The following is a 576,716-nucleotide window of genomic DNA, read 5'->3' on the forward strand; positions in this document are numbered from 1 at the left end:
ATTAATAGTAACTTTTTAACATTTCATATTTATTAATACTTATGAAATTTTTAAATATCTCTTGTTGTAAAATCCATAAGAGCAAGATGTTCAAACATTATGTTTTGCGTTAACAAAGTATTCGAGGCCATTACAAAAAATAGAATTAGTTACATATTCGATTATTTTGCAGTCTATATTAGACGCATATAATCAAGTTTCATATCATATTGCATATTTTCAGAAATAAAATTATGCATGTACATACTATGTCGTGAATTTATAGTCGATAGTCGCAAAGTTACATAAGAAATATGGTAAACTATTTCTAAAATTTTATTCCTTACACGTGAATAATGGTATCTACCGAAATATTAAAATGTACTTCTTGAAGTAACACAAACTAAAATAAATAATTATATCAAGAAATAGATAAAAATCTAGACGGCGGTTTGAGGGTCCAGATAGTATGGGAGTCATACAATAACTAAACCTATCATAAAACAATGTTATTATAAAAAAACAATATCTACACCGTAGATAATTCTGAGGACTATAAGATACTTACAGTTTATCACTAACCAGTGTTGTATTATATTTGGAATCGAAATACAGTAGATAAATTATAGGAATACATAAATGTGGTCAAACCTGTTAATCAATGTCAAAAGTTGCAGAAATGAAGTAAGAATAATAATTAAGATTATTAGATATAAGATTCTTGCTCCAGTTCTCCAACACAAATTCAGCGCCAGCTGAATAATAGTGAACAGCACCGAGATATAGTCTGCTAAATAAATCCGTACAATTATACTGTAGCAGTAATTATACAGTAACAAGATCAATTTGAGATGAAATTATAATTATGATAAAGTACAAAAATATTACTTTACTATATAATAATATATCTAAATAATAATAATTCATTACAAAATATTTTGTAAGCAGTATCTTCAACTTCAAAAATCAATGTACAAGATGTAATCACTAACATTAATAATACTACTAAATAGTAAAAATATAGAGAATTGATTGAATAAATGGATAAATATATAAACATGCACCGACTACAATGTTTTAGTTTGAAATGCCTAAATATATAAATTTCTGTAATCCTATCCTGGTGTACTATTTTAACATTCATCCTACTCTCCTACAAACAATTACTTCTTTAACAGGAAAATTCTTAAATTTTTCACCATCTCTATATAGTCATCCTCAATACACAAGCAGGTTGCAAATATGTTTAATGTTTCATTTTAAAATTCATATTGCGTTTGGTTAATTTCCTATGAGTGGTGTTGTCGCCCTTGGCTCTACAGTGCTCTCGCCTTTGCATGCGACGGAAATACCACCCTGCAGTATTTGAACTTATTTCACCAAAAAGCTCAAAATTAAGTTTCTTTCTGGCTTCCATTCGAAACAATGCCCTATTGTCAAACCAAGTTGCGTTTTTATCTTTACCAGTTTTACCTTTTATAAGTTTTCTTCCTCCTTTTGGTGGAGGTTTGATTGAAGACACATGTTGAATATTTTCATCACTTTCATGTATTATACTGACATTGTTTTTATTATCATTTACTTTGCTTTTCTGTTGGTCACTATTATTTTGTATTTCTGCACTCTCAGATGATGATATAGATAAGACATCATAATCTTTCAGGTATCCTCCTTTCATTTGCCACTGCTCATATTTATTCTTTCTTTTTTGTTTTTTGTGTGACTTCTGACGGTCATGTTTCTTTTTTTCTTGTTTATGTCTTGGAGCAATATATCTGTCATCTTTCTTTAATTCTTCATCACCACTAATAGAATATTCTGAAATTGTCTCATGTATTTTTTTTACCTTATATTTATAAGGATATTCCTTTATGACATCATCAGTATGTATATTTGTGTCTCTTATGTCGAATATTTTTCCTTTGGTTTCCATTTGGAGTGAATCAGAGTAACTTATTTTCTTTTCTGATTTCAATTTATCACTTTCGGACATTTCTAGAGGTTCATTTTGTAGTGGCTCTGATGAAGCTGATGCTCGTCTTATTTTTTTCAACTGCCGCTCCAAATTCATATCTTTAAATGGTTTCTTTTCTAGAGATTCTAGCATATGTTTGCTTATTATTTGCTTTTTTGGGCCCGTTTTTTTTAATATTTCGTCATCTAACAGACTCTTGTTCTGTCCAATTGGTTTAAGCTGATTAATATTTAAAATATCTTTTTCATAATCAGAACCCACTACAACATGAGATTGAACATTTGCATTATGATTAATATCAACACACTTTGTGTATGTGTCAACATTTCTATTACTCAATGACTCCTCAAATACTTTTTTGCATTTATTTTGTTTCAACCACTTTTCTGAGCCAACTTTTTTTTGTTTTATTTGTAAATTATTAACCAGTGTTAACTCTTTCAATTTACTGCGTAAGTAAGCATTCTCTTCCTGCAGTTTATATAAATTGGATAATATTTTATTTACAGAAGGTATACTCTGCATTGTGCAATCATTTTTAACACCCCACATATGACCAATAGCGACTCCAGCTGCAGTGATAACACTTACCAATACTATAATGTTAAGGACAGTACTTAACCTTTTGTTTCTTCTGTGTACATATGTTTTATGAATTCCAGAATTATCTCCAAGAAAATCTTCCTCACTCTTCACTGATTTATTGTGAGAACTAGTATTACAGTTAGAAGCTAATGGATTCACTGAGAAATATCGTGTATTTTGTTGATCGGTTGGAAGTGCCTCTTCTAAAAGACATGTGTGGTAATTAATTTCACAGGGAAATGATGTTTCTGGGTCACTATCACTAATAATAGATATACCATCAGTATCTTCATCTTTTTCACCAATTACTTCAATAGTGTCTCTGAAATAAGATTACACTGTTTTCAATACAGATTATAAAGAAAACTTACTAATATTAGAATTGTGAATAAGAGATAATTTATTAGTCTTCTCTTATTGCCATACTGACCCAACCAATCAGCCCTAAATTTGGCATAGTAATTGTTTACTCACTAACTTTAGAAATATAAATAACTAACACAGGATATTCAGAATGTGTATTTTACCAATGAGTATAGATTGACTTTAATCATAAAATTCTATTTTGTTATAATAAAAATACTAAACTGTCATCATTTGTACTAAAATACAGCATTCAGAGTATGGCCAATGTTATTTCTGTATTCCACAAAGGAACAAAGATTCTGTGAGTCATTAACCTGGAATATATTGGCAACTCTCCAAGCTAATACAATAAAATGCACAATCAGTATTTTCTCATCAACATGTAAATATTTTCATAGTAAGTTATAAGAATAAACTACTATGTGGTTATATCACAGTTTTGTTGTTTATTTGATCCATAATTAAAATGCAATGTTTGCACAATCTAGGGGTTAAATAATGTTCATTATGTCAATGCAATGCATGCAATTACATTTATTATAGATCATACATAAGAAATTATAATTATTAAAAATGAGAAAATATCGGAAAAATCAAATTACTACCTAACATAATTTTGTATTCTAAATAAATGTACAATTTAAAAAAAATATGTAGAATATTATATGTAAGAGTGGAATAAGCAGCATCTGTAGACCTATAAATAAATTGTCTAATACAATTTGGAAAATTACTAATTCAAGTTTTATTTATAACTACAATTTAAAATATTTTTTACTTTGATTCTTCGATGCAAATTCAAATCAAACTGAACTGAGTTTTGAAGCTGGAAAGTAGTCATCCGGCACCCTTAAAACACCCTTAAGTTATCCTTTTCTTAACAACTGTGGCCATAGCTTGTGGCTATAACTGGCCATAACTCATGTGGAATATGCATCATATATCCAGCCTTTGATAGGGTAATAAACATAGATAAGATATAGAGAAAGATTTCATAAAAATAATATGCATAATGTTATTACATATTATTTTACAAACTTCAGATCTTGAAAATATTAATGTAGGTACAAATGACATTTTATCATAATTCTTAGAAAACTACTGCAATATATAATCATTATGTAAACATCTGAACAAACATGAGTATTGCGTTATGTGTTGATAGGTCTACAGTTAATTATCCCAGTCAAGGTTGCGAAGTTTAGGCATATAATATAACTATAAATTTTAGAGACCTAAATCATTTTTTTTACAGTGATTATTTAATAGAATACCTGTTATGAGGTAGTCCTTCGGGAGCGTTCTCTGGTAATTCGGGAACTCCATCTGAATAACCTGGAGAAGCCTCCAATATTGTCCAACTTTCACCCGAATCGGAATCACTGCCGCTATGTTCAATATGAGACCCGTCCATTTGAAATACTAAATTTTAAAATAAATTTATATAAATGTAAACAAAAAGTTAAATAATTTATATTACTTTATAATCAACTTACCTTACATAGAACAACGTAAAAATATGATTTTCTTTAGATCAAACAGATGTGACGAGGCATAGGGGTCGACAAGAAATTTTCTGTTCAAAAAATAATATGCATGTTTTTTGTTTTTTAGAATTGAAGATTTAGATCTGTCAGTTTTCGCAAACAAAAATTTTCATTTTGTTTTTATTTTGAGAATAGTGATTTCCTTCAGATTTAATAATTTCAAAACCGGTTAAAATCGTTTTTTACAGAAATATGTAGCGTAACATTATTATGAAAGAATACAGTAAAATTTTTACATAATATCAAATATATAAGAAATGTAATAGTGTTATCCTGTTTTTTTTAATTCCTAGAAGAAAAATGATTTCTCAAAACATCTGTTCTTGAACATTATGTGTAATAAGTACGAATCTGGTTTGGTTTTTACTCATTTATTATTTGAATTATCAGCCGACTTTATTTATTATATGTTTAAGAAAATAACTATTTATTTGTGATAATATAAAAAAGAATTCGGTTTCGAAACTGATGACAGAACCCGGTTTAGACTGAAACCGAAACCAGAAGTACGTTTCTAGTGCACAGCGCAATTTGATAAAAGCTAGGGTTGTCAACTTGACAAGGTTGCCAACTATACGCGATTACTCGTATGAGTATGTATATATATGTATTTTGTTTCAAGGGTAAATACAGCATATAGAACCGTCCACCCTTATATTCTGCTGTATTCTTACCCCCAAAAACTCCTCGGTGTTCTACTCCACTACGATTAGTCGCCGTCGCCGCATCGTCATGGGTACATTGTATTAGCCGACGACGCATTGGTAGATGTATAAAAACTTGCCTCGGTGGTATAAAGTATAGTATATTATCTATGGTATATACACACCACCTACTAATTGCAGCGGTTCGATTCTTGCAAGATAATAAAATTCTGTACTAATGAGTATGACTGTTTATATTCATGATTTTTTTTTTATGTGACAATAAAATAGTGCTTCCGCCTGCGCTACCAGTATATTATTTACTAGCTGTTACTCGCAACGTAGTCCGCGTGGAATTTCATTTATATTTAATTAAGTATACAAAAAACAAAAGTGACCTAAACTATTCCTTATAACATTAAATGACTGCTAGCGTAAGTCCTGTCAAAATCGGTTCAGCCGTTTCAGAGTTGATATGAAATTAAAAACAGACACTTAGTCGTGGTAGCGGTCGTGGAAACGGCGGGGCAGGGGGTGCGAAGAATCTCCGGGTAAGACCAGGCTACCACAAACGGCGACCACTGGCCCTGGCAACATACAACGTTCAAACACTGCGGACCGACGAAAAGTTAATTGAACTGGAGGAAGAGTTGAGCAGATTGCACTGGCATGTCGTGGGATTATCTGAAGTCCGAAGAAAGGGGGAGGACTCGATAGTCCTGAAATCCGGCAATCTGCTTTACTTCCGGGAGGGCGATCAACTGTCCCAAGGCGGTGTCGGGTTCCTCGTGCACAGGTCCCTTGTGAATAATGTTATCAAGGTCGAGAGCGTGTCGACTAGGGTAGCGTACCTGATACTCAGCTGTGTCTCTCTCAGCGGTGCCAAATTGACTATCGATATATCGAAGCGTTGAAATGTTTGTATGAAAACGCCACTATGTCAGTTCGCCTCCACGACCAGAATTCGAAGCCTATCCAACTGCAGCGAGGTATCAGACAAGGCGATGTCATATCGCCAAAGCTGTTTACCGCTGCGTTGGAAGATGTCTTCAAGCTTCTGGACTGGAGCGGGCTGGGCATCAACATTAACGGTGAGTACATCAATCACCTTCGATTTGCCGACGATATCGTGGTCATGGCTGAGACCCTGGAAGACCTTAGCAAAATGCTCGAAGACCTCAGTAGAGTCTCACAAGGAGTAGGTCTTAAAATAAACATGGACAAGACGAAAATTATGTCAAACGTCCATGTCGTACCTGCTCCCGTAAAAATCGGTGATTCTACACTCGAAATTGTCGATCACTACGTATACTTAGGGCAAACTATCCAGCTAGGTAGATCCAATTTCGAGAAAGAGGTCAATCGTCGAATCCAACTCGGATGGGCAGCGTTCGGGAAGCTCCGATATATCTTTTCGTCCAAATTTCCGCAGTGTCTCTAGACGAAGGTTTACGACCAATGTGTGTTGCCAGTGATGACTTACGGAACAGAGACGTGGTCGTTAACTATGGGCCCCATCAACAAGCTCAGAGTCACTCAGAGGGCAATGGAGAGGGCTATGCTCGGAGTTACTCTGCGTGATCGAATCAGAAATGAGGAGATCCGCAGAAGAACCAGAGTGACCGACATAGCCCGAAGAATTGCGACTTTGAAGTGGCAATGGGCAGGGCACATAGCTCGTAGGACAGATGGCCGTTGGGGCAGTAAAGTCCTCGAGTGGCGACCACGGACCGGAAGACGCAGCGTGGGAAGGCCTCCAGCAAGGTGGACCGACGATCTGGTCAAGATCGCTGGAAGGCATTGGATGCGAGCAGCGCAGGACCGATCGTCGTGGAGATGTTTGAGGAGGCCTATGTCCAGCAGTGGACGTCTTCCGGGCTGCGATGATGACTTTAATTTTATTTATATGTACCTATACATATGCCGAGTTGTCGCAAAAAGCACTGTTTAGTTTGGTAGATGACGCCAAATTAATTTTTAAACTTTCGTGTTTAATATAAGAGGGTGTTAAGACCCGGTTAATACATACATAGAAAACACCCAGACCGATACAACCAATCATACACATGAATACAAATGTTTGTGCCGTGCGGGAAATCGAACCCGCGACCATCGGACGTTAAGCGGTGTTAAAGCTAGACCGCTTGAGCACCGAGGTCGTCAATACAAAAGATGGGTTCATAATATAAAAGATGAAAGATGGAGCCATTTTAATTATCCACAATATTTTTTAGGCTTCAATAGGGTATAAATACCTGAAAACATCATCCTCACATAATTTTGTAAGAGATTTTGATGTAATGACATATTTTATTTTATTCGAATTTCAATTTAGTGTTTTATTTAACAAGTGTTATTGTGTGTAAGACGTTTCATTATCAATCAATAGTAATAAATAACAATCATTATTATTAAGTAGTAACTAATCCATCATTTATTTTTTTAATACCTCAATTACAAGTCTAGAAACAAAATAGATTTAACCTATTTTCGTTTTCTAAATGCATCAAAACATATAAATTCAGCTAATCAAGGAAGGAATAATAAATATACAGGGTAAATTGTAGGTGTATGGAGGGTACATAGAAAAACTGTATACATATTCAATATTTAATTCTTATATTTATCAGTACTAGGATTGTCTATAGCATGTTGCATGTCACAAGTAAATGAAATAGTTACAGCATATCGTACCCCTGATGACACTTTTTCAACATAATGTACATTTTCACGCCCACTTGTGAACATGCTTAGTCTAGCTTTTCTTGGCTCAACAGTATTGTTTGTATTTTTATCGACAAACACAAATCTACCTCCTTTAAAATCTTTATTGTAGTCTCCCAAGTAAAGCAATGTAGTATAGTGAAAAGATTTATATGTTTCCTGAAAAAACAAATTGGTAAATAAAGAAAATTTTGTACAGCTATAATGACTCCCATAATATATTTATACAGCAAATAGAATTATTAATATTATACATATATATGTATCCATTTTAATTTATTGATTAAATATCCATATCAGTCTTATTTTTCGTTGTTCTAAACACTCCTAATAGAAATAGATAAAATTGTATAATGTAATACCTTATCAACATGTGGGTGCCAATATTCATCATGTACTGTGACTGATTTCTTTGAAGTTATTTCAGAAAAAAATGTAGGATGAGTCAAGTAGATTTTATTCCGATCCACTCCAAAATGGTGTGCAACTGCATATTTTACTTTTTCCTTTACCACCTGTGTATTGTAAGTACACAATTATGTAAATTAACAAGTATTAAAGAAACTAATTTATAACAAGAATGAAATTCATACAGTACTCTATAAATATTGAAGTCATTCTCAGTGTAAAGGTTCTTAGCTATTTTGTAAATATTGACAAAATGTTCTCCATTAGATAGTGCCCCACTATGTAAATCCAATATAGACGCTCCTCCAGATGAACCACCCAATTCAAGTCCCTTTTTGGCTATTGTAAGTAATTTATCTGCCTCCTGCTCTGAAATAACTTTATCAGTCACAAATCTCTTGCAGTCTTTGGGAAAACAACCTTCATACTTATCCAGTTCCTTTAAATATTCAGGCGAACATTCTATGATTTGGCCTTTTCCTGGTAACATTTCTGACTGTTTGGCAAATGTTTTAATTTTTTCGTCATTCAATGAAAAATATACAATAATTAGAAGAGAAGTTATGACGACAATGCGTGAGAAGACACGCAACGGCAAATTATTGTTTTTAGAACATCTGAAAAATGTCTTCAATTAATATTTCTAGATATATATAGAGAAAACAATACGATTATAGTAAAGAATATCTTACGTTAGATCACTGTTTTTCTTTTCAGATGAATTTTTATCAACACATTTTTTTTCGACATTACTTCTATTTGCATTTCTTTTCCTTGGTTCATCCATAATTTAATATTTCTATTATAACTACTGTAACATAGATTTCTTTAATATGTATCTTGTTTTTAAATTTTTCTATAGTACGATGTATTGTCTTTTGAGATGCGTTCCCGAATAGTTTTGTTCAATTTAGATATATAATAAAAAAAATGTTATTAATAACTATTTGTAATAATTTGTTTTGGATATAAAGAAAACATTGTTTATCTGATAAAGACCTATTACATATTTATTCAATCAATTCGTTGGAGTCGGACCAAAGCCAATCATATTATAAGTTGTTCAAGTCACACAGTACCACAGATGCGAAACATCGATTTTTTTCTGCAACTTTACAGTGTTGCCTACTAAATTTAATATTACATGAGCACTTATTGGCGAAAGGATCTCAGGGTTTGTATGGTGTGTGTGAGTTAAAAGGCCCATTAACGAAAGCTGTTTTATGTCGTAGAATACAGAAAACCGAACGATCACCTTTATATTTAAACATTATATATTTTTAAAATAAGTTATGTTTTTGAAATATGACACCATACAGTGTAATTGCAAATGCAATTACTATATATAATGTAATATCTTATTGCATGTTACCTTTACCGTAATAATCATTTTCGTATATAAAATATTTGTACAGACAAAGTAATAATTATATTTCCCGATCGAAATTTATAGGGTTTTCTAACTAAAATTTTGGCGTTTACAAACTCATTTTTGGTGAAAGCACTTTATGCTGAGACCTTAAAAAAGGAAGGTATGAGAATACTGACAACTCGATTGATGGAATAAGGCTAGACTGACAATGACTGCCACTTTTGTTCATTTCATCACACTATATGCGTATAAAATTTGTTTCGTCTAATTTCATTAGTTTACATGTGTATAATGATTTTGCAGAAATGATCAATACGAATCCATATTGTAATATTGAAATATTAAAACAATTAATTCCAATAGCAAAATCTTGACAAGGTAATAAAATGGCTTGAAAATGAAGAACGGATCTAAAGAAACTTTGGAGGCTAAAATTGCTAATAGCAATGAGCAGGCCAAAAAACTGTATAGGTGAGGTTTATACTAATTTTTCGTTATAATATCTACGATAAAACGATATATCAACTGGTATTGAATGTTCTCTGATGTGAAGACAATCCAAAGATAGGTATGTACGCAATAGTAACGTGATTCTCTTGGTTATATTTACAGCTATGTTACCGACGTAGCCAGGCGCGTTGGCGAGACCACAACATCCAGTCGATCCATCCCTGATCTTTTTGCCACCCATCTTGAAGTACAACGTCAGAAACTAAGGGATAATTGTGAAAAGTTGCTATTTCTGGATCCACTGAACTATGGGAAAAAAGCAATTGAATTATTGTGGAGAAAAGTTTACTACGAAATTGTTTGTATTGCAAAAAAATTGCAAGAATCTGACACTGAATATGACAGTTACCTGTTTACACATATAGTGTGTGGAATAGGTCATTTTCAACATCTAATCACAAGAATACAATCAGAAATTAAAGTCTATTTCAAAGAATTAGATTACATTCCACTGCATACAGATGAGGAAATTGGGGAATTGAACCAAACTCCAGATGATGAAGAGTTGCAATTTAGAAAATTTGCACTGCATTCATGTTTGATTTATCTAGGAGATCTAAGTCGATATCAAGCAGAAATATTTCATACCTTTGATTCATCAATTGCAGCACGCTATTATCTCCAAGCTGCACATATTGACAAGTCCTCAGGAATGCCTTATAACCAATTGGGTAATCTTTATTTGGACAAGAATTATAATTTGGACTCTGTGTGTTATTATATTCATTGTCTAAGTTGTGCATCACCCTTTGACGGTGCTATGGGCAATTTATTAAAAATATTTGAAAAGAATTCACAATTCTGTGAAACTTTAAATGTGTCTGAGACTTTGACTCAAACAGAGCACATTCAAAATACAATTGCAAATTTTCTTTCTTTAATTGAAATTTGGTATTTTGGAAATAATGACGCTAATATTCCACAAAAATGTAATACAATTGCTCATGAACTTAAAATTGCTCTGGACTTTAACAAATCTGCATTACCTGATATAAATAAAAATTATGATGATTACATACAGGCTATAGAAGAGGAGAGCATTAATCCATCTTATTTTAACTGTAATCTTGTTCATAAAACAGTTCTTATTTGTCTTTTGACATTAACAAAAATGGTTGAAACAGATGAATCAAAAGCATTTGCATGTAAAGCTTTTACTCTGGCTTTACTGTCACAGTTATTACAGAAACTTTTACAGCAGATTGAAGCATTTGGACTTAAAAATCCATCTCATAATTATAGGGCGAAAGTTTTTCATACACAGCATTCCAAAGAGGAGCAGGTAAAAGAAATTGAAACAAAGCAAGAATCTATTGTGTTTGAAAAAAATCTTGTCACTGGTGTTAGTATTGAGGATAGTAAAGAAGAAACTCTGGAAATGGTAGTTATACTTGAAGATAATGAAAAGCTCCAAAATGGTGATCCAAAAAGTAACAGTAAAAAGACGCCGGCTAAACGACGTCGTCGAAGGCGCATAGCTTCGTCAGAAAGTTCTGACATGAGTGATGCAGATACAGAAAGTAGTGAAGTAGACACTAATGAATCAGAATCTGGTGATGAAACATCTGATTCCACTTATGACTCTGAAGATGTTGATGTTAAAAGTGATGATTCAGTGTATGATGGTACTGATACAGAAGAATTTGATCCAAAATTGAATGGAAATGTTGAAAAAGAGAAACTAAAAGACATAAAACAAGATGCGGAATTAAATGGAGATGTTTCAGTAAAACCTACTGAATCAAATAATAAAGATGAATTACTTCAAATTCAAGATATTCAAAATTTTCTACTTGGTAATAACTTTTTACCAAGTATAAAATTATTGCAAGATTGGATTCTTTCAGAAAAAGATTTAATACTCTCTTGTGGTGATAGTGGGGAAACTTTATTTCAATGTGTTGTAGACTTGCTGAATATATTTTCTCATTATTTTAAATCTAAAAGCGAAGTCTATGAAAACAAGGATTGTAAAGTACTAAAGTATGCGAAACATGTTGCTGAAAAACTTATGTTTGAGTATAAAACAATACCTTTGCCAGAAGATGTTAATTTGCGAGGCACAAATATTTGCAAATTTGATAAAGATGCTGCAGAATGGCAAATCCTAGATAGATATACACCTTCAGTTTATGAAGAGAACATTATACGAATCTTAAACTTTATAGATTTTGGGAATCAAATAGCAAAGGTTGTACCACGCATCAGATTCAACAGAATTATGAAAATATTTTACTTGAAGAAAACTCAATCTCCTAAACTAAATACCAAACTTAACCACAAAAGAAGCAGGGAATGGCATAATTCTAAAAAACAGCATGTAAGTATGGATTAATATATTATCTAGGACTGGTCATATTTGGTCAAACCATAATAATTCTAATCACAGTAATATCTTCCCAATATGGCAGTTTGACTTTGACTTACACTTTTTTATGTAACTAGAGTGATGGAAAGTATGATGGGCGGGGGCCACCCAAGTGACAACTTTCGCCTATGTACATGAATATTATGTCACCATGTGATCATATAATTCATGAATCTAAGGTACATACTAAAAAGGGCTACAAAGGTTTTGATTTGTATTCCCACTTATTTCAAATGATTATCATCACATGAACAATCATAATGTATTTTAGACGGAATCGGAGGTCAATGAGGTCGGGACCGGAGCTGGAGGTATGAGTGGTCTACCGCGACGTTTGGGACGGCTGTGGCTGGCGTCTCAAGTCCGCGAACTAGAGCGGAGCGGACGCGCCGCCGCCGCAGCAACACCGGTACTCCTCGTATTAGACACCGCTGCGCTCAACATTCATCTACGCAAAGTCAAACACCTGCTGCGCGCACGCAACTTTATTCTACTTGTTCCATCTGTTGGTATGTATCAATGTGTCATTGATGAAGCTATATTTTTTATAATGATTTCCTGATGTTTTGGACAATTCTGCAAATTAATTCAATTTTAAGTACTCAAATAGTTGTATTTATATTTCCCATTTGACATGCAGAGTGAGCTAAAATATTACCTGTTCGAACTAATGTTTTAACTTTATATTTGTAATATGTTATATGATGATTAATTGCGAAATAGCATAAATTTATTAATCTAAATATTAATTTTGTTTAATAAAATAATTTCCTATAGCAATTAGAGCGGACCAGATACATGCATTTGTACAGTAAAATAATATATTACACTAATTTACTTATGTTTATTTTTTTTTTGTCAGTGCTACAAGAACTTGACGATTTGAAACGAGAACAGAGCAGTGCGCGCGATGCCATCCGTTGGCTTGAGATCCAACTAAAAAGTGGGTCACGGTTCTTACGGGCTCAACGACCTGGGCAATCAAGGCCATTACCGTTACTTAAATATCCTCGTAAAGCACCTCCACATATTCTTAACTATTTGCAAATATTGGAATTCTGCAATCATTTCACAGCAGACGAGAAACAAACCCAGGGAGGCAATGGTGACCCTGATAGTTCGGTCCAAGGAAAATCTACACCATTGCTTATACTACTAGTAGGGAAAGAACCCGGTAGTGACGAGCAACACAAAGAATTTAGTATGACAGGCGCTGCTCAAGCAACTGGTATATCTATGGAGCACATTGGCGATTTTTATACAAAATGGCGCCAAAGCGTTCACAAGAACGGCAAGAAGAGATGAACAAAACTTTATCGTAATGAGGTTTCGACTGCACCGAAGGGAAAGGACAGCGACGCTCTTCACTTTGGATTGCGAATTCAATCATCTTGGTCCGAAAGATAATGGTTGATATTATTGCGCAATAACTTACGTTGAGCGTATATGTGTCAAAAATAATATCGTCAGGCAAAAACAGTTCGAATTAATTTGAGCTCAAGATATGCTTACGATAATTATTATTATCAATGGACGTCAATGAAATATCGGTAGTAACATTATCATTACACATTTTTCACAAATTCATTATTTATCATTTATTATGATTTACGTCGTAAGTGTAATTACTTCCTACCATTCGACATTTTGGGGATATCATTCATTCTAAGTTCAGTCTTCATTATTATAGGTATTCATCATTCATTTAAATATATCCATATCGAATGTATGGGGCTTTAAGTTACATACTTTTGTCTTGTATATTTGATTTCATTATTTTAAAATATAATTTTCATTTGATTAAATATGTTGTTAAACTTTTTGCATTTTTACTTCAATACCTTTAATATTATAAAAGGGAAAGTTGAGTAATTTTTATACTGTCAGGAATAATTCTGACATACACAAAAATAAAAAACAATTAAAGGCCACTCTATGTTTCTTTATTTTGTACCTAAAATACTAGTTAAAAGAAAATAAGTTATGTAACAAACATAATATACAGATGCCGATTAAAATAAACGCCAAACACTTGAAAAATGTAAATATTACTACCATATTTAATTAAAAATGTCTGTAAAATCTATTACCATCAAAAAGTGATGTTTTGTCGTAAAAAAATATTACCCATGTAAAAACTTACAGCAATTTCTTCGAAATATCAAAGTGCATAACGTTTTTATGACAATATTAATTTTGGGTAATTTATATATAGTATATATAGTGTTTAATAAGTGATGGTGAGAGACTTGGTAAATAATTCAATAATTACATCTAATTATTATCTATTATACAATTATTAACATAACCCTCGATATTGAGGGCTAATTAAAAACTCTCAAATATTTTAACTTATAATAATTAATTAATATATTAAATGTACAAAATATACATTATGATTTTAACAATCTTTCAACAGTCTTATAGCTTTACATACCTATACAGTATTGCACTTAACACTCAAGTGTAGAGCAGTATGATTATATTGATAGGATAATATAGAATTAATGAGATTAGCTTAGCTGTTAAACACACTATTACAGCTTCTATAAAGATATAATAATGGTGTAAATTACCTTAATCATCATAATACAAAATATCCACTATAAATCCTACATCCACCATCACTATCAATTTTAAAACAACATTGTACATTGTCTATCCAACAGCGTACAGAGAGTCTTACTGTAATTCTTAGCTAGCATCCTACTAACTGTATAAGCTGCTGCACTGTCGAGCGGTCCAATAAACACAAGTCAAAATCAAATGTTTGTGTAGTAACTTCATACCGGCCAGTTTCTGCTATTAAGTTCACAACACGTTCTAGATCTTCATTATTGTTAATAGTCATTATACGTTTTTGTAGATCACGTAACTGCCCCATGTACTCGGGGGACAAATCTCCAGGTTCAGCATCCTCACCCAGGCTACTGGAAACTCCATTGTCCTGAACTTTTGTCTCCACTGAAGTAGAGCCACTACTTTCTCCGCGTTCTATATCATTATTAGTCAGAGCATGTTCTGAGACTTTTACAATTTTTCTATTCTCAGCTTCTTCCTCTTCAGCCGCTTTCCGTTTGCGTCGTTTTTCTTCTCTCTTTGAAGATTTATCTTTATGCTTCTTGGACTTCTCTTTATGTGGTGGTGGTTCTATAATAGGCTCAGGTTCAGGTTCAATTTCTGGGTCTGGTTCAGGGTCAGGCTCTGGTTCTAGTTCTGGCGATGGTTCATGTTTTAGTGGCTCTGGGGAAGGATTCTCAAGTTTTATTTTTGGTTCTTCATCTTCGGCAATTATAGAGCTTTCTGAATCAGAATGGCTGCTATTTAAATCTTCATTGCCAGTATGCGAAGTTTTAGCCAACCCACTTTTAGAACTGCATTGAGAGGCTGTGTCTATGGATATAGGTGAAGCTGGTTCAGGAAGAGGGCGTTCTTTAGGAATAGGTGTCTCTCGACGCTCAGTCACCTCAGATTTTTCCTGAGGTACATCACGGTTTTTGTCATGTTTGTGTTTTTTCTCTTTATTAGACTCTTTATGCTTCTCTCTGGACTCATCACGTTTTTTGTCTTTTTTCTTGTGCTTGTGTTTTCTTTCTGAATCACCTCTATCTTTCAATTTCGGAATCTCTAAACGATCAACATTTTCTGGTGTTGGAGTTTTCCTAAGATTTTCAATAGAAAATTTGTTATTCTTGTCTTGTTTGGGCTGTTTTTCTTTAACTGGTTGTGATTCTTTTACTAATTCCTTTTCCTTTGGAATTTCTTTTGCCTTTAATACTTCTCTTGAAACTTCTTTCGGCAATTCCTTTGGTGATTCTTTTACTTTATGACTTTCTTTCTTATGCTCTCTTTTTTCCTTGCGATCTTTATCTCGATCATGACTTTTTTTCTCCTTTTTCTTTTTTTCTTTGATATCCTTTTCAGCTTTCACTTCAAGGACTTTATCTTCAATTTTTGGCTTCTTTTGTTCTATATTTTCAGTGTTATGTTTTGATGATTTATATTCATCTTTGAAACTAGAAGCACTACCAGAACGATGTGCTGGACTGGGTGCTTTTCTGACTGGACTAATACATCTTTTCTTATTTGCTTCAGGTGATGGCGGCCTTTCATTAGGTCTTTTACTGGATTTATCTTTAGACCGTTCTTGCTCTTTATGACTTTTACTTTTTTCTGATCGTACCTTTTCTTTCTCTTCTTTTATCTTTATCTTTTCGGGTTTCACTTCCTTATGCTCATGTTTGGATTTCTTGTCTGAACCTGTTCTATCCTTATCTTTTTTCTCTTTAGAATTTTGGAAACTGGCAATTTTTTCAATTTTTTTTGGCTCTGGTGACACTTTCGGTGGCTTATGTATAGGTGGCCCAAAGAGGTTTTCAAAACTACTTGTTCTATGTGGTATCTCTTCTTTATGTTCTTTAGATTTATGTTTTTTATTCTCAGAAGACATTTTAGGTTTACTAATTAGCTGTTGTTTATCATCACTGAAAGAGTCCCTACTCCTGCTCTCTTGATCAGGATTAGTATAAAATGCATTATTATTAATAGTTATACCGCCACCTCTTAACAACTTCTTTCTGAAGTCATCATTGGGATTTTGGAAAATATATCTGTCCTTAAGAAGTCCACTTTGTTGTAATGATAAATCATAAGAGAACTGGATCTTTTTAGGTTCATCTTTATTATTCAAATATATTTCAATTGGCAACATGAAACCTGCATAGCCAGATTCTTTAAGTGAAAATGGAGGTTCTTTTACAACTGTAAATAAACAGATACAGTGAATTATTAATGTGTTTAAAGATTTTTTGGTAGTTTTTTTGTTATGAAATATTACACAGGGTTACACAATTTGCTGTTTTACTTTATGGATCATTATTTATAAATCAGGTATTTACTTAAATATTTAAATAAAAACAAATTCATATTTATGTATATATATATTATATGTAAATTAATAAAATATTATAATATAAAGGATTTTCAGGATATTCACAGCATATATAAATTTATTTTGATTATTTATAAAAGTACAATAATTAGAAAACCATGTTTATTTGTCAAGTAAATAGACATTTACATCACTACATAGGATTATTTTACTGCACATCCTACTGAGACCTAGCATAAAAGTAAATAAGATTGTTTTATACAAAAGTTTAGCCAAGAAGGTAAACAAAGGAGATCATTAATCAGTTTAGTCATAACCAAACACAGTGCAAATTAATCACCAATAATCATATTGATTACTTCTATTAATGGATTTAATATATATATTAGTATATGTAAATACTGATGAATCATAACTAGTTATTTTATATTAGTTTGAAAGATAAAGTGCACAATCTTAAATTAATACTATTTTATTTATCAATAATAAGCATATTGTTTAAAGCTTCAATAATAGATTATTTATTGATTGATATATATTAGTCCTGACACTTATTTTTATTAATATTGAATACATTATAATTATGTATTTGATTAGTATGACTGCCATTTAATTTTTTATTACAAATCCCTAATAGACAAATATAGTTAAAAAAGGGGATTCATTCATTTTTCTCTTAATCTGTGAATGACATATTAGAAATACAATTTAGAAAATGGAAACAAATGAACACTCTTGCTAAAAGTGATTATGTATATACTTAAACCATCAGAAGTCAGAAAAATGTATTACCATTTCCATTTAGTGAGTCCTTATGTGATATTTTTCACAATAAAAAGTTTGTTTACCTTTTATGTATGTTCTATTGGAATGGAGTATAACATTCTTACAGAATAAACATGTCTTTGTACTTTATGGAAAAAATAATTATAATTATATTGACAAATGAGTTATCTTGTACTATGTTGTTAAATGTATTATTAAATAATGATTACCTCTTTTTGGCTTGGGAAATGTGTCGTGTAGAATAAATACAACTTTCTCTACAAAATGTCTTATATCGGCTCCTTCTTGTCCGCGCACAAAAACTTCCCAATCATGAGTAAATCCTTCTGGGGTTTTCTTGGAACGCAAAGAAGCGACGTGCCCAATTTCAAAATTTACTTTTATAGTCGACATTCTATAACAGAAAATAGAAATATGTCTTCAGATAAGATATATTTTATATTGAAATGCCTAATTATCAACAGTGATGAAAATTGTATACTGCGTATCTTCATTTGGTCACTTACATAAACACAATAACTTTATTACAATACAAACTTCACGCATGACATATATAAGAGCAACATTTACTAATTATCTATTTGGGAAAGTGCAAATTTTGACGAAAATAGTTTTTTAGCGCTCTCGTTATTTTGGTCCGCCATATTATAATTACTTTATAAATATTATAAACACAACAGAGTTGCCAGATTTAAAATATCTTACCAATTTTTTTTCTTGATTTATTTGACATTAAAAAAATACCAGCAGTAAAAATTATGTAAAAAATGTACTTTCCTAAGTCGTTATAACAAAGTTCCCTATTTGTTAGCCAGGTAAGGTACTGGATAAGCAATTTTGGGACAAATTAAATATTTTAATTTTCGTAAGTAATGATCTCTCATTGACGAGATTATGTAGTGATAACATGCTCAATGTGAAGATTATTATCCGTATCTAGTTTCTAGGGATGGACGTTTTGTATAAAAACGGTTTATTAATGTACTATATTTAGGGCCCTTAATCTCTTTTTTTTTAGATCATTTTAGTGTCGTTAAGGTATTTTTACGTTCCATGTTTCAAGGATTTCGCATGATGACTACCGGTTTTGTCTTGCTTCTACCACAGCCGGACTCAGACCGCCACGGCATGTGACATCGTGGAAACCCATTGTCAAGAACTTTACTTTTATGTTTATTCATTCCATGCTCCATTTAATAGGGAATTTAGTGTGATGGTTTCCCTATTTGCCTTCCACACCATGGTTCAGCGATCGGTGGAACTGCCCGCTCATACCTGATCAATGGCCCTTCCAGAACTATTTCTTTGGCCCCTTGCCAGTATTAAATGTACCGTCTCTAATCTTATGGAATATAAGAACTATCTTTGCAGGGCTTTTATAAAAAGATCACAGGTGGACTCCATCTATACCGACTTCTCAAAAGCATTCGACAAGGTCAATCACGCTGCGCTTTCTAAAAAACTGGCAGAATTCGGAGTACATGGCTCTCTGCTTCGCTGGTTCGAGTCATACTTGAGTCGTAGGAGTCAGCTGGTTGCAATTAAGGGTCATACCTCTGCTCCCGTCACACTGTTCTCTGGTGTGCCGCAAGGTAGTCATCTAGGCCCGTTATTATTTGTCATCTTCATAAATGACCTAATCGATGTCCTATCCTGTCCTTGTTTACTTTATGCAGATGACCTTAAGATATTTTCTACGGTGGACAATAGTACTGACGCTCACAGATTGCAATCGGATTTAAATTCACTTTCCGATTGGTGTGATCGTAATTTCATGCAGCTCAATGTGGGTAAATGTTTCGTTATAACTTTTACTAAAAAACAAATGAACTCGAATTTGACTATATCCTTAGGGATAAAATTCTTGAACGTAAACGTGTCGCAAAAGATCTGGGCGTGCTTTTTGATGACAAACTAACATTTCGAGACCACTATGATAATATTGTTGACCGTAGCTACCGTCTTCTTGGGTTCATTACAAGATCAACTAAAAACTTTCGGCAGAGTAGAAGCTTAATTAGTATCTATTACTCACTCGTACGTAGTATTTTAGAATATAACTCGGCTATCTGGTCTCCCTTCTGTAAACTACATAGCAACCGAATTGAAAGTATTCAAAGACGTTATTTAAAGATACTTAGCTATAGATGCGGCTTAGGTCGTAAACTTGCATCTTACAGTGAACGTCTGAAATACTTTAATCTGGACCCTTTATATATAAGACGACAAAATAATGACCTAACCTTGTTACATAAAATTATTCATCATCAGTTGGACTCGTCCACTCTTCTTTCTCTATTAAACTTTAATACGAGATTTAGATCACGCAACCGTAATTATAACACCTTCTATCTTCAGGTTTACTCAAATAATACTTCTTATTATAATCCAATAGTTATATCGAATGTGTCGCCAATACAATGAAATTCTTGTCTCGAATAGAAATATAGATATTTTCCATTCAACGCTGGTCCAGTTCCGGAGACAATTAAATTTCCACCGTAAAGAGACAAATTATATTTAACATTGTACCAATTTTCTTTTCTTTAATATAAATAAAATTCTGTTAACATGATAATTCATTGCATTACGTAGTTATATATCATTTTCTATTTAGTTTACTTTTTATTATATAACCTTATCTAATTATCTAGCGTATATTGAATGCGTCTATATAATTTAGCTCTTAGGCATACATAGTGTTGGATTACAATCCAGTTCTGTACCGAACTACACGCTCCTATTATATTATTATATTGACTGTAATCTGTTTTGTATGCTAATAAATAAATAAATAAATTAGCGTCGCCACTACCCGACACTAGGGAAAAACCTTTTTGATGACGGTCTTTTGTCGCTAAGTCACAAAGTCGTCATTAGACTTCTAAGGGTTTTTATAGAAAGGTTCACACCCACGAACCTCCCACCACGTCCTGGTAACGCTGCCGCTGTTTGGTCGGGGACTGCTTATTCAACCTATTCGCAGCTAACCATCACATTTGATGGCCGTTCACTATTCGCCTGTGACCTGTGACTAGGTAGCCTACAGCTCAACCCCAACCCAAAAGAAGAAAAAGTTGGAATCGTGTCGTATTAACAGTTAAAAAGATTGATATAAGATAGTGGAAGGTGGCGGAAGCTCCACCGATAAGAGCACAGATCATAAATTACGTATGAATGGATATATATGATTACGTATGAATGGATGTATCGCAATTGTATGTACCGATTTAAAAGATTATAGGTGACAAAAAAATGTTTGTATACTGTCATGTCTGTATGATTAATGAATCAAATTTAGTAACTATTTCCTCTAGAACAATAATGAACATTATTGTGACTACCTGCAATACTTAGTTAGGACAAGAACTCCAAATTAATACATTGGAATTTCGGTCCATGCAGGTATATGTATTTACTCTATGGTGCTCAGTATTTGCCTATGCACGACTTCACAAAGTAACACAAACTGTCAAATACGAGACTACTACGTGATTCTTTCGTAAAATAATATTTTAATCTTAAAATATATTTTAAAACGGCAGTAATTTATTATTTATATTTTCTATTATTAAGAAATAATTCCAAACGTAACTTTTAAAAAATAACATAATTATGTCAGGTTTGATGACAGTATTGCTTCAACCTTTGAGGTTAGATTATAAATATAAAATATATTTTTTATATATAATTGCATGCACCGTTATATCAGCGTATATACTTTGAAAACGTTCAGACATATTAATAATCTGGCCTACGATCGTTTCAGATTAGTCAAGCAAAGTCTTATCAATGTATCTCCAACTGGTATCGCATCTGAACTAAGTTTGGTGAAACCAAATTGTTTCTCTCTAACTGCTTTAAGAAATAAAGTGCGTTGTTATTTTCCTCGACCAAACGAAGTAAAACGCGTTCATCGACACGGTTGGCAAAAGCGGATATCAACACCAAATGGCCGTAGAATTATTATGAGAAGATTACTAAAAGGTAGATATGTATTAACCCATTAGTGTAGAATAAAGATTAAAGAGATAATATCACTGTAGAAGTATGATAAATATTGAAGTTTAGTTTAAATACCTGATTATTGTGCTATTGTTGAAAACATAAAATTGTTATAAAATAAATGATAACATAGAATACAAACTTTTTATTTCAAACCTGATTTTTTCAGTTATTTTTTTTTATTTTCTTAACAAGTACTTTCTAAAATATTACTCGATAAAAACAATATGACTAAAACAAATCTTATTTTTCATAAATTTCAAACTAGATAAGTGATCCTAACCTAAACCACTATTTTCCTATTATTCATTTACATTTATTCATGTATATATATTGACCAAATTATATTTGGAAAATGACAATACTTTTTTATTCCTTGCTATCAATTGTATGTGCCAACAATATATGTCTTATATTAGATGCATCAATATAATTCAATTGAATATATATATTTGTTGTGAGTGTACAGAGTCCTCAGAATTTGATGGTGATTTTGCTGGCTTTAAGAGGTTGGATACTTCTGCCACAACTAGTGTAGTCAATTTGATAATTGCCAAATGTGCAGCAAGTTGAAGCACTAATGAGCCAAAACCTTTATACAAGCCAGCAACACCTTCCCTGGCTATAGTTGTATTGTAACAATCCATAAAACCCTCATATCCTGTTAAAATTGGGGTAACTGATGTTCCAGTATCTAGGTTGTCAATGATTGTTCTTGTGCCCTGAAAGGAAAATTGAAATTGGTTATTGCATACAGAGGAAATATGTTTATTCATTTTATAACTAGACAAACAGTTTTGTTTGTCGTTTTGTTATATATGTATATAAAATAAAAACCCAATTTATGACAATAAAATGAATGAGTGTATCTTTTTATATAAAGTAAGTAAGTCATTAGAGAGAGTTAAAGATTTTAATTATCTCTTTTTACATCTATAATAAATAAGCATTGTGTTGTTTATATTGGAGCACTATGATTTCATACCTGTATATGAAGTCTATGTATGATTGTTTCTATGGGATAGAATATTATTTCCATAGTAATGAATGAGAAAATGTTGGCTTTCAAGTTAACATCTTCTATAAGAGGATTTTGTGTATTTTTTTTATAATTCACATTGTAGGCATCATTCAGCTCATGTTTGTGCCTTTGTTGGAATCTGAGAACCCTTGCAGTTACACTTCTTATTATTGTACTGAAACAAAATATCACTTAATATAATAAGTATGCCTTTCTAATATTTAAACAATCTTTGTTGATATAAAATAATTTTTTAGGTTATAATTTCTAATTTCTTATAGTTTGCTTTTCTGGGTTCCTAAATAATAAAAGCAACAATGTATTATGGAATCCTCTTGTTACATAATTCATATTTTATAAATTATTACTGCAATTTACTTAAAATTTGAAATAGTTCAAAATACTGTAGATATAAATATAAGAAATAGAGGTCATTATATTTTACTTCTTTTAAATAATAATAATATTTTTAATTATAAGATGTTAAAAATATATATTTGGGCTATATCTCTAAGTTTACATGTGGAGCAGTTATTATTGTTTTTTAAAAACTGGTTTAGAAACATAACTAATTATTTCTGATATAATGCTTCAAAAGTTGGAGATAAAGCATAAAAATAGTATAATCATTTAAATATTAAATATAGTTATATGACTTACTGTGCTAAATATTTGGAAATTCCCAAAGCAGCTGTAGGCAAAACAATTGCCCATATTGGTAGCATTCTACCTTTACTTGGTGTCCCCCATTCCAATATGCGCATAAATCCTTCTCTAAATACATCAAAAAGAGCTGGTTTGTCACTTGCTATGTCACTCTGTACAGTTTCCACCAGACTGGCTGAATAGAATGGTGTAATAATTGCTAAACTAATACTGCAAAGAAAAAAGTAAACAATTATAAATCAAGTAGATTTATTAGTTATTCCTTTCCTGAGATACTAGATAGAGGTACCAAATCACAACTTGAGAGTTATGAGTTGTTACCTCTGTCTCCATCATCAAGAAGGTATCAAGAAGTATAATATATGCTTCTTGACACCAGAAATATGTGAGACAGTTGTAAAATAATACAACTTTATGTAAAGTATAATAAATATATTTAAGATTAAATTATTTCTTTTTGATTGTTTTATATAAGAATTTACCATTTTAATGTTATATGCTGTAGGTATTGTAAGACGGTACTACATTTTCCAACTTCCCTGTAATAAAAAAAAAAAGAATTAAAATTGAATAAATAAAAAGTAGGAAACAGCATTGTATTATTGCTAACAAATGGTATAAAACTCAATTAGTGATACAAAGTGAAAGTAAGTTGTTTTCAACTAACTCTCCATCAATGTATAATGTTACTGTTATGATAAAATGTTATATGTATGGCAACAAAATAATTCACTACTGTTCTATGTAATTCAATTAGCTACAAATGTATGTAAAATTTACTTGAGACCAATACTTACTTAGGCCAACCTGTTCCCTTAGCAACCACATCTTCAATAGCCAGATTAAGACCTTTTACAACACAGGTGGAGCCAATTCCCTTCCACAGTGTTGTAATGCCTTGTCTCCTGTGCAATCTCACAACCACTGGCAACAGTGTGTATGGTACAATGTGAAAACTCTTGAGACTGTTATGTACCTACATAGAGTAGTGTTGATACTTAATAGAAGCCTAAAATACTTTTGGACTATTCAGTAGAAAATATGATTTTGAGTTAAATGATTATCATAATAATAAATAATTAATACACATTATTTGATTACCACTATCCATGTGCAAGTCAAGCTATGAATTTTACCCATTTTAGTATGGAAATTGTCATATTGTTTTATTGCTAAGGAAAATAAATTAAACAAATATGCAATTACGTTTCTGTGGTCCAATATAGTTATATGTGCAAAGATGTTTGGATAGATTTATGTCTCGGAAATATAACTGGTTTTCATTTCAGATATTGGTACAAAAATTATTATTATTATTTTGATAGGATAATTATAACATATTTGTCAGAATGCACAAGTGAAGATTATCTCTTTCTAACTACCATTATGGAGTACATGGAGTAATTTTTACTTCTACTATACCATACCTGACATTGTCTTCTCAACACAATGAATGGATGGCTTAACAAATTTTCTGTGATAAGACTTGCTACACTTATTGCTGCTGTGACATATGAACTATTATCTGAAAAACAAGAAATACATAAAATGTTTTTTGTGTTTCAAGTACATAAGATAAATGGATTTTTCATCCCAAGTGGTTCTCAAGTCAACCCTAGGACAATAAACTTGATAGTGATACAACTGGAAAATTGAAAATATATGAAGTTTTAATAAAAAAACTAAAGCAAATAACCTATCATTTTGCGAAATTGTTAATGTAGTATAACCAACATCACATTCAGTAATTTTCAAATAAGTTTGAAATTTTGTAATATTTTGATAGATACCTTCGTCCGGTGCATCGTCCAAAATCAGTGGAGGTCCCTGATATTCTTCAGTAATTGGGGTGTGATATCCGTAAATTTGCTTATAGCGGGTATCATACAAATCATTGGTCTCTCTATTTGGATCTAAGCCAAAAGGCCTATTATATCCAGTGAAATCTCCAAAACCTGCCATTATTAACAATATACACTAATACACACTTTATTTATCAAGTAGAATTTTACTTTTACATATTTTGTACTTAATATAAATAAATTTAACAGAAAAGATCATAAGAAATAGAATATAGAAAAAAAACAACCGTCTGACAAGTAATGTTGCCAGAAATGCACAGAAATAAGGCCATGTTTTTGTTAATTTTACAGATAGTACGCATTGTAGAAAAGAGACAAGAGATGTTATTCTTTGTATCCTCATCGCGCTGATTAACATATTTGTTACAAAAAGTTAGTCAACATTTTATTGTAAATATTTTAGAGCAATAAATCAATTCTAAAAATTTATTCTTCAATTGGATGTTACATATTAATTTAGTTTACGAGTGATAAATTTCTTCTTTTTCTGTGTCAGCAATCTACATCTGTTTGACATTTGTCGAATATGATTCCAGTTCTACTCAGAACAATGACTTTGAGATAGTGGCCAATAGTAGTTAGAAAACATATTGCTATTGCTATCTCTTTTTCTTAACCTCAGTGGCAGTTTACATAAACAGGATAGCATTATAGTATTATTCCTTTTTAAACATATTTTATCTAATGTTTTTAATTATTCTGGACTCCTGTATCGCTACGATACGCATGTACAAAAAAAAATATATTTTTCAGTTCAGTTTTCAGTTTACATGGCTAACCCACCACTTTACCAATATCGATTATAAAATAAGACAAAACCTGTCGCGGTCTCAAAAATGGGACTTATATTTGTTATTTGATTTATATAGATTAATTATTTTATAAAATGTTTGGCAAGGCTGTGTTGTGTTTGTCAACTTTACATTTTTATAGTTAGTATATTAAATTGCTTTTATTAATGTTCTAATTTAAGTATATATTATGAATTATAAATTTTAAACGTGTTCTAATACTAAAACTTGACACCATAAAGTTGATTGCATTTTCAGGTGTAACCGCCCAAGGAGAATGTACTGACTTGCGCGGGCGTATAATATCCCATGGTTTACATTACGTGCCTGGCCCTGATACCTGTACATTATGCGTTTGTGACAATGGCTTGCCTAAAGTATGCAAAGCAGTCCTGTGTTCACCACCTCAGGTATTACAAATAATGATATGTTACTTTGCTTTTTGATTGACCTCTGACATTCATTTAATTTGAGCACAGTGATCAAAATCTCACCTGCTGCTGTGTAGCACACACTTTCTTTGATTTTGTCGATTTTTTAAAATGTGTAATTCATAACTTTTGTAGTGGTGTTTTATTAAACAAAATATTTAACTGTCTGGTTATTAAAACTGAGTCAATATGATAAAAAATAGATACATTTAAAAAGCATAATAGTTAGTATACCTAGTCTTGTCAAAAATATTGTTAAAAAATATCTTTGTTTTCCTATTGCATTGTAACATTTGTGTTTTTATAAAAAATATATAAAAAAGAATATAAATATATTTATAATAATGTAATTTCGAATGAGCTTTATATATATTAATGTTTAGACTGACACAGTTTAAAGATTAATACAAAAACAAAAAATATATAGAGCCTATTCGAAATGATCTCCATTGGCTAAATATAGTCCTTTAAATGTTAAGGCTAATCATTCTTCTTTTGCTAAATATTACTACTAAAGTATTTCAAAATCAGATTTGGTAATTTAAACATCAAAACTATAGGTTTTCTATTTATTCTAGAGTATTGTTAGTAATTGTGACTATTATTGATTATGAAGTTATCATGAATATATATATTCGCACAACCAGAAAATGTTTACTTTATATATTGGCTCATTTGTCCGGTTTCGTCCACTATTCTTTCACCGTTCAGGCTATCAAACTTTGGAACTACTTACCCCTTGATATCAAGACCGCCACAAGTAAGTTTTCTTTAAAGCGTAAATTGCAGGAATACTATTCCAGTATGTAACTTTTCTATTATGTAGAATAGTTTTCCATTTTATCTTTTTGCGTGACTCATTGTACATCTTTTCTATGTTATAGTTGCTGAATTTGTTTTTTTTTTTTTTTGTTATGTTGCTATTTCATTGTCAGACTATTAAGTATGTTATATGATATGTATATGGTATATTTAGGTATGTATTTTATTCATATTTATAACTTTATATATATTGTATGTATTTGTATATGTATGTTTACATGTACTTATGTTTAGTAAATATATATTATTTATGACATAGGTATTATTTTTCTTATTGATTACATTTGCACCGCTTAGTTTCTCTGCACAACCTGTGGTTGACTGGTAGAAAATGCCGTAAGGCGTTAAGCCCGCCATATGTACTTTTACCTTAGTATTTTGTGCATTGAAGTTGTATAAATAAATAAATAATTATATATATTCGAAAAAATCACTTTATATAATATTTAATTCACATTTATTGGTGCCTTATAGTGACCATCAATGAATTAATGAATTTGTGTTTCGATTGTACGACCAATAATAAAGGAACGCAAGAGTATCGCATCTGCTTATACTCATAAGAATGAAACAATAGGCATGATGACTGATTTTTAAAAAACTCCCCTCGATGTTCTTGTATTTTATCTTTATACAAAATAAATCATATTTTTAAAAAAGCTTAAAACTTAGATAGAAAAAGCTTTTTAAAAAATACAATTTAGATTTCGCGCAAAAACTCTAGAATACCAATGGCGTCGCCTGTGATGTCAACCATTCGTAAACACTTGACAAGTGACAACAAGTAGAGTTATATGTTTGTTTGTTGAAAGTTTTTGAAGATTTAAGCGCAATAATCATGAATCCCAATATGTATTGATGGTGTACGGTCCCTCAATGTATTAATACAATAATAAAAACGCCGAAGAAGTTATTTAATTTACAAATAATGCAAAACAACTTTGTGAGTATAGTATTCGTATAGTACTATGTACAACGTTGCCATCACGATATTAAAAAAAATTGCTAAACTTAATAAAATTATGCTAATTGTTTTAAAATAATGCTAACATTTCTCAAATAAAACATCATTTGTTTACGTACGTTTTTATTATATCTTTAAAATCAATAAAATCTATTTTATTTTATGTTTTATGAAAACAGCTAACGTAAAATTTTGAATTCAGCTGTCTTTAGTGGACTGTATTTACGACAATTGGATTTGAGCAAGATTGATAATTTGGAAGGCACTCACCTTGTACTGCGAGGATTGCCGGTTCGGTTTCAGCAAGGCTTCCCAGAACTCCGGGCTTGTCCGAACTTACCTTTTGAACGGGTTGCCTGTTTACCGCCAAAACCGACAATAGGTGCTTTCCAGTATCAACTTGCGTTCCTTTATTATTTCGTTAAGAATATTTAGTTAAGAAATCTATATAAAATAATTTAGTTAAGAAATCTATATAAAATATCGACAATTACGACAATTACGACAGCGATCATCAGAACACTTTTTTCGACAACAACAAAAGGCGAAACGACTCCCACCCTCGTAATCTCTTTTTATTTTTTTACTTTTTTTTATTATTTACGGCATTGGATATCGCGATAATGTTGCTGTGCGTATTATTGTGAATAGTGAACATTATGTTTTATTCAATTATGTTATGGAACAAAATAAATATGGGAGGAAATGCTAGATTTCCTCCCACTCTAATCGGTAATGTTGACTTTAGATAATTTAGGTGGCTGTTATCTGGTGGATATTAACGACTATCAAGCATGTTTTATAGACTAAAACTACAATTAAAATTTTATAGACTAAATTACAGTATGTATGCGATATTGTAGTCTATTTCTATCTCATATTTTTTTGTATAAGAATAAGGAAGTGAAAAGATGCTGTTGCATATAGCCTATAAAGGGATGTAAAAGTATGCGAAATCTAGCATAAACTATGTTAAATTGACAACACCGATTTTGTTTACGAATGACTGACGTCACGCGCTCCTGATTGGTGTTCTATCTATCATGGTGGATTTATATGTTTTGCATTATTATTTTTACTAAAATAAATATAATCTCGCTTGTAATCTGAAAATAAATGTTTAAATATGAATCCTATATAGCCTATCATATAAAATTACATGAAATACTGTTTTTGGACATTCTTAGATAGTGTCATCATGCCTATTATAGGATTTAACTCCCTTAACTCTCCCTTTGTTCTTGTTCTCTGTCTCATGTCTCATACTAGGCATATTTTACAATTTTATAGATAAAAAATACAACATACTGCAGTATCTAAATTAATATTATTTTCATTATATATACTTATTGTAATATTTAGATTTTAAAATATGACATCATGAAATATTGGACTTGTCCCACACAATGTCACACTTCAGAAACGGATCGCTACGCCACATCTAATTGTTGTCACATTATTTATGGATGACCCTATACTCTTAATGTGGGTTTGACTATTACATCTGTAAATACTAAAAAAATATGTAAATGTGTGTCTCTAAACAGGATTGCCGTTCATTTCGAGTGGGCAATACATGTTGCGAGTTTATCTGCCTGGATGACGTGGTGAAGCCTGCAGAGGGAGCTGAGGCAAACGTTCGCGTAGCGGCGGGCGGCGCCACTGCCGTGGTATTGCTCACTGTAGCATTGGTCGTCTACCGTGTCCGTAAACAGAAGAGACGACGCCCCCCGCATGCGGACGACCAGAGGAGCTTAACTAGTATTGGGTTAGTTACTTTTTTTTTTACTATCTATGTGACAAACAAGTATATGGGCCCATCTGATGGTAAACAGTTACCATAGCCTAAAGTCGTCTGAAACACCAGGGAGTGTCACGTGCTTGTTGCGGGCCCTTAAATAAACTTTATACTTCTTTTGAAAGACCATCCTGTCTGTCTCTCGAGAAAACCTCGGCAGGTAGTACATTTCACAATCTAAGTGTACAAGCTCCTCTTCTAACTTGTATGAGAGTTGTAACTTGATTAAATATCTTTTGTGAAACAGACAAACTATCGATCACATTATGAAACATCTTATTGCGTGTCATATTTTTTGAGTAAATCACTATAACATCACTACTACTAATGGAGGCGGAACTACTATGAAAAAGATTGCAAAAACAGGGTAAATCTGACGCAGACGAATTTGTGCAGGGCAGCTGTATCAAATTAAATGGTTATATATTATTATTAGACATAATATTTTTTTTCATTAATGTAAATTCCTGAATCTTAATTTAATAGAAATATTATCTGTAGTCTTAAAAGTATTAACTACAGTCTCGTCTTAAAAGTATCATCTATGCCTTTGCTATTCAGGTACATTAGCGGCAGCATGGGTTATATGGGCGGAACATGCGAGACTGCCTTGGCTGCATGGAAACCACCCAGTAATTACCTGCCCCGTGGGGAAGCGCCTCCGCCCTACGATGAGGCTATGGCGCAATGTCGATCCGAAAATATGAGGTAACTATAATTTATCTTATCGAATTACGTAAACATCTATAATTGTACAGCTATATTAACTGTATATCGCCTGAATTTGTGTAAAACGTATCTAAAGTGTACAAATTACATTTGAATCTGTTCATTCCTTGTTATGTTATGTTAAAGAATTCCATCCCATCCAAAGTCGCATCCTTCTATTCATCCAACCTCATAAACTTTAACATTAATTATATTAATAGAATTTGAAAATAATTAGTGCATTTCTTTTTATTTTGGCAACATAATTTGAATTGATATTATAATTTAGTGATATGGATATTTATTCCCACTAATTTAAAGTTACGGATGTCAGGAATAGTGCATAGTAAATATTAATTAGTCCTAAATGATAACCACATCAGGAAGAGTAACATACATATTTTTTTATATTTTTTAATCTAATTAATAGAATAACTAGTATAATATACTAATGCAGTGGATAATACCAAATATTTTTAGAATCAGCAACGAGACACCATTCCATCGTACGTATCCCGCTACAGTGGAGACTCTGGTGCGCTCCGATGACAACATTCAGTGCTCCGGTCACAGCTATGTTAATATACCGCGACCTGTCCAACAGGTATTGGTATGATTATTTGATTATTTATTTATTAAGTATCAATATTTATTTATTGGCGATTTATATTTAATTTTACTTCTACTCTACTATATTTATATGGAGATGGGTACATGGGCACTTAAACATTGAAGGCAATGAACATGCCAACCAATGGGTAAAGTTAGGGGCAAGAACCGTCCAACAGGGCCCTAAACTCTTTTGTGGCATGCCTCATTGCCTAAAACTGGGACATCTCAAATTAATAACTAAACAGGAAGCTCTGAATCACGGGCAGAATATGCCAGGATTAGTACAATAAATAGCCCTAATAATGGGGTACTCAAATCAATAGGTCTTAGTTAGCGAACACAATAGCTCTCAAAAATCTATGTAGGCTGCAGTGCTACAGATCTATATATGAGCAGCGTTTTAGTCATTCAAGCTTGAAACCTATAATTTTTAATACTTGGATTGCAAGGCCCACAATATTCTGATTTATGCACAAGCATAAAAATCATATATCATAACACAGATCGCGAACACACAAAATTGTTACAATGCACCGTTGCTACAGGCAGCACATCCACCGGAAGCAAGAGAAACTATGCCCATTTCGCATCATCCATTAGCTCCTACTGGTGAGTAGTTATATGGTTTTTAATATGTAATTCCAAAAATAAATGTACATGTTGTTTATTATTAAAAAGCAGTAAAAAAACTTATATTTAGAATCAAAACCAATTCATATGTTTTATTTGGAGAGTAGAGTAGATTCAGATTGAATATTTTGTAGAATTTATTATAATTTCTAAATAATTTAGTTTGATAAATATATGGTATGTATTTTCATATACAGTTTATATATTCGTGTCACCACTAATAAGTAATTTTATTATGTTACGAAAAAAATTATAAACTTCGAAGAGTTCTTAATGAAGGAACAAATGTAATTGTAAAATTTAAAGTTATAATTATTCACAATAATTATTTTACATAGCGATAATATTTTGCCACTTGATTACGTTAATTTTTGTGTCACCGATCTTGTCGTTCGGTTTGGCTAGATTTTTAAGTCGAGAAGAAACTCGAACACACACAATTTTTTTAAACACTTTTATATTTAAATCGTACTAAGATAATATATATTTTTTAAGAATTTGATTTATTTTATAAACTTACGCGACTCTTCGTAATCGTGGCAGTGGTGGGGTTTCCGAGCGCGATCCGGCTGACGGGCTCGCTGGGCGCGATCAGTAACCGCGGGCTGCTGAGCGTGCTGCAGCGCGAGCCCGACCACGAGCGGCCGCACAACGTGCCCGGCTTCTACACCGCCGCGCCCGCCGCCGCGCCCGCGCCCCCGCCCGCGCCCGCGCCCGCGCCCGCGCCCGCCGCCCCGCTCCACACCTCGCTGTCAGTTATTAAATAACACACACTCGCTGTCAGTTATACACTTTATATCCTGTGTTCAGTCGTAGAGTGATGTTAGGAACTACACCGTCGCCTCCGCCTCCGTACCCCCCGCCCCGCTGTCAATACCCACACTACAGTGGCACATCTCTAAAAAGTTTGAATATGGCCATCTCGCCTATTTCAACGGTCGAGCAACTTGTTTTGTATGCCGTGTTCAGTTGTAGAGTAAGATTAGACTTCTACACCGCCGCACGCATAGATAAAAAGTTGCATACCTAAGTGACTTTTATAAAGTAATACTTATTAAATAAAATGTGATATAGTAGACGTGTCAGAGATTTGCTGTAACAGTAACTATTTTTTTTAATATATACATTTATTACTGTAGATTATGGCTTATATATGTACGAATAAAATGAAAATGTTATGGTTGCTATGGTCACCAGGCATCGTACGATCCCCCGCATAGCGACGGCTGCGGAGGCGAGCGCGCTAGAAGCGGCGCTGGGGTTCTCCCGCGGCGACCGCTCGCTGCACTCTGAGATCCGGCGCTCGTTCCACAAGCCGGCCGAGCGGCTCGACACCGGCCGCAGCATGCCGCGCAACCTCAACCTCGCGGCCGCCGCCTGCCTCGCCTCCGCCGCGCCCTCCGCCGACGGCGCCCTCCACGACAGGTACGCCACCACTAATACTAATATCTCATATTTTCCAACGACATCTACGTTTAATATAATCACTAATTTTGTACATAATTATGCTCCATAGTCATTTCCGCCATTTTGTAATGTTAAATATTAAAAAAGGCGTTAAAGCTAGCGAGGTAGAAGGACGCGGGAATGCGCGGGTAATTGTGTGATGACGTGCAGGTCGAGCCGCGCGCGCGCACACAGCGAGGAGTATAACGTGGGCGGGGAGCCCCGGCTGCCGCCCAAGCCGGCGCGGCCCGCCCCCGAGCCCGCGCCCCCCGCGCTCTCCGCGCACCCCGCGCACCCCGCGCACCCCGCGCACCCCGCGCCGCCGCCCGCGCACCCCGCGCCGCCGCCCGCGCCCGCCGCCGCCCCCGCGCCCGCCCCCGCCCCCGCCCCGCCGCCCTCCCACGCCACGCTGCCGCTCACAATCGATAAGGTTTGTTTATTTATTTCTTATTCAGGACAATACACTGTCTTTTTTTCTGTATCGGATGACAATGCCAAGCAAGTGGTAAGCTTAGCATTGGTAGACAAATTAAAAGTCGCATTGCGGGCGATAACAATTATGTGACGTATAGAATCTTAAATGATAAAAGTTGACATATAAGCCGAGTGGTCTGCAAAGTTTTCAAAGTACTGAATCTTCTATATATACTTTTCTAACAATACTAATTTATGTTTATATTCTGTAGAAAAGAGGTATAATAATGTCATTACTGTGTTATTACTGTAGACAGTTATAATCAACTCTGAATGACAATAATAAGAATATTATTTGTAAAAGATTTTGCATACATTACATGTAACAAAACATGGCGATAAGCAGATTGTGTGCTTATATCAAGCATACAAATCTTAAAGTTGATAGATTTTAAGTATTAAATTATTGATTGTTAATATAATTATTGTGCCGACCGATCGCAAACAGGTCAATCGCCAGATGCAAAAAGTTTAAAAAGATCAAATACTACAATATTATTTTCCGTTATTAAGTTTTATATTTCTTTAAAAATAATGTATAAGTTGATCTAAATAAAGGCTATAACAATAAAAAAATATAATTATTATATTTTATTCTATGTGTCAAATCTAATAATGACCAATAGTGTATAGTGCGTAGTGTGTAATAGTGACAGTAATAGTGTAACTTGTCCATGTCCAGCCATCTTGCGTATGCAGTTACGATGGCGCGAACGGGCCGGGCGGCGAGGACGCCGACGACTACCGCAACGAGTGCGAGAACTGCAAGTCCGCCAGCAGCTCCAGGCACATACTATATTTTGTACCTACTACTGTTCAAACTGACGTTTTATGCATAGATACCGCTTATAAGGTGACGAGCTAATTGGCCATCTCTCGTATTATGAGTTTCGTGATCTAAATTCTTGTGCTGTGGTAAAATAGTGTCCTAATCTGTAATGGTTCGTTTCGAACAAAGTAAACAGTGGTATAACATAAGCAAATCGTGATATAAAGTTTATTAATCTTCTAGTAGTTAGTATAGTATGTTATTAGAACAACAGTACAAAAAGGCCAAAGAAGAATTGTGCATTTATTTTTATCCCCATCTTGCTCTCTCTCATTCTCTTCGCCCTGTACTCTCTTCATTGGAGCAACCCTCACGTTGTGTTGCGAATCTATTTATGAGTTATTCGTATGACCGCGTAATCTACGAATCGACTTTAAATTAGGATAGGTACTAAATAGATTCGTAGGTTTCACGGTCGTATAAAAGAAATAGTTGGACAATATCAACTAGTAATATGACCAATGTAGTTACTAACTTAATAAAGTGTTTATGAAGAGAATATGATTATTTATGATAATTAGAATGGCCAATTAGAACGGCGCCTAATAGACACAGCTAGTTATTTTGTTGAGTTTGATGATATGTACTTTAAGTAGTAATTCACTGAAAACGCACCAGTTACATTTTTCGACACTAAATTTTTACGTCACTAATGCAAAAAGTTAATGCATGATATAAATTCGGGCCACTAATTTCGTAATTTGTTCTATTACTTTTGTTTTGTATAAAATGCTATGTGAAAAATTGTAGTTTTAAAATGATTGGTGAAATCATATTTTTTTTGGTGAAATCAATGTTGTATTCCATAAGAGGAAGAAAATAAAGAAGGTAAAGAAGACTGTCTTTAGTTAAATTAGTTGATATTATGAAACTAATAATTTCAAATTATGGTTAATAAAAATTATTTGCCTCTTTAAATTGCACGAATTTGCCATTGTACTGCTATCAACATTTTTCTGCTTGCATTTTGTTTTAGTGATAGAGAACGCCTTGAATAAGTACTTAACTTCATTATAACGAATTAATTTTGTTATATTTACTTCGTACTTTCTTATTATCTTTAGAAATATTTTATTGGGGATTCGCTCGTGTAACCCGTTTTTCTTGTTTCTCATTTCAACGAGACAAACTCCAATCGCCTGTTTGTTTGTTTGTTACATGTTCATCAATTTTAGACAGAAGCTCAGAGAAGCAAATGTCATCTTTCGCGGAAACTTAACTGAGACAAGTTTGTATGTGTTCTATGGTCGAGTTTATTTCAAATCGAGTGTGTTGAAGAATGTTGTATGATATACGTGCGTATTTAACATACACGATCGCCTTCGGTTGCGGCTGAAATTCCGCCTCGTGTGTTATAACTATCATAACGCTCTTATATCATACTATGGGATTATTCCTCAATCAATGTGCCTAATTGTAATGTCGTGGTGTGTGTGTGTGTGGATGCAGGTGGGCGTGGGAGGCAGACGCGGCGGAGGAAGAGGAAGCGGGGGGCACGCAGACGTTGCAGCGCCGCGCCCCGCCGCCCGCACCCCCGCCGCCCGCCACCGCCACGCTGCCGCAGCCCGTCACCAGGCACACGTGCGTACTCACTACTACCTACTACCCCGCCTCTACCCCCGCCGCCCGCCACCGCCACGCTGCCGCAGCCCGTCACCAGGCACACGTGCGTACTCACTACTACCTACTACCCCGCCTCTACCCCCGCCGCCCGCCACCGCCACGCTGCCGCAGCCCGTCACCAGGCACACGTGCGTACTCACTACTACCTACTACCCCGCCTCTACCCCCGCCGCCCGCCACCGCCACGCTGCCGCAGCCCGTTCTCCAGGCACACGTGCGTACTCACTACTACCTACTACCCCGCCTCTACCCCCGCCGCCCGCCACCGCCACGCTGCCGCAGCCCGTCACCAGGCACACGTGCGTACTCACTACTACCTACTACCCCGCCTCTACCCCCGCCGCCCGCCACCGCCACGCTGCCGCAGCCCGTCACCAGGCACACGTGCGTACTCACTACTACCTACTACCCCGCCTCTACCCCCGCCGCCCGCCACCGCCACGCTGCCGCAGCCCGTCACCAGGCACACGTGCGTACTCACTACTACCTACTACCCCGCCTCTACCCCCGCCGCCCGCCACCGCCACGCTGCCGCAGCCCGTCACCAGGCACACGTGCGTACTCACTACTACCTACTACCCCGCCTCTACCCCCGCCGCCCGCCACCGCCACGCTGCCGCAGCCCGTCACCAGGCACACGTGCGTACTCACTACTACCTACTACCCCGCCTCTACCCCCGCCGCCCGCCACCGCCACGCTGCCGCAGCCCGTCACCAGGCACACGTGCGTACTCACTACTACCTACTACCCCGCCTCTACCCCCGCCGCCCGCCACCGCCACGCTGCCGCAGCCCGTCACCAGGCACACGTGCGTACTCACTACTACCTACTACCCCGCCTCTACCCCCGCCGCCCGCCACCGCCACGCTGCCGCAGCCCGTCACCAGGCACACGTGCGTACTCACTACTACCTACTACCCCGCCTCTACCCCCGCCGCCCGCCACCGCCACGCTGCCGCAGCCCGTCACCAGGCACACGTGCGTACTCACTACTACCTACTACCCCGCCTCTACCCCCGCCGCCCGCCACCGCCACGCTGCCGCAGCCCGTCACCAGGCACACGTGCGTACTCACTACTACCTACTACCCCGCCTCTACCCCCGCCGCCCGCCACCGCCACGCTGCCGCAGCCCGTCACCAGGCACACGTGCGTACTCACTACTACCTACTACCCCGCCTCTACCCCCGCCGCCCGCCACCGCCACGCTGCCGCAGCCCGTCACCAGGCACACGTGCGTACTCACTACTACCTACTACCCCGCCTCTACCCCCGCCGCCCGCCACCGCCACGCTGCCGCAGCCCGTCACCAGGCACACGTGCGTACTCACTACTACCTACTACCCCGCCTCTACCCCCGCCGCCCGCCACCGCCACGCTGCCGCAGCCCGTCACCAGGCACACGTGCGTACTCACTACTACCTACTACCCCGCCTCTACCCCCGCCGCCCGCCACCGCCACGCTGCCGCAGCCCGTCACCAGGCACACGTGCGTACTCACTACTACCTACTACCCCGCCTCTACCCCCGCCGCCCGCCACCGCCACGCTGCCGCAGCCCGTCACCAGGCACACGTGCGTACTCACTACTACCTACTACCCCGCCTCTACCCCCGCCGCCCGCCACCGCCACGCTGCCGCAGCCCGTCACCAGGCATAAGTGCGCTAACGCGCTGCGTCCTGCGCTAACGGTTTACGCTGGCGAGGCACCATTGAAGGATGATAAGCTGAGCATAGAGTCAGATACGTTAGCACATCATCGTAAATATATACCATGAAGTTATCATGATGGTTTCCAGAGGGAACAACGTGGAGGTCAACCTAACATTGCTATCAATGGGGTTATTAGTCGACATCACTAACAATTCCCTTCTCCTAAAAATTGGTAGTCTACTGTGATGACAGGAGCGGTGGTGAGAGTAAACACACACAGTAGGGTGTAACTTGTATATTAACTGTTACATCTTGAATTACTCTACCTTAGACTAATTACATAAACTATATATATGAGCTACTGCGTGACCTACGTGTCGTTAGTTAAAACGTACACTGGCACAATCTTCTATTGAACGTGCTGATTTGCATCACTATATCACTATATTTACTAAGAATCCCCCCCCCCCCCATGTATACCCAATGGTAAGAGGTATCTTTTTTCCCTCGGTTAATAGTGTGAAATTATTTACAGTCGAACTGTCATGGGCCCGCCATCCAACTGGGAGAACTGGTTCAACACTATCCCAGATTCGGACACCGAGTCTGAAGAGGAGTAATACGTGAGTGTGTAATATTGATAAAGTGTTTACAATATACGAACAGGTATTATAACATCACTACCGGGGTCAACGTAAACATTGCTCATTATATTGCAGCTGATTTCCTTATTATTACCATCGACATGTAAAATATTTTTTTAAATGTATATTAATTACTAAATATCACAACTGTATTTATACAATCTTAAATAATGATTGTTAAACATTTAACGCGTACAGACCATTCCATTTTAATTGTCTATTTTCTTGAAATTTCACAATTCAGTGATAAATGTATTATGCTTTAATTTTTTTATATTTTTTATGCACATATGATGTGTTTTGTTTTATCTTTATTATGTAATGTTTTTATAGATTTATTTTGCACTCTATTGAGTTTATTATGAATATTATTAACCAAAGAAAATTTTGTTGTATTCTAAATGCACGTTGTTGTTTTAATTATTGTTGTAAACATCATTTATTATGAATTAATTTATTAATTTAGTTATTGTACAGTGGTGGGCCAAATAGTTTTCTTTGTAACAAAAACAATAAAATTAATAATAATACTTACCTTATTTATAATCTTATACTACTTTATGTAACTTTTTTGTGGGAAGAAAATTACCTATGCTACATATGTTAACTTTTCGATGATTACTAGTAATTCAAAGTGCAAAAAGATACACCAGTCTGGCACGTAATTTATCAATATTTACCTACTGTAATCAAATGCAAATAGATTCATTCCTTTCTTCGGAGGTATAAAGTGCTATGTGGTCCACCCGTTACGATATTAACATCGGGATCGTAATGTATGTAAACTCATACAATTTGCTTTATATAAATAATAAGGATGTAGTTGTAAGCAGATTTTATTATAGTGTTAAAATGTCATTTTCAAGATAATTGGTGTTAAAATTATCCAGTTCAAAAATCACTCAATGCTCTCTATATAAATTTAATAAGTCGACGTTTGTAGTTGTATAATTGGATATATGGTGCCAAATGGGAAATTGAATACGAGGATAGTACTGAAACTGAAGCGACGGTAATTGTATTGTAGATAGATAAACTAACTGATACATATAATTACGTCTGATATGTAATAATTCAAAACTGATCAAATAAGAAATTAAACTGCCATAGCATTAGATTTCTTTTAGTTTCTATAGAAATGTCTTTATGATTAAAAAACGAAGAGAGAAATTAATTACAATGAGAAAAATTTTAATATTGAATTGTTCATGTGTAATATGAATGCAAATTAGAATATAAAGTCGGTAGGTTCTATCAGTTTTGAAAGTTCATTTGAATTGAAGGATATTATTATACAAATATGTTATTGAAATTACAAAATTACCATCTGATCTATTTTTGTCTAATATTATCTAGTTAAGGTTATCTACGTAAGTAATGTTTAGAAGTTTAGACTTATAAATAATAATATCAGATATTAAAAGAATATTTTTCTCCTTCTCAAATATCGGTACATTTAAATTAAATTTCTTTCATGAAAAATAATGTCTCTTCACTAGCCATTGAAATGGAAGTATAGCATTATAATAGTCTGACTTTTCAGGGTTGTATGTATTAAAGTATTATATGTATAAATAAATAAAAAGTATAGCATACTTCGAACATATTGACAATTTAAAATAATTATAAAGGTGTGTATTTTTGTCGGTTCAATGAGTCTTTACCGCATTTTGTAGTAAATCACAATGTTTCCAAGTTCCACCTATTATATGCTTCTGTCAATATGTTCTATTTATTATATTCTATGGGATTTGCGGATGTAAGTGGAAAAAATCGAATGCATTGGTCTATTGTATTAATATGTATATTATATAGGTGGTACAAAATGTTGCATATTTAAATCAAAACCAATAAGTCTTAAGTAACATTTATTTATGAGTATAATCAGTATGAAAGCAGTTACAATATATAATTAGTACACATGTATGTAATCGTAATATATATTATACATTTATATATTCACAATAATTGCCGGTATTTGTTTTGCCCATAGTTATTGCAGAAATGTAATGTAATAAGTGAAATATGGGAAAGTGTGACTTGTGTGTTAGACATGAACAGTATTAGATATTTCCGAACCAAATAAATAAGTTAAAATCATTGACTAAACGAGTTAAATTAAATTAATCGGTCGTTTTATTTTAATTTTATAAATATTTTACTTGACATTCAATCATTCTGTATGTTCTGTTTAATAAACCGATTTCAATTAAAATTGTTTAGTTAATAAATAAATCAACAAAATGGTTCAGTCATTTCGAGGATTGAAGAAGATTTGTGTAACATGAATATTTTTATATATATCTATATATATAAATACAGTCGATTAAAACCTTTATGAAGTAGGTAAAAAATTGTATTGGATTTAATACAATTGAATGTTTAAATTGTTCAAATATAAAAGTATTAGAACAGGAACAACTTGAGGCATGAACTTGGTTAATGCTGTGTGACTCGCAATCTCCGGTTCGGGATCTGGGAACCAGGGGCCACATTGTCTGTAACCTTCCTCCTGAAATAACATGTTAATGTGATTGTTAATTGTGATTATTAATTGAATCCCACTAGTTGTTAGCCAGATTGGTATATTTATTTTCGTTCTCTCACCTATCGACATTTACATTTGCTGTTACTCCATTTAGCAGCTCGTGACCACAGCTTGTGCAGCAGCCTACTCGAAACGTCGAGAGAACTCTATTCATAATGTAGTACACATACGCAAAAGTTTAGAAATAAATACTAATAGCTGCCTTTACATGACTCATTCTTTCACGCGATTTGGAGCGCGTGCGGTTTTGCGCGGGTAACCCAGCGCGCGTAACCGTAAGGTGCAAATCTAGTACTTAACTTGTAATTTTTCATCATCATTTCGCGCGTGTTAGCGTGTATGACTCATTTCACTATCTTTTAATTCGCAAATGTTATTTTTCAGAGACAGATTTAAGATTATCAATAACTCTAATTCTGTTTTTGCTCCATTGTCAGATGTCCGCCCCTTTATAAGTGATAAATAATTATTAAGCAAAGGCGCTAAAGCACACGATCGAAGAATGCGAAATAGCGAAAATGCGCTAGCTCTGCGCATGCTAATTTAATAATTTTCGATTGATATTCTATTACTTGTGCCCGCGGTTTCACCCACATGAAATTTATAGCCTATATTTTATTCTGATGTATATAAGCTATATTAGATACTGTAAAGTTACATCAAAATACGTTCAGTAGTTTTTGCGCGAAAGAGTAACAAACATCCATCCATACTCACAAACTTCGCGATTATAATATTAACAAGATTTTTCCTGCATGAAAGACGATTCGCACATGAAAAGGCGTGTAAAGGCAGCTGTTATAGAAGATTGTGCACAATAATTTACTTGTGTATAATTGTGTGGGTAGCACGGTGTGTGCGGCGGGCGACCCGGCAGAGGTTCGAGGTTGCGCCAGCACGCCAGTCTGCTCGCCGAATCCAACTTGTTCCAATCTATTTCCTTCTTCATCAATTTTGTTACTTGTATCATGTCGACCTATAACATTTTGATGCACAAAGCTGCAGATTTCAATAGCGACGGAAGTAGATACATAGTTTTTTTATATGATTTGCAATGGTAATCTAGTGAATGATCCACCTGGTGGAAAATACTGTCACTCGCCATGCCTAATACCATATACAGCGACATCAGAATACGCTGCATTACTATTCTTTAGCGTAAAAGTTACAGTGCGTCGTATACTTTAATATAGAGGTTACGAAACCTCATTTATATCTTTTTTAATTACAAAAATAGATAACTTAGTTCAATACGTTATTCTCATGAACATTCAAACCCACAAACTTTACCTCTTTATAATTAATATGTATGATAAGGCTTGTAATTAAATACCGGTTCATTGTTGAGTGGGTCCGGTACCGGCTTGCCAGTGTGGGGGCAGGCATTGTAAACAGCCAGTAACACTAAGTTGGTGTCGGGTACTACAGCGGCGGCCAGCGGCCAGCCGCAAGCGGTGGGCACACGCTTCAGCGCTGATAGAGCCTGCGCAGTACGCTATCAAACAAACACTGAGATGATTATAAGTGCTGGATGGGAGTGCGAAGTTGCATAACGATTTATTAGGACTAATACCATACAAAGGCGATAATACGATTTATGTCGATTGCCTGTATAGACTGTACAAAAAAAGTACTTACTTACATTTTTACTTTACCAATGAACTTGGGTAACGAAATATACATATATGACAAATAAAAATATGACACTCAAATCAAAATATCTTTATTCATGTCTATTACCGTCTCTAATGATATGTCAAATTTTCCGTTAGTTCGGTTAGTCGATTCTAGCGACATAGAACTGAGAAGAAACTCTGCTTTTATTTTTTTCAAATGAGCTAGTAGAATTAAACAAATACAGATTCTGTTGTATTGCAGGTTACAAAGCAAGCTCGGCAATGGAAATAAGTGACACAGAGTGTTAGGTCAGACATACAGACATTATTTTTGTAATACCTACATACCTACGTTTGTTACCAACTTTGTGTTGCTATATGATTTTATTACTTTTTCATTATTTTTTTTTATTATAGATTATATTATAACAGCCGTAACGATTTATTGCAAGTGCTTATTACTAAACAAAGTAAAATACCTGTAATTCGTACATGGGCCGTGAACGATCGCAGGCTGCGAAACTAGTCCGATTCACCAGCACCTTTGTGTCGAAGAGTCGATCGTATTTCTCTCGCTCATAATCACGTTTTAGACGATTACGGCGTTTTTCTTTCTCTGCTTCTGTATCGCCCCATACTCCGTTACCTATAATATGCAGTTTCAATGTAGGTATGTTGGTAGATTTGTAGATACAATTTCTGTAAACATTTTTCGATTAAAAGTATACAAATTAATATAAAAATCTATACTAAAGTTACATTTTCTATATGTATCGCTAAAGTCAAACTACGCCGATCGTTTTCTATTTACGGCGAGACCGCAGCTCGTCACGATGCTGAGGGTATTTGTTAAAAAACTATAATACAATTCTACATTCTTTTGAAGTTTATTTCCTAGAAAATAAACTTTAGGGTTAGTTACACAAATATACTTACTAGTGCTCAATAAAGTTAATATTGTTGCAATCTCTTGCGATATTGTTAACAAAAGTATCACAGATCTCCATAAATACTTTAGTAGTGATGGTACCATCTACAAAAAACATATCATTAGTTACCAAATCAAATTAACGCTGTAGAATAAAAAAATAGCGGTATACTTCTTGGTTCAAGTTTTGAGATAGGTATATCAATATCTCAAAACTTGAATGTAAGTAGGTAATAGATGATTGTAGTTAATCTTAATATTAGTCGCAGGTATATGTCAATGATCACCTAAATGCTATGTGGTTTCAGTCGAAAAATCGCTGAATTGCCTTAGCGGTTTAGCAGACTGCTTTACTTCCGATGTCGCTAGTTCGATTGCTCGCACGATGCGAATATTCGTATTCATGAGTATAATAGTATTCGTATTAGGTCTTGTGTGTTTTCTATGTATATTATGAACATATTAAAAAAAAAATGTTTCTAAGTATTTAAATCAGTAGTAGTAGTTGCTAGTACCCATAACACAAGGTCTGCTTATCCTGGGACTAAATAATGCATTATTTTTACTTGTGTATACCATATAACATTACAAAGTTTAAAGTAAAAGGAGCAAAAAAATGACAATTAAAATCAACACTATAGGTATGTAATATTATGTTATCTGTGCTATAGGTAAATAAATAGCATTGTGTGAATTGTATTGGGTTATTATTATTATTACTTACTAAGGCAGAGGCCGTGTCAGTAGAGTCTTTATAATCGAAGCAGACACCTTGGTAATCATGTATCCAGTTTAGTCGGAATACTTTAGCGTCGAGCAGTGCCACCATGGCGGCGGGGTGCACAGCGGCAAGGTGTCTCCTCACTGGATCCTCATTGCTAGTCCTCATATACTCTGAGTCACCAGCTACGATCCAACCACCCTCGTCTACTAGTACACACGACCAAGTTGTGCCGTCGCATTTAGTTTCACAGTCGGCTTCCTCTTCGTTACACTAGTAAACCACACCAATATTAAAAATGACAGTAAGATACGACAAAATTTTTAGTTGGCCGTTAATGAGAGACTTAACATAGATTGTATCACAAAGACTGGCATAGGATATCTCAAAAAAAAATTTGTTATATTGCTTTAAGTTTGGAAAGAATATCTTTCGATATTCTTTAAATGAAAAAGACTATGAAACATACCACGACCTTAAGTTAAATTTCTAATATTAATACTTACCATAATTGGGTTAGTTGCATTAATACTTTATAATTCTCAATGAGTGATTAATTTAATGTATTTTATAAAAACTACACTACGAATTAATTGAAATTTGACGATTTAAAAATAATTTTAAACAATACTATCCAGATATACATAGATTATATCTATACCCTGTTCATATAGACACTTACAGGAAAATTAGTAATAAGATCAAGAAAATCCTCCAAATGTTGCGGATAAAAGTGATAACCGGCTACACCAACTATGCCTTTCTCTGGGTGTCCAAGGGTTCTAGCTGCAGTCAGCCACTCTCCTCGAGCACCGACCTATAAAATGACAACTTTATATTACAAAATAAAAATAAAATGTATACAGTTTCATAATTACAACCTTATATTATTAAGTTTTGTTTGAAAAAATATTCATTTATATTTATAATGTTTTAACTGTTAATTTGTTTATGTGGCTACGTCAGTTTTACCAATTTTACTCGCTAATCTGTTTGCTTTGTAAAATGGGTAGTGATAAAATAGATTGTTTTCAACTTATTACTTTAATGTTCTTTTAAATTTTAGAGTCGCTTATCTAAGATTAATGGTGGAATTAGGTAGTGAACGGTAGGAGATTTTTTTATTGAGTTGTTTGGGCTATTATCAGGTGCTTGGACTTGTAGCACTGTGATCTACATTTTTATTGGATTGTTTGGGCTATTGTCAGATGTTTGTAGCACCTGTAGCACTGCGACCTACATAGATCTATTGTGCTCGCCCTTTTTCAAAGTTCGCTACATAGACCCGTCAGGGACAAGAATTGAAGGATATTCTTAGGAGCGATGGTTTTTATGTCCTCGGGAAAGAGTGTAAACTTTCCAAAGGAGATATTTCGTTTATGCATGAGTGGGCTACAACCACATAGGATGTGAAGCGGCGTTTCCTCTTCAGTTTGGCAGAATCTGCAGATTCTTGTCGTGCATAGGCCTAGTTTAGCCATATGCTTGTTTAATTTGCAGTGTCCTGTGAGGACCCTAGTCATCATGCATATGTTGTTTTTACTTTAATTCCCCATCTGGGCCCGGCTACCCGTCGGCTTATTCCATATTGTGCGTTCCATGTCAGTTTTTGGTCGAAGGTCTTACGCCCTATTAATATTCTTATAATAATGATATTATAAGAATATTAATAGGGCGCTAATATTCTTCCATTTACTTTAGGCATGACAAGTTTGTCAAGTTTCTTCCTTTTTGTAAACGGAACAATGAAGAATGTTAACTAATTTTAATTATTAGCTATCCATATTTTCTGTCAAAAATAAAAAAAAATAAGTGAAAGAATTACTTCAATACGTCAATTAGTTTTTTATTTATAGAAGTAAACGTGCAATGCGGACTCGTGTGACGGTGTGACGTCATAGTACAACAGTCGCTCAGTCCGCTCGCGCTCTCAGCGTGCTGAGAGAGTGCTGTCGTCTTACGTTTCATTAGAAATTATAAATACCTTCAAAAATAACCAAACGAAATACTAGGAAATCATGTGTTGTGCCGAAATATACAAATACTACCACCAAAGTAATAGGTATTTTTATTATAACCACAAAAAAATCCAACAAATTTGATAACAGTCGTTGAGTCCTCTCTTCGACGATGTAGCCACATTAAAAATGCTATAGTACGTTTACAGCCTCTGTTGGCGGCACAATCTTCGCAAGTTACGTTTAAAACTTCTTGGTCCTTTTCATTACATTCTAAACTGCAACGATAACGTGTGGTACGTACGCGGTATACGCGCGTGATTTTACATTTGACCGTACAAATATCACTTGCTCTTTTTACTTGTATGTAACCGATAACATCATCACCAAAGCTGTCTCTTGCCGACCTGGAATAAGTAACAAATAAAAATAAATAAAACGGCCTATTAATAAGATAAAACAAATTAAAGGTTTAGTACATCTGTTCAACCCACTACATTTGCAATAAATCAATATATGTGTTTAGTTAAATTTATTAAAAGAAGTACCTATATTCACCTATATACATACATACGTATCTATATACATAAAACTCTAACACACATTTGTTGTCTATAATGTAATACTTAAAAGGTTTGGTACTTCTGCCTATTAGAGTTGCAATACTTGCAATACGATAATAAAACAGATAAATTATTTTCTAAATAGCAAGAAAAGTTAACTTACCTTTGCATTTTTATTCTTCTCATTTCGGCGTCAATGAATCACTATTTGTTGATAAATAATGGGCAACCATTAGTGCATCTATTTTAGACAGATCATCCGATTGCCCTTTTTCGATTCCTTCATCCATTTCATTAATAGAATATTAACGTAATGCGCGGATGAAAACAAAACAAAATGCACAAACTCCTTAGCCACTGACCTACCGCCGGCGACTCACTACTAAGAGGAGCGGAGCGTTGTAAAATGACGTCACATGTCACGTGACTGTTAGCGGGACCCGAAATTTATCGTAAGTTTAAATGCCTATAAAATCAAAACTAATAGGTATTTTTGACTAAAACAAAAACTAATATGTTTGTATACATACAAGCTTTACTATACCAAATTTTCAACCGATTTGGCATACCTATTAGCATTCTTCATTACTGTTTTATCAGGTTTTACTGATAATTCATTTTCCTTACACCATTTAACTATGATGTTTAGTGCTCTTTGGATGTGCTCTTGTGATCTACATAGATCTATTGTGCTCGCCCTTTTTCAGAGTTCGCTACCTACACTCGTTAGGGACAAGAATTGAAGGATATTCTTAGGAGCGATGGTCTTTATCTCCTCAGGATATAGTGGACTATAACCACGTAGCATGTGTTGTGGGGTTTCCTCTTCAGTTTAGGAGATACCAACGGGCGTGACGATGGCGTCTGCGTTTCTAAGGCGGCGGTGCGGCGTGACTGGCGCGTGCAGCAGCAGCGTGCCGGCGGCGGCGGCGGCGCGCACGTACCACGGCTCGTCGGGCCCGCGCGCCCACTCCGCGCCGCTCGGCGGGTCCGCGTGCCGGCTGGCCGCATGGTACTGTTGCCACCGCGACAGACCGCTCTCTGAACACAGCAATAATAATCATACCCTCGAAGAATTCACACAACACCATCTATGCCATTGCATAAGCGCAAAATTTTTATATTCTGCACTTTTTCTTTTCAGCTACAATAGTGTTATAGTATAAAACTATTGTAGTTGCCCATTTAATAATTTCATGCGTAGTTTTTTCATTTAGTAACACAAGTATTAGTTACATGCCGCCAAAACAGTTTCATTTATATACGAATATAAATAAAATCAGTGTTACACAAGTGACGTGTGCTGTGAAAGCTTAATTTTATATTATGCTCAACATTGTCGATCAATTGTGCAACATCATACTATTATCCGAAACATAGTAGATACTAATTTCCTGAAAGTTCAAGTTCAAATTCAGCATTGAAACTAACTACTACAAACGCAACAGACACGAACCACTAGCGAAGAACGCCGTGACCGAACCAAGTTGAACAGAGGAGTCTTGTTCGGGGTCTTTTTGATCCTCAGCCCATTGGCTCGTTGCGATCGCTTCTTTGCACATGTGAGCCATTAGTTCCTCGTCACCTACCAATAAAGGGATTATAGTAGAGTTTTTAGATTTTGTTGGCAAAATAATATATAGGTATCTTAGTTATCTACAATTATAAACCATAAGCTAACCCGCGCAACTTTGTCCGCATCCCATTTACTTGACGTTTATCATTATATTTCGTCCAATTTATTTAATATCTTTTAAAATTGTAGCCTAGGTGTTATTCTGACATATAAGAAAAATAACACATAACGTGAAAGAGTAACAAACATCCATCCATTCATCCATCCTTAGTCACAACCTTTCGCCTTTATCTATAATATTAGTAAGATTAAGTGTGTATACCACACATAAGTTATTTGCATTTAGAGTTATGTTACATATGCATGTGAAACACATATTTAGCGAGACTCACATTGGTAGGTTTTTTCCAGCAAGGACGGTGGTATTGGTGAGAACAGATGCTTGAGTTTTTTCATTGCAAAGTTAGGTTCGTCACTACGGCGCCTTATGAAGTGAAGTACTTCAGCGTTTCTAGAGTCGAAATACGGTTCCACATGGCGACAGTACAGCCTGTGTAAAGAGAAATTGTTATTACAGGATTCTGTTTCTAAAATTCAGGTTAACATTGATGAATTACGATTTACGACCATAATGTGTAAGGAGCAGGACATTGTCGACTACATACGGACCAGCAGTAGTCAGACATTGAGGGTGACGCAGCTGTATTATAGTCACAAAGGGAGTTGCAAGACGTTTGTGGCCCGGGTCCCCACCAACATGCTGACTACCATCATGAAGGCGGAACACTGGCCAAAGGAGATAGTGTATCGGCGATACCGTGGCAGATTGCCGTCATCAGTGCCGTGACCACGGATATAATTTATATTTATAGTTTAATATTATTTCATATACCTATATGTTAGTTAGGTATTTACAATATGAGCCATGTAGCCTGAATAAAATAAATAATGTAAATACAAGGTAATCAATAATTATGTTAAATCATCTAATACATTCAAAGGATCAAAAATGGTTTTTCCATGTGGACTAGGTATCAGGAATTAACCACGATAGTTCTAGGGTCGTCTCTATGAATTTGTTATAATGGGCTAACTGATCTGACCTTATGCTCATCTTCTCATTCTCCACTTGTGCCTCGCCAGCTTATACCATTAGCGCAAGTACCATTCCGTTATCATTGATTAAAAAAACTGGATGATAATGTCTGATAGAATATGGAATTTTTATTACCAATCTGGATGTATGGAGAACTCTGATCTGGATAAAGTTTTCAAGCATTCCTTTGCTAATTCTTGGGTGAAGCTGCCGTTAGGGACAGCCCGACGTCGATTATACTTGGGAATGACGACCACAGCGGTATAGTGATTCAATACTCTCCTCCAATGATACTCCCTCTCTTCTACAATAGCGCGCATGCCTCCCTCAAAAATATTCTTAGATAATATATTTTTGGTGCCTTGTGGTTGTTCGATTACCAAAGATTTACGGAACTGTAAAAAGTTTAAACCTTTGATATTATAAAAAGGATCAGAGAATAATACTTATTGATTCTCAAACGTTTGCACTAGTAAGTCTTGGCATCTGTACACTATGATCAGTGCTGTAAACATCGTCTTAGTTACCGTTTAACTAAGTTGATTCTGAGCTATAGAGCTAGGACTCTAATTCTTTGTTTACCATATTACGTTGCGTTACAGTTTAAAAAAGTTCGCTTGTGACTGACATTTCATGTGGAAGCTACAACCGACAATGACATTCTTCAATCTATATATATATATAACTCAAAGGTGACTGACATAGTGATCTATCAACGCACAGCCCAAACCACTGGACGGATCGGGCCAAAATTTGGCATGCAGGTAGATGTTATGATGTAGGCATCCGCTAAGAAAGGATTTTGATTAATTCTACCCCCAAGGGGATAAAATTGTGGATGAAAATTTGTATGAAACTTTGTCAATTTTAAACCGATCGGGCTGAGACTTTGCATGCATAAATCTACTGTGACGTAGGCATCCCCTAAGGGGATAAATTAACGCGAGCGAAGCCGCGGGCAAAAGCTAGTTTAATTATATTTTCATAATAGTCATAATTTGTGCAATTGTTCATAAAAAACTTGATGATATTTAAAGCAGATTGAGTAGTTATTACTTAAAACTTACATTAAATTGGATATAACAATTTTATGCGGACACCTATGTTACAGTTCTTATATTTCATACACATATATATGTATGTATGTATAGATATATAATGTACTCACCTCTTTCCAATCTGGGGGGTAAAATCTGGGTAAATGACTGATACCCGCTTGTTCTATATCAGAAAAGTCTATGGTGCGATATCCTGGTTTCAAAATGTCCCCGTCAAACTAAAAAAGGGTAGTAGAGTCGTGATTTTGCGTTATGTTGGGTAAATATTAAAAAAAATAAAAGTAGGAAGGTTTTAGAACTTACCGTAGGTTTTAGATTGTCATGTAATACTATGTTTCCACGATGATCAATAAGAAATAAAGACCCACCCGCGCCTGCCTGTAAAACAGAAAGAGAAGACCACACTAAACTTCTTCTTAGTATACCTATACATAAGAGTATGTCAGTCTAGTCTTTGCCCAGGTGTATGTCTTTGTAAGCTTTGTTTAGATATATTAAACGATATATACAAATACATATATGTTTTAAACAGTTCATTTGTCAGATTAGTGCAGTCGCCGGACCGTTTACCATTTTAATTTATGTACTTACTTCCTAACTAAATTATCTATTTCATATTATAATGTCAATACTCTCTTTAAGATTCTGTATTAGTGTGATGGATTAGAGTTACCTGATGGTAAGGCAGTATCATCTTCAAATGATCGACTGGTATATCTACTCCAGCCACACCTAGTAGCCTGTTCACTGGGTACTGAAAAAAAAATACGGTAACAAAAACGTTTTTATATTATCTCATGTAAAGTCATACGTAAGGAAATTCTTTGAGAATTTGCGTCGGCTAACTGACTTCACTTCATTCTCGTTTTATCATCTTACACTGCCAGTGTAGGTATACCGATAAAACAGAAGGCAGCTCCATTCTACCATCATCTATAGAAGAGTCGCTCAACTTGTATAATAATTAGGACTCAGTAATATTATATATGTCTATTTTCCTACTCAGATAACTTATCATAAATTGTGTATTAGCATGTTTTAAGAAATGGATTATGTTGTTTACTTACCGTCCTAGTAGAATTCCTTTGCCATTCCTAAAATCAGAATTTTGATATGTATTTAATATTTGATAAGATCGTTTCAATGTGTTTGATTATTGATTAAATAAATATTCAACTGCTATATCGATGTATCAGATATAAACATAAAGGCCTTGCGATTTAACGATTTTGAAGCAGATTATGACAAAGAATTTACTTAGTCGAAATGAAATACCTACATCATAAATGTAAGAATAAAGATAGGGGTCCCCACAGAGATGAAGTAACTCTTATTTATAAAATAATCAACTTTCATCATTCCTTTAATTGTAAAAGAGTCATGGTTTACGTTAATGCAGACGATGTATAGGTATTCTAATTGTCTATCGTTCGAAATTTAATAATATTTAATAGCTCTACTGCTGCTACGTATAGTAATTAGTTAGGTATAAGTTTGTTATCTATACACAGTAAAATTATTTAGACCTAAAAAAGATGAAAATATGAGTGTATTTTTGACACGATGTCTAAATAAGTTAATTTTAGCTTTTTTAGATATTTAAATCATACACTAGTTTAATCAAAACTATTACATTTAATATTTATACCTACTGAATAGTTTTACAGTATGAAATTAACAAATGCATTAATGAGGACTACATGTACCTAAGTGGTAAGGCTAAATATAAAATATTCACTAACCTCATCCAATATTTTAGTAATATTCTGAAAATAAAAAATATATGAATCAGGATTTTAGGATTTTATGTGATACAAAAAAAAAAGAAACAAATGTTTTTACTTATTGAAATATATTACTGAATTTGTCCTTCATATCGGAGCGCTATTATACGACACAATACGTACAAATATTTATTTTACTGTTACTGTTTTATGGCTATAGTTACATTGATAAAAATACGTTTTCACGTATTTCTATAAGTTGTTTAGCACTTGTAGTACATGTAAATTGTTATTTATTTATGTCAATATATTTACCTCAACAGTGATGTGGTCAAACACAGGCACAGATACTGTTATCTGGAGACGATAGTTAATGTCTTCTCCTTCATAATAATAGCCATATTTTTCCTAGAAAAACAAATATGTAGGTATGTACTATATTTTTGTATGCAAATAGTTTAATTTTTATCGCCTCGTTACAAACAAACTTCTTCAGCACAACGTTTTTATATATGAAATACATACAAGACTTTCTTGATGCATGTAGTCTTGATTGAGCCGATGATTGCTCAGCAGATTTTTCTTATCGCGACGTAGCTCACTATATCGGTAGGCTTGCTCGGCATTCTCTTTCTGTGACCAATAGTATTCTGCTCGACGTGGATCCTAGAAAGTTAAATATTTAATAATTAAATCTAAATAACAAATATACTTTTTTTCTCTCTGGCAACACTGCCGATAACAGTCTTTGTCAGTTGGCTCTTATTTATTTATTGTTTTTAATTTATTACTTGTGAAATAACGATACTAGTGTATATAATCAGTGAGTTTTGGGCATAAGTAACGTCGATTATTGTTGGTGTGCAAATCTGTGATTTCTTTGTGACAAAAATCTACGTTACAAAATTTGTGGGACCGCCAACTGTCAAAGTATTGGTAATTTACAATAGAAGTCTTGGATTTCTATTGACTCCTTTAATAATTAAATACAGTTATTACACTTCACTATTACTATATCCGTTTACAAATAAACAATAATATTAAAGTTAAATATTCGATAGTGAAGATCGGTTGTTGTTGTTGAGAGGAAAAAAAAAAACTACCCACTAACATAAAATATTATTGTTATTACAATACAGCTCATAAAATTTATTTATTATCATATTGATAATATATTCCAAATAGCTGTGCGAAACTAAACTTATGTATTTGATTAAATAACAATACAATATTAGTAATCCATAGCCATTGCTAGATATCATATGACAAATTAAGGCATATTTACTGTAGTGGTAATATATAAGATTAATTCTTTTTTTGTAACAGTATTGGTATTTAAAGTTTTTACTAACAATATTTATTTATTTACATATTTATTATTAAATTATTTTATTGAAGGGAAATAGCGCACTTTCAACACTGTATTTCTTCTATTGAATAATATTCATTGTTGTCTTGTTTCGTAGATATTTAACATAATAATTAAAAATGATGTCCCGCAGAGCATGTGATCTTGATGCTAAGCTCAAGGTGACACTCTTAGAGTTAAAAAAATCCAATGAATTAAATAAGGCCTTATTACAGGAACGAGATGAAAGTGAGATTGAAATTAAGTTGATGTCTGATAAATATGTGGCTCTGAAGAATGACCTAGTGAAGATCAGTACAGACTTTGAAGTTCTACATATCGAAAATGAAAAACTTCAAGAAATTGTAAATAAATATGATCTGTGCAGAGACACATATGAGTCAGCATTGCAGAAAATCACTCATCTAGAGCGGCACCTTGAGGAAGTTCAATCACAAAATAAATCTTTGTTGGATCACAGGCGGTTGAGTAGTTATAACGAGACCATGGATCTGTATACAGAAATGTTAAATACTACTAGTGATCAAACATCTGCTCTGCCCCTTGTGACCATAGATTTGACAAATACACCAAGCTCCTATAGTCCTAATAAAGTACCTATTAATAGTAGTAATAAGTTAAAAAAATATGTAAAATTAAATAAATTTATTCGAAAATCAGAAAATTTAGTGAAAAGTCATAAAAAGTGTTTAAAATCAATTATTACTAGGAAGCAAAAAATTGACTTATCAATAGAATTAAATAATTGTAAAGAAAAAATATATAACAAAGATTTAGAAATAGATGAATTATCACAAAAAATTAAACTATTAGAGAACTCGTTGTCCAATTTATCTTTGAAATACGAATCAGCTAAGAATGAAATACATGAATATTCTGATCAGTTGGATAATTTAATAAAATTAGGTAACTACAACATGGAGCGGTTTGTTTCTCTTACGGATAGATGTCACTGTAATTCACCAGAGTCTGATAACTATATCCAACCGTCCCACCATAATCAGTTGAACATTGATATCTCATCCGTCACGGAACCAGACGTTTCATGTTTACCCACACGAAACAGTACAAAAGTAAATAAATGCAGCACTGTACATGAAACCATCAGGAGAACAATTATTTATTCAGATGAATTTGGCAAGGATTTAGGTAGTTTATTATCGAACTGTCTCTCGCAACAAGTAATAAATAATTGTTTTCCGGGATCAGGTATATATAAGATTATAAGAAATATAGTAAATGAAAAATATGATATTCACACGACCCTAGTAATAGCGTTAGGGAATTGTTTGCATATGCGTAAATCTGATATAGTTAATTTAATAAAATCATTATATAATATAGTGGAGCTTGGTATAGGTAAAATATTATTATGCGCATTTCCCTACTCTCAATCCCTGACTAATGAACAGAATAAGTTCATTTATAGTATAAATAATTTAATTTATTCGATGACATATCATTGTAATGATATATTTTATTTTGAAAGTAACAAATTTGTTACAAATTATTATATGACGGGAGGTAATTTTTATCTTCCTAAAAAACAAAAAAAGACTATTGCTAGTTTACTAGCGTATAACATTTATGATCCCATTATAAGTAGTATAACGGATTTAATTAGTAATATTAGTAATAATACTAATAATGTGACATGTGTTAATTTAAACTAACATCTACGACATTGGTTAAGCCACAGGATATGGTCATTATTCATCAAAATATTCGTGGCTTCTCCAGCAAAGAATTAGAATTAAGTCTATTCTTAGAATCTAACAATGTACGGGTGTTATGTCTGACAGAACATTGGCTTAAACAATATGAAATAATTTGTCCTTTTGAACATTATAATATAGCTAGTTTTTTTGCTAGGAACAATGCCATTCATGGCGGGTCAATTATTATTTTAAAAAATGATGTAGAATATAAAAACCGTCAAGACATTGTAAATATTTCTATTGAGCAAACAATTGAACTATCTTGCGTAGAATTAGTTACTTGTATAATAATTTGCGTTTATCGTCCGCCATCGGCTTGTTTTGATTCTTTTGAACTGGCTATGGAGGAAGCATTGAGACGAGTCGCACGGAGGAATAAAACATTATTTGTATGTGGCGATTTTAATGTTGATTTATTATCGGAATGCTCAATAAGCTTAAGATTGATTAACTTATTTAAATCATTTAATTTGCACAATCTTTTTTTAGAACCCATAGGGTCGCAGGAAATTCTGCCACTTGTATAGATAATGTTTTTTGTAATTGTGAAGTAAAGGTGAAAATGAATTTCGACTGTCTTGGATCTGATCATTATGGACAAAAAGTTATAATTGAAACTAAGGGATCCAAAGGGACTCAAACAATTACATGCAGACAAATAACACAAAAGAATTTGGCACGTTTTAAAAATAAAATTGAACATAAAATATATAGTGTCATAGTACCTCAATATGACCCGGACATTGTATGTGAACATATTTTTAATTTAATTGAACATGAAGCTAGCAGTGAATTTAAAACAAAAACCTTTTCAACTAGTGTAAAATCAAAGTTTTGTGACTGGGCCACGTTTGGTATTTATAAGTCTAGGGCTAATCTTTACGAACTTTACGAAAAACGAAGCTATATATCCGATCCCTTATTTCATGAACATGTAAAATCTTATTCGAAAATATTTAAAAAGGTTTGTCATACAGCTAAGTCTCTCTATTTAGGTAAAATAATAACTAAATCTAAAGATAAAATAAAAGCCACTTGGAAAGTAATAAATAGCGAAACTGGAAAAGTTAATTTTCAAAATAGTAAAATAGCTTTAAATATTAATAACAAATTGGTAAATTCCGACACAGAGGTCGCGGATACATTCGAATCTTATTTCACTAATATTCCATTAATTACGACACAGGCTCTAAAATCTTCCCCGTCTGCTGCTGAAACTTTACTAACAGACAATGTTAGCAAGTCATCAGCTGTATTTAACTTTAGACATACATCATCAGTAGAAATAATGAAAATATTCAAACAGCTTAATAATAAAAAAACAGAGGATCTATGGGGTATATCTGTTAAAATACTAGATAGTATAATGGAAATTATTGCGCCCTCTCTTGCTTTTATTTTCAATAAATGTATAGATGAAGGTAAATTTCCTAACATAATGAAAATTAGTAAAATCATACCGCTTTTTAAATCTGGAGATAGAAGTGACCCAATAAATTATAGACCTATATCTATACTCCCAGCACTCAGTAAAATTTTTGAAAAAATAATCCTTATGCAGCTTGTCAGTTATTTCAATTTAAATAATTTAATACAATAGTCAATTCGGTTTTTAGGTCGTTCAATATAGGTATGCTTAGACACGTATTTGCTATGGGAAACTAAAATGGATGCGATAGGTGTTTTTTGTGACCTTTCTAAGGCTTTTGATTGCGTTGATCATAATACATTGCTAAAAAAACTTGCTTTTTATGGCGTCAAAGACAATGCTTTAAATTTAATAAAATCTTATCTATCTGATAGAATACAGAAAGTGAAGGTTAGCAACGCTACGTCTGACGGGTCACTTGTGCAAATGGGTGTACCTCAAGGATCTATTCTCGGTCCATTTTTATTCCTAGTTTACATTAATGATCTCCCATATGCCATGCAGGATAGATGCGGCATAGTATTATTTGCAGACGATACTTCATTGATTTTTAAAGTTAATAGAATGACTAATAATTATGACGATGTAAATAGTGCTTTGCGGCGTCTCCTGCACTGGTTTACAACTAACAATCTTATGTTAAACGCTAAAAAAACAAAATGTGTTAATTTCTCTCTGTCTAAAAGTTTTAATACTAATTGCAATATTAAATTAAATGACGAATCTCTGGAATTTATAGAATCTACTGTCTTTCTAGGAATCACACTAGATAATAAAACACAATGGGGTGCACAAATTCAAAGCCTTGCAGCGAAACTAAGTTCAGCAGACAGTACACTGATACTGATACTGCTAGATTAGTCTATTTTAGTTATTTTCATAGTTTACTCTCTTATGGAATATTACTATGGGGAAAAGCGGCAGATATTAAAAATATATTCATATTACAAAAACGTGCCGTTCGAGCGATCTACTGTATGAAGAGTCGTGACTCATTAAGAGAGAAATTCAAAGAGGCAAATATTCTCACCGTTGCTTCTCAATTTATATATTCAAATATCCTATATGTTCATAAAAATCTTGACTTATTTCCAAAAAACAGCAATATTCATAATATTAATACAAGATTTAAAGACAAACTTGCTGTCCCCAAGTATCGTTTAGAAAAAGTTAATAGGTCTTTTATGGGAATAGGTATAAAAATTTACAATAAGATACCAAAGGATATGTTGGAATTACCCTTAAATAAATTCAAAACATCTGTTAAATCATATTTACTGAGCAAAGCCTATTACTCACTAAACGATTACTTGAATGACGAGTGTGCATGGCAATAGTTGTTCATGCACTGAATTTTCATTTAATGTTAGACATAGACACCTATATAAATATACATTAAATAAACTGGCTTTAAAAAAAAAGTAATTCAATTGAGTTTCTTGCCAGTTCTTCTCAATTGGATCTATATACCGAACTGGACGGTAGGGAAAAAAATAAAATTATAATGTAAAAATTTGACGTTCATAAGCGGCCAAAATGTCCTACATGAATAAATGATTTTTGAATTTGAATTTGAATTTATGTATAAACGATATAAAGTAGGGAAATACATTACAAGGATAGTTTAAGCTGACGTAGTTAAGTAGCAAAAACTGTCCTATTTCCTTATGCTTTTTTACACAAAATTGTATGCATGGCGGACTTAATGCCTGATAGCATTCTCTACCAGTCAGCTAAGCCAGCTATCCAAGCTAAGGAGAGATTGTGTCACTAAACTACTGAACGGTTTTTATTGAACCTTTACAGTGATATAGCTTATACATCAGAATAACACGTGGGCTATGAATTTCACACGGGTCAAACCCCGAGCACAGCTAGTTAATTAAAAATATAAATTTACCTCAACGTGAGCGTATACATCGCTGAAGACTCTGAGTCGATGTTCACGCTGCGCCACTAGAGGCCGCTCCAGAATGCGAAGGATCCTCATGACTTGCTCGGTCACGTCAGCGTCCGTACTAAGCTCAGCGAAGTATCCGTCCCGGTCGCAAGATATTATATCACCGTATTCACGTGTATTGTCGCGCAATCCGAAAGGATCGTGAAGCCATATAGTGAAAAGTCTGAATTTAAATTATGAAAAGTGATTAGAGACTTCTTGTCTGTACATACTCGCATACCAACAAAGGCACTAGTCAACTGAATCGTATAAATACAAATAGACAATTCATTTTTCCTGTAATGAAGCAATTAACGTAAACCATATATGTAACTATGCTGGATATGTGAAGGTCTGATCCCAGGATAAAGTTGTTAAGTCTTTCATCACCTGACAATGGGTAGTTTCGTCGACATTCGTCGCTTGTCCCTTGAAGTAATAGATTTACCATAATTTTAATATAACCTATGGTGGTCTAGCGGTTTAGCACACCACCCTACTTGATAGTTGCGGTATCGATTCCTCATATATGGCTTTCTGTACATTATTCATGATTAAGATTTATTATATCGGTCTGGATATTTTCTATGTATAGATATTATATGTGTGTTTACAATAAAACATGTATTTGAGTATTTCTGTCAGTTGTGTAGTACCTTATAACACAAGGTTTCGTTGACTTGGAACAAGATGGCGATATAACAGTTGTTCTGAGATACTATAAAAACTATGGCAAAATTATAACAACTTAAAAATATCTATTGGGGTGTGGTTTGATTGATAATATAAATAACACTAAATTCAAGCAGAACATTTGATTTTATATCAGAGAAGATGGTTTACAGACCTAATACGTCCTAAGGGATCCAAATCTTTCAGCAGCTCTGTGTAGTTACTCTCAACACTGTCAGTAACTAAGACGATGACCTGTTGACAGGAAGCTGGTCGATCCTTCATACTACGTTGGCTCTGCAGCATCTGTACGGCATACCGGAATACCATTTTCATGTCAGTCTTGTTTAGCAAAGCGTATTGGTCCATTTTTGTTGCGATGGCAGCTGTGTTGACGTGGTTTGCCTGTATAATTATAATAATATACAAACATATAATTTTAAAAATATTAAGAATAGTAAATAATGAGAATATTATTAGTCTCATCTGGACAATTCCCACAGCGCTATTTAATTCCAATCGAAGCATCGAGTCGAGCTCTAGCCACTATTGATAGGTACTAACACACTGATAGAAATACTTTTTTTTTGTAAATATATATAATGTACATAAAAATGCACAGACTGTACAAATGTTTGTATCGTGTGATTATGAATTTAAAGAATGGAAAACCAAAGGTTGTTTTTCACAAACCAATTCAGCTAATTAAAAAAAATATTCGTACTAACCGGTACAAACTTATCATTGAAGCAACGTATCAAAGATTCAACATTGATGTTGAATCGTAACACGTTGACATGATCGTCATCTGTGAGGGCGTTCAGTAAGGCCAATAAGAAATGTTTGGCGATGACTTGATTAGTTGAATTGGACATTGATCCTGTAGCGTCCAGCAACACAAGTACGTCACGGGGAGCTCCACCGGCGCTCACGTACCAGGGCCTTAGGCGGCAATCATATACACTGTCAGCATCTAGTTTCAATTTATACATACTATCCCACAGCGCAGCTGAAAGCAGATTAATTGTGGCTGTGTATTTTGTGAGAATGAACTTCGTGCATATATTCTTTTAACAAATAAAATTTTAATGTCAGTCCAGTGAAAAGATATGATCTATATAATAATTCTGAAACTGTTCTATGGGCAATATTATCTGTAAATGTAATGAAATTACCTATAACGGAAGTATATGTATACATTGAAAATATACAAAAAAACTATTATTAGGAAACCTTATGAACGATAGAACCCAATGACTTATAGAAATTGTCTGATTGTCCGTGCAATGGTATATACACTACTTTTATAAGCGAGATGATAAAGGATAAGTTTCACTACAAATTTAGCGTTTCTTCCATTTCAATCGATTTACAAACAAAAAGTTATAAGGGTAGACACGAAGTTACAGGCTCCAGCTAGTGTAAAAAGAAATTCGTGCTACGTAATACGTAGCACTTAAATGTGCTACGGATCTGTGTAGGTTCGGGAATTCGATGCTTTTGTCTAAAAATCATGCGTTTACGCTCATGATGTAAATTTTTATCAAACTATATTATACTATTAGTATTATACTATAATAAATAAATATAATATTAACGTAAAAGGTATTAAAAATAGAATATTTTTAATAAGCTTACCAGGATAATGTCGCAAAAATCCTTTCGCGCTACAAAAATATTGGAATTCCGTAGTTGAATCTTGAGCATAATTTTCTTTGAACGTTGATAACAAACCTTCAGACCAGTGCAGATGATTAATCACATCAGGATCTGACAAAAAAGAGTTTCTAAAATGTATATTTTACTATTTTTCTTATTTAATAGTCTTTATGCATAATCAAGGAAGCCATTTCAATGTTATTAAAAGGGGAGTCACTTTTAAAGTTCACTACTAATATTTGTTAGGGGCATAAATTTAATGACAAACATAAATCAATGAGTATCAAAGCTAAGAGTATTAAAAATTTTAATACTTATATGTTTTTAAATTTAAGCCAAGATTTATTAAGTCTTGCATTTGGTAGAGTTTGTTTGTTCATGTTTATATCAATATTTAGGTACTCACTGCAGTCAAAAACCTCTGGTGACACATAAACGCTGGAAGTGTCCATCGATATTTCAGCGTCGAAATGCGTACTTCTACCTAGGTTAACCTTATTCAAACTTCTACAATCGTAGGGTTTTATAAGCTCGTCTTCTGGCACTTCCATTTTCTTCAATACGTTCAGGTCCTTTTAAGAATATTCTATATTAATTTATTTATTACACTAATCTTAATATTTTTAAAGAACAACTATATAAAATGAAAAGAAATAAATATGCACAGAAAATAATATTATATAAATTAAATAAATAATTATAAGCCTACATGTACTGTCATATAATATAATAAAAGTAAAACAAAAAATAATAATTATAAAGGTATTTTGGGACTACATGTAATTTTGTATATACATATATATGTACTGTATATTTTGTGTATTCATAATATAAGCCGAGTTTTAAAAATAAATATCGTTAAGCATGGTTTGTCTGTGTTTATATATTACGCAAGCTTATGTAGTCAAACAACTGTTGCCTTAGAATTACTTAGAACAAAAAAAACTCCATAATTCGCCAGACCAGCGTAGTAATAGAAGGAAAATATTGTGCCTATTATGACTCAGACAGTATAAATATGTTCTTACACCTTGCTATATTACTCATTAGGCGAGATGATTAAAATACGTCACGTGTACTAACCACACTGTAGTCGAAGGTGTAGTCATCTGGCGGCTCGTTGTCCAAATTAGCAAGCTCCTCAGCACGACGCATAATGTTCTCCGCGGCTTGCATCCGCCTCACTAGCAGCTCTTCCAGATCTTTTGCCATTTTGCGAACTATTGTTGATCCATTGCGCTCTTTTATACTAATGTCTGAAAACTTCTGTAGTAATGCTTTCCTATGGACCACGCTTTCTTCTTGCTCCAATAACTTTTCTGATATTTTCTGGGCCCACTCTTGTACCCTGTTATCAATGTTCATTATAGTATTTTCTTTCACAGATATAATTTAATTTACAAGTTTTTTTATACTTACAAGTCAAGTGATATCATTTTAGGCGGAGGTTTTATTTTCTTAATCGCAGGTATTTTAATTTTTTCTTGTTTTTTCTCAGTTACGTTAACTTTCTTAGGGATAACAGTGACTGTTTTATTTACACTCGAAGTTTTGTTATTTATTTCTTGTTTATTGAGATTTTTCTGTTTCAAGCAACTGTTATATGATAATAAGATAATAACAATGAATAACTGAAGATTCATATTTAATTGTCTATTTAAATAATTATAATTTCTTGTATTGTTAGTAAATAGTTTTCACTCTTGTTGTGGACTGACGCTATGCGACTGAAGATGGTGGACTTGGGCGCAGACTCCGGGACGCCCAGACAGCCGGCTCCAGACATCCTGGCACCGCTCTGAATAACCGACGGACGACCCAATTCTGTTATAGGGAAATGTTTAACCGAAAAAGTAATAGATGGATCTCCTAGGTTGTGAGTTCGTATCTGGCCGACATAATTTTGTTCGAAGATTTGGCTTTACCAGTATGAGGTGGGTTTTTAAAACTTAAGGATGATACGTTTAAATATATTATATGTTTATGCGTCTGCTGTGTTTAATAGCAAGAAATTGAATCTATAACATTTGTTCATCCTCTGCTAGTTCAGTTGTGTGTTAAAGTTTAGTAAAATTTGCGATATAAATTAAATGATTGTATTAAAAATCTATGTAAGATATTTTATTATGTCTTGGGCTCATACATTGTAGAACATAGTAGATACCAATCTATATTATTTTATGAATTAATATGGAGATATCTAATATAATTAATAGCATTAATGCGCGGTCTTGACACAATTTGCTGTAAGGTTTGTAATTTATTTATCGACAAAGTAATCCAACTCATATGAGTTGGATTACTTTGTCATTTTATAGACACCTATTAATACGATGACACTAATATTGATTATAAATTAATAATATGTAATCAAACATTGTGGTGACTGGGTAGGTATCGATTGTTTCAAATACTGTCGTAAATTTAAAAATTTAGGTCGATTAGGTACACGCTGAAACTGAACGATTTTCAAACTAAATGAAAATCTGGACAATACGCACAACATGATCTAGTCCCAAGATCCCCATATAAGTCGTGAAGGTCTGTTTTTAAGCTAGTAGGTATTGATTATATTCCTATAATCGATAACAATATTGTTTGTTAAAATGATGAAATGACATATCTCTCATATTTGTTACAGATAAGGATACTAAATTGCTAATGATAAAAATAATCAAGTTAGAAGTTTCAAACGAAATCTCTTTTGTTAATGCTTCTCCGGAAATCAAAAGTGATAGGAGATAACGACTTCCGTTTAAATAAAGCCTCGGGAAATGCCAAGATACCAATACAGTTTATACTATAAGAATTTGCTTAGCGTCTTTTCTTATTAGAATCCTGACTTAGCACGGCAAATAATGAAGTTTCTTGCCCATTTTACTTAGTTGAATCCGCATTCGGAATGTAGGTGTAGGTTGAAAAACAAACAAACTATTTAAAAGTGCTTAAAATTAAGTTTATTTGAATAAAGATTATATTATATTATTTAATAATAATGTTACGTGTGATTTTATAATAAACCTTCTTAACTACGATTACTGGCATGCCATCAATTTCTTCTCTTCTTCAACTTTTGTGAGAACCTCTCACTGGACACAATTCACATTCTCCGGCCAGTCACAATACTCCTTTTCAGGGTTGAAAAACAACCCTTCGTAACAGGTGTGTACTTCGGGATATCCAAATGCACATTCATAGAATTGGTTGCAGTTCTCGTGAGCTATCAGTTGTCCATGTGAACCTTCAGCGCCACAAATTATGGCTGCTTCTTCGGGGCTATTTTTGGCATTACTAGCGGTCAGTATTGCGCCACTGCCCAGTGCTACCGCGCTGAGTAACAAGAGTATTGTATCTGAAACAATTATTATATTTTGTGCATTAATAAATATAAGTAGTATACAAAAATATATACTATATTTAATGAAGTGCTTAAAATAAGAAAATAAAATAAGTTATTGAGAAATGAAAAAAATAAGGTTTAAGGACATATAGGCATTTAAAATTAATTTTCCTTTATTAGTTTTATACAAAACGACTTCAATTTTCATAAAATAAATACGGCTTATTATTTTTAAATAAATCTGCAATTTAATTATATAATATTTAGAATAGTCTTACAATTCAAAACCATTAAGAAAAGGTAATATTATATCGGTTCCTAATTTGCGAAGTGAAGTAAATCTGTAGAAAAAGAATAAGAAGTTATGTAAATCTGTAACATGGACGGAGGAGGTTCTTATACGATTAAATTTTCATTCCTTATGCAATTGAAATTATATAGGCCTAATTTATACATATTTCAATCATATATCTATTTTTTCCCGTACAAAAATCTGATATGTATTTGCACAAAATACTAATAAATAATATTAGTTTGTTGTGTTTCAGTATACGACACAAACATTCTGTGATTCTGTGGAGTCTTTAGTAAACTATCTATAAAAAACAAATATAATAATAATAGATATACTTATACTGACAACAGCAGCCTGCGAGTAGCTACTTATTTAACAGACGGGAAATTAGTAAAAACTATAAAAACATTTAATTCACTTGCGTATATAATAATTTTTAGGTGTAATTAATAAGTAATATATATATCTATTATATTTATAATTAATTAATTTACTTACATTTCATGGTAAAAAAAACCGAGTTAAGGCTTTGTTACAAATCTAATGATTGCAGTACAAATGATGATCAGCGCTTAAATTCACGTTATTTATATGACACATGTTTTGGAAAGAGGTTCAGATAGCAGATATTATCTACATGATTATTTATCTATCAATATAAGCGGGCTTTTCTAAGTAAAATATTAAAAATTGTATAAGTACATATAATAATATAGATAAAAGACATCTAGATCAATTTTCCTACTTACAGTCGAATCTGATGGGGTCATAGAACATATGGAATTTTGAACTGTTTTTCTTTTGGAGAAGATTTTTTAATTTCAAAAAGCGTAGTCTTCATTGTAACAAATCTGTACAATTCAATCAATTGAAAAGCAATTTTCGGGTTTTTGCGACGTAATATACAATTGAACACGTATGAAAAGCATAAAATCACAGAAGATTTAGGTGTTTCATTATCCAGACGATATATGGATATTCCTATTTTCGAAAAAACTGAACATGTAGTACTCGTAAATCTCACTGTACCATGGACTAAAAATGGCTATGTGGGTAATTTATATGCGATCGAAGTGGGAGTGAGGGGTATACTAGCGAAATTTCACTACAATTTTTTAAAAGATCTTGGCCTGAGGCCTGAGGCCTGTCTAGTAATGTATCTAAAGCTGCACTAGCTGGGTCCTACCAGATTTGATTGGGTACGGAGAGAAACACGAGCGGTGAAGGTGTGTGTTAACGTACCTCAGCAAGCGATCTTTTAAATCTATGTACTCGTATTTTCCATTGATCGCCACTATTATCCACGAAAGGTACGGGAGGCCTTAGAAATAAATAAATCCCCCATTTTAACCAGGAAGATGTTTTAAAATTATCTGCGTGGAATACAATGATTAATAAATTTAAACAAAGTTCTGTAGCATCGGTCAATAAGTGAACTGATACCATGAGCACTGTGTATCGCGATTTATCGTCGGACAATCTAATGACGGTAGTTGAACAAATCCCCGGCATCTATCAACATTGATATTGATGACCTGTTACTCCAGTCCGCTCGTGGCGACGCCTGGTGTAAAATAGATAGAGGTAAATACTTTTAATGGCGACTAGCTGTTACCGCGACTTCGTCGTTTTATTTTAGAAAAATTACGTTAAATTCCACGATTTAACGTAATTTTTCTAAAATAAAAGTAACCTAATTTATTCCTTATTACATCAGCTTCCTCTAAAAAAGTCCCGTCTATATCGGTCCAGCCATTTCAAAGATTAGCCGGAACAAACAGACAGAAAAAAGAAGAAGAAATTATTCGAGTTCTTAATTATATGAGTATATTAATAAGAAAAGTAGTCCATAGTAATTGAGAAAGTGAGACTACCTTTCTGTCTGTTTGTTATCTTTTCATGGCGAATCAGCTGAATTGATTAATGAAATTTAATATGAAACCTATATCCTTTCTAGAGATATCATTGATATTTTCTACGACTTCTATGAATTCAAATTTATAAAATGAAAATTCTAAATCCAAAATTGTGTCTTACTGTATGTCCATTTGTCTCCTTTTTGTGACGAAACGGACAACTGAGGCCTACCGCCTTAAAGGTAAATTATATTTTTTTTATGGCTGTAAAGTCAATAAAATTAAAAGTTCAATATTCAACTAGGCCCCTAAAAATAATTAAAAATTATGTTGATTCCTAAACCAACAGATATTATTTATTGATGTCTGTTTATCGTACATAATTAGTCATTTAAAAAGAAAGTATTACAGAATAATTTAAATGGTTGTCATTTATATATTTCATAATATTTTATAATATATATTTCTATAATATATATATCTCTGCGGTTTACAAGAGCATCAAATAGAGACGTGAAACGGAACGTAACTTGATTAGCCGTGGCACCCGTCACCCGGCGGGCGCGGGCGCGAGCGCGGCGCGCGGCACGTCACCGTCGCGCGCGCACCGCTCCGCACCGCCTTCACTCCTGCAGCTTCGCGCCATTCAGTGATAAACAAACCTTGCCGGTGCCTCCTTGTCAGAAATGCCGCGAGTTTGATTTCCCGCCTGACTACGAAGATCCGACTTCATGCATTTTCTCCAAAATCATCAGTACAGAGGACTGCTGCACAAGTGAGCACCTATCACCTAATGAGGTTGTTTGACGTCGCCGCATGCCATGACGGGTCGGTATCAGAATATGCGCCTCATGTGACCTCGGTGGCCTCTTGTTACAGATGTCAGCCATCGCCGCACGAAGAACGGCGGTTTTATCATATATTAGAAAATGACTGAAGGTGTACTGCTTCTGCATGAGAAACCGGTGAGTGTAATACATGTTAAGTGCCGCGGTGGTGTATGGATGTGGTGTATTGTATGATGTCTGTATCATGAGTTATCTTGAAAAGAGGGTACAAGTGTTGTAAATATTAATGTTAGTAACTTACTACCGAATAAACTCCGGAAGAGAACAGTGCAGGTATGCGTACGGTAAACTGGTAACACAAGGTCATTACGATTGCTGTCGCTAATTAATTCAGATAATAATCAAGAATGAGGTAGGTATATTTATTAATGTAACATTTATTCTCATATTCATTGACATATAGTATAAACTACATTGTAAACATGTCATTAAATGATATAGTTCTTTTCTATATAAAAAGATTTGTTCTAACTGACCGACGGATCCACTAAAACTTAAACAACAAGTTATCAACTTACAATAATAAAAAGATTCCTTCAAACATGAGAAAGTATTTTATGGAATGTTCACACCTTAAGGAGTGAAAGAAGGGATGCAGGTTTGTTTGAATTTTTTGTGAATGACAATATTGGTAGTGAGTTGTTTGTTACATACTTTTTATTGTTTGTTTCAAAATTGTGGGTATATTTATCTAAAAATCTACACAATGAATGAATTACCTTTAATTAATGGAATTATAATAATGAAACTATCTTACAGAAAATCAATTGTAATTTGCATTTATGTAATAGTAAATAATAGCTCTTGTGGTGTTTTTGAAAATTATTATTATTAAGATGTTCTTAAAGATTTGGAAATTACAATCCTTATGAGGCCTAAGATGAGGGATTAATATAATAAAAATATACTTTATTATAAAGTCAATCAGTAGTCTACAGCAAATCCTATATATATATACCTAGTCATTGGGATCTGGATTAGGAACCAAGTCGGAAATATTTAATTAGTTTTGGATATTCTGTTGGACGTACCTATAGAGTAAACTATACATAGATTAGGTATGTCGAAGTAGTTCAAATGATAATAGCGATTAATAAATGTATAGGTTTACATAACTTTATCATCATTAAAGTTTTAGTGACCTTTCTTTGTACTACAAAGTCGTCAGCGTGCATGGGTACTTATTTCAGGCGCCAGACCATTTCAGGTGGTGTATTAACGTTTCGACAACTTAGTCGAGATATGAACACAATTATTCCTTCACGTGACTTGACACTTTCCTTCCCTTTAGTAGGTGTAATTAATATATTCCTTTTATATTCTTTATATACCTGTTTTACATTGACCTATCTCACCTATTTTTCTACATCTATTCTCAAACACACTTAGATCCTGGTGAACGTAACACTTGACACGCCCACCTTTCCCTGAATTGAACATTGCAGAGGGCGTGCCTATCACCGCAACGTCTCTTGGATTTGGGTACTCTAAATTTGAACTGCAACCTATAGGCGTTAGCAACCACTACGGTACGACGCTCTTTTCATTATGTTATATTTATAATGGACTAAAAGAACTCATTCATTTTCCTAATTTTCTCTCTTCGGTGTATCTTATCGGTGGAGCTCTTACCACTTTCGACGTTCTTCATCATACTTTTTAAACATTGATAGGTCACGACACCAATTCTATCTTTAATTTGCTTGATGTAGCTGTGCCATGGTCTCCTCCCCCTCCCCCTATCGTTCCCTCAACAATAGCTTTCATGAATTCATCGTGCCGTATCAAGTGTCCTAACATTTTTTCTACTAAAATAACAAATTGAGGAAATTTGTTTCAATTCATTAGATAGATAAAAAAATATTCACGTTAAAAGCACACATTAGTAGTTAGTATTCGTAGCTATCTATAATATAATTGTAATAATTGACTATATATGTGTTAATTGCATTGTTTTTCTCGTGAATAAAGGTTTAGCATGGTCGTATATTTGTAGATAAACAGTATCGACAAGTTAGCGCTGAGTAGGTACTAATGATATCTTATTGATGCTTGTTTTTTTTTATTAAATACGTTATATAATATATTTTAGTATAAGAATATATTCCATCCATATACATCTTTGATTCGGATTCAATAATACATACATATAAAAGCCCACTCATACATAAATATCTCCTTTGGAAAGTATACACTATATCATGAGATAAAAACCATAGCACGTAAGAATATCCTTCAATTCTTGTCTCTGACGGGCCTAGGTAGCGAACTTTGAAAAAGGGCGAGCACAATAGATCTAAGTAGGTTGCAGTGCTACATGTCTTAACACCTGACAATAGCCCAAAACCCTCAATAAGAAAAAAAATAGTTTATATTGAAAACTCATAACTGTTCTTTAAATCTACGTATATATCTATCAAGCTGACCCACGCAATATCTTTTGCGTCACATTTCTCTTCTTTTTGGAACCTTTTTCATTATTCCTATTAATTGTAGAGTGATTTTATATAGATCTTACTGTTCTTCGATAAATGAGCTGTCCGTTGTCTCCGATATTGCCCGAAACATTCAAACTCACAGACTTTACCTCTTATATAATAATATAATTAGCCACATAAGAAAAATATTTGGATCTTTGTTACTCAAACAGCCTGGACAGATTTGTATGAATTAGTCATAGCAATAAATCATATCACAGTTATTAATTACTGACATTAAGAAGAAAAAACATTTGTAAAATAACACTACGGCAGTACGGTCGATCCCTGCTACGTTGAATTTAAATACATTAGGCGAAATATAGGTATACGCATATCAAACATTGTGTTCACCACTCTGTTAATACTTATAGTGGGGGAAAAGGAGATTATTGGTAAGGTGGATTGATGATCTTATTGCTAGCAATGTACCATGTTAGGTTAGCCTCCATGCGGTTCCCCCTGGAAACTATCGTGATAAATTATTGGTGAATTTGTCACGATGGGCTAACTGATCTGACCTCATGCTCATCGTATCATCCTCCTGTACCCTGCCAGCGTAAACCGTTAGCGCAGGCGGGTACACCATTCCATTATCATTCATAAAAAAACTTAAATAGTTTGTAATGACCTCAGACTGAGATATATTACAGAATGTGATGCGGTCGTGATAATTATCTGTTTTTATTGAACGATTTAAATACAGTTCGACATCTGAGGCTAGCATACAGATTTTAAAATGACGGCGTCGGCGCTTTAGAACTCCGCTTTATATCCGATGGTCGCGGCTCCAATTCTCTAGTACAAACATTTGTATTCATTCATAAATATAATTATTTGTATTGTATGGGTGTTTGCTATGTTCATTAAGAATTTATTTACAAAATAAATGTATCTATCTATTTATATCAGTTGTATTAGTACCCATAACACAAGTTCTGATTTCCTAGGGACTAGATAGCGCTGTGTGAATTGTGAAGTGAATACAAATCACAGTTTTGTAATTTAACACTCAGTTAACATACAATCCATTTGACATAATTTCTTTATCGTCAATTCCTTATCAGTGCTTAATCAAACACGCATGGTAATCGCAATATTATTCTATTGTAACTGATAAAATAAATATAATAAAATATGGAAGTTTGGAGATAAGTCCTAAATATTTGTCACTGAATTAGAATAAGTACTTAAATAGTTGTATGGAACTGGTTTTTTAGCTAATCTTTGTTTTATCTATGCTGTGATTATTTTCGGAATTGAAATAGTCAATGTATAGAAAGTGACAAACGTATTGATATAAACAGCATCAAGGACATCGCAAAATGAATTTGTAAAGTTGTGAACCCATATGCGTTGCTGATTTTGTGGTTATAGGAGTACAGCTTCATACCCAGGGTTTTTTTTTGTATGATAATGGAATGGTGCACCCGCCTGCGCTGACGGTTTACACTGGCGGGGCACCATTGGAGGATGTGAGAGGGCACCATAAGATGAGCATGAGATCAGGTCAGTTAGCCCATCGTGACAAATTCACCAAGAATTTATCACGATGGCTTCCAGGGGGAACCGCGTGGAGGTCGACCTAACATGGTACATTGCTAGCAATGGGAGTTACTAGTTCCCATACTAACAATCCCCTTCCCCCTCATACCCAGGGTTCTTTTTGGATGATAATGGAATGGTGCACCCACCTGCGCTAACGGTTTACGCTGGCGGGGCACCAGTGGAAGATGATAAGATGAGCATGAGGTCAGGTCAGTTAGCCCATCGTAACAAGCTCACCAGGAATTTGTTACGATGGTTTTCAGGTGGAACCGCGTGGAGGTCGACCTGACATTGTACATTGCTAGCAATGGGGTTATCAATCCACATTACTAACAATCCCCTTTCCCCCCTCATACCCAGGGTTGCATTAGTCTATGTCGAGACACAAGGCAAAGGTAATCCCGGCGCCAACCCTGTTAAAAATAAAATATTAAAAATATTCAAGGATAGAATATAGAATATTTTTTAAACAGGATTTCAAAGAGCTGTTTGAAAATCATCAACTATAATATAAATACTATATGTTTGTATATGTATGAGTAGTATAAAAATCCATATTATATTTGTCATTGAGGATTCAAATTATACAAATTTTTTTTTTACTCTATGAAATAGTTTAAATTTCTTTTGTAAGTGCGCGGTGCTCCTATCCAAGGTTGGGCCCTAAGCAATCGAATGGTAAATCCTGGTCATACTCTATAATTTTACTGCCATCTCACTCTTCAAATAAAAATACAAACTAACTTACAATAAAAAAAAATGGAAAAAAAACTGCTTCGCGAAAGAAGTATGTGAAACAGACATACCCACTCAGAGAACTTTGAACAAGATATACTATTATATCAACGTTACCAATACAATCTCAAATTCAAAGTAATTAAATAAAAGCATGTTAGAAATGTACCTATCGATTATCAATCTGTTTGTAACACTATCACGAGGAAATGACAACGGATTTCCACGAAATACACCCTAACTTAGAAATGCGACACTAGGGCCTTTTATCAGAATCATTAGGTGTGGTGTATTTATTAATTGGATAGTAAAGTTATCATGAACAAAGCTATAAATTTTACGTCTAGAAATATGAAACTTTGCACAAAATTTAGTATTAAATCGACATTAATGTGGTTGTCACTGTACATGTTACCCTAAACTTAGATAGGTATGTAGGTATGTACTATCAATAAATTGTTACAAAGGTGTGTATCACAAACATTCACATTTGAACAATAGTAAGACCAGTTTCTTGTCAATTCGTCTCAGTTTAAACTGTATAGTTTAATGAGAATTGACAAGAAACTCTCAGGCTAAAGATTTGACTTGCTATAAGTACGTTTCTGTAATAGAATACAGTAAAATGAATACAGTTTTGAATTGAAAAAAAAATAATAATTGAAACAGGAATTTAAAGTTTCCGCCCATATCCTTAAATAATGAACCTACACATGCCACAGCGAGCAGAGTGTACTGATAAGATAATACTATGTCAGTGGATATCATAGTGCACATGTATTTATTCAAAATACACATTTTGGAATTATTAACTAAATGTTTATTTTTCACTAATTATTTATTGCTACTACTATTATGAAATGAGAGACTGAATTTAGTATAAGGATAGTACACACATCAGAATAGTTCGGGACCACTGCACCGATAAAAAAAATTCTTGAACTGTTTAGTTAAAGTACAATATGCTGGAGTAATATATGTATACAAAACTAATAAAAACATGAGTACCAACAAGTGAAATGTCATATTAAGGACAGAACTATTTTTTTTGAAACTGTAGACTTTCATCTGTGTTAATTATCCACTGATCCTAGTAATCCCATCCCACTTATAAATAAAGTATGTAAATTTATTTGGCTGTTGGTTACACTTTAAAACCTGGACCAATTTGTATTATTTATTGCACTCAGATAGATATATTATGATAGATAGGGTAGTAAAATAAAACATAGATCGATCCGACAGAAAACCACAAAATGCGTATATATCTCTCAATAAAAAAAACTTGTTTATGATGTGCCTGCACAACAAGCAAGCGCCCGGTTTTTTTACTAAATAAACTTTACATAACTGGATTATAATCACACGCATGCCTCATTATTTTGTTTGAGTACCTATTTTTGTATTTTCGTGTGTAGTGATTCAGCAGGTTGTCTCAGTCCTACAAGCCGAAAACGTTTAGTATTTTAGGAGTGTTTACCAAATTAAATTACGATGTAGATTTTGAATTATAATGTAGCTACTATTACAACCACCGCTACAGCTGGTGGTTATTTTCAATACAAATAATTAATTTCTCATACAAATTTATTTTATAATGCATGAATTTTTTTATTGTTGTCATTAGAATGTTTCTGCAATGTTGAATTACTTTTCTAACTCACAGACATGGCTTCACTTTTGTTGTTACAATGGTACTCTTCAACATTTTTTTGCACTAAAATGAACATTAAGTATTTGAACATTTGTAATATGTTACACAAATTACCTACCCACCTCAATGTTAAAGACGATGACTAAAGTGTCCTGCCTCCTTACTGTATATTTTCACTACCACAGCTCACACTTTAATCGAGCTGTTTAGCGGCTGAAGCAGGTGTGATAGAGGTACGTAACCTTGCATTGCTTTGCCAAACAATAACAAAGTCGGTATGGATATATCCACAGGCCGCTATAGTTACTTTTTTTTACTTTATACAAGTCCCAAGATAAGCAGACCTTGTGTTATGGCTACTAAGTCAACTGATATAAATACATATTTTAAATACATACGTAATATGATTTGAAAAAACCCAGACCGATTCAAATAAATATACGCAAGAAAACAAATGTTTGTACCGTGCGAGGAAGCGAACTCGCTACCATGGGAAGTAAAACGGTGTGTTAAACCACTAGAACACCGAACCTGTCTTTTAGTTTTTCACATTATTGTGGTTTTTTTCTTTTTTTCTATACACATGGCACAATTAAAGTGAATGCAGTTTTTATAGGCGGAAAACCAGATATTGTGACGTTAATACAGTGAAATCGGTTTGAAGGTTATTTTGTTGTTTAGGCTTCAACTGTCGTTAGTAGGCTGCAGAATTTAAGATTTTGACAATGTTATCGCAGTTGGCAGGAGTTCATTATACCCATCACATATTTACAAGTGGTGCGGTAAATTTATTATAAATTAAGTAATCTTTTGACCTTTAAAACAATGGCAATCTTAATCATATTATATATGCGAATTTTTGCAAGTATGGATGTTTGTTACTCTTTCACGCAAAAATTACTGAACGGATTTTGTTGAAACTTTACAGTAGTATCAGAATAATACATAGGCTAGAAATTTCATGCGGGTGAAACCGCAAGCACAGCTAGTAGAATATAATTATGACAGGAAAAGATACAACTGTATTAGCGTAAAAGAAAGCAAATATGTTGCTGTACACAAGGTACCTATGTGCTATTTCACTGCACATAAGTACCTTGTGTACAGCAATAACTAACATATTTTTATTAATATCTTTTAGTCGTATAAAGTCTTTGTAAAATGGATCTGTCCGGATAGCTCAGCCTATTTGAGCCGCCAAGCAGCTTGCTGTTTGTGTTTGTGTTTCGGATGAACGGTGAGTCAGGTGAGGTGAGGTGATGAAATTATAGAACAAGAGGTATGATAGCTTAGTCCTCTGTAGTCTTCTTCCTTCGTTTCAATATCAACTACATGTACTTTCCCCAGAATGTTGCCTTCCGTTGTGGCAACGCATGAGTGGTATCACGAGCCTCAAATAATAACATAATGTCAGTAGAGTAGTTTATGTATATACCTATAGACAACGACCATCAGGTTTTTAGCCATTTCAATTAGGTACATAAAATATGTAACCAACAGATAGGTAGATTCACTATATAAATATACTCTGTCAATACCAGATTGTCTGTACGAGATTGGATATAGCGATAGGATCGCTTTTTGTAATACAATTTTTAATGTACTTTTATTATTGTTTTGTTATCTGTGCGCAATAAAGAGTTATTATTATTATTATAGATTCATTTCCGCTTGTGTAATTTTAGCATGGATAGATATACTCGTACATAGCATACAATATATATATAAAAGAGATTGCTATAGAAGACCGCCTTTTATATCAGTTAATGTATAGGTATTTACTATTTCAATAATTTACTGTATTTGGTGCTATAACGAGTATAAATAAAATAAGGTAAATTAAGTTATAATTAAGTTTATACATATATTTTTAATGATAATGGAATAATGCGGCGCGGCGCGGCGGGAGCCTGCGCTAATGGTTTACGCTGGCGGGGCACCAGGAGGATGTAATGATGTAGGAGGATGTAATAATGTATGATAAGATGAACGTAAGGTCAGGTCAGTTAACCCTTCGTGAGAAATTAACCAAGAATTTATCAAGATGGTTTCCAGTGGGGACTGCATGGAGATCAAACTGACATAGTCCATTGCTAGCAATGGGGTTATTATTCTGTATTACCAACAATCCCCTTTCCCCCCCTATATAGTATATTGTAATTATAGTAAACAATATAGATCAGTATGTATTCATAAATTTAAAAATCATTAGTACAGAAAGTGTAGGTATAGCGGTTCTTGCATTATTAAACGTGTAATAAACTAATGGATCAGATAACACTATTTACGTAAACATTTTAGTTTATTGCTGTGTTATAACATTTTATTATGAGTACACAAATTATGTTGAAATTGTTTAGTGTGCATCCGTTGTACAGTACACATGAGACGGAAATTATTGCAGTCAATATGGTAAGAATAATTAATCATTATCATATATATTTATTTTATTCGTATACGCTAGTCATATCTAGCCGGTTTTACCAGGTTAAAAATGGGAAAACGAAACACTTATGAACAAATAAAACGCTTATGAAAAAATATTAGAAGTTTACCTAATTCAATCATGATTTATATCTGTACTTTAGTAACTAGTTGTTGTCTGCAATTTCCTATGATTTTTTTATGTAAATGACAGTCTATATTCGTTCTCGTGATATAATCTATCTTTACTCCAAACATTAAGTTCCGACCAGACGTTTAGTCGTGTAAAGGTAATAAAGAAACAATATTAACACTTATTATATTGGATACTAGCAGTGACCACAGTTTCACCCGCGTTAAATTTCAATAAAAAATATAGCCTATCTAATGTATAAGGTACATATATTACTGTAAAGTTTCATCAAAATCCGTTCAGTAGTTTTTGGGTGAAAGAGTAACATACATCCATACTCACAAACTTTCGCGTTTATACTCGTTATGTAATAATATTCGGTAGCATAATAATACAATATTATTATACGTTGACGACTATTATTCCAGAAGGGGGTAGTCACAAGGAATGTCAACTGTCGATATTGTAGTGAACGCAACATTTGCCATGCCAACATTTCGCTAGGTATATTTTAAACCCAACATGGACGGGACAAACCTACCGCTGTCACTCGTATTAATTTAATATTTCATATTGGTGTTCCCTTCACCGGAGAGTTAGTCAAATATATAAACTGATAAACAAATCTGGCTGACACCAAAATCATAACAAACCATTTTTTTTGTTTTCGGTTAGTTTTGAACTCTCGACCTCTTGGGCGTAATTCATGGTAGTAAATCACTGGGCTACGACGCGACGCTCAGTATATTTATAGCAATATAACTTCTGTAATCGCATATCACCGAGACGAAATAATTCAATATTTAATTTAAGAATTCAATCTAACTTAAGTACATACATATTATATTTACTTTTAATATTTTATGGTTTTCACAGGCAAATACAATAATAAGTACTGCATATAATATTATACGCATATAGATTTGTTTCAAGTGTAAAACCTTTAACGTGTATATTATGAGAATAAACGTATCTCATTTCATTACCTGTCATTTTGGCGCGTTGCTATTTCCTTTGCCTTTCCTTTAAAGGATAATTAGTACGAAAAAAAATATTTGAACGACAAAAAGCCAGAATTGTATTAATAGCTTACTTTACTAGGCAAAAAGAGCCATTATCTGTGTTTGTAATAGTATATATATAAAAACAAAGGTAAGTACCTACATAATATGTCAGTATGTATGTATTTCTTAAGGTAGAGTATTTCCTAGAGTAGCAAAGATACGTTTAGTGTGTGTTTATGCAGAATTTTTTTTAATCTATAAATAATATGAACTATAATAATAATATCGGTATCTGGTGATATTAGTAAGCTTTATTATTTATTAGTGCTAACTTTAGAGTTACAAACTAGTTTCTCTATCGCACCAATTACAATTGTCCTTGGCCCGTGTTAATATTCTATAAAATGGTAATAGTATTTTTTAAATAAAATATATGTAACTAGATCAAACATTACATGCTTAAATGGATGACTGATAACTTTTAGTGAACTCAGTACTCAATTGAAAAATATTAGGAAGCATCTATTTTTAAATATATAAAAATACTAGCTGTGACCGCGGTTTCACCTGTGTGAAAATTATAGTCTATATGTTATTCTGACGTACTGTAAAGTTTCATCAAAATCTGTTTAGTAGTTTTTGCGTGAAAGAGAAACAAACGACTATACATGTAAACTTTCGCGTTTATAATATTATTAAGATTAAGATTTTAATAGTTCAAATACTAAAGTATAAGTAATAAGTGAACGCAAACGCATGTAAGTACCTACTATCATTTCTCTTAATGTTATACTGTTATTACCAGGTATATTTTTTTAATTTGTTCACTGTCAAGGCCCCTAAATTACGACGTAACCTTGCAGTCTTTTTGCGCTGGTTACATGTAATAACGTAATACCTACTGATTTCCACAGGACTACACAAATTTAGTATAAGTATCGATTACTAATGATTCGCCACGGTTTCCAATGCATGTTATTAGTGTAGGAATCTATGTATTTTAATAAAAATAAAATACAGCCCATGCTATTGTAACTTTCTATGGGGAGAACAGAGAGACCCCATAAAGTTAAAATTTTAGTTTAAAACATAAAGTTAGTGAGTTCAAATTTGGCCAACATAAAGTAATCTTTGTATGTCAATTTATATTTATAACCGTCTCTCCGGTGATGCAAACACCGATAACAGGGTTTGTTATGGGTGTAGTGTAGGCTTGGATTAGTTAGGGTTAACCAATCCGAGAAGCTATCGATTTGAAATATATCTAACGAAATGTGGTTAGGCTTGTAAGCAAGTACCTTCATCTCGCTGCTGATAGTGAGAGTATGCACATCGTATCATTCTTCACTGGTGCTCAACCGTTAGCACAGGCGGGAGCACCATTCCATTACTCCATCATCATAAGAAAAACAACCTCTGACTATGCATATGAGTTTAGTCCTTTTTAAAGGCCGACAACATACTTGCAATTCCCCTGGTGTTGCGGGTGCTCATAGGCGGCGGTAATCACTTACCCAGGTGAGCCGCATACTCGTTTGTCCCCTGTGTTATAAAAAAAAGTATTCTTGTATCTATTTTTTAAGCAATATATAGCCCATGTTAATTGCTGAAAATATAACTTTTTTTAGGCAAAAGAATTTTTAAAATCATTCTTATATATAAAATCATTTTATATTACTAATATTACTATAAATAGTGAAATTTGTCGTCCTTATTATATTGTTTAGATAAGTTTCAGTATATTATACCTACAGTATGCAAATGTGGTGTAACATACATAAAAGTTATTAACGACTATTCTCAATAATATTTATTTTTTAACATTTGCACGTTCTTCTTCATTTGCACTGTGTATTTTTTCATGGTTTCAGATGTGCGTACGTTTATGGCTAGAGGTGGGCCACGATTGTGAACCAAGACATTCGCCATTTGGCCGGGCTCTGGCACTCGACTGGCGGCTTTGGGTCCGCGGGACCAGCGGGTGCGACATCAGCACATTTGTCCACAAAGTAGTCTTTTACCTTCGTCCTGCTAGCGCATTCGTGTATCCTAAAAGAGGTAAGTATCTTAGTTTTTTTAATCTATTTGTTTTTATTCAAACAGAGGCTAACCTGATACTGCGGACAGCATGTTATCATGTAACACTCGTGCGTTGCTGTTATAGCTAATTGTAAGATGCCTCTTATCCTATACTGCCTAATCTCACCCTGCAGGCTGTATCCAGGCTGATACATTGGACATAATATTCAATATTGTTCCCTGCTTGTAACCCTGTATTCTGCCAAGAAATATATAAATTATTACAACCATAACACAAGCTGTATAAAGAAGTTATTCTTTTTTCTAATTCAGCCGATTTTAACACCTTAGGTTAGTTATAGTCATACGCTAAGAATTATTAGCTTTTTTCTATATACAGTCTTGTTCGCGTAAGTCTTTCGATATAGAAAATTCTTTATAATAACATTGATTTTGTAGCCCGTTAAAAATAAAATTCATCGACTAATTGCATACTTCCAAGTAATAATCACGCTCGACCTCGTATACATACTACTTATCAGTAGCTAAAGATTTCAAATCTAGGAATTTCTTTCTTCTCTTTTTTTCAAATCTAAAAATTGGTAGGAACAATTTTTTAACATATATTAGGCCACGGTGAAGAGTTGTTAATGTTGTGAAACTAATTATCAAAATAACAAATAAATAAATACTTAGTTATTTTCTTCAGCGTCGCAATAAACGGTTTTATCATTAAACAAGCTCATTATCGTTATCACTCACATTAATAACCGTTGCGGTGCGATTATTTATCTCTATGTAATAAGTAACTGCGAATATAATTTATGTTTATATATTGTTTATAATAATAACTTTATTTTATACAGTTTGTCAAGAGCCGCCGTACGAAATCCAAGAATCCGGTTGCGCCTCCGTCGACGTGCCCATACATGTGCACCTCAAATTCAATAACGAGCCAAAGAAAATACGCCTGCGGTACAGTCTGGTCATAGAGAGTAACACTAAGAGAAGTTCGGAATCAAGGTGCATATACTACGACTTTGAGAATCCCTCAGAGCAACTGTGGAAGGCCCTCATGAAAGGCGGCGGGGAAATTATCGCCCGAGCCGGCAACGTGTCCAGCGGCAGCAAACTCGTGGTTCTCTCTGACAGCGGCGACGACAAGTTGCATGGGAGGATGAAGAAGAGGAAATACAAATTCATTGAGTCTATGCGCTGCAAACACGGATCAAAAAGGAGGGCTAAACCGTACACATTCGATGAGTTATGCACAAAATGTGAAGATTTTGCACACGTGGATTTGAAAAAACAGCTGCATGCGGTCTCTATGAAAGAGGAGGAGATAACTCGTCTTTCGGAGCTGTACTTTTCCTATAGAGAATATGAGAGGTCAGTGGATGCCCTCACGTTGCCACCGTTGTCGGATTCCATATACAGATTGCCAGATACACCCCTCTCTCTACGCGAGGCTCTGAAAAGCGTTCGGCTCGAGGACGCGGTGTAGTGCAAGTGTGTTTGGATAATATTAAAAACAATGTTTAAGTTGTGTAATTTAAAAAGTTAAAATGTTGTGATATTCAACAGTGCCATGAGCAACTTACAGCCATTATTAATACGTTTGTTATATGTTTATTGACACCGTTTAAAACGGCTTCATTAGTTAATTTCAAAGACCTATTTACTTTCGTTAGTAATTTATTTCTTAGTTTAAATAAATACAAGTGCTGTGAGCAAGATCTCAAAATATTTTTAGAATACTTTACGAATTGATATGAATTACACTGTAGGTAGGTGCGTCTTATAGTTTTTGTTTATTATAAAGTTAATGGGTACAGGAAACATTTGAAGCAGGACCAGATTTCAAATTTAAATTTTTACAATTTTACTAAACTTCTTACCTATATTATTTACAGTTTTCAACATCACTACAAAGGATATAATTTTTAATGTATGCACGAACAAATAGGGATATATAAAATACACTATACCAATACATAAAATACACTACAATTTGTGTATTAGTACCTATTTAAATGACTACATTAGAAAATGATCCATGTACGAAAACTGTGTTGCTGTAATTTTGTAATTACGTAAGATTGAAAGCAAATATGTATTATCACTAGTATCCTTAACATTATCACTTATCAGTGTGATTAACGTCAAAATCTATTTACTGTATATAGATATTTACAGTTTTGGCCACGTGTGAGTATATTCATTAGCCAGGTATAAAGTTTAATATACGTATTAAATTTCATCTAAATTATAACATATAGCTAGAGTTGTCCAAACGTATAATATGATTGATGTTCCAGTGATTGTGATTTTCTGTAATTCTAGTCTCTAGTGAAAATATATTAATATGTAGGTATATCGAATTATATTTTTATAATAATATATACCACTAAGTTATACCTGTAATTAGGTTAGTAGGTATAATATATACCGTATATTAAAAAATCAGATGCCTAAACGTGCCTACCTATGTAACATGTGAATGTATTACTACGTAATGGCTACACATGAGCGGTATTACTGGTGCCCCACCAGTACTACCGCTATACACCTATTTATATGAACAGCTATGGGCGTCACGTTATCATGTGGCAACATGATAACGTTACGCCCATAGCTGTTCATACAAATAGGTGGCGGTTGTCACTTACCATCATATCATTAATAAAAAATGTAACTCTTTAAATTATAAATGAAATATACACTGTTAAATCCATCATATCTATAATAGATTTGTACTATTTATTTTACTAGATCTTCAAAATATATTGTTAGGCGTAAAGGGTCCAAGCCAAAAGTCAGTAGTAATACGTACTGAATAAAATGAATAATTTTTTTTATCTTTTCATACCATATTGACGGAATCGGTCAAATAAAGGTTTTCTTGTTAATTTTCAATTGTTCACTTTAAGATTTTTACTTCTCGCGATGTATTCAGTTTCATTAATCCTACCACTGACTTTTACCTCATTGGGTATACCAAATCTGTAAAGGTAAATACGTTATTATTTTTTATTCTTATTAATGTTAACTATGAATATTTATAGTACCATATCATAAATAATTTAAGTAGTTCTAGTAATACCTGTAGGTACCTAGATACTGTATGAAATATGTAAACTATTATAAAATACATATATCGCAATTGAAGCTTGTATAAAAGAATGATATAGGTAAATTTGATATTTAAATAGTCTGCTTGCTCATTAGTTTAATATGAAATAGGTATCCATTGTTATTTTGTTATTAGGTACTTAATAAAGATGTTGCTTTTTACCTACTGTGTAAATAGTTAATACCTACGTCAAGAAAAACATTCACCTAGATATACATAATATGTGTTATATATAGATAATAATGCGACGACATTATACTTTACATCATAATAGCGATGAGTTGCTAAAAGTTATATTATTTGTTTTTTTTTTTTTTTTTTCTTCTTCTTTATGGCTTGGCACGTCTGTGCATTTGCACATTTGGAAATTTTGGACGATAGGTTTAAAGGATCAGGTAAGTTGACAATAAGATTAATTATAAGGATTAGACTAAGGTACTACACTATACATATTAATTATATACATATGTCATTATACTTATATAAGACCTTAATATATTAACAGACAACTATTTACATATGATATATTTATATAGAGGCAGTCAGTTTTATATTTACAATTTTATATTATTACTACTTAGAAAAATCGAAATACTTTTATACACATCAATATCATTAAGATATAGTAAAATTGGAATTGATGTAGGTAAAGGAATTCGGTGAGATAGGAGATCATTAAAAAGGTAGGAATGATCATACAGAGGACAACTGAAAATGATATGGTTCAAGTCACCCACTTCTGTACCACAGCTACATATATCATTATCTACAATTTTTAGCTTAGCTAGATGTGCAGGAGAGCATACATGCCCCAATCTCATTCTAATTATTGACGTAGTCTCGCTTTTGTTCAAATTAATTTTGAAGAACCAAGGTTTAAACTGAATAGTTGGTTGAATGTTAAAATAATGTCACGCCTTATTCTGACAGCTATTAGGCCAAAATTCACTCCAAGCATTATGTAGATATAATCCTGGGAGAGCAGCCAGATCATGACAATAATTTTTATATGGAACAATATCACCGCATCCAATTGCCTCGTTCGCTAAGCGATCTGCTATCTCATTCCCATGTATGCCAGTATGTCCTGGAATCCACGTAAGCGAGACAGAGAACCCCCTCGAGTTACATAACTGCAGCAATTTTCTGATTTCTATGATAATAGGATAATTAATATTTGATTTAAATGGAAATTTTTGAAGAGCTAACAGTGCACTTCTGGAATCAGTACACACTATTGTTTGCTGAAGTTTCATAATTAATATATATTCGAGAGCTTTGTAAATACCAAAACATTCACCAGTAAATACAGATGTTTCTGGAGGAAGTTTTATTTTTTGGACTATTTTATATTTTGAATGGTAAACTCCGATCCCAACACATCCAGTTGGATGATGTTTAGATGCATCACAAAAAATTCGGTGCCAATTCCGCCATTTCTTGTCTACAGTTGAGTTAAATTCTATATTTGAGTCGTGATTTTTATGAATATTAAGGTCAAAAATTATACTTGGTTCAAGAATTAATGATTCATAATTCGTACAGAAGATGGGAAAATATTGTGAACGATGAGTAGGAGATGTAAGAGATGAAAATTTCTGGAAGCTCTTTATAATACAAGGAATAGATTTATGGCGCCAGTATTCAGAATTATTAATATAATTAGATAATAATTTTAATTTACTAAATAGGGGATGAGTAGTACATTGTGCACTGCGAAATAAAAATTTATCAGAAAGATATTGACGTCTTAAATACAATGGCGGATCTGAGCATTCCACTTGCAATGCATTTATAGGGCTTGATCGCATAGCCCTAGTTACAATTCGTAAAGCCTTTGATTGTATGCCATCCAGTTTTTTAAGACCAGCTGAGCTACCCGGCTCTAGTAGAAATGTGCCGTAATCCAATATACTTCTAATAATGGCGTTATATAACAGTTTGAGTGAACACGGATGAGCGCCCCACCAAGTTCCAGACAAACATCGAAGAATATTTAATAATCGTTCACATCTTAAAGTAATGTATTCGCAATGGGGAAGTCCACTTAGTTTTGAATCTAGTATTACTCCTAAAAATTTGCTTTGACTTTTTACAGGTAAAAGACAATTATTATAATATATAGAAATAGGAGGAGGCATACGCATTCTGGAGAACAAAACTGCATTGCTTTTGTTAAGTGACAACTGCAATGCATTCTGATCAAACCAAAGCTTTAGATATTTTAATGCAGATGTCAAATTCAAACAGCATTTTTGAACAGATTTGTCTATGGCATAAAAAAGCAGATCGTCTGCATATTGTAAAATAAAAACATTATTATTCATATTACTTAACACAGCCTTTTCTAAATCATAAGTGTATAGGTTGTATAATAAGGGGCTAAGAACTGAACCTTGTGGGAGTCCTTTCCATACTACTCTAGATGAGATTCCAGTGTCATCAGAATTTATAAGAATAGTTCTTTCAGTAAGAATATTAATTATAAAAGTTGACAGTTTAACTGGAATATGTAATATATCAAGTTTCTGCTTAAGTATTGGCAAAGAAACATTATCATAAGCAGATTCTATGTCTAAAAAGGTTGCAAGTACAGAGTCATTTCTGGAAAAGGCTAAACGAATATCCGTTATAAACAAACTTAAACTATCAAGAGTACATTTCCCTCTTCTAAAGCCATATTGACTATCTGATAAATAGTGGTTACTTTCAATATACCATTCCAGACGGTTTTTGATCAGATGTTCTGACAGTTTAAGCAGAACTGAAGATAGCGCTAAAGGACGGTAGGAAGCAATGTCAGATGGAGTTTTGTCAGGTTTTAGAATGGGGATTATATTTTGAGTCTTCCATAAAGCAGGAATATTACCAGATATCATAATTGAGTTAATGATATCTAAGAAATAGGAGAGAGATGTACTATCTAAATGTGAAAAAAAGGAATATGGTATTCCATCTTCTCCAGGTGCAGAATCTTTAACTTTTGTAAGTACTCCCTTAAGCTCTGGTAACGAAAATGGAGCATTTAATTTAGAGAAATTATCTATATCAGAGGTAATTACAACTTTATCCAACAAAACTTTTTCAGGAACTGAGGGAGGGGCTAACTTGTCTAGGAAACATTCAACCATATGAGGAGGAAGTACATTTGATTTAGAATCGTGGAATGCACTTCTAAATCTTCTTATATTATTCCAGACTATAGATGCATTCACATTGGGAGAAATAGATGAACAGAATTTCTTCCAACCTGTTAATTTCTTATCTCTTAACAATTTACGGGTAGTTCTGGATATATTACAGAAGATATCAAAGTTTTCCAATGTAGAGTGTAAATTGTATTGTTTTTCAGCATTTTTTCTTTTCCTAATAGCTTCAGTACATTCACTGTCCCACCATGGTGGAGAAGGTATTGTATTCTTAGAAGAAGATTTTTTAGGAAAAACTTCATTAGCAGCCTGTATTAATACTTCAGTGAATGCATTAGAGCAAATGGTTTCAGTGCCTTGAGTAATAATAGGCAGTGATGAGATTTTAGATGCAATGACGTTATTGAAAGTATCCCAATCAGCATTATTTAGCTTATATTTCATCCTTGGTTCATATTTTGGTAGTGGTTTATCAATAAAAGGAAAAGAAATAATAAGAGGGAAATGATCACTTCCAAATGACAGTGACAAGGGGCACCAAGTAAGGGATGTTGCAAGAGTAGGTGAACAGATGGAAAGATCAGGAACACTATTTCCTTCATTAGGTGGAGTACGACGTGTAGGTTGGCCAGTATTTAATACACACAGGTTAAGGGTATCTAATATTTCTAAAACTTGGTGGCCATATGAATTGTTTGTTGTACTACCCCAGGACTGATGTTGTGAATTTAAATCTCCTAGTATTAATAAAGGTTTGGGAAGGGCAGAAAGAATATTATTAAGTTCATTAAAAATAGAAGTTGATGGATGAGGTATATATAAAGATACATAACAAATGTTGTTAACTTGGACAGCTAATATGGAAAAATTACTGCTATGATCAATAGGTATATGTGAATAAGGAACTAAATGTCGGACGAGTATAGCGACACCACCATACCCATCTGTCCTATCTTCTCTGAGACAAGCATAACCCGGTATCTTAAAAGTAGATATGGGTTTCAGCCATGTCTCCTGAAGGGCACAAATAAAAGGTTTATTTTTATTTAAAATATGAAATAATTCACTTTTTTTATTAATAATACTACGACAGTTCCACTGGAGAACTTTGGCCAATGGAGCCATTGTTGTTGAAGATTTGAAGAAGAGCACTAAATAGAGAAGCAGCGTTGGACGGTACAATAGAATTAGACTCAGTCAGCAATTTAATTAAAGCCATGATTAATTCTGTAAATTGATTTGGTAAATTCTGATCAGCTACAGATTTATAACCACAGCCATCTGCAGGAGTAGGAGGATTATAATCTTTTATTAATTGCTTATGCATGTTTACATCATAACCATGTGATAATTTTGGAGATTGACGGGGTTTTTGTACAATGGTTTTTTTATATGATCTATTGATTATATTAGAAGATAGAGTATTTTGGGGTTTAGTATTATTTAAATGTTCCGCAGTTATGATAGAAGAATTAGTTTTAACTGTGTCAGCATATGATTTTGTTACAGGACCATGCAATTTGCTGGCTTCTGCATAAGATATACAGCTTTTAGCCATAGTTTCTTTTATTGCTTTTTGTCTCCATAGTTCCGGGCAGTTTTTACTGTTAGCTTGATGATCACCAAGACATAGACAGCAGCAGAAGTCTTCTTGCTGCGTACAGTTTTCACCTGAATGTCCTTTACTACATTTATAGCACCGTGGTGTAGAACGGCATTGATCCTTAACATGACCATACCGACAACAGTTATAACATTGTATTGTTGGGTATATGTAAATATCTACAGGTAATGAGTTGTAACACATAAATACACGTTTAGGAAGTATTTGACCATCAAAAGTTATAATAACAGTTTCTGTGTCAACAAATATGGATTCACCATTAATAATATTCTTACGTCTAATCCTTCTAACTTTAAGTATTTCTCCACAGCCAAGTGGGACAGAAATGTTACTTATTACCTCTTCAGGGGACCAGTTTGAGGGAACACCCTTAATAATTCCTATTCTAGTAAGATTAAAAGAGGGGACAAATGCTTTATAGTTCTGTTGTTTTAAACGGTCACAGTCAATGAAGGAATTGGCATCAATAAAATTAGAGAATGACAAAGCTAATCTATTCCTACCAATTTTTTTCAAACTACCATTAATAACATTTTTATAAGCACAATTTTTTAAGAGGCGACCAAAGGCAATTGGGTGTACAGTAATTCTGTCATCCGGCGAAGACTGCTCCTTTTGGATATGGACTACATAAGGTGCCGCATCACCTGATTGATAATAAAGCCTAGCTACTGATGGTCGTAACTGACTTGAACCAGCATTATCCATTTTATCCTCATTATTTGCACATGTCACAGGAGGTTGCTCGACCTTATTCTCATTATCCTCTATATTTGTACATGTATTAGAAGAAGGTTGATCACCTTCATTTACAACAGCGCATTGACAAGTGTTCTCTTGATTTTTAGAGTTTCCTTTAGAACCGCGATTTCTTCTTCGCTTTTTGTTACAGTGTTTACACACATGAGTAGCAGATATACGTTTTCGTTTAACTTTCAAATTCTCCACTAGGGTAAAAGAGCAATCAGTATCCATTGAATCATTTTCATTATTGCTAATAGTTACGTGGAGGCCCACCTGAGGGCCTGTGCCCCCAGGATCCTCAGGAGGGTCCATATATAAATTAAATAATTATGACTTACCTATGTTACAGCTACTATAATTACACTAATAAACAAATAAAATATATATAAAAGAGTGAAAATATCTACAATATCTAACTTAACTGATCACTATTAAATTTTTATTTAAATCTTATCAAAAAAACACGACCACCAAATTCTATGTTTCCCGCCTTTTTTTTCTATTATTTGTTTATAGATGTAAAAAATGCAAGGACTGGAGACTAGATACATAAATATAACATTTTAAATTTTAGTTTGAGACTGAGAGCGTCATTGCCTAATGCTTTACTACCAAGAGGTCATGAGTTAAAAGCTGGCCTTCACCAAAATCAATGTGTCTATGTAGATACTATCTGGTACTATTTTTTAATTTATTCTGATGCTGATTACCTACTGAACTGGTTAGCAAGAGAGCTGCGAACTAAATTAAGCGATCATAGTCGTGAACTATTATGATCAACACAAAGTTTGCATGCCTGGAAGAACACCTTTTGCGCCTAATTTCGAAATGGCTTGTGAAGTATAAGACGGTTCGAAATCAACCGCACCTGTTTGCTTGACCAAGGTAAGCGGGTACCAAATGTTATTGTTTATACACGATTTAATTATTGCTCAATCATATTAAATATAAAAACAGTATGTTTAAAGTCAGATAAAATATTAAAAAAATAATATTTTGCTTAAAAATACTTCTTCATTCTATTTTCTATTTTATAAGGATATTCTATCAGTACGTAATATTATGTTATCTGTGCGACACCAGTCAGTTAATTAGTTCTTCCGGCCCCACCTCGCCCAGAGCCATACAGTTGATACCCAGAGCCGTAAAACATAAAACAGCCGTCATTGCAATAAAAGTCTACGTAATTATCAAACTGACAATGTCAATGTTAATTCATAGAGTATTCAATTATTCGTTTCTGTTATTCTTTATTTAATTCAATTCAAGACAAAGGGAATAAATTACTGCAAGAAGCAAGTGAAAAGCAAAAAATTTTTTACCAATACCAAATTATTGTTTGTATTTGTTTTAGTAATAAAATATTAATTGTATATTATTCAACTTTGCGTTTGCTAAAATATCTATAAATATATAAACATTGTCAATAAACATCGAAACAAAAATCTAGTCATCATCAAAAACGTATAAATTTAATCATGGTGTGTGTGCCTTGTTTTATCGTTCCACTTCTATTGTATTTGTGGCACAAATTTATTCAACCGTATGTTCTGCGCTTTTGGAATCCATGGGCTGTTAAAGATGCTGACGGAAATGAGACAACTGAATTTCCATTCAAGTGTGAAGGTGGAGTGTGCGCTTTTGCACCTCGTAAGACAAAAGAAAAGAACTTAACAGCTGATACACAAGAAGCATCGAGTGAGACTAAGTTGAACTCTGATGATAGACTAAAAACAGATTGATTACCTCAATATTCTTCATGCAATTGTCATGTGACATGCAATCAATTAATTTATATTTAATTTGAAAGTGAAAATTTCAATTTTCACATAATTTTAGCTACAGTCAAGCATTTACATTTGTATAATTGAGACTTCAAAATAACAAATGCATGCAATGCAATGATATTTATTTTTATTGAATAGAATATGTACAGCAGTGCATGGTTGTGGTCCTCCTACAGTAACACAAGTATATCTTTTGAACAACATGGTTTGGCAGTAGAAAGTATTATATTTTTGTGTAGATTATATATATTCATAAGGTGATGTTGTTTTAGTTTTACGATTATATATATATACAGTCAACCCTCCTATAACGCGGTACTCTCAGAACGCGGTTTCCATATAACGCGGAGCTGAAATTGCGACAGCCCTCCTATAACGCGGTACTCTTACAGCGCGGTTTCCGTTCAACAACGTCCCATCAGTTCTTTCCGTGCACCCAATGAATGGTTTTAACTGGATATGTTTATATCAGCGTGGTTCACGGGTGGGTGGTTCTCCTCATGCGCTATCTTCCACTTCTATTAACTAAATAGTTTCGCATCGACAGCGTGCCATGCGTGTGTGTGTCTAATGAAACTGTAACATGAAAGATATATATGTGATCTTTTGACTACATTGTCGCGTGAACTATAGAAAAACTACGTTCTGCTTATGTCTTAGCCGCTTAAAACCAATGTGAAGATCAACCAAGTGAGGAAGACATTTTGCCCATTAAAAGAAGGCGAGTTAGGCGACTCATATCTGACAGTGAGGATGAGTGTTGAAAGATTACATCATTTTACAAAAGTCTTTCTTTTGTTTTTGTTGGAAAACAGTTTTTTAGTTTAGTTTTTGTTTCATTTTTTTCATAATTTCCTTATTTTTATTGAATTGAAGAGTTCATACTAAAAATAATTTATAATTTATCTTGTCTTTTGTATTTATTGGTCTCCATATAACGCGGTACGAATGATGTGATTTGTACTTATTCTGAGTCTCTTATAGCGCGGTTTCCATACAACGCGGTAGACGGTTTCCATAGAACGCGCTACGAATTAGCCTGGTTTGTATGGTTAAATCCGAGTTTCTTATAGCGCGGTTTCCATACAATACGCACTATATAGGGTTATATATATGATAGTAAATATATGCATTAAATAACTGTTCCAAAATCTTGCTATTTCTACCCAAAATATTCCTGAAGTAAAATTATGAAATGCTTACATCCTCATGTCTTATTATAACCACAAGTTATAAGGATTGATAGTGCTGGGAACCAAGACCTCATTGCTAATAATCTAATCTATTATATTTATATGTAACCAGCTACTCGCCCCGACGTCACATGGGTGTACATCTATAAATAATCCGCTTCAAAATCTGTTGCAGTTTTAAAGATTTAAGCATACATAGGGACAGACAGCGACAGCTACTTAGTTTTATACTATGTAATGATGATAATAGGTGGACTTCTATCTAGGCTACCCTGTAAACCATCATGGTAATTTTTAATAATTCTGTCAATGGACTAATTGACCAATGTTTAAAATCATCCCATCAGCTCTGTAGCTAAAATGTGAGAAAAGATGACTAATATCCTAGATGTATAGAGATATTGACAATTGTGGACATAATGATGAACACTTGACATGCTTACATTTAGTTGGGTACTTATATGTATATGAAGCCAATGTGACAGGGATCAAACATACCACCATCTATCAGATGAATTGAAATGTTATTGATAACAAAACTGAAAATTCATTGACTGCCTCGCTGGTGAAGCAAACATTGATGTTTGCTTCATCAGCGAGGCAGTCAGAAATACAAATTGTTTTCAGATTTTAAATTCAAATATTTAATTTAAAGTCAGGTAGCAAACCCCTAACCTAACACACAAAGCTCAACAAGCTGAACAATAGAAATTCTTGTCTGAATATTAATAACTTGAAATTAATATGCAAAAACACATTTGACAAACTATTGAGTAGTAATGAATTTACCTTGAGTACAAATTCTCTAGATACATAGATGACGAAGGCATTTTTATGTAATTGCAATGGCAAACTAGCTGTTGCCCCACCTGTCAGTAAGCAGTAAATGTACATGAACAGCACTATGGCCATCACATTATCATATCACAAATACATTATCACTTCATATATTCTTCACATAGTACAAAAGGGCCCAAAGCTCTCTGTATGCTTAGATCATTTAAATTACGTAATGGATTTTAATGCAATGTTCAGCAGTCGATTCAAGAATAAGGTTTACATGTATATTTCATACACATTATAGTATGGAGGCAATTAAAGAATATTTCTGATTACTTGAATGGTTAAGTCTATGTAAAGTGGGTATCCTGTAGTTTATCTAGCTAAAGTACCAAAACTAATGGTTACTTCAACCAACCATGTTTCTTATAAAATAAATAATCTTTCAGGATTGGTGACAGGATTTTTAACCCACAATATGAAATTATAAAATATATAACAAATGAATAGTTTTTTTCTGCCAGTGTAGAAGTGATAGGTTTCAATGAATTATGCTAAGCATAAAGGCTTGAAAAGCAGTCTCATGCTGTTGCTACCACTAATAGATTTTCTGTAGGTAATATTTTTAAGGTGATTATTAAATAATTACAAAAACAAATGAGTTCAAAAATATAATATAACGAATGATCACTTAATTAATGACATTAATTTTGAAATGGCTAATAAAACTTAAAAGTATATTCATGGTACAGTCAGCTTTACATCGCCGTCAAAGATGGTCATGGTCAAGTATAATCATAATTCTTACAAATAAATACACTATCTGTTTAAAATTTAAAATTAACAGCTCAAATTTTCACTAAATGCATATGATATATACTTTCATATAACATCAATAAAAAAAAATTAAATACTTTGTCTTTAGACGGGACTTCACTCGCAGATAGCTAATGTTATAAAGAGAAACTTAAGCTAATTAATTTAAATAAAATAAACGTAAAATAAAAAAAATACTATGTCTTTTAACGGACTTCACTCTCAGATTGCTAATGTTATAAAGAGGAACTTAGGTTACTTTTCTTTTAGAAATTTATTTAATTTAATAAAAAAAATAAGTAAAATTACGAAGTCACGGGAAACAGCTGGTCAAGTATAAAAATAATCTTAAGGAACACTTAATCATCATTATTTACATTAACTATCTATGTGCGCTTTATATATAGGTGATAACCACAGTGATACCATTGTATTAAGAGACGAAATTAAAATATTCTTCATACATTATTATTCACCCTATACCTTAACAAATCTATATAGCTGACTGCACCAGCCAGGCGGCTTTATTACAAATATATTATACATAGTCAAACTCATACAATACATAAGCTGTTTCACAAGTTATAGGGCAAATTTAATCATAGAAAATCAATTGCCGTTATTAAAATAGTAGATGCCAGTAGGCGGCGTTCATACAAGTTACCTAGATTCATAGTACATATTCGAAATACGATTTTTGCTAAATCAATATAGCACTTCCTGAAGCTGACATAAAAAGTATTGGCCAGTAAAACACTTTATTCTATATTTGCAATATAATCATAGTCAGAAATTTTATTCTTAATAATAAACTCCAGTTTGACTCTTACAATCTAGCTTATATAGAACTTAAGTAAAAGACAAATATGAAACATCTGCAATAAATAATTAATATAGGAATAATGTAAGAGTAATGATGAGTGACAAATTTAATTGCAGATGTATCAATTTGACATGAATAGATTTTCTACTCTGCATTCCTCATACAGTGGCAAACATTCAACAATATTCATTTCAACTGAAAACAACAAATGTTCATGACACACTGGTGTAGATTCATATTTATTTAGCACATCATTTAACATTCTTGAGCTCAACATCAAATACTAAAGTTGAATTCGGTGGAATTACTGGTGGTGAACCTTTTGCTCCATAACTGAAATTAAAAGTAAAAAATATGTAAATTAAGTATTCTTAGTAATATATTAATAATAGTTTTTCTTTCCGACTCGAACAATATTCCATATTGATGGTAGAAACTGATATGAACCAGCTGCAACCCGCGGCTTTACATAGGTACTTTTTATTCAAATTAATATAGATCAATATGAATAAAAAGTACTCAATGTTAATACAGGTTATGACCCATATACAAAACATCATTAAATCAATTGAACCCAGTCTTATAAAAAGAATGGTTCATATATGAACATCTTTACATATTTTACAATTTATTATATTACTGGTGTTTTCTGTGTAACAAATTAAAAAAATAGTGTTACAATTAACTATGATTATCATTATATCATTCTTTGTCTTGAAAATTGAAAACAAATAAATTATACATACATGTGACAGTTTAAGACTGAGAATGTGTGTAGGTAAATGAAGTGTTTTAAGAAAACTTACGCCATTGCAGGTGGGCATACGATTCTCCTTTTGCCTCCAACCTTCATACCCGTGATGCCGACATCCCAGCCCGCGATCACTTCTTTCGCGCCCAGTTTGAACTTGAAACCAGGGCCTTTCAGGCAATTGTCGAACATTTTGTTGTTTTGTTTCAAACGCCCCTCATAGTATACCTATTAAATAAAATAATTTTATTTTAATTAATAATAACATAGGTAGGTAGTAGATAATGGAATGTTGCACCTGCTTGTGCTATTAATAATCACTGGCTAGTACTATAGGATGAACATTAAGTTACTAACCATTACAACTTTGCCAGGCTTGGCAGGTGGCCCATTTCCAACTTTAGTATCTTCAACAAATACTCCACCACTTAGAGATTTCTTTTCTTTCTTCTCCCCTGCTTCCTCTTGGTTCACTTTTTTGGCCTCCTGTTTCTTTTTCTCAGCTTTTTGTGGAGCCTCCTGTTTCTATAAATCATAATTTAAAAATAGAAGGACTGTTGAAATGGCTGGCTTCACATGAGTATGTATGTATAAAATATATAAAAAATCCTCTAGAATCACTATTTATTGCTAAAAACTGCATTAAAATCCCTGCCATAGTTTAAAAGATCTGAGGTAATGGACAGCTGAAGCAATTTTATTTTAGACTATGTAATTGATATGGAATAAATATAAAATAATAAATAACTGATATTTTTAGCATACAAGATACAGATGGAGGTGGTAAGTCGTCTAAGTAAGTAAGGTTCTGAAGATTTTTAAATAATTTAATATTGATCGATGATACATACCTTAGACTTATCAATTCCATTGACTTGTGGTTGTTGACCGGCCAATTTCTGTTTCTTTTTGAGACGACGCCGTTGACTCTTTGTCAGTTTAGATATGTCCACTCCATTTTCTTCCTTGCTGGTGTCGAGGGTGGTCTCTGCTTCTCCCGATGTTTCCATCTTATTATCGTCATCTTCATCGTCCTCTTCTTCTTCTTCCTCTGCCTCTTCATCATCATCTTCCTCATCACTAATGAAAAACTTTAGTTTTATCAAAACTGTTATGTGTCAGTGTAGTCCAAAATAATTATTTAAAATGTGCTAATGTATTTTTCCAAATACATTTTCAAGTTTCAATGTTTTTTTTTATTGACAATTCACACAGTGCTATGTAGTCCCAAGTTAAGCTAGCTAAAGATTGTGTTATGGGTACTATATTAGATACTAGATAACTGATAAATATATAGTTTTCTTTTTCCGTAAATACATACATATTATATGTAGAAAACACTCAGACCGACACAAACAATCAACTTACAAATGTTTGCACTGTGCAAGGAATCTAACCCGCAACAATCGGAATTAAGGCAGTGTGCGAAACCACTTAACCACCAAGGCCATGTTAATTTGCAATGTTTGATTGTAAGGTTGAGTTGACTTGATTAAGATTGGTAATTTTAATCAAGTTAACAGCATTTTTAATGGTTATCTCTTGTGTTAATAAGAAATACTCAGAAAAATATGTATATTATACATAAGATCATATATATAAGAACTGCTGAGCATGAGTAGGAATTTCTTTAGAACAACCCATTATTGAAGTTGATGAATCCCTAATTTCATCTAGTAATAAATATAGCCTATATTATTCAAAGATTGTTAAAGTATTATCTCTGTTCTATAGTTTTTAAGGTTAAAAATTACAAAACACACAAATCTTTCCTGTTTATGATATTAGTGCAGAATTATTGATATACCTATAAACACGAAAGATTTACTACAAAACCTTACCTGTCACTGACTTCACCAGATGTATTCACTTTGAATGACTCATCATTCTCATCTGTGTCAATGTCTTCACCCTCCAGGAATTTCTGAAGCTGGTCTTCATCATCAGAGTCTGAATCAGAACTATCTGCCTTGGCCACCTTTTTGGCTACTTTCTTGTCTTGCTGAAGTGTTCAAAATAAAACTATTAGAATTATACTTTGCCACTTTAGAAATGTGGTATGAATATAATAGTTCTATAATTATATTAAAATAATATAATTCACATTTAGTATTTCAATAGCATATGGGATAGGATATGAGTCAATCGTGAGGATAGGAGTATGAACTTATGCACACTTTATAAAGGAGTACAGAATGTAATTTTTATTATTAAATTATGCAATAAAAATAAATTTATTGATTAAGAATAAACTAATTTTGTTTGTCTTTAATGTTATTTCTCTATAGCTTTTGACAATAGAACCTTAACAATGTTCAAACGTTTCAAATTAATGATGATTGAATTTCGACCATGGGGAGTGACCATCAGTTTAAATAAAAAAATTGTATAAATGACTTCTCAATTAGCTACCTTAACTTTCTTGCTGACTTGCACCTCATTGCTGTTCTCAAGTTTCCTCTTATTCTTTGTGTTCACTAATGCTGGTACTTCCTCCTCATCCTCCTCTTCTTCTTCTTCTTCATCAGATGCTTCTTCCTCAAACTCAGGGTCCAAATAACCAGTTAAATGGACATTACATTTACCTGGTAAAATGCAATTGTTTTTTATTTAACCTAAATAATTAGATTTGGTCCCTTTGTGCCTTATTTTCAAATGATTGGTGGTCTCTTCTTCTCACATCTCACATAATACAAACATTTCTATTCATGATATGTTTCTATAGGTATATAATAATATAATATCTCAGGACAAATCACACAATGTGATCTAGCCCCAAGCTAAACAGAGTTTGTGTTATGGGTACTGGACAGCTGTTCTAAATACATAATTACATTTTATAAATATATTAGCCGACCCGGCCACATATTGCTGTGTAGCCACAGCAATATGTGGCCGGGTTCTTGAATAAAATAATATAACACCTATAAATTGAGATGTAAGCTATTCTATCTTTTAAGTTGGATCAAATTGCACACAATGTGCAAATCCAATTTGCAATCAGTTCAGTAGTTTAGGTTTTTCTATCTTTAGTACTCACAGTATGAGCTTTGCATAGTTTGGGACTAGATGGTGCTGTGTCAATTGTAATGGTTTGTTATTAGTTATTTCTGATGAGTATTATTAAATGGCATTGATGTAAAGAGTTACTCAACGAATAATGTTGTATTTTTATTATTAACCCCTATTGCAAAAATACTTTTATAAGATTGACATGCCTGTTCGTCTATACCATATCTTCTAAACAAATGGACTGATAATGATGTATTTTGGTTATTTATTTTTAAGCTGACATGTTCAATATGGTTCTTAGCTACAATATGTAAGTCCTGTTTTTATTTGTGGTGAGTTATAATAACTTATTTTTAATATTATTATTTTCAAACAGTTTGTTAGACAGTGTAATATAACATATTCATTAGTCACTTATTAAGTGAAATACTTGGTAATTCCAAGTTTTTTAATTAATTTAAGTAGTTAAATATATATCCTGTAATTATTTCATTTAGCTACAGCAGTAAAGGCTATAGATTTATAACCATTTCAGATAATTGTGAAATACAAATGAACTCTTTTGTATTTTTCATAATCAACAGAAAACTACTTTGGATGACTATGAAATACATATAGAGAAATAATGGTTTAACACATATTAGATTTAAGCATTATAATTTGAGATAACCATTCATTATATTTAGATTTCTCATAATTATAAATTAAAATGGACTTCAAAGAAATGAGAACTCAAATTGATTAAGCTGTGATTGGACAAACAGACAAAAATTAAAAATATTATTGCTACTGTTCCCATTGTGTCTATAAAGTTCACCAATAGCAGTTTTCTCATATCTTTCATGTATAGCTAGTGATTAATTGAATTTTTATTCTGTATGCATAAGATAGTAAGATATCACCCAAACCAACACAAATAGCTATGATAAAGAGCATGCACATGTGTGTTCGGTGAGACTAGTATCTATAACCATGGGTTAATAGGCAGGTACCATGTGATAATCCACTACACTATTGTGCACAGGATATTACACAGTAGAGTACAACTTACCATTAGTAAGAAATGCAACAGAATCTCCAGTTTTGAAATACAGGTCCAAAGGTACTTGAATGCATTTGTTCTTTTGCAATGTACAGATAAGGAAGTTTTTGCCATCCACAACCACCATCACCTGGCAAGCGTCATTATCTCCTGTAGAGATGTCTATTGCTGCTTGCGAAATGTGGAATGGCTTCTCTACTACCTGAGCGTACCGTTTATTCGGCTCCATAATAAGTCCTTTAAGAGAAATATCATGCATCTATGAATATTATATAGAGAACATTTCTTATACAAAATTATACTGCAAATAAGTTATACGAGAACTTTTTTATATACGCAGTAAAATAATACTAGATATACGTATGTCAAATTTAACAGCAGTGTATGAGAAATGTAGCATGCCGTTCTTTAAAAATTGGTTTTTTAAACCGACAAACTATTGAATTAAGAACATATTATTAATTTCCCGCCGTAATATGAAGTAAAGTTTAAAGAGAAAACAATTATTGAAAAAACGTGGTAGAAACAACACGTGGTAACAATTCTACCGGCTTCGGTAACTTACCCCAAAACATTTTGATGGTGTTTTTAACAACCGTGTATAACAACTAAAAACCTTAGAGATCTAAGTTTATTACACTCAGTTATAGAGCTTTATAATAACGATATATAAATTATTAACTTTATAGAAAACGGATTCAATGTACATGAATGCGGCAGAAAAAGAAAGAATCAAAGCCAACCACGATGTCGAACTTATATTTGATTTGACGTTTGACAATTTAAATAAAGGTGTCAGTTTCAGCACAGACGTTTTATTTGACATATGACATGCTCAGAACATGATTAGCACATAGTAGTAGTAGTAGTATATTTTATCCACAAGTGGCAATAGGCAAGTGGTTAGGCAAAGGTATAAGAACATGAATGTTCGCTGAGTCCTTTTGCCTTTCCTGAAGTTGGAAAATCGATCCCAAAAAAATTAATATTCATGGAATTATGAGTAATAAAAATCTTTAATATTATCTTAGTGAGAAATCTTTATGCTAATCTGCTGTTTATGCTAAAACCACATTGTTCATTTTTTCTTATAGTATAAATGAAACATTTTTTTATAAAACGTGACTATAAGGTATTTTGTTCCTTTTACACTTGCAGTATACAAATTAAAATAGGTATCTTATTTTTTATTCCAATTTGTGTATATGGACCTCACTCAGTATATACCATTACCTAAAAGTTGATAACGCAAATAATGACCTACTGCTCATCTTTTAATTGACTTTACGAAGAACTTATGTGATGTAACTTATAAATGGAAATAATATAACAAATTTGAAGTTCATAAACGGCTAAAATGGCCTACATAAATAAATGATTTTTGAATTTGAAAAATATAAACTTGTTTTCTAGCTACACATTCCTTTTTTGAATTAGAAAATATCAAATTTGACTTGTATCCCACAAGTCACATATGATATTTTCTAAGGGATTAAGCTGAAAATTAACATGCATAATCTGTGTACAATTTAAACCTTGGTGTTGGCAACACTATTCATGATTTTTTTTCTTTTTAACTAATTGTCAAACACCGACGGGAGTTTTTCAATCATGGTAAATAATAATTTATATCATAATCTTTAAATAGTATTATAATCTTACGACTATTTGGTGTTTTAAATTACCACACTCAATATCGGTTCTAGGATTCGTTATTTTGGTAAGATATTTAACAGTTAACCTTAATTTTACAGGGTCGTGTCAGGACTAAGACGGTGAAGAAAGCTGCAAAAATTATAATTGAAAAATACTATACTAGACTGACACTCGATTTTGATACCAATAAGAGAATATGTGAAGAGATTGCTATCATTCCAACTAAACCCCTTCGTAACAAAATTGCAGGGTGAGTTTATTATTTAAATATTATTTTTGCGTTCAGTGACATTTGTGATACAAATAAGGTTATGCTCTTCCCTTACAAGTTCTTTTCCTGTTTTGTAATAATTTAAATATAAATAAATATACTACATTGTATTATAAATATTGTACGTTCTTCCTTAAACGTATAATTTTAATTGTCTATCAATATTGTAATGTTGTTTCATAGTAAAAGTGGAACTGTGTGTTTTATATACATTTCAAATAAATTCTCCAAATTATGACCTTTTTTGCTTAATGTGATGTTGAGATTAATTTCTTTTATCTGATGACTTACGATCGTGAAACCAAATCCTTGGAACCCTTAATACAATATTTAACAATTTTTAAATCCTCTACAGAAAACTTTAAAAAGTTGTATGTTTATTTACTATAGATGTGGACAAATTTAATGTTGTATTATTTTTTAATTATATACATATATTCTTTATTGCACTTATAACAAACAGTAACAATCTTAAAATGAATTACTACTGAAATAGAGACAACTGTAGAAACAGTGTCAAAAAACAAATATAAACTTATAGATATATATATTTAATTGTCCCCATACTATAGAAAAAATAAATTTGTTTTCAGGTTTGCAACCCATTTGATGAGGCGTCTCCGTCACTCACAAGTACGTGGCATTTCCATCAAACTGCAAGAAGAGGAGCGTGAGAGACGCGATAACTATGTACCAGAAGTGTCTGCTCTGGAACATGACATCATTGAGGTGGATCCTGACACCAAGGACATGTTGAAAATGCTTGATTTCAATAACATCAACGGTCTGCAACTGACACAGCTGGCCACACAAGGTGGTTACGGTGGTGGTAGACGTAATTAAGTGTAATAAATAATAATTATATAAAATTCTCTTTTGTTTAATTTAAAAATACTTTATTCATAACCAAAATTATACAAATGTAACCTTACTATTTATAAAATAGAAATTAACCATGTAATTTACATGAGCAAACTCTCATGGTAATTTTGGTAGTACTTTTTGTATTAAAAACCAAAATATAAATTAATAATATGAAATATACATTACTTGATCAGTGTAAATAATTAGTCAGGGTAGCTTTAATTATTAAAAAAAAATTAAATTTATTAACTTAATGTAATTGGGACTATTTAAAAAATGCCACTAAGCTACTTCATTGTTCCCTTATATGGACGATTCCTACGTGGATATACAAAAGTATATTGTAACCAAAGCGGCAACAATAGTTTTTAAGAGAAACAATCTATCGAAATGAAGTACATATTTAAATTCTTGAGAAAATTAAAAATGGACAAAAAATCCTGTTACTTAGATATATTTATATACGTAGTATGCTTTAAAGAAGGAAATGCAGATGGCACCCTACATGTCTTGTATATTGCCGATATTTTAAAAGCAATAATATTGAAAATTTCATATTATTTCTACTAATTAATTACACGAATTTTTTTTCGGTGCACGAATGAATAGTGAACTTTTGTGAACATGTTCATTCGTGCAACCCGCGAAACGATTTTAACTTTCGGAAACGGAAACTCCAATGCGACGAATGCTCCATAGTTTTGACGGCTATATTATCAAATTTACAAATTATAAAAATCGTCAAAAACGCAAAAATTTTATGGAACCAAGAATACAACATATTTTGAAACTTCATAATAATATTAAAAGTTATTACCAAATAAGTGTTGATTCAGTGCTTCACTGTACTTGATAATGTAATACTCCCTTCGTGGCTTGGTTGAGGCATATTCGGAAACACTGTCAGGATTACTTTGCAATTTTGAATAAATGACGAATACACTCAGAGTGTACTAAAAAAAAAATTTCCACGTGTAATATTATCAAACAAGGTCTGCTAATAATTAATAAAATTTGAATAATTACAATAAATTAGGTAATTTATCATTTACCAAACTTATTTATTACTTTGACTTTTGTGTATCCGAACTTACTGTAATTGTTTTGTTGAGTAGTTTGTGTTCTCGCTCACTCTCATTAGTTCTTATGGTGGCTATCGTAACAATCGTAAATCGTATAATTTTCGTGCTAGAGTAGACACCGAGAAGTGATTATTCTGTTGTAATACTAATTAATTACTTATATGATACAAATTGCAGTCAATATTCTTTTTCTTAATTAATAGTTTGAGCGTAGCATGAAGAATGGAATGTACACATTTGTCAGATAACGTCAAGGTGGATACCGATTACATCGTTGAGGACAGCACGATCACAAAGAACTTCAATTGTTCAGGTAAAATATACAACATTTAATAGTGGTAATCACATTGTATTACTTTGATACAAGTCAGCGTTTTATTTGTGTATATAATGTTCCATTTGTTTAGGGAGGTTAGTTTAGAAAAATCAATACAGTGAGCTATAATAATCAGCTGTTCGATTCAAAGTGCGGGAGGGGGGCACGGCATGGGTGACCGTGACTGATGTATGTCGCCTTTTTCTGACGCGTTTCGTTGAAATAATTTAACCACATGATTGCGTTGTACTGTTTTACACACATAATTTAATTAATACATATATTTAATATATGTAAACTGTACACTGTATGTAAATATTAATGTAATTGCAACACCTCGACTTAATTACTGTATTCGCAATCAGATATTAGCGGCCTCCTAAATAGATAGTATATTTTCTCGATTCACACTTAATGTTGAACAACAATACTGAAATTATAGCCCAATAAATATGTAGTTTATATGTTATTATCACAATTGTATACTGTTGATATTATGTTTATCTGTAAGTACAAAACTTACACTACCTATTACAAAATATATTATTTATATAAAATTTTCATCAGTGAGAATCATTGACTAATTTTAGACAGCCCTTCATGAATCACTAATTAATTGAATTTCTAATGTATGAAATAAGAAAGGTCTCCTAAAGTTCTATAAATATAGAAGATGATTTAACAATGTTTGTAAACACTAAACCACTGTGTATATTTACTTGTTGTTTATACTATATCAGTGATGTTATTACCTATATTAAGATAAATAATTATCTATATTTACATGCTGGATAAAGGTACTATTGAAACTGAAGAATGTTTCATTTTGCAACCATTCAATGACAGTAATAGTGAAACTAAATTAGAAACATTGCCTATTTTGTTTGTCAGTAATATCATGTCTATGATATTGTTGGTGATATTATCTTAGTTTCTGTATTGTAAAATCTATATTTTATAGATTTTACAATTTATGCCAATCAACTATCAGAATAGAACAAGGAATATTTAATATTTACTCTATAAAATTTGAGTGTGTCTTTAGTGACATAGTGTTAATATGACATTTCAAATTGACTCACTATAGCAAACGGCACAACCACAAATGATATCTATAACATCATGTGAGAAAAATTGTAATAATTATATTGGATGTGTAGAAGGTTTTAGTTATATAATGTAGTTAGACGATGTATGTATAGGTTTAGCTCTTTTACCTTACCAAAGAGCCAAACTTGAATCTAGCATGATATGTTGATTCAAAATTTGTTAAGTATAAAAAAGAAATTATCTAAACAAAATTCTTCCTCTATAGGCTGTGGTGTAAAGGAACAAAATTGGTTGTGTCTACAATGTGGAGTTGTGAATTGTGGCCGTTATGTCAATGGTCATGCAAAGCAGCATGCAGAGGACTCGGACCATCAACTCTGTATGAGTTGTGATGTTTATTCAGTTTACTGGTAATTATTATGTTTATTTATTAACATTTTTTTTTGTTAATATTTAATGTTCTACCGGTGTACAAGGTTTTTCTCTATTAGAAGGATATCAACTTACTATTCCCTTAAAAATATGTCAATTCTAATTACGAGTAATTTTGTAACTTTATAATATAACTCTTCATTGTCTTAACTTTGTCTAGTTATAATTTAACAAGGTAGGTTTTCTACCAGGTCATCCATGTGAGTACCTTTGTCTTAGCTAGTACATCCAACAGGTAGCTTGTTTTGTAAGTTGAGGTTTGATTGTAGGATGAGTTTTGGCAGTAAAATACTCCTACAGTACTCTAGAATACACCTACATATAAAAAAAGTAGTGGTATTACAAAATTATTGGCAGACTAGAGTTTGGAGGAATTCTTAATTTTATTGTATCAAAAAAAAAATGAAATAATTATAAATTAATAATAATGTAATTGGACAAATAAATATTGTTTGTTTATGTACATTCTCAGCTATAAATGCGACGATTATGTGTCGAATGATACAGAACAGCAAACATTAGATAAAGTAAGGCAAAGTATTATGCAGAGTAGGAGAGACAACAATGATATTGATGCAAATAGTAATATTGAAGAAAATAGTAAAGATGGCAGTGAAGGTGGAAATAGCTCTGTATCCAACACTTCAGTTGCTCCCAGTGAGAAGCCTTTACAGTCCCCCAACAGCATCAAAGACGAAAGTAGACCCTTGGGGGCGATTGCAAACAATTCATTTAGTGACATGTCACAGGAAATTGATGAAAGCAAACCAACTAAAAACATGAAGGTTAGTGTTACAAGCAATTACTTAATATTGTGTATATGAAAAGGCCGGATAATATAATATATCCAAAATTCACTTACACATACTTAAATTTAAATTCATAAAAAGTATTTAAAGGATACAATTCATTTTTAAAGTTGGTTAAAAACCAGATTTAAAAATATGAGATATTTTTTTTTACTCTCTTCTATATAATTAATATATAAATCAAAACAGTTGTTTCTTTCAACACATTGTTGATATTACTAGTTTTGTAACAGTCAAATTTAAACTTCATTACTTATCTTGCGTTACAGAGTACTGATGACCCAGTGCGTAGTTTAAGACCACGCTCTCGCAAACGATCACATTCAGAAGAAAGCAATTCAACAGATTATAATACATCGCACGCAACTAGGAATAAGGAAAAGAAAGTGTCCCCATGCAATGGGAAAAGTCAGAGAGAGAAGAAAATTGTAGGTTTAAAAAATTTAGGCAATACATGTTTCATGAATGCTGTGCTTCAGAGTTTGAATAATATTCAAGAGTTTAGTTGCTACTTCAGCCAACTGCCGACTCTCGAGATGAAGACGAATGGCCGCAAGGTGTACCATTCGAGAAGCTATACGCGGCAGGAGATGCACGATGTCCTCATGGCTGAGGAACTGAGAAAGGTTAGTCTTTTTAATGGATGATATTGGAGTTGGCAGTCTACCAGTGGAAGATGTTAGAATGAGCATGAAGTTAGATCAGTTAGTCCATCCTGCTGGATTAAACAGAAATTAACCAGAATAGTTACCAGGGAGTACTGCAACCCTAGTCTACCTAATAAGATACATTGATAAGACTGGAGTCACTAGTTACCATTGCTTAGAAAAGTCCTTTTTTTCCCGCCAATGGTGGTTACCATTGGCGGGAAAAATTAACCAATTGGCAACAGTTTTATTAATAAATGTATTAATATTTTATTATTATCATTGTATGTATTCAACAAAAATTAATTACAGCTTATAAATATCAAATTTACAAAGTCCGGCCTAAAATTGTAGATTAACTAACACTTTCTAATTAATTACAAATTGAAGACATTATTCTGTAAATTAACTAAGAAGTGTTAAAGAGTTATATCAAGTTAAATTAATAATAATAATATCTCAAGACAATTTACACAGCAGTATCTAGTCTCAGCTAAGCAGAGCTTGTTTTATGTGTAGTAGACAACTGATATAAATATATTTTTTTTGTATATAAAGACATATTATACATAGAAAACACCCAGACTGATACAAACAATAATACTCATGAATACAAATGTATGTACCGTGCGAAGAATCGAACCATACATGCGTATATAATATGTATAATATAATAAAACTATTATTTTGAAATATATTTAAATTATATATTTAAATTATATATTTAAATATATTAAATAATTCATTATAATTTGAATTGCAGGTATTAATAAATTTGAATAGTGGTTGTGGCTCCAAGGCAGCCATTTCACCGGAGTGTTTGTTCCTGGTCATTTGGAAGGTGGTCCCCAGGTTCCGTGGCTACCAACAACAGGATGCGCATGAATTTCTACGTTATATGCTTGATCGGTAAATATTTTTTTCTATATCATACTTTACATGATCCCTCATGTAAAGTATGATATAAGCTTGGAATTAAACAAAATAAATTTGATTAATATTTCTGCTCTAGAAAAGAATATACCAACTCAATTAATTGTTCGCGCCAATTCGCTAAATAAAGGTAAAAATAATATTAAATAGGCATCGACTTACGCGTGGCGTGGGGTGTTGTCTAGAAACATCGCGCACGCCGCGTCGTATGGCGTTTACCACCACCAATGGGAACACGTTGCGTCGGATGTTCATAGTGTGGTCTGTAGAAAATAATGCAATTTGATTCTACTCAACACGCGTCGCGTTTTAATAATGTGTTTCTGCCTTTACGGTCTTTTATCGTAAGTCTGGATGTTATTGTATTCAAAGGAAATGAGTTATATCATTGTTGCACAGCTTGCACACTGAGCTACTGCAACTTCTGCCGCCGGATCGCGCGGAAAGCGGTTTCGTGTCTAGAACGCCTGCTGCTGCCTCTATAGTGACGGCTGTGTTTGGTGGCACGTTACAAAGTGAGGTATGTATAAAAGTAGAAATTTGCATTAAATATCATCATATAATAATGATATATCTAAGTCAATTGTCATCATAAATAAAGTTATTTTTTGGATTCGAAAAAAAAAAAACATTATTAATATATAATTACCCTTATAATATAGGTGCCAATAAATTTCTGAGAATACTGTAATTGTGAAGATTTGGTCCAAAAATCTTGGTATTTGTAGAACAAATATTGATTTGACAGTATTATTATAGTAATATTATTAATGAAATGAATGGAGACCAATCATACCCATTTAACAAAAATGTATACTGTATTTGTTTTCAATTGTCGGTACTGAAATAGTTCTTTCATGTAATTATGGTTTATTATTACTACGAACCTGTATTAATAGAATAAATGATTGTTACATATTTTTGGTCCTTCGATCTGGATTAAAGATATAGTACACCTTTCATTGGATTATGTTTGGTAAATGAATTAATAATTATGTATCGCGATTATGAAATTAAATATGATGTTCATGAAACATCTCACAGTACATATTTATGATATTAAAGTATTGTATATAATATGTAGTATTGTTCTTCAAATGTATTTTTTTTATTGGGTTGTTTGGGCTATCGTCAGATTTTTGTAGCCCCTGTAGCACTGCGACCTACATAGATGTATTGTGCTCGCCCTTTTTCAAAGTTCGCTGCCTAGACCCGTCAGGGACAAAAATTGAAGGATATTCTTAGGAGCAATGGTTTTTATCTCCTTGGGAAAGAGTGTAACCTTTCCAAAGGAGATATTTCGTTTATGCATGAGTGGGCTACAACCACATAGGATGTGTAGTGGCGTTTCCTCTTCAATTTGGCAGAATCTTCAAATGTAAGAACGATGCTCTATGTGGCTGTTTGTCGACTATCGTATGTCTCTTAAATAAATGACCCAAGGATATAGTCAATTGTGTGCGTTGTAGGTGCGGTGCCTAGCCTGCGGGTCAGAAAGTAAGAAGTTCGACCCGTTCTTGGATTTGTCACTGGAGCTGCCGGAGGCCGGTCGACATGAGGCACCCGTCGCCCTCGCCGACTGCCTTGCTAGCTTCGTACAGGTAACCTTGCATATAGCGAATACGAGGATTGTTAGTATAGCTAGTCCTTATTGCTAACAATCATTTTTACTCAAAACCAGGGTTGTTTTAAATTTTTCATGATGTGCCAAGTTTGTGGTGTTTCAAGCCATTTTAGGCTTGTTTGTTACCACATAGATATATAAAAAAAAATATTTGGCAATGACCCTAATTTAATAATGATTATGTACACTCATAATGAACTTCACCACATGTACATTCGGTGGGGGGCTTGGTGTTCTGTATTACAGGTTATACCTATTTCAGACATTAGCTTCTAACAGCATATTGATTGTAATAATAAAATAATTATATTTCGCAAATATTACATAGATAGTCGTCGTTCTAAATGCGGAAGCATTTATTCATTAGCCTATAATAATATTTATTTATTAGCCTGACGGATACGACTTGTGACATCGTACACTTCTTGTATAGATTGACAAGGATAGAAAGTAGCTTCTGCTGCCTGTGTCCATTACAAATACTAAAAAGACACAAATTAACTTTCACATTTACGAGTAAGAATTTCCCAGTTTGACCCGCGTAATTTCGTCTGCGTCATATTGTCCCCGTTTTTGCAATATTTTTAATGTAACTTCGCTTTTATTGGTTGCGTTTGTAGTGTAATGTTATATATATATATATATATATAGCCTTATGGTCTTCCTCAATAAATATGCAATCCAACACATATTATTCCAATAAAAAAAAATCTTAATTGTATCAGTAGTTGCCTCAAACATCCAATCTCATAAAATTTACCTTTTTATAATATTAGTATAGATTTTTTTCTAATTATAGTTATTTTATTTGCATTAGGTTGAGGAGTTAGCAGACACGGAACGCTATTTCTGTAGCAGCTGCAAGTGCAAACAGAAATCAACCAAACAGTTCTGGATCCGTAGACTACCAAATGTCTTGTGTTTGCATCTGAAGAGATTCCGGTGGCATAATTATTTCAGGTTAACATTTACATTGATTGTCATTGTTATCAATAATAATTATCAAAATGTAGTGTAATTCTATTGAAAATGGCAAATCGTAAGATACGGTATTCTGTATTGTACGATTTGCTATTTTCAATAAAATTGACATTTGATTTGAAAACACATTTACTTAAAAAGTAATAGATGCTTAAGGACTTTAGTAGGGAAAGAGAGGACATGTAATGAAAATAATATATAAGGAGATAGATATCTTGGCAATATTAGTAGCACTAGATAGCCATATATATATTTGTGAGGTTGACAAGAAACATTATTCTAAAAGATGGTAGTGAGGTCGTCACATATGTACATTGCATTTGAATTCAGCGACATTGAGTTGCATTTTCCACAACATTCACAGTGTTTCTAACTATCTTTTATAATATTACAGTCGTGAAGATGTATATTTATTTTAATTTTGGAAATATTGTATTAAAGGTATCGTTTGTGTTGCAGAACTAAGGTGGATACCCGCATATCGTTCCCATTGCGCTCACTAGACGTGTCAGCGTTCGCGGCGGGCGGCAGTAGTGGCAGTCGTACACACGGGCTTTACGATCTGGCCGCCGTTATTGTGCACCATGGTTCTGGGTAATTGATACATTTATTTTACTTTACATAGTTTCAAACTATATTTGAAGACCTCCCAATAAACAATTGAAAAGAAACTTGCACAAAGAAAAGTGTATGTCAGCATTTGCAAACAATTCGACTAACAGTACTTCAGTCAATACTGGATTTTGCGCAAGTCATCTACACTCAGCTCCTTGCTAGTTATTGACACAAGAATTAGGATATTTGTGTCAAAATACATATTTGTGGTCCTTCGAGCCGGACGGCCAGTTAATAAGGGAAGTCAATTAAAAGTTATAGTACAATGTAAATAAACTAAACTCTTTACTTAGGGCTGGATCCGGGCACTACACGGCGTTTGCAATCAACGAAGAACAATGGTTTCACTTCAATGACCAGACGGTCCGGCCTGCGGATGCGGCCGCGGTGGCGGCGTGTAAGCCCTATATCCTGTTTTACATCCGACGGGAGCCGTCACTGCCGACCGCCTCGTGACGCCCGTACAAGCCAGCTCGCGGGTGCATCTGTAACAGAAATGCGCTCCAGTAAGTTTTAATGTACAGTGCCACTAGTCCTAGACTAGACTACTAATTGGAGGTACCCACGAAGACAATTCTGTAAAAAGTCTAACTCATTAAAATCATATCCACAACATATGGAAAAAGAAACACTGGTCATTTAAAAAAAGACTCACATTGACTGTTAAAACGATTTCTTTGTTCAGCACATAAAACAAAAATATTGTTACTGAATTTGCTATTACTGATCAGACATATTCATTCGCATTATTTAGTATTAGGTTAGCTGTATGGTTTATTGATATTTTGTATGGAATTTCGTTTGTTAATGGGGACGCTGTTCTTCTTTTACAGATCAGCAACACAGGCGGATGAGAACAACGCGTATTTATTTGTCAAGAAATGACCGACACCAAAGCGTTTATGATTTATCTCTGTGCTCGCATGGGGTTGATTATTGTAGCTGATAGTTTTTCATTCACTGACAAGCGAATAGACTCTGACATATAATATAATACATACTTGTGTAGAAACGAAACACTTCAGAGTAATTCTATTGCGAACAAAGGACAAGGCCAGTATTCCTTAATAATGTTAACCTTTCTACTCAGGCAATATTTTTTTATATGCAATCTAAAAGTATTAGATTCGAAACTTGGAATGTAAAATTACTACTTTGAAAGAGGTTTAAAAAATCGATAAAATTAGAAAACAATTTAGGTAGTCCTAGAAAGTAATATGCATAGTACAATTTAATCGATTTTATAAGATTTATCTTCAGAATTATGTAATTTTTATTTCCTATATTTTCAGTTAATTATTTTTCTAAATATGCGCTAAGGGTTTGAAAGGTAACTATATATTATAATATATTATTCTTTTGAAGGACAATTGGGTAGGCTTGCATTTAGTTTATAAAATAATAGGATTGTCTTCAATTCATTTATAACATGTAATTGTGAATGCAATAAATTATTGAGTATGTATCGAATTTAAGTTTCATGGAAAACAAGTAATTGAGATTCTGAAACTACCTCTTAATGTGTGTGAATTTTTTAATACAAAGTAATAAATAAAAAATAATATAAATATCCAAGTAATAAACAGTGGTGCTTGCATAGATCACTGCTCTACAAAAATTTTGTGATCACCATCTATTTCTATCTATATATCATCCAAATGGCTTGATTGAAAGTTTTTAGTGCATTTATTTTCAACGATTATTGTATTCTTATGTTCTATGGAGGTAGCTAAAATAATTGTCATGAATGTTTATTTAAGTCAAACTTAATTATTCCTAAAGTTAAAAGTAAGAATACCTGTTTCAATTAGTAAGCACTGATCATCTGAATCATGATATCCTGGCGAATGTAATCCTGTGACTCAGAGGCTTTGTCAACCGTCGACAATGGGTTGAACACAACTTACGATTGCCCACATTTGATCAGTATTTTACATAATATCAGTGAATTTGTTCTCGCAATATTCCTAATGAATGTTTTCATGTGATAATGCGTGCGTAACCTTCATATTGAAATCACTCAGTGTAATTATGCTTTATGATTATGATCCACAATTAGTATATATAACTGTACCTCATGTAGCACTGTTGGCTTCATTGACAGATCTTAAAAATAAGTTGTAAGTTAAATGATGAATACTCATATAAAAATAATTGACAGACGTTGACGAGTCATTAATATTTAGATTTGAGCTTATCCAAATAAGCAATATGCATGAAATTCAATTTCAAATGTACTTCAACTATTTATATACCTAATGTGTGATAATGAGTTATTTGTAATGCGATGCGTTTGAATACAATTATAATAGGGTTAACGGTAGGAAAGGAGTATTTGTGAATAGAGGATAAGTTCGCGCAAGTTCATATTTACATACATATATTACATTCCTATAACAAATTATGGGTTTACTATGAATTTATTTTCCACTGCATTATACAATGCGAAACGAGACACCAGTTTTGTGTAAACAATGTGATAGTATAAATCATGTACATAATGATGATTTGAAATGTGTCGTATTTTCTTTTTAAGTACCTAAGTTGAATAGCAAGTTTATTTTGTTTAAGTACTTCAATTACTGGAAGTTGATAGTGATTGAATTTAATAAATTCGCCAATATAAATACCATACATGTAGTTTTATTTAAATTTATGCTTCAACTATAAATCATACATGCAAAATCTAACTAATTACAGCATCGATAACATCGAAATAACCTACTAAAACAAGAACTATCTTCTAATGAATCTATTTCTAAAGAAAAATTTAAGGAAGTCACACTATCAACTATTGGTATGTATTCAGACCATTCTGCAGGTTTTAAAAGAGACATATTATTAATCCATAACTTAGAACCACCATTAATTTCATTTGAATTTTTGTCTGATGAAATATTTCCTACATTTATACTCTCTAAATTTGATTCATTTTGCTTAGTTTTCAATGCTAATTTATCGTCTAGAATCCAATTATCGCTATTAAGTTTCTCTATGGGATCTGTAATATGAGAATGTTTTATATATTTCGACGAACAACATTTTATATGAGGCTTTCGTAGATGTTTGTTTTCAACATGGTCGCCTCTATCCTCCACATAATATCTCTCTAAATTAATATTTTCAATGTTATTTATTTCATTTATTAATATTCTCTCAGCTGTATAGGTACTAGATTGTTTTATCGAAGACTCCATATCACTATAATCAATATTTTTTTTTGTTTTGTTGGTAATCTCAGGGATTTTTTTGGATACTTGAGCAAGATGTGCATGAGAAACAGTATTTTTGAAAGTTCGTCGTTTTTGTCTTGGCGATAAAGCCATCCAGTTTAGTATGTTGGATTTTTCTAAACTCTCTTCGTTGTGAATTACTTTTTCCTCCATACATATTTTGATATCAGTAAACCAGTTGTTTACGATTTTTTTCCTGAGATTACAATCAGACTTTAAAGTTTCGTTCGACGGATGCGTTGATTCATTAATTTCCGTGACAGTAGGCAAGGATGGTGGTATCGAAAAGTTCAACCTTGGGACGTATGTTTCAGGAATTGGTGTAGGAATTCTGGAAGAATTTACAATTCTGTCCTTTGTGTTATCACCTATATTTTCGATGGAACTTGATGTGGAACTACACTCTTTACTAGAAATTTTCATTATTTCGACGTCTGTGTCTGAGAATAGATGATGGTTTTTATAAGAATATATCAATATTGTATGTTTATCAGTATCCATATTTGCATCATATGTGAGTACTTCATCGTAGGAAGAATTTTTATTGCCATTGCATTCATAATGTAAGGTATCATTATGATTTTGATCGTCATTATATATTTCGCTATCTGTTGAAGAACAATCCGCAAGATGCTTATTAATAATAGTAAAGCAGTTAATTTGACCATTTGCTCTCTTTTTATAGTTCCTGTTATTATTACTGAATCCAGTATGCACTAAGGTTGCTACATCCTCTTCTGAATTTGCAGATAATATTTTGATTTTGTTTTTTAAACGTCTCTTTTCTTTAGCTTTATTATTTACTTTATATTCTCCTTCAAAATCAGCCGTCCGGAACGGGTCGTTGTTAACATAATTCCAGGTATGATTGAACGTATTTTGATCATATTTTAGAACGTCTGATTCATTCAAGTCTAATTCAGTTATCTGCATAATATTTGCATTAGGTTCATGTAACCAGATTTGGTCTACAACAACATCTTCCTTTCCATTTGCTTCTTTGCAATATTGGTCCTTACCTGTAAGAAATAATGTGTTAGTAACATTTGATTTCTACTGTTGCTAGTACTATTTTATTAATTTAATAGAAATAATATTTACAGTTAATATTCCTTTGCACAACAGTTTTTCTCATAATTCTGTTTATACAATGTATGTTGAATCATTCAATGGACCATTCAATTGACGTTGTGAGTCGTGTCAAATATGAAGTAAAATGGTTTGACTTAAAAATCAAACGCATACTACACACTTTTTTAAAAGAACATCAAATGAAACTTGGATTGATATAAAAATATACCTATCCCTATTTCGCATGGTCACGGATATCTACGCGTGAACGGCTGGACCGATTTCGCTAATTCTGTTTTGTTGTGTTTGTTATTCTTAGAAGAAGGTTCTTATGAAAGAAAAAAAAAGTTGCCAATGTGAATTCAATATACCTAGGTAATACAGGACAACATCCGTCGAGTTAGCTAGCTTATTTTAAATATTTGTGTATTTACCTACTGATTTATTTATACAGGTATCTTAAACATCAATCTACGTTAATAAAATAAAAATTGATTGTATATCTGAAGAAAGAGTTATCAGAAACATGCCTGAGAACAGAGACTAAATAAAATTCGACGTGATCAAACCCCTTGGAAACAGATAGGTATAAACTAATATTAAAAATGTGAAAGTACCTACTCGTGCTGGTTAAGATTGTGACTCAATAATGTTTAATATAATTTGACACAATTCATAATTTGATAGGTTTCCTATGATTTTATGTTGATGGATTTTTGATGGTTGGATTAGATAAAAAACAGTTGAATGAATATAACGTACATTTTTATGGCAAACACATAGAAGAGACCAACCCCAAGCGGTACAAAAGTGAACTATCGATTACAACATCCTATACTACTATTTAAATTCAGTAAAAATTATATATGATATATTTTTACCGAATTTAAGTAGATTCATTCATCAAAACCTTGGAATTCACCTAGGAAACTGTAAAAAGTCTACTGTATACCTAAGTACCTACATCGGTGTCACCTATTTCAGCCACCAAGCTTACTTTGTATACCTACTGTGTTCCGGTTATAGGGAAAGAATTTATAGATATAGATTAGGCACTGAAATTACGGGATAGAGACAATCCTCAGGAATAGCAATACAAGATAGTGGTATCAAGAGTTTATTATATATGTTAATTATAAGTTTCCTATATAGGTACATTCCATAATTTACGGTAGATAGGTACTTAGTAGGTGGTAAAGTTCACACAGCATAACAATTATGACCCTGTTGGATCCCCAACAGAATGTCTCTTTCTTCTCTTCTGCTTGCAAGCAGAAGAGAAGAAAGAGACATTCGCCGTGTCGTATCATGTATCACATCATCATCATTACATACCTAGTATAAAACAAAGACGCTGTCGCTGTCTATCCCTATGTATGCTTAGATCTTTAAAACTATGAATTTTGAAGCGGTTTTTTTTAAATAGATAGAGTGATTCAAGAGGAAGGTTTATATATATATAATACATATACACCCGTGCGAAGCCGGGGCGAGTAGCTCGTATTTTATATACGATAAAAGAAACATCTAAAGTTATTGAGTGTAAATTTAGTTGTCGGTAAAAGCGTGTCGCAGCGGTGACGGTAGTGGGAATGCGAAGGCGGGTAGTGCCAGTGTTGGCGAAACAAAGTGTAAATGGATTGATTGCGCCAATTCCGCCTCACAAAGGGCGGCAAATTGCATTAAAAGCTCCGTGGCTCGCGCCATTTGGCAAAGCACTTACTCCATTAGACGTCCTTAGTGTGTTATTCAAGTGTTCTTGTATACTCGCGCCAACAATAGAGATGTAGGTGTTGTCTTAGTTGTGATAGCCTTTTTCAAGTAAATGAAATTGAAATCCGGATATTTAGGTAGGTTTATATTACCACTACTAAGAAATCGTTTTGTGAAGAGGGAAGAAAATGATACGTACCCAATACCTTATATTGTAGGTTCGATTTCATTAGGTATTACATTCCGTTTTTATGTAAATAGTGTCATTAGTGAACAATAGATTATAGTACAAATGTTTTCATGTTAATTTTGAAACCAGTAGATAATCTTACAAATTTTATTTATTAATGTGAAAGTGTATCGCGATTGGACGGCTGATAGAATCCTAATGATATTTGGTTTTATGATTTTTTTTTATACAAAAGCATAGGAAGGCGAAAAAGAACATAATAATGAAGTAATGTATTTTCACTAATTGGTATCTATCATCACTAAAATTAGAATTGTGATCTTCCTGTACAATAATAAAGAGAATATATTCCTTAATCAGTAGCCTAATTAAGGAATATATTCTCTTTATTATGGTATGTACCTACCTATCTAGGTAAATTATAATATGTATTTTATACAACAGTATTTGTAGACTGTATAATGTTTTCGATACGGTAGAAAATTCACAGACGTGAGCAAGCAGCGCGCGGGCGCGGCGTTCGGCGCTGCGCGACAAAGGTAATTAATTAGATCAAGTGCGCTCGAGTGGCCGGGCGTTCATTCCGCGACTAATTCGCAAATTAGCCGCTGACAAAGCGGCCTTTATTCGCTCCATTACTGTACTGATGTGTATCATCTCTCAATTTCACTTAATTTCTACTTGATTATATACTGTCTGCTTGGTTTCGCTGTTACGCGTCGGATGGAGCGCTGTAAATTAACTTAAAAGCACGGTATCTTGAAATGGGTATTAATTTTATTATTTAACAATTGACAATATATCACAGAAATTGAGAAGTAATGTATAAATAATTATATATTCATGCTTTATTTCAAATTTTGGGGTAGGTAGGTACATCGAGGAAGAAACTATATTTCACTACTACTATATTTCAGCCGCTTGAAATATAGGTATAACCTATGTGGTATTCTAATTTATAAGCTGTATTACTGAAAATCCTGTTGCTGTTTTCATCAAAATCCGTTCAGTAGTTTTTGCGTGAAAGGGTATCTAATTAAAATCCATTTATCCATCTATCCATGCATCCATACTTACAAACTTTCCCGTTTATATAAGTAGGTATTAATAATTAATAGGATATACATAACAACGATATCAAAATATAATAGGTGCATATAGGCATGTTTAGTACCTAATTACTTATCAGTAGCTAATTGTATTAATTATAGGTACCTAAAGTTTCATGAAGTGGGTAGGTATAGATAGATATATTATTAAATGTAATTAGTATATACTTAATGGTTCGATTCTCTAAAGTAAGTACTTACAAGTATATCAAGCAGAAATCTAAAATAAATATCTACCTACCAAAAAAAACGTTCTCATGCAAGCGAAAAGTTTGCCTGACAATCCATCCGTCAGATGAGAACAAACAATATAGCGGCGTTCACAACATACAATATAAATATAAAAATATTTTTAATTGTTTTTAGAGATAGAAAAAATATAGTAATCTATTATTAGCGGGCTACAAAGCTGTATATTTGCTTAATGGAAGAGTGTTCGAGATAAAAGCTCGCGCTATCGGACGGATCTCGGCATAATTAGAGGGGCTGCCAGCGCCTCTTCCTTTACATGCCACTTAAAACTACACTGTAGTGCCTTCCTACACGAACACGACATTATCTTATTATGTAAAGCGTGAATGAACGAGTGAGATAATTGCTGTGGCTGTAAATATTTACACCTATACGTGGTTTAGATTAATGTTCTGTAGTGTTACTGCACTAGGTATTTATAGTAAATTAAAAACAAGTAGATATGTATGTTACATGAATCTATTATATCCTTCTTTATGTCTTGATCCTTCTTTATCTTTCTTTAGTTTATGATGATTACCTATCTATACCTAAGTTTCAGTCACTGAAAAGTATATTTATCCATTTATTAAGATATCTAAAATAACGATTTTAGTAGGTACCTATTTCGAAACAGTGATATTGTGAACATGGCCATATATTTTATACATCATGATAACCTTAGGTATACATTACAAACTGTTGAGTGATACTGATAATGTACAAGTTTAGGGAGAAGGGATTGTTAGTAGTAATATGGACTGTTAACCACTACTAGCAATGTACCATGTTAGGTTGACTTCCACGCGATTCCCCCTGGAAACCATCACGATAAATTCTTGGAGAATTTGTGAAAATGGGCTAACTGAACTGACTTCATGCTCATCCTATCATCCTTCACTGGAACCTCACCAGGGGCATATTATCCATTAAAGAAATGTATAAGTTTTTACTTATGGTTGATCCTACTCAATGTAACCGTTTATAATTATGGCAACAAATATATAATAAATGAGTAATTTTAAGTTTACACATGTGTGCTCTAACCCTCGCTTTCACCACTACTGGAATATGATTGACTGTGATAAAAGGCCTGTCTCATATTCTATCCCAAACAATACGTCTGTGTACTAAAATGTACATAGGTTAATTAGTTGTGCCGCTGAATCACCAGGAAATAAGAAACAACTAAGTAGACACTAGATTTTATATTTACATTGTTAGGATAAGGAGTATCCATCTTACTAATGCATCAATTTATGATTAATTTTACAAAGAAACTTAATGTATATCAGACAAATTGTTCCCCTAATAGTTAATTGTTTTGCTTTTAGTGAAATTACTCTATAAATATTCAGTAAGAAGGCAAAAAACACTTAATAACCCACTATCGGTGTGGTAATTGCTAGGAACTTATGCATTAGTATTGGTCACATTCGGTAACGAAAATAACGGTCAAAGTTCACTTGTAATTCACGTAATTACAATGTGCACACCATTAGTGTTTAATATTTCAAATAATTTATTATAAATGTGAGAACAGTTGTTTGTGTGGGTATTTCTGTCTCATCTGATTTCCCTGCTAAGTTCCTAAGTACATAGGTAGTTTTATTGCGAAATACAGCTTGTATTTCGTTTTCTAGAGTGAGTAGCCCAGTAAATACACGGACACATAACGTCTCATAATAAGGCAAAGAAATCTAATTATATTTTATTCTCATCCTATTCTCATTCAATGGTGCCTCCAACCATCTATATATAAGCAACACAATATTTTTTCACTTCCATTAAGACTAGGCTAATAATTTAAAGTATTTTTTTTATAAAATACAGTTTTGAGACAATGTCAAATTGAAAAAGTTGTCAATCGGGCGCCGTTTTATTTCTGTTTTTCTTGTTTCCAAACTATAAAAAGATTGTTTATCGTCTACACAGTCCCTAAACAATGACTAAGTGCTAAGTCAGCGTTAAGTTGAAAAACATTAGTTATAAAATGTAAGTTTCTCACAAACCACGAAGTGGTTCACTCAGAATGTTTAGCTGCACGGAGATCGGTATCGGCCGCGTGTCGTGTCGCTGCCGCTGGTGTAAACAACCAAACAGTACGGAGCCTGTTACGCCGTAATAACATTGGTAATCAACATTTTTTTTATTATGAACATTTTTTAATTATTTTTGACCGAAGTTGCGTTTGTGGAAAATCGCCAGCGTGTTTACTTCTGTTCATTTTAGTCGCCAAGCAGTTTGCTTTGTTAGATGTTTCTATTGGAGGTGAGAAAGGCAGTAAAATTTCAGAATATAACCCTTAAAATTTTCTGAACTTATGTGGACAGTTTGTTTGTCTCAAAAAAAAAATCACAGGTACCTAATTAAACCACGTCTGTCTGTTTTAGGACTACCGACTACTTAATGTAGAAGAAACAATAAGTTGTATTGAAAATACCTTTTTTAACATTCATAATTATATTATATTCTTAATTTACGCGTCCACGTTAAAATAAATTTCAGGCTTTATAGTCAGTAGGCATATAACTATAGATAGGTGCGTAGTCACTATTATATATGGAGGGGAAGGGATTCTCTGGAATGTATGCAGAAGCCGGTTCACATTATTTTCTACATATTCTCTGATGAAAAAAAATTGAATGTATCTGATGATGTACCGTTATCACAGAATCTTACTTATTTCAACTTAATTGAATGTTAACGTACACAATTTTTTAAAATCTATTAATAATTTTATTTACATCTTACTTTTGCAGGAAAAAAACATATGTCCGATCAAAGTGCCAAATGTTTCACACAACGGTACATTATACTGTAAATGGATGGCATGATTAGACACTTTTGTTCAAATGTTTTAGGAAACTCCGCAGTTGAGCCGCCATCCAACTAATTCGGCGGCTGCCCTGACTGGTGCCTAATTGACACGTTTTCACACAAAATTACGATTTAATTTCACACTTTCTACAATAACCCAAATATTAAAGCGGTTTTAATCTTATTTCAGATGTTTTGTAACGTGAAAGGAGAACAATATCTGTTAAGTGCTAAATTAAAAAAAAAAGCAGTTTCACACTGTTTGCTATGTTTTGATGCAATACCGTTACAACAATATCTACTTTCATATACCTATATTTTTATGGACGATAGTGGCAAGTATACTATTTACAAAAAATTTGGCGATAACGTTTTTCTTTTTTTTTCAATAATAAAAAAACAGATATCCAATCCTTTCTATTAGGTGGACGAGTTTGTTAGTAATGGAGGGTTGCGGCTCCATTGCTGGCAATGTACCAGGTCGACCTCGATGGGTGTAAAACGTTTGAAAGCATCGTTTTTAAATTCTTGTGAATTTACCACAACGTCTGACCTAACTTAATCCTAGTCCCATCATCTATCAGTAATACCCCACTAGCGTATACGCCGGGCTAGACGGATGTATCAATAGGTACATTATCTATACACTAAAGATCCGTTCTTTCTTAATGCTGCTGTACCTAAATAAAGCTGTCATCAGATTTCAAATTATCATTTTTTCTGACGTGACATATGTAAAATATCTAAGTGCTATTTAAAAAATAAAAAATGATAATAATAACAATAGGTAATCAGATAAATGAAAAACCTACCTACCTAGAATAGGAATCAAATTACATACTATACACAAGCTAATACAATTTCCATTTATATGTTTATTTCTATAATCTGTTAACACAAACCTTCACAAACATGTAACCTGTCAGATAGTATTAAATTAGTATTAATCACGTTACGATGCGTCATCGACATGTTATCTCATATGATTTTTATTACATTTGCCAAGTTAAAACGTGTGGATCGGCGTCTTAGTTACAAAGGGGCACATTTATTTAAATGTATAACTTAAAACAGAACTACTTTGTGTTTTTGTTAACTTTTTTTTGTTGTTCAACTATTGAGTGTCAATTATTTCATCAGTGGATCACGGAGCGCCGGCGCAGGCGCAGGCACATTGAGATCGTATCGACATTTACACGTGACGGCTTTGTGTGATGCGTCTGCTGTATATGTTGTAATAGGAATTAATGCATTTTTTGTAAAAGCTACTTAATAATAAAAATGACGATTTTATATACAACTACTAATATCTTTAAATATAAATATATATCTATGAAGAAATATCATACAGTAGATATACATAACTTCTATTTACTGGATGCATACAATATTTAGTAAAGCAGTGGCAATGAGACGGGCATATAGTTGGAGTAGGCAACAGATAACCGGTAAAGATTTAATTAGCGACTCTTTACTAGCAAACGTAGTATAGGACAACCTTACGATGTAGGTCACCCTTAAAAGGCACAAGGGAGTCGTAGTTGGGGTGTTTCAGAACTGTACTGAAGTGTAGAACTTTGTTATTGTTAATTTTAACTTCACAACCGCAATAAATTATAAAAATATACCATTGAATTTTTCTGCCTTACTTTTTTAAGTATTTACATATTGATTTTAAGTTTATGATAAAGCGATACGATCAGACTTTCAGACATTCTAAATTGCAGCGATAGAGAAAGAAAAAAAAAAGGAAAAGTCCTAACTAGTATAACGAACAAATGTAAAATTTGCATATAAATACCTACGTTTTTATTTTGATGCTAAATTGAAGGTATTTGATCTAGCGGATGTGTCTGCTTTTAAGTAAATACTAATTCTCTGCAAACTTCTCTTTACAAAACTATCTTCTATAGTAAGTAAGTAGCTTACTTAACTCGTTGTACTGTCCAAAACCAGGCAGCGGGCGTGTGATTAGAGGCGGGCGTCGGCGTCGGCACATAATCATAGGGCCACTAATGCATTGCACGACGATGCATTTTCAGGCGCAGATAGTGGTTAGAAATTACACTTTCACAGTTGTACTATCGCCTAGTTGATTTATTCTATATTCATACATACATTTACGATAATAGTAAATAGCAATCGAATATGGGTACGTATTTACTATTTACTGTATTACTATAATACTCAGGAATAAGAAGCTAGGCTAGACTAGACATATATATAGGTATTAGAGATTTATTACATATTTATAATCAGATACTACACATACTCGTAAGTACAAATAATAACATTTTAATATGTTAAAAATATTTTAATTTGAAGATCTACGCGCATACGCTACGCGGCTGCTACGCGCCTACACACAAAGTTAATCTTTTATTGATAGTACCTATATACTTGACTTACAAATTACAGTACTTATTAGATGGTCATTCATTATTTAGCATAATGTTATTGTATAATGATAGATGTGTTCAAATTCAAATTCTTTATTCATGATGTACAAGTAACAAAGGTCTTAGAATAAATAATAAGTATCACTGTCTTCTGCAATTACACCTACAAATATGATTGAAGAAAAAAGAATGAATTATTGAAAGATTATGTAAATAACTAATCTTCATCATCAAGTAATTCATTTATGCTATAATAATTTTTAACTAAAAAATGAGCATGTTTGATTTTTATATAAAGTATAAGTATTCTAAAAGGTTGGTTGGATTTCATGTTCGAATTTTAACAGATTCCATAACTCAAAAGAGAAGTGCTGATGATTTTATCGGTGTTTATCTATGGAAACAAAATATCCGCTCTATTAGCTGCGTTCCAATGAAATATGAAATTCCATATGTTTTGAGAATATAACAGAAATATGAAGGAATATATATTCCTATCCTTTTCCTATATATCTGGTGTATAGAATTATATAATTGTTACATAGAAGAGTTCGCCTGTTTTTGATATACTGTGTACAAAGATCTTCGTCTCACCTATTTCAGCCGCCAAAGCAAGCTTACAAGTAGAATAAGATATGTGTCTATTAAAGGGTGATAAATTGGTAGGTTACGAAAAATTGAACTTTATTCTGCAGAAATCGCGACGCATACTGAGCACCTACTACAAGCGGCACTTGAATAATGATGACCATGGTGCTATTTATGTAGGTATACTAGAGTTGCCACTTACCACCAAGTGAGCCGTCAGTTTGTCTGCCATTCCTGTTTAAGAAAAGAAATATTTATACGTAGACTGCGTGTTGGTTTATACGGCCCATCACATTTACATGATAGTAATGAATAAATTTATGTTTAAAATAATTATTAGATATGGGGATCTCAGTTCACAAATGAACCTAATGCCTTTTCATAAAGGTAAATATTTTACGACAAAACAGCAGTCTATCATTATGCATACACATATAGGTACAAACGAAATTATAATTAAAGAAAAACATAGTGGTCATAGATTAGTACCAAACGATTTGAATTCTATATTGATTTGGTATCTATGCCTGTCAGATCAAACTAAAGGCAGTCGTGAACATCAAAAACAACACATAAAAGGGGTATTAAGAAAAAACATTCCTAGCATCAATTAACATGGTTATTCCTTTCATTTGTAGCAATCAAATAGAAATCACAGCGTTAGTCGACACATGCTATTGTTGTAAAAAACGCTATTGTAACTAATTGAAATGCTATATTACGTCAGCGAGGTGGCGGCTCGCCGTTTGGAATAGGGGCAGTGTTCGACGCTTTATAAATATAAAACAATAATTTGGATAGTTCAAAGAGTGGTGCGGTGTAACGCAACGTCAGCGATTGGTGCAAGTTGAAAAATAAAGCGGACAATGGACCATTTGCAAATGTATTATTATTATAATACAGAAGGTGAATAAATTATGCCCAAGCTGTTGTATTTTAATCCAAAGTACTTCTGTTGCAACTCTTTTTTTCTACTCCTATATGTAGTCAAAGCAGCAGATGAGTTCTTTCGCCATTCGGTATCAATTCTATGTCATCAAATCTAAAAATATAAACTGTGGAATTATTATTTAACAATTTCATTATTTTAAGTAAATACCAGTCTATTTCAACATAAAATATAATCCTTTTAATACTGTACTTAATTAGTGACATATTACTAAAACGTAAGTTGCCTACCCCCGCATTATTTTCTTCTAGGGAGCAGCTGTTGCGACTTACACCACTCATTTGGGCTGTCAGCTGGTTTATCATAGCAATGTATAAAAACATTATGTTCAAATAGCTACATAAAACAAATAGACGGTAATTTAAATAGTGAATTTGATTGTCACCCGCTAACTCTCATGAATCATGACACATAGTGGCTCGCGCCTCGTCATCGCGCGGCGCCTTTCAATTCACATCTCAAACGTTTGGTTACTCCCCCACAATGGGCTGAACACAAAGAGATCTAGCGTTTGCCGCCTCGTTATGTAAAAATCGGTCAAACAATGTGAGCGGTATCGCTTTCGGTAAGAACTCAATCGAATCAAATTAACAATGGCCCTTGAAAACAAAGACCGTTCTATTGGGAGCCCTCCATCGCTGTCGGAATTAAGCGAAAGGAGGTCTAGTTTAGTGGGAAGTTGTGTAACAATATGAGTAAATAAAGGATTGCAGGCGTTACAGTCGTGTTGTAGAAATAAAGGTTCGCCAATCAACGGCCAGTCGAGTGAAGTGGTATTAGGAGGGAAGGTTACGTTGACAATACAGTCTGTTGTGGTGATACTGATGTTTAGCTATACATATGCTGTATAGTACTGACAAAGACATTTCTGATTAGAGGTGTAAATAATGTCTCTATACCCAAGTAATAGAAAAAAAAATTTAACCCTTTACTAGTCAAAATAAACCTTGTTGTATAGAAATAATTCTTAAAATAGTTTTATAGTAGTGACAGAAACTCAGTTAGACCGGTGATAGATGGTCATTATAAAATAACATCGTCGAAAACAATAATATTTATTTTTTCATTGTAGGTACCTATATATTTTTAAGGATTCATATCTACCAGGCATACAGATTTCTATTTATAATATGTTATCGAGCTGGTATATATATACTTAAAATATACCTACTTAAAATGACTGAGAAACAGTATATTCGACGCGCTGACGTAATTTCTATGGAGTTTTTGTAGCCCGTTAAACTAAGATGAGAGAACCATATCGTTATACAACTAAAAAAACATACACAACTTGAATCTAAAAAAGCTAATATTATAAATCGACTTATCATCTACGTAACATTTTAATATATTTTTTATATTTATCATATAAAGTATATTGATTAATTGATTTACCTACATAACAAGCAATATGTGTGTGTTTACATACGATGGATGATAAGTATATATAATATTCGCGTTTTTATACAGTCAGGCTTGCTAATGTGTTTTTTATGATTTATAATTTGTATATTTGTATTGTTGTCTCATCTTTACAAACACTGCTGCTGAGGCATTACTCGGCACATTTCCATTACTGTAAGCAGCCGCTAACTCACTTTGAATTTCAAACGAAGTAGGTATTATCTATGGATTAGTAAATGATCGTTGGTTGATTCTATCATAATATTCGGTAGAACACTCACATAGCCGACGAACTTAAATTAAATAACAGAAGATATTCATATAATTCATTGAATACTCATATAATAGTAACTTTCATAACTAAATTGTCTAAAAAACACCAGCCAGCATAAAATAATATTTTTTTATACATTTGCTGGGATTCAATTATAGGTGAACTGTCGATTACACCATCTAAGCTCAGACTCGTAAGCATGTTTAATAGTTTATTATTTTTTTGAAAAGCACACAGTACTGCTGAACATTGAGGCCGTTTTTTTGGACCAGGTTTTGTTTCCAAAATACTAATATACCTACTAATTTTTCTAAAAATTTTGACTTTGATCTTTATATCTAATTGTATAATTTGTCCAAATTAATATTACAAAATGCAAAACTTCTATTTTTTGTTAGTAATGCTTAATATACAGAAATGACTTAAGTAATTTAAAAACTACAAATTATAAGGCTATGATTTATAATTATTCGTATTTGACGCGGTCAGCGTACTAATATAGAAATAAGTAATATTTAGTAAATACATATTTTTGTAACCTTTACTTAGTGTCGAAATAGTTAAAAAGAAGTATCTTGGTCCTTGAGTTTTCTTACTCAAGAACTAAGACTAACTACTTTTTCCAACGACTTTTTTATTATTTACAAAGATTTACAAGTAAAACTAAGTGTAGATAAGTACGAACTTCGTGGGCAGTCAAGGGTCACGCTGGTCAGGTCGTGGCTCTCCTTTGAAAGAATGTTTAAGTAAACAACGTGTGTCAAGAGAGCAGATAAACAGACCTACAGACAAACAGAGTCGTATCGACGGTAAGATGATGAGATCGAGATGCCCGTTTGAAATGAACCTTACACTTGAACACTGCCCTCGAGTGGTTTGTCATGCTTTTGACGATCAGGTTTTGTGAGCTCAGTACTGTCTACAACGTTTGTATATTGTGTATTATAACGAAATAAAACAAATAAATTGTTGTATAAGATATAGGTAATTATAGTATTCTATGTCGAAGACGTGAAATTCAATCTCTTCGGCAGTAACGCCTACTCAGGTCATTTGAACTCCAAGAACTGTACAACAAACTAGAGCAATTGTTCTACTTCTCTGTTCATTACGAAAAGTCATAAATTTCGAGTCCACTATATTTATTGCTTTACCTTGATGAATATTATCCCCGATGAGATAGTCAGAAACAGTATCAACTGTAGATGTGATAAACGCAAAATTTGACATGCACTTTTGGCTACATATATTTTGAATAAAATGTGGCGGAGACGAGCCTACCGCTGTCAATCTGATTAATCTGGTTTGTTATCGGTGTTTCATAACAGGATAGCCAGTCAAAAATATTTTATTTGAGACGTACAATTTCTTCTTTACAGAATCTAAATACTGAATTTTAATATTGTGAGCAATGTGTTCTAAGATTTACAAATTTGTTTATTTTCTGCTAAATTCTTTATTTAGTTGTACGTTCTGTAGTTGTGACACAATGTACGTACATACGTATATGTACTTGTTCTATACTAAATCTGAAATCAATTTTAATTAATAAAAATCACTAATTTTGTAATATGAAAAATATAGGTATCTACTATTATATAATATATTATAATATAGGTATATACTATTCCTCTTGTTTATTTTTCAAACAACGTATGACACAAATATTAGGCAATTGAATCGAAAGGTCTCAGTATTTATTCGTATATATAAAATTAATTAAGGGTTCTTTTCTTACCACACTACAAAAATTTCAAAATAAATAAAATATCCGTCCAAAAGTTTTAATCCACGTCTATAATGAAAGGCGTGGATGAAATAAATACTAGGTTTATTGAAATACCTAATTAAAAAACTCTTGTAAATATGCGTTAGTAATCTACAAACAAAATTAATGTAATTGTGAGCCCCTGTTGAACTTAATATCGCCGCACTTACTAATAGGTTGCATCGGTCTGTTTGTGGCGTTTAATATACGTAACCTGACACGGCTTCCAGTTTGTTGGCTTTGCTCTCGTATGTGCCGTTCACTATAATAGAACTTCATATTACGGTCCTTCACTCTAGCATCCAGACCCAGGTGCAGTTTTATTAGATAGATAGATAAAACCTTTATTGCCAACATTAACAGATCACAAGTATACACAAAATAAAATAAAAAATATGATCTGCCTCAGATGTTGCTGATATATAATGTAGAAGGTAGATACAGAATTCTACAAATCAAATTCAAAATTGAATGCCAAAAAAATTAGGCACTTAGTTACTAAATCGGGAATTTTGTGGGCGAAGTCTTTTCTGTGAAAGGATTAATTTGTATTGACTGAAAAATAGCACGAGGTCCGGGAAATATGTATTAAGCATGAGTTGAACTAAAGATTAAATTTATCGGTTTGTATGTCTAATAGTGTTTGTTTTATACAGGAACTGGATCCGCAATAGTGTGTTAAATCCTCATCAAGACTGTATCCACTTTAGCAAAGATAGGTGAATTGAGAAACTCCGCCTTGAAAGTTAGTTGAGTTTGTTGTCTTTATAAAAAAAAGTGTTAATAAATAAATGTCAAATCGTTTCTCATTTTTGATTCTTCTATATTTAAGGCTTTCAACTCGGTAAATATCATTATATTTACTAATTGTATGTGTTTGATCCATTTTGATGACTGTTGTAATGAAATTTAGGTTTGCCGTCATTTCGCCGACCATGATTTGTCTTCAACATAATAGAAGAGGTGGTAAGTCTACTACCGCCTCAGATTGATTTATTGTTAGTAATCATACACATCGTAATCGTTTGTTTGGCATCACGATCATCAAATTGTTTTCGAATGAAGTCAATAAACTAAGATGCTATGAAACTCTCTAATTCTATTTATTTTGCACTGTATGTCACGTTTACTCATTGAGAATAATAATTCAATCGGAGAATACTGCCGACAAATTATAATTAAGTAGTGAGGAAATTATGGAATAACACTAATAGTGTGTAATAATAACTAAATTTTTTTGGCAAACTCACCTTACCTCAAGAATTATAGCACTAATAATAAGTTGAATTAAAGAATATTGTTTTTATATATATATATAATAATAATAATAATAATCTCAGGACAATTCACACAGCGCCATCTAGACCCAAGTTAAGCTAGCTTTTTTGTAAATACATACATATTATATATAACAAACAAATAATCATACTCATGAATACAAATGTTTGTGCCGTGCGAGGAATCGAATTCGCGACCATCGGTCGTAAAGCGGTGTGCTTGACCGCTAGACCACCGAGGTCGTCAATATGTTCAAGTTATTATAATATTTATATATACATATATATATATATAAATATTATAATAACTTGAACATAGGAGGGTAATATGATTGTGTTTTACGTTCACTAATATTCGATCAAGTGGGCGAGGAGCGGCGAGGCTGGGACATTCTGAGAGCACGCATCGACCGCTGAAGATGTTTGGCCGAGTCGTCTCAATGCCTGTATTTATTTACACATGTTGCCCGATGTGTTTCTAATGAGCTTCTCTGTTCTGTCGTGGGCAAATAAATGCTCTGTTATATCAACTACCAGTCTTTGTGCTCCTATACATCGTGCGACTATACTCCCTAATTACGATTGTGCCGGAACGTTCAAATATTTGGCCGAAACTTTCCTCCATTAATGAGCTACCGATATTATTCATGGGAGAGTTTTTTGAACTTTGTTTACGTAATATTCAAGTGGAAAACGTGTCTCACAAAGTAATTAAGAAAAAACCTCCGGCCAACAATAATGTTTGCCGTGTTTGCCTCTGTCATATTTAGAAATCATGTTTGTTATTGCATTATGTTTGGAAATGGTGGATTTACTTGGAATTTTGTGAATTCACACAACAATAGCGTCAATGGGAAACTAAATATCTCTCCATTTTATAGTTATATCTAAATATTTTTTTTATATTCAGGTTCGGTGAGTAAATATTTAATGCAAATACACCATTAGTCCTCGGCAATTTCTTTTATTTGTACGAAATAGAATTTCTTAGAAAGCGAGGATATAAGTGATTTTCTTTTGATTTCTTCATTGTTTAGTATATTGTTGTCATCCTTATTTCAATCAGTATATGTCTATATAATCGGAATATCATCGAGTCATCTCGACAAACCGATGACGGGTCGCCTTTAAAAATAATCCGATGAGGACGGTTTCGTGAGAGTTTGCATTCATTGTGGCCGGCTCCGTGTCAACACTCTACCGAAATCTTTCCCCGAAACGCTTTGTACCTACCCCATCTAAATTTCAAAACTTCACGGTACGGGTGACCGAGTGGTATCTGAGCTATACAATAAAAATAACACATTATATAGAACACGCGTGGGTCCCGCATTGACGATATTCGTGGTAAAACAAACACGGCCGAGTGTATCTGTTGACGAATCTCCCACTCGACTCTCAAAGGATTGATGATCGAATAAAAAGCGATCGTGTTTAACAAAATAATATTGTTGTCATAGAAACCTCTATGGATATTTTAAGAGTGATTTCGTGATTTAGTTCGAGTAGGTATGTCTTGTCGGTGGTCCGTTGTTGATAAACACGTAGAAATTATATGAGTAAGATTAATATCTCATGCCTAAATTCAATATATTAACTTTATTCATTCATTTATTTATTTCGATCGTTATATTATCCTATTGGTTATCTTTTTGTGTAGCTTTCATCAAAATTTTTTCTTCTGTTGTAAAGTTTAGTGTCCCTTCAAATATACCTATTATAAATAGAAGAGATTATCTATTTTGTTTGTAATGAAATAAAAATATAACTGGTTGTTAACATTTATAGAAAGCTATATTATAAGAGGCTACCTTATAATATAGCTTTCTGTAGATAAATTTTAACAACAATGTTAACAGTTATTTAATTTTCAAAATAGTATCCAACAATAATAATTGAACTCCCAGTACGGATATATAATAGTATAATAAAACGGAAGTATTTAGTAAGAATAAAGAATTACTGTCATAACAATTCAACAAAGTCCCCTATCAATTTGGTATTCGCAATCAGGCGGGTTTTCCTTCGCGCACGGAGGCGCGCCGCGTGGCGTCCGTCCCGCCACAATTAAATGTCTTCGCATCGACGATTTACAATTCATACACACATCGTAGCACACCACCACACCAACTGTACGTTTCGATAATTTTATTTTATGGAAATACTTAATCATTGATTTGTATTCGATTCTATAGATGTTCCGGGAGCATTGAAGTGATTAATATAACGTTTTGTAAGTAATTATTACCTATTCCTAATATATGGTGGGTATTTATAATGGGTACCAATAATCATAAGTGAATTCATTTCATCCACATCTTTTCAATGCTATAGAGATACATTAATTACACGTAATACGTCAGTAATAGAAATAATAAGTATGATTGAATATCAAAATGACATCTACTCCTCGATGTCGCTATTCGATTTGTTCAAAATTGTATTGATTAACAATAATAAAATCACACATGTATTTTGAGTTCTTCTTAAGCACAATAAAGAACTATAGTTTTCTGAATTGTCTCTTTTAACATCCTGGCAATGAAATCTAGTACTGAAACATTGTATACATAGTTCCGTCCTCCGTCATCTAGCTACTTTCAGATTAATTTAGTTATGAATTAATATTTTTATTTATTACTTTATTAAACTACCATCTTGGCAGTACAATAGCAAATATAAATATAGGTCTATCCAAGCATGGTCTATAACCGCTTGAAATCTTTGTTTCGCAAACATTTCCAGCTGCACATATAAGTGTCAAATGCACCAGTTCCTCGAACCCGTGTACTGTGAAGTGCGAATCCGCGGGCGGTCCACTCAACTGGAGGTGTTTGTTTTGCCGGTGTTTGAACTGGCAGGACGAAGAGAGCGCCATGTTTATTCTGATATTCATAATATTGCATAATGTAGTTTGATGGCTCTTTAAAGGTGTCTTATTACAAGTCTGGTCTAACTTTAGCTCGTGACTCTGACTGAGTGGACATCACTTGTAAATTATCTCAAGAAATTGCAGCAACTTTATTTTATATGTCAATGAAATGTATTAATTAAAAGTAATTATATAAAAACTGTTTTAAACTTTTTTTACAATGGTAACGTAACACACTATATAAATGGGATATTTACCATGATAATATGATTACCAAGCTACCAATACTTAGACGCTGTTACAGAAGTTTTTGTCAAAAATAAAAACTAGAAGAAGTATAAAAAGTTGTAACTTTAAAAATATAACGCATATAAAAAACGATAAATGAATTTTCGATAATTCATACTTATAATCTGGTCTTAGCGCAGACCTGGCTATTTATTACTGCTAATAACGAATTAAAAATGAAATCACTCAATTATCTATACATTGAACAAAACAATAATTGAAATGATTATTTGTTATAAAATAGTAATACAAAACGTACTGCTGCTGAATGCTGGCGGGGGTCCCCGAGCGGTCGAATCCACGGGCCCTCCTCATTCACAATGTTCATCGGTTCCGTCGCATTAACACCTATTACACGCTGCTCTTTGTCCCCGCGCACTTCCACGCAAAATACTACACTTTCCTTTCTACTGTTTATTGTTATCGTTTGTTTCGAGGCGCAAACCGTTCGCCGACAATGTGCCAGCCGGTGCGTTTCGATGGGCGCTTTCAAGAGTCGAAAAGCGGTAATTTGCTTCATTCACTCATTGTTGGGGCTAAAAGTCGGCCTTTGTCGACACTTGACGGAATTGGGAACGTTTAGATTCGGGAGTGGCAATTCGCATGGAGTGGACCCGTTTTATCCACCCGATCTGAACATCCCGGTCACTCCCTCGACCCTCACGCCCTCGCACCTCAATGGCTGCCTAATGGACTCTTTCACTCGATGTTTGAAAAGATTTTGTTTAAATTATCCCTGAATATTTCTGTCTGACCTTTTGTGTCAGGCATCAGTCGTATATAAATATATGTCTACACGTTTATTGTTACCCAAAAATGTTTCTTTTGTAGGCGTTTCGAATTTAGGCAGTCATTGCACTCTCGAATAATAATTAAAACTTTAATTAGATATATAAATTTAATTAGGTATTCGGTATCCTTGTTATTTAATACTCAACTTAGTGAGATATAATTATTAGGCATCTAATCACTAATATTTATGTAAGTATTATAGTGAATTACTGTGACTGTTTATTTTGGATAAAAGAAAGTCTATATTCGTCCTCGTGATACCAAAAAATATAAACAGGCAGTCAAATATCGATACCAATATCGTAATACAAAAGTTATTTACGATATTAGTATCAATAATAACAATACGTTCTATTATGTACATAGTATTACTATATATATAGGTATTACAGATATTTCATAATTCTAATATCTAGTAGGAACCTACTAAGATTTATACTTTTTAAACTAATGTTATAAAGAAGGCTCATTTTTATACTTCGCTGAGAAATGTATTATTATTTCTACATATTATAATATGTATATATATATATATCTGTATATCCAGCTATAGCTAGAAACTCTGAACAGAAATTAAAATACATTTACTTGTAACATTTATTTGTTTGGTTGTGGAGAATCGTTTCAGCATTTGCTAGTAAAGTGATTCCATGCCCTAGCAATTATAAAATGTGTACAAATTATTAACGTTTAATCCTAACAGGTATATAAAAAAATTATTTACAGTTCCCCTATTACCGTTACAGAACAATTGGGCGAGGTCTGTGTTCTACGTTCATTAGGCTACGCAGAGTCCGGCATCGCGCCGACGTTCAACACCCTAGGTCCGCCATTATAAGGCATTTACATGCGTATCCCCCCGTTTGCCTTGGGGTACGACGTTTACTCAATTACACTTATTACTTATTACAGTTACAGTATTGCTGGAAATCTCAAATATTAGATTTTTGTATAAGATACACACAGAGAAAACACAGACTAATATACAATTAATATACTCAGCAATAAATATCTATACCGACTGTCTGTATCTGTAGCTTGGACCTGCGAAGCGAGGCGGTTAATATCAGAATTTCAAAATTGCTAGGAGTAATGATTTAGAATTTGAATGTTATTATATTTTCTTTTATTTTGTCCGATTAATTCTACATCTGTATATTATGAAAAATTATCAAATATTCCACATGGCAGATTGGCAGTTATAAATAAATTCGCTTTAATTTCATTTACTATCAATTGGTCTGGCGTTGGTGTCCAGTGCGACCACAGACTAATGAAATCCTGTGTCAATCTGTACCAAAAAATCCATCCCATTATTTCCGTACAAATGAATTTATCTGTACTACTTTATTCAAATTTGGAACACGTGTTATTTCAGGAACTAAAGACAATTACTTTTTTTTTATTTAAAGTTATTTGTGGCCTGTATTTTACGATTCAATAAACATTTAGGTATTCATTTAATTTAATTCACAGATATTACAAACGCGAAAGGGTAACCCTTTCGCGTTTGTAATATCTGTGAATTGTCAGTGACTTTTTCACGGCGAAATGATTAGGTAAACAGATCTTAATAAAGGGCTGGAAGATAGATTGCATCATGTGGAAATAGTTTTTTACTTTAAAAAAGTAGACGAAGTCGTTCGTAGCAGCTAGTGATTATATAAAATTGAAACTGCCGCTACGACGACTCTCTGATCTACTGACAACTTCGGTGGTCTAGTTGCTTAGCACACCACTTTACTTAGATACGATCATCGCGGGTTCGTACGGTACAAACATTCGTATTTATGATTTTTTTTGTTGTTGATGTATGTTTATATAAATATAAATACAATACATATGTATTGTATTGTATATATCTGTCTGGGTGTTTGAATGTCTAATAAGTATTTCTTTACAAGTAGGTAGGTATAGCACAAGCTCTGCTTAGCTTGTAGACTAGATTGCGCTGTGCAAATTGTCTTGGGATATTATTATAACATAAATGGTTGAATTCTATCATTTAAAATATATATCTTTATGAAATTGACTGTACATTGACATAGGTACAAGGCTATATTGCGAACAATTTCATAATTAAATACTCACAAGATAAAATGACACACCTAGCTACTTTATTTACATACCTATCAGTGTTGATCTGTTTTACGTATATTATGACAAGGCAATAACAGTGGTTCAATGACAAATCACAAAGTGTATGCGGTTCACATGGTTAGATTATAGCAAACTAGCCATTAAGCGTCAATTTTTCAACGTCAACTAGAGAACACGATACAATAATGAAATTTCATTAAATTATAAAACAATTTGATTCGTTTCTTACTCTTGAATATGTTGTTAGTAAATACAAACTACTTAATAAAAAAATATTTTTAGGTATACCTGTAGGATATTACATTATATAATAGACAGATATAGTACTTTTATAATATTAGTTAGTATCTAAGTAAATATGGCCCAGTATGGAAATAATAATTATTTTATTTTAATCAACAATCGGGCTAGCAAATTTGCTTTTTCATTTTCGGGGAAATTGGATAGGCGAGAAATACCATCTGTTTCTATTTACCAGATATTTACTTAATTGTTTAATCAACTTATTTTTATCAATCGCTAATAAATATTTTAGTTTGAATGGATATTTTTCCCTTCCCCATTTGTTACGCAATGTATACTAACAAAGTGTCATCTATTTTTAATCATCTAAGTTCAGCATCCCTGCTACATTTTTGAGGTCTCTTATTTTTGCGTAGGATCGTTGTATAATTTGTTTGTATACGGATTTCCCACGTAACAATAATTCTTATCGGTTACTCAAGTTATGTGATTCACCCATTGCTTACATATAATGCAAATTGATATGGAATCTCTGTGTTGCGACCGCAAGGAATATTCAAACATAACAAGATTTTCTCAGACCTACCTTACATAAAAAATCTACTAGGTGAAGCTGTAGTAGCCAACTTTTCAATGTATTATATTTAAGTAAGAATATGAACATCATATTTTCTTTATTCAGCATCATTGATAAAAATACAATGAGAATTAAAACATAGTCATAAACGCGAGTACAATGATTATTATCTATGGTTAATCTCTTAAACCCCGCACAATGGGAAGGCAACATTCATTTTACACTCAGGAAGTTGACGCATTGTAGGTTCCTACAACCTGTTTACAGGCTCGATAAATCACCACTAATCCTTTTGTGGGCCTGATAACGAGCGATAAGGCATTGTAATTACAAATATGTGTTAGTCTTCGTAAGGTTTATTACCTACCTCAGCAACAAATATGCATTGAAAAATAAAGATTGGAGTGACCTCTGCTCAACACGTAGATTATGAAACAAAAAAACGGATATGAAAACATTCGATAAGTAAAACATTACTCACGTAATTATTAACAGACTGGTGTAGAAAGGATGATAACATTTTACAAAAGTAGGTAAGTATAGGTGTTTAATTTTTATTAATATATAAAATTCTAGTGTCACAGTATTCGAAACAAAACTCCTCCGAAACGGCTTCAACGATTCTTATCAAACTTTGTGTGTACCTATATGTAGTAGGTCTGAGAATAGGACGTACACTAAGTTTCATAAGTGATCGGGTAGTGAACTACAATTTTATAATTCAATTTTTAAACATTTTTTTTATAATATCGCTTTTTTAAATTTGAGTACTGTAATATGATACTACGTAAAAAAAATAAACTTAAAAATAAACGTACAAATAATATCTATTAAGTTTATAAATGGTGGATGTATGAAACAAAAATTATTACCTATTTCTATTAGCCACATTAAAATAATAATTTAAATTGCCAATTAATCTGCAGAAATCCTTTTACTGCTTTCTATTAGTACTTCATACCTTCCTTATAATCGCTAATAAGTGTTGACCTATCGTTATTAATACAAAGTGAGTATCTTATTAAAATGGTTACCAGTTAATATGTACACTTCATTACTTAGTCATTATCATCATTATCGTTACATAGTATAAAACAAAGTCGCTGTCGCTGTCTGTCCCTATGTATGCTTAAATCTTTAAAACTACGCATCGGATTTTGAAGCGGTTTTTTTAATAGATAGAGTGATTCAAGAGGATGGTTTATAAATATAATACATGTACACCGGTGCGAAGCCGGGGCGAGTAGCTAGTTGCATATAATAAGACCGTGAGAAAACGAAATAATTTTATCAGACCATCTCATTGATAGGTTGTATTACAATAAACACTTGTGTCTGTATTGAATTTGAATACATCCCTTTATCAGGTGTGGGATGTTTTTGCCAACGCTGTCCTAACATCTTGCGCTTATCATCGATCAGTTCTTCCGCCTTAGGTATATTTATATTCCGACAAATTTATCTACAAAAATCACAAAAGGAGAATACTAGATATAAACGTAGATTTTACTGTACTATATGTTTATACTTACTACAATATTATAAATGCGAAGGTTTGTCAGTACGTATGGATAGATGTATGGATGGATGTTCGTTACTCTTTCACGTAAAAACTACAGAAAATGAACCTTAACCAATTTATACCTATTTATTTAAGTATGTATGGGAATTTAAATTAAAACCCCAAATATCGTGAGTTCGGAAGAATTAAAAAAAAAACAATTTATAATTTTGACTGGCTATCATACGATGGATTTCCGTCATAGGAAGTCGATAGCCAGTCTAATAACAAATCAAATTAATGCAAGAGGTAGATTAAGCATGTTCAGTAAAATTGGCGATATTGCGTCTGAACGGCTCATGTCAAATCAGGTAAGAGTAGTTTCTCATACCTGAATCTATTTAATTCCGAATTTATTATATAGTGCTACTAAATTATTTGCATTCCTTCTACAGATAATTAGATGTACAACAATAATAATAATTTCGTACTTACTGATATATTTTTCAATATATCAGTAAGTACGAAAATGTATGCCATATAAAACTTTGGTTTTGGTTAACAATATAGGTACTTGAACATACAGGTGAAGGTACTGTAAGCAATCAATGAACTGCCTTAGTACCTAAATACAGAATACAGATCTATTTACATGCATGAAGAAAGTATAGATGATATTTTATTTTAAGACTTTATCAAGACAAAATTACTATGATATCACAATATATATAACCACAGGTAACATAATATTATATAATATAACTAACAAAATGCTCTGGTAATGTAGGTAAATCATTTTATAGTATGTGTGTAGAATAAAAAAATATAAAATGTAAACCTACGTAGGTATCGAAGTACTTCAAAGTGGTCCTTCTGCGAATTGCTATAATCTTTATTTTTACGTGGGAACTCTTAGTAAATCATTTCTAATCTAGGCAAGTATAATACTTCAATACGTAGAACAATTACAATACAACTTAGTAGGTATATTAATTTACTTATTGTAGAGCAACAAACAATAGACATTGCCGTGGGAATCTCTTCGATGGGTTATTTCCCAATAAGTTACATTATGTGGTATTCACAATATATTCCTGGCCCGCTCCTTATCACCACAGATAATAGAATATTACAAAATAGAACATTACTGGGTAGGTATTATTATACTTTCGTTTCAAATGTGGACAAATTCAACGAAGCGAATAGACAAATAATGTTTGTGATTGCTTCATCTAGGAATTGATACGTTGGGCGTTAGGTGTTTTATATGAATTTATCTTTTATTAATAAATAAATAGGATAATTATATTTCTTTCACTTAAATATTACAATACAATATTGTTGCCAGAAGTAACAAAAAAAATGTAGAAATAAGAAAAAATTTAATACCCACTTTTTACATTTATAAAAATGTAAAATCTTCTATCAAAACTATTTTAGCTATTGAAATGTTTTGTCCTTTTGTTTCGAGCTTATTTATGTATAGGTATATATGACCTTGATATTACCTGTTTTTACAGGAGTTCAATAGAATATCCATTGATAATATTATAAAGAGGAACGATTTTTATGTTTTGAAACTCAAAAATAACTGGATAGATCTCAAAAAATTTTTCAGCATTACAATGCTACATTATCACCGAAAAACAAGGCAAAAACTTTATTAGGGATCCGTACTAAAACTACAATAAAAGAAATTTAGTCGAGCGGCTGTAATAACAAATTTTAAGTAATCAAGTTTAAAGTATTCACTTTCAAGTTGATTTCTCACTTTTTTATTATAAAGTAGGTAGGCATACGATGTGTAGGTAGTACATAGTAAAATGTTTTACTAATACTATTTTAGCTTAGGAACCATACGATTTAATCATTTATTATACTAAGGCAAATAGGTTCACTCATGTTTTTCTTTATATTTAACTTCTTAATACCTGTTTAAAACCTTGTGTTAGTTAAGTATCATTAAATAAGTCACTAGACGTATTAGTGTGAGTGTGCGAACAAAAGATTTCAACGAGTTCAGTTACTAGCAACAAAATTGCATAGTTAAGTAACCAATTTATAGTTCTAGTTCCTTTACACCTAGATGAATAGGTATTTAAATATTATATTTAAGAATAAAAATACGTGATAATAAGAAAAAAGTGTATCAAATAAAACATTCTAGGCATAAGTTATATTTTCTATTTATTCGGAGATTCTTAGAGACTTGTAATATTTAATTGTTATCCAATAATATTTTCTATTAAATAAACAACAATATGTGTAGATTTACATGTTACTGATAACAACAAAGAGTACCTTCAAGTTATATACAAATAAAACTAAGAGTATCTACAGGCGATTGGTCGTTTTCAGACTTGTAATTATTATAATAGCTTCATTAATTATATTGTATCATTTCTAAATACAGTTTAGTATATTAATATCACTTTTACAACTCATTTACAATTATTTACAAAATATAGACATCAGTTGGAAATAAAAATAGAGACAGAAATGGAGATCAGCAAAAAAGGAACGAATGAAAAAAGCGCGGAGATAAAATAAATCATTGTCCGGACGCAGAATTATTTATAATAGGTAAGTTAGATATAGATAAATAATATTCTAGTATTAAAAAAAAAGAAAAAACAGAAAGTATACCACATGGCAAAACACATCCGTCGGCATATTTACATATCTGAGTATTCACAATATCGTATAGCACTATTTTTATTCACAGTCTAGGTATCCGGGGGATGTTGTTGGTCTGTGGGGCTGGAAGGGGCGGGCGTCGCCGGTGTGGACTGCCGACGCAGTTGCTGCAGCAGCGCTGGGTCCAGCGCAGGCCACCATCCGCCGAGCAGCGGGTACTGAGCCGCGGGCGTCACCGGCACCCGGGTCTCTTCGTCCGTCGCACGGTCCTCTTGATCACTTGCAACCACATCTATATCCTCTTCTGGTTCCTCCTCGCAGCTACTATCCCGCCTTTGTAGTTTAACTGGCACATCGTCCGGAGCAAGAAGTGATGCGACGTCGAATTGCCTCTTCCTCGCCTGTCCACTGCTAGGAAGCCTGCCTGTGCCCCAGAAAGGTAAGGGCAACGCAGTAGGTGGTGGCGATTGTGGCGGTGGTGACGGAGAATCTTCACCGTCATCATCCACCGCTAACCCCATGTGTTTCCTCACTTTCCTTTGAGCCTTACGTCTTCTGAAGTCTCCTTTCCTAAAGTCTTCAATATTTGCTGGATGTATTGCCCAGTAATGTCCTTTTCCGTTAGCCGATCTGCCAGCTTTTACGAAACAGTCGTTTAGGGATAGATTATGTCGTATCGAATTTCTCCATCCGGGACCACGGCTACGGAAATACGGGTAATTATCCAGGATATGTTGATAAATATCAGATAACACTAGTTTTCGTTCCGGCGAGCTTAGAATTGCCATAGCGATGAGACCTATATAACTGTGCTGGGGCTTCGGTTCTTCTGGCTGCATCACTCGCTGTTGCAGTAGCGACATGGAGAGTGCGAGTCGCGGTCCGTAAGGCGCGTAACATGGTGCAACGGTTGGTGGGTAGAGGCGAAGTCTCTCAGCGACGGCGTAATTGTAAAGTTGCAGACGGTAGTGGTCGATTGCAGCCGCGGCGACGGTCGGCGCGTCCTTCCCGAGAGGCCAGGGTCCACCCTCGGCTCCACTACACATGTTGACTAGTGGAGAGCGTGGCATGGAGTGCGCTCGGCGGCCGGCTCGGCCCGCGGCGTGGCGGGCGCTCCGAGGGCGGGGGCCTGCGCTCGCTGTAGCCAATCGTGACGGAGTCGCTCCTTGTATACATGTTTTTGTTTGGCGACGCCCCACTCCAGCGGCTTTGCAACTCCATGCGCCCTGCCTTGAGGCTACGGATACAGATAGCAAAAATGCTTAAATTTTTAAGATGTTGTTATAAATTACACCTATAACTTTTGACTTTGTTTACAAGAATCAGCCAGTTAATTACTATAGCCATCACAACAATCTTATAAGTAGGTACTTATTATAGTTCCTCTGTAGACACTGTTAATTAATAATACTTTTTTATCATGATAGTGGTAGGTAATTATTTTATTAGGTACTGAATTACATACCTACCTATATGAAATTTCTTTTATTTCTGAATATTTACAATATTTTAATCATTATACTTAATAATTATAGTAGGTACAATCAATTAAATCTTAACTAATCAGTTTACCGCAAAATTATGTTGTTATCTATTTATTTAAATTATGTTATAAATTCCCTAGGGAAATATTAGTGTATACCTACTCACCTATATTTCCCTATGAAGAGTAAATGTCCGAATTTCATAATTAGAAAGGATAATTATTCCTGAATGTGTAGAAGGTATATAAGATAATACCTATGTAGGATTATTTTGCAAGTAATTATTATTGTTTGTTCCTAAGCATCGCATTTAAGTGTCAACAACAACTTAAAATAACCAAGTGATGACAATAATAATAGGTAAGCCATAATAAGGATAATTTTCACAACACCTTTTAGTCTCAAGCTAATCAACACTTGCGTTATGAGACAACTGAAAGAAATACTTAACTACATTTTTTAAAATACATAATAGATATAAAAAAACTCAGACCAATACAAAAAAATATACTTACTTAAAACTTAATACTTTTGAATACAAATATTTGCGTCGTGCGAGATCGTCTAACCCGCAACCATGGAAAGTAAGGCGGTGTTAAACCGCTAGACCATCAAGACCGTCGATAATTTGTAATGTTCTAATAAATTTATTACATTGAGATACTCATTCTTTTACTTTATGTTAATCTAGGGATTACACCATTCCATATGTTGCTGTGATATCGAGGTAGGGATAGAACGGGAGAAACCGAAGGTTTGCTGACAGTATACATTGTCGGGATTATAGGTAAGGTGGATAAGACTGTGCCTGTCTGGCGGCGATAGGACATTTCTCCTTGGACATAGTCGGTCGGATATCTAGCGGTTAAGAATACGACCTTACTTCTGATGGTCCCGAATTCGGCTTCCGTACAATAAAAATAATGTATTAATGACTGTGACTACGGTGTTTTTATATATCTATTTATTAAAGTATATACTACACAAAAATGTATATAAGTAAGGCATCTAGTTGCTCAGTAACCAGCCCTAGTTAATTTGGGATTAGAAGGCTTTGTATAACTTGTCTAGCATTTGAATGTGTCACTTCAATCGATCAATCAAAGTAGTAAGCAATTTAGGTAATAATTTACATCTGTTTATGGTAATTTCCTGAAGTAATAATTTACAAATTGAAAAGTCTATTTATTTAATCTGTTAATCGAGTGGAACCTACGTCTAAAGACATACGAATACGTCCTTGAAATTTATGTTGCCTTGGTACTGGTGGGGCGTATAATTTCGTACACCAGGGAAACGTGTTTCGATATCAATTTAAGACGCGGACAAAATCAGTATAATTTTAAAAAGAATAAAAAGTTACGATCTTCGGATTGGAGGCATTGACATGTCCAAGTGAACGAGCACGTTATATGTCATTAAAAAAAATATCATGGATAATTCCCAGGTTAAAATAATAAAGGTACTAATATAAAAAAAAATAGTACCTAAATATATACATACATATTTGGTAATCTAACTTAATCTATGGTTATTGGTAGTTGGTTATTCTGAAATTGGTCTATGATACTATGGTATTACAAAAAAACATTATCTTGGAGAAAAACGATAAACTAAGAGATTAAGTAAAGTACAAACTTTGTAATGTTGAAACAATAAATATGCAGTAACATCCTTAAAAAATATTTTCCAACAAACCCCCAGAGTAATGTTTGTTTTGCTGTCGTTACTTAGCGAAACCGTTACAAATGACAACTTCGTAGCGAGTGCTTCCCTGTTATTTTAGCGATATCACAACACGCAACAACACATTACTTCTCAGGAGGCGAGCGAAAACGGGACGCCAACATAAAAATAGCCCTCCCTCTCTTTGGGGGACAAAGATAGAATAATGTGCAACAGTTTCACATGTCGGTACAGAGTGGCTGTGATATCGTTCGCCCACACGCCTTGGTGGTGTAAATTGATCTTTGTGATTATTGCGATAAGCATGAGATTTGAATTTGGAGGAGTAAATCTTAGCGCATTGTTCTGGTCATGAATGAGAAATGAAAATAAAGAGGCTGGGGCACGGAGCTCTGTGGCGCGGACCGTCTGTGAGTGTGAGCGGGCCAGCGCGCGTATCTGTATAGCGTGGCGTTCGAACAATGTCGTCGCCGCCCATTTAAATACGCCATTTTGTTTACTATCTCCACGGCTTGTGCTTTGTGTTTTATACAGAAAGCAGTGTTTCGTGGAATAACGAAATTACAGGAAATATTTACCCGTTCGTAGCGGAGACAATAGCGCTACGGGAAACCGTAGCCGATTCGTAGCCCGCTTTGTTTACGACATTTATTTCTTATTGTATATGTAATTTTTCCTCAAACATATTCATAGATAATTTTACTATTTGCATTAATACTGAATGTTAAAAATAATATTTATTAACTTATGATGCCGACTTTATAGGCGTGTGCTATAATTAATTATAGATCGCTATATAGATGATAATACAATTGCAATAATAAATATTATATAACTTCAATACAACGTCAGCTATAGATATTTTAAATAATATTTGTTTTGAAAATATTCACAAAATTAATGGAGTATGTTTCAAGCATTCTTTAGCCAATATATATTATATATTAGGCAATATTTTATAACATATTTTGGGAAAATCTCATTCTAATTCAAAGAGCCTTTATTACGTGAAACCTTAACACGGAAACAGATAGGTAAACAGTTTTCGCCTAGTCACGATTTTATTATATGTAAAGATAAATAAGATGAACTGACAATAAGTAGAGTTACATATTGTTCTATTTAATAGGTACACTTATATTCAACTATATAGGATATATTAAGATTTCTTAGGGGTCGGCGACACGCACGTGACACCCCTGGTGTTTCAGGTGTCGATAGGCCATGGTAACCGTTTACCATCAGATGGGCCGTATCTATGCTTTTTTGCCACCTACACAATATTAACCATGCCCAGTTGTTTATAGTGACTTTGTTTGTGTAAAAACCCTTACTGGCGTGCTCGTATGAGCATATAAACAAGGAACATATCTATAGGTATGATATTTCTAGCTTTAGTACCAGGCATTCCGTTTATCTCAGGAATGGATATATGGATGCAGGCTATGCATTCATTGATTGGTTAGTACCTAAGTTAAGACAATCAGCTACGTCGATATAGCTAAGTACCTACACATAGTTTGAAATATAAAATAAGAAATGAAGGAGTACTGCAAAGGAGATATATCTATAGGAAAAGAGACACATCATACCTAAATATTATTGAGAACAGACAAGAAAATACGGCACTTGATACGACATTACGAATTTAAGAATATCATTATCGAAGAAAAAATAGAAGAATAGAGGGCAAGGGGAAGGTTAAGGGTATATTAAGCAGATCATGGAAAAAGTTGGAGTCGTGTAGTATCAACAACTAAAGATATTGATGAAAAATCTAAAATATTGCGAATACTTTTACAGTATAAAAGAGACAGAATTAAACATGTATCATATAGGTACCTGCTCAACTACGTTCAGAATAATTAAATTTAAATAACTAAAACCAATTACGTGATTGCACGTTTTTAGTTTTAGTTATTTAAAGTTAATTTATAATATGATAAATTTTTCTGTTCATTGACAAAATTGTTCCTAGTTTTGACGTCCTATATCTATATGTACTATATGATCTATCTCTGTAGTTTTGTAATATATATAAAGGTCCTCATGAATTAATGGTTTTGTGCCTATACAAAGTGATACCTAGAATAAATATATCTAATCCACAGCCCCAGGCACTCACAAAGTCTTAATCAACATAACAAATTTAATTACAAGACTCTGCCACCAAAAGATTTTAAATATCGGTATTAATCAAACGATAACTTTGAGATTTGAATTTAGGTAGGTATCTATTACTCGTTTTTGTCATTTTAGTAGACAAGTTTATTGGACAAATTGAAGTTAGTGTGACAGTAAAATTATTAATAATAATAAATAAACTACCTACCCCAAATAAAATACTGCTATAATTCCAGTTTATTATGAAATTAAATAGTAATAATAGAGAAAAAAGGATCTGCAACTCTGGTGCAGTAAGGCCACTCTATGCTATTGGGTTAGAGACTTTAGACTTTTTCAGTAAATTATTACAATAATAATGATGACAACAGCATATGGGTTTAAAACTGTCTACTTAATTAAACATAAAAATAAAAATATGTTAGGTACGGACTCCATTTTTTGTATAATGTTAACCGACACGTAAGATGGGCAAATAGCACAGATATCTTATTATCTAGGTCTGTAGTTACTTAACGATTGTTTTTCATCAGAAGGATTAAAATAAAACAACTCGGCGGGAGCATTATGTGAAATCGCGACCGATTTCACATAATGCACCCGCCGAGTTGTTTTATCATTACATCCATACTGCGATCAATAGGTTGTACAACCCAACTCGCTTAAATATAGATGCCACACAAAATCCCTAAGTTTGATTCATGATTCTCTCTACTAACTCTAATAATGTAACCTAATTCCTTTTTTTATAAGCTAATTTATGAAGACTAGGTACATAATATAATGAAATGGAATCGTTGGCCATTTTTTTGTTATAAGTCAGACGTATTCTACATGGACTGGTACCTATTTTGTGCTAGTATGTAGTGTGTAACCTAAGGGAGGAGGGTTTATTAATCTAACAGTGTCTAGTAGCTACATTGCGAGCAATTCTATGCGATCGGGACGCCCTCCACGCGGTCCTCCTTCGAAACCCTGCTGGTAAATTAGTTTCGGTGGACTATCTGATTTGATCTGACACCATCATCATCCATATAAAAACTTATCAGTCCTTTAAGTATGTAGTTAAGTACCTATAATTGGCATAGAGCACTGGTACACTATATTACAAAACTTCAGTATCACAATTTTTCGCTGTGATTTAACACAATTGGAACGCTTTGAATTTATGTAGATTGATTTATTCTACCTGGCGTCTCTCATTGTTGTCCTAATTGCCGCTAGGGCCCAAGACGGAGGCGGAGCGGCCCGCCCACCGCTCCAAACCTCTTTGTGCCACTGTACCTAACTGTACTCGTAAATTAATTTATTTATGCCATTCACTGTACGCCCCGCAGTTTATTCCATGTTTGTATTGTTTATATAATGCTATAGTTCGGTGCCACAGTCGAAGACGTGCCTGAATGTACATTCAGTACCTATCTACATACTATATTCTACTGCATCGATTAAAGCCAAATATAGTATGTTCAATTTTGTGAATATTAAAATTAAATCTCTGAATTTAGTATTAAACTATTTTACCTAACTAACTTATTAGGAGCACTTTAAAATACACCAATATTCCTTTAACTATATAATACCTATATTTGTAATTTGATCAGCTTTTATTGAACCTATAGGTATTTAAAGTCCGACTTGGAGTGGATAAATGATTTTAACTTGTAAATACTTACTAGTATGTAGGTACTCCATCTATCTAGGTACCTTACGCCTCCGACTCAGATATCTAATCGATCGAAGAAGACTTAAAACAGCAGATAAGTAGGTACCTACCTACAGTAAATATAAAAGAACAAGGTACTTACTCTATCTACCTACCTATTCCGACTCTGATATATTCGATCGACGAAAACTTTACTGTACACAGTAAATATAAAAGTACACGAGTTGTTTCCTCGTAGACATAAACAAATTCAACAACCATTGCGAAACTCAGACGTTGGCGTATTTCGCACCGACGGGAGCGGTTGCTTTGCATAAAATTATCATTCCCCCTCGCTCGACGCCGCTAATACCTTCTTTGTGATGCCAAAATATTTTGCGAACAGTTTTCCACACAAAGTCTCTAATTCAATATGCTGGTGGCTGGCGGCTTAAAATTCGCCAAGAAAAGTTATTTGCGGTGACATCGAAAAGTAAATTTCGTTCATTTGACGAGAGCTAAATGTTTCGCTTAGTTTTCGCATGAAAAGAATTGATACCTTACATTAAATATAAATAAGTAGATAAACCAACATTATTCCTAGGTAGATAAGTACTTATGTATTTATCTACTCGTAGATTCTGGTTATGTAATAAAAAAAATATTTTAAATAGTCTATCCTTAAATTGTAGGGATTGTCAACTGTACACGTTAAGTCGCTGTAAACGCAACATTTGGAATAAGAAAATGTATGTCAGGCTGTTGTATTTCTGTTCCGTTATATATATAATACCAACTATAGGTAGGAACAGGTGTGATGCTTGTAAATTATTATTATATATATTTTATTAAAAAAAACAAACAATTTATAAAAAATATACTTTTATAACCAATCTCAGATTAGAATATCTACTCGTTATTGTAATCTAAGCCCTATTAAACCTTAACTAAGTAATGGTTGTATTGCGAATAAAGCCGAATTATACTACTTTGGGTTCCCAAATATCATAATAAATATAAGGTAGGTAGATAGGGTACGGGTATGCTGCATATACCTACACAATGACTTAACTATTGATCAATTAAACATTATACCTTCAGAAAATTTTACAAAATTGCAGTGTATCAAGTAGCTGTACATGTATTTTATATGCTATGGTTGAAGTCGGTGTAGGGAAGCCGTAGTTATTTGGATCACAAGACACGACCGCGGGACGAGATGTAATACGCTTATTTGAAGATAATCTTAGTCCCCTCGACGAATACCTTAGACGATTTGTTATAAAATGAACGTTTTCCTACGGTTCGTATTAGGTACCTATAGACAAATTATGGAATTATACAGATATTTGATCATAATTATTATGACAATCTGTTATTATAGGTTACGCGTGGTGTACCTATAGGATAGGTACCAACGTAATAGAAGAAATAGGTGTAAAATTAACTAGTTTGTTGTTTTTTTGGGACCAGTGACAGTTATTTTGAAATAAGTCTCTACTTTAAAGTTTATTTACAGTAAATAATAGTTCTGCCTAAGGGCACCTAGAATTGAAACTATGCCAAATACATTTCCATTTTCGGAATGAATACAGAGGTAACTACAGGACAATATTTCGATTGTGGAGTTGATGCCGTAGTTATAAATAAATAGACCTATTTGAGAATCGAAATCACGAATTATTACCATGACAGTACAGAATTAGCTGACTCGAAGTTATAACAAAAATTACTTAGAACTTAATGTTGCCAACAGCGTTATAATATTTTGTATCGATCCCAGTTTATTAGCAGCTAGCCAGTGCTAGCTAACTCTTCATAATTATATATCAATATATCCTTTTATTATTAATTTGTGTAATAGTTTCAAAAATATGTGACCAAAAGTTAATAGATCTAAAACATTGTTCCAGTAAAAGAAAAATAAGTAGGTATACAGTAGATAGTATATAGTATAGTATATAGTATATATCTATATAGTAGTATATCTGGTTGTAATTATCCTGCTACAAAGCACATTTAAAATAAAAAGAATTGAAATACTGAGCACAAAGCCTTCCAGCTCAGTAGTCTCTACACAGTACATATACGAGTATACATAAAGAACGGCTTGTTGTTTACGGGTTGCCTGTGTTTTCAGAGGGTGGAAGCCGAAGAATGGAGGCTGGGGAGCTAATTACAAATGGGAGCATCTCGTCTGCTTGTATACATTCACCTAAAGCACATTCAATGCCAGAAATTATGTTGCATTGACATTTGGTAAGGAGAATGTTATTGTTTGATTTGCAGGGATTTAATAAATTATGTATGTGATTTGATAACAAATTTTGTCTTAGTATCAAGTTTTATTAAGAGTGAAACTTTGTACACTAGTAGCCTGCATGTATTATTGCAACTATAGGTAGTTGTAGTAGGTGTAGTAGTAGGATATTTCTGCCGTCAGGCGACTGCTGCCAATTATGTTCCGTTTGAATCGTGAGATATCGTGCTCTAGTGCTATGTAATAACTATTCGACTACCGTACCCAGTAGAGTACGTGTCATTTGGATAACAGTGTTATGCCGTAGTCTACAGGATTTGCAATGCACTATGGATTTCATGGACGTTACAGTACCTAATAGTAGAAGTAGTACTCAGTATTACATATTTAGTGGTATCAGTCAGTAGTTAAAGTATTTTACCTATATTTTAGTATAACTCTTACTTACTTGTATGAGTGTGACGGTGCGCCTGGTATTCAATTTAGTTTAATGCCATATATTATATGAAATGGTGATATAAGAAAATAATAATAATAATTGTTAAAAGATTAGGACCTATAAGTTATATAATGGAAATAAAGCAAACAAAACAAAAAAAGGAATAGTTATTAGTAGATAAATCAATTGTATTATTAGATAAATCAAATGTAATTATCAGATAAATCAAATGTAATTATCATTCTGGTAAAACAACATTGTTATTAGATAAATCAAATGTAATTATCATTCTGGTAAACTCCATGATAATTAGGGGGTCGACTGTGACGGTTCGCCTAGTACTCATTTTAGTTTTAACGTCATATTTTGCATAAAATGGGTGATAAAAGGAAATAACAATAAAAATGTACATATTAAAAATATTCACTTCAGAAAATTGTATTTGATAACTAAACATAGAATAAATTAGAGATATTCTGTTATTTAATTGACAAAATAATTGTAATAGAAGCATCGTCTTATTTGATAAATAAATTACATAAAATAAGTTATATGTAAAATAGTACAAAATATTAAATAAAATCAATATTGTGTATTTAGCTTTCAACACCAGAAAAAGGATAGTTCGCTATAACTATCTACAGATATTACTTGTGTGTCAAAATAAAGCCATTAAAAACTGTTAAATGCATATATGTAAACATGTTTACTAGTAGAAAAGACAATAGGGCGGCATCCTTTTGTGTTCGTCAAAAAGAAGGCCGACAAACACACTATCTACAGATATTACACGTGTGTTAAAAACAAAACCATTAAGAACTGTTAAATATTTTTCTGTAAACATATTTACTAGCAAATAGGACAATAGAACGACATCCTTTGTGTTTAACAAAAGAAAAACCGACAAATACATAGGATGTTCCAATTTACTACATTGTAAGAGATCATGATTTAAATAGATAAATAGAAAACGACTTCTAAGGAATTAATTGTATTGAGACATTAGTTCAGGTTTTGATAATAGAAAGGAATTTATTAGAATCTTATAAAAACACAGTATGTGAAATAATAGTATCAACAGAATGAGCGTTTATATATGAATACTAACGTTTATCTAATTATAATTATTTATTCAGTAAATTATAAATTACATTTTTATTTTTATTACAGATTTTAATATTAATTACATATTAAAGAAAGATATAAGAAAAAGAAAGAAAAATATATTTATTTGGCGCATACAAAACAATCATACAATATTTTACAAAAATTATAACAAATTATTTTAAAAATACAGCTGCGACCAAATTGGTTTCCACTCAGCTTTGTGTCTGGGCTGTAATGCCCAAACGCTGATTTTCAGTGGAACCTTGTAGAAAATAATTTAAAATATAAAATTTGTGTACCTACTGTTGCCTGCGTGAACGTGCGCTGTTGGTGCTTTTCATAAGGTGTAAGTCTATGCTATGATAATGTATGGAAATGAAAATACACATATAAAACGGTAAAAAATACATATACAGTACGGATAGTCATACAGTGGAAATTTGATTTTTTAATAGAAATTTCTTAAGTTTTTGTTTAAATGTAGATACAGATTTTGAATTTTTAATTGGAGGCGGTATATATTTCGTGGCAGCGTAGCGAAAACCGAAATGCCGCCGTACTGTACTGCGGATATATTAAAAGAGATGCAAGTCTTGGCAGTCGTTGACTAAACTGAAGTTTACTGAATAAGTATGATGGTTGTTTTTTATGTATGATTCCAAAGAGCAACGAAGCGAAATGCAAGGTTCGTCGGGCATCCATATTTAACATTTTATTGGAATTTAAATACGGGGTGATGTGTGAGTATCGAGGAACTGGAAAACAAAATCGAATGCACGCATTTTGAATACGCTGTATAATTTTTTTTGTGCGGGTTAGTAAGCATTCTCCAAAAACCGTATCAGTATAATTAAGTTTTGATAGAACAAGTGATTCACACAATTTTATTCGCATATTGGTATCCAAGTAGTCGCGGATACGGTATAAAACACTGAGTCTATAAAAACAGTTACGCATTATCTGTATTACGTGCTCCATCAAAATGTAACTTTTGGTCCATAAGAAGACCTAAGTTGCGAGCTACTGATACAAATTCCAAACGATCACCCATAATTGACTGTATTTGTGGGATATTTTGATCGAATACTTTTTTCGTTAAGTTAATTGTACCAAATAGAATAACCTTATGTGTTTATTTAAAATTTTATTCTGTTGCGTGGAATTAATATCATTGTCTATTAACCGCTGATTTAGTTTAATTAGGTTTAAATAATATAAACTGTTTCATCGAGCATATATATGATTTATTTGTGTCTTTCTTATATTACGATAATAGTCTCAATTTGTTCATAAATCTGAATTTATATTGATTTATTCTCATTTGATTTAGGTATTTGAACAGGATTTATTTACAATAGATTGTGAGGATCAGACAGATAATATTAAATGTGTATTTTTCCTCGTTAGATGCTAATGAATTTAATTGTGTTTTTTAATAGTTGTTGATAACCCTAGCAATACTTTATCCTGAGAATTATATTAATAATAAACTTACTACGACTAAAAATGAAAAGTATTCCATTTAAGGAAGTTATAGTAAAACGTTTTCCATAATCAGGGGAAAACACCGGTTTCAATTTATATTGATGGCTAATAATAGTAATCAGTTACTTATCAACAATAAATATTTCATTCACTTATTTCACTTACTATTTATTACTTATTTCAAATATAGATTCAAAACTCGACGAAAAAATGTCTTGGTTAGACAAATGAGCCGGTAATTCAATTATTTTTTCTAAAATTAACAACATTCTTTTTTTGTTTTTGGGATAGTAAATTACGTTTACTATTTCGAATATATAGATATTGCATTATATATGTGTTAATATTTAGTACATGTCTATATTACATGAATACATTAAGTAATGTATATGACGAGGTAAGATCATTGAGTTTATATATATTATATGCTAAAAATAGGCTTTAAAATTAGAAGACAAAGAGGCAAATGTTTGTATCGATGAATAAACTATTGAAGTAACATTTTCCAATAATTTATGATGATATATATGTGAACCGTAATCTCTACCGGTAGGTGAGACAAAATTTAGCAAGTCGAGTGAAGTTTATAATAAATAGGTTATTTAAGTTTTTATCGTAAATAAGGAGAGAGAGGATTTTAATACTTTTAATATCGTTCTTGAATCTATGATGAAGTCACATGTTCCATCATTTGAGGAAAGATGATCATCAAAGCTGTATTATTGGGATATTTTAGACCACGTTAATTAGCAAATGTACATGTGTTTATGTGGAGATGTTTCGAATACATTGATTTAGTTTAATTACTTATAATATAAAATTTAACGAGCATGGTTTATTTGGTCTTTCTTATATTACGATAATAGTCTCAATTTGTTCCTAAATCTGAATTATATTGATTAATTCTCTTTAGTTAGGTGAAAGGTTTGGGAGTTTATATATAGACACACATTTAATTGTGTTCTTTATAGTATGCATGTAATGTTTATATGAGAATTATATTAATAATATAGGATAAAAGTAATTTGGATATGTAAAACCCTATTGTACTTATATTGATGGTAATAAAGTCAATTAGGACGCATAAATATTTATTATATTACAACTTATTATATTTCATTACTGCACAAATTAAATAGATAATTAATATATACGAATTAACCCATGGTTAATATTTATATACATGTCTATATTACATTAACGGAAGATGTCGCTTGAGAGGAAGATCATTTCTATATATACTGAAGGCTTTATTAGAAGGAGGAAAATACTTGTATCGATGATAAACTATTGAAGTGACATTTTCCAATAGTTTTTGATGATATATTATGATCCGTAAATCTCTATGGAGACTTTAGTAAGGAAATATAATTTCTTGTAATAGTTGTGGAAGTTTTTATCAGGAGGAGAGAGAGGCTCAGATCGATGAATCTATGATGAAGTCACATGTTCCATCATTTGAGGAGAGATGAGTCAAAGCTCACAATGAAGGTTTTAGACCACGATCCCTGTGGAGATTTCTACAACCAGTAGGGACTTAACTTAGTTGATAACACTGTGGTTATCTAGGACACACACCCTAAGTTTTACCGTATGCATGTTGTATGGCTAGTGTATCAATATAGCGATATGTTGCTACTCTGGATATGCAGCATTGTGTGGGTAAAGTTTAGGACGCATTACATTTATTATATTACAACTTATTATACACTGCACAAATTAAATAGATAATTAATAGATGTATTAAGCCATACGAAGATTATATACATTCCACAAAAGATGTCGCTTGGTTCTGGTTACTGAAGGCTCCACTAGAAGGAGGAAAATACTTGTACCGATGATTGAACTATTGAAGTGACATTTTCCAATAGTTTTTGATGATATATATTTTTTTTTTTGGTGGGTAGGCAGTTAAAAAGCAACAAGTAAAATTTATATACTCTGTAAATTAATTTATTTAGAATAATAAAATCTTATAATTCTGTGTAAATATCATTTGTAAATAGGCTTATGACATAATAGCTGCAATTGAAATACCTGCCAGTGGCCGCTAAAACACATTTCTCACAATATCACTGTGTATCACACTTATACAATGGCAAGCATCTTTGATGTACTCAAAACACAGGCCGTCCTAGAGAAGACACTTGACGAGCGCCTCAACAGTTTCGAAGCACAGTTAAAGGCAGCACCAACTGGAGAAATCAGTCTGCGGCAATTAAGTGATGAGTTCCAGTGTTTTCGAGATCAGATCTACTCTTCAGTTACTTTATTGCGGCAACAGATTGGGATTCTCATAGCTGGATTGGATGCCATTGAGAATCGTCATCGTAAGAAATTCTTACTCCTGGGAGGAATACCCGAGAGGTCTGAAGAGGCAGTTTGTTGAAGCTCGGAAACATTTCGGACTCCATCCGTAAAGTTTGGACATTGGATGGAGTCATAAGCGTTAAACTTCCCGATTGTCTGATAGTCGAGTCGCTGTTTGTTAGCTCGGAAACATTTTCCACGTTGGTGGAAGTTAGAAAAGCTTGATTGTGTTAAAGTTGGTGGAAAGAAAAGCTGATTGTTAGAATCCCCTGTGACTACAGTTCCTGAAGCTACGAGTTCCGGTGGTAGATCCACTACCGCTGCTCCTAAGCAGCAGCGGTCCACAAGGGTGGCCAAGAAATGAAGTAGTGTTTTACGTTTAAGTACATTTTGTTTCCATTATGACACATGATTCTGGTTGAAACGGATAGTGAATTATATTGGTTACTCTGTGGCGAATTAATTATAATCGCGCGGCAACACCGTTGCCTAGTTACGACAATTAAGAATAAAAATAACAGGCCTGTCATTGAGACCGAATCACTTTCTTGTATATATATTCATTGTAAATATTTCGTAATTATAAATATGTACATAACAACAATCTGACTGTTTAGGACTCATCATTTCACCTCCTTATTCCCGCTGCTGCTACAAGAACACAACACAATTTTATTAATAATAGCGGTAACAATATAGATTTAAATTGGTGACCCACGACGTTCCAGCATAGCAGCCACAGTAAAGCGTTTTTTGAACCCACTCCAGTCCAGGTGCCATCTTTATTTTAATTCCTTATTCATACCGCCAAATATATATTATATCCATATTAGTTCATTTAAAAACCGATGACCACACCGTCACTAGTCATTTCTTTTGACTGACCGCTATATTCCTTTATATATGTCGCAGTACCCACCGTCGCCTAACAAAGGAACTACGACACAGGTAATGTTTTATATACGCAGTCAATACATTTACGGGTTGGACTTCGATTCCCGGATGGACAAATTTTAGTTACTCATTGTGTAAATTTGTATATTTTTCTATTTGTAAATTTTGATTTATTTTTCGTAACACTCGCAATGATCAATTCGACACATCTCAACGTAACCACATCATCTGCCCCGGATTCCTTGGATATTACCTAAATATGATTTGTATTTTTAATTACCTCCCTCCTGAACTGTACGGTATTACAGTTCACACAGGGTTAGAGATAACATAATTTGAGTCTATCACTTTTTAATTCATTATCAGTCATCTACCACCAAGCTACCGATATTAATCATTTGGGAAACAAGAACAGTGATCAAACCGGGATGCTGTGAGTCCTGCTCATCTCCTACATGAGATTTCATCACGCCTTGATCCACACTTTCACTTTATTTAAACGCTGTCTTCCATTTTATCGGAATCCACAATAAATTTTAAACACTGATCAGCCAGATGGGATATTGTGACTCCTGCTTATCTCCTACATAATTCCTCACTACGGTCCACAGTGTCATCTTTTGTTCCTTCCACTTCATCAGAAGAAGAACAGAATGAGGATAATTTTCTCCATGCTTGAGTCCTCTCATTAGTTACTATGAGCCCTCACTACCATCCACCCTTCCTCTATTCCCTTCTCACTTCTTCATCATTTATCAAATTCATCTATTAATTCTCTCAAACCACTTCATATAATCATAGCTAACACTAACCTGCCTCAACGCAAAACCATCGGTTTTCGTCCTGGGTCAGAACGGAGAGTTTTATTAACTGATGATATTTTAGATTAATAGTGTCTTTTTTTTCTTTTTCATTTTACCTTTTTCTCTCCGCGGTACTGGTGGTTGGCGAATTAATTATAATCGCGCGTTCGTTTGGACAAAAGTCTGACCGTTGAATTGATTGCTGACGGAAGAATTAAAATAACAGGCCTGTCATTCAGACCGAATCACTTTCTTGTATATATATTCATTGTAAATATTTCGTAATTATAAATATGTACATAACAACAATCTGAACTCATCATTTCACCTCCTTCTTTCCTGCTGCTGCTACGGAAGTATGAAGTTTTACACAACACAAACATTAATAATAGCGGTGAACAATATAGACGCTCTCTCTAATACGAAAGTTCAGAATAAATTCACGATACCAATTCTCTTCTTATTTCTCATTGTACTGTCTAAATAGTCACTACAATTATGTTTTTATATAATACCGTCTAATATTGTTATTGTTTTATTAACTGCACTTTTTACTTTTTAGTTACTACTATTTCAACTGTCATACTGACGTTTCTCGTATTGACGTTGATTGACGTAACCATAGATTGATTAATATTGTGTCATTGATAGTCTGTCATTGTAATTTTTGTTATATTAATTGCGTTCCGTTTCATCAGATTTTATGTATATGTTTAATGTCGTGTATTTATAAATTTGTTACAGCGCGGCAGCGTGCCGGCAGGTAAATAAATGGCGTAAGGCGTTTTTTGGTACTCTAATTCGTATATTTCAGTAATTTTGTTTTTTTAAGTATTTTAATAGTATTTATTTTAAGAATTAGGTATAAATATATATTATATATTATTTTTTAATATTAATTGATTTAAAAACGCAATGCTAACAGACGAAGACTCATTTCTTTCATGTGATAGTGATTCCTCATTTCTTTCTGCTGATTCATCTTTTAACGATAGCTATAGTATAAAAACTTTGTTATGTAGTAAGTTGGAATTTTTGAAAGTTTTTTTAATGTATGCTGTGTTTTCAAACTTTCCTCCATTGTATCTCAGAAACGGCACATAAATATACATAAATGCGCACACTCAATATATGTAAACGGCGCATTACACGGAATTATTAGACACGTTTTCTGAGAAATGACAAGCCTAATTTGCAAGGTACGCCTTGCTCATTTCAAAAACATGGTTAAAACCTGCTTTACCCTCTAAGTACAAATTAAGCCTTTTTTTTTTATGTTTTAATCAGGAATGATCTTTTTTTCGGGTAAGGGTGGTGGAGGCGTGCGATTTATTTTGCGTAGTAATATTAAATACAAAGTAATATTGTCTTCACCTTCTGAATACAGGGGTAGCTGAAATGTTAATAGTAGAAGTTGACTTCAATGGGACGAAAGTTGCATTTATATAATATATAGTATATATATACTGTCCGCCCTCAACAGATTATTTCGTCGACCTTGATGATGCAATTGATTTTTAAACGCGTCTTATAATCATATTATCGTCATGGGAGACTTTAACACTAATCTGTTGAGGGATACAGGAGGAGAGAACACAATCACGCAAACTCAAGTCAATCCTCGACACAGCGGATCTCTCTATCTTACCATTACGACCGACACTTCTCAGAACCCTGACTCAGACGATTCCGTAAAGTTGTACGCCATTGCCTTATAGAGATGTTGTTCGAAGGCAATGGCGATAAGGGATAAGGCCTTTCGATCCTAATAAGAATTAAAGAAAGAAATCCTGTCAGCTTTCAACTTTATAAACGAGCTATAAGGAATCGCTGCAATCAGATGGTAAGAATTAGCAAAACGCCGACATATCCACAATAATATTTTATATAATACTCCTTAATTAGGAGCTGTAATAAAAGCTATTTATCAAATAGGTCACAGAAAAGTTGTAATTGTGAATAGGAGATTTGTAGTTCCAGACAATATCTTACATTTGGGTACCTTTAAACCTCAAGAGCTCCGTTCTAGGACCTACACTCTTCTTGATATATGTAAACAGAGTTAATAATGTAATATGAAAATACAAAATGGTAAAGTAATAACTTTTGCGGATGACACAGCTATTTTATTTGAAGGTTCTACATGGGAGGAGGCTAGACTATCAGCAGAAAAGGGTATCTGCCAAGTAGCCAATTGGTTGGACTACAATATATTGACATTAAATTTGAATAAAACGCAATATATAACTTTTTCGATGAGAAATAATCTTACAACCTAATATAAATTTTACATTGAGAATGCATACTTGTGATGTTTCTGGATTTACTAACTGCAACTGTTTTGTTCTTTCTAAGGTAGATAGTCTTAGGTACCTTGGAATTGTAATAGATCAAAATTTGAATTGGAAACAACATATTGAAACTATAAAATCTCGAATGCGAAAACTTATACCGATTTTTAAAAGAATTAGATCTCTAAAAGATAAAAAGGTTAGTAAAACTGTGTACATAGCTCTGTGTCAGTCATATATGTACATATGGCATTTCAGTATGGGGAGGTGCCAGAAAAGTCCCGGGCCCCTCTTTGAAAATAGAAAGGGCCCAAAGATGTATTCTGAAAGTGATAAATTTTAAACATTTTAGATATTCAACAACGGAGTTATAAACAAATTTAAGGTATTGTATCAGCTGAATAAGTTGGAGCGTCTGCTTAACAACTGCATTCGGTTCATCTTCGGACTACGGAAGTATGACCACGTTTCCAATTTTCGCTCACAACTTAAATGGTTGACCATCCGTAACCGCAGAGACTTCCGTATCCTATGCGCACTTAGGGAGGCGCGCTCTATCATTAATGACCCTCTTTCTCCCACTTATTTGAAAAATAGATTTCAGTTTATCAGAGATTCCCATTCCCGTGATCTTCGCTCATCCCATAACCTCCTTCTCTCAACTCCCTCACATCTTTCAGGCTTTATGTCCAACTCATTTACAGTTACTGCGATTAGCCTTTGGAACCAATTACCTGTAGACCTACGTAAAACACGATCTAAGCCACTTTATAAAGATAAATTATTTAGATACTTACTGAGTACTCAGAATCAGCAGAATTAGCTTTAACTATTGTGCATTGCGTTAGTTTTAGTATATTTATCTATATTTAACGTGTATGTACGTATTTATTATTTTATTAATTCAATATATTTCTTACTTATTCATACATGTATATAATAATTTTGTTTACTGTATATTTATATAATATATATATGTATATATATATATCTTGCATAGTTATTTATATGTATTAGCAAATTTAAAACAGCTCTCGCTAATACCCCATTACGCTTTCTGTTTATACCCTAAGGTTAGCTGGGAGAGAATGCCATACGGCATTAAGCTCGCCTGTTGTACAAATTTTTTTTTGTTCAATAAAGAATAAATAAATAAATAAAATATATTATGATCCGTAAATCTCTATGGAGGCTTTAGTAAGGAAATATAATTTCTGTAATAGTTGTGGAAGTTTTCATCAGGAGGAGAGAGAGGCTCAGATTGATGAATTTATGATGAAGTCACATGTTCCATCATTTGAGGAGAGATGGGTCAAAGCTCGCAATGAAGGTTTTAGACTACGATCCTTGTGGAGATTTCTACAACCAATAGGGACTTCTGTTTAGTTGATAACTGAGTGGTTATCTAGGACACACACCCTAAGTTTACCGTACGCATGTTGTATGGCTGGTGTATCAATATAGAGATATGTTGCTACTCTGGATATGCAGCATTGTGTGGGTAAAGTTAGGACGCATTACATTTATAATATTACAACTTATTACACACTGCACAAATTAAATAAGTAATTAATAGACGAATTAACCATTGAATATAGTTTATATGAACCAGCTGAAGCAGTAGCAATTCGGTTCAGTATAACTTCCTTATAGACATAGAGATGTATTTTGCATTCTATAAATAGTGGAACTATCAAATTAATATAGAATTATCATATTTAAGTTATACGAATGCAACTATTAAAATACATCACATTGAAATTAGTAATGTTAAATGCATTTAACCTTTCTATTGAATATATTCTACATGAGTAATATAAATTAATAATTAGGGTTGTAATAATTTACATTAACTATTAGGTGAAGATATGGATATTAAACAGTTAAGTCAAAATATATGTAATTGTGAATATTGTAGGGATTGGGGGGTTTATTAGTTGGGAATGGGAGGTTACCAGAAGTAGTGAAGGTGAGTGTTAATGCATTCTAAAAGGTACCTTTAAACCTACACCCGTGTCACAAGTCTCGGGCGCTATTTGGGGTGCCCTCCTGAACCATCTGTGACCGGCATCAGGACCTTTGTCGTCATCATAATCAGGAGTTAATAATATAACTTTCGAAATTGTGATGAACCTAGCTTAACCTAACCTTCATAAATAGCTGCACTGTTAGATTATATTATAGATTTATGACATTGAAATTATGTGAATTAAAATTCCAATATATTGGAATTATTAATATTACAGGTATTTAATCTTTCCGATCGAACATATTCTATGTAATCGTATAATCTATTAGTTAGGTAAGGTAGTGAATAATAGATGTAGAAATAGTATTACAAATAGTATTATAGGAATCTAGACCTTTATTTTATTATCAACTCTCATTGGTCTTACGATCTCTATTAACGAATATATTTATTATTATCCACATTGCTACTTTATTAAAATAATCAACTATTTACTTTATATTACAATTATTATTTACCTTATACTCTGTATAATAATTTGTATTATTTAGATTGCTTATTTATGCAAATATTACTCCTTCATATACCAATCAAAGAATCTATAGTTACTACATACACAACGGGTCCACCGATACTAGACAATCACAATAATTTATTTATATGGCCAAATGATTGAGTGTTCCATGCGTTATATGATCTATTATATTTAGCTGATCCTATGATATTAGAGAGGGTATTTTAAAATAATTTGTTAGGTAAGGGGGGGAACGTTACATGAGGTCATATAGATTCATAACATAGCTACTCTTGTTAAGTTTTATTGTGAATTTTCTAGTAACCTACTATGTAGCTTTGTTACCAGATATTATTAGCAGCCTATTGTTACTTCATAAATACGTCAGTCCCCAACAACTTATAGAAATGACCATATCTATTATATATAAGGTATATCAAAAGAAAAACAAATATTTATGAAGCCAAAATTATACACTTGAGCTAATAAAATTCCAATAAATTTATAGAAATATTATAAAAGAGAAATTCTTTAGCGACGATATCAACTTAGGATCGCTTGAATGAATCATATTTATTTTATTAGGAGCAGATATGTATTTTTTGCGCAAGGCGTTTATTGTGTAATACAAAACTGGAAGCAGCTCGTCCCTTTCGAGTGATGTAACTCTATACAAATTGGCACCTCCATTCAAGACGGGTGACACTTTTATATAACCACGATTAACAATTACAAACGAAATTAGAACCCAATAATATTATCAAAGTTTTTTCACTCGTGGTAGGTACTAAACCTCGCATAATACAGCGTCCCCTTTCCTTGTGACTTATTATTTTGAATAAGTAAACGTCTCTTCGCTCGGATTACCACCTACGTATTTGTGTAAACACAATAAATATTTTTTGGGTCGATCTTTTATCTACGCTAAGTGTAGATTGGAGATTCCCTGAGTTTAAGATACACACCAAAGATAAAGACGTCATAAAAATATGAGTAATAGAAGAAAAGGTAATTTGAGTGCAACTCGAATAGCCGTTTCCAAATAAGTCGTCTCGCAAATTATACTCTGTTCAGTGTTAGCACAGATAAAAGTATATTAGTATCAGTTTTAGACATAGAATAAAATAGTTTTAGCTAAAAATTACTGATAAAATTCCACTAAATCCGTATTTTTATTAGTTAATAATAGTTAAGGATTTTTTTTATACCTCTCTATAGATACACATAAACCTCACCACTTGTATCACATCAACATTTAACTCAGTAACATGATAGTAATTATAAGCAGTACGTAGTCATCAAAATAAAATATATTCTTACACTTACGTATGCCTACCTATTATCTATACCTACCATCTGCTCCTAATAGATAAATATAAATATATATTAATATGCTCTAAGGAACAAAAAAAATATACATCTTAATATAACTCAGTCGATGATAACGTTATAGAAATATCATTATCTATTTATTTTCTTTTCAACTTAAGTCCTAAGAAAGAACTACCAAAAACATCTCATTGGAACGGAAATTACATGTTTCCGCGCGAACAACTCCGCGAGTGAAAATTGAATGAAATTATTAAAAATATCAAGAACATATTGTGATGGGCGACAGTTGCTAATGTTGTGATTGAATTATTTACACTCCTGCGCACTTCCCCTGTATCACAATGGTAGCCACTCGGTGTAGTATGCGAGGATTAACCGACGTTAAGTGGATTACATCCCATGTGGCGCTCCGGCCCTTCCGCCGACGTATTGTTGAACAGCTTACGGCCACTGCAACTTAATAATTCACTATTGTGGTTCATCTTAACATTAATTATATTAAATTGGAATTAATTAGCATGACTGATTGTTCTGTTGCTTGCGGTTTGGACATCGTCTTATATCTAATATTTATCTGTTGGTAACAAGACCTATTGTAAGATTCTATATATTTTTAAATTGAGTTCATATTTGAAATCACAACTGATTGTTATACCTTATTGTAATGAACTTCTTAAAAAGTGATTTTATAATTTATGTAAACATATTTCTTTTTTGGATCAATCTGCTATATTAAATATCGTTGTGGTAGGTATTATTTATTTATTAATTATATATTTTAGGTTACATTTTAATTATCTTCCTATTTTTCCTCATAAAAATTTCGATACCTCTCACTAATCAGGTACATGAGATATCTCCGCTGACAATTTGATTATCTCCTTTATCAGTACATATTATATTATGTTTATACATATCTCTAATCGTATAAAGGTATTGAAAAAAAGAGCATCATCAAGGTGACAGTTTGTTTTATTTAGGTACTGAAATTGCCTACATATGGTAGGTATTAATACACATTCAGTACAATATTTAGTCTTACTATGGTTATACTTGGCTCTTATACCTATATATTTTAAAATAAACGCGTCTACGTTGACATAAATAGTAGACAAATTAAATTGTATAATAATAATGTTAATGAATATACCTAATACAAAAAAAAATTATCTTGATAACCGCCGAAAATGTCCTATATGAATAAATTATTTTTGATTTCTATTGATTTGAATTTAATTTATATTTTTTCTATAACTATAAACGATATAATATTACCAATAAAAAGTGTAGACTATTGGCTTATTGTCTTATTCATTATATTAATCGCTACTATGAAAAGCTACCACAAAACAATACTCACAACAATTGGACTCTGATGGCTCTACAATGTCCATTTATCAAAGCATCCAGAATGCTCTTCAATGGTCAATGGGCCGGTTAACGTTGAACGAAAACAGTAGCCCCCACATCAGGCGTGACAATACCACAGAGCCATTGTAATCCATTTTGTTTTGTCAATACATAAATAGTTCATAAATATTTAAACAGCTTATGCTGAAGTAACCCTCGGGAAAATACATCATTGTAACTTTTACATATTTAAAGCAAAAGAAATACAAATAGTATACTAATTTCTATGCTACATGAATATGTAGTGTCGTAGCCCAATAGTTTATTACCGACTTCGACTTCGAAGGTTGTATGTTCAAATTTAATGAACACCAAAAAACTTGTGTGTCATCAATACAGGCTCAACCTAGTTTAGATATTAGGAGTAAATTCTCTAAAATGTATCCTAAGTATTCAATAAAAATATTACTTTATGAGAATAACTGTAACTACATATGTAAAATTGATGTCAATAAAAATATTATTGACTGGCTTATTATGGGAAACAATGGTTAAAAAAAAGTAATCTGGTGTACGTCGATAGATTCGCCCTCTGCACGTTGTATTCAAATATACCGAGTGTTATAAATGATATATACTTTGGTAGTATAACACAACAAGATAAAAACCATATTACACGACATTGGGAACTATGTTGACAGACTGTATTTTATATAAAACTAATATTTGTTACACCGAGCGAAATGAAGGCGCATTACACATGTCAAATGTTAGATTTTTACAACGATGATAGTTGACAACAAAGCTGACTGTATGGATCACAGTAGTAAAATCTCGTAGATATGTTTTTTAAAAATTAAGTTTAGTCCAGGAGCATTTATGATATACTTAAACATAACATTTCAAACCTTCTTGCTAAATTGGCCACGTGACCGGCGGTTTGTACACGAAAGATATTTCGTTTTGAAAGAGAACATTTTTATGTTCAACCCATTTTCCTTATGAAATATTGTTCACTTCCATAAAAAATATATTTACCTTCTTATAAGTAAGTTCTATTGCTGGGTTCCGGTTTAGTTTAAATTCTTCACGTTAACCATGATAATAGTAGTCCCCACAGTCAATAACAAAATTCTTACTATTTTGTTATTTAGAATAAACAATGTATATATACCTAAAAGTAAAATAAGACTGTAGATATTATTATTTTAACATGAATTCTTCACATTAACAATTATAATTATAATCTCTACAATTAATTACAATGAATTCAGTAACAAATTACTATTTTGAATAAATTAATGCATAATACCTAAAGCTAAAAAATTTAATATCTTTTGATAGGCATTTTTTCTCTGTGGATATTTAAATTATGATTAGATATGATTGGTTTTATGATGACATTAGAATAGCGATTGTATTGTTAAAACTTTCATTATAGTCATGGGAAGCTTCAGGAAGTTGTTAAGACGAGTAGCCAACAGCTGTTTAAAATATTATGTCCAAGCAATTGTGTGTAGAAACTACCGAGAACGGACGTAGACACAACAGAAAAACACGCCTCGAAGTGTACTTAATTCAATTACAACGCCATTGTTCACAAGTTTTTGCTCTCAAATATGATGGATTTCAACAATGAAGTTATTTTGCCAACAATAACTGTATTCGGGGATAATGCGGTCGACTCGGACGCCACGTCACGATGGTCGGCCATTTTTTTGCCTCTTGAGACGAGTAACTGTTCAAGCGAGGCGATTGTGTTTACTGGTGAAGTGTTTATAGTTCTTGGTCCAGATACGATCTTAATCTGCGATTAGTGGAGTGTTAAAATCTTTGTTAGGTTGTCTAAATGCACCTTTTATTTGAAGAGTGATGGTGCCACCTCTAAGGTGCCACCTATGTACTACAATAGTGAATAGTCAGTGAGCTCCCACGCATCTTTGTGCTAAGTTAAACAGTTTAGTTGTCCATATCCGGTTTGTAATACCTATTTTATTAGTAGGTGTGTAAACTATGTAAACTTTACCTGAATAAACGGCAGCTCATAGATACTACTACTGTGTAACTGCTAAGTCATAGATATTAAAGTCTAGTGATGCGTCCCGGCTTTGTCCAGGTGCCCATAACATAAGTTTTATAAATGTCACTCTGAAATTGCTTTACTGTTTGAAAAGTAGTGCACAGAGATCCAATATCGCAGAGCTGGTCGCAGAGCCAATGGATCATCAAATTTTAAACAGTTTGTAATGTATTAAAACATCCATACAACATTAAAGTGAAGAGATGTACTAAAACAAAACAGAAAAAATATAGGTACCAACTGAATGCAACCTCAACAGTAGTTGGAATCTATGATATGATGACGTCAATAATATCATAGGTTACGTATTAAAGTTTTCTCTATTCTTGTATTTTTTGTACATTACATTTTTAGCGTTTTTGTGTATTAATTAATTATACGTACTAGAAGTACCTACCTATACCAATGATAACAAAATTTTCAATTTCACCAAAATGTTCATGCAAGCAAATCTTTCAGATCTTATTTGTAATTATTTTGTGTTTAATTCTACATATCTGGATCATGCAGGATATTCTGAAGTTTGTGGACGATATAATATCAGTTTTTGCTAATGCAAAACTAAAAAATAACAAGTTAATGGAATTAAATCACACAAAATTCAATAATTCTTTCTTGGAACAAGCACTATTTAATATTGAAAAATAAAAAACAGGATTAATAACATACAGTTATGTTAACAAGTGATCGATTTATTACAAGGACACCTTTTGGTATTCTATACTATTTAATGAAGAAGTAGTATGTTATATAAGGACAGGTAAATAAATTGAGTAACTTCCCAAATGCACTTCTTCAATCACAACATCTATCGGCACCGCGTGCAAATTGTACAATGACAACTGTTTCTATTGGACATTTACCTACCGTCTCGACTCTGATGTAGTATGGAATTAGTTAATGGTTAGAAATCGATCGGAGGCATTGTTGCTCCGAGCATAACCGCTATTTGAAAACTAGTATCTGAGTCTGTGACACAAGACATAAAGTCAACTTTTGCTAGCAAATATAAAGAGGTGGGCGGTGGCAGCGTTTTAAAGCAGAAAGTCTAAGAGATGATTATTTATCGCTACTACAAGAGCATTTCTAGCGTAAACTAGGTATTCTTGGAAATTTATATGACATTTGAGAAATTTATGTTTAAGGACTCGGTTTATCTGTTTAATATTAAATTATATATGTACTTGATGTTTTGTATTTCATTGCGTATATTATAATATTCTTACAAATTTTTTTCTTTGTGTTTTTAGCTATTATTCTAAATCTGTCATCAAATAAATCTTTATATTATCTAATAGGTGATGAATGCAGTTGTTGAGCAATTTGGTGTTACAAACGAGTAAGCAACATAACGTTGGGGAGAGAAAACAATTACGCGAATTTGCATACAACGTGAGTGCCAGTGTGGGTACAGTTGTAGCACATTCTAACTTACTATAACATCACCATGGCATAACCTCTTATTTATCACAAAATATTATTATTTATTTTTATATATTCACTATTCCTTTGGGAATTTTAAAGAATCATTTCTGAATAAAAGATTTTTGTTGATCGTATAGAGAACCCTTATTAAAAATTTCATGAATATAATCACAGCTTCTTTCAATTACAAATTTCATATAGACTGAAAATAGCAACTTAGCCAATAAGGACAAGTTTTTCTAGAAGTAGATATAGAGTATTTATTGAATAGATAGCACATTATTATGATCCGTACCGCACGTTTTCTTCTAAAAATAATATTTTCAATTTCATAAATCAGTACTTAATCCCCCTAACACGAGAGCTTAGCGAAAATTCATCAAGCCAACATTGCTCACCTATAAGTCTTCATACAACGCGCGACCGATAGTTTACTAATCCTCCCTAGTACAATAACATCGCGTTATTAATTTCATATCGCACAAAAGAGCATGTTGCCACAAATATCTGTACAAAAGACTTGAGTGTAATTAATGTTGGAGTCGTATTGGTTGAATCCAGTCGTTGGTCCCGGGGGAGGCGCCGGCAAATCGTCGCGCACAATACGCTAGTTAGAGAGGGCGCGGATCGGCGGACGTTTAACGAGCAAATTATTTAGTAAATGTTGCCAAATAATAACATTATGCGGGTACATGGGGAGGCCTCGCGCCCTCTCGCCTCGTTTGGCCTCGCATCGCATCGCCTGCCTCCATGAAACGTCGCTGATGTGGAATAGGGTAGACCATGCATGGATTAGATAATAAAATTGTCTTAGAAACTGGCACATTTTGTATATTTAGGCGATTTTATTATCGGTATCTACTCGAAAAGACAAGAAAATTAGAAACTAGTAGGTAGTCAGAATGCAGTAGATACAAATTGCCAAGTTGAAATGCCGTTTATAGAGTTCCAAAAAATTTTTGCAAATCAATGTATGTATAATAGTTTATTAAGAAGTTTGCTTTTATTGTATAGATATAGTAGGAGATAAAATAAGTATATTGAGCAAATAAAACATATACATATATACCAAATAACAGATGTTATAATACTACCTACATATCTAAAATTCATAATACGCTATCATCATATACCTAAGTATTTTCTAAACCTGAATCGCAGTTTAATTAATTCTCTGTTTAATAAGAATATCTTAATGTTCAATAATGTCATCATAATCATAAATTTTATTAAATATAAAAATTCAGTTCATTTATATCAGACAAAATCCTAAAGTTAAAAAGTAGCTATTATAAGATCCACAATACTCAATCGAAGATTCAAAAACAAACAGTGAAGCCTGTCCACAAAGCCTTACCCTACAAGTTAGGGTTCCACCCCTTCCCCCCGATGGAGGGTGGTTACCCACTGAGAGCTCTCGTGTACCAAGCCGAGTACCAGTGCAAACAGCGAATCCTGAATACCATATAATTGAGTGGCTGCTTTTCGCTTCACTGGGCCATTGTGTCCCTTCCATTACAGTAATTATAAGCTAAATGCGGAATTAATGCTGGTTTTATTGAAGACTAATCGTGATCACTTGCCAACAATGACTGCCTTATTATCAGATATTTTATGTAGTTACTGTCGAAGAATGATTAAATTTTGCAGCTTTTGACTTGAAAACCATTTTATATTGTACCCTGCCGTGTTGCCTACAACAATTAAAAATGTTTCTTCTTTAAGTTCAGTATGTTTCAGTAAAATTTTCAAGTTTTTATACCAACGATATCTATTTAATTCATCGACTATAAAATTCAGTTCGGTAACTACCTAAACGCTTGGTAACGTACTTAAGTCAGAAAAATAATTTTAAATATAAAAAAAATATACTTTGTTCCTCCATAGTGGAACAAAGCACTTTTTTCACACCTCCATTTTATAATAGCACAACAAGCCACTCAGTTTATAGTTTTATGTATATACATGTATGTATGTATGTAAAAATTTATCGAAGAAATAGACAAAATAAAATAACGAGTTTTCAGTGTGAACGATGTAGATGTACAGTGCCATGAATTAATGGGTTATCTACAACTAAACATTTATTCATCTAGTACAACTGTATAATATATTCAGTACAGCAGATCGTATTTCCTACGTCGACTAGTTTCTATTCACAGCCCTTACTATAGTATTTGATTGTGAACTTTGAATAAATCTATTCTTGATCATTTTTTTCTTAGTTTATATATTTTTATAACTTATGTAGTTACTAGCTGTGCCCGCAGATTCACCGGTATGAAATTTATAGCCTGTATGTTATTCTGATGTATATGCTATATTACTGTAAAGTTTCATCAAAATCCGTTCAGTAGTTTTTGTGTGAAAGAGTAACAAACATCCATCCATACTTACAAACTTTCGTGTTTATAATATTATTAATAATAATAAGATTATATTTAACTGTATTCAAATAAGCTTTGCGTGTTGTGTTTGTGTAATGTCAATTTAAAAATTAACTCCTTTATAATTGGAAATGGTACTAAATGGCGCAGTGTTCATAGTGTTTCAGTTCGTGTCTACAAATTACTATTGTCTCTTTCTACCAGTTAAGTAATTAAGGTATAAAAAAATTATAATAATGTTATGAAAATGTTGACAAATTTCAATACAACAATGTTCAAAAGTTGACCACGGAAAGGAGCGAGTAAACGGGCCTTAGTAGCAGTCCCTTGGGCCGCGGGCGGTGCGTCCCCACAAACGGAATAGATAATTCAATAACTGAGAACGCGCTCCTAATCCCAAAATTAGCAATACGATATGAATAAATAGATTTTGGTCTCGAACAAAGCTAATGCCATGGGAATACGTCGTAAGGGATAATACAGTGGTGTTTAGAGAATCATTAGTTCTGTTAATGAAGGGTTGCGTACTAGTAAATTACATTGGATTGTCACTGCAAATATGCGCAGCGTTGTATTTGCTCAGTGCAACTGTTAGGTGTTTGTTGATAATAAAATTAATTTGTACATGTTAACTTCTTGTTTATAATTATCATGTAGAGATTATACACATACATAATTAGGCATATTAAAGATAAAAATAAATCTTTAGATATGAATTTTTTTTATATCAGACAAAAAAGAGAAGGTTTTCAATTTCAATGTGGATTTTATATTGTTATTTAAAAATGTCCTATCATCAATTTAAACCCGTTTTCGATGATTCATTTTTAAACATTCCGTAATTTATATTTCACTTTTGAAATATACATATTTACCAATTGATATTTATTCGAAGTAATTTTAACACGAGATATCGTGTGATCCTACTTTTCAGATGAAAAATTCTTAAGTAGGTACATTAGTAAATTCATTAATATAGATAATATTATTAGGTAAGTATTATTACTATTTGTATATACCTAAGTTTTAATGAACAGAGTGACATATAATATAAATATTCATTGTTAAGTTTGAGATTTCCTGTAAACATATATATAACCATTTGTATCACTTAATTGCTTATGTATAAAGCAGATATCAATCTAATCTCATTGTTGTATTAGCAACATGGCTGTCAATTATAATAGGAATACATTGAGCGTAGCAGAGATACGCCAATTAGGCGAACAGGAAGCTGCCGCGCTTGCGCACCGCCTAATTGTTTCCGACATAGTCTTGTCCCCCGTCGCCCTCTGCGTCCCGTCCCACGCTCCTCACCAGGAGTCACCCTCTCGCCACCCTCGCCTCGTCCTCCGCAGCGTGCCCACCTCCCTGGAGTCACCTCGGGGCGATAACTGTAAGGAATATTCGAATTGGAAACTCCGCAATCCTAAATATTGTGAAAATACGAGGAATCGCAGTTATTAAGCGTTACGTTTAAGTTTTAATTGCGTTTTCTGCTATGTCAGTATCTTTCATAATTCCACTAGCTGTTACCCGTGATTTCGTCTACTTCTTGACATAAAAGATAGATAATCTATCTATCTAGCAGTCTATCTCTGCATGAAAATTAATTAATACCCGTTCAGCAGCGTTAGACGTAAAAAATAAAGAACAGACATATTTTCGATTTTTCCTATTATAAGTCAGATGAATGTAAAAAGATAGATAAATACCTAATATTAATTAAGAGTGTAGGTACAGTTAGTATCATAACTACAATATATGGTGATGATATGGGCATTAGTATAGTAGTAGCTTTTCAAATAAATCTTAACATTTACACCCGTCCCAACTTTGGACGGTTGCAATTATTATTGAAGTAGGTATATATTTTTTTAATTTATCAATTACAATAAAATATCAACATTTTGTAGGTGGTTGTTAGCTTAGTGCAGACTACCAAGTGATTAAGTTTCGAAATCACCGATTAATTAGAAAAGTTGGATTAAACGATGCTTTATTTCAAAATTGAATATCTCCCGAGAAGATATTACTGACAACTTTGGATAATTCGTTTCTGTACACGTCGTGTATTGAATATGTCTGTTTTATGGTAATATTTGAATTTTTTTACATCTCTGTGGTGCCCACTGTACGTATGTACTCATATGTCTAATATTCTTAGAATTTACTATGAGAGGGATTAAGATTCTTTTCATAGTTAGAGATGAAATAGCAAATTAATTATAGTTTCTTATTATTGACTCTGTTATAAAAGAAATGTATTTACCACGATTTTCTTTCATTTATGTACTCTTCGTTGATGTAAGTACTTACTATTCGAATTCGTATAGTACCTATATTAAAGAAGGCATAGACACATTCGAATAGGTGCCGTACAAAATTACTCTACTGGTTATAAATGGTATATTTAAAATGACCAAGTAATCTTAATCTTAAAACGGTTCTTTTTTACTGAAGTAACCGAACTTAACGTAGGGGATAGTGATATAAAATATTACGTGTATAAATGGCAACAATATACAAATAATGTTACTCTATATAAATCATAATTATTAGTCGTTCCAGCATCACAATTACCTTTAAAAATATGCCATCACTATTCACGGCACTTTACAATTGATGTCTATTTTCCTGTGCAACTTGACACGACCAGTCATCCGGCACAATCTGAAGCCTGCACAAAGCTCAGTGCAATTGTGGCGCGCACGTGCCGCCGTGCGTCGTCCATTTCCGTGATATGTTCGCGTGACGAATTAAACCTATATTGTTGCCAAATATGCTCAACAAAGTATTCTTTTAATTACTACCCATAGGGATATTTGCAGGGATTCGCTTGAAGAGTTTTGTCTTTGGCATATGGCGTAAATTTCATGACATATTGGCGCATATGTTGGACAACATCTAAGTTCAACTTATTAGTATATGTTGAACTTCACTTACAGTTATATTAATAACTTACATAGACTGCAAATAGATGTATTCAGGTATTTATGTCACTCATTATTTCCATGTCAATTCTTTTTTTAAGTTATATCTAAGTAATATTTATGCGATCTGTCCTCGCCTTTGAGACGGGTGTCGAGAGACTACATAGACACTAAATATTACTTAACCGAAAATATTAAGAAACTTACCGCGCCTTCTCTTTATCTATAATTCAGGCAGAGTTACAAATAAAGAGAAGGTGCGGTCGGAGACTAAAAAGTTAAGGTAAAGAATTGGTTCTACGCCGAATATGTAGCCCTATTCTCCTTTCGGCTGCAGTATCTAGGGCGATCGGTACCAGACCACGCGATTCTTAGTCTGCATGTCGAACTTATTAAGTGTCTTACCATCATGTACGGTGCAATATACGTATACAATACAATGTATGTATACAACATATGTAGGTATCTACTCGCATGTCAAACTCACTAATGTACATATGTTACATGTCAGGTACTGTAGAATGTTCTAGATATCTATTTGACGTACGTATACTACGCTATATTAACATACAGTGTTATAGGGGAAAGGGAACTGTTAGTAATGTGGACTGATGACGTAAGAAATTCCTGGGGAATTTACCACAATGTGCTAACTGACCTGACTTTCATGCTCATCCTATCATCCTCTACTGGTGCCGCGCCAGCGTATACTGTTAGAGCAGAAGAGTGAATAATACCATTATCTTTCATTAAAAAAATACAGTTTGAATGGTCTAGATACTTACGTCAAACATACTAAATGCCTACATGTCATGTTCAGTAGCGGTCAGAGGAAAATGTGCTAAGTCTCTATCTTTATCTAACTTAGTTAGTTCAAAATCCTCGTTAGATCTTATATTAACAGTGTAAACTCTAAATTTATTAAGTTAGTACGGACTGTCATGAGTGTGTCCGGGACATTTTAATTACCGCCCTAAAAAAGGAACCTGTATTATTCTCCATCCCAAATAAATCCTGTGTAACTGAAATTGCTGTCTGTGTAAATTTCATGACGACTGTCAATAATAGCATGAAGAGGAATGTTTTCTTTTATGTATATTTGTTTGCGCTTGAAATGAATTAATTGAAGCTGCAGATAGTAACCACCTTTAACAAAATTATGGCATAACAAGTGATATACACAAACTCTCTTTGGCATTTATAATATTAATCAAAATATTATGAAAATATATAAAATACACAACAATCTTATAATTATAAGCTTTACCAATACCTTTCAACCCTTAGTAGATCCTAATTACTGGGCTACCAGTCTCAAAGGAATCGGGAACATTCGGTATAATATCAGTGATAATGGCTATACAAACGAATCGAGGAGGCGAAGGCAGGCAGCGGGGAATGGGGTAATAGTTCATCATCCCATAATAGCCAGATTAACACGAACACAACCCTTTGTGGGCGGATTTAAAAACTTCACCAAAACATTTGTTTGCGTTGATTTTTATTCATTCTGAATAATATTAAATATATACAAAATATAAACTTTTTGTTACTAGGTACAGATTTATAGGATAATTACCTTGTTGTGGCATTATGACTGTAATACAGTTTACGTTATATCACGGATCAAAGAATAGTTATACGCCTATGTAGTATTCTATAAATGAAAGAATATTTCAATTCGGTCTTCGGTCAATACCTTATTATATATTATAAACAGAGAAAAATAAATCTTATGCTTTATTACTTTTATATACTATATTCCTCGTCAGAACTTTTGTATATATGGGTAAAACTCACATATATCTACTTTCTTCTGTACGTTAAAGGTACCCACACACATCTATCTTTTCTACCGAACTTCACAGAACTAATCTCTATTAATTACCACTATGTACCTATAATGGAAATCCATTCAGATCAGTAGGATACTATATGGTCGCGTATTAATTGAATTATGAACATCAATTAAAGATTGATACATACTTTTTGACTAGACAATGCGAAAAATAAGTATCTACCTATTCATCACAATGTTTCCACGTTTATATACGATACAACAACGCCATATTGTGCGTACAAACGAACATTTACAATAACTGTCATACACATTACTGGATTTCTTTGATGCAAAATGTTTCTTAACAACCCTTCACGTCAGTTTATCGCAACAGGAAGCCGAATAAATATTCGCATCACATATTTTGCCAACCCTCCGCTTTGTCCTAACAACCACTTTCGTTCGGTTCTGTCAATTTATATTTGCCTGCAATCGTTAATGCAACCGTCGACGCATATTACAGTCACCATAAAAAATCAATGACCAAAACTCAAGAATAGTAAACAGTAGGTATATGTAGGTTATTAGTCCATAGATATGGACTAATAAATGTTTCACACAAAAAGGCAAAAAAACATTTTTAGATATTTATTTTTGATGTGAATGGACAGGTGTCACTCCATCACGTGTTTAAAAAAGTTAGTACTATTTCTACATTTTAAATTACTAATTAAATTTGTTATGTTAAATTACATACTTAATTAAAACACACATTTTTACGCACCAATAAGATACATTCAAAATGGCTTGTGATTTATTTAAAGTTGTTTTTGAAACTGATAAATTATTAAAAGATATGAAGTTAAGTAAGAGTACATTCTACGAACAACATTCATTCTGTATACTTCAACAATTAATGCCGACTGTATACAGTTGTTACCTACTGTTTCTATGAGCTGTCTAATCGACAAAGAATCAGCAGAATCTCGCCCTCCGTTTCCAGTCAGTATGGCGAGAGTCGACAACGTCGGTAAGGTTCCTAGCTTTAATTGAGGCGGTTTCGAGCAAACTAGCACACTGAATAGGTGTCAAGAGTACTCAAGAGCAATGCGTCAAAACGGCCCGTTGGGGGCGCGGACGTGCCCCGTAACCGGAGCCACTCGCCTTATAATGCTACATAATTCAATTGATTCCCCGACACTACCCGCACGCTTCCTTCTAACTTCGTTTAGAGCGTTTTGATATCGGATACGTCGTTTTGACGCCTCCTCGTGCAATTCTTTCCACACTGACTTGGGGGAAAAAATAAAAGCAAAATAGAATTCACTATTCCTTTGTTTTATTTGGTTTAGATATTTTATAAATAATTTAAGTTACTACAGTACAAAGATATTCTTAATGTTGGTAGGAGACAACGGGAGATGAATAGGAGACCTGACCGAGGTTCGTGCTGTACGCTACTTTTTGGATAGGAGCAGCTGCATATGTGACTGGTGCTGGAGCATACGCAACGGGAGCAGCATATGCGACCTTAGCAACAGGAGCGGCATAGGAAACCTTAGCGACGGGAGCAGCATACGCTACTGGGGCGGGAGCGTAGGCGATCTTAGCTGCCACTGGAGCTGGGTGTCCCTCGTAACGAACAATTGCGTTGAATCCGTTCACTTTATCGGCTGTGTATTCAACTATACGCTGAACACCATCGGGTTGGATGAGGGAGTAGGATCCGTGTACTACGTCTCCGGCGCGACCTTCTTTCTGCTGTTTTACATCCCCACTGTGTTGGTCTTGCACTGAGTATTCGTAGTCATAGTGTGCGGGTGCTTCAGGCTCTGCGTACGCTACTTTGGCGACAGGTACTACAGGGAGGGCCACCGCCGCCGCAGCGGCTACGAAACAGAAGAAGGCTAATACCTGAAAAGATTAGAATTATAATTATACATAATAATTCAGACAGCGCTATCTAGTACCAAGCTAAGCAGAACTTGTAACATGGTTTATAGATACACGTAAATACAAACAATCACACTCATGAATACAAATATTTGTATACTGTGCAAGAATCGAATCCACGACTATCGGAAGTCAGGCAGATTGCTAAACCACTAGACCGCCAAGGCCGTAATAAAGTAGATATTTCTTAATTTATGATCTGAGTAGAACCACAAGTTCTAATTACACTCATATATCTCCCAATTTATCACCAAGCAGCCTACTTTGCAAATTTAATGAGAAGGTGTTAACAACTTAGTCCTTGGGAATATTATATGAGGGCTACCACTACCGTGGTGCTCATATAATATAGGCAACTATTACCGCTTTCAATTAAATAATCCGTCAGTTCGCTATTAAAATTTCACAAAAAAATACACAGAAATGTAATTTTTTTATAATTAGGTGTACAAAATTGTACTACATTCCACAGTAATTAGTAACTCACTTGAGCGTTCATGTTGTTTGATAGGAATATTATCAGATAATGTACTTCTAGGTCGGTAACCGGAGCTTTTATACCAGTCATGTTCGAACTGGCGGCCGCGCTTTGCGACTACATTACGTATGATGCAATTTGCAATACATTGAAGTTCATGATACATTACCAATATTGTCTGGTTTTAAGTATATTTTTAAATTTACTTCAGATTTTATATTTAACAAAATAGCATATACGTGCATATAATATATATGTATTTATCAGAAGTAGTCTTAGTTCTAGTACTGTTTGATTATTTGTTAAAATAACTTTTATATTAAAAACAGTGCAGATTCAATAAAAAAAACACTATCATGTATTTGACATACAGGCATATAATCTTTTTTGTTTATTTTAAAGTCTGTGGTCAAATTGAGAAGAGATGTCATTTGTGTCTTGTCTTACTAAATTTTAACTATGGTCGAATTTCGACCACTCGAAAACAACTAGTATAAAATAAATATGTATATTGAGACTACTGAATATAATATACGACTTATTAAAGTGTATGCTTGTTTGTTATTTGTTTCTACGTTTTGTTAATTATTTGTCACTTTATATATTTGACTGACTCTCCAATAAAGGAAACACCGATATCAATGCAAAACTTATTCTGCGAGACGGCACGGCGCGGCGGTACGCTCTATGCTTCTTACCACATTGGATTCAAATATGTGTATTTGAGCGAAAAAGTGGTGTGTTCACCAGAATATAGTGACTTGACAATGCTTCTAACTGATCTGGAATAACAATCGTGACGGTATAAAATAAAAACAAAATATTACTTATATACGAAATATTCGTGCAGTGGTAAGTTGTTTCGTAGAAAGTTATGGATGAACAATATTGTCCAAAATGCCATGCACATTATAAGAAATATCCATCCATACCTCAGCCTAAGATATAAGAACGTGTAATGTTCCACTTTTTCATGTTTTAATTCCTTTGTTTATCATTCTAACACATGTGCAACGTTGCTGGCATCTTGCCCACCATCCTTTTAATAAAATATATATTATATTATTTTAACATTATTTTTATTATATGTCTCTTAAGATTAATATATACATTTAATTATTTCTATTTCTTTTAATAATAGCAAATTCATCTCGATTCAGACATATTGATTACCATATTTTAGATATGTAATTTGTCAATTTATATCGGCTTTAAAAACGAGAGTTATTAATTTGACTCGTTTGCATATATGTAACTGAATAAATGTCAAACAATAGACGATTTCTGTGGTATAGTGTTTTGAATAATATTTGAAAAAAGAATTATTATCTTTTTATAGATCATATGTAATAAGATGACGTAGTCTTAGTCCTATATAGTAAGTTTGTGTAATGTGTTTAGTGTTTAAATTCGCCAGCAAAATATCTCTACCATAGCCTCGCTGCAATCATGTGTTGCTTCAATCGTAAGTCCGCAGTTTTATACCGGTTTCTCTAGTTTACTCATATCTAATGGATATTCGTATGGCCACTTTTTAATTTAATAATGTTAATAAGCATGTGCGGGCGGCGTTATATTCGGTTAAAGCTTTCAAATTCTTTATACTAATTTTGGTTACATGTTTATTTTTAAAACAACATATTCTAATTATGTTTCGATTGTTATGTAAAATTACTTTTCCTCATTTTTATCATTTTACCTTGTAAAAGGACTTTTGGCAATAGGGACTGGTGTCCTGATAACTAGGAATGTACTCTATCAGGAGGGATCGTGGTGTGGACTGTAACGTGGACTTGGTCCCATAGATAGCAATGTACCAAGTCAAGCTGACCTCCACACGGTTCCCCCTGGAAACCATCATGACAAATTCTTGGTGAATTTGTCACGACGGACTATTTTACCTGACCTTATGCTCATCCTATCATCCTTCACTGTTGCCCTGCCGCCTACCCTTAGTGCAGGGCACACCATTCAATTATCATCTCGGTAGAAAACACCTTTCGACATTAATTAGTTGAATTAAATTACCCTCTGCACGTGTTGACCTTTTTATGCGACAGAGATTATCTTAAACGAACAAACGACTATGACCTTTAAAAAATGGACTAACCTATAATAAAAGTATTATTTGATCTTCTAAAGATCTTGTTAAATAAGTCGTTTTTAAAAACTCATTTTTTTATTTTTTTGCTTCATAAAGTTTATTTTTTTCTATACCTAATCCTCTTCCTCACTGTCACACACATTACTATGAAAATTAGAAACTTTGAAAATACATTGAGAGTAACATTTCGGCATCGGTCTAGACCATACTTTAGCATAAATTTACCTACGAACTAGTTTACACTCTTGACATCTTCCGGGTGACCGCGATATGTTGATGAACCGCAATAATAAAGTTGCCTATGACCTCTATCCCAAATGCATCTTATATGACATGAACATTTTATGTCATCGTGACAAGAGTATATTATGTCATTTATGGTCAGAGGTAATAAATAAATATTGAAATAGGGTCTTAAGTAGGATCCGCAAATCTGTAGATATTTGTTACTTTAAATCTGATAACTTGTTAATTGCTCTAATTTTAATTTTTTATTAATGTACTTACTTAATATTGAAATGCGCATAATATATTTACATTTGACTACTAAGGTAAACTAAAAATATGTGAAATGATATGAAGGACAGAAAAGTGAGTTAGGCGAGATCTCGTCTTGTCTTATCTCATTTTACAATGTAAAAGAAAGATTCTAGCCTCCTATTATGGTGATAATCACTTTCACGATGAGATGACATGTTCTAATAATAGATCTCTTCAAACTAATCAATTATTAATGAATTAATCAATAAGCATATTATATAATGCACGCATAAGATGATATGATGACAGTATATATGATTTGAAGCTGCCATGAATATGTGTATTAATTTGGATTAATATTTATATTTAGTTTTTGTTGAATCTAGGTTACTAATAATATTTAATTAGAAATTAATTAAAATCATAACACACGATCTCACACAGTTTTATTAAACTGTAACCAAAATATCACAGGAAATTCTAATTCTAAAACAGTATCTTAAATCTACAACTCTATTATGAGTATATTCCACGATTATACATAGAATTAATTATGTTTCACAATACAAACAAAAAATATTTTTTTCAAATTGTTCCTGCACAATAAGAATATTTTTTATCATCAGATCAGTAAAACTCTATATAACAGATAGTGTAATATACACTTTTAATATAAAACAAATATGTAGGCAACTTAAATAATATTTGTCATATCAATAAATAACGTTAAAGTTAATTATGGCACCTTATAATAAATAAGTTTAATGTTGATAAGAAACAACTGGGGACGAGTACGAAACGTGACCAAGGTTTGAAGAGTAGGCTATTTTGGCAACGGGTGCTGGTGCATAGGCCACTTTGGCGACTGGAGCGGTGTAGGTGACTGGGGTCGACGCGGCGTAACTGACAGGAGCGGAAGCAGAGTAGTTGACGGGCGTAGAAGCAGCATAGCTGACAGGAGCAGGAGCAGCGTAGTTCACAGTAGCGGGGGTAGCGTAATTTATGGGAGCAGGGGCAGCGTAATTGACGGGAGCGGGGGCAGCGTAACTAACGGGTGCAGGGGCAGCGTAATTAACGGGTGCAGGGGCAGCATAACTAACGGGTGCAGGAGCAGCGTAGTTGACAGGTGTCGGAGCAGCGTAGCTGACTGGAGCGGGATTAGCATAGTTAATAGGAGCAGGAGCAGCGTAGTTGACGGGTGCAGGAGCTGCAAAGGTTACTGGGGCCGATGCAGCATAACTAACGGGAGCGGGAGTGGCATAGGTGACTGGAGCCCGTACAGAGTAGTTGGTCGGCGCGGGAGCAGCGTAGGCAACAGGGGCTGCAGCGTGAGCCACATTTGCAACGGGAGCAGTATAGGCTACCTTAGCCACAGGAGCACTTGCATAAGCAACCTTAGCAAGAGGTGCAGCGTAAGTCACTGGAGTAGCAGCATAGGCCACTTTGGTGGGCACAGCAGTAGGTTGGCCTTCATAACGTACAACAGCATTGAATCCATGTTCTGCATCAGCAGTGTATTCGACTATGCGCTGAGTGCCGTCTGGCTGTACCAAAGAGTAGTATCCTCGGACAGCGTCACCGGAACGAGTTTCCTTCTGCTGTTTCACATCACCGCTGAGTTGGTCTTGCACCGAGTACTGGAATTCGTAATTGATCGGTTGTTCGGCTGAGTATGCAACAGGTGCTACTGGTACAGCCACAGCAGCCACTGCAGCCACCAGACAGAAATATGTTGTGATCTGTAAAAAAATATACATAAGATGTCAAATAAATTCTATTTAAATGTATACCAATGCCTAATATGCATAATAAATTATATAATATTCTAGATAAAATTATACTATTAATTGCTTCCAGACACAACAGGGTGGTATATAGTGATCTTATTAAAATCCCTCGAGTTCATTAAATGTATTTAAAAGGAATGACGACACTCGAGATTAGGTATGTATACATTGTAGATCATCTACAGACGTTTTCTGTACTTAATCACAACAAATTAGCGATCTATATGTTATAAAGTGAGGTATGTATGACGCTTTGCGATGCTCTAAATGATCCCATGTCTATGAAAATTTAACGGCGATTACTCACTCTGGCTACCATGTTGTTTGGTATATTGTGAATCAATGTGTTAGTAACAACCTGTCAAGAGCTTTTATACTAGCGAATGATGTTGCGCAGACGATTCGACCGCGCTAACGAATAGTATGTATGCAGGTACTATAGACCATGTATGTAGCGAGTGGGTTTAAACAGTGGTTTAAACCACGATGGACAAATAGATCAGAGGAAGTTATGTAACTCATTCAGATCTATAACAGATTAATACATGTCGTTAATTTCATAAACCAATTACTTTTTAGGATACCAAGTGTGTTGTTATGATTGCATTAGGTATTACTTCAAATATTCGATTAATATCTGAATAAGAAAAATGTTTTTACTGATTATGTATCTGTTCATGAATTTATTATATTATAAAAATATTCTACGTAATGTCGAATAATATAGTATTAAAATCTATATATATAATAATACATATAGTTATAGTTTTTTTTATTTCTCACATCACATTTATCGCTTTACGCTTACTTATTATGTAGTACCTAATCTTATTTATTCACATTATTAATCTATATTATTAGTCATTGGGACCTCATCACTAGCAATATACACCACGGTAAGTCGACTTCCAAGAGGTCCTCCATGGACATAGTTGTGGTTAATTCCGAGCCAATTTCTCACAAGGAGCTAAGTGACCAGACCTCAAGCTAAACTTATCATCCTGCATTAGTCCTGCGCCAGTTACCGTTAGACTTGCGCCAACCATTCATCATTATCATCCTAAGAAAATAGTTTAATTCATCTACTAAGTAACTAACAGAAATACCTAAATATATATATTTATATATTTTGTAAATGTAAATACAGAACGTAGATAGAAAACACAGTTTACTACCTATACCTACCAGCGAGAAGCGTAATTAACATCTATTATCAAAAAAATAACTATAGGTAGGTACTACGCACAAAATCTAAGCTATTTATCTGAATTGGGAAATCCTATAGTAATCTATAGGATATCATTATTTTCCACTACTATAATAATGATTATTATTTATTACAACTAGTTCCAAATTGTGACCGTCAATGGTAACAAGATCAATAAATATAATTTGGAGCAAATAGTTTCGTAAACTGAATCGATGTTTAAGAGATAAAGATAGCCAGAAACTAATCCAAACATTTGTCTTGCTTAAGAATATTCACAATAACTGCTTCATTAATTATCTTAACATTATATTAGATGTTGAATCATTTTTACTAATTATTGTTTTATTGAATTGCAGTCGATACCATAAATTCTAGGTCCCCTGACCTATGCTTCAATATAGTTGTCATTAGGTAATGAATGATTATATTTTGACTCTGGGATGCACGGCTCAGATTTAATTATACTTAACTAATCATTCATTAACAATAATTTAAGGAACATCTTTGAGTGCGGCCGTTAGTCGCGAAAACATAAACTATCAAACATACTTTCTCATTTATAATGTGTGCAATTTAGATACAAAAATTATTGTTGTTTTAAGAAGTAGATCCTAGATATTAATTCGATTAATTTCCTTATAACTAGGAATTAGATAGACCAAGATTACAAAATCTGACGGCATGTCTAATTATGTTATAACTATGTCAATAAAAAATAAACAAATTTGAAATCGATATCATTAGTAATTTCTTAAATAGATATATGGATGTGTGGGGATGAGATGTCTTTGGGCTAGTAGTCCAATTGCTAGCAATGTATTCTATTAGATCGACGTATTCCCCCTGGAAATCATCGCAGTTAATTCATGATGAATTTCACCTGGCTTCATGACCTTCTAGTGGTACCCTGTCAGCGTAGCGCAGCGTATTAGGTCATTATATATATATATATAGTTATCTATCTCGGGTCTGATTCCAGATGGGTGGAGACGTGAAAGAAAGGTTCCGCTTGACCTTGTAAATTTGCGATTTGTAATATATGAAATAAATAATTGTATTACGTAAGTATACGCTGATCAAGTATAATTTTTCACTCGTTGAATCGTCAGAGTTGTCTGTGATACTGCATCTGTTTCTCGCGACATTATTTTGAGATAAAAGATAACCTATGTCCAAGCTCGTGATACAATCGTTCATGTCAAATTTCATTATGATCCGTTCAGTGATTTAATCATGTACAGGTAACAGGCCTCCAAGCTTATAGACAAATTTTCTATTTTTAACATTAGTATGGATGGGTATCTACATCTACAAAAATTGGTCATTTAATGTTTGTAGATGTAGGTAAGTAGGTAGGTTACACGTTGAATAACGTAACAGAATACACACAGTTCCTTATAACACCCCAACAAAGTTTAGTTTGATGATTATTACACAATTAATATTATTTATGAATAAATAAACATATCTTTAACGAAATTTTGGTCGTAATGTTCTATAATAAATATAGAGTAATTATTATTAGAGAAGTACCTAAGAAGGAATAGAAGTCGTGTAGCATTATAACAATGCTAATTTCCCAACACTGACTTTCTATGGAGGTACATAGACACTGGCAGTGCGGGATTAAACCAACGTGGGGCCTGTAGCAAATTCTCTCCTTTTTTGTTATAACCTATTTTTTAAATTAGTGTCATTTCTTTGTTCTATGTTTAGACAAAAATGAGAACGCGGGGCCTGTAATATTCGGTACTTTTGCTACTATGCTAATCGGAACCTATACAAGGAAGACCATTATTTAACAAATACGTACAAAAGGTAGATAATGCACGTCCTCGTGACGTCGTCATTATTGGACAAAAAAGTAACAAGTAGACAGACACATGTATAATATTTGTATGATTTATCCGGGCACACCCCAGCAAGACTCAGTTCTCTTTTTATCCCCACGTCGACAACAAGTTAATAATTGTAAATTAAGTAGGAGGGGGTTGTGTCTCCCGAGGGCAGGATCCTCTTGTTACTGGAGCGCGAACACAACTACTATTTTAATAAAAACCAAATACTAGTAAAAATGTGTATTCTTCCCAAAAGGACTCACAGCAAGAAGTAACAAAACAATATATGGTCAAAAGTGACATATAAAAAATAGATATAAAAAATATAAAGTTTATAAAAAGAATGGTAGACAAGCTGCCAGTAACACCTCTATATCTACTGTATAGGCTAGATTTGTAACCCCAGCACAGAAGACAGCTCTGAGCAGAATTATCAAATCATTCAATAAGAAACAATACAATATATCTACTTTTATAAAATTTTACTGCTATAGATATAGGTACTATACTACAATATATGTGTACTACATACACATATATTGTAGTAGGCATACTAACATACAACCTGAATCTGGCATGTCGATAAGAATAATACGAATGAGAGAGTATGACAGTAATATACTTTTATTTCTTTAGCATTTTAAAAATAGCTTGTTTTTGTGGAACCAGTTATACTTAATTAAACTTAAAATCAAGTGCCTACTGATATAGGTGATACTAATAAAAATAAAGTCGTCGCAGTGACCTTTGTACGCAACAATATATTGTTGCGTACAAAGTACTACGAATATGTAAAAAAGTGCCTATATCGTAAATTGAATACGCATTGCACCAGAAATTTTTACTTTCATTGTAAAGGTAATTGACACCAATGACCTTCAATCAAATTGAAGATTGTCCAGTCCTTACTTGCTGAGTAATATTACCGCAAAATCCCCCTATGATTGCATCAGAACTTACTGCTTTCGTTCATTGATGAGGTAGATATGTTAATTAGTGTAAATTTTATTTCAACGTAACAAAATTATGTTAATTTAACCTGTTTTTTTTACTTGTGCGTACCGTTACATTTTTCTCTTGAGTTTAGACACTATACACTTTAAAAAAAATGTATGTTCATGCACATGTTTTTATTATGTCCTACCGTACCCTTTTTTATTATAGCTTTGTGCATATACGAATAAAACAAACATTATTAGTCAGCTTCTAACAACAAATCGGGGAAAATAGCACCCAAATCGGTTAACCCGTTTCTGAGATTAGCGCGTACGAACGCACAGACAAACAGACGAAAAAATCTAATAAGTTATATGTTGATAAATCATCCTTCACCTCGCCTCTTATTTCTCCAATAATGGTGCTAACTGCGTAATAAACCAAATGACATTCAAATCAGTGCAATAGAAAGAGCAACAAACATCCATATATTCTCACAAAGTTTCTAGTTTATAATATTAGAAAGATTGCAAAAACATGACTAATTTGTGTGAATGTGCGTTTTGTTGTGTGTCTATATTACGCCTAAATGATTTAATAAGAAAATTTATCTATTCCTTTCGTAATACTGATGAGGTTTTCACATGAGGAAGTATCGGTAACTGGATTTAATTAACTGAACAAAAACTGACAGATACACACTATTGCATGCCTACTTGGTTTGATAATACAATTTTGTAATTTAGTTCCTACAATGTAAGCTAGAAAGAAGTGCTAATTAGGACGTTTCAATGTCTATCTTTCATTTATAACACAAAAATAAATACATATAGACATATAGCATAGTAGTATCCGTATAAGTAGGTACACCTGTATTCTTAAATGTTTACACAATCACGTGATACGCATACGAATGAAACATGTAACACAGATTTTCTAATAAGTAGAAAACCATACATTTGACCATAATTTGGATTCGAACTTATTTTAAGTCATCAAAAATGGTAACGTTAAACTTCAAACATTCTTCAAACGGACATTAACCTTGAACAACGTTTAATTAAACTCGATACTTCAAATGTGACGAAATTTTCATTATTTGTCATCTATTTTTTCTCACGAAATGGTCATAAAATGACTTATAGATATGTACCAAAGTATATTGGGGACTGGTCAGGTAAGATCATTACCGCTTAGTCAAAATTACTTACGGTTATTGATCCAGTTTTTATATTGCCAAACGACTGATTTACATAATTTAGTTGGTGTATCTATTTAAGCAATTACTAGGTATACCATCTTTGAAATAATTTCTCGTATCTCCATATATGGGTAGAGATACTGAACTACCATTTTTTTTGGGGACAAACCAATGCTGTTGGCCGCAGCTGACCTTTATATTGTCACCGAACAACAGCAGGCAAGTGCAGGTGGTACACCAAACCCGCGGAAGGACTTATGGAGGGCTGAACCCAACTCCTGCCTGAAGGTCAACTTCTGCCTGAGGCCATTTCCTACCTAAAGAGAAGTACTATACAAGTCACTGTTACCACTTACCATCAAATGGGCCGTCACTTTGTTTGCCATTCCGATTACAAAAAAAGTAAAACTAAAATAAATTAAAAGTTAGTCAATGTAAGTGGAGTTAAGAAATAGCTGCAAGCTTGCATTGTTCCTGGTAGGCGGAGGAGATCCATAGTAATGGGAAATGGCATTTTTGCTAATACTGTGCCATGTTACCTACACTACACGCCATGTATAACTGTATAGGTACAACAATTAATATAAACATGTAGAAATATATTTAGAATTCGCAACCAGGACTTGATATTCACAACCTATCATTTTCACAGGTACTCGTCACCATATTGTATAAGGAACTGTAAAAACTACAAACATAACATATACCTACTAATATCCTCTTCTTAAAGAAATATTGCAGTCTTAAACACTGTTTATCGTTAATGAGTTGCCATGTCATGATACTTAAAATAAAATTGTGACTATCGTTGTCTGTATTAAAAATAGGTAGGTACATAGAAACATTAATATAAGAGGTTTTTAAAAAGTATCTAGTCATAAAATTTTGAGGTCATTAAGTACTTTGCTCTGGTTATTGTCATGTTCCAACTATTAAAACAAATAGCTAATCATTATTTCAAGCCCATACAATAATGTTGGCATCCCATAAATCAGTGATCAAACTAGTGCGTGTTACTCGTATTAGCCAGTGGACCACACCACACACGACAATGTCGGTCAAGGCCTCGGTCGACCACTTTTTATCTCTAGAAAAATACAACCAGTTTTTGAGGAACGCACTTATTCCGAGTAAAAAGTTCGGCAATGAACATTACACGAGTTCTGAGTAAGCCGGTATGGTTTACTTCTTTTTTCAGTGTTAAATGTCGTCGAGGTTGAATTTTTGAAACAATTTCATGTAATTGTACGTAATTGGATATAATTATTATAAACATACGCTATTTAATATATAAACTTAACCGACATCGTAATAGAGAGGCTTGTCAATTACACTGCATCTGTAATCTTCGTCTATTGTGTACCTCCTATTGATATTTATGTTACTCTTTAATTTAAATAGGTTCCTTCCGTGTTGGTTGGAATTTTTATAATGATAAATGTTTTAATGTATGTGTGTTGTTCTGACCAAGCACCTCTGAATACTTTTTCATTTTATAATATATACAAACTTTAAGGTACCTAATTTTGGAAACGGTATGGGAAGTTTTATTAGAGTTATTAGTGTTTACTATTGCTGGATATGTGAAGAGGATTGTCTATATTTTAATATAAATAACCTTGGATAATTAATACAGCGCCATCTAATCCCACAGTAAGAAAAGCTTGTGTTATGGGTACTAGACAACTGATATAAATACTTAGATACAAACAATCATATTTATGAACAGAAAATGTTTGCAACCGTGCGAGGAATGCAACCCGCAACCATCGGTGTGCTAAACCGCTAGACCACCAAGACCATAAAGTATCAATATAAATAAAATACCTACACAAAAACATTATAATATTTTATTTTATTATCCATTTATCAATTTCAGTGTGCAAAGAAATCTAATGAAAAATATTGTCTCTATGACCTGTACTAAATAGTCGTCGCTATAAACAATTATTATAAATGCTATAACACGTAATATGTCGATAGTCAGGTAGGTACAGGTAGGTCCCAGCATGTCACCTGTGTGGAACTTTACTGTTTCGAAAGATAAAGTCACTGTTCATGCAATATAATATGGAGATAAGTGTTAATCTCAATACTATAATCATGCCGATCTACATACCAATGAATGACCCTACCATGCCGCAGCCGGCAAAGACCTTCAACTCTCAATCAATTGTGAGACTTAATTACTGCACGGTAAAGCCTCAGGCCCGTAATCTGTCACCAAACACTGCCTGTAGGCGAATATTCATGTATATATAGTGATACGTGCCAAACAGTGGCATAGTTCAGTTACAACAAGCAAACAGGAACAATGGCAGCTAAAGTAAGTGGTGTTGTCTGTTAATTAATAGTAAATAATCGTGTGACTCCGTCAAACCTATATATCCTTCACAACAATTCCTACAGGATGTTTTCTGTAGATAAAAATAAATACTCTAGCGACGGTTTGAATTTAGATATGTCCTACTAGAGAATAGCATCAATAGCTGATAATATGGGGAATACCAGTAAATTGCATACTTAATATATAATGTATAAATGTTTTCATAGGTATATATAAGAACATATATACATATATAAAGTTACAAGAACTAAGTTATAATACATATTCTTCTAGTTCCATATACCTATGTAATTATTAAGAAATTATAAATAAATTACTAACAGTATTAGCGTATTTGCAATATATAAATATTTAATGTTTTTTTCAACAGTTTATCGTTATTCTGTCCCTCGCTGTGGCCGCCTCAGCCGTCCCCTTGGCTCCTCTTGCCAAGGTCGTGTATGCTGAGCCTGAAGCACCAGCTCACTACGATTTTGAATACTCAGTCCATGATGATCACACTGGGGATGTAAAACAACAAAAGGAGAGCCGCGCCGGTGATGCCGTGCAGGGTTTCTATTCTTTAATCCAACCTGATGGCGTTCAGCGTATTGTCGAATACACCTCTGATAAAGTAAACGGATTCAACGCTATCGTACGCTACGAGGGTCATCCTGCCTCAGCTCCAGTTGCCAAGATCGCCTACGCCGCACCCATTGCCAAGGTAGCCTATGCTGCTCCCGTAGCCAAGGTCGCCTACAGTGCCCCCTTAGCCTATTCTGCTCCAGTAGCGAAGGTTGCCTATGCCGCACCCGTCGCTAAAGTCGCCTATGCCGCCCCCGTAGCCAAGGTAGCCTACGCCGCCCCTGTCGCCAAGGTCGCCTATGCTGCTCCTGTAGCCAAGGTCGCATACACCGCACCCCTCGCTCATGTATCCTACTCATCCCCCGTTATCTCTTACCAGCACTAAACTGATTCGAGATTAGTTCCTGAGGCTATTATTTATTTAAAACGATAGTTGCTAATAAATTATTTTGTTTAAAATATAATTTGTTTTGATTTATCTATATATTACTTCCATATACCTATTAAAAAATACAAAATATATATGTATATTGTATGGGCATACTGTGAAATCTAACTAAATCGTTAGGTATTTATTTGGTAAATGATATTACATTTGTACTTACCTAGCAATTTCTAAACGCTAAAGATAATTATCCTTCCAAATTACAAAACAGAGAAACGTTATAGAAACAAATTAATTGATTCAGAAGAGTTGAGTGAAGTGTTTTCAACAAATATACATAGATAAATAGCATCAAATTTCTCATACAAATTTCATTTCCTAAATTATTAAATAATAAAAAAGATTATCTATCCATAATCACATATACACTCGCATAGAAAATACGAAACTTCGCCCTACGACAGTAGTTTAAACTAGATAACGTTAGAGAGATCTAGAAATAATTCATAACTCATACAGTGGCTATTGACAGTTTTACAGCATTATTGGGAGGTAGCAGCATATGTGGGGTTGAGAAGGGGGTAACTGGACCGCACCTGAATTATTCATAGAGCCGCATAGTGATTTCATCTCATTGAATGGAGCCGGCGGCGGCGCGCCGTGATTACGACAGCGATACCTCCGTATCGTGTGTGGACACAATATGAGTTATCAGCTATGTGACCAACAACTGGTTTAATACTGGCCATATCGGATGACCGTATCTTGCGCACTTGGAATCTTGTACTTACAGCTGAGTGATTAAAAGTGTTGGTTAACTCTCGTATATAGAGTAAGTAACATAGCTTTATCTTAATAATAATATATATAAACTATACATACAGTTTTGGCAAGTTGCACTGCACTATCCTGTCCCAAATGAAGCTTGTGTATTACCTATGAATACTAGATACAAGAATTAAGATATTAAGTTAAATATATTGATACAGGTATCAATATATTTTATGTATCTACAATTTAAACCAAAAATATGATAATATAAAATACATCAAAAGCTCCTAAATCAATATACAAAGCTGTAAGTACAAACATGAGTTTAATACTAATGTTTGTATGGTGCGGGAATTGAACTGCGCTCATAAGACAGTACCTACTGCACTACTAATCTACCGAAATTGTCTACAAAGTGATGAAACATGATATTTTTGTCGTAACGATACCAAAATAAAATCTGTAAGATAATTGAACAACTCAGCTTAATAATTACACTCGAAATCTGTTTTTTTTTTTACTTTTCATAAGTAGGTAAAAACCGGGCGGTCATGTGATCCATTTCAAGTAGGTACTATGCTTTTCCGCAATATTGTATAACTTAATATTGTGTATATATTTTATTAGGAAAGACCCAATTTCTGTCTGCCATGAAAGTATCGTAACTGTCCGCCCGACGGAAAATAAACACCGTAATTATATTATCATCTGGTAGAGTCATTTGAGTCTCTAACTCTACTATGTCGATTATTTTGCTGTATCTTACTATACCAATCAGTGCCTTTCACGATTTACTCACTACTCAATCAGTAGGTATATATACTTCGTCAAAAATTAATAACGAACGACAGTACCTATACAATTTTGATTCGATTTGATAAATTCGCTTTAACAATCTATCAACAGTGTCTTAGATAAATAAATGCTTTTGAGTTTGAACAAAATCTCAGTCTCCCGTTTACCTTAAGAGTTACTCGTAATGCAACTATATATTGTAATAAGATGGATACATTTCTGTATTCTAAAAGTACAATAGAAATTGCACGTCGATGATTGGCCCCCACTGAGTGGCAGGTAAAAATGAAGAGATTGCTTTTTATCTGTGCAACGGCAAATTGAATGTAAAGTTGATTTCCCACCGGGCGCCCGCCGCCGCATAATTCCCCGCAAATTAAGCCGATACCAATTCGGTTGCTACCGATGTAAATATTATTGATAAATACCTCCCATTATGTACCTGTTTAATGGCTCATGACGCGGTGGAAATACACAATGTGTACTTTCATGTTCGGAATTTCATTGTGCATTATTTATCTAACAGTTGTCAAAGAAATTGTTATGATTTCAGATATATTGTTCCCACGACTGGGCACTTGGTTACATCACAAAATTTTACTAATATGTACCTAATTGTTATTCTAATAAACTGATAGACATCTTTGTGATTTTGTATTTCCACACGCGAATTCATTTTTCTACGGCAATCTGCCACGGTAGCGCCAGTACTACACTTTGTTATATTTATGATGTCACATTATAACGTCATCGTCCCACGTTGGGCGCCAGTGTAATGTTATGATAACCAAACTGACGACAAATAGTAACATTTTTAATAATTTACAAAACAATTTATTTTATATAAGTTGTTAACCGCGACTTCGTTTGCTATGTTTTATAAAAAAATAATATATAACTTATATCTGTCCTCGTGACACAATCTATCTTCTCGTTAAATTTCATTAAGATCTATTCAGCCGTGTAGTCATGATAAGGTGACAAACAGACAGCCCGACACACTCTCGAATTTATAATAGCAGTGGCGACCGTATGGTGGTGAATTTATATCGATCTATGGCCATCTATGCACGTCTTAGCCACAGAAAGTACTTATTTATTTACTAATGTATCCAAAATTTACTTTTATCTCCCTATATAGTGCCGAGGGAAGAGGATTGTTAGTAATGTACACTAATAGCCTCATTGCTAGCAATGTACCATGTCTACTTGACCTTCACTCGGATCCCCCAGGAAACCATGGTGGCAAATTTCCATTTGGCAAACAACATGGTCTGACTTAATGCATACTTATCATTCTCCACTAGTGCCCCACCAGCATAAATCGTTAGCGTAAGCGTGTACATCATTCCATTACCATCCACATAAAATATCTATATAGTATCTAGATGTGTTATTATAGAGTTTAAATCCTGCAACGAAATCCTGCCGAAAACGGTACGGTCGCTGTAATCTCAATCCTCTTAAAGCCGAAAATTAATCATGAGACGCAGTGCGACGCCGTCGGGCCGGCTTAGGGAGGGGCTGCCACGGACGGTCGGTAGCAGACGCGACGAGTCTTGGCAAATCGATTTTGAACTATGATGCAGTTACTACTATATATTATTTATTCATTATTGTTTATTTACAATAAACAGTGAACACGTTTTTCTTGTGTTTGTAAATAAATATTTATTAATTCATTTCCAAGGATTGATCTGTTAGAAATAAGACCGCCTATTGTCATTACTTTTCTATTTACTGTTTTTATTATCGTTTCTTTTGTGTACACAATAAACAGTTTATTATTATTGATTTGTATGATATCTGAAAGTTGATAATTTGAAACCAATTAAAATATAGGTAGGTACTATTAGTATTACTATGTTATTAGGAAACATTTCAGAGTTTTGGTAATTGCTAGTGTTATATCTTTATTTTAATCATGTATAGCTAAAAGGAAAAAGATTTGGTATACGGAGAAAATGTATTCAGAAAGACTACTGACAACAGAATGAACGAAGTAACAAAACAAGAAAGTAATATAAAAGAACTATAAATCTAAATACAAATTTAGAACATAAAATACATATCTGATTAGCCAGTTACAACAGCTAGATTACTTATATTCACATTTCTGTGGTTTAAGACTGTATGTATCGATCCTAAGGAGCAAAATACAAATTACAAGCTTCTACTCGCAATATCGTCCACCCACGTATATGGTATATGAATGACCAAGATAAAAACTGCCTACTCTATAGAGTTCTTCATCCCAAATGCTACGTATATATCAAATATCATGAGGGGTAAGTTAATACGGCACGGAAGAGTAATAAACAAACTTTTGTATTTATAATATTAGTTACAATCTACATATATCTAAATTATAAGGATAATGCACTTTATTTAGCAATTAAGATTATTTTTCTATGAACGACAAGAGACACTGCATCTCTTGTAAATTTTCTCCAAGTAACAAATTATCATTAGCTGAAATAAATACAATGATGTTTAGCCAATATAGTTTTTATTGCAATAAAAATAAGTTTTTTAACTTTATTACATTGTTCACTATCTCTTTTTCGGTGGTAGCGGACATTCATAAATGTTTATACACTTATCTTTGGACACTGAAACTAATTTATCACCACTAGCGTTGAATTGGAGACACCACACCTGAAAAATATAATAGCCGTAGTAGATAGAATACAGAACAAGCTATATTTTTTGTGGATAATGATATAAAGAAAAAGTTATTGTTTAAAAATGACGAAATACATAAATATTTATACAGTAAAGTGTAAATCAAACACGCACACACGCCCAGAATTCTTTTCGTTTCGTTCTTCCTTTCCGATTGATCCTCTGTCCCATTCAAACGGGAATCGAAACTACGATGGCCTGAGCCTAGATTCGAACCCCTAGCTGTGCCCTCAGTCAAACTTCGTATCTCTCATGCAAGAGTTGGTCGAAAATATAACAATTCGAAAGTGCTTATATTAAGTTTATTACATAAAGACTAACTGACCCGCGCAACTACGTCTGCATCACACTTACTTGACATTTATCATAGTATTTCGCCTAATTTACATAATATCCTATTAAATTATGGCCTATATGTTATTCTCATGTATAAGTTACATTACCGTAAAGTCTCATCAAAATCCGTTCAGAAGTTTTTTGCGTGAAAGAGAAAGAGAGAAGAACAAATCTATCCATCCATCATTACGCACAAACTATGGCGTTTCGAATATTAGTAAGATTCCTTCTATTCTATTCAATTACAGTCTAAATGTATATACAACAAAATTTAATATATACTTACAGTGTCTGTATGTTCATGGAACTCGTTGAGGACCTTCAGACCGTCCAGTTGAGCGACACGGACGCGGCCGTCGGCGGCAGCGGTGGCTACGCGTGTACCGTCGGAAGAAATATTCGCACACAACGCCCACGTGTTGTGAAGAAGCTTGCTTTGAGGGTTTGCACTTGCGCTGCCAATAACCAACTCCTTTAATTTTTTGATACAGTCATAGCCTATTATTTTTATTGGAGGTTTTGGACTTTTCTCAAGTGCTAAGACCTGTAACACTGCGACCTACATAGATTTGTTTGCTCGACCGTTTTCAAAGTTCGCTATCTAGTCGTGAGGGACAAGAATTGAAGGATATTCCTAGGAGCGATGGTTTTAATTTCCTCAGAAGATAATAGCGTGTATACTTTTCAAAAAAGGATATATTTCGTTTATGCATGAGTGGGCTACAACCACATAGGATGTGTAGTGGCTTTTCCTCTTCTGCTTGGCAAAATTTGTATATTGTTCTAACAATTTTTATTTTGAGTTCTATTATGTTAATAAAGTTTTCCAATAATCGTTTATCTCACATATCTTCCATGTACAAACATCGTGACTAGCTGATACGCACTACAACATTAACTATCTCCGAGGTAGGGCGGCGTGTACCGGCTTCGTTATTATATACATTGAATTACTGATTCTTGCAGTATTACAAGGCACCTTACATTATTAGGTTGTAATGTAACTTACACATTATAAATCTTCACGTTTCCATCATTGGAGGCGGTAGTTAAAAGCTGTGAATTTGGTGAAAAGGCGACACTACGAACAGACTGAGTATGTGCTTCAATGGTATGCAACAGCTTGCCCTGAGCCACATCCATAATGGATACTGTGCCATCCATGGCACCACTCGCTATATACTTGCCGTCTGCACTCTACAACAACAATAAAACATTAAATTATTGAATACACTAGAAACCCGGTAATACTAGCATCTGGATAAGGACTAATAAAATATTTATAAAAACTCCTTCGAAAATAATGCATTGTTTTTGAAGAAATTTTATTACCATAAAAAGGTTAGTGAGTTAACCTTAAAAGAAAGACATACATATATTTTCGTAACTTTAACCGTTTACGCAGCGCCCGGAAGAACTGGAAGTTCTAATAAGAAAAACAAATATTTTCTATTGAAATAAACTTAATATAATGTGTTGAATGAATAGCTCTTTTTATAATACCACTTCTTCAGAAATAAGTATAAACAATAAACTTGCTCCTTACTCTTTTAAACAAATGTAGCTGAATACATATTTCCTACAATCATATATATATTCAGTATTTGCATTTAGCACTTGTTTAGTATCTATAGTACATGTTAAGCTTAGTTTGATATTAAATGTTATTGTGTGATATGTTTCAAACAGATCCATTTCATTTTCGATAATGATTGAGTTGTCTTCAGTTTTACAGGAGCTAGGATACAACTTAAGATATATTTCTATATGAAGACATGTACTTACCCATGCAACACTCAATGCAAACTTTCCTCTTGTGTCTAAAATTTTGTCTGGTTTCCCTTTTTCAACACTATAAATAATTATTTTCCCTGTATGACCACCAGACGCTATCTGTGTGCCACTTGGTGAGAATGTCACTTTCCATGTCTCAGTTGCTCCTGTCTGCACTTCATATACCTTATTACCAGAGACCAGATCCCAAATAATTATGCTTGAATCTAATGAAGAACTAGCTATTGCTAAAATGTAAATTGCAATACTTAAAACATTTGTATTATTATCCAGCCACGAAACAATAAAATACTGTAATAGTGCTTCATATACATTTAAATACCATTAATATTCCATTATTTTACATGTGTCATAGATATGTAAGCAGTCATAAATGTAAAAAGAATTATGTACAATTATATGTAATCATGTCCAGCTATTTATTATAGAATACACTATAAGTAAACAATGTATTACTCTCATATTATTTTTTATTTCTTCTTTAGAATACCTTATCTACTACCATTATAAGTTCAGTATCAGAAAAATTCTAAAAGCTTGTGGTTTATTATCTACATTAAAAAAAATATGGGGAGTAAAATTTTATTGTTTGTTTAATTCTTGTTTACTAAGCTAGTTCTAGGCAGAATCATATTTGATGCTTGAAAGTCTTCATATAACAAAAAGATCTTAGAACTTAGAACAATTTCTTACTATAGCCATCGGGGCTAACAGCTACGGAGACAACTGCCATACTGTGACCCACTAAGTTGTGAACCAGATTTAATTTGTTATTGTTGAACAACCATATCTTTACTAAACCATCTAAACCTCCTGTAACTATGAAGTCTTTGGCAATGTCACTGAAATGAAATAGACATCATCAATTTATGTTCATCTACATTTTAAATGCTACAATAATATCTATCTATTGGTAACAAAAGTAGAAGTGATTCTTAAAAACACATGAATGAAATATACATATTCTATCAAAATATAATTAAAAGTAATGACTGTAATTTTTGTGCAAAAGTAATAGGTAAGTAAAAACCTCTGTAATTCATTTTCAAAAATAGAAATAGCCACTTTGCAATATGTTAAGCATACCATATGGTATGAGATGTTTTTGAATATAAAATTAATTAGATGATACTGCATATGATTTGAACTTAAAATTTAAGATATATTTTTTGTATAACACTTATGTATGGGTTCGTAATTGCCTGCATTAATGTAATAAAAACTACATAATTTGAGAGAATTGTAAATAATCCCTTACTTGGGGTTTCCTGTTGTGTTTGTTTTTACCCAAGCACACGTGTAGATAGGGTCATCGTGAGCATTTTCCTTTTTTAATAGAATAGAGTACTGTAACAAACATTAACTTATTTAAGTTTATAAATCTTTAAATTAAAGTTCAGTAACTATGTTTCTATAACTTCACTTACCATAGATGTAGTAGGCATTTTGGAAGCGTGTTTAATTAAATACAGTATTATAATAACCACTTTGTTACAATAGTAATCTATTTAGAACTAAACTAATAAATGCATTTTTAAAGTAAATAATAATACATAACCAATAAATAACAATAAAATTCTTTCAAAAATTATTTTGACAGTTGACGACGTTGACATTGACATTTTTAAATCATGGGCCCCGAGCACAGGCTAAGAAATATAGACCACACTGCCAATATGTACATACAATACATACTGTGACTATGTATTTCTTAGAAAAATGAAAATAAATTACTGGTTAGTTAGATTTATTGATTCTCTAGTATTTCTATAAATTTTACCTCCGTGTTTTATTTTTAAATATTTGTTAAGAACAGATTAGGAATATAGTAGTTTCTGTTTATCGAATCTTTCACCAAATTTTTACCCTAAAGATATATTTTTTTGTATTTTTAGGGTAAAAATTTGATGAAGATATTCCAGAAGAAGCAAATAAAACAATGAACGGAAAGAAACGCACTGCAGCGTGTAATTTACGTAATTTATATGGTCGCCACTTTAGTCGAGAAGAGTGTTTCACTTCCATAAAAATCACAATATACAATATTTGTACAGTTAAACATATATATTTATTCTTATTCAAAATACTTGTAAATAATAAAATACTATTTACAATGGACAGTCGTAAATATTTACACTTTTGTCTTCTGATACTGATACAATTTTATTACTTTCTGCATTAAATTTCACACCCCAAACCTGAAATTACATAAAGAAAATATTGTTTAGTAAAATACTATATACCATATCATGTATTGAGCATATAAAAAATGCAATAAATCACGACAGTAATAGTCACCTGGTCACTATGTTCTTTGAACACATTTTGGCATTGCATGCTATCTAGATCCCAAACTCTTACTGTTCGGTCTGCACTTCCAGATACAAAACGCTTGCCATCAGGTGAAAATGCCACTGATAGCACCCAGGATGCATGACCTGATAAAGTGCCAGCTAAATTTGCATGAACCCTACAAATAAATAACACAATAATTATGTACATTCATATACTATAACATAGTTCATTATACATATAAAACATTGTATAGAAACCATGCAGTCCTAGTGGGTTTGATTTGGTTTGAAATTAGTAGGTATGTATAATGTTGTCATGTAATGATATGATAATTGTATCCAGAATGGTTTGGCATCACCAGCATAGTCATCACAATCGTTGACTCCTAATCATACAAGCATCAATATAGTAATTTCTCACCTTGGTAAAAGTAAATGATTTATGTAATTTTGTAGTCTTCTAGTGATGGTTGCTAAACACTACACAAACAGACTGTATACACTCTATATGAGGTTGTTTTCAAAAAATGTAAAATACTTACACATCATATAATTTCATATGTCCATCATCAGATGCAGTAAGTAAAAGTTGTGAGTCTCTACCCATAGTTTACATACATAACATATCTCCCCCTTATAATCTTTAAGTCTCAATTTACATCCTAAATAGATTCATCAATTGAATTACATACTTTTATACACTGTTTTCATACACTCACATGTACACAAATTTAATCTCTGGCCACAAATCATCTGGTATTAATACTTCCGGTGAGAAACACAGGCTACGGATAGGCATTGCATGCCCTTCTAATGTATGGACTAGTTTGCCTTGTGCTACATCAAATATGTTTATAATACCATCTAAAGCTCCACTTGCAATATATTTACCATCAGGGCTCTGAAATAAATGAGAATGATATAGAATAATCAAGACTGTACAAGACAATTCTTATATGTGATATTTCTGAATGAATTATGTTTCTTTTATTATTATTATAGAAATATAATAGTGGATACTAAAAGTAAATGTCTGTATTATAATTAAAAAACTCGGTGTTTTGTCATGTGGATTTTTTTTACATAAATTTTCCCCACCAAGGTGGTACAGTCAACCCTCCTATAACGCGGTGAGTGCGTACCGCGTTGTATGGAAACCGCGCTATAAGAAACTCAGTCTTGGTGATATTTGGTCAGGAATGGGTTTTACAGGATTGAAAAGACCAACAAGCGGCTTATGGTCTGTAATAATAATAAGTACAAATCACATCATTCGTACCGCGTTATATGGAGACCAATAAATACAAAAGACAAGATAAATTATAAATTATTTTTATTGAATTGAAGAGTATGAACTCTTCAATTCAATAAAAATAAGGAAATGATGAAAAAAATGAAACAAAAACTAAACTAAAAAACTGTTTTCCAACAAAAACAAAAGAAAGACTTTTGTAAAATGATGTAATCTTTCAACACTCATCCTCACTGTCAGATATGAGTCGCCTAACTCGCCTTCTTTTAATGGGCAAAATGTCTTCCTCACTTGGTTGATCTTCACATTGGTTTTAAGCGGCTAAGACATATGCAGAACGTAGTTTTTCTACAGTTCACGCGACAATGTAGTCAAAAGATCACATATATATCTTTCATGTTACAGTTTCGTTAGACACACACACGCATGGCACGCTGTCGATGCGAAACTATTTAGTTAATAGAAGTGGAAGATAGCGCATGAGGAGAACCACCCACCCGTGAACCACGCTGATATAAACATATCCAGTTAAAACCATTCATTGGGTGCACGGAAAGAACTGATGGGACGTTGTTGAACGGAAACCGCGCTGTAAGAGTACCGCGTTATAGGAGGGCTGTCGCAATTTCAGCTCCGCGTTATATGGAAACCGCGTTCTGAGAGTACCGCGTTATAGGAGGGTTGACTGTATTTATACCTAATAAAAAACCAAACACTCTGCCTTGAGGTGCCATGGCATACAAGGCATGACATATTGGAGGCACGGTGTCACACTATGCTTCTAGCAAATCTCTGATGGCAAATACTAAGTCAATAATTATAAAATAATAGACAAATAAAATATCTCACATAAGCAACACTGAGTGTGAATTTGCCACGAGTATCTAAAGTCTGTTCCTGCTTGCCCGTCTCCACACTAAATATCAATATTTTGCCTGCATTACTTCCAGATATCACATGTTTACCATCAGGGGAAAAGTCCAATGTCCACACGTCTGTAGGACCTGTCTCCATCATCTTCAGTTTTTCTCCAGACGCTATGTCCCACAGTATTAATGAGGAATCTTGGGAACTACTAGCCAGAGCTGAAATACATTTTAAAATAAAACATTTTTGTTATTGGTGGACAGTATTTAACATGTCAAAGACCGCATGCCCACCAGCAGGTATTTCCGCAACAAAAGTTAATTTACATGTTGGGACTGGATCTGGGGGTCAAAATAATGTCTAACTCAAATTATTGTACAATAATAACATATTTAAAAGTAATATATGTAATTAACAATAAAAAAAATGGTGGTCCCTATGTGACAAATAAGATTTTTTATAGATCTCATCACATATTAACTTCTTCCACTTACTTTTTCCATCAGGACTAACAGCAACAGATATAACACCTAGTGAGTGCCCCTCCAACTGATGTTTCACTTCTAATTTCCCATTCTCAAGTTGCCAAATTTTTATTAAATCATCAAGTCCTCCTGTAATTATATAGTTTTCTGCAGCTTCTTGAGATTGGTTAGAGTCTCTGAAATTTTTATAACATATGATTTTGTTATTAATATTGAATGTCTAAAGTGGTCTTGATAATTAGTGTAGCTTTATTATATACTATACATGTTATTATACTAGAAATTCTTGAGAAAGTATGTATTGATAAACTTCAAACTGTTATTATAAAAAATGTTCTAGAACATATTTATATATTAACAACAACAATTTCGTTAATATATAATAAATTTTGCGACACTTCGGCAATGATCTCTATTAGCAATAATAACAAAACATAAACATGTTATTTAGGTTATAAAACTCACTGAGAATGTTCGTTATTTTCTGCGTTTTCGTCCTCTTTCTGCTTCTCTTTTCCGATGCGGCTCCAAGTACAACACCAAACTGAGTCTTCATGAGCATTATCTTTTTTTAATTGTAAATAATACTGAAAGAAAAATGTAAGTAATTAAAGATAACCGGTAACTGAAGACTATAGTTATAATATTAAAGTAACTTCACATACTAATGTTGTTATTGACATTTTTTTTGTTCAAATAACGCAAAACACTGTTAATACAAATTTATCTTGGTTTTAAATAATTTAACCAAATTCGCGGATTTAAGCAGGTTCATTAAAAAAATTATAAACTATTAACTGGAAGTTTTGACATTGACAAATTTGACGGCGGCGAATACGTCAAATAAGAATGCAAATCAACCAATACTGATTTGGACATAGGGATAACAATTATTTACTGAAAGATCTTTTTTAAATCGATTCGGATCGAATTTTGATAAATTATTATTAATCTATTCACACTGAATGTTTTGTCAGTTCCAGATCTTCATACTCTTATAAAATTTGTTTTTCTTCAAGTTTTTGTTAAGAATGTTAATTATATTCGAATTAGATTGAGTTTTGAATCGATGATGATCGCAATCTGATAAAAAAGTTTAAAATGTAATTTCCGTTGAATCACTTTATTTTAAGCTTTGAGTTTCTACTTTTAATATTAATAGAATTTAATAAAAATCGATCTCGATTTATTTTTAAAAAATATATAAATACACTATAATTCACAATGGTAATATAAATAACAAAGCTAGGATACGCCAAATTTCTATTTTATTTAGTTAGTCTAAAACAAGAGGCGACTGAGATTATGACTTTTTACAAAATTATAAATAATTTTATAAAATTGATGAAAAAACGAATTTCGATTATCTGAAGTAAAATATTGATTCTCTGGATAAACACTGCGCCATGTATTAATTTTAAAAAATATTTTTTTTCTCTAAAGAATCGATTTTTAAATAAATCGATGTCCGATTGCATCTCTACTTATATTAAAAAAACTTAAAATGGCGTCACGTTGTTCGTCATATACTGTTTAATTTTTTGTAATTCTGTTTGACAAGAAAGAGAAATAAATGTCTTTTATATACAGTTTTGAAAATATACCTTTCAATTTTAATATTGCTTAAATTATTAATTATTCAGATTTTTTTTTGTTTTAATTCCTACATTGCTACCTCGGTAATGGCAGTTTCAAAATCTACAAATACTTACAATCGACAAAATTGGGAGGATTCCGTAAGTAAACTGAAATTGCTTTTAATATGTCTTAACACTGTAATTGTAAAATTAAAATTTTGTTGTATTTGTTTCAGGATTTTCCTATATTATGTCAAACATGTCTTGGTGATAACCCATACATTCGAATGGTATGTACAAAATATTTGTGTGACATTTCGTACTTGCTAATGTTAATTTTGTTATTAATGTTATATATATTTAATTTTAGACCAAAGAAAAGTATGGCAAGGAGTGTAAAATATGTGTACGACCATTCACTGTCTTCCGCTGGTGTCCTGGTGCCAGAATGCGTTTTAAAAAAACTGAAATATGCCAAACATGTTCTAAATTGAAAAATGTTTGCCAAACATGTCTACTGGACTTAGAATATGGATTACCAATACAAGTTAGAGATGCTGCCCTTAAGATTCAAGATGACTTACCTCGAAATGAAGTTAATAAGGAGTATTATATACAAAATTTAGATAATCAAATGTCCAAGTTTGATGCAACGCAGCCCAGCAATTCTGCATTGAAATCCAAAGGAGCATCAGATCTATTGCTGCGTTTAGCTAGAACTGCACCTTATTATAAGAGAAATAGACCTCATGTCTGTTCCTTCTGGGTGAAAGGAGAGTGTCGGAGAGGTGAAGAATGTCCATATCGCCATGAGAAGCCTACAGATCCTGATGATCCTCTGGCTGATCAAAATATTAAGGATAGGTAAACTTTTTAATTGAAAATATTGTTTAATTCATAACTATAGTAATTTGTGTCTAAATTTGGACAAGTAATATAGACAGGTAGAGAAATTGCGATGTCAAGTAGATGATGAAGATGTTAAAAATTAGTCTTATTGTAAAGCAGATTTAATAAGTAGTTTATACCACTAACTGGTATAAAGTAAAACACTAACTAGTAAATACATTATTCATCAATGTATTTACTAGTTAGTGTGGTTAGGTGGTGATCTAAATAAGTACTGTTTTCATGGTTTTTTAGTAAAGCACCTATTTCTTTGTTGAAATTTTTGTTCTGAGCCCTGCAAAATGCAATTGCAAAATTTAAATGAACCTAGATTAGACATTAAATAGTGTTATTGTTAATATCTGTGTAAAGATATTTTAATGAATATTAAAGTGAACAAACATTATTAGTAAATAAATTACATTTGTAGGATGTTTAGATTTTTATATAAATATTTTAATACCAAAGTCTTTAATGGATAGTAAAATTCAGGCCCTATGTAAATAAAATTACTAAAATAAGTTTAATATGTATTTTAGATATTACGGTGTGAATGATCCAGTGGCTGAGAAACTGATGCGTCGGGCAGCTGCCATGCCAGCATTACCTCCACCTGAAGACAGAACTGTTACTACATTGTATGTAGGGAACTTACCTGAGAATATCACAGAGGATGAACTCAGAGCACATTTCTATCAATATGGTGAAATAAGGTAATGTAATATTTGTTTTCAGAATATCACAGTCTGTAATATTAGTTGACAAGTTCTTATGTGACTCATTGTGTTATTTGGTACACCTTAAAGTTGGATAGTATGTTTTCCTCTATATTAGAACAATTGAGCTAGGGCAATGCATAGCTGGGTTAGTTAGTAATTATGGTAGTCAATAACACAAGAATTTGTGTTGTTACTTTTGTAAAGTAAATAGAATGGATCGTACTATATTATTATTCAGTTTGTTATTCCATCTCTAATATTTAAACACATTTGTTAAGTTAAAGTTATACACTATAACTGTTCCCCACAGTGTAAAAGTTTGTGTACTATTGTGTGATAGTGATAAAAAATTGCATAATTCATATTCTTTTCTCAATAACATAGTTTTCCTGCAAATGGTTAATTGTTATTTTTTATAGACATGCCCCTTCTAAGTATTCCAGATCTGATTTATATAATCACAGTGTTTTCCCTAAAACTATGCAGCTTTAATATATAGATACATTATTATATGTGTGTAAAATGTAAATTTGTAACCATAATAAAATATATAAACTATATGAATAACTTCTAGGTCTCTAACTCTGGTACCAAGGGCACAATGTGCATTCGTACAGTACACTACCAGGAGTGCAGCTGAGCATGCAGCAGAGAAGACATTCAACAGATTGGTGATTGGTGGCAAGAGGCTCACAATCAAATGGGGAAAATCTCAAGGCAAGTATTTACAATTACATATGAAACAAAAAAGATATCACAGATGCATAAAGCAGATATCACAGAACACTTTTATTAAGTTTACTCCTCTGCTCCTATTGTGTATGTATTAGTGTATAAATAACGAAAAAAAAGGTTGTTCTTTTAGTAGTCCACCACTTTCACAAATAATTATGACTTTGTTTGTTTTTATTTTCAGTAATATTCAGAATTGCTTGTTTGGTTTAGGAAATTGATGTGCATCCCAATTTGGAAAATTTATACCTTAAATGTCACTGTAATTTTTACCATTATATGTTTTATGTAAATTTCTTTGAAGAATGAATAATAATCACAATAATAAATTGAAATTTTGATAGTTTCTATTATCTAAATTTTTATCTATATATTTATATAATAAGTACATCTTTGTATTTCTGTAAAAACAATTAATATAATATTTACTTACTATTTTTAGGACGTCAAGGTATAAACGAGAAGAATGAGACTGCACCGGCATTGGAGCCTGTGCCTGGGCTTCCTGGTACTTTGCCACCGCCGCCAGCCTTCTTACATCCATTCCCACCTCAAGTAAGAACTGTTAAATATTCATTATCTCATTGCATGAATTGCGGTTTTTATGTTGAATGTCACATGCTTTGTTCTTGTTAATATATATTTACTTCGAAAAACATATATTTCAAGGAGCAACATGCCATTTTCATGCTCTTACTTCTTGTGATAAATTTGTGTTCTGAATGAGTGACTATTCAAAAGTGCTTATTTGAATAAAGATTATTGAGATTAAATTTTAGTAAATATGATATATATCCGCCAGAAAGTAAAGCAATACCTTAATATAATTACAGATGCCACCGCCACCTAATCGGCCTAACGACTTCTTTAACCTGCACCACTATGGCCCCGGCGGGTGGGGCGGCTGGGGCCCGGGCATGGCGCCGCCGGTACCCCCGCCTCCGGCCCCCGTGGGGCTTCACTACCCCAGCCAGGACCCCAGCCGACTTGGGGCCCATGCACACGCTAATGCTCCGCAAACATAGCAAATGTAAAGAAACAAAAGTGCCACATTATCAATAAGTCTGTCACATGTCATGTAGTGGCTATCCCGTATTCAAAGATTGTGTAGGCGAATTCATCCCTCTCATTACATGCAACAGGCTCAGAAATATTTCTTGTGACAGTTTGTGAGATGAGATAATCAGCAGTGGACTGTGGTTGACGAGATGATGTTTAATTTTGATAAGATTATGATGTATAATTGTTATATTATAACAATTTAGTTGATAGATAAACTAAGATGCAAGTTAATTTAGAGATTCTCCTAAATTCACTTGGCCGACTTTGAATCTAAGACCTCATTTTAAATCAATGTATATAAGACTGTACCGTCATACGATTTTATAACAAATTGATAAAAATAAGAATTATTGAGTTTTTAATTTTGTTTGCATACAAAGTTAAGGACTAAATTTAAACTACTCAATTTTGTAGTTTTGCCAGGACAAAACCTGTTCTATGATAATATAAGATGCAGTCTGTATATCAAATATCTCAAACAGGTTACATTAAAATAAGTTTAAACAGCCTTTACTGGATGATTGATAAGTATCCAAAAATTAAATGACAAAGTTGGGTAGGTAGGGTAAAGTGTGGTAAATGAAATTTCATTGTAAATACAAGATAATAAACAAATGAAATGCATAAGCTTTTATTTTTATCTTTATAATAATAATAAACTTAAATAAATAGTGTATACATGTAATATTATCTTATCTGTGGTGTATACTATGCATAAACTAATATATACTTGTATATTTTCAAGTCTACCCATATATAGATTGGTCGCAAGAGTATCTAAAAATTACCTAGGACCGAATATGATCTAGAGCCCGAACTGAATTCGAGTCATGTTTCTATAATTCGGTAGAATAATAAATGAAGCTTGTTTATGACAAGTCATTTAAATAGAGATGAAAAAATACTCAAACTTTTACAAATATTTATTACAAATCTCTGTGTATTTTAGTATGATATACACTAGCAGACTCCTCCGATTGGTCTCCCGGTTCATCCAAACGGATGGAAAATACGACGGCCTAACCATAGATTCGAACTCTTAGCGGTGAGTCAAGAGTCAGGTAAGTCGTCCTACAGTCGCTTATTAAGACCTTTCGCGGGTTCGAAAAGATCAGCTACAGCAAATATTTCGATATAAAAGCACTAATAGTAGGTACTTTATTACTGTAAACGATTTTTCAGTACTGTTTTGTGTAAATTTTAGCCACTTGTAATCCCAATCACTAAAAGTAAGCTAGAACGACCGCAGTGTAATAAAAGAAAAAATATCGTCAGAAACTATATTTATTGTTAATTATAATAAGTTCATAACATGACTTAATCGTTATAAAACAGTAAACATTTAGATAAACTAAGACGCCTTCACTTACCATTATCTGGGTAAGGACGGTATGGTAAGTAATTTACATTAACTAGGCCCAGACACAATAATACCTATTTATAGTGTACTAACAAGAGACAGTCATGTCATAGAGAATTATTTGAAGGTGAAACATATTGTAAGCAGTTTATGATCTGTTTCTCAAAGCTGTTTAGTCCAATGACTAGTTAATATACTATGTTTAATAGTTTTGTCTTAAGCTATTTTTATACAATTACATAAATACTAGAAGTCTTGTGCATATGTTGGGAATAACTAGAATCAGTATATAGGGCAAGAATTCACACTTGGAAATATCAAGGAACTGTAAACGAGAGACTTGTCCGTGAAGAATATTCTTCTTTGTGTACACCCAGTTATGCTTTTGATTGTAACTATTCTATTTTGTTGGTCAAAAATGCATGCGGACTGTCTCTCGTCCACTCGTATTCTAATTAAGTGGTCCAAAACACTAATGAAATGACAAAATTGAACACACCAATACAATTACGAAAATTCAATATGAATTACAAATTGAATTACACTAATTTCCAAGATGTAAATATTTTAAAAATTTTTGGAATGTTTTTATTAAATTATATTCCCCAATTCAAAAGTTTGCTCCGCTACTGTTTTTAAACAATAAACAAGAAAGATTGTTGAATTCTATTATTTACTGATTCATGAAATTAAAATAAATAGAGACTTCAATTTGCACATATATATTTAAAGCGTCTATAAGCTCACTGTAGGTATACGAAAATAACTATTTTATAACTAGCAAAATCGAAACATTTTTAAATATTAAGTTATAATAAAGAAATGCGCAACGATATTTAGTCCAATATTGTTAAATTAAGAAATGTTACACAGCCATATGACATTTTGGCCGTAAAACTAATCTGTTTAACATTAATTCATAAAATTACTATAAATTACTACATTTTAACAAAACATATTTTATGTCTAATATTCATAAACTATGTGTACGGTATGAATAAAATCAGATATCATGCCAACAGAGAATCATATAAATTTGCAACTAATTAGAAAAATCTCATTTAGAACAACTTGTCTGTGCAACTAGTGTTTTAAAACCGCCCAGAACTTTCCTTAACAGTAAACAATTAGACGATTTAAAAAAGCTATATCCATTGTATAGTAATTATATTTTGTCATTAATTGACTTTAGTTACTCAAATCAACTTTACTTTTTAGTGTGAATGATATCAATTCTCCAACAATTTGTATTATTTTTTGCAATGGACCATGCCTAATTTTGTAATGACCATATTACTTTAATACCACATCAACTATGTTTTTTTTGGAATTATACCTTAAATTATATCAAGAACAATCGAATTTCATGCGCATTATTTTACATTTCAGATATAAATTAAGCATAGAAAAAATATTGTTTATTTGTCTAATTGTCTATTTGTTTACTATTCTACTACTTAGAATTAAAAGTGCTGTGATATACAGACAATTGTAAAACAGACAAACGGGCCAATAATGTATTTTGATAATAATGCTAAGGAGCCCTAACAATACACAAGTAAAAAGTACAATTAGATTTTAAGCAATTTCTATAATTAAATTGATTAATTCTTTAGGTACATACATGTGACGAAAATCTGATTTGATTTATAATTGATACCATGTAACCAAGTAAATACACATAAATATTTTAGTATAAAAAGAAGCTAGAATCTTGATTGTTGCATGTACTTTCATGAAGAGGCGGCACCGCTTCATTGGCATTTGCACTTGTCCAATCATATCTAAAGAAACAAAAAGACGGAATATATTGTGTGTAACACTACACAAAAAACTTATATAGCAACCTATAGGCTCCTACAAAACTTTTATTTATTTTGGACAATTCACACAGCGCCATTTTAATCCAAGTTAAGCTAGCTAAAGCTTGTGTTATGGGTACTAGATAATTGATAGAAATACGTAGATATATATATGTAAATACATACATATTATACATAGAAAACACTCAGATCGATATAAACAATGATAATTATGAATACAAATGTTTGTACTGTGTGAGAAATTGAAAACGCGCGTGGAAGTAAGGCGGTGTGCTAAACTGCCAAACTACCGAACCGTTAACTTCAAGTTATTGAATTTTTATTTCATGTTGTAATGAGATCCATAATGTAACATTACCATTAGTTAACCAGGCCGCTTAATATCTGTTGGCATTGGCAATCTGCGCGTTGACGGCGGCGGCAGCAGCATTAGATGCGGCCGTTTGCACGTGTTGGTTACGTAGAATCTCCGTCGTGAACTCAGCCTGCGCCTTCGCCAATGATGCGCCTGTCGACCGGTAGATCCGGTGCACCTGAAAATAGGAGTAACATCGGAGTTCATACTTGTTATCATCATATGTTCGGGACACTGTTGGCAGAGGTATTGTAAAAGGTACTCTGCGTACACCAGATTGTGTTTCGGCTTACGCACATCTAAACGAGAGACTAAATGAGGAAAGTAGAGTACTCTTCTTATCATTATAGTTTTCGGGATATTGTTAAATTGATAAATTGAGTACTATAAAAGATACGCTTCATACACTAGTATGTTTTTTCGTTTAGGCACAAAGGCCAAACTAGAGACTAAATACAGAAAATAGACTATAACATACAATAAAACGTGTTTCAGATCGAAGATAAGAGTTATGACAGTGAAATTATAGGTTACGGAGACAACATCTTCCTCCGAAATTGCAGCATATCTTTGCCATTATACTCACTTAAGAAAAACGTTACACTTCTAGGTTTTACTTACTACACTTTACATTTATTATATAAAAATTAAAAATATTATAAAAAAAATTCAAAAAAAGCAGATATTCTGATATAACATTACAATATAGAAATAAGTCATAATTTATTTTTATTAGTATTAAAAAAGTATAAAAACTGTAAAATACCTTCGCCATAAGCATAATATCAACCACAACACAGGTGATGAATCCAATGGTAACGAGCATTGTGATCACACCAACAGCTACATTGTTTTCAAACGCAGTGATGCTGGTGATAAGTCCACTGAGAAACAAAAAAAATTCTAAATTAGCAGAATTATTTTTTCAATTACAGTTGCAATAAGCATAACTCAATTAATATGAGTTTGTTTGAATTTTCTTGTTATTTGTATAAAAATGTGTCTGACTGAACGACTTGTATCCATGGATAATGGATAATGATTAAAAAAAATATAAGTGGAAATTGTATGAGAGAGTTGAAACAATAAAAAAATATTTTAGAGATTGAAACAATATTAATGAACCAAGGTAGATATTGTATAAAGTAGTCTATATAAATCACTCTCATCTATTTACTCACCTAGCTACTTGATTTGTATGTAGTTTCAGTTAAAGGGTTATGCCAGTGTAATTACAGGGTATAGGGACATGATACCATAGTTCTCTGGAATAGCGACGCATCGAGGCATGATGTCAGGGATACAAAATAAACATAAATGGTGGTGGTCTAATGTCACCAAACTTAAATCTAAATATATACTTATAACAAAAATACAAGCGATCGCTACCTGCACATAGAAGATATAAGGGAAAAATATTATTGGGGGACTTTAATCAACGTAACGGAACCCAAAGCAATTATTGCTATAATTTTTGTATGTTTGTCTGTGCATTTGACGGCCTCGGTGGTCTAGCGGTTTAGCATACCGCTTTACTTCCAATGGTCGAGGGTTGTTTTTTTCACATTTGTATTCATGACTATGATTGTTTGTATCGCTCAGAGTTATTTATTTAAGCTAAATTCAGAACTGGCTTAATTGACTTGAACGTAGTGTTATTAATATATTGTGGTAAGTTTCTTTTGTAAATTAGTCTATTTCAATCAGTTAAAACAAAAATGTATGAACTCACCAAAATCCACCTTCGCTGAATCCAATCGATTGGACAATGGATATGATGATTTGAAACAGGAATATGAAGAAGAACACCATGAAATTGAATGAGGAGTCACTTCTGAATGCTTTGTATATCGGCCGGTACCAGCACACGAAGCTAAACGGTGTGAGCAGTACGAAGTATAGGATGGACAGGCCGAAGGGAGTGACAGTTTTAACAGAGAACATGATAGACATAGTGCCAATAATGTTCAGAGATAAGACCAGCGCGTGAACTGAAACAAAGTATAAAACATGTTAAATAATGTAGGAATTCCTTCTTACATCGGTATGAGGATGGGAACAATATGTATAATTTATCAGAGGTAAAAAGTCGTTTGCATCCTTAGCCTTTTAGTGAAATTACAGGATAAGAACCATCATATCTTAGTCACGGTTCTCATACGATAACGTGATGTGGTGATGTTCATGTATATAGGTGACGGTTACCACTTATTATCAGGTGGGCTGTCAGCTTGTTTGGGATTATAATTATACATTAACTAAAAAAATCGACTTCGTTGTACGTTCATTTATCAGGCACATATTTAATGCAAATTTAAGATTCATATGGTTTTCTCATGGATGCGATTTTTAAAATTGGAATTGTAATGGGATCACACGTGATTTTTTTTATTTTCAAGCACCAAAAATAAAAAAAATCATCAAAATCGGTTCATCCAATAGAGACTTCTGACAAAGAAAAAAAATACAGTCTAATAGAGAACCTCCTGTGTGATATAGAGCACCTGCAATGAGGTGCATGTAGGACCAAACTCCAGTGATGGTATTCATGGAAGTGAACAAACTTCCCCATGAATCAAAATTAAAATAAATATTAATATCTGTATACAAACAGCGTAGTCAAGTTATCATCTTAATATGAAGATTCAAAATGTATTTTCAGATGTCGATTTTCGGATAAAAATGGTTCAGTTACGTGGTTATATTACGTTCTATATGGGTTTTAATGTGGTATATCTTTTAATACATATTAGAACATATCTTTTTGCCATGTATAAAATGAGTTTATTACTTTACCTACTAATCACACACGCTTCTAAACCATTTATATGTATTTAGGTACTCTGTCGCATATCTTTTAACAAGTAATGTGTATTATTCTGCTATATAATATACGACATATTACACGTAGACTACGTAGTTGTGTGAAAGAATCCTAGGCCATTTTAATTAAAACCAAGGTTACTATGCCTCATACGATGCGCGGTGCATTTAGATGCACAAAGACAGAGCCATACGATGGCTTCACCTATCACTACAGTATCATAAAAATACTTTAAAAATTAAATTACTTTATAACGTATTCAAGCTGTAGATACACATTAAAGAAATAAATGCTGGTAGTGTTATACGTACACATCCACATGTGATACAAGTGACGAACAACCCTCTGGAACTCCAAAGGTATGTCTACATTGATGTCCTGGTAGAAGCAGGGCTGAACTGGACAGAAGGCGGGCAATGGGGGCCAGTTGTTGCGGCGGCCTGCGGAGCCAGCACGCAGTTCTGCCTCACGTCGCGCAAGCTCCTCCGCTTTCCTTTCTAATTCCTCTTGCCTCCTCTGGAGATCAAGTTCAGTTGTATTCATTATATAGTTTTAATTTACACTATTAACTAGAATATAATATTAAATAAGTGTACACAAAATTGACTAGATCAGTCTTCAAGCGAAATGAAACGCCTACATTGTGATCTTCTAAGTGGGCGTACGATTGTCTCAATTACCGTTAAGACTGCTTTACATTGTATACATTATTGTTAGGATTAATTAATGTTACTCAACATTACTATTAGCTTATATTACTAGGATTTCCGTTTTCTGTTTATACGACGCTACGTGTAATTATAATTACTGCAATGGATTCAAATTGGAAAAATGTAACATTAATAGGTGTTACATATAATCTTCTGGTTTTTAAATTTATCTATATAAATTATTTTTCCCAATCAAAATGCAATATTATGAATTAGATGGCAAGCAAAGTCGTGTTGCTAAACTGCTTATTGTTGACTTGAAAGTAATGCTACTGTTTTTGCGGGATAAAAATAGAAATTCGAATTAATTTATTCAATATGTATTAAATATCGTTATATAAAAGTCTTACTAGGCTCCAGTTATATAAACTTTTGTTTCTTCCATATAAATGTAACAGTGTATGTAAATACTACTTTATAATGAAAAATTTTTAGCTATTATACTAATATGTTGAAGTCATCTTTTATTCAGTTGGAACAAGTGAAATTACATTTTACTGTGAAAAACAAAGCTAACAAGTATTTTGCTGTGGTTATTCAGTGTTTTTCTGTGAGTCAATAGTAGATACATAAACATGCACATTGCTTTATATAAACAATATATTATATTGATGAAAAAATATCACATTAAATCTATGGGTTTTGATGTAATTTTTGAAGGGCTTTGAGTTTGTTTACATGCAAATCACAACACAAACTAATATGAAAGAGATCTAAGCACATATGGTGTTACAATGTTTGTGTACCAGTCTACAAATATCGTCACTTTTGAAAACTAAGTATTTTATTACTGTCAAAAAAAATAAAATTATGTCAAGTACTAATTTTTTATGTATAAGTATTCTGATGATACGTCAAATTTGAAAGTGAATAAATTCTAATCGAGAAAGATATAGATATGGTATGATAATCAAAATTATGATTAAGCTAATGATAAGTAGGTACATATGAATCATACAAATGTTTATTTACCTTTAGCTCCTTCAGTGCGTTGTGGAAAAGAAAAAAATTGTGTTAATGACATGCATTGAATTTTTTTCTTGTGAACATTAATTTATTTATACATCATATAATTAATTGCATTGCTTATTTTATAATACAAATTATGTAATAAAAATATCAGAACATTTCACACAGCGCCATCTACACCCAAGTTAAGTTAGCTAAAGCTTGTGTTATATTTATTAATTTTTGTTCAGTTAGATGATCTGCATATAACTATTTTTGTCAATCAATTAAAATCTCATTAATAAACTAATATTCTAATACATTTTTCTTATTTATAATATGAGCAATTTACCTTGAAGAATAAGAATATTTCTATTTTTTTTATATGATATTTTATATTCACATGATGTATGTAAATATTGAAACTATTTTAATGACATTAGATTAGATAGTATTTGTCAAAATATGAACTCTAAGTTCATATTTTGACAAATACTATCTAAGCATAATAAATGAAGAATGTTGGATTTTTTAAAATACAATGCACCATTACATGCATCAATATTTGAAATGCCATCCACCAAATGGCACTGAAAATTTTCAAAAATGTTGTAAAATTTCAAGTTTCGAATTTTTTTCTTAAATCAGATAACTAATATTCACTGAGAGACTAATAAGAATATTATTCAATTGAGAGTATATTATTATTGAGCTACTTTAAACATGATTACTAAGGTAATTAAAAATGTTATCTGTATTTATAGGTAATATAGAGCTTGTCAGTATAAAGGACCTACTTGTATGTTGCACGCATCCGCATTTATCTTCACATTCGGATGAATGCGTGTGTAAAAGGGCTTATTTATCAGAATATTTTTTCAGTTTCAGATATCACAAGTCAGGCTGTATATATGTATGAAATTATTCAAGTAATTAAATGACCAATATTATATTCTATATTAACAAATGATTAAAGATCCTCTAAATAGTGGTATTGATGTACATCATTTTTATGGATTAGTGCTGTCCTGGCTATAACAGCTAGTCGGGATAATGTAAAACTAATTATGTACATGCTATTATAAAATACAACATAAAATATTAGTTATAAATTGTATTTATTTATAACTAATATTTTCACTATGCAGACACTGTAAACATATTAAAAATAGCAGAAGTTACAAATAAGACAATATACAGAATGTTTTCAGGATCATGATAATGTTAAATTTAATTTAAAAAATGAAGATATAATTGCATAACATAGGATTTGAATAACTCTAATAATAAAATGTAAAAGAAAAATATTATCAATTATTAAATTGTACTTAATAATATAGGTTAGGATTAATATTTATATCTTAACAGATTTGTTATTTAGAAATATGAATTCATTTAAGATAAATTATGCTGTAAGAATCTATGAAACCACTAAGTTTTATGAAAATTGATTGTCCTATTTAAATGACAAAATATTTTTATATATGATATTCAATATATTTTAATTACAGATTTATCTAAATAATTGTTCGTCACTACAACTATTTATCAGTCAATAAGAGTGATATATGAAATATATACCTGGAAATCGGCAGTTGTAAAGTCAGCAGGAGGACCTTGACTTGACTGCTGGGGCTGTGCAGGTCTCTGATATTGGTTGCTGGGAGGTGACACTGCTTGCATGATTGCGGGCTGTGTTGGTTGTTGTGGTAGCTACAAAATAAATAAATACTTATATTTTATAATTTAGATAAAAGCTTTAATATAAAAAAATATTAATATTATTATCATTTAATCATTGTACTTTATTTTGAATTTGTCAAGTCGATATTATTAACAAACAGGGTTGGATTAGGATTTTTACGGGTGAACATTAAATAGTGCAGTGGAGTGGAAGATGACAGGATGATTATAAAGTTCTACTGTTATCTCATGATGGTGAATTCATTTTTCAGGAGAGATCATTGGTAGGACCCACTACTAACAATAGCTTCGTCCCTGGACTAGGATATGATATATATAAAATTTTTAATATAAATAAATTAAATTTTAAATAAATACTTATATTTTAAGATACACATTTGAAATAGTATTCAGTTTAAGTATATATTTGATCTTCCTATTTACTTAATTTACTGCTTGAAATAAAAAGTTGTATTGTGCTATAACAATATAAAGTATTATAATTAACTAATTCATTAATTAATTCAGTAAAATTAGAGTAACTAAATTTTTTTCTACAAACCATTATTCTTATATTTAAACACAGTCTATTTTCCTTCTCACAATATTCTGTGCAGTAAACACAATATAATTTAGTTATAAAGGTAACTGCCAAATAGTGACTCATTGGTTTGGTAAATTTGATAATTGTATATAAACATTTAGTAGTAGTCAATAAGATTTCAATGAATCAATTGTATCACTTAATATTAGAGCTATATAAGATGAGAAAATGAACTGTTGATGACTAATCTATGTCTACAATTTATAATTGTATAAACACAGAGTAGATAGAAATATATACTGATAAAAAACCATTAGTGTTAAATATTTGGAAACCATTATGCTATCATTAGGTTTAATATCAAATAACCGGCAGGCGAATACCGTTAGCTAACTAATAATTATCACACAGCATAACCCACAAATGACTACATGAAGACCATTTACCGTAGCTCGATTTGCATTTTGTTGGCCATCGAAGGGATTGTAGTCATCGAGACCATGTGTAGCATTATTAGTACTTCTTGCTACTTGCTGCACAGCAGGATCCTGCAATAATGTCAAGTAAACATTTAGATAAAAGAAATAAAACAAATTTATATTTTTACATAGGGATTACTTACAGAAAACGGGTTGTCTATGGTTGGATCACTAAATGGATTATCTTCGAATTTCGACATTGGTCTTAATTTAAATACGCCACTTTTTGATTTCAAATTTACAAGAAAAACAAAGAAACACACAGTTTTGCGTGTAAAAATATATTTTTGGAATCTTTAGAAAGATAACAATCGACCGAAATGACAAGTCGCTGATTGATGATGACGAAAACAGAACTGACAGTTAACAAAGTCAGTGTCAGTTTCATTATAACTAGTTTTTGCGGCTCTGGATAAACTGTCAGTTAGTTCGGTGTTGCTAGAACAGTGCCATAATGTGAGATCTGCAAGAAGTGTAGATTTAATAACAGAAGCCGCAATTCGTGGCTTTACCAGCATTAACTACGTATTTTGTAGTTGTGCAAATATCTAATAATGGTGTTGCTTGGAACTTTTATAATAATAACATAAACTGTCTCATGTTTTAACTTCATACAACCTTACCCAAAAATGAATTTCTTGTTTCTTATATATGTATTGTTGTTATCATTATTTTTAAATAATCTTTAGGTATCCATACTTATTATGGAAATATAAACCAAAATACTGAATAATCTATAATATATAAATATCCATTAATCTTAAATAAAAAATTATGTATCTATTTACTTCTTGTATAAAACCGAAACAAAAATGGCATTGGCGGAAAGGCAAGAGTGTAAATCCCACTAGTCGTATGTAGGCAAAATATTTGAAGGCGAAAGTGGTTTGGCAGTTGGCAATCGCAAGTGTCAGTTTGTTTGGGCATTCTGTCAAAGCTGCCAGCTGTTTACGTTTTGTATGGTTCTTTTGCGATCGTTTTTCTTAACTTTTAATATTATTATTTTTATGGTAACGCTTTTATTCTTAGAATTTTTCCGTGAACAATAATTGTGGTATCCCGCTATATTTTAATGGAACCATGTCAGATGTCAAGAGGTGAATTCTGTGTTTGTGTTTTAACGTGTTAGTGCGCTTTTATATTGTTTGGGATTTGCGGCGATAAAGATATTGGTGAGTATTTTCTTTTATAAACATTCTGTAGACACACGTAAATGAAAAAAAATTAAAAACAGTGCTTTTCGTATGATTTTTTAAAATCGTGGGTTAGTTATCCACTGTTTCTGAGGCATAGGTACTCAATTCTTGCGTAATGTGTATAAGTACGTGTATTCTGTTATTCATGAAGCCCGGTTGTTAGCATTTCGGTCAAGTAGTGCGGTGCATGTCCAGACTTGAATATCCATTTAGAGTCGGCGAATGCGCGAGGGCGCGTGCGCAGCCGACGGTGCGGTTGCGACGGCGAAAGTTGTTTGCTCTTGATATCAAGGAAGTATAGCGGGTGAAATACTACACTGGTCTTACTACCTACTACATAATCAACTTATAAATTAAATTTATATAACACTGATATACATAATCTAACTATATCTCTTCCTAAGGAAACTGAATATTTACTATAGTATATAACTAAGATAGCAAATTCAAAGTAATCCTATGAAGTGAGTACATATCCGAGAATATATGTTATATCCTGGCAAGGACTAATTTCACTCTCGACTATCTTATTTAATTCGATAAACTTCTGGACGGTTGACTAGAAGAAATTCCTCAGTGTGTATAAGTAAATCTATTATTTTATTTTAAAACTTTTAATTTCTAGTGTAGTAGAGTAGTAGTAGTAGTAGTAGAAGTAGAGTAGTTCAGAAGCCATGTAGATTAAATTTTTTTTTAATTATTGTTGGTCATGGAATCATTCTCCTGGCTCCTAGGAGTAGACAATGAAGTGAAGTGAGGTCAGATAGACTATCCTTATCAACAGCATCTAACTATAACAGTTTCCAGAGGATACCACATGGAGATCAACCGATCAATCAATCAATCGATATAATGCTAGTCATGGGATAATTAGTTCCTATTACTATTATAATTCCTTAACATGAAATTGAAAGACTAGACATCAATCTATGTTATAAGCAGTATATGCACAAAAATAGACAGATGTATGAAAAATAATATGGAATAGGTATATAAAAATATTACAGTCATTGAAATGTACATTCTTGGTAGATACACTGATAATTGAGTGTCAAAGGCCAACTCAGCTACTATTGTGAAGTCAGTAACCTTGATTTTGTGTAAAACATTGAATGCTAATAAGATAACTATTGATTGTTTGTGCAAATACTATACAGATTATGTGAAACAATTGCTTATAAAATAATTTCTTTAAGTACATTTTCTCAATACTTATTTATATATAATATTTACAGTAGTTGCTGAGTCTAACTAAGTGGTAATGAAATAAGAATTTGATTTAAAATATTAGATGATCATTACTGTTTTACTATTGGTTAGGAAATAGGCTATCTTTAAGACTTCTAAGAAAACAGACAAACCATGTAATATATTTGTTTATAGTTCTCACTATAAACTATAAAGAGAAATCTACACTTAATAACAACTATTTATCACAATATACAATATTACAAAACCTTCATGGTACATTTTTAATGTTACAGTTACATGATGATTTCACTTGTATTCTCATAACTATATGTTATGCATGCCTTTTTTGAGATAAAATATAGTAAAATAACCTATGTCCACCTTCATAATATAATTTATCTTTATATAATTTTAACTAAGACCCATTCAGCCATTTAGTCATCTTTCAAATAGACAGTCACATTATTACATTTAAAATATTAGTATGGATAAATATTAAGATTTTCTTCTTATTCATAGTTGTTAATAAGTACATGGTTATATACTACACAAGGAATTCTTCAGCCATTTGTTTCCATGGACTTCCTGCAATCCATTTCATTCTTAAGTTTTTTTATGATACTTACTTTGATATTTTTCACATCAAGTACAATACAATATACCAGTTGATAGATTATCTAGTAGATTACATCCATTATCTGTATGTAGGCATATTTTGATGGGAACTTCTCATCAATGAAACAATATATTCAATGCCAATTATCAATATGCACTATTCAATGTAGGCACATGTTAGTAAAACAGTTCCCACATTTAAAAACATCTTCCCACTATTATCAATAGTGTCGTGATATTGTATGAAACACTGGCTGGTGATGGTCCATCTCGTAACTAATTATAGCCATAGCTTGTATATCTATGCTTTTTTAATTTTTATTCTGATACATATTCTGCATTATACTACTCAGCAGTTTTGCGGCTCCATGATGTTTTTTGTTTTGTATTAAACTGTATGCAAAGAAGAAAATACGGCCTCGGTGGTCTAGCGGTTTAGCACACCGCTTTAATTCTGACGGTCAAGGGTTTGAATCCTCGCAAGGTGCAAACATTTGTATTCATGAGTATGACTATTTTTATCGGTCTGGGTGTTTGGTGACTACTGCACTAGGCTACGACGCACTCATAACCCGCCTATTGTGAATAATTATTTACTTATCAGTGTATGTATCAGTGGGCACTAATTAAGATGGACGACTGATTCTAATCTTTACATTGGGTACTTCATTAGTACTAAAAACAAACTACCTTCTTTTAATATATTTTTAAAATATCGGATTTTTTCTACAATAATGATGTGAAAAATACATTAGTAAATAATTATTCACAATATTATACGTATTTATTTCAATGATGCAGTTATTTTAGTAAATAGATATTCAGAATAGGCGGCTTGTAAGTTACGATTGTAACTTAATAAAATAATCAGGGTAACAAACAAAACAACTGTATCATTGAAATAAATACGTATGTTGTTCTTGTTCCAATTTTCTTTATAATTTATCAATCAATTGTTTTTATTCTATTGTATATATTATAGGTGCCTAGTTCTGACCGTGACATAAAACCTATTCAAAGTAAATTCAAATTACCAATCATGTTTTAATTTATATAGAACCGTGTTTCCATTGCGGATTGTAATGATTATATTGTACCTATAAATAATGAGAATTCCCCATATATATGTCATTGTCATGTGAAATAATTAATTATCGATAGTATTATCCATCATTGACGTATTTTTAAGCACGAATTTTTGCAATTGAAATAATGAATGGTTATTTTAATTTTTATATATTTAAAATTATTCCCAAATGTTAAGTACTTGTAATTAAATTGTATTTTTAATGATAATTGTTTAATTTTATTCAAGGTGTCAAACTGATGGTTATAACTATTATATATGTAGGTATATGTAATCACAGTTACTAATATTCAAATTTCAGTTTGTCTTATCTGTGAGTGCGTTAACTGTACTCAACTATTCAACTTAAAAGAGATACACGTATTTGGCTACTAAATATGGAATGCCTCTGAAAACCCGCCTGCGCTAACAGTTTACGTTAGGGGGAAAGGGGATTGTTAGTAATGTGGATTGATTATCTTATTGCTAGCAATGTACCATGTCAGGTTGACCTCCACACGGTTCCCCCTGGAAACCATCGTGATAAATTCTTGGTGAATTTGTGACGATGGGTTAACTGACCTGACCACATGCTCATCTTATCATCCTCCACTGGTGCCCCGCCAGCGTAAACCGTTAGCGCAGGCGGGTGCACCATTCTATTATCATCAAAAACGTTGTTGTTTACGTTGGCCAGTATTATTATGTATCAGTATGGTATTACCCCAGTGGAGGATGATAAAATGAGCATGAAGTCGAGTCCGCTAGCCCATATTGGCAAATAACGACGATGGTTTCCAGGATTACCTCGTGGTACCTGACATGGTACATTGCTACCAAAAGATTAGTATATATTGACTTCATTGACATGACTGCAAATAATTTCAATTTAATAAATGAAACGTCAAAATCGGACCAAAATTGGAGATAATGCTTGGCCAAAAAAATATAGAGACCAGTTTCTCTGTATTTTTTTATATAAGAATACGAACCTTTTTTATATTTGGAAAATATTATATAGATTCGTCTTGGACAAAATGTAACCAGATTTCAAGTATCCTCTAGTTTTCCACTCATCGAAGACATTCCCCATACGAAAGAGGTCAATTTTACGTTCGCCAACGGCGTAATGAATCGACGTGAAAATGTGTTATGTGTGCCGCATTACGCAAAGAACCTCGAACTTTCCGGGCTACTGCACTCGTATAGCCCAACTTTGTCGATGGACGGCCGCCGTCGTCATGGTGACGTAGTCGAATGTCGGATTTACGAGTGAATACCATCTCTCATCATGCCAAATGAGATAAAACCGGTTACATTTCTAATAGTAGAGTGTTATTGAATGATAACTGTCAGACAGTAGGGTCGTTCAACGTCAAATGTAGTTTATTACCTCTCCCCGAGCAGTGATAACTGTCTTTTTACATGACAGGGTGCTATTTATCAATAAGCTATTGAAGTAAGTTTACAATACAGTAGCAGTTTGTTTACGATTAAACTTTTTCCTCGTAATTGTGACTAAAATGTAGCTGCATGTTTTGGAACATTACTGTAATCTATAATCTTATCTTCTGAAGCTTGAAAGGTAGAATACATACATATACGATACACCGTGTACACAGTGTTGTTCATATCTATAGTTTATAAGTTCTATTTTTATCAATAGGACCGTCAGCTTTTGGCCATTGTAAATAATGTAAATAAAGCAATATTCGAAGCAGTCTTCAAAATCAATATATATATTTATATTGATTATACAAATATCTTTGTTTTGCCTGAAAATAGTGATAGAGTAAATTATGGTTAATAGTGATTACACACTTCGTAGAGTTTTACATACATTCTGCCATGCAAATTTAGGCAATTTTTAGTTCTATTTCCATTAATTAGATAGTCAGCACATTGTTTTGGCGTCTATTAACTGATTATGATATCTGATTTACAAAACAAATATCCTCTCCCTGGATATAATGTTATCTGACTTGCAATACTAACATTCATATCCAGGGAGAAAGTGTTGTTAGTATGTAATAGAAAGGAGTGGCCCCATTGTTAGCAATGCACCTTCATCTCAACTATTTCTATGCGGTCACTCCTTGGCGATAGACTGACTCACTTGATTTCAACCTCAACCTCACACTTCACTGGTGCCGCGTCATCGTATACTCTTTTTACCAAGTGCAAACATAAGTGATTTAATTAAGTAATATGGAATGGTGCACTACATTCCATATAAATTCATTATAAACATTAATAGCTTCTTTTATATTAAATGCTACCATATTTGTCTTCACTCTCTACTGACAAGCTCCAGTGTGACTATTTTTTTATATGTAAACAAAGTTTGTGTTAGAATAACCACAATGTAGCCGTGATTATATATAATATAACAGACTGGACTATTATTTCAGAGGATTGGAGTCATTTCTCTGGCACAATAAGTAAACTGACTTTCAACGAAAGTTGCGTAACGTGAAGATTTCGTACTATAGTTACTGCTGTGCATCCATTATCTGAACTCTCTCCAATCCTAATGTGGTAGTATAATTATGTATATGAAAGTTAAAGTATAAATAATATAGTTGAATGTTAAGACGAATCTCAGACAAGTAATTTGTTAAATCAACATCAACCAAAAAAACAAGTTGCTCGTCCGCGGCTGCCTTGAATGTTAATAGGCATCTTACCTTTTAGTATTCAACCTATTTGTAGCTCTAGTATATTTTGTAAAGTTTTTTGTACCACAAATGGAATAATTAAGAATACTTTGGTAGTGATTCCATTTTTAGATAATACTGCAACACCGGTTGTTTCATGTATGTATGTACCCAATGTCTTAATTACACGAATATTTCTGTAAAAATACTTCTCTGAGCCATATGTTTGCGACATATATAACGGGAACAAAATGTGAGGAAGGGAAAGAAAACACGTAATAAATCCATACCAATCTATTTTTTTTTATTTTTATTTAAATAACTTTAATGCACGTCATACATAGGTAAAAAGTACATATGGCGGACTTAACACCTAATGGCATTTTCTACCAGTCAACCATGAGTTGTGCAGAGATAAGTTGTTGGCGGTGCAAACAATAATATATTATTTTATAGAATATACATGAATAATATATATATATATATATATATATATACACATGTAACTACATAAATATTCCTACAAATATACACAAAAATACATATACATATACAAAAATATACCATACACACATAAATATATGACCAATAATCTGACAATGAAATATGATTACAGCCGACAGTGTAAGCATATTACAATAGATACAATATGATTCGCCTTGTAGTAAAAATGAAACTTAATGCTAAAGAGAAAAATATATAAAAGATAATAAATAATAGTATACAAAATTATATGTTAAGATAATGTTTCCGCAATCTTCGCTTGAAAGAATCTAGTAATATTTTTTAAATCTGTTCTAATGCTGTTAGGCGCACGTCACTACAACAATCAAGTTAACGCGTTGGTAATAATAAGCTTAATGTCTTCAGTTCTATGCTCTACAATAGGGTTTTAATTCCTACAGTTCGATTTTCAAATTTTTCAATACATGATTCCGGCTTTTATATAATTTATGACAAGAGTTTTTAAAAGGCGGATATGAAAAAGTGTTTTAAAGAAGGCAGTGAACGGCCGACCTTGTGTTGTCACTCGTATGACTTACAATTATGCTCTGGTAGGCAGCCTTTATATTCAAGGTTTATTTTTGTAATGTATATTATATTTTGGTTTTATTACAGTTTCCATCCTTAGTCGTTTTGGCCTTAAATGTAGCTAGTCGTTGTGTAGTTATTAATTTCGTATCTGTACTATAATCAAAATATAATCATACAAGTATGTTTGCAAGAGTTTCTTGGTTCAAAGTTGGAGAAGATACACACTAAAATCTCTCACAATTTTTTCTTATTTCTATAGATGGAGTTTAGTTTTTACTGTGGTTTTAGGATGTATTATTTAGTACATATGTATAGCTCTGTATGTAAATAATTTATAATTTTCATCTCTTTTTATTAATTATCTACTTACATAGTAAATAAATATTTTTGTATAAGAAAAACACGAAAAAAGACAGGAAGTGGAAATAAAATACTTTTATTACACCGTAGTGTATTGGTGTAGCTACTTTTTTATAATAAAAAAATATTTTACACTCTTTTCAGTAGCTCTGGGGGTTTGGGGTGTAACTTTAGTTGACATTGAGTAATATCATCTTCCGCGGAATCTGCTCGCCTCTCCAACGGATAATAAATTCGCCGTTGAAGTAAGAATTACTGGCTAATGGTGATAAATTGTCAACGGTCATATTTCGGTTTTATTGTCTCAGTAGGAGGTCTAACTGCCCGCGGCTGTAATCGTCGCTCGTTTACGTTTCGCTCAGCGATTTACGGGGTTTTCTGATGACACAACTTCGTTGCAAATTGCCCTATAAAAGTTATTTGTGTGCCCGCCATTTTTGTAGTTACCGTACATTACACAGCTTAGAACTTACCTATGATTGCTTCGCTGATGAATATAAAAAGAATCAGGTCGGTTCCACCATTTTATCGATTTACGTGGACATAAGATACGCTTGTACCGGACTCTATGCTGGATGCACTATATGCTTAATCAACATACTTTTTTAAAATATTCAAACTGGTAATTGCTGGTGTAAAAAAGTACAGCATGTATAACATAACATAGTGTAATACAAAGTGCCCCCCCACGTCTGTCCATATATTCGCGATAATCTCAATTGCTACCGATCGGATTTTCATACGGTTTTTATCTGTCAATAGAGTGATTTTTGAGAAAAGTTCAGGAAGGTTTAATTCTTTAACGTGTGTTAAACTGTAAATTTATTAAAATACCTTTAGTGAAAAAACGGGTCGCTTGATTTTAATAATTTAGTAATGCTTTGTTACACAGTCACACACTTTGTAAATTCCTTCAAAACACTAAGTGAGTCAGAAGAAGACTTACTCTTTTGTTTATAAACAGCAAATAAGTATGTTCAGTCAGTAATTAACATGTATAGTCTATTTAAGTATGAATTTACACACTTAGACATTTATTACCGAATGGCGTGATTTTTAATCGACGATACAGTGATTCATCTAAGCATCTTTATAGAGAACCAGCATGAATATATAGATCATAGATAGATACGCATACAATACATAATCCAGTAACGTCCCTCCAACTCTGGTCTATTCCCAAAAAAAGGATTGATATAAGCCAACTATTATGTAGAGACCCCATCGCTTGGATATAGTATTCAAAACTTGCTAGCCATTGCCTAACATTGTGTAAAGCATAGGTTTGATTTATTTTCTAAACGATAACGAAAAAACTGTCTATTTAATAATTGTCACAGGTTTGCAGAACAACAACATTTTTGAAAATGTATGGATAGGCAGGGATGAGAATGAAGTCAGATCAATTAGTCCATCGTCCCGAATTTACCATTTAACCGTGTCTTGGAGGTAAACTTTACATGGTTTAATACTAGCAATGTAGTCACTAGTCTATATTGCTATATAATAGTATATAATAGTCTAATAGTCCTTTAAAAAGCTACATTTTATCAACGAGTGGCACCTACGGGCAGTATTTTATTTTTAACCTCATTAAAGATACCTACAATAATAGAACCCGTGCGATGTCGGGGCGGTTCGTTAGTTATTAATAAACTTAAACCCATTTAAAGTTATTCAATAACGACGTCTAGCTGCAGAAACAAAGACATGTGACGTAATTATCTCACGGAACAGAATAATGACGGCTGAACAGCAATTTGGATGCTTGTCACGCAGTCAGTACTTTGCATACGAAACATGACCTTCCCGTGTGATCACAATAAAATTAAATAATAAACCTCATCTCCCGTGCGAGCATCTTTGCAGTTTTGTACTTATTGTTCTATCCTGTTGTTGTATTCTACGTAATGAGGCGTTAGAATCAAAATATTTGTTCGAATGAAGATATGTGTATATACTATATACTGCTTACAATTAAAACGTGACACTTATTTAATTTATATGTTACAGATTTTGTGTAATTTAAAAAATATTTATGACAAGAATTTAAGTAAGCTTACGGTCCACTTAATGGTAAGTGGTAACTGTCACTTATAAAAATAATTAGTACCATGGACAAACGTCATGTCACGTCCGTCTCACCATTCAAGCATCCTGCTTAGCTTCTGAAATAGGTCAGATAGAAGTACCTACGCAGAGGGCTTCATACAAAGTCTAACTTAGTAATGAATCTGTTGTTAAGAATTTATGGTATTGTGAATACTATTCTTATGGTATAAATATTTAATGTGTGTAATAACTAATAACGTAGTATTTTTATAAAAAGGGTATTATTGTTGCTCTAGCAGAGTAATAATAATTAATGATCAGAATTCGACGTAAATAACAAGTCACAAATAATATTAAAATAGAGGCACTTTCGTCGATAATATAATTATCAATGAATAAGAAAATATATACATTTGTGGAGAACTTAACGCTCAATGTTCATTTTTGTAAGCAAAATTAACCGAAATTCGTCTCCAACGTACTCCATCGCGGCTTAAAATTGTCACCAACACAAAGTGTTATTTTGGTTAAATTTGACCAGTATGTCACGACAAAAAATTTAACAATCGATTTAATGACTCATAATTTGCTCATTGTTACTATGATGGGCAATGACATTGTCATGTTTCTCAAATGCTTATGGTGGTGTATATGAAGTTTTCTTCGGACAATACAGCACATTAGCAATCGTAAAAATCAAGCAAACATTTCTAATGTTCAGGTTAAGTTCCTTTATGTAGTTTTCATTCTCATAGGATACCTAATGATATATTCTATTACCGCGATACTGAAAAATTGGGTTTGTGACTAACAGGGACTGGTGACTCAGTTATTTCTAATAAACTATAATGGTGCATCCGTCGGTACATATACATAAATATATATCGGTCATTGTCCGTGGAGAATGATAGGATGAGCATGAAGACAGTCTTTTCTCTTAACGGACAGGTTATGTTATCGTGCCGAATCCGCCAGGAAATAAACACGATGGTTTCCTCGTGGTTAATTCTACCTGACAAGGTAGGTTATTACAGTGTCTACTAGTTTCCTTTTTCGCTAGGGTCATCAGGGAGAGAAAGGTTATTAGTAATGGAACAGAACTTGATACATCTTTAACAGTATATCAAGTCGACATCCACAGGTTTCCCTTTGGATTATCGTGATTAATTCTTGTAGAATTAGACACGCTGGATTCACTTTACTGTTACTGCGGACATATACTGTGAGAGCAGATGAGAGCACTATTCTGTCATCATGCATTAACAGACTATTATGCTACTATATAAAGACAAAGTACGCACTATATTAAATGAAATTCTAATGACTATTATATGATTTGTGGTAAAGCTTTAATACAATTGGAATTTCATGGTTCACTTTAATACACTTGAATTATTACAACACTTTTCTAGTTAAAGTGTCTTGTTTCGTGAATATAAATTAGGATATCATTACTATTTTGACATTACTTCATGATGTGGGAGCGGTGTAGTATTTTCCATTTTCCACTTAACAGCACAACTAAGGCATTAGAAACTTAGTTATTTTAGTTATTAAAGTAAAGTTTGTCAAGATATTTGTTACTTACATCTCGTAAATAACAAATACCTTAACAAACTTTCACATTTCATATATTACTTACATTATTGTGATATTCTACTAATAATTATTGCGTGATGACGCAAAACATTGGTGTAGGTTCGCGTTTATGTAATTACTATAATGTAACTAGATATTTAGTATACCGTTGTACTTACAGCGTGAACGGATTATAAGCAACTAAGTAACCTAAGTTGAGTATTCAGTTAACAAGTTGCAATTGAGTGGAGCACGCCAAGTGATCCAACACGATACCTACTTTTGCTCAACTTCTATTGAATACTAGATGTATCCTGTGGTTTTAGTTGCAATTCCAGTTATCTACTTGAAACAGTCTTTATACCAACATAAATATACATTTATGATGTCATTTAATTAAGTGCCAATCATCTAAAGAACAATATTTAAATTACTAAATATTTTTTGTACAGGATTGTACGTTTTTATATGTGTACAGATTATAATTAATTTGGGATTAGATAGAGCTAGTATATGATAAAATAACTTATTCCTATTTATAGATGCTATTATACAATTGAGCAGAGTTCAAGCAACTACTTATCATTCATTAAACTTATTTTATAATCACAATAAATGAAATGTAAATAAGATTCTAGATAACCCAACGTCTTTATATTTTATTTAAACAAATCGACTTACTATTAGGACAAAATTAATTTGGGATAAACACGTAGGCAAGTGAAATTATTATAATATTTAAATAATTAAGAAAATTCGTAGATATCCTGTATAACCGGCACATAAATATGAACCGTCGAAACGGAAACGTCCTTTTTTATCAGTCGGTTGAAATAGTTTTGAACTTCATTACAACCTTGTTTTGTTTAGTTTCATATCAAATACATGAGCCACATACATTGTCATTTCATTAATAAAGGTCATTGTTTAATAATGCGCAATTCATAAACAATGTACCAACGGATAACAACTGCGATCAGTCAATTGAATTGATTTATTTTGAGGTTAATTACAGTCAGTGCGCAATCGAGATAACAGCAGAAACAGACCCCGCTCATAAAGCAGTCAATAGTTTGTGATCCTCCCGTAATAATACTCGTAAATAGTAAAATAGTGTATCTGGCACATAATCGTATCTTAGCCATTATCAGGTTTACTCTTGAACAGATAGGCCTCATTTCGTTTGCCACTAATTGGCCTATAAACACTTATCTGGGGACATTTAGTCTCGGCTTCATTGTTCCTCGGAGCCAAATAGCGAACAACTCCGAGTTATTGGTCTATAATCTCAATCAGTTTACATCTCAATAGGAACTTATTTGCGGGGAATACAAGATTTATGGGCATGTATTAAGTCCCACATAATATAATTTGATCGCTTCAATATCTGTTATTATTTTCAATGAAATATCTCCGAGATATATATTAACCAGCGAGAATGGCGTAGTAACTGGAACGCGGCGTAGAGTATATCGTAAATTGAAGAATATAGGGTTCCCCCGCAGCTAGTTGCCTTTTCGAGTGAACTTCCTTTCAGCTACTGGAATATGTTCGTCTTGTTTTGTTGTGTTTGCGAGTTAGGTACGGCAAATTGTCGGATTACACAACTCCTAAGTTGCTCGGTCAACATTGATGTAGAATCTTCTTAGATTCCAGCTTTGCGGGCCGCTTTTTGTATCCGCACGCGTATTTTGTTTGTTTGCATAATACGAGTAAAAGACAACAATCATTACCGTATTTCAAATATCGTTTTGTTGGTGTAAGAATTAAAGGTTCACGAATTTATGTAGGTATTTGTATTGTAAACAAAGTTAATTTCGCAAATTGCCTATTAGGAGAGATCGTTCGCAGTTATGACTTGTTTGCTATGCTGTTTTTCTTTTAAATAACATTTTAGATGTTGTAGTAAATTCAGTGATTTACGTTTGTTTCCTTTACTGGCGGGCCATCCGTTCTTTCGGACTTCCTTTCGGCGGCGCCCTGTAAATAAGCTGCCGGCGTTGTGTTTGCCAGTTTAATGGTTGTAAATTGTATAAGAAAAACTGTAGTTGTAGTTGCGGTGCGGTGTCGTGCCGTGTGGAGCCGGGGCGGTGAGCGGCTGTTACGAGGTCGCTGCTGCTTACATATTTATGAGACAAGATGTAAAATAATGACATTCAATAAAGACAAGTCGATTTTTTTATCGAATTTGATACCGACTTCTATCAAATGTTTATTATTCATTTAGGTACAAGTGAGGTACAGTGCGCCGGTATTGGATATGTTCGGGTCATCTAGTTTTGCGTTAATAAGGTTATCTTTTATGTTCAGTGCATATTTACAGTTATATCGTGGATTACAATAATTGACTAAGAGTGTGAAGTTTCTAAATCTAAAATAATTGTAAATATGCAGTTGTTAATCTTTATAAGAATATATAAATAAATAAATAATTCATATTATGTTGCATATACATTATTTATACAAGATATATCGATATAGATAGTCCATGAAACTGTGGTAGACTTGTATTTTAGCATGTATTCTAATAATAATGGTTGGAGAATTGCGACCAACTTGAGTGTTCTGTTTTATTCACCACAGCGGTTATAGCAATGAGAAGTTTACAAGTTCTCTTTGACTGTATGGACTGGAGTGTATGTACAGCAGTGAGCATATTTATATTTAAAAGCCTAAATTAGGACTATTTTTCAAACCTGCTCACGTACAAGTAGCTGGGATTGATTGTCAATACGTTACGAGAATATTTGTAAATGGACGCTGTCGAGAGAAACAGACGAGACTAACTTTTTACACACTAGTTGGATTTTGATGATTCTATTCTTCTTGGACTAGGTTTGCCAGTAAAAAGTCCACTAAAATAAAAATGAAAGTTTATGAAACTTTCATTATTATTGTAGTGGGTTTATATATGTAGTTATTGTGAATATTTACTTTATTAATTATTTATAACTTTTACAATAAACTCAAAACGCAAGATTACGTTTATAGCCTACTGCATCAAGCATTTACGATTTTTACTTTGGTTTAAGTCTCGTAATTTAATAATATCTTTACGTCTTACAAACAGGGAAATCCTCAGTAAACAAACTGCCAACCGCTCTATAACGAAATCTGTACAACTCATCTTTGTTTACCTTAAATTTCCACATATCCCGTTGCGGGTGCCATTGGCTGCGGACTTCCTTCTTCTCCCTCTTCAGTAAACAAGTGCCTCCTTTGTTTGCCCGCACAATTGTTGTAAATCGTAGGGTAATATCGTTGCAGAGCGGTCCCCGAGACGGACCTACCGCGCCGGAAGCAATACAACTCTTTACCTTCTTGCATATTCATAAGACTTGGTATTTTGTAAAAATGGCTCAATTTGAAAAGTGGTCTGTAAATCTTTCAAGTGTTATAATTTAAAATTCTGCTTTATACCCGGTATAATACCAGTAGCGATACTGAAGCTCGGCCGTATTTTTAATGCTTGATTATTTTTAATATTTAATACTGGAGTTATAACTGAAAAAAGGTAAATTAAAATTTTTAGCAATTATAATTATAAATGAATGACTGTTATCTCTATCTATCGTTGTTTCTCAAATAAGTTTCAATTAGATATATATAACATAGTTTTTTGCCATCTACCGGATTTGAACTCACGATCTTAGTGTTCTAAGTCGGGTATGAAATCAGTACACAATGTCGATTTAAAAATGTTTAAATATAGAGAATCTGGTATAATGATAGGAATATTTCTAACGCATAAAATATTGCAATGATTAATTATTGTTTTAAGTAATTAGCCTCCAATGTGATGATTAAGGAAGTAATCTTGGTACCTATTGTTGTAGCACAAAGAGCAACGTTCATTAGCGTCAACATTAACACTGAATTTGTCATATATTTTTACCACAAAAAATGTGTGGCAACTAGAATTTTATATTACCACGGCATTCGCTATGTAAAACGCCGACTCAAAACTTCATTAAACCGTGTCGGTCGGTGAAATTTGCAGGAGTAGCGGCCAGTAGGTTTCCAAGGCTTGTCACGTACCGCGCTGTCACGACGTGAACTGTTTTTCCGTGGTCAGGAAACTCTCACGTGGTCATGGCTCGTTCACAATATCTTACGTAATGGCAGGTCGATCTTTACGTCGTATTGCGATTTTAAATTGCGTGTTTTCATGCTTTGTTACGATCGTTCAACGTGACTCTGTACATATAAAATAATGTTGAGTGATATTAACTGCTGATTCAGGTCGATATTTATGTGACATAATTTGATAAGACTACCTTCTGCCCGCGACATTGTCTTCTTAATATACTAGTGAGTAGGTATAAGTCAAATTTCATGATAAGTGATTACGTCCGATATTTACCGTGAGAGCCTAAGATAAAGAAACAGACATACTTTCACAATTAGAATATTAGAAGATTGGTGTTAAAATTACTTTATACTTATAGAAAAAAATAATACCTTTTTGTGCAATTCAATGCTACTTAAGTTATGATGAATATACCTACATTACTTGTCAAAATATTTATTATTTTCGACCGATTCCAAATGAGAGGGATGTATATTTATATATGTAGGTAACATCAATACAACACTGGACGGATTTTGTTACATTTTGGCAATTGTTAGGATCTTTTATTGGAACACAATGTTAAGTACTTGTATTGTTATATATATATATATAAAGACGATATATATATAAAGATTATAATACTTCTATGTTGCAAAATATGACTTAACCGATACATACACTGTATAAGTTTAAACGTCTTAAAAATTATTTCTTGTTTTCAATTATCAATGTTCAAATGCCACACTAAGTAAGGTTATCTCGAGCGGAAAGTGCAAACACATTTTACAATTGCGTTCACGTTTCTGGCAACCTTTTTGGCAGCAGTTTCGTTAATCCAAAGTTGCTTGTTCTCACCGTGACATTTCCAAGTTTTATTTTTCAATAACTTATAACAATCTGCTTTTCGGAAGCGAAACAATAGTGTTGTTTGTAGACGTTGGCAACACAAATATTATTGTTAATGGATATTTTCGGTTTAGTAAACTGTTTATAAACTTATTTTCCGACGGTCGCGGGTTCGATCCGCACAAAGTCTATATCTGTTATTTGGGTATATTATGTATTATACATATTTTCAAAAAAATGTATTGAATCATATTTATGACTTGCCTAATGCTCATTGTATAAGTTTAGTAGGTAACAGAAAAGTTCAGCGTTATTTATGTACATTCCTAAACCAGGTTAATAATATATTATTTGAAAATGCAGAAAGCTTTTTAAGTAAGGTTTGTTTATTGTTAGTTTATTTCATTGAAGACAACTCTGGAAAAGATATTGTTAATTTGACTAAAGACTACGAGACTACGATGCACTTACCACTTTAAGTTTGGATTGCAAAGACGAAGTAGGTAGATGTTTGCAAATCAAATTATCTCTCCAGAAGTCCACTCTGCCCGGCAGTCTTTCAGTCGACACTAACTGCTTTATAAACTCCCCAAAATCTAAGTTTCTCGGCGGGTAAAGTGGGTAATTCACCTGAGCGCTAAAACAATTGTCCTCGAAGTAAATTCCTTAATGAACGGCATGCGCGGCGGGTCGCGTACCTCTTGCCATGTTCACAGTTCCCTAAACTCAGAAGCAACTTGTCCAATAAAACAATTTCTACCTCCAGAGCTCCCGTTTACAATGCAGTGAATGTCTTCGCTTTATGACGCCTGCGTCTGATCCTCTGCATACAAATTACCGAAAGACACTTTCCTGTTTTACTACATCGTTAGTTGGAATGTATCGTTAAGTGCTGACGGCTCTGAATAAAAACTGTATGTTAGATAAACATCATGCCGTGATGCGTGATGTAACGAGAGAGATTTTGGAAGGGAAAAGTTCGTTTATTACTATCGAAGCCTCTGTATTTTTTTCGCTACACCGAATGCGTAATGACGTACAAGTAATTTGTAATACATTTTGCTATTCCAATCGTATAAAATATATCTATAAATATTTACATTTAATCAGAATAAGATTATTGCATTTCTTGTTATGATGGTTATTGCTACCACTTTACGAAATTTATTCATCTTTCTTACTGAACCACAACTTGCAGAGCAATCTGTTTAGTTATAGATATAGTTAAGGCAAGCGGCATTGTAATGCTGGATACTACTCATGCGTTGACATTACAGAGGACTAAAATCTTTTTTAGTTCTCTAGAATGTCAACACATGATACGGATACTATCATTTATCCGAGGGTCACATGATAACGTGATGTGTGTAGTTCATGTATGTATGTAGGCGACGAAGTGGTACCACTTATCATCAAGTAAGCCGTTAATTCGTTTGCCATTCAAATTAGATAAAAAAGACGACTTTGTGCAAAGTTTACCTCGGTATTAATATGTATATCTTATCATATTACATATGTATAATATAGCACCCGATTTATTTATTAAAAAAGTACTTGATTCAGTTGTGTATGATTTCTTTAGGATAACTAATAAAATTTCTATTACCTATATTTTTAGTATTGTGCAAATACAATTTTTCCATACACTCTATTATTATAACTCACCCCGCAGTCCATATGTCATACCTATTACCATTCAAGCATGGTTGATGTGAATCCCTCCCTTTGTTTGTTACCAACGGATACAAACTAGATTTTTCCACAAGAATAACAAGCAACAATGTTATATTTATGAGTTAGATATGTAATTCTATTTATCAATTTTAATGGGGCATGACAAATGTAAATTGTTTCTTTATGGTTTTGCTGTGTTCTATAATTATACCATATAATTAGATGTTACAGCTTAACGCGTTTAATACATAATACGGATATTAGCCGCTTTTAAAAAGTTTTCACGCAATTTTCACGTCAATCAGATGCTTTCTGGTGATACATAAAACAATTGTTTATGACAATTATACTAATTAATGCGCAACATAGAATGAGCGAAACGTATTTCGTAAATCATAATTAGCGGAGTGAATGTGTGAGGACTTTAGTTAAACCGTGAAATATAACTTGTTCTTATGTAATTATGTTACAGTTTTGCGTTGCCATATTTGCAAGTCCGTATAAAAGGAAAATTCGAGTATAAGTATTGATAGTACTTTTATGTTACTTGTTACTAATTTTGTATTTACAGATTAGTCGATGCAGATTTGTTTAAAGTAGTAAAGCGGTGGAAGTATAGACTGGTCTATCGTAATCAGTTCTATACGAGTATCTTATTCCCTGATCATTGTTATAAGTAAAACAGCTACATAAAGCAGATAATGATTTTAAAGTCCTACAACAAAATACTCGTGTAGGTCCGAGATTTTAGTCTTCGGCTAAAAACATTTTCATTCTCATACAAGTATGTATGAGGATTTTGACCTACGGAAATCGGTCAAGTTAAGAAATTCCACAAGGTTAAGGAGTAGAATTGAGCCAATATACAATTTTTTTACTTCTTCGTCAAGGCCTAATGTTTTCGCAACCCTGGGTCAGAACAACCAGCACATGGAGAATGATTATCACTAGTTTTCCGTCCAACCCATAAATAACAAAATCTCGGCGTCAAAAAAAAGGGCTCAGTTTAGTGTCAAAGACTTGTGGATCATTTATTTAGTTTGAAAAGTTTGTGACGTAACGATTTTGTTTTACTTGGTAACTCTTAAAAACCCGATGCAAATAAATCAGCCCCAGACATAAATCGGAGAAAGTATTCCGCGTAACGATTCCTTTGGGTAAAGGTTAACTGTTTTTCTGATTCATAGCATCTAAATCTTTTTTCGTTATATGTATATACAGACATTTCAGCATTAAATAAATTAGACGCAACGGAATCACGCATACGTATAATATATGAAGCAAATCATAACAATATACTTTTTAATGGACGATAGTGGAATGGTGTTCTCACCACGCTAACGCCACTGACAGGATAATAGAATGAAACTAGGTCTGTATCACTATGTATGCCCTATCATGATGAATTCAGCAGGAATAATAACGATGGTTTACAAGGGTAACCACATGGAGATCAACTTGTATAGAACGCACTATTATTCGGGCCAATGGCACCCTACACTAACTGTCCTCTCCTTTGCATAGCTATTGTTATTATTAAAGAAAATAGCACCTAATGCATTTTCAAACACCACGAGTGCTTGACCAAAATATCTAAACTTAGATCGGTAATAACGAGTAGAAGCACGTAATATTTGCTAAGGTATAGTAGTTACGTGTGTATCACGTGACCTCGATAATGAGCATCCAGAACAAATCACTGCATTAATTTCACAGAACTCATTATTGCACACAGATTGACTGTGTACAAAGTTGTCTCTATGGATAGTTCTGTCTCACATATTTATGTCTCCAAAGTGCTTATTTTGTACACTGTATTTCGGCTTGAAGGGCAGTGAAATTATAGTAATAATTATATATTAATGGACATAATTATATGTTTATGGACACCAATTTACGTAGTTACAGTTATTATTCTTATAAACTATTACATTTTTGTTAAATGCGCATCAACTTAGTCCTTAGAATTACAATGCATAGGGTATCATTAGACGATGTCATGCATGTAGAGCTGCTTATGTATATTTTCGACGGTTGTCACTTGCCATCAGGTGGGCCGTCAACTTGTTTCCCATTCCTTTTGTATATAGAAGTGTGAAGCTTCAACAGAAACATCTCGAATTTAAATTCCCGTCAGGTATGTTAACATTAATAAACGTGAATGCGCTTCGATATTTAAATAAGTTGAAATCGAGAATCAAGAATCGGGAATCGAGAGAAAATTATATTATATTGAAAAATTATGGCCTGTATCAGATTTAACGTTGTTTTATATGGGTAATTTAAAATGAAATAAAGTTATGTTCTTATGAATTTGTACTTCATTCTGATTTACTTAAACTGGTTAAGCATAAGTTGTACCTACTTAATGTCAGTAAAACTTTCAATGCTATAACTTTGTGTCCTAATCGTAATACTGTAACGTAAATTTATAATAATAATTTACTGAAATAAGACTCGAAACTATTTTCCTATTCCGTCTTTAATCGCTAATGGAAAATATACTTGCATAGCAGTTTTGTAATTACACTTTATGTTGCTATATTGCATCATAAACTATACTATTGTTAATAATACACAGGGTTGAGACAAAATTAAATGTTAAAAATTAATAGAATCAGTAAAAAGGAAGAGTTGAGAATGTTTACATATATCGGGGCTTCATTATACTAGTGTATAATGCAAGCTATTGAATAGAACCTGACTAAAAACACAGACTATATGCGAATGATTCTACATTTGCAGTAGCAAACCCTACTAACCTTACTTGTACCTTTCAAACAGTTGATACAAACTCGCAAAGCTGTAATAATTTTCAAATGAGAATTATTAACGATTGTGTAACATAATAAAGCAGCCGTTATCACGAAGTGAGCTTTGATGCGTTGGGCGTCCGTTACGGAACTCGTGGATTATTCGACTTTGTTTCGAAGCGAGCTGTTTAATTTGTTAAATTGAAAAGAAACATCTTATTGTTCAGATAGAATTAGGTATATTCGAGAAACCCACTCGCTCGTAACGGAGATCCCTTCAACGGAAATAAGTGAATGGAATGAATGAAATGACCTATAAAGTGGATAGCAGGCGACCGTTTCGACAGAGCTTAGCGACACGCACACTACCGAACGACTGTTGTACATGTACGTTATCTATTTTTGGGAATATGACTTTTATTGTAAAATTAAACTGTGCTATTGTTAAATAAAGTTCTTATTAGCTTTATAATAATTTTATTAGACAATGAATAATCTTACGGTACAATCCGAATCTGTTCCTGTAACGCTTCGTGACTTCCGTAAATTTCAAAACTTATATAAACATTGTTTAATTACTCATTGTTAAAGAATATAATATAATGGAATGGTGCACTCGTCTGCGTTAGGTTTAGGCTGGCGGAGCACCAGTGGAGAATGATAAGATGAGGATGTGGTCAAGTTCACAATGAACGTGATAAATCGTGGTAAATTCACAATTTTCACAATAATTACCAGGGGGGGGGAGGAATCACGTGTAGGTCAATCTGACATGGTACATTGCTAAAAATTGGGTTAGTAATCCACAATTTTTTTATTACTAACAATTCCCTTCCCCTCATTATACTAACATATATATTTTTGATTTAACTACAGAGTTATAGTTGAAATTGTATTATATCATTTATTGTTTCTGTTAATTTTATAAGGGCTATTTAGCAGTTTCTTATTGAAATAACTAAGACATTGTTATTTGAATGTGAAAACTGCTAAAGAATATAAATAAATAGGCGGTTGTTAAGATTTTTTTCACAGGTAAACATTACAACGGTTTACCTTTGTGTGAAACTAGATATTCTCCCTGTGTGATAGACAACTCATTGAAATACGTTCAGCTATCTATGTATGAGTTTAAACTTCTTCAAGTGTATATAACACTCACATTACAATGACACAAACTATCCAACAAACTACGCAGTTATAACGAGATGTATACTATTAAAGGTTACTTACATAAAGACGTGACTTGCTACACCTCACACCAGTATTACAATTGAACTATTCGGAATGTAACACGACATTTGATACAAAGGGAACATTTTATCGTGTCATTGTCGGTGTGAATACAGACAATGGAACCGGTAGCCGACACCACGATCCTGTTGATCTACAAAGTGAGCTTAAAGCATTAAATGACAGCAACTGTATGAGCTTAAGCGCCAAATACTCGTAGATGTGCGGTTAAGTAGTAACTAGTAACGATCTGCTGAGGCTTCTATGTTGGTTACTTCGTACGTAAAAAGAAAAGAATTAGTTAGTTCCGGAGCGTATTGATTTTGCTTTGGTTTAGTTTCTGTTCAGGATGTCAATATTGACGGTCTCGGTGGTTTAACGGTTTAGCACTCTATTTAACTTCGATTGCTCGCGGGTTGGATTCCTCTCAAACATTTGTATTCATAAGTGATTGTTTGTATTGTTCTGGCTGTTTTTTATGTATATTCCGTATGTATTAAAAAAAAATGTCTAAGTATATTTGTCAGTTGTCTAGTACCCAAAACACAAGCTCTGCTTAGCTTGGGACTAGATTGCGCTGTCTGAATTGTCTATGATATTATTATTAATATGATCGTCCCAGTCCAGTGTTATATTGACATAATGTCGAGTTTTATTAAAATGTTTTCTTGATTTGGCCATTGTCCTTTATTCTTTTGTATTCCATACATAATGACGTTATTGGTACAATTTATTTTAGTTTATATTCTTTGAGATATCATTTATTTTGTAAGTAGATATATTAATTTTATCTGCTTCTTTTAAATAGTTGAAATACTTAATTTATTAATATTGGAAATTTGTGCCAATAATGCATTTTTTAGGTTGCAAACAGGCTTACAATAAGTCCAATGACCAAATACAAATTTAAGTTATACGTACAATTAGTAAGTCATGGAATCTTATCACATTTTACTGAATTCCCGATGTTTCAACAATATTTCAAGTGTCATAATCACGGGTAAACTTAATTTAGGTTCTATTCGCTTGCAACATTAAAGGTGTCAAGAGTGTCACGTGCAAGTAAGATATATGTGGAATATATACTTACATAAGTGTGCGTAAGTGTAGAAGTGTTGTGTCATCCAAAATTACCATTTATTTTACTACATCTGAAACTATTACAGTTGAATATGTTTGTATCCGAGCCGAGCATTAACGTATACTGTTTGGATGTGTTTCATAAATTATCTCTTTGCTGTTTGTAGGCAAAGTGCTTGTCGTATGATATGGAGGTATTCCATTTATGTACAAACGATAAAATGCGATACAGAAAAAAAGATAATATAACAGATGTGCCTAACAAAAGAATAAGAAAACGCTAGGTTGGATATCAAATAGGAATATCAAGGAGGTGCAGTGAATTGTTCAAAATGATGATTTTAATTACATATAGTTAGGTCCATATTAACATGTAATATTTGAGGAATGCTTTGATTTTATTCTCATTAATTTTTTTTTAGTTTCTGTATATATACTTAATTATATAAAATAGAGATATGTTTAAAATTATATGTTATAAGCTTTATTATGATTAAAGTGTAATTACTTTTGGCTGTTGAGAAATCCATTTTAAAGTTACAACTTAAAATTGAAATCTCATTATTTTTTGGCTAATACTTACTTTTAATTTTTATTGTATCGAACTTATAAAGACTGTTTAAGTACATAGCATATTGCAAACATCCATGCCATTTAAGCCGAACAATTTAAACGTGCAGTACACATTGTATGTTTGTTTAATGTCATATTGCATACACTGGCAGCAAGCACTATTATCAGAGGTCGCATTGCGCGATCTTTGAAGCGGTTGGAAGTGTATGATTTGCTTTAATGAGTTCCGTACCGTGTCCGTAAAACTGAGGTTGTATTTTGATGGCCGTCGATACGGGGGCGAATGAATATTAAATTAATCCCCGCATTTAGCGCGAAAATACGCCAATTAACGGCTAACGTAGTTGCCGGTGACGGGCGCTTTACGAGGTGATAAAATTGTGGAATCACCACGATTTGACACGTATACGACCTTCCTACACATAGAGAGTGAATAGCGGTCTGCTTGTTTTGTTGCTTTAATGCCACGATACTTTATCATTACGATTTACTTTGTACTAAAGTCATTTAAACAGTTAATTTATTATTTATAGATATAAAATACTCACAATTTTGATCACTTTTACTTAGAATTTTTCAAAAACTCCAAATCTATTTAAGTAATTAAATATAAAAAAATATTTTGTCATTTAAATCTGTTTGCAGTACTACATTCATTGAATTAATATGTAAGGGGAATAAACTTCCGATAACCCCTTGTGTTCTCTCATGCTCTAAGAATGGGTGCAAACTCAACAAGGTCGTAAGGTCACTTGATATAATCGTTGAGAAGATGGCGTGTGAAACATAGCACGTTTCAAGCGATCGTTCTATGAAGTGTATAGATCGCTTATAATAATATTAACTTTAACAATAACAACTTATAACATCTTTTATGTATAAACATTCGACCACATTGAGGCATTGTATATTTACTACTGATTATCTTGTCTCGTCTAGCATCGCGTCGGTTTAGCACAGCGCTTCTGATGGTCACAAGTTTCGATTCCTCGCACGGTGCAAACATTTGTATATGTACGAGTATGAGCGTTTGTGTCGATTTGAATGTTATCTATGTATATTATGTATTTATAGAAAATAGTATTATATTAGAATATGTACATCACTTCTAGCTTATACTACTTATAACACCAGCTCTGCTTAGATTGGGACTAGACACTGTTGTTATGTGAATTATTATTATTTACAACTAGTGGTGCTCGCTATTTCCTTTCTCCTGGATTTGGACGTCGTCTATTGATGACAAATCTAAAGACAACAATATGTAAATCATCTATATGGAGTCAAATTTCTTGAATTAATCATTATCCTATATGTTGACCCGCATTTAATAATATATTCTTGGAAGATTTCATCGTAATTCCTCCAGTCGGCTAATATGTAGAGAAGAGATGGTTGTACCATATATAAACTAGTTAAATCATATTTAACGAAAAGATTTTTGCCTCGCACTACATTTTTCAGTACTTTGCCGGTAGAGTTCCTTTCGAGTTTTAATCAAGTTCGCCGTCTCGCCTGTTTATTTTACATAGCTGCTTCATTACGGAAGCGAGGAAATGTGTGCACTGACATAGTGTCAATGCAGCGGAAACTCCAGGAAGTAACCGCCCACCACCCGCCCGCCGGAAATGGATTGTGTTATAACGTATTAAGGATATACAATTATCTAACACATCTCACGTACTGAGAACGCATTTAAGTGGTCATCCATTATGTTTATGTATTCCATTTTAACTCGTAACCGGGACTAAAGCCGGTAAGTAAACATTCCCAACTCAGCTTTATTTGAGCCGCGAAAATCCCCGTCTGTCAAGAGGACGTGAAAATCAAAGTTGTTTTTAACGATGTACCATTTTCCTTTTAAATATAGTGCAAAATGGAATGAACCGGGTTTTTGGCTGTGTAACTTTTAAAATATATTCGGTCTTCACTCGGATTATATAGGATTAAAGTGTCATATGTGCAATAGTTCTTAGAGGATGACAAGAAACTCACGAGATAGGAGTAAATCCGCAGTTAATCTAAAAAAATATATCTACGTTTGTTATAATGTGTGTTAGTATGATAGGGTCATGGCAAATATAAGCCAAGTGTTTGTCAAATAAAAGTCTCCGGACCGGACAATGTTTTTTAAATAAGGTTCTTTTATGTATTTATTGGAGGACTTAATTTTTGCATTATATAATAATAATGCAACATTAATTTGAAATATATATTATCTAATACAATTAAATTAATTTGAAGTCTATAGCGTTAGTAATGTCTGAAGCTTCTGACGCATCAACGTAAGGACGAAAAGATCGCATTATATTATATGTTGCTTGCCCTCAAAATGATCTGCAGTTTAGATGATGTTTAGGTTTACAAACTAGCCAACCACAATTAAGTTTAATGTACTATCAGCCTAATTTAGTTACATGCCCTCTACATAAGTACGATAAGCAATTTCCTTTAGGTATCAACGTCTTCCCCAGACCCAGCGATAGCGACGGAAGCGTGCTGTCGACGTGTTGTCAGCGTTTCAGTTGCAGTACAGTATTCAGCGACTGCTGTCGATTGCATGCTGCGCTAGATGTCGCTATTGTTTACCAGCGCTGTGTCGTGGCAGCAGCTGTGCTTAAATGTACATAGATTTTAGTTTCTATACCTAATTGTTCTGTGTTGTTTAGGAAAATGTACAACTTCTTTAGTAGTCCTGATATAGGTGAATTGCTTGGTTTGATAATTATATAGTAGGTATATAGGATTCAGGTTCAGAAAACGACTTAACCCTGTCGTACCTAGTCTATATAAAAATGTTTTCTACTCTTCACGTAATACATGACCACTTTAGTATACAAAAATGAGCATACTTTGTAATAGTTCTGTACATTTAATGGTATTCTACGGTTTTCCATCGGATTACCTCAACTTTGTCTGTTTTCATTTCAGTTGAAAGCTATAGAAACAAACTACATAATGAAACCTATAAAAATATAGACCTTTATATAGAAAACCACATTCCAATATTTATAAGATTTTGTGTCCATTTTTATAACGGGAATCTATATTTCAGGGCCAATGAAAATTGAATTGTCAAATTTGAAGCAAAAGATCATGAATCATAAGAGCGAATTTTCAATGACCGTTTAAAAGATTGATGTACTTTGTTTGAAAACAGGCATTAATCCATCAGATGTCGGCTGGAGTCCGTCCAAGAGACGAGAGAAACATAAAAGTATCTAATATCACAAGCGGTTTAATTCATCATTTAAATCTTCCTGTTTCATCTTAAATACGTCATCGATCGATTATGTCAGCAAAGATTGATGGGCAATTGGTAGGGGACTATTGTATTGAAAATGAGGTGCCATAAAACAATAATTTAGTACACGTGGATATTTGTAGGTGATAAAAAATAATAATTGATTACATTAATACACATTAAGTATTGATTTATCGATTATTATTTAAATCCTAGATTTTTTTCCCGAAATTCTTCGTAAAATTCATAACGAACTTTAACTAACATTATATATAATGTTAGTTCTTCTTTTTTACTCCTACTAAAAAAGAAGAAAGATACTGTATACAGTATCTTTCTTCTTCAATTTTTGTTAATATAGTTCTACTGAACACATTTACTTCTACTAACAATTATTGTTAATATAATGTGCAAGGAGATATATTGTTAGAGAGTTAGTTTTCTTATAAATAACTAGCTACTCGCCCGGCTTCGCCCGGGTGTACATGTCTTATATATGTAAACCTTGCTCTAGAATCATTATCTGTTAAAAATACCGCCTCAAAATCCGTTGCGTAGTTTTAAAGATTAAAGCATACATAGGGACAGACAGCGATAGTGACTTTGTTTTATACTATGTAATAAAGGTACTGGCATCTTCTTTCTTTGACATATTACGTACGTGGTAATAGAATATGCGATAACTGATTGATGAAAGAATGCGGTACGCTACATTACATGGTTAAATGTGTTGTAATTGGTGTAATTATAGGAGTGCAGTGCACTTCAGAGGCATGCTGCCACATTAAACGAAACGAGCCTGTCCTATCAGCTGTAGCTGAACTTTCCGCGCCGGCGGGCTTGTATCGAGGAACTTCGCCGATTAAACAATTGCGGCCGCTTGGTGTGGCGTGCCTGGGGGCCAGATATTACGCCTTCCAGCACTGTCTTGAAACGTATATTTGCCCTGGCGAAATTATTCGACATCGCAAAACCCCTATCGTGTGCTACGAGCATAAAGGAAATGGTACGGCAAGATCTCTTAATGTGATGGGAACCGTTGAACTAAATGAGACTTTACTAATTGGAGTTTTGGACTGAAAATATTTTGGCACTTTGAATTTCAAGTTCTACAAATTACGAATATAATGAGAGCGTAGTCTAATTAGATCTATCAATAATTAAATATAGCTGAAATATATAGTCAAATATCTTGTATAGGTACCATTGTCAATTTCTGTATAATTATTTCTGTTAAATTTAACCCTAACTTATTAGTACAAGAAATACAATATTGAACTTTGATAGAAAGACGAAACTTCTGATCTCGCCACCGAATACTACACGCGCGCTCAATATTCTCTCATTCTCTGTATTTTATATATTTAAATTATTACACGAATTTACAGTTCATAAATCAACCTTTTAATTTAAAAGTCCTTAGTTTAGGACTCTACATTAATGGTAATTGTAGAGCTAAATACATAACTGGACGACAAGTTGATTGTCTTATAAATCTGTTTTCTCCAGTGCACGATAGGAGTGTTTTTTCTTAACTTGTTACCTGTTATAATATAAATCAATTGTTTATTCCCGAAAACGTCATCATACAGGTTTTAAAAAGTGAAGACACAAGCAAGTGCTGATCCTACTCAAGTTAATTAGGTAAGTGATTTACCGACTTAGAGAGTCGGCGGGATTCTACCCCTAAAGCTGCCAATGGAATGTGTTGTCACGTAACGTAGCGGTAACATGTGGCGTATTTAGGCAAATTAATGTACATGTGTGTATATAACGTATGTATATTCCCATAATTCTGTATACTAAATATACAGACATCTGAATTGTGAGTCTTGTTATAACAGTTATTTCTTCAATCAAAGATTAATTGTAGGTTTACGTTATTTCAATTGTGTCTTGAGGTGATATTACTTGTATAAGTAATACAATTTAAAAAAAAAATCCCTTAAAATTTTTTCGCATTATTAAGAAAGGAAAAATTTACAACAGAAAGTGTACTTAAAAACATTAGTGAAAGTTTCATTGAATACATTAAGTTACTTAAGTAACACATCATTTATTATTAAGAACATTTCAGAGGAAACAAGATTTCCCCGCAGCGAGAAAATTCCCGTTTCCATATTGCGAACCTCTAATAAAATAGGACTTGAGAAATTTGCTTCGCCGAATAGTTTTAACACTCCCTAAAATATATTATTTGTATATTTAATATACTTGAATTAAATTTTAGTACTTTTTGTTAACATATTTTTTTTATTTTCGAATGATTATTATTGTAAATTTGTAAAAGATATTCGACTTGTAATATAGTTTTTATTTTAAAGAATTTGGAAATATTTGTCATAAAATATTTTGTAATATTAGTAGTATTTGGAGCTATGTGATAGAAATCACAAGCTGTTTTCTTTAAACTTCTAGTTCCGCTTTACGAGTACTTAGCTTTTTTTCTTAAATATTCTAAGAAGGGGAAAAAAAGTTATTTGATTATTAATTACACTTACTTTTAATAGCAGAAATATTATGCTATATTTTAACTCTAGTTCCGGTATCGTGGATGGACACATGTCAAAATAAATTTCATATTGTGTTTGTGATTCACAGTTTGTGATATCACTACATAATAATTGTGGAATGCGACATAACTAAATGAATAACTGAAAAAAATATTACAATTTCACGTCCAAGACTGTGGTAACTTGCCGGGATGCAATTAGTGGGAGTTATTTTAAGTTGAAACTATAATATACAAGCTTGCGTGGTTAGTCAATTCGCGTGTGGCGACTCGGAAGTAATTTTCTTTAACACCATTATAATGGTTGGGCCGCAGCTCTGAATGGACCAAAGTGTAAAATATAATGCCACTAAAAGCTTTCACGCGGCGCCAAAGTGTCTCCCTACTCGCACAAGAAAACTATTTTTGTAGGTAACAAAGTTATAAAATAATTGGTTTTTGTATTATTTAAAATATCTTCATACTATTTCAATCTGTAGATCGAGAGACACAACTATATATTTTAAAACCTGATGGATATTTTTTACATATTTAAGTATTAAATGAAAATCAACAAACAACTATTTGCATTGCACGTTTCTCATTTAATATATGTATAGTTTATAAAGATATTTAAATAAATTAATAAATTAGTGGGTCTAATGTCCATCGTTAACACCACTGCTTTTAATTAACTGTGATTTACGGGGTATTAGTAATATTATTAATTAAATTAATTTTTGTTTAACGAAATTTTACAGTATATATATATATATATATATCTGCCAATATATGGTATTCGATTACTCTATAGTAGTTTCTGGAATTCGAATGTTGTTTCCAAATCTGCTTCTATTTACTAAAACGACTAGGGATTTCGGTCTGTTATATGATTTTTTATGTATAAATAATAAAAGTTGCTTGCATGCTTTTCAGCAATAAAATCGCTAGTTATAAATGCTTTCAAAGTTAGGTGAGAGCGTGACTCGCATCTTTCTATAGAAACAAAATAGCGCATCCATCTATCATTTCTCTTTATGTCTTTATTGTGTGTCATAACACATAATAGTAAGATGAATAACGTTTACCATTAGAAACCAAGATCACTTTCATACAAAACTTACCGTGGCATTGTATAATACAACATAACCACAAATGTCTTCTCTATTTATATAGATAAAACGCAGACTTTGCTATATATATAGCAAAGTCTGCGTTTTGTAGGTACACATAGACATTTCTTTCCAAAACGGTTATGTGTACCTATAAATAGTTATACGATATTTGTTATAGTCCCTAGTAAATACTTGTATATTTCAACGGAAGGTTTATATTTGTACAGACAAAGGCGGAATGAGTCGCTAGTTTATAACAAAATACTGCAATGCATCATCGTATTATTTTCGTATCGTATGTGTAAACGTATATCTACTTCAAAGAGAAACAAGTGGTAGAAAAATGACATGCGACACGCCAGGATAAGGAGGCTTACTTTGCCACCCTCCACTGTGACTTGGCCGCGCTGTTCCCACTTGGCTCGAGTCCATGTCGCCTAATGCTGTCTTCCACACGTTAAATTGATATTGGCGCTTCATACTCCCATCCTATTGGGGATTGCCATAAAAGTTTCAACGGTACTCACATTACATTGCAGCAGCATATAATAGAACTTAAATGAAAAGGAATTTATTCGATCGTACATTAGGTTTAAGAATGCTTACAGAAAAATAAGCAATTTTAGATTAAGACGTCTAGATGGTGTTGGATGTTATGTGGAATCCAGAGCGTTAAAAAATAATTAAATAAGCTGTATTTGTCCCTTTAGTGAACAGATTTCCATTGACTTTGAAGAAGAATAAAAAATGCTTTAGGATCTCATACAAATTGCATTATATTTAATTTGTATATATTATTATTACTGGAGTACTTGACCTAAAGAAATTTAGGTTTCATTTGTATAATTTTGTAAATTTTTTGTTTCGCCTATATGTCGCTATTATTTAATGTCGTTATTGCATGTTAGAGCCTTTATTAGTTAGGTTTCACTTTGTGAAAGCAAAAGAGGTATGGTTGAATGTAATATGTATATTTCTTTTCACTAGATCTTTCATCAACATCATAATCATAACCATCATCTACTGCTGAACAGACAATAAGGTCTTACATAGATAAATCTGCTTTGACTTTAAGTAAACACAATAATATTAATAGTAAATTAATTCCTATTACCGAATAATTAACTTTTAATGAAATGGGACGACATTTATAAAGGCCAAGAAGATATACTCAGCAGCAAATATGAAACAACATATGGATTTAAATGATCTGAATGTTAAATGATGCTTGGGAAGGATGAATTCCATTCCATTAATAAATTCGATAGTCGCTCATCAAGCATTCACTTGTTAACCAACGTTGATACGGCGTCTACAATTCGAATGCATTACAGCAAAGGTCACGGTTCTCTGTGTAGTTACGCAACCTGATGCCAGCAGACTGTCAGTTGGTCTTGGTCAGGCGGCTCTGCGTCGCGAGCATCGTTAGCTATCAAAGCCTTAGTGAAATACGTACGAACGTGCAAATTGTGAATTTATCGTAGTGTATTGTGGTGTTTTATTGTGTTTTGTTATTGTACCAATTTCTGATTTTATATGAAAGTTTTTTCTGACCACTGTTATTTACTGCGCAAGCGACGATTTGGAACTCATTATGTGGTATGATTTGTTTTACTGTAATAAAATATATTTAGTATTCTCAATTCGGATAATATATTTAGATTTATATGAATCTTATCGGTTGCAATGAAGAGTTACATTAAATTATGAAAATTGAAACATTGTGTGCCGACAATGTAGCAGATTCAATGATCCGGAATCACCTAAACTGTGGAATATATGGATTCAACAACGTTTTCCGTAGAAATCGCAACAAAGTTTCTTATCGGGCGTCGGATATTTGTGGGGAATTGGTCGGGGTGCGGTGAGGTCTGTTAGACGGATCGTTGGAATTTTGCCAGTTTACACTGCATTGTTGGCTATGTTAGTAAATTAATACTTTTATCAACTATAGAGCAGACCAATATACTAGATGCTTGTTTTAGCTTCAACATCATGCACGTCATTCATCACGCGGCGACGTCTCGTAGGAAACGCTGCTGTTTCCAAAATCTAGATTGATGTCTGGTTTGGCTAAGCACATTACCATATATATAGTCTATTATATCTATTAGCGGAGCTAGAACTTGTTTTATTTAATACAAACAACAAAGTGTTACGTTTTTCATCCATTGGCTTGGATCACATTAGTGCCATTTAATGTAAATTAACAACAACAATAATGAAGTGAAAGCGATAAATTTTGATTTGAATAATGTCTTGATTTTTAATTGGTCTGTAATAAATAAGATTGTCAGAATACTTTTATGAATTTATTTCTCTGATAAAAATATATTATTATGTTATACTATATTATATTTGATTCAGAATTTTGTTTGTCAGCAAAGTAAAGCGTTTTTCTCGCATCCATCTAACATTAGGACGCGTTTTGATGGATTGCGTGGTGACTCTAATAGGTTGCGCCTTGCTCTGTTTATTTGTTCATGTACATTACGACTGGTCACGTTTTCTTTTTATTTAAATAAACTAAATATAAATGCTTGCGTAATACATGCTTATTTACTTTTTAACTTCTTTCAACTTAAACATACACTGCCTTGACCAAATTTCTTATTAACTCTCTTGTTGCATTGTGATTCTCAGATATCCTAAAGAGAACTAGACTAGAGAACTATCAACAATATTCTCTCTGATTCCTTAATATAAATAATTTCTATAAATTTAAATGGATGTGGATGAATAATGTATAATTATTGAAATTAAAAAAAAAAACAACCATGGTTCCTTCTGTGAATTAACACGCTGTGATACATTCCCTTGGGATAATTGTAATAAATTCACAGACAAAAGCTTGTCTTTTATAGATTTAGATACCATGATATATTAAATAACATTTTTTTTGTTGCTGGCAATCAGTAATTACGTTATGCCTTTGAGTTTTTGACGGCATAGTATATTATGTTTTTTCTTGGTGTAACAAACCAGTAATAATTTGTCTAGGTTTTTATTCCACCTATATCTTTATCTGTTCTTTAAATATTTTCTATCTATATTATAATAACAGGTTTGTGTGTTATAATATTTTTTAATACGTATGTACATAGGTATTTGTAAATGAATATATTAAGTTTTTTGAACTGTACTCATTATTATAGAGATATAATATTTGTTCTACTATCTGTAACTCTAACTTAACTGTATATGTAAACTTAAATGTATAAATCTGGCAAACATAGTAAACGTCATGTATAGATGTTTCTCTGTAGAACAAACTCTGTATTCATTTCAGGCAGGTCAAGAACATTTTTTCCCTTTACGATTGTATAGTTTAGACAATCTAAAATATCTAAACTTATAAGAGAACTGTAAAAAGTTTTAAAACAACAACGAACATGGCTGTGTGGGCACAGTACCTTTTTCTTTCCTATTGTATAAACAGAATAAAAAGTAAAGGGCTAGAAAAAAACAGCCGCGTGTTTTATAGTACGCATGGTTGAAGTTATCTGATGAAATCGAAGATTTCAAGGTTCGCTCGTGGTCTTGACATGTATTGCATGACAATTAGCTCTTAGCATTGAGACAGTTTACATAGCAGTAATATTTGGTTAATTTGCCATGGTCATTGCTAGTTCAAGAAAAGTATTTGTCTGCCTTCCGGCATCATTGGCAATGTGTTTTTGGTGTTTCGTAAGAGCATTATAAAACAGTCAAATGTGTACACTGATATTTAAAAATGAGAGGGTTAATTGTGGACAATAATTATAAAAATAAAAATGTGATTGAGATGGATATAGATAATAAACTATGCATATGACTGAATCCGTTAATTATTATTATTTGTATAATTTTCTTAGGGTCTATTCTGACATATTTCGTAGAGGATTCGTAGTTTCAAACGAAAAATATCTATTTTAATCAACATAATTGTACCACTTTGAAGTGTTTGCCTATTCCAATGAAAGAGAAACGATATAAATGTCATGTTTGATTACAGCACTATAAAAAACAAGATGAGCACTTACACAATACCACCAGACCAGTTCTAGCAGTCTTTTTAGCTTGACCATTAGTTCCATTTCACGGGAATTCACGGAGAATATCGTTTAACTAGTTATCATGTGCTGTATCTCATTCTCTCATACCTAGTAATATAAAATAAGCAGTTTGGCAACAAAAATGAGACATAGCATCCAACGACTTTGTTCAGACCTTTATTACATATTCTCTGTATGCAATCGTGTATTCCGCATGTTACGCAAAGCATAGTGCACTAGTGACTGTAAATATTAGTTAGTGTTGTCGTCACGCAGTGGCATGTGCATTTAGCGACACGTGTCACGTGACAACGCAATGGTCGCGTGCCCGCTAACTGGAGCGGAACCCGCACGAAAGTGACACAGCAAGGTCGAGCATTTTATAAGCATTAAGAGGTGTAATCGAGTTAGTGTTGTGCAACCTTTCAAATATTTGGACAGAATTCCACTAATTGGAAGGATACTTAATTGGTACTGGTGTAACTAAACGGGTATAACAATTTTTTTGGTTTTTTATCGGACAATAACACAGCATGTGTCTAATCGAATAACACGCACATGCATAGTAATTATTAATTGTTACGTTAAGATTTTTGATATGTAATAACGTATATATACTCATATTTGTTTATGGACATGTGTAACACGTAAACTTAAAATTATCGAATCAAATCATTCGATTCAATTGTTCTCCTCGATCAATTCAATTTTTATAATTCTCCTAGTTCAATTTTTATATTTTTACCTCCTAAAGGTAAAAATTTTGTAAAAAAATTGTATGTGTAATATAAAGACATACTATTATTTTTACAATTTTTCTTCCATGTATTCTGCTTTTACTTTGTTTTCATATTATTGTTCATTCTGGTTTTTTCTTTCTTTATATCGATTAAATATTATTCTTTTTCTCCTAATCAAATTGGTTTGTTAGAAACTACATATGTCCGAAATATAGATACTAGTCACTCCAACAGCTCGCTTTGAGCAATTCGCAATTTCCATGTTTAATCAGCAAATCGCGGGCAAACCATTAAAGCCGTTCAACTGAGTGTCGGTTTTACCAGTATTTACCCCACGCCGACATTATATGTTAAACTTTATCAATTATCGGGTAATGTGGCGAAGTTTCCCACACGCTGAATACTTCACTCGCACTCACACTCGTTCTAGTTGTTCACAAGTAGCGAACTTGTGATAAGAAACCCTGACGAATGGACTGGTTTTATTAACTTAAATATTTATTGGGTTTTACACGAGTTTGGAGCATTGTGATAACTTCTAAAGCCTTTTGTGGGCATACGAAACCATTATTTTACATTCTACACGGTCTATCAAACTTTATATGTTATTGAACGTTTTTGACACTAACTAATGTTCCCTACATATCAGCGATTCTTGCGTTTTTGACATGAAGGAAATTTTTCCGTTTTTCCTTTTCGATGTTGTGTATTGTTTGATATTACGCTTAAGTTCTTTTCGCCAATAGCCAGCCTGAAGTGTTGAATAAATGCTGTAAATATTTACCATATAAACAAGGAACCTTGTACACAACGAGAACGAAAAAAATGTTAAATATCGCTATGAAAAAACAATATTTATTTTTACTTTAAATTTTAGGCATTTTAGCGAAACAATATATTAAATTACAATACAAAATTGTGTTTCTTTTTTCTGTAGTATTATTATGTAATATTATATTATCTGTGGTATTATAGTCACATTAGCCACTAAATGCTGGGCTGTTTTGTGTTAAATATGCGAATATGATCACTTAACCGTCTTGTGTCATCTCTAATTGGAAATGTAGTATGTATCTGCGTCTATTGTCTACATGTGTAATCACAATTATAACATGTGTACTTAAAAACCTGTGCAACGGAATATTTGGGCCAAACTGTCCGTATTACATTTTAACTACATGTCACATTGTAGTACACTTACGCGTATAAAACGCTTTAAAGTATAGTTTATTGGACATCATCAAATAAGATATAATTTACCACTCATCGTCAGACGTGGCTACACTTTCTCCGTGATGTATTTATTGCATAAGAGCCGATTAATGTGTGAGAGAGACTTCGTTTCTTTTTATTTATTACGACATTGAATAAACACTCAAGTAATAAAACATAACATTATTTCTTAAGAATATCAATGATGTACATTTATAAATGCTGATGATTGATGTTCTCATTTTGCTGGTTAATACTATTGCATATAAGTAATTAGATATTCAAAGAATTGATCTCGGGAAACTACATTCTTTTATATTATTACGTACTAATTTTTACTCGGTTTTGTCCGGGTAACCAAGTCAAAAACTGGCTTACCTATATCCTCCTCCGTTCTAAATATTAACTTTATGTGAAATTTCTTGACTATTGGGTAAGGTCAGGTCTTCAAATGGTAACAAGTTGAAGAATTCACTTTCACACTTGAAATATTGGTAAGGATAAGGTCAGCCATTTGCGTCACTATTATTTATAATTCATTTTGAAATTAAGCTTATCTAAATTAATATATTTTATCTATTGCAAAATGAATACATACAGTATTTAAATGTATGTATTAAGAAAATTTTTACTTTGTATGCAAACGGATTTTAAACATTCTTATTAACAATTTGATAGTTAATATTCAGTTATATATTTATAATAACAATAATAAATCAATATCAACTAATTCTTTCTCCTCATTTGAACTAGATTTTTATTAAGCTTGGTATCATCATCATTATGACTATTCGCGTATAATTTTAACATTATGTATTTATATTCTTACACAAAAAGAGCCATATTAGTCTGAAATGCCAATGGGATAAATCAATGGATAGCACGACCTGATGTGTTTTATGATGTTCGCTTAAATAACACTCTACTGATTTTCTTTTTTTCTATATCCGGTTCTTATTTACTTAGATATCTTCGATTTTCCAGTAGACCTCATCCAGAGAAAGCACTGCGGATTTCATGGATGTGTTGTGGTTATGCTGTCTATTCTATATTATATCAGAAGCGGCAGTCCGATTCTAGAAATATGTCTCGACTTCTACGTCTTGCGAAGTCGTATTGAACGCAGTGGTTTTTGTTATTGGATAGCCAAAATTGTAGTCACACCTTTATGTATTAAGTATAAAGTAGCTACTTTCTTGCGAATTACATTAGGCCTCCATTACAGTTCTAAAGTACTTAGCACACAATAGTTCGTCCAAGTTTTCCTCAAACCAAATACCGGGCCATGAAGGGACAGTTCGCTTCGGATCACCTGTCCAAGTGTCTTAAGTGCTAAACCATCGTTTGTCAACGTCACATTGCGTCGTTCGCGAGCCGGAGAATGCTCGGAAGGCATCCTCCATTGTTCGCCTGTCGAGACATCCCCTATTTTTAACCCTCCATAGTACCTCTAATCTTAAATCGTTAATAAATCGCTTTGCGAACATGAACACCGAATTGTTACAATTACAATAGTTCACTTCGCTTCTGGCAATGCAACCCGCATTTAATAGTTCGAACTAAGTTTAAAATTGTTTTGACATACAACAGGAATTCCATAGTTTAATACAATTAATCATGTCAGACATTTTTATTACAATACTGAAAATATCGATATGAGAATCAAGGAATCAAGCTATTCCTGGAGCTAGATCTTCTAACAGCGTACGACTGATTTTCTAATTGTTTCTGACATCATTTTGATAGGTTTAATTAATTCTTTATAGACCAAGACATAGTTATATCTAGCAGATTAAAGAAAAAGTTGGAGTCGTGTAGTATAAACATTTACAAAAAATTATGGAAGATCGTGGGAAGTGGCAAGTGTTCAACCGACATGAGCGCGGCTCTTAAATTATGAATGAGCGAAGAATTCTTTAAAATTAGTTCAGTAACTATTTAAAATTAAAACTGTTAAACATTTTTATTGGTTGTTGACAATGATATACATTGTATAAATCATATATTTACAATGATATTCCTAAACGCCTTGGTCAGTCGACTCGTAATCAGATATGTAATCAACAAATTTTTGGACTTCATAAATAATATTATAGTGGTAATACGCTGTTTAATGTGTACAATTTAAGATATTTAAAAGAATTCACTTATTTTTGTTATTACAAGAAATGGATCATGAACAACTTTGGTTTCAAATTCAGTTTATTAAGTACGGTTATGCAACAGTACCTAATAATGAGTTGCCTATTTATTTTCACATTTAACTCGTCCCGGGTCTAATGCGCGGTATAACTTAGCTAAACTTTTGTGTATATGGCAGTTCTGTTCCCATGTAGTAACTGGCTCGATACTAAGTGCCATTTAACTTAGATTCACTGTATTGGAAATATTATAATATAATATTTTATCATTTGTATTTAAACTTTTCACGATTATTTATTACAATAATCTATAGGTACATATTATAAATTAAAGTCCCTCGTCGTGTCTGTCTGTATGTTCGCAAATCTCAAAAACTATTGAACACTGGACTCGGAATGGGGCACTAATATATCTGTTATATATGTGTTATATATGTGTTATTGAGACTTGAATATGGTATTGAAATAAAAATTAACCTCGCCACATTATTTCTAATCAATAACAATAATGCGTGCAGTTGACAATCAAAGTATTAGTAATGGCATTTGGCACGACTTTAATATTTGTGATACAAAAGTCCTGTGACCGTCATTTTTAAATATATAATTTTTAACTCTTCCCCACTTGTCAAAAATATTTTGATATAAAAATAATATAATCGGTAAAATCCTTTTGAATACCACAATCTGAAATATATTGCACATCCAAAAAGCATAAAAATGTATATTTATTGAGGTCACAATAAAATGCATGTGGTGAAATTTACGCAGTTTCGTCATTTCACATATCCGTTTTGGGTTCAGGATACATTTTACGTTGACTCTATTTTAATTTTAAATAAATATATCAATAAGAATAAACATTACAGATTATCGTATAAATATGTTATTTATTGAAACTGTAATTCATAACAAAATGTCTTAATCTTAATAATATTATATATATTATTACGCGAAAGTTTGTGAGTATGTATGTTTGTTACTCTATCACTCAAAAACTGCTGAACGGATTTTGATGAAACTTTACAGTAGTATAGATTATGCAGAACATTTCAGATAGACGTAGGCTGTATATTCTTTATTGAAATTGAACGTGGGTGATTGTTAGTTATAAATAAATGAACTTCTGACAAAGTTAACACTTAATATAAAGCATTCTCTACCAGTCAACCAATATATACTGATAATATAGTAGTGTTATGTATTACTTTATCTTCACTTACATTTTTATGTATACATGTTTATTTTTAAAATGTTCTAAATATCTAGTGTGAATGAATGGAAATAAGACAGAGGCCGACCTAGATAGAATTATGTCGAACCGTACCTGTAATAAGGGTACCTACACCTGTTGGACAAAGATTAGTTTAGGAAACGAGTGCACAGTTCTATCTCTGTGTTTATTTGTTTTTTGTAAAAATGTCAAATTGTAAAGTGTAAAAAATATGTATATAGATAACAGTCATATGAAAAATAAATACACTAGCAAACGACGAATATGTATATAAATTCGTTACGAATCTGTTGTTGTCGCAGTATTTTAGGAGCAAATACTTTTTAATAATAATGTACTACCAATAATAACAATAAGGATAATTCATACTACGCCATCTAGACCCAAGTTAAGCCAGATAGAGCTTAGGTTATGGGTACTAGACAACTGATACAAATACATAGATTTTTTTCCTAAATACATACATATTATACATAGAAAACACCCATCCCGATACAAACAATCATACTTATGATTACAAATGTTTGTGCTTTACGAGGAATTGAACCCACCATCGGAAATAAAGCAGTGCGCTAAACCGCTAAACCATCGAAGCCGTTAAATGTTGAGTTAACAACTCAATAACAAGGTAACAGAAATGAACAGTAGATATAGCGAATAAAAAAAATGACCGTAAGTGACGTTAGATAAGTGTTATATAAAGCTTATTTATGTCTATTATTTTCTAAAACATTGTCAGTTCTATTTATATGGGTGTATGGTATTATATCGCGGAACAGAATCAGTGATTGTAATTGTATTATCACAATGAATTCTCGCTTGATAGCATTTACACAGCGGTGGCCTTTGAGAGCTAATGTATTCGCTTTTACAGGGTATTGTCAAACGACCAACGTTGAAATGTAATAAAATAGGCTTGCTATTAATTAGATAACTTCTCAAATAGCTCCAGTAATATTACAGTCGCCTTTATAATGATTGTGTATCCGAATCGTTAAGAAAATGTTGGCAGCAATTTTTGTAATAGATTTTTGCATTTGAATTAGTTAAGTTATTATAACATATATACTCACTAATGATTACTAGTTGCTATCAGTTTTGCCGTCAGTTTGTTTACCATTCCAGTTGCATAAAAATGAAATGACGAATATAATATATAAGTATTCGTTATTTCATTCTTCTATATATTATTCTTTCTTATATATGTTTTATATAATATGTATATGTCTGTACTTAATTTCCGGTATTCACAAATTTTGTATTAATATATAAGATATACTATCTATTCTAAATGTAACTGTTTTTAACTCTTGCTTTGTCCGTGTGAACCTATTATGTTCTGTAGAAATGATTGATCTCAAAACTTAATAATATTTTGCGTAGGCAAATAAAAATTGTCGAAAACTATTTTGTATACCATTTAATGTCCGTGTTTTTTATAATTATTAATATATTATATTCATTTGATTTAGTCACGTAAATATGTGCTAGAACATCGGTACTCTTATTTGCTTTCGTCTAAGATCATTATCCCCGTGCCTTCATTAGTTATAGAGTACCGTACATATACATATAATACATAACTGTATCATATAAAAATACTAAAGAACAAGCCCTTCCTTTTTAAAGTCTGTTAAAAATCTGTCACTTCGGTATCTACAAAATTAGACAAGTAAGTAGGTATATGGCAACCCATTCTCAACTAAATGGGTACCGAAGAGCCAAGCCCGATTTGATCGTAAAACCCGGTGTGTGCCAAGTCCCAATTACGATGTCTGATTGAGTGGCCGTCAGGCGGTCCGCACATTAAACTAAACCTCCACGAAGGTAACAACACCACCACCACAATATAAATATATCGAATTTCCAACTTGACTTTACGATCTTTAACGTCAAATTGCGCGAAAATGGAACGCTACTTACAATAATGGAATACATTTTAGTGTTTGTTTGACCCACAAAAAACTGTTACAAATTGGAGTATATACAAAAGTTACAGTTATACCAATCAAACGCACACACATTTGTTGTTTTTTGGAGCGAGCAAACAATTAACTTTGTATAAACGCGTAAAGGCATTACTTTTAGAATAAAATTATACATTACCAGCGATCCGTCCACGTCCGTCGCACGGATACATTACAAATCTTTCAATTTCTCGTCGTGTTCTATACTATTTCATGCATGTATTATATATATCAACTTTCCTGTTGGATCACTTTATCTATTGTTGTAAACTGCATTAAAATCAGTTGGGTAATTTTAAAGATATTCGCGAACAGACAATGGCGGCGACTTTGTTTTTATACTATGTAAAGATGCTATTAATGATTGTTTGGGACCAGTCAAAGTAAAGACTGTTATAAGCACACTGTTTATTCGTTCTCAGCGTCAAAGAGGTATCACAACCCCTATGTTACATACAAGCATATATCTACACAAAAGCATATATCTATATGGTACGTGATGATGCGGCTCGAATGCTCAGATGGTCGGTGAGGTTGTCTTCAGCAGATTACAGCGTTGTAGAAATGATAGAATTCGCTTGATTTCTTGAATTTAATTGTTAAATACTGTGATAATTACAATTTTGGTGGAGTGAACAAAAGTACGTTAGATCGATCGGTTGATTTTTTAAGTCTGTTACATTACGTTGCGTATTTGAATTGGATGGGTGTGCGGTCCAATCAGAACGCTCCCTTTGTATTGCGTTTTGTTACTGCTTGGTACGCGACACTACACAATAATACAGATTTAATTTCGTTTGAGCAAAAGAAAGTACAATATTATTTTGTATCCAACTCATAGTGATAATTAATAATTTTAAGTCTTTTGATAATTAAAAATTATTAAGGATAAAAAGAAAAATATATATGATAACAAGGTTGAAATAGTTTGTTGTTTTCTTAATTTGTTAAATACTGTTCTATGGTGTAATAACCTCAATAATCTGTAAAATCAAATCACACATATACATATACAAGCAGAACTGCGTAGAAGTAGAAATACGATTAGTTTCGTACGTATGCAAACTATGTCCAATTTAAAATTTTTTAGAAATACGTCCATCGTTTTATTTTCGAATAAAAACTGTGTGAAATCCTAAATTTGAACTAATTCTTCTATTTTTTTAAGCGAAGTCTATTATTCCTACTTCTGAAAACACGATTAAGGACAAAAAACTTCATACAAATTCTCCCATTTTGTTTAAACTAACATCTGCTGTTCCAAATTTGAAAATAATACGAAGCAAATCGTTATTCCGTTCCTGATCCATTATTTTGCGGAATGCTTTGACGCCGCTATTTCTGCTGCAAACGTACCGAAATGTTGGTCTCGTTCTATTTTTTTAATGCAACATTAATCAGTCTTCAGGCGACCTACATTTGCATTTAACCAGTGTGTTTAATCGATGGGAAAATCACTTAAAATGATTTGTTCGGGACCCAGTGCTGCGGTTGCGTGCGTTTACTTTATTGAAATGGTAATTCCTTCTGAGTAACAAACAAACTTGCCTTACCGTAATCTGTTAAAACACAGAATTATTAAATTGGTTAAAGCTCGAATTGCGTGCAACGACAAGCGTTTTTATTGTAAAAGTATATGAGTAATATAAACTGTTTCATAATATGTGATGTTTTTACTAGAAAGTTGCTTTAATGGCATCTTCGATTTTGCAATACGATCTCATTGTTATTAATATGAATACTTTGTTGTTATCATAAAGGAAATGTTTATACACTTTAGGAACTTCTTATAGTTCTTCTTTTTGTGTAATAAAATGTCAGTATTTTATATATGAATACTAAAGAACTGATATTTTATTCTAAATATAAACAGGCTAGTGTTATAAACAAAAATTATGTTTTGATCAACAGCCATTGTATTTAAAAAAAAAAAACAAATTAAATGGTCTCATATTGCTAGTAGAGTGAAATATAGACATAACAAGTTACCATCTGTGTATACTGGTACTTATGCTAGTTAGGCTTACATGGTCTGTCAAATTCTCACGTCAATCGAAGATAATACAGACGAATTGGCGAGGTTGTGGATGACTTTTAGTCTATTACAGCTGTTTTAGGAATGATAAATGCATCTAGCAGGTAAAGATACCTCAAGGAACTCAATAAGCAATATGTTACGAATGCATATGATCTGAGAACGTTATGTGGTTTTGTCAGATTGGCACAGCGGCCTGGACTCGCGCCCGAGTGTTGTATCAGTGCGGTATCATATGGGCTGTGAACGGTAGTGTGATGTCAGTATTCACAAAATGTTCCTCGTATCAGAGCCCTCCCCTGACGAATTGGCAATTTGGCCTAGTTCTTGGAACTGGTACAAACTGAGAGTACTATATGAGTATGTAGCGAGATATAATATTGAAGTTTCGAGTCGTTTAATATATTTTGTTGCACTTTTTATTGTTTAATAACTAATGTCTCAATAACTGACACTACCCCAAAATTGTTTTTTCCGAAACATCGAAACGCTGATGTATTTTAAGTATACGTAAATCTCAATCCATTTTACTGTTAAATGCATACCGTAGCATTTAAATAACACAGTCGTAAGTCGTGTTATCTATTCGCTTTATGTTCCCTGAAGGCAGAAAACACCGTATCTAACGCTGCTCTGTCCAGAAGACGTAACTTGTGATTCCAATTCAGTTTGCTCCACTAATTTGCTCCTGTAGTGGAACTAACTTCGAATCGTTCATAGCTCAACGATTTGTTGAATGACTTGGCTCGTAGTAAAATATTGAAATCTGATTTTACTCTGTTAGTATTAGAATTTCGAACTGCATGTTATAATGCACAGTTTTAATTGGACTTTGCTGTAGGTGTGATATTCAGTTGAACCTTATTAGATTTTGCTTATTTAAAAAAAAGTCACTAAACTGTGCCGTACACATAGCTTATGAATTTCCGAAGAATTTATGGTTGAACAAATTTTCTTATATGTATGTAATATAGTTCATAGACTTCCATATACATCCTGTCATCCTTCACTGGTGCATCCGTCTCCGCTAGCGGTAGTGCAGGCGGGTGCACTATTCCATTATCATCCATTAAAGTAATATATTTATACAATATATAGTTACAATTCTGTACTTACACCAGTAGTTCATTATCTTTTCTTAATTTATTTCGAGAAATATAACGCTTTGGATTACTTTAATTTGTTGTAAAGCCGTATTTATTATACGAAGAAAATGTCTGGTTTTATGAAGTTCTTTGAAAAGTCAAAGGGGAATGACTTAAATCGTTAATGCTACGAACTTGGACATTTAATGTACTTGTCAAATGACTGAATTCTGTACTAACGTAACGACAAGTCGTAACCGAGATGGGACTTCGATTAAAACAGTATGGAATTAGATTTAGCATTGAAACCCATTTCATTCATAATGCTATTATTATGATGAGATCGCTCTGTAATCTCATACGATTCCAATTCACCTGAGACCCCGTCCAACTATGATTGTGTGACATTCATCTCAATATTCGGTTCGATGGAGTTTGCATAATGTTTGACAATGTATGTTGCGTACTATATTCATAGATAGTGGAATTATTCACACTAAAGGTGAACTACAGGTTTATTATTTTAGATTTTCGTCTATAAACATAATATTGAGACAAAATCTTTGTAGCATCAACTGTTTCTATTAAGCATTATGTCTTAGTATCAAATATTCACACAAATTAATTGTTCATTAGTATGCTTAATAATGTTAATCTTTATTGCATAGTTGTCTATTGCTTTATTTATCGTTATTGTAGGTATAAAGATTATACACTAAAGTAACAGTCAATTAAAATTTGCAAGTAACTTTTTGTTACTTTTTTATTTTTAGTGTTTTCAAGACTATCATTATTGCCTAATGATAATAAATCGAATCGAATCAAATTTACGTATATATTACTCAGTATCGTATTCCTAGTTACAGTTTTGCAGGTTTAGTTCTAGTTTCAGTTACAGTCATTGTGACTGCCATTTTGTTGTTAAACTAAACCTAAACTCATAAAATTTCCGCCGAAATTGTCCAAAACCGAGAGTTCAGTCGGACACTAAAAATAAGTGCTCCGTTTCGAGTGAACAAACGCGAGCGATGTCACACGTACTCCTATAGGATTTTACGACGATATTTATGCTCCATTTGTTTTTCGATTAAACTCGTCACCTCTCGTCGTGACGTCATATTCCGCGTGCGAGGGCCCCGGCCGGACGCTTTAGCTATTTACTGTCGCCATTTGAATACACAATACTCGTTCCCTCTTGATTTGTTTGTTTTGATTGTAGGTATCTGCTCAAAATGTATCACATATCGACCGTTTCCTTGATGGAATGAATAAAATGTATCGAAACGTAGGGCTGTTTGAATTGTGAAATGTGGATTAGGTCATTAAAAGGTTATATCCACGTAGATGGTTTTAGCAGAGGATGGAGGTTTTGTGTAGTTTTTTGTTAACGCAAACGCAAATAAAACAAAACTAAGGCATTTAGTTTAGGTTCAGAATTCCAATTTTTGTTTGATGTAGATTACAAAAAGTCATCTACGTAGGTATTTCAGTTCCACTTACATATTTGAGTCGAGCAGCATCCTTTATTCGGTTGAAGGCAATGAAAATACGGGTTAGGCTCTTAACCCGTATTTTCATGTTCATACATGGCATGTTAGTTCTCATAGTCTTCAGGAGTCTTCACATGATAACATGTTGTCTGTACTGTTGTCCAATTACATAAAAATAAAATTTGTATTAATGAGCCATTATTAATAAACCATTAAACATTAAAAAATAATAATTGTGATAATTTTTAACTGAATACATCTTTTTTTGTTTCAGGTATGTATTATGATTTCAACACCGAAAGGCATCAGCGACGCTATTTCTATGTAAGGAATTAGAAAGTGATGTTTAACATTACGAAACAAGACTGGATAATAACAGACGTAGCCGTTTCCACTTTGACGCACAAAAATGTAAGTAAAATGATAACAGATTTATATAACAAGTTTAAGAGAATTAATTTTTATTTCCCGTCTAGTAATCACAAAAGACTGTTTAGCAGTTTATAATAAATACTTTGATTACTGTTTTCAGCAGCTCGGCCGTCTGGTTTTTGCCAAATCACTTTCAACAAAAACTAAATTAATAGGAACTTGGTGGCTCTTGACACTTCGAGTGACGTGACTGTTATTTTAGAATCTAATCTTAGTATAGTTATGTATTTAAATTAATTTAGCCGGACACTTTGTTCAAACTTCAAAGAGATATGGCTGTCAAGTTATAAGGCTATTAAGCACGATATCTAGTCCTCCAGAAGGGCAAATTTGGATACACCTCTGCATAGCGGCATAGCATAAGTGTTTGTTGATGTCAGTGTCTAGTCCTAACTGTGGATGCTTATGGTTGCGTCAGCCTGTTAAAAAAAACCTTAAAACTCTACCAAGAGCGGATTGAGTCAAGCATATTTGAAATGTCAACAGTATACAATTTTTCGTCGCATCCACTCCTAGCGGCGCGTAGGTCAAATAAAAAGTATTGCGAAGTGCAATAAGTGCCGTCATCAATGTCGTGTTAGAGGCAACACAATAAAATAGAAAGTCTATTCGGTCCACGAGACGTGGACGAACGTTCGCTCCTATGGATTCCTGCGCGATTGTCAAACGAACAATAGTTCACGGGAATGCCTTTATTTGTAGCAAATTCTTTTTTTATTTGTACGGTTCACTTTTCCAACTAAAATATTGGTTTGTAGAAGCCTTTCAGCTTTATAGTGATATTTTCTATTTAGTTATTTATGTTTCATATTTCAAACTAATTAGTATAATATATAAATAATAGTATAATATATAAATAATTTTTTTCGGTATTTGTAATTTAAATGTTTTGTAAACAATTTGTAATTTAAATGTTTTGAAGTTATTTAGGGCAAAATAATGACACGAAACAAAAGAAATTTGTACACAAATTTACATACTGAGGATATTTTATGTACAGTTAAATTTCTTACTAGCTACTTGTCCCGGCTTCGCCCGGGTGTACATGTATTATATATATAAACCTTCCTCTAGAATCACACTATCTATTAAAAAAACGCATCAAAAGCCGTTGCGTAATTTTAAAAATTTAAGCATACATAGGGACAGACAGCGACAGCTACTTTGTTTTATACTATGTAATGATGATAATGATAATGTATGATCATTTTACTTACAATTACAAAAAAACATAATATATTCTATTAATTGTGCAGCTGTGGATAGGAATCTATAGGTATGTATTATACAAAAAATATCTTCACAGTATTGTATTGTCGCCTTTAGCGTAACGTGACATAAATTAAATTAATAATATATTTCTAGTATTCATTAATATATGTCATTAACTGAATTCAATACCAAATTCCGGCAAAAATTTTAGTGGCAAGGTCAAAGGTCATTTTTGATTCCTAGCACCTATTAAAATTTGTATCGTAATAATACATTATTCAATTATCTATGTTATAATATAACTGTAAACGTAAGAATTGTTATTAACTAATAATTTAAGTACAATAAAAATAATTAAAAAATAAAATATATGTATAGAATACGTAATACCAAGATCAAACCAAAAGCGTAAACGTATCACATAGAAATGAAAGTGAGACCCCTCGTTACCAAATTTTACATTAAAATGTTTCTGTCGAAGAAATACATAGATGTTGTTAAACCCGCATAGGTTTATTCATTAGGTGTTTTAATGTGACACAGTCATTGCTATTCACTGTGTAAGTACTATGGTAGGTAATAATACCTTGTTAATTGAACATAATCACATAATACCGTTGAAAGTTGTATGTGGAAAACATTACTTTGTAAGACTTCACAGGTGTGTCAACGCTTCAGCGAAGTATTAAGGCATGTCATCAAGTTTAGGTTGGCTTAATCTTCGACCACCGTGTATAATTTTATACTAATAATATGCCACAATTCAATTCAGGCCACAAAAACAGTTTTCAATCATATAAATGAGAATAACTCAAAAACTACCGATTAGATCTTAATCTAATTTATATACGACAAACTGTTAAATAACAACAAATTTCAAACATTGGGTAACGTTGTTTTTTTAGAGTAATAAAGAAAATTATACGTATTCAGTCAGATCACGAATCTCCTCCTTTTTTTGAAGTTGGTTGAAAATATAGAGATATGCCGACTGTACTAGTCTATAATAACGATAATGAATAAAGCGATATTCTGAAATTAAGAACGAAAAACTATGAAACTGAAACTCTAAAACATTTATTAATATTATATCTGTATACTATTTTGGTCAATATACCTTTAATTGATGTTATATTTTCACTGATCACTTCCAATGAAACGCTGTATTGGGTTATATATGTCTAGAAGAGATCTCTGTTAAAAATAAGTCATCCTTTGTTAACATTATTTTTAATATATGTTACATACATAAATAATATGTTCAAAGTGTAATAAACGCTTAGCCATTCTGTATTTCTTCTATTGATGAGAGTAACAAACAAACTAATTATCAATCGAATGACAAGTGATGACGCAATTGTTGCTTATAAATAAGCGCCATAAACTGTATAGAATATGGTGCTATGATGTCTTGATATTTTTGATACTTAAGAGGAGAGGAGACTATACCTCTAGTTCTAAAAATTGCATTGCAAAACAATAACAAAATACTATTGCTGCCTCATGAGAAAAACTTCATAATATCTAAACTATTATTAAAAAAAGAAATTGATTGAAAAGTTTTTTAATGGGAACTCTCAATAATAACTTTATTTATTTAAATATTATGGTACATATAGAATGCTGTATTGTGTTTAAAAAAAATTAGGTCACTACTCTAAGAGTCTCAAAGGGTTAACTTCGCCATGTGCACCTTAATTTGTACTCGTACAAAACCGGGGCGTGTCGCTAGTATCGTATAATTAAGATCAATAGTTTCAATACGGAATGTTATTTCAACACGTGCCCATTGTGACGTCATGGCATAAATGTTTTAGGCCGACACTGATAGTCCGAGGTTCGTGCGAAATCGAGAGTCTGACCATGTGCCATTCACTTTCACTGCTATAAACAGTTGCTCACTTACCGCTATCTTATTATCTTTTTTTTTGCAAAACCACGTTTCTTAGTTCCAAATGTTGTTTTGTCGCTGCGCTAATGATCTCCCTAGCTTCTTTTCTACGTGGCTGTGGAAATTTGGTCGTAATGACTAGAATTTCGCGGCAATTATGTGTTAATGGTTTTTTTAAGAGTGTGGTCATGATATTAAATTAATTACTTAATGATTGCCTTCTAATGTTTGTAACTTTGTATTTTAATTGTCTATATATACGAAACTTTCAGTTGTTGTAGTTTTGAAGAAATAGTACTTTGTAACCTTACTAAAGTATTAATTTCTTATAACGTAATTTCTTTCAACTGACAAGAAATATACTTGTATTTCGTAATATGTATTGAGTATTTATTATACTATATTCAAGACTATTACTGAAATATGTAAACAACATTTCAATTTAATTAACCTTTGCTTTATAAAATTAAAATAAATAGATACGAGAAAAATATAACTAATTTTATTTTAATTTAAGTGCCTAATTTTGCATAATTTACTTCTATGCTGATTCTAAACTTAACTAAGGAGTAGACTTTAATGATAGCGGAAACAGTTTTTTTGTTTATTTTTTAATCTTCCTAGGGTACGGTTTTGGCGAGGCTACAGCATATTCAGTAGTTATTACAGTATTGAAATTATCTTAATTTTGAAATCGGTGGAATATATTAATTATTATATTATTCCAGAAATTAATTTGCTAGAATCATACAATGTTTAAATGTCCAATAAATACTTCCCTTTAGACGCCGCACTTTGAGGCCGCAGGCTTATGGGAAACATTCAGTTTATTGGAACGTGAATGTTCGTCCTTCAAAGCAGGATATCACACAATAGTGTCAGGTAGCTGACACCTTATTAGAGAGGTCGTCCCTTTTGAATCTTACCTTCATTGTGTTGAGATGGGTCGCGTGGATATTGTTTCAAACGTACTTCATACACCCACTGTCAGCCGAATAAGGCTTAATTGAAATTGTCTATGTACATTACATATGCACTACATGTGTCTTGTTTTGCTATTTATTGTGACCTTCAACTCATTTATGCTATTGGACATAACGTGATGTTATGTACATACCATATATTCGGACCAGTAGTTCTTGAAATTATCCCGTTATAACTGTTCAGATTTATAATATTTAGTATTGTTGTTTCTATGTACATGTATATGTGCTGTATTTTACTTTGTAATGAAGAACACAGTAATATTTTGTGAGGTTTTTTGCGGCGAAGCAAGTCTGAGCCAGTCCGAGGTCGCCGGCAGCTTTTCGCGTTTTATATCGTAAAAAGTTCTCTGCGTATTATACACGCTCTACTGTAGGTATGTCGACGGGACCTGTCCAAAACATCCCAGTTCCTAGTCTATAATTCACGCTCGGACGACCGCCGACTGGCGTGTCAATCGCTCAATGTCATTGGACCACCACCGCGATCTTGCGCCCTCAATGGGGACCTCTCCAACAAAGAAATGTCCGCCATTTTTCTTCTTGAAATGCAATTAGAACACGCATTCTTGTTAATGTTGTGATTTTCACAATAATGAATCGTTATTGGCTGCCCTTTTTATATTTCAGATTGAGAAATGTGATCTCTTGATTTTATTACCGATTAAATAATAAAATAGTAGTACAAGGTTTGTACCTTGTTTGTAAATTTTCATTGATTGATAGTTGAAAAATAAATATTCCAAAAACGTGACTTGATTCTACTTTCAGATGATGGCAATCACATAGAAAGAGCGATTAGGCTATGTAAATATAAATCATAATACAGAAGCTTACTAATCACTTGATATAAATTAGGAAATGCTTTGTTGTGAATAGCACAAATATTATGGAATATACAGTAAACGAAATTAATTATAATGTTAAAATCAAAAGGTACACACAGCAACTTAAATCCATATCTGAATATTAATATGAGAGTACTGCCGCAAAGACTACAGCGCGAGCAATTCATAAATTACGCAAATTACTGGCGCAAATATACATATATTTCACCCGTATCTATGGTCCTTTATTAGTCAGAATTGATAATAATCGCCCAGAACATTCACACCCGCGCGGTCCCGTTCGCCTGTATTGTTTATCCACAAAATTAAGCACCTAATGAATTTATTTTTTCGATAGCTATCTCTTGCGGACCTCAGTGAATTACGGGTGAAATTAAATTCGGCGCGTGCTTGCGAAATCCATCCAGGCTTTTGAATAATGCAAACCATTTATTGGAGTGAACGAATATGTTATGAATTGCATATGCTATTGTATTGTGTTAAATTTAATACCGTGTCTCCTCTAAACAATTAATTTTCGCTGTTCCCGCTTTATCCGGCTATCAGGTGTGTTTTTCATATAAATTACAGTTGTTTTTCGGTAGTCGAACCTGTTTTATATATTGTATGGTCGATTTATCAAGCGACGGCCCATTTAATCTAAGCGTCATGAATAAGTGAAATGTTTCAGGCGCGACAGACTTATGGTTGGGTGGATTTTTATTAAAACAAGACATTAAGCTAACTGGATGGTGCACTCGGCTGCGCTGCTCTGGTATAAATTCACCGAATTAGCGCAGCGGCGAAGCGGTACATTATATACAGTCCTAGCACTAAATCAAGCGCATTTCGCTTAACAGAATGTATAAAATAGTAACAATATAGACCCGAGATATTTTTCTTATCTAACGGTTTAAGACGGCATCAGTGTTCGAAAGAAGTTCAAAATATTCGTTGGGAAAATTTCTTCAACGGTACGGACGGTACGTTTAATTTTGTAAAGTTTGAATAAAGTACAATTTTTAATTATTGATTCCCAGTGAAAGTGAAGTGTGTTTAACATAAAAAAATACTTAAGTAAGTCAATACCAAATGTCAGAATGAAATGGTATTCTAAACGTCATATATTAACTTTTTCCTTAGCACTGGATTATGACTATGATTTACTAAAATCTTGATACAGATTTAGTAGTCTGAAAATAATTTAGAAGCAAATTATTGAATTCTAGCAACGAAACATCAGTGATGGCTTGTGTGAAACCTCATTCATCGGTGAGTAATTCACGTCTATTGTAGAAGTTTTGATAATCACTCCGAATAAGACCGCAATATCCAGTATGTTGCATAAACTGCATATTCCGGCCCGCAAATGTGTCAACGCTGACAGCCGAACAAATTTCCAGTTTCCAGCCGATGTTTGATTCCTGCTTGCCTACCACTTTACTATCCGTGCTCTGTACAATTGCGACGTACAATAATATTCGAGAACGCGTTCGGTTTGCGTTTCGATTTGCGATTCTGTCAGCGTAACAGGTTACGTTGCATCGTTGTTTTTCAACATGACACGTGTTATTTATGTAATCGAATTTTGTTTTGCCAATAAATTCATATCGTGTCGTTTGTAAATTCCAGACGTCGGGCGGCGGCAGAGCGTGACAGTCGCCAGTCGTTATCTCCCGAACAATATTTGCTAACACGATCAGAGAACATAAACCGTTTTGTACCACTTTTGATGTATGATTTAATACCATTATTAATGTGACCAAATACATTACAGTTGTTTCAGTTGGCTAAACGATAATTATCGGGCACAATGGATGCGACCACGTTATTTTGTTTGTTGGTGCGTGACTATTCTAATTACATCGTGCGGTTGCATTTGATATCGGCTGTTTGCTTATGGAGGGCTAATAAGCTATTCTAGTTGTAAACTCACGCTGCATCAACATTTCCATGTATTGTATTCAATCCGTTGAATGTATCGTTACATTGCGGTTGATTGCCTTTTGAATGATAACATTAATTTAACCCGTATATAAACGATTTTTAGAATTAGATAATCATAAGTATCAGACAAATTTAAATTAAAAGTTGTCGTATACTTAAACCAGAATATCATGGGCAAATCACAGAGTATAATAAAATACTCTGTGATTGGATCGGTAATAATGTATGTGACGCATTACTAACGGACACGTCACATACATTAGCAATGTAATTCTGATTGCAGTTAAATAATTTGAGTCTCCTAAAGCAGTTTGAATTCACTTAGATAATATATCCAATGTTATTTTGTTAAGTGGCATTCAATTAAAGTAAAGAGCATTGATTATATTGCCAATAACGTTGAGAACACAATGGCGTTCCACAATAGCACATTATCGTCTGTCCTTATGGCCGTTAACTTCAACTTTACAAATTGGCTTTTAATAAACAGTGCTCGAGAGCTAACAGTTTAAAATAACGGCTAGGGAGTCGGTAAACCTAATTTATAATATAATAGTGAATTATGCAATGAATTCCCGGGTGAAATCTCCTCACTGCGAATGAAAATAGTCGGTGGGTGAGAGATGAAACTCACCTTTTATAATAATAATAATAATAACTCTTTATTGCGCATACATAAACATAGGACAGATATAAAACAATGAAAATAAATGTTTTACAAAATGCGGTCTTATCGCTATCAGCAATCTCTTACAGACAACCCGGTGCTAACAGAGAGTATTTACATAAAGAGAGAAGGTAGGAGGCGCACTAAACACTGTATTTATTATACAATTATAGATAAACATACATTTTATAAACATAAATAAATAAACTTACACACCAATACATACAATATACATACATATACTACATAATAATGGACGAGAGGACGTGTTATTATTCTATTACAGGGATAGATAATGCGATTTTAATAATTTTTGAAAAATGGCATATGATTGTGCTGATCGCTTTATTCATTTATGAACTGCATTGTTTTTTTTTACTAAACTTGTTCATTCTTCATGACAGAATTCTTTATTCAGGATGTGGATCTAGAATTAAAAAATCAATATTTGAAAGTTTTTAAAATGTAATGAAACAATAGCTAAACATAACTCTTTATTTTTCTTCTTGCATAAAATACAAATAAATTGGACTAATATGTATACAAATATAAAAAATTAGCGCACTTTGTTTCTAAATTGTATTATTACTATACGGTATCTGTGCAATAAAGAATATATAAAAATATTCGTTATAATAAACAAAACATAGAGGTGGAGAACAATGGGTAGTTTTATCGCTGAGTAGCGATCTTTTCCGGGCTGCTTTAGGTTGGAGAGGATTGATTAGAATTTGTGTATGGTTGAGGTTTTTAGTCATTAATAGTTACTTGAAGGTGATAAGTATTATTAAATGCATGTAAATTACATGTTATATTTATACATACAAACATATATATATAAATAATTCAGTCATAATGAGTGATATTTGTTTCAATAATCTGAAACAATTTTTTAATCTTTATCAAAATCGCAGACGCTTATTGTGTGATCCACAATTTTAGTGGAATTCACATTCCATACAGGAATTTAGCGGAAGCCTCTTGACTTGCCTGCTTGCATTTCGGTTACTCAACAGTGATTTGCCAAGGTTATGTAGGGTTTAGTTTTTAATATAATACTGTAATTAATATTGTTATTAGTTAAAAATACTTTACAATGCTCCTATATAGTTCTTTGTGGTTCGATACGAATTAAGTAGGATTGGTCTGTTACTTTTAGAGAGGACGTGCAGCTTTGTTAGGATTCAACAGATTTACCTGACTAATCGTCTTACGGGCTGAAATGATGACGATGACCTGAGTAATCGAATGCCATTGCATTTTATTATATATATATTAGAATATATAATAACAGTACTTAGTAGCTCATTAGCTACTACGTACTGTTATTAGATATTCTTATACTTTCGTTCTTTTATAAAGCTCATCGCATCAAACACGGCTTATCTGCTCGTAATCACTTCAAAAAATAACGAAAAACCGTAAGAGCGCTTACAAATACAAATTCGTGTCATGAAACGATTTGGAGATATAACGAAGATTGATAACCGTGTCGAAATAGGAATTGTTCTAAAAATAATAGCTGGAAACGAAGTGGTTATCCTTCATAGATTTCCATCAGCGCGGAAACGTCCGTGCGAAAGTATCGTGTACTAAATTGCCTGCAAGGAAGTGGTAAAAAAAAGGGAAAAATAAGGCGACATCCGCCGGGCTGACGGTCATTACGTTAATGCGAGACTAAACTTGATTGATGATGGCATGAGCTGGGTAAATTGTTGACCTCCAGTTTGTCTGTCGCCGTGTATGAACTGGCGCCAGGAGATTCCAGCACGTACCGTCTCAGATTTAATGTTCCAACTGTACCTTGAGAAAGCTTTTAAAAATATAACAAGATAAAATACTACGACTGTACCCGTTCTCCTTAACATGAGCTTCCGCAATATAAGAGCAGAACTAACTTACAATAGATTTATTCCCTGCTAGGTGCAACGAAATAAAATTCTTTTTTAATACTTATATTGTACTTTTATCGAATGAAAGTATGCTAATCTTCTTTAGAGGAATAAATGGTTGAGTAGACAAGTCGTATACGAACTACGCCAACCTATTACATTTTCCTTTATATTTAAATTTATCATTACGGGGGAAACTGTTTTATTCATATTTAATAGTTTCTGGTATTATCCACATCTGTTGGCTGCCATAATTCAGTGAGCGTACCGAAATTTCAGGAGATTACTTGATATTTATATATACCTACACCCATAGGGACCGGCAAAATTCGGATATTGCATTAAGTATATTAGATTTATGGATAAAGTTTTTGGTATTAGCTAAAATGGTTTACATACAATCCTAAAATCAGGGAGAATATTAGAGCAGTGGAGCGAAGCGCCCTGGATCGCTTTCTAGATCGTCTTATGTGTAAGCAAATCGTCACCGTCGTTCGCCAACGGATTTTATCCCCACTACAACTGCTTTGATATTGTTCATGAATTTAGAGTCGTGTGTAGACCATTTAAGTCCTAAACACGGACGTGGAGCATAGTAAATATCCCTTGTTAGTATCAACGGTCCGAGTACATGTAGCTGCCGGCTGCAGATGGCGCACTACACTAATGAAGTACAATTACATATTGCAACATGGCGGTATTTGATACTGTGTTGGTATATATTACAGCCGTGGTGTATAGCGGTTTATGACGCTGGGTTACCTTGTGATTGTCAGTAGTTCGAAACTCGTAGTCATGAATGATTGCATTGAGTATTTTCAATGTCTAAAAAGATATTTTTTAAGAATTTCTATCAGTTGTGTAGTTGCTCTGCTTGGTTTCATATCATATGTCGTTGTATAGTAACTGCTGGGTTATTTATTTATTATAGAGAGCGTTATACTGTCTGTATGATCGTTGCGTGTATACATAAATTTATAGAATAATATCAAAATTCTCCAAAATACGTTGTCGTTGTTCTGAATTTAGTTGACGTCGGGTCTAATTGGTTTACTATTCACATGTAGTGCTAATGGGCAGATAGCGATCTTATATTAATATCCGTTACATATCCATTTTCATGTTAATATTTGGTCATTATATACGGAGGTAATAAGATTTAATATATTGTTGTAACTATATGTAACGTATATGTAGAGAACAAAGTCTACTTGTGACAAATATAATGCATGTAGAAAGACTGTAAAAAGTCATCTGCGTATCTCAGTCAGCTTTATTTCAGCCGATAAAAGCAGCTTGCTTTGTAAGCTGTATTTTGGCTGTAGTGTGCAGATTAATCAGTGAAATTATAGAATAGGAGGCATGTTACCTTAGTCCTATGGAAGCTTCTTTGCTATTTCAATTATATATATTTTTTTAAAGATAATACAGAAATATTATAAAACTGATAGTAATAATGTCGCGTGCGACAGGACTATCTCTAATAATGAGAACTGTGTCGAAATTAGAACAGGCCTAAACAACCGTCATTATATTTTGTGATGAGGACATTTATTATTTACAGGTCAAACAAATATTACAAAAGATGCTCTATATACAACGCTATCTACTTGCCTTCCGGCAACTGAATATTGCCTGCCCGATAGTCTCGTAGTTATTATATTTATTTCATACATGATTATAATATACGAACACAAGAGAAGGCTGTGTTTACTGTCATGTTTATTCGAAATTAGAAAGTGCTGTATATACTCATACTTTGATATTTAATGATTAATTTACAATATTATAATATTTGGAAGATACATTTTTGATAAGTTACCAAATAAAAGATTTATCTATGTCTTAGGTTATATAAAATATAAATGTTATTTTTAAAATTTCACTAATTCCAATCGCATTTATTCTGATTTCTCGCATTTAAAGTTTCTATAAAAAAAAATGTTAAACATTTTGTTAAAGATCGTCTGTCATATTGAGCAGACTTCTTATGTAAATGTGTAAAAATATTCAAAATTATTTCGCGTAATGCCTTTTATTTGGAGTTGTTTAAAAGTGAAAGGATGATACAGTTCAAAGACAGTTGGAACACATTGAATTTGAATTCGATTTGCAACTGAGCCGAGACTTGAGAGAAATGCTTTCGCTCAGCCGTGCTGGATTTGAAATGAAAAAGTGTCGAGATCGCTTTTAGATTACAAACCAATTATTTTGTCGATCGTTCTTTTTTGTGAGATCTCAATGGTTTTACCTTCTTTTTATTAACTTCAACAGCAGTTTTGAGTGTCTATTGCTCACTCGGAAGTTCATTTGAATTAAATTTAGATTATTTATGTTTGTTATAGCATTCATATTATATATACGATTCATATTGTATATTAACGTTCAGAATACAATTTGAAAATGGTGGAACGTTAATTGTTCTCAGATTTTTACGTTACGTCACTTTTAAAATTCGACTTATACATAATGAGACGATGATATAATGATGGCAAAGGCATCATCCATAACAGCTTTTGAAGAGAAGGTAGTATAGTTTTTATTTGTACTCGTGTTATTAGTTGTGTTCTTATTTATAGAATTTTGTTGTGAATTTTATAAGAAAGTATTTCGTTTCTCTCAAGACTTGAATTGCTTTATAGATGTTCATTGCTTGTAATGTTAACTACACAGAAATCATCATAGATGGTATGTAGTAGTAGGACAGTCCCAATTAAATCTCGAACAAATAAAGAAAACATTTTTATATGTAAAATATATGTATGTACTAAACAGAATTTCATAGAAACTACTCATTCATGTTATTACTAATACTCTATTAGTTCAATATCTTTGCTAATACTGCAGTTAATATAAACACTATATCGCGTGATAGTGACCCATTACGGTATGTACTGCTCTAGTTTCCACGAAAATAAACCGGGTAACTTCATACATTTACTAAGCTTAAACACAGCACGGTTTATTATCACAATTCAAAGATAGATGGCGTTAGGTACCATTATAATATTGAATTATACGTGGCAGAGAAGATTTAGCGCAATCGCTAACTTGTGAACTAATATAACAACATTATCACTGCAGTTTTTCAAAGTGAAATGAATAATAATGCTTCAGCATTGTTGAACATACATCGTATATGTATATGTATTATTATGTACACAATGTTAATTATACACGCTATGTGTGAACGCTATTAAACGTCTTCTGAACAGACTATAGGGCATCGAAATGATGGTATAAAAAAGCCCGTATAAAATTGATTGAAGATCTACAAAGGTATGAAGGAGCTACGCGGTAGAGTTTAAAACGTTCAAGTAATTGTCTGAATGTTGAACAAAATTGTGCTAAAATGTATAGACTTATGAAAAAACGATGATATAATTTATTTTGTACTATTAAAATAGATATAAAACACATAAAGCTTAATATAAAATATAATGTCAAATGTAATGTATATAACCCTTAGTTTTTTCTCAGTCGTAGTATAAAATAATGAAAATTAAAAAAAAACTTTATTACTTATACACTTGTGACTAGATTAGAATAGTTTTCGTGTAGTAATGGGTGTAACTACTCATTTCCATCCCCAGGATATCATAAAAACCAATCAGAGGAGCGAAGTACAAATACATTGAGAGAAGAAAAAATCTGAATAAAAGTAGTATCTATAATAAGCAGTGATACATTGAAGGGTTGTTATAAGTAAAATTATTTAAAAAAATATTTAATAAGTAAGTAAGCATTGAAAATAATAATGTTGTACTTAAATAGTAAAAACTAACTAAATAAACAATGGGTTACCGACACTTTAATCGCCGTATTGTATAAGCCATTCAATACAAAAACAAAATCTATTGACAATACAGGAAAACCCGTTTTGTTTTGCTCGAGGTTAAATCTTACTTAACGAGGCACTTCAGTTGACACTTATTCCTGTGCTTATTTTATTGTGGTCTGTAATTTGGATTTTTATTCTGTTGCGCGATTTAATGGTAATGAATTGTATTTTATTAGTATATATTTTTCACACATTTACAGGAAATAAGAAACTGAGCATCATTACAGAGTATAAAACAAAGTCGCTGTCTTTTATCTTTAAAACTACGCAACGGATTTTGAAGAAGTTTGTTTTTAATGGATAGAGTGATTCTAGACGAAGGTTTATATATATAATACATGTACACCCGTGCGAAGCCGGGGCGAGTAGGTAGTGTAATTATAAAGTCTTTTCAGTTTTGTGAAAAACATGTATGATTTTTGCAAAATTATACATTTTATGATGAACAGTGATCTAGTGTAAATTTGCAATAGTAGACATATTTTATTTATTAAATTACTGGAAAATAGTTATCAGGTAACAAGTATTTTTACTTCCATCTGTAAGCGTGTCATAAATAAAGGACTGATAGTACTAATAGTTTGTTATTAACAAAATAGAACGCGCCTCGTTGGTACGCTACATTTTAATTTTCTCTGCTCATAGTCGTGTTCAGATGTTGGTAATAATCGAGTGGACACGTCCGTTAATCGAAGCTAGATCGTGTATCAGGTCAGTTTGGTTTGATTTATTTTAATATTAATTATTCATTAGTGTAAGTACACAAATACATAGCATATTTACCATTATAATGTGTTGAAAACATGAAAATATTTTTCTTCATTTCTTTAATAACGTAATTAGATTACAATCACACAATTTTAATTATAATGTTACTACTAATAATATGTAAAATAACTTTTTATATAGCTAAATTTGTGGTAAGATATTTACAGCATATTTTTATACAGGATATACACAGTCTAACGAATAGGGTATCAATCAAAATCAGAAATACAGTATAGCGATAGTATTAATGAAACTCTTCAACTTTTCTGTAATGATTGATGGGGATTGTTAGACATGTTTCTCTATACTTTGTACCTCTGTTCAAAGAAATTCGTGAATTACTACATTTACTATCGGCACATGTTTCAGTAAAATAAAATATATCCTATATGAAAGTAGAATTTCTTTTACTGTTAACATGAGCAAAGTCACATCAGACCACTAGTTTAAAGCAGTTTACGCTCTTTCTGAAGGAAGAGATTGCTTTAGCGATAAGACCGCCTTTTGTGTTTGTTCTATTTTCAATCGTTTGCTTATTCTTGTATGTCTTTTAATATTAGTACAATAAAGTTTTATATGTAGGTACGGATTTAAAATTGGTACGTGATTTTTTTTATAAATATTATTTATGATCACTAAATTAAAAAAAAATAAACACTTAAAATTATTTTCTATATTTTGGTATAATGATAATAAATGAACTGCACGGATATCAACATGTTTATTTATAATCGATTGATTTATTATATGACATAATTCTTTTCCACATTTAATAATGTCTGAACTGACATGTTTATGAAAAGTCCACTAGATGGCGTTAGCGTTATCAATTACTCGTTTTACGGATTATTTTCGACTACCATTAGGCTAGCTAGCCCAGTATTTCAAAAATAGTTGTCGTTTGAGTGATTATACAGATAGATTGTTTTTTAAATTTATTTTTATTGTTATCACACAGCATATTTAAAATGATAATTCCCTAGGAAAAGCCGTAGAATACATTCTGTAATTAACAAGCATATTAAAAAAAATGCTAATAATACTCGACGTTCATACACCATTAAAAAGACATAAAATGATTTTTATTTGGTTCAAATAGTTTCAGTTTGAAGCTGTACGCTTATGCATACATATAAAAGAAAAACAAAACGCGCCTCGGGTTCGCCGTTGTCATTCCTCTTCAGATTCTGCTCGTTATCGTAATATGGGTTTAAACTTGATGGATACAGTCTCACTTGCTCAAAGCCATTGCAATTTGTTTTATTTATGTTATCTGTAGCTTAAGGGAATGGCCAGGTTACAATGTCTCTTTCATTTTAGAGAACAAGACACCCATTTTTTACATTTTTATTGCTTTATTTTGAGAACTTTGGTAATATTATCACCAAATGGAAATGACTAATCCTTAGCGAAGATATGTACTTAAACCATAACAAATCGTTAATGTTCCATTCTAAGCACGGGTTCGATCCCATAAATGTAATTATTTGTTATTGTGACCAAAGGGCGTGATATTCCTGTCTTTCTTTAATTGTATGCTGGTATGCTTTGTTCTCCTAATCTGCTATAAAGTGGGATTACAAAAAGTAGAGCTATTTAAAACAAGACAGGGATTCTTATTTCATAGTTTTATAACAACACCCGTATGATTCTTGTAATGATTTATGAGAATTTATAAAAATTCAATTGACTTATGTACTGTATGTATAATCACTCGAAATACAGTATCAGTGCTTACTACAAAATTAAAAGGTAATTAATCGAATTTTGAAATACAAAAATAGGTAGGTACTTTTATTTATAAGAGTATATGCAATTTACGCCGATTGCATAAAAGCACATTTCTTCCAAAGCCGAATGCAATCCATTTTAATTATTTAAAAACGCAACTATGACTGTTCGGGCTGAATATTACTCATACATATTTTAAATGTAGGGACTGGAAATATAACACGGACTCTTCACTCGTACTTTCTTTTAGTCAAATGAGGCATAATAAAATAATGGTAGGAAAAAAGGTTCCTCGGAAAAAGTTATGAAATGGAGATCCAAAAGTTTACTACCGTCCGCCCCTTTTACATTTTATACATTCTGCCTCTTGTGTTATTATTTACATTACATTTTCCTCTGACCGCATCCCTTCAACTGCGGTACTGTTTTAATGAATGCTACTACTCATTCCCGTACCTTCCTAGTGTTACAACAATTATTTTGCCCACCTCATTAAGAAGTTTAATGCGAGGAAGAATATTCTCGGCGAGGTTGCCGCTATCATGTTTCCCGTTCACCCTCCAGTTCCTTTGTGCTATTGTGATTCTGTCTCAACGACTTGTACAACTTTATTTGTTTATCCGAGACGCCCGATCAGTTTCTGCTCTCGGTTGGTACTTTACATGCAATATAGAGATAGTGATTTTACGATCTCAGAACACCGCTTTCTATACAAACATTTAACTGAACACATTCCGCTTTAAACGGTTTTAGACATCATGTAAGATTACATTATACTTTTAAAATAAGAATTTTATGAATAAAAATAACATTATTGTTACGCATATAAAATTTTATGTAAGCAAGCACCTACTTAATTTATATATTTTTATTACATTTCTTATGTAAAGAAAATATTGGATCATTTCGCTGAGGTAAAAATGTGAAAGAAGAAGTGAAATGTGAAGCAGCGGAATGGAATCCTGTAAAACTGAAACTATGCGCTAGTTGAAAATTTGAGAAGTTGTTCCATAGAAAAAAACAGGCTTCAAATATATACGTTAGTATATTCTGGAAACTATAGTGTAGATCTTTCTACAGCTTCAAGAATAGCTGTTGAAAGCCACTCCCAGCTTACTAGACAATATTATCTTATTTTTGGTAACAAAGTTTGAAACTGAATAAAGTATTCTGCAATCAAAGACGTTTCTTATTTTTTTCTAACAAGCAACTTGTTTTGTAAGCTGTGTTGCTGTAGTAAAGTGTGATTAGGCCACTGCCCATCATAGGATAAGAGGCATTTTAGTCCTCTGGAGCAATGCACGAGTGGTATCACGGATGTCACATGTTAACGTGATGGCGGTAGTGATGTCCGTGTATATAGGCGACAGTTACTAGTAGTTACTAGTAGTAGTTGCTTATATTATATAGAGATATATAGAGCCAGGTGGTGATCAACTTGCTTGCCATCCAAATACATAAAGAAGATTCCTTTAGCCACTATGCTTAGAAGTTTTCATTGAAATAGGCTTATCAAAGGTTGTAAATAAAAGCAATTTCTTTTTAAACATCATCACTTAACTCAATAAAATATCGATGGGGAGCACGGCCGAGACGATACGAAGCTCGTTAGTGTGACCGTTATTTTCCATCCCTCGTCGATCATATTTAATAGCACGGGTTCGCTTTAGCTCGCCAATGTTTGTGTCGCCTGCAAACGGCGACACGTGTCGTCCTATGTTTTATTTCTGTTGTATTTTGACGGTTATGATTGATCGTGACGTGTTTTTGGATTATCTCGTCATTTGATGGGTAGGATAGGCGATGTAAAGTTTTATAGAATGTAATCCATTGGAAAAGCATTTTTAATACGCTAACCATGGTTACATATTAAACAGAAATATACTGAATAGTAATAACCCCGGATAATTTACTAAGCAGAGAATTAAAAAAGGAATTCATAACTTTTTCCGAGGTACATTTGCCACTTATCATGTGAACCGTTATAAGAAAAGCTTATAATATGGGAAGGTACTAGACAACTAAATGACATATATAAATATTTAGAATAACTAAATATATACATAATATACATAGCTGAACACCTAAAGTTATGATTATGAATACAAACATGTATTGAACAAACTTATTTACAACTCATACAAATATACATAATTCCTGAGTACTATTTTTTCTATTGTGTGGGGTATGATACAGCGACCAACAAATAATGAATCAGTATGTTAAACTGCTACATCACCGAGGTAGTCACCGTCAAAGAGTTTATAATTTCTATCTGATTTTTATTACTACGAATTGCCGTTGCTTTTTTGTTTCATTTTAAATTAACATTGTTTTAACAATTGACGTTTCATGTCGAAAACAGATCACGTTGGAGGCTTTGTTCGGATTAATCCCATGGCTTATAAAGGTCAGCGAAACTATTTGGCATACCTACTACGATAGTTTAATTTAAAGCTATGAATATTTTACTAAATATAGGGTGGAAATTAAAGGATACATTTCCAAACAAAGACGTAATTGAGATCTCATTATTTTAGTGTTACTAATAATAATTTGAAGTAGTAAAGTCCTCGAGTGGCGACCACGGACCGGAAGACGCAGCGTGGGAAGGCCTCCAGCAAGGTGGACCGACGATCTGGTCCAGATCGCTGAAAGGCATTGGATGCGAGCAGCGCAGGACCGATCGTCGTGGAGATCTTTGAGGGAGGCCTATGTCCAGCAGTGGACGTCTTCTGGGCTGCGATGATGATGATGATGATGAATAATAATTGGTAATGGATCGTATCCATATGTGATAATAAAGCCTATGTTATTAAGCTTCTATATTTTCGCTATCATGACTGCCTATACTATCTTTCAAATAATAACATTCGCAAAAAGATGCCTGAAGGCAGAAATGGGTGACAGAAATACTCACGCAGATGATTTTGTATAATGCTTACCTCTGGTCATGTTACAAATCAAAATTGGTATAAAAATAATTAATTTGCCCTCAGCTGATTCTTATGACACTCATGTGCCGACTTTATTTTAATAATTTAAGGTTGTCTGGAAAAGATTGCGTCACCGATAAGATCGCCTTCTGTACCTTCTTCTTTCTGTAATCTGTTGTTACATTTTTCAATGTGTCTGCTTTTAATGTTCGTGCAATAAAGGATTGTAAATAAATAAATTTGTTAAGCATTTATTAACGAACTAGTAGTCTTTATAATTTTTTTTAAAATTCACGATTTCATATCATCGATCACGATCATTGAACGTTTTTTCAAAATTAATTATTTCCCTCCTTCGAGAAGCATTATACTTGGCTTAAAAGCCGCTTAAAATTTGACCAATATTTAATAATATATATTTTTTTAATTTAATCCTTGTACGGTATTAACGTCTATATTAATATAATAGCGTAACACACAAACATACACTTATCGAGTTGTCACGATATTTCGCTTTTATTATATAGAAATAAAACATATTTAAAATATAATCACTTCCATTACTATATCGTTATTCTGTAACTTACAATACCTCAATTTCCACGATAAATAAAATGTTATGTTGTTATTACGTAGGTTAACGACAATGTAAATTATATTCAATTATATTTGGTTAATTACCTTAAAATTGTTAGGGTCATTTAGTATGTACCTAATATAATTATTTCTATTTTTCTGTGCCTAACAGGTTTATAATTATATCGATACTTAATTGAAAGCCTGTCATCGGATGAATTTACCTTAATTTATTTAATAAAATTATCTCGGGGGGAAAATGATTGAAACGAAAAATCGTATTAAGAAAATTATTTGGTTGATTTTTTTATATTACTGTAATTACAATTATGTGATATGCATTTTTTGGCAAATTTTTTCTGTTTATACTGTCAGAATAAGATTTTCACGAAAGAAAATATTTGATCTTTGTTTATTGTATGTATTTGGAGAAGCGAAATATTTGTACATCTTGAAAAACTGTAGCAATTACAGATAGTTGCCATTTTCTTTCATTAAATAATCGTACAGTTGGTCTCTTTTCTTTCTTTTAGTCTAAGCGGGCAACTAGTAACTATAATTTATTGTAATAAATTATAGTTACTTATCTTTAAAAATAACAATCGAGTACATATTAAAATTTAATTCGCCATAATACTCTATAGATACCAAGCCGCCTGGTCAATGAGGTTATCAATAAGCTAATATCCTCAAGAAAATAATAATATGTTTATACCTATAACATTATTCGATTGAAACATTTATTTTTTTATGAGGATATTGACTAAATTAGAGTGATTTAAATATTCGTAAACCATTCAACGTTGTGGTCAAGCGATCGTTTTCAGCACATACAATAAATAAAACGACGGCGGCAGTCAACAAGATGGAAAAGTATAAAATTTCACGGTTGACTTTTATACGAAATACGAATACAAGTGGATTTAAACGGTCTTTTATTTCAATCGAATAATGTTGTAGGTATAAACATATTATTATTTTCTTGAGGATATTAGCCTACTGATAACCTCATTGACCAGGCGGCTTGGTATCTATAGAGTATTATGGCGAATTAAATTTTAATAGGTACTCGATTGTTGTTTTTAAATATATTCTCTTCGTATTAATTTATAAACTGACTTCGTATATGTATGATATGATTATGTTTACTTTCACAAAGTCACTTTACTGTATTATCGTATCGTACTATATTCAAGTAGTAATTACTTTTATATCTCCAAAACAACAACTTCTATGTATTAATAAAGTAGCTAAACGGGTTTTGCCCATATATATGTCATTAGTTGTGGCGTTGCCTGCATACTGCCTAAGTCGTATAATATAATTATCAATAGGAAAGAAAATTAAGCCAACAATAGTATAGTGTTTTCGATCTTATAAAATACAAACATAATAGTATATTCTACAAAATATCAGCTATTTACTTATATAAAAAAATGTTTTCAAAAGAGCAACGCACAACGAACACGCACAAGTTTCTTGTTCATTCTTCTTGTGATGAATCTGCGTTCCGAATCAGTGGTAGAATGAAAAATATGACAATTCAAAAGTGCTTGTATTGAGTTTTGGCTTTATGAATATAGATTATTTCTATTTCTAGTAAATATATATCTTACTTTTGCCGTTAGAATTTTATTGGAATGTAGCAAGCACATTATATTTTGATATAGGAATGACTTCTGAGTGCCTGCCAAATGTAGATAACTGGGAGCATCAAGAAAACACTTTTAGTACAAAGGAGCTTTCATTCCAGACAATTCCTAATGTTGTAGGGTTCCGTGATCTAGAGCACTAACGACAACGTTTAAAGTAATTGCTGAGTTGTCCGTGGACACGTCCCATGTAATTGTCAGACATAATTTGTGCTACAGACGGACGATGGATCAACGGAATTCAGTTGTGTTCTGCATGCGCTATGCTTTCGTTCAATAATATAATCAATGTATCACAATTGGAACACAATGTTTGTGTCTCGCATAGTTAATTGCATCTTATTTAAACTTTATAAAAAGGCGTCTGTGTTGATACCCTTTACTCATCTATTGCAGCAGTTAAGCTATTTGCTTTGTCAGATGTGTTTCTATTATATGACAATGAAATTACAAGGTATAGAGGTCTTAGTCCTCTGGAATGGCAATATGATAGGTATCACCGAGTTACACGTTGACATAATGTCTGTAATACTATTCAGATATAAAAATAACAATTACCTCTTTTGTTTTCTTCAGAGGTTTGGAGTATTATCAGGTGCTAAGACCTGTAGCACAGCGACCTGCATAGATATATATTGTGTTCGTCCTAAAAATCCACTTACTATCATGTGGATAATCAGCTTCTTTGCTCATTCATTTTTTTTTCATTTGGAGTAATTTCTGTTCAAAAATTAGGATTAATATTAAACTGATAAACTTATTGAGGTTGAGCTGTCTTTATTTCAGATAATCTGGCTATATTTGTTTATTTTCATACTAATAAAAATATTATACATGGTGATAAATCCCAATTCGTCCTCCAGCTGGTGGACCAGCATGAAAAATGTAACGAAGAAAAAATTCCCGATCCGATAACTCAGGACGGATTGTCCTGGCGCCGTAAAACTAGGAGAGTAGTAAAGTGGGATAGTACAAAGAAGAAGAAGGTGACAAGTCCCGATTAAAGCTACTCATCTGCTCATAACAGACAGTGTTCAGGAGCGGTAATGTATATTGAATGGTTTTGATGGATCATGAAATATATTTTGTTTATGATATCCATCCTGCGCAGGACCGACCGACTTGTGGAGATCTTTGGGGGAGACATTTATTCAGCAGTGCACGTGTTCTGGGCTGAGATGATGATAGTGATGATCCATGCTGCTTTTAGATACGGAAAAAAATCCAGCAGTAAGGGTGGTTCCTCGTTTGCTGGAACTAGAAGTATTATTAATGAATTACAAAAAGACTAGTTGCGTCATCACTGAATTAATATCGTGGCTTAAAGTATGTCAGTTGTAGTTAATAATCGTGTTATAGGTCTTTTATTTTAATTGTTCGGCCTCGATTATAATTGACGAAGTGAATTAATGATTATGATTATGGTAATTATGGAATAAATTATTTCTTATTTAACGGACCTGAATATGAGAGTACCGGGTAGTTTTCACACATAAAAATACTTTTGTTATTGTAAGTATAATTATGAATTACATCTTTTTGAAATAGTTAGCATATTTTTAGTATTTAGCATTATTCTGGAGTTTGTTTATGTCCAAATTTACCGTGTAAAACCTTCCCTGAGCGAAGGCAAAGGTGGAATTGATATATTACTCCTAAACTGCTGCTACTCATATATATTAAAGTAATTTAATTTATAATCCTTACCTTACAACCTTGGTAACCAACCTGATGATATAGTCTCAAAAATTCTAATGCCTATGAGAAAGCATCTACATTTTGTATCATACCATATAGGTACGACCATAATATAAAAAGAAACTGTGAGTCTTCACAATTTTTTATGTTATGGTTTCCTTTCAGTGCAGCGGTACTGCTATCGATATTTACTCATCACTTTTAGGAGTGACATATGATAATAATCCCAGGACAATTCACACAGCGCAGTCAGAAAACTAAATATACTTAGATAATGTTTTTTTATACTTAGGTACTAATATACCTAGTAAACACTCAGACAAATACAAAAATTCATACTCATAAATTAATGTTTGTAGAATAATAGAATTGAATTGAAAATCATTTATTCAAATAAACTTAATTTAAGCACTTTTGAATAGTCAACAACTTTTTTTTTAATCTACCGCTTATTCGATAAGCTGTCTCATCACAAGAAGAATAAGCAAGAAACTTGTGTGTTGCTCTTTTAAACAATCCTTGTAAGTTCACATTTCACAAGTCGCAACGTGTGAATACAAACTACCAACCAGCACTAATTCATTTAGGTTCAAATATAAAAACACAATAGATTAAATCAGTCGTAGTGATAAGAGCAGACCAGTCCCTATTAGCAGCACTCGTTCACGAGTATGAGGGATGAGCCAGCCATCATTGCGCTCGACCATATTTTAGGGAGCCCAATGACCCGGCCCACCATGCCGCCACATGTCTGGACATTTTAGTGAGCATGACTACTCATTCCACTCGACCTCGTCATTGCTACTTATTTAAATTTATTATATGGTAGCTACAGTATTCGCACTTTACATAAGGATGCATGTGGCAATCACTACAAAAGCCGCTACGCTATCATATTTCAAGAAAGTGCAATTGTGCTGTGCGGGGCATCGAACCCGCAACAATCGGTAGTAAGGCAGTGTGCTAAACCATTGGACCATCGAGGCCGTCGATAGAGACGCAGATGTTATATATATATATATAGTACGAATTTTCTACCTGTTACAGATTTGAAAAGACAAAACATTCTTTATATTAGCGGTCAGTCTAAATAAACTATGTGAGTTTTACTCCTGTCAATTACTTCTCAAACCAATTGTTCAATCCTCGACAGCTTCAACAGAAGGCCTCTTAAACAACTTCATCAAAAATTTCACCAGTATTTATTTCATTTATTTGTCAATTTAAATGGATAACATCTGCATTAAGTGAGTACAAATTTGTTTGGGAATAATGTATATTTGCTTATACAAAGAGCTGAGGTATTCTGAATGTCAAACGGCGTATTAATTAACTCCCTTTGATAAAGAACGTTTCCTATCAGACAAAGCGTAAAGTCAAAACAAGTGATTAATAACTTGGCGTTAAGTTGGTAGGGCCGTCCTCGTTAATAGGGGCGTCTTGTCTGTAAATACTTAAAATTAATATAGGGTAGTCACGGAAACGAAAGGTAACACTTTGATTATAATTTATTTATAAGAAAACCAACTCTTCCGTGAGCCTACACTGTACATATTAGTAATTATATCATTTGTACTTTATAATAGTTTTTTTTTTTATAAAAACGTCTATTAATGCGTCAAATCTGAATACCTACAAAAGAATTAATCATAATAACATTATAATTACGTACCTTTAAATAACCAAAATTAGACTTAATGACATAGCTATACACATTCACATCACTTTAGCTATATTCATCTTAGCGGAGGTAACGTACACATTATTTATAATTAGTGATTTAGTGGATTATTCATTTTATTTTAATTATTTGCTTTGACCACTAAAATTGGTACAAAAGGTGGACTTAATACTATAACATTCCTTCCAAGTCAACCTTTGGGATGTGCAGAGATACTTGAATGCAGCTAAAATAATAATAAAATACACATAAATACGTACATACATTATTAGAATTAACCTACTTTTTTTCTAATACAATAAATACACAAATTATATACACATACATATCATATATAAATATAATAAATTTCTACATAATGTATGTACTTCAATCAATATAAAAATAGTTTTTTAGCTTGATGCAGCAAATAAACACTTGTTTGGTTTCTAGGACTCACGCTCGCATTCAGCATTGCAGTAATCGCTAAGATACTTCATTACAATACAGTATGGTGATCGAGTACAATAAAAAGCGCAGTTGCAACCGCGCAACTCTAACAAACCATTAACGCTCTAATGCTAGATGCAACACGGGTCCTTTTCCATTAAAAGTTTATATTAATCTAATATTTATTACCCTGCTGGCGAAGCGGTTAGGGTTTTGTTTGAAGTTCTCTTTTTTGTTCATTGCCGTGATGATGGACTTTGTACCTTTAGTCTCCTACGATTTTTTTAGGATGCAAGAGCTAGGTGTCATTTTTACATTTTGTCACGGAAGAACGCGAGAGAGCCTCACAATCACTGCAAAAATATTGTAAGAGCTACTATAGGTTAATAGGTTATCGGTTCATCATCTAAATTAGTTAATGATATTATAATTAATCCAATTTCAAAATAATTTATTCACATATTACCTTTGCTTTGCTGTCTGATCTAGTCCAGTCCAGACCGACACAAAAAACATTGTGTGCCAATTTATATTACTGTTTGACATTCGGTGATGGAAACACCTAATAAAAATACACTCAGTGAATTGTGGGCTTCTCAGATATTTTCATCATGATATCGTTAATTGAGAAGCCTTCTGACTACCCTATCCAGCATAAGTGTCGTGATGGTTGTATAGAACACATACCTAATAATCCGGGTATAGTAATGTCGAAATAATTAGCACATTATTCATAACATTTATATCTGTTCTAGTTTGTAAAAGGCCAATATTCCAGTCGATTGGCAATCATTCACGTTGTTCGCGTCACGTTTTCAATTAGTGTATTCAGACGCTTGGCTCATAGACATTCTATAGAACGTGGGATTTGAGTGCTGTTCATTTCGCTCGATAGCTTATAACTGTCATTATTGCCACCATTTCAATGGCCTCTCCCATGAAAGGGAATAATTTCTCTCAGCGCCGTGTCACTTGGTCTCGTCTTTCCTCGTGCCACTCACATTTTCGACGGTCGTCTATAGAAATCACCTTGGTATTTTTTGTTTCTATTGATGAGGAAGTATCGGTTTCCTCGAGGAAATGTGTTTTTACTAATGATGTTTGTATAACCGGCCCGTAATTAGTACATGGTAATTCTATAATAATTGTTAATACAAAATTAGTTTTGATTAACAAACATACCGTCACGATTATTTCAGATGGAGCAGTCACAGACATTGTTAAATATTGTTTCAAAAGTATTTTTTCTTTTTAGTGTCAGCCAGTTTGGAACTCACGACCTTTTGGGTGTAAGTCGGTGCAGTGAACCACTTAACACGATGTTTTGATAACATTAATAGTTCCTATTAATAAATACTAGTTACTATACAATTTTGATGCAAGTCCGTTCTTTTTATATAATATTTTCACGCCAAAGGTGTATATTCATAGTCAGATTCGTAAAGATAGTAAGGTTGGGCAAAGGTAAACGATAATGTCTAGATATTAGCTTAAAGCTATGTATTAAAGTTTTCTTTTAGTTATATAAATTATTCTGTATAAGTCCAGATTATAAGGAAAAATGGTCTGAAAGGACAAAAGAGATCAATTTTAGATAAGATATGCCTAAAATTGATTGTGTTATTGTTCTTTTATTCGATTCATTCATTCATAATTTAAGAGCCACGCTCTTGTCGATGGAACTCTTGCCACTCTCTACGATCGATGTATGTATATATGTAGTATGTTCTACCATTACTAAATATATATATATGTAGATAAAATAAAATCGATACACGTGTATTTTATAGTTAGTCTGAATGCTATGCTTTTGCTAACATAAATATCTTGTTACTACCTCATGTTGTTGTTGCTCATCAATAAACTGCATACAGTATTTCATTTTCATAAATATTGGTTGTAAACAGTATTCAAAATATTTCTTTCATGTTCCGTGTAGTTATTTGTGCATTACCTGGTAATGCTACATTACACAAATGCACCTGAAAGGTGAAAATGAAATGAAATGAATATATTGATGAAAAGCATACTCAAAGAGCGCTTTTAAAGTGCGCTTTCCATCAATAGTTTCCGCATGAATAACTTTAAGTTCAGACATTCATGTACATTGAAATAATATAATGAAATATAATGAAAGAAATAACGAATAAACGACAGCCTCGGTGCTCTAGCGGTTTAGCCAACCACTTTACTTTCGATGGTCGTGGGTTCGATTCCTCGCACAGTACAAATATTTGTATTCCTGATGACTATGATTGTTTGTATCAGTCTGGGTATTTTCCGTGTATGTTATGAATGCATTTAGAAAAAATGAGTATCTAATTATTTATATCAGTTAACTAGTACCTATAACACAAGCTCTGCTTACCGCGGGACTCATACTATGGCGGTGTCTTGATTAATTATCGAGGGTTATATATTTATTAATATTAAGTAAGGAAATTATGTTAGAATAGACACAGGTGTTTATTTATTTCTGTAAATTCTTGGTGACCATTACAATTGTGTATTTCAATCAATCAATTTCAATATTTTGTAATTTTCAATCGTTTACTTTTTAAACAGTATGTTTCCCGTTTAATGGTAATAAATGTAAAATTTATTCTAAAACAACGATTTGATTCATAACCGACAGTTAAACACAAATTACTCACAAATCGTCAACATAATTTCCGTATTCGATATAATTGCTGCGTATTAAATTCACACAGTTAAATATAAATCTGGTATAATTAGTTATTAAATTACGAATATAAGTTATTTTTGAATGAAAGTCGTGTTTATTTTGAATTATTAAAAAGGGAAAGAATTCCCTTTTTAATTATTAATAATTGAAAACAATTATATTGTATTTTGTCATAAATGTCAATGTTTATTATATTATTTTGTCGAATTAGGTGTTATTTTGCAAAAGGTCATTTCAACAATCGATGGATTTATATTATTTTATTGCAGCGGAATTAATAATAAAATTTATTAAAACAATAAAGCTTTGGAAAGCTTTATTGTTTTAATATATTTTTTATATTTGTCATTTTTTATGTATACTTTGATTTACTTGCTTTTTAAGTTTATGGCGGTGACTTTTCGTGGTATGAAGGCATCAGGCCTTCATACTACGAGAAGTCACCGCCATACCTTGGGACGAATTATATCATATATATAGGCGACGATTGCCTCTTTCCACGTGGGCCATCAGCTTGTATGTGTTGTTCCCGTAACATTAAAAAAGGAATTAAGCGTAACCGCGTGATGATCGCCTGTAGTTTGACCTGACATGATGGTACACTTCTTGCAGTAGGTCCTATTGACTAGATCATTATTGACTATTCCTCTCTCTGGCAGTGTCTTGGTTTTTTATCTCAAGTCCGGTTGTCAACTTTTAGGCTTACTTTGTTTTTTTGGATGATAATGGAATGGTGCACCAATCGCGGTTTACGCTGGCGAGGCGGTAGTGGAGGATGATAAGATGAGCATGAGGTCAAGCCAGTTAGCCCATCGTGGTAAATTCACCATGAATTTATCACGATGGAATACAGGAGGAGGTCAACCTGTATATTGCTAGCAATGGGGTTATTAGTCCACATTACTAACAATCCCCTTCTCCCCGACTTGTCTTGGTTGCATCGTATCATAAATAGCGGCCTTATTGTTGACAGATGTCTTAGATTTATCTTTATATCTCCTGAAATTTGGCCAAACGGGAATAGCTTTAAGTGAAGCCTATCTTGGCGCTGAGCAGCATCGAGAGCAGCGCTAACTGCAAGCATCACTTAAGATAATAAGTACTAATTAACGTTTCAAGTGACATTAAATGTATCCCGAGACTGGTAGTGCGCAATGTTAATTGCTGTACTTAAGTATGTTTTAGTACTTAATGAGTTGAAGGCATGTTTTCACTATACCTCAAACAGATAGACCGAAAAAATAGTTTTTTGTCAATTTATTTGAGTAATACCACTTAATAGACCTAAAGTTGTAGACGTTTGGTTTATTAATAGGTACTTAATATTTTATTTAACACAATTGTTTAATTCACAATCGAAAGCATAAGATTGAAGTTGATGTTTTTGGGAAAAATAAACTTAAATTAACTGAAAGAAGTAAAAGTAAAATATCTCTACTAATGTTTCAAATTTGAAAGTCAGTTTGTTTGTTTGTAGGTAATCTCTATTCGAATTACGAAATCCGACCAACATTTTTTTTATTTAGTAATAATGTAATGTTGTAATGGAGAAGGACTAAGTGACATTTATCAATTATGTTGTCACGGTCTCGCAGATTACATCACTTGTAAAAACTAGTTAACGTAATATGCCTAAGGAACTATAAAATTAATTTAATATCTAGTAATTCCATGTAGTAGATACATTGCAGACAAAGTAATGTGAAATAGGGTAATCATTTAGGTACATACTGATAACTATTGACGGCCTCGGTAGTCTAGCGGTTTAACGCACCGCTGGTCGCGGGTTCTTCGCACGGTACAAACATTTGCATTCATGAGTGTGATTATTTGTAAAATACTTACAAATTATCTCTGGTCTGAGTGTTTTTTACGTATATTATTTATTAAATGCATTCATTTACAAAAAAATGTATCTAAGTATATCTATCATTTGTCTAATACCCATAATACAAGCTCTGCTTTGCTTGACACTAGACGCCGCTGTGTGTAATGTTCAGGGATATTATTGTTATTTGACAATAATGACGATAATCCAAATAAACAGAGTAATGGTTCACGTATCACCAATTATATCCGGAGCCGTATCTAAGGAGCGGTTAAAGAGGGTACCATAGCGGGCACCCCGAGACGAGGGTTGACACGTGTCCATCTGAGCGCAGTTATTGTCACTTCCCTGGTCACTGTTGGATGGCGTTGATATACTGACTTACATATCGCGAATTACAGGCTTAATACCTTTTAGTGATTTTGTTTTGTGACCGATGTCAAAAGATATTCTTCATTCAATTATATTACTTTGTGTATTGTACATTGAATAAGCACAATTAAGGCAATTTTTCACGAATATTTTTGTACATGATAATAACTCTATATAATTACTAAATAAATCGTCGAAGCTATGTAAATTTAGCGAAGAATTAGATGATGCCACTGAATCATCACTCACATGTTAGTCTCAGACTAATTTGATTAATACGGCAGAGAATTGATTCTTCCTATTGTCAATACAAACTTAATACATATTTTGTATTGAAATTAGTAGTAAGTACGTATCTCAGATTCTTTTCTGTGATCTGAAATTCTACTTAGTTGAAATATTGTATATAATATTATAAGTAGGTACTCCCAATTATTTAGCTGCAGGCGGTTGTTCTGTTTTACAACCGAACCTCCGTTTTTTTATACTTGACATAACTTTATAAGTGTAATTTCAAGTACGTTTCTAGATTTATTAATTACTTTGCAGGTGTTAAAATTGTTTCAAATTATTTATAAACTACTTCAGGTTTTAATTAGATGCTATAATTTATACACTATTAACGTCCTATTGAGATAATTTTATTACACATTAACAGCTTTCTAGCGTATAATAAATTAACCTAACTACTCTTGTACTAATACTCTAGTACTTGTATTTATCTAATTCTAGTAGTTGGTTCAAAATAAATGTTTACCGTAGTTTCATACATCATTCCCGTACACGGCACTAAAATGGGAATAATGTTATAATAGTAATAAATAAATTAATTTGCATATATGGTAAATGAAAGTTAGAGTGCCAAAATAGTTATGTATAAATAATATTAAGGCATTTCAGCCTAGGTACCATTGTATACGTTTTTGGATGAGTCGTAGTCTCTACACTGACCTGTGGCATGGGGGACTATTTGACTGTTTTTTATCAAATTGGAATGACAAACAAGCTGAATGTAATGGGGTCGTGAGTCCACATTACTAACAATCCCTTTTCTATGTCTATGGTGCATAGCTTTCTTTTGGGTAAGCGCACTACATTAGGATGTAAATGATCATTTTTCACCAAACACAGCGCAAACCAATTATAAAAAATCTATATTATTCTTTTATAACATACAGCTATATCTTAGTTTTAAAAATAAACTATGTATTTTCATTGCAACTAAATCTATATTTTTCGTTACAGGTAAGTGGTCGTTAACGCTGTACTTCGCTAACATGCTGCATCGTTAGTGTCAGTAAGGTAACTTTGTTTATATATATGTCTATTGACTTCAAATGAACATAACAGCCAGTCAATTGAACTTTATAGTACTGTATTTAATGATCGCTTTATATACTATGAAGTAGGAAATGTACGGCGTAGAAACTATAGAAAATAACAATTGGTATGTTGTTTAGAAGGGCCATTTATACTATATATAGGTTCAATTTTATAAAATATATGTTATATATATAATATATTTACAAATTTTAATATTACTTGCTATTTTTTAATTTTGCCTTGACTGTACCTATAGTTTTAATAAGCATATTATATATTGCCGCAATATAGTTTTACACGACTTTAATAATACGGTAATACCCCCTAATCTGAACCGATAATGTACTTTTTTCTAAATAATCGACAGGATTTACTCCTCTTCCCGTACTAAATTTGTAAAAAACATTGAGTTACAATTTCATTTATTTCTTCTTATCTAAAGAATCCCACAAAGTAGTCAATCCTTCACGTAGGCTTCATGCAAAGCTGTAGAATATTTTTACTGTTGATCACACATTTGTTACAGTAGTCTGTCGAATTAGTAGCTAAATCCGGTGCCTGATCAGTGAACGACGAAAAACTGCGTCAGAGAGCACCGTCGAATTATCTGATAGCGAAAAAACGTGGACGGTGGTATTAGGAAATGGCTCTAAAGTGAGCGTGATAAACTAAGAGAGAGGAGCGCTATTATATTTATTAAACATATTATTTGTACAAAAACTAACAGTCCAATAACACAATACGAACCGGTAAAACTGATCACCAATATGGATGGACACGTTATCTGTTGATATTTTATAGAAGCTGTATTTTTTATGAGATACGTTATAATTTATACAACAGATATTTCAAAATAGCTGTACATAGTATTTAAGTACAGAAAAAAATATTATGTACTTACAATATAAATCTGAGTGATCAAGTTTCCAATATATATACGAATTAAGTTATGTCTGCTACTAGTAATCCTAATTTTATGACTAAGTAATTCTATTTCTTTATTAACACACACTAGCTCTGGTGACTACATGTCTTCATCACGCAATACGTATATTAGAAGACTACAATTTTTAGAAAACAATAATAATAATAATAATAATCGCAGGACAATTCACACAGCGCCATCTAGACCCAAGTTAAGCTAGCTAAAGCTTGTGTTATGGGTACTAGGTAACTGATACGAATACATAGATATTTTTTTTTTTTGTAAATACATACATATTATACATAGAAAACACCCAGACCGATACAAACAATCATACTCATGAATACAAATGTTTGTGCCGTGCGAGGAATCGAACCCGCGACCATCGGTCGTAAAGCGGTGTGCTAGACCACTAGACCACCGAGGTCGTCAAACGAAAACAGGTGCACGATCCTTCGATTAGCGTGATGTTTAATGTTCCGCTGTCGCTTTAATAAACGCTTACTTAGTGGTTATAAAGTAAAGGGCGGTGTACACGGTTTCAGAGAGACAAAGCGGTATTCGCTCCAGGCGCAGTCATTACTGTAATGCGAAGCTAAAACTTGACTGATTACTGCCTTCCCAGCATGAATTTTTCCACTGTCAGAGTTTCAGACGGCCATTACTAGCCTTAGTGGGATTTTATTCGGTTTTATCTAAATGCTTTTTTTAGTCGAATGGTATTTATTGCACGCGAACACCTTAGCGAGTATAAATTTTGATTTTGGTATATCTGTAAGTTGATAAAGGTAGGTTACAGTACAATGAATGATTCTATCCGAATAACGACGATTCTGTATGTATTGCGATTTTTTTAATCTTCTATTGTTATTTGTATGATGCAATTTCAATTTGACATATTGCATGGGCAGTTATAGCAAATAAGTAATTCCTGGGATATATATTTTTTATAAAAGTAGTAATTATATTTTTCCTGAGTCCTATATAGTTTTTTTTGTTGTAAAATATTACTTATATGACAAAAATATAACGAACGTAATATACTTTTGGACTATATAAATAAAACATGAAACTTTTTTGACACTGTTCAGTATTTTTATAAAGTTCTTGGTAATCCTGTGTTATATACATTAATGGACATTATCCAAATGAACATATTAAAGTTAACAAGAATGTCTATATGAAATACGTAACATCTTAATTATTGCACTAGTTAGACAATACCGCTATTTCTCCCAACATTTCCATATTCAAATAGGAACATCAAGTTAATTTACTGTGGGTCTTAAATTACCTCTGAAATTAGATATATTTCGCTGTCAGTGGGGATGTAATTTACATTTATTATATCGTCCGTGAGTCGTTTGCATATTTCTGTACGTGTATTTTGCACTAAAGTAATTATCGAAAGATTATATAATATTTTCATTAAGAACTGGCTGTAGCAGGTAGGCGTACTAGTATATAGATATAACACATAGTTTGCTCCGAAGTATGAGACTCCAGGGAGAGTTTATACGAAGTCATCTGCATAGGGTACCTATGCGTAAACTACTCGCTAGGAGAACTATACCTAGAAATCTCTCAAGCGACTAGCCATATGCTGTATTCCTCTTTGGTATTTGAAATATAACAACAAAATCGGTGCGTAGCTATGGAGCACTAGATTTGAAATTGTGACTCGCTTGCAAGTATGCTTATAAGACTAGACGACCTCGGTGGTCTAGTTTAGCACGCCGCTTTATTTCCAATGCTGCGGGTTCGATTCCTTGCACGATCAGCCATTCGTATTCATGAGTATGATTGTTTGTATAGGTCTAGGTGTTTTCTGTGTGTATTATGTATGTATTTAAATATGTATATAAATACAGATATATCAGTTGTGTATTACCCATATTACAAGTTGGGATATTAATATTATTACTATTACAATAAAACAGTTATCACAAACCACGGGCCGTTATGAGACTAGTAAATAACGCAGTTTTGTTCTAAACTAAGTAGATCTGGTACATTAGATACTAGAATGATAAAATTTATTATTAAATAAAATAGGTATAATACGTGAATAGAGATTGTAAATATCAACTATTATGATTATTAATTTTCAGTCTGATAAATCACTTTGATCAAAGAAAAGAGCTCTGATACTCGATGCAACAACTAATGAAAGGCCTGGATTATTTGTTTATAGGGCAACAAAATATTTTAATTTCCGTTACACACCAACAAGGCTAGCTTATTATAATCTTGAATAATAGTGACTTTGATAATAGTGGACAATACCGAATAACAGATCGGGGCACGTACCCACGCCCTTTCTTTCACAAGACTTAATAGGACGCTGTCTGTAAAATTAATATTCTGTTGTGGTTTATGGTCGAGTCGTTCATAGTCTTTGTTACTTTCGATGACAGAAATCAATGGCTTTATTGATCCAGCTTTTGATGTCTCGAAAGTAGAATACTCTAATTACTTTCTCGACTTTGAGAGTTATTTAAGATAACCTCAATAACTTGTTATCAACATCATTATAAAATTTGACATAGAGAACAGCAAAATAGAAAATGATGATGAACATTAATGACATAGGTAATTGATTTGAGAAATTATGACGGATTTTATATATCAAGTTTTATAATTATCGTCTCTAATATATACAATTATTTGTCTATTAAACGGGAGGGAGAGAAATTCCATTTATATGTTGTATTCGTAAATACAGCCATTGTAAAAAAAAACAGCATATTTTGTTGACGAACATGACGGAACTTAAATAAAATCTCATTTTTATGCATGTTCAATGAACGGTCGTGATCGAATCGAAAATCACGTAAATACGATTTAAATCGCAATGAATACTACGTATCGATGGAGTCACGTCAATTCAGCAATTATAATTAAAATGGGTTGTTCGTGGACATGGCGCATGGAGTCGAGGTCGTGTCGCTCATTGTTTATTGTAATACCACGCCATTATATTCTCTGTCCAGTACCTGATCAGTCTGCGTCGACTGTACGTGACAAGGATTGTTTGCTGTCAGTATGATTAGGAGTGATTCGGTGGATCAGTTGATTGAAGATTAGAAACCCAATTTGGCGGTAGGCTTCTCTCCCTATTATATCCGACTCGAATAATGATTTGTATGTGAAATGTATGTTACATACAATATAAACTCACTAGAAAAACATGACTCGATTAAAATTTAAAAGAGACGCAGAAATTAGTCCCGTTTTGTTTCGTTAGATAATATATAGATTCGGTTTGCGAATATATTTTGTATATTAAACATATACAATATATTTTGTATATGGTTAATATACAAAATATATTCGCAAACCGACATTACTGTAGGTCTTCAATAATTTTTCAGTTTTTTTTTGTCAATTCTCAGTATAATATTCTTTACAATTATGCTTGATTTTTATGAATACCAAATAAGGCAAAAGAATAAAGACGCCGAATTTAATATAACATAAGCTATAAATTACATATAACTGCTGTTATTATCAACTAACAGATGAGTGTTGTATATGTTTTTAATGTCATATCGCCTTCCATGGCATATAATCGACACTGATTTCTTTGAAAATATTGTCGATTATTATTTAGATACGAAACTAATAAACAAGAAGTTAATACAGTACAATGGAATAATAACTGCAAGCAACTAGTGCAAGAAACACAAGCAGATTATATTTGTATAAACTCTTCACTTGATACTTCATAGTAGCATAGAAATGAATAATAACGATGTTTAGAAAGTGTACACATGGAGTTGTACTGCAGCAACCTGCATAGGCATCACGGTTTATCAAATTCCTGGAACTGCAAATGGGCGGGTGTGTGTACACGGCTCTAAATTGGGGGGTCAGTTATAGCGTTAGTAAATTGGATGGCCTATAGAGCTCACTGTCCCTCAACTACTAGTATAATTTTAGTATAGTTTATTTAACAATGTGTACCTTCGGCATTCAAGTTAACTGTTGTATCTGAATCATTAATTTATTGACAATTACAGTGTTTGAAATGATACCTGTAGATATAGTTAGTTAGATTATATTAAATTGTTCTATTAAATTAAATACAGTTACAAAAACTCTGTAACTAAGGTTACTTACTACTTGTAACTGTAAGGTTTATCATTAGTATTAAGTCAGAGATTCAGAGGTATAAATTCGCTTGCATAGCTTGTAGGTCTTGGTCGGCTTTAGCGTATGATTAAAATCATTACGATTTAATTTCGTATCGAAGTCGTGTCTTGCAAAGTTGTTTGTTGGTGTTGGTCAACTTTAGCGTATGATTAAAATCATTACGATTTAATTTCGTATCGAAGTCGCATAGTAAATCTAGGTCTATCATAAGAAAATATATTAATAGAATTGCACTTTAAGCCAATCGATCACAGGTATTACGAATACACAATTTGTAGCGGCGTCCCAGAGGTCTGGCTCGGGTAATACTAATACGTCGTCGTATTTCCCGTGTAATCTTGCGGGTAGTCGGATGTAGGTATATCCGCGCATGCATATTGAATGCGCCGCGTCGCGGTCGCCCCGTCGGGATTTATCGGATTGTTATCTGACACAACGAGCGTGTCGAATTCGACCCACTAGGATTTGCTATCTATGTTTTTGCTTATAAATAAGCCCTTAATGTTGTTATTTCTATGTATACAATTGAAATAAACCACAAAAATTGATCGTCAACATTTTACTTAGTCTGTACTTGGTTAGCTCTATCTCACCTATTTTAGCCGTTATCTTAGTTTCTATGTTTTGTTTTGATAAAAATATTGAATTATTCTTTATGCATAATAATTGAATGAAGCATCTGTCAGCGTTTACAGTCTTGCTACCTGTGGAGGATGACAATTCAGACGCCAAGGAGCTTGCTTCGTAAGTAGTATGACGGTTTGAAGAATAAGTTATAAGGCAGTGAAATTACTATTAATTGGTTAGTACAGTTTACACACGAAACTTTAGTCCACAGGTATGGGGGTATCACAGGTATCGTACTCTTCATATACTTACTGGAGGACAGTTGTCATTTACAATACGTCAGGCTTGGTTGCCATTTCGATTATATAAAAATAAGCTATGTCATACTCCACTCCATAAGACGTGTATATAAAAAGAACATGCCTAATGACATTCCATGTGGTAGGTTTTTTATGTACAAGTTTTATCTCCATGGTGCCGGTTGTGTGCAAGTTAGATTACTTTAAACACTTCACTCCCAGGTTTATTAATCCGTGCGAAGCCGAGACGGGTCACGATATACATTAAAAATCGTTGTTTGTTTTGGCTTGGTTCGTGTGTTATCCTGTGGGGAATTCTAAAAATATTTCTTAGTAGACATTACGAATGGAAACTATTTAAAAAAAAAATTAGTAACATTACTTCTATCATGTCGATCTTCACGCGGTTTCCCTGAAAAATATCATGGAAATTAATAATGAAATTGTTATGAACTGACTATCCTGACTGACATCAACATTACATTATCATCTGCTACTGGTGCCCCGCGGAAGTGTACTGTTAGCGAGAGAACATTTCATTTCTATTTCTTCCACTGAAAATGTATATTGGTTTAATGTGTATTAATAGGATAGCCAGGACATGCATTTTAATATTTATTAGTTTTATTTATGCAACATGATCAACAGGTAAGATACCTGTATCCATTAACTATTTAAATCTAAATGAGATGTGATATTTGTCAACAAAGATTCAACAGGTTAGCGTTCGTGGAAATTATGCGAAATTCAAGTCTAATTTTTATATCAACACTCATCTCGTTTATTGCTCGTATGAAAATACATGTTACCGGTTATAAAATTAAGCAGCGTTGAAGCTGAAAATCAGGTTTTGTTTTATTAATCTTCCACACTGAGACTTTTTGTATTGCTGCAGATACGGATGTCGAACAATGTACTGTCCATAATTATGCATGTATAAATGTTTGTGATTTGTCAAAATCAAATAAACGATTTTTCTATCTATCAATTATCTGTCATATTACTTTTGCAAATACGAACAGTAGCTAGGTGATCTACGTCTATTTAATTTCGGGTAAATCCGTAATTATCATAGAAGTAATAGTCTATATATAGGATTGGATAGGATTTGAGATCATATTCCATTAGCTAATGTTCATGTTAGAATATCTAATGTCAACATAATTATAATTGAAGACACCAATAACCAATGCTAATGAATACCTAAAAACTCTATAGTAATTATAGAGAAGTTTAAATAAAAATTCAACAATATATGAGTATGGTACATATTTTTATTGCATTTAATAGCGGCGCACTATTTACTCGATTTTCGAGTGTGAAAGAGTGCTTACAAAAGCTTAGGTTTTTAAAAATATACAGTACAGATATAGGTAAATGCGACACTATACGAGAGAGGTAAATACCTTTCTTTAATATAATATTATTCATGTTAAGATCTAGTTAACAATATAACTTTGCCTCTTCCAATTATAAAGACAGGATCTATGTTATGACTATCATATTTCGTTGCTATATTATTTTTATGATTGACCATATAAATTTGGTAGTAGTTTTGACAGATTCATAAAATTCGTTTTGTAGTTTTTCAGTTGCATTTATTTCAGTAAAACTGAAGAGATACTTAAAAATTACAAAAAATGCCGCTTAATGAAGTTAGTCTATGATTTCAGATTCATATTTAATTAGGGCAACGCCTTTACGACTTCAAAAGTATATTTGTGCCAATATTGAATTGACTTAGAACTGTCATTGTAATTCTTTATCCAACCTACTTAGAACCTAATGTTAATTCCTTAAGATACTACAAGGTTGTTATTGTTCTGTTAATTTAAATTTTATATTGAAGTTAAAAATACGGTATAGTTTTTTTATATAACTTCATTATTTTTATAACATGTTGTAATTGCATGTGCGAACATTATTAATGGCTCATTTAAGATAGTGCCTCTATAGTGTCGTAAAAAGTGCTTATTATATGATATTTTTATAAGTATGCATTTAAATTTTATGTTTAAACAACATTTTGTAATTCGTTTAAAAAATATGTCAGACTTACTTACGTCTTCCCAAGGTGGTTAATTGTTAATTGTTCTTTTATGGCAATAATACTATGTATAATTATTAATTTTTTGTTATACATATTGTTAACTATATTAAATTAGTAACTAATACGATATACTAACATGATGTAACAAAAAAATAATGATAATGCCACAGTACTGGTATTTTGTGGTATATTTTACAGCTCTATCTATAATATAAAATATTACAATGTGCTATAGTGGTCATGTAATATAATTATTTGGTTCTATACTATATTTTATACTCTCAAACATATGTATTAGATGTAATACTCTCTTAATGTACCGACGAGCTATCAAGTCACATACAAATTACGACATAAAACGTACATTCCACAATCGCGAATTTAATTACAAAGTTCAGTCAGCAGTATTTAAATTATGTGTGATAATTGTAAGCCAAAATCACGTTCGAGTAAATGAATCAAGTCACGCCAATCCGTTATAATTCGAAGCGTGACTTTGAACGTTCTATGGTCGCGTCGCCGGCATCGAAACCAATTACTCGACACTTGTTATGTTAATTAGTCTCTATGTTAATACAGTACTTGCACACGTCCGTTTAATAAAGCGACGAGAAGCTGTTAAATTAATATAGCACTCGTGTATCGTATGCAGGGTTATCATTAATTTGTCCGGTATTACACCAAACTGTTCGGCCACTACTTCATTCATATGGGCGACATTAATATATTTTACCTTGTGGTAATTTATCGCATCTTATTTGCTGTATCGGTTTTCAATACGAATACGAATTTATTATGTTGTAATTTCTGAACGATACGTAACGGCAGCCCTGTACCCAAGCAATCAGCGGAGAAGTAATTACATGTTCATTAGTGTGACTGGGACGACACGCTACATCGCGTGACAATATACAACCGTGTATCCACATCTTGTACTTGTTACCAAATAATTGTATACTTAGCGTGGCTTAAATTTGATATGACAGACGAGGGGTGTGACAAGTACTCGCTAATTCGGCGAGTTATTGTTTTACACCGATGTGGCATTAGAATATAATTGGGTGGGATATATGGAAATTTGTTCTTATATGTACAACGTAAGGCAGCAATTACGTTGGCATACGATTTCCTAAAATTCAAACTTTAAATTTGGTTACCTTAAGACAGTCGCGTGTCTACGGTGAGTGACAGAAATTAAAATTAATCTCGTTATTTCGCCGTCTACGCTCCGAGATAAGCAACGAGACCGCAGTGTACCGAGACTGTTGACTTTTCCATAAAGAATTTAAATTGCCTTATATTTAGATTTATAAGGATACCTACATTTTTTATGTATTTTGAGCTTTATTTACGTTTTCGATCATCATTAATAGATGGCGTCTACAAATTTTACAAGCGAATAAAGACGCGCAACACTAGTTTATAATATGTGTAAATTTCACAAATTTATTCTCGTAAACATAGAATAATCTGAGTACGTATCTACGTATCGTATTTACTAATGTCAATTCGAGATTTAAGATCTTTAAATACCCAATGTATTGACATATAGATCAGACTTGTTATCCAATTCGTGAGGCACTTTACGTTTCGAGGATAAGCGTGTATATTTTTGACACTTGTGTGTTGTGTTGTATTTACAGTACTTACATTGTATGGTTTATCCTATAAAGTAGGTAATCATTATGGACAGAAACAATTTATTCGTTGATCTCTCGGTATATAACTCAGATTTATTGGAACAATTCTAATGCTGTTACCTGTAGTAGGTATTTAAAATATCAACGGATAAAAATTATGGCGAGTGCAGAAAACATGTAAAACCGTACCGGACGTAGGCTAACTCATATGTAAGACAGGACTTGGCCTTCAGTTACTTTATAAGTCCATGGGTTTGAGATTCTGCACTTGCCATTTTCATTTGGCGAAGATACAGATATTACACAATCCAATGTTACGCCTTACGTTCCATCACACGTTTGCGTGATAAATTCTAACGCCAATAAATATTTCATTTTCGCTATCATTAATCTTGCGTATCGCAACCTACCCATTCAATTGACTGGTTATTTCCACAGGGACCCGTTAAATTATGAAGTTCGATTTTTCGTACATATCCACGATGATAACGCATATCGTGAATTATGTGGAATAATGGGTAATGGGTGTACTTTTACTTATTTATTGAACGGTCACGGACCATTTTGTGTCGTATCAATTTTAAATGTCGTGCTCGAACTGTTATCTGCTTGCCCTTTATTGTATGTGGTACATTAGTGAAATAAATGTACTTAACGCAAAATGTTTGGTGGCAGAATCGATGACTTCAAAAATCGAGACGGTGTTTATTTTTAAAATTATTGTGGTTTTCTTGTTGATTATTTTTATTTAAAAGTGTTTATTTTACACTTGTTAGAATTTTATCATATTAGGTAGGTTACCTTTGTCAATTTGACAAGTATCTTAATTTTGTAATTTTTTTAATCTTCGTTTCTAGAAATAAAAATTGATTGTACGTAGATATTAAGTATTCTAAGAAACGTAGCCTTCATAAATTTATTTATGTGATCAAATTGCTTCTTAACCTACAGTGTGGCAGATACATGATGGTATTGTAGGTGTACAAGTTATGTTTTAAACAATAGCAACATTCGCAACTCGCAAATTATATGATACAAAACGAAACTTTTTCTGTATGTAAGGCATTTTATCGCTCATCATCATTACTAGAGGAAAAGTTAGTTAATAGTGATGCCCCGGTGGTTAGAAACCATTATTAAAAGTTACCGGCTAGTTTCGCATTAAAGTTCGCTCATTAAAACTTAGCACCTGAAAGGAACAAAACATTCTTCCCGCGTCCTAACAAAATGGCGCGGCGTACGTATAAATCAAAAACTTTCACATTTCCACAATGTTAATGTTTGAAGTGTCCCCTTAATCTATCTCCAATAGCTTACCTTTGGTTTTTCATAATTCCTGTCGATATATAGAAGATTTGACAGTATTTTTTGATAAGTTACGCTGACTGAAACGATTACTTCACCAATACAAGCTGATTAAGTGTTATTTATGATTCATGTGCTTTCGTCATACTAATTCTGTTATGATTTAAGTAGTTTTTTTGTAGAACAACATATTATTATTATGTATGTATTAGTATGGTAAGAAATATATCACTGGCGAGATAATCTTTATTCAGTTGCATTAATTGCCAGGATCATTTCAAATATGAAAAGTCTTAAAAATAAATATATATAATTAATATTTATTCCGTACTACTACTAGTTTTTAGCCTCTTGAAAAGATATTCAATAGGAAGTAAAGGAATGTTGGCAATATTAAAGCAACGCGACATATTCCCCTACAATTTAGATACATTCTGACAACAACTGAGCAATCAGAAATTTCATCCTCGCATTTGCGGCGTACATGACATCTGTTTTTACACGAAAGCTAATAATGTGGTCTACATCAAATTTGTTTATGTACGTAACGTGTCTTCGTTCGCAATGTATACGAATAATAAATGGCGGCGTTATTTCGGTCGGTGCCGCGATACGAAGGAGCGGATCCTTTGGGAGGGGTTGGCGTCATTCTTCACATTTTTGCGGCGCCTTTGCTGTCGCACGCGGAAATACTCTCGAAATTTCAGTCTCGCTCTCACTAAAAAGGTACGCTTTGTGCACCGCCACGTTAAAGCCGACTGTTTTGATATTCCTCTACAGGTGGTTCCGCACATTTTTATTTTTCTGAGCAGAAACACTGCTAGCAAACTAGCAAACTTAAGCGGCTTACCTCTATAAACAATGTAGAGTATTTTTCTGATTTATCTATTTCAAGCAGCACTCCCTGCGGTGTTGTTTTTTGATTTGGAGAAGAAAACTATTATGATCTCGCAAACCAATTCGGATACAAGAATATTAATATTATATTAAGTCTATTGAAGTGAGAACATTTGTATTATCTAGTGATATTCTATAATAATAATAATAACCCACACAACGCAATCTAATCCCAAGCTAAGAAGATTTTGTTTTATAGGTAGACAACTAATATAAATACAGATATACATTTTTTTTTGTAAATACTTACGTAATGTACATAGACAACACCCAGGCCGATACAAATACAATACTGATACAACTACAAATACAAATGTTTGCAAGGTTCGAGGAATCGAACCCTCTATATCAGAAGTAAAGCGGTGTGCTAAACCGCTAAACTACCGAGATATCTATGATGTTGTTGATGAGTGTAATTTATTTCCATTTCCATTCCAACCACCAATTCCTTTGACATTTCAGTAACCTGACATGTGTGGAGATTTTGATCATTTTACCAATTTGCCGTATCTATAGATAGTATTTTCTAAATCCAAATAAGTTATTATGAAAACTGGGATTACACGTGGTACGATAAGGCGTATACATCAAGGAAAATGAATTACCCTAGTTTCTTCATTTACTGTAATTGGATGATTATGTTTTGCTTGTTTTGGAAAATATCATGTAGGTCACCTACGTCTACTATCTACTATCATATAATAATATTTGTAAAAACATTAATTTATTCAATTTAACAATTTAAAAATATTAATATATTTTTAAATTGTTAAATTAAATAAATTAAGAATCTAATTGTATTACTTATAATGTGGCTTAATTATATATTGTTATCTTTAGTAATAAAAAATTGCATAGACTAAAAAATCATATAGCGCTCAAATAAACTGGCTTAATTATATATTTATATCATAACAAATTGTAATGCAAATAAGTTACTTATTTACGTACCATTTACGTGACGTTTTCCATAGGATTTTATTATAAGAATATTGTTTTATTAGGTTTCTATATTTAATCATATATAAATATAACACTTCTCGATAAGATGCATACACACGCATATTTATGTTTATGTATTATATATTAATTAATTATGTCTTCCCTTCATATAAAATTAAGACATGCTGGCAGCGGTATAGTTATTCAGTTCACCTAGCTTTGGTATCTACTATCTGAGAGAGAAATCAAATAGTCTCCGGAACGCCGGTATACGTCCGTATGCCTATGCATGAGAGGAGTTATGAAAATGGATGAAGCAAGAGATGTGTGCAAGGATATACTCCTTTGGCATTTGATAATTTCTACTTATTATGTTAACGATATGAAAGTTGAGTAGAACGTAAATAGAAGTTTTAATATTAGGATATTATCATAGGATTACTAGCTGGCCGTCGCAGCTTGGTCTGCATCACACTTACTCGACATATATTATTATATTTCGTCCAATTCACATTAAAAACTTTTTAAATTATAGCCTATATGTTATTCTGATATATAAGCTATATTATTGTAAACTTTCATTGAAATCCGCTCAGTAGTTTTTGCGTGAAAGAGTCGCAAACATCCATACATATGCACAAACTTTCGCGTTTAAAATAGTAAGATTTATCTTATATATTTCATTTCACGTGGTAGATAAATGGGTCATGTATAACTACATTGACGTTACACCGCGCAAGGGGAAAATTACAAGAAACAAAACATCCGCATTTGCGTAGTTGTTCCGTTTATTTATATATACACAAATTTTATACAAAAATATAAAACAGATTGGCAGTTTATCTGCAGCAAAGAAATTAACTGTTCTTATTATGTCTATAATAATATTATCAATAGCTTATGTATTTATAGACTTATTATTAAAATACATATTAATTACTTTTTAATTCAATCTATTAAATCCTCATATAGTTTCAAAATGAAAACGTCGTGTTTTATGTCTTTAATTGGATATAAAGTTAATTAACGTGTGACGATTCTCTCTTCGGTATTGTTATTTCTATCAACGGATACTCGTATTTCTAGCAAACGAACTTCTCGGTTTAGTTATTCCCAGTGGCATCGCATAAGAAATAAGTCGGAATCGGGGTAAGATTCAACTTGCAACTGGAACGTCAACTTTGCTATTATGCTAGTGGTCTTAGAGTGGTTCTCAACCTTTTAGCGAAGTATTTCTTATATATATATATTACGAGTGTCATATTTGACAAAAATTCTAAAATACCAACTATATGGAGGTAATGTACAAATATAAGTTAATAAGGGCATGTACTATTTATAATAAAAATTGTATATAAAAAATAAATTTAGAAGCATTTTTGGTTTTTATTCCGCTTTTGAGAACATTAATAAATAACTCCGGAGAATTCTCACTACGCCAGTTAGTAGAGAAGTCATAAGAGTTTGTATTAGGGGTACTAAAAAACTGATATATTTTTTAGATTACACATCATACACATAAAAATATTTGTGCTCATATGGTTGACTTTGCTACAAGCCAACGATGGAAAGAGGTAATCGTCGCCTATACATATGTAGGTATAAGTACACAAACATTTACGGACATCACATTATCCTATGAGACCTGATATACCAATCAAACGTAATTGCCTAACTAATATGCCTTTTACCCTGCAATTTAATGGCTTTACGAACCACATCGTATGGTTTCAGGGACCAGTAGTCGTCCTTGCAGTGGTTAAGAAGCACTGGCTTAAAGCGTTAGTTATAGAACATTTATCATAAACCTAAAGTCACCATCGATACTAGTCTATGGCGCAATGGAACGTGTTTGCACAACTCCGCCGTTCCATTTCAAGCTATATGTTTGGACACGCTTCGGAACTAGCCTGAACTAGGAATTATGGGTCACGTTGTTTTTGGCACGAGTCGTGAGGATTTATGCTACTCGCAGATATCAACTGCACTCATAAACAGTACATTCTCTGACTGTATGAATGCAACATATACAGTATAGCAGTTTGTTATTTCATAATTGAAAGTGTTTGTGATGTGTTTTAGTCGACAATTTTCATTACATAATAGTAATTAATTAATTCATGCTTTTTGACCAATAAAATATGGTACACAAGGTGGATTTAATGTTAAAGCATTGTCTACCACTCAAACTTTGAAAAGTATAGAAATACACGATTGCAGCTTAACAATAAATATTATTAAAAAATAATAATAATAGATATAAGTATAATAACAAATATTGACTACGAATATTGAAATTTTACTAATATTACCAGTTGTGTGTATTATGACCAATGTTTTACTTATAAAAGTAAGCTTTAGATGTTTGAAGGTTGGTTACCCAATCATGCATAATAAATAAGAAAGAATCAAAAGAGAAATCGGATTCCTCGGAATGAAATTTGTTGTAATCGTAGATTAAATACATTTTGTTCAAACTCACGAGGGCAACGTAGTGGAGTCATTTAATTAGCGTGCCTTAACTGGATTGAAGTCCGGAATGGTAACGCACGACATCCCGTCGCATTGTATTCTGTGACGTCAGTGATACTGCTCATAATCTAATTTATTTATTTATTTAATTAACACAATATAAACTTACAGCTAATTGCCAACACGTTTATATTTTAAAACTGTTCATGAATGTAATTGAGCCATTGTAAATTGCATTAAAGCTGAGCCATTATAAATTGGATGGAGTACAGTTCGGAATGGCAACACATAACAGTCCGTTTCTTTGTATTTTATGACATCAGTGATACTGCTGCTGCTCATATACTTATACATAGTTCATGAATATCACCTTCAATCAGGTAGACTGACAGCTACCATTTCAATTAAAAGAATAAATGATTCTTGTTCAGTTCTCTTTTAAATATTTTTAATTATGAATGATAATGAAATTGTGCGGTCGCCTGCTAACGGTTTACGCTGGCGGGGTAATATTGGAGGATGATAATATGAGCATGAGATTAGGTCTGTTAATCAGATGGGCATCTTGGCAAATTGGAATTTACCATTTTCCAGAAAGAACTGCGTGGAGGTCAACGTAACATGGTACATTACTAGCAGTGGGGTACGCTCACATTACTACAATCCCCATCCCCTTTATATTAGTATGACATAGATGTTGAGGCATATAGTACCTAGCACTCATGCTTTGCTATTCCAGGACTAATATCGTCTAATTTTACTTCTTTGTATCAACTGCAACTCTTCGATACACACACACACACACACAGCAAATTACTTCTTACAATGAAATTACTGTAATTATAATGTAACTACTTCGGAATTAGAGCCTTCAATGAATAGAAATTGGACTGTCACACACATATCCTCAATGACGTTTAATTAACCTCAAATACAAAAAGAAAAGACAGTCCACGTGCGCAGTCCCATTGAGACTCGTATTCTAGATTCCCAAGTCACTAAGTCACGTAATTGGGCGGAAATGATACAGCTCGCCAGAGATTACATTCGATCACGTCGCATCGTAAACAGTTTAACTCGAGACTTTTTCTATTCAATGTCCTTTGTGGGACTTTTATCACATGTTCATCTGACGATAAACGGCGCAATTCAGATAATCTACAAAGACCCGCAATTAATAGTCACATAGAAAAGCAAATAACTTCACAAAAAAGTATCGATATTTCTCGTACTGGTTAGTATATAAAGGTTGGTAAAGTATAGGTTTATTGATGATGGAATGGTGATTTCGCATGCACCAAGAAAAGAGAAGGAGCAGATGAATGGATACGTATGGAACTCATACCAGTTGGCTCATCATTAGGAATTAACCATGATAGTGTCAAGGGACTGACTGCCCTCTATATTAAAGGATATCGATAAATCTTTGCTATAATTATGTACTACGTGAACAGCATCTATTAACGAAAATATGACATTAATAACTAAGTCAATTTCCACTCGAAGCCGCCATTCAAGCAACGGCTAATAAATTAATCACACGTCAGATCAACGTCAGTGCTGTATTAGGGTCAGTGACAGAGTTCGTAACACGAGAGATAACGCCCTCCTGCAATTAATGAAAAGCTGATTTTCGGATATTGGCAGAGATAACGACCAGCTGGAGGGGAGATCGCAATAAACGAGATTTTATCTTGGTTCGGTCCGCGCTTTATTGTAATTTTATTATAAACTGTATTCTGTGGCTATGCCTGTATGAATTTGGGTAAGTTATATTGGACATATACATATAAAAAAGTTAGTGCCTTGTTTTCATTAGTCACGCTACAACTTGAGAACAATTTAACATATTTCATTTATGTTTTCTTTTTGTTTTCTAATACTTCGTAGATTATTTTTACGATATTCTGCCGGTTTAGCTAGATTTGACTATAAGTTACTCTTTCCCAAAACTATTTTAAAGCTCCAATAATTTTTGCGTGAAAAAGTAATAAACATGTGATGTATATTATATTTATATTTATTTATATGTCATTTATATATGTAGGTTATATTTAATAAATAAGATTAAACATACTTCACAAATATTAATTGTATAATAAAATGTGTATAAGTATTTCCTGTAATAATAAGATACTACTAATTTTCAACGCCTCACGTTTCGGATAATCAACAACTAGGAATTAATTGCGGAATTCCGCCTGGCAGATCTCAATTTCCGTTTAATCGTCTCGTTTTCAATCTCAACTCGGAACGGAACTTTTGCATTGTACCGATGAGCTATAGCGGGCGCTCGCGGGCGATAAAAAACAAAAGCACCAAATAAACTTTGGCTTGACAAGTTTTCGTAAGTGGATAAAGGAATTATAGTAGGTACCACTCATTTATGTCAAAGGAAAGGAAGGAAAAAGTACATCCCCAGCGCACTCAAACTTGGCCAAGCCTGTGCTGGTACAAGTTAGTCTTTGACAAGGCGAGTAGCTTTTGTGGGACCCACAGTAATTAATGTTGTACGGCGCTCGCTGCCTTTTCTTATCTTGCCTCGTTTATTGGTGTTGCTATTTTTTGCAAACTTTTATTTTATCGCACTCCTCAAAGATTTTTCTGCTACCAAAAAAGAAGTTAATTACAAATTTGACCCGAATTGTATTTTTAATTTAGTGTAAAAAAGGTCAAGAATTAAATATATATTAGAAAACACTTTTTTTAATGTTTAACAGAAATAGAATTATAATACAGTCTAGTAGTAGTATCTAACAACTCCTTACATCCTTTTTGTTCTGTAGAAATTGTATTGTGTTTATTTATTTTTAATCAAAATACTGGTCATATACTATTCTTTACAATAATTGAAAATAATAGACTTATATTTTTTAAATTATGTCTAAGTTGTCGTAATTTATAATTATCAGCTTTAATTATTACCTTTGATTCGACAGTAATCACGGTAAAACAATTATGACCCACGTTTCCTACCTCGGGCGGACTAGATTAGATTTTATCACGTTTCGGGGGTAATGGGTGACCAGAGTTAGGTAATTAAACTGTCTTCACTGGTAACTGATGTACCAAATAATGCCACGTTTGTTTTACCGGGAAATTGTGACATTATTCTTGTTTTAATACCAATTGCTAAAACCCTAGATGATATATGACGCATGCAGCTATAGGCGCTGGTTTAGGATGTATAGGATTCGGTGGGATGTATATTGTACTAATTCTAATTCGGATATTCTAAATGAGTTTTAGTTTGTATTTTTATATTGGTACAATAACGGCTAAACGGATTATATTCAGGTTTGACATATATGTGATATTTAACATGAAGAATTTTAAGTATGAATTTAATTATTCTAGTTATTACATTAAAAGTAGGTACGAACTGTATCAAAGAACAATGAAATAAGAAACAATGGAGCATCAAATACTTTAATTAAAACTATTGAATTCGCTTTCTTTTTGTAGGTATTCGCCTATTAGTTTGATGTACTTACTTTTTAGGCTGGCCACATGATAACATGATGTCCGTAGTGCTGTTGGTATATATAGACGACAGCTACCATTTATTATCAGGTGGGTTGACAGCTAGTTTGCCATTAGAATTTTTTTTTGGTTTATTGAGTTGATGTTATATTTTTGTGATAATGCTGCTATCAGCTTGCGTAGCTATATATTCTATCTAGCAGGTATTCGTGAATATATTGTACCTAATTTATTGGGTTGTACTATCGCATTCAAATATTCATTAGCTTAATCTTGATAAACAGTACACGTAACTCTATTGTATACACATTGTAGGTATTATCCCCCATTCGCATTAAATTCGCCTAGCAGTTAATATAAGCAAGTTTATTTATGACGTACCCATCGTTATATTATGGTTTATCTCCGCTAAGGTGAGTTACGTTTGCGCGTGCCTAGCTTTCAGTTAGGAGAATGGCTTGTACCGCAATAAACTGCTAATAAATAGCCGTCTTTACTAGTAGAGATATATGCGTATTGACAGTTCTAATTCGCTCAGATAAACGTCCGGCCACTGAGTGCAGGCTTTGGTTGTGTAAAATGGTCCGTAAATCATTGAGCTCACTGAGGCGCCTAGCCTGTCGACGTATGGTGCGCGCCGATCTCTTCAGTTATAGGCAGGGATGGCAACTATATGAGTATCCTCGTACCTATATTCTATGACATATCTAATCTGATTGATTATATATACTTAAGCTTCTTTACAAGGTATGATAATATTTCTTCATCTAAAATATATAATCATCTCTTTGTAAAATTAGGTACGAGAATTTGACCTACGGATTAATATGTTTAAGCATTTTGATTGCAACCAATATTATATGTTATTTTTTTTAAGTTTTAGTACCTACGATTATGATGATCAACAATGTTAGACAGTCAATTGAGTCGTAATACGAGATTTTTTACTTCTTAGTACGAGGCAAAAAAATTTAAAGTTGGTAATCCAATGATTACCAACTTTAAATTTGTTTGCCTTTTTTGGTCAATACCAGACTCAGCCTAATCACTCTTCTCCATCCGAAGGTTGCCTATAAAAAATCGCTATTTAGCAATAAGGCCGCCAATTGTTATACCTGTATTGTAATTATGTTATTTTTATGTTTGGTATACATATTACTTTATTTAATTGTTATTTACCTTCTGTAAGAGGAACAATAACGACTTTTTTCATTTCATTTCATTAATCTTGGTAGGCTATGGTGTTGAGATTATATATATTTTGACATAAACTTGAACATTTCTGAAAAATTAGATGAAATATTTAGTAGTAAAAAAAAAACAACACAAGAGAACAAGCCCTGATATACTGGATAGCAACCCTACTTTCTCTAGTCGACGATCAAACATTTGGAAATTGCAATGGTAATATGTCACAGTAACTCGGAGCAAACCATTTGTATTGATGCGCAATACATTGCACTCTAGTATACCGGGTTTCTTTGATCCATCTACGCGACTGTTATTTATTTAGGGTTGCTACACATTATTTATCATTATAAATGAACCCGAAGCCTACCACTTCCTCTCCTACACATACAAACACATATACATGCTCCGATATACACAGTCTCAAATGCGGCTTTCAAGCTGTATTTTATTATGCATGTACGTTATTGTAACGTTTTCTATTTTCTTACTTTTTGTTTGTATTTCATAAAAAGGAAATGGTTTATATTTAAAGATCTTTCAGCAAATGTTGTGCCAAACAAAAGGCCTTTGCAAACATGCGTTCCTTAATCAATACTGGGTTTTGTACAAGCGGATCTACTACCTACGCACAAAATTAAACTTTAATCGCTTTGCTATGTGTTCAAATTCGACATGGGATAAAACACATTGCAACATCGTAGACATTTGCGTATTGTTAGCTGTTTGGTGGCGGCATAACAACATGAACTCAAAAGCGATAGTTAAAAAAAATAAGATTTTGGAACATCTCCTTTAATTCTTTAAGATATATATGCCAAAATGTATGGCTTTGATCTAACACTACGGATATTAGATTGACATTTTTTTTCTGCTACAATGTGTTAAATGTTTTACTAGAGCACACTAACATGCAATCTGTGTTGTTATAAGAACTTCGGACCATATATACATAGAGGAGTATACATAGAGAGGCACTTTTATGCAATAGCATGATTGTTAGCAATTATGTTATGCATTTATTATTATTTATAAGAAAACACCGATTACGACACATCTATTGTTTGAAAATAAAAGTTGTGTTTAACGCACAGAGAGTAATGACGATGTGTTCTGCCAGAGTGTTTCAATTGAGTCTTAAAAGTAGTATCTCTAATTGATATACATATATAGACACAAATGAAGAGCATGTACTCTCGGAAGTTTGTTTGGACTATTTTCGTCTGAACAAATTATTTATTAGAAAAGAAAGAGTTTAGACTAGATTCGTTTTACAAAATTATACACATAATTAAAGGAAGCATGGCTCTCCAAATTTTGTTTAGTCTGTTTTGTTTTCGTCTTGTTTCAGTAATGTCTTAAATATTTTTTTAGTAATATAAACAATACTATGGCGTTGAATACTTACAGTAAGTTTTAAAGAAAGCAATTTTGTTAATATCACAGTGTCGTCTAAGGGTTGTTATTTAAATAAATAAGGGGTGTTTTACTAACATAGCTTAGATGACTTTGTGGTTTGTGATTGACAATATAACCTATATCACTAGAAATGAGGTTCAGTTCGAATTTAACGTCCAGTGAATTAGCCAAGACAATATAATGATAACATACAGGATAACAGGTATCACATCTGGAACCGCAACGCATGAGTGGTATCACGAGCGTCACAGGATAGTCTGATATCCATAATGCTGTTTGTGTACATAGAAGACGGTATATTCCGGTTACATAATAAAAAGAACCTGGTTTGATCCGTACTCTGTCAACTTTCACTGTTTTATTACCACAAGCGAGAAAACTTTTTAATTATCATATACGAAAAGTGCGTACGAAAAGAAAAGTTTTGATTCTAAAAGTGGTCTACCTACCTAGTCTTATATAATAAAATATTTCCTTTATTGCAAATTACGCACGACGCCAATTTGCTGACTATAGTGCTAGATTATTACCAGATAAGGCAGATTGATGTCATATTAGCATCACGTCCATGCTGTCATTGACGGCATCTAACTAGTTGTATGTATGTACATTACATATGATATGTAATCAAGATGTTACTTGTATGTGTCTACATAACGTATGTATCGAACGGCATATCTGTTCATTGTAATTGCTGATTGCATTGCTTGATATATATAGAATCACAAGTTATCATCTTATTCAATTCTATTCACTATATTTATTGTGCACACACAGAAATTGAACAGTAAAATAATAAATGTAATATAGATGTGCGAGCTTATGCCTAAAAAGAGATTTCTTCCAGTAAACCTAGAAAATGTTATAGGACAGCGTGTTAACCAGATCAGCCATACGTGTACAAAAAAAGTGACATTGATTCATTTATAAATACAAGAATAAATAGACATATAAAATTGTACATAAATAACCTATAAGATGTTTATGTAAATCTTTTGCGTGGCGCGTTTTTAAATTTGGGACCGTAACAAAAATACTTGATATAGTTCTTGTGTGAGAATTTTTAATGTATAAAATAATTATAAATAAATCCTTTTTTTTATCATACTTATTGTTATTTTTTTTTTATATTACTGAATTAATGTAAGAGCATCAATCACATCATTTGGTTTTTTTATGTTGTATTTATAGTATTTATATTTTATCTTAGGAGTGAAGAATTGACAAAAATGAAATATTGTCTATGTATGACAATGATAAAGCTTTTATAATGTTATGACACTAATTATAATAATTTATTCAATGTCCATTCGTCTTGTATAATATTCCCATTTCTAGGCGCCTACTCGTTATCAGAAGCAGCTCGTCGTAATGTGACGGATGCACGTATGGAGTCGTACCAAATGCATCCGTTATTTATAGGAATTATTGTTATATATCTCCTATAATATAATAAAACGTTTGTAATTATATCTATATCTATATATACGAGAATAAATAATTTGTCAATTATTTATAAGACAAAAAGTTTAAATATTGTTAGTTATAATTTCACCACGTTTGTAACATACTCGATTACCTATATCACTTAAACAGTTCAAGAAATTTCTCTAAACAGATTGATACTGTAGACTACACAAAGGAATTCAAAATATTTCTAGCTAGAACAATGTCCCTGTCCTGTACTATCAGTGTGGCATACTCTGGCAGTACTATAAATAGTAAGATCTAACGTTTTCCCGGAACACAACAGTTTCCGGTTTTCAGGAATAAAGCGATTCAATTTACAGGGCGTGCGTCTACGCGATGTCCAAGAATTTCTATAGCAATTTGTTACCGGACGCTCCAGATGCTTGGCGAAACTCAGTTTTGGTATTTTATGAATGTAAAATATAAGTCTCCTATATTTATTTTATCTTCTCTCTTCTATAATATTTCTGAAATTTGTCAGTTCTCTTATAAAAAGATATAATATAACGAAAATATTTCGTGAAGAAATATGTGATTTCCACTTATTTTTTTGTTAGTTCTTCGAAATATCATAGCAGAGAGACACTTAACTTATACTACATATGTAATAATAATAAACTCATTAATTTTATTCCATGATATCACAGTTCTCAAAATACTTCTTTTGAAACTGCTTGAACAGGATAATATATAATTTATTCTGTTCCAAGACACTCTACTTCAAGTACAGTGTCTGTCTTGAAACTTTGTTTCGAAGCAAAGGAAATGTGGATCGTTCTACCCTTTGACATGCTTTCAGGCATAATGACATAGTATGTCAGTAAAATCTTATTTGGATTGTACCTGTTTCTTGAAATTGAAAAACCACATGACATAGATACTTAATGTTTCTTTGTGAAATATTTTTATACGAAATATTTGTATACTGTTATATTATAATAATTGAAATGATTCTCTTGGTTATGTTTCGAATAGATATATCTGTTCATTCATTATAGTATATATTCAGTATAAGCTATAGTTTTGGCTAAAGTTTATTTGTTGATCTCAATTAGAATTTATTAAAATATTATTACCTCCTACCGAGGTAGATTCTATAAAAAGTGCATGTCTCTATTTTCGTTGCATGGGTATATATTTCTGTTTCGTATATTTTAGCCTTGTTTTCATTGTCAGATTTGTTTCGTCTGAAGACTGAGATGGATGAAATATACGGTACGGAGGTGTGACTTCGTAGTCTTTAGGAACAACAGTTATACCACAGTCGTCACATGATAGGTTCGTGGTGTTTATCATGCATATAGATGACGGTAATCATTTACCATCGGACTGTCAGCTTTTTTGCCATTCCAATTCATTCATCACTACTACTACTAGTTTCAAATTTCTTTTTCATTAATCATAAAAAAAACCAGTCCAAAATCAGTAAAAATGTAATTTAACCGATCACTCAGGCACCTCAGTTTCACAAAAGTTAGTCTACAAATCTATATAGGTTTGCTGGTGTTAGAAAAATCTGTACTACCCTATTGCGTATGTGAAATTGTAACAAATTTGATATTAATTTGAATTTTGCTTTACTAGCTACTCTTAGGTGGACATTTCTTATCGAAATTAATATCTGTTTTCAACTTTGTTTTGGTGAAATTACTTCAATAAGGGGTGCATTAAGATAATTAATAATGTCGTCTACGTCTGAATCTGTGGATATATCGAATACGAAAATAGGGAAGTCAGTCATAACTACGGTCATGACATTATGCGAAATGTTCCATATGGCCATCATGGATAGATATGTAGATAAAAATACGGTTTATTATATAGATAATAAAAAAATAATTCAATTGTATTAAGGATGTAAGTATGTAAGTATATGTAAACACTGGTAATAGAATATTTATTATAAATAGAATAGAGCTGTATATGGCGAGTGAAGGATGACGTCAGAATATTTTGTAGATGAACGATGTCTGTATGGTACGTGTCTGTCTCATCTGTAATTGGCCAATCGTCATGTATCTTTACATTAAGTAATTATGTGAAATATATTATGATATATCTATAATATGTATGTTTCTATAATGTATGATATGTATTATACAAACATACTTATAGATATAATACATAATCCTGGTGTGTCAGGTATCCATAGGCTACGGTAACCATTTACCTTCAGATGGTCCGTAGCTTGTTTACCACCTTCGTAGTATAAAACTAAATATAATAATAAAAATAATAATACAAAACACCATACTATTATACCGTAGTCATCAGAATTCCAATTTCTGCTGAGGTTTTTCTTTTCTTATTTATCATGTTGCTCATGATAAATAAGGAAAGAAAAAACTACTGACGTTGATGTGTAAAAGCGTCGGTTACTATTTCAATATTTGCCATTTCAATGTTATAAAAATAATTCTGAACTGCACTTGTACGTTCAATTTAATAATTAACACACTTAAATGTTTATTTACCTCGCCCACCAACCTGTATTACTTACATAACATTTCGTGGAATACCAGCCAAATTTGCAGTACGGAATTCATTAAACTCTAACACGAATTTTCACACAGGCATGAACTGTATAACTGCGAGCCGCAATTAAAAGTTTGCTTAGAGAATATACGCCAACATTTTGATTTAAAGTTTGCGGTTCCGCTCGACACCCGGCAGGCTCACTTTTTACGACAAAAGTATAATTCACATTCGTTGACACCGATCTTTGGGGTCCTAATTTGTACAGTTATAATACGCAGTATAATTTTAGGGCTAGTACACATTACTACTATTTTTAGTAGTTTGAATGCCAAACAAAGTAACGGCCCTATATACGTGACTGTTCATGTGTTGTTATTACACATATCGTCTGATATCTGCGATATCGCTTAGGGGTTGCGATTCCGGAGGACTGTGTGAAGATATGATGTTTTTTAAAATGATAGCAGACGACTTTGCAAAGATTACAGCGTTTTAGTAAGAATTTGGTGACTATGGATTTATTTATTTATACACCATTATTATTATTACTGTTTAAAAAAAAATATATAAAAAATATATACATTAACTTCTTATTGGTGTTGTAGATAACTAATGAATCTCTATGTTCTAAATACTTCACTTTTACGTAATCTAAATTACTACGACCATTTTTACTGTACTATCAACCTTGTCTCTATTTGAAAACCATTAAGAAATATCACTATCATTGTACTAACTATAACTAATAATGATTTATGTAATAATAGCTTAAGTTTTTATCTATTTTGATTCTATTTTTGTTACCGGTCACTATCGGTATTCGGTCACTAATTGAAAATGACCAATAATTGTGAATTGTAAGACGAAGGAACTGGTACCTAAAGCATAGGTTTATACGTAGGTGTACCTAACCTACCTACCTTACCAGAGAATAATGTCAAATGTGAGAATTGATGGAAATTGTGCGATTTCGTCTGAATCAAAGTTGGAATTAAATAGGGAATAAAAAGATATACGTTTTATTCCCTATTTCACTTCTACTTTGATTATTTTCGAGACATAAAGATAGCCTAGCCTATGTCCAACGTCGTAATAAAGAGTATCTTCATATCAAATTTCATTAACATTCTTTCATATATTTAGTCGTAAAAAGACAAACAGTCAGACACACTTTCGCATTTGTAATTTGTATTTTATACTTAGAGAGTTATTAAAATGTCTAACAGAATTTTGTTTAACATAAAGTATCCTATTGCATGCGCTTGTTCAGCCTGATAAAATAGATAATAACAAGTTAGAAAAAATAACAATCATGCCAATGATCTTTAATTAAAATCGTTATGCTCGATTACCACCACTGTGGTATACGGAAAGTGCGAGAAATATTTGCCGGAATTAACAATCGAATAAATACTCAACACTTAGCGCTCAGTACACGCCTAACACTCGATATAACTCTTGGAAATAACGAATTCTCTCGGCAGCTCCACCACCTACTCGCTCAGGCATTAATTAAAAATAACCGCCAACTTCTCTCCGTAGTAATGGAATGGAAGTCCAACGACTGCCAACTCTGTACACAACTCCATTGCACAGTACTTCTCCACTAAATGCAAATAAACTAATTTTGTACTTCATTACGGTAACGGAGCTCAACAGTTTTGTTTACCGCCTCCATTTGTAAACAACAACGTTAAATTTACAACACCTATTCATGTGTTATTTGTAGATATATGAAAGTCAGCTATTCGTGTCACTTATGTTCAAATTTCATCATCATTTGTTTTGAAAAATAATGGAATTAAAATTGTGTTTTTTTTGCATACTGCAAAGGATAGAAGACACACAATGGATTGCAAACGTGAATCGTGGAAGTAAAAGTTATTAATCATTGATATACATTGGGGGTTCTGCATTCTAAAAGGACACGTCTTCTACAATTATTTCAAACAATAATTACATACAGTAATTATAAAGAAAATTTAAATTCGAAAGTATTTTTTTAGGTATCAATTTCTTTATGAAATTGATTCCTTTTTTCGTCGGATATGGATAATTTTGACGTTCACTCGTGTTAATGGATATGTAAAATTGTTTTATATATATAAACTTTGTCAATAATGTACTGTACGATGAAAATATATTGTTTAGCAACTTTATTTATGTAGTAACTTCTTTAAAAAGTTATCTTCCAACAGAAAAATAGATTCAATGAATTTCGGTTGTTTAGGCTAAAAAATTCTAAAATTGTTAATTAAACTACACCGTACAGTTTAACTTTATATTATTTACAAAGGTTTATAACTTTAAGCATTATAATGCAGTGCCTTTGTGAATAATTTTATGTGAAAACATTTACGTCCCTCAATTTCTTTGTGCCTGTGTAAATACCGAAAATCAAAGCTGACGTATAAATTGGTTGTAGTAATTAAATCTATATGCATTCGAACCGGCGGCTATTGTACGTTCATTAATGCTTTCTGCTGCAGCATTCGTATTGGTTTACAATTCAAGTTACACGTAGTAATAAGCAGATGGATAATCGCCGGGCATTCTGTTATGCCATGAATGAAGGTTGAATTTTAATGTTGAAACTTTATTGTAATCAAGGTTATTTTTAACTAGCTGTATTCCGCAACGTTATGTAGAATAGTTTTCTCTGATAAAGTATCTTTCTATAAATGAGTGATTTGAAATTTGTTAGTCTATTCCGAACACATGAAATGTCAAAAATTATTCGTGCAGATATTGTTAAATGTCTAGTAAACACATTTGATAAGTGTTTATATTGTGGATTAGAAACAAAAATTACAAAACACTATCGTACCTAGTTATAATAAAAATATTTCGAGGTACATATTTTTATTTGATCTGTAATGGTTAATAAAAATGGAGGATCGAATTAAACAAAAGAAATAGTAAAACTATAACTAACCTATTAGACAAATAATATAAAATTTCCTCCCGTATTCTTTACTTTGATAATAAAACCGCCCAAATAGCGAAATAAATATCGTCCCCCAAAAATTGTATACGGCCGGCCGAGACGCCCATAAGATTCGCAAGATAATAGGATATACAATTATATAAATAAGAGCCGTGAAGCACCATAGCCTTTTCCCACAAAAATATGGGCAGATAACTTCAGTCCCATATGGCGTGATAACTTTGACCGTCGTATATTCCCGAGCAATGATTCACTGATTTATCAGTACCGCTAACCGTCGAATTTATACCGTAATACTGAAAATATTGACGGAAACTGTATTGTTTATTGAAAAATTAAATATTATTTTTGTATGATTATATATATTTTGTAATAAGCTTTTTTATATTGGATTGCACGTTATTTATCTTCAAAAAGATAAGTAGGTATTGATTAAAATTGTATGTTAATTGATGATTAACACACAAATTTAATTTGACATTTTTGTATTCTGCATTGTGGATATTCTTCCTGTTTGAGGCTATTCCAGAATATATAAAGACAATATCTTTTTTTTTTAATTTTATGTGGTCTTAGTTAGCGTGTTTAATAGCGTAATAATTTGAAGAATATCTGTTATTATAGTTATATAAGAAAAAATGGATGAAATTACTTTTATTGTTATTATTATACATTAGCACTCAGGACTGTCTTTGCTTAAATGTTACGTCGTATTCCGAGCACAAACTTCCATCGTGCAAAACTGAGTTTCTCAGCGCCATTCTGTAATATCAGAATGGCCGCCTTCCTTAATCAGCCGAGCGAGATGCATCTTAACGTAGGAAGACTATCTTATTAAATACCGCACTTAGGATAAAATGCTTTATAATTTTTGTCAAGAACGTGAAAGTATAAGGATAATAGTTTCAAGTATTTGATAGAAGCTACAAATATAGTTGCCAATTGTTAAAGTTCATATATAGAAATACGTAATGCATATAGTATTGTTTATGGATAAAAACTAAATTGCCAGTACAGATGAAATTAAAATATAACCCAAGAATATCAATACCTTTATCACAGACTTGTATAATATATAATAAGATAATTCCATTTAAAAATGTCACACAAAGATATTTTATTAAATATATTTTTCTTTTATTTTTTATAAATACAGCCATATCTCTCAGACTTAAGATCTCAAAGCTATTGTGTATAGTATTACAGGTAATTTTATAAGACACTTAAGGGCAAAAATATTCTTTATGATAGAATGATTTTTTACAAAAAAAATATAACGAATTTCACTAGTATTCAACAATAAGGTGAACTTTATACGATTTATATACTTATATCTGTATTAAATAATAAAAATATAAACGTTCGCTGTCTGTTCATGGAATAATTAAGAAAACTGTTATTTGGGAACTTCATTAACGAAACTGAACCAAATGCAACGATTATTAGAATTTTTGTTTGTTTATCTGTCTGTATGTGCGGTAAACTTGAAAGTGGTATAACCGATTCGTGTGCGATTTTCACAAGTGTTTTGTCCTAAGATTCAATTAAAATTTAATGGTTGTTATATCTAATCACAAATAAAAAAGTTATAAACTATTATAGTTCTAAATGTCACATGTACGAAGTCGCGGGCACAGCTAGTAGATAAATATATACAGATTATCTCGGGTCAGCATTAAATTCCAGACATAGACGGTTAGATACACAAAAGATACCAACTCTACGCCCAGCGACAACGATATTACATTCAATTTATCTACGTCAGACATTCAGCCAATTACCCACATCTTACTATTGGATTATATCGATGTGCAAACACGAAAGCGGGTTGGAGTTATTGAGGTATTATGTCCAATACACAGGGTAGATATAAATTAATATTCTATTTAAATATTATAGTTGTTTTACAGCTTTACATCTGAAGTTGTATAATGTTTGTTTGAAAATTGCACTATTCGTATTTCTTGTCCATCCTGTTCAGCTAAATCTGCATTTGCGATATAACTATAGAATGATTGAAAAATACAGTTCTTGAAGTGTGTATATTAACTTTATTCAATTGAAGATTATTTCTGTTCTATTCTAAACATTGTACTTTGAACGCGAAGAAATAATATACTTTAGAGTCCTTGAATTACTCTCCTATACATTTCTTCTTATTACATGTATGTAATAGTTTAATTTTATTAACAAAATATGGTGGAAATAGTGCGTATAACAAAGCTAACTGAGGTGTTAGCGCCGCAATTGTTATAAAAGTGGGACTACAAAGCGCTACGTCCTCTACTGCGCTAGCATATCAATTATTGGAAATTGGGTCTCTTTAAACCTGCAAAGTATGGGCTCCCAACTGTTCGAGCCAGCGGCACCGGATTAACGTAGTGGAAGTACACTTAGGGTAATATGTAATATTGCGCAGTATGTCACAGTGAAGTTTTCGCCTGATATTCAACGTATTTGAATAATGCTGGTAGACAACGACTGGCCGATACGAGCGGAGTTGGCGAGTGGAACATTAGTTGCAGCAGTATTGAAATATAGCGCGTTCGTGTGGAGCGCAGTGTCACCGTTCCGATATTACGACTTTGCTGAAACTAGTAAGTTTCATAATATCAAGGATTCCATGTTGTAGTCGTAGGTTATGATTTAGTTGCTGATAATGTAGTTTAAACTAAAGATGATGACGAAAGTTCAACGTATGAACTGTACGGTCTGTTTTGCGGTGCAATAAAGATATATGTGATACTCTCAAAATGAAAAATATCTTATCCGTGTAACCTTCACATCATTTTTATAAGTTTTAGGTGTTAGCTACATATCGATATAAATTTGCTCTTTTAATGTTTATATTTATACTAGCTTCTACCAGCAAATTCCTGTGTATGATCATCGTAGGGTTAAAAATCATTCACCATTTTAAACGACGTATATGCTAAAATATCATGAGATTTGGAAGTTTAGTAAACAAACAATCACACTTTTGCTTTTATAATACTAGTTATACTTTTACATTTTTTCTTTTCCTGTAGTTCTTTGTCTGTTTGACGCGTATTGGTATATACATTAAATATATTTATTTTTTATATATCTTTATCAATTCCGTACCATCTATAGTCCAGTAATCCATTATATATGTATATATATGAACATATATACAAGTATTGTTAATAGACTCTAATTCATTTGCTGTAATATTACATTGTGTATGTTCAGCCACAATACAAAATAATTGAATGTTCATTCACTTATTGTATCAGGGTGGTAGCAACTCGAACAGCAATGCAATAAACGTTAGTGAACGACATTAAAGCATGTAGGTTTCCGACGATACCAATACTTTTTGTTGCACTTTTCATTGTACACGATGAGACCGTACTACGCTTGGTTAACAGCTTTTTGTATCTATTTTCTTCAATAACTATTACTTGGCGCTTTCTTTGTAACCTGTCTTCTATGTCGTTGTTGGAAAATCGGTGTATTTGTCTTATTTTAAACGGACTGTTAAAGAGAGATGGTTCTAATTGGACGGTATGTTTTGTACTTACAATTAGAATTCATTTCGGTAGTTGGTAGAGAATTAAAAATAAAGCTAAGCGCATCAAGATAGTTGACTGCGGCAAAATATTATGCATATTTATATTTTTCATTTTGTGATCGATCGATAAAAGCAGTCTATTTGTAGTTCACAGAAAAAAAAATGTTTGAAACTAAAACAGATTATAAAGATTAGTTTTCCTTTCTTCTGTTCCGAAAATTTATACTTTCTTCCGTGTAATTCTTTTTCACTAACTGATTGATATATTAAAGCAGAACTAAATAGCTTAGCTTGAATTAGAAATATATAATATATATAGGTTTCTTTCACGACGTGGGCATTCTCCAAGGAAGTATTTTGTGAAACTCTCGTGTGAACGAAAGTTAAAGTGAAGCTGCGGGAAGCATGGTGATAAAATAAAATTAATGGTATATATTATATTTCTAATTTTATTTCTAAAATTTTTACATGCACAATTTAGTATATAGACCGATTTTTTCTGAATAGTACAGTAATATATTTTTCAGGAATGTATGACTAGCGGAGTATATTTTTTACACTTCTGGCATAGTTGCATTTTTAAGCTAGTAACCTAAAGCTACGGATACAGTATACAGTTTTAAAATATTCGCATAGTTCATAGTGTAGTAACATCAGTAGCGCAACGCCCACAACTTACTGTGTGTCGGAAAAGCTTAATTGAAATAATATTCCTGCATCCACAAAGCAAAGGAGATTGAGGGCGCTCCAGCGGCATTTTTGTTTTCCCTCTACGGTAAATGAGAAATACTTTCCTCTTTGTGACATACGACGCCCAGTGTCCTTCACCCGCTAAGTACTGGCCAAATAAGAAAAAAAGAAGCGGTCAAGCACGGTCAAACTTACAATAACAGGGCTCCGTAGTATTTTTAAAGTTATATATATATATATATTCAAGAAGACACAAGTTTGCGCTTATATACCGCTAAAAAGAATCCATTTATCGTATCTCCTCAGTTTCAAGACACTCTCCTTGAGGTGAAGCCAAATCTCGAGGTCCTTGGCGTTGATATATCCAGTGACGTTCAGTTTTGCGGTCATTTGGAGGACAAGGCTAAAATAGCCTCAAAAATGCCTGGTGTACTCAGCAGAGTAAGACGGTATTTCACGGCGGCCCATCGCTTGCAATTATACAAGGCGCAGATCCCGCCGCACATGGAATACTGTTCTCATCTCTGGGCGGGAGCACCATAATACCAGCTACTTCCATTTGAACGCATTCAGAACCGAGCAGCCAGCATCATTGGTAATCAACGTCTATGTGACAGACTCGACCCATTGGCTTTGCGGCGAGATATTGCATCTCTGTGCATTTTCTACCGCATATATCACGGGGAGTGTTTTGAGGAATTGTTCGGATTAATACCAGCTGTTGAGTTTCAATACCGTACCACCCGCCAGAAACTGAAATACCATCCTGATCATCTGGATGAATGGTGGTCTTCCACAGTGCGGTTTTCTAGAAACGTTTTGCTTCGCACAACCACAACAATGGTATTTCCGAACCGATACGATATTGAAACCTTCAAGAAAAGAGCTTATTCCTTTTTAAAAAGCCGACAACGTACTTGCAATTCCCGTGGTGTTGCGGGGTGCTCATGGGCGGCGGTAATCACTTCCCATCAGGTGAGCCGCATGCTCGTTTGTCCCCTGTGTTATAAAAAAAAATACATATTTACTATTATGTGTTGAATATACTTAGTTTTACACACGTCGAAACGTTGAGAGACCTAAATAATATTAATAAATGTATAAGATATTTAAAATTTGTAGTTTAAAACTTATGTTAAGTGATTAATGAAGTCTACAGTTTAAGTCCAAAGTCCGAAGTGAAAAAGCTTGATAGGATTGCTTGAAATTTTTTAAGAGATTTTATATTATTCTTAATGTTTCTTGTAATTTACATGTTTCAAAATTTAAGGTCTGTAAAGATCAAATTTAAGTTTGAAATATTATGTTAATGATTGCATAGTGGTCGACAGTCAGTCACAATTAAAGCTCTGGTTATCACTATCGGTACGAGATCCTAAAAATACTCTCACAAGTCACCACACATTAATTGTGTTGCTTTTATACTTAGGAGGCTCAATGGAATGAAATTCTCATTAAGTATCTAAGTTATTTTATATGAAATGAATTTTTCTATCCACTGCCAATGGGACATGTTTCGACGGTGTTTTTTATAAGTCACGCCATATTTTCGCTAAATTTAACTAATTTTGATCGTTATTTTGAAATCGATGGAGTTTTCTTTTATATTTGTCTCAATTTAGTTTTATCACACTTACTTAGACTTTTGGTTGTGAAACAAAATATGCTGTACTAATATCTAATTTAATTACATAATACATAATATTAAATTATGATAAATATTTTTTTCCACCTATTTCAAGCTAACGGATTTTATATTTTAACTACATTAGTTTGTCAAGATTGTTCAAACAAACTAAACAAAGCAAGTGTTTTACAAGATACAGAGTTTATCTTTTTTAAACCGCAATGAGTCATTGACATCACAGTATATTTTGTAGTCTCTGTACTAGTGTTATGTGATGTGCTGTGTTACTCACTGTTATTTTCTATAAGGATACCCATCAGCTTGCTATCTACTTCAATTATATATAAAAATATAATGAAAGGCAAACATTATAAAATATACTATAATATATTTATTTATTAACTAATATATTTTCTAGTCTACGAATAGTGAATAAATGTGCAAAGTGGTGTGGGGTTATGTTGATTAGGTGGTACGGGGTCGGTTATTTCTCATTAGCTGGTTGAAGCCGCCATTATGTTATACTAATCTAATGCGGAGTAACATTTTAGTCCGTTATTAGGCTCTATAATGTAACATTGTTATTTTATATCTCAATTGAATTTTTATTAATGTATTTTTGTTATTAGAATAATATTTGTATTTCTATAGCTAGGTTTATTTTGAGTATTTTATGAACATCAATTTTTTTAATCCACAAGATTTTAATGAGTTTAGTGTTTCGTAAAATAAAGATAATTATTATTAACTTTATTGGTGCGGTGACTTTGAAATTATAAGATTATTGTTAAACAAATGGAATGAAACTAACATCATTGCTAAAATATTACAATAAATAAGTGAAATATAGGTTAATCCATTTCTAAGTCAATAAGTATTCTTTCTGTAAAAACTTAATTGTTTGATCCTGGTCAGTATAAGTGTAAAGTATCTAAATTGATTTTTTTAAGTATTAATGTTATGTTTGATAAATATAAAACAAGGTTTGTTAACGGTTATATTTATGTTTCTTTTATTTACTTAATAAAAATGTTTCATTGCTACGTATTTTAGTAAACAACAACAATAATAGGCAATACTGAACCGGATTTATACGGTTAAAACCGGACTTCTAGTACTAGCAGGACCCACTCAGCGAATATCACGACAAATGACAACGGCTACCCCGCCAGCGCTTTATTACAGCTGATAACATTAATGTTAAGGATATGAATTACGACCACCGACACCAAGTATAAATTTACGATGTTAACTGTATCATGTCGTATAATAAATAAAGCAATTGCTTTTAATAGGCGTACCTGATAAAAAAAGAAGTATTATATAAAACATGTCCCACTTTTTAACAGGTAAAACTTTTATTGGTAATTGTTTGTTGTCAGTTATGGTATTGGTATTGCTCTTAGTCGATGTTCGGCCCAATATTTTTAATGCTGGTAGGTAACATTTTCGTGATTGGATATTGCTGATATTATATAAAAGACCAGTTTAAATGCGTTTATTACATATTTACAAAGTCAAAATCAAGTTTTATTAAGTTATTCATTCATTATAAACATACAAAAGTCTTTCCTCCTTATGATATTAGTATGGATAAGTATAAATTTACACCATAACATGGTGTGATCTTACTTAATTAAGAATACATCTTAAATTTCTTTTAATATGGATAGGGTTAATGTCTATATTGGTGTTAAACTAATATCTTTGTAAAGATAGTCTTTTGTAGAATATTTTATTTTATTCCTTGCAAGTACTTATTTCACAGCCTACGCGTTCAACGAAAGCTGCTAGCTCACTATGTAATGAAACCCTATAGTTTATAACTCTACGTTCCATATTAGTACAGAAACTCATATTACGAAACATAAACAGCAAACTGTGAATATTGTCTACATCGAAAACATAAGGCATATTAAATCTTTCATTCAAGACTATAAAGCCTATATTAATACTTCGAATGTAACATAAACGATTCTATAAAAAGGAAAGAAGTAAATTAGACTAAGATAAAAATAGGACAAAATTCGAAGCAAGTTGAACAAAGGATCCACAGTATAGCGTGTGTACTTTTGCCAAACGAGTTGGCTGTGTTCACACATCGATCGAGTTTTTCTTTTTTTTATGTAACTGGAATGTCTGATGGGCCATTTCCGTTAAATGCGGGTAACAGCACCTTAGACATCACTTTGTCATGATGCACGTAACCCTAATGCGTTGCTTTTCCAGGGGATTAAGACGACATCCGTCCGTACTCTAATATTTCATTGCCTTTTCACCCTTCAATCATATTTGACAAAGCAAGTTGCTTGGCGGCTAAAATAGGTGATACCGAAGTCACCATATAGACGACTTTATACAAAGCTATCGTCGGTCTGTTATTACTAAACATTCACATATCTCTGTATGTACTAAACATTCACTATCAGAACAATTATTCCAATATCATATGAAACAATAGATAATTATGTATCATTAACATCCTACACAGGAGTAACATAATCATATATTACTGGCCTAAGTTGCTAGAGAAACCGATACTAACATACATAGTACCGCGAAGCCTTTGTAGTAGCGATGTGTATTAAATTTACATCACAATACGAAATGTGGTTGAGTGCTGTTACATCTGCGAATGATTTAGACGCCACCAAACGTGGTAAATATTTGCTGAATACAACGCCGAGCCGGCCACAAACGTCAACGGGGACGATGTGTGACATGGCGCGACCCGTTACGTCACATAACGAGTGTTGCCAACAAAATTTGAGCAAGCCTACCTTGACTTTAAAAATTACCTAATTTGGTAGTTTTTAACCTGTATTAATAAAATAAATATTTATCTATCGACGTTCAAGTTGCAGTAAATTTGAAATTTTACTTGAAAAATATTAGAGGAATGTTTCTAATTTATTAATTATATAGGAATGCGAAGTTAATAGCCATTCTAAAAGTATTTTTTGTCGCATAAATTAGTAAACGTTTCTAATGACCAAGTTATTCATTGGAATAGTTTAAATTAGTAATTATCTTGTATTCTAAGTTCACCAGAAATCTACTAAGTACTCTAAACAAATTTTGCGCACATACATGGGGTCAAATTCACCAGTAAGTTAGTTCCTATGGTAAAAACACTGGACATGGTCACACATAAATAGCTCCACTTGCGCCCCGTTACCATCACACCATCCGAAATTGAATTATACGAAGCCCTGGATTTTATATCTATTAGGAAAACGTTCGGTCCCCAGGGTGAGGATTTAGATACCGATAACTTTCTCATTTCCTCCGGGCGGCGGCACGCGTTACTTAGACGCATATATAACTAGGGCCCTCCTGACAAAAAAGACCCACAAACCGGTAGGAGGTACGATTTTGTATTAAACCATCAATCTTTTACCTGACACGTTCTTATACTCTTACTGCGCTGTTTTTTATAGCGAACAAAATGTCGGTCGGCCCTCGGATTAATAAAAGATATTACAAGATAATTGAGTGTCGGTACAAAAAGGGATATTCCCCGAAGCATAAAATAGAGGAAGTATAAAGTTGTATTAGTACGGAGATAGTTCAGTCACAGAATATATAAGTGGTATAGCCTCAGTTCTATAGATAAACTATTGAATTCAAATAAGATTCCAGATGAACTATTGCAGGAGAACTGCAGCGTGACTGAGCATCGATAAGTGAAGTAGACAGAATATCGTCTACTTGTTCATGCATCTGACGAGCGACCGCAGATCTGAGAATGGCTAATGTATAGGTGCGGTGAAGCAGCTTAATTAAAATAGTTTGTCACGCTATGTGCATTGCATTCAGGTAAGCTTGGCTAAATGTTCACTAGAAATACAGTTTAATGGTATATTTGAACTCCTAGATAAAGAAGCCAGTTGTGAAAATTAATATTGGAATATTGCAAACTAAATAAAGGTAGCCGTGTAGTGGACACGGGATTAGATTGAAATATCGCAAAATTCTTACTTACACAAAAAAAAATGTGTAATTTTCTACTTGTAATTGATTGATAGATGATAATGCCTGTGCCTACCCCTCTCTGGTAACAGTAGTGAAAAATATTTTAGTATATATAGATAACAATATTTTAAAGGATTTATAAAATATATGAAATTGATAGTTTTTTGTTTTATTGTATTGTATAGTGCGGAAGTCATCGGAGCCGCCTTGTAGCGTGTGTGCGCAAGTAGCTACGACGCGTGAGCGAGGGCCGATTCTGAACGCCTAATCCGCAGCTTCGGACCGTGTTTGTATAAAGTTTTCCATTACATTAGAGAACTGACTGCAGTCCCCCGGAACTAGAACAAATGGACGACAGCGCACGCTCGGATATCGTAGCAGCTACTGTTATTGTAACGGATGTAACTTTGGATAAATGTCACTGTTCTCGAATTTACTGCACAACCGTTGTCTGGCGTTTTATTAGGTTGTTTTGCATGTATTACGCGCAACACGCCAGTATATTGGTTCTTATGAATAGAGTTCCCAAGAATTAAACTTCGAGACATCACTTCAGAGTTTGCTTTGCGCTACATCTCGCGGTTAATCTCATTTTTTCTACTCCATACATAGTTTAGTTACCGAGAAAATGTAGTTCGCTCGAGTGCGAGGTAACAACTTTTCTGCTGTCCAATTTGCAAAGAAATTCACCTACGTTTCCCGTAGCCGAAGCGAATAAATAGGATTTGCGGTGATCCCTCCATTTTTTCCTCCATTATACCGGATTTTGAGTAACATAATTTTCGAGAGTTTATTCATTGAGTTTAATGATCTCGACACTCCCTATTGAAAATTCACGTCTTTTATTTTATATAATAATATGTTTCTTCTTGTTATTTTTTTAACTTAGTACATGTTATATTATTCGAAATATTGGTTGGTTTTGTCGACTTTTGATAAATAATTTTACCGATTTAAAAAATATTAATTAAAATCAGTCCGGAGAATGAATGAAGACGATGTAGCATAGCAAAAATATAGTTGATTTTGAGAATCTTCTACACTATAAATTTAGTTTAAATTTTCAACCAATTATCTTTTATACAAATGCTTATGTATATAAATATATATAATACTTATTCTCACCCTCCGGTGATTAGTAGAGAATGTCCTAAGAATGAAGAAAATGAACAAAATAAAAATGTATTGGCATCCGTTTTTTTAAAAGATACTCTTTGATGCATTTAGATACGGCTTATTTACTGTGTAATCATATTAATTATGTTCAATTTTGAAAGCACTCTCCTTAAATATACCTAATAATACGTCCTATTAACGAAAAGCGCCCAAAAATTGATCAGAGACGTTCTTTGGTATGTTAAGTAAGATATACATCAAAGGACGTGCATCGGCGCGCTTCGAAGCGCGTCGAAGCGTAAACACGCGTATCCGTCGGCAACCGACCGTGTCCTTCCAAATAACAAAATGATTGCCCGCGGAACGCGTCATACATGTTCTTATATGGAAGAATCCGAACACGTCCTCCAGTAGGTAGATAATTGTTTGAGTTTCATTCAGTTATGTACTTATTTTTTTCTGGAATGATAAATAATCTGATGGCTTACCTGATGAACAAAAGTAGTAACACACCTCTTGGGTTGCAATTTATGAAAACTAAGGCGTTATACCTACATATCCTATAATTCCATTGCCATATTTCTTTTAGGCTGTTATTTTACTGTGAACATCCTGTACAATTTTCTCCGTCTCGCAATAGAGTAGAGTAAAGTAGGTGATGATGGTAAAAGTATGAATGTAGAATTATGGTGACGGTTACCAATGTCTACAAAGTGACCACCGATAGGTTTTAATGTGAGGCAATAGTATGATGAATTACATGTAGTAAATTTTGATGTACTACTTATCCTCAAAACCAATTCCAATTTTCCACTTATATTCCCGTAGTAATGTTTTTACAACCTTAACTAAGTTCGTAATATAGAATGTTAATGTTATATACCTATATAAATGTATATTTGTGTAATAAATTATAATGCTCCGGCTGTATGCTTGGATCGTTACTTGTTGTTTATTACTGTTATTATTGTTGCTGACTGTATCATTGTAATTATGTCGGAAATTGTCCTCGGTAATTTATGTTACAGCTCCCTAAAACGGCTCTTTGTCTCTCGTTGATAAAAACTTTAATAAAAATGTACAAGGTTTCAAGGAAATTACTGCAGTATTTTGAAGCACATGTAAGTTACAAAAATGTAAACTATGTTACCCAAGAAATATAAATTTATCTCTATGACAGATGTATATTTAATATGTATTTTTCTATTTTATTTTATTATATTAAGATAAAATAAAATAAAATAGAAAAATACATTTTCTATTTTATTTTCATCTTACCTACCTTATTTCGTGATGGTTACTTAAATGCATGGCCTAATGAAATGATTGCCCTAGGGTTGACTCGGAGAAAATGGCTCAAGATGTTAAGCATATGCATCTTTATTTTTGTATTTGTACATTAAAGCTTTAATCAATATTTCCATTCTATGTTTTACTCATATACGATCTTCATCTACAAACTAACAATTTACACAAAAGTTACTCGTATAATGATGTAAATATCTATTAAAAAATGTTGATGTTCTCGTGGGAAAAAGGGACTACAGGTTCAAAGCTGGCATAGCTTCCTAATGGTAGACTTAATAGTCTACTTTTCAAAGGTCTACATGTCAAGTTAAAATTAGTTTAATCTTTTTATTAAAATTAAACTTATAAAAATGAAATTACAAAAACATTAGGTACATGTACAATATCTTATTTATGGCAATTGTTCATATTTTTATTGACTCACCCTCTTGGTTAATAAATTCTTTCAATTCTTTCTTTTTGAAGTTAAATCATAGTTTCGAGACAACTGTATAATTTTAATCACAATGCCTACTAAAAGAAAATGCATTCTATTCCGACGGTTATGCCATTGTCTTTAAGGCATAACTTTGTAAATTATCGTATATTACAGCGCTGGTTTTTAACGGCACTTTTCATGGCTGGCTCCGCACTGAGCATAAAATTAGGTCGAAGTTCAGGTACGGAGGACTAATAGCTGCAATTCGCACAATAGTCACGTCTCTCTATATTATTTGTATACGTACTTTTGGATCGGTAGTTCGAGTATTTCCGTAGCCTGACACTAACCGTTATTGTTAGTGGAAACCCCTAGCGGTCGGCCATATATGACTTTGTGTGGAAATATACTTCGCCAGCTGCATCATAACACTTTCTTTATGTTTATTGTGCAGAATTGTAGTGTATAACAAAGGTATTAGATATTTAATGAAAACTAAACAAGAATTTATTGCGCAGTATCAGATAAACGAAATTAAATTTAGATATTTGTTACTTTGCTATGCAGAAACGTATAGATTTTTTGTGTGATTTTTTACAATATTTGTATAATAGTTTTAACACAGGAATAAAACTGAGTAATATAATTTATTGTGTTGATGTTAATATAGCATAACTTTTTTTATGTTTGAAGTTTTTGACCTAGAAAACTGGAGTTTTCTAGGTCAAAAACTTCAAAAGCTTGGAAGCTTTTTATAAACGACAGTCCAAAGTTTGAACAAGTTTGATTGAATCAAGACTTCAATTAGACGTCGCTCACCAACTTCAACATTAAGTATAAGTTGTTGATACTGACTAACTAACCGTTATAATATTGTTTTTCATTTATTTCGCAAATTGGTTGCTCGAGTGCCAATCAAAGGTCAAAGACCATTTGTGCTACGGACCGTATATTGTAAACTTCGCGAGTATGGTTTTCTTGGAAGTCAACAATTGATTCGGTTTAAGATGTTTACGATGATGAATAAGCTATAATATAATAAATTCATTTAATATTTGGAGTTATGGTTGGTGTGTCACCTCAAATTAACAAGAATTTATTTTGTAAATATTCCGTAACAATCACAATTTGTGAATCTATTGTATCTTGTCGTAATTTATTTAAATACATTGATAATTTTTGTGATATGCTAAGCCAGAATGTAATGGAAGTATAAGTGATAGTAGAACATGTGCACATAAGTAGAAAGCCATGACAGAACGATACTCGTATTGGAAACTCTAATGTCAATGCAATTGGTTACACAACGAAACGCATTTTCCTTTTTAACATAAATAAAGTAACATTGCACTGTAGAAATGTATTAAGTATATCGTTTACAATAAAATTTTATCGGGTGCAGTAACGTTTCCCGTTCTGTATTTTGAATAACTCAAATTATTCCTTTGAAGTACTAACTTGCTGAACTTTGTTCGATAAAGTATATATTATGCGGCTATTTAAATTTAGTGTGAAATAACTATTATAGTTTCTAACACTATTTCCCGTAAAGTACAATATTCATAATACATTCACGGAAAGAGCTTCATTACATACAGTCGAATTTCTGCTACAGTAATCACGAAATCGTACCTAGGAATAGTAATTTCACTTGATAATTGACCTTCATCCTTCATGTCTATCATCTTTAAAAACAGACATTCACGTTGATTTGTTCATATCTGCTTTTCATAATTTTAGTATCAGCTAAACAATTTTGTTGTATGTTAATTACAAAAACTACGTTCATTATATAAAATTATTTCTTAGTCTTTAGTACTAATTGATTGCATATTTTCGCATTTAGCAAACCAGCACATATAAACAGCTTATAGAATGATTCGATTAAATTTAGGATGTAATTATGTATACACGCCTATCATAGGCGAGCCTGCATCAGTTCGTGACCTATTCATATCATTTGCCCTGAAAGCATAATTATAAATTCAAATGAAAATCCTCAGATAAGGAACATATCTTTTATATATTTCTTATCGTAAAAACACAAATGGGAACTATTGTCATTGGTTTTAAGTGGGAATATTCATACAATAGATGTAACTACGTACAAGCCATTGATCCGCTATGAGGGACTTGTGTGATGCACGATAGACCGCAAGTAGAGAGATTCCATTGTATCGCCGGAGTGGGGACTCGGCTGCGGCGAGTGGCGGTTGAGATGAACCACTTACAGCTGGTACTACTCGTGTGGCATCCGTCTTTATGTTTATCTGTATGTTCAGACTATCATCTACGTGATCAATTGAAATTCAGATCTGTTAGTAGATTATTCTTTGTCGTCACACATCGTTACAGATAAAAATTTGTACTAATTTTTATTTGTAATGATGTGTGAGGAATATTATCTTCCTCTTCCTTAGAAATTGGATATATTTTTAGATATCTTAATATAATATTATAAATGCGGAAGTTTGTAAGTATGGATGTTTGTTACTCTTTCACGCAAAAACTACTGAACTGATTTTGATGAAACTTTACAGTAACGTAGCTTTTGCATCAGTATAACAAATAGGTTATATTTTTTATTAAAATTTAACGCGGTTGAAACTAACTAACCTAAATATGGTTGATTTCGGTTCTCTAAAATTTTTATTACGTGAACACTTAAAAATTCTTTATTTATAGGATTTTTAATATCGAGTTAAGGTTAATATCATTGTAATGATTAATATAATATATATAAAAATAAGCATTAAAGATTGTTGAAAAGATCATTAAATCGGAGATGCCATATGAATGATGTAGATACTGTTGTTAATAACATAAATTTCTAGAAAGAATACATACATTTAACACATATATTACCCTACTTTCTTCAGCAATCGAGTTCAAAGCTTTCACTTCTTCTAAATGTAAAATCCTTGAAACACAATATTTGCTTTCAATGATATTATGGTTAGTAATTAATTTCTCCATCATGGCTATTATAATAATTTCCGAGAGGAGCTTTGTGTGCTAAAGCTCCCCTTTTGAAGGCTTCTATATAATGAAGAGCTTAATTACTGATATTAATTCTGAATATTTTATGTTTATTATGATTCACGAAAAAAGTTTGAGTGATCACGTAATGGTCAATCCTGTATGTAAGGTGGACAGTTCAAACGTTTCAAATTTAATGTAATGGGTAGAGTCTATCTAAAGTCTCCTCTAAAGTCACTTCAGTTGAGAACACGTATGTCACTTATTATTTATTTAATAATAGTAAATTGCATGGATTACATGGATAATAAAATAGTAAATAGCATAGTAAAGTATTGTTTTAAATTATTTTAATTTTTAGTATACATAATTGTTATTATTTTGAGAACATAAAGAGTTCAAATGTGATCAAAAAAAAACTGCGTGTCAAGTTATTCAGAGAGCCAAACGGTGCATACATGTAATTCTTATATTACGTTCCATTATAATACCGAAGATTGTTAGGTGTCTGTAAAGCTGTGTTTAGAGGGTTGGTTTAACACTGTAATATAATGAAAGTGTTTTTACGTAGGAATATTTTTGTGTGTGTTTTTCTCTTTTTGTGGCTTTTCTACAAATAAAATTTTATTTCGTGTTATCACAGGAAACGATAAAAAAAATTAAATGAAGATAATTCATAATAGTACTAAAAATTCTAATAAACACATTAAACAAAGCCATTATGTTCATTATAATATAGTTTGTACCGATAAAAGGACCGTTAAAACAATTTATAGCTGTGTATAGGTGTAGCGCTACGACGTAGCACTCCGTAGCAGGCACAATGTGCTACATTGAGCTACGCTTCGCCGCGTGCCCCGGCATAATAAGCTATCCAAATAATTCCTTTTGTTTTAATGCACCGGGCTTGACATCGCCTAATGAAGTGAGCATAGTGTCTGTTGTGGCTGTGATATGTACCGGAGGTTTGTGTCTCTGATGTAATTTATGTTCTGCACCTCTAATATATACGACATTATGTTTACGTAAATTAGAATATATCAACGACTTGTATAGATATCGCAACGTTGAATTATCACAGAATATCTTTTTCTAGTATAAGTATAGGTAGACAACCTAATTTATAACTGCTTGTGATACAATCGCAGAAGTAAAACTAACCTGACAAAAGACTCGTTAGTAAATGTCAGGCATAGTTAAAGTCGTTAGTCCTTAGTAAAACTAAAAATAATCTCCAATAATTTTATTTAAGAGTCCTAAAAATAGCCTTTTACTACCATATTGAATTTTCATTGGTTGACAAGGAAATCATTTAATGAGAACAATATTATTGTCTAAAATTAATAAAAAAAATATGTAAATAAAGTTACGCAACATATTGATAGTACGGTGGTCCATCCGTGCCGGATAGAATTTCAATTGTTCTATTTCATTTAAAATTGTACTTTAATTGTAGGGAGTCCCGCTTGCCCGCTATTCATAATGCTGTTTACACGGAATTCCTCTATATGTGTTGTTGAAAAATTCTGCAATGCAAAATAAAAAAAAAATTGTAGCATAATGAAACATTGCATGTATCCACTATTCCTGTTTGGTGTTACTGTATACTGATACAAATTTAAAAATAATTATAAAAAAATGATTTTAAATTATTAATTCAGAATACTAGTGTTAATTATTTAATTTTCTTTGTTTACAGGTAATTCACGACGCTACTATTTTCAGTGTGCCATCTTAACACACGACTAGGCCTAATTTCATCGGGCACATACGTAAGTAATAAGGTGCTAACCTGGCCTCTTCAGAATAGACAATTAGGTTTGATTTGGTTTTAATGTTTTTTGTTACGAAAAAAGTGCATGAGGTTATTGTAGTTGTGACGCCTTATAATGCTATTTCCTTTATGGCCGACATTAATATGATGCACTAGTATGGTTTTTTTATCTTTTAAATGTTGTATAAATGAAGTGCAATGAATTTTTACTAATCATCTGTTTCTTCCTTATCCTATTTAATTGGTGCGTTGGTCGCTTTTATTTTATAAGCAAAGCCTCGGAAGATATGTAGCTAGTAAAAATAATTCCATTTCCATTTCGATTCTAAAAACTATTCATGGAATATCTAAGTTCACTGAGATTTCTTATGGACGTTATAATATCACAGTGATTTTTTATGTCGGGTCGGGGCAAAAATCTTCCCAGACTTTACAATTTATTTTTCACTTATTTTCATTGATGTGAAAGTTGTATCACCTAAAAGTGTTCTTAGTACAGAAATTTTATTACGACGCTATCGAAAATAAAATAAATATTTTGTATACTTTCCTGCTAATTGCTGTTGGTTTTGCCCCTGAGATATCGATGGCAGGGGAAAACCGTGCCCGTCATTTACTAAGTAAAAGGACGTTTAGAATATTCTTGTGAAATATGGTTTACTTAATTTAGTAGGTACTTCATTGTACGAGGAAATAACCTTTAATTTATTATGATCACGAGTTTTAGTTTCCGTTATTACTTGGGATTATATATTATCATTCTAAATTATTTAGCTGTCATTATTTTATATTTATATTATCTATTATTTTAATCATGATCTATAAAAGTATTTTGTGTTATAAATGTATTTTAGACTTATTATTATGCTATGAATGTAATTTCAAACTTATTTATATTAGCTTGTTTTGTATCCACTAATATTCATAATATTCACCATAAAAATCTTAATCGAGTTAAACTTGTTAATTTCCACAATTCACACAGAACTATCTAGTTTCAAAATTATCCGAAGTTGTGCCCATTATACATACTAAATAATTGCTAGAAATACTTATACAATTTTCTGTTGATACATACATCATTTAGCTACGTATCTCGCATTAATACACTTTTTAATATCTCTGCAAGTACTGTTTGTTTATTACTAGTGACTGTACGGCACGATTATTTATACATAATGCGTACATTTGTATACCAAGTACACATTTGTAGTGCATTTCTAAGTACATACAAATTAATCCTATTAATAGTGGGCGATGTTCGCCACGTCACCGATTGTTTGCCCCGGGCGTGTTTGATTTGGCCGTACTCTAAGGTCCTATAAATCGAAGCCAGTATATCTTGACTGCTGTGAATCGTTGAACTGGACGGACCTCGCCGGGTCCTGGTACACTTTCCGAGGGGTTGGAGGGTCTCCGATTGTCGGTTACTGTAATGGCACTTGTGTTTCGTAAACGATGTTTTATTCATGCCGCGATGCTCGGCTGCTGCGAATAACCGACTAATTATTAAGGTGTTCGCCGATGAGATTTGAGCTACGGTTTGGTGTTTCGCAGTACACTGGTTGTCTATAATTCAGTAGTGAAAAAAGTAAACATCATGTACTATTCTTTAAGATTTCCTCATAAATTGAGTGCAACTAAATTGAATAAAAATATATGTGAAATATACTGTTACTTCCGAAAGTGGCTTTAACTGGGAACTAAGTTTAACTACATAATACTGATCTGCTCAGATCAATATACATTTAATACTTAGGCTTTTATTTTTCATTTAGCAACTTTAACCCTAAAAAATATTTTGATAATTAAAAAATCAAGTTTTAAAATTTGTAGCACAGTAATATGCTTGGATCGATTGTTTGAAATGATATCTTCTCATTTTGGAATATAAATGACTAGCTGTGCCCGGAGTCACCCGTGTCCAATTTATAGCATTTGTGTTATTCTGATGTTTAAGCTATATGATTGTAAATTTCCATTAAAAACCGTTCAGTAGTTTTGCGTGAAAGAGTAACAATCATTCATCTATCCATCCATACTCACCAACTTTCGCATTTATTATGTTGGTAAGATTAGGTATAGTCTGTGAATACTTCTTTTGAGCCGCCTATTCAGAATTTTCCAAGCATGGGATACTTTGAAACGGATATTAAATTTTTTGTTGACAATGTGCACTTGAAATACTTCATGTTGCAGGTGATCCGCATGATAGTATGTAGACGCTATGTATAAAGAAACAAAAAGAATCCCCATTATACAATGATGGATAAAATTCTCCAAACACTGTCTTTTGTTTCTTTATCACGACAGAACAGTATTATCACAATATAAATACCAACAGAGTACTCAATGTTATCGTGTCACCCGAAAACATAGCACGAATCCATCACATCAAAACCAATTCTCTTTTGTCACTCGCAAAAAATAAGCGAAGTGGAATTCGTTCGTCAGCGATCGACACGAGTCCTTAAGAGTATTGGAATCTATCGTCATTCATAATAGGAGGCGGCACTCCACTCGTTAAGTTAACAGTGACGGAATATTCTCAAATCAGATCTTCTTTTCAATATACCAGAATACGGGATCTTTAGGGGCTCCTGAATTCATTATTGTAATGGTTATCCTTAATCATTTACTCGATACTATCTGAAGCTGATGATTCTTAGTGAGATATTTTGTTGAATTAGTCTTGTTACTTTGTTCACCGACAATCGTCGGTTGTTTATTAGAGTTCCGTAGCTAAATCTAATTTAACAGAGACTTTGTACGAACGAGCACTGTATTTACTTGTTTTACTCGTATTTTTACCTCTGAGCTCAGGCAAGGCTGTGTTGCAAGTTTCAGTAAAATTTTCAGTTATTTATTTATAATTACAATAAATTTACAATACACACATGGAATTGATGTTATTAATACGCCAATTTTGATAGATTACTTTTTCTATAATAATATGTAAATTTACAAGTAATATTAAAAGACCTACTCGTGACGTGATCTTATACAAATATGACTTATAACTTAAACCGTATGATTATTTGCCATAATAATATAGTATAAAAAAAACTTAACCATCTTGAAGGCAGAGGATTACCCGTAATAAAGGAGGTTACAACACTTCCAATGATAAAATGAATAAAACTTGTTTGATATTAAACATAAGAAAGTACATGTTTCAATTATAGAATATACTGACTGGCTTTGCAGATTTTTATGTAAGTATGTAGCTATCTGCCAATCACAATATTTATATTCACTTTTCTTCCATACTTATCCGATTTTGTACTTTTAGAATTTTCTTTGTCTTCTCTTTGAATTTGGGTTTGGTCTATTTATGTTCAAAACATTTTACAAAATATAACTTTTGCACCGTAGCGCAACATTAAGTGATATATGTTATTAAATGAATTTCATACTTACAGTTCGTCTAAGCCAGTAAGCTTGGCGAAGTTATTTTGTAGGCTTCTTGCGTCCAGTTATACGTTGGCAGGTACTTCCAGTTATTTAGTGAACTTGATTAATTAATATAACGTTCCCGAGTGCCTCTGCGGGAGTCCCCACAAATGCCATATTAATATTACAGACCTTTAGAATTATAAGTTGTGTATAATACTTACATTTATATGGAGGTTCTAGTTTGTTGTAGAGTTCCATTGCGTGGTAACATATTTATTTTATCGTCATTATATCTGTATCTTGATCGGCGTGGTTTATGTTAGTGACTTTCTTTTCTTAAAATAATTTATTCTTGACAAAATTCTTTATTTTTGTTAAAAATAAAAACCTGTAAACTATAAAGGTAACTTTAGCACAATGACTCCACGTCCGTTAATTGTCATTAATATTATCTCCGTTAATTGTCAGATTGAGTTTCGACGATAGCCGATTTTTGATAATTGTATTTTCTGAACAAAGGTACTTTAAATGCTCTCCAAAATTAAATGCAAATTAAAGTCTAAATATTACTCTCTGCTCAAAAAAGATAACGGTTACAAATACCTATTTTTTGTAAATCTTGCTATTGTTACAATATTATAAATGCGAAAGTTTGTAAGTATGGATGAACGCAAGGATGTTTGTTACTCTTTCTCTTAACTACTGAAGGAATTCTAATGACACTTTACAATTATGTTGCCTATACATTAGAATAACTCATAGGCACAAATTTCACGCAGGTGTCACTGCGTGCACAGTTAGTACGTAATATATGTATTAAAATTGAACTAAATTAATAAAAAATAGTCATCTCACTCAACACGTCACTCCTGAATACAAATATTTGTATTTTGTGATTATCGAATATGCAACCTTTGTAAGGTGAAGCAAACCATTGCACAATCGCGGTCATTGATTTCTCAGTAAGTACGAGTATTACGAGTGCACGTAATTATCATTTTATATATATTTTATTGGAATTACCAAATGGGATAAACCAGTTACATATCTTTAACGTTAACTATATTTACTATCTTATATAGGGTTATCATCAATGCGGGTTTCCCCGGATATATCCTAGTTTAGAGGGCATCCGGGGAGCGTCCGGGGTGATGTAATTTTTTTATGTTTAATATTAAAATATATTCATAATTTGTGTTTTATTTTAAGAACAAAAAAAACTGTGCTGATTATTAAAATAATTTGTAACAAACTGTAATAAGATTCTGTTTTGTAAATGTGTAAATTACTACATTTTAAATTTGGTTTTGAAAATTTATTACATTTTGACAGTTTATTAAAAAAACCTGTTGACATGTCTGGGTTCTGGACTCTGAAATCCGGGGTTTTCACGCGTCTTGTCCTGGTTTCCAAATTTTAGAGAGAGAGCAACCCTAAATGTATATAGTATAAGCTGAACTAACTTCGTCTGCGCAATTTTATCCATTTTTAAATAATTGATACTCCACTTATATTAATCGGAACGTGATTTTTTTCTATATAGTCTATTGCCTTCCTCGACAAATGGGCTATTCAAAACTAAAGACTTTTTCAATTCGAACCAATGATTTCTAAGATTAGCGCGTCCAAGTAAACAAAGAAACTCTTTAGCTTCGTGTGTTATGTTAGTATAAATTGGTAATCACTGTGTTAAGATTTTTACTCACTACTTAAACAGGTTAGGGATCGGCCAGTTTCAATTGATATCAGTGAGATACAGAAAGCAGTTGTGTGTCATGTTTTAATATTAATAATAATTAAACAGTATCGTTCAATGTGATTATAAAGCCATAAAGTAATATTTTTATTAATTATTATTATAATTAATGAACTTAATGGGTGTTGAATGTCGATTTTAAGTGACCATTGTTGTTGTGTCTAAGTGCATTAGTGTAGTGGGTTATGATTTAAGGTATATGTCTCTCTATTAAAATTCTACATTTTGAATAGAATATTATTCCATGATTGACAGGTTTGTATAGGCTGTGTAGGCTTGTTAAATTTATTATTCAGATTTAATATTTGTTATTTTAAAAAGCTAACAGAAAATTAAATATTGATATTACAAAACTGTGATATTCACATTACTATATACTTGTAAATATATTTTATGTAGGCATTTCTCCACTAAATTAAATATATTTGTAGGCCGTAAATTTTATATTATTCAATTAATTGTTAGTATTTTTTATTATTTTGTTTTCAAAATTTTTGTTGTAAATTGTTAATGTTTTAGACGTATTGTGTGAATGTATGTTATTTTATATTCAACTAATGCCCCGGTCGATTCGCATGGCAGGACAAAACAAAATCTTTCAGTATAAAGTAAATTTTTTTACACCCTATTTTACATTATCGAATTTATGTAGGGTCTTCTATTTTATTGTATATAGCCTATGTTACTCAGGGATAATTAAGCATTCTAATGGTGTATGGTGTTAAATCTTCCCAGTAGTTTTTAAATTTGTTCGTCACAAACATAAAAAATATATTTTTCCCTTCATAATATTAATTTGATTAACGACAAATCTATATTCATTTTATATGTGAAGTAAAAACGATATATGTTGAACAATACAGCTACGAGTACGATATTAAGCCGAATATATTGTACGGCTTCGCTACCAGACCGGGGTTAATAGAATAATCGTCGGTATAGCTTCAAATTAATTTAACTGGGGCCTTTAACATTGCCCTACAGCAATCATAGTCTATTAAAAGGAGTTGTTTTTTCAAATTTAAAATAATAAAGTCAGTGTTCACATAATGTTGTGATGATTTACAATAAGACTTACAATAGTCGCATCCAGAGGTCATAAAAAAAACGATGCTATTTTTGTAATAAAGTATTCATTCTTACTCACTAAATACGGTTTAAGTGAGTAAGAATGATTACTTTATTCCAAAAATAGCATCGTTTTTTTAGTATGTAGTAAGTAAGTACTTGCTTACTACTTACTACCACTACGTACTTACTTAGTAAGATAACTAAGGGGTTCGAAGTTTAAATCATTAGTGTTTATATAATGTTGTGATGTATATTTCTTTCTTTCCTTAGCGCGTGCCAATTCTGCTCTTCAGTACTTTTCAGTATCCGTGTTTAACACAAGTAAATACTTAGAATACTTATAAATATGCATATTAGGATGCGTAGTATGAAATATAATTGTTTATTCGTTTGTATTTTTAGGATCTGTCCGTTAAGATATCTAACTGAATAAGAATATTTTATTAAAAATAAATTAAACTCGGAATATATATAGTATTTTCTTTGATATTTAATAAATAATATTTATATTTTGCATGCCTAATGAGGCAAAACATAATGGGACATTATATTACAATAACAACTATGTAAACCAATGTTTAGTGCTAAAAAAATGATTTGATTTGATTTGTCGCAAAATATAACTGTTTCCATATAAGCTTTATATATTCTTTTCATCCAGTTTTTTTCTGTGGTTAAAACTACTATCAAATGGATTTTGTGTGAACAAATCAAATACAAACTACTTTGTTATGCCTGAAAAGTGATTTTCGTGATAGCTTATTTATGAATACTAGTGGTCACACTCTTCACTAGAATCTGGCATGCAGAATTAATTAATGTCATGTCCAGTTGTGACGTGTATGAAGTTAAAATAATAGGAAATAATGAACATGGATATGTTAAACAAAGTAGTCTCATCTGTATTTCTTTTAAAAAGTGCATTGGTTTTTGAAATAGAATAGAATAGAATAGAAAATCATTTATTCAAATATACTTACATTGAAGCACTTTTGAATAGTCATTAGATTTTTTTAATCTACCGCTCATTCGAAAATAATTAGGTACTAGTATGTTGTCGTTGAGTTTTGGGTTGAGATAGTTAGTCTAGCCAGGTGAAGGTGGACTGCGACTTTGATCTCGTGACCCTGGCGCTAATAGTGAGCGGACGACACCATGGGGTTTGGTAGGAGTCGGGCAGTATCCATGTCCCTCCCCTACGACGTGCGGATCTTCATGACGGATTTACTCTGGAAAATAAAAAATAGTATCGTATAGTAGTAGTAGCTAAATAAATAATATGCGGGTCTGTAGAACAGAATTATATTTTCCTTTTATTTTACAATTTTGTCACATGACACTAAATAAGCTATATTGTAACTATATAAAAAAAAAAACTATAAACAGCATAGAGGTCATATATTCGTACCATAGTTAAAATAATAAATATTAATATAAATTTACGTCTTACATATATGTTTACTGACCACTGACCTGTATTATATGAAGGTAATGTATTATATACTACAATGCGACTATTTGCACTTATTTCAGTACAGCGTAGTCGAGCCAAGAAACCTGCTGAAAGTAGAAACCGTAACTTACATACTCGATGCGAATGTTACCACAATATTTTAGGGCAATAGGTAGCGGACCATAGAGAACTCTATTTCGTGTTAATATATTTTTAAAATGAATTCATAAAATTATACGATCGCTATATATCTTTTGTTCATCAATATTTTAGTTAATTGTTTGTTGAACTGATTTCTTTTTTTTGTAATTTATCGAATTAGTATTATTTAACTACACTACTTAATTGCTTTATATTATTTTCTTTAATTCCATTACAAATAGCATGTGTGCGATCACAAATATCCAGTGTGGAAAATACACTATCGTTACGACCTTCTCTAATGGTGATCAAATTCCGACATTTATTGAGTCTACACCCATATTGCGACATGTGTTTCGCCTCTGAACGAGGCATCATTAGGTATTGAATAAAGTTCGATATATAGCTTGAAAGCCTACTGGTGACTGTTCGGCGATTAAAACTCGACGAGGCAAGTTTCAGTCCTTTGTGAAAGTCCTAATTGTAGCAGAATTAATCAAAATATTATTTTGTTTTTGGTGGAAAATACGAGATGAAGGCCTCGTTCTCACCAAGCCTGGTGGATTTCAAAATGTGTCACTAGAGTAATTGGCGGAAATAATTAAATATTGTAAGCAAGTATTGTATGTTTGAGCTGTCTAGTCAAATTGATCAGGTATTAGCGTCTGAGTATTATACTTGTCGATTTACAAAGCAACTATTTTATTTCTTGATTTACAGAATGTTAATGACTGACGTTGATTTTTTCGTTCCCTGAACTCGCGTATAATTAATGACTAAATACACTTTAAGTCTATTTTATCGATACGACATAAATTTAGGTAATTTTGTAAACTTACCTCTTGTGATAATTTAATACCCTAATATTTATATCATGGTGAGTAACTGAACCCTGGGCCTTTTAAACATGGTAGTCCCATTGCGACGGTGCTACATTAAATGTATCCACGGACAACTTACCTGTTTTTGTGTCGGGTTTTTGTTTCAAACTCAGAGCAAATATGGGCTTTTGTTGACGCCCTTATACAATTCTCTAGCAGAATTAGCTTGCCAAATTTAATTCAATGTGATGCGCACTTAAGTTATACAAAGTAGCAGGTATATGTCCTTCATGATACAATTTGTTATATTAGGACTCGCCCCTAATATAAATAAAAAAATTTCGTCTTTATTCAATTATAGCTGGATGAATTTGTTTACTAATCGTTTAAAAGAAAATATATAATAATAAGTTAGTATTAATTGTATAGGTATACGTAATATTACAATTAATCCTAACCTATTATTATATATTCAAATGCAGTAAAAAAATTCATCATCCACGTTTTGTACATACATCATTACGAAGTGTCAGTTACCAACTTCTTTAGTTGCAAACGAACTAACTTTCTTCTACACTTTTGAAAAACACGGAATTATAAGATTTACAAAGTGTCAGTTGCCAACTTATATAGTTGACATACGAACTGACCATTTTAGTTCTCTGTCACAGCACCTATGAATACCTTGGAACTGTGAACCATTTCAGCGACGCTAGCAGCCTATCTTTGTTACACAGGATATTAAAATTCCCCGAATTGTATCGCTAGTGCAGAGATCTCGGAGTAGACGTAACCGTAAAACTGTTGGAAACCTGCAGTGCGCTGCTGTATGTACGCAATATTTCGAAATATTTTATATTCTCTTTAAGGTGCGAACGTGTTGATATCATGTGTTTGTAAAAGTATTTTTTGAGGTCGGTTTACCTCATCCTCTTGCACTAGACTGGTTTATTAAAAATAATATATGAAGAAACGTATACGCCTGGCTCTTATGATGTTATAGTATCATCATTACATAGTATAAATCAAAGTTGCTGTCGCTGTCTGTCCCTATGTTTGCTTTAAGTATTTAAAACTACGAAACGAATTTTGAAGCGGTTTTTTTTTTAAATAGCTAGAGTGTTTCAAGAGGAAGGGTTATATATATAATACACCCGTATCAAAACGGGGCGAATAGCTAGTAATTTATAAGATAATAATGTTATTGCGTTATATAATAATATACATTGCATTTACATTGCATAACGCACATAAAGACAACTATATTTGTCTTCATTACCTTCAATTATATCCTTTCATTTGCAACATAGTAGCACTAAATAGGTAAACGGAAGTACTATGTAGGGCGTAGGTGTGGAGTTTATTAGGTTTGTTTTAAACTTATTTCGCAACAGAAACTTCTATATAAACTGTCCGGAGTTGAGCTCTTCAGGTGCTACGGGAGGGGATATATAAAATCGTACTGTCGTATACTTCTCCTAGTAACACATCTCAAGTCTGCGACAGAGTTACTCGTTGCATTGAAGTGTCGAAATGGAATGAAGTTGACATTTTATGCGATCACTTTCATCTAAATACCTAAGAGATACAATATTTATTTAAATATACTTAAATTGAAGTATTTTTGAGTGATAATTTTTATTCCGCTATACCGATACATTTACAATAGATTTATTAGATAACCGAGAGAATTAGCAAGAAATTTAACATATATGAAGTTTTCTGTGTACAAAACATAGAAGTAAATAATCATGAGTTTTTTAAATCGCAGATTTTAAGAACTATTTGATATAATACACTTGTAATTGTTGCAACTTGAAACCTTCTACAACAAATATACATGAAGCTAGTTCCAATGAATATAGAAATGATACGGTATATGATAATATATAAATACAAGGCGCTTTCTTAAAATTTTATTTCCACCAAACTTGATCCGGATCATCTAAGATAACTCGATCGAGCGTTATCTAAATACTTCTTAAAATATTCAAGCAGTTTTCTGTGGATACTTAAATGAAAATATCATTCAAAGCTGAATCAATGAACAGCACAAAGAAATTTGTTCAAAGACTACTTTCACTTGTGGCAGACGTTGGATAAATTTCCAAATAAAATTTCATAAATATTTTTGATATATTCACGGTCAGGCTTTTCATACTTTGCCCGCGTGGCTTATCTGGATTATCTCGGGATTTTGCTCGGATTTTTTTAACTTGTTCGCGTTTGTGCGTCCGCTTATTGCGTTTTATCTGGCGCGTGATTTGCTGTACCACCCGCGCCTGCAAATATGTTTATCGTGGCCTAAATTTGCCTTATATTTATGGAGCTTGCTAGAACATAAAAATAAAGCTAAATAAAGCGAGCCGGCTGCTCGTGGGAATTACTCTTTATTAAAATTTAATATCTCCCGCGCGCCTTTTGTTTTCGAGAACGGTGGACGTTACAATTAGGGGAGCGTTTTAATTGAGCTTTTAAAGCGGCCGAGACTAATTCGAAATTTTCTGTTTGCAGGTAAACCTAAGTGGGATGCCAAAGATTTGGTCGGCGTCAAGTGTATTCAATTGAGACCGAGTGCGTAACAGTGCGGTGGTTGCGACCGATGTGGTTGTGTGAGTGCTGACCGCTGAGACCAGTCGGTGTCATGGTGGGGTCATGGCGTGCGCTGGCATTGCTGGCTACGCTGCATATTGCTGGCGCCATCCCGGAGCCCTTGTATCACAATCAATTCGCTGTGCACGTGCCCGGTGGGGCGGCGCATGTAGACGACATCGCTAGGAGGCATGGCTTCTTCAATCATGGACAGGTGAGTTTACTATTTACACACACACTTGTCTAATTCTTTATATGTCTTCAGCGAGATATTAGACTTTGAACGGGTGCAATTATTTTATAAATAAATACAGCTCATATTAGTAGCGGATAATGTGTTCTATGAGTGAAAGAATTTTTAAATAGCGTATTTTTAGTCTATTTATTAAAAACAAAAAAAAAAATATTACTTTAGATAAGTAATTAACATATCTATGATCTCACAGACTATCGATGCTTTCTACATTGTTTGTATTTCGTCTACTATGTTATTCCTAGTTACAGGCTGTGTCTATATCTAGTTGGATGCTTACACAGTTTGTCGTAATCCAAAGTTAAATATTTTGTAAGATATACTGTTTTCTAATATATTAAAAAATGAATTCTTAGTGCGTAAGACAGAATGTATAGAAAAACCGCCAATATCTAAGTATTAATATTTCCTCTGATATGATCCGGTATGTCTATTTTTTCCAATCTACTCATTTGTGTGATGGTAGTATTGTAAGGCGGAAGTTGTAAAGCGTAACTTAGTTTCCATTGTAACCATTTGGGTTACTATACAAATATCGAAACCATAGTGTAGTTAACAATTAATTGATACCCAAACGTCAATATACACATTCGGTAGCGAGTATTGACTCTCGAAATTGATTGATTGCAAGCAGAAAAGCTACTTATAGTTCAGGTATTAACGATACTAGACAAAATTACATTGAAAGAATAGAAGGAAGTAATATTGTAGGCATTAGAATAAAAATAAACCAACCAATTTCGAATCTGAACGTTTTACAATCTTTAATCCTATCTTATTAAGATTATAAACGCGAAAGTTTGTGAGTATGGATGGGTAAATGGATGTTTGTTACTCTTTCACGCAAAAACTATTGAATTTTCGGTATCGGTATTTATTTATCGGATTTTGATGAAACCTTATAGGCTATAAATTTCATGGGGATGAAATCGCGGGCATAGCTAGTTCGTTATCCTTACTAATATTATAAATGCGAAAGTAACTCTGTCTGTCTGTCTGTCTGTCTGTCTGTCTCGCTTTCACGCCAAAACTACTGAACCGATTTAAATGAAATTTGGTACGCAGATAGTCTATACGCCGAGGAAGGACATAGGCTACTTTTTAATGCGAAAAAAGGGTTGTAAGGGAACAAAATTTAAATTCATTTACGAAAGTTGAAAATGGAAATACAAGGTTATCTTTATGCGGTTTAATACACACATGTATAATACTGGCTTAACTAAAAAATTAGAAATTTTGGAAAGTCTACTTTATAACTGTGGTATTAAGTCTAACTTTAAAAATTTTTTATTTCTGAATTACACCAATATTGTACTAGATATGCGACATAAATAAACATAAATGTCATTTGTATAAGCAGCGCGCATTTATAATTGCGCGAGCAACTGATTATTGTCAATCCGTTGTCTCCTTATAAATTTAAATGTATAATCGTTTGCTCTGCAATATTATTTTATAAATACATAAATATAATCCTGGTACGGGCTATAACTGATGACCCTGCTCTTGGACAAGATCGTAATCACATATTATTAATATTTTTGAAGATTAAAACAATATATAATATTAAGAATGAAGTTGTCTATACATATGAACAACATTTCCTTGGAAGAAACAACATCTACCGTTCCATCCGAGCTATTCAGGGTCGGAATACGCGTTTCTCCATTCTGGCCAGTAGAGTCAAAGTATGGTTTGCGCAAGTAGAGGGATGTTTGCAATTTAGAATATCACATCTATTATTTTGATTTAACAAATTTTTATTATGTTATTGGCCAACTGGACCACCAATTTACAAAAGAAGTTAAAGAAATTTTTAGACTATACATTAAATATAAATAAATATGACATTTAAATTTGTAAAAATGTCACCATTCAAGGGGTAAAGTAAAATAGCAGATAATAGTTTTTATGGAAATTCGTCATATTTGAAGCTAGAACGATGAAAATTTTTTCATTCGCTTTTTTGTCAGTTGGTCAGTTTAATAAATACCTTACTAATATTACGATAGTGAAAGTAACTCTGTCTGTCTGTCTCACTTAAATGCCAAAATTACTGTACTGATTTAAATGAAGTTTAAAATCTAGATCCTGAGAAAGGACATAGGTTACTTTTTAATCCGAAAAAGGGTTATAAGAGATTGAAAGAGGAGGTTATATAGAAGTATCGTCATTTTTAAAGGTTGAAGCTTGAATCTTATTTTTTGCGTATTGATTAAATATAATTAACGAAAATGGGTTGTAAGGGTCAAAAGGTGAAATATGGTATGCAAGTATTGACATTTTTAAAGCTAGAAGCTTGAAACTTATTTTTTAGGCTATATATATAATATTAGTACCTACCTTCACAGGACTCAGCCATAATGGAAATTTTCATTTTTGGAGCTAGAACGATGAAACTTTTTTATTGGGTTAGATTATTAATATATATTTTTTTATTATTTGGGCAAGGTCACTATTTTACGCGGACGAAGTCGCGGGCATAGCTAGTTCGTTATAAATAATATGTCATCGTCGTCGTCGCAGCTGGCCTTACAGCTTCACCGGACGATAGGGGGCGAGCGCAGATGGCACTCCAAACCCGCGGAAGGACTTATGGAGTGGCTGAAGGCCAACTCCGGCCTGACGGATAAGATTTTAGTCTGAGGCCAGCTAGGGTTTCGAACCTCGGCTTAAGCAGTTATAATTTGATCCCCGTTTGAATTGGACGGGGGATCGATCAAAGGGGTATCCTAGATCTAACTTATCCGATACCTATATATTTTTTATTAATTTATGACTGAATACATATATACACTATCATCACTATCATTTGGGTATCAATTAATTGTTATTGATCACTATCATGTACATAAAAGATATGAGAGAAATATATTATTTCGTGCTTAGCCGATTTGTGTGCGATTTTCACAAATTTATTGTTGTATTTGTTGTTCTATGTAAATAGGTTTACAATAAAAAAAGTTATGAACTATCGTTAACCCTAATACAACATGTGCGTATGAAGTCGCCGACTCAGAACAAGGATATTATTGAAATTAGAGTTTAAAGTCAAAACCTTACAGTGGAATTTCCAAAATCTATAAGTTTTCAGTTGGTATTGGGTATGCGACATGTACGAGTATATAATATGTATTACGATTTACCGCCCCGCCGCGCCGATGGATAAGAAGTATACAAGTTTAGTTGTTCGCGTGACTGTCAGCCTAGTTCATCCCAATTAAGTTTGCTCAATGATTAATGACCCTAAAACTTATCTGTACCAAGGTTTATTTTAGAAATTGTCCGCTGTTTTGTTGGTAGAACCGTAGACATAGTATTTCTTCTCGTACATTTTTGTTCAAATAAAACTCGTTACCTTAAAAATATTTATTAAATTTGTGTTATAGAATATGTATGTGTCTTCTTATGTATTTATAAAGTTTAGGTTATTTATAGATTTATAAGTGTTATATAATCAAAGAAATTTAATATGACTAATATTTTATATATCAATATTATGCATATTAAGCATGGATCTTTCGTTACAAAAGGAGTAATGTATAAAAAATAATTAAGAAGTTTTTATATAATATATAATACAAGTTGATTATTTTTTACTCCATCTATTTCTATTACCTACATCCTCAGCAGTGAGGGAACGATTAAGAAGAAGAAGGTCGACTGATAATAAATATTGTAATGTGTACAATTATAGATATAGGATTAGGATTCTGTTAGCACAGGAATGACTAGTACATATTGAATTCGTAAATTGCACGAAAGGCTTAATCTTGTATTGGCATTCGATTCTGTTAAGCTTGGGTTCCTAATCGCTGAATACTTAGTCGTTCAACTTGAGCCCCAATCAAATTACTATTCAAGTATCTCCTGTACTTTATCTCTTAAGCGGGCGGTGGAGGCTTTGTATTATTTTTACTGTCCTCCGTTCGTTCTCTATTTATGCATTTTCTTTTCTTTTCGTTAATTCTTTTCAGTTCCTTTAGGTCGCTATAGTTTTAGTTATTATTAGATATGTATTACGTATGTTAATTGTGATTAGGAATTATCTTTTAGCTAACTCTGAGGACATTTTTAAAATATACACTAAGAAATTGCTTGAGTAGTCATTAGAGGACTCCGAGTGTGGCGGTCATTAACAATTAAGTGATTGAGCATATTATTTATGTATTAATTATATACATATATAATAATTTATTCGTTAATATGTACATCTACTTCTTTGTTTCTTAAAGTATCCAATAGTCGTCAAATTTTAGCACACTATTATTGTATCAATTGAAAAAACATAGGCTGTATATTCGTGTCTTATCAACAAATGTTGATCATGCGAACGCTGTCACAGGCAGTGTATAATATAATATAATATAATTATTGTAAAGTGGTTGGGGATTGAATCCTAACCTTCTGCATTAGCGTCTTCACCAATTGAACTGTCGCTTCTGTGATATTAAAATTAACATTCACTATAGGTGCCTATATATGTATATACCTAGCCTCCTAAAAAGTGGGCGAGCGTTGGCGGTTTGTTAAACTGTCCTCGCTTATAGTTCAACTAAACTAATAATATAGTGTATTAAATAATTCATTTAAATTTTGATGCATACAAGTACATATATTATAAATGTATGTGAAATTGACTGCATGACTGACCAACGTAAATATTCTTGGTATTTTATATGTTAAAATATATAAAGAAATTATACTTGTAGCTTTTGGTTATTTTCTACCAAATGTTTCATCAAATACATATCTGTAACAATAGTCTACAGAAACTGTAATTACGAGCAAGTTCAGCAGAGACGTCAATGGATGGGATGGTCCCGCATTGGGCGATTACTACTATCACAACTCCATAGGTAGCTCTCTTTCATCGTTGAAGTGACATGTCTGCAGTTTAAAATGTAAATCATACATAGTTGAAAGATATAAAGTCGATGTAACTTAGTAAAGTGTCCGTAACTCCTTATCAGAATCTGGGAGCAAATTCGAAAGTGACAATTTATCTCTTAGCAGCAACGCGAGGTGACAGCCAACGGCGACATTGTCAGACAGACTAACTAAGTTGCGTAATATCATTGTAGAGCTCGCCTTTTCGTTTACGGTTCATTGTTGGGGAACTGTGTGAATAAAATTATTTTCACCCATAAAATTTTTAATGTTTAAAGATTTTATATAAAATTGTGGCCGGTCTCCGTGGCATTAAATTTTAAACTATGTTCTGCAAGTACTGCTATTTCGGACAGATAACATTTGGGGTCATCCAAAATATACGTTGCATTTGAAAATGTGATAGGTATTATCTAAGTATTAAATCATTAAATCATTTAATAAAAATAAAATAAAAAAATTCCAACTACATCTATATAAACATAAGGTTTAAATTATTTTGTCGATGAGTTTACTAGTTTTACTAGTATACAATTCTAAAATGTGTAACATCACACTATAGAACTGCTCAAATGTGATCAACTGTTACAAGAATGGGGGAGGGATCAAAAAATCATAACATTCATATAACGTTATTTATGGAAGGTCCCTAATATGATATTGTACATGTTCTAGGCAAATATACATTGAGATATGATGTACCAACGCATAAGAATAAGCACCGCAATTGTAGCCGATGTTTTAATCAATCGTGGCATCATTAACACAAACATCATGCGTTATGCATATTAGTGTCTTGTCATGTTCTGTTTAAAATAGACTATGATATGGGTACAGTATGTATATGCTATATAGGCTACAAATAAATACTAACAAAATCTAGACATATTTACTGGGGATATTTGATATTTTTCTCTGTGCATTAGGGTATGATTTTAGAGGCATTATCTCTATTTTACTATAGTTTAGTACGTAACACCTCAATGTCTATTTATATGTATGGACAGCCCAAACATGTTGCTATATCTATGGAAATTGCTAGAATATGCTTACCCAGATATTTACGTGTTATGTTAATATTATGTATATCAGTTGCATTTGCATATATCGTGTCTAGCACCCGCACGTTCGTTGATATTAATGAAATCTTACTCAAACTGTAGTTCAATTTGTTTTTAATCTATCTCTAGTTCATCCCTTGGATGAATTAACATCCAAAACACAATTTACTTTCTCTGTCGAATAAAAAAAAATGTAACTATTAAAGTTTTAATACAATAAAATATCCACGTGGTTCACTTTGGAAACAATTGTGGTAAATTGCCATTTACCAAGATGAGCTAACTGACCTGACTTCAAGCTCATTTTATCATTCACCACTAGTGCCCCGCCTGCATTTGCCATTAGCGCAGGAGGGCGCTTCATTTCATTATCACTCATAGAAAGAAAATACAACAGTATACATGATATTGATATAAATGATTTTTTATTAAATTACATATAATTTATTCATACATAACATTTTTTGCATTTATACACATATACAATAGAAAATTAGATTATGTACTTCTATAATATGAATAGACTAGTATATATAAATAGAGTGATCATATTGTTGCAGACCACGTAATAATCCTGTTGTGACGCAATACATTGTCGTAAGTCAATGCGTAGTATCATTGTATTAGAGTTATGCCAATAAACCTAATATTGTTCGTCATAGTACTTAAACTTAAATAAAAAGTAGTTGTACCTGTTTGTGTTAATACTAAATCTGTATACGGCTCTTTCGATAAAAGCAATTTTACAACAAACTTTTGTAAACTAAAGTTACTGCAAGTACATTTTACTGGTATTAGATTTTATCTTCAAACTGATGGGTTTATATATTCAATTTGAAGGAAAATGTAGTAGTAAAGACATGTCTGCAGTGATGATGTTTATAATCGAAATCGTCTTATGAAAACGTAAGAACTTTCAATTAATTATATGAGAATGGGATTATAACTAATAAAAATATCAGTAGATGTGTCAAGAGAAAAGAAACAAAGTCTAATAACTACAAATGACTGCAATATTTACTTTACATGCATATATTTGTATTACGTTGTTTTCTAGTACATTGTATCTTCCAATCTCATGTAGATTTCGAGTAATACTTTCTTATTGAATGCTTACCCAAGTTGATGGTCCAGTCAATTCGTGAGGATTAAGCCTTTTTTTATAGAGATCTTTTTGGAATTTTTGGTTTGGAATATTTGTATAGCAAATAAAAAGGTAAAGAAAATTTTCAGAGAGCAGATATTTATTTAATCGTGATAAGAATTGAAGGAATATAGTACTATTATAGAATATAACTTTATAAAAAAATACCAATTTAGAATATTTTCAATTAGTCATATGAATTGATTATTTTATACACATTGTTAAAAACTCGTCTAAAAAGTGATAATTTAAAAATTATAGACCTAGTTCTCCACGCTATTTAATCAGTCATGCTTTGTATCTTCGTTAGTTATGGTTATGTCATATGCATATAGTATAATCATTCTACAGTTTACATTAATTCAACAAAGTCTTATGGAACCATTTTCATTTGTTTTGTAGAATTTATTCTATCTGAATTCGCCTTAAGATAAACATACGTATCTGCTGGGAATAACCGCTGAATACATGATTCACATTTCCTGTCGCATTACAAGCGCATGCTTTCTTTATGATGCAAAACAAATCAGGTGAATCTCTTTAGCAATGGAGGGAGATTTCTTTGTCTTTTCAGTCGACTCCTTGCGGGAGAGGCCTTACAAATCAGCTGTGTTTTATTATTGTCTACGCCCGCGACTTTGTACGGGTGTTATAGGTGTTCGGAATAACAATCCATACTAATAATATAAATGCAAAGGCGTTTCTGTTTGTCTATTTGTTATCTTTTTGTAGGACTAAAGGGATCTTAATTTATCATGAATAGATTGTATAACAAGGACGGACTTAGGTTGTTTTAATCTCATAAAATAAACTGGTATAATAAAAGAACGGATTAAAGTTTGTGCATGCGAAGTCGCGGTAAACAGATAAACAGATATATTTTCGTTTTTATATTAGTATAGAAGTAAGATTTAAATTATAATGACAGTTATTTTTCTGAAATACATCTTTGACTATAGTTGTATGGTATACCTATTCACGTAATCATTACTTTGTAGTATTGTGTAAATTAGTATTGGTTTATGTAATATCTTGATTAACTATATTATTATTAGTATAAAATATATAGGAACCGTTTACAACTTATAAGTGATGGCATAAACAAAAATAAATTGAAAGTGGATATAAACAGATCCATAACATAAAGCGGCTAGTTTACGTCAAAGAAACGCTCCAGCCGTTAAGCTGAGCAAGTCGTTAGCAACAAAAACTTCACCAAGTTTAATTTTCGTCGTATAATAATGTAAGAATAACCGGTTTTATTTGGTAGTTTCATTATGCGGTCACGGTATGTTATTTCTACCAATGCTATTATTTTTATTTTTTGTTATTATTTTACTAATATTATAAACGCGAAACTTTGTGAGTATGGATGGATGTTTCTTACTTTTTCACAAAACCTACTGAACACATTTTGATGAAGTAATATAGCTTCAGAATAACATATAGGCTATATATTTCCTGCGTGAAACTGCGGGCACAGCTAGTATAATGATAAATGTCAAATAATTTAATAATAATATGGATAGGCTATTGTAAAGGGGCCACCAATGGATGATAATTTAAATAGAATAGAAAATCATTTATTCAAATAAACTTAATTTAAGCACTTTTGAATAGTCAACATTTTTTTAAATCTACCGCTTATTCGGAAAGCTGTCTCATCACAAGAAGAATAAGTAAGAAACTTGTGTGTTGCTCTTTTAAACAATCCTTGTAAGTTCACATTTTACAAGTCGAAACGTGTGAATACAAACTACCAACCAGCACTAATTTATTTAGGCTCAAATATAAAAACACAATAAGATTAAATCAGTCGTAGTGATAAGATCAGACCAGTCCCTACAAGCAGCACTCGTTCACGAGTATGACGGATGAGCCAGCCATCACTGCGCTCGAGCATATTTTATTTTTAAAAACGAAGTTAGGACAGTTAGGCCATATGGTTACGGGGGGACCGCGTGGAGGTGGATCTGACGTGGTACATTATTAGCAATGGGACATTCTGTAAATCACAATTGTGCACTAGATTTATATTCACACATTCTAGTTTAAAAAAATAAAAGTGTATGTATTTATTCTGGTCGATTCATTATGTATACATTTCATTATACGACACTTATGTGATAGGTATTTTTTCTGTTTTACTTTTTCTATTGTTATACATTTCGAAAAACTGTTTCAGCCCACAAGTACGATAAAAAAACTTGACTATTATTCTTTAATGAATAATAATTGAGAAAAGAGATGGATATATAAAATTCCACTATTATTCTTTAATGAATAATAATGTAAAAAGAGAGATAGATATACCAAATTCTTTTGATACAGTTACATAACTAAACAGCTAAAAGAGTCATAATGAAATTTTATGTGAAGACGAATTGTATCACGAGTAATATGTTCTATCTTTTGATATTCTATTCTGGTGTTATACATTAAAATATATAAAATAAAAATCTTTTACGTAACCAAAATCTTGGATAACGATTAAAAATACGTAATATAATATTTGCAATGTATTTTATATTAGTAAACATGTACGCAAACACCGGTCTTTGATTATAAGTACTTGTTTTTTTTTAACTATTGTTCCTATACACATATTATGACTGATGATTGATTAAATATTTGAATAGGTTTATTATGAGAACATATGTGGTCAAACAGTAGTATGAAGGTCTGAGTGAAAATCCGTTGTGTATTTTAAAAGATTTTATATAATAGTAATTGAATATTATATTATGTATATGATTGTGTAGGCTCTATAATTCGTGCTAGCGGTTAACTAGCAGCAACCAATATACTTCCAGTATTAGAGGAAGCAGGCAGACATTCTTGCAGACTTTGCAAATCGATTCCAAAAATATTTATTTCAGCCTCCACGTTTTATGCACGTCATTTATTTTAGTTTTATGACTGCAGTCATAGACAATTTTTGTGACTATCCCTACAGTCCAGATTGGTTAACTAACTCAGTTGAAAATAACTCACAAGCAACTGAACTGGTACAATTTATTATTTGTAATATTAAAATTAAAGGATTGTATTTTTGATGTTATTCAAATCCAAATTTGGAATTATTTTCTATTATTTTAATTACATCGCAATGTATCAAAATGTTTTGATGCCGCAATTTGAATCATGAATAATTGCCACTAATATTAAAATAATCATCGGAAATGTATATTATATAATATGCCTATATTTGTTACAGAAATAATTGCCTTGTTTCTGTGACATTCATCAAAAGAAATGTAACAAGCGAATGTAAAAGTGGCCGTCGTAGTTTTTACTCCGTTTTTACTAGGCGTTAGCTTCGCACAATTAAGGATGTCACCAATTTTCTTTGTTCGAGTAAGTGTCACAGTTTTTATGGCGTCTGGCGACGTGAACCCCTAGATTAAGAACTTACTTGAGTTTTTGTGCTCGACTAGTAGTCTTGAATATCTTGATTCGCAGCGGCGATGTATCTGATTAATTTTACTTAACTAAAGGTACCATAATATCACATAGAGTGGTTAGATGTAAACTTATTCTCGAAGAGGATTAAGGAGCGAGCGACATTAATTTTGTTTATGAACTTTTTTTTTAAGTATATTCTGAAACGTGTCAATCAAAACAAACTCGGTTAAAATCCTTAATATTGTAAATGTGAAAGCGTATTATATATTATATTTATTTATATTTTCTTGCCTCTTCGTGTGTTAATGACTTAACCATCCATGATAAAATGTAACATGTAATTCGTGTACTATTCAAGGGTATATAATGTTGTATCAGTATACGGTAGGCCGTATCAAGTGCAGAAACTGTAAAATTTAAGCGCCATGAAATTGCTATATGCACATAACAGTTGAACCCTCAAAGCAAACTCAGCCAAACATAGGAGCGCTTCAAAATTCCATCGCAGTACAAAATTTTCGCGTATGCCATAAGACGCGTGAGAAGGTGAGCAAACTCACGCGAACTGCTGCACAAACACTCAATAGTGCTGTCATTGTGGATGGAGTGTCGCCAAACACTCAATAGGCGGCCGTGAACTGTGTTTGACGTACACCGGTAAATCGAGCCACAAGAGCACTCGTTGTGTTGTTGAAAATGTTCCTAGGTGCTACACGACTTACGTGTTTATTCTACGTGTTATGGGGGATTTAGACTAAAAAAAATCAGACTTGTGTACGGCTCAAACACCATCCTCACAGAACAGATGATATTTGCGCGCACCAATTTGCGAATCTTTACTGGTGTCATGTCATCAAATTATATAATATAAATAACTCTGGACAATTAATACAGCACCACCCAGTCCCACGGTAAGCAGGCTTGTGTTATGAGTACTAGACGACTGATATAAATACATAGATATTTTTGTAAATAGCTGTATAATATACATAGAAAACGCCCAGACCGATACAAATAATCATACTCATGAATAAAAAGTTTGCACTGAGCGAGGAATTAAACCCGCGACCGTTGGAAGTTTGTGCTTAAACCGCTAGACCACCGAGATCGTCAATTGTGGAATTATCTCCTTGTCCTAGGTATCTTCTTTTCTATAATCTGGAAACTTTTAAACAAGATGTAAATACATACGGCAATGATATAATGCTCAACGTAGTAAAGGATGTTGTGACTGCCGTCATCATAACTAGACCATTTAACATCAAACACACATCATTTATCATCAAATATAGTCACTTTGACTGGCAAATTATTATTCTGATACTTTAAGAACATATAAGACCTTTCAATTTGTATTACCGCAAGTAATCGTATAGTCACTTGTTTGGTTTAAATCAGCCTTACACATCGCGATACACTGTTTATTCTATGTGTTTGACGCAGCACAGCGTTACCTGTGTCTGTAGTTGGAAAACGGTTTTCTTCGTAGACTATTAAGCGTGTAATTGTTAGTGTAGGATTAAGTTGGCACCGACAACTTGAGTTCAAGATGTTCCGTGTCTGGATTATTATGGATAAAGCGGTATTGTTATTATTATGCATACTTGAATGTTAGAAGACAATGGTGTCTACTGTTATTAATGTGGTAAGCAATATGTTATATGTAGGGTTGATACGTGTCTAGGGAATTTGGGAAAGTAATGAATTTTTGCGTCCTTGACATAATTATGTAAAGCTATTACCTACATAAAATCATTTTCTATGTACCATTGATGATATGTACAAGCAAGCTTAGTTTTATGGTTTGTAAGAGGGTCCGTAGATAAATATAAAATATGCGAATTAAACTGTTTCAAAATACAATCGTTTATTAATGAAGCCACTGATCTCATTTTTTCAGTATGTCTATTGAAAATTAGTGGATGGCTTAAGCTGGGTGCATAATTATCTATGTGAGTTTTGTATAATAATATAATATATAACCTATAGCTATCAAATAGTGTAAAAAAAATCTGAAATCGGAACAGATTGTTCTAGAGTTTACTAATTTTCATTCTTACAAAATGATCTCTATTTTTTTGTATTGGATTATATTTATTTAGATATACATATATCTTACTCTGTAATAAATTTTGCAGTTAAAACTTGAATCCAACTATAATTCCCCTAAATGTCCAGGAAATGATAAGCTTTATTTGGCAACCCTATCTGCATATAAGTTATTGTCACATAACGAAGACAATTTGTGGCGGGCATAGGTAAGTTGTTAGCGAGTATTGGTGATGGGTAATTTTATATAGCAAGCGGAACGTTAATTATATGGGAACGAACAGGTGTTAACGATTTTCTATAATGATGCTTATTTAGAATACAGAAACATCGCGATAATTACAATAATTATTGAAAAATTATACGTTATATGTTTTCCTAGTAATGAATGTGTGGGGTTCTAAATTCATGTTGAGTTTGACTTTTGAAGTAAACAACATTTCTTTACTTCTTCCTTAGCCTTATTTGGGGTGAGTTTATGAGGGGGGGTGTAATATGTTCTTCTCGTCTATTCATCTCTGTTTGTAGTCATCTCTTTATTTACTCCTTTCTTATCATCTTTCACACAGTCCATCCCTCTCTTTTACGGCCTTCCTCTGCCTTTATAACCATTGGTTTTATGATACTTTTTAAACTCTTAAAAATAAATTAGTAGAGTAGAATTGTTCAAACACTTGTGAGCAAGGGAGTACTGGGCTGGTGTAGTGATCGTCAATTTGGTATGAAAGGTCAATCATATTTCCAATTATATTCTTGATTTATGTGTATTTGACCTGGCAATTTATGACAGATAGGTACTATGTGCATACATAGCATGCTCTTAAGAAGTGCGCCCTTCTACAAAACCGCGAGTAAACGTTCCGCAAAGTTTACGTTTCGGCTCACGTCCTATCCGCCGATGGCTCTCAAAGGAACGCCCATTCTTCCCATCCGTTTTATAAGAATTCAATAGTGTTACCAAATTGTACTTACACGGAGGGAGAGATACTAGCTCAATGGCTATTTACTCAGGAATTTCCTCGATTGAGTTTAACGCGGACATGATTTTATTTGTCTTATGTTATGTTATTGCTTTCTTTTTCTATGTACCTATTAATCCTACATTATTATTTTTATTTACGGATTATTATATTTATTCCCACACCACATTATTATATTTACGGATTAACCTCTGTGTCTAGTGGTTTTGCACATCTTCTTATTTCGATTATCGCGGGTTCGATTATTCGCAAACAAACATTTATATTAATGAGTACGCTTGTTTGTATTGGTCAGTATTGTTATGTTTAATTTTTTTTTATACATCTATTAATAATAAATAATATCTAGTAACTACAATAGAAATACAACATCTTTTGCTACATACTTGCATTTTGTCAGTTTTATTTTAAGAGATGATAGAGCACATAAAATATAATTGTCGCAGTTAAAAGATACGATTTATGCAAATCTCATTCGGGAACAATTTATTTTCGACTTAAAACTTTGTAAGATTCTATCTGAACTCGTGATTGATAGATTAAGATAGACAGTTTATATAAACTTTCATGTAAACTACTCCCAAAGGGACATTGTTACAGTTGCTATTAAAGTAAGTTTCTAATTCAATGGGAATAGTTAATTACATCGGTCGTGACGGTCGCCGGTTCAAATACTATTCATTGGTCTAAGATATGACATGAGAATATATATATTCTTATGTCAGATATGAAACAACAGATGAGTATATACCCTTATATATTTTTAATGTGACATATAAATAACATTGTCAATAATAAATAACAGATGAGGTATAATCTGTTATTTTATATTGAAAATGTTAATATATGTTAGATAATATGTTAGATTTATAAATGGATCGATTAAATTAAGTGATCACTTTAGCATTTTTTTATTATCTTTCTTATTGTTATTACTACTTATTACTGATAATCTAGCATAGGAATATTCCACAAAGATTTGAAAAAAATCGATGTTAAAGTACCTGTAATAAAATATTCGAAAACTGAAAAGAATATGACTCATGTTACATATATATACGATATATGCGTTGTCGTTATCAAGTACTAGATATGTATTTCACTTGCCTGGCATATCTCTGTATGTACATATTTGTTAAAACATTGTGTCACTAAAATTGATCACATCCGTGCAATCGAAACTAAATTAGTCTATGATTGCTACTAAATTACAGGTTATCAAAATTTATATCAATTGCAATGACAAACTTGCGACATATCCTGGCTGTATACCCCACAAAACAAATAGCGTGAAGATGGTAATCGGTGAAGCTAATTGCTACATTTTATATCTAATCGTACTAACGATGTTGAACCACGCTATCGTCGTCATGTCAGACTTAATTTACTCAGAATTAAATAGCCATAAACTATATCTAGTTGCGCCTCGACGCACTGCCTACGTTAGTGTTTCCAGCGGGTGGCCCTTGATTTTTAAGAGGGGGAGGGGGAAGGGTTATTTCGGAAATGGACTCGACATGAGTTTAACCGCCAAATTTAATGACAAAAGCAACTTCTGTAATAAATGATTTATCGCTAAATTTAAAGAATAAATTAATATAGAAAAATCTTTATTAAAATTATTTGGAATTTACATTTCAGATTTTCTTTATGTTTTACACTGTCTTAGTGATTTCTTCCTAAAATATGTCATTTAAGTTTTTAAGTGAACAATTGAGTTTTTAATAGTAAACATTAAAATTGCTTATAAAGCACACTGTACGAACATCGTCGGCTCGCCGGACTGGAGTCCGCGAGCAATGCTGCATACATAAAAATATTCCTCCGTTCCAACTGAATTTAGGTATCTGCAAAAGGTTTCAACCGTTAAAGCATAACATAACAAACAAATAAATATTTGTTTGCAGTTACAATATTAGTTGAAATGTACTATTGTTTATTTGTAGTATTAGGATTGCTATAATAAATAATATGTTTCTATTAATACATAAAAACTTGACTATAATTGTGCCACTTAGTGGCCATTGTTTTGACCAATAATTGCATTGTTGAATGTGTAAACTTGTTTATAGAATCAAAACAATTGTGACGAAATTTATACTCGAAATATTTCCATTTCAAACATCTGAAAACGTTAAATCAATTAATTAAGTTAAGTGAAATGTACAGTTGTGTTAATATAATTGACACACCGTGTATCTCGTTGCTCGTATCATGTATGAAACTGCAATTCAATTGGTCAACCTTTTAACAGATTGTAATGCAAACAAATGTTTCATAATAACCAGATTGATTGTATAAGATTTTTTCTATTAAATATTATTTATATTCATATAAAGAAATGTTGATATAGTGATGTTAATACTATTGTTACTTTTTTAACGTTCAACGTATTAATAAATGATTACTTATCCCATTCAAATAATAGTTTTATTTTTATGTTTATTATTCTTTTTGTTGTTGTTGTTGTTGTTGTTACTTGAGTGTAATAAATATGCCACTACAATCTCAAGAAAAAAATACTCTCTCATTCTAGACAGTGCTGTATATATAAATAAATAGACAGTATCCCTCCCTTATTGAAAATAAGAAACAAGAACAGCCAAAAAAACTGAGATCAAATTATTCTTACTTATACTTTTTATCCTTAAATCGTAGACTTGGAATCCCAAGTTTTATTACATACGTGTAATTGTGCTGCTGTTCGCCGGCGTAATGTAGCCTCTGCTCATCGCTGTTCACTGTTTTTCCTCACTATTTGTAGCAATAATATTACAGATTTCAAGCCACTGTGTCATTACCAAGGCTTTGACACGCGACAGCGAACTACCTCTTTCTTTCGCCTCCTCGAAGGCGGCCTTTCAGACATAATGTAATATTCCATTGAAAGGAGTACGGTGACAGGTGCGCGTAGCGTACTCTTGAAATCTCGCTATGAAAAATGCGCCCGGTCTAAGCAGAATTACATAATGCAGGAATGTGTCAACGTGTCTAGAGCGGGGCGCGTCACGAATACAGTTTTGAGATTCTTTGTGCCCGTAATAAGCAGGAAATATGCCAGATGCTCTGGGGGCCCGAAAATTCCATATAGAAGACGCCCCGTCATTCTTCAGTCGCGTGTGTTTATTATGTCTTCTTCTATACATGTAAATATGATCTTCATTGTAGGTAATAAGGCCATAATAAAGTCGGCCGGGACGGAAGGAAATCTCGGCCTTTCCTGGGCGGCCCGCCGGAACGTCGGAACGCGAATACTGTAAATGCCCAACTCGCCTACGTGCCTCATATGACACACACAATAAATTAGGCCTCATTAAAATTACATACAGAATGTCCTTTCCTTAATACTTTTTAATAATTTGAAACTTGTGCCGTATTCCAAGGTTATTAACTTTTATTGTTATCTTTTTGTTCACGTCTTTACGAGCGTTGCTCGTGTCTTTTTATCACATTTTCATATGAGACTTTTTGTCAATAGCAATAAAAGGTATATAAATAAAAAAGGAACTAATATCACGTTATTAGAACTCGTTTCGCAAATATATTAACAGCGACCTTTTATCTCTTACATTACGATCCTCACAAAGGAAAGTTTATTACAATAATAACTTAAGTGTGTATGTACTGTTGTTTCGAATCGAGGTAACGACTTGAATTAAGTTTCTATTTACAGCTACGTTACTTTTGTTTTCAGTCTTCTTAATATAAAATATGTAGGTACTTTTCTCTTGAAACGCAGCGTCATTTAATTACAAAAAGTTATTTATATTAAATATATTTGAAATTAAATTAAAAATTATTTATTCATGTAGGATATTTTAGCCGCTTATGAACGTAAAATTTTTATATTATATTTTTTTCCCTACCGTGAAATATGAGTGATTAACTATTTTTAGTACAATAAATCATATTTTGACATTTATTACAAGTTATTTATGTGATAATAACTTGTAATAACTCTTATATATCTTTTGATACAAATAGGACTTGCTGAAGAGAAAAAAATATATTTTATTTTACATATTTTAATCGCCCTATCAGATAAATATCGTTTTTACATTAATTTGAATACAACTTTTGTTATTGACTTATTTTGCTGTTGTAAGAATATTTATGTACTGTATAACTTTGTCAACGTTAACAACAAACTTACTTCATATTTTACGGTTACTTATGCATCAGTTAACAAGTTCTTGCGTAACTTTTTCACGACCAGCAATTTATCTTTTAATGAAGGCACTTAGCTTAGTGCATAAACTTTGCTGTATCACCTCCAACGTCACTTCAGTTGTTCTTTTGTCATTGTAACTTCAGCTGTATTATTTGAAGCATACAATTTAATTTTATACGAATCAGTAAACTTATTAACTTCTGACGTAAAAGTAGGTGTTCTAACTTTGAAGCATTGAATAAATGAATAATGGTTGTCCAAGTCTACCTGTACTTTACAGAAGCTAGGACTTCAATATGTTTTTTAATTGAGTAGGTATAGGTACCTAGATCTTTATTTTTAGTAGAACGTAGTACAGTTGAAAAATTATAAAAGGATAAGGTGATTACTTTATCCTTTTATAATTCTTCAATTGTCATACAGTTTTAACAATCTAATCTAGTTTTCTAATAGGTTTGAAGGTACCAGAACATGCTAACAGTATAAAACTAATAAACCAGAGAACCTTTCTTTATACGAAATGATTCAGTACAAATTCAGACAGACCATTTTGAAATTTAAAATGATGTCAATCATTCATATAATGCCTACCAAATAAGCACTCAATAGTTTTAGACGTCAAAACAATCCGACCCTTTGTTCAAACAATAGACAAATGCAGATTCATTCCAGTGAATAAACTTAAGTTGTGCTTAATTGAATTAGGAGCGGCCTTCTAGCTTCAGGCACGGGATCAATCGGTTTTTGTAGAGGAAAAATTCCACGAAAATCTGGATAATCACGAAATTCTATTGTCAATCTTGTTCCGTAGATTACTCTTTCACCGATTAAAAAAAAGTCTTACCGATTAGATAATAGGTTAATAGAATATACTTACCGACAATTATTTTAAGTAAGAGAAAAAGAATGTTCAATAATCAGGAAATAAAAAATTTAGTAGTACAATTTAAAAATCACGGACACATGTCTAAATTTTGTAGAAATGTATATAGTTATTTTAGCTTTTAGAAAAACACAGATTGAACATTAATTTAACATGTGATTTGTTTAGTTTGGTGATAAAAATATCTGTAATCTGTCACTGAAAGCATTTACATTTATTTGTTTGTTTTAGAGACTAGATCATAATTAAATAGATACATTTTATTTAATTCCTTTATTAAAATAGTGGCAGTAGGTTTAATTTCTATGAATGTTTTTTTTTTAATTTTGTGTTACAAAAACAAACTTCAAACAACAAACAAAATTAACGTGGGTGCTTATGGAAACAGATTCCTCGAAATTGGCTCAAAATCAGCTAAATTATGGCAAAGCCTTTTTGGAACTGTTTGAAAGTCTAAATAGAATTAACCATTAAAACAAGGGCGGGGAGTAGTATCTCGATCGGAGTCGTAACGTTTTCCCTTTTGAACGTGGATCCCCATAAACCCCGTCTACTTTATTACATGCCATTATCGCCCCATGCCTCTCAATAGGTTTACTTACCTGCGAACAGATTGAGGTTAAACACCATGCTCCTTAATACGTACTTTATTTATTCTTTGATTATATTCCTGTACTTTCCATCCTCACTGGCTTCTTTGATCGCTAATGAATCAAAGCCCATTGAACTGAGAATGCTTCTGTTAGTTCCATTCTTTTGTTTACTCGGGTATTCAGGGTATCATAATGTGGGTTGACCAAAATTAATTGCACGGGAATGTATGTTAATATATAGGAGACAAAAGTGTAATCCTGGATTATAACTTGATAAACAAGTTGTGTGATCAGACAGGGCTTCAATAGAACTTCATGAAAAAATCTTTAAATACAATAACTGTCATGATTATTCCCTTGCCTTCATGTCATTGGAGTCGGCGCAGTAAGTAATCTTCTTAAACTTATCCCTTAAAATACATAAAATGATTATTCGTATTATATAGAGATATGAATACGGAACAAGCAAAATACATAAAATGAATAATTATTTTATGTATTTTGCTTGTTCCGTATTTTGTTATCTCTTGATAACTGGATTCTTTCACGGGTATTTAAATGTATGTCCTTACTACAAAAAATATTAAATGGTTTATCTACTTGGTAAATAATAAATGGTTTGATGTATGATTTTTTTGTGACATTTTTGTCTGTGACAAATGCTTTTTTGTGAATATGCTAAAGTTTTATATATTTATAAGATAATATCAAACTAAGGAGACATTAACATTACTAACGTTTAATTGTCCTATAATAATGTCCTTTGTTACATAGTATAAAACAAAGTCGGTCTCGATGTCTGTCCGTCTCTCTCTATGTATATATTATTATCTTAAAATAATCTTTAAAACTACGCAATGGATTTTCATGCGGTTTTTTAAAGTGATTCAAGAGGAAGGTTTATATATGTAATACATGTACACCCGTGTGAAGCCGGGGCGAGTAGCTAGTTCTAAAATATGATAAAGTTATTTCTGCTTCTGTAATTATTTCAATAGGATATCATCTTTATTTTTATAATGAAACTTATCATGAGAGTCCTGATTAAGACATGGTCTAAACAAGTAGGGCGGGAATAGGTTATTTGTATGATGTAGATATCCTACCATATCCGGATATCAGGGTATTAAAAATTGCCACGTCAAACCAGCGGAAAACAGTCAATATTATATACCAGTGCTATTCCAATAGTATAGAAAATAGAGAGGTAATAATATATTCACTTATATAACAAAAAAATATTACTTGTGACGTCAAGACATAATCCCCGAAAGTTCAATCTATAAACATGATTCTCGACCGACATATTTATTATGTATGGATTCTTGATGTTAGTCGTGTGAACACGCCACGTGACGTAGCCTACATACAAAATACGTGTTTAATCCATAACACGCAAGCGTCAGGTAAATGCCTAACAGCAACAACACCATTATAATTAGAGCTCACACGGTTAGGCATAGCTTTGACGTGCTCCTGGAAATTGAGAGGGCGGGGGATCAGTTTTAGTGGTCTTCTTACCTATTTCGTAGAAATGATCGACGCCTCTATATTCCAACAAGCAAAAACCAATACTAAGTCTCGTAATGCGTTAAGGTTGAAGGGCTTGTTTCTAGGCAAGGTTTGTTCTTAGCTGAAGTGATGTGTATAAGAAAAGAATAAAAGAAATAGAAAGTATAATTTCTACATTTATGTAATTTTAATGGTCTTCAAAATATAAGATTTTCAGCTATACTACATTTTGTATGTCTATCTATGTTACGTCATGTTGTCTCAAATTGATTTCTTTACCGATTTTGACGGAACTTTTTCTATCTCTCACAGATATTTATTGTTATAAGAAGTAACTTAGACTACCTTTATCTTAGAGATGTTATATATATTTTAATAAAAAAAGGTTAATGCCACGCGGATGAAGTCACGGGTAACAGCTAGTTTTTGAGGTAAAAACAAAGTCGAATAGTAAATATATAAATAGTACATAACATACTGACCAATCTGACTTGATTAATGTTTGCTGCGTAGGCTAAATCCGCAGGTGCTCAAGCTGTGTTCTCTGTTTTCAATAAAGCCAATCAAACTGAAAATATTGCCGTTCAATAAAGCATGGATTTGATTTACGACTATTGTTTAACATTTACTGCCGGCCAGGGAATGGAAAATAAATAAAGCGCTGGTTAATTTCAATCATGTTTCGCTTCCGTTCGTCATCATTATATCAACCATTTATGTTCTATAGCATCAATAGTTTCAGTTTCTACTAATCCATCCTATTTTATCAATTTATAGAAATTATAAGAAGTATAGAAGTTCCGGGATGCTTAAATGAGATAATAGACTCCTTTTAATAATTTTCAAATCCTGTAATATATGTATCTACTAGTCTTTGTTTGTAGAAGGTATATTGGTTAGCTAACTTATTTAAACTTATATAAACCGTTGGAATATAAAGCTTACGGTCCACTGGATTGACTTTGACTTTATATATATATATATATACTCTCTGTAATAATAAATAAATAACCCTGGACAATTAAAGGGTTCGGTGGTCTAGCGGTCTACATTACCGCGTTACTTTCGATGGACGCGGGTTCGATTCCTAGCACGGTGCAAACATTTGTATTCATGAGTATGACTGTTTATATCAGTCTGGGTGTTATCTGTATATATTATGTATGTATTTAAAAAAAAATCACAAAAGACACAAGCTTTGCTTACCGTGGGAGTAGATGGCGCTATGTTAATTGTCCAAGTTATTTATTATTACATGGCTTATTATACTATATTTATGCTTCATTTTGCAATTGACTTATATTGATAAACGGACATGGCGAATAAATAAATGAATTCGTCTATTTATGCCAACCAAGTAAATATCGCGTGTGAAATGATTCGTGTTCACGTGACAGAGTGCATTCGACACGAAGTAGTAATTTATACTCGTTGAATATGATCTCTGCCTTTGAATTACCGATAACAGAATTATCGGAACGAATCGCTAACTCACGACATGGCTTATTGTGTACTTTTTGTGGTGGTTCATTTAAATTTTATGTTGTTTATGTACTTAATGTACAAATTATAATAAAAAATTAATTAAAGGCTGTTGAAGATACATAAGAGACAAACTGTTTTTAGAGAACATTATCAACGTAATAGAACCCAATTAGATGTATGATGGATGCCTAAACTTCGATCCCCTGCAACACCCCTTGTTCAAAGAAGAAAAAGTTCCTAGATTATTTTTTTTTAGTTGTAACCCTATGTACTATCTATCTAAAGACCTGATTTTATGTGTATTGTGTCTGTGTGTATTCTTAGTTTAGTCCTGAAAATGTAACAGGCAGACAGACAGATCGACTTTTACATAAATAATTTTAGTATGATAAGCAACTTATGTTGTTATTTCTATATAATTAACAATTACAAGCATTCGTTAATCATCGAAATAGATCATCAGCTTAGCGATGTAAAAAACAATAACTCGTTTCGTATTTTCTCCATTAAAAAGCGAGCGGCTCTTAATATTTGCACTTGTATTTTCAATATAGCGATCATGTATGAGAACTGGTGCTCATACTCAGGGAACTGAATAGGGTTGCTACTTAGGTTATGTTCAAATTTTGAAATAACAATTTTAATTAAAATTAAAATTTTAAAATTTTAACATTATTGATAATTATAAATAAAAAGCTATACGTACAGTTAATACTCTTGCCCATCTCTTACAGTATTTACACTATAAATAATTATACGCATTGGCCACGAAAAATCGATTTGAATTATTAGTGATTTAACGATAAATAATAATTCCCAGAGACAAATATCTGTAATAAATAACTTAATTTGAAATCTCAAACAAACAATAATATTTGAAGAATTCAATCAAATTTACTTTCTGATATCAGATTATCAGATTTTGACTTGGTGACAATAGGCCACCTCGGGAATACACATGCCTATGTAATGTACTCGTATATTTAAGGAAGTATTGTCGAAGATACTGATGAACACATAAAAATACATAGGTATAGAATAGCCTTTATGAAATTAGTTAATCATTTAAAACAGAATAGGATAATACGATGGCCTTATTTCAGATGAAATAATTATAAATTCTTGTATAGAATTAAGATTTCTTCTTTACAAGAATTTATAAGAGAGATTATTAGTATTTATTATGTTGCCTTCAATTGAAATATTTATAAATAGTTTACTTTGAAGTCTAAACAACAACAGTTTTTAATAATATTCTCAATAAAGGATAATTAAAATATTATTAGAAATATCTACATTCTGCTTTAATATGAAATGAATATTAGCGTTCTAATAGCTTTTCATAGAAAACCCTGAGTTGAATAGAATATTACGTCTTATTTACCTCAATGCTTCATCAAGAAGATATCTCTATGTCGTGATTATTTACTGGTACGTATTATTTTCACGGAAATCGAGTAATGTCATTAACATCAACAAATTCGAGGTAAATAAATCACTATTCACATCCCACCAAGTTCTGTTTTCGCATTTGCCAACCCTAACTATTTTTAGGTCGAAATATACAGGAATTTTTACCGGTGTTTACTATTTACATTGCACGCACTCAGGATTGGTGGAACGTGCAGCATTCTGATGAATATTCAGAATATCCCAACATTGATATGTTTGCGCTGGAGTACGTCAGGGAGGCACCGATGCCTGCAACTGGCGATGAACATTTATGAACCCTTCTACCTTACAATAAAACACACAATTGAAGGAGGCGCTCTATTTTTTGCTCGCAGATAATCTCAACGTAGCAAATGTGAACGTAGCCATCCGCGAAATGAATAAGTGTGTAGTTTTATCGGAAGTTTGTACATTTACTTTTACATTTCACTAGAGATTCGACTTCGGTCGGGACAATTTTATTCTCACACGGTTTTAAGTAAATGGTTTTGATTTTCTTTATTGATACGCTGTTAAATTCAATTCATTAATATATTCTTTAACAGTGATATATATATATTGTTGTATGACTCGCTGGTTAAAGACGATTTTAATAGGCTTAAGGTAGTATAGCCATAGACGTAGAATATTATAAAATGTATAAAAAATGTTATAAAATGTTTAATTATTTTTTAATTAAAATTGTGTTTCCCCAGGATATATAGTAACTTAGAAACCAAACCATTATCGAAGCATAAGTACGAGTATGTATCAAACTGCATATTTTTTTATTATATATTAATGAAGGTTTCGTTCTTTTTTATGTTATTCAAAAAAACTTTATAAATGATGTTGAACGCAAAAAGTGGGAATTTTGTAAGATAAGGTTTCCGCAAATTGCAACTAATGATATAGAGACCTTAAATAATTATATTAACCATTTGACTTCCTCAATCATTAGTTTTAATTATATACACATATAAAAAAATGGAACAGCCGTATAATATTTAAGGTAAAAACCCCAAAGCTCTTCAAACAACACTAAGTGAAGATGCAAGAGGAGAGAAAGAAAATTTCCCCCAATTTAATTTTCCCACCAGACGGCTTTAATACAGTTTCGCTCTAACATCTGAGGAGGTTATTTTTACTTAACCCCCCATAATGTGATATTCATTTATTTTATTTCCCGGCGGATGGGCGCGACGCTATAGCCGCTACGAAGGAAACAAAGCCATTTCCGCGCGACTGTGATCCTACACCGAGCGAGGTGACACACGAGCGGTTGCCGTCTGGTTGACGGTGACAACAATGGTCATGTCGTTTAGATTGTTTTGTATCTTCTCCAGAACCACATCTGTCATAATCTTCTTTTTAATTACTCCATTCGATTATTGTTTTGTCTTTACATTTATTAAGGGAGTTATGTTGCTTACTATCTTTGTTTTGCCAGTGTACCATTTATATACTTAACATCTGTGTAAATGAATATGTATTGTGTTATTTACACAGCATGAAATTAATTCACGATTTGTGTTTAATCAATCTATTATATGATTATTTTATTAATAGATTACATACAATTTAATAATTAACTTCAGGTCGATTCTAAAATTCCTTAATTTATCTCTAGAACTAAAATCTTGTTGTACTAAGGATGAGATACTGTTAAGAACTTATTAAGTATAATAGTTTTGATGTATATCTATCAAAACTTTTGATCAAGCTGCTTCATATAATTATAATTTAGGTTTAATATTATACTGAAATTATAGCTTCAGGGATTGATTTAGTGAACATCGTTGAGCAACTTAGTTAAGTTTTATCTATGTATATTCTTCATTTTGTTATTTGAAAGTTGATCCAATAAAATTGTACCTACTTTATTCGCAATGTCTATTAATATTTCGTATCAAAGAGAAGTATTTCAGTATCCGTATGTATCATTCTGGTGGTTCCATACAGAGATGGCATGTCTTAGACGCGTCGATTTACCATTCGGAGTGAATTTGACATTCGCAATGTTTATTGCTTCCCATTCCCTGGCCTCTTTTGTACGAATCTTTTTGTGGAAATAATTTATCTAATTTCGAACAAAGCGAATTATACGACGTACCAAATTCAATATAGCGTCCCTTAATTTTTTTTCAGCACGTCTCTTGAATTTACAATGTTGCCAACCTTTATTTTTCGATTTGAATCGATTTATGTTAACGATGTAGATACGCCTTAAAATTTAGAGCATTGTTATATTTATTGTTCAGCTTTGTTTTACATTGTGGTGTTATTTTTAGGTTATATAAATTATTGCAAGATATATCACATCTCATATTGTTATTGGTATCAAAAGTAAGGCATTAGATTTCTAGCGATAGTTCGATTTTTTGCAGGTTGTATGGTACATAATAAGCCTCCTAATGTGTATGAAATCTATCCTAATAAAATAACCTATGTCGTTTTTGAATTTTAAAGCAAGTTAAATCGATTATGTAATTAACGTAGAAATATAAAATAGAAATATTTCGCCTGGTTTACAACACAATTTGTAATTAAAATAATATATAATAAATACTGCGATATAAATTATTTATTTAAAATATATTTTTATATTTAACATATATAATAATAATAATAATTATGGATATACAATTTGTCGTTTGACATATTTAGTATAAGCTATATAATAAAAAAGTGAAGTAAAAAAATAATGTCTATAGCAACATTTTTATGTCTATAATATAATTAGACATTGTTTTTGCAACACATACTCAGCATTATTAAAAAATATCGACGAGGATGGGATTCGAACCCACGCGTGCAGAGCACATTGGATTAGCAGTCCAACGCCTTAACCTCTCGGCCACCTCGTCATGTGAAGGCCTTTCTAAATTGCGATGCGCTATCCGTAATAGGCATAATTCTACATTTTACCATATTTAGCCAGTTGTCTGCTCGTGCGCATATTGTATAAACCTATTTGAAATACGAGTCTGCAGCCACTTTTACCTAATATTTTACCGTAATGCTATGTTCAATTTTATATAGTAGCGGAGTAATCAAAACTAGTTCTTTTTAAATAAACAAATTATTTCATTTTATAGAAAATAGATTATACAGAAAAAGTAAGTATTGCAACATACATATAAAACAATTGATCTATATTTTACCTACTTATGGACATAAGTATATTATGAAATTGTTAAATAATGTCAAAGGTCAAAAACGTAATTTTACACAATATAAAATGAATTTGCTACCGCTGATTATTCGCTTTGATCTTTTAAACTACACGACGGATTTTAATACATTTTTTAGCAATAGAAAGGGTGATACAAGAGGATGTTTTATATGTAGGTATAATACATATACACACGTGCGAATCCGGAACGGTTAGCCAGTAATTTATAAAATACCATCATGTTACGTATCCATGGTCATCACCTACTCTCAGATATACCATATCTATATAGATTCAATTTTCACTCAGGTAAAAAGTAAACATCTAACCTTCTTTTGGCAACAGTTGTTTTATCCAATTGTTATAAAAGAAGGCTAGTGGTATGTGAAGTATTTTGAATTTTAACTTAGTTGTTTCTATTACTTACTTATTGCAAGTTAAAGGAAGCAGTTAGTAATTTGTTGCACTGTAAGGTGTAAATTTATTTAAGCTTAGAACACTTTTAATTGGTGCTATACACCATAAACTTTGTCGATTTTGATAAAGTTTGAAGTTATTATAGCACACTCAGTTTTTGTTTTTGAGTTCCGATTTTGGTACAAAAAATGCCGGTTATGTATCACAGATGTGTACAAAGAGATTATATTAGCTAGATATTCCAGTTCTGATTAGCTAATTTACTGTTATTTATTACAACTAGTAAATAATTATGTTTCTAACAATCAATGTTTTCGTTTATAAAAATTGTATATTTTTATAGACTATTTTCAGAATTACTTTAAATTCAAAATTTAGAGCTTCGGAAAGTTAGAGGTCTCTCGACTGGTATTCGAGGTAAAAATTAATTTATTATTATTGTTATTGCATTATATTACTTTTACAGCTAATTCATATTGTTTGGTAATTCGATTAAAATTAGTTACTTCTTAATTTTGGTAAATGATATAATAAATTTCCCGAAATGTAGGTAATATATGACCGTACAATTTAGTCTGTATTCAATAGGTATTTCATTGTATCTGCATCCTTCCATTTCCCTGTCTCATCTCTTCCGTGCTATTACTAAAATGTACGATTGCCAAGTTGCATCCTCCTATGATAAATGTGCACTAATGTCCACGTACCTGACATATTTCGAAACGGAACGTCAATAATCATTTCCACTTTACGTCGATTGACCTGCCACTAACACAAAACTGTTCCCCCGAGCATCAAAAATTACTTCACCAGTACCTCTGATTTTAGCCCGTAAAACTTTGCCGGCACCCGAATTTTCGTCCTTAATGGCGTTTTTATTGAAAATAAAGTTGGAATGGAAAAGGTAACGTTTGATTTACTTATGGTGAAATGAACTCGTATTAATTTATTGTTCTTCTAGATTTTAAAAGGCTTCTTTAACGACTCTCGCGAGTTCGGTAACTCTTATTTAAAGGTCCTTACCGTTGTGAACTCCCGAGATTGCAGATTTTTATTATATTTATAACATATTTATTTATTCAATTATATCTTCGGGAAGAAATATTATAACATATCGAAATGTGTTGAGTAAATTTGAAGTAAGCTGATAATTTGATAGAAGTGGAAGATGGTAATAATCATACGGCTCATGCTAGTTCAGAAGCAAGGACTACACAGAAATAAACTATAAGGATTGATATTATAAGCTATAAATAATTTTGTAACGATCCTTCTTTTTATATTTGTAACGTTTTATATTTTTATTTGATATACTACTGTGTTTATATTATAATTAGTACTCATTTGTACCTAGTACCTAGGTATACTTCAAATAACTTTGTACTAACTACTTTTAGTATTACAAGTATAAAGTTAGCATTTAGTAAAGAACAGATTGAATACAACTTTTGCAACAAACAAAGTTTAAACGGAAAGTGTGTAGAAATGTAGACTGAGCGATAAATTTACGGTCTCGCTCCGAATTTCGTATTTTTATTTAACTTTCTTCATATACATAGAAATGTGATTTACCGTGTTATCGACTTTTATATATTATTTTTTTTTGTATATAATAAATTTGTGATACACATGATTTAAACTAAGTGACTTAGATGGGTATATATTAACGACAGAATAGTGGTAAATGTAAAATGGAATCAATTGCTTAGTTTTATAGCTGGGAACAGAGGAATGTACCAAATAAATAAATCCATACCGCACTCGTGGGCATAACACATGGTTAGAACAATAAACAGATTCAATTTAGAAGATCTAGCAAGGAACTCAATGAATTTCTTTTTTTCACTTAAAAGCCAGAAATTTTATATTGTTTTCTTATAGGTGTCTACGTCTAACATTATATCCTGAAAAAAAATATCCTGAACCCCGGCTGGCCATATTCAATGTGTTACATTTTATGTCGTTAAGAATAGCCTATTAGTTAGTTGTTCCGGTGCTTTTGTTTTTGCCTAAACGTTTTTGAGTCTTTGGCAAAATTAGATTAAAAAGCAATTTCGCACGAATCGTATATGTTTCGTCGTTCTTTTCATCTGAACCTATTTAGTTCTACTGCTCAATTAACAGCGCGAAAAATTATATTTTTTTTTATTCTTGGTTTCTCTATTCCTGTTATCTGGTTTGTTACTATCTGGTTTTGGTATACCCCTATGTCTGATGTCGTAACACAAACCAATTTATGTCAAATTTCATTAAGATCCGATTAAAAGGTAGCAGGCAGATAAACTGATACATTTTCAAATTTAAAAATATTGTATAATGTCTTATATATAAAATTCTCGTATCACAATATTAGTTACCATACTCTAGATTTTTATAACCTGTAAACAATGCTTGCAGGGTCAGCTAGTTTATGTAAATAAAACATTTAGTCAAAATTTGAACCTCTAACAAAATTTCACAAATAGTGAATATACTGCTTCTGTTTATAATATAATGTATGGTACATTATATTACACACACATGAATGCGGCTTTACGTGAAGTGAGTGACCTGAAATTAGGGTGATTCGATTCCGCCCCACGATCCACGATTATGAATTCTTCCGTCGTCGTTGTCATTACGATAGTACTATATCCATTTGTTAGTGCGAGCCTTATCATTAATTATGGATTTACCATTGAAACGTTTCTGACAACGTAATTGATATTTCCATCAGATAACTAATCAAATCTCCAATAACATGTAGGTATTCATACTAAACAATCTTTCCTTGGTTTTATTTATTATTATCTTATCCCTCAGACTGAAATATATACGATGGTAGATTAGTACCATAGTAATCTTATAATTTATTAATAAATTATGATTTTATGGAAAATGTTTATCGTATGTACTTATTGTCTTTTTTCACATCCGCTCATAGATTATTTTAAATGTGCATTATGTAAATATGTTTAAGTTTTTTGATCATTCTTACTGTTTTATGTATTCTTAGTTTTAGTCATTCGTGACCATCTGATGACCAGTAAACCGTTGCCTATATAGAAGAACAACATTACAGACATGTGATCTAGTATGCCTGCGGTACCATTCAGGCGTTGCCATTTCAGTGGACTAAAGTATTATGCCTCTGTATCCTGTAACTACATGGTATAAAACAAAGTCGTCGCTGCTGTGTGTTCCATTATATCATTTAAATTATGTAACGGATTTTAATGCAGTTTTCTCCAGCAAATGATAATTAGCAATAGATAGAGTGATACAAGGGAAATGTTTATTTGTATAAGTATAGAATAAGCGTGTTTTAGTATAGAATAAGCTGAGAAATTTAAAGATTTGTAATGCATCCGTGCGATGCCGTGACGGGTCCTAGTAGTTTATAACTTGCATTGTTATAAAATATAAGCTATTTAATAGTGGAGGCTCCTAAAACAGACATTTTTATGCTTACAAGGAAGATTAACAATGAAAACAAAGAATGTATTACGTCTGCATGTAGCGTAATAATACTATTTTTACTGAATTATATCTGGATATAATTTAGTAATAATTGTATTATTACGTTACATGCAGACGTAATACATAATACTTAAAAACTTGAATCTATAATAACTAAAAAAACTATAATATGGTTAAAACTCTTATTTTTATACTATTAACAATTTTACTGCTAGGATATACGTCACTAACGAAGATAAGTGGTATTATAACAATTTAAATTATTTAAATTATTCTATGTCAACATAGAATAATAGCCTCAGCGCAGATTATAATGATTATCAACCCGTTTCAGCATCACGCGTGTCAATATACCGTGACAGCGCGGTTGGACCGGCTGATTGCCCTCTCATTTGGGCCGATTGTGCCTCACGAATGCATAATTTGTTCCGTTCGTCGCCATTACGTTAATCTGATTCCGGTACGTGCGTTATGTGCGGGCCCTATCGATGGATTCGAGTGGAACGCCCGTAGCGATATTATCGTGGCGTACTTACACTACTACATTGCGGCCGAATCTGAAGCATATCCTTAATAATAATAATTGTTATTGCTATTTTTGTTTGTTAATTATTTTCACGTACCCACACATATAACTATAATGTTGTTCTATGTATTATCCACATTCATAGAATTGTAATTGTGTGTAATGAGTAAGAATTCAAATAAACGTCCTATCTATCTATCTTAATATGACCGTACTAAACCAATACAAAACTAATCATACTCGTGAATATGTATCATGCGAGGAATCAAACCCGCGACTATCGGTGTGCTTAACTGCTAGACCAACGAAGCCGTCAAAATCCTTGAAATAAAAATTATATTTTACTTATATCGATTGAGATGACGATAGTATAATAGTAAGTAGTAGGAATGACAATGGATGAGGTGTATTACGGGTGACATGGTGTCCAGGTTTCATGTTGTTATTTGTTATTATATATATGTATGTACATAACATGTAAACTATGGACTACGTTTTTTTCCACGAAAACATAAATCGTCTATCTACTAATTTAATTATACAAAATTCTACTTACACTTGGTTGCTGTTTGTGGTTGTTAATTAGAATGCCCCTTTTTTTGTGTATCGAAATGTAAATTTTATTTTATGTTGTATATGCTTTTAGTAGTTACTGGAACAGCATAATGTAAATATGAATACTGTACTTTTATTTTGTTTTATATGTTTATTTTCACTTTATTTACACTTTCAAACAATATAAGTTAGGATCGGATAGTGGAGTAGTGGTACTAGCAATGTACATAACAGTAGACTTGCATACTCTGCGTTTAAACTCTCATAACTTCACGAGCGAGTACTACATATCAACGACCATTAAAACTTACTTGTTTACGAGTTAATACTTCGCTGTCCAGACTGTCCAGGCGATACGAGTAATGACCAAATTTTACACCTCTGTGTTACGTATAATCAGATCATCAGCTCAGTATCTGATTATAGATAGACACTTTTTTTGTCAATACATACAAAACACAAATGCATGTACCGTGCGAGGAATCGAACCTGCGACCACTATAAGAAAGCTATATGTTAAACCGTTGGACCACCGATATCGTCGAAGACCTATATATATATGGCATGATGGTAGGCGCCGATTGTCGCTTACCATCAAGTGGACCCCAGCTAAAAACAAGCTGTTCTAAATTCAATTACATAAAAATTGTCGCCCTATATATATATATGTAGGTCTTAGACGGCCTCGGAATTCTAACGGTTTAACACACTGCTTTCTTCCGGTGGTCGCAGGTTCGATTCCTCGCACGGTACAAACATTTGTATTCGTGAGTATGATTGTTTGTATCGATCTGGGTGTGCTCTATGTATATTATGTATGTATTTCCAAAACCGAGGCCGTCATAGAAATATTTATCCTACTCACCTATCTGTTGTTTAACATGTTTTGAGTGACGTCATTATTATGTAAATTTAAGTAATTTAGAATGAAACGGGTTCCTACTTTGAAATATATATATGTATATAAAAATGTCCGAATTATAGTAGTCGACTACACCTTGCGTCGTTTTGTCAATATTAAATTTATAAGTCCAATAAAAATTGTGTGGAGCTAAGGTGGCACATTGTAACATCGTATATACATGATAGGTAGGAATATAGTTCGTGCGTATCCAATAAAAACTTCGTACTCACTGAATTTCATGAGGTTCGTGGTTTTTTACTGCATTCGAATTTTTTGTCGTTGGCGAATTTATTATTTTGTCGCAAATATTTCTAGTAACTATTACTGCAATTGTTTATTAAATGTGAAATTTAAATAACATCAGAATAATAAATTTATGACGTTACTAGCTGTGTCCGCGGCTTCACCTGCGTTAAATTTCAATAAAAAATATAGTCTATGTCTTATTCTGATGCATAAGGTATACTGTAAAGTTTCATAAAAAGTCCGTTGAGTAGTTTTTGCGTGAAAGAGTAACAAACATCCATACTTACAAACTTTTACATTTATAATATTAATTAGATTGTATAAAGTTAATACTTATAGATGTATGTATATAAAAAAAACTTTATGTATTAATGGTCTGGTATGGGTTTCAATATTTACATTTCCAACATATTATTTAAATTCACCATTTAAAAAATTTAAACGATTTTCATGCGAAGATGTAAAATGTTTGTTTTTTTAAAAATCTCTGTTGTACAAATAAGAAATAAAAAGTTGAGCACAAATAAAGGCGGACTTATCCCTACAAAGAATTTCTTGTAAATGTAATACAAAGAATTCCGTTATTGACCTATAACTAAGGAAAATAAATCGCCGTTTAGTTCGTACACTAGCATGTAAACGTTTTCGGCCATTGTCACTAGAATACAATTTACTTAAACAGTTTTAAACTATTTAGAATTATCTATAACGTCACTACGACAAGTACTGTCAAAGTATTTATATATGCTGGCGACTGTACAATTATTCTATCATTGTTTCTCTCCACTAAATACACAATAGTTTTCCTCTTCTGTTTTCATATCACGCAGGTGTTAAGTTCCAATAAAACAGGCGAGACCGAGCTCGCAATCCCCCCCGGGCGGTTACTAATGCAGATTGCGTTCAGAAGGTCATATCTAAATCACGGGATAGAGCGTAACGTCAGTGCTTTATCTTAACTCAGCACCTGGCCGCCCCCAGGCGTGAGTTATAACGTCGGTTCTCCTTTTGTTGTTTACGAATGAGTTTTTCACGTAGACGGCGCCCTCGGACCCCGGTTCGACACACCTGCTCCTATTCTCCCGCCGCTATATTTATTGTACTCATTTTATGTATATTCCGAGCGAATAGTACGCAGTTGGGAACTTATCGCGCCTAATGTGGCGTTATTTTTCTTGGAGACGGAACTTCCGCCGGCATGATGTTTTTATTATAAAGACACGTCAAGACTGGGGAAATATTTACGGATGTTAAGGAAACGAACGGTTCTGATGGAGAGTCGTTTGCGTTTCAATGCTCGTATTATTTCGTTCGGTACACCGGTGTTGTTTGATTGATGTGAATTTGTTTTTTGTTTGCAGGTAATTTTCGTGTGCTACGACGTGGTAAGATGTCGGAAATACTTGATATTCTGGAAGTTAATGACTTCTATTTATATGACACGTGTTATACGTAACAATGAAGGTAAAATTCAAAGATGTAAGATTACATACGGTTAAGATGCTAATATTGAGATAGACGTTTAATGTAATAAAGGTACAGACAACATTCAGAATTACTATATCAAACTAAGTTTCAGCGTCAGTGTTACAAAATGTAATTGTTAATTTGTATTAAATGGTCATAATTGAAGAGAACAAATAAGAACGACTAAATAGATAAAGTTCGGAATTATTTGGAATCCTTAGATAAAGTGATGAAATGAAAAACGACTTATAATAATTATTAAATATATTACAAATATATTCGTATAATGTAATATTTTTAATTTATTTTATTATGACATAATGACGTTTTGATATCTGTAATTCAATATAATACATACAAAATATTAAAGTCATTCATGTAGCGACAGATTAATTGGACACAATGAATTCTTTTATAATACGATGCGATACGATATTATCCCCCACGTTTCCGATTAATCCAATTGTGCATATTGTCGACGGGATATTAAAAATGTTATTATACAAAGAACTGCATAAATAGGCTAATATCCTCTTATATATCCATTGCGGATTATGCGTTGTTCTGGTATTATGTCATGCGTATTTAATAACATTAAGTTCCATTTATACAGTTTAAAATACACGTATACAAACAAGTTGTTAGACAGATCAATAAGATAAATTTTATTTGTATCTTAAGTACACGCATATTGGTTCATTTACAAGTAGTATACATTATAGAAGAAAATAAGAATACGATTGAATTTCAGTAAATCTGAATGTGCATGTTACAAAAATATAAAATGACTCAAAGCTCAGTCAGGTGATTGACTAGGAATAAATAAGTGCGTGAAAACACTATAAAAAAAATCTGCGGTTGTCTTGGTCTGTAAGGAACCGCTGATTTAGGCTTTGGTTTTCAGTACGATTGAACTCAAATCGCTGGCTTTCTTGTTAATTCATGTTTCATTTGTTTACAAAACGATTACTATATATTTTATGCTCCGTTATATTAACAGCATTTATCCTGAAATCTAAAAACAAATGCAATATACATATTTCAATATTAGGTATTATCAACTTTTGACAAACATTGCACATAAATCTCTCTCTGGAATTTTTACATTAGTATCAGTATTTTGCTTTTTATATTTCCAAATTCATTTGAATGTGAAAATATTTTTATTTTAGTAAAACTGTAGATAATACAATGTTACAAAACAATATTTTACTTTTTTATCTTCATCCTTATATTAGGTAATCTGTAGTAGTTAGTAAAATATTTTTTATAAGATATTAAATAACAGAAGATGGTAGTACTATTATAATATTACTACTAAAAAATTAGTACAAAGAGAGTCGTTGTCGAACCTCTGTCTCATCTATTATTTTTATCGTGAAGTAGCTTTCTATTCTATTCTATTCCTAAATTAACCAAATCAAAAATATTTTTTTTTATGTAGGACACTTTGGCAGCTTATGAACGTAAATTTTTTTGTATTATAATTTTTTCCCTGCGTCTACATCAATTGAGAAGATATAGATTCAATTGAGAAGAACTGGCAATAAACGCAACTGAATTTCTTTTTTTTAAAGCCTGTTCATTTACATTGTACGATTGATACGGCACTTGGAACAAAAGTGGGTTTATTATACGAAACAAAAAATATCATAACTTTAATAAAGTTTTATCCGATACCAGTCATCAAAAAACTATGAACGAATCGAAATTCCAGCGTATTCTGCAATTTTGACTGACTCAACAGTACTGTGTCGGCGCGTTTACTGGCACCAATCCAACCGATCGGCCAGTCCCTAGTTCCGGGTTTGATTTCCGTCTATACCGATTCAATATCGCGTATTTGGATATTTGGATTTGTGTCAATATTTTATTTCAATTATTTGTCTTCGAAACATCAAGTGCAGTTTGTTTAAGAAACTTTACATTGAACTGTATTTGTTGAGTTATTGACTTCGGAAACTATATATCACACCACATCCCTTTTATAGAAAAGTTGAATTTATGGCTCTAGTTATGATATGTATATGCTAAAGAATATTTGAAGACTATTTTAGAGCTTATTTCCAAGCTTAGAAAAGTACAAGACTTGCAGTTAGATACTGTGTGAACGAAATCACTGTAATAGTAAAGTAGTATTTAACATTTAAAATAATAATGAAATGTCTGAATCATGTGTATCGACACGGTGAAAATTGCTGCACTGATCGCATTAAATAGAAAAAACTTAGATGAAACCTTATAACAACTATATTTCTTAAAATTACTTTAAAAAGAAAAGAAAATACTAAAGGTGTATTCAACTAATATATAGAGTCGTACGCAATAAAGTTTTTATTACAATTTTCTATCGAGTTTTTATTGAATAAGACCAAATCGAGAGAAAGAGGTAATTTTGTTGATATTGAATGTTGATGAAATTTTTGTAATATTTATAAATGCAAAGACATTTAAACAAGCCGGACACCATTCCATTCTCCGCATTAGCACAGATTACTACCATTAAATTTTACAGCCGCAGTACAGCGAGCGTTTAGCTTCACATTATTTACTTTCTACTTACCCGCTTTAGGAAATTAGGGGGTTTCGTTTTGTGTGCACGTTATCGTTTCCATTAGTTTGAGTACTAACTATAGTGTAGTTAAGCTCAGTTCGGACTGCTTTAGTGAATTAGGCGAGTAGCAAGTAATTTAGCCACTAAATGTTTATAACAAAATGGTTTAGTAAGTGAATTAGTTGAGTTAAACTATTTTATCTTTTTACATCAGTACCGCCACTAAGTGCGTACGTACGTATCGCTACATGTATCAACATATAAGAAATTGTGAATTGGTTATGTCACTTAGTCTTATTCCATACTTAATAAAAAAAGATTACGAATTCTTTCAAACAATAGAAATCATGTTTTAAAATTTTGATATGAATTATTTTAAAAGAGAAGTTATAGCTTTTCTACCATACGTAGAAAACTATGGTCTAATTACTATAATATACAAAACAAAAACTACCTTTCTGAAAAACATGAATAGACGATAAAGGCTACGTTTTAGTATTCTACTTCTTATTGCAGATCTTATAAAATAGCAGGTAAATACTATAAGATTTAATAACATAATAATTTTATCAGACTACGGCCCAATTAGATCTGGCTATTAAGTTAAAATATTAATGATTTAATAATACTAACAGTCTAAACTAAGCTTTAGGATCGTGCAAATTGCATGCAATAAATAAATACATACACTCGCCTTTGTTTACGATGTAAATATATGTAGGTTTTGTTAGTTCATCAGGTTTATCAATATTCATATATTTTTTGCTGCGTTGTCCATTAACTGGAGAGAGGAATAGAATAATGCATGCCAGTTATCTATCTATTTTTCCTTTATTCCCAGTGACGTGGATAGGAGACCAGTAACGAGTGTGTTGTGTTGTTTTTTAATTATATAAATATTTTACATGTCATTTTATGTATAGGATATTTTTTTACAGTCTGTTGTCTTATATAGACTTAGACTACACAATTTGTACATTTTCTTCACTTATTTCGTTTATTGATTTATTCTTCATTTTATAAGACAACAGGCCTAGTTATCTTACACATTTGATGATAGAGAGCGCTGACCATAGCTTATGGGAAATTACGGAAATAATTTTCTTACAAAAATGCATGATCAAGATTCCTTTTCACACTGTTATTGTTTAAGAATATCATACAGTCCATGTATTAATTTCTAGAAAATCTATGTCCAGAAGTTTACCCAGTAGAGGACTTTCTAGTGACTTCACTATAGTACAGTTATAGGCTGGATAAAATGCAATTTAATTTGCTACAGGCCATTGCAGAGCACCCCAGTGAGTGGAACTTGCAATATCGAATGTAACTACCAATTTGAAACTATTTTATAATACTCATGGTCTCACTGCAGTGACATGTACATCAGTTAGAATTTGTTACTTGCATTTACGTTTGCATTGATAAATTTGTGTTTCAGTTTGTCTTTATAAAAATCTAATTTATCTCTTCATATAAATAAAATTGGAGTGTCTATTTGTAATATTGAAGTAACCGTTTTTTACTACATGCATATGAATATAAGTACGGTACATACACCAAAATGACCTAATTTCTGAAGTGGCTGGACCGATTATGACGGGACTTTTTTTGGCAGGTAGCTGATGTAATAAGGAGTAACTTGGGCTACTTTTATTTTATAAAAATTAAATTAAATTCCACGCGAACGAAGTCGTGGGTACAGCTAGTTATGTTTATAATAAAAGTCCTAATATTATTACACTGAAGGAATTCCAGATGGTGGTAAAAGATAACATATAGACTATTATTGTACTGTTATATTAGTGAGATATTTACTTCAGTTAAGATAGTCACTCAATTGGAGATGGCAGTGGATGTAAACTATTTGTAAGGTAATTCGAATTTTCATCAAGTTTAAAGGGGGTGCGGGGACCGTCCGCACCATCAACGTCATCATATAACATTTCAAAACCAAATAGGTTTCGGTATTCAAAATACAATTTGAAATATTAACGAAAAAATTAAAATTATTTCCATAATATTAATAAAATTGAAAGATATATAATGTCACATTGCGGTCGGGGACAGTCTCTTAAATGTGACCAGCTGAAACAAGGACTGGGATTAAAAAAACATGAAATTCTTGTGACGTTATTTATGAATGGACCCTAATAATAATTGCCATATCGAGTCTTAGTCTTTTCTACGTAAACCATCATCACTATCACTGGAAAACACTTGATAGTCACGTATAGTCACCATGCGTGCAATTGTATACATCCGTGAAAAGTGTTTAAAACATCTTCGTTTCTCGTCAGCCAAATTTTATCAGTGACATCCGCAAGTTGTATGTAGGCGGTAAGCCTAGTAATTTGCCACGATATTGTCGTGCTCGTTCCAGAATGTTCGCTAATGCTCTGCAACATTAAGCCAGCAGATTATCTGGGCAGCTCTATTAGTTCCACTGTTCGACTAGTCACGGCATATACCTGTTGGGATTAAGAGATTATCGGAACTGGAGATTCGCATTACTTAGAATCCGCGCCGTTTCATTGCAAATTTATTTCTGGCTTTGAACCATGTAATATTTCAGAACGTTTTATTTAGTTTCACCTATATCGTCTGTAGTAGTTTAGCAAATAATAGTTTTCTGTTATTGTTCGATCGGTGTTAATTTGTATTAACATTATTTGTGTTAAATTTCTTCCGAAAGTACTTAAATCATTATAATATACATAATTGAAAGAGTTTATTTGCTTTTTTATTTCATTATTTTTATTAATAATATTTGAAATTAGGGTAAATGATAGCTTAATTATTTATAGTATAGAACTTATATAACTTATCACGGACAACACAGCAAAGAGATTTTTAGACTAAAGTCTTTAGTATTAGACTAGACTTTAGTATTTTACAATTTACAAAAGACACAGCTTTAATTACAATATTTTCTTTTCAATTTTGCCGTATTGTATTGTCGCCAGTTTGATACTCTACTAAATAATATCTATTATGCGTAACTAACAAATTAAAATGTATTATAGACTTTGTTAGAAAATAATAAACGATTACGAGTTAAAGGGACAAACGTGAATTAATAATAACATTTTGTAATTATTTATTTGGGATGCCGTTATACTAATAACATAAAGATGTACTTTATTAAAGATGTTCCAAAGGTATTATGTTACAAATAAATGTAGTGAGCCAAAGAACTGAATAAAATGGTAGTTTTTACTACCTGTTCCATATTTAGCGGATTCCGTCCTTTATCGCGATTGCACTACACTTGCATGTTAGGTGCTTGCAAGTTTTGCGAGTTCAGCTTGGACGGAGTTTTTACAAGAATGCACACAGATAACAAAAGCGACGGCGCCATTGTGAGTTCTTCGTTCATTAATGATAGCAAAATTGCTATCGGAACAAAAGATGGCGGGCTACGTGTCGAATTTTGCTCATTAAAATTTGAAACCGGAGAAATGCCTGGCGGAAATTTAATGAAATAATTTGAAAGTTACTTACTGTTGTATATCAAAGATTAGAAGATCAAGGGTACAAAAATACAGTATTAAAATTTACTTATTTAGATATTAATTTCAAGCTAATAACTCATATTATAAATACCTTATAGACTAACTATGCAATAGTAATATAAATAGTCTCTGTGGTTACGATACTGACAACGGCAATCTACCATGGTAGAGCCTGTAGATAAACCCCTTTTGCCAGTAGTCCTCCTTCATGAAGGTGGACAGTATATTGGTGGAGACCCGGGCCACACGCGGAAACTCGCGTAGTGACTTGACTCCATCTGCGTCACTCTCAATGTCAGGTTACTCCTGGTTATCATGTATTGTAGGCGGAACAGGCACATTGTAGATTTAATGTATTATTATGTATTTTATTATATAAACATTGGTTTAGCATGAAGCTGAATCATTATTATTACAAAGTATAAAACAAAGTCGCTGACGCTGTCTGTCCCTATGTATGCTTAAATCTTTAACGGATTTTGAAGGGGCTTTTTTAATAGATAGAGTGATTCATGAGAAAGGTTTATATATATAGTACACCCGTGCGAAGCCAGGGCGAGTAGCTAGTATTAGATAAGAGAATAATATGTAGCGAATTAAGAATTCTGCTGCCTACTAATGTATTGTGTATATTGAACATAGACGCCAGTAAGCTAACGTAGCGCCAGTAAGTAGCTATGTAATTCAATCTAGAAATGCAACGAAACCATAATATTTCACACACAGTTACGTAACGAATACATATATAATGTGTTTTCGCGAAATGAGAAGTGGATTTGCTCGGCTTCAGTTATTCACCGGTGCGCCTAATGCCGAGGGCCCTTCTCGTGAGGGTTGCATTCAAACGGTACACTTCCAGCCTCTTTGCTAGTAAAGTAAATGACGTTGTGCAGTCAGTCGTTTAGTGATGTCGCATTCTCGCACCGATGTGACCTATTTTTCTGACACGCTGCACTGTGATTGGCCGGTTGTTTTCTATTTCTTTTTTTAATTTTCACCGTTTTCAAGTTGAGTTTTTCCGCGAAGTCGTTGTCGGTAATTATATTTTCTAGTTCGGCGTCGATTCGCGAGGCTACGAATGAATTTATGCTGAGGATGCCTGGAAATCTTTTTTTTAATTTTCTAATTTACTCGAGGACGAATTTTTTGTAGAATAGTTCAATAAATAAATTCTGCAGATATAGTGTTTTATTACTACAATATGTAATAACAATAATTAGAAGCGTATGAATGAAATGTAAATGAGAAAAGAGCACGCAGTCGTACATACTCTTTAACTGTAGCAACAAACGTTCAATAGTATGAGTTTTATGAACATCAAATATTGTGGATCATTGCAAACAAAAATGGATCACGGCAGTATTATATTAACCTTCGATCATTGCAATTCACGAAACCAAAGTGGGTGAAACTGGAACAAATTATCCGCCACTAGTTAGTACCCTTTAGAAATACCCGTGTGTATTGAATTTCCCTGAAAAACATTTCATTTTATTGCCTGCCTCTTTCGACCGCGCAAAGTAAGCCTCTGTATTAATATCGCTCTGCTATGCATTTAACAAAACAAATTCATATATTTATTTTTAATTAAATCAAATAAATTATTTGCAGAATACAGTGATTATAGGTTTTAACAATATTACATTACGTCCACTGTATTTCGCCTTCATACTGGCGTGTAATGTAAAAAAATATTGTATTAATTCTTCACAATAGAAAAATGGTTATTAATTAAGTTTATTTGTGTAAGGATTATATCTTTTCTATTCTGTTATTTCAAATTATGCTATTATTCTTTGATTTCAAAAGTCTTATTTAATACAATACTCTTTAATAAAGTGAGTAAAATGTCAGATGTAATACGCAGTAGAGCGCGCGGAATATAGTCGCGTGTTGTTTGCGACACCGCCGCATCGCCTGCTCATGACAGGGCCCGTATTGAGTCCGTAACCAGTAATTCAGCATTCGATGTAGACTCGTGCACCGTAGTTATTTCTCCTGTTGTAGCTGTAACAACTACAATCCCAAATGGGGTAGGCTCTGTTAACAACTGAGAATTCCTCTTAATTGACATTTGTTACAATTGCTTACTTAACTCTATTGTTTATGACTTTTCTTTACTGTATGTTACAAATAAAATATATTCTATATCTATCTATCTATTTCTATTTGGTTAATTTATCTTTAGGAAACTAGAGAAAGAACACCTTTTTTTATTCTAGTTACCGCTTCATAAGCAGCTACAGAAATTGATTAAAATAATTTCTTGTGAGGTTAGGAAAAGTTAGGTTTCTATCTATCAGAACTTAGTTTCATCGCTCTTTGGCGAACGTTTAGTCTGGGCTTCTATACCTCACTGAATGATTAAGTTTGAGCATCGTAAGTTAGGATAAACAACATCCAAGATGAGATTCATATAAAGTAGCTATTTTAACTGCACCAATAGCACTAAAATTATACATAGACCTATATCCTGCAGTTTCAGACTGTCATATTCAAGTGATCACTGAATGTTATCGGAAATAAAACGCTGTCGGAATACGGAACGGTTTCCGATATAGAGCGACACAGCCGCACACACACTTAATGTATTCATCGCATCGAAACGAGCGAATATACCCACATCGATAGGTACTTTATCGATATTATTATGGGTATGCCTTCATTTAAATATTATGTTCGCGAGGGGTTTATCCTATTTTTAACTTTACTTTCTTACCTAATAGTATGTAATAGTAATAAGAATATTGCATATAAATAAGCACTGAATAAGTAGCTCATCATCGTCGAGTTAAACCTTCGAAGCTATAAGAACTAATTAAATGTTTTACCATTCTATTCTAGCGCCACCTACCTGCCACCTTTTGTCTTTTCTCCTCTACCCCAAGGTTGTCTGGAAGAGATTGCATAAGCGATAAGGCCGCCTTTTGTACCCTATTACTTTGTTAATTTTGATTCTTATTATATATCTGGTGCAAGAAAGAGTATATAAATAATTAAACTGAATGTCTACAGCAAATTATTTTGATTACTGCATAAGATAACCGATACGATTTGAAGAATAAGGTTTCTGAATATTCGTTACCTAATAAGGCGAAAATAACTTTGATTTATAATGAAAAAATTTGTATGTACATGTGGGATTGGTATGTACGTTATTTTTATTTTTAATGTTAGATTTCGAGAACAATTCTTTGTATATTTAGATTCGTATGTTTGAACAAAAAAGATGATGAACTCGAAGATTTTGTGTATTTTTACAGTCGAAACATTGAGAACGTCTTGCTGTTTGATATAGGTTGAGAATTGAAAGCTGCACCTTTTGTACTAGATATAATACTCTGTGTGTACTTGTAATCACTATGCCACGCGTTACCAAAGTTATAGCTTCGTTGCATACATTATCCTACCATACTTGTTCTGTTAATTGTTACATTGCTTACTCTTGAGTCAAGTTAACTTACTGTCCGCCCAGGCGTCGCGTACCTACTGGCAACGTAATTGTTATTTTATATGAAATTTGTATGACCTATATTTTTCACCTTTCCGTACAATTTTCTTTCATTACACTTTGTTTTGATAATTACAAACAATAAACAAAAGAGAATCAGCCAAAGACAAAATAAAAATCGTTATATGTATATAAATAAAAATTGATTGGAAAATGTGTATTAAAACCAAAACCTACTGCCAATATTGCCTATTCACTCCTCTCCATTCACTACAAACAAGAAAAGTAAATAAATGATAAACTAGAAAAAAAAAAAACTAAATATCTACTATATGAAATGTAATGTTTATTAAAAAAGAAAAGTAACAAAAAATTGCATCGGCCGGGAATCGAACCCGGGCCGCCCGCGTGGCAGGCGAGCATTCTACCACTGAACCACCGATGCTTGAATACATCGTGTAAAATATCCATTCCCTTATAGCTGCTGGATTGTAATTATCAGATGTTTTTTTATTTTCAGAATTATTATAATGAAAAATAGTTATGGACCAGTTGAATAAATAACATAAATATCTATTCATTACTTTTTCTATAATTATTTGGTGAGTTATATAAATAAAAAAAAAACATTTGTTTTATCGAAGATATTATCTGTGTCGAAGGCTAAAGTTTAAGTAGGTAAGTTAAATATATATGTTATATTAATTATATAATGTTAATTAAATATATAATGTTATGTTCATATTTTTTTCTACTTAAGTTACTAACTTGAATAATACTTATTTTGTGTATTTTGTTCTATAAAAAGAAAAGGACTATCAATAGCTACGAAATTAATGTGGGATCATCAACAGGGAAAACCAAACGTAGTCAATGTGATTTGTTACAGGTTTTTCGATTACCAGACAGATAGCCAGAAATATAATTTGATACACAAATTTTTTTTTATGTCCGCCAAATTCGAATTTACGATATTTCGACGTAAGTCAACGTAGCAAAGTAATAACTAAACCACAATGCTCTCTACTTAATATGCCTAAAATGACTTGACGTAATATGCCTAAAATAAAGCGAAGATTTATCACAGCTGACGCGGCGTGATATTTGTTTGGAGACAAGCCGGGTACATACGTCATAGTCTGAATATTAAAGCTAGAACGCCCCAGCAGAGATTAATATGTCGTCACTCGCACTTTACGGGAGCGGCCTAGGATTTACCCCCGTTGGCGCAAGTCATGCACTTTAAACCGACTTTAAAACGAAGAAGTGGTCCATTACTTTTTGAAACGATTATTATTATTCTTTTTTTATCGCAGGGTTATTCCTGTGTTTTTTTTTTGTTGAGTGGTTCGTGGCTATTACTATGTGTATTAGACCTATCACTGCGATCTGCAGAGGTGTATTGTGCTCTGTTTTTTTCAGAGTTCGCTGTCAGGAACATACAATGAAGCATATTCTTAGACATTCCCGTGTTCATTACACAGAAATTTTGTCAGTCTATAACAAATATTCATACAAACTTCATCTGACTAATAATTTATTTTACTTTAAAATTATTTATTTCTTCCTAAAAAATTACTTAATTTGTAAAGAGCGTTTTTCGTTTTGAGAAATAGTAATAAAATGCTCAAAAATATAGACGTAGTTATAATTACACCATAACTTATATAATTATTATAATATTGTATGTATATTTTTGAGCCTTTTATAAGTATTCTTTCTAGAGTCCTACGTAGATATAGATAGAGAGATAGATGGTTGGTCCATTTTAGTATCTACGTAACACTCTAGAAATATAATGCTGTACAAACATAACAAAACCTTTGAATATAAAAAAATGGCGTGTGTGATAAAGTTTGTAATCATCATACCACCCTCTGATTTTATCTTTCAGTACCGGATTCGGCACCAAAACGTCCGCTGTGTATCGCAGATGTGCATAAAATAAATTTTATTCGATTGCGATGCTGTGCACGCTCTGCCTACGCAGTTCTTTTATTTAGCTAAGCTTTATCCCATAATATGGGGTCGACGCTGTTTTCCCCTTCTACTGATTGTAATCACTAGTCGTAACTTGCTTTTTCTTCTTTTATGCATATCATTTTCATGTATTCCTTAGCTATTTCTGTAAATGTTCTCATTACCTACATCTATTCAAAATTGTTTTGTGACGTCCGTGGTGGCATTTGTTTATAGGAGACTGTTATCACTTGTTATCAGGTGGGCCGTTTGCTGGTTTAGTGGTCCTTCGCTGTTTCTGTAATCAGGAACATTGTGATTATCTGCATTATTGATTGTTTTGTGACGTCCGTGATGGCATTTATTTTTATAGGACACTTATCACTTTTTATCGAGTGATAGAATTTTAAAGGCAGACAAGCATACAGCTTGTGTGCCTTTAAAATTACATAATAAAAATATTATATTAATGAGTTTGTTTTGTACTTAAATATATGTTTATTTTTTAATATATATTATAATTTTGTTAATGATAATAATAATTTTAATTATGCTATATTTCACATTACACATCATTCCCGGGTTTAGGTACCCGGAAACATATAGGCCTAAATTTTTCTTGCTAAAATATTTTTTCTGTATAATCTGTGTCTACTTATACTACAATAATACTAATTGTGTACTGTGTAATTTCTCGTATATACTCATTGTTTTAGTTATATTATTAATACATTATCATTACCAACTTAAAGTAAATAATAAGAGCAATGATATCTACAGTTAATATTAATTATTTAACTTAGTAGGTTTCTAGTTATACGGAGTTCATTTTTAGTTATACCTGATAACTCAATAAAAACTTTAATTTTGACACAATTTAGTTATTCTATAATTTCATGTTGCCCCCTACATTCATCCTAACATGGGTCACGTTAAGATGGACCTGTGCCGTGACCACGATGATAGTTGTGCAAAAAATCAACAGTGTCGCATGCTGCCGACGACTTGCGCCAGCGTCCAAATGGGAAAGGTCTGCGCCCGTTGTTGGCCTCCCGCGCTGACAAGGGTCCAAATCAGAGATATTAATTTGTAGGGTGCGCTGTAAATTAACCGTCGCGAGTTCGTGTAACCAAGTTACCCGTACAGTCCACAGAGGACCGGATAATTTGTAAGGCAAGCGGGTAATAATTTCCGACATTGTCCCTTTGGTGCGACGTGTGTCGGATTAGACGTTAAGACGGTAATGTGCTCCGTCCCTATGTACTGAATGCTGTTAAGATGAACACTTTCGGCATGTTCTCTGGGACAAGAACACTTATATTGTTGTCGGTTTGTGGGGAATCGTTTGGTTGAGATTTAACCAAGTTACACAAAAGAGATTTTATATAGTATCTAAAGAGTATGTTCTCATGAATATTTAGATGCATAATTTATTATGGTTTTAGATGAAGACGTGGTGCGTTCTAATAAATAAATATAAAAATAATTTATTTGTATGAGGTTCAAGTCAAGATTGCGGTTCCGTATAATCTGATGAAATCTGAAGTTATGCAGCGATTGTTGAGGGCAATTTTAAAATAATATTTTTGCAGTTATGATGTAATATGGTTTTGAAATTATATACTTTTTAGGTTGTATATTTTTGTGTGATAGAAAATACCTATATATTGTTGTTATTATAAATTTAAAAACCTTTGAAGTCTAAAACTCCATTTCAAAAAGCGACTAATGACTTACCTTTAATTTCTAATTTCCGACTCGCTGTCGGTTGATGTAAAATATACATAAAAAATCTAATTAATCCAACAAACGGATGTACGCCAGCCCGGTACCACCGGATTCGCTGGCTCGCTGGCTTATTTAGAGATAAAAGAAAAATGTGGCGTCAGCGACATGTTTTTAACAGAAACTTACATAAAATTATGTAGATTCTTATTATTAAATCACCAAACAGAATAGTCTCAATTCGCTGTTTTTTGTATGTTATTGACCGTGTTTACAAGGTACCAATCGTTGAAAATCTGTATATACTAATGTTATAAATGAAAACAAATTTCCTGATAGTCTGTATGTTTGTTATTGTTTCACATAGAAGCGGCTAAATGGATATTAATGAAATTTTAAGGAAAATAGATCATATACAGAGACCAGAGATAAGTTATCATTTTTCGAAAATAAAACATACAAAGTGGCCGGTAACAACTAGTAATAAAATGTTACTATCAACATATCAATAGAGGCACCTAAATTTTATTATATGGTACACATTTAATATAGTAAAGATTTACGTTGGCACTGTGGCACGTCTGAAAAAACAATATTTATTCTATGTATACACGAAATACCATTCTGTATACGATACCAATAGCATATTATATACAATATTTTCCATCGAAACAAAATCCACTTTGAATTTTTTCATAGTAAACATTGTTATCGGTATTCGTTGTATTTTCAAATTAGACGAAATGGAGTTTTCTCAAATTGAATGACTGAGACAAAGATGCATAGCCGCCATTGATGATGATAGGAAGAACGAGGTTTGCTTTTAATATTATCTCCAGTATCTGATATGGCAGGGTTGTCAATTTCGATTTTTATTTATTTATTAGAAAACCAACAGCTTACAATTCAATATATTAACTCAACAGTAGACCTAGAACCTAGAGAAAGTAAATAAGAGGTTTTTTCTTAGCAAAAAAAAAAAAACAAAATGTAGCAAACAGAATAAAGAATAATTGAAGTACAAATCAAACATTATAAATTTCACAATAAATCAAAATAATAAAACACTTACTTTGAGAATTATAAATACGATAATTGTATCAGAAATAGAAGGCACTTGTGTTTGTGACTTACAAAGAATAAGTAGGTAATTAGTTTACCTGATGTGCACGCAATATATGCACATTTTTTTCATATGTAGTTTGTTTTGTATTCTGTCGTAACTCTTAAAAAGGTAATTGTTTTAAACCATACATATGCATTAGAGTAATCTAAAAAAATACGTTTTTTTTAGCTTCTTACAATAATGCATGTTTAGGCATATATATACACCTACATACCATTATATTATGACTTAAATATCCATTGTTTTTCTATACCACGAAGCTCAATCAATCAAGTATACGATTTGATTTTACCGTCCGTTGTGTATTAGATCACGATAATCTCAAAAACTACTTAAATGATTTTCATGTGATTATAATCCATCAACAGAGTATTTCCTCAGGAAAGGTTAGATGCAACCACACAAATTCAGGGCGAGACGCTAGTAAATGAATAAAATTTAATTTATATGTATCAGGTTGGTTTCTAAATAATGACGAGCGTGCATAGCAATAGTTGTTCATGCACTTGATTTTCATTTAATGTTAGACATAGACATAGATAAATATACATTGTAAATAAACTGGCTTTTAAAAAAAAATATTTATATATATATAATGAGTATATTTAACTGGCAAGAAAATTATATATACATAATTTATGTATATATTGAGTTTCTTGCCAGTTCTTCTCAATTGGATCTATATACCAAACTGGACATTAGGGAAAAAAAAAAATTATAATTTAAAAAATTTGTCGTTCATAAGCAGCTAAAATGTCCTACATGAATAAATGATTTTTGAATTTGAATTTAAATGTTGCAAGCAAGTGTACCCGTAAATTACGGCTGGTAACCCTACATTCGACATAAATATTTTACAACTGTTGTCATGTCTTTCGTAATAATAATACATTTTCCAATGATAATATTTTAAGTACATTTTGTTTGTTGTTTTGTCAACAAAGCTTTTACAACTTGTAAAATCGGGACGTATTTTTTCGTGTCTTCTTTTTTTCTATAAGTGCTTTTTGCTTTTAATATAAAACAAATAGAGTGCTATTGTATGTGTAGAAATTTATTGTAATAAAATGTTTATAATATTTATTGAACTAATACAGAACATGAACTACCTATGGTAATGCCGGTATTTAATATTTTTTAATATCTGTTATCTGTCTGGCTGAGTATTCTATTATTTTTATTAAAAAACAACGATTCGTTTTCCAAATTCTCTTAACACGCATCTGGAGGAATCTCAATACAATGTACAGAGAAGGTGAACTTGAAATAAAATACCTCTAAGCTGCCTGGATAGCGTAGCATTAGTAAGACGATATCCTCTTACAAAGATTGACGCCCAGTAGTAGAAAGTTAATAATTTTTGTAAATTACCAATCATATGAGTTTTTTGCATATTTAATGTAATTTTAGGCAAATGTTTCCCGCATTAGTCTAACCATTGCACCTTTTCATTTGTTCTAAATAGATATAATTTACATAAATATTAATAAGTTTTATTAGTAACACACATACAATTCAATCTAAAACTTATTTCATTTTCATCTCTTGAAAAATTTCTTATAAACACATTATATATTCGGTAAGAATATTGTAAATAACTTAACAACTTTAACATCAAAGCACATCTTACCAATATAAAGATAAGTTTTGTTGAAAAACAATTTGAATTACGCCCAATGACTTGGAAACGGTCTTGGATAGGATTCCCCATCTTGTGGTTTCAAGTCCAACAATTAATTAAAAGTTGTTATGAAACGTTGCCTCAGAATTTATTCGGTTGTCGCCATCCTCTACAACAAACTGTATTACTATCACAACAGCAACTTGTTTATAAAAATTGGCATTACATGTGCGTTTCTTATAAGGGTGTAACTGTATAACTACGGCCTAAATTTTTATAGGGTATTTATATTTTCATGATTCTTTATTATTTAGTATAGTCCGATTTTGGTGACGCCTTAATATTGTTTTTATATAAAAATGTTGGGAGTTATTAAACATATGTCAAATATATTATATCATCAATAACATTTTTTTTATCTCTATTTTTGAGCGTGTTTGATCGCAATCTTAACTGAAGTTAAGCGATGATGTGGTCTACCTGTTCCACGCAAGCTCAAATTATTCTGACTTAATATCATAAAAGACAATCTTTTATGATATTAAGTCAGGAATTGAATTTGAACAATTGGATAATCTTGAAAATTGTATTAGTAAAACATAAATACGAACACATGTAAAACGAAACAGACAGCACGGTTCCATAGAAACTATGAAATAGTTATACAGTTTCTATGCAAACCCCCCACAACTTTGCGTGCTATGAAATAATACCAGAGTTAGGTAAAAGTATAATATTATATTAATTTAGATCTAAACAATATTTTACCTACTTATGTATATATAATATAATTCTATAATATCAGACTTGAAAAATAATTAGAAACCCCTCGAAATTACACTGAGATGGGTGTTTAGTAATTTATATTTTCTGTGTTTATTATCTGTGTACTGTACACGGAACTCTGAGAAGTTTGAAATCTCCAAGATTCCAGAATCGATACTGTGAATAATTTATTGTTCCGATGTTAATTTCGGACTTTGATATTAACTAGAGATCTCGAAACTTCGTAATGAACTTCGAAAATTTATATTGTTTTGAACATGCTAATTAAGGTCCGTCCATCACGACACCTGACTTGTTCAAAGGTAGCCACTTCAAAGTGTATTATTTATTGACTTCCATCGAAATTGAATTTTTATTTCACCAAGTATTTCCTAGAATGATTCATGAATATTAAAATATTTGGACCGATGATATTTCGCTATTCGTTCTGTTAATAATAATTTTGGTAATTTGAAATACTCGTATTTAACAATTTCTTGATTTAGAGTGTTCGAAATCAGCGATATTTGATGTTGTATTGTAAAATAGAGACCATATATATAGACCATAAAATATCATCAAAATAATTGTTATTATGTCCAAACAGTTTATTTTTTACTAATATTTATTAAACAAGCTATATCTAGAACTGATATACAATCTGGTTGGTACAGCTGTTTAGTGAATCCATACTAATATTGGAAATTACGAAGTGTTTGTCTGCCTGAAATTTAAATAAGACTACGATCGAGGAGCACAGCTAGTAAGATATTAAAAAGTTAAGAAATAACAAAATTACTGTACATCGTAACTAACCAACTAAACAATTCGTAAAATAGTTTATGGAGATAAGCAATGGCTTGTGACTCACAAAGAAACGTATTAAAAACGTAATCAAGTTGGAACGGTACTAGACAAACATAAACTGCTGAGTTGCTCTGTACTTAACTCGTTTAATATCCCATCATGTATGAGCATGAATCTTGTACAGAATCAAAATTACACAGATTGTCCTATTTATTTGATGATTTTTTTTTAAATAAATAACATTAAGAAGTAAAAGAAAAAAATTACTTCCTGTTATTTCTACCTGTATACATATATTTTTTAATATAAGGAAACATTGTTACCTCCTTTGAATCTAAAAAAGATCTTTTTCAGTTAACCTAAGTTAACGTGACACAGGAAGTGGTGTGTGGCTTGCAGAAGTGCAAATGGGTGGTATAAAAATTCTTGGCGGTGCATTTGGTTAATAAATGAACGAAGAAACTTTTATACATATATTATATAATGATTTCTTATTCACAAAAATACTTCTTTATAAATTTATATGTCAAGAACATACAAGAATAAAAGGGATTGCAAATAAAAAAATACTGATATCACGTGAAATAATATAAAAAAACATCAAATTAAAAAAAAAAAGTCTGAAAAGTAAACCTTTTTATTTTGCATTTTTCATATCCGAAATATTTTCGCCAGGATCAGACTTTAGTTATTTTTTATTGTTTATTTAAATTACTCCCACTACACTATCAGGAAGTTATCTAAATATAATTTAAAAACCGACTTTAAAATAGAAGCAATAAAGTAAATATCCCATAGTTTGTACTTTGTGAGTAAATGCAGTTAATTAATAAATTTTAGAGCGATTATATTGTCACCAAAGAATTAGTTGTTCTTTGTGCATTTGTTTGGCTTCAAAGTTGTAATATTATAACAGTATCTCTCTATTATGGATGTTCAATATTAATATAGTTGTACTATAAGCATATTAACTTAATCTGACATCGTATATTCGTGGGAGCATTTTGGCGTATACATAAATTGTGGGTAGTGAAAAATAGAGGCGGGTGTCGGGAGAGCGGCGGCGAGAAGGCACCGTGCCGCAGAATAGCTGAATATATGATCTTGAATTTAGCAGGTACTTATTTTGGAATGTACTAATATTTTTATTCACAACTGCCTGCTAGCTAGGAAGTGATACAGTGTGGAAGATACAATTGTTGTAATGTATTTTGAATTATGGTAAAAAACTTGCTAAATAACCGAAAAGTTATAGTTTTTTTTGCCGAGTTAGGGAAAGTCTTTATCATGGCTAACATGCCCAACTGTAAAGCAGCAACTGAAATTACGGGACAAGAGACATGACAGCTTAGTTCTCTAAAATGGTAAAGTAGAATCACGAGCGTCACATCGTAATGTTATGTCCGTAGTGTTATATGCGAATATTAACTCTGCCTACCTCAGAAGAGAATTGTCATGACAATATATAAATAAATATATGGTTAACAAAACAACTAAATGTTAGACAGTATGGAATAGATAGCGGAAATGTTATTAGTTATGTTTAATGGTTCACCCGATCGTAACGGATCCGAATATCGCAGTTAGGACTGTCCACCGATAAAACTGACTCCATAGTAATAAACATCGGATATGGCTCATAAACTATACTACTTTTCATATATGTGACATATATGAAAATACATAAATTTATTTATCTTCGCGTGAACTAAACATATAAGACTACTCCTGTATTGTTGTCTAAAGTAGTCTTTAAAGTTCAAACTTAAAATTATTTATTAACATACTATTTTTATCACTACCCCTAGCGTCCTGTTCGACTAGCTACTTCAGTTGAGAGAAAATGGCAAGAAACTCAACTGATACCTTTTTTGTTATTATTTTTTTGTTAGTTTCAATCGTTAAGTTTTCGGATTCGTTCACGGGACTATGTTTGATGAGGATAAAAAGTAGTGTATATCCCCTTTCATACCAAATAGATATATTACATATGTATTTTTGTCGCCCTCGGTGATGTAGTGGTTTAATACACCGGGTTTCGTCCGATATATTATCATTATTAATATATTATTATGTGCTATGAATACCGTCGTCCGTATCGCGCCTGTACAACGATTTTGCAGAGGAAAATCCTGAAATTGATATGCTCTTTGACAATCACTCCGAGTTCATAACTAAGCTCAAAAGTTGACGTTCCTTGTCACATCACAACGTTTTTATTATATGTATGTTTTATTGTATTATTGTTAGTAGTATTCAATTTTAATTAATATTATTGACATTATAGTAGTAATAGTAGCGATATAATCTTGTAACTCAAAGCATGCTGTGGTTACCTATAATTATGAGAACAGTTTAAGACCATTAGAATTGTATAGAATCATGACAATTTTTTTATTGCTGTATCTTATGTTGGTAATCCTTAAAAATAAATAACTACGTAATAAATAAACAAACACATATTTGTATTTTTAATAGTAATAATAATAAAGATGTTAATTTTCGCATCAATGGTCCATTTGTTAGTATTTTTTTTCTAATCTATTGCTAGTTAATTTCTTAACTCTAGTATTACAGTTACAGTCGTTACAAATTGTTAGACCACTGTCTAACAAGTACACTCACACAATATTGTAGCATAGGCAAATCAATTTTTTTCATCAATGTGTTCAGAATGTTATTAAATGTTAGTATTAGTGCTAGTAGTTATAGTTAGAAGCGTGACATTAGTTAATAACTAGATGTTTCTATTATGCTTTAATACGATACATTCAAATATTTCGTTTGAATTCAACTCACGAACAAGTTAAATGAACTATTTACACCTCAGAGAATAATGGTAGCTGAACGTTAGAATTCTCGGATTTCATAAATTACCCAAATGTCAAACGAAACGCGATATACCTGAGTTGGTCGTGATAAAACTCATTCCACATACAATTCCTAAGTTTCACAAAGACCGTTATACTCGTCGCCGAACTTTTCCAGACTTTTCTCGCCAAAGGTTGACTTTCACGAATCGGTTAGAATAAACAAAAATGTACTCTGATACTTTGTATGTAAAGTTCTTTATAAGCTCGCCAAGGGTTACGAAAGGAATTCCAATGTCTACAAATGCTAATAGAGTGGGGGTGAATGTTGTCGATATTTTGTTTACAATTCGAATATTCTGTACTCGATTTCATACGATCTGTCAGTGAATTGGCTTTATTATATAACATCATTAAAATTACTCAAGTGTGATTCGAACTTGAGTAACTCGATACTTTGATTTTATATACTACTCGTATTCACTACGTAGGTATTATAATTCAGAAAAGAGGAATAAATCAGATTTCAAGAAAATTTCTCAGAAATTTTATTAGTATAGCAAAATCATTTACATAACCATTTTTATTTGGACGTTAGGGATGGTGATAAAATATGAGTTGCGTAATAGGTCGAAAGATCCCATGTGAATAAATTATTACATCTTTGATCTAGAGTACATATAGCATAATCTGTAAGATTTAATTACAAAATTATTTGCTAAGTAATTAAAACGCACGAAGTAAAGATTGTAAAAAAACTATAAAGAATTGTAAAAATATTACAAGTTGTCACTAATGTTACAATAAGAGTCAATGAACAGATTGCTTTACGGGATAAGGCCGCCTTTTGTTTAGCACGTTATGTAAAGTTCCTTTTTGTAAAATTCTGTGCACAATTAAGTGTTATGTTATTATTATTTTTACAATCACAAAATTGTTATAATTTACTATCTGACCCTCACATCTACATCTGCGTCACATTTCCCCCGCTTTTGCTACATCTTTCATTGCAGCTCCGCTCTTGTTTGTCGTAGATTTTGTATAGCCTAGAGCTTTGCCCGATAAATGGGTTAATAAAATAATTTTCAAAAAAGGCTCAGTAGACTCAGACTCTAGACTCTACAACGTCACAAACTCACAGACTTTACTTATTTATAATAATAATATAGACTAGTATAGATTTGCTATAGTCTAAACATAATACAATTTGATAACAATGCGAAACTGGCCTAGTTAGACAATTAAACATTAATTAGTTGTAAAATTTTCCGACCTTTAAAAACATAATTACATAATGTCTGTTGAACCTTGTACAAACTTTTAAAAGGGCAACCTGCCCACTAAAGTTCTGTGATAACAAGCCTTTTTTCAGGGACGAAATCAGACCTTCGCTCTCCCTACTTCAGTTATTTCTCTCAGAGATTGTTTAACGTTAATAATCAAATTTACTGTAGTTTTTAAACACACTTCTATTAAAATTAAAAGAACTAATATAACAAAAATAAAAGAATGGAAAAGTCGAATTTTAGTTAACCCTTGCTACTTATTATTATTATAGATTTATATGTATATTGTTTTCTTTTATGGTACAGAATGTATGTAGTCATATAGAAAAGGTAATATTTGTCTTATTTTAATAATAATAAGTAGCAGGGCAACATTTATGTAGTGTTACATAAAGGAGTTTGCTGTTATGGGAAATAAGCAACTGATAGAAATACATTTATTTTTATATATTTTTCTAATACACGTAGAAAATTCTCGAGACAATGCGTACATTTGTATCCACAGTGAAGAATACATTACTGTATCGTGCGAGAATCGAATCCACGACTATAGGCAGTAAAGCTCCATCACGCAGTGCCGTAATGATTTCCCCTTAGACTAAAAACCTAAAACCTCATATTTGCTACATATACACGTTAATTATTATAATTAAGGAAATAGTCCGAAGGAATGCGGTTAAATAGTTCCACAGCTAAAATGAGTGTATTAAAAGTTTTATGTTCTTATGAATATTGTGTTAAACATCAGCCTGTATATGGAACGGTTAGAATTAGGGGCAAGTATCGTTGGCCCTGATCGCGCAGTAACACCCTCAACCATAAGGATTTATGCTTCCATATTTCGTATCATCAATACCATTTATTTCCCGCGCCTTTCCCTTGTCGGCTCAATCGGGCGGTAAATCCATTCTCACGAAATACTTTCTCGCCACGCGGCTCGCTTGCATGTCTTTATTTTGATATATTTGGCTTTTCATAAAATATGCTACCGATTCGAGGTCTAAATGTAGCCGAAAATACCTATTGTATTGGTGTTGTGACGTAAATGCGTTTAGGAAATCGAAAAAGAATTTAAAAATCATACATTAAAATGTATATAGTGCTTGAGTACTTAGTTAGTGTAGTTCTGGTGTATACATATATTACGATCAACTATTGTATTATGAATGTATAAGGATAGATTCATCTCAGAATTGGGTTTATTCTGTAAATAAATCTCATTGAATTATTTGTTGAAATTTAAAATTTACAGCTTTTTACTAAATGCGTATGACATATACGAGTACAGTACTCATAACAAAATAATAATCCAATATATTGTTGTTTGTCTGTTCTTGCTAATCTGTGAAACGGCTGGACCGATTTTAAGGGAATTTTCATTCGCCTATACTAAATATTAGGTATCTGCGAATGAAAATTTGGTCAGTAAGTTTCATAGTGAGTTACCATTGTATACTTAGTTTTACATATTTGAAAATTCGGAAAAACTAAATAATTTGATTTGCTACATTATTTTCAAAATTTTATTATAATATGTAAATGGAAACATTTAATTTCAATTCTGTGTTATGTTTAAAAAATACGCTATACGTATACCATACTTTCTGAAATAAGGTCACGAGAATATTCTTCTGTAGCTGTGCCAAATATTTAATTTATACTATAATATTTCCTGGGAAAAACGGCTGTGCTATTCTTAGCCTAGAGCGTTTCATATATATTACATATATATACAAGATAGGTTCTTTACTTTGAACTATTCTAATGCTGTTATGCATAGCTGGACTTTATAGCTTCAGCAGACGAATAGTAGGCCAGTGCAGAGGGCACTCCAAAGCCACTGAAGGCACACATCTGCCTGACGGATACAAGGCTAGGGCTTCAAACATCGGCTCAGGCCGTTTCTACTTCGATCTATTTGAATGGAAATGGACGGGAATATATGTATATAGTGTCATTAACATGGCGAATGCTCAAAATGTTTTACTTCAGATCACAGGATGATGATGATGACATATTAATATTAATGATATACAATATTGATATGTCATCATCATCATCAATTCCATATCAGCACCACCTTCATATAGATGTTAATACCAAATGTTCTAAATTAAAATTTATTTAAAAGCTTCCGGGTATAAGTTATTTACATATTTCATCAAACATTTAATTTAGTTTTGTACGAAGGTGGTTTTAAACAAGTATTAAGTTATATAAAGCTTCAATATGGCTGAATATTAATTTATTAATTCGTGTAAATCAGTGTAATCCATCAGGTAGCGGAAAGAACGTTGTAGTGTCGGCTAGGGTTGTCAAAACGATCCATGTAAGACTTCGTTCTAGTTTAAATTTCGAAAAAATCTAAATTAGGTTTGATCTGTGTGGTATTTACCTTGTTTCTAATTTTATTTTTTACGTTAAATATTTGGTAGTGGATTATGATTTGTAGCAATGTTATACGATATATGAATGATAGTAATAAAATAAAGAGGAAAGGTCTTTTATATTATACTTTTACTCGTACTTTGTGAAATCCATGTAGTTATGACTTTACAAATGTAAAATTATTTGTAATTAATTTATTCTTAATATTTTACAGTTTTGAATAAATTTTATTATAAGCCTTATTCACCTAGGCAAGAAGTGCCTAGGTGAATAAAACTTGCATAGTATCATTAGATACAAGTAAAGATTGATATTTTAAATTTAGAAATAATGTTGAATTAATGTTCTGTAAGCTCTAAATTTAACGCACCGCAGTAGAATATATTATTTTTAAAATTAGAAAAAAAATCCTGAAATCAACTTAATAGCACTGAAAAATATTTTCGAGAAGAAAACTTTACATAAATGTGCCAAACAAAAGGCGGCGTTATCGCTTAAAGCAATCTCTTACAAGCTAGAGAATTTATTTGATAGATTTCAATTTGAAATGTATTTTCATAATAACTTTAGAAAAGTCGACAACCCTACTCGCAGCGCGTGTTGCCTACATCCGGTTTATAGGCCAATAAAGGTAATAGAGGCAGTAGTTTCTCACGCGAAAAATCCCTGTGCGAACACTATAACAGTAACCAAGTGAGGTTAATGCTATTCATCGCGGGCCCTAAGCGCGGGTAAAGCTTGCCATTGACGGTGGGCTCACACGATAAGTCGCGGGCGGCTGCGGACGCGTAAACCTAATAATGGTTGGAGATCGTGGGCCGGTATGCGTGGATAGATTGACAGTTTGAGCCCATATGTACATTCTGCCTATACCCATGGTTCAGACTGCAGTATTTAGGCGGACCATACACGTACCTTTGTGCATTTGTCATTGAAAACTGCATTAAAATTTATATGGTGTTATAAAACAAATTATATTTGTTTACTCATAATTTAATCTTTTTTTTTATTAGGTATGTATAATATATAGACGATTTTGTGCTAAGTACTAATAATTAAATACAAAACACATAGGCAATTATGTATATATACGGTATGTACAATTTCAAATAGTACAGTCAAAATATGCGCAAATGAGTTTAATTTCGTTTCAATTGTAACTAATGAAGAAATAACAATGTTCGTTTTGTTAGGATCATTTCGAAATAGGTCATCGTGTTAATGGATACATTATTAATATCCAGTCGTGAAAAAATCTGTTCGTTAATATACGAAACACATAAACGAATTGAATTATTTTTTCTTTTTTCAGTTTGTTCTTTATATAGCGATGATACACTATTATTATTAAGTATAAGTACTGGTAAAACTATAAATTAAAACTGAAAAATTAAATAACAAATTATATTAGTCTTTTTGTATAGGAATCACTATATACTTCAGAATATTAGATGTTGTTCATAGCAATAAAATCCATTGTAGGTGACTAGAAGTTCAACGGGTCGGTCGAGTTTCGAGGACAAAGATCAAAATAATAAAAAAAAACTATATAATATAGGATCATACTAAAATGAATACATTTACTTAGATTCGTCGATTTAAAATACATGTAGATATTTTATATAACACAAGAAGAAACATACACTCATTTTTACTGGAGCAGTTATTTTGATTGAAAACCCATCTCTTGTGTATTTAATACACCTATGTCTATTTTCGTTGCCTTAAACAGTTAAGTATAATTTATAATATTTATTTTATCTCTGTAACGTTATATAATTGTTTTTGTTTCAGATTGGTTCACTGAAGCATTACTATTTACTGTCACATCATGAAATCAAAAAGCGATCGACGGAGCCAAGTCACGAACATCATCGAAAATTAAATGACGAACCGCAGGTGAGTTTTTATATGTTCTTTAATAATAATAATAATATTCTTGAACAATTCACACAGCGCCATCTAGTCCCAAGTTAAGCTGAGCTTGTAGTATGGGTACTAGACTACTGATATAAAAACAGGTAACTTTGTAAATACATACATAATATACATAGAAATCACCCAGACCGATACAATTATTAATTTATTCTGTGCGAGGAATCGAACCCGCGACTATTGGACATAAATGGGTATGCTTGGGTGGGTCACATTAACATTTTAATGGATTTAGTTGGCGCTATGAGAATTGTCCTGAGACATTATTATTATTATATAAACTCAATTTCGTATTGAAATACAATTGCAAAGGGTACATTTACATAAATACATACTTTAAATTTAGAACAGCACTTATTCGGCTAAATCTTTTTATTTGTGTTTATAAATGTCAGGACAAGGTTTGTTTTATATAATCTTTTTAATCGTCGTTCGTTTATATCGTGCCAATAACTGCCAAAAGCGTTTTTTCGATAAGAAGTTGTTATCGTGAATTCCGTCGAGGAAATCAATTCCAATTAGTATTGTCATTAGCTGAACCTTCGTATTGTGTTATCGAACAAAAGGAAAAGTGATGGTAACTCCATCTAACGAGAACGAGTGTAAATAAATCCACGAATTTAATGTAACTGGTATGAGAAGTAAGCTGATGGTCCACTTGATCGGGGGTGGTATCCGTTACTTATGTAAATGAACAAGGTAGTTTTGTTCATGTATATAGGCAACGGTTATCACGTTATCATGTGCTACCCGACGATGCCACTTCATGCCTTGAGTTGAACCATTTCTGAGGATTGAGATGTTAAGCATTTTATCTTGTAATTTCACTGCCTGAACTCACTCTACAATCGAAACATCTTTCAAAGCGAGATGCAAAACGGCTGAAATGGGTGAGACTGACGTACCCACGCAGACGACTGTACAAACTCTACCTTATTAAAGTATATGTAAATAGTCGATTTTTATCTTTAATAATAAGATAGTGGAAATAAGGGAAGTTTTTATCAGCGCAAACGTGGCAGATCGCCGTTGTCAGTGTCGTGATCACAGAGACTATACATATTTCTAATATTATTTAATGTGTGTATGTAAGTATGAGGTATTTATATTATGAGCCATATAATATGCGTATTATTATTATTTTATGTCCTTTATTCATTCAGGCTGACTGAATTAAATATATAAAATAAAAACAGAATCAATATAATACTTCATTTACTTTCATTTCGTTGTTACATTCTTCATTTTGTCCTTGTATTTTTTTTTTGATAACAGTTTATTGAATACTATTTGCATCCCCTCCGTCCCAATGTTATGCACATTAACCCAAAGCAATGATGTGTAAATTATTATTACGCAGTCTTTACTATGAAAGATATCATTATGCCAAATATATATGCTGTCATAAGGAAAATTGTTATTTTATTCTTGTCTATCTACCGCATTCATGAAGTGTGAATTTTATTGCATGTAATATAGAATAAAAATATGAATATTCTTTATCTATTTCCTTCTCACTCCCCCATTTATACAATACTCATGATGAAAAGGGAGAGCAGGCGAATCACATTCAATAATATTCCTTTTTCTCACAATTCCAGATTTATGTAGTTCGAACAGTCCTGCTATAAATAACCGAGTTTGGGACATCCACATTTTTACGTTTGTCTGTCATACGGAGTACGTAACGTGACATCGCCAACTTCTGCCATTCGCATAATCTCATCTGCAAATCCCGATTGATTTCTTTTCGACCCTTTACTAAGCCGGCTACTTTCAGTGCTGTGGTTACAATGCGAATGGAATCTTATAATTCATTATTGTTCACTGGAGTTGTGAATGGTCTTAGTGATATTCGTTATTGATCGCTAAAATTAACTAATTCGATATTTATTTCTAGGATACTAGTTCTATAATTTGCTGAATGCGTTAATATCTTGGACCTATATAAACTGCCTTATAGGTAATAATTGTTAAATTAATTTGTTAACTTATAAACCAGTTGACGCCCTTCAATTAGAGGATTAAAATATCTTGTACGGATTTATACTACCTACCTAAGAAGTTTAATTGTATAAATATAATAATATAAAGTGACGCCAAGGGTCATATTTACACATTGAATATTTTATACAAACTCAAATGTACCATAAATAACTGGTACTAAAAAAAATCGGATACTTAATAATAAACTGTATTAACTCAGAAATTCTTAATTTTAGATAATAGTCTTTAATGTAAAGTGCTTACAGTCGATATTCCAAATTTTGTAATTTTACATTTAATGCAATTTATGGTTAACCGTGCGAATTGTTTCCGAGTGGTAAAAAGGGAGAGACTCTCGGGTGTGAGGACAAGATAAAGTTAGGCCGTTGTCCAGTGAGGCGAGGACTGTACACATGCAGACTAGGCATCTTAAGCCTCTATTTATATCAATCGACCTCTTTAATGTTGCTTATAGGTTAGCACGTGAAGCGTATTGATTATTTATTCGCAAATTAAACTTGGGTTAATTATCCGCATGTATAATTTTTCAAATATGTAAAATGAAATTAATAAATAAACCCGACCAAGTAAATGTAAATGTATGTTGGACTCCAGTCTCCGCAATTAGCCTCTCATACCCGACTAAGTGTGTGACATTGAAAAAAAAATCAAGAAAATTAGTTGAGTTGCACTAATCTTTATTAATTCGATCGATTTTTTTGGTTATATTAAAAAAAATAGATATATAAATTGCCAAAGTACTTCAATTACTGGTACAATTTGTTTTAACGTCACAATTTTTCTCTGAATACTACTAAATTTTTGTTTTTTGACACTATTTTGGTTGTTACTTTTTCAAACCAGTTTTACAGTGATTGGCACAGCACTGTAAAACGAGTTTGAAAATGTCACAACCAAACTAGTGTCGAAAAACAAAAATTTTGTAGTATTCACCGAATTTATTTTATTAGTTTACCAAATCCATTTAGTTTAGTCGTTGTAATCCTAAACTAAGCAAGTAGTATACCTACTAGACAAATGATAGACATATTTAATGAACTATGGATATGTTTCCTACAATCAAATCAAATCAAAATATCTTTATTCATGTAGGTCTATCACAGACTCTTATGATATGATATAGATATTTGTAGAGTTTTCATTGAAACATGAAACATTATAAATAAATTTGTTTCAATGCGGAATGTTTAAATTTATGTCAATTTCGTAACAAATCAGCAATATTAATATTAAAAATAGTGACAGGCATTCTGTTTTTATAAATGACACGAATACAATTTTTTGATGTGTAAAGTAATTGTATTGTATTATTTGAAACTGTGGTTTACTTCTATTAAAAAATGTATAAATACATTTTCAACAATGCAACGATAAACACTGAAAGCTATCTTTTAAAAATCATTAGAATGAAAATTGTTGATTGTGTTTCAGGTGTCCATAGGCTTATGATAACCATTTACCATCAGATCGACCGTATGCTTGGTTGCCACCATCGTAGTATTAAAAAAACTGTACACCGCTAATAAATTAGAATATAATAACTAAACAAATGTGTGATACCTATTTTTATAAATTGAATAAAAAACTTTAGTGTTGCCAATTTTCTCAAAAGGGATTGGAGTTAAACAAATGGCTAGAGTTTTATTTGTAATTTGTCCATTTAATGTATCATGAAGTAACTCTATTAGCTCCGAGTTGCTGGACATCGGGGTTAAAGTCCTTTAGCATGAGCCCCATCCATATACGAGCCCGTGCCCGGCTACAAAAAGATTAAGTAAGGTCGAGGATTTAGGGATCCATGAATATTGGCAGACATTACACTGAAGGCGCGTTTTATCATATCGGGTCTATGAAAATCTTCTTTATTGTCTTTATGTTGATTATTATTAATTATTGTATACGTGTTTTTATTTGCGACTTCATCTGCGTTTTTTTTTAAATTGTCTATTTCCGGCCTCGTACAAACTACCTTCACGCAAAATGCTCATCATCATCAATATTATCATAAAGATCCGTTTAGGTTTTTGCATTTATAATGTTAGTATGGATAATAAAGTCGTATTGATAAGGTAATAACTGTCTGGGTCTGATTGTTTATTATAGTATCACATCAAAACGGCTGGAAAAATTAGGATAAATTGATGAATTTTCACAGAATATGTTGTACAATATTCAGACCAAAGAAAGGTATAAAATAGTCCCTAAATGAGTGAAATCATTAATTTTGAATACATCACTTACTATTTTAATTGTTTTTGTTTATTAAAAGAAAGAAAGATAGAAAAAATAAAGAAAGGAAAAATATTTATTCAGTGCATTGCTGTTGATTATTGTCCAATGGCGTTTACATTAGTTCTGTTAAAATATCTACTATTTCAATATATTTGTTCATTATTCAAATTTAATTATAATTAAAGGAATGATTCAATGCAAAATCGAGATTTGAATAGCAATGTTTGTTATGGAAATAACATGCTGTTTTTGCATGATTGTTATGCAGTTTGCATGACTTGGTCATAATTTTTAGATATATTTTTGATGTTCGGAGAATAAATTTAATAGACTAAAATTTATTTTTATATGCAAAGTATTAGTTTTATAAAAAATAATTAAAGTCTATCGTTAAATGTATACTAAATTAAAAGTAAAAAATCAAATTTCCAAATTGTAAAATAAAAATCTAATTAAAATATGTCCATAATGTATAGATAATCATTATTTATCGTATCTACTTAAATGAAAATACAGCGGCTTATGTATAAAACCTTCCGGAAGAAACTCTTAAAACAGTAGATAATGAAGTTTTCATGAAATCTTCATTCAAAAATCTTTAATGTATGTAGTTTAAAATAAAGACACTAACGAAAACATCTTTAATTTATAAAAAAAAATCTATACTACGATGATGGCAAACCAGCATACGGTCCATCTGATGGTAAATGGTTACCGTAGCCTTTGGACACCTGAGACACCAGGGGTGTCATGTGCGCATTGCCGACCCTTAATAAACTTCATCAAATTCATAGATATCAAAACTGATATAGAAATTGAAATTACAATAATTGCTAAAATTTAATAATAATGTGATTTGTACTTTATAATAGCTAATGATAAATTTCTCATGGCTACTTCCCAAATTGATGAACAATATCATCAGTTACATTACGTTTTAATTACATCAACCGTAACATCTATCTTATCCCAATTTTAATTAAAAAGACAACAGCCTGTAATAGGTTTAATATTCAATAAGGATATATCTCGTGTTTTCATTTAATTTCGTTCCACCAATTAATCCTTAGACCGAAATTCACCTACGTAGAACTCACACTCGAGATACCCACCATCAAAGATATAATGAACTTATTCTGGATTGGTTCTCTATTTATTTAAATTAAAATGAGCGGCGAATAATAACAAGTGTATCTGAAAGGTGTATTTGCTCTTCAAACGGGGAATTTATATAATAAATTTGTTTAATTTATAGGGATGAGAAAAGAGTTGATAAAAATATGATTTCATGTTATAATTTGAATTTTTATTTATAGGTCTATCTCGCTTCTTACCTCTATATTCTTGGAACTTCAGGTCTAGTATGCAATAAGCGAAAATAATTAAAACTATATTAATAGTACCAAATAAAAAATATTTTAATTTAAGTAATCGAGATGATCTGAAATATAGTATAACTTAATAGTCATTAACAATCTTAATTTGAATTCAAGTGTTTGTATTTTTTTTTTGGATTTTGTGTCCTGACACGATTTGTAATTTCCAACCCTTATTAAACAGAATGTCAGCGAACATCACATCAGCGGGCGAAGTATTGTCTTTTGTGTAACAGATAATTCTTTGTCCGCTACAAGATAAAGTACCAGATTCTGTTGATAACACGAAGAACTTATTACTTAGGCCACATAGGCTTCTTTGATGTCGTCTTGCAGAGCGTGACAAAGCAAGCGGGAGTAATATCAGCAATCTACATTAGTTTTGGAGTAACATTGCTCGTTGGATGTTTGTATGGTGGGGATTGGTAGTAGTTATCCTTTATGCTTGACGAAATGAGGAAATGTAACAGTGTATTCTATGGTAATAATCACAGTTGGAACCTTGAGCAGTCTTTGTTTTTTTTCTTAATAGTAACATGGCCAGTATATTTTTTGTATGACTAGAAATGAAAGGCAAACAAGCTGAGTAATCACCTATATTTTTAATATTTCATTATTAAAAGTTTGACATACAGTGCAATTTATATTAGCCTACATTACGCAGTAAAAAAACTACAGTATTTTTATCCATCTCACAACATTGGAACATTACGACTATATAAAATCTAATTTTATAAGTTGAACGCTTTTATAAAATAACATTTATGTGCCAACTCTTTATTATAGTAGCTGATTAAAATGAATTTTATATTACTTATTATTCGCGGAAGTTTATCAGTGTGGATGAATTGATTAGTGTTTGTTACTCTTTTTCACACTACTAAATGGCTTTTAATGAAACTTTACAATAATATAGCTTATACATCAGAATGACACATATGCTATATCAATTACGCGCGGGTGAAACCGCGGGCATAGCTAGTTTTTGATATAAGAGGCGTGCTGTTGTCTGATGATTATTTTACTTTTATACAAACTTTTTCCTGATAATAAATTACGATTTCAAATACAAAATGGCCACTTTGAAGGGATGTACTTACGTACATACCTATTCGGCTATTGCTTTTAGTTTTAGTTATACATTTGAAATAAGGGGCTTGTGTCGTCTGCCTTTATTCATGTTTGTCGAGGTGTCACGTAGACGACACTTTCTTTATCTTTTTATGAAAATTTAGAATAATAAAGCCAAGACACTAAATAAAGAAGAATAAAAGGACTTCAAGCATCGTTTCACACTTTATTTCTGTTGACGTCGTTTAAACATTTGGAGCCGAAAATGAATTAGGGGACTCTGTTTAAAATAGGTGTTTCATAGCTCTTTGTAGAAATAATTCGTTTATTAGTATTATATTAATTCGTACAGTCCTGTTTACCTTCGTTAAATCTACATCTTTTGTTATATGTTATTCAGTAGTGTATAGACTAAAAATTCAATGTTGAGTATATGTGATAGGTCTTCAAAGAATGAGTATTTACGTTATATACGAGAACCATTCATTATCAATTAAATTTATTTTACTTAGAAATTGTTCACATGAATTTTACAGTTATAATCTCAACTACACTTACATAGAAAGTCATTACAATTATAAGAGTAATATGAAAATTATAAACATTTAAAATATTATGAATAGATATTTATGTATATGGTGGACATACAAACGGATTACATACACTATCTTTGCCTTTTAATTGAAAAAAAACTATATATATTTGGCATTCTAAATTTAAAACTGAATTTTTTGTTAAATAATGTTTATAATGTACAAACGCTAGTTGAGTTTTTCACATGAGTCCGACTTCAATTTAAACTTTATACAACGTGAATATCATCTGTATAATTTTTCTATTAAGCAAGATGGTCTGCATTCTTCTCATATACGTTGTTGGATACCTACTTCATTGTATGTAGACGGTTGGCAGGGTTGCGCTCAGCGTAATGCCGTATTCCCAATTTGCTCATTGTACTCTTGTATGCACATTACATTGCACGTATCTCGTTACTACAGTAGAGTACCTAAGTTAGATGGCTTGGTCAAAACTTACTCGTTACCAGCACTTGTTGTGATATACGAGTAGTTAGAATACAGTCATACGTTAAATTTATGTACTAGCAGAGTAGCTTTGCCAACCGACTTCAAAAAGGATGCTCTTATTATTTCGATTCAATTGTATTTCTATTTGTTATTTTTAGACTTTAGTGTTTAATACACATTATTTATATTATATATGGATGTGTTCCATATGTACAAAATTTAATTAAGAATCGTCTGAAGACGATAATATTGTCTAAAAATTATAATTAGGAACAACCTCGTATTTTAAATTAATTAAAATAATATTATTTCAACCAGAAACCCGAACCCTAATAGTGAGTATGTTCAAACGGCTAAACCAATTTGTATGAAAGGCAAGAGTCGTCAATCTTGGTCGTAGATTGATATGAAACACTACACTTAAGTGTAAGATATATTTATCACGAATTCTCGATACACTTAAGTTATATAACCTGGGATTGAATATGGGTTTATTTTTAACCGACTGAAAATCGGTTATATTTGTCGTGCACATTTTACGGTTTTAGATATTTATTTTCTCATAGGATTTACACAAATGTAGCACTTTTCGAGTTAACTGAAGAAGTTATATTCTGTTAAATTACACTTTAAAGATAAAATTTATAGTATATTTTCCAAAGTTTGTTATTTTTGTTCATTCATATTGTAAATACTATGTATGCGATATGAAAGTCACTTATGCACTTGTTTTTTTTTAATTTATTTATTGCTTTATACATTCTTTTTCCCTGCTTTAGTTGAAAAGAACTAGCAGAAATCTCAACTGGTATATAGTATACCTATTATTCTATAGTATTTAGACTGTAAATGCCTTACTTTAGAAAGATAACTATCTCTTTTTTGTGACTTGGCCACATCAATTTGCTTAAATAAAATCCGGAAATTGTTATTCTCAGAACACTACGTAAAACCCGAAAGAAAGGTTTGTGTCCCTTTATTTTTTTTGTATGAGTTTTGTTTTCCCTTCACCGAATAACACGGAATTTATTGATGTGTATTTAGGCTCCTTGCCTGAACCTGTAAGTAGGTCGCACTCCTGAGGGACATTCACGCAAAATAAGTTGGGGAGTTACATTTAGTTTAGTGGAAAGACATAAATATTGACACCTAATTTAAGACGCCCACTTCTTATTTAGTTAGGCCTCTCACCTTGTTCTATAAATAAATAAATTACTGTAATTGTATATTTAATATAAAAAAAGAAAACTTTAGTAGCCTGCAACAGTTAAATAAAATCTTAATTTATTTATTCGTAATTAAGGCATTTGTTAGATTTTGTGATTCACTTTATCTTTACGCCATTATTCATTGAGATACATACGTTCAACCGTTTATTCATGGAAAGGTAACAAAAAATACACAGACTGATAGATATATTTTTACATTTGTGATTTTAGTATTGAAGTATTAATATGATTGTATATAAAACGTAATAATATAAATGCAATTAGTTAAATATACGTTATTCAAAAGCACTTAGTTTTTTTGCGACCAGCGAACTTTTATGTGTAGTTGTCGATTGGGTTAAGGAACAACACTATATAAATACATATTTATATTTATGTATATGTCGGCTTATGTTATTCTGGATATGTTTCTATGTAATTTATATAAAATGAATTTATAGTGCAGTTATAATTGTGTAGCACTATATAGCGTTCTGTAATTTGGTCTGTATTATTTATTTAATTTCCCCAACTGAAGCCAGTGCTCAAGTTAACACTCTGATTGTATTGACTTATGTATTTTGGAATGGGTCTGGGTGGTGTTTTTATTTAATAATATAGATGCTATGTTTATTGTAAACCTAAGAAGCCACGTGATTGTGTTTTGATTCCAAATATTTACTCATCCAATATTTTCATACAAACAGCTTTCTTATTCGATTTTATACCTCTATGTCTAAAGTGCTGTCGACTTTCGGCGAGAGAAACATAATAATAACGAGTTTCTTCTCAGAATGGTCCTTATATCCTTTTTAGGGGAAAATGACATCATTTCGTTGGATAGCCCTATATTGTTATTGGCCGTAACATGTTTTGCCTTACCATCTGCCGAAATGTTACCTACATGTCGTAGTTGACCGTAATGAAAGAGAACTTTGACTATTTGCTGCGATGTGGTTTCATGGCTATAATTTACAATAGTCTAATCATACCATATGTAAGTAAGCAATTAAATTAAGAATAGTTTCAATTTCGACACCTTCTTATTATTATACTAGCTGCTAACTTTGTCTGCATCATATTTTCCCTGTTATTTGCAACATTTTTCATCACATATTAACTTCTATTGGTTATAGTGAGACGTTAAATAGCCTTCCTGGACAAATGGGCTATCCAATACTTACACAATTATCGACGTTTATACGGAACTTTCAAACTCATAAAATTTACCTCTATTTTATATTACTATAGATTAATTGATGTGAATTAAAGTAATAGTCCTATAAGGATAAATTTGAAAACTATCATACTGCTTTCTCCATACTACTTACTACCTTCGTGTAATATGACGAATAGTGTAGGCGAAAAAATATAAACGAAAAAATATACGAAAAAGAAAAGAACTTATTTTTCATATTAATTAATATGATATAATAATATTTTAGTGAGAACACCAAATGGAATAAAAAGAACACAATTCTTGTGTTCTAGCTTTTGCCCACGGCTTCGCTCGCGTTAATTTATCCTCTTAGGCGTGGAATTCATCAAAATCCTTTCTTAGGGGATGCCTACGACATAACATCTACCTGCATACCAAATTTCAGCCCGATCCGTCTAGTGGTTTGCGCTGTGCGTTGATAGATCACTATGTCACTCACCTTTGAGTTATTCTTATATAATATTTTTATAGGTATTAAAAAATTAACAAAATCTGAAATCCGCCTTTGATATCTCTAAATACTGACATTAACTAATTTAGTGTTAATAGTATCACTAAAATATTAATAATAGATTTTAGTAAAAAAAAATTTCTTTACAGTAACTAAATTAAAGTTGCAAATGCTAGCAAACACAAGTAAATTAAATTACCGTAACCGTAAACTTGATAAGTACCGTCTGTGTAATGTACCTAATATAAAAGAAATGCAAGCGAAACCTCACCGAATAAAGTTTTTTGAATAGAAGCATTGTGCTTGTTGCTATAGACTGCTAAATGGAATTGTATGCGAGTTGCAATTAACAAAACAATTTAGGAGTATTATTTACAATTCTCGCTGTACGAGGCCCTTAACAAAATGTGAATTTATAATGAATGAATTAATATAATTAATTGGTTTGGACTTAATATATATGGAAGAATATATTTACTAAAACATAGTATGTTTAGGTATCTATTATTTGTCTAGTACGATACTTATAATAGGCATGGTTGAATTTGGTATTATATAGTATTAAGTGATATGTACGAAGCTACTTTCTTGTATGATTGAAATTTATTAAAAAGTATATATTTTGCATTTATCTTATTACTAACTTAAACCCGTACAGGCTTCGCACGGGTGTATATAATGTTTTATACAAATAAACCTTCTTCTTGAATCACTTTTTCTATCCCTAAAAACTGTATTAATATTACTGTAGTTTAAAATATCTAGGCGAACAGACAGTGGAAGCAACTTGATTTTATACTATGCAAAAATGACTAAGGTAGACATTGTAAAAACTTGTCCGTCCGGCTATTTTAGCCGCCAAGCTGATTGATTTGAAAGTTGTGTATCAGTTATAGGTTAAATACAGTGAGTTTATAGGATAAGAGGTATGACGTCTTAGTCCTGCAGAATGGCAAAGCACGTGTGGTATCACGGAAGTCCTATGATACGTGGTGTCCTAAGTGCTATCATGTATACAGGCAACGATTATCACTTAATATCATATGGACCATCAGCGAAATCAATCACATAAAGAAAACAAAATAGTGTATATAAAAACGTAATATGTAATACTAATTTCTTATGCTGATAGTCCTGAAATATGTGTGGGAGGTGGATGTTTTAAAAAACATTAGAATACATATTATAAGAATTGTGTTCGAGTTAATGTATGTTTCCTACCCTTTCTTTATTTCGTTATCCTGAAACAGTATTTTCCTTTTTCTGTGTGATAGCTATTATCTCCGTATCCACTATATCTTAATGTAATTTATGTATACATAACTTTCATATAAATGCCGTGTATGAGTAGATATATAGATATACGATTAAAATAATATTGTATCAAGTTTCTTAATTAATTTTCGAACTACTAACAAATAGAGTCGGTTCTCACGATTCGACAATTGTTCTTATATTAGGTACGCGATGTCTACTTTGTCAAAAGTAAACGACTTTTGATTATTATTTTTGCCAACAAACGTGGTTAATGCGGTTAATGAGGCAATTAAATTAATTATATTCGCTCTCTATTAACAATATTTTAAGTATTCTGTTGTAGTTGCGATTGACAGTATAAAAATTTTTACGTGCGTGAAATACGTTTGCGTGAATACTATATTCAATACTAATTTCCTATCTCGGGAGACTCGGAGATCTAAATCTAATATTTAAAATCGTAAATTAAAGCTACAAAATTGTAGGTTTGTCTTTTACGATCATTTCCTAAGTGGCACAATTGAGAGTAACTCGAGAAAAATCGTAAGAGAAAACAGATGGGAATCGTAGAATAAAATTTCGTTCGAACTTTATTCATTCATTCATTCAACTTTGTGAACTTTAGAGAATAATCTATGAACTATTCCAATAAACTATTATGATTCGATTAAGCGGAGAATTTTCTTCGAACTGTTACAGGAAAAGTATAATAATAGACTCTACAGAGGAGTTATATTTTAGTTAAAGAGTTGGGCGTGTGACTGATGCCAGATTGAGGGTTTACCTCTAACTTGGGGAAATTTTGTTGGGATAGGGAATAATTTCGGCTAAACAAATATGTATGATGTTTTTTGGAGAAAAGTAAGTTGATGTTGAGGGAAGGTTAAGGGTCTGGGTCTGACTTGAGAATAGAGGAGTAAAAAATAAGACAGACAAAGCAAAGTCGTGGTACTAAAAAAAAACTATATTGTTGGAGGTTGGTTAGGGTTTTTTCAAGAATAAAAAGCAAGTAATAGAAAATATATGTGGCCTTAAAACACAAGAACAAAAGTAGCAAGTAAAAAAAAAAACAATAATAAACTCGTGACCGTTTCCCATAATAACTAATTATCTATTCTACTAATACAGACTATTGAGGGTATTTTTCTTCAAAACCTGAATTTTGGTATTGTGTGTGGGGAAACCAAGACGGTAATCTGATATCACTGGCTGAGCGGCCGTGGTATTGTTGCCTACGTCGTGGCTGTTTAGATTTATAGCCAGCAAAAGTTTGTACTGTTAACGTACCGTGACAGTTTGGTGTCTTTGTGCGGTAACAAGCTGAGTTCGGCCGACTCGGGCGCTGGACACCCGGCTAATAAAACTCCGGGGCGGAGTCGCCGGGGCCAGCCTTTATCATGTTGATGAGCGGATACTTCACAAGTTTCCTGACCCCATTTTATAATAATATTAATAGCATTTTTTTAACATTCTAAACATACATTGCGTTATTTTAAGGATTGGCTGTAGTCCCTAAAATAATGCAATTAAATTATATTTATACATTGACAGTGCCATCCAAATACCTGAACTACGGCTGAAAAAAACTGTCAATTTATGGTTCTCATGACTTTCCGGTATAGGTCAGACCAAAAATTTGTCCGAGAAATGGCTGTAGGCTCGCACCCATACCATAAGGTATACCATAGTACTTATATTGCTTTGCATGTGTATCGCGGGCGTCATGTGACAATGTCATGTTTATAGTTCATTTGTATATGCGACGATTGCCAGTTTCGTTCGGGTTGGCCGTCTGTTGATCATTCCAGTTACATATAAAGGAAATCATAGATGAGCTAGTTGGCACCTATTGTCAACTTATAGACATATATGGCTTTTTGATGACCCTCAAGTTGAAATAATAAAAATATCCATGGACAATTCTCACAATGCCATCTAGTCCTAACCAGAGCTTGTGTTGTGGTACTAAACAACTGATATAATTACTAAATTCTTTTTAATTAGATATATAAGATACATAGGAAACACCCAGACTAATATAGACAATCATACTCATAAATATAAATGTGCGAGGAATCGAACTCGCCACCATCGGAATGTAAGGCAGTTTACTAAACCGCTAGGTAGCCGCGGCCGTCAAATTCACGTCTTTTAGAAGTCTGTAGGCCGGATTAAGTAAACTATTACTTCACAGCAGTTTCAATTCCTTTTTTTAATATTTATAACTTAAATCTAAATAATTAATGTTACATGTAACGCAAATTGGACCAAACAAAAGACAAGGGTCAAGTACATAGATGAGCTTGCCACTTTTTTCCTGTGCAAATCTGTTTAAACCCGTCTGGTTCATAGACTTGCGGCCGCATCGGACCCGCGCTTTATTAGTTTAGGACCCTATTACTACGGTGTATAAGCACAAAGGAGCTTTATTAAACCTCATTCGGTATGTTCGTTTCTCGTGCCTATTTTTTGTTGTACCAAGTCGAAGGATAACTATGTTTGGTTTGTGCGACATCTGCTGTTTGCTCAGCTGAATGCGCGCGTAAAAACAATAGGAGCGCCTAGTGTTTGTATATTCGCAAAAATATGCTTCATACCCAAAGTTAGATGACTGCAATATTTCTTTGGTGTGTTCATTTATTGGCAAAAAGTTTTCATATTCCAGAAATCTCTAATTGAAATTTTGAATGTATTGTTTTATTGTTTTTTGTGATTGACGGCCGGACGACGGACGGATGGATTGGTCTAAGCGGTTTAGCACACCACTTTACTTCTGATGTAGTCGGTTCGATTCCTCGCACGGTATAAACATTTGTATTCATAAGTATGATTGTTTATGTATGTAGGGTCTTTTCTATGTAAATTATGTATGTATTTAAAAAAAACTAAGTATTTATGGATTATCCCATAACTAGTACCCATAACACAAACTTTGCTTATCTTAGGACTTGAGGACGTTATATGAATTATCCAGGGGTATTATTATTATTAGTATGTATCTAACCGAGATATTATGTCACTAGATATTTATTATTGTTAAAAAAACAGCACTTTTGAAGTAAAAATTATCCATTAGTTCATTAGTTTCTTATTTTTATTTTCGTTCCGATTAAAATACATCGTATAACTTTTTCAAATGAAAAGTTAGGGTTATACACGTATATGAAAACAAACTGCTTTTGTTAAAAGTAAGAATGATAAAACACGTACGTTTTTCATATGTTGCTTTGTCTAATTCGTGTAACAAAGTATAGGACGAAAAAGAGCACGGAATGAATGCGGTGGTTTTTTATTAAATTACTCGGGGACTGTGACAAACAGTGGCCGCTTGCTCCTTGGTAGTTCATATGCTCCCGGCGACCGCGCCAATAAAATACGTGTGACAACCCGCCCCACTCACCCCCTGTGCTTCTTAGGGATGTGACATTGGGCATAAAAATCGTTTATTAATTAGTCGTTTGATTTTCATATCACATTCATATTCATCAAAATCGATTAATTTATGAATTTATACCTCTAGGTAGTTTCTTGACAATTGGCACTCAGAGGATGTTCGATCATCCAATCTAGGCTGCCCACCCCAGGTGTTTCTTGGCCAGAGTGTTAAACTTTGCTTAGTTCCTTATAGATCTTGTCTCTTAGACACATTGCTCGGATGAAAAAAACATAGGGTATAATAATATCGATTCTCATTGAATCGCTTTATTGAATTGTTATATAATCAGCTAACAATTCGATTTATTTTCTAGTCGAATATTATTTCACATCCCTAACTTTTACGTAGCATTTTTACTTGCCAGTTGCCACTGTTGCTAATTAAATTAGAGCACCTCCAGCTAAGACTACACAATTTTAGCGCTGCGCATTTTAAAATACGTTTTTACACGGTGACTTTTTGTCTTTACGCCTTTTCTTTCGCTACGGGCAAATTGTGTCGTTTTGCGAGGCGGCACCGACACTTGTGAATGTAGTTGGGTAAAAAGCAATGAAACTCTGAGGCCCGGGGCTTTCTGATGCTAATATAGTACGCGGCTTCCCCGCGCTTTTCCTCTCGTGATGCTGTCTGTTGCATTACGACAACTGAAATTGCACCTTCTAAACATTGCAATTTCATAGTGTTAAAGAAACGAATACACAAGTCAGGCAACTTCAAAAAGAATGAAACTAAGAACCCCACCCTATTGTACCTTTTTTATGTAGTTTATCGTTGTTATATATGCATCAATGTGAATTGTATTTTTGGGGTATATTCTCTTGTTGGTTAATTCCTTATGGACTAAAAGTATCTTATTTTTATTAAATTCCGTGTAACTTACATTGACTGGTGCCTAATAATTAACCAGAATGAAATGTAGTTTAGCCCTATAATAAAATTGGACTAACCGTGATATTTTTTAAAGCGTAGAGGACAGACGAGCATACTTAACTAATTGTAAGTGATTACTATCGACCATGAGCACCCGCAAAATCAGAGTAATTGCAAGTGCGTTGCCGGCATTTTAAGAAGGAATATGCTCTTTTCTTTAATTTGTGGTAGATGTGGACCTATAATTACAAATTTATAAAATTGTAAATGTAAATTGTGAATATATTGATGTATGATATAATATAGATAACATAATAGTTAACATAATAGACATATTTATTATATATCATTTAACTTTTAATGGATTACCATTAAAAGTTAAATGATATATAATAAATATGTACATATTTATTATATAGATATCTCTGTAAAAAAACAATAACAAGAAGTACAAAGAAAATGTGAAAATCTTCATGTAATTGGCTTGGTTACGTGATCAATTTACTATGAATTTTGTTTTTAAGTAACAGTATTTCATTTCATGACTATTCCTAGCTCTTAGCTTGAGGTTTTTTTTTGACAAATCTATTAGGCACATTGATTGAAGTAGAAAAAGTATAATCCATCACATTTAAAATAAGTATTGTTGCTAAGTAACAGTTTGTGTGTAACGTGCAACTGCAATCGGAACGAAATAAATTATATTTACAACTGTATATGAATCCACTGAATATCTCTATCAAAATCACACATCGCTATCTGGTCCTAAGCAAAGCTTCTGTTATGGTATCAGACAACTGATATATAGGTACATTTTTTTGTACATACATACGGAATATACATAGAAAACATCCAGACTTGTACAAACAATAATACTCATGAATACAGATGTATGACTGTGATAAGAATCAAACCCGCGACTATCGGAAGTTAGGCGGTGTGCTAAACCACTAAACCACCGAGATCGTCGACTCGTCGTCGAGATATAACCGTTATGATTTACACTGTATAACAGTTATGTCCCAAAAAGCAAATGAAGCTGAATAACAGGCTATAAATGAAACGGAGAAAAACATATAAACTGCTACTTTCACATACAGGCCGAAAGGAATAATTATTTCTCCCACTGACCACATTTAGCGGTAAGCGGATTATCCTAATTGACTGCGACATTGCTTTCGTCCATTTCTTCTCTCTATTACTTGACCACCGGTCAAGGATTCATAATAAAGATGTATTACTTCTATTATAGAAATTTGTTGAGAGCGTCGTAGATCGGTTGTTACTACCCTGGCTTTCACCGAAATGTTGTAAGATTGAATATAGCTGACTAAAAAAACATTTCCGGTGCAGGTAATATCAACACAAACAAAATGTAACTGACAGTAGACGATGATCATGTTTCATTAATTTCTAAACATAATTTCAATAAAGTCAAATTTTATCTAATCTGAAAGTACCGGTGTTTTAGTAATTATTATCATTAGTGTAATAATGACAAAGTCTGCTGAGATGATATAAATTAAAAAATCGATTTATATAGGTGTCGTCTCTAGAAAATTTAATTTAATAAGAAATGCAATTCCCCAGCTCAACTCGCTTCTGTATACTGGCATCTACATACTGTTGAATAAATTAAAATTCATTATAGTTCACCTCAACGAAAGATAGCTCTGCTTAAAGAATTACGAGAACATGGTAAGACAAAGATGCGACATTATGCTTTAGCCACATACTACACATCTTATGTTGTTGTAGCCCACCCATGCGTAAACGAAAGATCTCCTTTGGAATGTTTACACTCTATCATGAGGACATAAAAAACCATCACTCTTAAGAATATCCTTCAATTCTTGCCCCTGACGGGTCAGGGTAGAGAACTCTAAAAAAGGGCGAACACAATTGATCTATATAGGTCGCAGTGCTACAGGTAAAGCAACTGACAATAGTCCAAACCCCTCAGTAAACAAAATAGACTTTAGCAGAAAATCCTACCTACTAAATACCGAAGCTCAGAGCCTAGATAGTTATGTGTGAATTGTCCCGTGATATTGTTACTATATGATTTATCTTGCTTTTTTTCTTCCTAGGTCCGATGGGTACAGCAACAGCGGGAACGGCGGAGAGTTAAACGTGATTATAATCCGTATGATGGCGGTTTATTCTCGTTAGCTCGGAGACCGACTCATCGCACACATCATCGAGCACTCTCTTCTTTACCTTTCTTTCCTGATCCGTTGTTCAAGGAAGAATGGTATTTGGTTAGTATGATTTTCTCTTATTAATTGTTTAACCAGTTGTTGTGTATTCAATATTTTTTATATTTGATTATTGAATTAGTGCTAATCGGTAGTTTATATGCACACACTTAGAAATTTAAATTGTAAAGTAAGAATAAAATTATTTAAAAGAGCAACACACAAGTTTCTTGCTCGTTCTTCTTGTGATGAGACAGCTTTCCGAATGAGCGATAGATTGATGATGATGATATGTTGACAGAATGGTGGTGCTAAAGATGGACTAGATATGAACGTTGCACCGGCGTGGCAGAAAGGTTATACTGGAAAGGGAGTAGTAGTTTCTATCCTTGATGATGGTATACAAACAAATCATCCGGATCTCGCGCAGAACTATGTAAGTAGTTATATGACGTAATCATTGTTTTTTTAGTTTCTTAGCTATTATTAATATGGTCGTATTTTTTAAGTTGGATGAATTTAGATTAATCGCCTATCGTTCAATTTGAAGATGCAGTCCAAGTGGTTCTTTTCCTAAATATATCTGAATAGTTATGAAAGTAACAAATAAACATTAATTATTTAGTTTAATTGAAGAGTCTTGTGAATTTATCACAACTATAGTTTTATCATTGCCTTGCCATTATCCCATTATTTGGATCGGCGCAGTATTTCATCCTTTTCTACTGATCTCTATCGGCCGTTATGACGGTTATGACGTTAGATATGTCTAAGTATACTCTCCTTTCATTCATGTCATCTTTCACACAATCCATCCATCTTTTTTGTTTCACCTCTTCCTTTCCAACATTAAGCTTATGTTTTGTATGTTTTCTTATGTACCTAATATAAATGTTGAGAACACTTTATAATTCTTAATATTTATACAGAAATGTTAATGTGATTAGAATTTGTAACATATTTAATATTTGTTGAATAACCATAAAAATAATATTGTTGAATGAAGGAATATGTAAAGTACAATTGAAATTACCATTATATTTTAACACTATATGTCGGATTATATTTATAACTAACAATAATTTTGGTATTAATATTAATTACTCCTGTCTCATAACTAACAGTATTAAAGTGTCATCTTAGAAAGCTTCTAATTTCACGAGAAGGATGGTTTAGTGTCAATATACTTAGGAAGTCCAGGTATTAATTATTATAGTGCTATTAATCGTACAGCCTAAATGATCATATCTCATCCTTGTTCTAGTAGTAAGGGATTAATAGACACAAACCGCTCGCGTATTATCTCCTAAGTCGCCAAGGCAAGGTGATTACGTAAATTACTTATAAATTTATACATTAGATGTAGTAAATGGTTGTGTCTGATTTTACTCATGTAGATTTTATTTTTAGAAGTAAAATAAACACTAATTATAAACCTTGACAAATTCCCATAGCGTCGTCTGAATTCATACAAAATTTTACAACACTTATTAAACTTCTTTTGTTTGCAAATCAATATTATTCGAAGTCTCCCAGATTAGTACAAAAGATGAATATAAATAATGTGTTATTGAGGGATTTTTGAACAAGAGTCTAGTAAACCTTTTCTAGCTGTTTCAATCTAAACTCTTAATTTTCAAATCTGTATTTTAGATAACAATGAACAATCAATGCCTGTTACTGATTTATGAAATTCATTTAAAAAAGGAAACTTTACCTTTATAATTTATTTCTGTTTGTACTATATTGTAATGGCATTTTCCTTATAATACAGCATTGTTGTGATGTTTTTAAAATTAAAAAATACGTTATAGGATCCAAACGCTTCAACGGATATAAATGGTAATGATGAAGATCCCATGCCCCAAGACAACGGTGATAATAAACATGGTACAAGATGCGCTGGTGAAGTGGCCGCAGTCGCGTATAATCAATATTGCGGTGTGGGTATTGCTTACAATGCTAGTATAGGTGGAGTCAGGATGTTGGATGGAGTAGTAAATGATGCAGTTGAAGCTCGGGCCTTAGGGCTCAACCCTGATCACATAGATATTTATAGTGCTTCTTGGGGACCAGAAGATGATGGAAAAACTGTGGATGGTCCTGGCCCGCTAGCAAGGAGGTGAGAAATCTAGTTTATTCTATAGTATGTCAGCATTAATCCTATTAGTTTTTCTTAATCATTTTATGACGTTATTATGTTTATAATTATTTATTTTTAGGGCATTCATCTATGGAGTAACCAGTGGCCGTAATGGCAAGGGATCTATATTCGTATGGGCGTCAGGAAATGGCGGTAGACATACAGATTCTTGTAATTGCGATGGTTACACAAATAGTATATTTACGCTCTCAATTTCTAGTGCGACTCAGGGTGGATACAAACCCTGGTACTTAGAGGAATGCTCATCTACATTAGCTACTACATACAGTTCTGGCACTCCCGGCCATGACAAAAGTGTGGCTACTGTTGATATGGATGGAAGACTTAGACCTGATCATATCTGCACTGTCGAACATACGGGTACTTCAGCGTCTGCACCTTTAGCAGCCGGTATATGTGCACTAGCCTTAGAAGCTAATCCAAACCTAACTTGGAGAGATATGCAATATTTAGTAGTGTTAACATCCCGCCCATTACCATTAGAAAAAGAAAACGGATGGATTGTTAATGGAGTCAAAAGGAAAGTTAGTCACAAATTTGGTTACGGGTTGATGGATGCAGCTGAGATGGTCAACTTGGCTGAACAATGGGTATCTGTACCGCCCCAGCATATTTGTAAATCACAAGAGAATAGTGAAGATAAGCCTATAGAATCTTCTTTTGGTTACACATTGTCAGTGTCAATGGATGTAACTGGATGTAGGGATACAGTAAATGAAGTACGCTATCTGGAACATGTTCAATGTAAAATATCTTTAAGGTTTTTCCCACGGGGAAATCTACGTATACTTTTAACTTCACCAATGGGTACTGTTTCGACACTCTTATTTGAAAGACCCCGAGATGTTGTTAGTTCAAATTTCGATGATTGGCCATTCTTAAGCGTTCATTTTTGGGGTGAACACGCTGAAGGTAGATGGACTTTACAAATTGTAAATGGTGGCAATAGACATGTTAACCAGCCAGGTATATTAAAGAAATGGCAATTAATATTTTATGGTACATCTGTTGATCCTATAAGATTGCGATCTAAAGCTAGACCATCGCCTGTAGCTCCGCAATATGCTTTCCCGACCGCTGCGGACGGTTATGACTCAATCGGTGACCCTTTTTACAACACTGACGCGTTTGCTAATTACCAAAACTTTCCCTCTTTATTTGCCGCTGGGTCAGATCCCGAAAAAGCGGTAGCCCGTCTCGACGGACATAATGTCCCTTCACCGCATGGGGAAAATGTCCTCGCTGATAGTAATGACAAGCGCGTCATGCACCAATGTGATCCCGAATGCGATTCTCAAGGATGCTATGGAAAAGGACCCAGTCAATGTATTGCTTGCAAACATTATCGTTTAGATGACGCCTGTGTCTCCCGATGCCCACCAAGAAGTTTTGCAAACCAAGGAGGCATTTGTTGGTCATGTCATGAAACATGTGAGACTTGCGTTGGTCCAGGGCAAGATTCGTGTTTAACTTGTGCTCCAGCACATTTATTAGTAGCGGATTTAGCTGTATGCCTTCAACAGTGCCCTGATGGATATTGGGAAGATAGTGAGTCTTCAGTGTGCAGACCCTGTGCTGCACATTGCGCGACGTGTTCTGAGCGAGCGGATGCTTGCACTTCCTGTGAACATCATTTAGTACTCCATGATGGAACTTGTGTGGCTTCTTGTCCCCCATCATATTATGAAACTGAAGACTACATGTGTGCCAAATGTCATTCATCGTGCGTAACATGCGAAGGACCTGGAGAAGTTCAATGTGTGACATGTCATCCATCAAGTTATGCTTTGGAGGGACGTTGTTTAACATCTTGCCCTAGTGGCTACTTTGCCGATAAAAAGAGAAAAGAATGTATGAAGTAAGTATTACATTTTTTTATATAGTTGGAATAGCCTATAAACTGATGGTAAATAGTAACCGTCGCGTATGAACATAAACAGCACTTCGAACATCATATTACACGTGACGCCCTGATATCACTTATGCGTTGTTATTACTAAGGAAAAGGATGTCATGCGTCTTATCCTGTAATTTTACTGTCTTATCACCCTTTAACTGATACACATATTTTAAAGCAGGCTGCTTGACTGGTAAAGTACGAGAAATACCCTTGCTAACAAGTTTTTACAAAGCCTACCCGCTAAGGTTAGATTATTAGACCTTTTTATTATTTTAAACTAGAAATAAGTTAAAGCATAATTTTCTCATTACAGATGTCCAGTTGGCTGTGTTACATGCACAAGTGCGTTCTGTCTCTCCTGTGATACCAATTGGGAGTTAAATAAAAAAAATAAGTGTGTGCCTTTGGGATCGGAGCGGTGCATTGTTGGAGAGTATACCGATGGACAAAGATGTCACCATTGTCACTCTGCTTGTGAAACGTGTTATGACGAAGATGATTCGCATTGTCTAACTTGTCCATTCCCTAATCTGCTTCAAGATTATAAGTAAGTATAAGAATTATTATTTATATATTTATTAATAGTAGCAAAATATTTATTCTATATTATTATTATTTTAATTTCAGAGGTTTTATTGACTATAAGAGCACAAACCTTTGATAATTTTGTGTTCACATTTTATACAAATTAAAAAATATATTATTGACTTCTATAGTACATCACTTTTTCTACTACACTAACTGTATGGTTTCAATATAGTTAAATTAAGTAACTTTATATGATTCCATTTAAATATTCCGTTACAAAATAATCCAAATATAATTGTTATTACTACTTATTATCTTACTTCTTACTAATATTATAATCGTGGAAGTTTGTGAATATAGATAAGATGCATGGATTTTTGTTACTCCTTCACCCAAAAACTACTCCATGTATTTTAATAAAACGTTACCATAATATATCTTGTAGATTATAGCATAACACAGTCTTTAAATTTCACGCCGCTTAAATCTCAAGCCCAGTTAGTATTGTAACTTTTTTTATTTTAGATGTGTATCGGAGTGTACTCGCGGTTACTACGCCGAAGCAGGCAAGTGCGTGCGTTGCGTACATGGATGCGCTGACTGCGTATCCCGACTCAATTGCACCGCCTGTGCGGGCTCACTGCGATTGCAGTCTGGTGCTTGTAGAACCTCCTGTGCTGATGGGTAAATAAAATTTTATTCTCGTAAGCTACCTCTTGTACAATAACTCATTCCGTTTTAGGTGTCATTCGATGTTTTGGAAATATATTTGTCTTCTGTCTTTTTTTGCATTCATTGCTATAAAGAAAACTAGAGAGAATTTTTTTTTAGAAAGTACCTAGTGACTTTAATTCTATATCTTAACTATACTATATCTTTCTAAGTCATAGCTATCCATCATGAATGGTAGCGAATGGACTGTTCGCTACCATTTTAGGACTAAACAGCTGAACGAATTTTAATAAAATGATTCATGTATAACAGATGAAGGCTATCTCTGTTTAATAACAGACGAAGTTGCGGGTAATAGCTCATTAGATAAGTTATATTCCTTAGGTTTTACGCGGACCGTGGCATGTGCTCCAAATGCTACCTATCGTGTCGCACGTGCATGGGTCCGCGTCGGGACCAGTGCGCCTCGTGCCCGCAAGGTTGGAGGCTTGCCGCAGGAGAATGTCATCCCGAGTGTCCCCAAGGTAAGTATCGTAATTGTATATATATATTTTTAATTATACTTTCTGAAAATACTCCTTCTGAAAGAGAGATCCTTATGTTACTTATATACTCGCTTATATATCATACCTTATCTCAAGATTTACTAATTTATTTATTTAATTAACACAATATAAACTTACAGCTAATTGCCAACACGTTTATGTTTTAATTGTCTAACATACCGAAATATTTTTTGTACAAAGTCAAAGATGTGTTTCGGTTTAGGGCAGTTACAGGATATAAACCAGTGAAATTATGGGGTGTTTCAGTATGACATCTTAGTCCTCGACAATGGCAATTACCAGACGTCAGTCGTACTGTTCATGTATGTAGGAAACAGTTAACCTTACTGCCACCGGTAGGCCGTCAACTTATTTGCCATTCAGTATCCTTTTCTACGAAAATTACGCGTAATTATTATCCCGATTTTGTATTATTATAAAAACTGTTTCTAGGAGAATTATGCGTAATATGTATTAAATTAATTAAATTATATATTATACAACCATGTATTTGGATAAAGATATAGTAGTGCAATATAGCGTACAATAATAGCTTGCTCTGAATTCACGGATTCTAAAAATCATTCCAAAAAATTCGGTATATTTGTTATGTGGCTCAATCGAAATGTTAAAGATTATTCTAAGAAGAATGACTGAGTATTTTAATTCAGTATTTAGCAACTCCTCACTAATAATTTGATAATAATAATAACCCTTTGAAATTCACACGCCATCTAGTCCCAAACTTTTTGTCAAGGGTACTAAACAACTGACTTAAATAATTAGGTACCTACATTTTTTTATAACGTCATACAAAAGAGCGATACAAACATACCCATTATTACTAATGTTTGTACCATTAAAGTTATCGAACCCGCGACTATCGGAAGTACAACCGTATGCTACACAGCTAGACAACCGAGGTGGCCAAAATTTACTTCCAAACACGATGTTACATTAATTAATATTTGCCAGGTTTCTACCAAACTGTCGGCGGTTGCCGTCACTGTCACCACTACTGCCGCGAGTGCGACGGCTCCGGTCCGCTTCACTGCACCTCGTGTCCGCCACGCTTCATGCTCGACGGTGGGCTGTGCATGGAGTGCCTCGGCTCGCAGTACTACGACAATAACAGTGGCACGTGCGGAGCGTGCGACTCGTCGTGCCGAACGTGTTCGGGTCCAGGCCAGTTCAGTTGCACTGGATGCTCAAGGCCATTGAGGCTAGACAGGTTGGTAAATGATTTTTTTTTTCACACTTCGTCAAGTGAATCTAATTTCACCGGTTTACGATATGTTAAGCAGCTCATCGAACGCGCGTGCGTTATAAACGCAAATAGTGAAGTTATATTCCATAGCCTCACTATTTGCTATTTTTCTTTAATCAATTTTCGTACTGATCGCCGCTAGGCACCAGCCAGGCAGTGCGCTGATTTAAAAAAAGAAAACGGCGGAAAAATTGATTATAATGATTTTTTTATTCAGTTTCCTCGCAAGTGTGTTGAAAAATGTTGTACGATATACGTGCGTATTTAACACACTTGTCTCTTTTACGCCCTCACCTACCGCTCTGCCTGAAGTTCCGCCTCGTGTGTTATAACCATCATAACGCACTTATATCGTAATAAGCTATTATAGCATAGGGGTGTGCAATGAAAATGCAAATATTATTTATTTTTACTACATTTCTTGTTTAATTTTATTACTAAGGGCACAAAGTAGCTTGCGGCTAACCTGATGGTAAGTGATTACTGCCGCCAATACCAATACCAGGGAAATTGCAAGTGTGTTGCAATCCCCCATCCAGATGATCAGGATGATATTTTAGTCTCTGGCGGGTAGTGTGATGGTGATATATTCTTTTACCTTGGTATTCTATGCATTACATTTGTATAAATGTATAAATATACTAATACATTTATAGAAAACCTTAACGAATTATCCACTTAAACTTCCGACAGAAATCACTCTGGTCACGGTCGAAAACCTTAGGGAAATCTGTTTAATAGTTTTTTAGATTGTCGCGAAGAAATAGACAGACATGGTAGTGCGGACGACAGATTAAGTATTAAGGCTTTATAACAGTCAAGTTATCGCAATGTATTCTGTAGTACATATTCTCGACTGATATCAGGTAGGTTAAAAGCTCTCTTACACGTGCCATAATAGTATTTGCTTTGCATGACCCGCTGAGTTTAATAGGCTTCTCGCTCGCAGAGTCTAATGTAATATAAACGGACGAATACGAACGGATGGAATATAATATAATTTAAACCTATCTCAGGACAAATCTCGATTTCACGTGAATTTATGAAGTAGCCATTAAAGAAAGTGTATTAATCGTTCAAGTTCCTAGAAGACGAAAGTGACTGGGACAACCCAAAGGTTGACAAGTTAAATTACAACTCTACAATCTTGGTAATTTGAAAATTATTATTAGTTATATTATTTGTTTTTCTTTTTACGAATATTTGGACATTGTTTAGATTTTAGATAAGTAAATAATTTTGTAACTAATTTATTGTTAAATTCGACACATTACTTATTGTTAGGAATAAATAAATGTATGTATTAATATCTTAACTCAGGGAGCCCTTATGATGTTAAATAAAAAGTGTAAAAGAATTGCACAAAATTCTTGTAATCGAATGTAACTTCTTTTATATATTTCTTCGAAGTCAAAACAAATTCGATAGTGTTTCTGTGGTTGGTGATTTATGTGCGATGTTTATTTTTACTGTTTTTAATCGAGTAGATACATACAACTTGCTACGCTTTGCGGTAACGCGCCCCATTTGCTACGGAGCAGCGGAAATTATACGAGGTGTACCAGAAAGTGTATTGAGTCGAAGTCTAGCGTATATATAAAACTGAATAGGGATGATTTCTTTTTTCATATAAATAATCGAGCTAGAGGTAATCTAGTTTATTATATACAATTCATCTGATATTGAATAGCTAGCTAGTAGGCTATGAATACTTAAAATACCAGATTTCATTGTGTTAATTTCTTGTCACATGAACATAGGTGGTACAATAATGTCACTTTTGTACTTAAATTTCAAAATGCAGTTGTTTGACGATAGGTCGAACCATGCAGACAAATTTGTATAGTCGGTAGATTCATTAATCTATTAGAACTGAAAATAAGAAGTTCATTCCGGCTAATTGTAAAGATTATTAAAGTTTAGGTTAGTGTAAAACAATATGAACATAATTCTGTAAAAAAATATTTCCCTAATATGTATATATTATTTTTATTAACTTACGAAATAGGTTTTCGTCTTTGGACTACTTACAACTACAATAGGAAGTAACCCTTCAAAATGGAATATTCTATTGGAGCAAAAGTTATTTTGCCATTTCCAAGAACAGGGACGTTTAACACAACTGTCTAACGTAACACAAAAGCGTTTTTGATTGAGGGGCTGCAACTAGGGTTGCCAACTGATGGAATTTAATCGGAACGTCTTGATTTGGGACCTTTGTGTCCCGAACGCAAATTGTGGAGAGAAATTATTTTTAATGTATTTGGAATGGCGATTTACCTGAAGGCACACCTGATCATAAATATACATAAACAGCATCACGGATATCATATCATGTGTAGTGATACCTCACATGCATCGCCATTTGTGAGGAGAAATTTGTCATGCTTCCAAATGAATTGTACATACATACTGCCATATGTCACTCTTCAACTGAGCTACAGCGTATAAAGAAAGTTAAAATAGTATGACACAAAGGTATCCCACACAAACTTTGTAGTCTTTATTTTTATAATGGTATTTGCTGGTATTACGGTAATACGGGTATTCAATTGTGCCGGATATAAACGTCAGAATATATTTTTATTCGTATACCCACTATATTCGTTATTGGCCGCGTCAACTTTGTAACACGAGTCATATTGCCAGTCAGACGTATGAATACATGAGACTAATTCGAGAAGCGTAGAGATCCTTTGTGTAAAAAATTACTAAAGCCATTTTTTCTGATACACGAATTCTGTTTTGCCTATTCCATGTTTTGTTTTCATTATATGTTTGTCGATTAAATCCCGAAAAAATAATCATCAGAGTTGGTCAACCTATCTATAGCCCTCAGTAGACATGTTATATGCGAGTTGTCAAGGGTACCTCGAGAAGCGTCGAGAGCTCTAAAGCCGTAGTGAAAGGACTTAGCAGCCTTTAACAGATGTTCTTCGAATATTCAAGTTATGATCTTTGTATGGTCAGTGAAATAAGGTTTTGTACTGTTACGATCTTTTCAAATGACATTGGTCTAGAAAAAAAAATTATCGGTTTCGCCTACTCTATTTTGCCATCTTCAGTCAAGTAGGTAGTAGGTTTAATAAGACTAGTTAACTTTCTTCCAGGGACAAATGATACATTTTTATACCTTTTAAATTGATCATAGTTGAAATAATTTATACTTAGATACTTATATATAACTTGCTACCCGCACGGGTGGACATGTATTACATAAACCTTGCTCTTGAATCACTCTATCTATTGATAAAAACTGCATTAAAATCGGTTGCGTAGTTTAGAAGATCTAACTGAACAGATAGCGGAAGTGACTTTAGTTTTATACTATGTATGGATAGACGCAATCATATTCAATACTTGAAATGATATTATACCTGTAGACCATCAATTATGAGTCTCCTACTAATATTATAAACAGAAAGACAGATATTTCTTTTATGGGAAAGAAACTCCGGTACTACTGTACCAATTTGAGAAATTCTTTAACTGTTAGAATGGTACATTATTTCAGAGTGATATATATTATATTATATAACTAATATTATGTTTAATATTATGTTTAACATTTAAACAATTTTTTTTTATTTCCATTTTATTACTACATATTTGATAATAAAAATAAATACAAGCCATAATTTTCAGCCTCCTGCCTCCAATTCCTATTTTTAATAAGGAATTGACTTGACTGTATATAGCACAACAACATTTGCCGGGACAGCTAGTATATAATATATAAACATTATGTACGTTATGTTTGTCTAGATTAAACAATCAATGTGTGCCGTGTTGTTCGGGCGGCACGTCGACCAACACTTCAGCGGGCCCCGACTGTTGTCATTGTCATCCTGATACAGGTGAGTGTGTTCAGTTACCAACTGATGACTCGAGGCTTTGTCGACGAATTATAGGAATTTAGATAAATAGTAAAATACAGCTTTTTGGCTTTATTTGGGAAACATGTTCTCTAATTGTCTTTATTTGATAAGTATGTATAATATAATAAAAAAGCATGCAGTTGTGTTAGATTTCCGTTTATCTTCTTATAGATGGATCACTAGTAGTAGTAGCTACAGTATTATAATACTAATCGTTATTGATACAGCTGCTAACGAATATTAATTTTCGACTGTACAAAAAATATAAATGAATGAGTTAATTAATTGATTTATTATTTAAACTATTTGTGAATAAAATTAGGAATAAATATTTTTTTCTGGTAAAATAGAAGTCTAGTAAAATAGGAAAAAAATAGAGTGTTTTATATTTCATATTTTTATACTTTATTACCTACATACATGCAAATGGCATATACAACGGTGTTAAAATACATGAAATAGAGAATCCCATATTTTGAATAAAGAAGTATTACATATGATTGTGAATAGTTATAACGGCAGAGGAAGGCCGAAAAAGAGATGGATGAACTGTGTGAAAGATGATATAGCAAGAAAGGAATTAAATAACGAGATGACTGCGAGCAGGGAATCCGTTCATGGAAGAGAAACATATGAAGACCCCCAAATGCCCATTCATTTGGAGGTCTTCATATGTTTCTCTATAAGGAAGATGGGGATGGTGAGAGGATCGCTTATATTTAAAGGATATTTTAGGACACTCTATATTACAGGGGATTGTATAAATTCGTCGGTGGCCGGCAAGAGACGAATCGCGGAGTGGTCCGCCCTACACACCGCGCCGAACGCGCACGCCGCGCCCAGCGTCGCTGCAGTCACGCTTAGCGTATGCGCAGTCGCTGTGGGGCTATTTTTAACAGTACTTGTAGTTTTACAGGTGAGATATCGTATTATCTATGCTAATATTATAAAGCTGAAGAGTTTGTTTGTTTGAAGGCACTATTGGTTCGAATTGAAATATTCTTTTTGTATAGGGTAGTCCATTTGTCGAGGAAGGCTTTATGTAACATTACGCTACGACCAATAGGAGCGGAGCTGCAATGTAAATATTGCAACAGGTGGGGATATGCGCAGACGCAGATGAAGTTGCGCGGATCAGCTAGTGTATAATATAACTGTTGTTGTATGTTTCAAAGTAAAAAGACAACATTGGCTTGGCTTTTGTTTACAATGATACTTATGGGTTTATTTACAATGATAATTAATGATAATTATACATCGTTGTAACACTTGCAAAGAATTATGGCTAGTAAGACAAACTCAATATTGTCTAATAAGCACTGCCGTGTCTAAACCGTGTCACCGCACCTTACATTACTTGGTTACTATCGTTATTTAGTATATAAGATCATTATTTTTATGTACATTTTGTCAGTCCATTATCATCTGTAATATGCATTGTCTCAACCGACAATAAAGTATTATTACCCCGCAATAATACTCGTTAAATATTTTTGATATGTTCTATGTATACAGGTATTTCTTTTAAATATTCAATAACTTGAAACAAATATTCAGTGCAGGTAATGATCAATTACGCTTATTTATGTAAATCGAGTAGAATTTATTGGACATGGAAGTGATTTAGTTATGATTTATGATCAAAATATCGACCTGCAATTCCAAAATGCAAATAGAATTAGTGTCCGAATGCATATCTGATGCGCGTCATAATGTGTATGATTTAATATTAGATTATTTATGTGGATTCAGTTTTAGAACTGTGATGCTACCTCGGTGGTCTTGCGGTTTAGCACACCGTCTTACTTCCGATGGTCGCAGGTTCGATGAGTTGTTTGTTTAAAAGATACGTAATAATACCAGAAATCACACAATGTCATCTATTCCCAGGATAAGCAGAGCTTGTGTTATGCGTACTAGACAACTGATATAATACCTAAACTGTTTTTTGTAAATATATGAATATAATATAAATACATATAAAACACCCAAACCGAAATGAACAATCATACTCAAGAATACAAATCTTTCTATATCAAAATCGAACGCACGACCATCGGAAGCAAAGCGGTGTGCTAAACCGCAAGACCACCAGAGGCTGTAAGCCGTAATGTAATCATATTATTATTTTGTTGTTTAGATGCGTAGCCCTCGCGAGCAACGAACACGTTCGCGAGGCGCCAGAGACATCCTCTACTCGCCGCTCGCGTGTAATGACGACGGCGAGGTCGCCGTACTGAACACTCGCACCGCCTTCCCCGTACGAGAGAACGGCGAACGAACAATCAAACACGTGGAAAAGGAACCGCTTCTCGAACATTCTATATAGCGCGCGCTGTGATCGTAGACGTAAGTGTACGTACCTGTAACGTGTGCGACGGTGCAATTGATGCCGTTTGTGATTTTAACGTTACGTAAGTTTAATTAGTGATACGCGGTCACAACTTCCTAATTATCGAAATTATGATTCGAACGACGTTTCGGTAACGGAAAATTGTTACTTTGAAATTTCTTTTCTAATGTGACTGTACAATTGTGTTCGAGAGTTATGGCATTTGTTTTACAACGATTTTGGACACACATTTCTAGAAAATTGTATACATAGAAACGTAAATTTTTTATTCCAATATATTTTTGGCAATGCGATCCTTGGGTCGCGCGAAGTTAATACGAGTCGTAATTGTACGTATGTAATATAGTTAGAATGTAAATTGTAAGTTTGAACAAATTGTTCTTGTTACGATGGGGGTCGGCTGCCTCTGAGCAGCTCTTTGTATTGTGATATGGAACCATAATTCTAACATTTAGTTAGCCGATTTGTTGTTACGCAATTAAAATTAGAATATCTCCGTCTTAAATGATTATATCTAAAAATCTTATAATTTATTTATTGATATTTTTATTCGAACCATGCCTGTGGAGTGTTTTACCTCCTGTCTGTCTCTCTCTCTCTCTTATACTCTCTATTTCTCTCTCGTTCTCGAATTTATTTTGGTTCAATAATATTATTTTCAATAAATAAGTTATAAGCAAATACGACTTAATAATACATAATATTTGGTAAATGTGTCCGTTTTCTGTATACGGTCATAACGAAATACACAATTATTAGGCAACTGGCATCTTAGTGATTTAGAATCAATAGCCGTCCAGTAAACCTCTGCAGAACTTGAGCTTTGGACATGAAATCAATAGGACCACGTGACCGGAATCAACGTGCTCATGTCGTTGAACTATGGTATTTGCGTCAAATTTGAACGTGTATCATATCGAGGTATATTACATTATCAAACAGTGAAACCTCGATATAACCATGCTGGCAATTAGAAAATATTCGTTGGTTGTATTGTTTATACTTATTTCCATGAATACTGGGATTCTAAATATAAATTTATGAATGATATTGCCAACCGATCTTTTACTTTTTATAATCAGATTAAATTTAAAAATTTTCATGATTATATATACTTATAAAAATAGAATACTCGTCGATTTCTAAATATTATTATCCACAATATATATACTACGTCATAAAAAATTTATAGGTCAAACTTGTATATGTAGAAATTAAATAGTCATTACTCAATTTTTTACGGGCACTAAAATAATAATTTACAGCAATCGAGGATTCGAAAGTTTCTGGGTATAAGACAATTTACTGGTAAAGTAAATCCTCTTGATCTTCTTTTTTCTTTTTAATTATGAAAATATTAGGCTAGTCACTGGAAAAAGCTGTCAATCAATTTCTCATTTTTGCGTAACAGCAAATTCACGCTAAAGTGACTAAATAAGAAGCCATAGTCGTTGCCACAATTAGCTACTGTTTCATGACTTAAAAGATCTACATCGGCTTCTAAACGTCTCAATATAATAAATATGTACATTATAATTACCTTATTTAATTGTAATATACCTACCTAGTTTGTAAGTCCAGAAGTTACCATATGTACAATACTATTGTGGAATCTGACGTTTTAGCGCCAACACAGATTTTTGACCATAGACAAGTTTTATTTTTTTAATTTAAAATACATAATTATGCCTTATCATACTTTTATGATTGTATTTAAGTAGAAAATCTTAACCTTAGTTTTTTATTGTTTAGTAAAATTCGAATATTATGTTGTACTATTTCTATTAGTTATCTCGATACCTGCTATTTTATAATCTGTCACAAATATTTTTATATCGAATTTAATTTAGGATCGAATGAAATTTAAATCGATAAGTACGGAATGTGATACCAATCTACAATGTGCAATGATCACAAATTCTATTATCTCAAAGTCAAAGATGAACTGTTACCATCACAAATGTATATATAGAAATTAGCTAGATTGTTGAATTTTTTAAATAAATCCTATTATATCGTAACTCGAAAATTATATTAAGTCACAACAGCTGTTTGCTCCTCAATTTATTTTGGTCTCAAAATATAAAATTGGTAATCTTAATTTATTATGTTTATAATTATTTATGTGAATGAATTATTTTAGTAATTATTTAGTAAACCTTCTTGACGTCTGATATATGGCGTATATAGTTTTTAAATTGTTTAACAGCTGCTCCATTTTGAAAGGTTTAAAGCTTATTTGAGCTGTATAGAAACGCTGTTTCTATTGCAATTTTGTAATTTGTTTTAGTGGGAATCGTTTTTAATTAAGAATATATTTTTGTATGAAATATTCTTATGTGCAATTAATATTTGTAATAAAAAGGAAGTCTGTGTCGAGATATTTTACTTTTATTCTCTTCATTTTCCCTTTGAGCGTGTTTCGAACAAAGAAAATATCCAATTTTAGATATACAGAAGGTGAGTGGGTATTAGGGATGATCGATATTTGAAAAACGTCAATGTCGCTATCGATCTGTAACTATCGATAGATAAACATAGAATGAGGAACATCGATGCTTTCTCCGAGCCTGTATGATATGTTATTTTACGTTTGGTTATTATATATCGGAACCTATTTCGAATATCCATTTTATATTTGGCGTTACAGTTGACTAAAAAGCGATGCTTCGATATTATCGACTTGACATCGATGTATATCAACACTAGTGGGTAACCACAAACACGAAGCTACTCTCGAACCTAATATGCGGTGTGAAGAGAAGTATGTATATTAATAATACGTGTATTATTATCCTGGCAATATTGGTGGTATGGCTGTTTAACATACATCTTCATCTTTCTATAGAGCTGGATCGAACACAGGACCATTAAAAAATATTATTATAATTGTATGTAACCGTCGAATTTTATCTTTTTACTGTTAGTGATTTAAAAGTCAATTGGATACTATTTTTCAAATTGCGGCTTACAATTATAAGTATTATCTAAATAGACAAACTTTAAGTTATTTACCATCAATTTCGAAGACATACCTTCACGCCTGTTAGGCCAGATGGGGGGTTAGGCCAGTTTGTGGGATTATCACCAGAATGTAATTTACATTCAACATTCGGCAGTATACATATATGTATGGATGATAATGGAATGGTGCACCTGTCTACGCTAATAGTTTACACTGACTGGGCAGTAGTGCAGGATGATTAGATGAATATGTGGTCAGGTCAGTTAGCCCATTGTGACTAATTCATCAGGAACATATGGTGGTTTTCCGACGAAACCTCGTGGAGGTCAACAACGGTATATTGACATACAACGGTACATTGCTAGTAATAAGGTCAACAATCCACATTACTAACAATCCCTTTACCCCGGCAAGCATATTTGAATCCAACATGGTAGGGAATGACACTAATCCCAGTCTCTTGTTTTAATTTGATTTTATGTTGTTGCTTCGTGTATTATAGAGTCAGAGATGTAGTTGAGAAAAAAAACTCTTTGTATTGTCCTGTAATCGAATCTGCAGCCTTTGGGGTCTAAATAGGGAACTTTTAAGCCATGACGCTCTCAACTACATACGGTTACATATCTATGTTAATAGGTACCAATACTAAAACACGCAGGTGAACCGCATATTATTGTCCGGGATCGAAGGAGACCCTTGTTATTTGGACCTCGAATACATTACTAGGCCAATATATGGGACTTGGTATTTGCATAGTATTGTCCGGCGTATTAACATTTAGACTGGCCCCGCTAAGGTACAGACAATAGGTACCTTGTTTTCAATGTGGGTACGGAGTCTATTGTCGAAATATGCCAATTTCAGGATTGGTAGGCTTTATTTATGTGGAAATTACAAAGTAAAGATTTATAACTTTACATCTATGTAGTAATTTTGTCAGTTAGAAAGTTGTATTACTGAGTAGCAATGTATTGTTTACTAGCTGACCCACGCAACTTCGTCTGCATCTCACTTACTTGACATTTATCATTATATATCGACCAACATTTCTGTTTGGATTATAGCCATGTGTTATTCTGATGTAAAGTAATAACTTTAAAGTTTCAACAGGAGGTCCGTTGCTACTACGTGGGCCGGTGCTGGCAGGGATCCGGTCTAATTCCTTGCCATCAGTTATGTTGAAGCGTAAAGCAATCATATATGGTAAAATAATGTCAAATATGTCAAAGTTTCAACAAAATCCGTTTAGTAGTTTTTAGTGTGAAAGAGTAACAAACATCTATCCATAGTCACAAACCTTCGTGTTTATAATATTAGTAAGATTATTTTTATAAGCATAGTTTTTTATTTAGGTATAATTTACAATAATGAACTGAACGACCAGCTGAGGTTTACTCGCGAGACTACAGCATGAGGTTTTTCGAGATGGGTGTATTAAGGTTTCTTAAGGGTCGACAACACGTACATGACTACGTGTTTCAGCAGTCCATAGGGTACGGTAACCGTTTACCATCAGATGGGCCGTATGTTTGTTTGCTACCATCGTAGCATAATGATGACGATAGTACAATTCATGTATGCTGATACCAGTTGCCATTTTCCATTGATCTTGGTGTTATTTCTATCTGGTCTCTCAAGTAACGTTTGAAAAATCTGTACAGTAATAAGTGATATATAATAGGAGTGTATAAATTGTAAGGAGACCGCAAGATTTTTACTTTGTTAATGAGTTGGGAGAGGTTGAAATCGTATCATTTTGTGACTTTATGGAGTTTTAATAGAATAACTACAGTAACTTGAAGTAGTAGATAAAATCAAAGTAATTTCGTAGTAATCTATAGATTTCTGATAAATAATATTAATATTGCCTCTACCTCACCTCAAAAACTAACTTTTAACCCTGCCTCTATACTCATAATAATAAGCAAGTAATTGACTGAGGAAAGGACATTGAAATTTATTATTATTAATTTATTATTGATTTCATCAATTCCCGATTTGGGATAAGGCGTCTATTTTCATATCGCCTGAAGTTGTATGGGTCAACATACATACTTATAGAGTAGTTGGTCTACTACACGAACAGGAACTAACTTCTAAGAATATTATTTCTGCTCCAACTGTCAGCTTAACTTCTTACTTAAAACGATCGATATCACGTGTTCCTATGAGAATGATGTCCATTTATTTTTACTAGATATGGCAAGGGATGAGAAAAGAAAAGATAATATAAGCAATGTACGCAGGTATTGGTCGTCATGACATTTTGTATGTAAGTTAGATTAGAAAACCACGCTCATAGAACACAAATAACGCTTACGTAAAATAAATTGATGGCCTCGATGATCTATTGGTTTAGCATATCGCACCGCCTTATTTTGGATGGTCGCGGGTTCCATTTCCCGCAACCATGACTAACCTCAGGCCAATACATACACACGTATGTATTTGTGACATTGGTCTGGGTGTTTTGTATATATTTACAAAAAAGGTATTTAAATATTTCCATCACTTGTTTTAGTACCCATTACACAAGCTTAGCTTGTAACAAGATGGTGTTGTGTAAGTTATCAAGGGTATATAAAGGCCCAAAGTCAAAATATAAAACTTTTAACTTATACCTGCATGGTTATCTATCCTTTGAATATCCAAGATACAAATTAAAGCTCACCATACAACTTCAGTACCGGTAGCACTGCATAGGTTTCTTAGATAGAGTAGTTATGGCTTCAGTGCGATTGGACTTACTTCTGAAATATAGAGTCTAGATAGATTTCTGGGAAGAAGAGGATTATTAGTAACTACCTGACCCGCGGAACCTCGTCTGCATCTCATTTTCTTCTGTTTTTGCATTATTTTTCATTTCAGATCCGTTCCTATTGGGTATACCGCGATGTTATACAGCCCATAGTGTTAAACGATAAAAGGGATATTCGACTTTAAATAAAGAATTTACTAATCGGACTATAAGTACCGGAGATTACTCATAGGGATTACCAAAAGGGAGTATTATCTGTGGAAGTAGTAACCTTATTGCTAATACGGCAGGTTGAGCTCCACGTGGATCCTGAAAACATTGTGGTTAATTCCTGGTGTCCGCACTTCGTGATGGATGTGCATGATACATAAAGTCATGTTAGAACTTCAAGGTCAACCTATCACTGGTGCCAACGTAGAATAGAATAGAATAAATCTTAAATGTTAATTATGTGGGTATATTAATTTCTAGGTGGTATAACATATAGTATATGTATCCACAGTTACACCCTATTGGGCATACAACAATTTACAACTTACAAGATACAGTAGGTATACCCATAGCACAGGAGGATGCACCATTCCGTTATCATCTATAGAAATTACAGAGATATTCTAGGAGGATGCACCATTCCGTTATTACCTTTAACAGAGATATTCTAGTTAACCCGCCTACAAGCCATATAACCTAACCATATAGCCGACCTAACCTCTGTGCACATATTGACAATTACTGCGACCTATGTTATTTCAATTTAGTACGCAAATCTGCTTCGGTATTCAGCTTCGATACTGCGTCCCTTTTACATTTGATCGACCGTCTCATTAACATATAGACAAGGACCGAAAAAAAAATCGCTATCCAAATTTGTACCGTTCTTTTTTGTCCCTCGGGTCTCCCCAAAGATAAATTAAGGGTTTTTTTGCCGGCCCCGTGACCACCGGGGCGGTTCGAGACATTCATTTGGGTCCTGTGTACATTTGGAAAAGGTATCGATAATGTTTTCAATTAACTGAAAAAAGAATATATTTTCAGTAAATTAAACATTGACGAACTAAAAGTATTAAACGAATTATTCAAGATTTCCTATTCAACTATCTATAAGAAATATGCCTGCCCGAATGCTCATAATTTGACCTAGTTGGAAAATAATTTTCATATTTCTTGAAGTATGTGGAATTCTATCATAGAATTTAAATATATCACTTCCTGCGCTTTAGTTATAAAGATTTGTTAAAAACATTATGTTTAAGCTAACTATATATTACCATTGATTTTACATATATAAACCAATTTGTGCAATGTGCATAGGTGCACAAAGTGTTTTATAAAGACAATGGTAGCCAGTATAAAATTTTATAGTCTATAATTTTTATAATAATGACAAAAACGTCCTTCTCAATTAAATCGATCGATCGTCATTTTCTATTAAACGCTAAAATACGTGTCAAAAATATCCTTCTTCTATAAATATACATATTTTCGATTTTACACATAATTTTTCAATTAATAGTCGGTTGGATAGATGTCGATAAAACTATTAGTTTAGGGATATTTGATAATTTCAATATTTCCTTCCTGCAGTTCTTTGTGAGCGGTAAAATCAAGATAAACTAACCATGTAGAATCCAGTTTCTTGAACAAAATCATAACACTTCGATTCATATCCTCCAACTTGGAAAGTTTTTGCAGAAAAAAAATATCAATTCCTTAGACAAAAAGCATACATTATTTATATGTGGCTTGATATTGTTCCGTCTCTTTTGTTTACTGTGAGAGTTCTGTTCAGCGGGACATTTAGAGTTAGCTGGTGTTAACAATGGGACATTTTAAGGGACAAAGATGTTTTATAACTATCATTCAAGCTATTGTTTGATCATGATCGCGGACCTTTACCTTGCTTTGTCTTGCCTTACATTGATACAAAGGCGGTCTTAACATGTTAATATATAGGTAAAGGAAAGAAAAACAAGAAAAGAAAAGAGTAAGTATACGAATGTGAACAGAATATAATTAATTATGTAATATATTACCGAATTACCAAAATAAGCACTACGTTCATTAGATTTCATTTTCTTCAGAGCCCAATATTTGCACAAATATCTTTCAGGCTCCCATCTGGCTGTATATATTTATTTGAGCGACCTTTAATTTGGTCGTTGCACTATACAAAAGGTCACCCTCGAGTTTAGGGCTTTGTATCGTCCACTTCATTATTCATGAAAAATATATTTCTTAAATATTCTTATAAATACTTCAAGATAAATGAATTAATTACGTTGTTGTGAAATAACATTTTCAAATTTAATTACGGTTTAAAGTGCAGTTATTTTCTCAACTGACTTAAAAAATGTGTTACCATCTAAAAATATTAAAAATAAAATTTTATTAATTGACGTTTTTGCTTAAGTTTAGTAGTTTTATAACAACAGAATGAATTCCTAAAGCTTCAAGGGTGCCAATGTAATATATAACTATTTTAATTTTAATACGAAAATATTTATAGAATATTCTAAATATATATTTATATAAAGATTTAGAACATACCGTTCAATCTCCTAATTTGCCAATAGACGAAAATTTAATTTACTTCACCACACAAAGTTATATCAGTTACCGGTTCGAAAAATATAAGATGTACAATTTCTCTTTGTTTCTACTGTATGTACTTTAATGATATCTAATTTTACTTTAAGCTAAAGATTGTTAATGTCATAAATGAGAATGTTTTTTATGATTACACAAATTCTTTACACGTCATGTATAAGAATGCAATTAAATCAATGTGTTTCAATTTCAATAAGTTAACAGTTAAAATGACGGCCTTGGTTTTCTATCGGTTTAGCACTCCGCCTTACTTCCGATGGTCGCGGCACAAAGATTTGTATTCGTAAGATTATTTGTATCGGTCTGGGTGTTTTCTATCTATTATTACATTTATATGTATGTATTTATAAAAAAATATACATCTATGTATTTGTATCAGGTATCTAGTACCCATAACATAAGCTTTACTAGCTTAACTTGGGTCTATACGGTGCTGTGTGAATTGTCCTGACATTATTATTAATTTATTTCTATTATACAAAATTATCATTAAGTTAAAGGTAAATAGTTAATAAATATTATTTTATATCATACTTATAAGAATGCTTTGGAAATTTGGGACGTCCCAAAAAAATAGAAAATAATATCACCTGGCAACACTATTATGATGCGGTACTTCTCGGTGGCAGCATAAATTGAATTATCGGCCATGGAGCGGCTTCGTTTGACAGTCTCGTGTCCAGGGAGGCAAGTTATTGAATTTATTTACATACATACATACGAGAAAAAAGGTTCTGCCCAATAGTGGGGTGTAACTTGCCATTGAAAGGGAGATATTTATAGACTATGGTGGTTTGTTTAGATTGAATTATGTAGTTTACCCATCAATTTGTCACAGTTTGAAGTTATGGGGATGCTGTAATTTTCTCATGGTGCATAACAACCGTTAAAAGTTGGTGTGTACTAAAACTAAAATGTGTTCCCTACAAAATATCAGATGCGGTTTATGTCTCTTACACGTTAGTTAGAAGATCACAAAGCTTCGTAACGTCCGTGGGTTTTACAAGGTAATTTTATTTCCATATGATATGTATGACTTATGATTCCATATTGTATATCTAGTCTTTGAAGTGAAATCCCAGTACATATATGACATACCGAACCTACGTAACATTACAATCTTCAGAAACAGATATAGTATATTCTATAAATACAATATCAATAATAAAGAGCATAAAAGGACCGAAGCACAAGTATTGTTTAAATTTAAATATATTTTTTCGTTATAGAATACTAACCCTGACCATTTTATGACAAGTGGCAATCACTGCCTATATAGATATATCAACAATATTAAGATATCATGCTATCATGTGACACTGGTGATTGGATTCCAGACGACTGCGAGATGTTATGCCCACTGGGGTCAGAAATATTGAAGTAAGCAATGAGATAAAAGAGAAACCAAGCACTTATCCTGAAATTTCACAATCTTATTCTTTAACGAAACATATCTAGATTAAGCAAGTTGACTGACTTGGCTGATGAAATATGTAGACAGAGTACCTACGCAGACGAGTTTTTACAAAAAACATTATATTATCAAGCTGAGAGGCTGATTGCGGAAAATAAAGTTCAATTTTAATTACATTATAAAGCTGCCATCCCAGCGTGCCTAATTTCTCTTGAAGGAGAGCCCAGCGCCATGCGTGTAATGCTAAAAGGTTGTTATGAGGATGATAGAAACCGATTACAATCCTGGTGGGACGAGTGATCATTCGCGATGATGTAATCAAGTGAGTCACAAGCAGGTTGGCCCCTGAACTATGAACAAAAAGATTGACGATAATTACAATCAATGAATTATACCTACGAATATTCTTACGAAAAATAAAATGAAACTTACCAAAGACATTTTCAATGTGTAAGGCATGTGGTAGATATGACTATTGTGTTTCTCGCCTTGGTTCAGTCATAGTCTGTAGTAATTTGTAGTTATTATATTTAAGCCGGCATATAAATAAACATTTCAAGAGTCAACCTTCAAGAGGTCATGTTTGTACAAAGTCTCCCAGTAAATGTCGTGTTTACCGCCACCGCTCGGTAAATGATATTATTTGACGCTATTTTCCATTATTCCAGAGTTATATCGAATTAAAAAACAAACAATAAGGTAGACTTTGAACAAAATCGTCTGCGTGGGTACTCTGTCACCTATTTAAGCAGAATGCTTTTAAAGACGTATTAATAATAATAACCATTTATTCAGGATACTATAATACAGAGGGAAAATATAGAAAAACTTAAAAGCTAATACCGCGCTATGAACTGAAAGTGCCTCCACTCAGCTGATGCCGCAGCGTGTCACTGTGCAGCGATGATTTTCAGTGGAGCCAGTACTCGAAAAAAATACATAGCATTCTTGATTTTTTAACTTTAAATATATAAAATAATACCTTAAATATACAATGTAACATAAGCGTACGTTAAATGGATTAATTAGACATATTATTATTAAGATTGAAGATTGAGGAAAAGGAAGTGAAATTACAAGCTATGGAGACAAGATAACCTCTGAAATGGCAACGCATGGGTGATACCACGGGTATGACACCCGCACTATGATGTTCGTATTCTTATTAGCTATATATATTATATTCTATTACCACCTAATGATAAGTAGAAAAGTATACTTTTCTACTTACAATTAGGTGGTTTGTCATTCGTTTAAAAAAAGTGAATATCATTAAATTTTAATAAACTGCTCATTACAGAAATGCCTGTATGTGAAATCCAGAACGTGTAAGACGTAATATTACCAACATTTATTTACATCGAACCTCATTACCCCTTTTGTAATAAGTATCTCTCATCAGATATAAACTAATGAAGTGTCTTCAAGATGTATCACTTAAAATCAGATGCTTTGGCATTCCTTATAAAAAAACAAATATCATTAAATTTTCATAAACAACATAATACTGAAATGCCAGCGTGTATGAAACCCAGAACGTGTAAGGCGTAATATTCCCAACGTATATTAACATCGAACCTCATTACCCCTTTTGTAATAAGTATCTCCCATGAAATATAAACTAATAAATAAATTTTCCAAAATGTGTCACGTAAAATCTGATGCTTTTGCATTCTTTAAAAAAAATAATAATTTTTTATAAACAGTTCATTACAGAAATGCCAGCGTGTATGAAGCCCAGAACGTGTAAGGCGTAATATTACCAACGTATATTAACATCGAACCTCATTACCCCTTTTGTAATAAGTATCTCCCATGAAATATAAACTAATGAACAGTGTCTCCAAGATGTATCACTTAAAATAAGATGCTTTGGCGATCTTAAAAAAAAAACAAATATTAAATTTTTAAATACAGCTCATTACAGAAAAGCCAGCGTGTATGAAACCCAGAACGTGTAAGGCGTAATATTCCCAACGTATATTAACATCGAACCTCATTACCCCTTTTGTAATAAGTATCTCCCATCAGATATAAACAAATGAACAGTGTCTCCACTCAGCGTAGGTAATATTACGGTAATTGTACGTTTTCGTGTAATTAATAGGGGCGCCTATTTCAGGCGGGCTCTTTAATAAAAGTCATTGTTCGGTGTAATTATAAGGTACATTTATTCCTCTAATTAGCTGTCATCTCTTGCGCTCTAAATTAGAAATAAGACATGTTTCTCAATAAACAGATGTAAATTTTTGGAGGAGGACTCTGTAATTTTTTGATTCTCAATACGGTTGCATTTTTTTTATGTTTGTTGATTACATAATTTCGTCATCTATTAATCCATTTGAATATTTTTTTAACTGTATTTTTTATAATCAGTTTTTAGTTACAATTTTAAATTATTATGCAGTTATAAAATTATATATATATAAACTCAATATTTTTTATATCTTAGATAGATTCGTGAAATTGTTATCACATTAATTATTTTTACAAAATAATGATAGTGTCTAAAGATTACTTTGGCTATTGTTCATGGATTTGTAATTCCGTGCAATATAAATAGTTAAATTTAATAAATAGGTGTGTAGAGTTACTATGTATATACATATTTTAGATGTCATACTAATGTGTCGTATATTAATTTTATAATAGAAATTTAATAATACAAACGTATAGATTTGATTACTACATAATTCAGTTTTATCTACTCTTGGGCGGTTATTGAGTATAACCACAAATTGTTAGAGATGATATGATAATGATAGGGGTGTCTTTGAGGATCATTAGCGAGCTCGTCGAATAATAAGGTCGCACGCATGTCGCGTAAAACTGACAATCTTTGGGTGGAAATGCATGGTTAATATTGTAAATGACATAAATGGTTGGTGTCTGTCTGTTTTTTATATTTTATTAATAACCTCGGTGGTATGGCGATTTAGCACACCACTTGAAGTCCGATAGTCGCGGGTTCGATTTCTCGCACGGTACAATAATTTGTATTCATGAGTATGATTGTTTGTATCGGTTTGGGTGTTTTCTATGATATATTAAGTATGTATTTACAAAAAAAATTATATATGTATTTGTATTAGTTGTCTAGTAAACATAATACAAGGTCTGTTTAATGTCAAATGAACTATATTATATAACAAGGACAGATATAGACTATTTTTATCTCCAAAAAGCAGATGAAGTCGCTGGTATAATAATACAACTACTATATAATATACTAGCTTCTCCCTCCGGCTTCGCACGGGTGTATATGTATTATATATATAAACCTTCCTCTTGAATCTATCTATTAAAAAAAACCGCTACGCAACGCGTAGTTTTAAAGATAAGCATATATAGAGACAGAGAGAGAAAACGACTTTGTTTTATACTATGTAATGATGATAGCAAAGAAGTAAAAAAAAATAGTTATTTAAACAAAGTTTAAAAATGTTATATTGAACAAGAACTCGATCTATAAAATTTATAAAATTTACTTTAAAATCTTAAAGCAGGTAAAAGCTGAATACGAATCTCGACGCTTGGTCTCTTAGGCGCTTATGTTTGCGTCTGCATTTGCGGATTTCAAGATTTCCTCGGCAAATTGAGTCTCAGGGTATTTGAGCTTCGTTTGAAAATTGACACCACTGTTTATGTCTACCTACATGGATTCTATTTATACTAAGTTTGAGAACATAAAAGATGATCTTTATTTATACATGGGTTCTAAAATCTAGTGATCTTACTTTTGTGTCATAGAGAATTTTTGCATATCAAAAGTTACACAAACAGTCATTTATCACCTCTTTTTTAATAAATAAAATATATTAATAAGAAATCAGATATAGAAAAGTGTATAAAGTTGTCATTCCGACAAATTACATATTATTGCTATTGCTTTGTAATTATATTTGGATACAAAAAAAAAACAACTGTACAAGAGAAATATTATTTTTATTAAAAGATTCTTTTAGAAGTTGGTTGAAACTAATGTATATATAACAAAAAAAGTTTCCACTTAAGTCCGTCATAGATTTTGAAAATTTGGTGTGCGCGGTCTTGATGAGTTTAGACCATTTAAACAATGTATTTCCTACAAAAATTTACAACCACATAAAAAAAGGTTGGCGTTACACGCAATTTTTCATACTAGAAGCATACGCTAGGTATTTTCGCTATTTCCTAATATATATTGTAATAACATTTGTAGGACCTTAAATTTAAAGTCTAAATTCGAGTAACACGTAACACAATAGTTTATATTCCATCATAACTAATGAGCGTTCGCGCACAATATGGCGAAATAATTAGGATGGCTTTATGTAAGATGTTTCAAGTCAGTTAATTGGAGTTCAGTTACAGGGATCATCCCTGTTTTGCATACAACTCGCTAATTAGTGGCGACACCGAATTCGTTACATTAATTTCCGGATAAAATTCTTTAGAAATATCAAAGTTAACGACATTTTATTCATTCCCCCTTTAAGAACAGAATTTTAACTTTAAGAACTTGTGATATTAGAATTGAAAATGAAATGGCATGGTGGTAGTTGATGTAAATTTTAAGATTTAGAGATAAATATACACGCTTTCGATTGTACACTAATTGAAATTTTTGTTGCTATTATTATAAAATATATACTTGCTATATTGAATTTGGAGTTAAACTTAAAAATATTTGAAGAGAACACATCTCAGGTTATATCAAATTATACAATGAAGCTAAGTTTCTTTTAATTTATTTATTAAATAGTCTTTCACGATAGGTCCTTTACGAGATGAGTCCTCAAGTGCTAAAGAGAATATATACATTACGTCAATAATATGTACATTTATAAAAAACCTGGACAATCCACACAGCGCCACCTAGTCCAAAGCTAAGCACTAACCAGAGCTCGTGTTACTAGCTCGTGGGTACTACACAACTTATATAAACAATAAAATATTTTTTGTATAACTTACACAGAAACACCCAGATCAAAACAAAAATCATACTCATGTATTCAAATGTTTGTACCGTGCGAGGAATCGAACTCGCTAACATCGGAAGAAAAGTAGTGACCTAAACAGCTACATCACTGATGCACTGGCATATTGCTCTTATATAAATCATTTACATTCTTATTAACACAAACACACCGTGGCGATCTACACAAATTGTAAACTTCAAATTTCATCCGCGCAAAACTGAAAGTACAGTAAAATTAATCACAGATCCGAAATTTGTTGAAACAAAAAAGTACCTTTAGTAAATAATAATAAACATTACAATGTCTCAAAATGTTCTATGAAGTTACGCCAGTAATTGTGTTAAAAAGCTATTAAAAGCATCTGGATTGTATTCCCGAGTATGGCACAAAGTTGCCATTTGTTAACGATGCCTAGGGGAGTTTTCCTACTAACGACTGATTAAAACTAACTGTAACTTGTGAAATATGATGGTAACTTGGACGCGCTCGTGTTGTACTGTACATAGGTTATGCATTAATCAAATGTTATATGACTTCTAAGTAACTAACCATCGCCCGTGACACTATTCTATATAGTCAACGGATCATACGTAATGTGAAAACGTACCCGAAACATAATAACACTTTATTGCTCACTAGTGTTTATAATTTAAAAACAAAACTTAAACTTACGTAAATAAATTTTAAAATTTTAGTTTCGAATCATACAAATAAAAAGTAATATTGTTATATACCATGAAGTTTTTATATGCACATTTCAACAGAATGAATGAGTTTTTTATTTGATATTGTCTTTTAAGGTATTCTTTTTAAACTCAAATTATAAAATTATTTATTTAAAGTTTAGAGATAGGACTATTCGGTATCTTGTTTACGTATTATTTTTAATCACTATCCCTTTCGTCCAGTTCGGCAAGCTACTTCAGTTGAGAAGAACTGGTAACACAACTTCAGTATTTTATTAATTTATTATTATTTTGACACAAAAGTTGACGGCCTCCTGTAAATAGTAACTTTTGCCTATATGCCTGAACAGAGCCGTACCTATGAATATATTCACTAAGAACAGAATCTGTAGTTCTAAAATAATTCTAAAACAGATTTTCAAATCTTCGTATATGTATATAAACGCATAAAAATATTCAAACGGATTTCGTTATTTAAATATTTTCACAAATGCATTTGCTTTTGTGTTTACAAAACACATAAATCGGTATCTAAGCGGGAACATAAAAAATAAAAATGGCGCCTCAGAAATTGTTTTCGTGTTGTTATTAATTGTCGTATATCGTGCGACTTATCGGCGTTCTATCGTACTAGAGGTGAACAAACACATGATGAAATTATCGTTTGTCACTATAGATGAGTTTATTTAAAAAAAAGAATTAATATCTTGATTATAGTGAGGTTAGAAAAATTAATTAATCAACATTATAATACACGTTCGAAAAATCTATGGTTAAATTTCGAATTCGAATACAAAATAAAAGTTCAGTACGGCAACTTATTTAATATAACTGAAGTGATATATATATATATATATATATATATATATATATATATATATATATATATAAGCTGATAGCTTGAATCCAATAGAACGTGGTAACGTCGCCTATAGTTATTTTTTATTAATGGCATAATGGACATAACACATTTGTAAAGGCCACCACGGGCACCACAAAATGAATTTGTGATGTTGCCATACATGTAGTCTAAGGTATCATGCCTCTGTATTCATTAAACTTAGTGCCTTACTAATAGGATCATACCTTATGAAGAAAGCTGCTTGGCGATAACTTTAAACGAGTCAAACGGTACAGCTTAAAATATAAAAATACATGGAATACCCATGATTAAGCAAATATTTACATTAATTAAGTACAAAACAAAATACACCACTGAGACTTATGTTTCTCATTGCCTTCGCAAGGAAAGGAGTTGAAAAATGTTTCCTTTATATATGAATGTACTGTACTGTATGTATTTTCAAATGATTTAATGCAATGCACGCAAAGGCAAAGACACTGTTCTGTACACAGAAGAGAGCACGAGAAGATTGACAATGTTCATAGAACATAAACTTCTATTATGTGACTCTGTAATGTCACGTATTTCCATATATGAGCAATGTACAATTATAGTTATAACATAAAGAAATTCCAAAAATAAAGAGTAAACTAAATTCTAAATTTCGCTATTAATTATATAAAAAAATAGCTCCGTTCATTTCCTCCATCGTATATTATCCTCCTCCATTGCGTATGTATGATTAAACGAACTAACTTTCCTTTGACATTTTGGAAGTACGCAATATTCCTTCTACATTCCGATAAAACAAACGAAACGTCCGTTCATTGTTTTTATATGTTTCGTAGAGTTCGTAGCAATATTACTTTTTTCATCAAACCTTACTAGATGTCACATCAAAGGCGTCTACGGGAGCCACGGCAAAAGGGCACGCAATAACGAGAGGTAAACACGGCTGGTGAATTTGGGGCCGTCGGCGAATAACTCTGAAAGAATGCAAATAAAAGGACATCGTAGCTTTTTGTCACTTATTGTTAAGGCATCAGGTAGGTAGGGTAGTTTTAACCTAGCCTGCTTTCGGCTGGAGAGGACCACAAAATCCGCTCCTCCAAAGTTGCCGGTCCCAAGCCCGGATAAATAGCGAGGGTCTTTGTATACAGTATATGTATGTATATTATAAAATAACTTACAAGTAGTGTCATATTTATATTAATATATCCTTCTTCTCTTTCAAACTATCATACTTATTTCAATCAGCTGCACCTAGTAGGTGAGTCTGCAGCACATATGTATATATATTGTATCAATAGTGTATTTATAAATAAAATGTGCCTGGGCAAGCACCAGAACTAATTATAGCCTTCTTATATATACTTACCTATATACTATTAAATTTAAATAGCTTCCTGCACCTACCTGCGCTAAGGCCTGCGCAGTTGAGCGCCGTAAGCGGGGAAGACGGGATCCTGGGAGGTTGAGTCAATCGGAGGTCGGAGCAGTTACCTCCGGGCGACAACACGCCTCCTTTGGCCCATATTTCTGGCGAAACGGTCGCCTGAGCAGCCAGCCACTGCTCGGGAAATGGTCCAGTGCTTTACCGTCACAGGAGCACGGCGAGGAGTGGGAAGGTCTCTTCGGAGAAGGTAGTCGGCCATGCTGACGGGGTAAGGCACTGTGGAAGTTCTCTAGCCGCAGTTGTCCGAACTCCCGATGTCGCGCAAAGACGCCACCTTTCTGCTCCTAGATCCACTTGAGAAGATCCTGGTGCCATTGCGGCATCCCCATTTGCGGGCTCCGAGGAGGGTGGGACATCGAGTGGACGACTTTTAAATATTCTCACAATATGGACATCATCGATGACATTGAGAAACTGCTTGAAGGAAGTACCTTGGACGAAAATGAACGCCAAGAACTTTCATCCGATGACGGAAACTGTTTGGAGATGGTTGTTGAGCCTACAGGGACGGATGACCTAGGTCTAACGCCCAAAAAGGACTCAAAGCCAAAACCAAAACGAAGGAGGTTAACAGGAGCAGCGCGGAAACGCCTAAAACTGTTAATAGCCGCCAACATCAAGGCTGATGAAGCTTTAGAACTCTGCCGGAAGCCAATGCGAGACCAGCCCTCAGAGGTAAGATCCATCAAGCGCCCACGGTCAGAGGAGGTGTCCCCAAAGGAGCATACGCACAAAGCGCCTCGCGTGGCGCAGCCGACGCCCACCGGGAAAGGTACCCAGGCAGCGGAGACTGCAAAGTCACCAGCGCCTACTGTACCTCAGACACCTAGAGTCACATACCAGGCACTTGCGACACCAGGTGGCTCTTCAAGCCCAATGGTGTTTGCACCAACAAGTGTCACTAGTAGCTCAACTAAGCGCTCTACGAATACGGCCCACCAGTTGCGAACGCCTGCACCCAAGCAGCGCGTAACGACTACAGGGACGAACGTAAACGCAAAGGAGGAAACTGCAACCTATAAGGATGCTCTCAAATCGTTCCGAGTGGGGATCCGACACACGGCCCCAATGACGGACGAAATGATGAGCATGGTGCGCTCCTCAGTTCTCCGGGAAGTTGGCAAGATCACGGAAGCTGGGAAGGGCCCTCGATTTGTAGGTTGCAGTTTCAAACCTGGTTGGCCGCTAATCACTTGCCAGAATGAGCCGACCAAAATATGGCTGGAGAGCATAACGCCCTCCCTAAAACCCTGGGCCGACGCAGAACTCTCTGTGTTGGACGAGAGAGCGATGCCCAAACCAGCCATTGGAACGGCCTTCATCCCCAGTTCGGAGACAAGGTCGGTCGATGAGGCACTCAGAATGCTGAAGTCCCAAAATGACTGCCTAAATTCCGAACTGTGGAAAATACTCAACCGTAAGGCTGAAGAGAACGGTACAGTCCTGACCGTATCTCTGGACGAGCCTTCGGTTGACTTCCTCAGAACACAGGACTATAAAGTCAACCTTGGCTTTAAAAAGGTCCTGTTCCGGGTCAAGGGGATCTCCACGCCTACACAGCAGCCTACTTCGGACGGTAATGGAAGATCTGCCACAGGAATACCCACACCATCCGAAGCGGCGAAGGGCGTAGACACCAACGCCAAACCCGCCAGAGGCAGCTTTCCCCAGCCAAAGGGGACCTCGCAGACGAGGATCCCCAGTTTTAAGACGGGACGGAAAGATCGCGGCAGGAGCGCCACAGCTTCCAATCGCAACCCAAAGGGACGCCCACGTCCCACAGGGAAGGCGAAAGGAAGCTGCTAACACGCCCACACGCAAGCAATGTATCAGAGCCAACATTGTCCAGGTCAACTTACATCATGCTATGGCAGCAACAGCGGTCATAGAAAACCTCTTCCGCAAAAACGACCTGGACCTTGCTCTGATACAAGAGCCATGGCTCAACAAAGCCACGCCTTTAGGCCTCAATGCCTCAGGTAATATTCTTTTTAATACCACTGGCACTAAACCTAGAGCATGCATTCTTTTTAATAAGAAACTAGATTTTCTGACTGTTCCAGAACTATGTACAGATGACCTAGTGACAGCCTTCGTCAATTTCCCTGGATGCACAGGGTCAAAAGTACTGGTCTGCTCTGCATACCTACCTGGACATGATGAAAACAACAAAATCATCAAAGACCCGACAACCGGCCTACAGCCTGTGGTGGAATACGCCCGTAAGCACAAGGCCGAACTCCTCGTGGGCTGCGATGCAAACGCCCATCACACAAACTGGGGAAGCTCTGACATCAACACCAGAGGTAAGTCACTTGATGATTTTATACTAACCAACTGTCTTCAAATCCTAAATACAGGGTGCACACCGACGTTCGTCACTGCCACAAGACAAGAGGTACTAGATATAACACTCGCGACCGACAAACTGGCCGAATATATCACTCATTGGCATGTCAGCAATGAGAACTCCATGTCTGATCACAAGCACATCAGATTCACAATTGAGGCTGCAACAGACTCAAACCCCATACTCTACAGAAACCCAAAGGCTACAGATTGGCCTAAATACAGAGACAGTCTTACAAGCCTAATTGCGGACCTTCCGAAGAGTATCAAATCTCCTCTAGAACTAGAACTCGCTGTGGACATACTTCTAAGTGGCATAATAAGTGCCTACCAGAACAACTGTCCCATCAAAACCAAAACCGCCAAATGTAAAACACCCTGGTGGAATAAGAGTCTAGAAAAGCTGAGGAAGAAAACTCGCAAATTATCCAACAGGGCTAAAAAGGGACCTTTCGAATGGGCCCAATATAGTAAAGCCCAAACGGAATACTACTGCGAAATTAGGAAAGCCAAAAGAGCATCATGGCGTGCTTTCTGCGAGGAGATAACTCAGACTCCCCAAGGATCCAGAGTACACAAAATGCTTGCCAAGGCGCCAAATAACCAAATTGGACTTATGAAAAGGCCCAATGGTACCTATACGACATCAGAGGAAGAAACTCTACAGCTGCTATCTACAACCCACTTCCCTGGCTCGGTTCATATCTCAAGAGATAAGGAGAACCCTCCAAGCTCACATCTACAAAAGCCCAACCATGAGGCGTGGAACAGAGCTGCGAGGATTTTTCGACCAAAACAAATTATATGGGCTATAAAATCTTTCAAGCCATATAAATCATCGGGAGAAGATGGAATTTTCCCGGCCCTGTTACAACAAGGGCTTGACATCCTATCTCCCTATCTGGTAAGAATATTTAGAGCCAGCTTTGCCTGGGGTTTTATACCAGAACCATTAACGAAGGTCAAAGTTACCTACGTACCGAAAACCGGTCGAAGAGACTACTCGCAGCCAAAGTCTCACAGACCTATAAGCCTAACCTCTTTCATAATAAAAACCATGGAAAAGGTTCTGGACCAACACATTAGAGCTACAATCCTCGAAAATGCTCCCCTGCACAGGAATCAACATGCCTACCGCAAGGGACATTCCACAGAGACCGCCTTGCTCGAACTCACCGACAAGGTCGAGAAGGCCTTTGAGGACAAACAAATAGCTCTATGTGCATTTCTCGATATTGAGGGTGCTTTTGATAACACGCCCATAGAGACCATCTCACAGGGACTCATCCGCAAGAAAGTGGATGAAACCACCACTCAATGGATCAAAGCAATGCTCTCAAATCGAACCATTAAAACTACTCTTCACAACAGTACGTTAGAAATCCGACCTACCAAAGGATGCCCTCAAGGAGGCGTTTTATCGCCACTGCTGTGGCTACTAACGGTAGACCAGCTCTTAGATGTTATGACCAAAAACCAATTTGAGGTACAAGGCTACGCAGACGATTTAGTAGTCATGGTCAGAGGGTTCTGTGCAACAACAATATCAGACCGCATCCAAAGAGCACTAAACATCATAGTTAAATGGTGTAAGGAAAATGAATTATCAGTAAATCCTGATAAAACAGTAATTGTTCCGTTTACAAAAAGGAAGAAACTTGACAAACTTGTCATGCCTAAAGTAAATGGAAGAATATTAGAGTGCTCCAAAGAAGTCAAGTACCTGGGCGTAACCTTCGACCAAAAACTGACATGGAACACACACATAGACAACATAACTCAAAAGGCGAAAACATCCCTAGGTATAAGCCGACGGGTAGCGGGGCCCAGATGGGGAATCAACCCCAAAATTGCCCTATGGCTTTATACAGCAGTGGTGAGACCACTTACCACCTATGCCTGCGCAATCTGGTGGAGGAAAACCCTCCAATCCACAGCTGCCACCAAGCTAAACAGCCTACAGAGAATTGCTTGTCTGATTATTACAGGAGCCATGAGCACCACGCCGGGAGCAGCTCTAGACGCATTATTGGACTTGACGCCCCTTCCTCTATTCATACAGGAAAAGGCGAAAGCCAATATGCTCAGAATAAGTTCCCAAAGGAGGATATCTTGGCATTCCCTGGCCATAAAAACTATACAAGACTCGATTATGAGTGATCCTATTCTGGGAATGCCTGAAGACAATATGGCACCAGAGTGTAACTTTGTACAATATTACAAAATCGAAATATCTGGAAGAGACGAATGGCAAAATAACCATACACCGTCTCACTCAGAGCATGACCTAGTCTGGTTTACAGACGGGTCCAAAATAGGAGATGATGTAGGATGTGGAATATGTGGTGTAAAACCCAAAATCTGCAACTATATAGGCTTAGGAAAATACGCCTCAATCTTTCAGGCAGAGACTTACGCCTTAATTAGATGTCTGGAAGTAATCCTAAGCCTCAACTACATCAATCAGAACATATACATTTATTCGGACAGTCAAGCTGCTCTACTAGCACTTAACTCGTACGAAATCCGTTCTAAACTTATTAGAAACTGTATCCTGCTACTAAATGAAGTAGGAAGCAGAAATAATATTATACTGAGATGGGTCCCCGGGCATTCAAATATTGAAGGCAATGAGAATGCCGACCATCTGGCAAAGTTAGGGGCAAAAACCGTCCAACTGGGCCCCGAACCCTTCTGTGGTGTGCCTCGTTGCCTAAAACTGGGACATCTCAAATTAATAACCAAACGAGAAGCACTGAATCACTGGCAAGAAATGCCAGGATTAATACATTCAAAAGACCTTATATCGGGCTTCTCGACCAAATACTCCAATAGATTACTGCAATTGAGTAAAAACAACATATGCATGATGACTAGGGCCCTCACAGGACACTGCAAATTGAACAAGCATATGGCTAAGCTAGGCCTATGCACGACAAGTATCTGCAGATTCTGCCAAACTGAAGAGGAAACGCCGCTTCACATCCTATGTGGTTGTAGCCCACTCATGCATAAACGAAATATCTCCTTTGGAAAGTTTACACTCTTTCCCGAGGAGATAAAAACGATCGCTCCTAAGAATATCCTTCAATTCTTGTCCCTGACGGGTCTAGGTAGCGAACTCTGAAAAGGGCGAGCACAATAGATCTATGTAGGTCGCAGTGCTACAGGTGCTACACATCTGACAATAGCCCAAACAACCCAATAAAAAAAAAAAATAATAATAATAAGGCATCAGGTAGGGTTTAGTATCCGTAGTTCTTGAGATGAGAAATGTGAATGTAGCGAGTTGAACATTATAGAAGATATATATGGCGCAGGGTTGGCACATACAGTCCACATGTAAGAAAGAGATGACAACAATGTAAACATTTTTTCACGAATATTAGTTTATAAAATCTAAATGATTTCACAAACATTCCGCTTTGTAATATTAGTAAACCAAATGATTTTGACTTTGATATTTACTTCTATACCGGGAACTAGTAGGTTTTAGTATGTAATATTATCTTTTCTTGTTGTAGGTAATCAAAAATGGCAATTCGTTGTTCGTGAACATATTACAAAATTAAGAATGTATAAATTAACAATAACAAATAATAGTATTTTAATACCCTAATTCTAATGACCAGAATACTAGTTAGCCGCCAGTAACAACGAAAAAAAAATCAATTTCAAAGTATAAATATCGCTGTGCTTACAGTGTTGCATTTAAGCAATTTGAAAAAGTGTTGCTAACATAAACTGTCACTAGTTTTTGTATTTATACAAAGCCGGCAGACGGAAATAGTCGGTCGTCGGTCACACCGGGGCGGGCGGCTGACAAAATAAAATGCCTCCATTCTTTGGCGATTTATATGAAGCTAGATTTGAATGGCGCAGTAAACTAGGAGCATCGGCATCTAACATTTGATATTTTATTTTATACTACCAGGTATATTTTTAACCCGATGGTAAACGGCTACTATAAATACAGGAATCTTTTAAAATGGCAGGAAGTTACTATCAATATTGATATCTTTAAATAAATAATAACTTTGTTACGATAAAAGGCCTAAACAGTTGTAGGTATTATTAATATCTGACGTAAAAATAGATTGTATCACAAATACAAAAGGCTCTCTTTTGACTCCTAAAAAAATATTCAGAGGAGGGTGACATAATATAAGACAGTAAACTGTCGACAACTTGGTCTACAGTTAATGCCAACGAACTAGTGACTAACAACTAGTTATAATAAGTAATAAATGGAACAGCTCTATAAAACAAATAATGTTCGTTACCTAGTTATTTTTAAAATGAAACGATACCAATCAAACGTAAATGACGTTTTAAAATAAGCCTTTCTATTCTAGATTATATCAGATATAGTAAATATATATTTCCGTCTGTCGATTGCAATACACGTTGTTGGTGTATGGCGTATCGATTCATACATTCATCATGCTCACCGTGACAGTTCCACATATTCAGTGCGGCAAAAATAATTTTACATTTGATTGAGTTAAAAACGTCAATATTTGCACATGACGTATTTGTTTCTCTTTTTCCGACAAACCGATATGATCTATATATAATAGGTGACGTAATTTAGTGAAATTCAATAAAATGCGAGAGGGATAACCTACTTAGGACACAGTTTTACGTATTACGTTGAGCAGTGTAGCGAAATTCTTTATAAATATTTATATAAGGTTTTTAAAATTTTGAATTGTAGTTTATTTGACATATTCTTTTTATTTTCTTCTTCAGCATATATTAGTGGTTTACATTACTGGATGTATTTTGCATAATTTTCCACTTTCTTCGTTCTGCGGCGCATTTTGGCCAGTCAGTCCTTGCGTCTTTTTGTTTTTTTTCCGACCATCTGGTAGCCGATATTCCTATGCCTCTGCTATCCATCCCCACATTTTTTTCTTTAAATTGTGTAATATATATTTGAGAGACAATTTTTTTATTTTCCCTAAATTCTTCAAAACCTCTGTCATTATGTACATTGAATACCACCACATCAAGCAGTGCAGTAAATCCAATATATTGATGAATCGTAATCCTGGGTTATTATTATTATTATTGTTTTGTACTCTCAGATGGAACAAACAGAGGCATGTCAGCTGTAAACGTGATATATGTCCATATATCATATACATACATAAACTTGGTAAACCTACCGCTGTCTCTCAGATTGAACATGCAGAAAAATAAATTAAATAAATTTGTTGAACTCGCGACTTTTGTGTCTATAAGTCATCATTTGCTTCTTCCTTATCTCATTTATTTGGGGTCGGGGTGATGTTTTTCTCTTCCATTCATACTTGTTCGCAGTCATCTCGTTATTTACTCCCTTTATTACCATATCATCATCATCATGTTTTACACAGTCAATCCATCTCTTTTTCGACCGTTCTCTGCCGTTATAACCATCCACATTCATATGTAACACCACCTGTGTTTGTCTGTGAGTCTATAAGTCAGTGTTTGAATCTCTAGGCCACGACGCCTTCTATTAGATTCCAATTATATTACAAAAGATAAATACATGCAGCATTATGGAAGAACATTACTAACATTGTCTCGTAGAATATTGCGCTAATCCTTTGAGCGTAGAATGAACGAGCTATCTTGAAAGAGTCATATTTGCAGAATACATATTATAAAATTGAAAGGAAATCAATCACTAGCAGCTTCAGTGTGTGTGCAGGATTTATTTCTGTTTCATATAAGTCAGAATATAATGTATCTATTCTATTGTGTTGCCAACACAATATTAAAGCAAATAAATAAGTATTTTTGTACAACAGCAACACTTTATATTGAATCTTTTAATGTATGATAACGATTTTGTGCATCCACCTGCGCTAGCGGTTTAAGCTAGTGGGGCACCAGTGAAGGATGATAGGAAGAGAATAAGGTCAGCCATGGTTTCCAGCTTGGTTTCCAAGTGGGACCGCATGGAGTTCAATGTGACATGATTCATTGGAAGTAATGGGGTTATTTACTAGTTCTCATTGCTAACAGTCGCCTATTTCCCTGCGTAAACGGTGAACACTACGAGCTAAAAAGACCTGAGCTCATTATACATCACCGGCATATTTCACCTAAAAGTTGTAAGATTTGTTCCTGGATTTACGATAAAAAGTTACTTTATTTATAGAATACCTACTAAAATGTTGAGTGGCAACTGCGTACACTATTTGGGGAGAAGGGTAATGTGGATTAATGATCTTATTACTAGCAATGTACTATATCAGGTTGACCTCCAAGCGGTTTCTCCTGGAAACCATTGTGGTAAATTCTTGGTGAATTCACGATAGGTTAACGTCATGCTCATCTTATCATCCTCCACTGGTGCTCCGCCAGCGTAGACCGTAGCGCAGACGAGTGGACCATTCTATTGGACATTCACCATATCCAATTCCAAAATCATATCATTATTTTATCATCCATGAAAAAAACCGCATAAGACATAAAAGTATTCATATTACATTCCATTGAACAACGAAACTACTTCAAAAGTTCGTATCTCCGTAGTTAGACGTATCACAATAATCTTAAGCAAAATATTCCAAGACAACAATTACAAAAAATCATTAGAGCAGAGTATAAAAAAATTATCTGCGGTCGCTAAGCACCGTTTAGATTTTGGCCAATTTCACAAACTGTTCTCTACGTAAATCATTTAAATAATGAAGCCCCTTTTCTTTCCGCTTGGGAGCAATTTTCTTGCAAAGAGGTTGTCTCAAAAGTAACGTCGGATAAGACTCCCAAGCCTTGAAAAGTAGTACAGCGCTAATTTGAATTAAATTTCGAGGTATTACGAGATTTCAGTTTGGTAGATTATGGTTGAGACCGACGTTTTGCATAAAGTAGCTAATGTTGAAAATACTTAGAAGAACAACAACTTCAGTACATCACGTGTACATCTTAAATTATACTCTTTATTTTTTCAACGTATTTTGTATCAACAAGTATTAGTACTCCCATGTTTGAAGATAAATAAAATAAATGAATAAATTCCCCAGAACTACTCACAGCCATTGACTGAGCCCGGTTTGTACTTAGGTACTAGACATATAAATATAAAAATAACCCAGGACAATTTACTCAGCGCTATCTAGTATCAAGTCCCAAACTAAGCTATGCTTGTGCTACTAAACAACCAATAGAATTACTGAAACATATTTTTGTAGAGAATATATACATACTCATAATATCTACAGAAGAAAAATTATATTCATAAACAGAATCTAAGCCGCAATCATCGGGGACGGATTCTAGTCTTTAAAATGCTTTGTGGTTCTTGTGGCATCTCTTAGGCGTTCCCAATCCTGAAGACAATAGCGTTATGGCTATGTACTGGCATAGAAGAAGGGAAGAGAGCATAGATAAATTACAAGGCAGCTTGTAATTTCTCTACTAACTCACCTTATGAAGCATGCCGCTTGATGGCAGAATTAGGTGAGATTGGCGTACCTAATCCAATGACTTTGTACAAATTCTTCCTCTGGTTTCCCTCCCTTTCTAATCATTGCAGATATTTGAATACTCGACTCATATATATTTAAACTTTCATTAAAAAAAAAAAATACCGGACATTCCTAAATGTAGGTGTCCATGAAAATTTCACGTTAAAAACAGCGAATTTTTGGCAGAGCCCTTTGCAAAGCGGGTGCCACGGGCTCGTCTAAATGGATCACGGTTTACGGTGGCTGCTGAAAAATATATTGCAGCATAGATGAATGAGAGCGTCGGGAATTGCATGATAAATATTTGAAAGAGCGCCATTGTTGCGGGAATGTACAATGCTTGCTACGCAGCGTGGCAACTGTAAGAGAAGGAATAAAGTTCGCAGCACCGTAATACGTGGTTTATACATATAGTATCATACAAAGCAAAAACTAAAGAAGCTAAAACTTTGTCTCCCTTTTTAGGAAATTTGCGCGGACGGAGGAGTATAATATTTCGCACACTTATAATTTATTTACGGAAGGAGTGCAGAATGCTAATATTTTTTTCAATTATCCATATAAAATATATTAAATCAATAAAAAAGCTTTACACACACTACTGTGTATTTGACATACAGTGGCATACTCTTTTGTTTAATTGTTATTGCTGGTTCAAAATTTGTATGGCTGGCCTTTATGTATTTTTTATTAAATGGGCGATCTGTAGTATAGTAAAATTGTTATAAAAATATTTAAAAAGAATTTACTAAGTACTGTGGTGATATGTCAGTAGACTTGCATACAGATTTTATTGACGTTTGTTGTTACTCCTTATAATACTAGATAGATATCTGTGAGCGAAAGTCCCGTGGAAATCTGTCCACTCGTTTCAGAGAACAAACAGAAAGATATGTTATTATTATTATATTTTAAGTAGCGTATATACTTTTATAGGCATGTGAAAATATGTTAATTTGAAATTACAATAAGTCTCTCCAATTTTATTTATTTGTATAGACACCGTTTACGTGTACACATGCCGCTAATTGGATTCCAATTAGGTATAGCAGTTTTTGAAAAAAACTTGTCAACATGATATCAGTTGTAAAATCGTATTACTGTATTCATAATAAAATTCGTCTAATTTAGTTTCACGAAGTTAATGCATGCAATAAGAAATTATAGGTTTGCGTGTGATTTTAAACTGTTTCAAGTTAATGTCATGAACTAATCTCTTTACCGCTAGCTTCATAGTATAAATTAGATTTAACTCAATAATAAGTCTGCTACAAACAAAGTAAATTCACCATAATCAACATTCTTTTGAAAAAAGAACATTTAGTAATTAGTAATTTCAATTCAAGAATGTTCTATTTTTAAAAAGCACTAAATAGCTAGTCACGGAATGCTATAAGTTGCCAGTATGAAACAAATGCATTTAGAACAGGGTTGCGTCACTTAGAACAAAATATTTTTTTTATGATCTTGAGTCATCGGTTTTTAAATATTGCAATATTTATTTATTTGTACTGATATTATAGATGCGGTAGTAACTCTATATGTCTGTCTTGCTTTCAAGCCAAAACTACTGAACCGATTTAAATAAAATTCGGTTCACAGATAGACCCTGAGAAAGGACATAACACACACCCCACCACAACCCTTTTTTTCGCATTAAATAGTAGCTATTTAATGCGAAAAAAAGGGTTGAAAAGGTTTGAAAGAGGAGATTCATATTTTTTAGCCCGTTGATTGAGTTGTATTGAATATTGGATGGAAATTCGTTATTTTAGAAGCTAGAACGATGAAACTTTTTATTGGGTAAGATTATTAAATATTTTTTCATTATTTGGTCAAGGTTACTATTTTACGCGAACGAAGTCGCTGGTACTGCTAGTAAAATTAAAAAATATGGTATGGAATGTGATTTTATCTTGTCCGTATTTGATATATCGACATTCCATTATATTATAATTACGGCCATCTTGTTCAAGCAGAAAGCTAATCTCAGTTGAAACTGTAGACGTATATGTCGTCTGTGGACACGTCAAAGCGACACAAATTGCTTGTTGCTGACTTTAATTACAGGTTTCGAACTAACTGACCGCCAGGTGACTGGCTTTGGCTTAATTATCTTACTTGTATTTCAACACGTCGCCGTCTCAAATGGACAACCGGAAAATCTTATCGTGTTCGTATGTAAATTTAAAAAGACGAATAAATAATCCGTTTTCTTATTTTCTGGACAAGAAATCTGATTTCTTGTTCTCTGAATGAATTCACTAAGTTTATTACGCGGTATAACCATAAAAATACATTTGTTACACATGTATTAGGGTAAGACCTGGGAAATAGATGTAAGAGTGGAGATAATATAGAATAAAATAAAAAAAATAATATTATGCGAAATTGTATCTGTATATTTGTAACTTTTTCACGACTAAACTAATAACTAACAACTAATCTAATTTAAATTGAATAGATTGTATCAAAGTAAATAGAGTTGTAATTTATGAAGTGAACAGTTACATATGCGAAACGCACTTAAAATATGTAATGAGCGAAAATTATAGTAACATACACACTGCGATACAACGTTGATCAAGTAAGAATATGTATATTAATTACGTTGTTATAAAAAATAGACAAATATATCACGACATAAAATTCTTACTTACTACTTACTATTTCTTTTATAAAAAAAATAAAACAGAATTAGTACTAAACTTGTAAGTGAGTGTTCAACACGCTGAACTTGCTGTTACGTCCTCAAATTTTAATTTTGCCTTAGACAATATTATGTTATTTATTTTAACAGTATTCTATCATTTAAATAATGAAAATACAAGTATCAATTGTTATTGATATGGAATAGTATAATATTAATTTTAATATCAAAAAGCAATAATAGTTCTATTCACATAAAGGCACAATATCTCTTTGTTTTTCTCTGATTAAGTTCGTTTTAATATTCTGTATTAAGAGCTCCTGAAAAGGCTAAAGATATTGGATTGACTTTAACTATTGATAGAAATAATGGATGGTAAAACAAAGTAGAATAATTGAAATCGACACTAATGTTATAAATGCGAAAGTCTGTCTGTGTGTTTTTAATTTATTTCTGTTGAAGATTAATTGCATGATGAGAATTAACATAGGATATATTTTATCACTAACACTATTCTGGAAGAAGATGAAACAGCCATGAAAGTTTGTGCAGATGAAGTTGCAGGTAAGGTAGTTTGTTATATCCACAGATTATAATTATTTATAGTTAAAATGAATGAAAATAGAGAGATGCATGTATAGATGTTTATTATAGCAGAGCGCAGTGACAGAAGTATTATAAAACAAAAAGTATATAAAGAACATCATATTGTGAATATGGATAAAAGAATATATAAAAACTGCCAGTGATTCTCATTGTAAATCTAAACTTTATTAGTCTCGTTAATCTATATAATACATGTTTGCTAGCAAGTAGCATGAAATGTCTTGAGTACATTATTTTAACTTTGACTTTGATAGAAAGAGACATGGGTTATCTCTCATCGCTTACCTTGATGATATTTAAGATTATGAGATAGCAACCTATATGCCTCTGTATTCTAATTTTTCTACTATAACTTACCCTTCAAATCAAGATATAGCTTACTAGCCTTCCTATGAAACTTCGTTTGTATTACATTTCCGTTCCCGTTTTACTACATTTTTTATTGCAACTCCTCTCTTATTAGTCGTAGCATGATATTATATAGCCCATACCTTTCCTCTATAAATGGGCTATCCAACACTAAAAGAATTTTCAATATTGGTTCAGTATATATAGATGTCACCCGTCTATAACCTCACAAACTCTGTAGGGGTTTAATGCGCAGCGGCAGTAAATATAGCGAAATATAATAGTAAAGTATGTATATATTTGGTAAAAGTAATAAGGCTCACCCACAATATGTCAATAGGAAAATTCACGAACAAAAGAAGACATTTTTAAATACAAAATTCTAGTTGTCTTCTATCAATAATGGGCAGATATAAATTTAACAATAAACTCTCTCTTTATAATATTAGTATAGATAAAGCAAATGAGAGCAACAGAGATAAATATGAAGAAAACTGTATAAAATCTACAATAATTATTGAAATAATAGTAATATGGATTACTAATAACATAAATAGAAATAATATAATACTTACATAGCAAAGAAAGTACCAAAGAAGTTAACACGAATACTGGCTATGTTATTAATAACGAAGTACGGTTCTTAATAAAGTTAATGAAATAAGTATGAGGGGAAACTTTAATTCTTCTAACGGTACGGATTGGGGAATACATCGATGTTGAATCTTAATGGAAGCATTCATCTTGGAATTCTCTATACATCAATAAATAGTCGAAAATTGTTTATGCTATTATAATTATCATGGAGTCTATTCGTTTATGTGATAGTACATTAATTTATGTGTCTTATAAATCTTAACTTTTACGGGAAATCTTAACACACAGGTTAAAATTTCATGTAGAAAGTACAATTTATAGAACAATTGAAAGAAAGATGGAATATTCAAAGATTTTGACAGGTATCTGTTACGTTTATTTATATGTATGATATAAATAACTCTAATATATATTACAAAAAAGTATCAAAACTCCAGAAGTTCCCATGCAATTAATTTAGCTCTCGCACGAGTATAAAAACAAAATGTTATTTTATCGTGGTACGATTCAATTTATATAGAAACCGCTCAGGGATTTCGATTAGATTGTTAAAAATGTATTCGTGTACGTAAACAATTTGGTCCTTTATAAAAATAAGGGATTCCATTTCGTTACGCCATTGGGTATTAACCCCATTTTCTAGCAATTTAAACAAAATAGAGGTTCTAAATTTATATGCATTTATTATGCGATGTCTTCGCCAATTGAGGTATATTTGGTACAGTGTTATCTGCGTGGGCACCTCTATCTCATCTATTACAGCCGCCAAGCAAATGCTTTCTAAGCTGTTTCGGTTGAAATACACAGTTTGGCGCGAAATGTGACATGGTTCGGAGACATGACAACTTGGGTCTTCATAAACGGATGGGTTACAGACGTCACACGATCACTTGCTTGGCTATTTATCTCTAGATGTTACCACCATGTGCAATTGAAATTCAAAATCATTTATTCACATATGATGCCTTTCGTCTTTTTTGTAATATTTTCTTATCAATATCCCTACCGTCTAGTTTGGCCAGCCACAGTTGAAGAACTGTCTAGGAACTCAAATTATACATTTTTATGTCGTTCATTTATTAATATAGTTTATTTTTATTAAACTTGTAATCTTTGTTAACAACAATGAAATCTAGTGGTCTCTATTAAAAAAAAGGTTGGGATTCACTGTTCTACCCTTTCACGCACACTTAGCTAGAAGGTTACTTGTACCTTTGAAAACCTATTTATGTCCCTAAAGAAACCTTAAATTCACTTTAGTAAACAAAATGAGCTTTATATATCTACTAACTTCTAAGTAGATGTATTCAGTTTTTCAGCCGACTTTCGAAAGGAGGTTCTATATTGGATGTAATTTTATATTTATTTATACGATCTTGATGAATATTTTTTTAATTGATTACGTATTTTGTTATACATATATCACGGCCTATATGGTCTAGCGGTTTAGCACACCGCCTTAATTCTGAAGATCACGTATTCGATTGCTACAATTTGCACGGTACAAATCTTTGTATTCATCTTCGTCTGATTGTTTTTCATGTATATTATGTATGTATTTTAAAAATGTATCTATATATTTATATGAGTTGTCTAGTAGTTACAACACAGATTTTTCTTAGCTTGGAAGTAGAAGTCGCTGTGTGAATTGTCCTGAGATAGTATTATTATTCTACCCGTACAGGTTGTACAGATGTTTTTAGTTTCTTTTTTTCAAGCGTATATATATACTCTCATTAATTACCTCATGATAAAGTTTTTTATTCCCAAAGGTACCTAAAGGGTAATATTTATATTTGTAGACTTATATTTATAATCTGAAAGAAAAGCTGCTCTAGTGATTATATAAGAATTAATGGAATCGATTTTTCTTATCTAAATACCATCAACTTACAGAAACGCTTTTTTATAAAATCAAGAGTTATCCGATATTAAAGAAAAATGTTATAAGAATTTGAAGTAGAATTTGTTATTTAATTTATTAAGTTTACTTAATCGAATATTATTCTTAGGTAAGTCATTTTGCGCTACGCAAATACCATTCTTTTTTCCTAGTTGTCTCTATCTATATTACAGGATTTTTTTTTATATGAAGTGTGTATTTTTATTCGGGAAATGATTTTTTTTTTGTATGTTATTTCTTTTTATAATAATAATCTCAGGACAATTCACACAGCGCCATCTAGTCCCAAGTTAAGCTATATAAAGCTTGTGTTACGGGTATTAGATAACTGATGCAAGTACATACATATTTTTTTTTTCGTAAATAGATACACATTATACATAGAAAACACCCAGGCCAATACAAACAATCATACTCATGAAGACAAATGTTTGTGCAGTGCGAGGAATCGAGCCCGCGACTATCGGTCGACCATCCATCGGTCGGTAAAGCGGTGTGCTAGACCATTGAGGTCGTCAATTATATTTATACTTTACTTTATTATTATACTGTTTTTTCTATGTACATACGCATGTTAAACTTATTAATAAATAAAACGTGGTAAGACCCCGTGATTTTCTTAATTTTTAGTTATTAAATGTTGACACATTATTTAATTCGGAAGCGGAACGGAGTTCGCTGGGGCAGCCATTTAATAAATAATATTGACTGAAACAATGTGAAATGGACTATATACTTAAACTTTCAAAGTCGATGTTCCATTTTTCTACGCTTAATGTGATAATGTGATCCGTCTGATAGAGGCAGTCATTGAAGCATAACATATCAAGAAATAGTAAATCCTTATGGGTTGTTGATTTATCATTGATTTCGTCTTAAAAAATATTTAAAAAACTCAAGATTCGTTCAACCGTTTAGTCACAAAAAGGAACCAAACAAACAGACACCCTTTTGCATTTATTCTGGACAATTCACATAACGTCATCTAGTCTCAATCTAAGCAGAACTTCTAGTAAGTTACAACTGATATAAATACTTAGTTATATTTTTCGTACATTGAAAATACACAGCCGACAAACAATCATAGTTATGAATACAAATTTGTGTACCGTGCGAGGAATCGAACCCGCGAACATCGAAAGTAAAGCGGTGTGCTAAACAGATAGAACGACGAAGCCATAAAAAAAAAGTATCACAATGTTTGCGTTTCCAGCATCACATTGTCTTCGATGGCAGGTATCCGATACAATTTCATAGAAAGTTCCGCGGTGAAACTTAGCTGAAACGATTACGGGCATCCATCTCCGGAACATGCTTCTCTCAATAAATCACGAGGTAATGTTATTAAGCAACATGTCTCGCTTAATATCCCAACTTCGCTTTTCGTCTACTTAGAGGTTATGGTTTAAAATGAACTGCGCTATCTTATTTTGTTTATGGAACTTCCGAACTTTGTGCATATTTTGTAGTTTTTTTTTTATTCTTACATTTATTTAGGCACTTTTATCATAATATGATAATGCCAATCCCATCGTATCTTATTACTAATTTTATCTTCTACTGTACAATGAAAATAAAAAATTTAGTAACGATGATACAGGATCAGATAGTATACCGTAGTACATACCAACATCAAGTCGATTCAGTCCAATTTTTTTTTAAAATGCTATTCCCTCTTAACAGCGAATAAAATTGTAATTTTAATAATATATTACTATGCTGCTAATCACTCTATTCACCCTAAACTTAAGCTTAATTTAAAAAATGTTAGAGCATTTTCTTGTTTCTCTAATTTGTTGGATTCAAACCTTATTCCGAATTGAGGATTAATTTGGTATCTTTATAGTAAACCTGCATGAATAAAAATAGTTACATTTAATGTCTTTGGCTAAATAATATAAAAAAAAATACATAGTAAATAAAATATAAGTTCTTAAGTATTCATAGTACAAGCTCCATTTGTTTGGAACAAGATGGCGGTGTCTGATATGTCCATGACTATTTATTTATTACAATACATCGACACTGAGATTATATGACGGACGAAATTCACCATTTATTTTAAACGGTTTTTGTGTGAATAATTCAAATCCCGCGATTGTTGTTTGGTTTTGCAAAACAATAATAAAAGAAGAATTTGAAAATCACCATCGCACAAGAGCCACAACGACGCCGTGCTACGTGATTCGAATCAGCGAGCGAAACTATATTAGACAAGTAAATAATTTTATCGACAGTAAGGGATTTTCGTAAGAGCTAACGTTAAAAAAGCATACGTTTTCATGGCTAAATCGGGATGAAATAAAAATACGCGGAGACATCGCGTGAAACTTGAAAATCGTCCGGACGTGACCAGGGTTGCACGAATCCTTGAGTGTGCCTACTCGCCTAAAGGAATACAGTGAAAATTTTACTGTCTCCATGAGATGCGTGCCTGAATTTTGAAGTGACAGCTTCACGCTATTAGACTCTTAAGCAGATGGATATAATGGTGAAAATTGAAGAGCCACGAATAGTATTGATGGATGGAAGATGAGGTGAAATAAAAATTACGAGTTTCCTCTGTTTTCATATGTTTTATGCATTGTTGTAATAAAACGTTTTGCTTGGGCACGATTTTTGATTCTCTTTGTTTCTCACAAGAAAATAGCGTAAAGAAGGATATAGCAAGAATTAATTAGAACAAAACATTTATATATGTACGCGTGATGGAAAATTTCCAATTAACATCTGTTGTTAATTTACTTCAAAGGCTTTCTGCTCCCTAATTTTGCACGCGCGCTTTATTGCCGCATTTCTGCTAAATTAATGCATTTTCACTGTTCGTAACAACGCGTTACTTCGCTTTCCATACATTAGTCAAATTATAAACGCGCAACACCTTTAATATGCGGGTAAGTCGACACTGTTCACTGAACATTACGTCTTGCTCTTGAATGGGTTCACCACGAATATTGTAAAGACAAGTACACACAGGGAGATATTAGAATTATTACTTAATGTAGTTGAATATATATATTAGAAGTAATGGTTGAGTAATCAAAATATTAGCACCTCCTAATGTGCCTGAGACCCACGGATCTATAGCAAATCGAACTCTTGTTATTAAGGACTCTCTTTTTGTATAAAAATGCGCTTCATTATGAATGGTCCCCATAGAATATTGTGAGGCTCTAGGGGGTTGCAGATCACAAGATAAGAATTACATGACTACAACTTGAGGTGCATTAAACGAAATTCCAGGAATGAAGAACCTTTTTTGTTAAAGCATAATTAAACTTTACATGTGCATTATAAAATTTAAAAAACATGTCAAGGTAAATCTTGGGAATAATCTGTTTGTGTATTAAGATTTTACGTTCAAATGGCTGGAGGAATTATGATGTGTGTTCCCAAAATATGTTGTTACATACAGGACTAAAGAAAGCTGAGAGCTGAAAATATGTGCTTCCATAAACGTGAAACATTTTCTCAGGAAAGTGTCATTAATAATTAAATCAATAAAATTGTACGAATTAATAATAAAATATATTGATTATTCTTGTCGTTTTATTATCATTACTAGATGGCGTTAAATATAAGCGCGCTCGAATTCGCGGTCAGAACTTGTTTATCGTAATAAAATAAGTGATGTAAGGATCATTCAATGTCACCATTTGAATGGTTAAATAGTATAATAGTTTCTATTTTTTTTCTTTTATTTCATTGTAGTGATCAGAATCGAGTATTGAGCCTACTCTTGACCATTGCAATACCTTTTACAAATCTGTTTTTGGTTGGCTAATACGCAAAGGCGCAATTTCGAGTGAGAGGTCAAGAGGCTGTAGTGGTTTACACGATCTAGTGTTGTAAAAACCGCCCACTGTAGTGCTTAAGCATATGAATTAACGTTCAAGCGCTTTCCGAAATATCCGAAAAGTAAGGGTTGAACTCAAGCATTCTGGTAAACATCCGTTCTAAAACTCTGGACAAGGGGTTCGAGTGTTCCAATAAAATGTTTTTACTAATAGCGATGGAGTATGAACCCTATTTAATTATGCATAAGGTGGTTATTGGATGTATTTAGTGAATAGCGTAAGAACTGGATCTGTTAATGAAGGACATCTGCTTCATGAAATTGAGCAATTTTTCAAGATAACCCATTCTTAATGCTACTTACTGAATTTACCTCTGTATATCTGCGAGTTTTTCAGTTTGAGACAAATTAGAAAGATATACTTTATCATATCATATCATACTGAACATAATTTATTTAATATTCATATAAAGTATCACCAATAAATATTTAATGTAATTGGTAAATAAAATTAATATTTTGTAAGTTTTAATGTAGACAGAGATTTTTATCATGACGATTTATTATTACTTTGTTTCCTAATAAGTATGTATATGAACCGAATATTTTTTTTTCAAGTAAAGTTTATATGTATCTATATAAAACAGAGGACCTGTGAACAGGTAGGGTGGGGTATAAGTGACGGGAGGGGGCGGCTGATCATCCATCATATTCAGTTTGACACGCACATGTGTTCTCTGAATTGAGCAGTTTCTGCTCGTTCCGAGGTTTACTATTAAGTTAAAAGAGAATAGCGAAGATTACCTAAAATAAAAAATAGATGCAATTAAGATTTATTTCGCCAGTAACATATCTACACTAATATTGAAAATGTGTTATTGTGTCCTTTAATTTATTATTTCTCGACTAACCGGCTCAACAGATTCTGATGACGTAAAGACAGATTATAACACAAGGATGAACCAAGGATCATCCATCCATCATTTCTCACAAAAAGATATGGAACAGGAGAAGTACGAGATAAAATCTGTGCAGATAAAGTCGCTCCTAATTGTTGCTCCTATACCGCTGGTGCATATTAAATAGTACACTGTATCAACAGATAATAGACATTTTATTCTAAAAAATCATAATTCAATGTCGAGCTAATTGCGTTATCTCAATAAGAATATATTCGTACCATCTTATTCTTAATAATTGCATATACTGATTTTTAAATAAAGTGAGTCAGAATTTGTATCAAGGGATTCTCTCGCATAATAAATGTTAATGTTATTAGTTATCTCTTTTAACTTATACCACACACCAGGATTTGCCACGGTTTGTTTACTGGTAATCTTTCATATCGTATGATGGGATTTGGATTTTAAATATGGATCTTTATGTGTTGTTTCTGCGAGATGAGACAGATATATAAGAATAATATGAGATAGATAATATAATATGAAAAGTATCTAATCTAATATAGATTAGATACTTTTCATTGGTAAAACCATAGGGTTTTACCAACTTTAAGTGAGTAGTTTCTACTGTCGATAATAAACAATATATACATTTTTATTTATTTAGCCTAGCCCTAGCCTTTGTTGGTTTTATTAAATTTGATATGACGATTATATCAATTTTGATCAAGATTAGTTTAGCCGTTTAAACGTGAAAAGATGACAAATAGCCAGATACACTTTAAATTTATACTACTATTACAAACGCGGAAGCTTCTGAGTGTGGATGGATAGATGAATGAATGGATGGATGTTTGTTTGTTACCCTTTCACGTAAAAACTACTGGATATATTTTAATGAAATTTTACGATAATATAGCTTATACATCAGATTAACACAAAACCTATAAATATCTCGTGGGTGAAACAGTGGGCACAGCTAGTTTCGGTTGCAGGGTAAGATAAAGTTAGTGGATGAAATAAGCGAGATATAAAACCACGCAGACAGCTAAGTATAGTGGAATAGATTAGAATAGAAAAATTCTTTATTTAAATAAACTTAATTTAACCACTTTTGAATATTCAGGAATTTGTCTCATCACAAGAAGAACGAATAAGAAACTTGCGTGGTGCTCTTTTAAATAAGTCTATATAAAAATCCGTGATAACATGAATGTATAATAATGTAATATTTAGGAAAAATTCTCGAAACACGAGAATACCTACATTTTTTACAACTCCAAGCAAGAGATATTTAAATGAAAATTTGAAAGTAATTCCGTCGACCGTCGACGTCCATAAACTAAATATATTTTTAATTCGTGTAATTTTTAATCTGGTAGAATATTTTAACATTATTTAACAGTTACCTCGTTAGGCATTTTTAAGACAGGAGACGGCCTCGATTGTTTAACAATTTAGCGCCACATTTCTTTCGATGGTCACAGGTTCGAGTCCTCGCACGGCACAAACATTTATATTTATTTGCATTGTTCTAGGTGTTTACTATTTACATTATTTTATGTAGGTATGTATATCGTATATATATAGGATCTGATTATTTTCGAACTGGATAAAGCTGCGCCGTGTCAAATAAATGGGTAAATTGTTCTGAGTTATAATTTGTCAGTAATATGTATTGAAGTGTATATTATGCCTGCTTGACAATAGTTTGCTGTGTAGTATCTTTTAGTATTCGCGCTCCTAGACCCAAGATCTGCCCTACTTCCGGGACTACTGACAATACGAATTAAATTCCAATTTAGTAAATAATTAATGTATCCATGTAATGAAGTAAAAATAAATATTATTATGTATCATCAATTTTAATCTTCTATAGAAATAATTGTCGTTGAAAATTACAATTAGAAAGTTTTTGTTCTCATTGCAGTTGGTATGGAATTATGAAGTAGGATATTCAACTGGTCGCTCAGATGTCGGATTTGTGGTTTAGTTCAATGAAATAATGCCGTGAAAGAATGCCCCGTAGGTGTTATCATTTACCAACACTCAGCCGACCAATTCGTTTCTTATGTGATTAGCTTATTCAAGCTGACGTCATATCCTATGATAAGTGGTATCAGTTACTTATACAGTACAAACTCGATATAACAAATCGGAAGGGAACAAGTAAATATTCCGTTTATCAAGTAATTAATTGAAATGAAGTTTATTATGCTGAGGTTATGTTGGTCTAAAATACATTATAAAGAGGTAAAAACAGAGCCATTTCAACTAGAATCTTTAACAGCAGCGATGAGAATTATTATTTACGAACAAAAGCGTCGAAATCTGTCGCTACATAAGTCACATACTATGAGATTAAAAGTCATACATTGGTGGGAATTTTAAATAAAGATTTTGGATTGACAAAATTCGTTATAAAGAGGTTGTTCGCAAAAAAAGTTCGCAATGTAAAGGTATATTTTACATTCACTCTTATGGATAATTCTAGGGGATTACAAAGAATTTGTTAAATCGAGAAAGTCGTTATATTGAGGTACGTTATATTAAGGTTATACCATGGTCCTCATATTGTGATGTGATGACAGTGATACTGATCATGCATATCCTTCAACGACTAAGGTGTCATGCATTCATAACCTATGATTTCACTGACATGCGATTTTATTCCTTTAAACTGAAACACAAGTGAGCTTGGCGGCAGAAATTGGAGAAACAGAGATATCCAAGTAGACGACTTATATAAAGTTTACAGTCGAGAGAGATTTGAATCCCTAGTGAATCAGACAGGATACGTATCTTAATTAACAAAACTGTGATAGAGTGATATGTGTAATAATGTAATAAGTGATAGAGCAGGCTGTTTGACTACGCACGGTAATTCACCAAACATAGGAAACACATATTCAGAATATCGGCGTGTTATTGCATTTCGCATGGTGAGCTGAGGATGAGACGACGCTCCTGCTTCCTTGTATCCCTAATTTTTTGATAATTCCTATACCCCCCTTCACAAAAGTGCGGCAACTCTCCTGCATTTTTTCTGGTGTTGCGGGTGCTTGGGCGCGGTAATCATTTACCATTAGGTATGCCACAACTTCGTTTACCGTTCTATAAAATATGCATGTTAACATTATTTTAAATTTATAAACATGCAGTGTAATCGTAACTAATATGTATTTATATAATTTAATTATATTATTCATGAATGTGTATATGTAAGAAAATTCCACTGCAGTACAACAAGAAATCCGTATGACTGCGGTACACAAGCTATTTCATGGCCATTGGTTTGAGTGTCTTTTTAGAATAACCAGCAATTAGTATAAAATAAATAACTTGTTTAAAATAGCCTTTTTTTTTAAGTGGATTGTGACATGATTCTGCATAATGGTGGGATGAGTATGAAATCAGGCGAGTTAGCCTGCCGTGACCAATATATCACGGTGGTTCAAAGGAGGGAGGTCGATCTGATATGGTACTTTGTTTGCAATTGAGTCTACATTATTATAATACTAAAGATATTTATATAAGCATGTATTATATTATCTAAATATCTTTAGACTAAAATACACATATAGATCATATTAAATACTACTAGGACAATAATAATAATCCATACATGTTTTTTAAGGAAGAAGGTCATGTATATGTATAAAGTATTCTACTACACATATAGTACTTTGAGCATATTTATTTACATTTTTTGTATATATTAATATTGAAGTTTAATAAATATATCAGTGGATGGGCGACTGTAACAAAGACAGTGGAACTGAATCCTTGCGTTAGCAGTCAGATCACGTGGTCCAATCGCTGCACTCAGATGGACCAGAATAAATACCGCCAGATATCTCAGTTTGATTCCAGCTCAATGTTTTGTACCGCTCTTGCTTCAATGCTGTAATCATGTTTGATATTTTATTTACTTCTATACTTATTACTATACTGTGTATATTATAATATATAGTCTTTTATAAGTTATCAAATATGATTTAATATGTTTACCAATAATATCATATCAGAAATATTTCGTCTGTAAATTTATAATTAAAAATTACAATTGTAATAATATAATTATAATAATAAATTTATAAGTAATGAAAAATATCAGATTTGGTTTTTAATAATAATAAGTAGTCTTAAAAATATTATTATTAAATATTTCATATAAATTTGATCTTCCAGATCGCATACAGACGCGTACAATTGTAGAATAGAATAATCTAACAAATTAAAGGCAAATAAACTTAAGGACTGATCAATAGCATGCCATAAACTCAGCTTAGAAGAATGGCCAAGAAACTCAACTATGATTTCCTCAAATTTTTGTTAATGATGTAATTTTTAATATTGATGTACATCAAAAATTCACAAGAGTAAAAGTGCAAATGTTTGTTCAAACTTTGAACATTTGTAATTAACAAAGCTATGTGACACATCCCCATTGTTTAGACGTTTGCGTATTTAGTTCCAATGTCTGATAGGGGCCTAAAAATAGGTTTTTAATTGACATCTATTTATTTCCTTGAAAGGAACCAAGGTGTCTTCCGCCAGTTAAGGTAAACAAGTGTACTAATCCAAGACAAGAATGGGATACTTTACCTATCAACAACAACAGAGCTCCGTCCATTTCATTATTCCATTAGTGCATTAACATTTATAAATTTACGTACTTGAATGAGATCAGACTATGAATTACATCTTAACCTCTCTCTACAATGAAATTGCATTAAATATTTATAAGCCTCAACATTTTAATATCAAAAGCTTCTGTATAAAAGCTCACATATTCTTTGTAACCACATTTCTACAGCTTTGAGCGTTGAAAGGTGAAGTAGATATATTTATTATAATTCAGCTTTTAACGCTGTTTATCTTTAACCATTGTTAAATAAACGTTGCCTAGTATAACCTCAAATATGTAATGGTAACTGACTATAGCCGTAGGCAGTGAAATTACAAGATAAAATGCATAAATAACACCTTAGTCCTCTGAAACGCATGAGTGATATCTAGAGTGTCACATAATAACGTGATGTTGGTACTATTCATGTATATGACGGATATCTACATAAAAATCAAAAAAGTATTTCGGCGATCTCTATAGAGGGAAAGGAAAAATTTTAAAATGCTTTCCAATGGGCGAGAAATTTTTTTATTTAAACTAATAAATTTTTATTTACTTCCGATTTCTTCTAATTTTCGATTCGATTCACTAATTTGAAATTTTATCAAATTAGTGAATCGAATATAAAATTAAGTCGAATGTCGAAAATATATTTTCCTTCTTGAAGTAACATAGAAAGTCACAATTGAGAAATGCTATAGATTTATTAGGGTTTTTAAGACACCAACGTGCCCGAGTCCGTTGTTTTATTTGTCCTAAAGTCCTCAGAATACCTCCAGAGGAGCGCTATCTCGACTTTATTAGGTTGATTAAGATATTTGAGTAATAGCGTAGCGTTTACCTGCAATTTGTCAAAAAGATAAAGGGCTACGTGATGCGAATTATCTTAAACAGCATTCGTCTCGCTGAATAATTGCTGACGTTCTTTTTAATAGCGTAAAAAGTTGAAAGTATTTTCAGATGCTGCAAACAGGAGTTTCACACAAATAATATCTATGCGTGTGTTCTTAGTGCTCGTGCTATGAGACCCGACGCATACGGAATATAATTAATAAAATTATAATAATGAAAATTTTTTTATGAATTTAATTAACATAACAAAAAGGTAAAAGTACATATATTTCCTTTATATGTATATGCGACCATGTACAGTAAGGACTATATTGTTGAGGTTGCAAATACATATAACAACGAAGTAAGTATCATAAATATTAATAAATTCGTATCTGTCTTTTTTAAAAACATTTTTAATTTTATAATATTATTTGTTCTTATAGAGAATGGCCACTTCCGTCATTTTAAAATTAGAATTAGAATTTAATATAATATGCTATTGCCCGTATAAGAACTATGATAGAGACGTTCTTTACAATTACAAGAATATTTGGAATGAAGTCGCAATCTCGTGGTTAATATGCATGACTTCCGACTTCGTGTTCCACGCTTCATTTCCTTTGGTTAGACAAAGTGGCCGAGTGGCGACGTCGCTTAGAATATTTAATTAATATGTTTATGTTAGATAAGTATTTATGAACAATAATAATAACAACCCAGGATATTCACACAATCCCATCTAACACCGAATTAAACAGACTTGTACTTTGATTACTAAACAACTGACAGAACTATTTGAATACAGTTTTCTGGTAAACGTAAATAAAATACTACTATATTCGTAATCTTGAATACAAATATGTATATCGTGCAAAAAATCGAACCCGGGAATTAAGGCGGCGTGCTAAATCGCTAAACCATCGAGGCCGTCAACTTTTTGATGAAACAGAAAATAAGCAATATGTTATCTTATACTTGGAAGTATTCGTTACTTTGCCGTTGTTAAATAACGTCGCACAGACCACAAAACATATGGAACTTTGAGGGGAGAGACGGTTAACGTGATTTTTCGCTCTGCCTCACGAGTATAAGAAACTTTCAACAAAAAATCATTTGTTTTCTCTCTGTTTTTGTTGTACGTGAACAGGGATTAAAAGTATTTTCTTAAGAAATATGTAATACATACTCCACATATATACCAAATTATTTGTATTCTCTGCTACGAGACTATCTTATATACGAGGATATCCTTTATATCTATAATACAATAATAAAGAAAAATCGTGCCTTTCTAGCATGAACTTGTTACAATAAAATTATCAATTTATTTTACATATTTTTTATTACATGATGGCAATAATGGTATGGTATAGATTTTTTTGCAGTCATGAAAATATTCGAAAAAACTTAACCGCAACGCGCTTTAGTTTGAACTCACCAGATTGATCTTATTTAGTAGATAAGTAAGTCTATTACTGATTCTTCTTATGATGAGAATATATACCGAATGAGTGGTGTGAGTAAAATAGTTATATAATCGTTTATTTAAATAAGGATTATATCTATTTCTATTTGCGAGTTTAGATATAGGGATTATTCATACAAGTTAAAATATTAGCAATAAAACATTTGTTCTATAATGTTTATGTTCTGTCACATAATTAAAAGGATTTCTATTTTGTATATTTTCTCATATAACTATTTCTATTGTACTTACATTAAATGAATATTATGGTATACCTACCAGATAAAATAATTTAAATTAAACACTTTATTTTTTAAGAAATACGTCTTTTCATGATCATTTGTTGTTTACTAAAATATCATAAAATTCAGTTATATAATTATTATTATTAATATTAACAGACGAATTATTTAAATAAATAAATATTGTGTCGCAATGACTGGAAATCAGAACGGAATTCCTATTGTGTATAGCGCGTCACATTTACAACATCCAACGAAGCTATGAATAAATTTCCAACTTCGTTACTAGGTGGATTGGCGGGCTTGGTAGCAAGGAGCTGCCGGGTTCTGATGCAAATTATTTATGGACTGATATCGTGCACTCCATGGATCATAGTGAATTATGTTAGTGCTATAGAATAGGTATCTTCCTGCTATAAACTTAAAGTTTAAATTCCGTCATTCGCGATGCAATATCTACATACATGATTATGTGAAGAAAAACTTCTCGTGTACTTCTTTTTCTGTTACAGAGATTAGCGCGTCTCTTCCGTATATTAATATTAGTGGCGTACCAGGTCTTCGCCCGGGTGTTCGTAGCTTTGTGAGTTCTATACATATATAAAGTATATCTTACGTTATCTGTGAATTTTCAGCCACATTCTGCTACGAAGACGTTTCTGAGGCATCGTTCGGGTTGTCACCAGCTGCCGAATTTCAGCATCTAACACACCGAATACAATGCTAGCAATGTTCTGTGTCTGGTTGATCTCCTAAAAATCTTAGTAGTTATTTTGATGAATTCAAGTAGTTAACAATTTAGTCCCCATGCACTAAATTTTATTATTTATATTAAATCTGGTTGTGTTGCTGAAAACACAACCAGATTTAATATTAATCTAATAATCTCTTACGTAGACTAAAAGAGTCAACACGATTCTGAAATAAAATCTATAAAAGGGCAATATTATCTAAAAAAGACTGATATAAAAATGTAAAATTTTTAAACTTTCAAAGATAAACTATATAATTGGTTGTCAGAAAAAATATTTTATAATATTAAATTGTTGATATATTTTAATATGTTTATATTTTAAAGACATTAACATACATCACAAGTAAAGTACATTCTTTATACTTCTTATATATTTCAAAACTCTATTATTATTAACTATTTAAATAAATAAATTTAAAAAACAATATTCTCCAGAAAGTATACTGTGCCTCATAAATTACCCAGACTTACAATCTCAAAATATTTTATACATCGTCACACAGAGCTAATACTGGAGCGATTTCCCCGATAACTAGGATGTGACGCAATTACAGTGTAATAAATCACTAATTCTGGATATATTTTGTAGTTCTGTAAATGTATTTAGGACTAAAATGCTAGAATTAATTAAAACTACCTACATTTAGCATTATATTTATACAAGTTTATTAATTAAAATTAGTCAGTAATTGTTACAATTACTTACAAGATATTTCATATCTTTATTATCACGTGTCTATGTGTATATCAGTAAGTGTCATATGTATAAGGACTAGATGTAATGAACAAGTCATATTGAAGGTATATGTAATAAACTGCCTCCATTAATAAAATAATAACAAAAAATACTACATTGTCTAAATGTCATATTTATTTATAAAATGGTCTTATTCGTAATGTTTTATTTTGTATTATTATTTATACGTACGCTGTCTCGCCTCTGATGGTCAAAATGTAAATCAGTGCTTTTATATAACTTGGATAAAGCTCAGTAGAAATGATGAGGGGAAGCCACTTTCAGCGTTACCAGTTATATATATTAAAAACATTATTGTACTACTTCTCTACTAATACTAATATAATGCTGAATAAATGTCTCTATTATTATAGATATGATGGTAGATGATACAATAAATGAATAAATAATTAATGTTGTTATCTTCCACATTGACAAATATTTTTCAACGTTATCAATAAATGCACATAAACATCAAAACACACAATAACATTCCGTAATAGGTACTCCGTATCATGTCAGTATATTTATGTATTTATTCATTTCCAGGAAACACGGTACAGGTTGGGCCATCCCGTCTCAATTTCGTCCGATTTCTGCTCCTGACATTTGTCTGTCAAAATATAATGCGTGCTTATCCAACATATCGCATTTCAAGACATTGAGAATAAATATGAATACAAATGAATATTTTAAATATTTATTTACTTAGGTATATCAACGGGCGCATTGTACTGTGACATATGATTGTACAAAATGGTTTATATCTTACTGATGAACTGCAAGATGCTGCAATTTAAAATACCTGCAGAATAGTAATAATGTTTTTGGATATAGTTGCACAGTACTTACAAATTAGTCATACATAACACTCTTAAACATACACACACTGCACTTGGTTTCAGCCCGAAGTGTCGTGGAATACGCCACTAAGCGTAACAAACCATGAAAAGCTGAGAAGAAGAACTATAATAATATCCTGGACAATTCACATAAAGTCATCTAATCCCAAGGTTAGCAAAGCTTGTGTTATAGGTTCCTATAATACCTATTGGTGGATCTATTGGCTTTGCGGCGAGATATTATGTGTGTGGTGTGCATTTTCTACAGCATTTATCATGGTGAGTGTTCTGTGGAATTTTTCACATTAATAACAACTGCTGAATTTCAGCATCGAACCACCCTCTAGAAAGTAAAATATCATTCCGACCATCTGGATGAATGGCGATCCTCTACCATGCGTTTTTCTTGCAGAAACTTTTTGCCGCGCATAACCAGGTTATAAAATCACCTTCCAGCAATGGCATTTCCGAACCGTTACGATATTGAAACCTTCAAGAAAAGAGCTTATTTCTTCTTAAAAGGCCGATAACGCACTTGCATTTCCCCTGGTGTTGCAAGTGCTCATGGGCGGCGGTAATCACTTACTATAGGGTAAGCCACAAGCTCTTTTACTATGCTATAAGAAAGAAAAAAGTTTCAAAGCATTTAATATCCAGTATGGACAAGATGAAGGTCGACCTAACAAGGTAGATTGCTAGCAATGGAGCTACTAGTACATGTAACTAACAATTCCTTCAACATATAAATGACGGTTGCTGCTCACCATTTATCATTCCTGTTATATAAAAAAAAACGAAATTAAATAAATGAACGTACAAAACTGGCACATAGCCCTTCAAACTGAGAAATAAAATTTCCGCATGAATAATAAGCGGATAATGTTCCTGAACTCTCGTGGCTATTTAGAAGTGAAACTCTGATTCGGTCCAACTTGGGAGGTAGCCAATACAATCCTATTGAAACTTTTTCGTTCGGGAAAAACTCAGGGATCGCCCGAGACAATCCCGGAACGAAATAATTCCGAACTAAACTTGTCACGATTGTTCGTTACAATTGTGTCGTGTTTAGGGTTCCGTTGATTACATTATTTATTTATTACTATTTTTTTCATCAGAATTATTATATGGATCATAATTTATATCGAATAATAAGGTACATATGCAATCTCACCGCTCAAATGATCAACGTTTGGGTAGAAGAGGGAATACTGAAGGTGTACTGAAGACTGAAGTTACGAGAGAAGGTACATGAATGCATTAGAAAAAATATATCAGAATTATAATATTTGGATACTTAGAAATTTCTATAGGAATAGCAAATACAATTGAGATCAATACAAATTTTATAAAAGCTAAAATTTGTCTATCGACCTGCTTATCACAACTAAAATATTACATAATACAAATCAAAATATTACAACTAAACGGCTGAAATTATTTTAATTAAATTTAACGTAAAATCAGAATATATCAGAGTGGACGTAGACTATTTTAAATCGATAAAAGCAGACGAAGTTACAGAAGCTATATGTTTACTCAAAAAAGAATGAATAAAGTGTGTGAAATAGGGAATCCAAGTTTCTGCAGATAACATCGGTAAAAACTAGTCAGCTATAAAATTGTGTTACATTTTTTTAACAATTTTAATATACATGCCGCATTCAAATTTTTGTTCCCTAACTGGGTTATGAATGTGGAACAATTCAATTCTATTCGAGATAATCAAATATTCTCGGTCCGTAAAGAGTGAGATATTACGACAAGAGAACATTATACAGGGTGATAATCACTTAAATTGCATTGTCATTTCACAGGCTACGCAATGTTTAATGAGAGTTTACCTTAATGAAAATGAACTCATGAAAACTTTGTTGACACCAGTGTTGAGAATGAAACTTACGTTCAGTTCTTTATTTTGTATTTATTTGTTTATTATGAAAGGAGTTTAAAATACATATGTATGTATGTACATATGAAAGGTGTAGTGGTGACAACATAATGTTTAAGTAAAATATTTTCAACCAACGGTAGGTTGGCAGGTTTACGATATTAAAATAACATGCAATGACAGTATACAAATAATAATAATAATAACCCAGGAAAAATCACGTACCGTCGTTTAGTTCCAATCTAAGCAGAGCTTGTGTTATGCGTACTAAACGATAGTAATATTACACATATATTATAGTAAACAACCACATTGTGCAATCAGCTTCCAGCTATGGTATTTCCGAACAGAGACGATATTAAAACCTTCCTTCAAGAAAGAAAAGAGGTTATTCCTTACCTTACCAGGCCGGCAACGCACTTGAAATTCCCCTGATGCTGCGGGTGCTCATTGGGTGCAGTAATCACTTACCATCAAGTGAGCCGCTCGCTATGCTATAAAAATATATTATAAAGTAAATAGTGTTTCTTGGAATCCCAACCTAAGAGCAGTTCTCGATATTACCACTATAGTATGGACAGAATGACGTGCGAAGTTTTCTTTTATATAATATCTGTATGTTAGAGAAAATAGAAACACTTACCTACTGGTACACGTTCCGTCGGCTGCCTGTGATGCTGAATCAACGTGAAACGCTAAAAGCATTCGATTGCATCTCTATGTAAACATGACGTTTCTGTATACAAGGACTGAATTGAGTGGCATAAGTGTAATTACATCTTTTCTCTTTTAGAATAAAGCATATTTTTATCCAATATTAAAAAGGATGAGGCCAAAAACTTTACTTAAATTTTAATGTAACATAACATAAAAATGTTAGTTCATTAGAATAATACACATCAACGATTCAGAGGCATTATCAATTATCGACGAGAATTGAATATAACTTTTGATATACTATATTTGAACATAGTAGTGGGAGAATGTCGTATTAATTTTGTTTGTTATCGGTGTTTCCGCAGAGTCAGTAATCTAAATTTAAGTACAAAGTTTGTTTAGTATCGACCAGATTTGAACTTACTGCCTTTTGCTCTAAATTTGGGATGATTAACCAATACGCTACGCGGTGCTAATTTGATTGATTGCTATCATGAACAAGTGGAAATTCTTTATTACGTTAAGGTTAGAATGATATAGATAAGCAGATATTTTCTTAATCATTATTGGTAAGTATCACATAACATTTAGGAGCTGAGAATAAATAATAAAGTCAGAAGTTTGACACATGAAAACGATTTGTGCTTGTAATATATATCTTTATTAATGTAGGACTATTACAGATTATTATGATTGTCACTGTCGTCAGTTCGGAGTGTTATCGAGCTACGAAGTACTGACAAGAAACTCAGTTCTTATTCTTTTCAATAAGCTTGTACATTTTTATAAAAATAAAGATTCATTTCTATATTCAAATTAGGAAGAATAGAGTCACCACCAGCAATTTTTCAAAAGGAAATTGTTTAATCAAGTTGTTGAAATAAATGGTGTAAAGTCTGAGGGAACTAGTATTAAAATGGGTGTTCCTCAGGGCTCTATTCTAGGTCCTTTCTTATTTTTAGTTTACATAAACGATCTTCCTTATATGGTAGAAAAGATAGCTGACATAGTTCTGTTTGCTGATGATACTTCATTAGTGAATCCATTCGTTTTAAATTTAACTGCGGGTAAACCCACAGGTCATATATGTGTATATAGTAATTACGTGTACTACGGTCCATAGACATATTTTAGGTAGTATGGAATTAATCTGAGTTGTCCAACTGAGTTAAATCGAACTCAACCCATTTTATAATGAAATGCTATTTGGTGGTGATTGACATAAAACTTGTAACAATAACAAACTGATTTTACCTAAATGTCCCGTAAGCTCAATCTGCCAGAAAAAAGATTTAAATGTCAAATAAAACAGTTCCTTTGCAAAAAAGTTCACACGATAATAATGTTTTTATAGAAAAAAAAATAGCGGCAAATTACCGAAACTGAGAAACAGCTTGCATTCATGGCGGCATTTAAAAGTTAATGCGGGTAAACCCACAGGTCATATATGTGTATATAAAAGACATATTGTTGAAACCATTTTCAGTTTCATTAACGGTTATACCTCAGTTTAACGGTTGTAATTATGTACGCAATTTGGCTCGAATTTTACTCTGAAAGCTTACATAGGCTATGCATTTATACAAGTAATCGTTAATTATGCTTTGGCTGTATGGCTTTTCATGTTTAATGCTTGCTTATTGTTGCATAAACTCATTCGTCAACACAATTTATAATGAACTAGATGTATTGCGCGGTTCTACTCGCCTGAAATCAGATAATAAGTATCCTATATGACTGCCATACATAAATTACGTTACATATTAAGGGGGACAAAGTGTGACAATGTAGAGGTTCAAATTTGAAATTCTTTACAATTTTATGAATCTAGGACCTCATCCTCCAGAAAGCGTCTTAGATTTTGTGACTATGTGATGCGATAACAAACAGACAGATTGACATTTTTCTATTTATAATATTACTGGATTATACAATATATATATATATATTTATTTATAACAGTGTAATATAATAGATTTAAAAAAGGTCTAGAATAATAATGTATGTCCCAATGGGACAACAATAGCCTAATGCAGAGAGTAACATAATATTGTAATGCTTTTAATATTTCACGGTGTACTATTCTCGATGTTAATATTTTATTTTGTGTTGTCTTGACGTTTTTGGGTACGAAATTGTGTCCCTTTGGGACTGAAATTCTATTTTCATATAAATCCCTTCAATTTATCGTATATTGTTTACATGCGGTTTCGGCTGTTTCTTTTAGTTAAAGATAGCCTTGTGATCCCCATATCTATTACCGTATCAAATTTCATTAAGTTAATATAATGTAATAATAACACTGGATAATTCATACAGCGCTATATAGTCCCAAGCTAAGCAGTGCTTGTACTGTGGGTATAAGATGTGCAGGTCATACTTTCATTCTCGCAAGGTTGTACCTTAATTAAACTCTGGACCATTGGAAGACAGTATGTTAAACCGCTAAATCACCAAGGTGTCAAAGTCTGTTAAAGTGTCAAAGTCTGCGTTAGAGTAGTTTAGTCGCTAACAGCTAACAAAAAAGCAGACAGACCTTCTCCTCATTTACAATATTAGTATTTTGTCCGTCTAAAAACTATATCTAATACTACCTAGTTCTTTAGTTATACAACAATATTAGAAAGGAAGTCGCAATCTCGACGTGGTTAATATGCATGACTTCCGACTTCGTGTTCCATGTTTCCATTTCCTTTAGGTTTGATTTAGTAGTAGAAAGATTATAAACAAACAGACACTTTGGAATTGGTATTTACCTTCAAGACTTTGGTATGAGAAATGTCCTGGACTAGTTCGTAAGAGAGAAGAGAGACGAACCTTTTAGCGTTCCATGGATTCACCGTGTGACGGGTCCATCGTGTGGCAGAGAGGGAAACTCCGACCGGGACTTCGTCATCTGGATATCGGTTTAAGAGACCCCTTTGCCGAAGTTGTTCAATATTCACCTCTACTGCTCGTGTTTCTCTCCTTACCCCGCCAAACTCTGGTAAGAGCATACAAGAGGAGCTTTAGAGAAACGTTCTAGCATGTAAGAACCCACTGTAGTTCTAGACAGGCCAAGATGTTTTAGAAGATTGTAGAGAGATTTCGCTGGTATACCTTCCGCTCCCATTTCGATTCCATTTAACATGGTCTTTAGCTATATTTGTTTCCTATACTACAGTGAGCTCTACCAGTATTCGTTTGTTTTTTCGAATATAGTAATATATTTGGTCTGGATGGCTAAACATCTACATTCTCTGGGATTTTAGAAAATACTGTTACTCTTAGATATATAATAGTAAAATTCGACGCAATAAGGAGCGGTAACTTAATAAATTTTCAAAGAAAGCTCTCACTATCCGAGCGCCCGCTGTTTAATATATTATGTTCCGGGTTATAATCGGAGAGCATCCGCGTGCCCCACCGCAGCGGGCGATCTAACAAATTGTTATTGGGGGTAAGTTCTGATAAAAATGTCTTCCGAGGAATGTCTTAATAGATAAATAAACGTTAAAACTTTATATTTAGTTATATAGTTGCGAACTACTTACGCCATGTGGAACGTTAGTCATTCTGATTTCACAAAAAAATGAAAACACGCGTTATTTTAAAAGGTGTTTTTTATAATAATAATAACAATATAAATCCACAGTAACAGTTTTTATGTAAATACATACACAATATACATTCAGGATGATATAAACAGTCATAGGAATTGAACCCGCGACCATAGGAATTAAAACGGTGTGCTAAACCGCTAGAACACCGAGGCCGTCGAATAACTTCATTGTATTTAGAATCATACTTATTACCTCATTGAATTAATGTTATGTAATAGCTTGAACTTAAAACCTAAAATGTTATGTATTCCAATGTTTTGTAAGGGATTACAAGTATAACTCACAAGTTACTTGGTTCGAAAATCTATTAATGTCAAAAGTTGTCCGCAAAAGGACTTCCGCGGGGTATTTGCGAAACTTTTTAACTTGTCCTAAACTTGGAATCGGTGTCTTCAAAAAGACACGAGAAACCCATTAGAATGGGACCATTTTCGTACAATTGTATCAACCGTGGTCATGATTATATATGTATGATAACAGATACGTTCGTGAAGTAAAATCCTTTGTTATTTTTATCTGATTGTCGAAATTATGTACATTAGTACCTTGACACAATAAAAGTAATCTAAATATGTTTGAAATTGTTAATAATGTTTTTACAAAAAGTACTGAATAACAATGTAGGTAATAGTAGGTCTAATAGGTCCATTTCCGACACTATCCATTAAACGACTTATACTAACACTAGCTGTTCCCGCGACTTCGTCCAAGTGGAATTTAACTTTATTTTTCTAAATAGTCATAGTAGCTTTATGCATGCAAAGTCTCAGCCCGATCGGTTTAAAATTGACAAAGTTTCATACAAACTTTTATCCCCTATTTTATCCCCTTGGGGGTAGAATTAATCAAAATCCTTTTTTAACGGATGCCTACGTCATAACATCTACTTGCATGCCAAATTTCAGCCCGATCCGTCCAGTGGTTTGGGCTGTGCGTTGATAGATCATTATGTCAGTCACCTTTGAGTTATATATATTTAGATGTCCATTTTTTTATTTTTCGATTTCTCAGCTATAAGCTAATTGTTTTACGACTTATATGACTTATCTTTCTATTACAGCACACTAATTTTCAGTTTTAACCATACTAGTGAACAGTAATTGAGTTATATAGGTCAGCAACCTGCTTTTTATATACATATATACTTAGGACATTTTTTTAATGCAAAACTTCTATAAAAAATACTCAAATAGTAGTGTAACCCGTGTTAAAATACACATATGTTACAAGAAGTGAGCAATTCTGTTTTGAACTATTTAGAGAAAGAGTTATGGATACAAATATTCCCGGTGCGGCGGATCCAATATATTCAACAGCGAAACACAAATTTTGCTCACATTTCACTAGTCCCAATAAACTAAAACAGTCAATATTACTAATGTGGGTGGTAACACACGCAGAGCGGAGTGCTAAGGCATGTGAAGCTATTAATATAAACTTGCGCTGCAAACCGCAGCAGGAACTACTAGGAATTTGACGCAATATATTGTAGAGAAAGCTTTTTCGTAAAGTCGGATTCCAACATACCTACATTCAAATAGGATATGTAAGATTGTTCATGTGTTCAAAGTTATATGTTATTTTGTATATGCGATCTTATACAACTTATTAATAATTTCATAAGTCAAATTTTGACAATACTGCTGTTCTAATCAGCTTTCAATAGCTTTAATTAATGACAGCCTCGGAGGTCTAGCGGTTTAGGATACCGCTTTCCTTCCCATGGTCGCGGGTTTGATATCTCGTATGGTGCAAACGTTTATATGCACGAGTATGATTGTTTGTATCGGTCTGGATGTATGTTATGTCTGTATTTACAAAAAAATTCTAAGTATTTATATCAGTTGTCTAGTAGCCATAACAGAAGCTCTGCTTACCGTGGGACTAGATGGCACTGTATTAGTTGTCCAGGGTTATTTATTTATTTAATTAATTTTCTCGGGTTTAAATAAACAATTACGCTAGTTCGTCTCGTCTAGGTTTATGAGAACGACGCAATGCGTTTCAAATATAAAAGTGCGATATGTTTTCAAGTAGTGTCATTAATTGTATCCCGCAATTGGACCGTACTGACAACAATATTTAGATATTTATTGAATATTGTACCTATAAATTATGAAGGAATATTTTTTATTATTCACTAGTCGGCCAATTTCAATCTCAAAAGAATAGTAAATTGCAATGGTTTAATTAATCGCTATCAGTTTAGTTAATATTTAATACATTTAGTTTTTCGTAGCAATTATACATAGTTATTGAGAATAAGTTACTTATTCGAAATTGGCTGTTTTATCGTTTACAGTAATGGAATGGTACACTCGCCTGTGCTAATAGTTTACGCAGGTCACCAGTGGAAAATGAAAACATGAGGTTAGGTCAGTTAGCCCATCGTGGTAAATTTACCATGAATTTATTACGATAGTTCCCTTTGTCCCAACAAACAAAACAATACTGTATTTTTTATAAATGTACAACTTATAATTTACCAAATCATATGTACATATATTAAAAAAATAACTAAATATTATTATTGGGGTAACAAAAATGGTATTAATTTTTTTTATACAGCTAGACAACGTTCATCGTTAAAGCTTTATAAGTTAACAAGGTAATAAAATCAAGTTTCGCCGGTAGCTGAGAAAAGTCGCAAGGTGAATCTCTTTTCGTAGTGGGATGATAATGGTGACATCCGGGGTTTTAGGCGAAATCCCTCGCAACCAAGACGAGAGGATTCCGCCGCAGTTCGGATCCCTTGTAGCCAGCGAAATCCTGGATACCGAGAATTGTTATAGGAAACAATTCGTGAGCCACGATCTTGAGAATGGGAAGTGAGATTGCACATTTTATTAGAAGACTCCCCAAAGAAATAATAATGTTTTATGCCCCATTCATACGTAGTTATATTATTTTAATATATGTTATGTTAATATATTTATTTATTCCCATACTACTGATCCGTCTCGGTTTCAACTGTATAACAATATGTGAAAGAGTTTCTTAAATCGCTGCAGCGGCCGGAATCTACTTTCATATTAAAAAAAACTGCTTTTTATCTTTATAATATGTATAAAATTCAAATGTAATAGGGCATACAAAATCGCGAGTAAAACCTGCTGGATATATAAAATAATAAGCCATTCGGTCGTTTGTCTAAAGGAATGAGACAATCGTAATTGTGACAATATTATTTTTACGTAAAAGCATCTTTACGATTCAACTGGGATGGTTTCTATTCTTGCAAATTATCTTTTTCACGATCCATGACTGTTTCAAGAATTTTATGGGCGCATGAAAATTTTACTACAAGTGGTGAGAGTTTCACACAAAAGTGTGAAAGGGAGGCCTGCGATCTGTCTCTTTCGGGCAGGCTTAAATAAACGCACAAGAGTCAAATTTAACTAAACGCCAATGGTAATTTTAGGGTTCCAAAAGTTTATAGGCCTCTGTTGTGTCATAATAGACCTACACCGCTCTTGTAATCGCCCAGACTCGCTCCAGCTATAGAGCTTAGCAGGAATTCCCACAATTACGGGATCTTATCAGGGCAATGAACCCGAGGAATTCGTATGTACGAGTATTTACTTAAGTTATTATAGGTATTCCTTTACCATCTCTACAATATCTGGCTGTGTTTTGCTCGGTTTAGTTCCGATTCAAACATAAATTCATAGCTGTAATAACAAATTACTAAATGATTGCTCAAACTTGAAAAATATTTCTTAATAAATTGAACTTAGGGAAACTTAGTGATTTATGTGTAATCTTAAAGCCCATTGTATATAGTGCCGTCGGCAAATCATTATAAAAAAACTCAGTAAAATAAGGAATGTTTTCTTTTTCCTTTTGCAACTATTCTATTACTTTTTCTAAAAGTTAGTTAATGGCTTAGTTTGTTGGTACTCTTAATATCTACATATGCGTAGTAATTTTTTTTATTCATTACTAAATATCTGCACTTCTGTCTATAAATCTCTTTCACTTACTACAATTATTTCCTTAAAATGTTGTTTCGATACTATCTAACTTCTCCCTTGAATATATGTTCAATTATGAATAAATAAATGTATCCGAAACAAAATTGATATTTCTTGGTCATTTGAGATTTGGTTATGATTTAAGTTTAGTTTCTTTATTATTAATTGCACAGAAATAACGAATTCAATGTAAACAAGCTTAAACGCTGTACTTTTTTAATAACACATGATGCTTTTAATTTAGCTAAATATAAGATGTTTAGGACAGAATTCGATTCTGAGATCCCGAAAGCGAAACCTGCTGCTTTTACAACTAACCTGTCACCAGCATATAGTGGAAAACCAACGACATATATAGTAGTCATATCAAAGATCACGTACATTGTGCACCAAGCGGCACATCGGTACATTATCAACAAGCGGTCCTTTAATATTGCAGAAGAGAGTACGTGACACCGGCATTATTGTATCGGATACAAGGAGGTTTTATCAGACTTACTTTTACAGACAACTAGTTATAACCCGCGACTTCGTTTGCTTTTTTCATTCATACATTCTTCCTTTTTTGCATGTTAAACATTGAGAGTTGTTCTGCAGTATGTTTAATATTCCATTCACATGAAAAAAATACATAAGCATAAAATTCGGGAAAACTATAAAAACTATTGCTTTTTAATTTTGCTACGCCATTTATCAATAATAAATTAACCAATTATATAACATTATCCAAATTGTTAATACACCCTCTCTCATGATGCACATCAGGGGGGGGGAGGGGGGCGTAATACATACACAGACACACTTAAAACTAAAAGTTGTATAGCTTTACCTCGTAGATATATATTATATTTTTAAGGCGTATAGTAGTGTATGTTTCCGGAGAAAGCCTGGAGATCTTCTGTACAGGTTTCGACCTAGTTCAGACTCTAACAAGGAATAAACTTAATTAAAAAAACCTCAGTCAAAAAATCAGTATCAATGCAATGGTTTAGAGCTCTTTGAAGCTGAACGCTTTCTAATACGTCCGTTATTCATATTCCAGTAGAATAATAAAATTGTTATCAAACAGCGTAATGAAAAGTTAGTGGTGGCAAAGATAAAACACACCTTTAAGAGATATTTTGGAATACTTCTCACTTTTATTGGTTTCCTGTGGTTCTTTTAGCATTGTCTCCGAGAACATTAAACTTTATGCAGTTATAAAATGGACGGAGTTCAAATATTGCTGACAAGTGTCAGATTTATTGGCGCCAAAAATCTCGCCTAAATTATGTATCTTTTGTCACATGTTTTCTTTAGATGTGACAAGCAAAGGGCGCTTGACTGTACAATCTAATTTTTGTTTTAATATAAATATTTATTAGTACTCTTCATAATAGGCAAAAGCCTCCCCTTTTTTCATAAATTGATTCCAACAAGCTTTTCGTTTGAATTCAGTAGTCTAAACTGATTTATGATTGGACAAATGTGTGAGTAACATGATTACTACAAAACTATTACATAACAACGTATTACAAAAGTATCTGAAACAAATATTAGCACTAAAAATTGGAGAATACTAATATAATATTTTTTATTACTGGGTAGCATTACACTTTCAATTCTTAATAAGAGATTATATTTTTAGATAAATATTAATGACAATAATTGGGTATTTGATTTTGCATATAAAAAGGAGATCGGGCTAAACCGTCTTTTAGATTAATGTTTTTCCATTACCGTGAGAGTCAGAAATTTAAATTCATACGTTTTCGGTATTAACCAGATTTGAACTCGGAACCTTTACTCTATCGGTTGACTACACGACTTCGAACGACGATCTCTTAAAAGATAAAATTTTTAATTAAATATTTGTAGATAAGAGTATTAGTGTACTTATATATATTTCACGAATTGCGTTCGCCGGAAACGTAATTCGTAATTCTAGAGCCCTCGATATTCCTAGAACAGCAACGGATTTGCTAGGACAAATTTATTATTTCTTAGAAGACATTTGTGCTAATTTATTTCAATTTCCTTTGAACTTATTGGATAGAATATGGCCTTCCATTTACCTTAATTATCATTAACCTCGTCCCCGAATTTATATTACCACATTTCGTCTCCCCAATAAATATCGGAAGCCTTTGAAATGGGAGAGTAATGACGGGAAAAATAATAATATAATATGCAATGGGTACACAGAGTAAATTCCGGATGATTGAAATAAATTACCTATAATATTTAGAAAGTATATTGTAGCATATCTTTTTAATCATATATTTTATATATGCGATACTTAACGTGAATTTGCACAATGTAATATTATGTTATCTGTGGCCTTACTGACATGACCTCATGCAGATGGTGATAAGTTGTTTATTATCCGCCGCTGGTGCCTCGTCAGCGTACACGGTTAGCGCAGGCGGTTGCACCATTCCATTATCATCAATTAAAAATCCCTCATGCCAGAACGGCCTCTGGAAGATTAAGGTACTGTCTCCATAGCCTATAATTGCACAGTAGGTAGTAAAAAATAGCAATAAATGTCTATCAATTAGTACTAATTGCTCGCCCACTTGACTTTTTCAATCGTACAAAAATACCCAAATAGAAAGAAAAATTAAATAAAATTTTCCGTAGACGCCTTCAGAATAGAATTTCAAATGCTGTAAGGGTTTATGTCGCTTAATTATAAGTATTTTAAAAACAGAATATGCTTTGGTGAAAACGGTAAAGTGACGCCCACTCAGTACGTATTTATACTGACGTAAAATATCACAGTTCTTATTTTTATATGCATTGATTAAACATTAAGATGAGAACGCGTCCACATTCACAAATATTTAATGTAGGCAGTTTATATTTATTAATTATAAGTATTTTTTAAAAACAGAACATGCTTAGGCTAAATGGAAAAGTTACTTCAAAAGTATCTATAATAATATAATAATAACACAGTTTTGATTTCTATTGACATGAGAATGCATTCATATTCACATATATTTAATGTAGGCAGTTTATATTTATTAATTATAAGTATTTTTTAAAAACAGAACATGCTTAGGCTAAATGGAAAAGTTACTTCAAAAGTATCTATAATAATATAATAATAACACAGTTTTGATTTCTATTGACATGAGAATGCATTCATATTCACATATATTTAATGTAAGTAGTTTGTATTTCTTAATTTAAAGTACTTTTTAAAAACAGAAAAAGCTTAGATTAAGTGACTTCCACTCAGTACTTACCTATAATGACATAATAATAGCACAGTTTTAATTTGAATTGCGACCTTTAAACTTTGAGATGAGAATGTGTTCATATTCACAGTCATACATTTAATTTAGACAGTTTATATTCCTTAATTATAAGTATTTTTTTGAAACAGATTATGCTTAGGTGATATTAATAATAGTAATACTACAAAAACCACGTTACGAGAAACAACTTATAAGTATAAATACTGTGAATTAGACATAGACATGCTTTTGCTTACTCTCCCGTCAACCCTGTCCCATTCTCTTGGTATCAAAATTATAACGGCCTGAGCCGAAATTCGAACCCTTGACGGTGGCCTCAGCCTGAAGTTGTATACGTCAGGAGTAGCTGGACCTTCAGCCGGTCCACAAGTACTTTCGCGGGTTTCAAGTGTCACCTACCTTGCAATATATAAACATTTGTGTATTTTTTAATTATTATATTAGTATGTAACTATGGGTAGGAAAAATAATGCAATGAAAATCCTAGCTGGATATAAATGTGTAAATGTTGATACAGCGGATGTCCGCTCTTTATTGGCCGGGAATACGTGGCAGCAAGTTTATCGCTTTCAAACTTCATATTGGACAGCCGGAGGCTATAGTTGTGCTTAATATTCGCAGCCATTGTTTGAGAAATGTACAAAGGCGTGTAATAACACGTGTAGGAATAGCTAATAAGTTAATTACATTATTATTATTATCATCATCATATTTCAGTCACCAATCAGTTCGCTTTGTGAGCTGTCTTTCTGTTTAAAGGGAGATATAGCAGTGAAATTCTAAGTATTCTAAGGTCATAGCACCTTAGACCTCAACTAAATCTCTTCAATGATGTAAACATAGATAACAAACCAAAATTAATGCAAGTAACGGTGGAAGGCAAAATGTCGCGTATTACTTCACATTACACTAAAAAAGTGGCATATCAGAAGTTGCGTTTTCCACGATATCGCCAGTTGATAATTTATTTCTTTATTTTAATTATTTATTTATTCAATTTAGGCTACGTGGCCCATATTATAAATACAGTAACATACGTCTTAAGTTAATAATAATACAATACACACGAAAGTTTGTGAGTATGGATGTTTGTTACTCTTTCACGCAAAAACTACTGAACGGATTTTTATGAAACTTTACAGTAATATAGCTCATGCATCAGAATAACAAATAGGCTATATTTTTTAATGATATTTACCGCGCATAGCTAGTAAGAAATTTTTCTCGTTTGTTGTTTATATTGTATTTTTGTTACATTGCACTGAATAAAATATTTTTTCTTTCTTTCTTTCTTTCTTTCAAATGAAATAGTGACTCGATTCCAGCTGCCTCACCCTCAATGCCAGGTTACTTCTGGTCCGTATGTAGTCGACAATGTCCTGTTCCTGATATGCCTCTGACTACCCCATTTACATAGAGTAATAGTCGTTAATGCATATAATACTCACTGTAGTCGTAACAACTAATTGAATCGCCTTATATTATACAAGTTCGTTACGAACTTACAAATTCAGCTCAGATAATTATTCCTCTCCTTCATTTGTATAGGTATGACCCTCATAATTACTTAACCAAGGGCCACTCTAATGAGGACTCATCAACAGACTTATGTATCTGAATAGGTTTCCTAGTATGTACGTGATGAAGTATCTGCTTAGTATGAAAAAGGTTTTTTTTACTGTACTACCACTAATGGCGTTGGTTCTAGCGCTGGCGGGGCGCCATTCCTTAATCATTTAGTTATGTAGGATATTTAGCCCCTTATTAACGTCAGGCAAGGATTGGAGGTTAATGATTTACAGTCCGGTAGTCGAAAATCTGATTGACATGAGACAATTTTTACTTATTTATATATTATACTACATAATATACACAATATACATATATTATATAATTAATATTATACATATATATATTATATGTAAATATTTGTTGAAGAACACAATATATACTTATAAAATCCATACGACCATGGGAAGTAAGGCGGTGTGCTAAACCGTTAAACCACAGAGGTATGTGAGTCTGTCTGTTACTTTTTAACGACAAAATGACTAAACAGATTTTAATGAAAATAGATAATATCAGCAAGAAGGACATAGCCTATATTTTAGCGCAAATAATTTGGATATGGGTAAAACAGAGAATGATAGATTCTATACACGAAATCGTAGGTTAAAGCTAGTTAAGTATAATAGAATAGGTAAATAAAAATAAATTAGTACATCTATCCCTCACATTAAGCTGTATATAAACTTTTTTATCCAAACGAAACTTGAACATTAAGTGCATACGAACACAATAAAAGTAATTTATTAACCAAACTCCTACACTAACTAGTCCCTATATAATCATTAAATCGCACAAATGGCCAGGCCGTGTGGGGTGGGACCCAACAGGCACGGTCCCAAAATAACGTAATTATTTTGTTACGTAAAACGACCACGTATCTTCATTGACTTTGCGAGCTTCCCGTTGGATGAAATCGTATACCTACATATTTTTTATTAGGGTTTTCTATTGCAATTGAAATTTTATACACTACAAGGATACTTGCATTTTTTTTTCTAAATATTATGCTCTTGGCCGCAGCTGGTCTTAACACGTTCACCGAACGATAGGAGGCGAGTGCAGACCAAACCCGCGGAAGGACTTATGGAGCAGCTGAAGGCCAACTCCTGCCTGATACGCAGTAACTACATAGCTGTGCTCCACTGTTTCATACAACGTTTAAAAGAGATTACAGTCATCCTAGTCTCCCAATCTAATATTCCTTGCAATGTTAACAGTTATTTTATTGGTCATAGCACTTTCCTCAAGACCTGAGGCCAGGTTGTTAGTAACATATACTAGTAGACACATTGCTAGTAATGTGCATTCTTAGGTGGACCGCCACGCGGTGCCTCATGAAAACCATCGTGGATTGGTGAATTTGGCTCGATGAACTGACTTGATGCTCATCGTATCATCGCCACCGATATATAGTGTATCGATATAAACATTTGTATTCATGAGTATAATTATTATATATGTATATTATGTTTGTATTTACAAATAAATAAGCATTCTATCTAGTAACTTAGTATGAAGAAGTTATATTTAGTACCCGCAGTAGAGATTCGCTATGATGGCGTTTGGTATGTCATGTCATTGGGTATTATTATTTTTATAAATTATGGTATTTTTATCACTAAAAATGTTCACATTATTATTAACATGACTACAACGTAAGCACAATAACAAAGAAATCAGTAAAAACTTGATTTAATCTAGAAAGTTTGTCCCAACTCAATTAAGTATTCTCAAAGGAAAACATAGGACGAAACAAATTAAGTATTTATATAAGTTCCCAGCGACCTACCATTTTATTTTTCAAGAAAATATTTAATTAAAATACCGTTATGTACCTACTCTCTATTAATTATCATACTCACCTAATTCTGAACACTCCTCTTTGTGATTTTAATTAATAGCGTCAGAGGATGGTGAAAATACTTTGTTTATAAATATTACATTATGTAATTCATAATTCTAGTATTTTCTGATTGATGCATTGTATTATAGATAAATAGTTGTAAAAAGAAAACACAGTCTTTATTTTATTATTTAGATGTTAAAATAGCATTTAAATGCTATTTGTTATGAAATAAAAAATATTCACATTCTTATAAAATGATAATTGCTAATAATCAGATACATAGAAGTAACTTTATTTTTATAAAAGAATTTAAAATTAAAAATATTATTTACAGAAACAAATAAAATACTTTTGAATAGAATCCTTATAACTGTTTCTGTTGGGATCCAATTTAAGTGAATTGGGTCCATCCAATACTATTTTTCTACAATACATTGTAGCATAATGAAAAAAATAGTTCAGTAAATCAACAATTACATATATCTTTTAAGTAGTTTTGTAAATTATAATACAACAATAAAATATTGTTGTATTATAATAAAATATAGAGATACTGCCATTCCCTAAAAATACGGCATATTCACATGGATAATAAATTTAATTTACTTAATATTAGTTATAAATTGTAATAATAATCTCGAAACTGAACCTGTTAAATATATGGATACTAGCTGTTCCCGAGACTTCGTCCGCGTGGAACTTAATTTAATTTTTCTAAAATAAAAGTAGTCTAAGTTACTGACTACTTTTATTTTAGAAACCACGCGGACGAAATCTCGGGAACAGCTAATATCGAATTTATTACATCAGCTACGTGCCAAATAAGTCCCGTCAAAATCGGTCCAGCCATTTCAGAGATTAGCCAGAATAAACAGACAGACAAAAATTGTAAAAAATGTTATTTTGATGTATGTACCGTATTTATAATCATATGCATATAGTAAAAAATGGTTATTTCAGTATTACAAACAGACGCTCCAATTTTATTTATATGTATAAATAACATTAAAAGGTACATTTTTTAATGTAAGTGGAATGGCGACCAAACGGACAGCCCACCTGATGGTAAGTGGGTAACGTCGTATACTTATATGAAGAGTAACAAGTGACGCCAGTAGTACTGAGAAGTACTACTGGTGTCACTTGTTACTCTTCATATATCTGAGCATTTGCATTTACATCATGCATTCTCAGGCATTGCATTCTCATGCATTGCCACTCCGGAGAACAAGAATATCTTGTGCACTGTAATTTCACTGCTATATCTCATCATCAAACCAAAACGTAGCTTGCAAAGAAACTGCTATGTGGCTGTTTCTGTTTCACCCATATCAGTCTATGTGGATAAGACAAAAATACACATAGTCTATCTCTACTGAAGCACGTATGGCTTTGTGAAAATATAAATTATATCAGATAGAAAAGTACCAATATAATTACTATTTAATATAAGTGCAAAATTATCATATTTTCTTGATTCTCCAAGTGGTAAAATGATGTAATAATATAAAATAATACTTAATCTTAAAAACTTGAAAATAATTTTAAATATGTTCATAAAAACGCGTATATATGAAGGTCTCCACGTGGTAAAGATAAAAAAAATATTCCATTTAGTTTCTTGGTGAACTTATTCCGTTACATGAGTACTCTACGTTTCGGCTCTGTATATGTATGTAATTGCTGAAACTATAATGCCAGTCATTATAAATTAGGTATAATTACGTAGTTCTTTACACATTTTATACATTACATTTACATTTTTGGTATACATTAGTTCGTATCTCAAATCTAGTGTAAATATAATCTAATAGATTTAATATATTTTAATAATTGCCTTTGAACGACACATTCTCAATTTGGTTTTGCGTCAAAATCTCGTATGAGGTTAAATTATATCCGTAGGTCAAAATCTCATACGAGGAAAATATCCTCGTTACGAAGATCAAAAATCTCGTACCTGTACGGAGTTTTCGTACGGTTGGCAACCCTAATGTGAATGTGTGTAAGTGTGAGGGTAAAATAAGAAGTGATAAATAAGAACATAAATTCTAAGGTGAAGAAATTATTTATCGCCGGTTGCTATGTATAATAAAACCAGATGTATAATAAATCCAGTTACAGAATTACTACTATGTATTTAATGGATGAATTAATAATAATAATAATAATAATAATCTCAGGACACTTCACACAGCGCCATCTAGACCCAAGTTAAGCTAGCTAAAGCTTGTGTTATGGGTACTAGACAACTGATACAAATACATTTTTCATAAATACATACATATTATACATAGAAAACACCCAAACCGATACAAATAATCATACTCATGAATACAAATGTTTGTTTCGTGCAAGGAATCGAACCCGCGACCATCGGTCGTAAAGCGGTGTGCTAGACCGCTAGACCACCGAGGTCGTCGTTAAGTAAGAAGAGTAAGAGGTTGTCTCCTTAATTTATTAGTAAACAAACAATATTGGTAATTAGCCCTAATAAGATACAAGAACACTTATAGAGATTGACACAGGCTAGTTTCGATAGCTAGTTTCCTCTTCCCTTCAACAACATATCGATCTCCGAGTCTATACGAGAGCTATCGAACTAAACTAAGCGATCCCAGTTATGACTATAACGGTCTTATTACAAAAAATCTGTTAAAACTTGGACGAAACATGGTCTAAATGATCGTGGTTTAAACCAGTCCTAAAGTTAATACTTGGAATAATCCTAACATTATTACGAATTCAGATCTAACAGAGGACTACTTAGTACTACTGTTAAATCGTTCATTATGTATTCCATACAGAAATCAGTCACTCATGTCTGTCACCGTACAATTACGTTCCATTTTACCAGAAAACTGAAAAGATCAAAAATAATATTAGTTCAAAGAAAAATGTGTAAACTAAAAATAAATTTATTTCTATTCATCTATGTCTTCATTATAACTATTTCATTAATATATAATATTTATTAATGTACTATTAGGCTGAAAATCAGTTTTAAATTACAAGTAAACGGAGAAAAGGAACGGCGAGATATTTTTATTGGATCGTTCGAATGGTGACTATTTCAAAGTCAAATGAGTGAAAAAATAACAAATAACGTCTTTTATATATTTTTATTGTCGTAAAATTTGCTTTAAATATTTTTAGTTAATATATTTTTAATTTAGTTAAAATATTTTTCCAAAAACTACAACTTACAATAGAATTTTTAAAATGGAGTTTGTATTTTTGCATTTAGACCACTGTTAAACTAGGGGCATCGCAGGTCTAACTTTAGACCATAGACGAATCACGATTTAGAGATAAACTTCATTTTGTAATAAGGAATACATTGGTGAATGGTTTATTACTAGTGCTAAACCAGGTTTATCTTTTTGTAATAAGGCCGTAAGACTCAGGCTTACAGTTTCAATCATACCTATCGTTTCGATAACTTGACAAACAGAAGTTCAAGTTCGGATATTCGTCTTTTTTCTGATTCCAGACGGGAGCTGACGAACTAAAAGAGCAATCTAAGTTGAGAACTATTATGCTCAAGATTAAACGATTATGTCTGTCAAAGAAACTATGAATTATCATGAATATTATATTGATAGCAAAAGTTTAATACGAGACTCTTTGATAAATTATGTAAACTGATTATTCAAAGGCCCAGCTAGTTGAATAGGTGTTTTAGTAAAACATTTTCCTTTACGAGAGTTTAGTTAGTAAATCAAAGAGACCTTCCTGGATATTGCAAATAAAGTATATTCTGTGTATTATTTTTCTATTTTACATTATATCTTCAGTATCATTATCATATATATCTTAAATTGCGTCCATTAATAACTGGAAAGAAAACGTGATTACTACTGTTTTTAATTTATATGTAATATCTTCATATATATATCGTGCTGTGAGCGAAGGACTGTACTTACGAGTATATTAAGCTGCTAACATATTTAAAGTGAGCCGATAAATGGAAGAATAATGATAATAACAATACATATACTATATTTTTTATATCAAATAACAGACAATAAAAACATAGACAATGTACAAAAAGGTGCGTCGTGCACAACTACACTTATCGCGTCTACAGTACTCGGACAGTGCGATTTCAGAGCTTCCTCCCGCGTACACTTAGGTTGTGGAATGAACTTCCTGCCGAGGTTTTCTCACGAGACTACAGCATGGGGTTTTTCAAGAAGGGTATGTTAAGGTTTCTTAAGGGTCGGCAACGCGCTCATGACACCCCTGGTGTTTCAGGCGTTCATAGGCTACGGTAACCATTTACCATCAGATGGGCCGTATGCCTGTTTGCCACCATAGTAGTATACAAAAAAAAATTCACTGCCATTACAAATATAGGATACTCGGATAATAGTATTTTTTTTAATAAAATGCAATAGCTGTATCGACTTACCCGAAATACAATGTCATAACACATCTCAAAGAAAACAGAAATTTTTGTAGAATTGAAAAGAATTCTAGTGTAGACAGTTGATTGCAATGCTGGAGTGAATGAATATTTGAACAGACATAGGGGAGAGAATAGGTAAAATGTGAACATACGAAGAAAAATCATTAAAAAGTGAAAAAAAAAATTCCAGAGGTCTAGCAGTTTAGCAGACGGGTGTCGCGGGTTCGATTCCTAGCACAGTTCAAACTTTTATAGTCTTGAGTATGATCGTTTGTATCGATCTGTATATTTTCTATGTATCTCTTGTATGTATTATAAAAAAATGTATATCTATAAGTATTTATATCAGTTGCCTAGTACCCATAACACAAGTTCTGCTTAACTTAGGACTAGATGGTGTTGTGTGAATTGTCCAGTGGTGTATTTATGTAATATCTAATCTGGAGGCTTAGGTACTTTGAAAATTAATTCTAATACAATGGCATTAGAATGCGCAATGTACTCTAGTAAATAAAGTAGATATCTAGTAACAATGTGCTCAATGTAAATTATACACTAACATTTTATTTAAATCTACCATGTTCTGTGAAAAACTGTCATGACTGTTATCGATTTATTCAATTTTGTTTCAAATAACAGTCCAAAAATGGATTTTATTGAAATTGTTATTAGATTAATTTTAGAGTAAACCTGCTGTTATTTTATACAGTATTCGTATTTATTTTTTAATAGGGAATATACAACGTTAATAATATAAAACAATTATTGCTCTACTCCTTACAAGTCGTAGTAGACACAGCACGAATTCCCAAATGACACAATCCTGTGTCTCTTTGTAACAAAGCACAATCTCTGAATTCAGAAATACCCTATGTTCATGTTTACCCCTTCTTTCCCTACATGTCTGGTTCTGTTCGCAATGTATATTTGTTTTGTTGTAGAATTTTGTTCAATTTTCAGAGTTTTGCGTAACACCATATTGTTCTGTAACACATTTTTAGTTATTTGAAGAACTCGTAACGATCTACTAGCTATTAGGGATGTGATATCATCTCATACTGTATAAAAATCGATTCGGTACAAAACTATTATTGACTAATTTTTTTTCTTCTGATTTTTTTTTCCATAATCGATAATTTCTTCACATTCCTATTACCTATAGAATAATAGTTTAAATTCGTGGGGTGTTTTATGTGACTAATGACAAACAAGCTGGTAACCCAGTTGATATGATAAATAGTAACTTTCTCGTATATAATAAAATCTATACATATAAATAAAATTGGTGTGTCTGTTTGTAATATTGAAATAACCGTTTTTTACTACATGTATATGAATATAGGGCACATACACCAAAATATCTTTTTTTTTCATTTTTGTCTGTCTGTCTGTCTGTATATACCAATATAAACAGTATCAGGGACATCACGTTGTCATTGAAACCTTTGTTATCATTTCAGAGGACAAAAGTGTTATGGCATGGTACCGCATGTAATTTTACTGCTAAAGCTCACTTTTCTAACTGAAACACGGCTGCAAACCAAGCTGCTTGGAGTGCTTGGGAGGAAGTGGATTGATGATCTTATTGCTAGCAATATACCATGTCAGGTTGACCTCCACGCGGTTCCTCCTAGAAACCATCATGATAAATTCTTCGTGAATTTGTCACGATGGGCTAACTGACTTGACCTCATCTTCGTTTTATCATACTCCATTCCATTAAATAAATAAAAGAACTCTTCAATCTGAAACACATCTTACAAACCAATACCGCTGCTTAGTGATGGATAGAAATAGGTGAAACAGAGATACGCAAACGACTTTATACAAAGTGTACTTCGGTAAATGATGGGTGTTAGTGGGTTTACGCCCTGTTAGCCTCTAACAACCTTCGCCCAACCACTGAGGTGTTGTATCTAATATGTGGAAACAAGGGTGCATATAGAATGAGGAAAATTTCAAGCAACCACTTTAATACAGTTATGGCAATCTCTAACTAAATTGTTAGGGCTGTCAGTTAACTTGTATGCAAATATGAATGCCAATTATGTTGGTTATTAGGATCAGTGTAATTCGGTTCTTAGTTATGTTCATCTATCATCCATTTATGGGATAGCTGATAAATAATACCTTTTGACTGTAGCCTAAATTAATGATCTATTTGTTAATAATAATTGTAAATAATGTACAATTTATGGAATGCTATAGTGGCGATAAATCATTAAATTTATGCTCAAGTTTATCTATCACTATTATAGCTAAGTTATTTGGACTAAATTCTAATTTGTTTGTTTGTATATTATAATATTTAACTGATTAAAAAAAATGTATAGTTAATTATATTTTTATACATAGGTATCTAGACATCTACAATATCAGCTAGTAACAGCCTGCATTAGATGTGGGTGGCGACGCGATGCTAGATTCAGTTAGTTATAGTCTTGTTTACATACATACTTGTTACATTTTCCTATATAAATTAAAGTCGTTGGGTTGGTGATAGAAGGGTGAAAGTGGGTTTAGGTTTATGTATTTTTAATGCCACACCATAAAATGTTGTCCAAAAAATTAAAAAAATATTTTGTGGTGGACAAGCCTTATCACTTAGGGGTATAAAAAAGAAATAGTAGCCGATTCCCAGATCTACTGAATATGCATATAAAATTTCATAAAAATCGGTCAAACCGATTCGGAGGAGTATGGTAACTAACATTGTGACACGAGAATTTTATATATAAGAATAATATTTCTTTTAAATTGCACAATGGATTTTTATGCAGTTTTCAGCAATAGATAGAGTGATTCAAGAGCTAAAGCAAGATTGAAATAGAATAGAATAAAGCAATATTTAGAAAAAAAAATTGTGCATCTGTCTGTACCCTTAGCTATTTTAATGTTGTTTTCAGCATGAGATCGAATGATTCAAGATTCAAGATTTGTATACGAAATACATGCACATACGAGCGAAGCCGGGGAGGCTACTATTTGGATGAGGAGACAGTTCTATATACTTATTCCCTTCTTGGCTTGTTAGCAACGTTTCTTGTTACTAATTCACAACTGTAGTTTACGATAGCAAACTTCTTATCATAAAGTCAAGTCATGAATTGCAAGAAACAAAGTTGCAGTTGATTTGTTTTGATCAACTCGCACAGTAAAGTCGACACGAGATCTACGCAACTTGATAGGTTTATCTATAAAGCCTGCCATCGGCTAGACTCCAAACGATATCCAAACAAACAACCACAACATAATAATAATAATAATATCTTAGGAAATTCACACTAAATCATCGAGTCCTAAACTAAGCAAGAACTTGTGTTATGAATACTAGACATCTGATACAAATACATTTTTTTTAAATTAATACATAATATACATAGAAAACATTGTATAATTTAGTACTATTATTATAAGTATTTTTTATTTCGTAAAATATATATATAAGTGTTTACATTGTTATTAACATGACCATAAAGTAAGCACAATAACAAAGAAATCAGTAAAAACTTGATTTTATCTAGAAAGTTTGTCCCAACTCAATTAAGTATTCTCAAAGGAAAACATAGGACGAAACAAATTAAGTATTTATATAAGTTCCCAGCGACCTACCATTTTATTTTTCAAGAAAATATTTAATTAAAATACCATTATGTACCTACTCTCTATTAATTAACATACTCACCTATTTCTGAACACTCCTCTTTGTGATTTTAATTAATAGCGGTAGAAGATGGTGTAAATACTTTGTTTTCAAATATTAGGTTTATAGCAGAATCGAATCCAGATCTTGTAATTTATAATTCATGCATTGTATTTAGACAATAGAGATAATAGATAAAATTATTAAAAGGAACAAATTTTTATAAAATGAAAACGCAGTCATTATATTATAAAATGATTTTATTACGTGGCTTATATGCTATTCTTTATAAAATTACTAATAATCAATTTCTTATACATTAATAGTTTGATACATACAAGTAGCTATATTACCTACAATTTTGTTTAATCAGATACCCAGGTATAGTAATCAGATGTATTTTTGTACCATTATATATTACACAATTATTTCGTTAAAGTTGATACAATTTTCATTTATATCCTGTATTTATTAGTTTAAAATGCAGACATGTTTACATTCTATTTAATAATATAAATATTTTGCCCTAAATAGGCCCTTAGTCTTTTTAACCCCCTAACCCCTAGGATAGACGATCAATTGTTTGACAGATAAGAAAATGTAAATTTTCAGTATTGATTACTCTAAGCAGTAAAAGGAACATTACAGAAAAAATATATAGAAAACATAAACGATTTCTCAAAAACTGTTGAATTTAAAATGAAAAACCTTATATTCAGAAACAAATCAAAAACCACTAAATAGAAATTCTGATAACTGTCTGGGTTGAAATCCAATTTCAACGAATTGGGTTCCATTCAATACTATTTTTCTACAAAACATTGTAGATATAATGAATAGAATAGTTCAATAAATCAACAGTCTACATCTTTAAAATAGTTTCGTGGACGAATTTATTAGTTAATAAATTACGAATAACAAAATATAGAGAATCACAGCCATTCCCTACATAACATGGCGTAAACAAATGAACAATAAAATTAATTTACTTAAAATTAACTATTATTTATAATAATACTTCTCATAACTGAGTCTGTTACATTATTTATATATTATGATATTATAATAATAAAATTATAATAATGGAATTCATTGCACAAATACATGTATAATATTTATCTTATAAATTATACTAAATGGAACAGATCTATTTTAAATTTATACTTCTTATTTCATAAAAGCCACGATTTTAAAGTAACGAGTAGCAAACAAGCTGACATCCCAACGGGTGGTAAGTGGGAACTGTCGCTTATTTACATGAAGCGTAACATGTGATCACATGTGACGCCAGATATACCTGACACTCTAGAGGACTAAGATACTACGCCTAGGTACCTTATAATCATTACTGCTATATCTCACCAAAACACAGCCTGCAAAAAAGCTGCTGTTCGGCCGGCTGTAAGTGGTGAGATAGATAGTATAGAGATAGAAGTACCCACACAGACTTTGTACAGTCTGTTTTGTCTGTGGTGCGGCACAAATTCAAATTCGTTACTATATAACAACTATTAAATATAAATGCAAAAGTAACCACTAAATTGTCATGTCATCTTCTTCCTACAAGAGGTAAAGTGGAAACTGGAAATAATTTTCATATAAAACTGCATAGTCATATAAACAATTTAGTATGAGAAGTATGAAATTTCCAGATTTCCCATTTCATTTCTTGGAGAAATTGGTCCAGCTTTATGAGTATTCTTCTATTAGTCTTTAGATTTGGCATACTCTTTACAAGTAACTCTGTATATAGTTATATATTGTAATAATTCTTGTCTTTACTACTATAAATATAGTACTTGCCTTTATTTTGAAAAAATTTAATCATAAGTGGATTTTATAATAAAAAATATAATATACTCAAGTATAATGAGTAATAGAAACAAAAATTAATGACTTACTTCTAAACAGGACACATACATAGTAAAATACAATATAAATTTATGCATAAGCACATTTATAAATATATCACTGAGACAGATGGACGGACGAATCCATGTCCCCCATAACGATAACAACGATTATATGAATCGGCTAATGCCGATTATTTAAATCTAATGATTTAAATAATTTTCCATAGTATATAAGAATTAAATAATATATTGGCGACAGATATACATCTGTAGTAGAGTAGGTAAAACACTCACGAAATTTTCACTGTTTTTTCGCGTAGGTTCTTCGCTGCTTGGAAAGTATTGTGCATGAGCATAGCTACCGTCATAGGGCCTACTCCACCAGGAACTGGGGTCACTGCACCGGCGATTTTGATCACCTCTATTTAATAAAAAAATTGTTTGATGTTGAAATATGTCATTCAAATATAGCCCTCAATATAAAAATATTCAGTTAAGAATTTAAATTATTTCCATAGTTAATATTTATTTGATAGTATATTGAATAAGTATTACATTTAAAATAAGAAGGCTTATTAAATAGTTATTTGTACATAGAAAATAACATAAATTTTATAGAATATTAAAAAATCACTACTTACCATCATAGTCGACATCTCCAACCAGCTTGGTTTTCCCCTCAGCGTCAGTAATCCTCGTAATGCCAACGTCAATTACTGTGGCGCCAGGTTTAATCATGTTTGCCTTAACAAGGCCTGGAATACCTAGGAATAATATTATGAAAATTGTTAAATTATGCTGCTTTATTCATTTAAGCTATATATATCCATATAATTACAATTTTTATTTTAAGTTAAGACTAATTTGTTTTCTTTATATATATATATGGCCCATGGCTTTACCCACATTATGCTGCTTATTATAGTTCATTTATTAAATTGAAATTAAATTACAGCTTATTTTCATAATCTCACTGTAAGTGAAAGATCTCTTTTCATTCTTACCATTTTTTTTATTTCTGAATGAAATTAAACTCTAAAAATATATAAATGATTAAAAATATACAAGTAAAAATATAGTAACTATTTTTATTTACTTGTATAGTTTTAGTTAACTTAATTTATAGATATAATTAAAAAAAAACACTCACGCATTGTTATTTCAAAGCATTTTTTCTAACAAATACAATAACACCAAAAGTAAACAAATTTATATATACTTATAACCTAGACAACGATTCATCCCTGACAACTATGACGACACCGGAGGCAGAAGTTAATAATAAAAAATAAAATAATATAAATAAATAAATATTACCTGTGGCACTAATGATAATGTCGGCATTTTGACAGAAAAATTCTAGATCATTTTTCGGAGTGTATCTATGGCATATTGTTACTGTGGCGTCCATTCCCAAGCCGCTTTCGTGTTTTTTGTCTGTATGTAACATTATAGCTATGGGCATTCCTACATTTTTGGAACGACCAATAACAACTGCTTTGCGACCGTGAGTTTCAATGCCACTTCTGTAAAAAAGAACTAATTTAGCGAAGAATACTACTTCCCCATTCCCTCAAAATTAAGATTGCCTGGGACTAGTTTGGAACCCCTAGCGTTGCCCAGACTAGCGTAGTGCCATCTACACTGGCACTCATTTTCGTTTAGCGTAGCTTAAAGGCCAACTTTGGCCAACAGCATTAGAATACTTAAAAGCAATGTAACATTTCTCAAATACACCTAATTGTACTCCAATTTAAAGGATAACATATGAAAAATTGGAGAGTCTATGTACTCTGAACTAAATAACTTCATCTTCAGGAATGGCATGGAGATACCATAAGGTTACAATGTAGCTATATTGTGACAAACAAGATGGTACATGAATGAAACCGACACGGCTTTTCTAATTTCTACGGCAACGCTCTCAGCTGATTTGCCGTTCCTACACATAAATTATGTAAGGTAGTCAAATAAAAAGAAATCTAAAACAAAAATAATTACCTCTTAATCATTTCAACTACACCGAGAGCAGTTGCAGGCACTATGGTTTTCATATCAAGACAAAGTTGACCAACATTAACTATATGAAAACCGTCCACGTCTTTATGCGGTGATACTGCATTGCACACTTTTCTTTCATCCATGGTATCAGGCACTGGTAATTGAATCAGTATTCCATCAACTATATCACTCTCATTTAACTCCTTGATTTTATCAAGAAGAAACTCTTCAGTGATAGTGCTCTCAAATTTTATGGTTTCCGCATTAATTCCACAGTATTGTGCTGCTAGTACTTTGTTCTTTACATATGTGTGGCTTGCTGGATCATCACCAACAATGATGCAACACAGTGATGGTGCTCTATATCCTTCCTTCACCCATTCTTGAATCTGTATTTTCAATTCATCTTTGATATCTTTAGCAATCTTTTTTCCATCTAGGATCTTGGCCATGATTCTGTTCGAAAATGTGTTATAAAATAAATTAATGTGAAAGAAATTAAATCTAAGTAAGAATCTAAATTAAAATCTCTAGAATTGGTGAATTGTAATGGTATTTTAAAGTAATTCGTCTAATACATTATATATCTTATATGTAATCTAATGTATAATAAACAGCAATAATTAAAAGAGTTAGACACTTTTTAACTGGACATGCTAATAAAAATAATAAAATTATAGTAGTAAAATATAAAAATATCATTACTAAAAATGAGTTTGATAGATGTATTACAATATAAATTAATTTAGAATCTCATATTAAATCAATTAGCATTGTCATTCTAGATCCCTCGCTCTAATAAGGACTAGATAAGATAAAAATAAGATAAGGTATTAGTGTTAACACTCTAAATAAAAAAGATAGTTATGTTGTAAGCACTGAGCACTATAATTTCTATGAGAACTATTACAAAACCACAAGCATTAGGCTTCTTTTTCTAAGGAAAAATAAATTAGGAACTCTAATAATAGCCTGAACACAAAAACAAAATCAAAGCTGACAGTGAATTTAAAATTAAAGACAATAAACAACAAATTTCAAAAACATAAATATAATAACACACAGACTCCAAAAAAATACATAAACATAACAACACAAAGCCAGAAAAATAACACTTTTTAACAAATATTTTTACCTGGCCGATCCTATCGACTCAGTATAAGTATGGCTTCTCATTGTGCTTGTCAGAATGGTACTGACTACTCGGAGGCACGATATTTGCCTCATCGCCTACGGCTGATGTACACAGGTCATTAGGTCACACAATACACACAATATTTCATGTTTACTACTGATAACAGGCTGATGAGGCAGAAATAACTCTTACGAATCAAGCGTTGGAGATAATCTCTTAGCCTTAGATATTCCCACAGTAGGGTATTAAACTAAATTGCAAAGTGCGATGATAATGGGATGTGTCAAATACTTCATGTGTAAGTATTAATTTTATAATAGATATAGAATATAAAAAGTGAAACAAAAAATTTTTAATGATGAGACCACTTGAACTTTGAAATCATAATAATATAATATAGAAGACACTATATATTTTCTATTTTATTACCAAGCTGTTTGCTTTGTAACTTGTGTCCCAGGTAAAGAATGACTTTGGGATGTCCAATTACAAAACATTTTAGCCTTCCATAAAGAACAAAATATTAAATGCATGTCTTATAATAGTAGACATATGCAATTTACCACTGGATTAGCTTATTATATTGTAGCTCTTTAAATTAGAAAACCCAGTACAGCTATTCAAAACATTTCTTTCCATAGCATTTATTCCTACATTATTTCATTAATTCTGTATTTAGTGTAAAATTAATACAATAAAAAAAATGTAATCAATCTCCATGGCCTTAAAAGTTTAGGAACCACAGATCTGGAGCATTTCATGTGATATGGGGTTACAGAGTTCAATATATATCAGAATTAACAGTAATACATAAACCAGTTGCAACTAGTGTTCAATACTTGATAGTGATATGGAAAGGATAAACTGAATATTTCCAGTTACAAGTAAAGACAAATTAATTAATCATATTTGTGTCAATGAACAAATAAGACTATAGTTTATATATATGTAACACTTATAAAATATAAACTAATATTATAACCACAAAGTAAGCCTGTTTGTTACCATTTCATGACTAAAGTACTTCAATGACATTTTATAAGAATATAGTTTTTTTAATTAATTATAATGGAATGTTGCACCTGTCTGTGCTCACTATTTATGCTTGTAGGGTGTCACAGGAGGATGACAAGAACATGAGGTGAGGTCAGTTAGCTCATCATGAAAAAATCACCAGGTATTTACCGGGATGGTTTCCAGGAGGGACCATATGGAGATAAAGCTGACAACAATGTACCATTGCTAGCAACATGCCATGTAAGTCCACATTACTGACAATCCTCTATTCCTCCTAAATATATAGATGTACATAACAAATTTAGGTGACGGTTATAGGCTAAATTTTATTTTTAAAAAGTAGTCACAGTCCCAGGTCACAGCTAGTCATACAGGTGAAAAAAGAAATAAATATTTTATTAAACACAGAAACTTAATGCTGCTTACAATAAATTCTGAACAAATGTACTACATGAATAAATGTTTTTTCATTTGATTTGCTTTGATTTGACAGAGTAAGTATGCAATTTACTTTTTACTAATATTATATAAATGCAGAAGTTTGTGATGTTTATAGCACTTTCAACTAAAACTACACCAGATAAACTAAATGGAAATTCAGTACATAGTTAGATTATAACCAAATTTAAGACTTTTCATCTGAACTCACAGTAACAATGCCACAGGATACAGCTAGTAAAATAATTCATGTTTTGAACTATCAGGATGTCATCAGAGCCAACTAGGATACAAAAATACTACAATAGTACAAGATACGAACACTCAATTTAAAACTGTATGCTAATGCTATAAACAATAAAATGTTGATTTAATTAGTGCTTAACCTATATTACTATTCTGAAATTTAATATATATGGTTCATATTTATTAATTTGCATATATTTTCAACATTACATCCCCTTTCTAGATTATATTTTAACATAAAAAAATTGCCTACACCTTCCCGCATGATACAATGAAGGTTAATTTAATTTCATGGGAGAACCATTTAGTTATGAAAAGGTAAAAACAAACAGACAGGCACACTGTCATATTTATAATATTAATATAGACAGTTAAACAAAGCTGACCTAATGACACATGATCACATAATTATGATCTCAGTACATAATGCCACATTCTTTTACAATCACCTAGTAAAAGTGATAAGTTTGAACTAGGTACTTAAATTCTAAATAATCTTGTGCATAAATATTTTAAATAATTGACTTAGGCAATGGACGATTACTTGATGTTTTGCGATTAAAATAATGTGCTTTTTTTAATTGTTGATATGATTTTGGAATTGTTGACACCTATTTAGTTATTTATTTTTTATTAGCTATACCAGAAACCTGTAAGAGGAGATTGTAAAACATGAAGAACAAGACAATGTTTTCTAATTTTATAAATGTGACAGTTATTTATGGGGATCCTGCTTCCCTTTTTTACTTTCATCCAAAATTCTATGAATTTATTGGCGTTTTAGGTAAGGTATACTTAGTTTTAATTGAGTTCTGTTTGGAAAATAATTCAATAACTCTTCACTCAAAGTAGATACTGTCCTCTATAACGTACTAATGAAATAGATTATTTCTTTATATTTGCATGCCGATTAATGAGAGGTTATATGAATAATTGCTTATGACTTACCTAAATGAATGGAGATCAAAATCACAAAGTAGTAACTAATCTATCGTAATTTCCAATGCAGTAGTAATCATGAAATATTTTGTGTAATATAATTTATAATTTTTATAAATAATAAATGGAAAGGATTTGTCAGTGGCTTATGTTAATTGTTATGGAATTACGGAATGGAAATGACTTTGAAGTAGCACGTCTCACGTCAAATAAACGACGTGTCATTTTGACATTTTTCAAAAAGGTTTGGAAAGAGTTGCCAACCGTTCGAGAAATGTGTTATTTCATAATATGAGATCGAGGTTATCATACGAATACAATTTTATGTAAGATATTGACTTACGGAAATTCATGCAATTCAATTATTACACTATATTTATTGCATTCTATTTGAGACCAATAACTGTTACAAGTAGAACTCCAGCATTGCAGCAACAGTTTGGTCTTGTATCCTTTTCACTTATAGATAAAATACTATCAGATTCGAGTCTACTTAAGTTGAATATTATTTAGTATAGGTATTGGGGACGATGCGCTTTTATTATATAAAAATAATATGATTTTTGATACAAAACGATATAGACCATAAGGAAATATTGGTTTAATTCAACTAAAATGCTAGTAAGATATACATGTTGAAATGTTACAATATGACAAGACAATAAAAAAACAAATCATAGTATTATAAAGAGTTTCTATACTACCACATTCACCCATCCTTATGATTCATAATCATTTAAGTAAACAGGGGGCCTTCTTTCACGAACAGGCCGTTGGGGCGAATGAACTAATTCTGAACCGGAATTATCAGCATTTAAATTTTCATTCTCAGATGCTGTCTGGTAGATCTCGGCATCTGTATCAGAAGGGTTATGAATGGAGTTATACGTTTCATCTTCAGTGACTACTTCTTCAATTTGCCTATTAATTGGCGCTAGATGTCGGTTTGATACTGTATCCTCTCTCCCATCAGCAAAGCGTATTATAGAATAGTTTGGGTTTGATTCCAGCAGTTCCACTTCTTCCACTAAAGGATCATATTTACTTTTTCTTACATTTTTTTTTAATAGTACTGGGCCCGGAATCATTAACCAAGAAGGTAAAGAAACTCCATTACCAGATCGTCTCGGGAAACAGAACATCTTCTCATGTGGTGTAGCATTAGTAGCTGTGCATAATAACGATCGAATTGAGTGCAGCGCTAAAGGCAAGACATCTTCCCAATACCGAATATCTAGGTTTTTGGATCGTAAGGATAATTGTATAGTTCTCCACAGAGTCCCATTCAGTCTTTCGACCTGGCCATTTCCTTCTGGATTATAAGGCGTAGTCCTGCTGCATGCAATATCATTCCTTATTAGGAAATCTTTAAATTCTTGTGACATAAATCCAGTTCCACGGTCTGAATGTACATAGAGAGGAGTTCCAAAAGTAAAGAAAAGATGCTTTAAACTTGCTATTATAGTAGCGGATGATACATCTTTGCAGGGGTAGGCAAAGGGAAATCGAGAAAATTCATCAACAATAGTTAAAATGTATTTATTTTCGGAATTTGAAGGCAACGGCCCTTTGAAGTCTAAACTAAGTCTTTCAAATGGGGACGTCGCTTTAATAAGTCGTCCTTTACTGTTTGCAAATCTTGGCTTTATCTCTGAACAAATAGGACAACTTGCAGTCATATTCTTAATTTCAGTAATCGAATACGGTAAATTCTTAGACCGCACCCAATGAGCCATTCTTGTGATTCCTGGATGGCTTAATGTATTATGAAGCTCATATAAATTTTTGCGTGAAAACATATTAGCACAAACTCTTGACAATGTATCAGATACAATATTTTGTTTACCCGGTCGATATATAATATCAAACTTGAAACAAGATAATTCAAGCCTCCATCTCTCTATTTTCTCGTTCTTAATTTTACTTGAATGTTTTTGATTGAACATGAAGGAAACCGATTGTTGATCCGTTATTAAAAGAAAATGTTTTCCAATTAAATAGTGACGCCATCTACGTAGGCTTTCAACAATTGCCGACGCTTCTTTCTCTATTGAAGAATGGTTTCTTTCGGACTCTGTCAATGAGCGAGAGAAAAATGCTACCGGGCGACTATTTTGTGAAAGTGTTGCTGCTAAGGCATGTTCAGAAGCATCAGTCTCTACAGTAAACATTTGTGTGTCGTCAATAGCAATTAAAGCAGCGTTTGCAATATCTTTCTTAAGACTCTCAAAGGATATTTCTGCATCACGTGATAATGGAAATGAATTATTAGTCGCTAAATTGCTTATTTTCTCTGAATAGTTATTTATCCATTTAGAATAATGTGCAAACATACCTAATACTCTCTTTAGAGAATTTATATCTGTAGGTGCAGGCATGGAGAGTAAAGGTTTAAGACGCTCTTTATCAGGTCTTACAACATTGTTCTCTATAGTATAACCTAATATATTAATAGTCTCAGAACCAAAATTACATTTGTCTTTGTTTAGAGTAATTTTATACTTTGCTACAGTTGCCATAAATTTTGCTAGATTAGCATCATGAGTAAGCCTATCCTTACCACAAACAGTAACGTCATCTAAATAAGCATAAGTGTCAGTAAGATTTTCGTTAGATATGATAAATTGCATCGTTCTTTGAAATGCTGATACTCCATTTGTTACTCCAAACGGTATACGTGTAAATTGAAATAGATTACCGCATGCTTCAAATGCTGTATAAGGTCGTTCTCTCTGTTGAATTGGTACTTGATGGTAGGCACTTTTGAGATCAATTTGGCTAAAATATTTATTCCGTGCAATTTTTGATATAAGTACTTCAATATTAGGTAAAGGATATGCATCAAGTTCTGTAAATTTATTTATAGTTTGAGAATAATCAATAACGAGACGTTTACGATGGATACCACCGCCAGTTACTAGAACTTGTGCCCGCCAAGGTGATATACTTGGCTCAATGATTCCATCTTTTAATAGTTTTTCAACTTCTTCTTTAATAAATTGTTGATCACCCTCGCTGTAACGTCTTGATTTTATTGCTACGGGTTTGACATTAGGAGATAAATTTGAAAATAATGTAGCATGAGGTAAGTTAGCAGCCATGACATTACATATCTTCAAAGGATCTCGGGGACCACCAAACTTCAGTTCTAAGGAGTGATGAGCTTTAAGTAAGTCATGACCTAGTATAATATCAGCGCATAAATTACGTACAACTAATAATTTGACATTGTCGTACAAATGATTATTCAATTGTAAAGTTGCATTGCAGTAACAGTTGACTGGTGATGTATGATTAAGTGAAGCTAAAGTTATAATTTGTTGACAATGTTTCTGTTTAAGTTTCAATAAGTGCGCTAATTCTTCATTTACAAAGTTTAATGAGCTTCCAGTATCGATAAGGGCTTCAGCATAATACTTATTAATGGTGATAGGTACAGTTGCTTTATGTAAACTAGGTAAAGAAGCTGCAGATATAGCTGCAACCTCTGCAGAGTTACTATTATTAGTCTCATTTACTATGACAGCATTCATAGTTTGTTTGCTTCGACAAACATTAGCAAAATGTCCCTTTTTAAAACAAATTTGACAAGTGCTATTTAAAGCTGGACATCTTATCCGCTGATGAATTACATTACTACCACAAAAGAAACATCTTCTTTTATTTGTTGTGGCAGCTATAACGGTTTCTGCTATATTATCTCCTGATATGGATGTAGACGCTTCATTATCGTAAGAAGACAAAGTTTTGGTTTTTTTATTTTGTGAATCAGATAAGGTAGATATGGAATCAACTGCGTTAAGCGGTATGTTATCATTGAAAGATCGAGAATTTGTTTCTGCCATTTCTAGTGAAAGTGCTTGGTTAAATGCTTGATCAAGTGACAGTTCCAGATTTTCTAGCAAACGTTAGCGTATTTTGTGTGAAGAAATACCAGCAATAAATGCGTCCCTGATATATTCTGATCGATATTGTTCTGCTTTGACATCCTTGAAAGAGCATTTTTGAGCAAGTAATTTAAGTTGACGTAAGTATTGATCTATAGATTCATCACTACGTTGCTTTCGAGTGCCAAGAATATGACGTGCATGTATTTCATTTTTCTGTTTAATATAGATTCCATTCAAAATTAAAATAGCCGATTCATAATCAATACATTCTTTTATGTTTACATACACACTGGGAGATAAGTGATTAATTAAAATTTTTAGTTTATGTTCATCAGTAAACTCACCATTATTTTCTGATAGGAAATTGTTAAATGTATATAGCCAATGCGTCCATTCAATATCGGCATCAGTAGAACTCGGGTCTAACTCAAATCTTTCCGGACGTAGATATCGTGCTAAACTTGTAGAAGCCGGCCCTGGCATCGACATTATATCTGCTTCAATCTTTTTACTGCGACTTTTTTTGACATTGTTAATTGTATTTTATTAGTTGAATTAATTGATACAAAACGATATAGACCATAAGGAAATATTGGTTTAATTCAACTAAAATGCTAGTAAGATATACATGTTGAAATGTTACAATATGACAAGACAATAAAAAAACAAATCATAGTATTATAAAGAGTTTCTATACTACCACAATTTTGATTGTCTATTATTTGACATAGAAAAAAGATATATTGACATTCATTGACATTAATCTTATATCTGATTTACATTTGATATACACTAATATAGGGTTGAAAGACGGGTTTTATGAAGTTGTGTTTTAAGAAGGAATTGTATAGTACAATTCCTTCTTAAAAACCCGTCTTTCAATAATTTTTTTAGCTTAAATATATACATATACAGTCCTTCGATAACAGGTAGGTACGATGAGATTGTCATCCACACATTTTGTGTACAAAAATCCCATAAAAATACTAGTCGGCAACAAAAATATTTCATTTGGCATACCAAGTGAAGATTTGCTTTCTAAAAACTATTCCCCGTCAGTATTAGAGATTTTTACCTATTAAAAATGTGTACCTCCGAGCCGATTTTGTTGGCGAGTTACGGGGTTAGCACTTTGTTATTATTTTATAGGACAGGTCTCGTCTCGTTTAGGCCGACTATTTTGCCCTACTCATTTATTGTGGATACACGATCGATTTTTTAGATCTATTTTTCTAGGGTTGCTACCTTTCTTATTGGGTACCCTATGACATCAAAAAATAAATTGTAAGTATTGTCGCAATTTCAGACAAGTGCCTACAGTAACTAAATACCTACAGGTACTAAGTTTATTGTTATATAAGTTATTGTGTCTTGATATTTCAATTTACATCATTCACCTAATACGTTTCCACGCGAGTTTATCGTTGTCACGCTGTATTATCGTGGCACGTTCATGTTACCATAGGTGGGCGCGGTTGTGACGTCTGATGACTTATTATCCTGAGTTTATCACACAGAAGTCAATGCTGCTCGATCTTATTTACTAGAACAACAATAATTAATGATATGCAATAACAACATCATGTTACACATGTGTGAAATTAGTTTCTTTTTAGTCTAACAACTAAATTGCTTTTTTAATCGTGTAACACTGGTATCCGGTTTTATATCTATCTATAAGAGAAACCAACGGCGTATGACGTAGATTAATATTTAAATATGTATACATTATAGTAATGTTAATAATATTACCTAAAACAGTTTACATGTCTGTTTTTATGTATAGGTAATAATATATTAAAAGACTAGTATAGTGATAAAGCAATGAAAACATAACCAAACCGGTTTTTTTTTTTATGGATGATAATGGAATGGTTCACGCCTGCGCTAACGGTTTACGCTAGCGAGGCACCAGTGGAGGATGATAAGATGATCATGAGGTTCAGTTAGCCCATTGTGACAAATTCACCAAAAATTTATCACGATGGTTTCCAGGGGGAACCGCGTGGAGGTGTGGAACCTGACATGGTACATTGATAGCAATGGGGTTGTCCACATTACTAACAATCCCCTTCCCCCATTGGTTCAGCCCATAAAATCAAGTCTGATTGGTGGTCTATGGGAAGCGGCATTCGTATCGTACAATATCGTACCTACAAACAGCGGCATAAGCACTTCAATTCCAAATAAGTAAAAATTCCAAATTATTCCGTATTATGAAAAAATAAATTAGTTATATAAGAACAATGTGTCGTTGTTTTTTGTGTTGTGATATATTGATAGATATAGATAATTATCGATTTTTATCGATTATCGATTTTAAAATTTGGCGCAAATTCTCAATTCGATATAATTTCCTATATTTATTACTTTAGAACTCGGTCATTTATATCGGAAATATCCGATTCGCAAAATTATTTTACACGTTACTATGGCAGTGCAAAAAAGTCAATTACTTATAATATTGACCGTTTAGGTAGGTACTATTTTATTGTATCGATATTACGTTATTTATTAAGAACCCTCTGAGTGCGAGTACGATTCGGAATTGGCCGGTGTTTATTTAAATAAACGCGTAAACGCTATTGTTAATAACAATGAGTGGAAATGCGTCACTGAAATCATACTTATCACTGCCCCCTGCGAATAGCTATATTGTTATCTAGAAATGATAATTCTTAACCTTACGACCAAGCCGTGTCAATGATATTATAGTAGTATCTACATCGTGTATCAATTAAGTGAACTTGTACGAAATAATTTAAGTATTAATAGCTATGATGTGGGAAAGGCATTGTTAGTAATGTGTGGTCACTGGCTGGCAATGTATTTGTTAGTATCCAGATACATAATATTTAGAAAAACTAATTTAATTATTTTTGCACTCTATGCTTAGTATTAGTCCTTAATGTTATCGCCCGTTTCCGGTGCTCAAATAAAGATAATGCTTCATACGCCTTTATTATTTATTAAAAATCCAAGTGGTCATCCCCACACCCAAGATAGTATCTACTTCATTAGGTCGACTTCAATCCACACGGTTCCTCTTGGATGCATCATAGTTGTAGCGAATTCGCGTTTTTGACCACTTTTCATCCTCAGCCTTTTCATCATCTTCCACTGGTGTCCTGCCAGCGTATACCATTAGCACAGGCGTCACCATTATCATCCATAAATAGGAATTTTATGGTACCTTTTCTATTACAACTTTATAGCTTGGAGGCTATCTTTTATATTAATGAAGCAGCCTCCAACCATATCCGTCCTGCTGATATAATCGTTCCTTGTGCCCAGTTTTCTTAAGATCCTTTCACCCGTTTAGACGTGACAAGGCAGTAAACAGACAGACATAAGTTTAAATTTATATGAATAAGCATGGATAGATCAATATTTATTTAATGATACTTAAATCTTCTATCACGTAGTCACATTGTCTTATACACTTGTACCTTTTTTCGTACATAAGGAAAATCTATTATGGTGACCCATTCGCTATAGAGGATGTATGTGTCCTGCCGGACTCCTACCGGCTAAAAATCTAATTGTATAGGTATCTCTCTGCTCATAGCGGGCGAAGTTACGGGAAAGACACTTGTAGATACGAGTATAGTAGCTTCTACTACTTGTGACCACATTTTACTGGGAAACGTTTAATTAAATCTAATAATAGTGCGGCACGAACGCTTCATAATTAGTATGGCAGCTACATAGTTCGATATATTTTGTGAAATTTATATTGTTCAGTTTTTGGTACATCCTATATAAATACAAAAATAGATTTCAGATATCTTAAAATAGGAAGTAAATTTTTATAATAGACAAATAACTTATTCATCTATTATAACAATAATAAAAATTGTTTTCGCGATTCTGTTTTTTAAAGGTTTCATACGTTGTATTGGTGACGAAATACGGGTTTATTCCGTACTGATAATATTTGTCACACAATCATGTAATAGACATTTAAACACAAAGTTGCGCCAAATTTATGTCATCGAGATAAGTCAGTCAACTCTTGCGGCAAGATAAATGTAACGAGACATCTTTATTTATTTATTATTATTCACTTAAATGCATACAATATAAAGGTAAGAAGTATATATGGAGTGCTTAACACCTTGTAGCCTACCAGTCAACCATGGGTGGTGTAGAGAATTATTGTTAGCAGTGCAAATATAAATAAATGATGAGTATTTATATGTAATCTATTCTTTTTTTTTGTGAAATATAATAAGGTCATTCTTTTACCTTACCGAGAGGAGTTAAGTATTTAACATATAAGATAAGATGGTAAGTATTAACCGTCGCCTATATAGGTACATGAGCAGTACTATGAACATCACGTTATCATATTAGATCCGTGATACCATTAATATATTACTTTTTCAAAGAACAAAATTGTCCTGTCATTTTTGTCTCTTGTCCTGTAATTTTTGCCTGATATCACCGTACAACCCAAGCACAACATTCAAATCTGCTTGGCAACATAAATAAATGAGACCGAGGTACCCACGTCACTTGTTAAGTGATATACTTACTCTGGTTTGGTCTAGCGGTCTAACACACCGCTTTATGGTCGCGGGTTCGATTCCTCGCACGGCACAAACATTTGTATTCATGTGTATGATTGTTTGTATCGGTCTGGGTGTTTTCTATGTATAATATGTACGTATTTACGAAAAAAAAAATCTATGTACTTGTATCAGTTATCTAGTACCCGTAAGCTTTAGCTAACTTCACTTGGGACTAGATGGCGCTGTGTGAATTGTCTTGATATTATTATTATTATTATTAAACTTTGCCACTTATTGTAATACTTTAAAAAATTATGACGTAAACAAATATTTTCATAATATTTGTTTAGAAGGAACAAAACTTCACTCCCTAAAGACTAACAATCTATAAATCCCATCACAACACAGTTGATAAATATTACAGCCAAATATTTAAATTGTTTATTTTGGATCGGGTGGGGCGTAGCAGAAAATATTACTAAGGGTTTGAGAGAAATTAAAAAGTTTTAATTGAATATTAGCCGAAGTGAGTGGAAAGTAACTTCCTCCATCTGAAACTCTGCACGGTTTCTCTCGAACTTGCCAGATTGAAGTTAAAAATTCCAGCTAGAAATATTCGGAAAAATGTAGGTAATTAATATTACAGTTAAACGAGTTACTATACAAGGTACATTATACCATTTCTAACACCCTTGTACACACTATATAACGGAATATGTATCTACTGTGATTATCTAAAATCTTTAGATATTTAGACGCTGTATCGAAGTATCGTATTGGAGGTATCTTCGACATATGTTGACTGACCAGAAATTATATCAACTCATAGACACTATAAATAACGGAATCATAATATGAAACATTATATGTAATATCATAAACAAATGTAAAAAAGTTTATTTAGAGCAAATATACATCATTATTGCTCATATCTTCACTAGAGGTAGATTGTAAAATACTAGACCTTGATTGTCACGCCAAGATTATCTGCGTGGCTAGACCAGTCTTATCTATTTCAGTTGTCTCTGGTTGTAATTGGATTTGTAAGTTTTAGACTAGGCCCACAGTAGGTTCAGTCCGAACGAACTGTTCTAATTCCATTGTCATGCTAACGCGCTCGACTCTTACCGGAAATGTGTGGCCAGGGTTGGCCTGCCTCGTCTGAGATATAACATGAAGATATATACATAAAAGGAATGACACGTGAACCTATTCATCTAACTAGGTTAATGCGTCATTCAGTATATTTATTTTATCATTAAATGTTCTACTGTGCCAACACAAGCCCACAATAATGGCTTCTGTTCTTGTTATTCTAAGCCACAAAGCTTGTCTGTGAAAGGTCAAACAACCTGCCAGACTTACAATAGGCTTAACGCAGAACTTGTGTTGTGCTAGCACTGTTTGTATGGCATGCTCCAAGTACAGTTGCTTAGTTAATGACGACCTCAGTGGTCTAGCGGTTTAGCATAATTCGGATGGTCGCGGGTTCCTTCGCACAGTACAAATATTTGTATTCAAGGATAGCAATTTAAACGTGCCATACTAGCGAATACGATTAGCACAAGAGGGTGAATCACTTAAAATTCATAAAAGATAACAAAGTAGGATATTTTAAATGCATGTGGATCTGTTTGTTGCCTTCTTATAACTACTGGCTGTGGGATTTTAATGAAATTCGATGTGAAGAGCCTAGCTACATCAAATGAAGTCGTGAGTAGCAGCTAGTATATTAAATGCAAAACTGTGTTTATCTGGCAGTCTATCTATTACCTTTTCACAAATAAACTAAGCTTAATGAATGTTACTCAAATTTGACGTATAGATAGTTTGTATTACGATAACTTAGGCTGTAATTTATTTCAAAACAGTAGGTACACCCAATATAAATTTCTTTCAATTACACGCAATAATATCAAATGATAACTATTTTCTTGAAGGGCAACATTGATGGAATACACAGGATTTATTTCGAATTGCTTTTATGTTATGGAGTACAATAAAATCGTCCACCCCAATTAATCACCTTCTCGGAGTATCGATTCACTTCCATTATAATCGGCCACTATTGTCAGGACGAATGTCTTGGCACCGATTTAACAGACACACAAACAAATATTTTCAATGCATGCTAGCTAATGTTCGATATTGATATAAAAAGAGAGTAAGCATATTTGGTACTACAATCAATTATAGAGGTACTACTAGATGTCATCCACTACTATGTCTGCACAAGTTTATGTCATTATCATATTCTCCTATTTCATCTCTTTCAGATTATTTAGATGTTAAAATATAAATAATATCTATTAAAATAAACTTATTATAAACACTTTTGAATAGTTCTATTAATCTAGCACTCAATCAAAGCACAAGAACAACAAACTAGAAACTTTGCGTGTTGCTCTTTTAAATAAATATTGTTCTCACATTAACAGGGTATAGGCATGCGACAATTAACATAGAAATCGTTGCGCACTCAATCTTCATGCAATCAGATATTTTATATAAGCTTTTTTTACAAAGAGACATTTGAATCTTTTTCAGGCACATGGAGGACAGACTCTGGCAGTTTGTAAAACCTTATGCAATTCCCATAAAACGAATTACTAACTTGCGTCATACGGCACTTAGGTAAACTAACTTGATATAAGCACTTTTGAATAGTCATATAATATTTTTCTAATTCTTCTGCTTATTCGGAAAGCGGATTCATCACAAGAAAAACAAGAAGGAAACTTAAACGTTGCTCTTTTAAAGAAATGTTGCATTACATGTTTGTGTTCATGTGAATAAAAATTACCAAATTGAGGTAATACCCATAATATTACCTCACATTGGTGGCTGGATTACATATATCGTATTAGTTTCGGTATAACGTTACTAAGTAATATATGTTTCAGTTGTAATATCTTATGCGCACAGTGCAATATTATTGGTCACGCACAGCGGAATTCCATAAAGCCCAACGCACACGATTCACCACTGTCTATCGCCTTATTAATTTTGTACTACAAGCAAATTATCTAGTACTTTCCTAAAATTATGTAAGTATGCAAATTTTACACAAATATGTATATTTCACAAGAAACATCATTGCTGTTAGTTACGTTATCAAACTGGACTCATGACTGCATATGCACTTTAAATATACATTTATTCAGACCATGCTCTCATTCTCGGATACATACTCTTCCTTCTTGGTGTTTTTCCGTTTATTCTTCCCCTCAGGTCGATAGTGGCTGGCACTGTACCACCAGCTACTGCTAGTATGAATAGAGAAAATATCAAAATAATATGTATTACATACTTTTTATAAACCACATATTTTGACTTGTTCATTAGTGTATATATTTAATTTTCAAAAGGTTTTACTGGCTTTATATTATCCAGTTTAAATTAAGAGAAAAGAAGCTGAGGTGACGCAGACGAAATTGAACTGTAATGTGATTGTACGAGAGTAGGATTTTATTTGAAGTACCTTGTGGAATGAATCTTATTACGTATGTATTCCGTGCGTAAACTGTTACTGAAATATTCAGTAATTTTACATTTGATTTTCCTGCGACAAAGTAACAACATTTAACAACATTATTTATTGACTTGACAGATTTTTTTTATAACCACTGATTAGTATTAATTCAAATAACAAATGAAACACATATTCCTAGCACAATATACTACTGCTATTCAGGTAGACATTACAAAACATTGTCTGCGGGAGTACCTCTGACTCGCCTATTTCAGGCGCCAAGGTGCTGGGTATGTAAGCTAAACAAAAAAAAAAAAATTCTCTGTGGTAATAATAGCATTTTCTGGGGAACGGGATTATCTGTAATAAGGATTAATTACCCCATTGGTAGCAACGTATAGTAGGTTGGCCTCCCCGCGTTTCCCCTGGAAACCATCGTGCTAAATTGCCATTTGCTGGTCTGTCATCATGCTCATTTTATCATCATCCACTGGTGCCCCGTTAGCGTAAACCGTTATAGCGTAGGTTGCGTCATTCCATTATCATCCTTAAAAAAATTGGACTGTCTGTCTAGAAATGCATGCATAGCCTTATTGACATAGTCATAGTGTTATAGTGCTACTCGAATATCGCGTGCTACGTAATTTCAGATCAACACGAGGAAAGGCTCTATCCTTTCCTAGTAAATAATAATACATGTATAAACTGAATATACTATAAATTACGTTGCGTTAGAACAGTTTAGAAAATAACTTTAGTTGATAATTTATTTTAATGAAAATCGCTATTTTTTATATATAATATTTAAAATGTTGTTCCACGTTAAAAAATTACAAAGCAGTAAAAAGTATTGTTTAATCTATTTTGTATTTATCGATAAGTACTACTTACTACATTTTACTTACGGTTCTTTTTACTATGTTATTATGCGACAACGCGGCAGAAATATTTTAAAACAATAATATATACGTTTTACCGGTACAAAAAAATACAAATGGGCCTAATTTTGTGGTGGTAGGAGGCGTTTCTTCTATTTTTTAGCGGCTACCGAAATTGCCGGCCATATTTCGTGGTCGGCCAACGCTAAGCGGTTTTTAATGTCATCCGGGCACAGAGTAATAAACGCTCTTATATATCACAGCACGGAACTTGGTGCTATGAGAATAGAGAACATGTTTGGTGTGCAATAGGGGTCTATTCTTGAAGGTAACAAACAATATATTTGCAAAAAAATACTATGATTATTTAACAATTTGGTGTGTAATAGGGACCAATTCTTGAAGGTAACTAAGTAAACATCTATCAATCAAAAATTTAAAATGATAATTTAAATAATGCTCATGTTCACTGCAGTAAAAGAAATATTTTTTAAAGGAACTGGAATTCCTACTTAGCTTACGGCCACCGGTGATTATGTCCATGAAAAACACCACAAACACATCGTTGTAGTGCTGGTGAATCAATATGGCATGACACTGGCATACTTTCACTGGCATGTCTATTCCTTTAATTGAAATATTTACGAAGATATTAGTAAAACCGTTTCACCATGGAGGAAAATCTAAAGACAAACAAAAATTGCGACGTATTAAATACCTACCTCCTGTCTAAAAAATGCAGATAAATTGAGGGTGAAATAATTCTTAAGGTTCAACAAACTCGACTTTAAACTTATGAGATATAATTCATAACTTTTGTATAACTGTTTTCTTTTTTTTTATGCAAATGTAACACCGAGTCGTTCGATCGTTGCATTGGAAGGTTCGGGACCTCAAGGGCTTTGCCCCTCGGTCTGAACTTATGAAAGGAACGAAAGCATTGACGGCGATTCTCTTTGCGATAAATGTTTATAGCGTAGAACCAATTCCTAAAGAATGGGAGATTTATAAAATTGGCTCGGATTTGCGGAGAAATGTTTAAAACTCAATGGAAACGTAACACGAAATCTTCTTTTGGTGTTTATTTTGGGCGTCCTTTTAGTTTGAAGAGACTGAATAAGTTTGAAAGTATAATTCGGGTAGATATACTATTGAAGACGAATTAAGTGTTTGATTATTTTCCTTTATAGATAAAATTATTTTATTCCTGAGAGATTTGTTTGAATCTACAGCTTAGATAAATTTGTTTTATTATTTCGGTACGTAAATAGATTCGCCCTGTTTTTACGATGTCTTTCTATAATAATATATTGAAAAGGAAAAAATACTATACTTTAGTCATAAAAAGAAATTCCAGAGAATTTATTTTTTGTAATATTTCTGGTCAATTTACATATTGTCATTTAGTCCTAAGGTAAACAGAGATTGTGTTATGGGTACTAGACAATTGATATAATTACTTATATGTATATATTTTTTAAATATATACATAATATACATTGAAAACACTTAGATCGATACAAACAAATGTTTGTAACATGCGAGAAATTGAGCTAGCGACCATCAGAAGTAACGCAGTATGCTAAACCGCTAGACCACCGAGGCTCTCGATATATATAAATAATGATAAATGAAATGATAGTAATCTTTAAACCAATTCTAAAACTCTGTGTTCATATTACACGTTATTTTGCACCACGATCTACGTTGGTGGTGCAATATAAAAAGGTACCTTAATATCGTGTGGTGTTGGAATAGTGTCCATGCGTTCCCTTATACTTCACTAGGTATATAATCTCACTTTGAACGGACGTGTTATTAGCAACGGAAACTGGAAATAATATACTGTGAACAGTTGCTTTCCTTTATTCGACTTTTTATTTACGCCTCAATTTTACCTCACGTATTTTAGGTTTGCGCATTTTTATAAATGCATTCATAGCACCTGTATAAATACTTAATTTAGCAGTTACTCTTAAACTTCAATGTTTAGTGCATATTTTTATCTTCATGATATCTTTTCTTTAAAGAATAAGTATGAAATTTTGAGTGTTTTAGATTATTAAGTTAAGTTTTCCGAAATAAATATTATTCTATTCTATGGTTAATTAATGGAAGGAATATTCGGATTTCAGAGATTTATTGAAGAAAACAAACGAAAAAAATTAAATATAATAAAAAAATATAACCAGAGACATCGTATATTACAATGTATTATACTTTGATGAATTTATGACAATCGATATTTAAAATTGAATAATTAAAAAATTATATAAATAAATATCTTTCATATTTTCATTATAAAGTTTTAAATCATTGTAATTAATGTAGTGTTAATAAAACGCTAATGAGTTTCTTCGTGTAACGGTGATAAAATAATAATATGCTAACAATATGCATTCCTCAGTTCACATTTAATATCATAAGAACACAAAAACAGCCAGACTTAGTCAATTTAGAAAAGTTGAAAGTTCTTTGAGCCGACGGAGAATTTGTCCGTCCACGTGTTAGCAAAAAGTCTTCGGAATGGATTGCCATTTAAATTATATACAAACAGTGAAAAGGCACGAAAAGTAATTTCGAAGAAAAACATCAGTGACAAAAGGGGTTCAATTTTACAAAATTAATTCATCAACTTCGACAACTTTTTTCTTTCGCTTAACAACTTTTCTTAATTAGTTAGCTCACAAAGACTTCCTTTATGAATTAGGTACCTCCTGGAGGTCTGTTTTAAATTGTTCTTGTATTCATTAAACGTTCTTTTGAGAGAGTTGTTGACCTTTAATTTAGCTTTTACCCTACTGATAATAAAGTACTGTATGTATTTTTAGAGCTATTGAGTGCGGATGTTCCGATACGTACTCATTTAAGTTGTACTTAAATCAATTCTCGATAATACTCTTTTATTTTTATTATATTTATTATGGATTTAATTTCAAATGTCCTTTAAATTTTAAAATTGTAATTATATACATATCACTAATGGCATATACTTATATACAAACAATTCGTATGTACATTATAATTACTTACTATTTTCATCAATGGCCTACACATAATAAGCAAACAGATACACTTACACATCTATTATATTAGTATGAATAACATAAGTCAATTTACGAACATTGTCCTTTTTGTAATTGGTTACGAAGCAGGTTACGTTCCCAAATATTGCACCACAAATCTACCGAGACTATTGTACTGAAAAGATACGCCCTATTCGACAGTCTGATTACTGTAGGATTATCCCTTTATGAAGTTCATTGGACTGGTTAGTAGGGCTGTAAAAGTAACGACAAGTAGCGTACTTAAGCGTACTAGTTACTAAATCAAGTACTTGTTACTAGAGTAACGTTACGCCACTAGTTACTTTTGATATAAAAAGTTACTAATGACATAACATACAGTGGACATATATCCATAGTCATAATTTTCTTTAGATCGTAATTGTTCTCATTTATAAATTACATTCAGTGTCATATTTAGGCCCTAAATAATACAAAAAACGATGATTTTTAACTGTCAGCAACTGTATGCACTTTATACTTAAAAAAATTGACTTAGTAAAAAAAAGTAACTAAATAAACCTATAATAATATATAATTAAATTACAATCATTAGATAACTACATTCACTTCTAAGTTGTACGCTGTACTCGTTACTTTGTACTCAGTACATTTGCTACAGCTCTAGTGGTTAGATTTCTGTGAAGGACAGCTAGAATTTATGAGAAACCAGAATTTCATATCGAGACATCGAGATTGAGGCAAATACGTAGTATAATACAAGCTTCATTCATTCTATATAAAGCAAACTATAAAACTTTCAGTTATTGAACACGTGATGCGGCGCTATTTTCTCAACCCATTTAAAAAAATATTCTTAATGCAAAAGAATATAGTAATTCTTTTATAATATGTAGAGGTGAACTAAATAATTTTCTGAAGTAAAATTACTTCTTAGAAACATAAATAATCTTTAAAATAAACTTAATACTTTTCGTTTAGTAATTTTTATTCTACCACTCATATCACTTTACAAACAAATATCTAATTTTCACAAATACCAATACTACTAATTCGTATAAAATCCATGTAGATTATTAGTAAAAAAATGCTTTAGAACATAATGCAAAATTCAATCTTGGTATTTTCAAGTCCTTCTTTTATTAGTTATCGGTTCAAAATAACCATCTTTGTACAATCAGGAAAGTTCAGTCTAAATCGTAATAACAACACAAAGCACGTGCCATTTGTAATCTATCCATACGATATTCAAGCTTATCTTAAGGTACGTCAGGTATCATAAAATGTATCGTTAGAATGCAATGCATAAGTGAAGTCTAGACACACTAAGTAGGGGTAGCGTCTTAACTTAGAACGAGCAACTATCTCTATATTAAATAGAATATATTTGAAACATTATTTAGTATTTTTGTAGTACATTTTACTTACATGTATATTTTTGAAAGTACTGTATTTTTTTCTGGATTAACAAAAATCACAATTATTAGTATTTGATATAAAGTCATTATGAGTAAAAAACTGAAAACGCTTTATGTTACAAAAATTATAAACATTTATGATTATGATTATGAAGTTTAGGCAAGATTATATAGTGTCTTTGTTAATTTTTTTTTGTAATTACCTTAAGAATTTTTATATTATAATAAGTATAAAATATTTTTTATTAATTTAATACTCCCATGCAATTGGAGCCATTTGTTATGTAATTAATAGTTTTAAATCAATTCTTAACTAATAATAACATAGGATGGATATGAGTATCACATCGACTGTATTTATTATGCGTTACACGAATTCAATTCTGAAAGGATACGATTCTTGTCTTTAGATACTTCGTTAGCATATTTTTTTTAAAGATTTATGTCTGCTTTATAATTTTCTAGATAATCTTAAATAATTTCATTATCCATATATTTCTGTTTTAAGTTTTAAAAAAGTAAATATTTAATGGATATTTTGTTCGAAATATCGGTAATTAAAAAGTTAAGCGAGCGATATTTCTCAGCTAATGTTGGTTGAGTGTCTTATAGCGGGACGTAAGAACGCATTAATTTCATTAACGACTCCAGGGCCTAGAAAATTAATATTTTTTTTAATTAAAACTTCCTTATAGCTGTCTATATCATCATCATTATAACCCATTAACGTTCTGTTGTAGACATGGGTTTTTCTTTCATAAAAGAGGATATGAAACTATCATTAGAAAATGTATTAATATCTACATGGTGTTGAGAGAAGTAAACTAAACTAAATAAGTAATCACTATACATATTATAAAACATGATATAAAATACATAACATGATATAAAACAATGTCTCCACAGTTGTCTGTTTGCTTAGTACTTTTATATTACGCAACGGATTTTAACCCACTTTTTAGAAATAGATAGAGTGATTCAAGAGCAAGGTTTACATGTGTAAATTCAAAGGTTTGTAATGTATTCGTGAAAGCCAGTACGGATCGGTAGATCGATAGGTAGGTAGAGAGAAGAGAGAAGTTTAATATAATAAATAATATTAAATTACTCAAAGAAAAAAATATTGTTTTTTTTAGTTAGTGTACGTTAATAGCATAAGGTAATACTACTCGTATTCATCAAGTATCGAATAAGGTTATTCTGTGAGCAGGTTTTCAATTTAAGAACGATCACGCAAAGGTCTTACTGAACTAGATTAGGTACTTGCATGGTCGATAATACTTCGAACATACTATTCACATCGTGCTAATCATAGTAATATTACCTATATGTATAAATGAAGGAGTGTCTGCTGTCTGTTTGTCATATATTTTCGACTGAAATTATTGAAAGGATGAATGGATTTTAATGAAACTTGACGTGAATGTAGATGCGAATGACGAACGTCATGAGGACGGAAATAGGTTAAATTCTAAAAGTAAAAGATGTCGCGAAACATCTATTTAATTATGTTTAAATGGTTTAATAAATGTAAATGAAATTGAGTATAGAAATATGTTTGTAATAATGTCTTTGAATGCGATACATTCAATGTATTGATCTCAAATATTACCACGTATGGTGAATAGCAACACAAATCGCAGGAGTTAGAAAAAGAAAGAACCATCCTCGTAGAATACCCACATTCCAAATATAAATTTTTAATTAATTCTTCTGTACAATACTTGCAACACTCCTACAGCTTGTACATAGTTTCTGTATACTGGCAATTTTACTAAAAGTGCAATTAAAAAGCATTGAATACAATATATTATAATTATTGTGCGCGAGCGTGTTCATAATAGTATGTTTGTGCTACTTTCCCCCATAAAAACCGCCAATGCTTTTGTTCGAAAATTTGCTGATTCATTGCCAACTAAAAGAGTTTCCTAGGAGAATATGAAAAAATTGCTAACTATAACGGGAATATGATAAATGATGCGACCACGACTTTTGTTCCGCTTTTCAATGTTCCATACATTGAAAAGCGGCACAAAACGTTTTCCAATTTTTTATTATCATGCTTGTGCTTATATTTCTTATTTACGAATTCTAATTAAGCATATTATTGACAATTAATAAAACACAGACAAAACTGTTTTAAATGTTTGAGTCATCTATACTAATATTATAAAGAGAAAGAATTCTTTATTTTGGGTGTTTTCTATGTATTAATAAAATCTGTCTAAATATTTATGTCAGTTGTATAATTAATATAAGGCCATTACACAAGTTGTACTTAGCTTTTTGTGCTTAGCTTGGGATTAGATGGCGTGTTAATTGTCTAAAAATATTATATGGCCGTTAAGCAACTTGCCTTATAGATGTCGTGTATGATGTTTCATTTGAAAGAAATCCGATAAAGACAATCATACACATGAATACAAATGTTTCCACCATGCGAGGTATAGAAACTGCTATCATCGGAAATAAGGCCGTGTACGTAAACCGCTGTACCACAGTGCCATTCAATTAAGAAATAATAACTTAATAAATAAAAAAATACGTGTTCGATTTTTAAAATTCTTTCACCTATAGATAGGTACATAACCTTATGCTAGTAATGTACCTATAGGTGAAATAATTTATATTTTTGAAGTTGGAGCAGACATAATCATAATGAGAGTTTGACAATGAAAAGGGAACATAGTTACGTAATATAGCACATATGTTCTTTTATTATGCAAATACAAACTAAAAGGCGTATGAAAATGCTCGTTAGAAAACCGTTAGCTTGGCTCCACATTAACTTGAATATTTGTGTGGAGTTATACTGAATTTCATGGAAGTTGTATAAATTTGCATGCTGACGAGGCAAGATTTCTTAAGAAAATTAAACACAGTTCTGTACTGATCACGTCATGTTTTTGTATAAGTTAAAAGAACAATTACATTATAATTTATATCCACATCGTGTTCAAGTATATTTAGGATTAATTAAAAAATGTTAAAAATATTTATTTACCAAAATTGTTTCAATACAATCACAATAGCATTGATTCGTACACTAGGCTGTCCTGTAGGAGCCAGAAAGCGAATTATCTTGTAAAAATTTTAAGTCTAAAAGTACATACAATTTGCTAAGCTAAGATATTTAAAACTATCCAGCAAAACTAATAAAGTGTGGGGTGGTAATTAAGGTTTAGTGTTCATTAATGAGATATATAATACGCTATTGAAAGTTTTATTTTCTGCCTGAATATATTATATTCAATGCCACACAAACTCTATACAACATAACTTTATACTCTGCGAGTCGTAGTCGATGATTGAATTGATATATTTGGAATTATAGCTGTTCGCATAGCCACATTATACATTTTTACAATAGGTAAAGAAGAGTTCTTAAATATCAGTATCGAAAAGGGTTTTCTTCCTCAAAAATACCTCAATAATTAGTAGTAAAAGAGCAGTAATTAAATGAAAATTATCTAAAATATCAAACACTATATCCCGAATCAGATAGGATATGATTTTACTGTGAACCGATTTTAATTCAAATCTGTTCAGTAGCTTTTTCAGCGTGTTACAAACATCGCAACTCATAAACTACATTCATGTTTAAGATATTAGTGGAATAAAGAAACATTAGCATTATTTAATACATTTAAGCACCTCTAATTTTTTGAATTCCATATTTAATTTACAAATTAATATTTAAATAAAAATGAGATAATTTCTATTAAATAAGGCGAAATAATTAAGAAATTCCAATTACTTTCATGTCATTAAAAAAATACTACGCGTTTATTAACGGTATTCGGATAAAGCGAATTATAGAATTTTTTCAAACTTTGCCATAGAGTTTTTGCTGGGTTATTGAAATTCTTTTCAATCCAAGATGTGCAGTGTCTGCAGATTTAATTTCCTCTTTAAATGCGGGTAATATTTCTCTATAAAATATGAAGTAACCAAAACAATTAACACTAACTCTCTATTATTGCTATAATCAGAAAACAATATAAACTATATAAATATAACTATAATCAAATCATACCAAAAATCAATTGTCCAAAATGTCCTACTTCATGTAGAACATTTTGGACAATTGTGAACGTAATTTTTTTTGTGTTCATATTTTATTCCTTTCCGTCCAGTTTACTTACAGATTCGATTGAGAAGAACTGGCATGAAATTCAACTGAATTTGTTGTTTTTACAGTCTGTTTACTTACATTGTATTCTTATATAGGTGTCAATGTATAACATGAATGAAAATCCCGTGCATGAACAACTATTGCCACATAATTAATGCTTTGCAATTATTCATTCATGAATTCTACAAATAACTGTATCAATATTTGAAATGAGTTTCTTCCGTGTTTAATTAATATTGAAAATTCAAAATAAATTTTTATCATCCCGTTTTCACTCATTGCAACTGCTAATCAATCCAATGAAGTGAATATGATTCCCAACGTTTCATTCACGAATGAATGAATACTCATTCATTCGTTTAGTTAATCAATATCGAGATTATCGGAGACTGTTACTATAAGTTATTATAATATAAAATGGTTTAATGCTAAATTAACATATATTACTAAATATTGGAAGGTTTGTAGCATAATAGCGTAACCTTCAGCTGTATTGGAATTATTCACCTTTAAAATACTCATTATTTTGTCTGTTTTAGACAACCAATTAAAAATTATTTTATTCCCCATATCCTTTTTCATCAAAATTAGTCAATAATGTTGAATAGTTAGTTCCATGTTGTGCTAAACTATGCAGAGTTTACCTCGCCTACACACCACCATTCCACTATTAATACCTTTAAAAAAACCATCAAGACCGTCGTGAAGACTACATTTTTTCATATATATTATAAGAAACCTGTTCACAACTAGTCCGTTCCGTACCCAGGCTGCTCGTATAATGCACTTTTTTGTCCGAATCACCATTCATAGACCGCCATCTTGTGCCCCACGAAACTACTCTCAAAAACCAAAGTGATATGTGAATATCACTTTGGTTTTTGATATTAAATATATATATATATATATATATATATATATATATATAATATGTATGTAGTTACAGTATTACAGGTAAATAAGGTAAAGGTGACAATTCTGTACTCATTCACCGTTATATCCGTGGTCCTTTCCCGTTTTTTCTTTTTAGTTAAATGGATTGGAAAAATATCGATGTAGGACTCGGTAAGTTTAATTCAGTTATAGTCCAACTGTTTCTCGGTTCAATGAACACATGACCACGTGTTTTAATAACTGTCTGTAATAATTAACGCTAGCAGGTCTCAAAATAAGTATTTGCAATATTCGCCTACTCAATAAATATAGAATGTTATCCAGAAATATATTTATTTATATTCCAAAATGTCACAATAAAGGTTGACATAATATTATAAGATATAATATAAGAGCACTATGGACTCAGTTTTTTTTTACCACAATGCTGTTGGTCGCAGCTGTCCTTAACAGCTTCACCGGACGTTAGGTGGCGAGTGCAGATGATACTCCAAATCTGCAGAAGGGCTTATGAAGCGGCTGAAGGCCAACTAAAAAAGGCCGCTTGACGGGTACGACGTTAGTCTTAGGCCACCGCTAGAGGTTCGAACCTCGGCTCAGGCCGTCGTACTTTCGATCTCCGTTTGATTTAGATGAGGGATTGATGGGATGGGAGGAGGATAGACTCAGATGGGCGCAGCAAGTTAAAGGCAATGAAAGACATTAGGCACAGAAATAAATTTAAACAATATAGATAGATAAATAAAAATAATAAATTTTATAATAATTAATTATTTTTTATGTGTAATTAATAATAATAATACAATATTATTCATACAAGGTCTTCAAGTCTTAGGACTTATCCTTAGAGTAGGGTCCCAAGACTTGAAGACTTAGGTAGAGCTTGCGTTATCATCACGACATAATATAAAAAATAAAGTCGCTATCGCTGTCTGTCCGTCCCTATGTAATGCTTAAATCTTTAAAACTTCGCAACGGATTTTGAAGCGGGTTTTTTAATAGATAGAGTGATTCTAGAGGAAAGTTATATATATATAATATATGTATATACATAAATATATATACATAGGTACCAATTAAAATTACAGTAGGAGTACATTAGGCCATCATTGAATGGCAAACAAATTGATGACCCACCTGATGATGTTAAGAAACATATTCATGTCATATGAAGACTATAACTCCACTTGGTCACGATACGCGACGTTGTCTGTTCTATTTCAATAATAATATTTTTCTATTTCAATATCACACTAAATAGAAAACATGCAGTTCAGTTGTGCAGTTTCAATAAATTCGACTCGATATCAAATAGTGGCGGAATACGTTTCGTCTTTGCCGTATAGTGTTCTTATATTAAATTTACATTTTGTATAAGTATTTTTTTTAAAACATACATTGTTATAATTACTGTATATACAATAGTGATATTTTATTATTATTATATTAATAAAAATATTTGTGCTGAAATAATGAGCTTAGAAATTCAGAATAAGTTTCTATATATTTTGCTACAAACAAACATTACAGTAATATGAAATATAACATTTGTTATTGGTTTGATTGGTTATTCTATTAATAAATCCTAGGTTTCTAATGCTTTACCAATAATGCTGTCATAATGATTTTTAAATGATGATGCATTATGACACCTAAATGTCTGATAGTTTCTACATTACCTAAATTATTTTCATTAAGATGATAAAGTTCTGGAGGAAGACTTCATCTAATGCACGTAGTCGTTATTATTTTAAACCATCACCCTAAAATTACTAGCCGTTTTTTTTGGATTTTAGTGGTGGAGATAGCTCGCCTGAAATCATTATTAAATATTATTATTACTATAAGATGCCACTTATCCCTACAGGTTTAACAGCGTGTGTTGAATATTTAATACAAAAATAGAACCAATAAAATAATATGATCTTTCAATAAATAACACAGAAAACAAGTTGTGAATTAGCACAGCTATCATATGATATCTTATACATAAATAGGTGGAGTTGCAAATATACCTTTTCAAGATGGTTGAAAACTACAGTTATTTTCCTTATATACAAGAATATAGTATTAATATCCACATCAGTACCGTAATATTGCCTCAGTCATATGAATGTTACTTATATATGTACGTATCCCTGTGGATTCTATCAATATTTTTTAAATCAACCGTCAAGCGTCGCATAAAATGAATTTCATTTGTTTCGTCCCGTCTTTTATTGTAACTTTCATACGATATTGGATGGCTGTCGCGTTGCCGCGTCTAGATGCTCTCACTGCAAACACAATATAAGTTTATTTTCTAACAAACGACGATATATGTGTGCGACATATGCCCTCATAACTATACTTGAAGTTTATTTCCCTCAGCACTCCGATAAAGGCAATAAACAAAGAAAGCTCGAGAATACATGGTATGGATGTGGAGGTGTTGAAATAAAGTGCGGTATCCACTAGGTGGCCAAATATTTCTTGCTATATTGTAGCAAAATCTCTCAAGGTATCTCGTGAAGTAAGAAAAAAATTGACACTACTATGTCATCTCCAGGATATAAGAACAGGAATTAAGTTCAAGCCCAAAATAAGCAGCACTCATAGCAAGTAGATACTATCATTTTAGTATTACTACAGAATAACTATTTAACTAATTTTTATTTTTTACATTACACAGTAACAATTTTATTACACCTCTCCCAAAAGTAAAAAAACTAAATGAATTCGAGAGACCGCTTTCAGATCATTCCTATTGTGTTCTATATATATATATCGCTGAGATTATTTATATATATATATAATCTCAGCGATATATGGCTGAGTTAAGTGAGTTTACTAGACCGTAATACAGTCAAATTACGTAATACAAAGGCGTGGCATCTTAGTCCTCAAGTCTGAGGTACACAAACACCATGATATCATCTTTTTGATGTTATATTGTATACAACAATTGGCGACAGTTACCACTTATGTTTAAATAGCAGTTGTTTTAAACAAATCGAATCAATCCGAAATTACAGTCGTGACGTTTTCTATAAGTTTACCTTTAATGGATAGACAACTGAATGTTCGGATACGTTAGTTTATAGACGTAGGTACTAAGGCGCTCCGATCATATATAACTATTATTTATTCAGCAGTGGAGCCATAGATATTGAGTTATGGCAACACACCTTTCTAAAGCCGTGTATTCACTGTAGTCGCGGCAGTAAGTGCTTCAGAATTTTATATCCGCTAAATCCACTGATTGTTTAGCAGATCATCTCAGAAAAATATTATAATAAATAAACAGTTCATTTTATTATACAGTAATAAGAAAATAACACAATAAATTAACAAAGATACAAGTATAAATACAAGAGTGATTTTTTACTTTTTAAACTTCCACCTTTAGTATATTCATTTATTTATTTATTCTTTTGCACACAAAAATGTATACATGGCGGACTTAATGCCTGATGGCATTCTCTATCAGTCAACCGTCGCGTTGATCAGAGATAATAATAATAGTATATTATTTCTAGATTTAGTGTGCCTTATTAACATAGTTAGTAGTCTTTAATTTTATGTTGAATGCTCTCTCTCTACATTTCAACTAGTCTTCATATATATATAATCGTGGTACAAACAGACGTAGTCGTGGGTACAAACAGACACCACAGTCAGTGTCGGTGTGTGTCAGCAGTCTGCTCAACTACCGTCATTAGATTGTCTAACAAAAGATCGAGACTCATAGGACTCACGGTATACGTACAATTATTGACCAATGTCACAGAACTCCGTTTTGATTTAATTGAAATTAGAATATTTTCTGATTTATTTTTTCGTTGGTGTATAATAGTCATTAGCGAGTCTCCTTTGGAAACTAATTCCGAAATAATGGCATTGGATTATTCGATATTTAGCCTTTTTATAATCTTGAAACATATTGAATATTTACAACGTATGAACATGTTTATTAAATAAGTCATATGAGTTATTAAATGAACATTGAATAACTAAAAATTTTTAGTTATTCCTGATTACATTTTAAAAGTAATTACATACATACCGTACATTAATTAATTGGAATTAAATCCATATAGATATTAGACATTTAGAGTAGACATGCCACGCGGAAGGGGGCAGGAGATTTCATACGCATCTACCTGTATTCAGTGGACTTGTTCCAGATATCAGCAGAGGAATAAATATTAAGTTAGGATAAGACAAACTATATTGATGAAAATGCCTATTTTTTATTATTATTACAGTTGCACCGCCAACAAGTATACTCTGCTCCATGGTTGACTAGCACAAAATAGTGGTTTTAAATTCGCCAAATATAACATTATTTTTTGTAATGTGCATTAAAGTAGATGACTCGTAGAAATCTGGTGTTAACACCAAATGTACTTTTTGTACTCTGTGCATTAGAGTTATATAAGTAAATAAATATATCAATTAACCCGGAAGTACATTTGTGGTAAACTAGGTACATGATCGAATGTAATGATAGTTTGTTATTTTTTAATACAAAAGTCCATCCCCTGACTGACTGAGGCCCTACACTCTGTAATTGGACGGGGACCCTGTTGGTCGCATTTAAGCCAGCTTTAATTGCACGAACCAGGCCAAGATTTGCCCCGAATCGCCGGCGTGCGGCAGTCCAGTAATTAAACTATGTACTAATTACACTTTATACAGATAAACTGTTTTTACTGCTAACAATTGCAACCACATGAACAGTTTTATAAGTTGTAATGAGTATTGCCAAAACTTAATGCTGGCAAACTTAGAAAATTCGCGGTTGTTTTGTTCTTCAATGTACTTATTTTTAAAGAATTTAAATTATACTAAAAGATACAGTAGAATACTAATATTAGATTGAAATAAAAATAATATTTAATGAAATAAACTTCATATTGCTTATATGAAGTTTATTTCAATAAATATTACTATTGAATAATTTTTTTTATCCCGTACGCAGATTCATCACAAGAAGAACGAGAAAGAAACTTGCGGGTAGCTTTTTAAAATAAATGTTGTGCCGTATGTATATAGTGAATGTGTTGTATGTAAATGAGATCAGAGATAAATAAGAGGAGAATTATACCAGTTTTGGGATATTATCATGGACATACACAATGCTGTCGGTGTGTTATACCTCTGCTTCTATCTCTACCAAAGCAGCTTTTTTTGTAAACTTTCTTTCGGTTTTAATCTAATTCATACCTCAATACTCAATCTACATGGTTCATCCTGAATTCCAATCCATACGTAAAAACATGGAGTTTTAGAGAAAGAATTTTCGATTATGGAGTTTCAACGTCAATTTGTCTAATCTCATTTTCTAATTCTATGTTTGTATGTATAGTGTTCACTTATTTGTTATTTATGTCTTCTTGTATGTAAGTTGTTATCGACGTAATATCGGCTCGTTAGCCATAGCTCCACGTCTTTACTCCGCGGCGCTTGCGCAGGGAATCCCTTCCCTCTTGCGCACGGCGGTCCGTGTACGCTCGGCTCGAGACGATAGATAATAAACTGCTAGTGTTTCCACATACACTACATCTCTCTCCTTTTTAAGTTTATTTTCTTTTCAAGCATGAATCAATCCACTCTATTAGGTATTTGTTCCTTGGAGGCATGTGTGCTACGTTACAACGATGGTGGACTCATTTTGACACTATACTGCCACACATAAGCCGAATGCCTCTAGTGCGATTGGCCTTTCCAGCGTAACCAGCACCGTGATTTTTCCTCCTCTTTTGAATATAAATTACATTTATATATTAACTCCAATTTACTCTGTGTTTCACATACTTCACCTTTCTTCTTTTATATTTGTTTTCATATAATCGTTATTCCACTTTGTTATTGTGTAATATTATGTAAGATTAGTATAAAGCACTTCTGAAAAAATGTTGTATGTTTATGACCAGAATATCTCTATCATAGTAGTCACTACTTTATATTTTGTAGGTTTAAGGTAAATACTTATATTTTTTTCCATTCTATCTGTCTCATGCAACGTGTTATTTACATGTAGTATTTTTCTTTATCATGTACATTTGAAAACTGATTATCTAAAACATAATCTGGAATTTCTTCAAAACTCCCCACTATTTATTATTATCATTCCATAAAATATTGATGGGTCCTGTGGTGGTATACCAGAATATTATTATTATATCAAGAGTTGCATCAACAATTGCAAACGACTTTCCACTATATTCTGTTTACACATCTGATATCAGTCCATGTAGTATTAATTGGGTATAACTATAACCATTCTTCATCGTACCAAAATTATCTCTCTTATCACCTGCTTTAATTTAGTGCTAAAATATTAGGAAAGGTTATCAGACCAGTCTTTGAGTGATCGACATATACCACATATATCACCACAGCGACTCTACGTACTCCAGCAATCGTCAATTATATTAGTTATAGAAATTATATTTTCGACCAAAATTAATTTGTGTCCTATGACTTTTGATTTATTATATTTTACTGAATCCGCTCCATTTCACTCCGATAATTAATATGCATTAAAACTGGCAATTTTTTATTACTTATATTCAACCGCAATTTAATGCAACATTCTATCAATTTACCTTTAATGAATAGGACACCATTCATCAATACACAATACAATGCTTGATGACCCCGCCAAAGACAATTTAACACAAACTGGACGTTAATACGCAATTTAATGCTTAACGACCCAGCCAACGCAATTTAATGCAACCTGTCCGCCAATACGCAATTTAATGCTTGACGGCCCAGTCCAACGCAATTTAATGCAATCTGTCCATCAGTTCGCAATTTAATGCCTGATGGCCCAGCCAACGCAATTTAATGCAACCTGTCCATCAGTTCGCAATTTAATGCCTGATGGCCCAGCCAACGCAATTTAATGCAATCTGTCCATCAGTTCGCAATTTAATGCCTGATGGCCCAGCCAACGCAATTTAATGCAACCTGTCCGTCAATACGCAATTTAATGCTTGACGGCCCAGTCTACCTTACCTCTGTAGCTCCTTTTTTAGAATATCAATGCTATTGTCACCGTCATTATAACTCCATTGAACTTCTTAATTCATCCTCTTTAAGTATTGGTTATTAGTATTATGCTCATTGTTTTTCTTCCTTTGCTAATTTCTTTAAGGTCATCTGAGCCAATAGTCACTTTATAAGCAAATCATGAACTCCTGCAAAACACCAAATTTTATAATTATAGCACAATTAAACGCCACTCTTATCCATTTAATTTTCACAATATATACATTTATGACTACTAATATTAAACATATTTCAGATTTATTTACTCCACAAGAATGTCCAGTAAATAATTCTAATCTAAAGTATAGGAATACTAATAGTATCCTCAGAACTATTTTATTTTTCCAATAATGTATCGTTAGTAATTGTTACTATCATGCATCATGGTTTACATTATTATCTAGTAATAATAATAATTGTGCAGCCATAATATAACGCACCTCATTCACAATAATATACCTCGTATATAACGACTTCCTTGATTTAACTAATTCTTTGTAATCCCTTGGATTTTCCATAAGAATCGATGTAAAATATACCTTTACATTGCGACATTATTATTATTATTTTTTTAATTTGGAAAAACACCTCATTCTAAGGAATTTTCTTAACCCAAAACCTTTATATAATGTTCCCACCAATGGTATGACTCTAACTCTACTTATCTCTTATCTCATAAAATGTGATTCATGTCAGGACATGTTTCGACATACTTTTGTTCGTAGAACAATAATTGTTGTTCGATGGAAAGTAATGTAAAGTTTTGTAAACACTGCTGCTCGTCACTATTGTTAAAGATTCAAGTTGAAATGGCTTAGCAGGTTTTTTTTTTTCCTTTTTATAACGAAGTTTAGACCAACGTACCTTCAACATAATAAATCTCAGTTCAACGAATTACTTGATATACTATATATATTTTTTTTTTTTTTTTTTCGATTTTTTTTATCGAGGTTGCACTGTAGTACGTATGTAAAAGTTAAAACACGCTAATTTGTCTTTGGCTACCCTGCAATGCGGCCAAAGTATTTAGAGAGCGACCAACACCAGTACTATTACGATAAACAAATACATGTATATATTTTACAAATACTACAATGAAGCAGGTATCATTTCCTATTAGCTATCTCAAAACTCAAAACCACATTAATACACTTATTTCGCGTATCGCGACACTACACAACTCCAGCCGCAACTGGATTAACTGTCAATTAAAAATGACCCCTCATCGCTCCAACATCCCCGTCACATTCATATAAAACAGCTGTCAGCGCTGTCTGCATGTGATCACAAAACAAATTCTAACTCCATTCCACAGCTACTAAATGCGGTACATTAATGCAATTATGGCTATTATTCCTATTATTTATTCAAGCTTCTTTAAATAAAGAATATTCATATTCTATTCCATGTTCCCGAAACTTCAAAGAATATAAAAACATTTTTTTTTTTCCACTCTAATAACCCCTTCACTCATCCGCATAATGCATTAGGCGAGTAGGTACAATAATTCAGAACTTAATAGTAGTTCTATTTCATGTAACCATTATTGTGCAATTTCTAATTTACTGGTATTTTTAAATTAGAGAGAATCTTAAATATGATTCCATAAAGACATACTCATCACCACTGTACTATACTATAGCTTATTATTAAAAGTTAATCACTGTCATTGCTGTAAAAATAATAGAATAATTCTATATACATAATTAGGTATCCTTTTTCTCGTTCTAGTGTTACTGACTATAGAAACCACACACCGCATACAGAAACAGCACCCCTGTACCTTACATCCGGCCATAACTAGCGACACACTTCCTCGCAATATAATAGTCGGCATCTCAACCTCTTGACTACGTTGTTTTTTGTTTTTCTTCAACAAATTCATTAGACACTAAATTCACCAAACCAAAAGATTGCCTTCTAGGTCGCAAGTGTAGATGCGCGCTTCATTTTAACACAAAGCACAAATTGTTAAATATATGCCAGACAAGTAGATAGGCACCTTGCACTACACAACATGTATAGTAGACCCCAACATAATATATCAAACTAATAATTAATCTCCATTTAAAACCTTCCTATGCAGAACAATTGCAATTCCCACCGGCATCCATTGGAATGCTCACTAATAATTATTATTTATAAATTATATAATCCATAAGCCAAATAAAAACATTTTAACCGCACTACTTCGCGGCTCTGCTCGAATACCAGAATAAAATAGTCTGCAGGTATTCCGAACAACTCATCCGCATCGAAATGTATGGGACACTGTTACCCAGATACTTCAACACTTGCAATCAATTAAGGCAAATATAAATATTGTCCACCAAGCACTGCTCAAACCGTGTGTGTCACCCCACTTTAGATTTTACTATTGTTGTTTTGTATATAATACCCAACATCAGTACTATAATGCAGGTACAATTGTCAGCTCCCCATCATTTGTAATAATATCGTATCACTCGACAACATCGTAATATTATCCCGTACAAAATGTAATATTAGGTTATCATGTGATCCTTACAGTTAGAAAGAGGAACTTTAGACCACTTCCATTTGCAGCAATACCCTAAAAGAGAATAGTGACATTTGAACACTAGTCACCACATCTGTATAAATACAATAAGGCGGCCCTATTGCCAAAAGTAATTAAAGTGCATCGACACCTAGAAAAGATAAAGCAAAACAAACGTGTCGTCCGCACAGTGCTCTATTTTACTTCATACCCACAGGTCTATTGCATCACATAATATGATGTCCCACTAAACATCTCACCGTCACCGTCCTCTCATGAAACGAACATGCAGCGGCAACTACAATCATTACCGATTTTTTATTTCAACACGGAAATACGGAAGGGGGAATGGGATTGTTAAAATAATCCCACTACTAACAATGTATCACGCCAGAGGGACCTCCACGCGGCTCCCCCCAGAAACAATCGCGACAAATTAACACGAACCCACCACGACGGGCCTACCGATCCTATCCCCCCCCCGCGCTCATTCAACCATACTCCATCAGTGCCACGTCAGCGCAGGCAGTACAACATTATGAAATGAAATTCTTGTCTCGAATAGAAATATAGATATTTTCCATTCAACGCTGGTCCAGTTCCGGAGACAATTAAATTTCCACCGTAAAGAGACAAATTATATTTAACATTGTACCAATTTTCTTTTCTTTAATATAAATAAAATCCTGTTAACATGATAATTCATTGCATTACGTAGTTATATATCATTTTCTATTTAGTTTACTTTTTATTATATAACCTTATCTAGCTATCTAGCGTATATTGAATGCGTCTATATAATTTAGCTCTTAGGCATACATAGTGTTGGATTACAATCCAGTTCTGTACCGAACTACACGCTCCTAATTATATTATTATATTGACTGTAATCTGTTTTGTATGCTAATAAATAAATAAATTATCACACATTAAAAATAATAAATCACGGATATACGTAAACATATTACTACAATGATTATTAATACGACTATTCCTACCAGCTAGAGACACTATAGGTATAGCAAGTACAATTTATAATTAGGTACCTACTTACTTGGCGCAAATCGATCGGAAACCGATGTTACCCAGCTATTGTTTTTTCTGTATAGGTCTACATAATTCGCTCCCAGTGCGGCCCCACCATAATCCTTCTAAATTTGTAATTACTCCGTACCCGTAGGTATATGTATATCTTATTAAATGATTTTGTACTTATCTTTATTTATATCCATTTTGCCTCGTCGCCACATATAGTGTTCACTTATTTGTTATTTATGTCTTCTTGTATGTAAGTTGTTATCGACGTAATATCGGCTCGTTAGCCATAGCTCCACGTCTTTACTCCGCGGCGCTTGCGCAGGGAATCCCTTCCCTCTTGCGCACGGCGGTCCGTGTACGCTCGGCTCGAGACGATAGATAATAAACTGCTAGTGTTTCCACATACACTACAGTATGCCTATAATATTATAAATGTTTTAGAAAATTCGACAAAATAGAATACAGAATACTTGTGACAAAGATTTCACCTATTTCAAACTATTGACATCTTATCGTGGAACCCAAATTGTTGAAAATGATATAAAGAGCACTGTTTCTATATTTTTAGTTTAGGTGAGGCGTATCACGAACTAAACTCAATGACACCGGCCGCAGTGTTTCGATTCCATTGGGATCTACATTTTCTTATCGGGAACTTCGGTTCAATGACCGGGCTAAATTTCCCGTGTGTGCCGTTGGAGTTTATGATTTGTGAAATTTCGCAACAAGGATATACTTATCGGGATCGCGGAGATTTAGTTCCGAACCGTTTTCAAAGTGGCGGCCTTCTAAAAAGTTCGCACTTAAATCTTTTCAGCTCTTTAACACTTCTCTACTACGCGATTATATTTTTTTATATGGATCAACTTTGATTTATGTACTTGCGTTGTAAGGGTACTTACAGCGAATTTTATAGAGAACTAGGTGTTACTATGTCTACAGAAACTTTCATTCCCCATTTTACAGCCTTTCAGATTATTTATTAAGTTAAATGATAGCCTATACCTATCTTGTAATACAATCCATCTTAATGTTAAATTTCATAAAGTTCCGTTCAGTCGTTGAGGCGCAGAAAAGTAACAAACAGGTGGGTAAATAAACAGACAGTTACTTCTTAGTTAGTATACTTTCACATTTATTATTGTAGTATGAAACTAATTTAATATTAATTATTTAATGTTATTTATAAGAAATCCATTAATACATCATCTCCTTCCGCTCTAGTGATACAATCTACTTCATACATCAATCAATAAGATAGGTTCATCAGTTTAGTTATATATTTACTTATGATAAGGTAACCAACAGACGGACAGCCAATTTATAATATTAGTATGGGAAATTGAAGAAAAAATGAGACATGCAAAAAAACAAAGCACTAAGATCACCTTTAAAAAAAAAGATTACCTTGATGTAGCGGTTTAACACATTGCCGTAGCTTATAACCTCTACGCCGCGTAGCGTACCCATTTTACGAACTGCCAGTTAATACTAAAAACTTATATCGATCTATTAAGATCGAATTGCAACGTTTCACATTTTTAAATGTTGTATTACGTTGTTAGTGTTTGTAAACACTCACAACGTAATAGTACCATATTTCTTGTTCAATGAAGAATTCAACTCACATGGAAAGTAATAAAAATTGTGGTATAAAAGAAATATACCAGTTGAGTTTCTTGATAGCCAATTTCAACTAAAAAGATAGAAATTTTGAAATTTACATATACACTGATAATACTTATGATTACAGTTTTTATCTACCTATTCCATAACAGTACTAAAAAATTTATTTATTCTTACATCTTGTACAATAGTTTTGGGTAACAATGACCCATTTCGGATAAGTTGTAGAAACAAATCCAATTCAATGAATAATTCCTAAATATTCAATCAGTTATGCACGTACCTTATTGTTCGTACTGCCGTACAGTGCTGTGGTAGGAATCAATCAGATCCATTCATCATTTATGCATGAAGAGTCGAACAAGCATACACCTTATTCGATTGCGTTTAACGTAAATGTCGCTCACTTTCTTCGAACATTATTGTCTACATATTTAGGCATGCCTAGTTGCCTCGGCATCGTACTGGGTTTTTTCATGGAATTTGAATGATAAATAAGCCAACGATACACATGGTAGTAAATGGTAACATAGCTATATACATGAAGGAAAGGGATAGTTAGTAATGTGAAGCAATAGTGATCCCATTGCTATCAATGTACCATGTCAGTATGACCATGCGGTTCCACTTTGAAACCATAGTGGTAAGTGGTCAGCGTATACTTTTAGCACAGGTAGCACCATTATGTAATCATAAAAATCTATATTCATGATCAGCACGTTGTCATATGACGTCTGTGATACCCATACGTTGCCATTCCGAAAGACTAAGATGTTATACTTCTTGTACTGTAATTGGTGTATTAATTAAGCATTTACCGGCTATGTATACTGACATCACAGATTTCAGAAATGACAACCTACGAAAGTTAACTCGTTCGTCACAATGATCGTGATGTTCACAATCACAATGATGCTGCTAATGTCTACAAGGGATGGTTACCACTTTCATCAACCAGGTAAGGGGGGAGGGAGGGGTTATTAATAATGGAGACTATTGGGCCTACTGCTAGTAATTTAATGTCAGTGCGAACGTTACGTCGTCCTCCTTGGAACTCATTCCGGTTTCAATTCGCTTGATTTCGTTCTACTGATCTAACTTTGTGTTTATCTTATCATCCTCCACTGGTGTATTGGAAGCATGTATACAATTAGCACAGAAGTGTAGACCATTACATATTTATAGTTTAACATAGATTTGATATACCATTTTACATCAAATATGCTGTCAATTTCGTTGCCATTTAAATTTCATAAATAAGCGTTTAATTAAATTCTTAAGATTTCTTTTTCAGACTTTGCACAGATTTTAAATGTTACTTTGAAACTTTTTGCTGATGGAAAATAATGTGATCAAGGTAGCCTCGGCGTTGGACTCTAGCCAAATTCACCTGTAATTGCATACTGAGCTAGCGTCCTCCGCCAACTGAAGCTTAGGTATGTCTCGTTAAATCTATTGCATGAAATTTGTGACATTTGGTAGCATCACATTCATCTCAATTGTAATGAGATTATTTACTATGATTAATCTATATAATAATAATAACTACAACCCAGGAAATATTAGCAGAAATAATTATTAGCAGCGCTTGTGTTACGGGTACTAACAACAACAGTTGTCTGTTAGACAACTGATAGAAATACCAGAGATATATATTTTTTTCTAAATACATACGTAATATACATAGGAAACACGCAAGCAGACTCGTAAATACAAATGTTTGTACGCTGAGAGGAATCGAACCCGCGATTGTCTGAATGTCTTGAATTAAGGCGGTGTCTAAACCTCTAGATCATCAAGACCGTCAAATTTGACCTAAAATAATAGATAAAAATGTCAGGGAACGGAGACTTGATATGTTAGGGTAACATATGATGGGTACCATAGAGTCACAAAAAAGAAAAAAAGTTTATTGTTATTTATCGTGTGTGGACGTTTTAAACTTATAGTTCAGATCTTTTTATAATCAAATTAATTGCTACGATATGCACAGTTTCAAGATTGGAGCGTAAAAATGGAATAAAGAAATTACTTAACTTTTGCTTTTATTATTATGACTTTAAAACATTTAGTAGTAATTAGTCATACTATCTAAAACTGGATTATTTTAAAATTATTCTTTATATTTCATATATACTCGTATGTATTAATTTTAGTTTTGATAAGATAGACACAGACAGACAGACGGAACGAAGTTGTAACAGTTTCGTTTAGCTAGAGAATCCAAATAAAATGAATAACAGATGTATTTCAAAGCAGAGATTTTATTATTGTTCAGAACTTTCCCAGCCACTACAATGTTTTAAGTCCCAATAAAGAATGAGGGATTTCTTCGAAAAGAATTGTACAAAAGTTTCGTTAAACCAATAATTTTCGAACACCGATACAATTCTATCAATATCTCTCGTGGAACTTTCCCCGTGGCATTATTGTGGGATAAAGTCTTCGGAATTGAATGCGTGAAGCGGGCCTTTGTGGTGTAGTTTTTGAAAAACCCGTATCGTTCCAAACTCGCGACTTACCGACAACAGGCAGTTAAAGCGAGTTTGGAATTTTCCAGATTTTGTTAGCAGTTCATTGTGAAGTCGTGGCCAGAGGTAGAACGTGTAACTTTCACTACTGACTGCAACTTGCGAATATTACACTGTATAACAGTTTAAATGGGTTTTCTTGGGAACATAATTTACATAATAACCCTTTTAGTTTGGCCTATTAACTAATTCTGTGAAACAGTTAACCCAGTGAGGCGGAATATCGACCGGTATTTCCCTTACGGAATCTGTAAATTATATATTAAATGCTTTGTTTTTCATTGATACGTGAATCTGTAGATTTCGGCTTGAATGCCTTTGTTATATTATTATTATATATTCTTCGATAAAATTTTAGGACACTTATTATTTAATTTTTAGAATAGTTAGAAGTTAAAATTAAATAATGATTAAAATAATATTACAAGAACAAATTAAAGGGTACTATATACCTATTAACCGTTACAATACTTAAAATTAAAGTGTTACAAATAAAGGATGCGCTCACGCGGATAGTACAGTAGCAGAAGTAAGTGGGCTCCTTTCCGCGGCGGCGCGTGGTCTAACAGCACTACATCATCCTGCATCGTTCGCGTGAACAAAAATTAAAATATTTCTGGCTCTTGGTCGCTACGTCGTCCGGTTGATCATGATTGCTTGTGACAAAAGGAGGAGATGTTGATGATGTCAAATGATGATGATGATGATGATGGTGATGTTTCTTTCAAAACTTGCGAAACCAACTTTATTTACAAAGATTCTGTCGCATTAAGTACAGTACAATTCGCTAGATTTATTATATGTATAGGTGTATAAGCGCCTTACACGAGTATTGCGGGCATAGCGATTTACGTCCAAACTCTTCAAGCGGTTCTCCTGAAAGTTTTCAAACTGTTTATTAACAGTTGAACGTCACTCAGATGCTATGCAAGGCTCTCCCACCTATTAGCTGTTATACTCGATAGACTTTGTTAATATAAAGTAACTAATCTATATTAATAATTTCGTCAAGGGGTATGGTAGATTCGAACGAAACCTTATGTGAATAACAAAACATAAAAAAACTAGCTGTACCCGCGACTTCGTCCGCGTAAATAATGAAAAAATATTTAACTCAATTAACACAATATAAGTCAAATAAATAAGTTTCATCATTTTAGCTTAAAAAATGATAAAAAATAAAAATAAATATTTAATCAATAGACTAAAAAATAAATTTCAAGCTTCTAGCTTTAAACATGACGATACATCTATATGACCTTGGATCTACCCTTTCAATCCTCTTGCAACCCTTTTTCACATTAAAAAGTAACCTATGTCCTTTCTCAGGATCTAGTCTATCTATGTCTGTTTCAAATTTCAATTTAAATCGGTTCAATATTTTTGGCGTGTAAGCGAGACAAACATACAGACTAAGTTACTTTCACATGTATAATATCAGTAGGGTATTTAATAAACTAACTCTAAAAAGACAAAGAAAAAAGTTTAATCGTTCTAGCTTCCACAACCACACAAACAGCAAATTTCCACAATAACTTTCATTCCCTATTTTATTTTACTACCCCCCCTCCCCCTAAGAGTAAAAATTTTACAAACATTGAATGTCTAAAAATGAGTCTCAAACTTCTAGTTTTAAAAAATGACGATTCTTCCATACAGCGTACCGTTGCAACCCCCTTACAATCCTTTTTTCACATTCAAAAGTACCCTATATTCTTTGTCCGGGTGTAAACTAACTGTGTACCAAATTTCATTTAAATTTTTATTTTGTTTTGGAGCGTAAGACTGACAGAAAGACAAACAGAGTTACTTTCACAGTTATAACATTAGTGGGGTATTTAAAAATCTACCCCAAAAGAACCAATGAAAATAGTTTCATCGTTCTAGTTTCAAAAATTACGAATTTACATAATAACTATCATCCCCTATTTTATTTTACCACCTTTAGGGTAATTTTTTTACAAACAATGAATGTCATATTTATTTATATTTAATCCACAGCCTCAAAAATTAGTTTCAAGCTTCTAGCTTCAAAAATGACGATTTTACATAAAAACTTGCATCCCCTATTTTATTTTACCCCCTTAAGGGTAATTTTTTACAAACATTGAATGTCATTTTTATTTATATTTAATCAACAGTCTCAACAATAAGTTTCAAGCTTCTAGCTTTAAAAATGACGATTCTTCCATACAATCTTTCACCCCCCTTTTAACCCCTTACAACCCTTTTTTCGCATTAAAAAGTAGCCTATGTCCGTTCTCAGGGTCTAGGCTATCTGTATACCAAATTTCATTCAAATCGGTTCAGTAGTTTTGGCGTGAAAGCGAGACAGACAGACAAAGTTACTTTCGCATTTATAATATTAGTTTTTGTCGCAGCACAAAAATATATTTTTATCGATTCCGTACAAATAGTAATTTTACAGTATTAATCTACAAACCAACATTTTGTTTCTTACAATCAGCTAAATAATTTAAATAGTTCCATAATATATGGCACAATGAAAAGGTCATTTATTTTATAAAAAAGACAGTTAGTTTTTTTTTTGTGAAAAATAAGAAAATTCTATTTTGATACAACAACCATATATTTATTAATACCTATACTTTATTAATTTTGTGTTAATGCTTTTTAAATAAACACCCACACATTATTTCTGTATAACCTACAAAAATGGGTAAATAATTTAATTTCGGATAGTGCCACACCACAACATTCTTTAAAAAATGTAAATAATAGAATGTGAAGAAATTGTGATTGTCATTAAGTTTTTTTTTAATAAGTTCGTCAGAACAGAGAAACAACATTTGACATTTATTATTATTTGACATTGGACATTGACTTTAATTTTTGTAATTTATATTGTAAAACTTTAAGTTGGGCTAAACAGGACTTCTATCCAGAGCCGTAAAACAAATTAATAAAAAAAATGGCCAAATTTGTCTCGCAATCGGCCAATTTCAAGTTTAAAGAAAAAACACATACACACGATATACGATTTTATCATAAAAAAGTATCAAAAAACAATATTTTCGCTAAACGTCAACGTCATGTTTCCGGCAAGATCTTTCGTTTTACATTATGTTATCTGTGGTTTTGTTCTCTGTGATGGATACCTTATTGGCGCATACGCACGCGATGTTTTGATTGGTTGTTAGCTAGTGAAATGAAAAGATGGCGAATGGCGCAAAACCACACGAAGTGTTGATTGGTTGTTAGCTAGTGAAATGAAAAGATGACGAATAAGTATTCAACCGCATAAAGATAACCTTGTATTTCCATTTTGAACCCTTTACAACCCTTTTTACGCATTAAAAAGTAGCCTATGTCCTTCCTCGGCATCTAGACTATCTGCGTACTAAATTCCATTTAAATCGGTTCAGTAGTTTTGGCGTCAAAGCGAGACAGACAGACAGACAGACAGACAAACAGACAGAGTTACTTTCGCATTTATAATATTAGTAAGGAAGTAAGGATATTTAATCAACAGTCTCAACAATAAGATTCAAGCTTCTAGTTTCAAAAATGACGTGTTTACATAAAAACTTGCATCCCCTATTTTATTTTACCCCCTTAAGGGTAATTTTTTTACAAACAATGAATTTCATATGTATTTATATTTAATCAACAGTCTCAACAATAAGTTTAAGCTTCTAGCTTCAAAAATGACGAATTTACATAAAAACTTGCATCCCCTATTTTATTTTACCCCCTTAAGGGTAATTTTTTACAAACATTGAATGTCATTTTTATTTATATTTAATCAACAGTCTCAAAAATAAGTTTCAAGCTTCTAGCTTCAAAAATGACGATTCTTCCATACAATCTTTCATCCCCCCTTTTAACCCCTTACAACCCTTTTTTCGCATTAAAAAGTAGCCTATGTCCGTTCTCAGGGTCTAGACTATCTGTATATCAAATTTCATTCAAATCGGTTCAGTAGTTTTGGCGTGAAAGCGAGACAGACAGACAGAGTTACTTTCACATTTATAATATTAGTTTTTGTCGCAGCACAAAAATATATTTTTATCGTTTCCGTACAAATAATAATTTTACAGTATTAATCTACTATTATTTAATCTACAAACCAACATTTTGGTTCTTACAATCAGCTAAATAATTTAAATAGTTCCATAATATATGGCACAATGAAATGGTCATTTATTTTATAAAAAAGACAGTTAGTTTTTATTTTAGTGAAAAATAAGAAAATTCTATTTTGATACAACAACCATATATTTATTAATACCTATACTGTATTAATTTTGTGTTAATGCTTTTTAAATAAACACCCACACATTATTTCTGTATAACCTACAAAAATGGGTAAATAATTTAATTTCGGATAGTGCCACACCACAACATTCTTTAAAAAATGTAAATAATAAAATTTGAAGAAAAATGTGATTGTTATTAAGTTTTTTTTTTAAGTTGTTTAGAACAGGGAAACAACGTTTGACATTTATTATTATGTAACATTGGACATTGACTTTAATTTTTGTAATTTATATTGTAAAACTTTAAGTTGGGCTAAACTGGGCTTGTATCCAGAGCCGTAAAACAAATTAATAAAAAAAATGGCCAAATTTGTCTCGCAATCGGCCAATTTCAGGTTTAAAGAAAAAACACATACACACGATATACGATTTTATCATAAAAAAGTGTCAAAAAACAATATTTTCACTAAACGTCAACGTCATGTTTCCGGCAAGATCTTTCGTTTTACATTATGTTATCTGTGGTTTTGTTCTCTGTGATGGATACCTTATTGGCGCAAACGCACGCGATGAGTTGATTGGTTGTTAGCTAGTGAAATGAAAAGATGGCGAATGGCGCAAACGCACGCGATGTGTTGATTGGTTGTTAGCTAGTGAAATGAAAAGATGACGAATAAGGATTCAACCGCATAAAGATAACCTTGTATTTCCATTTTGAACCCCTTACAACCCTTTTTACGCATTAAAAAGTAGCCTATGTCCTTCCTCGGCGTCTAGACTATCTGCGTACTAAATTTCATTTAAATCGGTTCAGTAGTTTTGGCGTGAAAGCGAGACAGACAGACAGACAGACAGACAGACAGACAGAGTTACTTTCGCATTTATAATATTAGTAAGGATATTAATTTCGAGTCGACAACGTATATACGCAAAATTCGGATTATGGAGTATTACGTTAAATTCTAATGACACTGACAAACAAACCGCAGTCGCCATCTTTTCATTTCACTAGCATTTTCTTCGGTCGTTGACGTTTCGCCAAAATATTGTTTTTGACACTTTTTTATGATAAAAGATTGTGTTTTTTCTTTAAAATTGGCCGATTGCGAGACAAATTTGGCAATTTTTTTATTAATTTGTTTTACGCGTCTGGATACAAGTTCTTTTTAGTCCAACTTAAAGTTTAACAAAAAAATAAAAATTATTTGTATAAAAACTTTTGCACTTTTTATTTACTATATTTATTAAACACAATGAACGAAGCTTTACAAATCTATGCCTTGCTTACTTTTAATATTCCATGAGAACCGATGACTACAGAAATATCTACCCACATTTCACCCGGGCGAAGCCGGGTTTTCAAAAGTCTATCGTGGTAGACTTTGATAAAGTCGTCTATTTGGTCATCATTTTAGACGCCAAGCAACTAGTCTTGTACGGTGTCAAATGAAGAAATAAACAATGCTAACATGGTACTGTGGTATAATACTGTTCTTCAGTACGGCGAGATACTACAGGTGTTACATGACGACGTGCTGTTCCTGATGCTGTTTATGTATATAGGAGATGTTTACCACTTACCATCTCGTTGGCCATCAGTATGTTTGGATTTATCAGTATACTTGGAAATACTTGACTAATATAAGAATGTCGTCCATTACATTCACCATAAGTTTTTTTTTCTCTCTTGTTATATGTCATTAACCTTATATTTATAATCAGATTTGTTTTGATCTAATTCCGTATTTTTGGGATATGTCATCGATTGACGTAAATCTCTTTTATTGTATATAAGGATAACTTATACTTTGGCCAGACGTTCCCTCTTCAGGCGGAACACGTGATCACTCAAATCTATAAGCATAGTTAATTATGTCCTTAGGTAAATAGTCTCTGACTACACTATCTAGTTTTTAAGTTATGTGGTTATTTATTTTAAAATAATTAAATATAAATAACGCTCAAGTATTATTGATAATAACGCCACTATCTTATCTGCAGTTCGAGATAACTTTAATTGTTTTCATCGAGCTCTCGTATCTCGAGTAATGCAGTGTAAAAGCCTTCCCGTGTATCAGAAGTTGAAATGTCGTTGTTGAGAAGTTGCAACCAGGTAAAACTCCGTGACTTATACGTATTAGTTTTAACATGTTCACACTGAGGAAGGGATTTTTAGTAATGGGAATATTACGAGAAATATCGTCTTTTTTATGTAACTGGCAAGCAAGAGAAAGGCACACCTTGTGGAATTTGACAACCGTCACCTTTAGAGATGTTTACACTAACGTCTCCTTTGAAAATCAGCGCTGTAGCTTCGGCTACAGCGATATGCTGAGCGGAGTCTTTTTAAGCAAATATTGTATAGTAACATTTTGGTTTCTGTTTTATTTTGTTGGTGTGGCTTTGTATGTGTATATAAATGCTGTTAATTTAATAAAATTTGTTAAATAGATCAGCGTAACGAGATACTTGTGGTACCCTTTATTTGTTGCGAGTCCTGAAAACTAAGGAATACCATGTTATACATCTATACCATTTCATTTTAATACAGGTAACTGAGACTTCAAACCGGAAACCACAGTTTAGAAAGAACGCTACTCAGGCGTTGAATAGGTAAGACAGAAATACCCACGCAAATAATTTTCAACAAAGTTTACCTTTAAACTTTACGACGACAAAACACATGTTTGTGAAACGACTACATAAGAAACCTAAGTATGTATATAGACTGAGTCAATTATTTCAAGGAAACAGATATTGATATCTTTTGGGATCGATTACGTTGATTGTCATAACACATACTAATTAGCATTCCACGAACAGTTACAAATACATGATTGCTCCATTGTATTCGCTCAGTGACAAAGTGTGGCACCATTTATGGTGTATCATACAACATTTGGAGAGAGGTTATTGCTGAGTAATTGGGCAGGGCACTAGGTACGATATAAAGACAGGAGATGAACTATTGTAACGTAAAATAGCTGGGTCCGATAGGCCAAAGAAGAGTAGGAGGGCAGAAAAAAAGATGGGCTGATGATATAAAAATTAATGCGGGAAAAGCCAGGATGCTAACTGCCATGGATAGAGAGGCTTGGAACAAGGGGAACATATAAGAAGACAATCACAAATATAATAATTAAAAGGAATTAAAAGGAAGATTAAAGTTATAATCTTATATATAAAATTCTCGTGTCACAGTTTTCGTTCCCATACTCCTCCGAAACGGCTTGACCGATTCTCATGAAATTTTGTGAGCGTATTGAGTAGGTCTGAGAATCGGCCAACATCTATTTTTCATCCCCCTAAAATATATATATCTATTTTTTTATGATACAACATACAAAAATACATACAACTAAATTTTCACCCTTCTATCATCAACCCCTATTTTTTTTATAGCGTTATTAATTTATATGGCAAAACAACGTTTGCCGGGACAGCTAGTAATAATATACATATATTATTAGTAATACCAGTCAATCTCCAGTTGATTATTTTTGCGTTATAAAATAAAATATATATTTCTTATTATCATGTTATATCATAAGTTCGAAGATTATATTTTGAGGAAGAGTATAGGTGACTATATTCGTATATTAACAGATGGACAGCTAGCTTCGTTGCCTTTTTACTACCACTTACTTCCTTAATTGTACTAAGTAGTCACGTGATGTTATTTATTTATTGTTCTTACTAATTTAACCAAATTATATATGCAATTTATATTATGCAAATTATATTATGCAATTTACGCCAAGCTACAATATTCGAAGCGTTTCTTTTTTCTTAATAAACTTAACCCAGCGTATTCATCTTACGTAAAATGTGCCTTATTCATCTAGCTCTTATTTCTAACAAACAAGAAACAGTGAAAAGTAATACTGTTCGTATTACAACGCGCTCGAGGCGACAATTTGAGTCGTCATCCTGATCTCGTATCAGCGACATTGCTATTTACAATCTCTGTTATTCGGTCAAGGAAAAAACAAGATTGAGTGGTACATACAGGTTATGTTATATATATGCATATGTAAGTATCGGTAATCTCTCATGAAGTTGAATTCCACGCGGTCCCAGTCAAACCATCGTGGTTAATTCCCGTTAAATAAAAGCCACCATGCCCTAATAACTGATCTGACTTCATCCTCATCGTCATTGATGACCTGGTAGCGTATACCTGTATAGCTTAGGCGATTACACCATTTAATTCATATCAATTAATTCAAAAAAATCTATGAGAGTGTATTTATAAATAAAATTCGTTTAGTTACTTTTTGTATGCGAGCTTTTAAACTATATATTTGATTTTTCCTTTACGATTTTTCAATGCATAATATTAAAGAATTAGCCAAATAAGTGTTGTTCTGAAGTGATATGCTTTGGTATATAGATTGCTTATTTCGAGAATATATTTTTATATTTTAGTCGATGTTATCTATATATAGATCGTATTGTCTTTATTGTTATATACATAGTCCAGCAATTCATTAAATGTAAGACGAAAAGGAATAGTTATAAAATGTATTCTTATTTCATTACCACACAGAGAAATATTCAAATAAATGCAAAGTATCAAGTATTTTTCCTACTAACAGTGAAATTGCGAATCTAAGTTGAGAACTGTAATCTAATACTATTCCGTTGATTAAATCCGTGTGTTAGATGGTTGAGGGGAGTCCGACATTATTACTAATTCGCATAATTTCCTGAACACTAATCAAGAAAGTGCCTGGTCTTGTGTTTATTAAAGCATCTGCGGGTGGTCGGAGTTTGTTCATTGTTTTGCGGGTAGACCGGCGTTTTATGATAAATTAAAATTTTGTTTTACTGGAAATGAAATATATATAGGTAAATATTTAATTTATTAGCCTGACGCTCGGAATTTATGTCAGTTGTACGCTAAGCTTGTTATAAGTCTGTATTTACAAGAGCTTCAAAATTTGGAGATTTTGTTGGGCAAATACGATGGCGATCTTAATAAAATTAGGATGGTACTGGCAAATTAGAATTCCTTATCATACAAAAAGTATCTGCGAGAACAAAGTAACAATACTCGATATCGACGACCTCGGTGGTCTAGCGGTCAAGCACACCGCTTTACGACCGATGGTCGCGGGTTCGATTCCTCGCACGGCACAAACATTTGTATTCATGAGTATGATTGTTTGTATCGGTCTGGGTGTTTTCTATGTATAATATGTATCAGTTATCTAGTACCCATAACAGAAGCTTTAGCTAGCTTAACTTGGGTCTAGATGACACTGTGTGAATTGTCCTGAGATTATTATTATTATTATTATAATACTAAGTTCTTTATTGCCGAAGATACTGGGTAAAATGTAGGTATATATATACCTAATCATAATTCAATTTATTGTTAAATTTATAATTATAGTATATTGTATCTGCTTGCGCTAAAACAATGTTATACCTATACGGGATACCAGCGGAGGATGATAAGATGAGGAGAAATCAGTCGAGCCCATGGTGCGGAAAACATCTGAAATAAAACATGATGGTTTCCCTGCTATATTCTTAACAAAATGTGAACATGTCAATTGCACTAATGCAACTATAAATATTAATTATGTAATTATCAGTTGACAATTACTCTGACTACCGCAGGTGTCAGAAAATTTTAAAACAAAAAACAAAAAATTGTCCAGAATCGACAGAACGTAATAAATATACAGATAACAAATTTTATTAATATTCACATTCCCCTTTGATCGATCCCCCGTCCAATTCAAACGGGGATCGAAATTACGACGGCCTGAGCTAAGGTTCGAACCCCTATCGTATCCGTCAGACGGGAGTTGGCTTTCAGCCGCTCCATAAGTCTTTCTGCTGGTTTGAAGTACCATCTGCACTCGCCCCCTATCGTCCAGTGAAGTAGTACAGGCCAGCTGCGGCCAAGAGCATTAGAGTAGTCCGAAAAAATAATGTTTCACAATGTATTTATGCGTTTCAACCGCGCGTATGAATGCTAAAATTATTATGGTTTCAAATAATGGACGCCATTGTGGACTGGCCAATGTGTTCAGAGAAATTAATTTCAGTTTCACGTCACTCGGCGCGGACTAAATTATTTGCTCTTCGTGTAATACGGACTTGTTGTAGCGAAATAAACAGATGTTTTGTTAACTCACCGCCGAAATGTTTTGGTTGTAGGTATTTTGTATTAAATTTATGTTGTTTATTTTATAATAGACTGGTGAATCGCTTTGGCTTCGTACACTTGAAATAATGCAGTGAATTTTAATTTTTAATAAAATACAACGCAAGGTATTTAGTAGATAGCGAACTTTGGAAAAGGGCGAGCATAATAGATATATGCAGATCGCAATGCTACAAGTCCTGACAATAGCCCAAAACCCTCAATAGAAAAAGATAATTGCTGATAATCTCACATTCTATTCGTGTATTAAATTCAGAATCGGTTTAGTATATGTCTATGACAATTAAAAAAACTGTACTTATATTTGACTTACAATGACAGAGAACAATTATATTACCCGATATCTTGAACTTGTCAATCATTGTGCAATCTAATAATATTGTAAGTGTTATGAATTTAAAGTTAGATTTTTTCTACTACATTATCATTTACTACTACATTATTTTACATTATCATTTACAAACTAAAGAATTTAAATGATTTTTTGATATATTTGACTTACAATGACAGAGAACAATTATATTACCCGATATCTTGAACTTGTCAATCATTGTGCAATCTAATAATATTGTAAGTGTTATGAATTTAAAGTTAGATTTTTTCTACTAAAAACATTATCATTTACAAACTAAAGAATTTAAATGATTGTTTGATGGGATATTTGACTTACAATGACAAGAACAATTATATTACCCGATATCTTGAACTTGTCAATCATTGTAAATCTAATAATATTGTCAGTGTTATGAATTTAAAGTTAGATTTTTTCTACTACATTATCATTTACTATTACATTATTTTATCATTTACAAACTAAAGAATTTAAATGATTGATTTAAATCAGTACAAAGTTTAAAAAAAATATTATCACAATATGCATCAAAGTAAACATCTACATCAGTTTATAATTATAAACTGTATTGCAGGTATTTATGCCAAACTTCAAAGCAATTAATGCATAAACAAAAAAAAGTAAGTGTGAATGAATAAGTAGGAAGGAGCTCACCGTTGAATTTTTGGTAAATCTTCAGAATAACACAGATGAATGGTGTTGGTTTTCTTTTTTGTAGTCCAAGCAAATTTTTAATACTGTCTTTGATACACTTCAACACAGGATACCCTTATTTTTTATACTCTATACGTTGGTGATAATAATATTTATGAACGAAGATTGTATAACGATGCCAAACGGTTAACTAACTGGGCGTAAGTCTAATCACTTCTTATTTGTATCTAACATCTTGCATAGTTTCAGGTAAGTAGACAAGGAAAGACATATCCGGAATGAGTATGCGTGAGTGAGACAACTATACAGCTATTTTTCTATTATATTGTTAGGTACACGACTGCGTGTGAGTGAAATAGATAATTAAACGAACTATCAATGCGTAGGGAAAGCATAGGTAGATATTACAAAAATAGATATACTTATATGGCGTAAACATCATTCTTAAAAGCCCAATTTGATATAGGAATATAATTTTGAGATAGAAAATATTAAAAATGATACTTATAATCTAGGAGAGATAGTAAATGTGTAAGCGTGTGTGCGCACGCGCGTGTTATATTTTTGTGTACATGCGTGGAGGTGTGTATTCTGTGTATGTGTGAAACTTCTTAAAACCCTTAAATACTGTTTGATTTTATTCAATATAAAGTTCGGAAGTTATAAACACTTTCGAGTACCTAGTATGCCACCAAAGTTTATACATATATATAATGTAATAGATCAATACATCATTGATAAATATCAGTAAGATTTTACACAGAAAAACGCCCTCATAAATCCAATCAGTTGATATGGTATTTATATACCGATTGTTAGGGTATTTCAGCTCTTTCAACTGCGATACCCGGCACGAAGTCTAAATCCTCCCTCATTGATAATTCCCACTCATCAATCACCCGCCTCACTTTGAGCTCGCAACAAAGGCCTGTCTTTATACACACGTGTTCATATATTATTGATAGAACACGATATCACCTACATAGATCAATAATTGTTGAGTCTACCTGCCGAAACGAACTCGCGACTGGATAATTGGATTAATTTAATTAAAACAAAACTTTAGACGCTCTAAGAAATTGTACACTTAATGATTTAAATACTTTGACAGAAATAGACTGTGTCCCGTTCTTTGTACCTACACGGTGAATTGTTCTGAAATACGTACATATGTAATTGATGGTTTTTTATCGAGTAAATAAAAAAATCTGGTCGAGAAAGTAGAGCCAGCTTGAGAAAGTTGTGTCGCGAATGGGATACAATACATGGGATACATGTGTATGACTAGGTATTATATATTTATTAAATTAATGTTTTTCAACATATATTTATTGTACATACATATATCAATTATATATGCAGTGTTTTTATACTATAAATATGTGTTCGTAGGTGCATAATGTGTAATATATAAATATGTATATTTGAAATTGTTTCATGACGATCGGATTTTCCTACTACCGGTCTGCAAAATTTGATTGGGATACCTAACATTATACGAATGTAACGGTCGGTCATCGGACCAACATCCTATACTTTACTGGGTGCTGTCCGATTGGATTAAGAGGATTGATTATCAAAGTAATAAAAAGCCTATATATGACACTAAAATGAAGAGCAGCAGTTGTTCGAAAATTGCAGATAGAGCAGTTGTTCGAAAAAAGCGATCCAGGATCCCATCACTTTTTTACCACCATTTCCTTAATAATGTTCATTATTTTTTGTATTTGTCTGAATATCTTCAGTTTGTACATGTGGTATATGTGGTGGTACAAAGTCGCGGATTCAGGTATATATCTTTGTACCCGTGACATTGTACTCGTATTTTTTTTGTTATTTTATAAAGCAAATAAAACAATCACTGAATGATTATATAAAGAAATGAAGCTACCTACAACACTTTTGTATAAACCGCACCTACAAACAGATAAATATAAACTTATTAAAAAACCACAAATTTCACACCATAAAAAATTATTTGTAGTATTTTATCTGTAGTTCCAATATTGTAACTCCAATTTTTCCTTGAATGATATGAGATTATATAGTGTCTTCTCTTGTTGAGTTGTACATTGAATTTATTGCCTAATTACACAAGGCGAATTTGGTCTACGACTGTGTTACGCAAATAGCCGGTAGATATGAAAACCAAGCAAACAAAACCGATGCATAGAGCTAATAACAGTTGAATAATTTACACGATCGTGCTCCACGCTGAGTCGGACTGTATTAGCTTGAAACAGGTCCGGACATAGCTTTTCGTAAGGTTCAGACCGGGGCGCGAGAAACATTTCACTCAGTCTCAGAAGAATACAGAAGAATTACTCTCTGCAGTAAATTCCACAATTAATTAATTACTTTTTACACCCTGTATTGTCGCTTAGTCTATTTTCATAATTTTCCATAATAGGGTAAATAATTCAAGGACTAGCAATCACTGCTAATAGTAGATTATATTATATATCTATTTTCTATTTTGTAACTCAATTAAATAAAATGTAATTCAATCTCTCTAAAGGTACCTATGTAACCCCTGGTAGAGTTTCGTTTTACACACTGCGAAACTTTAAAGAGAATCAGTCTAAGTAGGTTTCCAAATAAACGTCGAGCTGCAAATAAAGAAATGTTCAATACATTAACAAAATCGGTATTACATCGCATGTGCTGTGTAACTACAGAATAAATTTCTACAAACCTGTAATGTACAAAACAAGAAACTCATCCCATTATCCTATAATCTCAGTATCACGGAGAGTTTGAAAACTCCATCACGTTAAAGTTTTCGTAGGTTCAAATCAGGCGTTATGTTCTTTACAGTATGCAGTTCTTAAAGATATGTGTCATAATGTTTTTTCGAGGTAGTCATAAACACGAAATATTCTATCCCCTAAATTCGGACCTGCGTAAAACAATACTACATTGTAGATACACGTAGACCATAGACCATTATATGTTTATGCAATGATGGACTAACATTAACTTAGGGTAGATTTTATGTGTACATGAATTTTAATATCCTTATTGTAATTTCATTGCTAGTTCCGTGCGTCCATCGGCGCAGAGACAATGAAAATTGTTTTTTTTAATCGTACTTATTATCTTGCGCTAAAGATGATGAGAAAATATCTTGTTCACGTTATTAATGATGGCGACGCAATTTTTTCCTAAATGCCTTCAATATACAGAATTACAACAAAGTTAAGTGAAAAGAAACGAAGGAAAAATTATAGATTATATGGATAAATAATTACATAGTATAAAACAAAGCGCTGTCGCTGTCTGTCCCTATGTATGCTTAAATCTTTAAAACTACGCAACGGATTTTGAAGCAGATTTCATATTATAGATAGCGTGATTCAAGAGCAAGATTTTTATATATAATATAATACATGTACATCCGTGCGAAGACGGGCTGAGTAGCTAGGTATATATATACTAAACTTAGGTATCTGCTTTTTTTATGGTAATGAGTAATGACTATGTCAGTTCTCAGTATAATTTTTTTCTTACATTTCATTACCGTCGTGTAGCCATATAATCATAGTCCTGACTACCGCTACTGGAAGCGTTGCTACCTTGAAAGACTGGACTCCCAGGCTATATCCGGACTTTATTCAATACCTGATGATGTCTCATTCAGAGGCAAAACACGTGTCGTAATATGGGCGCACACTAAACAACGGTCGGAGTTTGATCACCAATAGAAGGTCGTAACGCTTCCAGTAGCGGTAGTCAGGTTTCCGCACTGAATGTGTGTGATTTCATACACGATAATGGAAACAGAAATAAACAAAATAATATATATATATATACATTAAGAATTAAAAAGGGATTAAATTAAGTTTTATTTGAATAAAGTATTTTCTATTCTATGCAAATGTTCATGTTCATACACCCCATATTTACCAATGTTATAATACCTAATAACTGTAACTATACACACATTCTAATATTGCAAAGTATATGGTAGCTCACTGCATACTTTCTGGATTGTAGCTACAATAACTAATAGTTGCATTTAGCCAAGTGAGAGCGTAAATA

At 32.7% G+C, this 576,716-nt stretch overlaps 25 protein-coding genes and 2 non-coding genes across 31 annotated transcripts; 11 read left to right on the plus strand and 16 right to left on the minus strand.

Annotated features, from left to right (window-relative positions):
• Positions 1–203: 203 nt before the first annotated feature.
• LOC131853828 (uncharacterized) lies at positions 204–4,334 on the minus strand. Its single transcript, XM_059204885.1, has 2 exons — positions 4,180–4,334; positions 204–2,861 (listed from the first exon to the last, which is right to left on the minus strand). The coding sequence occupies exons 1-2, from the start codon at positions 4,317–4,319 to the stop codon at positions 1,226–1,228; spliced, it is 1,776 nt and encodes a 591-aa protein (XP_059060868.1). The 5' UTR covers positions 4,320–4,334; the 3' UTR covers positions 204–1,225.
• Positions 4,335–7,692: 3,358 nt separating this feature from the next.
• LOC131854422 (2-oxoglutarate and iron-dependent oxygenase domain-containing protein 3-like) lies at positions 7,693–9,261 on the minus strand. The gene is made up of 4 exons (XM_059205539.1): positions 8,921–9,261; positions 8,419–8,845; positions 8,183–8,335; positions 7,693–7,979 (listed from the first exon to the last, which is right to left on the minus strand). Exons 1-4 carry the CDS (start codon positions 9,013–9,015, stop codon positions 7,707–7,709), a joined length of 948 nt encoding a protein of 315 aa, XP_059061522.1. The 5' UTR covers positions 9,016–9,261; the 3' UTR covers positions 7,693–7,706.
• A 558-nt stretch (positions 9,262–9,819) lies between these two features.
• LOC131853821 (nonsense-mediated mRNA decay factor SMG5) lies at positions 9,820–14,296 on the plus strand. The gene is made up of 4 exons (XM_059204874.1): positions 9,820–10,071; positions 10,213–12,430; positions 12,750–12,987; positions 13,341–14,296. The coding sequence occupies exons 1-4, from the start codon at positions 9,998–10,000 to the stop codon at positions 13,781–13,783; spliced, it is 2,973 nt and encodes a 990-aa protein (XP_059060857.1). The 5' UTR covers positions 9,820–9,997; the 3' UTR covers positions 13,784–14,296.
• Positions 14,297–14,411: 115 nt separating this feature from the next.
• LOC131853918 (protein AF-9) lies at positions 14,412–18,810 on the minus strand. The gene is made up of 3 exons (XM_059205011.1): positions 18,662–18,810; positions 18,365–18,549; positions 14,412–17,239 (listed from the first exon to the last, which is right to left on the minus strand). The coding sequence occupies exons 2-3, from the start codon at positions 18,546–18,548 to the stop codon at positions 15,177–15,179; spliced, it is 2,247 nt and encodes a 748-aa protein (XP_059060994.1). The 5' UTR covers position 18,549; positions 18,662–18,810; the 3' UTR covers positions 14,412–15,176.
• A 2,814-nt stretch (positions 18,811–21,624) lies between these two features.
• On the plus strand, positions 21,625–22,267 carry LOC131853938 (large ribosomal subunit protein bL34m). Its single transcript, XM_059205031.1, has 2 exons — positions 21,625–21,808; positions 21,925–22,267. Exons 1-2 carry the CDS (start codon positions 21,771–21,773, stop codon positions 22,163–22,165), a joined length of 279 nt encoding a protein of 92 aa, XP_059061014.1. The 5' UTR covers positions 21,625–21,770; the 3' UTR covers positions 22,166–22,267.
• A 157-nt stretch (positions 22,268–22,424) lies between these two features.
• LOC131853929 (mitochondrial outer membrane protein SLC25A46-like) lies at positions 22,425–25,949 on the minus strand. Its single transcript, XM_059205021.1, has 7 exons — positions 25,638–25,949; positions 25,275–25,372; positions 24,645–24,823; positions 24,330–24,386; positions 23,842–24,057; positions 23,146–23,356; positions 22,425–22,882 (listed from the first exon to the last, which is right to left on the minus strand). The coding sequence occupies exons 1-7, from the start codon at positions 25,807–25,809 to the stop codon at positions 22,595–22,597; spliced, it is 1,221 nt and encodes a 406-aa protein (XP_059061004.1). The 5' UTR covers positions 25,810–25,949; the 3' UTR covers positions 22,425–22,594.
• A 472-nt stretch (positions 25,950–26,421) lies between these two features.
• On the plus strand, positions 26,422–39,492 carry LOC131854421 (arginine-glutamic acid dipeptide repeats protein-like). The gene is made up of 12 exons (XM_059205538.1): positions 26,422–26,641; positions 26,759–26,910; positions 30,265–30,485; positions 31,077–31,223; positions 31,704–31,833; positions 32,339–32,444; positions 33,009–33,216; positions 33,663–33,890; positions 34,083–34,341; positions 35,068–35,187; positions 36,664–36,795; positions 39,025–39,492. The coding sequence occupies exons 1-12, from the start codon at positions 26,596–26,598 to the stop codon at positions 39,097–39,099; spliced, it is 1,824 nt and encodes a 607-aa protein (XP_059061521.1). The 5' UTR covers positions 26,422–26,595; the 3' UTR covers positions 39,100–39,492.
• Positions 39,493–41,498: 2,006 nt separating this feature from the next.
• On the minus strand, positions 41,499–63,350 carry LOC131854494 (voltage-dependent calcium channel subunit alpha-2/delta-3-like). The gene is made up of 25 exons (XM_059205624.1): positions 63,127–63,350; positions 62,791–63,055; positions 62,114–62,279; positions 61,687–61,818; positions 60,777–61,057; positions 60,224–60,453; positions 59,338–59,560; positions 53,447–53,587; positions 53,237–53,329; positions 52,940–52,963; positions 52,265–52,291; positions 51,871–51,951; positions 51,501–51,575; positions 51,308–51,415; positions 50,275–50,534; positions 49,436–49,593; positions 48,924–49,052; positions 48,315–48,508; positions 45,629–45,763; positions 44,950–45,219; positions 44,234–44,330; positions 43,777–43,943; positions 43,015–43,176; positions 42,508–42,657; positions 41,499–41,645 (listed from the first exon to the last, which is right to left on the minus strand). Exons 1-25 carry the CDS (start codon positions 63,348–63,350, stop codon positions 41,499–41,501), a joined length of 3,939 nt encoding a protein of 1,312 aa, XP_059061607.1.
• Positions 63,351–67,811: 4,461 nt separating this feature from the next.
• On the plus strand, positions 67,812–81,931 carry LOC131854453 (uncharacterized). 2 transcript variants are annotated; one of them, XM_059205570.1, is made up of 4 exons: positions 67,812–67,996; positions 68,078–68,163; positions 79,893–80,079; positions 80,907–81,931. In XM_059205570.1, exons 2-4 carry the CDS (start codon positions 68,128–68,130, stop codon positions 81,542–81,544), a joined length of 861 nt encoding a protein of 286 aa, XP_059061553.1. In that variant the 5' UTR covers positions 67,812–67,996; positions 68,078–68,127; the 3' UTR covers positions 81,545–81,931. The 2 variants fall into 2 exon arrangements, with proteins under 2 accessions (XP_059061553.1, XP_059061552.1); XM_059205569.1 differs by having other exon boundaries at positions 67,812–67,973.
• Positions 81,932–89,915: 7,984 nt separating this feature from the next.
• LOC131854456 (UPF0729 protein AAEL015238) lies at positions 89,916–90,764 on the plus strand. The gene has a single exon (XM_059205573.1). The coding sequence runs from the start codon at positions 90,169–90,171 to the stop codon at positions 90,430–90,432; it is 264 nt and encodes an 87-aa protein (XP_059061556.1). The 5' UTR covers positions 89,916–90,168; the 3' UTR covers positions 90,433–90,764.
• A 2,344-nt stretch (positions 90,765–93,108) lies between these two features.
• On the minus strand, positions 93,109–99,656 carry LOC131854447 (46 kDa FK506-binding nuclear protein). The gene is made up of 8 exons (XM_059205563.1): positions 99,460–99,656; positions 98,904–99,131; positions 97,253–97,425; positions 96,682–96,842; positions 95,692–95,920; positions 95,198–95,365; positions 94,896–95,068; positions 93,109–94,422 (listed from the first exon to the last, which is right to left on the minus strand). The coding sequence occupies exons 1-8, from the start codon at positions 99,467–99,469 to the stop codon at positions 94,341–94,343; spliced, it is 1,224 nt and encodes a 407-aa protein (XP_059061546.1). The 5' UTR covers positions 99,470–99,656; the 3' UTR covers positions 93,109–94,340.
• Positions 99,657–100,420: 764 nt separating this feature from the next.
• On the plus strand, positions 100,421–101,692 carry LOC131854455 (small ribosomal subunit protein eS17). Its single transcript, XM_059205572.1, has 3 exons — positions 100,421–100,508; positions 100,649–100,800; positions 101,415–101,692. The coding sequence occupies exons 1-3, from the start codon at positions 100,506–100,508 to the stop codon at positions 101,662–101,664; spliced, it is 405 nt and encodes a 134-aa protein (XP_059061555.1). The 5' UTR covers positions 100,421–100,505; the 3' UTR covers positions 101,665–101,692.
• Positions 101,693–102,805: 1,113 nt separating this feature from the next.
• On the plus strand, positions 102,806–112,787 carry LOC131854445 (ubiquitin carboxyl-terminal hydrolase 3-like). Its single transcript, XM_059205560.1, has 11 exons — positions 102,806–103,080; positions 104,399–104,543; positions 105,038–105,350; positions 105,644–106,000; positions 106,785–106,930; positions 107,354–107,474; positions 108,424–108,555; positions 109,396–109,538; positions 110,019–110,153; positions 110,468–110,680; positions 111,008–112,787. Exons 1-10 carry the CDS (start codon positions 102,990–102,992, stop codon positions 110,628–110,630), a joined length of 1,746 nt encoding a protein of 581 aa, XP_059061543.1. The 5' UTR covers positions 102,806–102,989; the 3' UTR covers positions 110,631–110,680; positions 111,008–112,787.
• A 71-nt stretch (positions 112,788–112,858) lies between these two features.
• Positions 112,859–116,476, minus strand: LOC131854446 (uncharacterized). 2 transcript variants are annotated; one of them, XM_059205562.1, is made up of 2 exons: positions 116,391–116,476; positions 112,859–114,426 (listed from the first exon to the last, which is right to left on the minus strand). In XM_059205562.1, exons 1-2 carry the CDS (start codon positions 116,419–116,421, stop codon positions 112,865–112,867), a joined length of 1,593 nt encoding a protein of 530 aa, XP_059061545.1. In that variant the 5' UTR covers positions 116,422–116,476; the 3' UTR covers positions 112,859–112,864. The 2 variants fall into 2 exon arrangements, with proteins under 2 accessions (XP_059061545.1, XP_059061544.1); XM_059205561.1 differs by lacking the exon at positions 116,391–116,476 and adding an exon at positions 114,509–114,595.
• A 23,603-nt stretch (positions 116,477–140,079) lies between these two features.
• Positions 140,080–141,268, minus strand: LOC131854451 (forkhead box protein C1). The gene has a single exon (XM_059205566.1). It carries the CDS (start codon positions 141,254–141,256, stop codon positions 140,300–140,302), a length of 957 nt encoding a protein of 318 aa, XP_059061549.1. The 5' UTR covers positions 141,257–141,268; the 3' UTR covers positions 140,080–140,299.
• Positions 141,269–175,903: 34,635 nt separating this feature from the next.
• Positions 175,904–181,280, minus strand: LOC131854495 (ice-structuring glycoprotein-like). The gene is made up of 3 exons (XM_059205626.1): positions 180,297–181,280; positions 176,949–177,056; positions 175,904–176,422 (listed from the first exon to the last, which is right to left on the minus strand). Exons 1-3 carry the CDS (start codon positions 181,278–181,280, stop codon positions 175,904–175,906), a joined length of 1,611 nt encoding a protein of 536 aa, XP_059061609.1.
• Positions 181,281–188,800: 7,520 nt separating this feature from the next.
• LOC131854454 (cuticle protein 8-like) lies at positions 188,801–189,807 on the plus strand. Its single transcript, XM_059205571.1, has 2 exons — positions 188,801–188,821; positions 189,213–189,807. The coding sequence occupies exons 1-2, from the start codon at positions 188,810–188,812 to the stop codon at positions 189,789–189,791; spliced, it is 591 nt and encodes a 196-aa protein (XP_059061554.1). The 5' UTR covers positions 188,801–188,809; the 3' UTR covers positions 189,792–189,807.
• Positions 189,808–193,412: 3,605 nt separating this feature from the next.
• On the minus strand, positions 193,413–197,933 carry LOC131854452 (superkiller complex protein 8-like). The gene is made up of 7 exons (XM_059205567.1): positions 197,600–197,933; positions 197,431–197,519; positions 196,866–197,014; positions 196,164–196,399; positions 195,388–195,575; positions 194,665–194,833; positions 193,413–194,015 (listed from the first exon to the last, which is right to left on the minus strand). Exons 1-7 carry the CDS (start codon positions 197,615–197,617, stop codon positions 193,911–193,913), a joined length of 954 nt encoding a protein of 317 aa, XP_059061550.1. The 5' UTR covers positions 197,618–197,933; the 3' UTR covers positions 193,413–193,910.
• A 185-nt stretch (positions 197,934–198,118) lies between these two features.
• LOC131854450 (superkiller complex protein 8-like) lies at positions 198,119–201,876 on the minus strand. The gene is made up of 8 exons (XM_059205565.1): positions 201,736–201,876; positions 201,536–201,657; positions 201,080–201,246; positions 200,568–200,803; positions 199,237–199,367; positions 199,009–199,065; positions 198,471–198,642; positions 198,119–198,370 (listed from the first exon to the last, which is right to left on the minus strand). Exons 1-8 carry the CDS (start codon positions 201,751–201,753, stop codon positions 198,281–198,283), a joined length of 993 nt encoding a protein of 330 aa, XP_059061548.1. The 5' UTR covers positions 201,754–201,876; the 3' UTR covers positions 198,119–198,280.
• A 696-nt stretch (positions 201,877–202,572) lies between these two features.
• LOC131854448 (pre-mRNA-splicing factor RBM22) lies at positions 202,573–206,675 on the plus strand. The gene is made up of 7 exons (XM_059205564.1): positions 202,573–202,806; positions 202,884–202,937; positions 203,018–203,511; positions 204,075–204,248; positions 204,829–204,971; positions 205,429–205,541; positions 205,820–206,675. The coding sequence occupies exons 1-7, from the start codon at positions 202,753–202,755 to the stop codon at positions 206,009–206,011; spliced, it is 1,224 nt and encodes a 407-aa protein (XP_059061547.1). The 5' UTR covers positions 202,573–202,752; the 3' UTR covers positions 206,012–206,675.
• An 891-nt stretch (positions 206,676–207,566) lies between these two features.
• On the minus strand, positions 207,567–217,132 carry LOC131854457 (secretory carrier-associated membrane protein 1). Its single transcript, XM_059205574.1, has 8 exons — positions 216,918–217,132; positions 216,742–216,843; positions 215,650–215,781; positions 212,722–212,926; positions 211,319–211,577; positions 210,353–210,470; positions 209,590–209,764; positions 207,567–209,192 (listed from the first exon to the last, which is right to left on the minus strand). Exons 1-7 carry the CDS (start codon positions 216,972–216,974, stop codon positions 209,609–209,611), a joined length of 1,029 nt encoding a protein of 342 aa, XP_059061557.1. The 5' UTR covers positions 216,975–217,132; the 3' UTR covers positions 207,567–209,192; positions 209,590–209,608.
• A 572-nt stretch (positions 217,133–217,704) lies between these two features.
• Positions 217,705–444,919, plus strand: LOC131854444 (furin-like protease 2). Of its 2 annotated transcripts, none has more exons than XM_059205558.1 (14): positions 217,705–217,946; positions 351,727–352,018; positions 412,212–412,316; positions 430,595–430,765; positions 431,004–431,138; positions 432,517–432,824; positions 432,925–434,724; positions 435,080–435,313; positions 435,820–435,978; positions 436,351–436,490; positions 437,487–437,742; positions 441,544–441,635; positions 442,409–442,572; positions 443,797–444,919. In XM_059205558.1, exons 2-14 carry the CDS (start codon positions 351,857–351,859, stop codon positions 443,983–443,985), a joined length of 3,915 nt encoding a protein of 1,304 aa, XP_059061541.1. In that variant the 5' UTR covers positions 217,705–217,946; positions 351,727–351,856; the 3' UTR covers positions 443,986–444,919. The 2 variants fall into 2 exon arrangements, with proteins under 2 accessions (XP_059061541.1, XP_059061542.1); XM_059205559.1 differs by lacking the exon at positions 217,705–217,946 and adding an exon at positions 249,145–249,204.
• Positions 378,447–378,528, minus strand: Trnas-gcu (transfer RNA serine (anticodon GCU)). The gene has a single exon. It is a non-coding gene; the product is annotated as a tRNA-Ser (tRNA).
• On the minus strand, positions 396,305–396,375 carry Trnag-gcc (transfer RNA glycine (anticodon GCC)). Its single transcript has one exon. It is a non-coding gene; the product is annotated as a tRNA-Gly (tRNA).
• An 18,648-nt stretch (positions 444,920–463,567) lies between the features above and the next one.
• Positions 463,568–500,802, plus strand: LOC131854496 (uncharacterized). The gene is made up of 4 exons (XM_059205627.1): positions 463,568–463,679; positions 463,764–464,006; positions 464,061–464,681; positions 500,672–500,802. The coding sequence occupies exons 1-4, from the start codon at positions 463,568–463,570 to the stop codon at positions 500,800–500,802; spliced, it is 1,107 nt and encodes a 368-aa protein (XP_059061610.1).
• A 17,921-nt stretch (positions 500,803–518,723) lies between these two features.
• Positions 518,724–524,489, minus strand: LOC131854102 (bifunctional methylenetetrahydrofolate dehydrogenase/cyclohydrolase, mitochondrial). 2 transcript variants are annotated; one of them, XM_059205227.1, is made up of 6 exons: positions 524,297–524,489; positions 521,648–521,748; positions 520,513–520,968; positions 519,829–520,037; positions 519,153–519,275; positions 518,724–518,932 (listed from the first exon to the last, which is right to left on the minus strand). In XM_059205227.1, the coding sequence occupies exons 2-6, from the start codon at positions 521,737–521,739 to the stop codon at positions 518,802–518,804; spliced, it is 1,011 nt and encodes a 336-aa protein (XP_059061210.1). In that variant the 5' UTR covers positions 521,740–521,748; positions 524,297–524,489; the 3' UTR covers positions 518,724–518,801. The 2 variants fall into 2 exon arrangements, with proteins under 2 accessions (XP_059061210.1, XP_059061219.1); XM_059205236.1 differs by lacking the exon at positions 521,648–521,748 and having other exon boundaries at positions 524,297–524,487.
• A 517-nt stretch (positions 524,490–525,006) lies between these two features.
• LOC131854497 (uncharacterized) lies at positions 525,007–528,132 on the minus strand. The gene has a single exon (XM_059205628.1). The coding sequence runs from the start codon at positions 528,130–528,132 to the stop codon at positions 525,007–525,009; it is 3,126 nt and encodes a 1,041-aa protein (XP_059061611.1).
• Positions 528,133–576,716: the final 48,584 nt, after the last annotated feature.

This window comes from Achroia grisella, unplaced genomic scaffold (genome assembly GCF_030625045.1).
Source record: "Achroia grisella isolate CSIRO2021 unplaced genomic scaffold, CSIRO_AGI_Agris_v1 utg1186, whole genome shotgun sequence".
NCBI lineage: Eukaryota > Metazoa > Arthropoda > Insecta > Lepidoptera > Pyralidae > Achroia > Achroia grisella.

Coding starts and splice junctions, on each gene's coding strand:
- LOC131854102 (XM_059205227.1), bottom strand. CDS start 521,739: ATGAGGCAAATATCGTGCCTCCGAGTAGTCAGTACCATTCTGACAAGC. Junction 519,276..519,828: donor CATTATCATTAGTGCCACAG/GTAATATTTATT, acceptor TATTATTCCTAG/GTATTCCAGGCCTTGTTAAG. Junction 518,933..519,152: donor TGGAGATGTCGACTATGATG/GTAAGTAGTGAT, acceptor TTTATTAAATAG/AGGTGATCAAAATCGCCGGT.
- LOC131854446 (XM_059205561.1), bottom strand. CDS start 114,542: ATGAGAAAAACTGTTGTGCAAAGGAATATTAACT. Junction 114,427..114,508: donor TGTGCAAAGGAATATTAACT/GTAAATATTATT, acceptor TATTTCTTACAG/GTAAGGACCAATATTGCAAA.
- LOC131853821 (XM_059204874.1), top strand. CDS start 9,998: ATGAAGAACGGATCTAAAGAAACTTTGGAGGCTAAAATTGCTAATAGC. Junction 12,431..12,749: donor ATAATTCTAAAAAACAGCAT/GTAAGTATGGAT, acceptor AATGTATTTTAG/ACGGAATCGGAGGTCAATGA. Junction 12,988..13,340: donor TCTACTTGTTCCATCTGTTG/GTATGTATCAAT, acceptor TTTTTTTGTCAG/TGCTACAAGAACTTGACGAT.
- LOC131854447 (XM_059205563.1), bottom strand. Junction 97,426..98,903: donor TGTTGCATTTCTTACTAATG/GTAAGTTGTACT, acceptor GCATTTTACCAG/GTAAATGTAATGTCCATTTA. Junction 96,843..97,252: donor AAGTCAGCAAGAAAGTTAAG/GTAGCTAATTGA, acceptor TGAACACTTCAG/CAAGACAAGAAAGTAGCCAA.
- LOC131854453 (XM_059205570.1), top strand. CDS start 68,128: ATGACTGAAGGTGTACTGCTTCTGCATGAGAAACCG. Junction 68,164..79,892: donor TGCTTCTGCATGAGAAACCG/GTGAGTGTAATA, acceptor TCATGGTTTCAG/ATGTGCGTACGTTTATGGCT. Junction 80,080..80,906: donor ATTCGTGTATCCTAAAAGAG/GTAAGTATCTTA, acceptor TATTTTATACAG/TTTGTCAAGAGCCGCCGTAC.
- LOC131854450 (XM_059205565.1), bottom strand. Junction 201,247..201,535: donor GAAAATAACGAACATTCTCA/GTGAGTTTTATA, acceptor TAAAAATTTCAG/AGACTCTAACCAATCTCAAG. Junction 198,371..198,470: donor TCAAAGAACATAGTGACCAG/GTGACTATTACT, acceptor ATGTAATTTCAG/GTTTGGGGTGTGAAATTTAA.
- LOC131854448 (XM_059205564.1), top strand. CDS start 202,753: ATGGCAGTTTCAAAATCTACAAATACTTACAATCGACAAAATTGGGAG. Junction 204,972..205,428: donor CAAATGGGGAAAATCTCAAG/GCAAGTATTTAC, acceptor TACTATTTTTAG/GACGTCAAGGTATAAACGAG. Junction 205,542..205,819: donor TACATCCATTCCCACCTCAA/GTAAGAACTGTT, acceptor ATATAATTACAG/ATGCCACCGCCACCTAATCG.
- LOC131854456 (XM_059205573.1), top strand. CDS start 90,169: ATGGTGTGTGTGCCTTGTTTTATCGTTCCACTTCTATTGTATTTGTGG.
- LOC131853929 (XM_059205021.1), bottom strand. CDS start 25,809: ATGGCAGGTTTTGGAGATTTCACTGGATATAATAGGCCTTTTGGCTTA. Junction 24,058..24,329: donor CAGCATATAACATTAAAATG/GTAAATTCTTAT, acceptor TTTTCTTTGCAG/TATTAGTTTAGCAATTATTA. Junction 23,357..23,841: donor ATTTCCAAATATTTAGCACA/GTAAGTCATATA, acceptor ATTTTGTTTCAG/TACAATAATAAGAAGTGTAA.
- LOC131854422 (XM_059205539.1), bottom strand. CDS start 9,015: ATGGATGAACCAAGGAAAAGAAATGCAAATAGAAGTAATGTCGAAAAA. Junction 8,336..8,418: donor ATGACTTCAATATTTATAGA/GTACTGTATGAA, acceptor TACAATACACAG/GTGGTAAAGGAAAAAGTAAA. Junction 7,980..8,182: donor GGCACCCACATGTTGATAAG/GTATTACATTAT, acceptor TTGTTTTTTCAG/GAAACATATAAATCTTTTCA.
- LOC131853938 (XM_059205031.1), top strand. CDS start 21,771: ATGTCAGGTTTGATGACAGTATTGCTTCAACCTTTGAG. Junction 21,809..21,924: donor GTATTGCTTCAACCTTTGAG/GTTAGATTATAA, acceptor CGATCGTTTCAG/ATTAGTCAAGCAAAGTCTTA.
- LOC131854494 (XM_059205624.1), bottom strand. CDS start 63,350: ATGAATCTTCAGTTATTCATTGTTATTATCTTATTATCATATAACAGT. Junction 48,509..48,923: donor CACGGCGTTCTTCGCTAGTG/GTTCGTGTCTGT, acceptor TGCTGTGTTCAG/AGAGCGGTCTGTCGCGGTGG. Junction 44,331..44,949: donor CTGACACGGCCTCTGCCTTA/GTAAGTAATAAT, acceptor TGTTTTTTGTAG/ATGGTACCATCACTACTAAA.
- LOC131854496 (XM_059205627.1), top strand. CDS start 463,568: ATGGCAGCAACAGCGGTCATAGAAAACCTCTTCCGCAAAAACGACCTG. Junction 463,680..463,763: donor TTTAGGCCTCAATGCCTCAG/GTAATATTCTTT, acceptor TGACTGTTCCAG/AACTATGTACAGATGACCTA. Junction 464,007..464,060: donor CTCTGACATCAACACCAGAG/GTAAGTCACTTG, acceptor TCCTAAATACAG/GGTGCACACCGACGTTCGTC.
- LOC131853828 (XM_059204885.1), bottom strand. CDS start 4,319: ATGGACGGGTCTCATATTGAACATAGCGGCAGTGATTCCGATTCGGGT. Junction 2,862..4,179: donor GAAGGACTACCTCATAACAG/GTATTCTATTAA, acceptor ATCTTATTTCAG/AGACACTATTGAAGTAATTG.
- LOC131854445 (XM_059205560.1), top strand. CDS start 102,990: ATGGAATGTACACATTTGTCAGATAACGTCAAGGTGGATACCGATTAC. Junction 103,081..104,398: donor AAAGAACTTCAATTGTTCAG/GTAAAATATACA, acceptor CTTCCTCTATAG/GCTGTGGTGTAAAGGAACAA. Junction 105,351..105,643: donor AACCAACTAAAAACATGAAG/GTTAGTGTTACA, acceptor CTTGCGTTACAG/AGTACTGATGACCCAGTGCG.
- LOC131853918 (XM_059205011.1), bottom strand. CDS start 18,548: ATGTCGACTATAAAAGTAAATTTTGAAATTGGGCACGTCGCTTCTTTG. Junction 17,240..18,364: donor ATTTCCCAAGCCAAAAAGAG/GTAATCATTATT, acceptor GTTTATTTACAG/TTGTAAAAGAACCTCCATTT.
- LOC131854495 (XM_059205626.1), bottom strand. CDS start 181,280: ATGTATATTTTTTTACAGATCACAACATATTTCTGTCTGGTGGCTGCA. Junction 177,057..180,296: donor ACTCGTCCCCAGTTGTTTCT/TATCAACATTAA, acceptor TACGTAATGTAG/TCGCAAAGCGCGGCCGCCAG. Junction 176,423..176,948: donor CAAACAACATGAACGCTCAA/GTGAGTTACTAA, acceptor TAATCTTTTCAG/GTATTAGCCTTCTTCTGTTT.
- LOC131854457 (XM_059205574.1), bottom strand. CDS start 216,974: ATGTCGAAATTCGAAGATAATCCATTTAGTGATCCAACCATAGACAAC. Junction 211,578..212,721: donor CTTGTATCACATGTGGATGT/GTACGTATAACA, acceptor ACTTTGTTTCAG/TTCACGCGCTGGTCTTATCT. Junction 210,471..211,318: donor TTCAGCGAAGGTGGATTTTG/GTGAGTTCATAC, acceptor TTTGTTTCTCAG/TGGACTTATCACCAGCATCA.
- LOC131854444 (XM_059205558.1), top strand. CDS start 351,857: ATGGTGGGGTCATGGCGTGCGCTGGCATTGCTGGCTACGCTGCATATT. Junction 436,491..437,486: donor TCATCCCGAGTGTCCCCAAG/GTAAGTATCGTA, acceptor AATATTTGCCAG/GTTTCTACCAAACTGTCGGC. Junction 441,636..442,408: donor TCATTGTCATCCTGATACAG/GTGAGTGTGTTC, acceptor TCTATATTACAG/GGGATTGTATAAATTCGTCG.
- LOC131854455 (XM_059205572.1), top strand. Junction 100,801..101,414: donor CTTCGTAACAAAATTGCAGG/GTGAGTTTATTA, acceptor ATTTGTTTTCAG/GTTTGCAACCCATTTGATGA.
- LOC131854497 (XM_059205628.1), bottom strand. CDS start 528,132: ATGGCAGAAACAAATTCTCGATCTTTCAATGATAACATACCGCTTAAC.
- LOC131854452 (XM_059205567.1), bottom strand. Junction 197,015..197,430: donor AACACAACAGGAAACCCCAA/GTAAGGGATTAT, acceptor ATTTCATTTCAG/TGACATTGCCAAAGACTTCA. Junction 195,576..196,163: donor TTGCATTGAGTGTTGCATGG/GTAAGTACATGT, acceptor TTGTTGTTGTAG/AGTGCAGACGGCAAGTATAT.
- LOC131854421 (XM_059205538.1), top strand. CDS start 26,596: ATGTTTGGCAAGGCTGTGTTGTGTTTGTCAACTTTACATTTTTATA. Junction 30,486..31,076: donor AGGAGCTTAACTAGTATTGG/GTTAGTTACTTT, acceptor TTTGCTATTCAG/GTACATTAGCGGCAGCATGG. Junction 31,224..31,703: donor TGTCGATCCGAAAATATGAG/GTAACTATAATT, acceptor AAATATTTTTAG/AATCAGCAACGAGACACCAT.
- LOC131854451 (XM_059205566.1), bottom strand. CDS start 141,256: ATGTGTAGTGGAGCCGAGGGTGGACCCTGGCCTCTCGGGAAGGACGCG.